The 576,716-nt window shown below is 37.3% G+C and overlaps 1 protein-coding gene and 1 pseudogene across 1 annotated transcript; both read right to left on the reverse strand.

The window, feature by feature from the left end:
- Positions 1–25,376: 25,376 nt before the first annotated feature.
- TMEFF2 (transmembrane protein with EGF like and two follistatin like domains 2) lies at positions 25,377–309,760 on the reverse strand. The gene is made up of 10 exons (XM_069577898.1): positions 309,135–309,760; positions 306,722–306,831; positions 298,916–299,045; positions 292,374–292,400; positions 152,201–152,297; positions 83,639–83,787; positions 82,672–82,731; positions 30,383–30,506; positions 28,695–28,853; positions 25,377–25,780 (listed from the first exon to the last, which is right to left on the reverse strand). The coding sequence occupies exons 1-10, from the start codon at positions 309,304–309,306 to the stop codon at positions 25,684–25,686; spliced, it is 1,125 nt and encodes a 374-aa protein (XP_069433999.1). The 5' UTR covers positions 309,307–309,760; the 3' UTR covers positions 25,377–25,683.
- On the reverse strand, positions 159,400–159,483 carry LOC138434863 (U6 spliceosomal RNA; annotated as a pseudogene).
- Positions 309,761–576,716: the final 266,956 nt, after the last annotated feature.

Genomic DNA, 576,716 nt, shown 5'->3' on the forward strand with positions numbered 1-576,716 from the left:
AATTTGATCTTACGTATTTTTAGATGAGATAGAACATCAGTGTCCAGTAGAAATGTGTGTTACATGTGAAGCTTAAAAGTTTTTGGAAACAATATTTTAAAAGGGAAAAATCAATAGGTGAAATTTATATTAACCCTGTTTTTATTTAGCCCAAATAGCTGAAATATAATTATTTCAACATGTTTTCAGTATTCACATTATTAATGATATATTTTATATATTTTATACTGAATTTCTGAGATCCAGTGTGTTCTTCATATTAATACCTATAACACATTTCACTCTGGGCTGGTTGTCTTTCCAGAACTCAATAGACACGTGTGACAGTGGCCGCCATATTGAATCCTCCTTAGAAAACTCATTTAATGCTCTACAAACCATTCAAAATTTATACATGTATATATTTAGTGTTTTTTCTTTTACTGACACCTGTGGCAGCATATCATTATAACTTTGAAGGAGCTGTTTTACCTGATAAGAAGAAAGTTGATGAATATATTTAACTGTATTACTATAATGTACTTGGTATAACTCTTCTAATTAAAATAAGATTATCTTACAACTTATGAAATAAAGATCTGGCATAATAGACTTAGAATGTGATGAAAATGTTTTCATTAAGTGCTAAGATACCCTGCAAGGCATGGCATTTTATCTCAAGTCTCTAATAATATTAATATACCCTTTTAATCTCTGAAGCATTTAAGACTTAATAGGAACTCCTTTAAGAATGACAGAATTGTAAGACTTGCAAGGTTACTTTAACTTGAAAGTACTCACAGTCTTCCATGAATTTAAGTAAGTGTGAAATTTTTCATTGATGGGAAGTCCAAGCAGAGTTTTGTTTATTCAGGGACAAGACTCAAAAGCCACACATGAGCAGAAGGGTGCAGAAGGAGGAAAGTAGGGGTTAATGGTATTTCCAGTAATTGTCCTTGGCCTCAGGTCTGGCAGTGTGACTTGGCTGCCATTCTTGTAGGGGCTGATGGCTGTGTGTGCACCACTTGGGAACTCAGTACAAGTGATTTGGTAATGTTATTATCACTTTGCAAAACAATTTGTGGGAAAACTGCCATTGCAAGTTCTTTCCCTTCTTTCACATTGTTTATTGAACATATGTCTATTTATTTGTTGTTTTCCTTTATAGATGAGCTACATATAGACAGTGAATATTATTTTGTTTTCTGCGTTGCTGCACGTCTCATTTTGCATTTAAATTACAGAAAGCAATATGGGGATGTTCCATGAGTGTTTTTTGCAGTGTCCTACACTTGATGTAGGCTACAGAAATAATCTGATGAGGATGAGGAGAACTGGACTCTGTTCCTTCCTTCCTTTACAAGTAGTTAATATCCACTTTGGACAATTCTGTTTACTTTCTCTTGTCTTATTTTTACAGCTATTCTCATAGAACAGCTTACAGTTCATTAGGGGAGAGTTGCTACATTAATCCAAGAGACTAGTATAGTAATGCTTTCCTACTCTGGTAAGAAAATAATATATTCTGGAAGTGTATCTTTCTAGACATCATGATACCATTGGCCTGTACTGTTTTGGTCTTGTTTTACTGACCAAAACTGTTTTACTGACCAGAACTCTTTTGTTCTATAAGAAACTTACTGAACAGTCTACATCCTTGTGAGAACCTTCACTCTGCTAGATTCAATATGTTTCACAGGAACTAGATGAGAGTCCTGTGATAAATACACTGACTTCTAATTGTAGTAAATGATATGGGAGAGGTGGAGTAGGAGAATAGAATTAAGCTTAGTGTGTGAGCCACTTACTTGTTGGTTCTCTGAACACACAGATGGGAATACCAGACCACCTTACCTGCCCCCTGAGAAACCTGTATGCAGGTTAAGAAGCAACATTTAGAACCAGACATGGAATAATGGACTGGTTCCAAATTGGGAAAAGAGTGCACCAAGGTTGTATATTTTCACCCTGCTAATTTAACTTCGATGCAGAGTATATCATGTGAAATGCTGGGCTGGATGAAACACAAGCTGGCATCAAGATTGCCAGGAGAAATATCAATAACCTTAGATATTTAGATGCCACCACCCTTATGGCAGAAAGCAAAGAGGAACTAAAGAGCCTCTTGATGAAAGTAAAAGAGGAGAGTGAAAAAACTGGCTTAAAACTCAACATTTAAAAAACGAAGTTCATGGCTTCTGGTCCCATCACTTCATGGCAAGTAGATGGGGAAACAGTGGAAACAGTGACAGGCTGCAGATGGTGACTGCAACCATGAAATTAAAAGATGCTTGCTCCTTGGAAGATAAGCTATGACAAACCTAGACAGCATATTAAAAAACAGAGACATTACTTTGCCAACAACGGTCCATATAGTCAAAGCTATGGTTTTCCCAGTAGTCACGTGTGGATGTGAGAGTTGGACTATAAAAAAAGCTGAGCGCAGAAGAACTGATGATTTTGAACCGTGGTGTTGGAGAAGACTCTTGAGAGTCCCTTGGAATGCAAAAAGGTCAAACCAGTCAATCCTAAAAGAAATCAATCCTGAATATTCATTGGAAGAACTGATGTTGAAGTTGAAGCTTCAATACTTTGGCCACCTGATGCGAAGAGCCAACTCATTGGATAAGACCCTGATTCTGGGAAAGACTGAAGACAGGAGGAGAAGGGGATGACAGAGGATGAAATGGTTGGAAAGCATCACCGACTCAGTGGACATGAGTTTGAACAAGCTACGGGAGATGGTGAAGGACAGGCAAGCATGGTGTGCTGCAGTCCATGGGTCGCTAAGAGTCAGACACGACTGAGCGACTGAACAACAACAATGAACATAGAGCCAGCCACCCTTTTAGAGACTCAGGTAGTACACCTTGGTAGAGTTGCATGACTGCATTTTTCACCAGTACTCTGGAGGAAATCAGTCATCCAAAGCCCTCACTTTGGGAAACATTGCCCTGTTCAGCAGAAAGAGAAAGACCCCTAGGCGCTCTTTTCCTGATTCCTTGGGTCTAGCACCTGACGAATGTGGAGGGTTTCATTTTTTGTCTTGCTGCCTTTTAATGCCTCCAGTAACTGATCTTGACTTTCTGACTATAGAGCTACTTGTTCATTTTTTTGTTTCTAGTGGAACAAGAATTCACACTTCTTCCAAAGGCCTGTTTACTCAGTATGGAGCTCTTGGCCTCTGACCCTGCTCCTGACCACATCTGTCTTATCTTTCACCCCCTGACCTGAATCCCTGAGTTTCCTTTTACGCTTGGCCATCAACCCTGGTCAGTTGAACCTGCGTTGTCATTTAACTTAACCAGCTCTGCTCTAGTATTCTTTTCCAGTCCATCATCCTTGATACCTGAACAGCTATTGAAAGCCAGTGAGTGAGTGGCACTCACTCAGGGTGAGTTTGGGCAAAACAGATAGGTCAGTTGTGCTAACTGCAGGCTTTTTAAGAAGTACCTGGCATTGAAGCTGTGGAAGAACAAAAGGAGGAAGCAAAGCATGGAGATCCCAGTGTCTCACTCCTCTGCTGAGAACATAAAGGGGGTTAAATTGCACCTGACACACAGCAAAAGCAACAGGGCTACAGGTCTTAAGGGAAGTTTTTTGATAACATCTTCCTAAATGCAACCAAGTCTATGGAGTTGGTATCAATAAAAGGATATTATTATGGGCTCATTTTCTAAGCATTCTAAACAGAAACTTTTCTTAAAACAAAAATGGTCGTTTTTTCTTGTTTGACTAGCATTTAGAACACTTTTCCTCAGCTATCGCTGAGCTGCACAAGACTTATTGTCAAGATACTCAGAAACCCAGGGTGAGGGGCACTCATGCTCATTTTGACCTTTTCTCCTTCCTCAGGTTTTCTTTGCTTGTTTGACCTTGTGTCTGGCTTGATCTTTTCACTCAGTGCAAGCCTCCATGTCAGAAGTAATTCCTTTTGGACTACCATATGGCTAGGTAATGTGCTTGGGTTCACAAGAATTAGATGGGGTTTTCTTGTCATTGTTGTTTTGGTGTTTATTCAGCCAAGAACTGACTGGCTTAAATTCTGGGTTTACTTCAGTTTTTACAATTATTTCAAGGCATATATCCTTCATCAGAAGGATGCTGGGGGTGCTTACTAAATATTTAAATTCCAAGGTCCATCCTTGATCACCTGAATCTGAGTTTATGGGTCCAGAGCTCAGCACCTTTATCAAAACAACTTCTTTAGATGATTCTCACACACACAAAAATTGAGATTCATTACCCCAATTACCAGATTGCCTCATTTTTATTTTTATAATTTTAATACCTATGAGATATTTTAAAAAATATGAAGCAAAGGACAATACCATTTAGTGAGCATTCTTTTAGCACAAGTTCACAAGCATATTGTACACATTTAAGCAGATGTACAGTGGTCTCATCTGTGTACCTAATAACTCCTTTTAAACAAAGGCTCTCAGTGCCTGCAGAGATATCTTAAGACTTTCTCATTACTACAGCTGCTCTTGCCCTTATTTGGCAAGAACATTATTAGAGTCTTACAGCTCCTTTCTTATCAGGCAATCACTCACTAGGTGAACAAACATTACTGATAGTGAAAGGATGGGAATCTAAAAAGAAAATTATATTTCTCTATTTGTAATGTCAGAAAGCATCTCCAGGTAGCCTTTCTTCTTATGGTACCCTGGCCAAAGTGTGGTGACAGTGAGTGTTACTGAATAAAAATGAGACAACTGTATAATACATTTAAAAGCTTAACTCAACTTTTAAGCCTATAAGTAATGATAATAAAATGCCAATTGGGTACTGTTATGAATTGTGTGCACATGCAGGTTTATGGGGCTTCAAAGCAGCCTGCACCTATCAGCTGTGGGTTACAGACCATTTTGATGAATTAGCTGAACTTTGAATGGTAGTTTCAGACCCTGTTGAGATAAACCCTGAGTCCTTAGTAGGAAGTTATGACCCCAGTGGGTAAGGAAGTCAGAGAAGAAAGACTGAGGATAGGGAGCCCTTCAGAAAGGTGTAGTGGTCTGTTGGACACTAGCCTTGATCTTTTCTTTTATGTGTTTTGTATCAGGTAACACTCTCAACTCCCATGTTATTAGTCAAGGAGAGGATAGCTGATCCACACCAGATCAGTTAGATAATCTTTCAAGAGTATGAAATCTTGGATTGGGAGCCCTAAGAGGGGAAGCTGGTAGCTCAAAGTTGGGTTTAGGGTGGAGCTGGAGAAAGTAGTTCAACAAACTCTTGCTGCTGACTACTCTGGCTTCTGACTTTCATAGGCTTTTTTGGTGAAAATTTGTGTTTTGTTAAATGTATCATGGTATTTGACCTCACACAATTGCAGAATCTGGTTAAGCAGTCTCCATAAGGCTGTGAACTGAGCACAGACTTCTGGCCCAGGATTCAGAGAAGGTGAAGAGGAAGCTGCAGGGGAAGACGGAGCTGTGGCAGATGTGGCCACTCCCTCATGCCAATGGGCACTGGGTGAACTAGCAGATCTGCAGTGGTGTGTGTGAGCTACACAATCACTGCTTCGTTTCCACAGTCCAATTTGCCTACAAGATTCCCAGAAGCCAGAACCAATTCAGATAACATAGCTTTGACATTCTCTTCCTTTGGAACCACTCTTGCATTCAAATTCTAATTTATTATTGCATAACACATTATAACACTACATAATACAATACAAAATGTGGTAGCTGAAAATAACAAACATTTCATTTACTCAGGTTTCTGTGGGTCAAGATCTGGGAGCCACTTAGCTGAGAGATTCTGGTTCAGAGTCTCTCACAAACCTACACTCAAGTATTGGATGGAGTTGCAGTTGTCTGAAGGATCAGCTGGGGATGATCAACTTCTGAGTCAGTCTTGTGGCTATTGGAAGGCCTCTCTTCCTTGTTATGTAGGCCTTTTCTCAGAGTAACTGGCTGTTCTCAGAGACAGTGATCCATGAAAGGATAAGAGAAAATATCTAAGATAGACACCATAAAAAAAAAAAACAAAACACCATAATCTTCTGCCATCCCATCACTTCTGCCATAATCTATTTTTGTTGTTCAGTCACTTAGTCATGTCCATCTCTTTGTGACCTGATCCCATGGACTGCAGCACTCCAGGCTTTCCTGTCCTTCATTATTTCCTGGAGTTTGCTCAAACTCATGTCCATTGAGTTGATGATACCATCCAATCATCTCATTCTCTGTTGCCCCGTTCTCCTGCCCTCAGTCTTTCCCAGCATCAGAGTCTTTTCCAACAAGTCAGCTCTTCTCATAAGTTCAGTTCACTCAGTCGTGTCTGACTCTTTGCAACCCCATGGACTGCAGCACGACAGGCTTCCCTGTCCATCACCAACTCCCAGAGTTTGCTCAGTCTCATGTCCACTGAGTCAGTGATGCCATCCAACCATCTCATCCTCTGTCATCCCCTTTTCTTCCCACCTTCAATCTTTTCTAGCAGCAGGGTCTTTTCAAATGAGTCAACTCTTTGCATGAGGTGGCCAAAGTACTGGAGTTTCAGCTTCATCATCAGTCCTTCCAGTGAATATTCAGGGTTGATTTCCTTCAGGATTGACTAGCTTGATCTCCTTGCAGTCCAAGGGACTCTCAAGGGTATTCTCCAGCACCACAGAGAAAGCATCAATTCTTCAGTGCTCAGCCTTCTTAATGGGCCGACTGTCACATCCATACATGACTACTGGAAAAACCACAGCTATAACTATATGGACCTTTGTTGGCAGGATGATGTCTCTGCTAATCTATTTGATGTTAATAAATCTAGTTGACACTCAAGGGGAAGGGGTTATACAAGGACATAAATACCAAGAGGTGGAGATCATGGGTGCTATTTGAGGCTTCCCGCAGCAACTTAAATTTATTATTTTTTTTTGTTATGCTAACCTGAATTATTTTCTGTTAGGTAAAACCAAGTAAATAGTCCATAATGCCATAGGGTTGTAAGAGTGTTCAATAGTCTAAGCAAGAATGTGTGGCTTTGCAATGATAAGGGCAAGACAGAATAGTACAAATAAATAATATTTTATCAGTAAGAAAATATGAAGTTGGACTTGATCATATTGCCAATATTGGGTACTGGTTTAGAGACAGAAGGCTGGGTTTGCCTTTTGGTCATTGTGTTCACCAGATACATGACCTGGAGAAAGTTCTAAAGCAGTTTAAGTCCTAGTTTCTCCACCTACAAAAGGATACCTACATCAAAGGGTTGTTAAGAGGACTCTGGTATGTGCATCAGAGAGTCCCAGCAGGGAATGGGTGGCCCACCCAACCCAAGTAACTGAGAAGAATTTAATAAAGAGAACGTTCACGAATGGATAGGCAGGGCTAAGGAAAGAAACATGGAATAACGAAACAATTGTCACCCCCAATAGGCCTGAAGGGACAAGAGGAGGAATCTGTAGCTACAGGAGACGGTTGCTGGTTAGAGTTTTCCATGGGGGAACACAGCCAACCTGCTGTGATGAGGCAGGGAGATATAATATCCAGATCTTATTGTTCTCCCTCCCACTGAGCTGCTGCTAGAGACTTGTGCATGTAACCTCAACCTCTCTAGAAGTCAAAAGGCAAGGGAGCCTAAAGATGCAGTCGGAATGGTCCGCCTCCTAGGGCACTGAGAAAGACACAGAAGAGGGTGAGGACACCTACAGAGTGGCTCTGAAGAGCAAATAGAAACTATTCAGCAATAAGTGCTTAACACCAATTATGTCAAAGACTAAGTGCCCAATTAATAGAGGAAGCACAAGCTGGAATCAAGATTGCTGGGAGAAATATCAATAACCTCAGATATGCAGATGACACCACCCTTATGGCAGAAAGTGAAGAGGAACTCAAAAGCCTCTTGATGAAAGTGAAAGAGGAAAGTGAAAAAGTTGGCTTAAAGCTCAACATTCAGAAAATGAAGATCATGGCATCTGGTCCCATCACTTCATGGGAAATAGATGGGGAAACAGGGGAAACAGTGTCAGACTTTATTTTTGGGGACTCCAAAATCACTGCATAGGATGACTGCAGCCATGAAATTAAAAGACGCTTACTCCTTGGAAGGAAAGTTATGACCAACTTAGACAGCATATTCAAAAGCAGAGACATTACTTTGCCAACAAAGGTCTATCTAGTCAAGGCTATGGTTTTTCCAGTGGTCATGTATGGATGGCAGAGCTGGACTGTGAAGAAAGCTGAGCACCAAAGAATTGATGCTTTTGAACTGTGGTGTTGGAGAAGACTCTTGAGAGTTCCTTGGACTGCAAGGAGATCCAACCAGTCCATTCTAAAAGAGATCAGTCCTGGGTGTTCATTGGAAGGACTGATGCTAAAGCTGAAACTCCAATACTTTGACCACCTCATGTGAAGAGTTGACTCATTGGAAAAGATCCTGATGCTGGGAGGTATTGGGAGCAGGAGGAGAAGGGGATGACAGAGGATGACATGCCTGGATGGCATCACTGACTTGATGGACGTGAGTCTGAGTGAACTCCGGGAGTTGGTGATGGACAGGGAGGTCTGGTGTGTTGCGATTCATGGAGTCGCAAAGAGTCGGACAAGACTGAGCGACTGAACTGAACTGAACAGATTATTATCATTATTATTGCCTTCTAATAGGGTACATGAATGGAGACAAGCTGAGTAGAAAGTGTGTGTGGGGAGGGTAGAGAGATCTCAAGGAAACCTCCTTTTTCTACCTATGAAGATGAGGTCTGGCTTTCCCAGCATCAGGAATTCAAGCAGAGCAGAGCTTAATGAATTGTTTGGCTTCTTTGCTTAGGTCAAACTAGAAGAAAACTCTCCTTCATTTTAATTCTCCATCCACTGGCTCATTAAGAGGAGTTCTCTTCAGTTTCTCATTATTTTGGAATGACAGAAGCTTCCTACATGACATCTTCTAGCGACTTCTGAGCTAATCCCCACCTTTGAGAGTCAGCCTTGCTAGGCATCTTGCCCCAGTGAAGCTCTGCTCTCCAGCTTTCCTCCCACCCAGCTGCCTGCCTCACTGAGTTCAAATAGCTGTGAAAGGGGCCACGCCCACGTAATTCAGCGTGGAGTATTCTGGGGTTTTCTAAGCAGCAGGTTGGCAACCAGCAACAGATGGAGAAGCTGTGTAATACCGAGCAGAGGCTGCAAGGAGAGGTAGGCAATGAGGCAAGGAGCCAAGTGGGCAGTATGGGAGATGGAGGGACAACAAGCAAAGAGAGCTCTTATTGCCAAAAATGGAGCGATTCCTGTGAAGTTGCAGACTTCACAGTTCATTCTCCTGCTCCTACTCTCCCCCTCAGCGCATCTCCAAAATTCAGCAGACCTCACTTATCCTTTTTTTTTTCTTGGGTAGTAATGTGCCATCTCTGTCTGGCCCTGAATCTGATTTTCCCTCTAAGGCTGAACTTCAACAACTCTATTGTGCCTTTAAGGAAGAAATCAACATGGTGCGGACCGTAGTTCAAACATATTTGTTTCTGTGTCATCTGCTCTGAGTGTAAATATCAGTCCAGTAACTTCGCTGTTGTAAGTGATAAGTTGAAACATCATCAGTTGTTTTTTAGTTAAATGACAGTAACAAAATGAAAATCACCATTAAAAAGGCTATATTTGCATATTTTGATGCTGTCAAAGAACATGGCACTAATGTAGCATAAGGAGTATTCTTAAACAGAAACATCACAGTTTTCAAAATCTAAGGAGGATCAAAAAATAAATGCTAAAATTTCATTTATAAAAAGAAACAGGGAAGTTATTCCACTAGCAGAATAATAAAAGCACTTTCTAGTGACATTTTTATTAGCATATTAATTCAAAATTGTAATTTTGAGAAGGAGTGAGTCTATCTACATAAACACCAAATGCATTCTAAATGCTTGGTATTATCATAATGACTAGAAATTAAATTAATAATGCTAGGATAGTTAAAAATCTGATGTAACCTCCTTGAATCTTTTCTATCTACATGAATTATTTCTCATTCTTGTTGAACTTTCACCCTGAACTTCATTTAGTGTTTTAATTTTTCAAAGATCTTAATGATTCTTCAATTTGGGGAATGTTTCACTTTTGAAAGTTACCTTCAAGAGGCATTTATAATCATTTTGAACCCATCAAGCATTTTAACAGCTGCAGGGCCTGAATGTACAGCACATATACTGTACACATGTATAATCATGATGTTTTTGGTAACTGACTTGCTATATTGCTGTATTTTCCTGTATTTTACAATCAAGTTGGCTGAGCTAACTAGATACTATTTCAATACTGAATGAAGAGAGAGAGATGACTGTCTTTTCAGTGAAGTTTTAATATCTGAGCAGTGTTTCATAAAATTAAGACATCCATAAGTCAGGGGAAAATGTTTCTAATCTCATACCAAAGAAGACTTTAAAAACACTACAAGAGGTTGTGGTAAAGAGATTCCTCAGGGAGAGTTCTTCATTTCTTTTCTTTTTTTTCAAGTATTCATCAGATGGCCAATAAATCTAATCCTGCTGATTGTAGTGTCTTTAACAAGACATAGGGCAGCAGGCAGTCTTGCTTTCAACAGGTATGTGCTATTGAGGGCTTCATAGACTCAAATTTAGAATTTGGTTTTCTGATGTATGAGTATCCAGAGTAATTCACAGAGTGGATATTTCCCCCAGGAAGTGTAAACATGATCCAGAAACTTAAACAGTATGCCTTGTCCCACCATTTGGTAAGCTTTGGTTTTTATTGAACAAATCCTCAGGTCTCTTTGTTTCCTAGACTATATCACACCTTAAAAAATGATTAGGATATGCAACTGATTCTGAAACACTGCAGAAAACAAGGCAGATTGTGCTTTGCTCAGGATTTGCTTTCCCTGCCAAAACATCCTGCTACAAAAATGCCACTGTGGTGTAATCTTTGGCCACAATAGCTGGGCCATCACTACACCCAGACAAGATTTTATAAAGGCTGTGCAAAACAACCACCTTCTCAAAGCTGGTATCTGTGCTGTCAGACTTGGGTTCTCATCACCCTTTCCCCCAGATCTCCCCAAACCCAAGTCTTGAGAATGGAAAAAGACATGGCAATGCTAGACTGTCAATTTCCACAATTAATTAGAAATCATATAAGTTTTTCATTGTTTTTTAACTAGAAAACTATAGTGATGTTTGTTAAAAAAAAAAAAAAAAGGGGGAAACTGTGCCTTATTCATAGGTATCTTGGCTTCATGGATCTTGTATTTTATTTTTGTTTTTAGAGCAAGTCTCCACTCAGAGATTCAAAGTGCATTGCTAGCGTTTGGCCTTGGTTTCCATGTACTCACTATGGAGGTGCTTGCAGTTGCTGACTAAATCCCTGTATAATTAGCTAAGGCTGTCCTTGTACTGAATTTGTAGCTCTTAATATAGTTCTATCCCCTTAGTCTTTTCTTGGAGTAGTTCACTGGACTCAGGACAGATATGAATGGACCCAATTCAGATAACAAATACAACACAATCAAATCTCCTTGGACTTTTGGTTTACTTTTCTTATACCAGAGAGGGAAAGAGTGATCAAATTTTAATAATAAATGTGCAGACACATAATAGTAATACATGTAATTAAGAAGAATTTTCTCTCCTATAGTATTGGGTTGGCCAAAAAAAAAAATTCCTTTGGTTTTTAAGTGAAACTATAAGACATCTTTTTCATTTTCAGCAAGAACTTTGTCGAACGACATAGTCACCGTTTTGTTCTACTACTTTCTGCCATTTTTCAGGCAACTTCTTAATTCTATCTTCTAAAACTTTTTATCTTTTTGAGCAAAGAACTGTTCTAGGTGCCCTTTACAGTCTTCCAGGGAATTGAAATTTTTTTCCATTAAGAGAATTTTTTAAAGACTAAAGTAAATAGAAATCAGAAGGTGCAGTGTCTGGTGAATACAGTGGAGGAAGCAGAACTTCCCAGCCAAGCTGTAACAGGTTTTTCCTGGTCATCAAAGCAACATGCAGTCTTATGTTATCCTGATGGAAGATTATGTGTTTTCTGTTGACTAATTCTGGACACTTTTCCTTTGGTGCTGCTTTCAGTTGGTCTAACTGAGAGCAGTACTTGTTGGAATTATTTTGTTTTCGGAAAGGAGTTCGTAATAGAGGACTCCCTTCCAATCCCACCGTATACACAATATCACCTTCTTTGGATGAAGACCAAAGAAAGTGATGGTTATGGTTCTCTTCTGTTCTGTATCATTATACAGCATCTACTTTTCATCACCTTCACAATTTGTTTTAAAAATGGGACATTTTCATTACATTTAAGTAACAGAGTCAGACATGGAAATAGAGGGTTTTTTCCTGTTTAACTTATGGGGAACCCAAACTTCAAAGCAATTAACATAACCAAGCTTGAGCAAATGATTTTCAATGCTTGATTTGGATATTTTGAGCATGTCACTATCTCCTGTGTGTTATAATGTTGATTATTCCCAATTAATGTTTTGATTTGAGCACTATCAACTTCAACCGGTCTACCTGACCATGGAGCATTGTCCAGTGAGAAATCTCCAGCATGAAATTTTGCAAGTCACTTTGAACACGTTTGATCAGTCACTGCAGCATCTCCATATACTGCACAGATCTGCTTTTGCATTTCTGTTGTGTATTCACCTTTCTTGAAGTAATAAAACATAATGTGCACAAAATGTTGCTTTTTTCAAACTTCCATGTTTGATATTAAAATGGCTACACAAAAAATGCACTGATTTTGAAAAGTTTAAAAAATGTACATTTATATGACAACTCTCACAATACAACAAAATTGTTTTGAATGGTGTTAAAGACAGCTAAGCACTACTGGAGCCATTTTATGGAAAAAACCAAACGAAATTTTTGGCCAACCAAAAGTCTTTTGTTCTCTCTGGCACATCTTGGGTCTGACAGATGTGTCTTCTACCTACTAATCATTTTTATTAACCATTAACTAAGCAAGTGGGCTTTCCAGTTGGCTCAGTGGTGAGGAATCTGCCTGCCAGTGCAGGAGATGCAGGAGATGCTGGTTCGATCCCTGGGCAGAGAGGATCTCCTGGAGAAAGGAATGGTTACCACTCCAGTATTCTTGCCTGGAGAATCCCATGGGCAGAGGAGCCTGGCAGGCTGCGGTTCATGGGGTCCCAAAGACTCAGACATGATTGAGCATGCAACACTCACAACAACACTCAACTAAGCAGGTTTTGGGTTTTTTTTTTTTTGAAATTTTAAAAAAGGCAGGGATTGCAATATAGATCCTTAGAATTAGGTCATTTTAAATGGTTTTTCCTGATAAAGCTTGGCAGGTGAAATCCAAAGGTACTGACTTTCCTCACCAGAAAGGGCTCTTTGTTTGCCTTTGCTGATGGTAATTTATTAAGAATATATCTTTTTCATTTATAGCTGACTTTAGGGAAAGCAGGCTTCCTTTTATAGTTTCTACCTCAGTAGCTTTGGAAGAAGTACCCCTTGTTCCTATATTCCTGCCTAGATTTGTGTTTGAGTTTTATCTTACACATCAGTTCATCTTTTAACCATTCTGATCTCTGCCATGCAGAGCCCTTTAAAAACTTTCCCTTCTTTGAGAAAAGGTCATAAATAAGGGATATTAATAAAAAGTAAAATGAGGACATGATTCCATCTGAGTAGTCTAAGTGTGTGTATATGCCACCTCAAGATTCCGACAATTAGCATTTACTCATTTTCTTAAATGACTTGTATTATGCACCTTTATTTGGCAGTCAAGGTGGCCACACTGTGTTGTCCCCCTCATGCTGCTTTGTACTAGGTGTTGAAAGGACAGGATGAGAGACAGGGAAAGAGAACAGCTTTTACAAATGAATCTTAAGAGTTCTAGTGTCTTTCAGAAGCAACAAATCATTTTTAATCTGACAGCTCCTAATTAAATTGATTGTGAGATAAAATGCACCCAATAAGTGTCAGGCTCACATGAGTTAAAATGCCTGGTGGGTTGTGAAAGGCATTTAATGCTCCTAAACCTTCCTGCAAATGGATGCCCTTGAAAGCTCTCCTAGCAATGAGTTAAAGATCTCAGTTGGGGGCTGCTGACATGTTGTAATGACTATAATTTATAGCATACCAGCTCCATACTACCCTTTGCCCCACCAGGGTGCTTCCTGAAGTTGGTAGGGCTAGAAGGAAAAAAAAGGGGAAAGAGAAAAAAAAAAGACTCAAGGGCCCTTTTAGCATCATCTCTTCTATCAGCTTAGACTTTCGGGGCCTCTTTCAGAGGCTAGTAACTTTCAAACTGAACATGTCTTATTCAACTTCTACTGATTTATACCATAACGGTATAGTTGCTGACTTACATGGCCAGTTATTCCAGGTAGGTTGGCAGAAGCTGAGAGAAGACTTTAATTAAATTAATTAATTCATTTGTTCATCAGTTATTAACTGAGCATCTATAATGTTCTAAAAACTGTTCTAAGCACTGGGGTCATATGAATAAGACAGATTTCTTATTTCATGAGTTCAATATTCCCTCAGGCTAGAAGGGGCCAGAGACAAAAAAGGGATAGAAAACCAAGTAAATATATAGACAGACAAGAAAATGTCGGATATAATATTATTTATAAAAATCTGAAATTATCTTGTTTCTTTCCCTTGGCATGAATAACTTTAAGTAGAAAGAGCTATGTGGCTAGCTGAGGTTAGCTGAGTCCCTAAGACTGAAATAATGAATAGGAGGGGAGAAAGGAGAGAATGGTAGGAACCCAAAGACAGTATTCTTGTAACATATTGAAACAGATATTCTTGTGTTGTTCAAAAGTTTTCTCTAATTTTGGTAGCAAAATTTCAAAATAATTGGAACAATGACAGCGTTATTGAAACAAGCATTTGTTTAGTCAATAGGTAAATCTGAAAGATGTATGACTTCTGATATGATCGTGTAAGAAAAGCAAAAAGTAATGGAAACAGCATTGCTATAGAGGAGCAGAATGGATTTGGTTTGATCTGGGTTCAAATTGTGACTGTGGCTTTTCCTGGCTCTGTGACCTTGACCAAGATATTTACAGTTGCATGTATGCATGCTAAGTCGCTTCAGTCACGTCTGACTCTATGCAACCCTATGGACTGTAGCTTATCAGGCTCATCTGTCCATGGGATTCTCTAGGCAAGAATACTGGAGCGGGTTGCCAGGTCCTCTTCCAGGGAATCTTCCTGGCCCCAGGGATTGATCCTGAATCTCTCGTCTCCTGCTTTGGCAAGCAAGTCTTTATCACTAGTACCACCTGGGAAGCCCTACTTTACAATTACTTCTTCATAAAAATGGTACAGAAATAACATGTTTCAGAGGCTTATTGTAAGAAATAAGTAAAATAGTATTCCTAAAGTGTCCAAAATGCTACCTCTTCTATAAAAGAGCAGTGAGACATCAATAAGGCGGGTCTTGTTTTTATACTTAGTCATAATTCTAATTTTATGTACGTCATACACTATCACAATCAATAAAGCATAATGTCAATTCTTAAAAAATCCTCAGACATAGCTAGAAAAAAAAGTGTCATTTAAGGACAGTTTCATTCCATTACTGTTAGGTCAAACAAAGGGTTTTGCCTGAAATGGAAGGGGTTTTGATTTTGCGTGTTCTGGATCAAATCCGGCATAATGTTCCTTTGAGTGTGGCCACTATTCAAGTCATGGCTTTTGAGGCTTTGTGATACTGTGAAACAACAACTCAATGAAGGATCAGAGGATGGAAAATTCAAGGTTGATTCATGCATTTTAAAGTGTGAATGTCTTGTAGCGTCAGATACAAAGTGAAGTAGCTAGTGCCAGGGAGATGGTAACCCAAGAGAACAGAAAGACCTTCATTTCAAAGAATGAAAAAAAAAAAAAAATCAACAGCTTAATCTCTCTAAAGCCTAAGATTCTGGCAGAAAAATTTACACTGATGAAAAGAAGTAAACGAAACATAGATGACTGGACCAATTTCCCCCTGAAATCACCAGGTGGCTATATACTATCTCCAGCCTCTCCAAGGATGTCTTTGAAAATCTTTCCTATAGAAGCCCTTCTGGATTCCAGGACTTAAAGAAAGTCTCAATACTTTATGTTTTGTTGCAGAATAAACAGGGAAAGGTTATGAAGTAAAATAATCTTGTATAGTCTACCATGAACTCTCACATGTTAAATGTAATTTTTGGTTAATGACCCACCTATACAAGTCCTTGGTATGCTACAGGTATCTAGTTTATTATGCATAGTGTTTAAAGGTATTGCTAAAGAAATTAACTCAGGCCCTGAATTAGGAATGGGTTTCTCTCTTTTTCAGTTTTCTGAAAATAAGAACCAATTTGCTGAATTTCAATTTATGGTCCGTTCCTGGCAAATGTAATCACTCTGAGTATAAGATCTTGCTTTTCCATGAATTTTCTTAGGAACTCACAGGTTATCATGTCTCTTTTTCCCCTTCAAAACCCTTTCTTATGGTATCTGGCACTTCTGTGTACTGGGTGAAAAGAGAGTTGACAAGGTGGCAAAACGAAATTGCCATCTTTTGTGGTCAGCCAGTGCGGTGAGCATTCGGCCCCTTGAGGTATTTTTGTGCAGCTTTTTGAAGAAGCATTGCCTCGTCTCCACTGAACTGATAACGATGAAACTTCAATCCCTGTTACCTTCAATCATTTTCTTATTGTGCCAGCTCAATGACTTTTCTTCAATTCCAGTTTTCTGGCACTGGGTCTGGCAGAGACTAGGGAAAAAGAATGCTTTAGGTGTGTGTTGCACTGAACTTCACTTTTAATTCCCCGTAAATGTTCAATCTGAAGTCTTATTCAGAGAAAAATTGTGTTCATGTTTGCGGCCAAAAGGAATGCAGAAAAGTGACAGATGTAAGATGAGAGAAGAGGCAGCCTTTAATCATTTTGTTGTCAAAGCAGCTTTGGATCGTCCTTTGATGAAAGCACTTTCCCTCACTGCTTATGGAAAACTAGAGACTCGTTCTCTTGCCCTTTGCAGATTCCTTACCCAGGCAGTTTAAATCCTGCACTAAATATGAAACTTCTAAACCCTAGATCCTTGTTACAGAATATTCCAGTTTATGTTAAATCATTCATATTGTGGAAGAATTGGATCTCTGCTCTAACTGGGTAGAGACTCCGGTGACTTAGTTTACACATAATCCTTGTAGAATGCACGGCAACATTTGGTAAACCCCAGTGACCAAGGAGCTTGTCTTCATCTGCAATTGGGCCAATTGCATTTCACAGAGATGCTAAGCATTAAAGCATATAATGTTTACAAAGTAAAAGCCTTTTCTCCCTTAATCCCTGCATGCCTGTAATTAAGCAGGAGAGTTAATTTTATGTAAATCATGCATTACTGTAATTGGGCGCAAGTGAACATTCATGTACATCTTATTTAAAAGAGAAATATAATGTTATTATGTGGATGCTGGTGCAGTGAAGTCTCAACCCTCTGGGGGACGTCGACGACGTTGCCGGCTGTTTACAAGGCTTGGTCTGGGAGCTTAATTATAAGTCGCTGGGTTCTGTTGGTGCTGTCCTGTGAACAGTGGAGCCACGTGCTTTCAGAAAGTCTAAAAGGTGGAACACTGGGGTTTCTCTTCCTATTTCTCCCTTAACTTCCACTTTATCGAGCCATCATTTTTGTCTTTCTACTCAACTTTTCAGACCTAAAGAATCCTCTCCAATGGTTTGCTCCTTTTGGCAGTTCTGACCTGTATTTCCCCAGGCAGACCACAGATGGTTTGTCTTCCGTAGGCAGGGGCTGGTCTGAAGCAGACCAGCCTTTTTTCACACATTTTTTCTAAGGCTGCTCAGGGCTGCTTTAAGGTCTTAAAGCAGGATTTTCTCTTGCAAGTGTAGCCAGATCAGATAGCACTTATGTGATGGCCACTGCACTGCTATAGCAGGAGACAGAGGGCTCGCCTCTGGGTGGGGAGGATACGCTATTCCTTTGTTCTGTATCGAGAGAGCAGATCCAGTGCTTTGCGACAAGCTTGTCCAGCAGAATATAAAGAATCTGATCTGCATATCTTGAGGTTAAGAATTGTGAGGCAGAAAATATGCAAATAACAGGACTTTTATTTTAAACATTTCTTCTCCTCACCCGGAGGCCTGAACAATCATCTTTGGCGTAATGCCTTGGCCTCATTCTACCTGGCTTGCCAAGCCAGCTCCTCACCTCCCAACCCTGTACACACAGCAGGTTGGTCTTCTGAGACTTCAGGGCGAGAGACCTTCCCAGGGCACCACCTTCCTGCCCCCTGCTTACTTGCTGCCACCACATACGCCTGTAGTCCTGCTTAAATGCTTTAGATGTGCTTCTTTTTAAGGGACTATATGAATGAACCATCTCTTACACTCCTCTTCCCATAACTGCCCCCTTCCTCCCAATCCAGTTGTTGGCTGTCTCCTTCCCTCTTACCTTCCCCCAGCCTTTTATTCCTCTCTCAGCTCTTTCTTGCTCCTTTGCTTCTTCCCCATCCCCCATATTTGTGTTTTCTCACTCTGAGGTCTTACTTGAAATCCCATTGGTCCAGAGGTTATAGATCTAAACAGATGAAGTAACTTCTAGCTAAGAGTTTTTTTTTTTTTTATATAGTAATTAGAGAGGTAAGTGTGTTCCCTAGTGGCCATAGCATTTTCTCTTCATCTTTATTCTTATAAAGAAATCCCTTGACATACCACATAGTAAAGCCTGTTAGAAGAACAAATGGTCTTTACAGGTCTAATTCATCCAATAATATTCAGTGCTTTTTTATAGTAGCTAACTTCAGCACACTTGATGTGTGGCACTAATTTATGCATTCCTTTAAGTGATATAATATTCTTATGCTATTTTTCATTAGCCAGTCTTGTGCTCAAGCTTGAAATTTGGTTGCAAGTACCTTTCAGTATAATCAGGATATATATTTTTTAATAAATAAAAAATAGTAAGTACTATAATTATTTAATGTGTTATTTAAATGTTATTTAAATGTATTTAAAGTGTTATTTAATGCTGCACTTTTATACTACCTGCTGGTTCTGAACCAAGTTGATTGCCTCAGTTAAGGCCAGTGAGTGACCTATTACTCATAGCATACAAGGAGGGAAGAAGAGCCCAGTGTGGGAAACAGCACAGAGGTTAATACCCTTATGAACTGACGTTAACTGCAATGTGAATTTTTGTAGCAATGACAGTTTTGGCATGAGTACCTTGAAGCTAAATGATGGTGAAATGGCCAAACCCTTCTCTAGGCTAGGAATTACAGAAAGGCTTGTGGTTGTTGCTGTTTAGTTGCCAAGTCATATCCAACTCTTTGTGACCCCACGGACGTAGCCTACCAGGCTCCCACAAAGTGAAAAGAGAAACAAAACATCCTCATGGTGAGTGGAGGGTAAAGCTGGTCTAGCATCTCTAGATCTACTTAGATTCAAGCTGATACAGGGACAATTAAGGAGAAAATCTGGAGATGAGGTCACATGCTTTGGATGGATTTGGAGACTGAGAATAGCTTACCAATAGTATGTATGCTGGGACTGGAAGGGTCCCTTGTAAATAGTGTGGGACATGGTGGGAAAATAGTGTTGTGAGGACAAAGAAAGATAAGCATGCAAACAGATGGCTTAGAGATCCTCATCTAAACTTTTTGAAGGCCTCACTTATTTACAACTAAACATGATTGAAACTTACACAAGAGCCACACCATATATCTGTGTTGGTAGTTGTGCTTAAATGACTGCGAAGCTCTGTAGCTTATTATTATGAACATTCAGTTTATTAAAAATTCTTTTTCTTATAAAAACCTCAACATACATTCACCAATATTATCTGAAAGGATATAAGTCAACACCTTGGTGTTTATCTTTTGTCGGTGAGATTAATTTATGTGTTTGGCTTATCTACATTTTCTAATTTTGCCAGTTAACCAAGTGTTATTTATGTAATCTATTTATTACTAATTTGCTGTACTGTGGTGACAGTTTGGGTCATTACTCTCTGCTTTGTTTTCATAGCCTGGCTTATAAAAAGGTCTTTGTTTTCAAGGTCTAAGCCCAGGGATATGTGGCAGAGAAGTGTTTTAACAGAGGATGGAGGCTCCATGAGGTGAAGGAAAAAGGTGGTTGGATCTGGAAAAGGGGAAGAAGCCTGGCAAGGGGAGACACCCATGGAGAGGCAGGCCACAGAGCCATCTACAAATGTGCCCTGCAGAATGGGTTGACTGCTCAAGGATGCGTGCTGAGAAGCCGCCGCCTCCAAGATCACTGTGGGGAAAGCCTCTTGTAGAAGGAGTGCCTCTGCTGAATCAGGAAGACTGGCAGGTTTAGCAGTGGCAGTGGGACCACTGGGAATAGAGAACTAGGGCTGCCCCAGTCCTCTCTCCCCCCTCTCCTATAATACTTGATATTGGACTCTCAGTAACTCTGAATTAGGTTCTTATGCTAGACTGAGTTTGGTTACATTCCCAAAGTAAGAGGACAAGTGAAGTTGATTTTTGTCTAGATTGAGGCTGGAAGAAGGCCTGCCTCTGACCTGGTGGGTTGCACATCATCCCCGCCTTCCTGATGTTGCCTTCAAAGGGCCTTTCTCATTTACATATTCACACATAGGTTATTAAAAAAAAAAACAATACCATTACCTTATATAATCCTTCACACTTCATATAATATGGATGCTCATATAAAGATATCAATTAAGTCAATGAAAGGTTCTTGTGATTGATATCCAGATGACTAATTATGTAAGTGAAACATCTCCTCTAATTGAGGAGCAGCAACAGCTGGTGCAGTGCTGCATGGTTTTGGAAAATGGAAGTAGCCTCTGAAGATAAACATTAGTAGAGAGTCTAATGTGACTTTGAGATAATCTCTGTCATATTTCAGTACTCTGTACTGACTTTTCCTAGAGGATTCATGAAATTGAAGAATTTGGCCTTGCAAAGTCGCTGCAATATTGACTCACTCATCCTGTGCCAAGAAACACATGAGAGGCTTAACACTATGTGCTTTATCAGACCTCTTTTAAAGTGAAAGCATGATCACTCCTCTTGTTCAGACATGATACCAGTGGACCTATTTGATAAAAAAAAAAAAAAAAAGAGGACCAGTATTTTTAAACTCTATATTGTTTTGTTTTTACCAGAAACAGCTCTCTTGTCCTGAAAGAGACAAGAAATGCTCCTTTGAGTGAATGTGATTGCTTGATTCCTTCTAATTCTAACCATATGACTCCCATTATGCCTTATTTAACTGATGACATATGGTTTCTCCTTCCTAATTACTTTTACAACAAATATTTATTATATCCCTAAAAACTAATTTCTGTACATTGGAAGTTCACACTGTGTATGTCCTTGTTCTATGCACAACATGGACTTCCTTGCTTATCTCTTATAACAGTTATACTGAGTGTGGGAAGCATTTTTCTCTTGATTTTTAAATACAAGGCATAAAGTAATTAGGTGACTTGCCCAAGGTTAAGTAGTTCATCAAGTGGAATTTAGACTGGGACCCATTTGTGTGTGGCCTCAGAGGCCAAGTTTTAAATACTACCCTCTCCTTGAAGGGACCCAGTCCCCCTCAAACTCAGTCATCCTATACCTCATTCTATTTTTAATTTTTTAAATAGAGTTTAAAGCTCTCTAGCTTCTGGGTGTTGTGGACTGTTATTTGATTAATCCTCACCTCCACTTCTGCTGGAATATGAACCTGAGTGTAGAGATCTCTCCACTTCATTGCTACAGAACAGCACCTCAAATGGTGTCTGGAATGGCATAGGCATGTTTGTCCAATAAATGGAAATAATTGGCAGGACATTGGTTTTCTGCCTTCTTGTTCCCAGGCTAAGAGAAAGACTTACATGGAAAACTAAGGAATAACATGAAAAGTACCCTAACAGAGTTAGGAAGATAGCTAAGGAAATCACAGAGGCCTTGCTGTTAAGCTGTTACTTGCTCTGAGTATTATGGAGAGAAGAAGGGCATGGAGAGAGCAAGAGAAGTAGTAGATAAAATCTCAGAAGCAAGAAGTCGGGGTTTGTGTGGAGAATGATGAAGTCGTCCTATGTGTCTCACAGCCTGTGAGGAGTCACATTACTCACCCTGGAGGTTCCTCCTGCAGGGTCCCCAAGGACGCTGAGCCAGCAGTTATCATAGCCTTTATTACACTCTTTATACTTCACTATTTACCTCCCAGTCTCACCAATGAGGCTGCAAGATCTTTGATGCAAGGAACTATGATGATTTGATCCCGTTTAGACAGGGACTTTGCCTTATTTTTGTCTGCTCATAGCTTATTATGGTGCTGGTACTTGGTGGCCCTCAGTACCTGTATTGGGTCAGTCATTTTTGTTTAGTCATGTGTGAATCTTGTGACTCCATGGACTATAGCCCACCAGGCTCCTCTGTCCATGAGATTTCCCAGGCAAGAATACTGGAGTGGATTGCCATTTCCTTCTCCAGGGGATCTTCCCAACCCAGGGATTGAACCCAGGTCTCCCGCATTGCAGGCAGATTCTTTATCGATTGAGCCATGAAGGAAGCCCAGTACATAAACGTGCTGTGCTTAGTCATTTAGTCATGTCCAACCCTTTGTGACCTCATGGACCGTAGCTTGTCAGGCTCCTCTGTCCATGAGGATTCTCCAGGCAAGAATATTGGAGTGGGTTCCTATGCTCTCAGGAGATCTTCCCTTCCCAGGGATCAAACCCAGGTCTCCCGCACTGCAGGCATATTTTTTACTATCTAAGCCACCAGGGAATCCCAGTACATGCATAATGGATAATAAATGGACAATGAATGAATTAGTGGTGAATGAAGGAATGAGTGAATGACATGGCTTAATAGCAGTTTGTTTAAAAAGAGTTTTGAATTTAAGTTGAACAGCAAAATTAGCTAATGTGGTCTTAGGTAGAATAACAAAAGTATAGTGCCTGGTTTCTGAGTATCTAGAATCTTGGAATTTCAGAGATTAGAAATGATGGGGAAACTGAGACTAGACATGTGAGATGACTTGCTCATAGTTCCACCCCAAATTTGTGGTCAAAGTAGGATTTGCATTTTGAGATCATGACTCAGTTAAATTTGCTTTCTACAAGTTCTAGTATATTCTGTGCTGGTCAGACCACAACTGTAGCAGACTGTGCAATTCTGAGCTATACACTTAAAGATATATAGCTGCAACGTAGCATCTGTCCAAGGAAGGATGATGCAGATGCTAGGGGAAGGTGGAAACCATATCACGTGAAGATGAGATGAAGACAGTATGGATAGTTCACCTAGAGAAGAAAATGCTTACAAAGAGTTAGAATGTACTTGACAAAGTGAGTGGGAAAACATAGTATATCTGTCCTAATATTTTAAAATATATGTCATTCTTCCGTTGCTCCAGAGGAAAAACAGAAGCCATGTGTAGAAGCCATAGAGAAATAAATTTCAACTCAATATGAGAAAAATGTTCTCAAAATTAGAATTGACCAAGAATAAAATTCCAAGTGATAATATATATGCAAGAAGAGGGTAGATGATTATGTCAGGATGAGGTTGTGAGTTCGTTTAGAGGAGAGGTCATATTTTAGTTGTATTTCCCTAAGACCTTGAATTATGCCTGGTTTGGTTTTAGTTGCTCAGTCATGTCCAACTCTTGTGACCCCATGGACTGCAGAACGTCAGGCTCCTTGTCCATGGGATTTCTGAGGCAAGAATACTAGAGTGGATTACCATTTGCTTCTCCAGGGAATCTTCCCAACCCAGGGATGAAACTAGCATCTCCTGTACATGTCTCCTTCATTGCATGTGGATTCTTTACCGCTGAGTCACCAGGGAAGTCTCTGGAGAATGCCTGGCACATAATATATGCTCACTTAAGATTTGTTATGCATCTTTTAAAAAGAATTCTTTCATGGGTTGGGTGAGCATGGAAGGAATATAGGAATAGGAATATACTGTATCATGAACTCAAGGGCTTTTCTAACACTTAGGTTTATGATCCTTTGATGGGCAAAGTAATGTATCAATATTTAATGAAGCAAGTCATTTCATGCTCTTACAAGTAAAAGTCAGTGGAATTGTTGTTTCCTTCAAACTCTGGTAAGCCCTGTGATGTTGCATTTTTGTTCCTCCCTTAGGAGAAGGAAAGGTTTGCTACAACCCCTGTCTTACACAAAGGTGATCACAGCTAGTTATATCTCTGTACCTGGTGATGAAACTAAAATTCCATGTGGAAGTTTAAATAGACGTTGTTTGTACAAATAGACTACGACCAATTTTTGGAAACATGTGAATGATGGTTATGCCTATAGCTTCACACTTTTCCAAGTGATGACTAACCTAGAAAAGCAGATTTTTCACAGAGTCCTAAATCCTATTTAGGCTGTCACCTTTAAAAAATGTTTTAACAAATATCTTAAATATCACTTCAGGAAACTTATTTTTCACTGAATATTTTATTTTCAGAATGTGCTGGTTTGACATTTGTCCTTTTTTTGTGTGTGGCCACAGAAGTGTCATTCCTTTCAGTATATGCAGAGGTCATTTGAAGGAGACAAAGAAAGCTTTATTTAGATTACTGTGTTAGCCACAGAAAGCTGTGAAAAACTAAATAATAAAGCAATTATTTGATTTGTTATTTTCTTCTTATTCCTTGAGAATTTTTACAGTTTATTTTTTCCAAAATGGTCATGCCTATTTATATGCTCAAAAATCTATATGGATTTTCCACTAAGGTCTTTCATATGCTATGGGATTAATTTTCATTCTTATCATTTATATATATATATATATAACATTTATCTGTTTTTATGAAATATTATCATCTTAGTTCCATTTCAAATAATGCTGCTGCATAGTTATTCATGAGGTATTTGGTTATGATTCTAACTTATTTTTAAAGAACCATATACTATAAATACAGCAAGGTGCTTCTGAGAATTCATGATTTGGTGTTACCCATTTAATGATGTTATTAAAGTTCTTCCCTAGTTGTTAATTCCATGCACCTAAATGGAATAGATTTTGTGCTCTGTGCATTCCTAATATGTAGCTTGTTCAGGACCTTTCAGATATATGCACTTAACTGGGAGAGTCTAAGATATTTCCCAAATAAAAACCAATGTCTTTTTTCCCTCTCCTTTATGAGTTATAAAACACTTTTCCTCCCCTTCTTCTTTGATTTAATCTATATGCCAGAGATTTTTCTGCTCTGGGGATGAAAATGGAAGACCAGGGAAGAAAGTTGATGAAACAGAGATGATTCAAAGATCTGAAATATTTTATCCTCACTCGATATAAAGTAAATTATTTTTTCTCTTTTCCAATAACCATCATTTTCCTTGATCTTGGAATCACTCAAAACCTAGCCACTGAGTCCTGTATAAACCAATGCTTTGTCTCAAGATGTGGAGAAAGATAAAATACTGATACCTGTACAGAGGTATTAGCTTGATTATATTTACAGTTATGAGATACCGCAAATTTAAGAATGCCAATTTTTTCTCATCACTGAGTATTTATTATATATAACAAATACATGGGAAAGAAAAAACTATATTGTGTGATATAAATAGTTTATTTACATTACAGAAAAACATCAAGACAATGTATACTATTTCAAATATATCCATACATAATCAAATATAGCTGTAGTACATGTTTTCATTGGTGTAGATTACCACAAATGCAAGGCAACATGTGTAGATCTCTTGTCTTATTCTTTTGTCTATAATACTGTATTGTGTAGTCCAAGCTTTCGGTAGTCCAGCCACTGTGCAACATGCTCCCTTTAGATTAACCTCGTGGACGCTCTTGTTGTGTTGTCTGAACTGTAGTGCCCTGTATTTTGCTTCTGTCTGTGAATTCTGTTGCTTCTGGGGCATTTCCTAGAAGGTTGGAAAGTTTACAAATCTTAGTCCAGTGCTATTGCTACCTGAAGTCCAGTCCCACAAAAACAGAGTGAAGTTGTAGATTAAGCAAGTTATTAAAATATTTCAGATGTAAGAATTTATTATTAGCAGAAGCTGAAATTATTTTGTAAAAGGTTTTTGGTTTTGTTTGTTTTTGCTTCTCCTTGCAGTTGTCTTTAAGCATCTATTAAGCAGAACTGAAGAACAGACATGGAAGTTCAGGAGGAATACATTTACCTAGTCCTTAACTGCTTACTCATTAAGGCAGAAAGAATGACTCAGCACAATGCAATCAAGCAAGTGTGAGCCCATCTAACCTCACGTTGAAGGTCTTCAACAACTTTATATTTTAAACGTCCCAAGGGTGAATATTATATTGACATTTCAATGCTAAAAGTTTAAATCTAATCAAACCAGAGAATGAGCCAACTGTTAATATAGGATCTGTAATGAAAAGGGATATTGTTTTGGTTCGGCCTAACATCATGTTTGTATGTGAAAAGTATAAGCTAGAGACATAAATTGGTACTGATTATTTAGCTTCTATAAAAAGCTAATACTCAAATCATTTAAAGAGCTCTGTACTTTTATGATATAGCAATGCTTTGATGATACAAATAAAAACAATAGTATAGAGTTCATATAAAATCATATTATAACAGCCTATAGAGTATCAGAAAATGCATATTCATATATATGTTCATGTATGAATAAATGTATATAGTATATAGATATATGATTTTGGGGGGGAAGTAGATCTGTCAAAATGAACATGGAGCTGGAAGCCACATTCCTCAAAAGTAAAAAGAAGATCGGTTTTGTTTTCACATGGAAAGTGAAAACAGATATGCGCCTTAAAAAGCAGCCAGCCTAATGTGGGGCTCAATTTAGGTTATCTTGAATAGCAGAATACAAACATCATGACCAGTGAAAAGGGCAGTATGAGTGATAATGAAATGTACAAGCTCTGATATTAGGCGGCCTAGACTTCATTTCTGCCCTGATTGCTCACCTGTGTACACTCAGCAACTTGCTGACTTCTCATACCTCAGACTGCCTGTCTTGAAAACGGGGATAATTGTTCCCTCTTCATAAAGTTTTCACATGTATACTCACTGTATGTGTGTGTATACATATATGACACACATACACAGACACACACACATAGAGACACACAATTTCTGGGGAGATAAGGACCCTATGTATCCCAGTTGTTTTTATTATGTATGGAAATAACACTATGACTAATAAGACTTCTAAACATCTGCTCAAGCATTGCAAGTTCTGCATTTTTGTTAGTACATGAAGTAGCAAATCAAATTGTTGAGATTAGATCTATTACATATGAATTTCATTTTTCATATGCTGGTATTGCTTAGATATTAGAAGGCTCAAGACCCTTGGAGTAATATGGCACACCTTCCTGTGTTTAGATGCTTTTCTATCTTCTCTTTTACACTCAGTGTTTTTGGTTTAAGTTATTTTTACACTCCCCAGAATCTATTTTAATGTAATCCATTGACTCACTTGGCATCTAAACATGAGAGTCGAGTTGATGAACTCAACTTGGTTTCGAGTAGCACAGAGCTCCCATCGATGATCTTCCCTTAAGCCTTTAGGCCAGGGAAGGATTTATGAACCGCATTTTGTCTTTTTCAAGAGCAAATGCCACACTTGTCTTCAAAGAAGATAGCATGATACAGATACTGAGACATATTAGGACTTTTATTTTCTATAGCTGTGATACTTTTATTTTCTTGTCTTCTGAAAATAATTTTTTGGGAAACATTTTGATTTACTGTAAAGCTGCACAAACGATTGAAAGTCTAAATGCCTTGTGAATTTGGCAGAAACCTTGAAAAACTTCCTTGGAACTCTTCTCTTGAGCAGAGTGAAATCAGATCAGAACAGAATATCTTCAATAACGTTTCTGGTTAGACCAGGACATAAATAATATACATTTGGTCTGGAATCTATTTCTTGGTTACCATGAATTTACACACTACTGAAGTTAAGCACTTACCCAGCCTCTGTCCTTTACTCCAAGCCCAGAGTCAGAGATTAGTAATTATTCGGTTTTTTTTTCTGTTGAAACTGGATGAGATCTCCGTATTTCTCTCAACCCAACTCTCCAGGAAATAATTACTGTTTGATTGTTCTGGGGTTTGATATGAAAGCTGCTTGTGAAATTTGCTGTGTGTTTCCATGTACTACAACATGATCATTCTCATTATAATTATTTTCTTTGAATTTTGTGATTAAAGTTCTTTTGCTAAGTTAAGATAAAAATGTATTTGTTATTTATACCAAATAAGTTAAAAATGGTTATACCTGAGAGTTATACTTAGAAATATAAGTACTATAAGTGAGAGCTATAATTTAATATTTTTCTAGGTCTTCTATAAAATCTATTCTGATCTTATTTGGCACGCTGAGGTCTTCCCAACCCACGGACTGAATCTGGGTCTTCTGCATTGCAGGTGGATTCTTTACCTTCTGAGCCACTAGGGAAGCCTGAGTAAGGAAATGCTGGTCATTTACACAGTCTGCTAGTAGTCTGAATGAAGACTGACTTTTTATAGTTAAAAGTAAAGAGCATATTTAAACAAAGACTGGCATTACACATTAGAAGAGGAAAGAAAAGGCCTTTGCTTAGAAAATAAATAATCCTCATCAAAATGCAAAAACAAGGAAAATAATTTGTACCACTCCAGCATGAACGTCATTGTCTTTCCATTTGGCTATTCAAATGTTATGATGAAGAAATAGGACTCCAGAGAATGGATGGTTGCGGAGTCCACAAAGGGACTTGGAATCAGAGTGATCTGACTCAGACAAGGAGGAATGATGTATCCCTTTATGTGGGTGACCACTGAGTATAGCTACTGACCTTGTGATGCAAAGAACCACCACACAGATGACGGCAATCTGAATCGTTCCAATCACAGCTGCGATTAGGACGTACTGAAATCGGACTGGGCCAGGAACAACATACAGTACACTGTAATCCTTTTTTTCACAGTGTTGTCCAGTATAACCAGCATCACACCTGGAATAAATGATAGCATCCAGTTACCTAAAGCTGCTGTGCTCATGTTTATAGTTGGCCTATGGCCATTTCTCTTCATTTTGAAATTAAGGCCTTTTGTTTCCTTTTCCTGCTCTGAAAAGATAGTACTTTGTAGATTTGTTTATCAAATACTTATTTTCAATAAGGATCTCTTTTTGTTTTTCATTTCAAAGATATATGGTTTCTTTTAATACTTATAATAATAGAGTTTGAAGACAGGGAGATGATAGAAGCCCAGGAATAACTGTTCTTTCTATTTTTTTCAGGTGAGCTTTACATTTTATTTAACTTGCTCTTTTAACCTAAGTCAACATAATTACTTGAGAAAAGGTGCATTTCTGATGGCATGAGTATAAAAAATAATGCTATGTATTAATTTTTTGGATAAAGCATTCTCTATGCAACAGTTAGAATGTGTTAAAAAATATGTTAGGGCCAGAGGTACAGCAAGACTGATTTCTTTAATTTACTGTTCATAAAGTTGTCTGCTTATGTTAGAGAGTTAAATTTCTGTAGTAAAAAGGTAATTACAATGTAGGCAATAAGGTTTGGCAAAACAAGCCCATGTGTATTCATCTGAGAATGAAGACTGCCTCTCTATCACTCAGCCCTCATCAGAAAGCTCAGGTAGATAGTGTTAGAATTAGCAGTTGACCATGAAATGAGGAAACAGCTCACACGAGAATAACACTAGTGGGGATCAACTTGTCATTGACTTTGTGCAACTGTTTTAGTACCTTACTTTGAATGTCTCATAACTATATCCTAGACCTTTGGTTTCTGCATCAGAAGGGTTTAATAATGACAACTCTGCTGGGAATGACAGAGCAGCGGGAGCAACTTCTCAGTCTGCCTGGCTCTACTGGAAGGCAGGTAGGTGCTGGTGTGTTCAGTGAAGGAAAACATGAAAGGAAGACAGATCTTGAGAAAGAGAGAGAGAGGAAGGAAGGAAGAAAGAAGGATAAGATGAAGAAAAAGAAGAGGGAGGGGAAAAAGATGAAAAGGGCAGGGGGTGAAGGGAGGGAAGAGAAAAAGTGAGCGACACTCCTTTCCCTAAACAGCAATATGCAACCTATTTCGCCATTTGCTACTTGTATACGCCATTTTGGAAAAGATGACCTACCCAAAGCAACCATGTTATCTTACGTAGAGTAAGGCCTCATTCAGTCATTTGAGAAATATTTTTCAAGTCTCTAATCTGTGCCAAGCACTGCTCTGCATCTATGGGAAAGAGTGGGGAATGAACCAGAGGAGGCCATGTCTTTAAGGAACTTGTAATGCCCAAGATACAATTTTAAATTCTACCAGCAGAATGTATATAATGATGCGTTACATAGTACTTGCATATGGAAGGTGCACAGATATTGTTTTCTTGTGTGTGTGTCTGTGTGCAGGAGAGGCAGAGAAAAGTGTGGCTGCTGATCACCCACTCAGGCAGAATGCCATCCAGAATTTAGTTTCTATATTTTTACTTTATGCATGTAAAAGTTAAAGGGTGAAAACCTTACCTGCAAGACGGCTCCTGCATATTGATAGAGTGTTCACACTTCCCGTGCATGCAGAAGCCATTGTAGTGTTCTGGGCAAGGTATGTGGTGTTCTCTGGCACTTTCTTCTAATTTGTTAGCATTCTCTGTGAATACAGACAAAAGCAACATCCCCTGTAAATACTTTCTTAGCCTGGTAAGATCAACCAGGATATTAAGAAGCAAAGCTACAGTAGGCAAACAATATTTAAAAGGGTAAGAATTAAAAGGCCATGCTTCAGAGGAAAGACGGAGAAAGAACTGAAAGACAGATGTCTTTGCAATTGTGTTTAGAGATGAAACTGCAAAATTACCCAGTGCTTTTCATGCTTTTATGTAATTTCCTACATCTTTAAGAGCCAGTAATGTTTCTATGTGTTGTCAGACAGCTTTAACTTTCCTTGTGTAGAGACAGTACATTGATCATAAAATAATTCAGGAAGAAATATCCTATTTTGTGAATTTCAAAACCCCCGCATAATGTCCCTAAAAGTAAGTTGCTGCAGTGCCTTGACACTCTCTCCATGTGGGAGCTTAAAAGTTAAAATATGGCCGTGTTCAATTGTTAAACAGAAGTTTTCCAAACCAAATGCAAATTTCAACAAATGTATTCTTTCAGGCTTTTTTCATCTACAGTGAACATGAATTTTCCTAGCACCCGTACATTTTCTTATTGCCTAAATAATGCTATTGAAAGAGCAAATGTTATTTCAGAATCACTTATGTAGATCCTAACACAGTATTTCTAAATGCTGTGAGTATATTCTAATTCATAATATTTGGCCTATGTTTGCAATGTCATGTGAAATTTAAATTTACAATAAAGAAAAAACTTGTGTCCTAAAATGAACCCTTTCCCCTATCATTTAGCCTTGTTTTCTCATATTTCTATAAAGATAGTAAATATTTTTCCTGACCTTTGCTAGTTTAAATACATTTGCTTCCTGTTTGTAATACCATCTCTAAGCTGTCTTTTGATTCTTTATATGTTCGTTTTATGATGTAAAGTTTTGCCTTTTTTGAGTTTCTTCTATAATCTGAGACCTGATATACTTTAAGATTCTTGCCTGAAGTATGAGAAATGTAAATCTCTTGACTTTTCACTTTCCTGGTGGTCCAGTGATTAAGACTCCAAGCTTCCAATGCAAGGGGCACAGGTTTGATCCCTGTTCAGGGGGCTAAGATCCCACATGCCATGTTGCATGGCCCCCAAAGTATAAAAATAATAATGCTTTTCAGGACCACAGTAATTGGTCAGCAGTATGGATTTTTCCAGCGATGGAAGATTGAGAATTAATTACTATTTTTATGAAATAGATTATCTCCTACTATTTCTATATAGGGGTATAGCTTTTCTTTTATTACAGTGCATTCTTATAATTTTTTACTGTCCATCATGTGTGCGTGCTAGGTCACTTCGGTCGAGTCTTGACTCTTTTTGACCCCATGAACCTGCCAGGCTCCTCTGTCCATGGGATTCTCCAGGCAAGTACACTAGAGTGGGTTGCTGTTCCCTCCTCCAGGGAATCTTCATAACCTAGGGATCAAACCTGGGTCTCCTGTGGCTCCCGCACTGCAGGCAGATTCTTTACCACTGAGCCACCGAGGAAGCCCCTTACTGTCTATCATAGATGATGACTATATTCATCATGAGAAAAAAAAATGTACCTTCAGTATTAGTGAAGTAGACAAATGTATTATTTATGTTTAAGCAGAGCTATAAAATACCTTTAAATTTTAATACCTAGGGTATCATCTGAAAAATATTAACGTTTGAAGTAAATTGTTAAATATGTTACGTGCTTTCTTGTATAGGAATATTTATGCACATAGGTATGAGGGTAATGTTTCAAATTGCATACCCAAAGAATAAGGGACTAGTCATAAGGATGCTGAAGAGACTGGCGATGGCATTTCAGCCATTCCTTTGTTTTACATCTGTGTCTCTTTACCTATTTAGGTGATCTTTTGTTTGCATTGTAATATTTCTCCTTTGATAATTACTATTAAACTGCAAGAACCACTTTCATAGAAAAGATAAATATATATAACTTTCTCTTTTGGTTTCTTCCATTCTTCCAAGTGACCATGGTGTTTTTGGTAACAAATAGTGCCTGCAGGAAGCAAATAACACCCAAATTAAAATGGATAGTGTGGAGTCAGATTTCCAATATGGGCGTAGGTGACCAAAGTGGAAGCAGGATGACGGCAGGATTTGGATACACCTTCAGAGGGCTTGTAGTTATTCGTGAAGCCACGAAGACTGGACTCATCCCATGCCTTGGCCAGGAGGCTACAAGCCAGAGTGGACAAACTGCACACCTGCTGCTGCTGAAAGATTTTTGCCAGCCTCACTGCTGATGTAATGAACCAGCACTGATTTACACTCTTATTTCTGGATCTTCTCCCCATAACAAACTATTCAACATTCTATTTAGTGTTCGTTAGTAACTCTTCAGTGCTTCTGCACACCTGCATGTAGGGGAATTTTCTCTAACTTCCTTACATTTCACGTATATACTGTGATTTCAGTCGTAGCCTTTTTTTTTTTTTAATTTTTTAAATTTTAAAATCTTTAATTCTTACATGCATTCCCAAACATGAACCCCCCTCGCACACATCTTATTAGGGCTATCTTTTTTTCCTGTCAGTTGCAAAAGTAGATGAAGAAAAGAAGATCAAGATTTTCTTAACTCAGATTCATTTTTAAGGCTATTTTATTTTTAAATCTGTCCCTCACCCCATACTGGTTTTTTTTTTTTTCTGAATTTGTACCATGTCCACAATTAAGAACTGAAGTTTAAGGGCAAAATGAGAGCTTGTCTGAGTGGTACTGTTGCCTTAGTGTAGCTAGAGCTGAATGTTTTCACAAAGTTCATTATCCAGACAGAATGATCAAGTGGGAGGGGAATAGTCTCCATCATAAAATCTGCTAATTAGTTTATACCATTCCTTATGAGCTTGGAGTGCTCCGTTATGCTGCTCACAGGATACTGTCAAATAAGAAAGTTAGATTGAAAATAAATGAGTAGAAGAAATGATCCTTGGGCAAGAAAATGAGGAATCATCAATATATGTCAACAAATTTATAGTCAACCCAAACAAGCAAACCAGTTGATTGAAAACCTGAATATATAACCACTTCTACTAATGCAATAGACATGTTTCAGAAATGAGATTTGAGTGTATTAAGAAGAGTAGAAACACAGAAATCTAATATACAAACCAAATGTATGTATGAACCATAGTGGGTATTTGTGATCCTGATGTTTATGCATAGATACTGAAGCAATAACAAATCATTTAAAGATTTTAAATCATAGAAAAACGATACTTTGGAAGTCTGTATGTTTTCTCCAGTGGTTGATGATTTACACATCAACTTCTCTCTTCTCCATTTAAAAAGAGATTTAATGTAAGGGTTGTGCTCCTTCTTCTAAGAGAGAGTGATGATGCTAGAAACTTTTCATATCTTTGTTTAAAATCTTTGTCCAGTTTGCTGTTTTAAATGTTTACAAATGGTTTGCTCTGAATGAGATCCTGACTTCTTAAAGGAATGATTTCTGGTATAATCTGAGTTACTTGCAGCAGAACTCATAGGGCTGCATGCCCATTGCTAGTCAGCATTCTGGTCAAGAGCTACAGAAGAAGGCTGCTTTAAAACACAGCTGCATGTATGGTTTCTGTCCTGATGCTTTCAGGGAAAGAGACATGGCAAGCTGAAGAGACAGAAGAAATGGTGAATGGCAAAACCTTGCTTTAATCACAAGTCTAGTAAGATAAGTTGACAGAAAGTGGACAGAACCAGGCACAGCAATTCAGAGACTTAAAGCAGTACAGCCCAGAGTAGGGTGTGTGTATGTGTGTGTTTCTCACTACCCCAACTTTCTTCCCCCAAAGTTAGAAACAAGATGTCATTCAGGAATTAATCTGTCAAAGCAAGACATTATCTACTGAAGCAGAAATGTGACTGTAAAATTCAACTAAAACTATCCCTGTATCTGAAGGAAGGATGATTTCCTTAGGATAAGGGTTCATTCAGTTCAGTTCAGTCGCTCAGTCGTGTCCGCCTCTTTGCAACCTCATGAACCACAGCATGCCAGGCCTCCCTGTCCATCACCAACTCCCAGAGTCCACCCAAACCCATGTCCATTGAGTCGGTGATGCCATCTAACCGTCTCATTTTCTGTCATCCCTTTCTCCTCCTGCCCTCAATCTTTCCCAGCATCAGGGTCTTTTCAAATAAGTCGGCTCTTCTCATGAGGTGGCCAAAGTATTGGAGTTTCAGCTTCAACATCAGTCCTTCCAATGAACACCCAGGACTGATCTCCTTTAGGATGGACTGGTTGGATCTCCTTGTAGTCCAAGGGACTTGCAACAGTCTTCTCCAACACCATAGTTCAAAAGCATCAATTCTTTAGCACTCAGCTTTCTTTATAGTCCAACTCTCACATCCATATATGACCACTGGAAAAACCGTAGCCTTGACTAGACGGACCTGTGTTGGCAAAGTAATGTCTCTGTTTTTTAATATGCTGTCTAGGTTGGTCATAACTTTCCTTCCAAGTAGTAAGTGTCTTATAATTTCATGGCTGCAATCACCATCTGCAGAGATTTTGGAGCCCAGAAAAATAAAGTCTGATACTGTTTCCGCTATTTCCCCATCTATTTGCTATGAAGTGATGGGACCAGATGCCATGATCTTCATTTTCTGAATGCTGAGCTTTAAACCAACTTTTTTACTCTCCTCTTTCACTTTCATCAAGAGGCGCTTTAGTTCTTCTTCACTTTCTGCCATAAGGGTGGTGTCATCTGCATAGCTGAGGTTATTGATAAGGGTTAGAGCTTGGCCAAAGAAGCATCTGAATGTCATGTTCTGTCATCTGTTCCAGTGCTCTCCAGGCTTCTGGGCCCTGAGAAGCCAACTTTAACTAGTAAACCCAGAGTCCCTAGCTGCAGATATGGCTGCACTAGACTGTTAGTGTCTGATGCTATGAAATAGTCACATAGTCAACAATCCGGTTCTCTTGTTTTGATGTTCTGCTTCCTAAATAGTCTTAAAATAACTGGACATTTATGCAGCCTACACATTGGTAATGGCTTTGACACTACCACCTGGCCATCTTATCCGTTTGACAGTTATATATTTCATTGGAGTGAACTGATTGGTTCTGAGTTTCCATGCATGTTAGGGGCACAAGTCGTCTTTCTTCAGCCTACTGAATTCTGAGGGTTTGTAAGATCAAATTTCTGCATCTAGAGGCTAAAGGACCAGACTCTATCCATGGTGCATCATAGTCTGAGAGGACTTTGTGGGCTGGTAAGATGATATTTCTCTGGAGATATTCCTATTTTGGTTTAATCAGGACTTTTTTAAAAAATATAATTTTTTAAATTTGTCTTTGGCTGTGCTAGGTCTTTGTTGCTGCACAGGCATTGCTCTAGTTGCGGCGAGCAGGGGCTACTCCCTGGTTGCAGTGTGCAGGCTTCTCACTGCAGTGCTCCTTTTGTTTCGGAGCACTGGTTCTAGGTGTGCGAGCTTCAGTAGTTGAAGTTTCCAGGTTCTAGAGCACAGGCTCAGTAGTCGCAGAGCATTCGCTTTGTGTTCCAAGGCATGTGGGATCTCCCTGGACAGGGATTGAACCCATGTCTCTTGCATTGGCAGGAGGTTTCTTTACCCCTGAGCCACCAGGGAAGCCTCAGGATTTTCTTTAGGATATGTCTACAAAGCTTTTACGCTCTCGATTCCTTAGGAGAAGTCTGATTCTGTGTAGGGCTTTTAGAGTAATTTGGAAAGATCCTAAACTAGAGATATCATCAGAATTTAGAGGATGCTATAGGGAGGCAGATTTCCACTGCACGTTTTTAAGCAACCAGAGCTGTTCAATAGGGGAAATGAGTTAAAGAGTGAAGTGGTGAGTTTGTGTGAAAATTTTCAGATGTGTTACTATTTCTCAGATATTATAGGGTGTTAACAGTAGATTGGATTGTTTCAGAACTCTAGGTTCTTTGACTTTTAAGAGTAATATTTAATTGTATTGTGAATATTTACTTACAATAAATTACTAATATTAATATTTCTTGAAAAATATTATTTTTGATATCCTAGGAAAAGGAAGTAGAGAAATAAGGACATTATTTAGATAAGAAAATCACTTTGCTTAAATTATGGGGACATTTTACTATTTTAAAGGGTGCAAAATATCTTAAGTATTTACCATGTCTGTAATTTAGACATTCTAGCATAAAGTGATCTTCACCATGTATTGTCTTCCTTGTGGGGAACAAAATGTGGATCTTACTTCAGTTTTTAACATCACAGATTATCTTGACAAGTGGATGCTTGTGAATTATACAATGTGTATTATCTTCTCAAGTCTCTTTTCCTGTGGGTACACAAAATGCGCCACATTTTTCCAGAAAAATGAAATTTCCATTTTGGGTGTCTTTATTTAATACTTTTACTTTTCATGGTTATAACAGTGCAAGGAAACCCTAGGACTGAGATAGTCCTATACTTAGACACCTGTTGTGATTACTTGATTTTATTCTTCTCTTGCTTACTGCCCTATTGCTAAAGAAGTTTGAAAATAGTTTTATTTAACCAACTAGAAAAATAAAAACTATCTTTTTTTCCCCCATTATATTTATATTGTACCCAAGACAGGAAACAAATTATGAATTTAGAAGTACAGGCATGATGGTCCCCTTGTTGATTAGAGTTGTTTTCAAAGAAGATATACAATTCTTATGATTTCCTGTCCTTATCTTATCAGGTATAAACATGTGAGGTGGCAGTAAAACCGCATATCTAGCTTGAATTGCAATTGAACTTTTTTAAAGACCAGAAAAGCATTCCAATTGAATGGATTCTGAATGTAATGCAATCTGAGTTCTTACAACTTAACAAATTCTATAATAGCCTCACCTGCTGTCATAGTTTCTACAAGGCACAGATGAGTAGATGAGAAGAGTCTCTCCTTTTTTAAGCCTCTGCTGCTGCTGCTGCTAAGTCGCTTCAGTCGTGTCTGACTCTGTGCGACCCCATAGATGGCAGCCCATCAGGCTCCCCCATCCCTGGGATTCTCCAGGCAAGAACACTGGAGTAGGTTGCCATTTCTTTCTCCAATGCATGAAAGTGAAAAGTGAAAGTGAAGTCGCTTAGTCGTGTCCGACTCTTAGCGGCCCCATGGACTGCAGCACACCAGGCTCCTCCGTCCATGGGATTTTCCAGGCAAGAGTACTGGAGTGGGGTGCCATTGCCTTCTCCGTTTTTAAGCCTCTAGGACACTCAAATGAGAATGCTCACTAAAAGTGACAGCTTAACACAAGGGACATGGAGGCATGTAGGGACACAATCAATTCTAAAGTTTTGTCAAGAGCAGAGGCCCAGTCTAGGAATAACAGTATTATCAGTTATTTCAGCTGTTAAAGATTTAGAAAAAATAACCTCAAAACAGAGATCAGGTCTTTCAAGTGCTACATTTCTTCCGCAAGTTGAATATTATCCTGTTTTTTCAGAAGAGTAATTGAAAATATTTTGATCCTAAAATTTGCTAATGAAGCAAAAATATGAGTTGGGAGCAGGATGGATGGGGATGTAGAGAAATTCTTTCTGATCGTACTGTTGATCAGGCACAAATATAAAATGTGAAATGTGATTGTCTATATCACTTGGATATATAAATATTCTTATTGGACATAAAATGAAAATGGAAGAAAACTAATTTTCATGTTACTAGATTCTCAGGCAAGACCCTTAATGGCATTATTCAAGAATTGGTTGAATTTAAATTGGAAAAAATATCAGTGTCTGAAATATAGTAATTTGGGGACTGGGGTGAATGAAATGGAACAATACTGGATGATTGTTTTCATGGGCTTTTATTATCTCAGTTTCTACTGGTAATGTATTTACATGGAGAAAAGCTGAGAAATCTGTAAAATATTGGGAAAGAAACTTGTATGTATCATTTTAACTTATGACATCCAAATATAATATTAACACACTAAAGAATTTGACATCCCAAGTTTCATACTTGTCTCTAGCCCAAAATTCTTGACCTGTAAGATAAAAAAGGAAAAATAAAACTTGTTTGTTATTGAGAGAAAAACAAGCAGATCTTTAGCCATTTCTCTGTCTCCTGCCTTAAAAATGCCCTGCATGGCTTCAGATGGCAGAGCCCTCCAGAGAGTGAAGAGTGCATGCTACTGGGGGAACTGCACTCTGCCTGTAATGGTCCTTTACAAACTTCACCATTCAGTCAAAAGCCTATTAACGCTCAGCAAGTGGGTAACTCCTATAGGTTTAGAGGATTAAGCTTGAAGACCTTTTAAAAATGTAGTATTTTATGGAACGTCCAATGTCTTCGACAACACTTCATAAACATCAGGCCTTGGGAAGAGGCAGGGATGTATGGTTCATTAGTCTCTCAGGAGTCCAGAGCTGGAGTTGCCTTAAGCTTATCTGGGGCAATTTGTTACAGCTCTCCCCACTGAGCTCTTGCTGCAGCAACACTGTTCTCTTCCAAGACAAAGTTTACTGTAAATCTCAGAGAAAGAAAGAATCCTGGGAAGCTATGTTATGTCAAGTATACTCTCCTCCCCCTTTTCTTTTGTCTTGAACTAAACCTATGCATTTCTGGCCAAACTTATTGGCTCAGTGGCTAATCTGGGTGTCCTTAGTGAGCTTCTTGGGTAACAATGTTGAAAATGACAACACAAGTAACAGAGGGCTCAGATCCTCTTTTGCCTTCTGGGCTACGTGAATCAAGCTCTTTTTTCTTTCTTTTATGGGCAGCATATGCAGCAATGGATGAATAGTTGAGATAAACCTTCTCAGGTGACATATTTGTTTTCCTGTGTGACTCTGAAATTATTAGCCAACAGAGAATGAGGAGGATTTAGCTTTCACTGAGACAGCAGAAATTTTTAAATATTTTAATAATGTAGATAAGGACCAAAAAGTTGGTGATGTATTATATGAACATTTACTGAAATAGCAGAAAACTGTAAGGATTTTGATAATGTAGATAAAGGCCAAAAATTTCTAATGTATTGTATCAATATTTCTTAAATACCTACTATGTGTCTGGCACTGTGCTATGTACTAAGTGTAATACATATCTATCAGTTGTTTCCAGATGATTTTGCTTGTTGTTTTCTAAACACAGCCAAGAAAACAGATTCCTCAGACAGGATGATATTAAGTATATCTACAATTCCTGGAGAATCTACAACATGCCTAGCACTGTGTTAATACTTAACATGATAAAAAATATGTTCTGTAATATAGCCCTTCAAAGCAGATTTATAAAAATCTCATTTTATATAGATGATGAAACTGAAGGTCAAATAGGCTTCATTACTTGTCTTAGAAATTTACACAATTGATAAGCAGAATTGGCATCAAAACTAGGGCTCTTTCCAGTATACCATGCAGACTATGCAATTAAGAACTTATTAAAATATAGGACAACATCTGGCTTCCATATCTTATTTGCTGTTTGCTTTTTATAACTCCTGACTCTTTACCTCACCTTGATCCCACTGATGCTTTGAAAAGCAATCTTTTCCTTTTCTTCCTCCTACCTTGGGAGAGATTTCTTGTCCAGGGCCAACCTATCATGCATCCCAACCCCTCCATCCCCCTCAAGTGTTCTCTCCATCAATTATTTCCTTTCTCTCCATTATCTTTAACTTATCTTTACTCTTTGCTCCCAGCCATCAGTATTTAAATATTTTCAAGTATCTTCCATCTTAAGATAAAAATTCACCAACCTCTCTCAACCCATGTCCCTTGGTAGACCTCTTGTCTCCTTTTCCCCCTTTACTGCTGAACTTCTTAAGAGTGCTATCTCTGCTCCCATTCTTCACTTCCTGAGCTAACTCCCCCACACTCTTTAACCCACCACGTTCTCTGGTCACCCCTTCAGAGAACCTGCTATGACAAGGTCAGCCAAAACATCTTTGTTGCTAAAATTTAGTTATTCTTCTCAGACCTCAACTGTCTCAAACTTTTAGTAAGATTTTCAGTAATTTGATACAGCTGACCACCTCTTTCTTTTTGAAGGCTTTTCTTCCCTGGGCTTCCATATCATCTACCTCTTGTTTCTTTCTTCTTCTTCTTCTTCTTCTTCTTTTTTTTTTTTTTGATTGTTCCTTCATAGCCTATTTTGTGGGTTCTTTGTTTCCAACTAGTTCTTAAAGTATTGGTGTTTTTCTAAAGTTTTTTTCTTTTTACACTTTAAACATTCTCAGGGAGGGAGCTCACTCATACTCACCCAAGGCTTCTATTGTAACCTCAATGCCTCTGACTTCCAGATTCTGATTAGCCAGCTCAGAACATCTTTTAATAAATGATCACAAAGAGTTCCATATCTATGTATTGAAGTGGCAAACGTCTCATAGGCATCTCAAACTCATCAGCTTCTCCCACTCCTTCCTCTACTTCTTAGGCAAGGCATATTCATCCACTCATTAACACAAACCGGAAATCTGGGTTTCACTTTCAAATTCTCACTGAGTAAATCACCAAGTCCTATAGCTTCTGCTTTTTACGTATCTACTAAGTTCCTTCGTTTTCCTACAGTTTGGTGGCTATTCTCTAAGATCAAGTCTTCACTATCAGCTAGTCTTCAGCCTTGCCCTCTCTGGGTCAGCTTTCCACACTAGAGCCAGAGTGATGCTTCTAGAAGAAAAACGTGGGTGCATAATGACCCTGCTTAAAGCTCCCAAAGAAGCAGTTCTTGTTATTCTCACTACTCCTCCAGTGAGTTAGATTTCAACATTAGCTAGAAGGGTGTGCAAAATCTGTTCCAGCTTTTCCACTCTCACCCCTTGTAATTCTCTTGCATCCTCCTACACTCATATGAAACTTCTCTCTGCCCTCTGGGACTTTCCATATGCGGTTTCCTTTATTGGGAATATTCATTTCCTCCTTTTGTCATCCATCTATGTAACTCCTACTCATCATTCAGGTCTCGTCACTGACACTATATCCTCTGAGGAGCTTCTGTAATCTTCTCCCCTGCCTACTCATTCTGGACTCACTGCCTTCCTTACTTAAAATTGTTCCCCTCTCCTAGTACTTTTCACACCAAATTTTCATTGTCCTTTACTTGTCTGTCTGATGCATTAGTTTAGAAACTCCTTTTTAAAGGCAAATATTGTTGCCTTGTTTATCTTACTGTTGTGGTCTCTGTGCCTATCACAGACCATAGCACAGGGAAGATGATGAACACATATATATATATATATATATTTTTTTTAAAGTTACCTTTTCTCTAGGTTATCCCCTTACCACAGTTGCCAGCATAGAGAACCTGCCAGAAACATCCAGAATTTATATCAGTAGAAAAAGAATCTTAACATTGTGACATGGGAACAACTTTTTGTAGGGTGAAAGTGGCATCAGAAAATGAGGGGCAAGTGAGAGATGCCTTAGAAAAGAATGTCTGCTGAGAGGTAGGGCTACAGACCCTGTAGAAATGGACCAGGAGAAAGGGATGAGGGTCTTTCTTTCTACACTTTCTTGTGGGGTTAGTGGAGGCATGAGTATATCATCTGGCTTTAAAAATAGTATTCCCTCTGTTAACAAAGGAGGTGTGGTTCTAAACAAAGCATTTATAATCACCTTCATGTAATGACTGAAGGATATGGGAAATCTAGTTCTTATGGGTAGAAAAATGGAGTCCATATGTCTGTACTCCCTCAGAAACCACACTGGAACCATGTATGGCCAATTCTGAATTCCTAAATTCTAATCTGGTCTCCACAGTCAAAGCTATGGTTTTTTCAGTACTTATGTATATGTGAGCATTGGACCATAAAGAAGGATGAGTGCCAAAGAACTGATGCTTTCTAATCGTGGTGTTGGAGAAGACTCTTGAGAGTCCCTTGTACTGCAAGGAGATCAAACCAGTCAATCCTAAAGGAAGGCAGTCTTGAATATTCTTTGGAGGAACTGATGCTGAAGCTGAAGCCCCAATACTTTAGCCACCTGATGTGAAGAGCTGACTCATTGGAAAAGACCCTGATGCTGGGAAACATTGAAGGCAAGAGGAGAAGAGGGCGGAGATGAGATGAGATGAGATGAGGATGAGATGGTTAGATAGCATCATCAACTCAATTGACATGAATTTTGAGCAAACTCTGGGAGAGAGTGAGGGATGGGGGAGCCTGGTGTGCTGCAGTCCAAGGAGTCACAGAGCCAAACATGACTTAGTGATTGAACAACAATAACAACAATCTGATCATTCACATTGTTATGTATACTATCATCCAGAAGTGAGAAATGATGGTTGAACTTTTTCAGGATAACGAAAAAGGAAACATTTTAAAAATAAAACAAAACACAGGCAACTGCATTTCAGAATAAGAACTAAGATTATAAATTAATAAAATAGTTTCCTTAGCTGCCCTTTTCTGAATATGACCATGCATTTATTCTCATACTTTAAACTAATAGGTGGTAAACTGTAAGTGCAGATAAACTTAATGACATTGTTATGAATATGGCTATCGATCAGCTTGGTTTTCTACAAGAACACTCTGAAAAGAATTGGAGAGCTTTTATAGTCTTTTAAACTAAAGAACAAAGGGTATTGTTTTTATTCTTTAACAGACTTTTGTGAGCAGAGTCTCAGAAGTACTTGAGGAAACACTAGGAATAAATGCAAAATTCTCTATGGAAACAGCTTTATAACTGAACTCTTCTGGAAAAATAAAAGAAACAAATAAGCTCTAAAAATTATGGGAAAAACACTTCAAATAGCTAGGAATGTCATATAATATTTAAGTGGAATATTGAAGTTTAATGTTTAATTCTAAACATTAATAAACTGCCTAGCCTAGAAACTGTAGACAACCACAGTGGGGGATATTTATGCAATGCTATATACCTGAACAACATTTATAGGTATAGAACCTTGGCATTGGCATGTTACAGCATCTTAGGAGACATCCTGGATACTTTGATACCCTCACAGAAGTGTGTATACTTGTGTGTGAGTTTTGTATAAACACAATTCTACTGTGATTTCTCATAAATGACAAAATTTAATGAGTTGGTCAGTGTCCTCAAATTCTTCTTTTAAGGGTAATGTTGCTTGTTCTAATGCAGATACACCTTAACTGCTTGTCAAAAATAGATTTTCAGGGTTCAGTTGGTCCTGATCAACTGAACCAGAATCACCAGCTGAAGGACCTGAATTTTGTCTTTCAAAAAAGGACCCCAGGAAATTCTGATGTTCAGATGATTCAGATCACAACACTTTTGACATTTCTCATCTTTCTGTCTCTGACCAGCGTATGCTAGGTTCTCCCACTCCCTGGACCCCGTGTGCTTCCCCTGATAAGTACCCTGGCACTGGTGCTGCACCACCCTTGTGGTCCCGAGCCTGTCTTGGCTCCTTCACCTGCAGGACTGATCTCAGCCAGCTGCTCCATGTCTGGGAGTGTGTGAGCAGTTGAGAAGTCATCAGGGGCCTTCAGCTATCAAGCTTTCCTTGATTTTGGTAGTCAGCCTTACCAATTCAATTTATTTTAGAATGCCTTTGCCTCTTTTGAGAACACAGCACTCAAAGAATAGGCGGTGTGTCTGCCACAAATGCCAGCATCTGTGAGAGACTTCTAAATGTTGTCAATTCCTAGGTATCCTGAGACCAACTCTCACAAATCTCTAGGCTTCCTTAATGGCTCTGTTAGACAGCTAACAGAATGCAACAAGAATTAATGCCCTGTGTGAAATCAAATGAAGCATTCTTTTGGATAGAGAAACAAATAGCCACAGCTGAGAAAAGGTATGGATTATATAAAGAATTGTGATTGGTTTGATTTCCAAATAGGAATAAAGAAGCTTTGCACAACTGGTGATATTGTTAGACATTCAGCTCATCTGTAGAAAAGATAAAATTATAAGAGAAGCAATGGGAGCAGGAAAGAAGACAGAATAAATGGAAGCAATGTCACCATTTGTGGCTCTATGAAAACGGAGAGAGGTGACGCTGCAACAAACAGCAGGTGTTGACAGCACAAGAATGGGGCAGCCGGGGAGGGAAATCTCTCTAGTTTCTTGGGCTGGGCAAGATAGACACCCTTGCTTCTAAATTACAGGCTTTAATGACAATGAGCACAACTCTTCAGACCAGTGTTTACCAAGGGGAGCTCTGTTGACACAGTGCTACTTCTGGAGCAGGCTTCATGGAAAAAGAAGTTCTATAGTCAAAGAAGTTTGGGAAAGAGTGGATTAAACACAGTATTATGTATTTCTTTATGGCTTGTTTTCTGAGTGTCTCAAAGGCTAAACTGCATTGTGAGATGCTTAGAAAGGACACATATTATGGAGTGATCCTAAACTCATCTGTCTAGGAAGCTTCCATCTTCTATTTAGGAATATTTTGTGGGACTATTCCATCAGACTCCATTCTGAGAAACATTGCAATAGATCATAGCATCTCCAAATTTTTCACATTAACACACGCATAGAAAAGCATAAGATTTGGTTCAGGCAAATGGAAGATACATCAAGCCTGGGCACTCCAGTCACCACAGCCACCTGATAGCTAAGGTAAATCGATGCGTTTACACACCTGTTATTCATTTAAAGACCTGAGAAAACTTTGCAATAGATTATTTCTCCTGGAGCAGAGACTATATTATTTACTGTAACAGCTCAAGGGTATAGAACCAAAAGTAGCGATAGTGGGTGTTCAATCAGCAGAATGAATAAATGAATGAGTATGACAGGCACAGGCAATATATTTGGAAGCCACCTGTACCTTAGTGTGGTGGCTTTCAAAAGATTAGTCCCTCTTAGTTGTTGCATCAAAGAACCAGCTGCACTTCAGTGCAGACACAGACAGTCCCTATGTTAAGTGACAAGGTAAGGTACGATCTGGGGAAGAACTCCAGTTCACTCAGTAGCATGATATATTCAGTGTGACAGAATTAGATGCAGAGGTAAAAGTCATATTTGCTATGTACTTCAGGCTTATTCAGTGAAAGGCAAAAGGCTGGAGGGCAAAAATGTGTTGCTAACCATAAAAGAAAAGAAAGAAATTTATAAATGACTTGGAAGAGCAAGTGTAGGCAATTGACAGGTTGATGGGTTTGCACATTTCTCCTGTATGATCTCATGGGCCAAAAAGGATAGTCAGAAAATTTAAAGTATAAATTTAGAGTCATTTATAAATTTGGACCACTGCCATATGTTGGTACCTGACTAAATTAATATAATTGATTCTCATTGAGAGCATTAGAAGGTATACCATCTCTTCTAAATGTTCAAGGATAGTATAAAATAATTTTAAGAAACAAATTACGACCCAATCAAAAAACGGGCCAAAGAACTAAATAGACATTTCTCCAAAGAAGACATACGGATGGCTAACAAACACATGAAAAGATGCTCAACATCACTCATTATCAGAGAAATGCAAATCAAAACCACAATGAGGTACCACTTCACACCAGTCAGAATGTCTGTGATCCAAAAATCTGCAAGCAATAAATGCTGGAGAGGGTGTGGAGAAAAGGGAACCCTCCTACACTGTTGGTGGGAATGCAAACTAGTACAGCCACTATGGAGAACAGTGTGGAGATTCCTTAAAAAATTGCAAATAGAACTACCTTATGACCCAGCAATTCCACTGCTGGGCATACACACCGAGGAAACCAGAATTGAAAGAGACACATGTACCCCAATGTTCATCGCAGCACTGTTTATAATAGCCAGGACATGGAAACAACCTAGATAGATGTCCATCAGCAGATGAATGGATAAGAAAGCTGTGGTACATATACACAATGGAGTATTACTCAGCCGTTAAAAAGAATTCATTTGAATCAGTTCTGATGAGATGGATGAAACTGGAGCCGATTATACAGAGTGAAGTAAGCCAGAAAGAAAAACACCAATACAGTATACTAACACATATATATGGAATTTAGAAAGATGGCAATGACGACCCTGTATGCAAGACAGGAAAAAAGACACAGCTGTGTATAACGGACTTTTGGACTCAGAGGGAGAGGGAGAGGGTGGGATGATTTGGGAGAATGGCATTCTAACATGTATACTATCATGTAAGAATTGAATCGCCAGTCTATGTCTGACGCAGGATACAGCATGCTTGGGGCCGGTGCATGGGTATGACCCAAAGAGATGTTATGGGGAGGGAGGTGGGAGGGGGGTTCATGTTTGGGAACGCATGTAAGAATTAAAGATTTTAAAATTAAAAAAAAAAACTAAAAAAAAAAACTAAAAAAAAAAGAAACAAATGCAATCGATTGTGCTGTATTTCTGAAAGTTGGTTTGACATTTTAAATACACATTTTAGATAAAATTGATATTGAAAAAGTCAGGAAGTCAACTCTTAAGATGGAATTTTGTAGTTTTTTCTAAGAAGTAATTTCTGAATGTAGCATAGCCTCTGAACAGTTTCATGGTGTTTAAAGTTACTCTGTTTTGATGATATTTCTCAATTATGTCTTGGCAACATGTCTATGAATCAAGTATCTTTGTATTTAAGCAGAGTAAGGTGACCAGAAAAACATTTACTTTTGCTTAATTGCCTATACTAAGACCTTTGATTGTGTGTCTCACAACAAACTGTGGAGAATTCTTAAACAGATGGGAATATCAGACAACCTCACATGTCTCCTAAGAAACCTGTATGCAGATCAAGAAGCAACAGTTAGAACCAGACATGGAAAAACTGACTGGTTCAAAATTGGGAAAGGAGTATGACAACAGTATATATTGTCACCTTGCTTATTTAACTTCTATGCAGAGTACATCATGGGAAATGCTGGACTGGATGAATCACAACCCAGAATCAAGATTGCCAGTAGAAATATCAATAATCTCAGATATGCAGATGATACCACTCGAATGGAAGAAAGAGAAGAGGAATTAAAGAGTGTGTTGATAAGGGTGAAAGAGGAGAGTGAAAAAGCTGGCTTGAATCTCAGCATTCAAAAAACCAAGTTCATGGCATCAATCCCATCACTTCATGACAAATAGAAGGGGAAAAAGTGAAAACAGTGACAGATTTTATTTTCTTGGGATCCAAAATCACTGTTGATGGTGACTACAGCCATGAAATTCAAAGAAGCTTACTCCTTGGAAGGAAAGTTATGACAAACCTAAACAGTATATTAAAAAGCAGGGACATCACTTTGCTGACAAAGGTCCATATAGTCAAAGCTATGGTTTTTCTAGTAGTCATGTATAGATGTCAGAGTTGGACCATAAAGAAGGCTGAGTGCCAAAGAACTGACGCTTTCGAACTGTGGTGTTGGAGAAGACTCTTGACAGTCCCTTGGACTGCAAGGAGAACATACCAGCCAATCCTAAAAGAAATCAGCCCTGAATATTCACTGGAAGGACTGATGTTGAAGTTGACGCTCCAATACTTTGGCCACCTGATGTGGAGAGCCGGCTCATTGGAGAAAATCCTGATGCTGGGAAAGATTGAAGGCAAAAGGAGAAAGGGGCAACAGAGGATGAGATGGTTTGATAACATCACCAAATCAATGAATTTGAGCAAATTCTGGGAATAGTGGAGAACAGAGGAGTCTGTAGTGTTGCAGTCCATGGGGATGCAAAGAGCCGGACGTGACTTAGTGACTGAATAGCAACAACAAAGACTGTTATTAAAGGTGGTATTGCTTTCTAAAATAAACTTTTTGGTGATTTGATAATCCATCATAGGTTGCTGTGTGGTCTCTTTGTTTAACTTGTTATAGAGACATGAAAATACCAGCGAATAAATCTTTTTCATTATTCAGTATTTTACATTTGTTTTATTGTCAATAAAATCTTACAGGTAATGATTATTTGGAAAAATATTAACCAAATATTTTATTGGTTACTGCATTGGGTTGAATAATGTTCTCCAAAAACTCCTGTCTATCTGGAACCTCAGAGTGTAAGCTCATTGGGAAATAATTATTTCAGATTTTCTCATACTGGGTTACATAGGACCCTAAATCCAAAGACTGGTGTTCTTATAAGGTCATAAGAAGACACACAAGAGAAGGTCAGGTGAAGGTGGAGGCAGACTTTGGAGCCACACTACTATAAGCCAGGGAATGGAGGGACCACAGAGCTGGCAAAGGCAGAAGAGGGTTCTCTGAGAATCTGGACCAAGTGTGGCCCTACCAGGGCTTTTCAAGTGGCACAAGTGGTAAAGAACCCACCTGTCATTGCAGGAGACATAGGAGACACAAGTTCAAGCCCTGGGTCAGGAAGATCCCCTGGAGGAGGGCATGGCAACCCACTCAAGCATTCTTGCCTGGAGAGCCTATGGACGGAGGAGCCTGGTGGGCTATGGGCCACTGGGTCCCAAAGAGTTGGACACAACTGAAGTGACTTAACGTACATGTGTGCACGGACCTGGCCCTACCAACACCTTAGTTTCTGATCAGAATTTACCCTCCAAAGCTGTGAGATAATAAATTTCTGTTAAGTCATTCAGTTTGTGGTAATTTGTTATGGCAGCCTTAGCAAGCTAATAAAACTACCATTTAGCAACCAGATACACTGATAAAATATTTTATTACACTGATAAAATACACTTTCTAATAGTCCATATGGAATTAATGAAAATGAGCTGACAGATTGGGTTCAGCTAGTATGTGACCTGTACAATCTTGTTTTGTGTTTATTTTTCCAGCATAATGACTCACAAAGCCTCCTTTCACTCTCAAAAGTTTCCTACTTAGGGTGGTAAATTTTATGATCCCTCTAGTTTAGGCTTATGCTGACATATCTATATTTCTATTGTTCATTGCATTGAAAACATAGAAATTATGTTTTGAAGGTGCTGATGTGTCAAAGTATGCTAATAGCCACTGTAAAGAAGAATTTTTGAGAAGCTAGGGAAACTTGATGAAAGGGTCTGAATTCATTTTTTTATTTATTAATTCATCTTATAAGAAAGGCAGCTATCTTACGTTGCTTATTTTATCATACAACAAATGATACTGCATTTTACCTTTATTAGAAAGAGGCAAATGACCAAGAAGCAAACTGACATCAATGACATTTTCAATGAAATTCCAGGTCACATAAGGAGTGTAATCTCCCACATTATCTCTATCTGCATTTTCAAAATTCCTGAATTACTGACGCTATTCTGCAATTCTGAGCCATTAAGAAATGCTGGAGTTTGTTTAGCATCTTCTCTTTAAGAAAGATGGGAATTTGAGTACTCCATTAAGAAAATTTGAATATTAAATGTTCTCATCTTTAAAGCATTATCCTTTGGTTAAGTACAAATGTTTTTAATCTACGACAATTCATTTCTCAGATATTCTAAATAGCGATGAATTCTATCTAACTCTCTCCTTCTTTCCAGTTTTGAACAATTGACTTCTCGTGACACTTCCTTCATTTCTAGTCAGTGATAACTTTGAGTGCAAAAACTGCTCTAGAAATAGTTAAGGATGAGGTGTGGATCTCAACAGTTTCTTTCCACTTGGACAGGATTTAGGACCTGAAATTAGTTAAGTAAATGGTACTTTGTGGTCTCATAGTGTCAGTTTACCTTTTAACAGGTCTGACACCCTCCCAGTGTATAATTTACACTCCCCAAGTACATGGTTAACCACTCAAGAAATCAATAGGGGTTATAAAACATGTACAAATTTGAATTTGGAGAGAGTCAAAACCTCATTTATCCATCAGAAATAAAATAGCTGGCACTTAGAATCAGGGCTTACAGGGAACTATTTCTTTTGAAACAGGAAAACCACAAGTGGCTTTATCCAGAGATAAGAGTTGAGCGTGACCTAGGTGATTCAAACACCCCTTCCTTTTGCTGTAGTCAATGCTAACAATATCAAACACAACTTCTGGCTCTTGGTGTGTGACCATATAACCCTTTGGAGCCAGAAAAGGTAAGAAACATTTTCTCTTATGAGGTCTTGAAATTTACTAGTCTTTGCTCCTACCTGTACTGTACCTAATTAGTTCATCAATTTATTCATTCACTTAAAAAATATTTCCTGATCTCCTCGTATGCACCAAATGCTATAGGTACAGAGTACATCGTGGGGATTTAAAGTTTCTCTCATCAAAGTCATACGTATTATACATGCAATATACAAAATTAAAAACAAAAACCTTGCATCTAAATTAGAAATGTTGCAGAAAAAAACAGGGTGTTCAGATATAGCAGAATAGGGTGGGAGGTTTGTTTTAAAGATGTAAGGTAAAGGTACTGAAGAAGGAAGGATGAGAAAAAGCTGGATAGGTGAAGAGTCCACCGAGTGAGTGACACACGTAGAAAAAGACTCTAATAGAAAAAACTGACAGTCCAGGAGCCAGCACTGTGGCTAGAGAAGAGGGTTTCCCAGAGGAGTAAAGAGAGCCAAAGTGAGAGGAGAGAACAGCAAGGTTCTTACCTTGTAGAACTTTGTACACCACATTAAGGAGTCTCGATTTACTTTCAAGCACAATGAGAAACCATTTGGATAGTTTCAAGTAGGTCTGACTGGTTGGAAAATACATCATTGAGGGAAAACAGAGGAAGCAGGGAGAACAAATAGGAGACCATCACATGGTGTAGGAAAAAGTCTGTCCAAGTCTTGGACTTTAGTAGCAATGGAGGGAGAAAAAAATACTTCTATTCTGCATAGATCTTGGCGGTGGACTGAACATGACTTGGTGTGTTGCAAAATGAAAGGAGTGAATCAAAGATGACTAGGATTTTGGCTTGAACATCTGGGTAGTGCCATTTTGTATAATGGGGAAGGCTACAAGAAAAGCAATTGAGCTCTGATTTATAAACATGACAGATCTCTGATTTTGATTTTTGAGACTGAATTGAAAACTCTGTTTATGGTTAGGTATCTCTCCAATAGAATTGATGTTAACTGAAATAAATTAATTGTTTAGTAGGAAAATGATCAGCAGTGAATGTCTCTTAATAACATTAAGTAAATTTAGGATTATTAAAAGGACGTCTTCTCCATGATATCTAAACTAGGAAGGACATTTATAATGGTCTATGAGAGATGTGGAGGTGTAAATTTAAAGGCAAGATAAGAAATATCATAAAATGAAAGAGGAAAATTAGACTATGAAGAAATATCAGTGAGGAATGCTTTTAAGTAAAGCATTTTCCTCTCTTCTTAAAAAAGTTATTATGAGAAAATAAAAGTTATTTAAAGATAAGTATGTAGATTTGCTCTCTTCAATTTCCATTATGTAACATAAATTCTATTTAGGCCAAAAGATTATTCAATTACATTATTATCTTTTTCTAATGATCTGCATTTATTTTTATTTTTATTTTTTTTTAATTTTAAAATTTTTAATTCTTACATGCGTTCCCAAACATGATTTGCATTTTTAAAAGTTTTTTTATAGCTATTGTTTTACTTGAGACTGCAACATCCCTAAACGTTAAGTTAAACACGTGTGTGTGTGTGTGTGTGTGTGTGTGGTATATTTTTTCCTTGATATATTGGAGGATGAAGATCAGAAACATTCAGTTATTCCTTAATGTCTTACAGTGGGTCATGGGCATAAAGCTAGCCCCAGAAACCATGTGTTCTCATTTTGAAATAATTTTTAAAATTTTAGAATAGTTTAAATTTATTAAAAAAAACTACAAAGAGAGTATAGAGAAATCTTATATACCTGCAACAAATTTTTCTCTGTGTTCTCCTTTTTAATCTGTTGTTTTCATCACAATTTTTCAATGGTAAAGAACTGTCAGAGTTATACATATAGACTTAAGGGGAAAAATGAAAGAGGCAGTCATCTGGATAATTCCAGACCAGAAAACAATTTTGTCTGAAAGATACAGATAATTGAGACAGAAATGTTTTTTTGCCTGGAGAGATTCCTATGATTGTCTTCCTCCTTCACTTGAATTTGTGGGTACAGTTATAAGCATTGGTATTTCATTTACTAATAGGAAACTGTGTATCACTCATTGCGAAGCTTGTGTGTTTTTGAGGGCTAAATTGCTTAGTTCTACACTTCTTTTTCCCTTAAAGTATATAGGGTAATTTCATTATAAAAGCATTTCACATTGATTTAAGAATAGTGGAAAATATAGAAAGTAAAAGAAGGATAGAAAGCCCTCATTGTTTATACCCTAAACAAAACCACTATCAACATTTATTTATGTCCAGTCTTTTTACTACATGAATTGCTTTTGTCTGTGCACTTAGATTAGGCCATGCATAAGGCATTCATTTTGCATATCAGGCCATGTCTAAAAGCTGATCTCAAATAGTATTATGGTGAAATTGTTTAGCATGGTACGCTACAAGGAGGTCATTTAGTCTATCTGGAGAGAAACTGTAATCTATATCTTATGTTAGATGGGGCCAGGGATAGATGGTGCAGAGACAAGAATTTGAAATATCATCAGTGAGAGAGAAAATGGTACAAAATTGAAAACCTACTATGGTATCATATATTAAGAGCCTCAGAAGCAGGCAGAGACTCATGTTATAAATAAATCAAAAGCAACATCCTCTATAAAAATGAAAACTGAGAAATGACCTAAATATCAGCAATAGTAGAATATAGTTAAGTAATCTGTAGCATAACTATATGGTAAAATATTATTCAACTAGAAAAATTATGAAGTTTCTTGGATGACATAGAAAAATGAGTAAGATACTAAGATGTATAATGTGTGAAAAACATAAAAACCTACAATAAATTCACCCCAATTTTGACAGTGATAATTACAACAAATATTTCTAGATAGAAGAGATAATTTTATATAATAAATAAGTTTTATTTTTACCATAAAAATACACACTTCTTGAAAAATAAAGGTCTTCAAGTGATTCTTTTTTTGGGTGGGGGGATGCTTAGAAAGGAATGGTTAGGTCTTCTCATTTGAGATTTTTTTACTTGTTCAGTTTAGACTGAGTATATTCAAATATATTTATCACTTATTAACACTCTCTCAGAGTAAAAATTTGAAATCTTTCTTCCTTCAGTCTACTGAAATGCTTTTAAATATTCACTGTCATCTTCATGTCCTCATATGGTTTTTAAGTAATATTCCCCAGTTCCCAAACTTGACTGGTGGATTTACATGCCCTTGGAGCTCCACAATCTTTCCGATCATAGTTGGCAGTAGCAGGGACGGGCTAGCTGTTTTCAAATATTAAATATTCCTTTAATATTTCTATTTTTATTTTGGTCTTGGGTCGTCAGAAGCAAATACTACCATCTCCTATCTGTGGCTAGAAGCATCCTTTCAGAACCCCTCTAGGCTTAAACCCACACGGTGGAGGGATCTTCATCTGAGTCTTGGAACAATGAATCTTCTGCATGAATTAACGGAGATCAGTTTATATAGGAAAGATGAAGTATGCCTAGCAGAGGAACAGCTTTCCAGAGCCTCAAGATCCCATCTGTCTTTCTGCTAAAAAAACGTTGGACCCATCTAGGTCCTTTATCATTTTTTCAAGCTAGGTCATTCCAAAGAAATTAGGAGGAAAAGATGAGCATATAGCGCTTTAGGCACAATCATTTCTCTCGTATTCTCTAAGTATTTCTCAGAGTTCTCTGAGGGGTAGTGAACATAAGGCATGTTTGCTATTAGTTTCATAATATACAGTTTATATCCGATATAAGTCAAATAGTTTTTGGTAATTGACAGTTAATTTTTGGTAACATTGAAAAGGATCATATTTCTCCTACCAATGAGGAGCTGTGTCAAACTCAGTTCCAAATCTAGCTCCCCTACCTAATGGTGTGGGATTTAGAGCAAGTCATATAACCCCTTGACGGATCAGTTTCCTTATATGTAAGAAGGGGATGACCAAGCATTTGCATCATGGGGTAATAGTGAGGAATAAAAGAGACTACCCATATAAAATCCTCTGAACAATAACTAGCAAATAATAAGCGCTTAGTAAATGCTCTGGTTTTCGTCAAAACCAAACATATCATCGTCATGTTTTCAAACAAATCTAAAGGAACTAAACAAGAACGGAGCAATAGACCTAAAACTAAATATTCTCTGTGTCCTTTTGTGTCCCTTTGCTTTCATTTTTCATGGAAATGCATGTCTGCAGAGAAATGCCCTGGCTTGTATTTATGAGTCGTCTGAAGAGGGAAAAAAGGCTGACTTCGGAAGAGATAGTGAAGCTCAGTCTCAGCGAAGCCATTTTATTGTTAACCTTTTTTTTGGCAAATTACTTCACTCCTCAAGGCCTCCGTTTCCTCATTGAAAAAGAAGGAAACAGAAAAGCAAACAGGCAGACACAAAGCCATGTGATAACTGGGTAAAGATAAGGGTCAGAGAGCATACAGAAATGCCTGGACTCCACAGTGAATGTGGAGAGTGAAAGGCCTCCTTCTCCTCAATTTTAAAATGGTTGAGATAATAGTACTACCTGTTAACACTTGTGAGGCAATAAGATCTCAGGCTTAGGAGCTTGACTGTCTGTGTTCAATTCTGATTTTTTTCTGCCCTCCAACACTGTAACTGCAGCCAAGTTATTTAACCTTTATGCATGTTGGTAAAACATTTATAACACTGTCTGGCACACAGTAAGTACCCAATAAATCATAGCTGTTTTAAACTAATATGTGTAATAAGTAAATGAGATTTTAATTGTAAAGAAGCGTTTAGCACAGTGCCTGGCACATAGTAAACTCTTAATAAACAAAAGTGGCTGTTATCATCTTTCCTGGAAGAAGGGTATCTAAGCTGAAACATGAAAGATGAACAAGAAGTAGACAAATGAAAGAAGAATGAGTACTCCATGTTGGAATAATACATACAAAAATTCAGATGGGATCCAGAGGATGGCTTGTAGTGAAACTGGCAGTTTATGGAGGTAGAGGACACAGATTAGGGAGTGTGTATACTCAGTTGCTCAGCCAGGTCCAACTCTTTGTGACGCTATGGACTGTATATTTGACCTTATGGACTGTAGTGCACCAGACTCCTCTGTCCATGGTTCTCCAGGCAAGAATACGGGAGTGGCTTGCCATGCCCTCCTCCAGGGAATCTTTCTGACCCAGGGATTGATCCCACGTCTCTTGCATTGCAGGCAGATTCTTTACCCACTGAGCCACCTGGGAAGCCCCTAAGGAGTGTGGTATATGCTGTGAAAGTTGTTGTTGTTGTTTAGTTGCTAAGCCAAGTCTAGCTGTTTTGGGACCCCATGGACTGTAGCCCACCAGGCTCCTCTATCCATGGGAATTCCCAGGCAAGAATGCTAGAGTAGATTGCCATTCCTATTTCCAAGGGATCTTCCTGACCCAGGGATCGAACCTGGGTCTCCCATATTGCAAGCGGATTCTTTACCACTGAGCCACCTGGAGCCATTTGTACCATCGTTCAATAAAGCTGGCACACACTCACTAGCACATCCAAACATGTGCAGTGGTCCCACTTGTGGGGAGGCTGTCTCTCCAGCAGCACCAGCAGGTCCATGCCATGCTGGTCTTATCCAGCCTTTGAGTATGTGTCATTGCTGGCATCCTGTGGAAGGGATTCAGTTATATTCAGCAGTGGATTCTGGCAAGTATCCTGGGTCACTGAAGAACCCTCAAAAAAAGCCAGAGGGAAGGATTATAAGTTATTAAAGATACTCTTTGTTTTGACAATCTACCAAGGAGACAAAAGCCATGGTGTTTCTATCTCTAATAAAAGAATCTCTTTTCCATGAAGTCTGGTAAAAGAAATGGAACTCCCTCTTGGCAAAACAATATATAAAAGGTTTAGGTTATTTCTCACACTTCTAGCAATGTTAAAGTATAATTTAAGTCACTTATTAATAACAACGATCTTATGACTTGAAATTTATTCTTAACACATAGATACAAGAGTTGCTGACTTGGTCTACTCTTATGGAAACAAGTTTGTTACAGTAAGATAACATTCATATTCCTCTTTTTAAAAATAGCTTTATGTTTTTATGTTTGATGGAATCATGAGATTCTGTAATATATTAGAAAAAAACACGCATGATATTCATCCATTGTGGCAGTATATCATAATTATTCAGCTTTCTTTTATCATTAATGACAGAAGACTGAATAAAAACATACTAATATCTACCAGATGTTCAGAAAAACATAAATATCTCCACATCAGCACATTTTAGCAAAAAGTCAACAAAATTTTCTCAACTTCTTTTTCCATTTTTAGTTCTCAGAACATGCTCTTTGATATGATATTTTTAATCCTAATTAGGGATTTGCTTCTGGTTCCTTTAATATCCTCCACAAGAGACTGACTATATAGTTTCAAATATAACCAATATGCATCTTGCTACCTTTTCCCCTTTTACTCTACATGTCAAGAGGCAGGCTGGTGTAATAGAAAGAGATCAACCAGCTTTGTGGTCAAAGACATATCAGTTTACACATATTCTCATCTTAATAGCTAGGTGGCCTTGGGAAAATTGCTTAAACTTTCTGAGCCTGAGTTTCTTTATCTTTACAATGGTGAAAATAATTCTTTCATTGAAGGGTCATTTCAAAGAAAACACTAATAAAGTACCAAGTATTCAGCCATATTCAATAAAAGGTAGCAATTATATTATCCATCTGAAGACTAGTATGGTTTCTTGGTTTCCTTTGATTATTGGATTTTACATTTTTTCTTCCCTATTGATAGCTTAACCTTATTAAATTTCTTCTTTTTCTTTCTAAAATTCATGTTTTTCTCTTCAGTTATCAGTCTAGAAACATATCCTCTTAGCCCCAGCTCCTTGATAAACATGCCATGCCAGGATGAGGGCTTTGTTGTGCTTTTTAATACCCAAGACAAAACCCTGGTGCCTGTACTACCTGACACATTGCAGCTAGTTCTTCCTGCTAGGAAAACAACTCCCACAAGGACTCCATGAAATGGCCAGTAAAGTGGCATAAATCATTTATTATTTTTTTTCCTGTGGTGAATTCCATGCTGTCAACTTAGATGGGAGCAAATGGCCTATTGTAAAAATCGTACTTAGGAAGCCTGGTGCCCAGGAATGGGCTGCCTATCTAGGTGAGGCCAATCAACTCCTCTGGAAGCTAAGAGCACCTAAACAATGCAGGAAAGACTTAGTCTTTAGAATGGCACCCTGGTATCCTGGAAAGACAATTCATTTAATACAGGGGAATTATTCATCCCTATGTGATAGTTTACATACTATGGTTTGCCAGAGAAATTTCCCCAAGGTGACCATCTTGAACCAAGACAACTGAACAAATAATGAAGAGGAAAGAGGTAAAAATTAAAAGTCTTTGGTTTTTCAGTCTGAAGTTTAGAACCTCACATAAAAAACAATCCTGATACAGAGGTTTGGCAAAAAAGACACTAAGAGACTCCTAATTTCCAAGTTCATATTTAGAAGGAAGCAAACCCTTGACAGGAAGTTGTCATCCTTTTGCATCTGTGAAATCTTTTTCTTCTACTGGTTCATATCTATTTCCATTCAAATACTGTGGGATTAGATTTCATTTTGGCCAGGTGGTCTTTAACCTGGAGTGCTACAGCTGTATTAAGAGGTAGTAAAGATGTGTTATTCTATGTCTTGACTCACTGCTTTGCTATCAGTTTATTTTGATTTATAAATTGGCTAATGCTACACAAAATCTTCCTTCCTGGAATTCAGAGAGCAGCTTATTTATATGTAGATGTAGCTATATGACATTTTCAAATGCCATACATTTGCATATGAAGGTCTCTTTCTTCCCCTTTCAGTAAACAGTCTCTGCTATTACTTCCAAAGCAATGCTTAGAATTACATTTTCTATACAGGTCTTTCCTTAAATAGTTTTTAAATGCCTAGTAGAGATAAAAAATGAACCCCTCAAGTTGGAATCCACTTTTTAGGGGTGAATATATGTATGCTTATACACACACACATATATAAGGAGAGAGAGATTGATTGACCTGTTTCTGTGGCTTTGGGCTAAAAGTTAAAAAAAATAAATCCTATCATTATGGTCAAAATGTCTCAAGAGTAAAACAAAAGTGGCATTAATTTGATATGGAGCATCCTTTGAAAATTTATAGAGTTTGGTTTCTACATAGATGACTATCAGCCTAATTCATTTATTCAACAAATTATTGAGTATCTCTTATATACCAGACATTTTTTTCTAGGTGCCATGTTTATAGAGGGAGACAAGACAAATTCTCTGTCCTCATGAAGTCTACACTGTATCAAAATAAGACAGAAAATAAAAAGGTAAAAATGAGCACATTAAAAAAATTCTGTTCTCAATCAGTACTGTGAGGAAAATCTAACAGTATTGGTGGAGAGAATGCATGGGCTGCTGGTGGATGTTAAGTAGAATGGATGGGCAGGCTTTCTCTTGAAAGATATGAAGGGTCCTACCAGGGGATCAGATGAGGGACACATCTTTAAGAACACAGAAAAAGCTAGGGCCAGATAGTACTCTTTAAACATAATACACAGAAAAATAAGTTTGCAACAAGAAGGGTGTTTTAAAATACAACTCAGAGTGAAATGACCGTTTTTTTGACATTAGAGTTCTAAGAAACATAAAAGAAGGAGGGCTTTCCTGGTAGCTCAGTGGTAAAGAATCTGCCTACCGATGCAGAAGACACAGCAGCCGAGGGTTCTATCCCCTGTCAGGAAGATCCACTGGAGGAGGAAATGGCAGCCCATTCAGTGTTCTTGCCTGGAGAATCCCACGAACAGAGGAGTCGATGAGGTCTGAGTGTTTCCACACCCTCCATTTGCTTCCAGGGCTCCCTAGTATGGGCCCCACTGTTTCCCAGGTATATATCCTGGGTTGTCTTTGCTTTTCCCTCACCTGTGTTCCCTGACAGCCCAAAGCTCAACGTCCTTTTGAAGGATGATCAATGCAAAGAAATAGAGGAAAACAACAGAATGGGAAAGACTAGAGATCTCTTCAAGAAAATTAGAGATACCAAGGGAACATTTCATGCAAAGATGGGCTCGATAAAGGACAGAAATGGTATGGACCTAATAGAAGCAAAGGATATTAAGAAGAGGTGGCAAGAATACACAGAAGAACTGTACAAAAAAGATCTTCACAACCCAGATAATCACGATGGTGTGATCACTCACTTAGAGCCAGACACCCTGGAATTTGAAGTCAAGTGGGCCTTAGAAAGCATCACTATGATCAAAGCTAGTGGAGGTGATGGAATTCCAGTTGAGCTCTTTCAAATCCTGAAAGATGATGCTGTGAAAGTGTTGCACTCAATATGCCAGCAAATTTGGCAAACTCAACAGTGGCCACAGGACTGGAAAAGGTCAGTTTTCATTTCAAACCCAAAGAAAGGCAATGCCAAAGAATGCTGAAACTACCACACAATTGCACTCATCTCACATGCTAGTAAAGTAATGCTCAAAATTCTCCAAGCCAGGTTTCAGCAATGCATGAACCGTGAACTTCTTATTTTAGAAAAGGCAGAGGAACCAGAGATCAAATTGCCAACAACTGCTAGATGATTGAAAAAGCAAGAGAGTTCCAGAAAAACATCTATTTCTGCTTTATTGACTATGCCAAAGCCTTTGATTGTGTGGATCACAATAAACTGTGGAAAAATATTCAAGAGATGGGAATACCAGACCACCTGACTGGCCTCTTGAGAAACCTGTATGTAGGTCAGGAAGCAACAGTTAGAACTGGACATGGAACAACAGAGTGGTTCCAAATAGGGAAAGGAGTACGTCAAGGCTGTCTATTGTCACCCTGCTTATTTAACTTATATGCAGAGTACATCATGAGAAACGCTGGACTGGAAGAAACACAAGCTGGAATCAAGATTGCCAGGAGAAATATCAATAACCTCAGATATGCAGATGACACCACCCTTATGGCAGAAAGCAAAGAACTAAATCGCCTCTGGATGAAGGTGAAAGAGGAGAGTGAAAAAGTTGGCTTAAAACTCAGCATTCAGAAAACTAACATCATGGCATCTGGTCCCATCACTTCATGGTAAATAGATGGGGAAACAGTGGAAACAGTGGCTGACTTTATTTTTGGGGGCTCCAAGAATCATTGCAGATGGTGATTGCAGCCATGAAATTAAAAGATGCTTGCTCCTTGGAAGGAAAGTTATAACCAACCTAGACAGCATATTAAAAAGCAGAGACATTACCTTGTCAACAAAAGTCCATCTAGTTAAGGCTATGGTTTTTCCAGTGGTCATGTATGGATGTGAGAGTTGGACTATAAAGAAAGCTGATTGCTAAAGAATTGATGCTTTTGAACTGTGGTGTTGGAGAAGACTCTGAGAGTCCCTTGGAATGCAAGGAGATCCAACCAGTCCATCCTAAAGGAGATCAACCCTGTGTGTTCATGGGAAGGACTGATGTTGAAGCTGAGACTCCAATACTTTGGCCACCTGATGCGAACAGCTGACTCATTTGAAAAGACCCTGATGCTGGGAAAGATTGAGGGCAGGAGGGGAAGTGGACAACAGAGGATGAGATGGTTGTATGGCATCACCGACTCAATGGACATGAGTTTGGGTGAACTCCGGGAGTTGGTGATGGACAGGGAGGCCTGGCGTGCTGTGGTTAGTGGGGTCGCAAAGAGTCGGACACTACTGAGAGACTGAACAGAACTGAACGTCATTATTTTCAATCCACTTCTCTCCAGACCTCTATCCCTGTGTGTTCATGTCTATGCTGATATCCTCAAATAAAACAAGTAAAAAAAAAATGGACTAAATATTTTGTCCCCAAATATGCTCTTCCTCATACTGTTTTCCTTGTCTTAGAGAACGGAACTATCATTCATTTAGGCAGCCAAGCAAAAATCTTTCACATTTTTCTTGATTCTCCCTTTCTCTTGACTTTCATATCCAGTCAGTTGGCAAATCTGAGAAACTTTTAGCTTTTGAGTCCATCCCAGATCTGTCTCTCCCTCTCCACTGCCACCACCATCAATGGCATTCATGCTTCATCGTTCTCTAGTGAACACCATGTTCTCCTAAGTCATTTTGCCTTATGTTTTTAGCCTATTATTTACTTTGCTGTCAAGTTTTTTTTCTTAATTAAAAATATGACATCATTTAAGATACCTCAATGGCCCATTATGAGCAGAGTAAATTTCAACTTTCCTTGAAAGTGAAAGTGAAGTCACTCACTTTCCAACTCTTGGCGACCCTGTGGACTGTAACAGTCAGGCTCCTCCACCCATGGGATTTTCCAGGCAAGATTACTGGAGTGGGTTGCCATTTTCTTCTTTGAGTTTCCCCATTGCCATTCCCATTTTAGCCCTGTTTTCCCTTTCCTCATCCTATACTTCAGCCACTTCAGACTATTTGCCAGTACCTAAGAAAAGCCTGCTTATCAAAGCCTCTTTGCCTTTTCACATGCTGTTCCCTAGTTTTATAATGCTCTTTTCTCTGCCACCAAGGTAAGTACCAATGTCTCTGTAATACCTCCTACTTCTCTTATTGCCAGTCACGGTGACTCCATCAGCTTGAGTCTCTGCTCTCTTGTATTAGCATCTCTGAGCTACACTTTATTTCTAGAAAGGACACCTTCTGTTCAAGCAGGTTGTGAGGAGATAAGACAGCATGTTGTGTGTGTGTGTGTGTTTGTGTGCAAACACAAATATAAATATATATGCATGTGTGTTAGTCACTCAGTTGTGTCTGACTCTTTGCAACCCCATGGACTATAGCCCACCAGGCTCTTCTATTCATGGAATTCTCCAAGCAAGATAATGGAGTGGATTGCCATTCACTTTTCCAGGGGATCTTCCCTACCCAGGGATCAAACCCCAGTCTCCTGCACTGCAGGCAAATTCTTTACCATCCGAGCTACCAAGAATGCCCATATATACACATGACACAAAGTAAATGAAAAATAAACTTACTATTTTTCTACCATTTTCTATTATTTTACTTCTACTTCAGCACTCTTAGTCCTTTATTTTCTACTTACTGTAAAAAGTTATTTGAATAATTATCATTTAGTAAAAAGGGCTTGTTAGAGTAACACGACTCTAGAGAGACAGGCCTGGATGTAGTCTGCCTCTGAATTCTCTAATTTCTAAAAAGTCAAAACAAATATTACCAGAATCAGTAAGAAATTGATTAGTTTTCATAAAAATTCACTAATATTAAAATTCTGCAATGCATCTTCCTAATGAATAGATGGCGGGGGCGGGAGGGTCTTGGGTTGTTTTGTTACATCTGATTCTGCAGCCTGAGAACCAAGGCACTTTATTTTATGGGTGTCACGGTTAAAAACCATATCGCTTGAGAGTGTCTGAAAATAGATGGAACTTTACTAGGCTTAGAACTTGCTGTTTTGACAAGCCTGGACAACAGTGATGACCACAGTGAGAATGATTCTGAAGAGGCACTCTGCTAATTTGCTAATCATTTTCAGGATTTTAACATATTGAGGCAGGTTCTGGGGAAATTCACTGGATTCACTCTTTAGTCTGTGGCTTTATGTGTCATTGCTATCTACAGTAATGGATGAGATTGTCATCTGGAACAGACACTGAGATCATCTATTCAAGGCCTACGGTTTACAGAGAAGACAACTAACACTCTGGGAGGCTACGATCAAATGTGAGACCTAACACGGGTCTCCCTGGGGCTTAGTGCATAAAAATGATGAAAATCACAGGTGCCTTAAATACCAATTCCAAGATTTTCCCACCTACATGGAAATGCCTCTGTTATTTAAAAATACTATAACCCAGGTCACAGATTTTAGCAGAAGAGAATGGAAACAGGTACAATGGGAAAAAAAAAAATCAAAGAGGATAGAGAAAGAGTTATACTAGTTTTAAGGTTGCATTAGATGTAAAATAGAAACATTAAAATGATTTGAGATCAGTGAAAAATTTGACTTTGATTTTAGGGATTGTGACTTTTATACTAAGAATAATAATTGAGATATACCATCATTTTATTTAATTTTCTGTTGCTGAATATATTTGATCAAAATTTCTATTTAATTTTAGTATAGAACACAATATTCCTTGGCACTTGAGTGTTGACAATTTTATCACAATAGCTTTTCTTTAACCCCTTAATTTAAAAAGTTTTCTTTCCTTGTAAGTTGTGTTTTAACCCTTTGGAATCATTTCCCAAGAGAGACATACTGTGGAGTTTATAATGAAATTCATTAGAAATCAGAATTCATTTACCAAAAATTAGATTGAAGTGAAACTTGCAGTAGACAGAGGAACCCCAAACATCTTCATTTTCCATTAAGCATGAAAAGACTCTGAGCAAAGTAATTTCTTGGTGAGAATTTTGGCCTACTGTAGGATTCCACTGCCTCTTTTGTATTTGACAGTTTCAAAAACATGGTATACCCTAGTGCTCTAAAAACACAATACAGAAGGGGAATGACCAATAATAGACATGGGTACATCAGGATAATATGACAAATTGGATGAACTGACAGGCAGGTGATGAATAGTTTTAACATGACCCTAAAAATAGTGAAGGGATGTTTGCACATTGACACTTCTCTAAAGGCAGATGGATATGCATGACCTGAGCTTTTAGACAGGTGTCAGGAATATTGATGGCTGATATAGGAATGATCATTTTCTTGGCAGTGTTGCAGTAGACAGTTTGCATGATTAATGATGCATCTTTGGCTTTTTTTTTCTCCTCAGGGCAGAAAGGGATATGATTCTTTGTAACCCCAAGGAACGTAAGAATTCTGCCTGCAGGGTAAGGCAGGAGAGCTTTATTCACCTAAGAGCGCCATTTTCTTTTGCAGCGGGGTGGAGGGTGGTGGGGAGGGGGGTGGTGGTGGTGAAGAAATAGTAGGAAAATAAACAAGTGATCTTGACATATGAGATGACAGTGCTTGGTAGGATGATTATAACACACTTCTTATGAACAGCGTTCTACCCCACGGCAGAGGAGTCTTGCACAGATCTGAAAGCACAGAGTGCAGTAAGCCTGGGCTCTGACAAAACCAAAGCAGACTGTGGCTTTGGAATGGATCCGATCACATACAAGGCTTGAGTGAACATTTAAGAACCACTTCCAAAAGAAATAGTACAAGACCAAGGGCAGGAAATAGGAGGTGAGATCATCTTCCTAATGTTTATATTCATTTCAGGTTTTTGGAGACAATTTTCTGATTCAAATCAACTCAATATTGTTTCTAAATGCTAAATCTAGTGAGAAAGGGCTTTTCTTTTCCAAGAATAATACTGTTTGCTCAGGTTTTTAAAATGTCACATAGAGCAGTGAATGAACTCAAGGCTCAAGATTAAATACAGAGTATAAAAATAGTTTGTAGATGTATTCTGCTAAACTCTGAGCATCCCACCTACTAAAAATATTATGGTAAATAAAGGTAAATATAAGCAATGGGGGTAAACTCCAAAAGTTTATTTATTTATTTTTCCTTTCCTTTTTCAAGGAATAAAGGGAAACCATGGAATTCAAGTTCCTATAAAAATCTTTGGTGATTAAGGTGATCAAAAAAAACAAGCAATCTAGTTCTCCAAAGAGATATAAATATAGTATAGAAGCTCATTTGTATGAGGGAAAGTGGTAAGAATTTCATCCTCATGTACATAAGTGATTTGATTATTTCTTTATTTTCCATTTACTTGGAGAGAGGACAAGAGTTATAATTTAAAAATCTGTGCTGGTACTAGAAATGTTTACATATGTATTTATTGATTAAATTATCAGAGAGTAAAACTCATATCCAAAATGTAGAAATGATGGAGTGTGTCTTTCCTAGAATAGGCTTTTAACAAATTTAACTCATAATTTTAATTGGTACCCTGCTACAATCAAATTCTGTAAGAGAGTTCTCTTGGTGGTGGTTTGCGGGTTTAGTTGCTAAGCTGTGTCTGACTCTTGGGACCCCATAGACTGTAGCTCGCCAGGCTCCTCTCTCCATGGGATTCTCCAGGCAAGAATACTGGAGCGGGTTGCCATTTCCTTCTCCAGGGGATCTTCTGGACCCAGGAACTGAACCCAGGTCTCCTGCATTGCAAGCGGACTCCTGCATTGCCGGCAGATGCTTTACCAATGGAACTATCAGGGAAGCCTGCAGAGTTCTCTTGATAGAGCTAAATCATATTAACTTAAACTAATACAATTTTTACTCAAATTCTGAAACCTTCTACATATGTTGAGTATAGTGAACTCTTCTATTACTTAGGAGCACACTGAAAGAAAAAAAAATCATTGTAACAGTATGAATGGTTGTCCCAAATAGCCCTTGTGCTTTTAGAAAATGGAGCTTAAGCAAGATTTAAGCCAGTCAGTAGGAAACAGAATTACCTGAAGCATAAATTCTAAGCTTTATACATATTCAAGGGAAGACCAAGTAACACAGCCTTGCCATTTTTTAAAAAAATGATCCAACTAATACACATACACAGAAAAAGGAAAATAGAAATCTAGAACCTAAAAATTTTTAATTAAAAAAATTAGATACAATTATGCTATCCAAAGTAAAGAATTATTTCAGTCTTAAAAATAATTAAAACTTTGATGACAACATGAGAAACATGTTAGAATAAGAAGTATCCATATCCTAAACTTGCGCCAATAATAATTCCTTATAACTCCAAATGAATCTCATCTTACAAAGGCTTTTTATTTTCAAAACATATAAAAAGGCAGAAAAGATATAATCTTCATTTAAGATTCTCAGGGAGGTTAGGAGACTTTCCCAGATGATATAATATTTGTAAGTTGAGCACGTAGGTTTAGAATTTAGGTCTTTTGTCAACCTGTCCAGTATGTTTTCCACAATAAAAACATTTCAATAGGGAATTAACAAACCATATACAGAATAATATTCAATAAATGGATTATAGGGCTTTCTTGGTGGCTCAGTGGTAAAGGATCCACCTGCCAATGCAGGAGACATGGGTTTGATCCCTGATCCAGGAAGATCCCACATGCTGCGGAGCATCTAAGCCTGTTCACCACACTACTGAGCTTGTGCTTCAGAGCGCGGAATTGTAACTACTGAAGCCCAAGCGCCCTAGAGCCTGTGCTCTGCAACAAGAGAAAAACCATGCAGCAGGGAAGAGTCAGACAGGCAAATTAAATACATTAATTACCTAAATTAAAAAAATAGATTATAGATACTTGTATGTTATTTCATTTGTCTATACCAGACAGATTTAGTTCATTTTTTTAGTGACTAACTTTTGGAATAAAACTCGTACAGATGAAAAAAAAAAATCCCATCTTTCAGAGATAGTTTGTTTTTAGAAAGGCCATCATAAGTTTTTCAAAACATTAACAAATATATCTCAGACAATTTATTTACCAACTCTTCCTTCTTAGGTTTTTTTTTTGTTTCAGCATAAAGCCCAATGGTACACATACTATATGAATAAATAGTAGTATAATCTAAGACAGAAAATAGCATTGCTGCGAAGGTTCTTCATTTGTTTCAATACAAAAGTAATTACTGTAGCAAAGACTTGCTCATTTATCATTTCCTGTTGTCTTTGTTATTTTTCCAAGTTGTCTTTTAAAACAAATATCCTTATTGTCCTTGTTGCAAAACCAATAACTTTATTTTACTAAGTACGACAGCAAACCAGTGCAGCCAGCTTCATTCCCCATTCCAAGGAGGATCTGCGCCTGGGAGCTGCTAAACAGTAACACACACAGGTGTCCTTCCCTGAGGGAGGTCTAGCTGAGCTCTAGGTTGCCTTTTAAGGGGCATCTCCAAGCTCATGTCCATTTTCAACTATGAAGGTTTTCATGAACACCTGAGATCTAAAGCCATTATCAAGCATGCAGTTCCATGAACAACACAATTTCAGCCTTAAGAATTGCTGTTGGACACTTAAATAGAATTGAGCCAGCCTGATTTTAAATATATTCCTCTGAATCAGGTTTATAAAGATTTCTACTGAGTAAGTGCCAGATAATAAAAGAAGCTTTGAAATAGTTGCTGTTGCCTCCTCAGAGAATGTCATTAAAGATCTTTCACACAGATGATGTTTGGCTCAGTGATTTAGTCAAAATGTTTTAAGGAGTAACTAATATGAACACAAGGATGACACAGCTTTGCACTGAAACAAAGCAGGGACATGGGTTATTAGACTACTAGCTAAGAATACTGAATAAGATAAGAATCCGATTATGACTAGGGGACTTTTCTTAATAACTTATGATAACTAAGAGTATAACTTCCTTTTTAGCTAGATGCCTTTTCATCATTCAGAAAATGCATTCCTTCTTATTGTAAAGACATTCAGAAACAGACATTTCTTCTCATTTGTAAAGCTCTAAAGGATATTTCTCTTTATGAGACAACTATCATTTTATAAAAAAGATATGTATGTTTCAAACAGTGAGATAAAAATAAACTTGGTCTAAGTGATCCTTGATTTAGGGTTATGTCTCCTCTGCGGCATGCGAATGCTGAGAAATGATTAGAGGGCCCACTTCTTGACTTCATGGTGTCACTTAATGTCTAGAACCTATGTAATGTATGTGCATGTGTGCTAAGTTGCTTCCATTGTGTCTGACTCTGCGACACTCTGGACTGTAGCCTGCCAGGCTCCTCTCTCCATGGGGATTCTCCAGGCAAGAATATTGGAATGGGTTTCCATGCCAGTATTCCAGGGGATCTTCCTGATCCAGGGATTGAACCCTCATGTCTTACATCTCCTGCATTGGCAGGCAGGTTCTTTACCCACTGAGCCACCTGGGAAGCCCTCAGTTCAATTCAGTTCAGGTCAGTCGCTCAGTCGTGTCCGACTCTTTGCGACCCCATGAATCGCAGCATGCCAGGCCTCCCTGTCCATCACCAACTCCTGGAGTTCACTCAAACTCATGTCCATCGAGTTGGTGATGCCATCCAGCCGTCTCATCCTCTGTCATCCCCTTCTCCTCCTGCCCCCAGTCCCTCCCAGCATCAGAATCTTTTCCAATGAGTCAACTCTTCTCATGAGGTGGCCAAAGTATTGGAGTTTCAGCTTTAGCATCAGTCCTTCCAATGAACACCCAGGACTGATCTCCTTTAGAATGGACTGGTTGGATCTCCTTGCAGTTCAAGGGACTTGCAAGAGTCTTCTCCAACACCACAGTTCAAAAGCATCAATTCTTCAGCGCTCAGCTTTCTCCACAGTCCAACTCTCACATCCATACATGACTACTGGAAAAACCATAGCCTTGACTAGACGGACCTTTGTTGGCAAAGTAATGTCTCTGCTTTTGAATATGCTATCTAGGTTGGTCATAACTTTCCTTCCAAGGAGTAAGTGTCTCTTAATTTTATGGCTGCAATCACCATCTGCAGTGATTTTGGAGCCCTCCAAAATAAAGTCTGACACTGTTTCCACTATTTCCCCATCTATTTCCCATGAAGTGATGGGACCAGATGCCATGATCTTCGTTTTCTGAATGTTGAGCTTTAAGCCAACTTTTTCCCTTTCCTCTTTCACTTTCATCAAGAGGCTCTTTAGTTCCTCTTCACTTTCTGCCATAAGGGTGGTGTCATCTGCATATCTGAGGTTATTGATATTTCTCCCAGCAATCTTGATTCCAGCTTGTGCTTCTTCCAGCCCAGTGTTTTTAATGATGTACTCCGCATATAAGTTAAATAAGCAGGGTGAAAATACACAGCCTTGACGTACTCCTTTTCCTATTTGGAACCAGTCTGTTGTTCATGTTCAGTTCTAACTGTTGCTTCTCGACCTACACATAGGTTTCTCAAGAGGCAGGTCAGGTGGTCTGGTATTCCTATATCTTTCAGAATTTTCCACAGATTATCGTGATCCACAAAGTCAAAGGCTTTTTCTAATGCCATTAAGCAGGGTTTCCAAACCTTGACACTATTGGCACTTTTGGCTAGATAATTCCTTGTTGTGGGGACCTGTCCTCTGTATTGTAAGACGTTTAGTTTGGCAGCAACGCTAGCCTCCACCTTCTAGATGTACGTGTACCTCCTCATCCCCAGACAATTAAAGATGCCTCTAGAAATTGTTAACTGTTGCCCCAGTTGAGAATCACTGGCACAAGCTAACGGTCAATGCCTTTCCCTCAAGATCATGCTTTTTGAACTAAAGTTGTATATTTGATTATAGAATCCTAAATCCAGAAAGGCTTCATTAGAATATAATTTTATTTTCAAATTTTACTGATGAGAAAAGTTAAGATTCTTAGAGGCTAAATACCCGTCTAAGTTTCGACGAGGTAGATTAGAATAAAGTTGACACTAAGTTGAAATTTTTGCATTCCTATTCCAGGCTCTTTCTCCTACCAAATGCTCTTTGAAAGTTATTTGCTCTGAAATGAAAATGAAATTAAGAAATAAATATGGCTACCTATATGATTGGAGAATAGCCTTGCAGAGAATTTAAAACAGTAGACAATACACATAAAATTTCTACTTGATTTTGGAAAGAGGTAAGTGATCCTATTCCAGTATATTATTTTCCTGATATGATGACGATAATAATCATGATTATAATGAAGATGACAGTGGTTTTCTTAGGATAACGTTACAATTAGCTGTATTTCCTAAGCATATACCAATTCATGGCTAATGTGAACAGCTAAGAAGCATATTAATTTGCAGAAAGCAGTCAGCTTGAATGTTAGAATAGACTCTCAACAACATGCTTAGATAAGTGAGAGGTAATGGTTATCTATCACTGTTGATGGGTGCTCTGCCTACTATTAATTATTTTGCATATAGAAGGCAGTGTGGACACTTTCTTTAAATGACTTTACAGATAAGTTTCCCTGGCCTGCCTGTTGGTTCCTCCTCATGCTTCCATCACTACATTTCATTAAAAAATCAGAAACAAAGGCATATGTGCCAACTATGGGGACGGGTGAGTGGCTGGCTTTGGTAAGTTTTGCTCAGAGATCATTTCAAACAACCAGAAACCTTCAACTTCCCTGGGGCTCCTTAAATAATGGAAAAATAAATAGGGAAAAACCCAGTGGTGCAAGATTTGTAGAATAATTGTGACAGTACATGAACAGTCAATCTGCAGAAGTGAATTTGGATGTGTACTGCCTGACAAAACACTAATTGCCTGTTGGTTTAAACTCTGTAGACTAATAACATGATCTTTCTGGAATACTTAATTTCTGGAGGACAAATGGAGCTTGTTTATAGGCTTCATTTTCTGAACGATTTTTAAAATTTTATTCAAAATATATTTTAGTTAAACAGACATTTATTTCTGTTATTAAATGAAATGCTCTCAGGAAGAGGTTTTCTGATGTATGGCTGGCACACACAACTTTGAGTCTTAGAAAATGTGAAAGATAAAAGCAATGCATGCGTGCTAAGTCACTGCAGTCATGTCCGATTCTTTGCAGTCTCATGGACTGTAGCCAGCCAGGCTCTTCTGTCCATGGGATTCTCTAGGCAAGAATACTGCAGTGGGTTGCCATGCCCTCATCCAGGGAATCTTCCTGCCCCAGGGATGGAAACTGTGTCTCCATTCTCCTGTATCTATTGGCAGGGGCGTTCTTTACCACTAGCACCACCTAAAAGCAGTCAATTTTTTTTTCAATTTGGCCTTGAATATATATTATAGGAAATGGCAATCCACTCCAGTATTCCTGCCTGGAAAATTCCATGGACAGAAGAGCCTAGTGGGCTACAGTCAGTTCATGCAGTTGCAAAGAGTCAGACGTGACTGAGCAAGTAACACTTTCATATGTTACAGGAATATTATATAATACTACCAAACATTGATGATTCATTCACAGTTCCCCACAAAATCCTCCATCTCACTCTGTTTGGAATAATAAATAAACTTGTTCTGTTTGTATTAATGAAATGAAACATTAACAATGTCATCATAAAGGAAATTTATTGGCATAAATGCTAAGAATTATTTTAGGATGCACCCAAAATATTAAACTTGCTTTCTAAGATTTACTCATTTTTCTTAGTTAATGGTCAGACCTCTTTGAATTATCTGTTAAGGAAGGGCTTTGAAAGATAACTTTGCGTAAAAACTTTTACAACTTTCAAAATGTAGAAGGACTTATCAACCCAATATGGTTAATACAGATATTTATACCAATATTGTAATTTCTTTGGGGAAAATCCCAGAGGAACTCAGAAGTAGGAAGAAGAAATTGCCCTGTGCTTTTCCAGAGCACTAGAAAGTCTTAAAGTCATGAGTTGGCTTTTAGGAGAGCATGTCTAAACTACTATATCTAGAAAAATAGGTAGACTGGACAAGAACACCCAGAAATGGAAACTCAACAAAGAGTAACATAGGCCAATAGCGTTACTGTTAAGTGCTAACCATGGAAGAGGAAATCCTGGCTAAAGACACTTATTATCTATATAAATTTGAGGACAAGAATATCTCTATTGCATAGCCTTTTGTATCAGGCTGTCTTAGCTTGATTCCTTAAACATCTAAAGAAAATATGCTCTGTTCAGATTCACTAAATGACCTTATAACTGGGCTTCTTGGAGAATTCAACTCTAAGAAGAGAATGTACTGGCTGAGGAACCAAGGGCTCTAGACAATTCTATCTTATTCTATCTATTCTATCTATCTACCTATACACTGACGTTGAATCTTGGTTTACCAGGGACGTAACAGCTTACTTTTAGAGTGTTGAAAATGTAGATCTCTGAGTCCACAAGTCTAAGAGATTTGTCATGAATTCAGTAAATATCCAATCTTGCGCTATCCTATCTCAATAGTATTCCCCCTGCTCCATGGCTCAGATGGTTAAGAATCTGCCTGCAATGCAGGAGACCCAGGTTCCATCCCTGGGTCAGGAAGATTCCCTGGAGAAGAAAATGGCTACCTCCTCTAGTATTCCTGCCTGGAGAATCCCATGGACAGAGGAGCCTGGTGGGCTACAGTGCATGGGGTCCCAAAGAGTGGGACACGACTGAGAGACTAACACCTTTACTTTCACTATCCCAGCTGCCTGTCTCTACCGATTCATCATCTCCACTATGTGATGTGCTGTGCTTATTGGTTCTTGGCCCTTAACTAAACCTGTCTCTGCCTCCCAACTCCAGCCACTTCCCAAAGCTCATCTGGACCTGTGCTCCATAATTGGCAAAATACTCTCTCTCATCAGATGTGTCACTCAAATTTTCATGTCTCTTCTTACATACTGAAGCACTAGCTTTCCCTGAAAGTACCAAGTCCCTTCAGCTTTCAGGACTCAGAGGTGGGGATGGCATGCTTCCTTCTTAGGTCCTCCTTACTATTTTCAGGTTACATTCCTCAAGCCTTATTACTGATCTTCATGCACTTTATGCCTAGAGTTTAGCTCATAAGTTAGATTTCTCTTGGTTCCATTTGAGTTCAAACTAAAAATCTGAGTGTCTTACAAATGATCAACTGGAGGGAATAAGCTACAACCCATGAAACGAGTAACAGTGTTTAGAAATGCATTTTTTTCTGAGAGATTTTAGTTTTTGAGATATTTAAAAATATTTTTAGTTGATTATGTTTGTACACAGTCTCAAATTGTCAAGATGTGAGAACTGAATTTTTAATGTTCTTGATAATGTGGGTTCATATATTTGGGGCATGTCAGACTCATTAACAGAAGTAAATCAAAGAGCTGTAGATATTTTGGGCTTTTTGAAACTGCTTGAATTCTAGATATTAGTTTTATGAAGAACTATGTGTCTTGAAATTATACAGAGAATTTGAAGATATTCTGCTCTAATTTCAGTTTCACATATTCTATCCATACTTAACCTACTGTTCCTTAGGAAGAGAAATGTCATGTTTGAGGTAAAAAGGTAAACCATAGTGGAGAATTATTTCACTTTTGCCAGTGATATCTAGATGTTTGAACTCAAACAGTTTTTCCTCTTTGCCTCCTAGGCCAAGAAGACTTGTTTTTCCTCAATGGTCAGTTTTTTGTTAAAACTATTTATTCTGACTTTGACACTTCCCCTAAATATTCTGCACAAGTGGAAAACATTCCTGTATACTCTGGGGTATAAATGACTAATTTTAAAGCTCAACTAGAAACAAAAAGTGATACCATGATCTTGTAGTCCTGTCAAATGTTATATCCTCTTATTAAATTCCTATTTGGATCACATAATGTAATAATCTGGTGACCACGTTTTTCAAATGATCAAAATATACCATATATAACATTGTGTTGACCAGAGGAAAACTGAAAAAATGACCGTGTGATAAATTTGACATACTAATATGTCAAAGACTTAGAGATGGCAGGTGTTTAATAAGTACTTCTTTATAGGTGAATTAAAAAATAAGCCAAAGGATCTTGCAATAAGTTGTTATATGACTTGGGTAGGAAAAAATAAAACTTTTGTACTTTTTTGATCTTATAAATGACAGTATATGTATAGAAACTCTGAACCCATATGCGAACAAACCATATCCCACACAATGTGTTACATTTCCCATAAAATAAATTCTTTTAAGTTTTCAGATCAAAAGGAAACTAACAGCAATAGCTAGCTTACTTGCTACTTGCTAATGCCTTATGTAACATCCTTTTTTTTTTTTTAGTATAATTGCTTTACAATGGTGTGATAGTTTCTGCTGTACAACAAAGTGAATCATCTATATGCGTATATATATCCCTTCCCTCCTGAGCCTCCCACTTCCCCTGACTCCACCCCTCTAGGTCATCACAGAGCACTAAGCTGAGCTTCCTGTGCTATACGGCTTTCCACCAGCCAATTATTTCACACGTGATAGTGTCCATAGGCAGATGAATGGGTAAAGAAGACGTGGTACATATACAAGATACAACATTGCTCTGCCATGAAAAGGAATGAAACTGGGTCATTTGTAGTGATGTGGATGGACATAGAGTCTGTCATATAAAGTGAAATAAGTCAGAAAGAGAAAAACAAATATCGTGTATTAACACGTATGTATGGAATCTAGAAAAATGGTACAGATGAACCTATTCCAGAAAAGAATAAAGATGCAGACATAGAGAACGGCCATATGGACACAGGCGATGGGGAAGGGAAGGATGGGATGAACTGGGAGAGTAACACTGACACATATACACTTATATTTCATCTCAACTCCAACTTCAGCTCTGCGGAAGTAGGCTTATTATTGAACAGATAACGAAACTGAGGCTCAGAATGGTTAACTAACTGATTCAAGTTTAAATAAGCAATAATAACGTGTCTGGTGTTTCAACTCAGCCCTGTCTGATTTGTAATGGCTTTAACCACTAAACTGGCTGCCACACCTTCAAGGGAGGGAAAAGTTAATAGGTAACACCTCAAGGTGAACAATTTGTTTTAGAAAAAAAAGTGTTTCAAATAGGAAAAAATAAAAGTGCACATAAATGATTCAGGATGCTTTTATGAACTAGGGCATAAACACAAAGTTTTCTAGTGTGTCTAGCAGGGCCCAAGGCAACTCTTCGGTAGAAAACTTTCATCTGTATTGCAAATACTATTTCTGTGTTTATCTATAACCATGAACATAACATCATATTACAGATGACTGGCTACATGATTTTATGGGGAAAACAATGAAAGTACAGAAGTTCAAGACAGCAGGAAAAATCGTGAGTGAGAGTTCATAGAAAGCTTTATGAATTTTGCAGCACTCTAAACTAAATCCCAGAGGGAAAAATCCTCAAATTGAGACACTTTCCCTCAGAAATCTTGAGAAAATCTTGACATCTTAATTCATTTCCTAAACTTAAATATTCTAGGCTAGTCTGGTGGCACTGTAATAGCCCAGGCAAACATTTTTATTTATTTCCCTGTTGATACCAATATTTGTGCTACAAGCTGCTGTCTGTATTTGCTGCTATTTATTTATTTATTTCCTACAGATCAAATTATTGGCCTAGACATAACATGCTTTCCAGTGAAGTGTACAAGCAAATAGAAAAAGTTTCCATTTTAAAGGCAGATTTTTGCCACATGACTGAATTAATTTGTATGAAAAAATATGATATGGAATCACTTGGCAGTCATGTTTATATATATATAGTGGAAGGGCAATTGAGGCAAATAGTAAATAAATCAAGCAAGTGCCTTTTTTGCATGGATGGCTGGTCAATACATCAAAATACTGCATCCAGCTCCAGGTCAACCATTTAATGTCTCTGAGCCATGGTTTTATTTCCCCTAAATATTTGTAACACTATTTTATTGAACTGATGTTAAAGCGAATAAGATAATGTGGATGGATCTTTGTAAAACTACAAAGTGTCACACACACACATTTTCTATTAATGCAGGATTACTTGGTAACAAATCCTGTTCCCTTTGGCTTCTCCTGTGTATGTGGATAAACAGGAAATAGAACAGGAGAATTTTAAAACCAAACAATATAGTGCTTATAATATATAGACATAAATTCAAAGAGAAGAGTAACTCTGGAGCATCTCACAGCAATGAGGATATCATGGTGAAACAGTTTTGAATCTGGATTCAAAAGGGGTTAACCTTTAAGGTGTAGTGTCAGTCCCAAAGCCTCTAAGAATGTTAGGTAGTGATGCTTTTCCCCTGATCCCTCACCATTCACATTTTGCTGGAATCTGAAATTAGCAAAGATGCTTTGAGCCTTAGCTCTATCACATAGTCTTTTTACTTAATCTTCCTGAACTTCCATTTCTCACCTGTCAAATGAATACAATATCTCCCTCACATTTTGGTTGTCAAGACTGAAGGAGACAATATATGTGAAAAGCCTTTGTAAATTGCAATGACTTCTACAGAGAACAAGTGATTATGACAATTCACTTAGGCTATCTAGATATACTTTCAAGATGTCAGTTTCCTCTTAGTGTAGAAAAATGGGTTGATGGAATAATAATAGGATGGATAGAATTTGGTTTAAATGTGTAGTTCTGGTTATTTTCTTCCACATTTCAGACCTGAGCTTAATATCTAAATTATTGCTTAAATATAAGGAAAAGAGAACATTTCCTAAAAAATTAATCCTGCCTAAATTTTATAAGAAATAGTGAACAACCAGTGTAATGTAGAGATCAAGTAGACATATGGACTCCATAACTAGACTCAAAGTTAAGCAGAGCCTGGCTCCCTCCCTAGAGTGGGGATGACTCGGGACTTATTTTCCTCATTAACAACTAATAAAAACAGGGGGATTTTTCTTCCCCATATACAGACTGTAATCTAACATATCCTTTATCTTTACTCAAGCTTTCTGACTGTTCTGTTATCCTGCTGAACCTGTAGCTACATGAGAAAGAAAGACTGAGTATGCTTTCTCTTGGAGCTATTTTCCTCAGGACTCTGGGTTATTTATTTTTCAATTTGAAAATATACATGAATGTAACTAATTACTTTAGTCTGCCATAGGGACCCTATTGTTGAGTTATATATATTTTAATGCTATGCTCTAGAATGTTATAAAAAATTGATTTAAAACCCCCCCAGCAATATAAACAGCTTCTTGGCATATTTTATTAAAATCACTGTTGAAGATCTTATCCATTCTATATTTTCCAGTGATGCCTTATAAGATCTACACTAAATATTTCCTTAGAATTTAGTTCCAAAGAAACTTTGGCCTCTGAACTGATTATTTTCATCAGACAGTGAAAGACCTAAGCTTCATTTTAGCAGAGATTTCCATTGACATGTTCACCTTTGTAAAGCCCAGGACAGCAGAATGCATATAATAGACCAAATATTTGTTGAATGAATTGATTCAATCATAATTTCTCTTTTCATATTGATTTCAAGAATGCTTAGGGCTAAATGCAGTAACTGTAATAGTCTATGTTGCTGATATATTTATTTTACTCAACAGTTCTGCTTTTATGTTTTCAATTTCTCTTTAAAAAATTTCATTGACTATATGAATCAGTTCTGTTGAGATGGATGAAACTGGAGCCGATTATACAGAGTGAAGTAAGCCAGAAAGAAAAACACCAATACAGTATACTAACACATATATATGGAATTTAGGAAGATGGCAATGACGACCCTGTATGCAAGACAGGGAAAGAGACACAGATGTGTATAACGGACTTTTGGACTCAGAGGGAGAGGGAGAGGGTGGGATGATTTGGGAGAATGCCATTCTAACATGTATACTATCATGTGAATTGAATCGCCAGTCTATGTCTGACGCAGGATGCAGCATGCTTGGGGCTGGTACATGGGGATGACCCAGAAAGATGTTATGGGGAGGGAGGTGGGAGGGGGGTTCATGTTTGGGAATGCATGTAAGAATTAAAGATTTTAAAATTAAAAAAAAAAAAAGGAAAACCTAATGAATGGAAAAAAATAAAATAAAATAAAAAATTTAAAAAAAAATAATTTTAAGTTGCTGCAAATACTTTTGGAAATCAGTACAGAATGGCATTAAAAATATATTTTATTTTCCAGATGATAAAAGAAAGACTAGTTTAACTTCATGATTATTTTGCTCGTTTTTTTACATCTAATAACTTATAAAATTAAGCATATTTTTACCAGAAAAAAATATATAGTCATTTTTATAAAGCATGACCAGACTTTCAGACAGAAAAGCAAACCAATCAGAAAATACACATATCATATGAAGAAAAACAAAATAGTTGCACTTCATTTCTTTTTTCATTACAAGACATGAGGGCAACACACACACACACACACACATCTATAAAGACAATGTTGCAGATTTCAAGAGATGTAAAACATTTGCTATTTAAAAACTTACAGAAGGAAAGTTTAATATTAGCATTTTGAAACAATGGAAATCCCTGAAAGCCCCAGCTTTGTGGTTTTATAAAACTGTATTCTCTGAACCTTTCTGCTAGTGAACAGGAAGACCTAAATTTAAGCCCATCCTAGACTGATGAAGGGAGAATAGCGTTAAGTGGCTTGTTTAGCTCATCAGACAGGGATCCTGTCTGCCTTGAAACAAAGAGACCCAAAGCTCTTGATTCAGGACTCACTAATGCCTTGAGTCTCATTAAAGAAGAGAGGGCAAAATAGAGACTCAAGTCAGACACAATCAGCAAATACTGCTGGCAGGGATGATCTGGCAAATTTTTTGGTTTCTCAGTGTCCATTTCAGTTTTGTGCCTGGAAGTGTCTGGGGAGTCACAGCTCTGCATAAGCTCAGTCAGGCTCTAGTCTTGCTGGCGGCATGGTTCTTGTGGTTTGCATTAATTTTTTCATAAATGAGCCCCTACTAGTCCTTACTGGAGTTTCTCTTCTTAAGGTTATATAAAAATGAGATACAGCATATTTATTTTTAGATTTAGGCTTTCTTTAAAGTGTATTCCCATTTTTGTAATCAGATATATGTGTTCTTATATTAACAGCTGCAAGGTAGGCTCAAAGGGAAGAATGTTGGCGGGGGGAGCTAAAAGTTTTAAACTATAATATTAAACACAGGTAAGGAAACAAAGGAGAATGCATTAAAGATCTGTACCTCTCTGTGGTACGAGAGCACATGAATGTTTGTCTAACAGGAGAAGTGACTGACATTAAATTAGCTGTGAGTACTCACAAACTTCTAGGAAAAGGAATCACCCAGTTCCTGTTTTCCCTCCTTGGGGAGTTTTGAGCTTGTGAAACAAATTAAGAGGACAATAACATACTGAGTCTCCATTTGGTGCCCTTTTACTTTTTCTAAAGGTTGAGTCCCCAAATTCAGGAAAATACAAATACTACGGGAAGCGTGGAAATGCTGAAAAGTGAAAGTGAAAGTCGCTCAGTAGTGTCTGACTCTTTGCAACCCCATGGACTATACAGACCAACAGTCCATGGAATTCTCCAGGCCAGAATACTGGAGTGGGTAGCCTTTCCTTTCTCCAGGGGATCTTCCCAACCCAGGAACTTAACCTAGGTCTCCCACATTGCAGGCAGATTCTTTACCAGCTGAGCCACAAAGGAAGTCCTAGAAAGGCTGAGGGACATGACTACTTTTTGGACAAAGGAGCCTGGAAGGCCACAGTCCATGGGGTCGCAAAGAGTCAGACACATGATTGAGTGACTAAGCACACACAGCATAACTGTTATTTAAACAATGTCTAAAAAGTGTATATATTACATTTTAATAAGATCATTCATGAAGATAAACATCTAAATTAAATCCAGGGGAATTTTAAAGTGTGCAATCAATGTTTAATTAGAAATTGCAAGCTTCCATTGACATTATCTTTGTTCCTGTCTTAAATCTGGATTTCAACAAATGTTATTTTTAAACTTTACTTTTTATCTCAAAAGTTTTTCTTTGGGATTTACTACATAAACCTGATGTCAAATTAGAACATCTTGGACAACATTTAGTGTCTAGATAGTTTTCATTTGCATGTACTTAAAAACACATTCTTCTGTTCAATAAAGACATAGATAGGAAAGAAACAATGTCAACTAAAAGTACTGACACTGAAGACCAGAGATGATCTGTTTGAAACCAAGCTCAAATATAAAATATTTTTTGGAATAAAAATTCAACTTCCCAAACTGTTTGAAAATGGACAAACCATTAATATGCAAAATATTGAGAGAATTGCATACTCCCTTCCATTTATTGATACAAATTTATACATGCAAAAATATTTGCACATTGACGCTAATCAACTTGAACTCTTCTTTGTTTCAGGGACAAAATTCTCAGGAAGAGGTTTGATTTTCCTATGAGTTCAATGGAGAAGATATTCACAAAATGTAAAAATTTTTTTAAATTTAAATTTATTTATTTTAATTGGAGGCTAATTACTTTACAATATTGTATTGCTTTTGCCATACATCAACATGAATCCACCACGGGTGTACACGTGTTCCCCATACTGAACTCCCCTCCCACATCCCTTCCTGTACCATCCCTCTGAGTCATCCCAGTGCATCAGCCCCAAGCATCCTGTATCCTGCATAGAACCTGGACTGGCGATTCATTTCATAGGATATTATACATGTTTCAATGCCATTCTCCCAAATCATCCCACCCTCTCCCTCTCCCACAGAGTCCAAAAGTCCGTTCTATACATCTGTGTCTCTTTTGCTGTCTCACATAAAGGGTTATCGTTACCATCTTTCTAAATTCCATATATATGCGTTAGTATATCGTATTGGTGTTTTTCCTTCTGGCTTACTTCACTCTTTATAATAGGCTCCAGTTTCATCCACCTTATTAGAACTGATTCAAATGTACTCTTTTTAATGGCTGAGTAATACTCCATTGTGTATATGTACCACAGCTTTCTTATCTATTCATCTGCTGATGGACATCTAGGTTGCTTCCATGTCCTGGCTGTTATAAACAGTGCTGCGATGAACATTGGGGTACACGTGTCTCTTTCAATTCTGGTTTGCTTGGTGTGTATGCCCAGCAGTGAGATTGCTGGTCATAAGGCAGTTCTATTTCCATTTTTGTAAGGATCTCCATTTTTGATGATTTTTTTTCTAAATGAATTTGCAAAACAGGTATAAAAATATCTTAAATGCATTTAGTAAGTTACTCCTTTTATAAAAATGAGATTCTTGTAAAATCTCCAAATATTTTTGGCTACAGTAAAATTAAATATGTCAGGTGGTGATTTAAAATGCCAATATATAGTTATTATTTATAATAAAATATAGAATTTAAATTTGACATCATTTAAAATGTAAAACATGCTATTAGCTTTAGAGTTCAATTTTCCATTATTATCTTTCATTACTTTCAGTATTTTCCTGTAGATCAGCATATTCCAAAGTACATTCTTAGTGACACTAGTAATGAAAACTATGCCACAAAAAAATGTGTTATTCATCAATAAGTTTGATAAAAGCTATGTGTTATTAGGAATTACTCATAATTGTGTTGCATGTGATAATGACATAATTTTATTTAAAAAGGGTTGATCTTTTAGAGATGTAAGCTAAAGTAGTTATGAATAAAATGATATAATTTCTGGAATGATTTCCACATATTTTGAAAGTGGAAAAAGATGGGTGTGGGGATGGGGTTAGGTCAGTCATGGATTGATGTTACTCAACTTTGAGTGATGAGTACCTTTGGGTTCATTTTACTATATGGCCTATATTTGTGTGTATTTTGTATATATGAGAAATTCTGCACAAGACATACAAAGCATTAAATAAATAAAAGATGCATATTTCTTAAAAGTTTTATACTGCATGTAAAAGCTATGAGGAGTTCTAGGTTAAAAAAAAAAAAAAAACATTTGTTTATCTGGGATCTTCTCAAACTACTGACCATAGACTCTTCTTTTCAAGGAACGTGTATCAATTGGTCTCCTGGACATTTTGGAAACAGCTATACATTATCTATGTAGAACTAATGTCTTTTTCCATGGATCATTGTTCATGATAATTCTAGACAGCTAGTGCACAAAATCATTTATTTATGTGTTGAAAATTAAGGTAAAAATGGAAAATTTTTAAAAAGAATTATTTCCAAATTCTAAGATGTTTGAAGTATCTATAAGTAAAACATCTAATTTTTAAAAACTTCATCAAGATTTATTATGTGTATAAATATACCGGCAGAAATAGTGCTAAAGGAAATACAGTTTCAAAAAGAGTGAATAATAGTCCATATTTCTTAAACATTTTTTCCATTGGCTATTAGCCATAAATCTAGTTATAGATATTTAATAACTAAATAAAAAACTGTTTTAAAAAAACTACATATCATTATCAACCTCAATAATTTTATTATATTTTTATCCTAAATTTCTATGAAGTTTAAGAATCTGTTAAAAATCATATTTGAATACCCATAAATTATTTCTCACTCAAGCAAACTATAGTAGGCAAAAATATTCCTCAGAATAACATTCTATAATTGCTAAATAAGATTTACATTTCTGCATAAAATGTTTTATAATTTTGCATGTGTCAGAGTATAATTTTACTCTATAAAATTATAAATGTATAATTTTGCATTTTAGTTTCTAAGTAACTTATTTTATTATTTTTAAAATAAGTTAACCATACCTTTTAAACTTTGCATCAGAGTAAAAAGACAGCCTGTATTGCTATTTATAGATGTCCTTTCTTTCCAGCTTTTTTAGAGACTAGAAGACTTCTTTCTTGTTGACTTTTATAAAAATTCAAACTAGAACATTTGCATTAATTACAATATACCACCAAAAATTGCATTAATTTCCATTGATGTCCACTAATTTGATAAATGTTTTGTCATTTGTACCATTTGCACTGTCAAAACAAGTTAATTATATCTTACTGACATTTTTGACAATTGCTTTAACTGCAAAAAAGTATCTTATTTGCTTCCACAAAAATTCAATCTCATCTATTGAAAATTTGAACTAAGCAAGAGAAGACTAGCCCATGTCAGGAGTCTTACAAGATCAGCTTAGGATCAATGGTAAACAATGAATCCTCAGAATTCTTTAAAAGCAGTGCTCATATTTTATGGTGGAAAATATTACGTACCTGCATAATCTGTTCTTGCATAATGCCCATCTTCAGATTTAGTAGTTGTAGTTGTGTTATCTGTGTTAAAAAATTAACAATAAAGATTGATTAACTTGTTACCTAGATATCTTTCTAACAGTATTTTCATTACAATTAAGGAGTTTTCAAATATATTTCTAAGCAATCTTTACACAAATCAGATTTACAATATCAATTTCTGTTTAAGACAAATAGAAAGATATAGGCTTTCTAATGCTTAGGGCAAGAAGTTTCAAACTATAACTGAGATAAGTTGGGTAAAAGAATAACAAATCAAAACCCAAGAAAATATTTGTTTCTGAACAAGAAACAAAATAGAACATTCTGGGACATCCCAACTGTGAAAATGTACTTGACATATTTCTATTGACTCAATATATAAAAATGGTGTGATCTGCTCTGATTTCAATGTTATACAATATATCTTTATAGTCTTTGCTAAAAATTATTTTAACTTTCTCTTTACCCTGTTCAAGGAGTATATCTACAATTTTTGGAATACTGGACTCTGTGTTGATGGCATTGTGAAGACGCAGCGCCATTATACAGAAAAAAAGTATGGATCGTTGCCAATAGGCCCTATAATCACCACAATTGCTGCAGTAAAATTTACTGTCCATTGTAAACCAAACTTGTCTTTCAAAAAGAAGTCCCTGCCTAATAAGGGATTATCTCCTCTTTTCATTTCTATGTAAAGACTGAGTGAAGTGAAAGTCGCTGAGTATGTCTGACTCTTTGTGACCCCATGGACTATACAGTCCAGGGAACTCTCTAGGCCAGTATACTAGAATGCGTAGCCTCTCCCTTCTCCAGGGGATCTTCCCAACCCAGGGATCAAACCCAGGTCTCCGCCATTGCAGGCAGATGCTTTACCAGCTGAGCTACAAGAGAAGCCCATGCAAAGACTAAAGATATTCTGCAAAATAAATTTTGGTGTGAGTATTACCTTGACATCGACCCAATGACATGACTTCAATTTTCTCCTGTTTCTGACATGACGCTTCTTTGATTTGACATGCATTATCATAAGATTTCCCATCAGAAGCACACAGGGGATTGAAGTTGGTCTGAGAACAGTCAATGTTGCACACACACCTAAAGGGAGAGAGAAATAAAATGTGCAACATCAATGGTGTTGTTACCACATTATAAATAAAACACAAAGAGGAAGAATTGCTAGGCTGGCAAAATGCAAGTTGGCAAAATTGAATTGTATCCTTCCAGGGGAAGTTCCTTCACTCTTCTACCTGAGATGAAAAGAAACACAGAACTAATCTAAAATAATTCAAAAGACTGAGCAATGGATAAAAAATAAAAAAGGGGAAACTCAGAAAATAATCATCAGTTAATCTCTGCCACTGGAACTTTTAAAATATGTACATAAACTTCCCTGCTGATGCCTGCAGAATTTGAATAGGCTGAAGTAGCCATGAAATTCTGCTTTACAATTTCCTTAAATGAAATCTACTGTGTTACTTCTTTTCTCAGGCTATTTGAATGGTGAAAGCTTGAGGAAAATGACTCGGAGGACATTTCAGAGAATGTACACATGGAGATTATTTGGAATGCAACGAGGAGTTAAATTTCTTCAGCGTATATGAACATACACATAAGATGTGCTAAACAGGAATGGTCAGTGGTCCTTAGTATTTTGAGGAGATCACCAAACCCTTTGAGAATCAAATAACAGGTACAGACCTCTCCTCAGAAATACTGTACTCATGTAAACAACTCTGCATAATATTTTAGGGGTTTCATGGGCCCCTGGTAGCCTATGCCATTAAACTCTTTCCCAAATACATACTACTCTCTCTGTTTTCTGTTTTAAATAAGTTGATTATCACTCATGATTTTAATAGATTTCTTAATAGAAATAAAAATTTGGTGGATTAATGAAAATTAGTTTACTTGAATTAAGAGAATTAGATATTTTAAAGCAAGCTTCTTAGGATTTTTCCTATGTCCTTGTAACTCACCATATTTTACAATCTACTTTTTCACTCAGAATATTGTGTTTATGTGTGCAAATATGTTACTGCCTTAGAATATAAACTCGTTTAAAATTTTTATTAATATTTCTATTACTTTTCTAAACAGATGATAATATTCTTGAAGTGATGAATCACACATTTTACTTCTGTATATTTTACTTGGAGCTGAGCATAGGATATAAGGATAACAAAAACAAGCAGCTGACAACATGCTGGGTTCTGAACACACATTGCTTTCTTTAATCTTTGCAACAGCCATTTTACAGACCAACGATATTACATAAGGTCAGAGAGCTAGTAAACTGTGGAACAAGGACCCCCCACAGATGTGTTAAACTAAAATACAATCCTTTCTGCCCACCATAGGCTGTGTATTACTTTCCTAAAAACTTCTAAACATAGTTGTTTATAAGCAGGTTTCTGGGCCTCCTTAAATCTGGGGCGGGGGAAGCCTAGGGTTCTGTATTCTTAGTTAATCATCCTGGCATCAGATTCACTTCCTGGGAATCACTGCTTGATTGGTTTGTCGACTGAGTGAGAGAGGGTATGTCTACACACTAGTGTCTCTCAGAGTATAGTCTTGAAATCATCTGTATCAGAATTACCTAGATCTTGGTTAAAAATGTTGGCAGATAATGTGCTAATCCATTTATTTTATTTTATTTTTTGAATAAGAGAATTACTCTAGAAATGCTTGGTTATTTTTAATAGTTCACTTAGGTACAAATAAGAGAGATGGCAACCATCTCTAATGCTTAAGTCACTGAGAGCGGTATTCCTACCTTGGCCGTGATGGTGCTACATGATGACAGCTACTGGGATCACAATATTGCTTCTTTGGCTGATTCTTTGCATCTGAAAAATCTGAGATCAGGAGCTGTTACATGTTCAAAGAGCTTTTGGTCCTTGCGATAAAGAATTGGGAGAAGTGACTTTGTAGCTCAGGCTTGATCTCAATAAAGAGGAAAGGGGACCAATTTTTGTATTTTTAAAAAGATAGCTTCATTTATGTTGAGGAGAGTTGAGGTTTTGACTACTGTTGTGTTGGACTCTAGAGACCATCCCCTTGAAAGACACTGAAATAATTATCTGCTAGCAGCAGCAGAACAGAGAGGAAGGTATGTGAGAACCTATGAACATCTAGAGCAAATTAGGTAATGTATCAAGGGATTTTCAGGTTTCTCCAAGTTGAATACAAAGAAATGCAGGGATGTACATCACATATAATCTTGCCCCCCCCCAAAAGAGACTGGCAATTCAGAAATCCATTTGATATCATAACAAAATAGCAAATGAGAATGGAGATGGAAAGATAAAATTTGGTTGAACTGGCCAGATTGAACATTTCAGTGAAGAACTCAACTAAACCACAGTACCAATAAATTAAACAGTTATTTGGAAAGTCTAACAATATCACCCTTTTCCAGTGGGCTATTTTTTCCCTTTGACTGATCTGATCTTAGTCCCATAGACTTTTGCTGCTGATACCTTCTTCCCTTTCCTTTTCCAGCATTGCTCGTTCAGGGATATCCTTTCAAGGTTTGTTTCCCCTTTGGAAATTCATCACTCTTGCTGCCTCAAATAAAGCCTTTCAGGAAATGGCTAAGAAAAAAAGTTCAGATATTTGGAATTTCTATTCTCATCTCAAAGGGAGGACCTAGATTCTTTTAGGTGAAAGTTAAGATACGAGTTTTGTCATAAGCTTCAGGCAAGCATTGAAAGTTGAAAGTTACGCTCAGTTGTGTCTGACTCCTTGCGACCCCCCATGGACTGTAGCCCACCAGGCTCCTCTGTCCATGGGATACTCCAGGCAAGAAAACTGCAGTGGGTTGCCATTTCCTTCTCCAAGGGATCTTCCTGACCTAGGGATCGAACCCAGGTCTCCTGCATTGCAGGCGGACGCTTTAACCTCTGAGCCACATGGGTTACACTCATCTTTTCTCTACTGTACAGCGTCATTATATAATACCTCCACTCCTTTCTCCATCCTCTTTGAGCCTTGCCTATGTTAAATAAATGCATGAGTATAATAAATTTACTCATGAATTTCGGCATCAATTGGAAATTTGAAATCTATGGAGAATACTTTTTTTTCTTTGAATAAGTGGAAGAAGCTTCATTGATTGCTGAAATGGCTTAAAAACTATGTACATCAGGGAAAAGGAAACGTTGGGATTGGCTTAAAAAGACCTAGTATTTCTACATTATAAAAGACCAATGAATTCTGATTATATTATCATTATTTACTATATTTTTTGTACCTAAGTATATTAGGCTTAACTAGTTAGAAAACCATGCAGGATTTCAGGATCAGAATCTCAAACTCTAAGTCCATTTTGACTTTTATCAGTAGTGGCTAAGTTTTGTGTTCCTGCCCAGCCCAATACCTTTCAAACACTAAACTTTTAGTAACTGTGGTTTCAATACATACATAAGTGAAATGAATGAACAGAGCAAAAGGATCTTATATTTTTAAAGAGAGGATGAAATTAATCCAAATTATCATCACTCTACTGCCATAAAAGTAGACATATCAGTTCAGTTCAGTTCAGTTCAGTTCAGTCGTCAGTCGTGTCTGACTCTTTGTAACCCTATGAAACGCAGCACGCCAGGCCTCCCTGTCCATCACCAACTCCCGGAGTTCACTCAGATTCACGTCCATCAAGTCAGTGATGCCATCCAGCCATCTCATCCTCTGTCATCCCCTTCTCTTCCTGCCCCCAATCCCTCCAAGCATCAGAGTCTTTTCCAATGAGTCAACTCTTCGCATGAGGTGGCCAAAGTACTGGAGTTTCAGCTTTAGCATCATTCCTTCCAAAGAAATCCCAGGGTTGTTCTCCTTCAGAATGGACTGGTTGGATCTCCGTGTAATCCAAGGGACTCTCAAGAGTCTTCTCCACCACCACAGTTCAAAAGCATCAATTCTTCGGCGCTCAGCCTTCTTCACAGTCCAACTCTCACATCCATACATGACTACTGGAAAAAACCATAGCCTTGACTAGACGGACCTTAGTCAGCAAAGTAATGTCTCTGCTTTTTAATATGGTATCTAGGTTGGTTATAACTTTCCTTTCAAGGAGTAAGCATCGTTTTACATGGCTGCAACCACCATCTGCAGTGATTTTGGAGCCCCAAAATATAAAGTCTGACACTGTTTCTACTGTTTCCCCATCTATTTCCCATGAAGTGATGGGACCAGATGCCATGATCTTCGTTTTCTGAATGTTGAGCTTTAAACCAACTTTTTCACTCTCCTCTTTCACCTCCATCAAGAGGCTTTTTAGTTCCTCTTCACTTTCTGCCATAAGGGTGGTGTCATCTACATATCTGAGGTTATTGATATTTCTCCCAGCAATCTTGATTCCAGCTTGTGTTTCTTCCAGTCCAGCGTTTCTCATGATGTACTCTGCATATAAGTTAAATAAGCAGGGTGACAATAGACAGCCTTGAGGTACTCCTTTTCCCATTTGGAACCAGTCTGTTGTTCCATGTCCAGTTCCAACTGTTGCTTCCTGACCTGCATACAGATTTCTCAAGAGGCAGGTCAGGTGGTCTGGTATCCCCATCTCTTGAAGAATTTTCCACAATTTATTGTGATCCACACAGTCAAAGGCTTTGGCATAGTCAATATAGCAGAAATAGACGTTTTTCTGGAACTCTCTTGCTTTTTCCATGATAAAGCAGATGTTGGCAATTTGATCTCTGGTTTCTGTCTTTTCTAAAACCAGCTTGAACATCAGGAAGTTCACGGTTCATGCATTGCTGAAGCCTGGCTTGGAGAATTTTGAGCATTACTTTACTAGCATGTGAGATGAGTGCAATTGTGTGGTAGTTTGGGCATTCTTTGGCATTGCCTTTCTTTGGGATTGGAATGAAAACTGACCTTTTCCAGTCCTGTAGCCACTGCTGAGTTTGCCAAATTTGCTGGCATATTGAGTGCAGCACTTTCACGGCATCATCTTTCAGGGTTTGAAATAGCTCAACTGGAATGCCATCACCTCCACTAGCTTTGTTCGTAGTGATGCTTTCTAAGGCCCACTTGACTTCACATTCCAGGATGTCTGGATCTAGGTGAGTGATCACACCATCGTGATTATCTGGGTTATGAAGATCTTTTCTGTACGGTTCTTCTGTGTATTCTTGCCACCTCTTCTTAATATCTTCTGCTTCTGTTAGGTCCATACCATTTCTGTCCTTTATCCAGCCCATCTTTGCATGAAATGTTCCCTTGGTATCTCTAATTTTCTTGAAGAGATCTCTAGTCTTTCCCATTCTGTTGTTTTCCTCTATTTCTTTGCATTGATCACTGAGGAAGGCTTTCTTATCTCTTCTTGCTATTCTTCGGAACTCTGCATTCAGATGCTTATATCTTTCTTTTTCTCCTTTGCTTTTTATTTCTCTTCTTTTCACAGCTATTTGTAAGGCCTCCCCAGACAGCCATTTCGCTTTTTTGCATTTCTTTTCCATGGAGATGGTCTTGATCCCTGTCTCCTGTACAATGTCAGGAACCTCATTCCAGAGTTCATCAGGCACTCTATCTTTCAGATCTAGGCCCTTAAATCTATTTCTCACTTCCACTGTATAATCATAAAGGATTTGATTTAGGTCATACCTGAATGGTCTAGTGGTTTTCCTTACTTTCTTCAATTTAAGTCTGAATTTGGTAATAAGGAGTTCATGATCTGAGCCACAGTCAGCTCCTGGTCTTGTTTTTGTTGGCTGTATAAAGCTTCTCCATCTTTGGCTGCAAAGAATATAATCAATCTGATTTCAGTGTTGACCATCTGGTGATGTCCATGTGTAGAGTCTTCTTTTGTGTTGTTGGAAGAGGGTGTTTGCTTTGACCAGTGCATTTTCTTGGCAAAACTCTATTCGTCTCTGCCCCGCTTCATTCCGCATTCCAAGCCCAAATTTGTCTGTTACTCCAGGTGTTTCTTGACTTCCTACTTTTGCATTCCAGTCCCCTATAATGAAGAGGACATCTTTTTTGGGTGTTAATTCTAAAAGGTCTTGTAGGTCTTCATAGAACCGTTCAACTTCAGTTTCTTCAGCATTACTGGTTGGGGCATAGACTTGGATAACTGTGATATTGAATGGTTTGCCTTGAAAATGAACAGAGATCATTCTGTCGCTTTTGAGATTGCATCCAAGTACTGCATTTTGGATTCTTTTGTTGACCATGATGGCTACTCCATTTCTTCTGAGGGATTCCTGCCCACAGTAGTAGATATCATGGTTATCTGAGTTAAATTCACCCATTCCAGTCCATTTTAGTTCGCTGATTCCTAGAATGTTGACGTTCACTCTTGCCATCTCTTGTTTGACCACTTCCAATTTCCCTTGATTCATGGATCTGACATTCCAGGGTCCTATGCAATATTGCTCTTTACAGCATCGGACCTTGCTTCTATCACCAGTCACATCCACAGCTGGGTATTGTTTTTGCTTTGGCTCCATCCCTTCATTCTTTCTGGAGTTATTTCTCCACTGATCTCTAGTAGCATATTGGGCACCTACTGACCTGGGGAGTTCCTCTTTCAGTATCCTATCATTTTGCCTTTTCATACTGTTCATGGGGTTCTCAAGGCAAGAATACTGAAGTGGCTTGCCATTCCCTTCTCCAGTGGACCCTATTCTGTCAGACCTCTCCACCATGACCCACCAACCTTGGGTGGCTCCACAGGGCATGGTTTGGTTTCACTGAGTTAGACAAGGCTGTGGTCCTAGTGTGGTTAGATTGACTAGTTTTCTGTGAGGATGGTGTCAGTGTGTCTGCCCTGTGATGCCCTCTTGCAACACCTACCATCTTACTTGGGTTTCTTTTACGCTGGGTGTGGGGTGTCTCTTCACAGCTGCTCCAGCAAAGCGTACCTGCTGCTCCTTACCTTGGACAAGGGGTATCTCCTCACCCCTGCCCTTCCTGATCTAGGTGCAGTAGGGCCTAGAGGAGTTATCCCACACTGAAGGTCAGGAAGGGTGGCGGTAAGTAGACATATGGTAGCTAATAAATATTTTTCTTGCCAAATATTAAATGTCCTCACTAAAATCAATGAATATTCAATTGAATTTAAGAATAATGGTAATAATAATAATAATATCTTATTCAATGACAGCGCCTGTCCCAGTGTTATATGCTTTCTATGTTATCACTCCTTTTATCTTTCTATCTCTGCGAGGTAGTTACCATTACTATCTCCCTCTTGGGCTTCCCTGGTGGCTCAGATGGTAAAGAATCCACCTGAAATATGGAAACCTGGGTTTGATTTCTGGGTCGGGAAGATCCCCTAGAGGAGGGCATAGCAACACACTCCAGTATTCTTGCTGGGAGAATCCCCATGGACAGAGGAGCCTGGTGAGCTACAGTCCATGGGGTTGTAAAGAGGCGGACACGACTGAGTGACTAAGCACAGCACACAGTATTTTCGTCTTACAGATAACAAAATATAGGCTTGGAGAAGTCACAGAGCTTGTAAGGAGAAGAACCTAATTTCAGATATAGGCAGTCTGATGCCAAAACCTGCAGTGTTCTACATACTGTTTAGTACAATGAAAAACAAAAAAGATCCAAATTCCTGCTGTTAACTAATTAAAGGAATACTTTGGATTAATAAGGCTTGAAAAAACAAAGTTATGTCTACTTTTGGAATATTTATCATGATTTTATGAATTTAAATCATGTTGACTCAGTTTCTGTCTTCTCAAACAAGTGATGTTACCAGAGATCATTAGTGAATATGTGAATTAGTGAATATGTCAGAGACTATTAGTTTTAAAAAATTCTGAACAACATCTGGTATTGAATGAGTAACAGATGTATTCAATGAATCTGATTATTTAAGGCATCAGTTGTTCAGAATATTTTATCTTTAAGGAAACCCTATACAAAGGTGGCTCCACAGAAAAACACACAGAGACAGGCACACATGAAATGACTCTACTGAAATGACAAAATTTAGTACTAAATCCAAGTCTCTGCTTCAAAACTTAGAGTCTGGAAGTTCTAGAAGCTCATATTCATGGCACAAGGGAGGTTTGTGTGTTTATGCGAGTGAATGAATTTGTGTATGTATGTATGTGGAGAGGGAGCTGCCTGGTGGCATTGACTACATTGTTAATGTGCCTGTTCTTTGGTTCATGTCTTTACCTTTCTGCAGCCTTCTCAAGGGAAATGTGTCTCTTTACCTTTGAATTTTACCTGGTACTTAGGACAGTGCATCATAGCAAGTCTTTAATACATGCTTGCTGAATGAATTACTGAGATAATGGCAGGATGGAGGTGAAAAAAAATTAAAGAAAATAGTCATTGTCTAGACATCAACACATGGGAGAAAGAACCATTACTATATTCAGATAAATTCTCACCTTACTTTGTGCTACTTGGCACATGGAATCTCTAAGGAAGGAGAAGGACCTTGAAGAACTAAGGTTCACCTCCCTTCTTTTATTTGTGTCTACACGGACAAAGGAAACAGAGCCCTCATTAGCCCTTAGCCACTTCAATGGCATAGAAGTCCAATTATAATATAAAAAGATGTTTTCAGGTTACTACCTATATTCTGTGGTATTTGGGTACAATTTTTAAGAACAATTTGAACAGAGGTGACTTGTCAGTTTAGTGATGTTTCAAACTATTGAAAAATATAAGACTCTGATAAAAAAGGTGACAGAATTATCATATTAATGGTGAGAATGCAGGTCACTCTGTGCTTTCACAGCTTATGTAAATGAATCCAGGATTTTTCTTTCTATAGAAAGGAAAAAATGAAAGGCGAACATTTTAAAAACAGAAACTACCCCTTCTTCCCTGCATTTGGCAAATAATTGCATTATTATTCATGCTGAGAGGAGTAACTGGTTAATTATAGCATGTCACAAGTATTTAATATGAGCCAAGAATTTCTAAGGCTGAGGACTGCATGGATGTCTTTAAGGTTTTTGTGTTTTCTTTTCTTCTTCTTTTTTTTTTTTTAACCTATCTCAGTCTTTTGACATTTTGACACTGCGATTACATAGATCTCTTTTCTTCTAGGCTACAAAGAAAAAGAATCAGCCCTACTTGAAAATAATAATTTCAGGGGTCTCTATGTGGAAATACTCCCCTCTGAAAATCCTTCAAAGAAAATTAACATTGACTGAAAGCCTTAGCTGAAAACCTAGCTTAGTAAGAAAGAAGAGAAACATCCAATAATTTTAAAAGACCCCTTGATGGAGTGAAGAATTTAAATTATACTAAGTAAAAGGTGCTATCTAAGACAACTCACATACATTTACAATTACCCCATGGATATTTTGGGGTATCTGATATTGATTTAGTTCTCTACCTCTCCTGAAATGCCTCTTACACGGATGTTCTGAAATGAGTTAAACAAGCCTTTCCCATTGTATTTAAGAATGACTTGTCATCCACCAGAGTGAGAGGATGCGAGTGCTGCCAGGTAGCACATTACTTATTCATGTGTCTGCTTTGTGGCTGCCCTCTAATTTCACTAGATTTTGTTTCATCTATTAAACATGCCTGTCCCTTATTCCTCTCCCAAGGTCCTTGATCTGGTGTCCATTCAGAATTTTACCATACAACACTCTTAATCAGTTTGAAATATCCCACAAGAGGTTTTGATCTGCAGTTAGTTGCATTGCAGTGACCGTGATTTCGGGGCTGTTTCAGACCATGACTGGTTTGTTTCCCTGGAGCTTGTCTGTCTCTGAGGTTACGATGCAGAACCCTTCTGGCCCAGCCAGTAAATGAGGTCAGAGCTGCCGTCAGTGTCCTCTGTCAGAACTGTAATGGATGAGCTGCATGATATTAGTAACAGCAAAAACAGTGTGTACCTTTCATTCAAGAGTTCTGTGATACTTTACATGCATTTATTCAGTTTTCATGTCACTCCTTTTGATGGAACTTGATTATAAGTATTTTTCCTGTAAAGAAACTACAGGAACAACCAAATTGTGGGCAAAATGAGCTAAAGAGGTATGAAAATTCATTAAAAAGTTGGAGGGTGGAAAAGTGCTGCCTGGGAGGTGAGATGAGGAAGTCTACTGTGTTGTTACTCAGGTGACATATGTGAGCTTGGGCCAATACTTTTTTTTTTTTAATTTGAGAAAAGCAATCTTTTTTGTTTTAAAACCTAGGAGGAAGGAGCAATGCCCTTCTCCAGGATTACAAGGAGGGGGACCAGACTTCTCTTGTACATGGAAAAGATTCAGTTCCTATAAATGTCTATCTATGGGGTTCCCAGGTGGGTTCAATGATAAAGAATCTGCAGGAGATGTGGGTTTGATCTCTGGGTTCAGAAGATCCCCTGGAGAAGGGAATAGCAACCCATTCCAGTATTTATAGCCTGGGAAATCCCCTGGACAGAGGAGCCTGGCAGGGTACAGTCCATGGGGACACAACTGAGTCAGACACAACTTAGTAATTAAACAACCACAACAATCTATCTATAAGGATTAAAGCACAGAAATTGGCCTGTTAGATGAAAAGAACTGAGGAAAATTATAGAGTTACAGATAGCCAAATCAATGAGTTCTGACTGAAGGGAAACTAAGCTGAGAAACCCTTTCCCCAGGTGATGTCAGAATTTTCCAAATCAGAATCACATATTTGACAGGAGGATCAGTTCCTGGGAAAGAAACTGATGGCCATGTATTAAAATAATGTCTAAAATAATAAAGGTAGATGATATGACATTGGAGCTCATTTTGTATCAATTTCTTGACTTAGTGGTATACAACCCTGGATGCAGATCAAAACCTCTTGTGGAATAGTTCAACCTTGGGCACCAACCCAAAGGTCTTCACTTAGGTCTGATAGCAGGTCAAGGTAACTGTAGTTGTCGAAAATACCACAGGTGATTCTGATGTGCAGTTGTGGTGAGTTGCAATCATAGTAAATGCTCTTTCTTACCATGTTACACTAAGAGATTTTTCCAAATTTAATGTAAGATTTGTCATGGGAAATTCTGATGTATTACATCTGGGATGGGACTCAGAAATCAGCATTTTAAGCAAGTTCCTTCACTCTTTCTAAGGCAGATAACTTGCATAGTCTCTGAGAAATCTCAGCCACACCCCTTTTCTCTTTCTCTTTTATTCCATTATAAGCAATTTAATATTCTTGGTTAATGTACATGCTTCAGGTACACACCTTCTTCCACATGCTTTAGGTGCTATGTGTGTGGTTTTAGGTGACAGGGACAGGTGATTAAATGCACTGATTCCAAAACATCCATGGTGGAGAAGTCAGAAGGACTGATTCATCAGTAAAACCAAGATGGAGTGATGAGAAAGGAGATGAAACTCTGGAGGGGCCCCCTGTGCCAGATAGTTAGCCCCAACTTCCACATGACTCCCAGGTTTAATGCTCAAAAGACAGGAAGGATAAGGCTTCCCTGGTGGCTCAGATGGTAAAGAAAGTGAAACTGAAGTCGCTCAGTTGTGTCCGACTCTTTGCAATCCTATGGACTGTAGCCTACCAGGCTCCTCTGTCCATGGGGTTTTCCAGGCAAGAATACTGGAGTGGGTTGCCGTTTCCCTCTCCAGGAGATCTTCCTCACCCAGGGATTGAATCCAGGTCGTCCGCGTTGTAAGCAGACGCTTTACTGTCTGAGCCACCAGAGAATTCCATAGAACCTGCCTGCAATGCAGGAGACCTGGGTTGGATCCCTGGGTTGGGAAGAGATCCTCTGGAGAAGAGAATGGCAACCAATCCAGTATTCTTGCCTGTAGAATTCCATGGACAGAAGGGCCTGGCAGGTTACAGTTCTTGGGTTCACTAAGAGTCGGAAACAACTGAGTGACTAACATTTTTTCACTGGGGAGGATACCATGGAAACTGGATTCTCTCAAAAGATGGGTAGGATTTAACAGAAGTGTGATGGAGTGAACGACATGGGGAAATTTGTGGAGGCAGACAGTGCACCGGGTGTTGGGAGAACAGGAATAAATCAGTCTGATTGAAGTGAACTCCTCCCAATAAAAGTGGGAGAGTCCAACTCTCTATAGTCAGATGATAAAGGGCCTCAATTCCAGAGCAAAGAGCGGTCTTTATTTTCTAGGCAATGGGGAGTCCAGAAAGCTTTTTGACACATGGTGATGAGAAGGTCAACATGATGAAAGGGGTACTTTAGGAAGACAAGACGGTAGTGGAGCGCAGGCAGGGGGACTAGTCACCAGGCTATTGCTTTCAGCTCAAGGGACTAGCAAGGAAAGCTCAGGAGTGAGGCAGTCACTCAAAGGAAGGATCAGTAGGGCTTGTTCTATAAGGCATATCATAGCAAAGAGCTAAGGTGAAAATGTTACCTTCATGCCTTTCCTGCCCTACGCTTTCCTGCTTTTTTTTTTTTTCCCCTGACCTGAGTTCTGTTCCAAATCGGAAACTTGGGAGAAGAGCAGCCAGCCTCAGGGAGGCAGTTGGGTGTGGGATTCAGGAAGGCATTCTTTCTTCTCCTGGTGAGGACAATTTTCTTCCTTTGCCCCTGGGACAGAGGCAAACAGGGCTCTATCATGATGGAGATATCATGGAAACACCCTTCATTGCAGTTTAGAGAATTCCTCCTTGTATGAATGTATACTCTTGCCTGATTCCAGGACTGACTGAAGATGACTGTGGCAGCAGATATATATTAATGCCACTGCCTCAGAGAGCAGACAAGGCAGACAAGGCTCCCTCCAAGGCTGTGAGTGCTCCCACGCCCCTCTGCAGTGTATACCATGTAGCTGAGGCAGGATTTAACTCGTGATCCATTTTCATGTATCGTAGTTGCATTTTTCTCAGTATTATTTTTTCCTTTTTGAAGCAGCTGCATTTACATCTTAAAATAATCAGAGCAAACAATTCTTCTTACTCATATACATTTTTAAAAGTATCTTGAAGCAAAAATCCCTCATTAGCATCATGTGTATGCTCTTGCTCATTAAGCTAGAAAACATATTCAATAACCAAGGGTGACTCTTTGATTACTAAGAAGCGTGGTTGCTCTGACTAGATGGGTCTTAGTACACAACAAAGTAGGAAAGCATGAAAACCCCAGAATAAAAAGCTGGAAGGAAACACAATATGACGAAAAGTATCTCATTTGAATAACATGATAGACTGAATTCCCACTCACTCCCTCCTGTCGCAATCCATGTTGAGTGTTCCAGCACCTTCCTTGAGGACCAGCTACGAGATTCCCACCCCTACTTCAGCCAGTGAGGTGGCTTCATGTTTGTATTTTACAGACAGGATTTCTGGTATGCTTTCATTTGCCAAGAGACTTTCAGGAGTAAATATGCACCAACATCATTACCGTCTAGATATTCTAGAAACATGCAATTTAATATCATGCCCTTGGATTTAATCCATGAGATGTAAGAAACAGTAAATGAAAACTAGCTCTGCATTGTGGTAAAATTGCTAGTTTGAAAACATTGTCCATACATTGCTCAGGTTTTCATTTGTTTACTTAATTTTTATTTATTTTCCTATAAGGACACTCATAATATTTTTTTCAAAGGAAAAATTAGTCTTATTTGATGATCTGAGCATATCTCCTTTTATTAGGTAATGTCAGCTTAAGACCTAATATGTTTCCCTTTACTTGGCTCTCAGGGAGCTAAGAAGCTAAGAGCAGTAAATATGTGTGTGTGTGTATGAATGATGAGTGATAAATAAGAGCAATAAAATATCTATCCAACAAGTCTCAGTCAGTTTTATTGACCTTATGATATAAAGGTAGGAAAATAAGGTGATATTTGTATACTTGCAGTGTTTCCTCATGAAATTAATTCTCAGTGTTTTTGCTACATGTTTTTTCCAGAATGGTGTCCACAAAAGTTTACACTCCTATAATTGAGTGTAAAAATAAAGTGTCAATTAAATTATGCTGGCATGAACTAACAACGTTTATAATTAAAACTTGTATCAAATGATCTCCTGTTATGATTATATCATCTTTTAACTTTCACTTATTACTTTTAGGGTCATTTGAACTTGCTTCTAAAATAATATTTAATACACATTATAACATGCTATCATAAATTCCATTATTTGATGAATAAAAAATAAAATTGTAACATTCATAAGGATGCTATACACCAACCCTGAAAAGAGAAGATGGGAAATATGATTAAGGAAGGAAGATGAGTTTACCTGTAATGTCTTTAAGATCAAAAGCAAATATGGTAAAGTAAGTTTGCTAAAACTAGGCAGTGGATGCACATATGTTATATTTTTGATAGTTTCGAAATAAAATCAAAAATATTAAATTTGACATTTTGCTTAAATGTCGTTTAGCAAATATTTGTTGCATTGATTTAGATCTAGATAATTTATTTCTAAATTGTTTAAGCCACATAAAAAATAATATGAGCATGGAGAAATTCCAGTGGATTAAAATGTGTCTTTGTAAATAACAACTGTTTAAGATTGAGCTTCTTATATCTGAATAAAATGACTTTCAAGCCAAGTTTGTTATATGAAGGGAATCATCTCTGTCCTCTGTTTCTCTCATCTTACTCGTTCACCCCCTGAAATGTTAAACTCACCAACACATGGTGGCATTTGAGTTTACAGGCCAAGCCAGCATTCTTCATTGACTTCCTGCAGTGTTGCCGGTGAGTTTTGATGCTCTGTAACAGGGGTGTAGGCAGAGTTGGCAGCCAGAAATAGTCGTGAGCTATTCAAAAACCACTGGGATGAAGGACTTTAAGTAGAAATGTTTGAACATTTTGCCTTGAAATAAGAATGCTTCAGAGTTTCTCAAACATAGTAAGCTTTAAAAGGTAAAAAGGTACAGGATGTGTAAATACCTCCTGCTTTGAACTCCTGATAAGGTCTTCTTGTTAAAGATGTTTGGAAGGCTGCAACTATTACTGCCACTCTTTTTTGTTTTTGTTTGTCTTTTATTCCCAGGCACATGCATTTTCATTTATCATGGCTCTCACTGAATTCAGTCTAAACTCACATGCATAGTTGAGCATTTACTTGGTGCCAGGCACTGGGCTAAACATCAGAGACACCAAGATGACCCATGTGATCCTAGATGGTAACAGAGATCACAATGAAATGAGAAAAAAAGTATCCATAAAACAGCATCATCAAAGTTGGCATGAACAATGTTTTGAGAGCATTGAGGAGAAAGAGTTATTTCTACCTGGAGGATCCTGAAAGGTTTCGTGGAGAAGGTGATGCTTGAACTAGAACTTTAAAGAAGACTAGAATTTAAACAGGTGGTTTCCATGGTGACTTGTAGCAAGAGAACTTCTAAATCCTTTACTGCACTGAAGATACCCCTCTGACAGGATCATTTCTCATTCTTTTCCCTCTGTTGATTCTCTCCCATGTATTTATGATGAAACATTTTTCATCTTCCCTAAAACTAGTGTCTCCTGTTTCACATTAGAAATGAAAACATATGCCTCCTGTTTGGGACTCAGAGCCATAGAGGCTTCTGGAAATCAGGCCAGATCATTAGAGGAACCTTGTGCCAGGAGTCAGAACTCTGGGGCCTTTGGCATTCTTGCTCTCTAGCTGCTGGGCATCTGCCACAGGATACTGGAGGACATGTGTACAAGAGTGATGAGTCATGTCCAACCCTCTGTAACCCCATGAACTATAGTTTGCCAGGCTCCTCTGTCCAGCTGACTAAATATGATATCTACTGCGGTCAGTTCTAAAATTCTGATACTTTGTGTTCTTATATTTGCATTACCTAGCACTTCTGTTTAGCACATCCTCACTTCTTACCATCTTCCCAGTCTTTGCAGTGTCTTCCCTGTCAAAGCCTCTACTCAATGAATTTTGGCATTCTCCTCGAACTCAGTGATTTGCAGATAGTAGACATTTTACATATACTTGTTGAATGAATGAATGAGAATTCTTGTTTGATTTTTCAACATTTCCTTAATGTTCTTCTAATTGGTGAATTACTCAGTGATTCCTAACTGGCCAGGACTCCAACTATGTTCTGTGTCATCTGAGAGCGCTTTCTTCCTTGGGCTGTTTACTTTCTCTGCTATGTTGCTGGCTGTTTCATCATCTGTAGCCTTACTCACTTGCTCTCCATTCTGTCCTGTGTCATGTCTCCCCCCAGTTTAGTGGAAAGACCGTGGATATTTGTATATTGCTATTAAGGTCTTAGCCAGTCATCTATACCTAATAAATGCTTATTGAATGAACAATAAACCTGAGTTAAAATGTTTTTAAAGATTTATTTCATTGAGGTATAGTTGATTTAGAATGTGTATATTTCTGCTGCATAGCAAATGATTCAGTTGTATATACATTCTTTTTCATTTCTTTTCTATTATGGTTTATCGTAGGATATTGAATATAGTTTCCTATATTCCTGTATTTCCTATATTCCACATTCAGTAGGACTTTGTTATTTATCCATCCACTAAAAAATAATTTGCATCACAATCCATCCCTCCACCCTGCCCCCTCCTTGGCAACCACAAGCCTGTTTCTTATGTCTGTGAATCTGTTTCTATTTTGTAGATAAGTTTATTTGTGTCCTATTTTAGATTCCATATATAAGTGATACCATATGGTATTCATCTTTCTTTTTCTAACTTACTTCACTTAGTATGATCATCTCTAGGGCCAACCATTTTGCTGAAAATAGCTTATTTCATTCTCATTTTATGACTGAGTAGTATTTCATTGTATATATGTACCACTTCTTTACCCATTCTTCTGTTGATGGATATTTAAGTTGCTTTCATGTCCTGGGTTTTGTAAGTAGTGCTACACTGAACACTGTGGTGTCTGTATCTTTTCAAATTATAGTTCTCCTGATATATGCCCAGGGGTGGGATTGCAGGATCATATGCCATTGATCATATGCCAATCTTAATTTTGTAATTTACTTGGCTCATTCATAAAATGTGGAAAATAACTCCTAGCTCATAATAACACGTATCTCTAAAGGTTGCCTGAGTGGAAAACAAATGAAAATAACTTCATATGATATTTGTTGCATGGCAGGTTCTGTTGTCTCACTTGCTCATGAGGAATTAATTAATCTTGTATTAAATTGGTTTTGTTCATTCCAGGCTGGCCATCACCACATTATCTTTCTACTTACACCTAACTGCTGCTGCTGCTGCTAAATCGCTTCAGTCATGTCCGACTCTGTGCGACTCCATTGACGGCAGCCCACCAGGCTCCGCCGTCACTGGGATTCTCCAGGCAAGAACACTGGAGTGGGTTGCCATTTCCTTCTCCAATGCATGAAAGTGAAAAGTGAAAGTGACATCACTGAGTCATGTCCAACTCTCAGCAACCCCATGGACTGCAGCCCACCAGGCTCCTCCGTCCATGGGATTTTCCAGGCAAGCGTACTGGAGTGGGGTGCCATTGCCTTCTCCTTACACCTAACTAATCATCTGCAAATAAACTTTGATAAATTAGATAAAAGAACTATTTGCCATGTATATCTATCTAAAATCTATAAATTGAGTTTTTTCTGCCATGTTTGGAGCACAAGACTAATGTCTTTTGTTTTTTTGGTTTTTGCTTAAAGAAAAAATTCAACAGATAACATATCTAGGATATTCTATTTTAAAGATGAGATACTTGGCACTGTCTTATAGATTTTAATAATTTAAACTTTATGAATTCTTAAAATATAGAAGCCATTAGCTTATTTATCTGATTTTCCAGAAATATTACACATCTTGGGAATTCTAATACCATTGTACTGCTGCTGCTGCTAAGTCGCTTCAGTCATGTCCAACTCTGTGCGACCCCATAGACGGCAGCCAACCAGGTTCCCCCATCCCTGGGATTCTCCAGGCAAGAACACTGGAGTGGGTTGCCATTTCCTTCTCCAATGCATGAAAGTGAAAAGTGAAAGTGAAGTCGCTCAGTCGTGTCCGAGTCTTAGCAACCCCATGGACTGCAGCCTACCAGGCTCCTCCATCCATGGGATTTTCCAGGCAAGAGTACTGGAGTGGGGTGCCATTGCCTTCTCCGACCATTGTACTTACTGAGTAATGCTAAAAACAAGTTTGTCACTCCTACTCCTATTTTTTGTAGTCCTGGTTATTTTTGTCCTTCATTTCTTCCTTACCTTTCTCTCTTTCTTTATTGTTTTCTCTTTCTTCAACTATTTAAGCCAACAAGAGATAGAAAGCAGTATGTAGGGCTTCCCTGGTGGCTCAGGCAGTAGAGAATCTGCCTGCAATGTGGGAGACCCAGGTTCTGTCTCTGGGTCAGGAAGATCCTCTGGAGAAGGCAATGGCAACCCAGTTCAGTATTCTTGCCTGGGAAATCCCACAGAAGAGCCTGGTGAGCTACAGTCTATGGGGTTGCAAAGAGTTGGACGTGACTGAGCGACTAACGTGCATACAATCTAAGTACTGTGGACAAAAAATATTACATGCCATTTTAGTAAACAAAGAATGCTGCCTGCCATTCTGATCAACTATTCCTGTTGCCCACCATCAAGCCACCAAGCCATCAACCACTGCAGTACCCTCTCCCACCCCCCACCACTGGTGTGCCCTGAGTGGAATTCAGGGTGGAAAAAATAAATACTGGCCCTAGGTAGTTAAGATACATATCACAAAAATAATTTCTATGAGATCAAATTATTTCATTTTTCCCATACATAGAAAGGCACTAAAGTCATTAACTTGGGATGACTATTTTTTTTTTAATTAGCAGTATTCTTTTGATGTTCAAAACATATTTGGGTTTTTCTTCAGCAAAAGTTTGTATATTTGCTGGCTTTTCCCTGAACTCTTTGGAACAGTTCCTTAGAGTTATCAGAGAGGCTTATTCTGGGCTATAGTCCACAGTAAGTCTATCAAATAAAATGCAATTTTCAACATTCAGCTTGTGCACTTTTTTTTTTTTCAGTTAATAGTACTTAAGAAAAAAAAAATTCCCTGCCATTCATGGAGCTTACTATCTAACAGAGAAACTTGTTTTTAGAACATGGAAAAATTCAAGACAGAAATGTAGAAACATGTTTTTAAAATATTGTCTATCAGTTCAGTTCAGCCACTCAGTCATGTCTGACTCTTTGTAACCTTATGGACTGTAGCATGCCAAGCTTCCCTGTCCATCACCAGCTCCCAGAGCTTACTCAAACTCATGTCCATCGAGTTGGTGATGCCATCTAACAATCTCATCCTCTGTCATCCCCTTCTTCTCCTGACTTCAATCTTTCCCAGGATTAGGGTCTTTTCCAATGATTCAGTTCTTTGCATCAGGTGGCCAAAATATTGGAGTTTCAGCTTCAACATCAGAACTTCCAATGAATATTCAGGACTGATTTCCTTTAGGATGAACTGGTTGGATCTCCTTGCAGTCCAAGGGACTGTCAAGAGTCTTCTCCAGCACCACAGTTCAGAAGCATCAATTCTTCAGTGTTCAGCTTTCTTTATAGTGTAACTCTCACATCCATATATGACTACTGGAAAAACCATAGCCTTGACTAGATGGACCTTAGTTGGCAAAGTAATGTCTCTGCTTCTTAATATGCTGTCTAGGTTGGTCATAACTTTCCTTCCAAGGAGCAAGCGTCTTTTAATTACATGGTTGCAATCACCATCTGCAGTGATTTAGGAGCCCAAGAAAATAAAGTCTCTCACTGTTTCCACTGTTTCCCCATCTATTTGCCACGAAGTGATGGGACCAGCTATAAGATGATATAAATGTATTTATATGGGGAGACAATATAAATGAAATGACAGATGAACCTATTTCTACCCACAGTAGAAACAAACTCAATTTATAGATTTAAGATTAAGGTACATGTAGCAACATGCATAAAGTCACATTGAATTCTTCTGCTCTCATTTATTTTTTCATGCTAGAGTTACTTGCTAACGGTGCTATTCTTTTCATTCTAATTAAAATGTCTGCATTTCTATTCTTAAGCATGGCTGTGTAAAATGGTCCTGCTCTTGGCTTCATCTCAGAAGGCTTTTTAAACTACAAAATCAAATGTGGACTTTTCTTTCGGTAAGTGGTCACTATAGGAATACATTATGTTTTGTAAAAACAACTATTTTGAACTCTTCTAAGGGCTTCCCTTTTAACTCAACTAAGTTGGTAAAGAATCTGCCTGCAATGCAGGTGACCCTGGTTCGATTCCTGGGTTGGGAAGATCCTGTGGAGAAGGGATAGGCTACCCACTCCAGTATTCTTGGGCTTCCCTTGTGGTTCAGGTGGTAAAGAATCTGACCTGAGTTTGATCTCTGGGTTGGGAAGATCCTCTGGGGAAGGGATAGGGTACCCACTCCAGTATTCTGGCCTGGAGAATTCCATGGACTGTAGAGTCCATGGAGTGGCAAAGAGTCGGACATGACTGAGTGACTTTCATTTTCACTAAGGAGAAACATCATTTTAATGAAACCAACAAGGTATTGACTATAACAAATACTGGGGCTATCATAAGTTACTATCTAAAACTTGGCACTATTTTTATTATTTTAACTTTATTGTGACTATATATTTCATACAGTCTATGTTAGGGATTCAGAGCATGGCAACCCACTCCAGTGTTCTTGGAGAATCTCCATGGACAGAGAAGCATGGAGAGCTACAGTCCATGGGGTTGCAAAGAGTCAGACATGACTGAGTGACTAAGCCTATATTAGGGATTTAATTTATCCTTACCCATTTTACCCATCCATTGTATAAGCTGTCTGTCTTCTATCTTACTTCAGTTCAGTTGCTCAGTTGTGTCCAACTCTTTGCGACCCCATGAATCGCAGCACGCCAGGCCTCCCTATTCATCACCAACTCCTGGAGTTCACTCAGACTCACGTCCATCGAGTCAGTGATGCCATCCAGACATCTCATCCTCGGTCATCCCCTTCTCCTCCTGCCTCCAACCCCTCCCAGCATCAAAGTCTTTTCCAATGAGTCAACTCTTCGCATCAGGTGGCCAAAGTATTGGAGTTTCAGCTTTAGCGTCATTCCTTCCAAAGAAATCCCAGGGCTGATCTCCTTCAGCATGGACTGGTTGGATCTCCTTGCAGTCCAAGGGACTCTAGAGTCTTCTCCAACACCACAGTTCAAAAGCATCAATTCTTCGGTGCTCAGCCTTCTTCACAGTCCTACTCTCACATCCATACATGACCACTGGAAAAACCATAGCCTTGACTAGACGGACCTTAGTCAGCAAAGTAATGTCTCTGCTTTTGAATATGCTATCTAAGTTGGTTATAACTTTCATTCCAAGGAGTAAGCGTCTTTTAATTTCATGGCTGCAGTCACCATCTGCAGTGATCTTGGAGCCCCCAAAAATAAAGTCTGACACTGTTTCCATTGTTTCCCCATCTATTTCCCATGAAGTGATGGGACCGGATGCCATGATCTTCGTTTTCTGAATGTTGAGCTTTAAGCCACCTTTTTCACTCTCCACTTTCACTTTCATCAGGAGGCTTTTTAGTTCCTCTTCACTTTCTGCCATAAGGGTGGTGTCATCTGCATATCTGAGGTTATTGATATTTCTCCCGGCAATCTTGATTCCAGCTTGTGTTTCTTCCAGTCCAGCCTTTCTCATGATGTACTCTGCATATAAGTTAAATAAGCAGGGTGACATTATACAGCCTTGATGTACTCCTTTTCCTATTTGGAACCAGTCTGTTGGTTCCAAATGTCCAATTGTTGGTTTCATGTCCAGTTCTAACTGTTGCTTCTTGACCTGCATACAGATTTCTCAAAAGGCAGGTCAGGTGCTCTGGTATTCCCATCTCTCTCAGAATTGTCCACAGTTTATTGTGATCCACACAGTCAAAGGCTTTGGCAGTGTCAATAAAGCAGAAAGAGATGTTTTTCTGGAACTCTCTTGCTTTTTCCATGATCCAGCAGATGTTGGCAATTTGATCTCTGGTTCCTCTGCCTTTTCTAAAACCAGCTTGAACATCAGGAAGTTCATGGTTCACGTCTTGCTGAAGCCTGGCTTGGAGAATTTTGAGCATTACTTTACTAGCATGTGAGATGAGTGCAATTGTGTGGTAAATTATCATTTCTTTGAATTCAAAATTATATCTCTTATTATCATATATCTTTTTTTCAAAATAAGTACATTTATGTGGCACACTATGAATTGGAATGACAAAATATAGAGAAATTAGTAAAACTACATACAAATTAAAAATTCTCTTCTCTGATAATAGAAAAAAGGATAGGCTAATTCAGAATTAGGACACTAAAATGCTAGGAATTAAAAGACAGCTAAAATGAGTGTACATACATTCTAAATCACCAGGGAAATGAATGAGCCTCTGAATTACTCTCTCTGTTTCTACTCTGCCTCCCTAGAGTCAGGTCACAGAACAGCCAGAGTGATGCTTTAAACATGTAAACGAGATCAAATCATTTCCTTGCTCAAAACCCAGCAAAGTCTTTTCATGGAGCTTAGGATTAATTCGATGGTTTGTACCACGGTTTATGAAGCTCTACATGATCTGGCCCTTGGCTACCTATTCAAATTCATTTCCTATCAGTCTTCTCTGCCCTTTCCATACTCCAAACACACTGGACTGTTTACTGTTCTGAGGCCACACCAACTAAGTTTGTGCCATCAGAATTTTTCACTTACTGTTCCGTCTCTAGAGCGCTCTTAACTCAGATATTTGCATGAGTCAAATATGACTTTTTCAGAAACGCTTTCACTGACCATGGTTATCAACATCAGCATTTTCATTTCTGAATCCTAACACTATATCACATACTTGATTTTTAAAAATTGTCTATTTTCTCCACCTCAATATATGCTACATGTAGAAAGAGACTTAGTCTGTTCTGTTTATTGTTATATTCTTCAGGCCTAGAACAATATCTGGCAAATAATAAGCACCCAATAAATATCTGTTGAATATGTGAGCAAATAAATGAATACATATCTATTTCAAATATGCTTATATATGCATATATGTACTATTTTAGTGGTTTAGACAAAATTTTTATTTGAATTATGTAGTTAATTGATGAAATTATATTTTTTGCTTCAATTATCAAGAAAAGTATTTCTTCATTCTTATGTACAATAAATATTTATTAATTTTTGTTAAATGCTTAGCTTGTAGTGGATGTGCAATAAATACTTACTGAATAAATAGAGTACTTACAAGATATTAGACATTTTGGTATTTAATTGCCTAAAAGAAAATGGACCCAAATCTCCCTGTTATGTGGACTGGGTTATTTTAAACATAATGATGAATATTTTATCCCAAGGATCAATGTTCAATAAATAGTATGAATGGTAAAAGTCCCCATAGATTGACAGTCCCTGGCTACATGCAGTTCATACAATTCAAGTTTTCATTATCTCTGTACCTTTGGGGCATTGCAATCTATATAGTATCATTTCAATCTTTTTTTTTTTTCCCATTGAGGTGCTCAAAATGGTTTAGATTTCCTCTCTGTCAGAATCTTCTTATTCCGAACAAAAACCCAATCAGCCTTGTTTCTTTCAATGATTATTTAATTTGTACCAACTGTTGCTATTGCTATCCTTTATATCATCTATCCTTCAAAATACGTCAGTGTTTACTGAAAAGGTAGAAAATGATTGAAGGTTACTGTCTGCTGTAAGCCTTAGCCAATCAAGCAGTTTCTTCATCTTTAGGCAATTCAGTATGTGTCTAATTTAAGTAATTTGATCATTTGATGATTCTGATCTAACTTCCAATTATACTTGTATCAACAGATCTATTTCACTTCAAAGATGCAGCAGCAGCTACTGAAAACTGAATAAATGGATCAGTACTGGTTCAAAGTATTTTCTGTAAATTCAAGTATTTAGATGGAACAAGGAGAAAAATGTACATCAATTTATAGCTTATATGCAGCTATTACTAAATCATGAATTGGAATCAGAAGACATGTTAAATACGGCATAAATATTCTGGAGTGAAAGGTGTTGCCTTTTCCCAGGCATTGTCTTTATTTTGACTATGGCTCCTGGAGACTATTAGTCAGAGGGTATGTTCTGCATTGTGTGCGGGTAAGAAGGAAAACAAATGGTAAGCAGACAATACTTCCCTTTGCTTAGCAAGATTTCTTAGGCAGCAGTGCTCTTCTGCTTTCATAACACGTATGCTGTGCCTGGGCAGACAGCATGCTGTTAGGGTGGTGGTTAGTTAATATTAGGGATTGGGCTATATGTTGCTATATAAAGTTTTATCTACAGAAATGATTTATAAAAGTTAAATAAAAACTTTATATCTGTGACATGTGGAATGTTTTTTGTTGACAGAAGGACATTGAAATGGCTGCATGGCATTCTAGAGGTAGTTGCAGATGCTTTCTTTGCCAGGATGGTAAGAACTATAACAGGGTTTTAAATGCTAATTCTGAACTTGTTCCATTTGGCTACACATTCTGCAATATGTGTGCCCCTTTGAAAGAATCTATGATTAAAGACCAAAACTGTGGCTGAATTGTACAGTGTTAGTCTATTTTTTAAAGACTGATCATCCTTTGGTAATATTTTTAAATAGCAGAAAACAAGCCTATTAAATATAGTACACTTTGAAGGATTATTATTCAAATTATCTACACTAAATAAAAGGACTACTGTATTATTTAAAAAATAATGTAAATGGAGAAAACAATGGCATTCTCTAAATAACTAGCTCAAACAATTTGAACAATAAATGTGACATTTAGAAGGCAGCTCCTTTCGATGAGAAGGTACACACCATTTTACTTGGTATCATATTCAGGAAGGTAGAACTGGAGCTGTCAGTTAGCTTGAGAGACTCGGGTCTGTCCTCTTTTCCTTGAAGCATAATGCCAGTGTCACAAAATGCTGGTGTTGTCTCACTGTATCATAACACAGTGGCATAGTTCAAGCAATCACCATGTCAGCCCAAGCTAACTGCAGTGCATGCTTGCAGTCAGAGATAATGAAAAGTTTCACAGGACAAGACACTGAAAATGAATGTTGGCTAAATATAAGGACTGTACAGAGATAAGCATCTCTGAATCTATACCAGACCTTGCGTCACACAGGAAAATACTCACTTTTAACCTATAAATTCTAAAGATTATTTTAAATGGAGAATGATGATGCTAACAGTTTTTGGAGTGGTGGCCATATCATAAAAAAGAATTCATACAGGGACCAAAGAGGACAGAATTCCATGGGTTGATATATTAAATCAAATTAACTCTTTTAGAAAAAAAAAAGATTTCCCTGGTGGTCCAGTGGTTAAGACATTGTGCTTCTACTGCAGGGGGCACAGGTTTGATCCATGGTCAGGGAGCTAGGTTCCCATATGCCAGGAGATGCAACCAAAAAATGGAAGAAACATTATTAGAAATATACAGAGGTATCAGGCTACCGGGAACTGAATGGGATGACTCTCATTTCCATTCAACATAGTCTAATTACCTAGTGAATACATATCTACTTTTGTTTATTAACAATTCATAATTAGATTATATTGGTTAAGGGTCATTTGCTCTTAGAATCACTTTGAACACTACAGTTTGACCATGGTAACCCAATACTCTTCAGTAACCATCTGTGTATGGCACTCAGTCAAATAACTAACAGCATTTTAATCCCATGCCTCATCAACTGAGATATGAACTGTGAACCCCTAATACTTACTCCTAGCCTGAGACTCTTCCCTCAATCAGTGAAATATACCCAGGACCCTTTGAGTCCATCTCAGGGCCTTTTGTACTTTCCCTCGTGTTCTTTTACAAGCTAGTTATTAGAAATTCAGTGAAGTTGGACATCCTCTGTTTCAGCCAGAGTGAGATTCAGAGTCCAAAAGGTGCTTTCCTCAAGCGGAGGGAATAAAAAGAAACTAAGTCACATTTTCTTTGACATTCCTAAATATTACCTCCTCTAACTAAGTAATAATAAGGCAGCATGGCAGGAAGCTCTGAAAACAGAAAAGGCAGAATTTTGGTGCAGTCATTCATCAGTCATTCATTCAGTAGCTCTGGGCTGAATATCTTAAGTGTGGAAGCGCTGGTTCAGGGATATAAAGGTGAACAAAGCACTACCTAGAGTGAAGAGCAAGGAACAGAAATTAATAAAAAAAGGACTGATTTAGAGGCAGAGGCAAAACTGAGAGATTGACTGGCGTGGTGGAGTGTCCAGGCTTCCTAGAGGAGGAATGAAGGTTGAGGAGGGCACGGTTGGAAACAGGTGTGGGAGACACATCTTCACCAAGAGGGAAGAGCTTGTGCCCAAGGGCAGAGGCATGAAACTTTGGTTAAGGAGCTGTAGGTGGCTTAGTAGACCTGGAGGTCCCCAGGTGCCAGGAAAGGAGTTGAGTGAGGCTGAAGAGGTAGTGGGGCCAAATCCGGAGGCAGATCTGTGACCTGAAAACTGCGTTAAACTTGACTACAAAGAATCAGAGAGCTTTGAGGAATGGGAGAGAAGAGTAACAAGAGTGATAGTAACAGACTGATGAGACTGGGGCCAGAAGCAGAGAGGGCAGTGCAAAGGTCATATATCAATACAGATGAGAAATGATGAGACCAGAGTGACATGATTACACCAGTTTAGAGCATTCACTCTGATGACCAGTCTTTGCTTCTTTTCTCTTTTTGTGTTAGCACTCTTTCTGGGTTTTTCTTGTACTCCTCTGGCTCACCCTTTTCAGCCTATTTAATGTCTCTTTCTCTTTCTCACGCTCCGCAAGTTGGTGCTCTTGAAAGCTCAGTTCTTCTTTCCCTTTTCTTTTCTCTTTTCTCTAGGCAATCTCTTCTATTCATTCTGACACGTTCAAATATATATATATATATATTTTTTTTTTCTTCCAGTCTAGAATCCACTAGAATCCAACTACCTACCTGACCCACCTGCTTGGGTGCCTCATAGGCACCATAAACTAACATTAAACATTAAACTCTTGTTCTTTTCCCAGAAATTTACATATATTTCATTTTTCCCACCTCAGTAATTGGCACCCACATTTCCCAAGTGGGAAAGCCAGAAGACTAGAAGTCAGGATTGATAGTAATACTTACTCTATCTTACCTCTCACTCCAATCTTTCACCAAACCTACTCCTCATTTTCCTCACTGCTACGTAAGATGACAAACTTGTTTGAGATAAGCCTCTGGCTTGTTGACAGATGGCAGCAAGGGTTTGGCAGGATGAGAGGTGGGGGGATTTGTACTATTTTATTTGATGAGGATGATAAGTTCTATTGGAGCCTGTAAAAATGCAAGCTCTGATAGAGGCAGTTTTAGTTTCTCTGAGCCTTAAATTTCTATTCTTTGTTAATAAACAGATGTTCTTTCTAACTGGTAAAGTCCTTCGAGATAGCCAGGAAAAAAATTCTGTATACCTGTGTTGGACTTTTTACTCAGCAGAAAGTTAAAGAGGTTCAACATTTTCCATTTGCTTTTAGCTTATCCTTAGTACACTTAGTTTCTTTTTACCCTTACATATGAAGATACCATAAATATCCACTTTCTGGTTCTCCTTCCTTCTCAGTTTTGCAAACATTTTTCACTTATTTCCACTTATCACTGAGCATTCAATCTAGTGTACTTGTCTTCCTCTCATTTTATTTTCTTCAGTCATTATTTAAAAGGGGGTTTGATTGACTCTGTCCTATAGAACTGGAGAAGGCAATGGCACCCCATTTCAGTACTCTTGCCTGGAAAATGGGTGGAGGAGCCTGGTAGGCTGCAGTCCATGGGGTCGCGAAGAGTCGGACACGACTGAGCGACTTCACTTTCACTTTTCACTTTCATGCATTGGAGAAGGAAATGGCAACCCACTCCAGTGTTCTTGCCTGGAGGATCCCAGGGATGGGGGAGCCTGGTGGGCTGCCATCTATGGGGTCGCACAGAGTTGAACATGACTGAAGCGACTTAGCAGTAGCAGCAGTCCTATAGAATTGGCATCCTGCAGCTCGGTAGTGCCAGGTGGGCACAGGCTGGGAATAGTGCTACATTTTGTCTTTCTTTCTCCCCTTTTGCCCTTCCCCATTCAAGTCCTCTAATGATTTCTGTGTGCAACTTTGATCCAATATATTTTTATGCAGCAAAAGTATAATTAAGTATTTAAACATTTCAAAGTCATAAATTTGAAAAACTCATAACTGGCAAAATTACAGTTTTTCTGTGAATTTAGACAAATTATGGTTTTGGTTTATTTAAAGTTTTTTTTTTAAGGTAGCAAAATTAACTACTTTAAAAAATTAACTACATTGCTACACTTAGGAACTAGTCAGAATATGCTAAGATCTTCTTAATTCGCTGTATCTATGTGATCAAAAAAATTCCTTTTAAGCACAATAATAGTAATATTATTACATAATATTGCTACTTATTCTACACCCATTCACACAACATCACTGTAATGCTTGGTATTTAAGGCAAAATATTTTTGGAAATAATTCTTCTGGATGGAAAACAGGTGAAATTGTTATCTAATAGTTATTTACTTTGTTTTATTTATAACAGTAACATAAATACAGCAAAAGTAAATATCTGGAAGATTGATAGTTCACTACTTATAACTCTAGAGATGGTTATATTACTACCCCAAAGTATTATGTTTAATGAATTCTGTTTTATATTAATGATTATCGGCCAACTTTTTGATTCCAGTAAAAGAGTCAGCCAAAATGGATGTTACTTTTTAAAAAAACTTTTATTATTAGAACTCTTAAAGCATAAAAGGTGTTAATAAACTACTGAACACACTTCATCAGAATCATTGTTGGAAGTAATGGGAAGATCATCACATGGATATGTTGTACAGAATTTGCCTTTTCAGCTCATAGTGCCTTCACATGTATATATAAATAGGCACTCTAATCTAACATTAACTAAACAATTTAAATAAAAAAAATAAAGGTACACTGCATACCAGGAAATTCACTTTGACAATTCTGAACTTAAGGAAGGAAAAGATAACTCTACCATAATGGGTGTGCATTCAGAAAAAAATAATGTTAGTGTAAAAATAGCTTTTAAAATTTGTTTTTAGAATTTCTTCCTTCCTCTAAAATGATGATTATAACATGCACAAGATAATGCATTTATAAATATTGTCTTTGTGTTTTTCTCTTCAGGGTCCTTGTATTTTGCACTGGCTTTTCATGATAGCATATCTATATTAAAGTTTGCACATTTTTCTTTACTAAGAATAAAAGGCATTGAGAACTTGTTAGATGATGATTCAACAGGACAGATGAGATTAGTCAAATAATTAGAATAATACATAAATTATGTTAAAAAGTGATCAGAATATTACATGGGGAATTGGTTTTACATGATGAGAATTATTTTAAAGGCCTTCACTTTTCATAATGTGAAGAAACTTGGGCAATTATGATATTTTTGTTTGCCTCATGTAAAATGTTCTTTTGGAAATGTGTCTGAACAAACACACACTAAAATAGTAGGTTTCATATTATCCTTCTAGGAAATAACTCTGTTGGGAGCTCAACCAAGATGTTCTGCCACTAAAATAAAATAATAACAGCTTTTACCCAATTCCTTAAGAAAAGCAGAGAAAACTTTTTTCTAATTTGTAAATTTCTTTCCCCACACTCCCCTCCCCTCTTTTAAGTTTCATTGCTTTATCAATTTGTCTAGCGGCATGTGCTGCTATAAGCTGACAAAATGAATGAGCCAAGAGTACATAAGAAATGAGACAAACCTAATATGTGTTAGTTCTCAAATATATGTTATAGATCATCACTTTCTATGTATAGAGACTTGTATACATACATAAACAGTCATATTTCTGCAGGTGAATTTCCTAATTATTTCAACTCAATTAAAATATCATTATTTCATGGAAATCTGCAATGAATGTCATAATTTTCAGGTGCTTAAACATTTAAGCATGACTGAGAATTACTGAATTAAAATGCTAAATTTATTTGCCAGTTTTTATTTTTTGAATCTAACTTATAATGCAGAGATTTGCAGCTGTATTTCAGTGGACTGATTATGATGGTCATACTCTATTTTGTTTGGGCTCAAAACTTTCTCTGTAATAGCAAAGAAAATACAAAGAAGATAGAAAACATGTTAGCCCATGTCTATGTTGGGAAAGTTATTTTCATAAAGCTGTATGTTAATAGTGATATTATTAATGGCTGTACATCTGATTTAACTTGTGACCTTGAAGATTGTATCTAGTTTGCATTCCATTAAAAGTTTTTAATAAGATTTCAATGAAAATAATAATAAAAAGTGTTCAGCTTCACCTTTGCTTATCTTTAACAATTCAGAGTACCAATTATAACATAACCTTCATTTGACTTGCAACCATCCCTGTGCTCTCAACAACATATTCAGTTGTATGCTAATACTTAAAGGGCAGAATAAGTATCTTCTGTTTTTTTTTTTTTTTACTTTTGCTCCATTCTAAAGTGACCTCTCAAATGTGTAATACTCAACTACTCGTTACCTATTAAATAATACTTTTAAGCATTTATATTCCTATTTTTGATCATTTAGAGTTGTTGAAAAAGCATTTTAAAAAGTTCAAGAATGCATATCTTCATTTGTATCTTAAAGAGAGATTATATCTTCTAAATATGGTATGGTGTCAGAGGAGGAAAAAGGAATTTTGATTATTGAAGGTTTCAGAATTCTCCACTCCTTTAAAGAAGTGTAGAAATTAAGAAAAAAAAATTGAAGAGAAAGAAAAACGAGAGTATATGATAAAAGCCAAAGGATAAAACAGGTGAAACATTTTGGGTGCCCAGAGAATTATTATTTTTCAAAGCAGACTCAGCAGTTCTTATCCTCTGTTGATGAGCCAAAAACTATACCATTAAACACTCTTTCACAATAGTGTTTCTCAAAGTCTGTTCTGAAAAAATGATTCAATGAAGGCCTCCTGGAAATCTACTCCAATGGGCAGGGTCGTGAGGGGTGGGTCCTTTCCATGTGGCAGGGTTAGTCCTGCAGGGGAGCAACAGATAAAGTATGGGAACTCCAGGCTGATTACTAAGGATAGTTTGCTTGGAGGATATAAATATTTTACAGATATTTTCATTAATTTAACTTACTAAGTGGAAAAAGAAATTGAATTTGTCATTTGTTTATTACCAGCATGCAGTCAGAACTATTTGAATCTTGGTGAGAACAGCTTTCATGCAGCTCCTATGAGTGCAAAGTCGCTTCAGTCATGTCTGACTCTTTGAGACCCCATGGACTCATGTAGCCCAGCAGGCATCTCTGTCCATGGAATTTTAGGCAAGAATACTGGAGTGTGTTGCTATTTCTTTATCCAGGGGATCCTCCCAACCAAGGGACCGAACCTACATCTCCTGCAGCTGCTGCATTGCTGCATTAGTACTCAGTGCTCCACTGAGCCACTGCAGAAACCCACATGTAGCTTCCAAATGAGGTCAAAGAAAGAGCTAAATCCTAGTATTACCCAAATCAAGTTCATATGACAAACAAAGATCATAAAAAAATTATTTATACTCTATTTTCTTTTTGGTGATTTTTTAAAATGGTAGATTTAATTAATGGCATCTTGCTGATATATCCCATTGATTTTAATCAGAAGGGAATGAAACCACCAGTTCTTTTCCTCCTAAAATATAGTATTTAACTTATAAATTAATTGATAAGGCAGGTAAAAACTAGACAAACATATATCATAGATATCTATAATTTATGTGGTAAATATGGTGACAAACTGGGAAACAAATTTAAGAATCATATGGAGAAAAGCAGGGCAGGAATTGGGATCAAAAAGATAATGAATCAAGAGGGCCTAAGATTTTATTAATGAACCAAGCATGGATGACCTGAAAGTGAAGTCACTCATTCGTGTCTGACTCTTTGTGACCCTGTGGACTGTAGCCTACCAAGCTTCTCTGTTCATGGGATTCTCCAGGCAAGAATACTGGAGTGGGTTGCCATTTCCTTCTCCAGGGGATCTTCCCGACCCAGGGATCGAACCCGGGTTTCCTGCATTGGAGGCAGACGCTTTAACCTCTGAACCACCAGGGAAGTCCAATGACCTGAAGATGGTCTTTTTAGCTACCGATATTGTGGCAAACCTTGTCTTGGACTAAATGAACCATAAGACATCAGAAGAGTGGTTTCAGACTGTGGCTGAATATAACATGGAGAGAAAACATCGAAAGATACTCTCAGTCTCTTATTCTGATTAATGACTTCATGTACCATAACTAACAAGTGACAAGACACAAGCAGAAGTGTGAGATTTGGAGAATTGCCCCAGGAGCATCATTATGTATAGCAACACTGAACTATCAGAAAAGGACTGGAAACAGAGGAAGAACAATGGCAGGGGAAGAAGTGGGAAGCCTAAGAACATCTTGAAAATCTGAGTGAACTGAAGATGACAGGCGTCTTCAAACATGAACAAAATAACTAATACAAGAATTAAATCTTTAGCTCATACCTTATTTCTCTCCTAATTCAGTTGTTACTGTTCCATTGTCTTCTGGAATTTAATTTTGTAGAGGAGAAGTCTGAGGTCACTTTCATGTTCTTTTGAAGGTACATAAACTGGAATTACGTGGAATTTATTGGAATAAAAATGGAATTACAATTCCCAGAAACTGCTCTCCTGCACTGGTTCTGTGCCACAAGAGAATAACTGGAAGTAAAGCAGCAGCCATTCTCCTATGAAGGTTCATGGAAGGCACCACAAGTGCTGCCAGCCACACTGACGGTTGCTACATCTCAAGTTCCCAGGAGATTTCCTCCATCAGTTTCTCTGAGTCCTAAGCCAGTGGGTATGTAGCTCCATCATAAGACATCAACTTCTGCAAGTTACCCACATTGTTGAGGTTGGAGGTTGTGAGAGGTAGATGTGCATTCCAGTTGGTCCTTGCTGCCTTCCTTATCTCACACCCAGCTTATGTTCCTGACCAATGCCCCTGCTGACCCATAGCACCATCAGGGCCAACACTGGATTCAGAAGCAGCAGTCTTCTTACTTCTTCAGCAACTCCACAAGTGCATAATGTCTTAACCCTATAGAAAATTCCCTAATTCAGTAACATTCATACAGCTATTTTTTTTTTTAATTGAACCCTTTAGAAGGAGTAACTTGTTTCTTTCTAGCTGGATGTTTGTCAGGTTTTTATTTTTTTACTTTTATGATTAAAAACATTTTCAAGCACATGACTTGGAGTGGGAGTGTATGTGTTTGTTAATTCATTGATTCTGCCTCAGAATTTTTTCTTTTACTCTGCACTAATTTGTTTTGAGGATTGTTCATTTACACTTAAGAAAGTAGTTTTTGATTATCTCTTTTATTATTAATATCAATAATAATATTCACTCTTTATTGAATTTACTACCTACTAGAAGTTAAACCCAGAGAAGGCAATGGCACTCCACTCCAGTACTCTTGCCTGGAAAATCCCATGGACGGAGGAGCCTGGTGGGCTGCAGTCCCTGGGGTCGAAGAGTCGGACACGACTAAGCGACTTCACTTTCACTTTTCACTTTCATGCATTGGAGAAGGAAATGGCAACCCACTCCAGTGTTCTTGCCTGGAGAATCTCAGGGACGGGCGGAGCCTGGTGGGCTGCCGTCTGTGGGGTCACACAGAGTCAGACACGACTGAAGTGACTTAGCAGTAGCAGCAGGAGTTAAACCCTTTAGAAGCATTATATTCTTGTTCTCACTTCAATAACCCTGTGAGACATTAAATAGATATCTCCCAATGAGCATATTAAATATTATATTGGATTTCCCTATGTTATAGAGTTTGAAAAAATAGAGAAGATGTTGGCAATTTTTTGGTTGGTTTGTTGACTTGCTTACTCATCTTTAGAACAAGTCCTGATTTACCTAAAACTAGTTTGCCAATATGCAAGTGTGTGGATTGTGGTGCATCTTATTCCCTGCCCTTCTCACATCTATATACTCCTTCCTCATGTCTACATCTGAGGGCTGGGTTGATGGCCACATTTCCTAGTCCAATGTTCAGTGCCTAGGCTTCTATCTAAAAGAGCCAGCCTTCCCACCTTTCTTCTAAGACACCTGGAATAGATTCAGACATAAAAATAGATACTAATGGATATGTCCAGCGTTCACAACTCTCTCTATATGCCCATCCCCTCTGCCTGTGGCATTTTTTTCTTGTGGGGATTATACCAGCACCTGGTATACACTACTTCTTGCCTAACTATATTCTAGGGATTGTAGTTTCTGTCTGCACATTGAGAGAGAGAGGTGATCATGAGAAAGAAGAGGGGGACAGCAACATTTTGGTTTTCTACAAAAGCATCACTCATCTCTAGAGAGAAGGCTGCTAGTTTTCTGGCTGGTTTGTCCTTACATTTTTCAAAATGGGCTGAATGTACGGGTGGGTAGTCTTTGTTTCTGCAGGCAAAGAATTGGTAGCTGTTGATTGCATTTTAAAATTCCATTGTATTGGCCCTTTAGCTAGTAAAAATCTGCAGGTTTTGATAGTTTAAAAACAGCTATCTTTCTAACTATCTAGAATCTGTCTATCAATCTATCATCCATCTCTATCATTTTATTCATGGGGAACATTTTAATTAGCTTTGCTAGCTGTACATAGTGTTAAACTGGGAGATAGTTCCCCTCACCACATCTATAATCTCCCTTTTAGTGATGTTTCTATTATCCTAAGGTTACAGGAATTTGGGGCAGACTGTACTTGTTGGAGGAAGGCCTAGCAACTCTCATTGATTAAAGATGATCACACATTTCAAAGTAATTAAGAAGAATGCTGCTGCTGCTAAGTCACTTCAGTCGAATTCTAAGGAAAGATTAACACCAAATAGATTCTTTCCTCAAATTCTGTGAAGGAACACTGCAGAGAGGAGGAATCTGGAACCAAAGCATGATCAGCTCACAGATATACTTTGTGACAATCAAAATCTCTTATACATTTATTTATGGCTGAAGCACAATATTCACATTTTTTTTATTCATGGGATATTTCTGAATATCTCTCCCATACATGAAGGTTTTCCATGGTTGATTTATCATAAATACTAAACTGGAGTTTCATTTTACAGACACTTCCTGCTGTTGGCTTTGCTACAATTTGCATTAAGTCAACATAAGCTGTAATAAGCCAACACATCATTTCAATTTAAATATAGCAGTAGGTTGCAGTCTTCTAAAAAAAAGTCTTGAGTGCCCTTCAGTGTTTTTTATATATTTATTTATTAATATGGTAGGTCCTTGACTTTTCAAGAGTAAAATCAAAGAGAAGCTGAGAAATGTATCAAGTGGATTGCTTTCTTATGTTAGTGTCATACTCCACAGTGCTGTGTCAGGCATGCAGAGTATACTGTTCTTGAACAGAACTTTAAAACAGTCATCCTACAGTTAAGCTTCAATATTTGATTTAGAATTTACCTATTATAAATCTTGTTTAACATTTCCTAATATTAAAGATACAAGTTTTAAAATATATACTCTCAGAGTATATGGTCAATATTTTGTATGAGCACACATTAAGAATAAGGAAGATGGATGCCACAGTTTTCCCTTTTTAAGCACTTAATTTAGAATCTAACCTCAGATTTATTTATTGGTTGTCCAATAGCTTCTGCAAAAAGATTTTTAAATTCAGGGTCTAAATCTTTGTCACTGACCATTGAGAGGCTTTAGCGTAAAAGTAAACATAGATGAGGCTCTGAGAAGAATAATGTTGCCACTTCTTTATGCAGCTGAGTTTTCTAAATTAAGTTCATTGCATGGATAATTTCCTATAACCACAGGGGGCAGAGCTGGCTGGTTGACTGTGAGAAAATTAATGAGCAGAGAAGCCTGAAAAAAGAGGGAAAGAGTGAAGTAAACTCTTGCCTAATGTAAAGGAAATACACTGATGTCCAGATGAAGAGAAGTGATCAGAAGTTTACTCAGTCAGGACTAAATAATTGATCTGCAGAAAATGCATTGACAGTCAGTAAGAAATCCAGACTTTCAGCTTTGTCGGGCTTTGAGTTGGTGACTTAAACAGTGTTGACTGTTGTTTTGCTTGAATGAGGACTACTTTTCTAGGACTGCTAATGGTGGTTCAATTTCAATCTAAAGCATTTCTATTGAGCTTTTGAATCATTGAGCAGGAATGATGAGGGATGAGCCTATGATCAAGTGTGAGGTTATTAGTTACATTAGTGCTGGGTAAGGTCTTATTTGACCAGGAAATTCAACACACAGGAAGGTCCTTCATTATGACACAGGACTTTTGTCAGAAAACAAAAAAAAACTGCTAGATGGGGAAGACATGGAAAACAGCACTGTTCAAATCCAAGAAGTTGGTGAAACTTACTCAGGAACAGTTATAAAGGGTAGAAATATTTCTCTGTGTAATGAAAAGCAAAATTTCTACTTCAGCATATTATCATGGGGTATAAAATTGCGTTTTCTCTGGGAAAAGATCTGAAGTTGTACCACAGTAATTGAAAAATCTGTCTGGAAGCAATACATTGATTTTTGGCATGCATCTTTCTAAACTGGGAGATTTGAAAATGCATAAACAGATTCCTAGTGTTTCCTTCCTACATAGGGGTAGCACCAGTCTAAAATGAAGCAGGATATTGGATGGGTGCCGGCTCAAGGGGCTGGGATACGCAGTAGGGAGGGGGAACGTATGAATGCAAAGCATGGCTGCAGCATAACTGCTTTTGTAGCTTTGTACAAAGAGAAAAATACATACTCAATTGAACTATTTAACCAACACTTATTTCTACACTGCAGAGTTGAACTATTGCTTGGTTTATTCATGCATTCTTACACGAAACATGATAAAAACACAATGAGCAATTGCTAAAGAATAAAGACACATTGCTTGTGAACTTCTGCCCCCTCTCCCAATCCTTTGCAGTGGCTCTCTCCTCTGCTCGTTCACAGTATCATAAATCAGAAACAATAAATACCATCATTTCTTTGATCACACATTAGCTGATGGATATTCTATTGTATGTAAATAGGCCACCATGGAGACACTAGTTACTTTGCTGCCAGCACTTTTTCAGAGATGCTGGTGAGGGTACAGAGTGCTTTGTTCTGTTTGGACAGAGGAGGAGGAGCAAAAGCTGAAGTGTGAAGACAAAGGTGAAGGCAGGCATTACCCTAAGCAGCTCAGTACAAGCAACTTTGCTGCTGTAATAGATGATTATGTGTCAATGCACATTAATATTTTATGTGCATCGTCATATTATCCTTTATGTGCACTTTCACAATATTGTGAAGCAGCAAGGCTGCTTTAGACAAGGATTTCTATAGCTAAGTGCAGTGGTTTTTACTTGGTGAAATTTGCACACATCCTGTCCTTCCAACGTCAAAAGGGATGCTTCTGTTTATATTGAATAAACAGGCAGGGGCTGGGTCCAGCCTTCTTTTAAAACACGGTATTATCTTGAGTGCATAAACAAAGACTGACAAAATAGTTCTTAAATGGTACACTGATGCATTTTGTATTCTGCGCCTTGGAAACAAAGACTTAGCTTTTGTCATTATAAAAGCCCCTTGAAACAGATCTGGAAGTAAAAGCTTATGCATTGTGGGGAGAGACCAATGAAGAAAACTGAAGAAAATGCTTAGATCTACAAAGGCTTCTGCTCATTTTTATTTTCTTTTTCTGAATATTGAATACAAGCTCTGGGAAGCTTTATTTGCTCACACAATGCCTGACCACATGTGCGAACCATTAAAAGGGCGTAGCTCCCCTGCCATTTTGATGCGGCCCAAAATAAAAATGTAAATGCTAATCTCCAGATATGTTCCAGCTGTCCTTTGTATCATTAATTCTCTTCTCAAGTACAATAATTCAGGACAGTAACCTAAATAATATTTTTTTAGCAGTCAGAAAGAACCTCTAAAAGTGGACACTTAATGACAAAGGGGGTAAAAAGAGAAATAACAGTTTGTGGAAACATAAAAATCTGAAATCATAAGGGCAGTCAGTCATAAGACCTGGCAACACTTGAGGAAAAAATGAAGCTCAATTTCTTATAATGACTGTTTCTCGCAAAGACCACTCTCCAGAATAGAAATCAACTTCTATTGCATCATTTATTCATTCATCCATTTACTCATTCCATAAGCATATTTTCAGTGCTTGCTAAATGTTGCATATTACGTGAGACAAAAGAGTGCCAGAATTGCCAGAATATATATCAGAGAGAAACCTTGTCCTTAAGGAAGTTACAGTCAGGTACAATGGTACCTAAGATAATATGCACATAAGTAACTGCAGCATGGCTTTCCTGGTGACTCAGATGGTGAAGAATACGCCTGCAATGCAGGAGATGCAGGCTTGATCCCTGGGTCAGGAAGATCCCCTGGAGAAGGGAATGGCAACCCACTCCAGTATTCTTGCCTGGAAAATTCCATGGATAGACGAACATGGCAGGCTACAGACCATGATGTCACAAAGAGTCAGACATGACTAAGCAACTAACACTTTCACTTTCAACTATAGAATAAAGGGAGAAATCAAGAGAAAAATGATCCTGGATAAAGTAGGAAGCATCGAACATGACCCTTAATGACCCCTGCCTCCTGATATTCATGCTCTTGAGTATGGGCTGGACCCAGCAACTCTCTTCTAATACAGCAAAAGTGAAGGGCAGGGCGGGTTTCATGGGCATGTGACATGTTCACATAGGTGCCTGCATTTGGTTTAATGTTCTGTTGTCATCAACCCGAAATTTTATCTTTGAATTCCATAAGTGGAATCCAGTGACAATGGAATGCGCACATGAGCAGAAGAGGTGGATTGAACATGTGTATCTGCCTTATTTCTTGGCTACTCCATTCCTAGACAGGTGTTCTCCACAACACAGGATTCTGGCAGGCCTGCGATTCATAGTAGTTCATGAGCCTCAAAGCAAGGCAAAGAAGGTGGGCTACTTGCACAATTAAGGGGAGGCCCTGAGAGCCTGATGAGGTGGTCTTTCCTTTCAAACCAGGACTTGCTTGAGAGACAGGAAGAAACCATTGGCATCCTAAGAAACAAAAATGAACCAGGAACTCTATCATATATATATATATATATATATATATATTTTCATGTTACTCTTCTGGATTAGCCAGTCTCTTGTGCTAAAAATTACGACTTAATAGGAAAGAGAAGAGACAACTCATAGTTCCTTTTCCTTTCAGTCTTGTCTTACTCGTTAGTACCCTGAAGGTAGAGAGGGTTGGTATAATGTGTGACCATCAAGAAATGAATTTAAAAAGTTGAGTTAATTTTATGCAACAGTTTCTACTGTTCTGGAAAGAACAAAATTGATGAGCCTGTATGAACTACAAAGTACGATCATGTAATGATTCTGTATACAATTTAATGTAAGAACATTTGCACTTAAACCTGGCTTTGTACAATATAAAATTAACAGTAAAATTCATGCTAATAATTTTAAAAGTCGATCTTTCTCTATTCAGAATGACAGAGCAAATAAAAAATCACCATGACAACTAAAGAAAGGGACTAACAGAAAAAAGGAAAAAAAAAAAAAAAAAAAACCTTTGAGGGAACTTTTTCCTGCTTTTTGAACTAGAGTCTTTACTTTTGTCTTGGGTCCCACAAATAGCAGGCCACAGTGATGGGCTGTCACTCCCAAGATTAGGTTGTAAACTGTTAGTCTGACACTTTGTGATCCCATGGACTGTAGTCTGCCAGTCTCCTCTGTCCATGGAATTCTCCAGGCAAGAATACTGGGGTGGGTTGCCATTCCCTTCTCCAGGGGATCTTCCTGACCCAGGGATCAAACTCAGTATCTGTAGGCAGATTCTTTACTGTCTGAGCCACAAAAGAAGCCAAGATTAGGTTGTATTGACAAAAATATTTTGACTGCAATCTCACAAGGACCTGTGTCTTGTCAGCAGCCACAGGAGTGAGGGTGAACATTGCTCTTCCCTAGTTGAGCCCTGAGATGACTTCAGCCTCAGCTGACATCCTGACTGCAGGCCTGGGAGGGACCCTAAGTCAGAAGCAGATTGCTAAGCCACACCCAGATTCCCAACCAACACAAGCTACACACATATGTGCATGCTCGGCTGTGTCTGACTCTTTGCAACCCCATGGATTGCAAGCCACCAGGTTCCTCTGTCCATGGAATTTTCCAGGCAAGAATACTAGAGTGGGTTGCCATTTCCTACTCCAGGGGATCTTCCTAACCAGCGTAAAGCAAGAATATTTATTACTTCATAGGCTCAGTGGTAAAGAATCTTCCTGTCAAGGCAGAAAACACAGGCTTGATCTCTGAGTCGGGAAGATCCCCTGGAGTAGGAAATGGTAACTCATTCTAGTGTTCTTGCCTGGAATATTCCATGGACAGAGGAGCCTGGCAGGCTACAATCCATGGGGTTACAAAGAGTCAGATACAACTGAGCATACATGCATGTTACCTGGTAGATTTTAGAGTAGTTTGTTTTGCAGTAATAGAAAACTAATGTATTGGGATTCAGTAGAATAAAAGCTTACTTCTAAGGACTGAGGAAGATCATTTGACATGTCTTTTGGGATAAGCATTTAGTGATGGAGGACACAGCACTGCAGAGAAGAGTGTGCAATCTAGGCTAGGCCAATACTTCTCAAGCTTTTTGATCTCAAGAACCCTTTATAATCTTAAAAATATTGAGGACCTCAAAGAGATTTTATTTATGCAAATTATATCTGTCATAGTAAAAACTAAAACTGAGGTATTTAACATTTGTATTAAATTCATTTAACACATGCATTGCATATAGTTAACACATTTTTATAAAAATAAATATATTTTCTAAAAATAAATTTAGTGATAGGGATGGCAATGTGCACATTTTTGAAAATGCCTTCAACATTTGACTTAATAGAAAAATGTTAGATTCCAATGTGTTTCTGCTTTGAAACTGTTAGATAAATGAATCAAGTTGCTTCTGGAAAATTTCACTGTGTATTTGTGTGAGAATGAGAATATAAATAGACAATATCTTAATCCCTGGACCGCACATGGAGAACAACTGAGGTATGGAGATGGGAGAGTTCAGGGCACATATTGGCTACAGCATGCTGAACAAGGAAAATCTCAGGAAGGTAGATCTCACAAGGTTTGAATATCATACTCAGTAGCTTATTCAATAGAGGGTTTGGCAGAAATCAGTTGTCAATCCAAAAGCCATTGCTGCTCTTTCTTTGCTAAAGAATCCTTGATTCTATTCAGATGTTGGCAGTGTGTGTATTGAGCAGGTACATCATGATTAGCTTTCCTTTTTCCAGTGATTGTTGAAAGTGCAAACATGTGACATAGCCATGGCAATAAAAAGAAGTCTGCTGTTGCAGGTGGTCATGGCAGTGTGTAAGTTTTCACTGAGACAGAGACTTGCTCCTTTCTGACCCTAGAGGCTGTACTGAAAGAATATGATGCTATAATCACCCTGCTTCAGTGATTCAGCCAAGGAAATCTGAGAGAGCTGACTCAGAGCCTGGATACTGTTGAACCACTAAGTTGTTGAAGATTTTGGAACTGTGAGCTGATAAGCCCATTGACATCTATGGAGACTGAGTTGACTGCCATTGATTGGACTTTGAGGCACCAGCTAGGTGGTTATTAAAAAAGTCAGGTAAAGCTAATGTGGGTCTGAAATACACTGGTATTAACAGAAACAGAAAAGAATAGAATTAGGCATGAAAGAATTGTGGAGGTAAATTTTGGAGGTAAACTTTGTTGTGTATATGGGTATTGATGTGTGTGGCTGCAGGATGGAAAGGAAGTGATAGTTATGATGCAGTTAATTGCCTGCTTGGCTAATTAGAAAGACAGTGGTACCAGAAACACTGCAGATGTGATAGGTTTGGGAGGGAATATAATGGATTAAATCTGGACATACAGAGTGAAGGAGATACTTAAAATACATGGTACATGGTTGGTATTGAATAAATGTTTATTGTGATATAGGACAGAATTGATCTGATATCCATAGGGTTTGTTTCCTCATATCCTTCACACTTTCACTAAAATGTTGCTTTCTTAGGAAAGTCTGTTTTGATTACTCTATCTAAAACTAATATTCATGCTCCACTTCTTAACATTTATCCACAATGTCTTCATAAGTCCTATGTCACTTTTATGCTCTTTTTTAAAGCTGGGCACTTCTCTAATAAACTACATACATGTTTACCTGTTATGTTTTCCTAATAGAAAGTAAGCTCAATAATAGAACTTTTTATCTGTTTTGTTCACTTCTGTAACTCCAGAACCCAGATCAATACCTGATAGCTAGTGGATATTCAGAAAAATATGTATTAAAGGAGTGAATAAACACTCATAGCATGAGGTTCAGGGCTGCAAACATATTTGGCCATCATATGCCTAAAGGTAGCAATCGAAGCCTCAGGATGAGATGAACGTATTGTAATCGAATTCTGAACTCACAAAGATAACACCAGATACTTATTAACAAGGGTCATCTTAAACATATTATATACATCTGAGCATTTAGCACATAAAAATTTTGTGGGTAGACAGTTATCTCTCCCGCTTTACAGGTAGACAAGACTCAGAGAAGTCAGGTAACTCAACTGGGGTTACAAATTAGTGAAGGGGCTGGTCCTTTAGGTAAAAGACTAGAATAAGCTCTTGTATAGAACTTTCAATAGAAATTTTACCTACCGGATGGAATTTTAAATTATTTTCAGTCATGGTATGTAATTTTCAAGGAAAATTATCCAGAGTTGTTCTTGCTTTCTGGCTTTGTAAAAAGTAGAGGTCATCCCCTTCTTATAATTTCAAGAAAAAATAATCCCTGATTTTAAAGTCAGAATATCATTCAGATAACTATCACCCAGGTAAACATCTCTTCTAGTGTCTGAATAAAGAAGGAGTAAAAAATGATCAAACAAACAAACAAACAAAATTAACAGTTAAAAGCAAAATCAATTTGTCTGTTGAAAAGACAAGGCACTTTTGACCCCATTGGTTTTCTAGCTGGAACCATAGTGAAGTAACACGGGGGACCTTAAAAAGTGTATAACACTAGCAGGGTAGAGAATACTAGGATTTTCTTAAACTCAATGTGTTGGCTGTAAGCTAAAGTTACATGACTTCAAAGGTCAGTCAAGACATCTTTTCCCTTAATAGTTTTCACAAGAAAATGACCACACACTTATTTCATTTAAAACAGACTCAGCCTAAGGATGGTTTTCCTCTTTCTATGAAAAAGCAGGCTATTAGTGCAGATAAGGGCTCTTTTGGCTTTGTGATACATTTTTTCACATTTCGTTCATGGGCATAAGATGGAAAAACAAGATGAAACGATTCTTTTATTGGGCATTCAATTAAAAAATGCCATGAGTATGCCATTAGTTTGCATAAATCCTAGAAATGTGTTTCAAGCAAATGTGTATTATGTTGAGGAAAAGACACAAGGGTATAACCTTGGGCAGACCATTTAACTTCTCTCTGCTTTACATTTACAAGCAGTAATATAAAGAGACAGGATTACATGATCTTCAAGGTCCTGTCCACATGGATTTGATTATGGGAGAGGCAGTTTACTGTAGCAGCAGGGAGCCTGGGCTCTGGAACCAGAATGCCTACGTTTAGACCCTGCCTCACTTCCCTTACTCATCACATGCTATGGCATGGGCATGCTGTAACCCCTTAACCCTCAGCCTCCTTTATGGCAAAATGAGGATTGCAACCTTTGCAGAGCCCCTTTGAGTATTAAACATAACCATCATTGTAAACTATTTAGCATTGGGTTTAGTAAGGAATCAATAAACAGTATTGTGAACAAGTGATGTTTATATTGTAAACTGATTTTTTTTTTTTTTATCCTCTAACAATGACAAAAACTTTCCTAAGAATACAGGATGGTATGATTTTCCTTGGTTAAACTCTTTAACATATTTGCATTGTTTTAAAAATCTATTTAACATCTATACTATTATTCAAAACATAAAAGAGTAAGTCAAAACATTAATTTCATTTATACTATCACAAACAATTGGCTTAATTATTTTCACTCCCTCCACCATCCCCCACCTCATTAACTGGAGTTAATGACACTATTATTATGTATCTTCCACGCACCCTCATATAACAGATGCCCAAGTGGCCCAGTGGTAAAGACTCCACCTGCCAATGTAGGGGACGCAAGAGACCCAAGTTCCATCCCTGTGCTGGGAAGATGCCCTGGAGTAGGGAACAGTAACACACTCCAGTATTCTTGGTTGGAAAATTCCATGGACAGAGGAGACTGGCAGGTTATAGTCCATGGGACTGCAAAGAGTCAAACATGACTGAGCACATACACACATACAAACTTTCCTTAAATGGATGAGAGCATGGAGACTCAGGAAGCTTAAGGAACTTGCTGAAGACTGCACAGGAGAAAATGGCAGCACCAAAATTTCAGGCAGTCTGACTTCAGCATCTGAGCTCTTAATTAGATGGTTTGAGCACAAAAGCCCTTTGTTTGGGTTTGTTTCACACAATCTATGCTCTCTCAAGAGATCAAGCTGCCCCATTATATAAATCTATCCATCCATCCAAGCATTTCTTTGTCTATTAAAATATGATCAACAGGATTTGAACTCTTGGTCCATGGTTTATAAGTAAAGTAAGGATGATTTGTGACTTCAGTATAGTGTGATCATCATGCATCTGACTTAGGTACAATTCAGCAGCAAATTGAACATCTCTCCTGGTAGGCTCTTTTGTTAGGCAGTGATAATTCTCTTGTGAAATGAATTTGCTAACAGAATGAGTTTTATTAGCTTGTTCCGTTTCCTTCATTGAAAAGAAAAAAATTTTTTCTTTCCTATAAACATTTTGAGTTTTAAAAATAAATAAAAACTGATTAATGTTTCCTAAAGTCCACAATGAATCTTAGAAGTCCATATAAAATATTAAAAACCCTATCTTGAATATAGTTTTAAGTATAATTCCTCAAATCTAAAATTAGGTCACTACAAGCAGTCAAAGATTAAGCTAAAAAAGATATTCATTTCCTTGCCCTTTCACCCTCTTCCTCATTCTTCTGTGGGAAAAGAAAAATTCACTAATATGCTGCACATTGTACATCGCATTTCCTTTTGCTGGTCTCTGTATTTGTAGGCCTCACATGGAAAATCAATTTCTGCTTTATTCTTGTAAGCTTGGTTTTATCTTCCTAAATATATCCTTGTTGTCAGAAACCAATCAAGCATTTTGTTCTCCCTGTTTATAAATCATTCTTCTTTATACTTTTGCTTCCAACTATCTCTGCTTCTTTTCTCTCCTTTGTTGTGGGTACTGGAGATCTGCAAGCACCACTCACTGTCCTCTTAACTTTTTGATCCTCAGGTAGGTCAGCCTAACTCACATTAGCTGTGAAGAGGAGGCAGGGAGAGTGATGCAGTCAGCACTGGGAGGAGCTGACCAGCCTCCCTGAAGGCTATGGCCTCTCTAATTGTCACCTGGGTGGAGCATGGATGAGTACACCTGCAGTTGTGTCTCTGGGGCCACCCCACTGCAAGGCCTTTGAAGATAAGCATGTTGGAAACTTGATCAATGCTTCGTCATGGGTTTGAAACTGAAGTGAAGTCGCTCAGTCGTGTCTGACTCTTTGCGACCCCATGGATTGTAGACTACCATGCTCCTCCCTCCATGGGATTCTCCAGGCATGAGTACTGGAGTGGGTTGCCATTTCCTTCTCCAGGGGATCTTCCTGACCCAGGGATCGAACCTGAGTCTCCCGCATTCCAGGCAGACGCTTTAACCTCTGAGCCACCAGGGAAGCCCAGTCATGGGTTTAGTCCGTGCTATAACAAAAATACCATAGCAACAACAGAAATTTATTTCTCACAGTTCTAGAGGCTGGGAAGTCTCACATCAGGGCATCAGTGGTATCTGGTAAGAGCCATTTTCTCATGGACAACTGTCTTTTTGCTATAATGTCACACAGCAGAGGACTTCCCAGGTGGCGAAGTGGTAAAGAATTTGCCTGCCAATGCAGGAGATACAAGAGATGCAGGTTTGATCCCTGGGTTGGGAAGATCCCCTGGAGGAGGGAATGGTAACCCACTCCCATCTTCTTGCCTGGAAAATTCCATGCACAGAGGAACCTGGTGGGCTATAGTCCATGGGGTCACAAAGAGTCAGACACGACTGAGCACACAGTGAAACAACAAACAAAAGAAGGGGCATGCTAGCTCTCTGGAGTCTCTTTGATTAGGATATTAATCCCATTCTTGACAACTCCACCCTTATGATCGAAACATTTCCAAAAACCTCCACTTGCTAACACCATCATCACCTTGGGGATTACATTTGAACATAAGAATTTTGCAGGGGGACACAAACATTTAGACCATAGCAGTCAGTTATCATTTGCCAACCTGTGTCTCTGACTTCTTTAACAACTCAAATTGCTCCACTGTTTCTTATCAAGAGCCTTTCTCACTCCAAATCTGTATTTTCTCACTGGTGTTGAATTCATTAATCAGGATAAGACGTTACACTGCAGCAACCAGCAACCTCTACATCTCAGTGGCTTAAAACAACAGAGATCTATTTCTTATTCATGCTACGTGTCACCCAAGGACCCAGGATGATGAAGCAGGTGTCTACTTGAACAGTGCCGGTTACTGTGCCAGAAAGAGGAAAGAATGAGCTGTGCAGAGTCTGGCCTTGGCAATCAGATATTCAGCCCCAGGTCAGGATCTTGAACTATATACATAAGCTTCCTCAACCTCAAGGGAGCCAAGAGTGGAATCTGTTACACAAACCTATTTCCCCTACTCTAGGGATAGGAAATCAGAAATGTTTGGTGAGCAGCAGGGCAATAATTTTATCTTTTAATTAAACAAACAGAAGATAGCAGTTCTTCAGTTTTTTTTTTTTTTAGTTCTTTGTTCTATTTCGAGTTTATTGCCTCAATTAAAATATTGTGAAATCTATTTTCCATTACTTAGTCTGTATTTTCTTTCCAGTCTCACATTATTTGCAGTAAATATTTTGCGTCCTTTTGCACAGCAGTCTAACTTTTTGATGCCCAGTGTCTATTCTCCTTCCTTAGCCCCAGATCCATTTTCTTTATTAGATTTCTCTGAACTCCTGCAGCTCTTTCTGTCTGTACCCCACAACTTAACCTTTAATTATTTGCCTACTGGGCTTTCCACTTGGTTCTGCCTTTTGTCAGCTGAGTCAGAACATAACTTTCTCTCATCACCTCCCTCCCCTACTCCAAATCGACCCAGCCTCCCAACCTTGATTTCCAAAGTTCTTCCATTATTCTTCCCAGCACTCAGCCTCACAATCTTCATTTCTTGCTCACTCTTTTGCTAATCTCTTGTGTCTCATAATTGTGCAGTTACCAAACTCTTCCCCATGCACCCATTATGCTCATGTGAATCAAATGACATAGTGAAAGTGAGAAGTCTGTTGCAGGCACTACATATAAAAGAATACTGCTCTCTCTTTAACTATTTTTCATGCTTTCCTTCATTTATTTCTTCACCATTCATTTATGCATACACTTGTACTGGACCTAACTGCCTTTTCAGAAATGTGTTTGTTACTGAGGGAGCAACAAGTTAAATATAAGTCTCTAATCTCCAGGAGGTAACATTCTGGTTGGAGAAATCACGTATGCATATTTATAGGTAACTAGGTTCTGATATGATTGAAACAAGTGGAAATGCTCTAGGAGATGGAGAAGGGGGCAGTGATGATGTTCTGGAAAAGTCTGGGAGGGCTCCAGGAAGAAGAGTGGGGAGTGACTAAATCACATCACTTGCAGATTAAAACATCTGAAGGCTTCTCTACATACTTAGAATAAAACCAGGTGTCTTCTTTAGCGGTTACTAGAATCTTCATGATCAGGGCCCTTTTTAATTTCATCTAAGACTCTCTTATTTGGGGGGTGGAAGGGGGAGCTCTAGCCACAATAATCTTCTGTCAGTTCTTTCAGAGCATCAAGCCTGTTTGTGTTATTGTGTCTTTGGACCAGAGGTTCTCTTTGCTTAGAATTCTGTTTCTATAGGTCTTTGCATGACTGGATTTTTTCTTGCTATTTGACTCAAATGGCAATGCTCAGAGAGCCGCCATTCCCTAAATACTCAATCTTAAATAGCATCCCCCTTTCCTGGGACCCTGTTTTTCAGATATCTTGTATTTATTTGTAAAAGACTTACTATCTGAAAATATCTTGCTTGCTCACTTGTTTACTTCTATACCACCTATTCCCTTCACCCTACCCCCCTTAGGATGTCCATGTCTCCATCTTGGACCAGAGCCTACCCAGGATGTAAGCTCTTTACAAGTGTAGACCTGGTCTACGTTATACATTGTCTTGTCAGGGCTGAGATAGAGTGTGACACATACATACTAAATAAACATGCACTGTTACCATACAGCTTCCTTGGCTCCAATCTCTCTCTCTTTTAGTGACAATCACCAAATTTCATTACCAGGCTCTTTCTCCTTAATGCTACTTTTACTGTATAATAAATATTCTGGCCACAAGGATGTATGTGGAAGGAAGGAATGCCATTTCCAAGAGTGGTTGATAAAAACTCTTTCCTTCTCTTCTGTTTTTTATTAAGTAAGTGAATCTGACCCTAATGATTTAGGGAATGTCATGATATAGAAAGAGACATGGTTCCTAAAGGACTATGTGTAAGATTAAGAACACTTGCCTTGAACTGTGATGAGAGCAAGAAAGAAAGATGTGAGTCTATCATGTCTACAAAAATTTAGCACTTACATGTTTAACGTTTAGTTACTTATCCTAGCCAATATATTTGACAACTAAGACTTCCATCATTTTACTGTTGTTGTTCAGCCACTAAGTCATGTCTGACTCTTTGCGGCCCCATGGACTGCAGCACCAGGCTTTCCTGTCCTTCACTATCTCCTGGAGTTTGCTCAATCTCATGTCATTGAGTCGGTGATGCCATCCAACCATCTCATTCTGTTGCCTGCTTCTCCTCCTGCCCTCAATCTTTCCCAGCATCAGGATCTTTCTTAGCTCTTTAGCTACTATACACATTCTCAGTTATAAGCTATTCCTTTCATTAACTACCTTAATTCTACCTTAACATCTGCTGTCTAGTATTAAGCAAAGAAAAGTACATGGACCTCTAAAATTTCTTAGAAAAACATGAGGTGGAGTTCAAGAATTGCCCTTACCTATTAATGTACTCTTAGCATGTTATTTACTTCCCCCAAACTTAGTTAGCTCCTTTGTTTAGATGGGATAAAATATAATTGACTACACTGTTGTGAAGAATGAAGTGAGATGGTGTACTTGACTTCTGTGCTAATTAAACGTCTTTCACATTTCTTCTTCTCTATACCTACAAAACTCCTATGAGTCTCGCAAGTTCTCCATCGTGTCCCAAGTTTTCTGGAGCACAAAAGAGATTAAGAGTATGGCCTCTGCGTTCAGATCTGACTTTGACCTTTAATAGCTAAGTAAACTTAAACAAATTATTAACACCTTTATTACGTCCTATTTAAAGCTGGAATAGTCCTAGTACCTAATTTCAGTGTTACAGCGAAGGTTAAATGAGTTAAGAGTGCAGAGCCTGTAGAGGAGTGCAGGGCACAGAGTAAGTGCTCACTAGTGCATAGTGGTTATTTTATAATTATTCTCTCAAACCTTTTAAATCTAACTATCCCGCTCATGCTGACATGGCCTTTCTTTGTACCTAAGATACTTGTGTCCAGTAGATTATTTCCTCTTAAAAAGAAGGTCTTCTTGATTAGCAATTTTTCAGGCTCTGAAAGTGAAAGTCACTCAGTCGTGTCAGACTCTGTGACCCCATGGACTATACAGTCCATGGAATTCTCCAGGTCAGAATACTGGAATGGGTAGCCTTTCCCTTCTCCAGGGATCTTCCCAACCCAGAAACTGAATCCAGGTCCCTAGCACTGCAGGAGGATTCTTTACCAACTGAGCTACCAAGGAAGCTCAAGAATACTAGAGTGGGTAGCCTTTCCCTTCTCCAGGGGATCTTCCTGACCCAGGAATCGAACTGGGGTCTCCTGCATTGCAGGCAAATTCTTTACCAGCTGAGCTACCAGGGAAGCCCTTCTTAATATTCACAGTGCTCCAAATCAACCCTCCCAGCCAATGTTAGGCAACACAAATAGAATTAAACTAAATTCCATTAAAAAATGCAAGTTTACTGCACTGGTGCACTGGAGTTTATTACCATGTGCTGTTTCATCCAAAGTGCAAAGATTTTTCTCCCTCTAATATAACACCCAGTACAAGATAGTAATTTGAAGCTATATTTAAGTTTGAGAATAACAAAAACTGGGGAAAAGAGATGCAATCTATGAATAAGTGGGTTAAAATTCCCAGAAGCTTGTTATACTAATAAAGAACTATAAATCCCCCTTCTGTGGGTGTAAAAAATATATAGCCATTAGGACTCTGGGTTTGATCCCTGGTTCAAACACAGAACTAAGATCCCACAAACCACAAAATGTCTGTATGTATGTGCTGTGCTTAGTCGTTCAGTTGTGTCTGACTCCTCGACCCCATGGACTGTAGCCCGCCAGCCTCCTCTGTCCATGGGGATTCTCCAGGCAAGAATACTGGGGTGAATTGCCATGCCCTCCTCCAGGGGATCTTCTCAACCCAGGGACTGAACCCAGGTCTCCCACATTGTGGGCAGATTCTTTACTATCTGAGCAACCAGGGAAGCCTGTCTGTATGTATATGGTCAAACATATCTAGCAAACTGTTGGTTATACATTAATTATCTGACTAAAAACAGAATTGATTATAAGCAACTGTATCTTTAAGGCCATTTTATATTATTAACTCATAATCATAATTATTAGGCTCTATATTATGATATATTGCTATTGTTTTGCATATTTTATATTTGCTTCTCATTTCTACTTTTTAGTTAACTAATTATGACCAAAGCAAGAATATGTCATAAAAATCTGATCAATGTTTTCCCACTTTGCACAAACTTGTATAACAACCACATCTTTTATCCTTAATTAATAGTAAAAAAAAATCTGTAGGAAAAACGATATAAGGAAATGATACTTATCATCACAAACAAAGCCATCTAATTTCCAATTTGTTCATAAATGGCTTAGAGAAAATGAGAGAACAGTTTAAGAAACACTTTTCTAGGACTAACTTAGGACCTGGCACTCTTCCTTACTCAGATGCTTGAACAAGTTATTTCTCTCTTAGCAACTGCTTAGTTTTGCTTTCTGTATATGAGACTCATATGAAATATTTTGGGATATCTGCTTAGTCTCTGGCTGAGATAACAATAATTAAGAGAAAAAGACTAACAAATAGGTTGGCCATCTATACATCTTGCTTTAATCCTGCACTGAATCAGATACCTTAATAATGACACATCTAGATATCATTATTTAGGTCTTACAGAGAATAACTCATACAGACGTAATCTCATAACTTCAGAATTTATCATTAATATATTACATTAAGATCCAATAAGTAATTCTGCATATTTATAAAGGAGTTATCAAGGATGTTGCATTTTATTTCATTCAAAATATTAATGTTATACAGTATAAATTTTTGTGGAGTTTAGAACTTGTTAAAGTATCTCTTGATGAATGAGCTGTCTTTTCTAATTACACCATAAGAATTATTCCTTTCCTTTCTTACCTTGAATTAAGGATATTCAGAAATATAGTTTTTGATTAATTATAACAGCTTCTCTTAGTTTGATTTGTCTTTATAATTATTTTTCTATCCTACTTTTCTTTTTCCTTCTCAACATTGTTTATTATTAAATTTGTCAATTATTTTCCATATTTAAAATAACTTCATTGTATTTTTACCTTTTAATGTCACCGATTCATATCTTTTGAAGAGCCTCCTATTTTCTTTGCTTTCTAAAGAGATGATTAATCAATATGAAAATCTTATTTCTGTTGATTTCTGCATGAAGGTTAAAATACAGAGTTGTAAATGCTACCTTTTGCACACAATAGACCATCTTATCTAACTTAAAACTGATGGTGAAAATTTTAGGTCAAAACATAAGAAGGAACAATGCCACTGGGGCCACTGGGGATACTTGTCTACATAGCTTACAGTAATTCTGTTCCTTAGATGATGTTTGAATTCAAAAGAACATTCAAAAGGACATTATCTATATCAACACCCTCATTTCCCATATTTTACCTATGAGAAAATTGATTTTGTTCTAGTATAAGGATAAACATATACACCAATGGAATAAAATGAGAGCTCAAAAATCAACCTCACCTACAGGATCAGTTGATTTTCTACAAGGGTGTCAAGAGAATTCAATAGAGAAAGGATAGTCTTTTCAATAAATGGAGTTGGAATAACTGATAATCTACATGTAAGAAATTATTCTTGAGCCCTTCCTCTTTCTATACAAAAAAATTAACTCAAAATGAATCAGAGATCTAAATGTAAGAGCCAAAACTGTAAATCCCTTAAGAGAAAATATAGGAGTAAATCTTTGTGACCTTGGGTTAAGCAAAGTCTTCCTAGTTGTGACACAAAAGCAAGTGATAAAAGACAAACTGAAATTCATCAAAAGTGAAAACATTTGTATTTTGAATGATATCAACAAAAAAGTGAAAAGACAACTCCACAGAAGGGAGTTGCATATCTTGCAGATTTAGGAAAAATCTTATACCTAAAAATTTTTTAAAAATCTTATAACTCAATGGTAAATACTTCAATTAAAAAATGAGTAAAAATAAGAGATGTGTATCCAAAGAAGACACACACATGATCATCAAGCACACGAAAAGAGATTCAACATCTGTAGCAATGGAGAAAATGCTAATCAAAACCACTACCAGATACCACTTTATACCCACTTGGATTGTATTATTCTAAAAGATGGTAATAATAAGTGTTGACAAGGATGTGGAGAAATATGGATTTTCATATGTTGCTCATATAAATACATAAATATACATACCAAATATAATTGGTGCAGCTACTTTGGAAAACTGTCTGGCAGTGTCTCAAAAAATTATTCATGAGGTTACCATTTGACCCAGCAATTCTACTCTTAGGTATAAACCCAAGAGAAATAAAAACATATGTCTAAACTAAAACTTTCACATACACATATGAACACAAAAATCTGTATACAAATGTTCATAACAGCATTATTCATCAGAACCCAAAATTAGAAGCAAACCAAATGTTCATCAACTGATAAAGAAACAAAATGTGGTATATCCACACAAAGAAATATTTTTTTATCAATCAAAAAAATCAAATACTGATACATGATACAATACAGATGAAACTTCAAAATGTTTCACATTTTGGAAAGGACCAAAGGACCAAAGGACCAAAGGACCAAGGACCACCTATTGAATGAGCTTATTTACATGACATGTTATGATAGGGAAATCTATATAGACATAAAGTAGATTAGTTGTTGCCTTAGGATGGAGGAGAGAATTTGGGGAGAAAATGGAGAGGGGCTGTTACTGTACACAAGTTTCTTTTTTTAAGTGATGAAAATATTACAAAATTGTTTGTGTTGATGGTTGCACAACTTGGTGAATATACTAAAAACAATTGAATTGTATACTTTAAATGGATGAGTTTTATGTGAATTGTATTACAATATGACTATAGAACTATCTTTCTATTTATCATCTCATTTTCTATGTTATAAAATCTGTCTATAGAGGAAAAAAAAAAAAAAACAGGTCAAGGGAAATGACATGATTTTATCCAAGATAGGATCTCACTTCTCTGAACCCAGTGGTCTTTCCATTCTGTTACACCAAATTTTTTCTCTCTTTTTAAACTCTCTCTTAGGTAGCTTTGATGAGATAATGGTATAAATCACTCAAACCGTTCTCTTTACTACATGTTTGTTACCCTTAACCTTTCAGGGGCTTCATGTATTTATCTGTCAAAGGAAGATAACATTACCAGCAGTAACTACATCACAGAGATTTCAGAAAGTCATACGGAAGGAGAAAGTAGTCTGAAAAGTGTTAGGTTTTAATATGTTAGAAGGTTTTATTTTTTCTCTGGCTATCACTTCATGCCATGTGCATCTCAAAAGGGAAATACGTTCTCCAACAAAAGTGCATAAAGACAATTGCTAAAGGACTTAACGAATTCAGTATAAAATACACCATAACATATTCCCCTAAGCACATAATAATACACAAAAGTGTCAGATACTGATATATTGATCAATACAGGACTTCTTTTTATTTATTTTTAACCTTAAGTCTTTTGTTGAGTATGAGGGCTATCCATTTCTTCTAAGGGACCCAGATAATCACGATGGTGTGATCACTCACCTAGACCCAGACATTCTGGAATGCGAAGTCAAGTAGGCCTCAGAAAGCATCATTAAGAACAAAGCTAGTGGAGCTGATGGAATTCCAGTTGAGCTATTTCAAATCCTAAAAGATGATGCTGTGAAAGTGCTGTACTCAATATGCCAACAAATTTGGAAAACTCAGCAGTGGCCACAGGACTGGAAAAGGTCTGTTTTCATTCCAATCCCAAAGAAGGGCAATGCTGAAGAATGTTCAAACTACCACGCAATTGCACTCATCTCACATGCTAGCAAAGTAATGCTCAAAATTCTCCAAGCCAGGCTTCAACAGTATGTGAACCATGAAGTTTCAGATGTTCAAGCTGGATTTAGAAAGGCAGAGGAATCAGAGATCAAACTGCCAACACTTGCTGGATGATCAAAAAAGCAAGAGAATTCCAGAAAAATATCTACTTCTGTTTTATTGACTATGCCAAAGTTCTTTGACTGTATGGATCACAATAAACTGTGGAAAATTCTGGAAGAGACAGGAAAACCAGACCACCTTACCTGCCTCCTAAGAAATCAGTATGCAAGTCAAGAAGCAACAGTTAGAACTGGACATGGAACAACAGACTGGTTCCAAATTGGAAAAGGAGAATGTCAAGGCTGTAAATTGTCACCATGCTTATTCAACTTATATGCAGAGTGAAAGAAAGTGAAAGTGAAAGTGAAGTTGCTCAGTTATGTCCGACTCTTTGCGACCCCATGGACTGTAGCCCGCCAGGCTCCTCTGTCCATAGGATTCCCCAGGCAGGAATTCTGGAGTGGGTTGCCATTTCCTTCTCCAGGAGATCTTCCCAACCCAAGGATTGAACCCAGGTCTCCCGCATTGCAGGCAGACGCATTAACCTTTGAGCCATCAGGAAAGCCGAGTATGCAGACTACATCATGCGAAACGCTGGGCTGGAAGAAGCACAAGCTGGAATCAGGATTGCTGGGAGAAATATCAACAACCTCAAATATGCAGATGACACCACTCTAATGACAGAAAGTGAAGAAGAACTAAAGAACCTCTTGATGAAAGTGAAAGAGGAGAGTGAAAAAGCTGGCTTAAAAGTCAACATTCAGAAAACTAAGATCATGGCATTGGGTCCCATCATTTCATGTCAAATAGATGGGGAAACAGTGGAAACAGTGAGAGACTTTATTTTGGGGGGCTCCAAAATCACTGTAGATGGTGACTGCAGCCATGAAATTAAAAGACACTTGCTCCTTTGAAGAAAAGCTATGACCAACCAAGACAGCATATTAAAAACAGAGATATTACTTTGCCAACAAAAGTTCGTCTAGTCAAAGCTATGGTTTTTCCAGTAGTCATGTATGGATGTGAGAGCTGGACTATAAAGAAATCTGAGTGCTGAAGAACTGATGCTTTTGAACTGCAGTGTTGGATAAGACTCTTGAGAGTCCCTTGGACTGCAAGGAGATCCAACCAGTCCATCCTAAAGGAAATCAGTCCTGAATATTCATTAGAAGTTCTGATGCTGAAGCTGAAACTCCAATACTTTAGCCACCTGATGCAAAGAACTGACTCATTTGAAAAGACCCTGATGCTGGGGAAGATTGAAGGCAGGAGGAGAAGGGTATGACAGAGGCTGAGATGGCTGGATGGCATCACTGACTCGATGGGCATTGAGTGTGAGTAAGCTCCATGAGTTGGTGATGGACAGGGAAACCTGCCATGATATAGTCCATGGGGTTACAAGGAGTCAACTACCAAGCGACTGAAGTGATCCCCTAAGTCTGACCATCCCATGTCACTGCAGTGCAAATAGCTCTGCTGTATTTTCTTTTCCCCAAATTGACAAATCTTTTTAGAGAAGGAAAAACATGTCTAGTTAAGATTAAACTGCATCAATCATATGTATTATTTTTGTATAATTGATCATTTGATATTATATTTGAATGTCTTAAAGTATCATGTTTATGTAGATATCTATGTTTAAAGAGAAATACATCACTAATTTCTGCTAATGTGAAGATAATATTTTATTTCTTGCTTCCCCCCCAACTGTTGCACACATCTTCCTGATATACATCTTTTAATATCTGCTGATTATAGGCAGTTATGACTAGTTGGGACCTAGCATTACTTTTATTACCTTGGATAATACAATTTTGATTGGAGAAAGTTCATTTTAGGATGAGCTCAGAGAACAGGGTAAACTATTATGTCAAAAACTTTGAAAAGACTGCAATGAACACAAAAGAGCTATGGTAGACGATCACCCATTCCAAGTGAATAGTCATGGTTTCTTATGTTTCATTCATAGCTTAGTGCTGAAGAGATGAATGGACCCACTCTTGATTAAGTTTACTTTGCACAGGGGTGGGGAACAGGAAGCTAGAAAAACCAGATATTTGTTTCCTTTATTTTCTTCTGTATACTATAATAAACATTTAGTTCTTCAGCATTATTGATTTTTGGATTGGATGTTGCATATAGTGGATATAATTGGATGTTGTAAAATTAAAATTTTATAATTTGTTCAATCACTTATTCGATATTACATATTGTGTTTGTGAGGGAATGTTTCTGGGGCAGAATGATGTGGGCTGCCAAGGACTGCTTGCTGATTTGTTGTTTAGACGAACCAACACATACAATATATTACTATTTGGAAGTAAAACACTGAAGACAAGCAAGAGTGTCTACCCAATTTAAAACACCTGTGGGAAGACAGTTTCTCAGTAAATAATGCTTATACCTCAGAAAGTTATTTGTTATGAATGCTCTGGATACAGACAAAGGAAATGTTTTCAGCACACATACTGTCTAGCCTTCTGGAGCTAACCAAGAAAGATATTTAAGGTAGACTTAGAGGGGACTTAGGTTTTGGTAAATTTTTAGATCACAAGTGTTAGGACATTGCCTCAAATCCACTTGTTTTGAGAAATGAAAAAATTTTTGAAAGAATAATTAGAATTTGGGCCACAGAAATTATGTTCTAATTGAAATACATTATTCATAAACTCATTTAGCATTTGTAAAAATCTCCAAACACAGCCTTAGGGTTAAGTAAAATTTTCAAGAGAGAGGCTTAGTTGATCTATAAAATATGATAAGGCTCATCAAAAATACATACACACACGTGTGCAGATACACATACACCCAGACATGGGGGAAACAGACCTCTAAATTTTACAGTAGTTATCTTGGAATAGTGGAATGGCATTGTAATATTTCTAGGCTTTTGACATTTCTATGATAAACATGTACAACTTTTACAATCAGAAAAAGCCACAGCAAATTCCATTTTTATGTAATCATCAAAACATATATTAGATTGGGAAATAAGCTTGGAATTATATTTGTAAGTGCTAAATAAAAAGATATAGCAGAACATTGCCACTTAGATAGGGATTAAGGCTTACTGGCATATGGGCCATATTTACTTGCCATTTAATTTGGTGATTCTTCCTTCTTTTTTATATCTCATAATTTCTATTCTTGTAGTGAGAATATGAATGTGTAATAAACCTTCTTTTCCATTTGGGAAGGCACATGTAGCCCATCAACTATTCCAAAAACACTAAGGAATGAAGTCTTACCTTTCTTAATGAATGGCTTACTGAGCAGTGAGTGCCCTTGCTGTTCTGGGTTCCTCAATGTACAGCCCTTTTGTACAGCCCTTGGAAATATTGCTAGTAGTGGCCCCAGCATTAAAGGAAGGAGGAGTGAGCAAAACCATCAAGAAAAAGAAACGCAAAAAAGGCAAAATGGATATCTGAAAAGAAGAGAAGTGAAAGGCAAGGGAGAAAAGGAAAGATATTCCCATCTGAATGCAGAGTTCCAAAGAACAGCATGGAGAGATAAGAAAGCTTTCCTAAGTAAACAATGCAAAGAAATAGAGGAAAACAATAGAATGGGAAAAACTAGAGATCTCTTCAAGAAAATTAGAGATACCAAGGGAATATTTCATGAAAAGATAGGCATAGTAAAGGACAGAAATGCTATGGACTTAACAGAAGCAGAAGATACTTAGAAGAGGTGGCAAGAATACACAGAAGAACTATACAGAAAAGATCTTAATAATCTGGACAACCATGGAAAGGTTATAACCATAACCTCTGGAAAGTGTGATCACTCACCAGAGTCAGACATCTTGGAGTGCGAGGTCAAGTGGGCTTTAGGAAGCCTCACTACAAACAAAGCTAGTGGAGATGATGAAATTCCAGTTGAGCTATTTCAAATCCTAAAAGATGATGCTGTCAAAGTGTTGCACTCAATATGCCAGCAAATTTGGAAAACTCATTGGTGGCCACAGGACTGGAAAAAGTCTGTTTTCATTCCAATCCCAAAGAAGGGCAATGCCAAAGAATGTTCAAACTACCACACAATTTCACTCATTTCACATGACAGAAAGACCATGCTCAAAATCTTCCAAGCTACGCTTTAACAGTATGTGAACTGTGGACTTCCAGATGTTCAAGCTGGTTTTAGTAAAGGCAGAGGAACCAGAGATCAAATTGCCAACATCTGCTGGATCATCGAAAAAGCAATAGTGTTCCAAAAAAATACCTACTTCTGCTTTATTGACTACACTAAAATCTTTGACTGTATGGATCACAACAAACTGTGGAAAATTCTTAAAGAGATGGGAGTACCAGACCACCTTACCTGCCTTCTCAGAAATCTGTATGCAGGACAAGAAGCAACTGTTAGAAATGGACATGGAATAACTGACTGTTTCTAAATTGGGAAAGGAGTACAGCAAGGGTGTGTACCGTCATCTTGCTTATTCAACTTATATGCAGAGAATATCATGTGACATGCCAGACTGGATGAACCACAAGCTGGAATCATGATTTCCAGGAGAAATATCAATAACCTCAAATATGCAAATGTCACCACCCATATGGCAGAGAGTGAAGAGGAACTAAAGAGCCTCTTGATGAAGGTGAAAGAGGAGAGTGAAAAAGCGGGCTTAAAACTCAACATTCAGAAAACTAAGATCATGGCATCAGGTCCCATCACTTCATGGTAAATAGATGGGAAACAATGGAAACAGTGGCATATTTTATTTTGGGGGCTCCAAAATCACTGCAGATGCTGACTGCAGCCATGAAATTAAAAGACACTTGCTCCTTAGAAGAAAAGCTATGACAAACCTAGACAATGTATTAAAAAGCAGAGACATTAATTCACTAACAAAGGTCCATATAGTCAAAGCTATGGATTTACCAGTAGTCATGTGTTGATGACTCTGGGTGTGAGAGTTGGACCATAAAGAAGGCTGAGCACCAAAGAACTGATGCTTTTGGACTGTGTTGGAGAAGACTCTTGAGAGTCCCTTGAACTGAAAGGAGATCAAACTAGTCAATCCTAAAGGAAATCAACCATGAATATTCACTGGAAGGATTGATGCTGAAGGTGAAGGTTCAATACTCTGGCCACCTGATGAGAAGAGCTGACTCACTGGAAAAGACTCTGATGCTGGGAAAGATAGAAGGCAGGGGGAGAAGGAGATGACAGAGGATGAGATGGTTGGATGGCATCACTGACTCAATGGATATGAGTTTGAGCAATGTCCAGGGGATGGTGAAGGACAAGGAAGACTGGTGTGCTGCAGCCCATGGGGTCTTAAAGAGTTGGACATGGCTGAACGACTGAACATCACCAACTTTTATGTTATATGCCTCTTTTCTGGATAAAAATCTAAAGCACAGAGGACCTGGGTGGGCTACAGGAGTCCATAGGGTAGCAAAGAGCTGGACATGACTGTAGTAACTTAGCCCGCATGCACATCACTTGTTTTAGATATAAATAATGTTCACCCTGTTTCATAATCATGGTTGCTATTGCCTTACTCAAAACCAGCAAACTGAACTTGAAACACCTCAAAGAACCAGGTTTTGGTCAAGATTTGTCTCGTCTCTGCAACCTCATGGTTAATAACCTGTTCATCTATTTGGGCAACATAGTCAGAATTAAGGATATTCTTCATCTATAATGATTTGATATATCTGCAGAAAACAAATAAAAACCATACAATCTGCCAAAAATAAGGTGTATATATTTAATGGGAAAGAAAATATTTCAAAGGACATCATTGGTAATGTGAACCTGGTATTGTTAGACTTTATCCCAAAGTGGTAGCATTTTCTATTTCAAAAACAAAAAAAAAGTGTGAAATTCTATACCGAGTATATCCAACATGTATATGTGTGCCTTATACACATAATACACACTGCACACACACACACACATCATTAAACATATGAGAAGATAGTGAGTGGTGATTAAGGGCATGGTGCCTTCTCCCTGGAGTCAGCCTAGTAGGGTTCAAATCCTAATTCTTCCACTTACTGTTAGGCTTTGGGTCGTTTGCTTAACCTCCGTGTGCCTCAGTTTCCTTTTGTGTAAAATGAGAATTGTTAGCATATCTAATGGAGAAGGCAATGGCACCCCACCCTGGTACTCTTGCCTGGAAAATCCCATGGACAGAGGAGCCTGGTAGGATGCAGTCCCTGGGGTCGTTAAGAGTCGGGCACAACTGAGTGACTTCACTTTCACTTTTCACTTTCATGCATTGGAGAAGGAAATGGCAACCCACTCCAGTATTCTTGCTTGGAGAATCCCAGGGACAGAGGAGCCTAGTGGGCTGCCATCTATGGGGTCGCACAGAGTCGGACACGCCTGAAGCGAATTAGCAGTAGCAGCATATCTAACTTCATAAGGTTGCGTGTGTGTATTTTAATTTGCTCAGTCATGTCTGACTCTTTGTGACAATATGGACTGTAGCCTTCCAAGCTTCTCTGTCCATGGGATTCTCCAGGCAAGAATACTGGAGTGGATTGCCATGCCCTCCTCCAGAGGATCTTCCTGACCCAGGGATTGAACCCTGGTCTCGGCATCTCCTGCACTGCTAAGCGAATTCTTTAGCACCACCTGGGAAACCCTTTATAAGGTTAGAAGGAGTATTAAATGGCTCCATGAATGTAAATATTACCAAGGTACTTGCCACACAGGAAACACATGCTTTTGAAAATCCTGCCATCTTTTGATGACTAGAATGAGATTCTTTTTTTTTTATATATATATATATATCTTTGAGACTGGGATGTTATGTTGTGATGTTGGAGCATGGGCTTGTATTCCCTGATTTAAGGCACAGGACTCTCTGAGTTGGAATATACTAGAAACTGAGTGAGAAAACTCAAGAAAAATTTATGTATGGGAGTTTGGTGAGTGAGCACTAGAAATAAGGCAGGCGTGACCCGTTAGCAGAGTACAGTTTACCCAAGCAGGTAAAAGGGAAACCAGTAATGAAAAGAGTTAATTTAGTGGTAGAAATACAATTTAGCCTTAGAAGTTTTGTTTCCTTTATTTGCCTTCATGTAGTATTTCATTATTTTTATATAAAATGGAAGTAACCTGATTTCTACTGTCTGAACTAAATAAAAATTATGAAAACATATGAAACATATTAAAGTTTCCAGTACTTTCTTCCTGTATATCTTGGTACTCTATGCCAGATCCATATCTGTACCTATCATGTCCTAATTAAGTTTCACTAATCATTGCATGATAAATAGCACAGTTGAAGCATCATTACTGAGAAAAATTCAAAAGACTCTTCAGAACTTATGTGAAAATCCAATTCCTTTTTAAGCAACCCAGTACGTGGAAGACCTGAGGTATGTCTTTATTTTAAAGACCATGATTTATTTTCAAATTTCAATTTTATTTTAAAAGTCTCACTTTTTGCAAAGCCCAACTCAAATTTGGAGGTAGGTTAGTTGTACATTTTTTGGTTTGTCTTTTTTTTGGAACGATCTGTTGTGCATTTGAAGTGGCATCGTTATTTATTCATCTTGCTAAGTAACACTTAAAGTGTTCAGCTTCAGTTGGTAGACCTGACTATTTACCTGGTGGCTCAGATGGTAAAGAGTCTACCTGCAATGTGGGAGGCCTGGGTTCAATCCCTGAGTTGGGGAAATCCCCTGGAGAAGGAAATGACAACCCACTCCAGTATTCTTGCCTGGAAAATCTAATGGATGGCTACAGTCAATGGGGTTGCAAAAAGTTGGACACAACTGAGCAACTTCATGTTCTTTCCTTCTGTTGGCTGAGGGATGTGTGAGTCATAGACATGGTGTTTGTAGGCACAGACTGTTGCACAGACTGTTACAAATACTAGTCCTATTTATTATGGTATTTTTTAAGTTGTGTGAAATTTAAAAAAAGTACAAATTATTTTTTCTTGTTTAAGATAGGCAGATAAATACAAGAAGGAAATAACACAATTAAACTCTTTTATATTAGGACATAGATTTGCTAAAAATGCAAACATCAGCATATTTTTCTTGAAATTATGGAAGAGGAAAAGGGTGTGTTTCCCTAAATCAGGAGCTATATATTTCCCCCTCTCTCTGAAAAACTTTCTGGGAGAAACGAAGTGTTGAATGAGAGATGTCTCCTCTTCAGACCCCACCCATCTATACAAACAGATGACACAATAGCACTTTTCAGAGCTGACAACCTTGTCTTCATGGCAGAGAAGAGGCAATTTGAGGGAGGCAACATACTAACCACAGGTGACTTAGAATTAAGAAGGTTTTCTCATAAAGCCTTAAATCCAACTAAAACTTTGGATTTTCTGGACTAGAATGATTTTCTATTTGTGTGTGTGTGTGTGTGTGTGTGTGTTTTATTCTCTCCATGAGTAAACTCACGTTAGAAGTCAGTCCTAATTATGGTAACCACATTTACAGTTCTAAGGCAAGAGAGCAAAAGGAATCAATAGAAAGAAAACACCCTGGGGGGAAGACTGAATAAACTCATGGTTCACTAAAATTTTGTGACTAATCAGCATCTTCTTCTTTAGATATCCCACATACAATCCCAACTGATCCTTTCAGTTGGTAGAAAATATATGGAAACTTTCCAATTGCAACACAATCTTTTTTTCAATTGTCGACCAGTAGCAGTTTTAAGAAGAAATTATTTCAAAATCGTAAGACTTAGAGGTGTCCTAATTTTCCCTATTAAACTCATAACCCAAATGCACTGAAGTCAGCAGGATCTAATTCCTAATTCACTTATATGTATGGTGAAATCTAGTGCCAAGGAGCATTCTCGGCCACTGCCCCACTTCAAATATTCATGATTCTCCACAGTCCAAAATGCATTAAAGGTGGGAATGATGCCAGTGACACACAGTCTTCCTAGTGACAAGGAGCCTTCTTAGATCAAAGGAGCAAGATGTTAAAGACTTCAAACTAAACTGTCTTTGTGGGAGAGGCTCACAAAAGGGATGCCAAATCCTACACCCTGTTTTCAGTCACAGAACAGCAATGAAATAAAGGAAAAAAATAGATGCTCATTCATTTTCTCTTCTGAACTCTTTTTTACTAAATGACTTTGCTTTTCTCCTTTCTTACCATTACAGTTAAACACAAGGATTTGAGGCACAAAATCTGAAAAACGTCATTAATGCTTTCAAAGACAAAATGAATGACTACTGAGGAATTAATAGCATTTAAGCCAATATGATCTTGCTAATGGGGGCTGTGTGTTGAGAATAATACAAGAGCAATGTAAAGACTGGCACAGAAGCCATAAAGCACGTGTATGAAGCAAATATACATAATAATTTAGGTTGCCACTTTATGCCATTTGTCACCCAGCTCCATGTGTTCTTACACCTGTGCTCTCTTCCTTGATCTAGTCTAATAACTTGGAAATGTTAGGCATGCAGCCAATTTCATACTCAGCCATTCCTATGATCAGACCCAGCTATCAACTTGCTTTTTTCTTATATTAAATCAGGAATCAACCCCAGGGCTCTGAACTACTTCTGACTGACAGGACCAACAGAAAGTTCTAGGCTAATTACTTCTTAGGACTACTTTCCAGTGCAGAGTTGCTGCTGACCTACTTTGGACTTACTGAAATAATTTATCAGGTGAGATAATTAAGGGGATATAAAACTATTTCTAAAACCAAGCAAGTATCAGAAATATTTGTTGAAATCGTAAGTCAGTATTCCCAGTGCTATCAGATGGGGCTTTATTGCTTTACAATGAGTCAATTTTATTATGTCTGACTTAGAAGCCCTTCTTTTTTTTATAAATTATACTTGGCAGAATGTATTTGAGAGTCTCTTTGATGTATAAATGTATTATTTTTGACTCTTTTTCAGCCTATATATAAAGAGAAACAGTCTTCTAAGCCCTTCTTTTCTTTGCCTCTTAACCCTTTCCCCATAAATAGGCATGCACATCGCTTTGCACAGGTGTTCCATTATTTTTGAAGTCTATTCTAAGTAAAGGGATGCCTCAGTGTGAGAGTAGATATATCTGTGGTGTGGATCACTTACCATGTGGACTTTTAACACTCTTTTGAAAGCATAACTGTTTCTTATATATAGGTAAATATCTATAACTGAAGAATCTTCTGTAGCAATGTTCTTTCTTTCTGTTGAGAAAATCTGACCATTTTCTACAGCCTTGATGTTTTCCATAAGAAAAAGAAAACAAGAGGAAAACCTTGAAAGGACACCATAGAACATAAGGGAGAGGTTGTATAAGTTTATAAATCATCTGTTTTTTTCCAAAATAAAGGCATTTACATGTTATATTATTAGTATCATGGTTTATCAATGTCATTCTTTGTTATTTTTTCTCCTATTCCTCTACTCTCCTTACCCTTCCCCCATTTATTTTTTAAAATTTTCTTCCGCATGTCCAATGTAACTTGCTTCTTAACTCAAAAACTCATCTAACTATGAAAACAAGATCAGCTGATTGCACACTGGCTTTTTAATTCTAACAAAGGTTTACCTTCATCTAGAAAATATCTGAACATCATTGAATAGTCAGATTTAGGCCTTGTAGTAAAATGCAAATATTAATCTCTTAATCTAGGGTTAAAGAAAAATCAGGAATATTTCACATTTGTTTCAGTATTGTGATTACAATAATATTATTTCTCAGTAGTATTTATTCACATCTTGTTATTATTTTGTAATGTAGAATTGAGGAAACTTTATGCATAAAACTATAGTTTAGTTAATGTCAAAGGAAAAAACAAAGCTAAACACTGACTGGTAGTCTTTGTTTCCACACAGCATACGCAGTGTTTTATGTTTGTGAGAGGACTTGACCGTGGTTTCATCCAAAATCAATAGCACATCAAGCTCCCCTGATCCAGTTGACTAGTACTGAGTCAGATCACTCCCCTATTGCCTCCTATCTTACTTTATAGCCTCTTGCATTCCATGCCTATTTAATTTCATTTATTACTTTCTTCTTGTGTCCTTCAGCTGTTTCCAATCTGCCCTTCATGGCCATAACTAAATACAATATGTTAACATACAAAGGTATTTATGTAAATGAAAATCAATACGCTTCTCATTTCAGCACCATTCGTTCTTGCTTACATTGGACATTTTTAGTACATTTTATTAAATGCGAACAACTTTTCATTCTTGCCGGGGAAATATAATGATCTTCTTGGCTCCCTGCCCCCTGCATCCCTCTAATCTTCACAGCTATGGCCACTTAGCCCCATCTGGAGGTTCAGCTTTATTCTGCATTTTGGAACTAATCTTGTCTCTAGGCTGGGGGTGTACAAGATGTCCTAGCCAAAAGCTAACTGATTCATCCACCAGCAGCCTTGCTGCTGGCTTCATTCTGACCCTGTAACTTATTTCTGAGATCCAAGGGCTTGTCCCAGCCCTTTGTAGCCAAGACTTGGCTCTGTACACTAGTTCCAGTAGGTGGGTATCCAGTATCTGTCCTTGGTTCATTTTCCAATTCCTTGATGATTGAGGTTCTGCTTTGCCCTTCTTCCTGTTCCCTTTGTAACTGAATTTCTTTTCCTAATTCTAGCAGCCATGGCTGTTGAATCTTTCTGATGCCACTTAACTTGCTCTAATCTCCTTGTTCTGTCTACCCACATACCACAGATCTGAGCTTTTGCTAGAACACCAGAGTGACACTGCTTGCCTGGACATTTTCCCACTGCCTGCTGCAGGCTTCTCTCTTGTCCCCAGCTCTAACCCTGGAGGTCTTGAGTCATTGGATCTAAGCTGCCTGCAATCTGTCCACCACATTATTCCAGACATGACAGGGGAGAAATATTTTAATTGCATCTCTGGTTGAATTGTTATACTAACATCCTCGAGTTACTTTCACCTCATATCTTTATCTTGACCTGCCACTTAAACACTTTAAAACTCAATTTCCTCTTTGTAAAGTGATCATAATAGAATCTACTCCTAGGATTATTACATAACTGAGAAAAAAAAGAATGCATACATATAGGTCAAGCCCATAGTAAATATCAGTCATTTTAATCTGCTATTATCATACCATTTCTTAGATCTTTGCAGTTGTAAAGTGAATGATCATTAGACAAGAATGGGGAATGGGAAATTCTTAAGAAAAAATTTGAGATCCATGTGAATTTGTTAAAAGTAAAATCGCTGATAGTAAGATATTTAATAGCATTAAAAATAAAGTTAAACTATAGATGTAGTCTTCAACAAACATTAAAAACTAAGATATTTATTTGTGGTGGATTCACGTCAATGTATGACAAAACCAATACAGTATTGTAAAGTAAAAACAAACAAACAAACAAAAAAAACTAAGATATTTTAAAGATACATTTCCTATCAACGTGTCCTGATATATAATGACTAAAACTGCACAGAGCTTTTAATTATTTCAGTCAGTTCAGTTCAGTCACTCAGTCCTGTCTGACTCAAAGCATGTAGAAGGAGAATAATTCTCTGAGTCGGTCATTTATCTTAGAGCAATATTTATACAACCATCTGGGGAGTTTTAATAAGTAAAGATTTAAGTCCCACTTCTCTGAAATTCTGATTCATTAATTTTGACATGGAACTAAAGATGTGTTCCAAAAATTCCCTAAGTAATCCTGATGATCAGCCAGGTTTTGGAACCAAAAATTCATCAGTCATTAAGATATCCAGGAGATTCTTAAGAACACATATGTTTGTTTACCTCAGGATGGTCAAACTAGTGTATAGACTCCCTGACTTGGCTCCTAGCTGACCACTGGCTAATGTCTGACAGGCATGGAAATCCTACTGATGCCAGCTTATATTAATGGGTGACTGTTTCACCTGGCTGGGTAATAGCAGTGCCTACTTGTAAGTTCTTTGTTAATTCACCTTAAGAATCTCAGTTTGCTTAGTTGGAATCCTCAGTTTAATCTACATTAAAAATACTCTAAATTGTTTCAGGTATAGACTGTTTCATTTTTGTCAAAATTGTCTTGCCTTAACTTTTCCTGTTTCTTAGCTAAATTCCCTCCACCCACAAAATGTTTGATCAAAATGATTGTGCTTCCCCCCCCCAACTTTACTGAAGTATAATTGGTATATAACATTGTAAATGTTAAGGTGTACAATGTGTATATTGCAATGTGATCACCACCATAGTGTTAGCTAACACTTCCATCACCTCACATAATTACCAGTTATTTTCTATGTGCGGTGAGAACATTTAAGATTTACTCCCTTACCTACTTTGATCAAAATGATTGTTAACTGCTCTAGGCAAACAAACACAAAAATGAAAGGGCTCCTGTTTGCTTTCCTGAAAGATATGTGTATAAAAGTTGTATATTAAGAGAGAGAGATAGAGAGAAAGAAAGATTGCCCCTTTCTACTATTATGCCACACAAAAACCTTTGGGTTGTTCACTGTGGGTATGAGATCTAGGTAGGGCCAATACATGTGGGCCCTGGAGAAGGAAATGACAACCTACTCCAGTATGAGAGTGGATGCCCTAGAAGGCAGACTTATTTAAAATAATGAATATTCAAAATCTGTTGAGTGTATCTTTAAAGGAGAAGCTGAGTAACACCTGAATGAAGGGAGTAGTTGATCCTAGACGGTGGCTCAGAAACCATTCCTTGCCCTAACAGCTCCCTAATTCAGCTATGGGTGTGCATATATATACCTTTAAATAAAACCTCTGTGGTTACCCAGATCCACCATCTTGGAGCAGATTAGCAATTATCCATTGTTTATTGACCATGCTTCTTGAGAGATGTTTTGGTAAATACACTTTTTCTCTCCATCTCTTAACATTGACAGTATTTGGGAGTCTCAGTGATATCTTATTATATCTTATCAAGTAATTCCCTAGACAGCTGTTTGGCTGACCCAACTCTTAGTTCAGCTGCAGAAATTCCTTCCTGTTATTGTAGCCCTCATCTTTCCTAGTTGAGAACTGGATTTTAAAAAATGCTGAAAATGTCTTCTTTTAGGAAATGATACAGTAAAAATAAATTATTTACCATTATTTTGTTTAAAAGAAAAAAACAGCACATTACCAGACATCCTCAGCATCTTCATCACATTCTGCACCAAACTGGCAAATATCACAGGTGGATGTCTCCTTTTGACTGGTTTCTCCTGAGCCTTCATGGACTATAAGATAGAAAAAAGGGAACAAAAAGAATTCAGATAAGTGTGCATAATATCAACTCCAAGACTATTTTATATGAAAGCTGCTACTTTTCCAATAGACATTTTTGCAATTGGAGCTCCATTAAGATTGTCATATTTGACTTTCTTCTTCCCCAAATTTGAAGAAAACAATGACATGCTAGTTACTGAAATGTAGTGAATAATTCTTTTTACCAGAAAAATAAACAATAGAGTTTACTGGATTTATCAAAATTGGTTGGTTAATAAACCATATGAAAGAATTAATTAAAAATAATGTAAATTGCATGGTATCACCAACTCAATGGACATGATTTTTGAGTAAGCCCCAGGAGATGGTGAAGGACAGGGGAGCCTGGCGTGCTGTAGTACATGGGGTCGCAAAGAGTTGGACATGACTGAGTGACTGAACGACAACAAAATTGTTACTGGCCTAGAGGAAAAATCTAGTGTCTATAAGAAACACTTAAAATTTTCTCAGTCCTAAATTATAGACTTTTTCATTTAAAGGCTTTAATATATAACTTAAAAAATTAAGGTGGGCAGCTTTGACTTTTTAGATATGTCTTTTCTCCCCCTCAAGATGTAAAAAGTACTTATAAGGAAAAATATATTAATTATAAATTTTAGAAAACACATTTTAATTGTTTTTTATACTACTTTCTTGAATCTTACATAAATGTTGCACAGAGCCCATCATTGTGATTTCTTCTATAAGGGCTATGAACATATATTTTATTTAAAAATATACAATTGTCACTGATGATAGTTATTCATGTTGGCTTAGACCATAAATTACAAGTGTAAAAATATGCTGTATACAATCTAATTATAAAATTAAGCTTTCAAAATTAGGGAAAAATAGTGTAAATCAATTTTAAAAATTTAGTATTTGAGTTCAAGAAATAAAAATCTGACATACAGATGGCTAACAAACACATGAAAAGATGCTCAACATCACTCATCATCAGAGAAATGCAAATCAAAACCACAATGAGGTACCATTTCACGCCAGTCAGAATGGCTGCTATCCAAAAGTCTACAAGCAATAAATGCTGGAGAGGGTGTGGAGAAAAGGGAACCCTCCTACACTGTTGGTGGGAATGCAAACTAGTACAGCCACTATGGAGAACAGTGTGGAGATTCCTTACAAAATTGCAAATAGAACTGCCTTATGACCCAGCAATCCCACTGTTGGGCATACACACCGAGGAAACCAGAATTGAAAGAGACACGTGTACCCCAATGTTCATCACAGCACTGTTTATAATAGCCAGGACATGGAAGCAACCTAGATGTCCATCAGCAGATGAATGGATAAGAAAGCAGTGGTACATATACACAATGGAGTATTACTCAGCCATTAAAAGAATACATTTGAATCAGTTCTAATGAGGTGGATGAAACTGGAACCTATTATACAGAGTGGAGTAAGTCAGAAAGAAAAACACCAATACAGTATACTAATGCATATATATGGAATTTAGAAAGACTGTAACAATAACCCTGTATGCGAGACAGCAAAAGAGACACAGATGTATAGAACGGACTTTTGGACTCTGAGGGAGAGGGAGAGGGTGGGATGATTTGGGAGAATGGCATTGAAACATGTATAATATCATATATGAAACGAATCGCCAGTCCAGGTTCAATGCATGATACTGGATGGTTGGGGCTGGTGCACTGGGACGACCAGAGGGATGGTACGGGGAGGGAGGAGGGAGGAGGGTTCAGGATGGGGAACACGTGTATACCTGCGGTGGATTCATGTTGATGTATGGCAAAACCAATACAATATTGCAAAGAAGTTAACCTCCAATTAAAATAAATAAATTTATATTTTAAAAAATCTGAGCAATACTTTTAGATGAAGATTACTATTCATGAATTAAAAAATATGTAGTTGACAGCAAAAATAGCTTTACTTATAGATAAAAAACTGCAACAACCTAACAACTGCATAGATAATATTATTCCATGGACAGATTATATACTTAAAAACATGTTGAAATCCAGAGATCCTTAAAAAGTGTATTTTCGCAAAAGGTTATGCATTTTCAATAGAAAAAGAACATAATTAAGTATGGCATTGGCTTCTAGCATTATGAACCCTAGTAAGGTAACATTTTTAACAAAGACATCATTTATTAAAGTGCACCCTGAACCTAACATATTCAACTTTACTTATTTAATATGATATTTTCATAATTTATTCTTTGTCTATTAACATGAGAGTTATTGATAGTTACAAAAGCAAAGCTCTTTATTCCTTATTTTCCAATTTACTGCTCAGCAAATAAGTGATTTGATTTACCAGAATAACAACAACAACAACAAAACAAAACCATCATTTAGAGAGTTGTGTTTTATAGTTTTTCCAGGAAAGATAGATTTATTTTTTCCAAAGCAACATTTTTTTCCCCGTACTTGATTTGCACTGCACATTAAAAAAGTTATGAATTAAACAGATCAACTTCAACTGCAAAAGTACTGATGGTATAGTTTTTAAATTGAAGTCTAAAAAAAGTGGTGTTCCTCCCCAGAAAGAAAGAGGAATTCTAGACTCTGCTAAAACAGACAGCACTTATTATCCACTCTATTACATTAATAGAGGCGAGACCATTAGAGTGGACTATGGGGATAAGAAGGAAGCTGGGGCCTCACCTCAGGGGAGCCTGAACAGCTGAGGCCCATCTCTTTATTACTTATTATTAACGCAACACTGAAACTGCTAATGGGAGAGAGCCTTTTAGTGTTAGCAAGATTAGCAGCTTCTAGACTAAAACTTCCTATCAGTCAGGAAACATACTAACACAATGGGAAGGTCCTTAATGAACAGTTATAGCCACTTATGGGCAGCCCCATCTTCTTTCACAGCAGGGATCCTTGGTTAGGGATCTACTGGAAGTAATCCAGGCAATGAATCGTGCTAACTCAGCGGAACTAATAATAATATTTCTACTGGAAGTCACATTACATTTCTATGAAAGGGCAGTTACTGGTAGACTTGAGATGTTTGGAAATTCTCCCACACAGAGAAGGAAGCCCAGAAGTAGCAGTAGCAAAATCTCCCTCAACAAATATTCTGGGAATAAAATGTGAAGCAATCACAATGAAAAATAAAGTAAAATATTTCCATACTTTCTGAAGCCCAGATTTGTACCTTTGTAATAAACAAATCAGCATCCAGCATTCATTTAACACTATAGACCAATGATTCTTAAATAGGATTGGGCTCAGAACCTCTGTAGATTTGGTTTGTTAATTTACATATTGTTTTTTAGATAAATGCCTTGAGATAACCTCAGAGGTACTGAATTTGTAGGCCTGGGGCTTGGAAATACACACACACACACACACACACACACTTAACAACTTGCTCCTAAGTATCTCTGCCTAAACAATACTGAGAAGACTTCCTCTGTCTCAAGCATCCTCCTCTTGCAGTGAATGTCTGGCTCAGGACTTCTGCCACTTTAAATTGCACAAGAAGCACCTGGAAGTTTTGTTAAAATAAATATTCTGATTCAGTAAATGTGAGGTGTATCCTGAGGTTCTAAATTTCTTACAGGCTCCCAGAAACTGCTGCTGCTGGTCCACAGACCACATTTTGAGTAGCAAGGATAGCACTGTATTTTTCCAACCACAATTCACAATGTATTAGTGGGTAGGGAAATACAGTTAGTGAGGCTCTATCAGCATTTTTGCAAACATTTTTGTAAACATGAAGCAGAAGGTACTGGGACAGAAAACACAGACCGCATCTTATTTAGCAAGTATAGTATTTACCTTATAACACTATTTTTGTTATACATATGATATCCAACCAGAGCTGCAACGTAAATTTTGTTTCTTTCTAAAGGTCACAGTCACAAAAGCTTGATAACTATTGAATTAGCACATGCTAGATCCTTGGAATTCATGTGTTGAACTGTACTGTTCCTTTTTCCTGTTCTTTTCAAAGTATAAAAAACAAGAAGAATTGGTGCTTCAGTTCAGTTCAGTTCAGTTGCTCAGTCGTGTCCGATTCTTTGCGACCCCATGAATTGCAGCACGCCAGGCCTCCCTGTCCATCACCAACTCCAGGAGTTCACTCAGACTCACGTCCATCGAGTTAGTGATGCCATCCAGCCATCTCATCCTCGGTCGTCCCTTTCTTCTCCTGTCCCCAATCCCTCCCAGCATCAAAGTCTTTTCCAATGAGTCAGACCTTCGCATGAGGTGGCCAAAGTACTGGAGTTTCAGCTTTAGCATCATTTCTTCCAAAGAAATCCCAGGGTTGATTTCCTTCAGAATGGACTGGTTGGATCTCCTTGCAGTCCAAGGGACTCTCAAGAGTCTTCTCCAACACCACAGCTCAAGAGCATCAATTCTTTGGCGCTCAGCCTTCTTCAAAGTCCAACTCTCACATCCATACATGACTACTGGAAAAACCATAGCCTTGACTAGATGGACCTTAGTCGGCAAAGTAATATTTCTGCTTTTCAATATGCTATCTAGGTTGGTCCTAACTTTTCTTCCAAAGAGTAAGCGTCTTTTAATTTCATGGCTGCAGTCACCATCTGCAGTGATTTTGGAGCCCCCCAAAATAAAGTCTGACACTATTTCCACTGTTTCTCCATCTATTTCCCATGAAGTGATGGGCCCGGATGCCATGATCTTCATTTTCTGAATGTTGAGCTTTAAGCCGACTTTTCCACTCTCCACTTTCACTTTCATCAAGAGGCTTTTTAGTTCCTCTTCACTTTCTGCCATAAGAGTGGTGTCATCTGCATATCTGAGGTTACTGATATTTCTCCCGGCAATCTTGATTCCAGCTTGTGTTTCTTCCAGTCCAGCGTTTCTCATGATGTACTCTGCATATAAGTTAAATAAGCAGGGTGACAATATACAGCCTTGACATACTCCTTTTCCTATTTGGAACCAGTCTGTTGTTCCATGTCCAGTTCTAACTGTTGCTTCCTGACCTGCATACAGATTTCTCAAGAGGCAGGTTAGGTGGTCTGGTATTCCCATCTCTCTCAGAATTTTCCACAGTTTATTGTGATCCACACAGTCAAAAGCTTTGGCATGGTCAATAAAGCAGAAAGAGATGTTTTTCTGGAACTCTCTTGCTTTTTCCATGATCCAGTGGATGTTGGCAATTTGATCTCTGGTTCCTCTGCCTTTTCTAAAACCAGCTTGAACATCAGGGAGTTCATGGTTCACATATTGCTGAAGCCTAGCTTGGAGAATTTTGAGGACTACTTTACTAGCATGTGAGATGAGTGCAATTGTGCAGTAGTTTGAGCATTCTTTGGCATTGCCTTTCTTTGGGATTGGAATGAAAACTGACCTTTTCCAGTCCTGTGGCCATTGATGAGTTTTCCAAATTTGCTGGCATATTGAGTGCAGCACTTTGACAACATCATCTTTCAGGATTTGAAATAGCTCTACTGGAATTCCATCAGCTCCACTAGCTTTGTTCATAGTGATGCTTTCTAAGGCCCACTTGACTTCACATTCCAAGATGTCTGGTTCTAGATGAGTGATCACACCATCGTGATTATCTGGGTTGTGAAGATCCTTTCTGTACAGTTCTTCTGTGTATTCTTGCCACCTCTTCTTAATATCTTCTGCTTCTGTTAGGTCCGTATCATTTCTGTCCTTTATCAAGCCCATCTTTGCATGAAACATTCCCTTGATATCTCTAATTTTCTTGAAGAGATCTCTGGTCTTTCTCATTCTGTTGTTTTCCTCTATTTCTTTGCATTGATGGTTGAAGAAGGCTTTCTTATCTCTTCTTGCTATTCTTTGGAACTCTGCATTCAGATGCTTATTTGCACTCCTTTGCTGATTATGCAGGAATGAGATTCATTTATACTAAAGTATTATTTTAACCATACATCTGTATTTTAAACCTTTTGAGCTGTAAAGTAAAATAATTATTTCCCTTTATTCTATAAAACACTGGAGGAGGGCATGGCAACCCACTCCAGTATTCTTGCCTAGAGAATCCCACGGAGAGAGGAGACTGGCAGGCTGTGGTCCATGAGGTCACAAAGAGTCAGACACAACTGAAGTGAATAAACACAGCACACTTTCTACAAAAGGTTAGGTTTCAGCACATGATTGAGGGGAATTTGAGGAGTAAGGGAGGTGGAGCTTCTGAAAGCATATTTTATATAACTGTGTGGTTTAGTTGCTAAATTGTGTCCAACTCTTTGCGACCCATGGACTGTAGCCCACCAGGCTCCTCTGTCCATGGGATTTTCCAGGCAAGAATACTGGAGTGGGTTGCCATTTCCTCCTCTAGGAGATCTTCCTGACCCAGGGATAGAACCCTGGTCTCCTGTTCCTGATTGCTGCAGGCAAACTCCTGCATTGCAGGCAGATTCTTTACCAACTGAACCATCAGGGAAGGCCATTTTATGGTTTTAAATATTTTATACATGCTACCCTACCCTCGTGGCTCAGACAGTAAAGTGTCTGCCTACAATGCGGGAGACCTGGGTTGGATCCCTGGGTAGGGAAGATCCCCTGGAGAAGGAAATGGCAACCCATTCCAGTACTCTTGCCTGGAAAATCCCATGGATGGAGGAGCCTGGTAGGCTACAGTCCATGGGGTCGCAAAGAGTCGGACAAGACTGAGCGACTTCACTATGCTATGCTATAGTCATAACTAATTTAATTAATTCCTATAAGAGTATTCTGGATTGGAACATTATAAGAGATGATCAAATTACCTCTCTCCTCTATTCTCCCTGCCCTCATGGTTTCATCTGGAAATTCTTACCAAAATTCCTTTATCATGACCCTATTCTGGCCCCACTCAGCTTCTCACAGTGGATGTACCCACCTATTAGTCCAGTTCTCTTACGAACTCACTATAATGCCTCTGTGCCTCTTATAATATTCCAAACTTATACTATTTCTTTTTTTTTTTGATTCTTTAAATCAGAATTTCAAGCTTTTAAAAATTTTATTTTTAATTGGAGGATAATTACAATATTATGTTGGTTTCTGCCATACATCAACTTGAATCAACCATAGGTATACATATGTCTCCTCCCTCTTGAACTTCTCTCCCCATCCCACTCTTCTAAAAAATATGGAATTTTTCACAGGCACAGGGGTCATGCTAATCTCTTTATCATTCCAATTTTAGTATATGTGCTGAAGTGAGTACACTATGTTATACTATTTCTGAAAACATGAAATATTAATGTTCAAACACAGTTATTCAATGTCATTTATTTGATTCAAAATTTCAATAAATTTTACATTCAGTGAAATGCTCATGTCTTTCAATCAATATTGAGGAACACATGCCAAGGACCAACTCAATCATTCCAGAAAGTTTGATTTTGCCGCCTTTTTAGCCATCTCTCTACCACTGTTCTGTCTTTCTATATAAGCCAATCAGTAATCTGATCTGTCACCACAGATGGACTATTTTGGAATATCACATCGAAGGAATCATACACTATGTAATTACTGTGTTCAGCTTCTACCAGTTGACATCATAGTTTTAAGATGAATTCAGATAGTTGCCCATATCAGTAGTTTATTTCTTTTTGTTACTTGGTATTCAGTTGAGTGAATATACCACGGTTAATTTTTCCATTTTCTTGTCCAAGGACATCTGCTTGTTTTCAGTTACTGGCTGGAAACAAAGACTATTTATGAATAAAGCTGTTATAAATATTCTTGTAAAAGACATTTTGTGTACATGAGTTACTTCTCTCAGATGAATACCTCACAGTGGGATTCTGATATTCAGATAGCCACACCAGCTTTCGTTTTCTTATTGTTTCTTTCTTTTTTTTTTTACTTTCAACCTGTTTCTTAGCTTATGCCTAAAGTGTGTTTCCTGTAAACAACATAAAGTAGAACCTCACTTTCTAAAAATTTTATTTATTGTTAATTTTGACTGTGCTGGGTATCCTTGCTGAGCATGGACGTTCTCTAGTTGTGGTGAGTGGATGTTCCTCTAATTGCAGTGCAGAGGTTTCTCATTGCAGCTTCTCTTGTTGCAGAACACAGGCTCTACGGTGCTCATGCTTCAGTAGTTGTGGCTCATGGACCCTACAGTTCGGACTCAGTAGTTGTGGTGCATGGGCTTAGTTGCCCTACAGCAAGTGGAGTCTTCCTGGACCAGGAATCAAACCCATGTTCCCTACTTTGGCAGGAGAATTCTCAACCACTGGACCACCAGAGAAATCCAGATCTCACTTTTTTTTTAATCTAGTCTGAATATTTCTGCATTTAATCAGGGTATTTAGTCCATTTTCTTACTGTAATTATTAATGTGTTTGGTTTTAAATCTCCTAACTTGGTGTTTGATTCAACATTTTTTTGTTTTATTCTTGAGTTGCAGAAATTTTTAATATATTTTGAGTACAGATTTAGTCAGATACAATGTATTGGGACATATTTTCCCAGTCTATTTTCTTTAATTTTTTTTTCTTTGTAGATGTGCAGACATTTTATTTTGATGAAATTTTTTATTTTTATGATTTGTCTTTTCTTTGTTATTTCTAAAAAGTCTTCTATTCAAAACTCATATGATATTCTTCTGTGTTTTATTCTATTCTCTATGTGTATTAATTTTTAAATTTTACTTTATGTTTAAGTTTGTGATCTACCTAAAATTGAATTTTGTGCATGATGTGAAGCAGAGATTAAGATTCTTTGTTCTTCCCATGTGGACATGATTTTTCTCTCTTGATCTGTCAGTGTGTTGAAATATATTGATTGATTTCCATAGGTTAAACCAACCTTACATTTGAGGCTAAGTCAAACTTGATCATGGTATATAACTTTTTTGCATATACTGCTGGATTTCTTTTACTTGTATTGTGGTGAGTATTTTTGTGTCGTGGTTCACAAGACATGCAGGTTATAATTTTCTTTTCTTGTATTGTTCTTGTTTTGTTTTAGTATTAGGGTTAAAATGGCCTCATGATATGAGTCGGGAAGCATTCCCATTTCCTCTATTCTATGAAAGCGTTTGTGGAAGATTATGATTTCATTGTTTATACAAGAATTTTCAGGTTTCCCTCATGGCTCTGGAGAAGGAAATGGCAACTCCAGTGTTTTTGCCTGGAGAATTCCATGGATGGAGGAACCTGGCAGGCTACAGTCCATGGAGTCACAAAGAGTCAGCCACAACTGAGTGACTAACACATATACACACACACACTCATAGCGCAGTTGGTAAAGAATCTGCCTGCAACACAGGAAACCCTGGTTCAATTCCTGGGTTGGGAAGATTCACTGGAGAAGGGATAAGACCCACTCTAGTCTGTTTTATTGCTTCCTTCTCATTTTTATTATTTTCTTTATGCTATAAACTTAGAGTTTAATTTATTTTCTAGTTTCTTAAAATGGAAGAAGTGCTTGATACCATTCTTATTTTCTAATACAGGTATTTACATCTGTACATTTTCTTCTAAAGACTTTTTTTGTGAAAAAATATAAATTGTAATATCCTTTGAGATTTCTTCTTAGACCCATGGATTATGTAGTAGTGCATTTTTTAACCTCCAAATAGTTCTGAGTTTTCAAAGGTATATTATTTTTATTTATCTTTAACTTAAATATCCAAAATTCATTGAGAATCATTTAAAATATACAAAAGATTTGTGTGGTCTTAAGGACACAGAGAAATGTAGAAAAGAGTCACTCCAGGTTTTAAAATTAAATGAAAAATAACAAGCATAATATAGGGTTTCATTAAATTCAAAGGATTTTAGAGTTAGGTAGGAAGAATTTTAGATCTTTTTACGAAACCCCCATCCCCTCAATGCAAAATTCAATCAAATGATCAACCTGGATGAGAGTTGAAACAAAAAGTAGAATTGTGTGAGCTACAAGAATAAATTGTTTTGGAGTGCTAAAAAGTCTGAAGTACTGAAAAGAGATCAGCCTGATTGTCCAGGCTTTGAAATAAATCTCTCTGGAGTTTGACAAGTCTATGTCTGGTGTTCAAGATGTTATATATGTACTAAAAAAATCCATCCAGAGTGATCTATCCATCATGGTTAGAGAAAATATTCTGTTTAATTTTAATCCTTTGAAATTTATTTAAACTTGTTTTATGGCCCAGAATATGATCTGTCTTTTTGACTATTCCATGTGCATCTTAGGATTTGTAATCTCTTATGGGGAGCGATTTTCTATAAATATTAATTAGCTTAAGTTGATGGTCTAAATCATCCATAATTCTTTTGATTTTTTTGCTTAATTGTTCTATTACTGAGAAAGGCGTGTTAAAATCTCTACTGGTGACAGTAAAATTGTTTCCATTTCTCTTTGGTTCTTTTGTTTCATCTTATATTTGGGAGCTCTGATATTGGTTGTGTAAATGGCAATCCACTCCAGCACTCTTGCCTGGAAAATCCCATGGACAGAGGAGCCTGATAGGCTACAGTCCGTGGGGTCGCAAAGAGTCGGGCATGACTAAGCAACTTCACTTCAAACATTTAGGAGTCTACGTCTTCTTTAATGAGTGACTGTTTAGCATTATGAAATGCCCTCTTTTACTCTCTGGTCACTCTATTCATCTTGAAGTCTACTTTGTTCTGATATTCAGAGAAACATACCAGCTTTCTTTCACTTGTTTTTTTTTTTTTCTTTACTTTTAATATGTTCATTCATTTATGTTTAAAGTGTGTTCCCTTTAAATAACATACAGTTGGATCTTGCTTTCCTATATAGTCTGAATACGTCTGCATTTACTCAGGGTATTTAGTCCCTTTACTTCTGTAATTACTGAAATGTTTGGTTTTAAGTCTACCAATGTGATGTTTGATTCATATTTAGCCAATCTTTTTATATTCCTCTGTTCCCTTTTCTGTCTTTTTTTTTTTTTTTCTGGGGAAGCAAATATTTTATGGTATTTATTTCATCTTACCTCTTCTAATAATTAGTTTGCTATATTCTTTGGTTATTGTATTGGTGTCTGCTTTAATGTTTGCAATACATAACTTTAAATTGTAATCTATTACTTCATGAACATTTTTTCAACTTTATAATTATACGTTTATCACAGTTTATCTTTTGCATTCTTATTATCATATATCATACTTCTACCTGTACTAAAGCAACTCATGTTCCTTTTAAAAATTAGTTTTACTTTAAACATCCATCTTACTCTAATTTCATAGGCAAAAAACCAGAAATGTCAGTGCTAATGGAGACTCCTGCCTGTCATCGTTAAATGATTATTTGACTTCTGATTCACATCTCTACTTTTGGAGACTTATCTATAGTCTTACATTCCCCATGGAAGACATTATAGGCATATGGCACTTATTGTAGATTGAATTATTTTGCCTATAAAAGGACTGTACATTCCTCTCCATGGCCATATGATTTGAAGTTCCATGACATCACTCATAGGTGTATGACTTGCTTTTGTTGTTGAAGTGTCAGTAGAAGTGAGAATCTGTATGAAAGCCAACATGTTAATTTCTACTTTGTTGCTTGTCCCCTTTGCATAAAAAAGGCATATTCCAGAATAGGAGCAGTTTCTTCAACCAGTCCCTAAATGAGAAGATAAATAGAGCAAGACCAGGATTGACCATAGCCATGGGAGCAAGAATTATGCCACTCACTGATGTTACAAGCCTGAGGTTGTGAGGTCACTTGTAACCATAGCTTTACCTAGTGAAAGACGGCTAATATGACCTGAATTAATGTTATCAATAAATTCTAAGGCAACATTTTTCATATCATTTTCCACACCTCAAATTTTGGGAGTATTACTGTACAATTTATATCTGCTTTTCAGTTCAGTTAAGTTGCTCAGTCGTGTCCGACACTTTGCGACCCCATGAATTGCAGCACGCCAGGCCTCCCTGTCCATCACCAACTCCCGGAGTTCACTCAAACTCACGTCCATCGAGTCGGTGATGCCATCCAGTCATCTTATCCTCTGTGGTCCCCTTCTCCTCCTGCCCCCAATCCCTCTCAGCATCAGGGTCTTTTCCAATGAGTCAACTCTTTGCATGAGGTGGCCAAAGTATTGGAGTTTCAGCTTCAGCATCAGTCCTTCCAGTGAACACCCAGGACTGGTCTCCTTTAGGATGGACTGGTTGGATCTCCTTGCAGTCCAAGGGACTTGCAAGAGTCTTCTCCAACACCACAGTTCAAAAGCATCAATTCTTCAGCTCTCAGATTTCTTCACAGTTCAACTATCACATCCATATATGACCACTGGGAAAATCATAGCCTTGACTAGATGGAACTTTGTTGGCAAAGTAATATCTCTTTTATCCCAGTCTATGCACTCTTCCCACTTTCTTCTCCATTTGACTCTAGTACATCACTTTGACAGATATATAATTTGTCCCACTTAAACTAGCCATAGTATACACATTAAACCTAATAAACACAGTAAAGCAAGCCATAAACAAAACAAAAAGACAATCTACAGAATGATAGAAATTGTTTGCAGGAAATTAATATCCGAAATATAAAAAAACTTACACAGTTCAATAACAACAACAAAAACCACGCAACCCAATCAGAAAGTCGGCAGAAGACCTAAATAGAAATTTCTCCAAAGATGACAAACAGATGGCCAATAGGCACATGTAAAGATGCTCAATATCACTAACTATTAGAGAAATGCAAATCAAAATGACAATGAGTTTTCTTTACCTTTACACTGGTCAGAATGGCCATCATCAAAAAATCTACAAGTAACAGATGCTGGAGAGGGTATGGAGAAAACAGAAATAGACCCAGAGACATAGAAAACAAACTCATGATTACCAAAGAGGTAAGGCGGGAGGGATAAATTCGAAATCTGGGACTAAGAGATATAAAAACTACTACATATAAAATAGATAAACAACAAGGACCTATTGTGTAGCACAGGGAACTATATTCAATATCTTACAATAATCCATGATCAGAAAGAATCTGAAAAACAGTGTATATATATACATATAACTGAATCACTTTTTGTACACCTGAAAATTGTAAATCAACTGTACTTCAGCTAAAAAAAACCCCAAAACCCACAAAAAAACATAGTATAAATATGCATAAATAGAAACCTCCATGTGCATCAAGTCTGAAATAAAGTAAGGGGTCCCTGAAACAATCATAATGCATCAATAGAAAGAGTGAGATTTCTAAGCTTAAATATGATTTATAGATACTGGTTCTACACCCATTTAAATTATTAAAAAGTTAAAAAAAAGTATACACATTTTATGTAGATCTTAATCCGAAGTTTTTAAAATTTAGAATGCATTTTTCCTTTGCATTTTAGAGTCAATATTAATCTAGTAGTCAGTGCTTTTTGTTTTTGTTTTTTAAATAGATGACAAAGTTATCATGCCTTGGTAGGCATGTACTTTTTTCCACTTTATTTACATAGATAAAGGATTTGTCAGTGATACCATTCAATGTTATCTGTTGTAACTAAAATTACTTTATCAAATTGTAAACAGTGATTTTTTCTTTCTGAATTACTTGCATAAATTTCTATCTCATTATCACCAAAAAGCTGAACTTGTGAGTTTATCCTCCAATGAAGAAAAATTGCTTTTAAAGAATAGAAACAAATCAAAACCCTCCATTCCATTTTTTAATTTGTACAGTTTTGTCTGTTTTGCTTTTTGTATGGCAGTTTTACCTCTCACTTGCCTCTCCCACATGTAAGTTGAATTTAAATGATGGAAGCTGCTGACAGTTTCTAGAGGCTCAGACAATTCTAAGCTGTTGTTTATGAGCCATAGTCATGTTCTTTTTTACATTTTCCAACATTTCCCTAGAAACCTAAATGTCTATAAAGAAAAAAAAAAGAAATACTTTCTTTTGATTCATATTGCAATGTGTTGATATTGTCATATGAATAATAAGTGCACAGTTATCATATTATTGAAATGCTGAAACAAGAGGAGTAACATTTTGGTCTCCTATTTACAAAACTAGCACAGATTAATTCTGTGTGGGTATCAGGGCCATAATGCAGTAAGATGTATTCAGATTTGTGGAAGGAAATTCATTATCTTTGCTTCTTTTTAATTAAAAGAAGTACAAATCCACTGATAATTTTTAATAAGTGATTTAAATGCCAAAAAACTAAAGGAAGGTTGAAATTACACTTATACAAAATGGTTTAAAAGAACCAAGTTCATGACTGAGCAAATGTAATTTTATATTAAACACTCAAAAGAAGAGATCATTACAGAAAATCTAATTTTTCATAATTAAGCTAGTTTGCTAGAGTTTGACAAGGATTCTTTAGAAATCACATATAATTTATCTTCTCCACAACTGAAAATAATTTAAGACATTAATACAACGTTACTATGTTCAGGCATAATTCTATTGTCATCATTTAAATCTGACTGATTTCACTTAGCCCTGAATTAGAACTAAAGATATTCAGTTGATTAGAAAATAAAGAAAGAGAATGAAGTAAAGAAAGGAGAATGAGAGAAGGAAGGATGGGAAGGAAGGATGGAAAGAAGGAAACAAGAAATGAAGAAAGCTTATTAAGCTTGTTATCAGGCATGGCAGAATTCATCAGAGCAAGTCACCATGCCAGGCTTCATGAAACTCTTACTGCATCAATCATATGATAATTACACCCAAAGATGCTTTTATTATACTCAGTATAATTAATTTGTATCATTTTATGTAAATTAATACAAATAATTAAAATTTTCCTTATTAAATGCCTCAAAGGTGTGAAATTTATATTTTATTGGTAAGTGATGAACATTGACTTGGGATGAATGAGCTACTGTAAAGCATAGCAAGTACCAAATTCCAATTAGAGGACATTAGGTGAGACTATGGAGAAGGCAATGGCAATCCACTCCAGTACTCTTGACTGGAAAATCCCATGGGCGGAGGAGCCTGGTAGGCTGCAGTCCATGGGGTCATTAAGAGTCAGGCACGACTGAGTGACTTCACTTTCACTTTTCACTTTCATGCATTGGAGAGGGAAATGGCAACCCACTCCAGTGTTCTTGCCTGGAGAATCCCAAGGATGGGGGAGCCTGATGGGCTGCCGTCTATGGGGTCGCACAGAGTAGGACACAACTGAAGCGACTTAGCAGCAGCCGCAGCAGCAGGCAAGACTAAGAGTTAGTAAGTGGAAACAGTAAACGTACTTGGCACTTTTTTGCACAGATTTGCTGATGAGGAAAACAGAGAATGAGGCATTAGTTAGAAAAGGCCTTGGGGTCAAGAAAGGGATTTTTTTAATGAAAGGAGGAAGTTGAAGCATCACTGTCAGACTGAGAACAATGATGGAACAGAAAGGAACAAATTTATGGAGAGGAGAAAGGGCCTAAGCACGAAGCAATGTCCTCAGGAAGGATGGGTTTACACACGGGTGTAATGTTTGGTCTTAGAAATACAAATACATCTTCTGGCTCATGGAAGTTATCTACAGATGTAGACAGGAGGTGACATGAAAAGAGGAGGATGAAATAGATCTCTTCTGATTGCATTTATTGCCTGTATTGCATTTGCACTCAAAAGAAAGGTCATCAGTTGAGAGGACGTGATAGGAAGAGACAAAATGTGAAATATAGGGGAGTAAATGTGAATGACATTACTTTGCCAACAAAGGTCCGTCTAGTCAAGGCTATGGTTTTTCCAGTAGTCATATATGGATGTGAGAGTTGGACTGTGAAGAAAGCTGAGCACCAAAGAATTGATGCTTTTGAACTGTGGTGTTGGAGAAGACTCTTGAGAGTCCCTTGGACTGCAAGGAGATCCAACCAGTCCATTCTAAAGGAGATCAGTCCTGGGTGTTCTTTGGAAGGAATGATGCTAAAGCTGAAACTCCAGTACTTTGGCCACCTCATGCGAAGAGTTGACTCACTGGAAAAGACCCTGATGCTGGGAGGGAATGGAGGCAGGAGAAGGGGACGGCAGAGGATGAGATGGTTGGATGGCATCACCGACTCGATGGATGTGAGTCTGAGTGAACTCCAGGAGTTGGTGATGGACAGGGGGCCCTGACATGGTGATGGACAGGGGGCCCTGACGTGCTGCGATTCATGGGGTTGCAAAGAGTTGGACACGACTGAGTGACTGAACTGAACTGAACTGAATGTGAATGAAGAAAGACCAAGTCTTTGTAAATCTTTTTTTAACACTCATTTGTGTTTAACTCTTCTAAATAGTTAATCTCTGATGAACAAAGATATAGTTTTATTAACTTACACTTCTGTATGTCATTAGTACATGACTTTTGGTATTAATAACTTAAAGACATTTTGTGACATAGAAAGTTTCATTTGAATCATCAGATAAAGACTAAATTGTCAATACAGTCAACTTTAATTTGCTTAATATTTGTTTTAGTAGAGGGATTCTACAGTCTAGTAACAACCTATCTGTCATGTTTCTTTCCTATTTTCCCATTCTATCACCACAGTACTAGTTCAGATCCTCATCATTCTTGCCTAAACTTCTAACTACCTGATCGCTGAACTTGCAAACTTGCCTCTCTTAAATATATTTCCCATGTATTGTATTAAAATGAAAATCTTACATGCCATTTAAAGTTGAAAATGAATGAAGTAATCTAAAGGCAATTATGTGATAGACAAAATTTAGGCCTAATGCTATGAGAGCTGGATTTTGTTTATCCAAGTTCCTTCTTGGTCCCCAGATTTCTTGCTCATAAAATGAGATGCCTGCCCTGCTTAGCTCACAGGTGGTGGTGAGAAGGTGTGAAAATGCTTTGCACCCTCTAAATTGCTCTGCCACCTTAAGGTGTTAATACTAAAAAAGTGTTGAAGTTAAGTCATTGTTTATCCCAAGTAAGAAGGTTCTTTGAAGGAAGTTCAAGCCTGGGCATCACAAACATGAATTTTTGGCTCTTGTGAGTGGCCTTACAGTGATACTGTAAGGGAGTAGGGAAATATGAATCATAAAACAATATAACAAAATAGAGGAATAAAAATATTGAGAGACTTGTAGAAAAAGTTCTATACCCAAACATCCTCATTTGGTTTCTCAAATGACAGGGTAAAAGGATTGAGGGGGGAGCAGGTAAGAAGTGGATGAGAAGTCTCAGAAAAATAGCCTCAGAAATTGCTCAAGGAGCTCTGGGCTCTGCTCATCTTGAAACAAAGAAAGCACTAAAATGATCATTTCTTTATTATTGTTGAAGATAGAATAAAATAAGAACTTTACATTTTACTTTTCAACCTGCCTGTTATGGGCATCGGCTTTCACTGTAAAGCCTGCAAAACATATTCATCTAAGTCTAATTTCTAAGTCTAAATGAGACTTAAGAATAAAATTTATAAAGATCAAGGCTTGTTTAAATATATAACTTATTGATATAAATAGGCCAATCAAATAAAAGAGCAGCAGTAATAAGGAAGCCAATTTTAAGAGGTCAAGGCATTTCATAGAATTGGTACTTACAGCAATATTTTTTCTGAATTGTCTATAACGTTTCCAGCCTATTTTTGCTATTAAAGGTCCAGTCCCTAGTTTTTGGACTCACAATAGCCAAAATAATGGGAAGAATGTCAGGGCTGGGATTCAGTGTTGGTGCTTAGTTTCAATCTTGAGTTGGATATAGCCACACTCCCTTTTCCACCCCTGCTTGTTTTACATTGAGAGACCCCTGCTTTATCTCTCCAAGTGCCCTCTGCCTATTGGCTCTGGTTGGTGGAATTCAGTGACTCTTGTGATTTCCTTTTCCAATCTACAGCTGTCTCTGTAGCTCTGGTTTCAAATCTGTAACATACGGCTGGTTTCCTAGCACTCTTGAGGACCTTTCTTGTTATGCTCCATCTCAGAATCAGCCCCACTAGTCACGCCAGGAAGGCCCTACTACACTCAGTTGCACTGAAAAAGCACTTTCACCTACCTTATTTTGAATTAAGATAAGCAAAAGAAAGCAACGAAAAATGTATAGTCAAAAGTAAGAATAAAAAGGTCAAAATGATCCAACCTGAAGTGTAAAAGAAGACATGACCATCTTCCACAAAATGGAAAAAAGGAAAAGACAAAACCAAACCCAACCCACAAAATGGCCTAAGAAAGCTGAAGTGCTGGAATAGGTTAGAAATTGACTTCAATCTAATCAATATGACTTCTTACAGAACCATGAACTCAATCTAAAACTGTAAAGTGGAAAGAATGAATAATTATGAAAAAGACATCTAGATTTTTTAAAATTGTATGAGATTTTAGAGAAATGTTTATCACCATTAGATCACCAAGGATATCCAGAAATAAATGGAAGGACATAAATTTTTAAAAATTAATAATGCTTTATTTGGAATCTCATAATGAGACCAATTTTCTAAACTCTGAGTTTTTAAACTCAAATCACTTTTATTTACAGTTTCATCAAGATTCATGGACCTTTCATTTTTTAACATCTTACACCTGAATTGTAAGATCCATGGACCTTTCATTTTTAAACACCTTACACCTGAATTGTAAGATAATTGGAAATATATTAATTTCCTTGTTCTTGGAAATTTGAGGAAAAGTTTCTTCAAGTTTTTGGGAAACTTGTTGGTCAGGCTAAAACATAAAAAATAAGGTTTAACAGAGACTACAGCCTATTCTTCTTAATGTTTATTTTAAAAATTATACTGTTGAAGGACATACATGCTAAAATTCTCAAGCATAAAAGTATGAGTCAATTTTGTGAATAAGTAAAAACATATTGATGAATGTAATAAATCCAAGAAAGAAACATTTTAAAAGATCAAAACATTTGTATTATTTATAACATTGTGGGTTTAATTTATGGAATTAGTAACAAAATCAAAATCATCCTTTTGTAAAGCATTGCTGTTGTTCATTTAATTGAGTCAATGAAGTATATCAAATGACTATGAAATATTGGTCAATAAGCAAACTTGAATGACACTTTAAAAACACAAGTCTTATTTAGTTCAAGGTTTCCCTATACCTTCAGGATAAAAATCCACAGTCTTTATCACTGTTTTCACAGTCTTTCATGATTTGACCCCATCCTATCTGTCCACCTTCATCTCTAGCACCCCTGGCATGCTCCTTATGTTGACAGCTACTTTTCATTTCTCTGAGCATTACATGTGCTGTTACCACTGTCTAGAATGGCATGTCTATGGCTAATTCTGATTCCAATTTGAAGATTCTGCTGTAGCATCACACCATTTAGGAAGGTGTCCTCATCTTTCACCCTCTTCCTTCATTCTTGGGCTGTGTTGGGCCCTTGGTCCGTGTCCCACATGTTTTCAGAAGTCTCGTATCATAGAGGTTGTATATAGAGGTTTCCTGATTCTTCCACTGTCCTGAGAATTCTTCAGTGTCAACTCATGTGTCTCATTTGCTTGGATATTCATTCTTAGCCCAGTGCTTCAGAGATGACAGACATTAATGGTCAGAGAGGGGAATTTCAGAATTCCAGATCTTTGTATTGTTGTAGTTCTAGGTAATAACAATGTGTGGCCACCTTTCCAGATGGCTAAACTGAAATTAGGAGACTGGGGAATCATGGGGTCAGTTTGGAGAAATATCAGATACATCTTTGGTAACTATTAATGTTGGGCATTAAAATGCTCACGCACAGGGCAAGATTGCATTTCTTGGATGGCTTGTGGTTGAACAGGCTATGTAACTAGTTCTGGCTAATAAGTTGCTGAATGAAAGTGTCATGAGTCGGTTCAGACTAGAGGATTTAACTGTTGGTTAGTGACCTTCCCTACTACTGAAGGGTACGTAAGTTGTGCAGGAAAGGGAGCCAAAAAAGGAGGCTATCACGTGAGGATAGTAAACAGTGGTCAGACGGGGCATACAATTTTGAGAAAGTACTGGCAAGGTTTACTGATAAATTGGGTGCAGGTGGAAAATCAATGCTTAAAATAGCTGCTTCATGTGTCCAGGTCCCTGTATGACTGCAGTAGGCAGAGCCAGCTGCCCCCAAATAGCATCTCGCACAACCAACCAACAGTGAACATGGAGTAAGTATGAGAAATGAACCTGGATCCTTTGAAGTCACTAAGTTTGGGGGATATTTGTTACTACTATAACCTTGCATAACCTACCATAACTGGAATATGTCAGGGAATGAGGTTAAGAGGCATGGATGCAATCTGTTTATTGCTGGAACTCACTGGCAACTCCCAAGTACCCAACTACTGATGGCTACCCTGGAATAGAATATATGAAAATAAACCAGGTGCTGAATCATTGAGAAAAAATGGCAGTAATAGGGAGTTCAGCAGCTTATACCAAAAGTATGGGGAAAAGATGGTATCAGCAAATAGCCTGATTTTGATTAAGAGGCAGTTTATTGAATGACAGTGCCAGGCTGCCCTGATGGTAGTCTAAAAATGACAGTATGAAGCCAAAAATGTATGGTCTAATGTGGGAAAGGAGAGCTGCAACAAATACGGTTTGAAGGAGTGTTACTCTGTCACTAGGAAGACAAGAGAAAATTACTGAAACCTTTAAGAGAATTTAATCTTAGTCTTTCACTAGACACTAGAGTTAATATTGGTAATAACTATCAAAAACTGTAAGAATATACTAAGTTCTTGTATCCTTAAATAGACTTAATTTTACTTTCTCAGAGCATATTGGAACAATTTTCCAGTAATTATTGGTATTTTAAAATCTATGTTCACATGCATGCTTTTAATGCCTTAAAGCCCCTTGACGTGAAGGTCAGATTGTGACTGATTCAGGGTATCCCGAAATGGAAGAACATAATTTTTCCTATCTCAAAACACATGCCACTTCCTGCCCCCCCAATTCATACCCACACAACATTCTGTACTGTCACTTTCAATTTTCCCCAGTGCCACTTAGATTTCTTCATGCATATTTGTATTTTTAGATCAGATAAAATGAATAGAAGGTTCTTTCCTTGAAAAACATGTAGTGGGATTCAGAGAAAATGTTAATGAAAAGAAATACTTAAAGTTTTGTGAAATATTGATATGTAGCCACTAATTTTGTCTCTACAATCAATTGCTTTTTCTCTGTGTATCTCAAGCACCGTTCTCATGGAATTATATAGCTGTGAAGCACTAGAATCGACAGAATTTTTAAATGGAGGAGAAGGGGGTGGGGAAACAAGGCACTAAACACCATTTCTTTCAAAATACTCCTAAATTCGGAGGTAGTACATAAGGACAAATCCTGTCTTTACTGCATCGTATTCATTTCTGAGAAAAACACACCTCCATACAGAACTACTTTCCATCAGCACAAATACAGGTATCAAAACGAAGAGGACTTTTGCTGGGTTGTTAAATTCCTTAGAAACAGGCTGTCTTTCATGACAACGGTCTCCTTCCTCTTCTGTTCCCACACAGCTTGACAAGCAGGTCACAGAGAAAGGTTGTTAATTACATTCTTTTGCCTAAAAGGGATTTGGAAAAAATAAATGTACCTTAGCTTTACTCTTAAGAGGGTCAGATGGCTGAGGCAGTGATTTGTTTGTGTACAGATGGGCTAGTGCAAAGGAATGGAAAAAATACTTGGGTGAAGAATTTTCAAATGGGAGGATGCGTTTCAAAGACAGCTTCTATTATACGCCAACTACATCTGGTGGAGTCACAGGGCAAGGTGAATATACTATAAACAATGAAGTCTCCTGAGGGAAAAACTGCTGCATATTGAGAGAGAACTGTGGATGGGACAGCCAAGAGTGTCACTTGTATAGTGTATGTTTTTGAAAGCAGGTTTCACATCAGTTTTAGTGTAACTGGGAAGGATTTCAACTTTTTTTTTTTTTTAACAAATTACTTGGACTTAACTCCTACTAAAAAAACCCAAGACTCTTAATATATGATCAGTAGATACATTAAATTAGAAATAAAATTCAGTTCAACAACTTCAATAAAACTGAGAAGCCAGTTGCATTCTCAGTGCATAGCAAGGTACATTAAAAAACCTACTAGTTTGTTTAGTGTCTCTGTTAAATGATACAATATCCATATCTATAATTACTCCAGAGATCAAATTAAGTACATTCCTCATTTGTTCGTTTGTCTCTAAGGAAGATACAGGAAAACAAATGCTAATCAAAAGATTAATGGACTTCTCGATGTATAATACATTTAGCCACTCCTTTGAACTTTGAGACACAAAATGTAAAAATCATATGAAAATAAGGTGTTGGCTCACATATCTTTGATAAATTTCATGCAGTTTCAAGGTCCTTGTCAATATGGATTTGATTTAAGGCTGTGCATCTTTTCTGGATATTCCCATAACTATCCAGATAGAAACATCATACATAAAAAGGTTCTTTATTCCAGAACAGATAAAACTCCCAGTGCTAAAAGAAGATTTAGGTATCTCTGAAGGTTTCTTATCACCCAGCAACATAACTCTCTGATGGTTCAGTGCCTGAAAGGGTCGTCTGAGATCACTCATCAAATAAATCAAATAGTTGGCTGGTGAAAAGAAGGGGAGCCTATAGTAATCTCATGTCTTTGCTTTCAGACATCAAATCTTTTTTTCTAATAAGCCAGTAGAGAAGTTAATGTCACTTGGTGTGGCATATGCAAACCTGAGTCTCAACTTGTTTTTAGTTTCTGCTACTAGTTCTGAGAATGTTTAACTTTCCCAAGAAGAGATTATATTTAATTTTAACATGTTAAATCACAAATCCCAAAACCCTGGAATGCTGAAGGAAAGGTGGTTGCAAGAAATTTGCAAGTGTACTGAGTTTTATCTCTAAATTTCTTTGAGGAATTTTATTGCAACATAGAAATCCACTCAGGTGGGGTGATCTTTAAATATTCATCGATATGATGATGAAACTAGATTTATTTTATATGCTTTGGTTAATATTTTATTAAAAACTCTATTTTACACTTTGAAAAAAAAAAGTCTTTTAAAAATCAGATATCAAATGCTTTAGAACTGTGTGGTCCAATATAGCAGTCAGTAGCTACTTTCAGTTATGTAAATTTACCTTGCTGCTGCTGCTGCTGCTGCTAAGTCGCTTCAGTCGTGTCCGACTCTGCGCGACCTCATAGACAGCAGCCTACCAGGCTCCCCCAGATCCAGTTTCTCAGTTGCACTAGCGACAGTTCAAGAAATTCAAAGAAACACATGGCGAGTGATTACTGTATGGAATACAGAACATCTTCCTCAGGATGAAACGTTCTATTGGATAGCAGTGCTCTAGACAGCTGTAATTCAAGTACGGCATACGATAGTATTCATGAATCCATCTTCCCAATTCAGTACTTTTGTTTTCAGTTCAGTTCAGTTCAGTTGCTCAGTCATGTCTGACTCTTTGCGACCCCACGGACTGCAGCACGCCAGGCTTCCCTGTCCATCACCAACTCTCTGAGCTTGCTCAAACTTATATCCATTGAATCAGTGATGCCATCCAACCATCTCATTCTCTGTCATCCCCTTCTCTTAATGCCTTCAATCTTTCCCAGCTTCACAGTCTTTTCCAATGAGTCGGCTCTTCTCATCAGGAGGCCAAAATATTGGAGCTTCAGCATCAGTCCTTCCAATGAATATTCAGGACTGATTTCCTTTAGAATTGACAGGTTTTATCTCCTTGCTGTCCAAGAGACTCTCAAGAGTCTACTTTTGTTTTAGAGTCTTCCAGCTTACAAAACTAAGATATGGCATGACTCCCATTTTCATCTTCCAATGAAAATGGAGAGACTGTCTTACCATGATCCCTGCATGTATGATTCGATGATGTGTGTCACTTCTGTAGATAATGTCCCTTGATTATAAATAAACCGAACAGAAATTTTTAATTAATAAAACTTTGAATCCTTACTCTATCTCAAGTGCTCAAAACATAGCTATCTTCTAATTTATTCTCTAAACATTTTGATAATGAGAACCAGTGTTACTGTGTTTGAAGCTCAACAGATTTGATGAACAAAAGAAGGCACAATAGAGTAAATGTGCTTTTAATGAACATTTTCTGTTCCTCTGTCCAAAACTTTGGCTACCAGTTATATTTATAGTTTGGATTAGCATGCCTACCTCATATATTGAGATTAGTTATGGTGCCTAGAAAACAACAGCAATATATACATACCACTTAGCATATATCATTGCAAAAATGTTAACATAGGAGTCTTGAGCAGTATATTATTGGTAATGGAACAGACTTGGTTTTTGGTGGCTAAAAATTTCTTACTGAAGAATTATCTTCCCAAATGACAGCAGCAGGCCTCTCATTACTAGCAGTTTGAGGAGGGAGATTAAAGCAAACTGAAGGCATAGTGAGACTTAATTCCCTGTTCACATCTAGAAGCAGTGATAAGCTGGGCATCTGCCATTACCCTGATATTTTGGAGATAAATGGGTATCTGAATAAATAGAAGCCTTTAGTTTCTGCAGCTGTCACTAACATATTTCACCCTAATTGCAAAATATTTATTTTAAACTCTAAAATACACATTGAGGAAGCTAACCTCAGCTGGTGAAAAGGAGATTTCAACTGCTAACTTTTCCATAGTAAATCAAATGGTCTGGGAGATATTAAGGATGCCATTTTATTTTTCATACATTTGACTTTATATTCTGTACATGAGGAAGGAAGGAAAGATGGAAGGAACTACCTCTACAGTTTCTCTGTGGCTATGAATGTTTTGGTTCACTAGCTGTTTTATTTTGCTCTATGCCCTAGTACCCATGTATTAATTGGCACATGGCAAGGCATTTAAGAAATATCTGTTGAATCAGAAAAAGAATAAATCTTAGCAGAGACATGAAAAGGGTAATTTTTAAAGTTACTATTTATGTGTAAATTATAACATTTCTTTATTAAAATATTGTTTTGCTGTTTTAGTCACTAAGTCACGTCTGACTCTTTTTGGAACCCAATGCACTGTAGCTCACCATACTCCTCTGTCCAGGGGATTTCCCAGGCAAGAAATGTTGGAGTGGTTTGCCATTTCCTTCTCCAGGTGATCTTCCCAAACCAAGAATCAAACCTGTGCTTCCTGTATTGGCAGGTGGATTCTTTACTACTGAGCCACCAGGGAAGCCCTTTCTGATAAAAGGAGAGGGAGAAAGAAAACCAGGGAGATATGAAAGGAAAGGAAGGTGGGAGAAACAGTAATACTTATTAGCTCCTCACATATAGTAAAGCAGTATACTGTTTCTCCCACCCTCCCTTCTTTCCATCTCTCCCCAGTTCTCTTTTTCTCTCTCCTTTTATTAGAAAGGTTTAGATTAACCAAGCCTATGGGAGTCTGCATCACCACAATTTCTTCCTTAAATGTTGGCTTTAAAAATATAATAACATTACAGAATGAGGGTAAAACTAGATATTGAATTTTTAATTCAATGATCACAGACCAATTTTGGTAGTGCATTCATTCATGCTAGCAGCATTCACTGAACACACTCTATCTCGCAGTAATAGGGATAAAGCAGTGAACTAAATCAAGTCCCTGTTATCATGGAGATCAGGCACACCTTGTTTGTCTGTGCTTCTTTTATTGCACTTCACAGATACTGCATTACAAACAAAATCAAAGGTTTGTGGCAATTCGGCATTATCAGATGACAGCTACCATTTTTTAGTAATAAAAAGTTAAGGTATGTACATGGATTTTACACTTAATACTATTTCATGCTTAATACATTGCATAACTATTTGCACACTTGAAAACCACATAATGCATGTGACTTGCTTTATTGCAGTGATCTGGAACTGAATCTGCAATATCTCTGAAGTATCTCTCTATTGTGAGAAAATATCTTTGACATTTTTGAATAATTCAAGACTACATGTTCTGTCATTTGAAAATTAGCAAGTTCTGTCTATGGACATACCGCCCTGAATGCACCCAATCTTGTTTGAAAATCAGCAAGTTTGTGTACTTTTTTAGTCCAATTGATTCCCTTTACGCAACTGCTGCTGCTGCTGCTTTACCCAACTTCTACCACCTTATTAGGAAGTGATAAGGAGACTGAAATTGAAGGAAACAATTTTGTGTATCTCGATGTTGATATTGAGGAATCTGTTCTGGGGGTTCCCACCGCAGGTGGTGATAGGACATGTGGGTAAGCAGGGAGCAACCAGTGAGCCAAAAAGTCTGCATAGGAAGTGCCTAGGTGTGTAATTAGGGTGTGAGTGAGGATAAAGATCAAGGCTGAGTCTTCTGACCACGGGTCACCTCTCCCAGTTCTCCAAATGGGCCAATCTAACTTCAGTTTGACCCTATGCCCACTCTTTGCATTTTGTTTCTTTCTCAGAGAAATCCAGCTTCAGAAAATGATATCTAAATGATAATGTGTCATTGTGCTGATGAGTGGGGTTACAATGCTCAAGACATATAGATAAAAGCAAGAAAGGCAGATCAAAGGCATTTCCTGACCAGAAGGTAGAAAATAGCTGTTGGGAATTTTAGCAAACACACTTAGGGATGTAGGAGATTCTCAGGCATTTATTAAAGGCTAATTCAAATCCTTCGGGTTATGGAAGATTTTGTGAAAAGCACCTCTTAACTGACCAACTGTCAATTAGCAAAGGAAAAATGCCTCAAGTACTCCATTACGATGATGATCAAATAAGTGAGCCTTGATTACTATAATAATGGTAGTATAATTTCTAAAAAATTCTGGTTTTAGATATGAAAATACTTCATAACGTGATCATCTGTAAAATCTACTGTGGAAAACTACAAGTATAATTGCCCAATGATGCTAATTTATTTTTTCTTCCTCAAACTTTTCAGGTGATCTAATATAATGAGAAATAATAATCATTAAGGTTTGATCATGCTAATCTAATTTTCTGGATGGCTTATTAACCTTCCAAGGATATCTTTCCTCTACTTCTTGATCATTAGATCAGGCAATAATTAGAGCAAGAATGAGGAATGTCAATTATATAATGATGTGTGAGAGGATACAGAGTATCATGGATATTTAGGCTTATGTTTTTAAGTTTGGCTATATTCATGTACACACACACACATAAGCACACTTTCTGATTTCTTATAAGAGAGAGATTTAACAAAACACTGTATTTCAAAACATGATCTAAATATTTTTTCCTAAACTGAATCTGGTTTTAGCGTATGAGCTTCAGAAAATAAACAGCAAAAAGCTCAGAATCTGCATTAAACAGCTTTACACAAAGTTCTCCCACCTCTCTCCCTGAAAACCATATTCTATATAGTGCCAGCTTGTAAAAAAAAAAAAATCACACCTTTGACAACACAGTAGACTTGATTATCAGCTGCATGAATTTTGGTCTGAAAGAAGGAAAAAAATATAAATGTCACTCAAACTCAGAGGAGTATGACACCACCTCTTCTTGTTAGATTAGTGGGATTCATCCAGTGGTTAAATCCATACTTCTTTGTTTTCTGTTTCTACTAATGAGGAACGTATTTTGTGTCAACTGTTAGTGCTTCACAAATCCACTTTCTCTTTTCACATAATAAGGCAGGTATGTAGGTACCAAACTCAGATTTCATTTAAGAAAGAACCTGCCTGCAACCCATGCAGCTAGCTGGGATCCCCCAGCTGTCAGTGACTTCAAGATTCATCTTGGCTTTAAAGTCTGGGTGACTAACTTCTTGTGCAGCCACAGGCAAATACTGAGCATGGTGGGGACTCTAGGGTCTGCCATTCCTGCCCAAGATAAGAGTCCTCTAACAGGCAGTATTTAGTCTGGAGATGCACGTAGGGTTGACCTAATTTTTGCCACACTTATGTCTTGGTTGGAGGTTTTCTCTACCCAATCCTGTATCCCTTCCTCATTACTTTCATAGTTACTAGCTCTGCATCAGTTTGAGGACTTTTTGAGCCCAATTCTGCTTCCTCTACATTTTATCTTTCACTTCCTCAATAAACCTTCTTCACTCTTAAATCTGTTTCAGTGTCTACTTCCGAGAACACCAAGCTGACACACACAGTAATGGAATCTTATCAGGGTACCTGGGAATCTACTTACAGACGTCATTTGACAGCCTGTTTTGTGCCTAAATGGCCATATGGCTAAGTTCCTGGCACCAGAATATGACTGACAGTGACACATATAACTACTGCTTCACTTCCTTAGGAGGAAATTGCCTGTCTTCTACTGCAGTTATTTTCCTCTTTCTGAAAGCTGGCACATTGGGTTGGCATTGATCGAGCTTCTAATATATGGGAATTCCCTTGAAGATGGGATCAGCAAACGGTAGCCTACAGACAAAAGCTGACCTGTGGCCTATTTGTATGGTTTGTAAGCTAAGAATGGTTTTTACATTTTAAAAGCATTGTTAAAAATAAATAAAAAGAGGCAGAATATGTGTCAGAAACCATATATGGCCCACCAAACCTAAAATACCATCTGGCCCTTCATGGAAAAAGTTTGCCAATCCTGCTCCAGAGGACTATGGATTAACAAATTAGAAAACCCCTGGGTGTCTGAATGATCATCTGGAGCAAAACTATCCCTCTGTTATGGAGGGATGGACTGCAATGTGAGAGTAAAATAACCTTATTTATCCTTGGAGCCACCGTATTATTCTGTCTTGCTGTTATGGCAACAGGCCCTAGCTAACATACACACAAATAAAAAGATTAAGGTGATTCTCCCTTCCTTCCCAAATGTTATACAACACAGTCATTCCTTCTTCTAAGCTTTGAGCAGCTTTCTAAAACTAAATTCTTCATTTGTTCATTAACTTTTAAAAACCTAAACCATTTTCATTGCTTGTTACTTGTATGTCATGTTGCACAAATACTGTCTAGAAAGAGAAAAATACGTAAACTTGAGATTGTACCACAGTCATTATAAAGTCTAATTGATTACTTACATTTAATCTAAAACATATATTTTAAAATTATTTTTAAAACTGGTCTCTACCTTACACAAAAGTATGATGAAGATAGTGATAGAGTTGAGGCTGGGGGAACAAAGATAATTTCATAAATGTCTAAAGAATGATTGCATATGCTAGAGAGTAGTTTATTATAAAATAGGGCTATTGACTCACATCAATTAGACCATAGTATAACAAAATCCCTGATAGCTCAGTTGGTAAAGAATCCGCCTGTAATGTGGTAGACCCCGGTTGAATTCCTCAGTCAGGGAAGATCCCCTGGAGAAGGGAAAGGTTCCCACTCCAGGATTCTGGCCTGGAGAATTCCATAGACTATATAGTCCATGGGGTTGTAAACAATTGGACACAACTGACCTATTTCACTTTCACTTTTCATAACAAAATCATTTACCATCACATAGGTGTTCTATAGTTATTTCAGTTACTTATTCTATCAGATTTTTTACTGTTTGAGCCACCAGGGAAGTCCCATTCTATCAGTTGGTTAAGTTAATTCAGGAACTTACATAGCACATATTTCTTGAACATTTTTGTGAGCCCTGTTTTGAGGTAGAGAAAATACGTTGATTTGGTAGTTTTAGATACCAACAACTGCAATGATTATACACATATCAATTTAAATGACCAGTTTTGCTGCTCCATGGTTTTCTTTTTTGACAGCAGTAAAGACCTGAACTACATAAAATAACCTTTTTGCTGAACCCAAAGCATGTGTTCATTTAGGCAATGTTTTATATACTCCAAAGCTTACTTGTTTGCCAATGTCTCTCATTATACTTAATTCTTTGCAAAGTATTTGATCAAACAAATGTCATATTTACAAGCAATTCTTTAAAAAAAATCTACCTTTTGTAATTTTATTTGTGCTACTTGAATGAAGTATTTTTTTAAAATTAGGAATGTTGTAAGAACAGAGTTTTTGTTATGACACACAGTGAAGAATTCAAAAAAGAACTTCTTGTGATAGGTATTTTCAGCTGTAATACTAGGGCCTATACAAAATATAGTTAAATAACTGGAAAGTTAAAGTAATACTCTGTTTTTCTAGCAGCATCTTGGTACACAGCTTACTGGTTTGTCACAAAACTGTAGAAAATGTGGTATCCTTTGTAATTTTCTCTTGAAGATTTTTCCGAAAAATTTCTTTGCCAAAACCTTGTCTACTTTAATGCTAAGCCAGGAAATGCAAGGCATGAAACTATATTTTTCTCTTAAGGAGTTTGAGGTTTTATTTAATTAGCAAATTTCAGTATAAAGAAGTGTAAGATGGAAGTCATTTCTTTCCAGTCATATTAGTTCTAATTTAAGAATAATGAAACAATTGGTCTGATGACATGCCAATTTATTAAATTCATATACCTGAAACTTAATTTCTACACAATTATCTGTGATAAAATATCAGGCTTTCCTTTCAAAAGAATCAGTGCATCACAACTCTTCACAAAAAAAAAAAAAATGCCATGAGGAAGGGAGATGATACAAAACATTTCAGTGGCAGGAGTTCTCATTATGTGGAGACTATGAGCACATTATATGCGGAAAGTATTAAAGCCTTCTATGTGATCTTTAAAACAGTACTTTTTAATGCATAAAAATCAAGGTGAAAATCATAATATTAACCCATTCTACTTGCTTTTGAAGTTGCTCCTTTTTTGGCCATTATAGTTAATTCTGTGATTCTGCCTTCATAAATATACACTTTCTTCCTTGTGTTGAAAGTGCGTTTAGGAGCGGAGTCTTCTTAATTAATGAATTTGAAAATGTTTTATGTTTACTTTTTGCTGTTGTGCCCTTACCCATGGCAGATGTTTCTGTTCAAGCCTAGTGCTCTTTCCTGCCAAGACCCCATGTGGTTTAGGGTAACAGCCGCTAGTCAGAGCTGGCATGCTAGATATGACCACTCTGTCATCTTCCTTCTATTATTTCCTAAAACAACTATCCAAATCCCAATGCTACTAAAAACAAATGAATTTAGTAACATCATTGAGACCTTGCTAACATTTAATCCTTTTTATCATTTTTTAACATTTTTATCATAAAGTTATTGCATTTGTGTTCGTTGTTCTATGTGTGAGAATAAACTTTCTCCTGTATGTGTTTGCTAATTACCATTGCTCAAGAATTAGCTTTTATTCAAACTATTTTGCACATTAATTGCGTTTCGACAGACAAATGACCTTCCTCGACAGTCAGTTCTCTAGATGATTATTACTCCATCTGGTATTTATTTTTGTGCATTTTCCCAAATTGTTATTCCTAAAAACACTTTTTATCACTTTGTGTAACATGGTTATTTTTAACCATAAAATATGTTTTAAATTAAATAAAAACAGAAAACAGCAAAGGATGTCAAAATGCTGAGCAGAATATTATATTTTATCAGTTGTTTCCTACATTTTGGGAAAAGTCTAGCATTTTAGACAGTTTTTAACAGAAAAGCTGTTTCAAAATAAAAAAAGCTATAGGGGAAAAAAAATCCTCTACATAGTGGTTACCACATTTAGTGTTCGGACAGATCATCAGCTCTCAAAATGCAGATGCAAAAAATGCCAAAAAAAAAAAAAATCCAGTATATTGTTTCTTGAATGCCTTAATTGTATTTTCAACTTCCTAACTTTGTTAATTCTTTATCCATATCTGAAATGTCTGTCTCCATTTGTAAACTTATATGATCTATTTTGACTCAGGTTCAATTCAAGCCGTTAGAGAATTAGATGGTATATTGTAAGTAAAGGGAAGGCTTAGAATAGGAAACTAAATTTCATTTGGGGCTTTTTCTATGCCAGGCTCTGGTCCCAGGTTTAACACTACCATCACTAGAACCATTGCTTCCACTGATTTGCTTGTTGTTGTTGCTGTTCAGTCATTCAGCTGTGTCTAATTATTTGCGACTCCATGGACCCCAGCATGCCAGACTGCCTTATCCTTCACCATCTCCAGGAGTTTGCTCAAATTCATGTCCATTGAGTTGATGATGCCATCCAACCATCGCATCCTCTGTCCCCCCTTTCTCCTCCCACCCTCAGTCTTTCCCAGCATCAGAGTCTTTTCCATTGAGTTGGCTCTTTGAATCACATAGCCAAAGTATTGGAGCTTCAGCTTCAGCATCAGTCCTTCTAATGAATATTCAGGATTGATTTCCTTTAGGACTGACTGATTTGATCTCCTTGCAGTCCAAGGGACTTTCAAGAGTCTTCTCCAGCACCACAGTTCAAAAGTATCAATTCTCTGGTGCTCAGCCTTCTTTACAGTCCAACTCTCACCTTTGTACATGACTACTGGTCAAACCTTAGCTTTGACTACACGGACCATTGTTGGCAAAGTGATGTCTGCATTTTAATATGGAGTAAGCCTCTTTTAATTTCATGGCTGTACTCACCATCCACAGGAATTTTGGGGCCCAAGAAAATAAAGTCTCTCACTGTTTCCACTGTTTCTCCATCTATTTGCCATGAGGTAATGGGACTGGATGCCATGATCTTAGGTTTTTGAATATTGAATTTTAAGCCGGCTTTTTCACTCTCCTCTTTCACCTTCATCAAGAGGCTTTTTAGTTTCTCTTCGCTTTCTGCCATTAAGGTGATGTCACCTGCACATCTGAGGTTATTGATATTTCTCCTGGCAATCTTCATTCCAGCTTGTAACTCATACAACCCAGAATTTTGCATAATGTTCTCTGCATCAGTTCAGTTCAGTTCAGTTGCTCAGTCGTGTCGGACTCTTTGCAAACCTATGAATTGCAGCATGCCAGGCCTCCCTGTCCATCACCAACTCCCGGAGTTCGCTCAAACTCACGTCCATTGAGTCAGTGATACCATCCAACCATCTCATCCTCTGTCATCCCCTTCTCCTCCTGCCCCCAAACCTCCCAGCATCAGAGTCTTTTCCAATGAGTCAACTCTTCGCATGAGGTGGCCAAAGTACTAGAGTTTCAGCTTTAGCATCATTCCTTCCAAAGAACACCCAGGACTGATCTCCTTGAAAATGGACTGATTGGATCTCCTTGCAGTCCAAGGGACTCTCAAGAATCTTCTCCAACACCACAGTTCAAAAGCATCATTTCTTTGGTGCTCAGCCTTCTTCACAGTCCAACTCTCACATCCATACGTGACCATTGGAAAAACCATAGCCTTAACTGGACAGACCTTTGTTGGCAAAATAATGTCTCTGCTTTTGAATATGCTATCTAGGTTGGTCATAACTTTCCTTCCAAGGAGTAAGCGTCTTTTAATTTTATGGCTTCAATCACCATCTGCAGTGATTTTGGATCCTCCAAAAATGAAGTCTGACACTGTTTCCCCATCTATTTCTCATGAAGTGATGAGACCAGATGCCATGATCTCAGTCTTCTGAATGTTAAGCTTTAAGCCAACTTTTTCACTCTCCTCTTTCACTTTCATCAAGAGGCTTTTTAGTTCCTCTTCACTTTCTGCCATAAGGGTGGTGTCATCCGCATATCTGAGGTTATTGATATTTCTCCTGGCAATCTTGCTTCCAGCGTGTGCTTCTTCCAGCCCAGGATTTCTCATGAGGTACTCTGCATATAAGTTAAATAAGCAGGGTGACAATATACAGCCTTGACGTACTCCTTTTCCTATTTGGAACCAGTCTGTTGTTCCACGTCCAGTTCTAACTGTTGCTTCCTGACCTGCATCCAGGTTTCTCAAGAGGCAGGTCAGGTGGTCTGGTATTCCCATCTCTTTCAGAATTTTCCACAGTTTATTGTGATACACACAGTCAGCAGAGTGACAGTATACAGCCTTGATGTACCCATTTCCCAATTTTAAACCAGTCCATTCTTCCATGTACAGTTCTAACTATTGCTTCTTGACTTGTGTACAGGTTTTTCAGGAGACAGGAATGATGGTCTGGTATTCCCATCTAAGAATTTTTCAGTTTGTCATGATCCACAAGATCACAAGTTAAGGGTTTAACATAGTGAATGAAGCAGAAATAGAGGCTTTTCTGGAATTCTCTTGATTTTTCTATAGTGCATTGAATGTTGGCAATTTGATGTCTAGTTCCTCTGCCTTCTCTAAATCCAGCTTGTACATCTGGAATTTCTTGGTTCATGTACTGTTGAAGCCTAGCTTGAATGATTTTTGAGCATGACCTTGCTATCATGTGAAATGAGCACAATTGTGTGGTAGTTTGAACACTTTTTGTCATTGCCTTTCTTTGGGATTGGAGCGAAAACTGACCTTTTCCAGTCCTAAGGCCACTGCTGAGTTTTCCAAATTTGCTGATGCATTTGGTGTGGCACTTTAACAGTATTCTCTTTTAGGATTTTAAATAGATAAGCTGGAATTCCACAACCTCCACTAGCTTAGTAGTGCTTCCTAAGGTAGTTATGTACACTTCCTAATTTAATATTCAAAATGACTTTATGGGCTAAGTATTATCATACCCACTCATACATTTGCAATCAGAGAAGTGCTGCTTAAATGCATACAGCTAATAGTGGTAGAGACAGAATTTCAGGCCCATTGGGATCCTGAAGTAAAACTCTTTTCACTTTCCCTCATAGTCTCTTGTGCCTCTGCTCTGATTGGGAATCCTCATATTTTTGTTGTTGTTATTTTACCATTATTTTTTTCTCATCTAAACACCTGTGCTTCCCAGGTGGCTCAGTGGTAAAGAATACTCCTGCCAAAGCAGGGGATGAGGGTTTGATCCCTGGATTGGGAAGTTCCCTGGAGAAGGAAGTGGCAACCCATTCCAGTATTCTTGCCTGCAGAATCCCATGGACAGAGGAACCTGGTGGGTTATAGTCCACGGGGTTGCAAAGAGTTGTACATGATAGCAATTAAACAACAACAATTAAACACTTGATTATTTACTGTCTGTACCACTTATGTGGCTTTTTCCTTCTTGAGTTAAAGATGTAAGCTTGTATTATTAAATGTATCCTCTGTTCCTTATTAGAGTATAGCTTTCTTAAGAGAAAATATGATATTTATTGTCTAAATAGTGCCAACCAAACCTGACTGGCATATTTGCACGTAGTGGGTGCTTAACAAATGATTTTTGCGGAGGATAACTGTTAATGACTTTTACTGAGGATAATGAAATTGTATGTGAAACAAGACTGAATGTTATACATACATACATATATACATACATACATACGTATATACAAAAATTGGATTCAGAGTAGGACTGTTACTGAAAGAGGCGAAAAAAACAAAATCACACTATAATTTCTCTTTTATTTTTATCTTCCTACATCTTGACTGTAATCTTAAACACACTTATATTTGAATTTTTATTTCTTGTGATATTATTTTGTACTGGGATATATATTGGTTACTTTATTATCATTTAAATTCTCTATTTAAACAGAAATTAAGACTCCACCAAAAGAGAGAATCAATGCTATGTAGTTTATGTGATAGAAAGTACTTAAAAATGTGTGAGTGGGTGTCTAGCACAGGTTGATTTTTTTAAATTTAGTTTTACATTAACTTTTAATCTGGAGGGAACTCATTAGATTCCTGCCACTGAATTATAGGCACTTTTTCGTTTCTATGCTTTACCTATTGCTAAAAAAATGCAATTGTAGCTATTCTTAACCTTAATACTGCTTGGTTTTCCTTTAAATATTTTAAACCAAAAACTGGAATAAAAGCCCTTTTAAGATGAACCAGCCTCTGATACAAGTAAAGGTTTAACTTCTTTTCTTGTCTCTTTCTCAGAAATGAAATCTGTATTCAGGATGTAATGCTTCTTCTAAAGCGCTTGGAGAATCAGAGAAAATGGCCCATTTTCATTTTAATGAATCATGCTGGAGAATAAATTTACATGATGTTAATACTGAGACCTGGAAGATGGTATGGTATAATGCTCATAATAAAGGATTTAGGAACCATGACAGTTCTGGGGTATGAATTCTGGTAAGCCACTCATGTGTGACTTTGGATAAGTTTCTTGAGCTCCCAGTACCTCAGTCAACTGAGATGGAGTGGTGAAAAGAGGCAGCACATCACTGAAAACCAACTCTGCAAGGCCAGAATGAGATAAACAATGCAACAGGGCTATGCGCTCCTTACGTATCCTCAGATTTTCTGCACATAAAACAGTGCCACATAGTTAGGCATCACTCACTGTGAGTTCTTTAAATAAAACTGATAGCAGCTGAAAGGCTTTGCTGAGAGATGGTGAGGCGTAATCCCATCTCATGCAGCCACAGGAGGAGTAACCTGGGAGAATGCAGACCTCCAAATAGTATGTTTAGTTCTCTTTCTCTTGACTCTGAAATTGGAAGCAGATTACATCTAATAATCATATGCAAGAGGTATATGAAGCAGAAATCCATATCAATTGAGACAGAGAGAAAGTGAACTCATGGAATCAGGAAAAAACACACTGAGAAGGTAATTTCAGGATTTAGTAAACAAAGTCGGGTCAGGGAAATCTAGGGTGCAAATGTATGAATCTGATCACAAAGTTCTTAAGAGATGACTTTCACCATCATCTCACGGCATTCACTCGTCATGCAATCAGCACTCCAGCGAGCTCTGCATTTCAAAGCTTTATTCCTATGGACAGGATCCATCTCCAAAATGTGCTGTGGAGCCATTGAAAATGGCTGCTGTGATCTTTAGGAGATTTTTTCATCTTTCTGTGTGTCAGTTCCCTCATTAGGAAAACGAACCCTATCAAATTCCACAGGCCATTGTAAAAAATCAAAGTAGTTAACATATGGCACATTAAATTTTATTATTATCTTGGTAAAATTTGTACCTTTGGCCAATATAAATCAACAATGATATTAGAAAATAAAAGGAATTATTTAACAAGTTACTGGTCATAGAATCCATTCCTATCTATCCATAACTAAGAACATTTAAGTTTTTGGTACATTCAGTTATGTGTTTGGGGATTTTTTTTTTTCCTAACAGTTTTGTCTTGAGTCAAGGTTTATGTAGATTTATTTCAAATCATTGATTATGGATGTTATTTACAACCTGATTGCTCTTGTTATCTCCCCATTGCAATTCTTATCTAGCAGTATCTCCTCTGTAGTATGTATCATCTTGGTAACAGTCCAAAAGAGGAAAAGGGTTGTTAGCTGAGAGATGAGGTGGTATTCATGGGTTATAAGTTTGAGTTATAAAAAATATTCATAGTAATGATCAAACCTTATGATCCATCTACATTATGGTAGGAATTAGACAAATCTCCTTGCAAAGGACAAGCAACCTTAAGTTCACATGTCTTTTATTCCTATGGAATATACCTCTCATTGTATTTGGCCTGCATGTAACCTCTAAAGACATTTGCCTTGAAATATTTTCATTTTGTTAGCATACATCACTGTAACTTATTACCTAAGTGTTATTATATATGGCAGAAAAATATATTAAAAAGCATTTTCTTTTAAATGACACATGTATAATAAAAATTTAGATATCATTTTCTAGGTTGGACTTGGGAAGAAAAAAACTGAAAAATACATTTTTTGACATTAAAAAATTCCATCTTATACAAAAAACTAAATTCTCAGTCTGAGAGCTTGTGGATAGCCAATTATACTCTATGCTGGGTAAAATTTCAAGGAAAAAAATAGCTAATTAATCAATGAGGAAGACTTTGCCTGTTCATTAGGAAAAACTATACAGTAATTCATTCATTCATTTTTTAACTTTGGAAGATACTTAATAACCATGTTCTAATGCTCTAAGGAAGGCTATGCAATACTCTGTGAGAAAACAGCATATAATTCTATTCAATAAAAGGCAGGATTGTGAAATAGTTAGGTAGAGGAAAGACAATATCCAGGTTAAAAAAAGGAGAGAATCTAAGGAATAAACATTGGTCCCAAAGTGCATGGATTTTACCTCACAGCATCCTGAGTCCCAGCACCAGCAGAGTGAAAAGTCACCTTAGGATCAATACTACAGCTGTAGGAATTACACAAGGGGCTAGAGTTTAGAGACATGGGCTTCTCAGATGGTGCAGCGGTAAACAATCTACCTGTTAATGCAGGAGACTCAAGAGACCTGGTTCAATCCCTGGGTGAAGAAGATCTGGAGGAAGAAATGGCAACCCAATCCAGTATTCTTGCCTGGAAAATTTCATGGACAGAGGAGCTTGGCGGGCTACAGTCCATGGGGTCGCATAGAGTCAGACATGACTGAGCACACACAGAGTCTAGAAACAGCCCATCAAATCTTTGTTTGTTTAATAAACCTAAGGCATAGTGCCAGATTGGTTAAATGTACCATGGCTGTGTTCACTCAAGCATGTTACCACAGTGAAATTAAAGAAGAAACAAAAAGGGAGCTGATCCATTATAACTAGATGCAGTGAAAGAGAGCAAAGATTATATTAGAAACTTGTCTATTTTTAACATACAGTATGTATGATACGGATAAATAACATTTCTAAGTTCTTTATATTATCTCTGATGAACTCAAATCCTGCTTGATATCTGTTGACTTTTTCAGTGAATACCTTTATTAATAAAACTATATTTTTAATCATTTGTTATTTTCCACATAGGATATTTAAGTTATGTCTTTGAATACAAAAATGAAATAGCTTGTTTATTAAACCCTCCATAAATTTATTTATAAAGCAGTAAATGCTGGGAGGTGATGCTAGTACAATTAGTTCCTATTTCTCTTCTTGAGCCAAACATTGATTTAGAAAAGACAAACTCATTCCAGCATAGTTCAAATGCTTGGGTCACTAGGGAATGTCAGTGTTCATATGTTGGATTTTCCTTTCTGTGGTTAAACAATGAGAAAACCGTTCCTTCCAGAGGTTCTGCCAGACAATACAGGTGTTGGGACTTCAATTCTTTCCATCACTTCCAGAAACTTGCTATCATCTCAGAAGCAAATAACTTTTTTTTTTAACATATCCAAGAAGGCTAAATTTTTCCCTCACGTAAGAAGGAACTGAATCTGTGAAGGGAATGGAAGATGAAGGGGAAGGGAGAAAGGGTAGGCTCACATTTTATTAATACTATTTCCAGTATCTATCTCTCCTCCAGCTATAGCAATATATGGTTCATGGATTTTTAGCTGGTAGAGTCCCTGCATTTTCCCAGACCACCTCTAGCTAGTCTGGAAAGAGATTTCTCTGCAAAGAGAGAGGGGTCTTACCCCATCTGGTTGACAGAAACAGTGAGTGACATTTGGGTCAGGGCAAGTTGACCCTGATAACATTACTGGTGGTATCAGTATCAGCTGTTTTGAATGAAACAACAGATACTCAGAATATAATACAAAATTGAATCAATTATCCTGATATTTTCTGAAATATTCATGTACCCATTGCTCTCCAGGTAAACCTAAGTACTCAATAGTACTCAATTTGTTCCTTACTCATACTTCATGCTTTCCCACCTTTCAGTCTTTTAACTCATGCTATTGTTTTGCCAAAAACTGGTTTTCTGTCTTCTTGCATCTCTTCTGTCCAAAAGCTATCACACACATTTCAAATACCACCTCCAAAATATTTCTTATGCTTAGCCTTCTGTCTATACTTGCCCTGTCTTCTTGAAGTAAGTCTTTTACTGAACTCTGGAGCACTTTGCCCCTAACTTGGGCTTTTAATCATGTTCACCTTGGCTGAAAGATTAATTATGAGTCTGTGGTTTCATAATTCTCAATGAAATCTTGAAAGGTAGGATCTATGTTTGATTTATATTTTTTTGCCTTTAACCACTGAAAGTAGGCACTCAGTAGATTTTTGTTTACAAACATGAATATTAAAAATCAAGACAAAAGTGAGATTTGGAGATTGAATTAGCAAATTGCTCCAATTCTTCCCTGAGTTTAGGGTATCTAGACAAAACTTGTGTATCCTGGACTCCAGCATAGTCCTTCCTAACCTCCTTTCCTTTTCTTTTTAAATCCTTCTAGGCTCAGGTAAGACTTTTCTCCCCACCTCCACTCAACCATTCTTCCTCCAGCTTGACCTAGTTACTCTGATAGAAGAACTAGGTCAGCAGTCTAGGGACCAACAATCTCAACCTTTTTTGCTCCCAAAGGTGAGGGGGACTGAAAATTGGTCTCTAAGTGGCAAAGAATCCTGCTCTTGAAGTTCCTTGAAAACTCCAGAGAGTGGAGGACCTAAGAAAAGAGACTCTCTCCTTTCTTTCTGAGTCTCAGAGTTAGTACTCAGCTTTCAGGTTGAAACCCATACAGTCTTCTTTGACAATCCCCTTACCTCTCTCCATATCCAGAAAGCCCTGAGCATTTCCCTGATAATAGCACCTGTGATCTGGGTCCACCTCTGGGTTCCCATGGCCACCAAACTAAACTGAGCCTGCGTGTGCCCACCATGTGCTCTATGCTCCTCTCAGGTCACATGCCATACGGCCCTGCCCTGGCTGCATCTGAGTCCAACTTATTGTGTTTCCAAGCTGTGTGACTTCATAGAACCTCTCTAAGTTTTGTTTCCTTCTCTGTAAAATGGGGATGATGATGTCTAATCTACTATACTGAGATAATTAAACAAGAAAAGGAATGTAAATCAGAAGACACATTCCTAGAACATGGTAAACTTTAAGCTTAAGAACCAGACACACCTGTTCCCTGCATAACCACGTTCCTCTTTCCATGCATTGATTCCCCGCCCCCTCCCACAGCCATCTAAATTGCCTTCTTTTCCCCTTTGTCTTAACAAAATACTATTCTTCTACCGATTGACTATCAAACTGTCCTATATAAATCTATTTCTACTGATCTGCTTCTCTTTTACATAAATAACATTTATTGTTTGTATTAAACAAATTGGAACTAGTATGTGCTATCTTTTGTTTTTTACGTTGTTTTACACAGACTTGACTGTCAGATCTCTGGGCTCTCCAGGTGGCGCTAGTGGTAAAGAACCCAACTGCCAATGCAGAAGACATAAGAGAAGAAGTTTGATCCCTGGGTCAGGAAGATCCCCTGGAGGAGGGCACGGCAACCCACTCCAGTATTCTTGCTTAGAGAAATTCCATGGACAGAGAAGCCTGGAGGGCTGCAGTCCATAGGGTCACAGAGTCAGACACAACCGAAGTGACTTAGCACACCAGATCTTTAAGGATGGAATCATGTTTATAGTCAAGTGTTCTACAAGAGCCTAGCCTAGTGCTAGCACATAAAGAGTAAACACTGAACACTTACTGGCTCAACAATTGAAGGAAATGCCAAGAGACAAAAATTGTGCATTCTTCAGTGGAGTGACTCTGAAATTTCCCAGAATTGTTTATTACTGTTCTGGCTTGCTAATTTTAAGTGTGACAAAAATGCACTAGCCCATACATAAAGTTCCCTGGCATCATGACACGTCTTTAATCTTCGGTAGTTAAATATCATCACAGCCAAATGCAGTGATATAATAAAAAGCAATCTATTATCATAATAAGTTGCCAGGAATACAATCAGTCAAAATGGCAGCTCTCTGACACTTTGCCATCCCCAGACTCTCTCTCCACAATGTGTGACATAAGCTAATTTACATGTTTTCTGTATAAAAAAGAACCAAGGAAGTCCAATAATTGACGTAGAGATGCCAGGAATAGCTTAAAAATGGTAACATCAAAATTTCCCATTATATCCAGGAAGCAACTCAGATGCAAGCATTTGTATGTGAATTTATTACAGTGTTAATCAATTCTGAAAACACCTATCTCCATAGTCCAAGTATCACAGGTAGTTGAACAGCCAAACTAGTGTAAGAAATTGAACAGAGCAGGTATGATGGCCCAGGAGTCTCATTAGTTATACAAGGATTTTTTATAGGCTAAGAAAGATTTCATTGCTCTGACAAGAAGTTATTCATCTACATTTTAAAACTGGCAAGACATTACCAATTTCATGGTTCTATTCCTGTCACTAAGCATGCCATGAACTCTAATGCTCTGTTAATGTGTTGGAAATATTACACCTGGGAGATGGTGAACACAGCAAGAAAGCAGCATCTGTCTCACACACTCAAGCTGTGTGTTCTTTCGCCTCCAATCTTTGGACGTTATTGTCAACTCCCAGCTCCCAAGACTCCTCCTCTAAGTAGTATCACACCTGCTGCAAGGCTTAGGGATTCTCTGTAATCAGCTTGTGGCAGTACTTGTGGTTGGTTCCCGCATGTGTAGCTGTTTAATGCTTTGACGGTTGTTTAATGGTTCCTCTCAAACACCTATTCCTGAAAGAGAGAGTCATAAATCCCAGCCTAAGCAAAAGTCGTACAGTAGCAGAAATGTCAGGGAAACCACAGAGATGATCAGGAAGAGGAGTAGTTACTGAACAGATACTCTCTACACCTTCCTTCCCTTGACCTACCCGCCAGCTTCGCACCCCCATATCCCCTGCTAAATTTGTAATTGCATGAAAGAAAGAAAAGGACAGAGTATTAGCCAGCTCTCTAAATGAGAGGAAAAAAAAATTTACTTCCTTTGCTTGTCTGTATTCTAGTAAGAAGCTTATTTATGCATTTTAAATTAAACCCTTATTTTAATAGCTAAACACAAAGAGCAAACACTCGGAAAGTGGACAGTCTGTAATATTTGCTGGGAGAGAGTTTTCCAGGCTATAGTTGGCATTATGGTTTTATTATGTCACTTTATGAGCAATAAGATTAGATTTTTTTCCATTGCAATTTTTTTTTGAAGGAAAATATTAATTTGGAGGTTATTATCACAGTACTGAATTTAATGTAATTCTCCAACTCATTAAAAACCAAGAAATGTTATGTGCACTTCATTCCAAAGTATCAAAACCCTGGGGGAAAAACAGGGAAAAATTCCTAAAGTCCAGTGACATCCTGAGATCATGCTCTCTTGCCAGTAAGTGTGTGTTACTACCTTTTCAGGATAATTTTTTTTATGACAGTGTAACTACTTTCTCTTAAAAGTTAGTCATAAAAACATGTGGCTTGCTTTCTTCACCAGAAACTTAAACATATAAAGTCCAGGTACTTGCCCTGGATTTGAACCTTCAATTTTCAGCTCTTTTCCTCTTCAGTCAACTCAGTTCAGTTGCTCAGTCATGTCTGGCTCTTTGCGACCCCAGGGACTGTAGCATGCCAGGCTTCCCTGTCCACCACCAGCTCTCAGAGCTTGCTCAAACTTATGTCCATCAAGTCGGTGATGCCATCCAACCATCTCGTCCTCTGTTCCCTTCTTCCCCTTCCTTCAATATTCTCCCAGCACCCATATTTTCCCAGCATATTTTCTTTTCTAATGAGTCAGTTCTTCACACCAGGTGTCCAAAGTACTGGAGCTTCAGCTTCAGCATCAGTCCTTCCAATGAATATTCAGGACTGATTTCCTTTAGGATGGACTGGTTTGATCTTCTTGCAGTCCAAGGAAGTTTCAAGAGTTTTCTCCAACACCACAGTACAAAAGCATCAATTCTTCAGCGCTCAGACTTCTTTATGGTCCAATTCTCACATCCATACATGACTATTGAAAAAAACCATAGCTTTGACTAGATGGACATTTGTCAGCAAAGTAATGTTTCTGCTTTTTAATATGCTGTCTAGGTTTGTCATAGTTTTTCTTCCAAGGAGCAAGTGTTTTTTTCATTTCATGGCTACAGCCACCATCTGCAGTGATTTTGGAGATTTTCCTCTTTCTAGAGCTCAGTTACAAGACATGACATTCCTGGATGGTGGGCTAGACATTTATTGGTAAAGACAATTCCTGTTGCATTCTGTGTGGTGCTTGCTCCTATTTCTGATTGAATTACTGTAAACAAAGTGGAATCAAGGTTAAGCTTGGCTTTGCTACTCAGGAATTCTCTTCAATATTCTCCTTCACTTATTTTCAAATATGCAGTGTTCTGTATATTTATTTTCAAATATATAAGGTTCTTGTATATTACCATGTGGTAATTCACATTTACCAAATGTGTGGTATTTAAAGATAGTTGATAGATTATCTGGAATTTTAAGGAGAATTTTGAGACTATATTAACGGTCAAAAAAATAATGTTTCATATTTTTAAAAAGTCTTCAATGTTCTGAAAGACCAACATTTTTTATCATTAATTGGGTTTGACTGGCAAAGTGGTTTGTGGTACTTTGTCACAGCAGCAATAGGAAACCAATACAAACCCTAAAATAAAGGATTTACTTCGGAAATCATCTCTTGATATTTTCTCCAGCTGCCCCCTTTCTTGAGCAGATGCACCTCACTGCTGTTTGTTGAGCTGTTGTTCCTTTTCCAGCTTTGTTCATAGACTAAAAATCATTGGAAAGGCATGTGCTCTCCATGTCCGTGTCTATTCTCATGGAGGTTTCAATTTACCGGGAAGAAATAGATGCTAACAAATGGAGTAATAGGTATAAGATACAGTAGGTGATAAGACAAATAAATCAAGACAAGGGGATGGAGAGTGATATTTTAGTGCTATTTATTTTGGAAGGAGCATTTGACCTAGTTTAATAACTCTGTTCTATAATAATTCTCAAAATCTGTTTCTATATTATTATCAATTCTCTGTCTATAAAGAAGTATTTATTTGGTACTTCCAAGTAGACTCTCGTTTGTTCCTATATAACATCTCATTTCTCTTCAGATCTAGGCCAGGTGTTCCTCATCTCTAAGAACTGGCCATCATTGAATATGCAGAAAATAGTATTAGAAACTATTTGGATATAACTTCCAATCTGAATTCCAATACCTCAATCATAGAAGCACAGCAAAACACTTCTATTCTCTTTAACAGCAGTGGCTAGATGAGATTCAGGGAAGAGCTTGTGCCAGAAATCTCTAAGTAAATTTGACTATTTGATGACATGTAGACCCAGGCCTACATTGGTCAGTTTGAGGCAGGGGATAGATGGCCTCCAGGTTACACATTTACAACTGGCCTCCTATTTGCATTTCAGGGGGCAGGAAGAAATGGACTTCAAGCTGGATATTTACAACTAGCCTCCAGTCAGCATTTGCAGAGACAAGAGATAGGTGGTCTTCAGTTAAGGCATTTACCATCAGCCTCCTGTTAAAATGGAAGTAACAACAGAAATGGGATAAACAGCCTATCTTTATCTCTTGTAAACACTTTAAGGTAATAGTCATGGCCAGGACAAAGAAGACCAAAACCCTGCTTGAGTAAAAGGATTAAAGGATTTCCACTCTATCCCACCCCCCTCTTTTTGGAAGAAGGAAGATACTACACATGCACAGAAAGGTTCCTTGGAGGTCAAAAGTTAGGGGGATAACTCCAGGCCATAATGAGTCTTGTTCCTCCCAGAAGCCTGAACTTTGAGATCCATCTTGGCGGAGGGGTGCGTGTGCACCCATGGCAGGGTCCTGGGGTAGGTCTAGTGTGGAAAAAGAAGCCATCTTGCCTAAAGCTCAAAACAAAGACCCAGAAGAACTGATCTATATAAATGATTTAGCTGCCTCTTTATAGCTCTCCTCCTCACTAGGAGGGAGGCCCACATACTTTCACTCTCGGTGTTCATGTCTGCCTCGCTTCTGTCTTCTAATCAAACTGTTTTTCTGTGTGTTCTCCCACTTGTTGTTGTGGTATGTCTCTAATAATAAACTTCATGCCTGCGTTTACAGTTTTTGCCTCTGTGATAAATGCATTTTTCACAGGGGGCAAAGATCCAGGGGAAAAAAGCTAACCTTTAGCCCTTACTGGCCTGGTGGCTAGGATTCCTGGTTTTCATTCAGGCTGCCCAAGTTCAATTCCCAGGCAAGGAATTAAGATTTTGCTTCATGAGACTCCTCACTGCTGCCTCACCAAGATCAGTTTCTAGAATAACTCCAGTAATTTTAAAGTTTAAAATCTTTCAGATTACATTGAACCCTGAGAATTCTAAGTTAGGAGGAATAAACAAGAATTAAAAGAGTAATGATAGAATAAAAAGAATAAGGGAGAGAAAAGTATATGATAAAGAAGGGATAGAAAATTCTAGATTTTCATATATGTTGGGATTGGTCTTAAGGACACAAGTATCAAGTCTAAGATTAGGTTTTTGATGTGTTTTGTTTTTCCAAGCCCCTGCATTGTTTTTAGACTCGTGGTTTTAGAATCATGGCAGTAGGTCATGGTAATTCTCTACCTTGAATATTCAAGTGCCTTGAACTTTAATCTTCTAAGGGGTTACTTTTGAATGTACTTATTATTAATTTGGCTTGAATGAAGCTTATCCACTTTATTTACATCATCTTTTGAAAAGGAGGAATGTTGATAAAACTGTATTTTGGTTGTGGTTGAGGTTTATGACGTCTACTTAAACTGAAAGGATAAGGTAGAGCTGGGGTTCAGACAGGGATCAAGTTTCATATTATATGACTTTCATTATACTGCCTTTCATATCACTTTCATTCTTATTTTAATGTCTGATACAGCCTCTCAGTCCACCTGTGTTTCATTTAATGTAAAATAAGGCTAAGTTCCAAAAACCCTGACCCAAACACATATCTAGTAGTGTTTGAACATCCACCATTTGAAACACATTTCTACTACACAGCCAAGGGGCAAATGTTAAGTGTGTGTGTGTGTGTGTGTGTGTGTGTGTGGTGATATGCATGAATCAGTTCTTATCTTGACTCTAAGTTATTATTGGCTGATGAGGATGCCACTCTGGTAGAAAGAAAAAACCATTTTCAACTTGAAAAGAGAAGTCTCCTCTTAAATTAATATATATTTGATTACAGATCACATTCTAAAATTTAGCCAGATTTTATTTACACTCAGTTGAAGCCCTTTAAGTGTATCCTGAGATTTTAATATGTAATTAAGAAAGCATTTGGAAATATCATTCCTCCCCTCTAGTAAGTGTTAAATTCATCCTTAAGAATTATTATACTTTCTATTTCTGTCTTGATTTGCAAAGGGCACAGTAATCAATAATAACTGTAAAATAATGTGGAACAATTAGTTTTTCTTGCATGCTCATAATTTGTGTTGACATCAGTTGGCATTAGTTAATGCATATACTGGAGAGAGGGAAATTAAGCTGCCAATAATCAAGTTTCATGTTCACTGCTATTAATAGCATTTTTGCTTTAAACAAATAATTTCTGAAAATGTGTATTCTAGCATCCAACTAGCAACAGAATGGATGCATTTTCTTCTAGAACTCAATGACTTTCCAAACATAATGATTCAAAAAATAAGATGAGTCAACATGTTTCTCTGAGTTTTATCAGATTAACTGCTTATGCCTGTTTCAAAACAGAGTCTCTGCTATCCTTCATATTCCTAGAAGTTCATGATAAATTCACTTGAGTTACGATAGAGTCTAAATATTCATGCAAGCACAATATTTGATCACAAAAGCTGAATTTGTACATCAGATTGAACTTTCCTCAAAGATACATGGTTCTCTACAATCACTGATGGTCTGCCGTGTTCAATTGTTCTTCTCATCATTCCTTTCCTGCCTTTATTATGTCCTGAATAGGTTTGCTATTGTTTTCTTACTTCCCCTTCATCTAATTTTTTCCCCATGTGATTCTGAGTCATTCACAGACAGCCTTCCTTTCTCTAGAGGCAGGAGAATCCTCTCAAACTTTTCCCTTCAGATTCTATTAATATACAAGTGGGAATTCAGAAGGTAACTTTGATAAGAGTATATAGTTGAAGCCATTTAGAGGATCTTGCTTTGAGGCTCAGTGTCTGGCCTGATGATATTTTACAACTAAAACTCTAGACATCAGCAGAGTTGATTATATATACTTTATTATTTTGGCTCAGAACTTGCTGATTATTTTGCTACTGAGCAAAACCCCTCAATGATCAACTATAATTTTTAATTATACTTAGGAGGAATATTAATTAAAGAGGAATATAATTCAATTTCTTTCAGTACCATATTTATTGCAGATGGTGAAAAATTTTGAAAATATAAATAAAGGAAGTAAAAATTGATTCCAATGAAGGACAGAAATGGATGGAAATATACACTTTCAGTGAGATAGAGACTTTTTTCTACATGCTCCCATGTATCATTTTATGTATATGGCATGGTAGTAAGGCCTTAAGGAAGTTTTGAAATAGTAACATCATGGGATTCAGTGTGAGAAATATATGCTCATCATTCTTGCTTTGAAAATAAATTCTAAATGTGTGTTTTTTACTGACAAATAGAGTCACACACTTATTCTAATTTTATTTTCAAGAGTGTTTATGGCAATATCAAAATCATAAGGCTATGTGGCAGCCCAACCAAGCCAACACTTTTCCTTCAGCAAAAGAAATACAGAAAACAGTTATTTAAAATGAAAACAAAGATAAGAAACGACAATAACAACACAAATCCTCATAATACAGAGAATCTTATCACTAACTTACTTTAGAGGCAGAGATCAAAATACATATTAATACTGGGGATACGCTAATGGCAAACTCAGATATTATCAGAGTATTCAATTTAGGACTTCTAATTCAAGCATAGTGCTTCCTGTCCTCTGGGAGTAAAAGTCTTCAGTAACTTACTTTAAACAATAAATAAATAAATAATCAACTGCCAAAATCTTTAGAAACCGCAACCAACAAATGAAATGTGTGTAAGATAAATATGCTTCACAGTTTTTGACATAATCCATAATTTGAGGTTAAGGTATATTCAAAGTTCATGTGACTAACTTGAAAAGCTGCTGTGGGCATTTTTCAGGGCTTAGTCTTACTGTTCTTACCCTATAAACTGTGAAGAGGTTTTCATCATGAAGAGAAGGGGTAGTAAGGGATTTGGAGACACTGCTCCATAGATCACAGAAAATAGAATCTGGATGGGCATTCTACCGCTCTGAAAGAGGAGGCAGTTGATATTACTCAACTTTCCCCTCTGCTCAGGCTGTGACTTGGTCATCCATTAACAATGAAATAAATGGAATATTAATTGGGTTTTATTCATTCCAAAGGACAGTTGGGACTTTTTACCTGAAGAGATTTTCAACTGAATTTAAAAATTTTATAGACATAAATGTAGATGAAGCATTAATATAAAACAATAGAAATGTGACTGTATTTATTAGATAGGTTAACTTTTTTTAATGGTTTAAGAACAATTCTATGAGCTTTTTTCTTAGGCCATTTAGAAATTAGATACTCATTCTGCATATAATAAAATATTCCATGCATGAATGATTTCTTTCAAATTAATCCTCTATACCTATTAACTTAATTTCAGTTTAGTAATGCACTCATTGTTTTGAAAATTATAAAAAGAAAAATATATTTTAAAATGTGGAAGTATCTTCAAATTTGAGTTTAAGTGTTCTAAAACACACAAATATATTTTGCATTGATTTTTAGTATTATTATTTCTTTGTATTAGTATATACAAATATAGTATTCAATGAAGAATTTTCGGATTTGTGTATACACCAAGTTTTGCAGTTAGAATAGTTATAGGAACATACATTTTAAAACAACTTACATTTTAAAACATACATTTAAAACAACTCAACAACATGTTGAGTTCACCTTAGGTATTTATTGAGATGATCTTTTTAAAAAATTGCCTGTGCATTTCTCCATTAACAAGCTTCCTTAATTGTTTATTACAAACACATTTACCATACTGTGCACAGCATGCTTTGCAAAGGACTGCAAGCAAAGACATCTCACAATGGAATTATGTGGATTTAGTTGTAAGTCTAGCTTATTCATTTCCTAATTCATGTATCATATTATCTTATCTACTCAGCCAAAGCCTATGGAAGAACATATATTCTTTAATGTAGACCCTCCCAGGTTATGCTAACAGAAATATATTGTTAGCTTGGATAGGAATCACCTGTCAATTTAGGCAATAATTCACTGCAACATTTCAAATAGATTTTAAGATACAACAGATACCTTCAACTGACCTACCATATGCCTTTCTCTCAGAGTAATAAGCATTTGACTGCTCTAACCAAAATGGAACAAATCTTCATTGCAATTTTAAATACTGTCTTTTGTCCTTGTGGAGGAACAGGAGCAACTACAGTTGCAGGTCATCATTTCTTAACTGCACTGCACTGTATGTTCTTTGACCTCCATTGTTAATATCTCTTAAGGTCCTCACGTTTTTGCTTTTAATCAGATTATGCAAGTCCACCACCACACACACACACACAAAAAAGTCACATTTAGAGCTCGTGTTAGCCTAAAAATTGTCTAAATGAAGTGAACAAAGTGCAAGGCTAGGATTCTAGGTCCATTACATGTACTATCACATTTAGACTTTACCAATATGGTAGTAACAGTCTCCATATAAATAGCAGCTTAAAGGAAAGGGACAATAAAGAAAAGAAAGGTTGCAAGCATTAGGCAAATGACAACTACAATTGAGTCAATGAAATGCAGATATGCAATGTATATAGTTCTGTGCTGGCTATTTAGTACCATATATCATTATTTGTTAATGCTTTAAGATAGGAAACGGTCCCCGCAAATAATAATCTCTAACTTGATTTTAACCACATTAGCAGAGTAAGACAAAACACTAATCTATAGTCTTAAAGTGACTTTCTATTCAGGGAGTAGTGTCAAAATGCAAGGTCATACTCCATTGAGTAAACCACTCTCAATCTAGATCTTATTTGAATGGAACCCTGACCTCCCTGTGTAGAAAAAAAAAATATGTTTCTCTATTTTATGGTAATTTTTGAACTGTTTGGTCAATATAAAATCAGTGTTTTCAAAATATTTAATTTGCCTGTCATTTAGAATTAAAACAATTGACTACAAACAATTCTCCTCATTATCTGATAAGTCAATTGATAAGTGAGAGGAAGCAAAGTGCTAAGAAAACAAGTTTTTAAGAAAACACTTTGGGTTTCCCTGCAGATAATTACTGATTATACCAGAGAATTTTTAAGCATAAGGCAGTGCCACGGTTCTGCCATGTTATCCGGTTTGATTACAGCAGGGAAGCTGAGCTATAAGAGGCAGAGGTAGTCTGCTGCTCTTCCCTCAACTGAATGATAAAAGTGAAATTTGAAAAATAAAGACAAACTAGCTAAGACGACAGTTCCATAAAATTTCGAATTCTGAAGGTTTTTTTTTTTTGTTTTTTTTCTGCATAGCTGGCAACCCTATGAAGAGCAGCAGAATGGAATTCTCTAAAACCATGTTTTCTGTCAACAGATCATCATAATTCACTGTATATAACTAAGGGAATGATACAAAACCTGTTTAGAGCAAGTACTGAGAAAACTTTGGTAAAATATTACTTAGATATTGAAAACAAATTAATTTGAATTTTTCAGAGTATTTCAGTTATAGAAACCAGGTATGAAATTGTGTTTATGAGTCGGTTTTTAAAAACAGAGGTATTATATTTGTGAAATTCCCAATAATGAAAAGATTTTAAAACTACATTAGTATGCATTTAATATTCTTAAAAGACAGCAAGTAAGAGCTACAGGGCTTATACACTGAAAGAAAGAAAGTCAGGTCGCTCAGTCGTGTCCGACTCTTTGCGACCCCATGGACTGTAGCCTACCACGCTCCTCCATCCATGGGATTTTCCAGGCAAGAGTACTGGAGTGGGTTGCCATTGCCTTCTCTAGAGGATTTTCCCAACTCAAGGATCGACCTGGGTCTCCTGTATTGTAGGCAGATGCTTTACCATCTGAGCCACCGACCTAAGCAAAAATCAATACAGGCCTCCTACTTTATTTTTCCTTTCCTCTTTCATTTTCTCCCCCCAGTTGTTTCTATAGAGCAAACAAATGCTATTTTTTTCCTCTCACTAGAAATGAGAAAGGAAAGCCTTGAGTAATGTTCACAGTTATATTATATTTTTCAGTAGTCAACAACTGTTTTGTTTTGTTTTTAGGATCAGAGTTGTATCTAGTTAGGTGTCATTGCTTGAAGATAAGTCCATGAACTAATTCTCTGGGAAGCCTAGCACATTAAAATACAGCTTTCAGATTTTTTTTTTTAATTCTAACCAGATGTGTTTGTATGTATATCTCATTTCTGTTGTGCTTCACGCTTTCTTGGATTGGTTGCGCTCTATTTCTCTAAACCGTTGAACTCAGACCAAAACGAGTTTTCTTATTCACAACTGTGTAGGCATAACTTAAATTGTCCTGATTATCTGATAGTTCCAGATGGCTCATATACAGAGCCCCACATCTTAGAGAGATTGGCTTCAGTTTTTTAACAACTATATCAAATTAATTACTGGCAGCTTCAAAGGCTGTTTAAGGGAAAACAAGTTTTCCACCCAATTTTCTCAGTTTGGCATGTAGAACTGCATCATATGCCTCAGACTTTGCTGCTACCTAACATATTCGGGTACTAAAAGCACACAGACATGTATGTTCATTTCAAGATTTATTTCCCCCAATTTCTTTAGGAAGAGCTAAAACCACTGGCTCCTTCTACATCGAAGGCATCTATGTCACAAAAGTATTTAGTGACATAGATTTCTCCAGATCACACTGGCAATACAAATCAAGCTTGGATAAGAAGCTAGTGTCTTACCTCTATACCTCTGCATTTCCACACTGAGTGATAACAGTTTTATCACTTTTTCCTACCTTCAGAATGACACTATATTTTGTTTCAATAGTGCTTCTGAATATGCATAATTGATTAATGCAAAATATTTAGACAGCTTTAGTTTTTCCAAACTGTTTTTATAGGTATAACTCAAGTATATTACAAATGTATATACTACTCTATGTCATGGCCAGAAGCTATTGACATATACTCACAGGGGGAAAAAAAAATTATCCTAATAATTAACTATGAGCCTGTTTGTACTTTTATTGTCAAAGTTGGTAATTGCCTTTAAATAGTCAAAAAATAAATTTTACATTCAATAAACTTCTCCATATTTTATACCAAGGAACCAGCCTTACTCAATTTAATTCAAATCTAATTCAATTGAACAAACATAGAGAGAGTGCCTAGCAGACTGGTTTTGCTTAAAATATATGTTGTACACATTTCAAGATAAATTCTTGATTGACTTAAGAGGCTAAAAATCTGATCTTGTGAGTGATGCTGTGTCAGAATAGTGGCCCACTGGAAACCTTTGTCCAGAAAGACCTGACTCATCCCTGGGTTTTCCAGTAAAGTCTGACTCCAGCCATCTTCCAACAATCCTTAGTTGTATCACTTTGGCTGCTGGACAAAAAAACAAGAATATTGCAATTATTGCAATTCTTTTCTGGTTTATAATATTTGAAGTATTTGTCAGCTATCTTAAATTTGTATTTTGCTGTTTTCTTTCCTCCTCTAAATAAATATTCATTTTTGTACCTAATTTTGTAACTTTTTATTAAACCATGACCTCAAATTTTTATTGGCTTGGATACTGCTTTAGGTACTAGTCTTTTACAGAAAAAATAAAACTAGAAACTGGGAATTCATGGAGAGCTGGTAAATGAATGAGCTAGGATAGGGACTCCTGTGTTCTAAATGCAAATGCACATGTGCTGAGTCACTTGAATATACTGTGTCCTGGGCAGTACCTCAGGCTGTAACAAACGTCTGGGGATAGAGATGATGTCTTCTCTCATAGGAATCTAGTCCCACATGGAGAAAGCACTCTCTCCTACCTAAACATTAATCAACATAAAGAAAATATATGAAGAAGGAACACAGGTCCATGAAAACAAGTATTAAGTCAATCATATGCAACGCACATGCTCCACAATTCAAGTTCTCTGAATTAGCTTCTCCATCAATAAAATGAGATAATGATTATACTTATACTAAATTGTTGGAGGAATAAATGAGATTCTGCAAATGAATCAGAGAGCACAGTACCTGGTGCATACAAAGACTCAGTAAATGTAATTTAATTTAGCTTTAGGGCAGCTAATGTAAAAAAAAAATTAGAAGGAATTAGAATGTTAAATAACACTAGCATGTCAGGGAGATGTGCCTGAAACAGCACACATGAAATGTCAAACTCATGTAGCAAGAGACGATTATCACATAAAAAGAAAAAGAAAATGAAAGCCTCCATATGCTTATTGAAAAGATGACATTTAAGCAAAATTTTAAAGAGATGAGGGAGAGAGAGCCATGGAGGTATCTGGGTGCACAGCATTCTTGGCTCCATTTGGATTGCAGGAAAGCTAGACTAGTAGGAATGGAGGGAAGGCAAGAAAAATATGGAGAATGAGATTGAGGTCAGGGCACATTCTGTGGGATCTCAGATGCCATCATGGTGAAGACTTTGAGATTTATTGTGAGTGAGATGAAATGCCACTAAATGATTTTTAACAGAAGAATACATGATCTGTGAACTGGTCAAACATGACCTTATTCCTGCACTAACCCTTGCAGAATGGCTCACTAAGAGCCAAAAGGCATGATTAGATTTTCTCCCATCTCCTGTCCCACCTAAGCTTGGATCATGGTCAGGATATAAACCTTTTGGTTTTGGATTCACCTTCAGACATGTGTCATCATGTGTTGTCTTTAGAATGATTGGTCTTTGTCTTATTTCCATTTTGGAACTGCAGAATCTTCTTCCAGTTCCCTGAAGAGTCCTAACCTTTGTACTTTGTCTAGTTTTTTTGCCAATTATATATTAACAAAAGCCCAGTTGTGACCCAGTATCTAATTCTTAACCGTATAGAAGCTTAATTAGGGAGGTAATCTTGCTTTCAACTCTGCAAGTAAAACACCTAGCAGAGTGCTATATGAATCATCAATTATTGTGTGTACTGAGTCAGGCAGTCAGTCTGTTAGCATTTAGAGCTGGGTTTCAGGGTTCTCTTGGTGAGAATCAAAGCAATGGTGCTGTCATTAGCAGACGGGGAAGGAAAATGAGAAATTATATTTCATATGCAGAGCTGCTATAGCTTTGAGGTGAGAGAATGCTTGGTATATTTGGGGAAAGAGCTGAGGAAAAAAAGAAGGAGAGTGATAGGAGATAAAATCAGAGATGTAACAGAGGTTAGCTCATTATGCTGCTGTGAAGTTCATTATAAGACCTGTGGGTTTCACTCTGGGTGAGATAGAGAATGGAAAGCCATGGGGACTTTTGAGTAGAGGAGTGACACATTCTGACTTCTATTTATAAAGGATCATTCTGGCTGCTCTGTCAGAAAGAGACTCTAGGAAAGCAGCTGCCAAAGCAGAGAGAAGCAGTAAGAGACTAATAATCAGAGGGAGAGAGAATATGAATCCCAGAGAAAGATGGTGGCTTGGGTAAGGCTGAAAGCAGTAGGCGTTCAGGAGAAGTATACTGGGTATGCTTTGTAGGTAGCTTTTCACAAGATTTTCTGATGGATAAGATATAGGGTTTGAGAGAAAAGAAGTTAAAGATTTTTTGCAAAACTCCAAAGATTTGATATGAAAACTGGAGAATGCTTTTAAACAGAAATGAGGAGAACAGGGTGAGCCAAATTTGGGGTGATAATCAGAATTTCCAGTTAAGTTAGTTTTCTTTGCATGAACACATAACCTACCTATACAAGAGATTTTACTTTAATATCTGAGGATGTAGGTCAAATATTTATAACCCTTCAAACTCATTATATTATGTACTTTATCTTAGTCTTCTAACTCATACTGCAATGTATAAAATCATTAAAATAGTAATTTAAAAAAAAACAGAAAGTGGTGATTGGCAAACATTTTAATGCAAAAACCTGATAATTTAAAAACTCTTCTATTCATATTGTATTCATCTTGGATAGTTTAACAGGATGAATTAAAGATAACATAAATTATTCAACTGTAAATTATTTAAAAGCAAACAGCACATTCATTTCATCATTTTTTTTCTCAGAGTCTTTCATTAAAATTCAGTCATTCTAGAATTAATTGTCACAGTTTTCTGGCCAATACATTCATTTGCTATCAAATTCAAAGAAAATTATTTGAATTAAAAAAATATTACTCTACATGTAGTTTATTGAACATTTCAAGTCTTGACAGTTTAATTCTGTATCTGTGTTATGAAAGGCAGTTCTTTTATTTTTACCTGTCTTATTTCTTTAAGTTAGTTATAGGTGAAATTGTAACCTGGATGGTTATCTCATCTTAACTCAAAACAAGAAAATACATATGAATATTGTGAAGAGATTTGACCTGTGAACTTCTCATTGATTGAAAAGGCTGCTTTTGGATTTTTATGATACAAATTATTACCAGAATTCTTTAAGTATTCATAGGAAGTCTAATTGATGTAATGCTGAGCAGTACACTCTTTTCAAAATGACACAAAAATTTGTTAAACCAAATTATTTTAATGTTCATAAGATATATTGATTTTATATTATTTCATGAAGAGTTACTGAAATGATCATAAAGTTTAATATTATTTTTGCATGTTTCCTTCCCTGAGGTAATGTATTATTCTATAGTAAATAAAACTGTTTACTAAAAATGTCTATCAAGTAATGAACCTGTACTTTAGGTAATTATTTTCCAAATACTACAAGTAAAAGTAATAACAGCTACTATTTTGTGGATATTTTCTAGGTGGCAGGCCCTTGGCAATAAACTTTCTATGCATTATCTAACCTGGCCCTCACAATCACCCTGCAAAGAAGGTACCATTATGACTTCTATTAATGTTTGTTAAGCACAAAAACAGTAGCTAAGAACTGTTAGGCATTTGGCCCAACATCCCACAATGGCAAGTGGCAGGTAACAGTTTAACTAAGGAATATAACCCCATAATTGGAATACTAAAAGCCAGTGGCATGATTCTATGGAGATTCCCTGGTGGCTCAGATGGTAAAGCATCTAAGCCAGTACTCATGCCTGGAAAATTCCATGGATGGAGAAACCTGGGGGGCTACAGTCCATGGGGTCACAAAGAGTTGGACACAACTGAGCGACTTCACTTCACATGATTCTATAACTCAGTTGGCATTTCTGAATTTGCAATGTTGAGTTACTATTTGCTACCTGCCATTAGTGTGATGCAATGCAACTAACTATAAAACATGTATCTTCAAATATGTAGAAAATAAAAGATAAAGGAGAATATAATTTATTATGTAATTAATCCAAGGGCTTTAGCCAGGACTTCTCATGTCTTTCAAGCAGACAGGACTTATATCCCAATTGTGGGGAATGCTTTAGAGAATGCATCTTGAGTCAGAAAAAAGATGGCCAAAGATGTCATTATTGGGGACTCTAAAACACTATTCTTGCCAAAAGAAATTAGCAAAAGAGGAAAACATGTTGGAACGGAAAGATATTAACCCATATGGATATTTTTAACACTATATATGTATGTCCTGGGTGAGACAATTCTATTTCTAAGAAATAAAACTAAGATGAGCATAACATTTAAACCACATAAATGAAAGTTAAAGTGATTTAGATGTAGTAAAAAAAAAAAAATCTGCCTGCAATGCGGGAGACCTAGGTTCAATCCCTGGGTTGGGAAAATCGCCTGAAGAAGGGAAAGGCTACCCACTCCAGTATTTTGGCCTAGAGAATTCCATGGACTGTATAACCCATAGCATCACAAAGAGTCTGACACGACTGAGTGACTTTCACTTTCACTGAAAAAAAAACCTTAGTATTCAAAATGTTTAAATATAGGGATTATATAGACAAGAAAGCAATGTTAGGCATTCATAATAATGATTTTGAGAAGCATATTTATTCATACATAAATAACTGACAAATAATGACAACCTGTTACTAGGAGAACACAAACTACAGAAAAATATATAAACTGCTCCCCTTTGGGGGGTTAAAAAAGTATCTCAGTATATCTGGGGTTATCTTTGGTAATGTAGGTAAAAGTATTTTATTCTTGTGTATTTTTTTCTGATTATTTTATACAATTATCAATAAACTTGATGACAGAACCAAAAAGTTATTTTAAGAAATCCACTGTTTCTTCCTTTCCTAATAAAATGTTGTCACTACTTAGCTTATTTTTCAAAAGAGGTCCATGATTTACTAAATGTTTCTGTTAATTATTTTACTTAATGAAGAATGAATAGTACTCTTTTAAAAATGATATGTTTAATCTAAACTTGAGAATATGAATTTCATTAAATTCAAAATAATAAACTTTAAGTATTTTCTGTCTGCATGACGTTCTTTTAGTACTTTGGGAAATACCAAGATGAAGAATCTATGGTCCCAGCCCACATGGAACTCACAAATATAAGAAGAAATAAGGCACATAAAACCTAACTATAATATGACACAAAATGTATGAACTGCATCAATAGTGGTACATGTCTTATAGTAGCAGGGAGGTAGAAAATACTTCCCATTTAGTGAATCAAGAGAGGTTTACTAGAGATGACGGCATTTGACTTTGAAACCAGGCTTAAAGAATGGATTGAAGTTTTATTCAGTTCAGTTTAGTTCAGTTCAGTCACTCAGTCCTGTCTGACTCTTTGTGACCCCATGGACTGCAGCATGCCAGGCCTCCCTGTCCATCACCAACTCCCAGAGTTTACTCAAACTCACGTCCATTGAGTCGGTGATGCCATCCAACCTTCTCATCCTCTGTTGTCCCCTTCTCTTCCTGCCTTCAATCATTCCCAGCATTAGGGTCTTTTCAAATGAGTCAGTTCTTTGCATGAGGTGGCCAAAGTATTGGAGTTTCAGCCTCAGCATCAGTTCTTCCAATGAATATTTAGGACTGATTTCCTTTAGGATGGACTGGCTTGATCTCCTTGCTGTTCAATGGATTCTCAAGAGTCTTCTCCAACACCACAGTTCAAAAGCATTAATTCCTTGGTGCTCAGCTTTCTTTATAGTCCAACTCTCACATCCATACATGACTACTGGAAAAACCATAGCTTTGACTAGATGGACCTGTGTTGGCAAAGTAACGTCTCTGCTTTTAATGTGCTGTATAAATTAGTCATAACTTTTCTTCCAAGGAGCAAGTGTCTTTTGGCTGCAGTCACCATCTGCAGTGATTTTGGAGCCCCAAAAATAGTCTTTCACTGTTTTCACTGTTTCTGTATCTATTTGCCATGAAGTGGTGGGACCCAATGCCATGATCTTAGTTTTCTGAATGTTGAGCTTTAAGCCAACTTTTTCACTCTCCTCTTTCACTTTCATCAAGAGACTCTTTAGTTCTTCATTTTCATCCAGCCCAGCGTTTCTCATGATGCACTCTGCACGTAAGTTAAATAAGCAGGGCGACAATATACAGCCTTGATGTACTCCTTTCCTGATTTGGAACCAGTCTGTTGTTCCATGTCCACTTCTAACTGTTTAGAACAGTTTAGATTTCCTGATCTGCATACAGATTTCTCAAGAGGCAGGTCAAGTCATCTGGTATTTCCACCTCTTGAAGAATTTTCCAGTTTGTTGTGATCCACAGAGTCAAAGGCTTTGGCATAGTCAATAAAGCAGATGTTTTTCTGGAACTCTCTTGCTTTTTCGATGATCCAGTAAATGTTGGCAATTTGATCTCTGGTTCCTCCGCCTTTTCTAAATCCAGCTTGAACATCTGTAAGTTCATGGTTCATGTACTGTTGAAGCCTGACTTGGATAATTTTGAGCATTACTTTACTAGCATGTGAGATGAGTGCAACTGTGCAGTAGTTTGAGCATTCTTTGGCATTGTCTTTCTTTGGGATGGACTTTTATAGATGTATTTAAAGAGTTAGGTATTTCCAGCAGGTGGGAATTAGATGAGAAACACTTTGGAGGGAATAAAGCAGAATGAACAATATGGTTTGTTTCACATATTGAGTATTTGGCAAGTAAGAGTGAACAGGCTGAAAAGAGAGTTGAAACAAGTTCAAAACATTCCAATAATAACAACAACAAAAAGGCTAAAGTGTTTGGTCTCTATCATTTATTGATTGTGGCAGTAATAAAAGGTTTTGAGTAAAGAAATGACATTATCTATATTAATTATAAATAGTATTAAGGTTAAATGCAATTAGGATCAAGGGACTATTAATTCATGTACAGATCAATTAAGCCCAAGATTCTGGATGCTTCAGAATCACATGAGAATAAAAAATCTTGATATCTTGATAGAATAGTATAAAAGTAAAGATATTCTATTTCAACTAGAGAACTGAGAAAATTCTTTGTTCTCTTCCTACACTTTTTAAAAAAACATTCTCAGATTTAATATTCTACATCTTACCATGAAAAATGCAAATACTTATGCTAGAAATATCAATAACCTCAGATATGCAGATGACACCACCCTTATGGCAGAAAGTGAAGAGGGACTAAAAAGCCTCTTGATGAAAGTGAAAGAGGAGAGTGAAAAAGTTGGCTTAAAGCTCAACATTCAGAAAACGAAGATCATGGCATCCAGTCCCATCACTTCATGGGAAATAGATGGGGAAACAGTGGAAACAGTGTCAGACTTTATTTTTGGGGGCTCCAAAATCACTGCAGATGGTGACTGCAGCCATGAAATTAAAAGACACTTACTCCTTGGTAGAAAAGTTATGACCAACCTAGATAGCATATTCAAAAGCAGAGATATTACTTTGCTGACTAAGGTCCATCTAGTCAAGGCTATGGTTTTTCCTGTGGTCATGTATGGATGTGAGAGTTGGACTGTGAAGAAGGCTGAGTGCTGAAGAATTGATGGTTTTGAACTGTGGTGTTGGAGAAGACTCTTGAGAGTGCCTTGGACTGCAAGCAGATCCAACCAGTCCATTCTGAAGGAGATCAGTCCTGGGATTTCTTTGGAAGGAATGATGCTAAAGCTGAAGCTCCAGTACTTTGGCCACCTCATGCAAAGAGTTGACCCATTGGAAAAGACTCTGATGCTGGGAGGGATTGAGGGCAGGAGGAGAAGGGGGCGACAGAGGATGAGATGGCTGGATGGCATTATTGACTCGATGGATGTGAGTCTGAATGAACTCCGGGGGCTGGTGATGGACAGGGAAGCCTGGCGTGCTGCGATTCACGGGGTCACAAAGAGTCGGACACGACTGAATGAATGAACTGACTGACTGATGCTAGTAAAATCATTTGTGAAAAATTAAGAACCACAATTAGGAAAAACATAGCTTTCTAAAGTAGAACTGCCCAATTTATATGAGGTTATGTGCCGATAAAACAGTTTATCAAAACAAGAATCAAGTGTTTTTGTGGACTTGTAAAATGTTCATGCATTCACGAGATATTTTTTCCTCCATGTACAAGACACTGAGGTCTTTCTTAATTTCCTAAATATAATAATTCAAGTGACTTCCCCACATATGTCAGTAGGAGTGCATATGCCACAATAAGACTTTGCCTTTCTCTGCTCCAAATAAAATTGCCTCAGTATATTAGTAGTGCTGGACAGTCAACAAGGGAAATTAAGAGATCATCTTGTTTGTCTTCTGCTTATTTTGTAAACCACCCTGTCTCTGATTCTCCATAAAAGATAGTGACTGTAAGACTTCATTTTTAGAAAATACTTACAACAGATAATTTCTTTTTAATAATCTCATGATGATTATCTGTTATAAACTAAGTTCCTTTCTTTGTTGTTATTTTGGAATGGAAAAGAAAAAAAGAAACAGCCAGTCATCCATTATATGTGATCAATTATCTTAGCTAGTTCAAACGGGGTCAACCTTTTAAATTGATTTCCCTAGCAGGCAATTGCTCATCTCCACAATCAGGTTACTATTCTAGCTAGCAAGCTCAAAATGGGTACTTTTGGTAATATGGAGCTTGGATATAAAAAAGTGTCTAACTCAGAAATATGCTTTTATTAGCCTAACAGAAATTTGAATTGCATACCATACTCATAGGGGCTGTTAGTATAACCCACTTCTGTGAAGGACAGGATTTAAACATAAATCCTTCTGTAGTAAAACTGAATGTTAGATATTTCCATAGCCTTCTTTAGGGTAAAAGATTTTTTCCAGGCCATTGCACTATGACTTATAACTTTAATTTTTTAATTGTTTAATAATCTTTGTTAATTCATTGCAACAAAATATCTAAGGCAATTCTAATTATTAAGCATCATGGGGATTCTCCAGTCAAGAACACTGGAGGGGTTGCCATGCCCTCCTCCAGGGGATTTTTTAAACCCAGGAATCAAACCCAGGAATCAGGTCTCCTGAATTGCAGACAGATTCTCTATCATTTGAGCCACCAGAGAAGCCCTCGATTATTAAGCATTGGATTCATACTATTATTGAAAAGGAATCAATGAGAGAAACCTCTATACACTGCAATGCAATACACTATATATAATGCAGTTGTTGTGGAAAATAGTTTGGTGATTCCTCAAAAAGTTAAACAGAATTATCATTTGACTCAGTAATTTCATTCTTTGGTGTATACTTGAAAGAATTGAGAGCAGGAGCTCAAACAGATACTTATATGCACATACTCATTACAGCACTGTTCTCAAAAGTCAAAAGGTGGAAACAATCCAAGTGGTCCTCAATTAATAAATGAATAAACACAATATGATCTACACATTCAGAAGGAATATTATTCAGCTATACAGAAACAATGAAGGTCTAATCCATGCTACAATATGTATAAACCCTTGAAAACATTATGCTGAGTGAAATAAGCCAGATAAATATTATATGATTTCACTCATATGACATGTCTAGAATGAAGGAGTCTTTTGGGCCTAGAAAAGAAAACAACAGTCTCAAAGGCCCTTGCTGAATCATCTAAATTCAGAGAAAACGAAACAGAACTTTAGGTCCCGCCCTGATGCTCCAGGCCAGTTCCATCTACTGGGACTTATCACCCAGAAACCTTTCACCCCCCACACCTGCCCAGAAGACTTATCACCCCCTGCCCAACTACAAATGTCATCTCAACTAAAAAAATACCCAAAACATCCCGCCTGATTAACGTTTCCCTTATCGATTCCACAAGCCTCCCTATAAATATGGAGCCTCCCTGATCCCTCTTCAGTCTCAGCCTGGTCCTTAGGCCCTCCTTGCCTGAATAAAGGTAACCTACTTCTGTTGAGGTCGTCTTTCCTTTTTCTGCCTCGACCTGAATGATACCTTTACATAGAATAGGCAAATTTATAGACAGAAAGTAGAGTTTACCAGTGGGAAGTTATCATTAATGGGCAGAGTTTCTGTTTAGTGTGATGAAAAAAAGTTTTGGATATAGAAAGTGATGATGGTTGCACAATATTGTGATTGTAACTAATCCTATCAAATTGTATGCTTAAAAATGGTTAAAATGGAAAATATTATGTTATATATGTTTATATATATATAAATGTATTAGTGAGAGTTATATATAATACATGATTAGTATGAGAGTCCATGTGTCCATGTACTGTATTTTTACTGATGAATCCTATATTGTGCTTTTAAAAAATCAATAGAGCCATATATTCAATTTGCATGCAGTCTACTGGAGGCTAAACCTCTGTGAATTCCTTTCTGCTATACTGATGCATTGCTGTTTGCCACTTCTTATCAATTTCCCATCCCCTCAAGGCAGTTTTTTCTTTAGTCCATTGATCCTCAGTGCATTTATTTCTAACCACTTTTATTTGAACTACACATGTTAAATTGTTAAGCAAGTAAATAGTTAATTATTGAAGATGTTCCTGGACTCAATGAGCACTGTGTTTAAAATATCTCTCTTACAGATGATGAAGAAGGAACAAAGTGGACAACATCAAGACAGACTTTGCCAGCTGAGTGTTACCTGTTCTAGCCAGAATATAATAGAGAGGTTTGAGGGAGGGACAAATGCACTCTTCTCTTTGTGTCTTTGGATCGACATGCCCTCACGCCTCAAAGATGGATTTTCCTGCTATCTTCTAAATAAAATAGAGCTGTAACACTGATTTGTCTAAAAGCTATAACATGGCCCATTCGAGACCTGAGACCTATAACACAGTCTGTCCAAGACCTGAGAGTTGTTACACGCCGAGGGGGCTTTAACGTCCGTCACTCCAAATCTTTGTTGTGATGAGACAAAGAACTGAGGAGCATACACTTGTCTGACATCTATGGTGCCGGGACTCGGATTTAACCTAGGTGAAATAACCTCCGTGCAGAAGAGGCCAAGCACAGTAGGAGCCCAACTCAGCGAAGCTCCTGTGGTAGAACCGGAACACGAAGAAAACCCAGCACAGGGGAAGGCCCATCATGCTGGAAACTGGGACAGTGAAAAACGAACTCAGCAAAAAGCTCACACCGCTCAGTCTCAGATTCCAGAAGACCTCCGGTTAACGTAGGAGGTCCTTGCTCCTATGGCTGGAGGGACATGCTTAACAAAATCTTAATTCCTTTACAATCTCTCATTTCTTGTTTCCTTGAACAAGAAAGGAATTCTTGTTTGCTGTAATTCCTGTTTGCTGCCTGCAAACAGGCAGCAGTGGGCACAACTGAGGGACTCTGCAGAGACTACTCTTTGGTATGTCCCAAAGGCACTATCTGCTAGGCCCCAGTAGCTGTTACCCAAGCTGGTGGGGGTTCTTCTGTCCTTACTCTTCTCTGTGCCAAGAATCAGGACAATGAAAACTGTGAGCACAGGTCAGGAATTTAGCAAAATTTCCAGCAGGCTATGAAGGGGATTCCTTGGCATGTTTTTCCCACTGTTTTTTCCTCCTGTCTTTCAACTCTATCCTGGGACTTGAGCCAGGCCAAAAAGTAAGAGGTGGATTTGTTAGGATTCAGAGAGAAGCCAAGCTTCAGGGTGTGGGCCAGGACAAGGGCTCAGGTCATGGAATTAGGCCTGGCTAGGTTTTGAGAGTGGGGTGAATTCATATGCTAATAAGTGGGAGGATCATCCCAACCATTGTGGAACCACCCACTCCTCCCACTTTTGACAGTGCCTTAGAGCTGTCCTGCCACCTCCAGGTGTGTCTTTTGGCTTATAGATTGGGGATTAAGGTTTACTTGAATTTAACTTGTCATTTAGGGCCCAATTGATTTTAATTGGTTTATGTTATACCCTTGTGCTATGTCATTCTTTCAAAGGTTGTGCTCTGCCTCCTAGCCTCCTGTTTCATGCTCCTTTCTTTAGCCCTATCTGGGCCCACAATGTTGCCTCTACCATCTTGTGGAGAGACAACCAGAAAATAGCTGGCCTTGGAAACACTGTATAATATCCAATCCCTTAATCCTACCCAGCACTGGTTACACTGGAGATCTTGGGGATGCCCAGCTCCAGTCTGGGGGTCTCATGAGGTCATCACACCTTGACCTGCCTAGAGATATGGTCCTCGAAAGGTTGTCACACCTCAACCTGCTTGGGGATTCTCCAGTACCCAGGGGTCCCAGGAGGTCATCACACCTCGACCTGCCCAGGGACCCAATTCTCGGGAGGCCATCACGCCTCGACCTGCCTGGGGATTCAATCTCTAGGAGGCTGTCACACCTCAGCCTGCCTGGGGATCTGCACCCTGACTCAGGGACGCCTGGCTATCAGGTTGCAACAGTTCTGGGTAGGATAAGCTTCAGAAAGACTCCCCCTAAGGAAGTCCACCTATGAAAACAGAAGGAAGCCTATTACTTGTGGGACTGTGCCCAGTCTCAGCAATAACTCAGGAGCCCAATGAGAACCCCACTGCCTTTCTGGAAAGGCTAAAAGAGCCCCTCCAAAAGTTTATCAATCTGGATTTAGACTCTTACGAGGGACAGGTGATTTTAAAGAACAAATTCCTGTCCCAATGTGCATCAGATATCAGAATTAAGTTACAACAGCTACAGCAGCAGGACTCTGCTGCCTCATTAGATGAGATGATACAGACAGCCACCAATACCTTTTATAACAGAGAACAGAAGAAGGAGGCCAAGGCCCAGGAGAGGGAGAGAAGGAAAGAAACAAGGCATGCCCAGATGCTGGCCACCCTGCAGGGAAGCTCTATGGCAAACCTTGAGTCCTTGAAGGACAAGACATGAGACAAATGCCTAATCTGTAGACAGGCAGGGCACTGGGCCAAAGAGTGTCCAAACCATGACAAGTCTCTTAGAATGGCTTGCCACGAATGCCATCAACTGGGACATTGGGCAGCACTCTGTCCTTGGGACCCAAGAGCCTCAAGGTCAAGCGCCAAGCCTACCCTCATGATGGCTGAGGAGAACTGAAGCAGCCCACTCCAGCCAGCCCACTTGTCACAGATAACCAGCACGGGGCTGGAGGCAAGGGTGCAACTGGATGTGGCAGGTAGGTCCAAGAATTTCTTGGTTGACACAGGGGCTACCTACTCTGTCTTGATCTCCTATTCTGGAGGCTTCTCCTCCCAAAGCTGTACCATTTTGGGTGCTACAGGAAAAGCAACTACTAAAAGATTCACCCAAGCACTTCTTTGTTGCTGGGATGGACAAATATTTTCCCACCAGTTTCTGGTGGTCCCTGAGTGTCCTACTCCCTTACTGGGAAGAGATATACTCACTAAATTGGGGACTACCCTTGTGATGGGAAGCTTTTCAGCCCTTAGAGCTCTACAGCTCCTGGTTACTACTGAAGAACCCATTACACCTTCTCCAAAGGAACCAAAAACTATGGGAAGACAAAGTTAACCCCCAGGTGTGGGACCAGGGAATTCCTGCACGAGCCCACCAAGCTGAACCGGTCATCATTGTCCTCCGAGATCCCACTCAGTTTCCTAACCAGAAACAATATCCCCTCAAAAGAGAGTCTGGGGAGGGACACAGCCTTTAATAAATAAATTCCTTGCTTGTGGGCTATTGGTCCCCACCAGTTCGCCATGTAACACCCCAATCCACTCAGTAAAGAAAAAGCATGGAACCTGGCGAATGATTCAAGATCTCCAGATCATAAATGAAGCTGTAGTCCCCCTCCATCCCACAGTACCCAATCCCTATGTAATCTTGGGAGAAATCCCACCCAATGCCAAGTGGTTTACAGTTTTGGATCTCAAAGATGCTTTTTTTTTTTTTTTTTTTTTTTTGCATGCCACTGGCTAAAGAATCCCAATATCTTTTTGCCTTTGAGTAGGAGGCCCCAGGAGAACAACACCAACAGATGACATGGATAGTATTACGTCAGGGGTTCAGAGATAGCCCCCACCTGTTTGGACAGGCCCTTTACCTGGGATCTCCTAGATCTGGACCTGGAACCTAATGGGAAAATATTACAATACGTAGATGACCTACTAATCTGCTCTCCAGATGAGGAAAATGCCCAACAACATACAATTAAGGTTCTAAACTTTTTGGTAGAAAGGGGATATAAAGTCTCCCATGCTAAGGCACAGATGGTCAAGACAAAAGTCACTTACCTGGGAGTTCAGATTACACACGGGTCTAGGAGGCAGTCCTCTGCTTGGGTACAAGGAATCCTCCAGTTGCCCTCCCCCATGACTTGAAAACAATTGTGAGCTTTCCTGGGGCTAACTGGGTATTGTAGAATCTGGATACCCAACTATGGTCTAATTGCTCAGCCCTTATATGAAAGCTTAAAGGGACAAGATGATTCAATTCCACTGACGTGAGGAACTCCTCAAAAGAAGGCAGAGGCTACACTAAAACAGGCCCTAACTCAAGCACCTGCCTTGAGGTTGTGAGACCCAGTAAAAGCATTCCAACTTTATGTCCATGAAAGAGAGTGAATAACCTTGGGAGTGTTAACTCAAAGGTTGGGACCTGAGCCCCAGCCTGTAGCTTACTTATCCAAGAGACTCGATCCAACCACCCGAGGCTGGCCCCACTGCCTTTGAAATCTTGCAGTGGTACTCAGGAATCAAGCCATGGAAGAAAACAGAAGAGGACACTCAATACACCTGTGGCCCCTGGGAGATCTCAGATACCTATTCAGGACTACAAATGAGTGCCATTCTAATGAACATTCCCTAAATCTGGTTTCTGGGGATAAGATTTCTCAAGATAGCTCTAAAGAGCCAACACAGCTTGGCAGGGACTGTACTCCAAAACAGACAGGAGATAGATCTTCTGATCCCTAAACAAGGAGGGACTTGAGCCATCCTGGCGATGTGAATTTGAAATTGGCTAATGCCCCTACTAGTCCTTGTTATGCCATATTGATGATGCTTATGATTGCTCCATGTATTACCAATTGTCTAACCTGTTTTGTCTCTGATCAGGTCAGCAAACTACAACATGCAATGCCAGTTCACCAAAGATATAAAACTACAGCCGACCACGGAAAATATCACTCAACCTTAGATGGACACCGCTATGAGGACTCTGAGACCTGAGACTAGCAAGGGGCAGGGGGGCGGCGGGGGGGGCGCAAAACTCCCCACCATCCCGGTTCAGCAGGAAGTAGACAGAAAGACCTCGATGCCCCTATTCCCAAAGAATTGGGCCTCCCATCTCTTGAAGGGGGAATGTTAGGTTGGTAGAATAGGGAAAAGGAGTTCAAAATGGCAGTGGCTAAAAGACAAGGAAGGGGAAAGTCCACGAAAATAAAACAGAAGGAGGTCAAAGGACGGTCCAAGGACCGGAGTGAGGACTTCAGGTAGAACAGCACTCCTGATTAAGCCCAATTTGCATAGGGCAGGCCCAGGGGGAAGAAAAAAAACATATAAAAAGAGGAGCCAAAAGGCTCTCTCTCTCTCTCTCTCCTGCATGCTGTGGCGCTCTTCTCGTCACATCTTTGGATCGTCGTGCCCTCATACCTAAAAGATGGATTTTCCTGCTTTCTTCTAAATAAAATAGAGCTGTAACACTGATTTGTCTAAGAGCTATAACATGGTCCGTTCGAGACCTGAGAGCTTTAACATGGTCTGTCCAAGACCCGAGAGTTGTGACACGCCGAGGGGGCTTTAATGTCCATCACTCCAAATCTTTGTTGTGACGAGACAAAGAATCAAGTAGCATACACTTGCCTGACACTTTCAAGACTAAACCTGTGCCCATCTATTCCTGCCTCCTCCCAGGCATATAGAACGTATTAAGTATTTACTATACATTAGTTTCTTATAAAAGGAATTGTAAGATTTGTTGCATTTCTTGCACATCCCTTTATATTAATTTCTCATTCATTGCTACTTGTTTCTTTTGGATATAGGTAAATCAGTCCTTTTTTAAGATGCTTTGTCTGTTATTCTGAATTTATGTATTTTTGGATATTAACTGTAAATACATATTTCACAAGTTTCACATGCTCCCCTTAATGCTGAAGATTGCATGCATGCACGTATGCTCAGCTGCTTTGGTCATGTCCAGCTTTTTGTGACACCATGGACTGTAGCACACCAGGTTCCTCTACCCATGGGATTCTCCAGGCAAGAATACTGGAGTTGGTTGCCATGCCTTCCTCTAGACGATCTTCCTGACCCAGGTATTGACTTGCATCTCCTGCATCTCTTGCATTGGTAGGTGTATTTTTTAACCACTGAGCCACTGGGAAGCCCTGAAGTTTGTATAAAAGCATTTAATATTAATATTGTCATTTATGAAAGATACTTGTTAATTTCAAATGTTTAAGCTTACATACAATTGCAAAAAATACTGTCACTGTAGCAAATATCAGAAGTATTATTTCAGTTCTATTTTTACCAGTGATTGCTAATATTGAAAATATAAATAATTGGGCAATTTGAAAAGATAAAGAGGTTCTCAGATATTTTTCAGGTAAATTACAATGTTCTATAGAAAAGATTAATCATCTTCACATATTTTTGAAAGTCTTAGTTATCATGTATCATATATTAACACTAAAGAAGAAAACTAATTTACATAAATTAATACCAGTTTTATGATTGTGAAAAGTAAATGGATGCACAAATAATATATATTTTTGTTTTAGATACTTCCTTCTTAAGAAATTTCTCAATAAGAATGATATGAAATAAATATAGAATTTAATCAGATTAAATCAATTCTAATAAGCTGTTTAGATTATTTTGAATACATATGACAGTAAATAAGATTAGCATGCCTATAAATAGTAGAAGAAAATGAAAGATATTTTTCAATAAACAGTGAACTTATGAAATGAACATAATACAAGTTCTAAAATAGTGATTTTAATATGAGCAGTTGCTTAAAAGTAGGTGACAGTAATAGTAGCTAACAGTTGCTGAGTACTTAATATTTCTCAGAAACTTAATTTTATTATTTATCTATAACTTCCTAATAAGTATTATCATTATCATCCTCATTACACTGAGAGCAACTGAAGCCCAGAGTAGGGCACATCATTGATACACAGTAGAGCAAAAATTAGAATTTAAAGCCTGTGTGTATTATAGCCCTTAACCAATAGAGGCATCCTTCAGTATCAGTGGGGTATTGATTCTAGAACACCCAGCCCTCCACTAACCACATCCACATACCCCACCCCCCATACACACACCCACTGTGGACAGCAACATCTGCGGATGCTCAAGACCCTTATATAAAATTGTTTAATACAGTCGCCCTTCCATATCTGTGGGTTTAACATTCACAGATATAGACAGCTAACTGTAGTAAGTTTGGGTATTCTTCACAGAAAAACAAAAAATAAAAAACCATAAAGCAAATATCAAACAAACTGCTCAGATTGCAGAGATTATGTATATAGTTCTTAATTCAAAAGAGTCATGTGAAAATAAAAGGAGTTTTAAGTTATGTGAAAATGTGAAAAAAAGTTTTAAGTATGTGAAAATAAAATTCCCATAACGTTACCTATTTTTATAGAAAATAATTTTATTAGTACAATATTTATTTTATTTAAAATATTTCTTTCTAAGAAAGTATTCCCTGAAATCTGGCCTGAATCTGTGTGAGATTTTTAGAAACATTTTGATATAAATAAAGATTACTGCCTATGATGTAAGAAATGAAGGAATTAATTCTCACTCAAAGATCAGAATTATTAAAAATGCTAAATCTCAGTATACCATGTTATTTATGATTGCCAATAAGAATTTATAAACTTTCTAAGTCGGGTATCAAACATCTACATCTCAAGAATCATTCAAAGTGATGACATTTTATTTCAGTAGTTATTTTATTGAAAAAAGTATTTTTTCTTACTTTCATTATTATCTAGCAGCTCCATTTTAACAAGTGCTACTACATATATTCCCAATTAAATTATTTTTGGTTTTAAAAAATGTCATTCTCTTTCTTAGCTCTGATACTTGTGATTTTTAAAACCAACTATTTTTTAACAAATGAGACTATGATTTTCAACTCCTGGGAGTTATCAGAGAATGGCAATAATCTGAGGTGGTAAGATATATTATGTGTTTCAGAAATTTTATAAAAATGCTGTGCTCACTTGGGGGTTAACCAGGTGGCTCAGTGGTAAAGAATCATCCTGCCAATGCAGGAAACACAGGTTCAAACCCTGGGTTGGGAAATCTTCCAGGAGAAGGAAATGCCAGCCCACTCCAATATTCTTGTGTGGAGAATCCAATGGACAAAGCAGCTTTATGGGCTACAGTCCACAGTGTTACAAAGAGTAGGTCATGACTTAGTGACTAAACAACAACAAAAAGTGCTTTTTCAAAGTAATGAAAAGCTATAGTTAAAGAAATTTTTCATAAATTGTACACAACATAGGATTTGTTACCGAGACCTATAGTCAATTCAATGAGGAGCAAACTTAAAAGTTATTTAATATCAAACTGATATTTTTGTTGTTTAGTTGCTAAGTGGTGTCCCACTCTTTAGTGACCAAATGAACTGTAACACGTAAGGCTCCTCTGTCCATGGGATTTCCCAGGCAAGAATACTGGAGTGGGTTGCTATTTCCTCCTCCATGGGATCTTCCCGACCCAGGGATCAAACCCATGTCTCCTATATTGGCAGGCAGATTCTTTGCCACTGAGCCACCAGGAAGCCCATCAAATTGATATATATTTATATAAACCTGTGATAAGAAAAATACAGATACTGATAATTACTTACCAAGTAGAAATGAAAGTGGAGGGAAATGGCAATTCATTTAAAGAAAACTAGGAATTCAGAAAGAATATTAGAAAAGGATAAACAATGAGTTAAAACAGTTGAAGTAAATGGAGTTTCCTGGTTTCTATTGATAAAGTATAGAATTAGAATAAAACTAATCTACTAGAAAATAGCTTGGTTTTATTCCTTTATGACTTACACCTTAAAGATTATGAACATTTTCAGTCTCAGTTTTGTAAACTCAACAATTCTAATCAAAATAGAGAGTCTTGCATCGAAAACTTCAAAGTAGAGATAATTTCATAATAGTATGTGCCAACAGATTCCTTTGATCCTCTTGAATTGACTATGTGGAGTGAGGGTTAGTTTTTGAACAAGCTGTCTGAGACTCTTTTTAACAGGCAACCACTTTGTGGTGAGAAGTTCAGGAATGACATAACTACTCCATTGTAATTGTTCTAAGAAAATCAAAGTTTCAACACAGACATTGCCTTGTTTTTAATGGATACAAGTCATGGTGAAACAAACCCCTTTCCTTTTTCTCCAACTTTGAAGAGCCCTTGACATGAGTTCAGAAAAGCTTCTATACAACAAGATGCACAGTAAACAGTGAAGAGATACTTGCTAAGCTTAATTACATAAGTTGTTTCAGGAACTGAGAGCTTATTCAGCATACCTAAATATGAAAGCTGTCTTCAGCTTTTAAAAAATTAAAACAATTTACTGCCTGAAAAGATAAATTCCTTGAAGACTAGGTTTCTTTATACAGCAGACTTAAAATGTTTGTAAAGTAAATTTGATCTACACCGGATGCCTATTCTCAAGAAATAATTCAAATACATCTTTAAAAACATGTTTCTTTGTTATATATTTTAACAAGGTTATTTATGAAATATATAAACATACTATGTGATAACATAACTTCTAAATTGGTGAAACTGTCTATACTTTATTCCCAGACTTATTAAATATATTACCCATTTTTATTGAAGTATAAGCTGACTTACAATATTATATTAGTTCCATCTTTATTGACTACATACTATACCAAGTTATAATACTGTTGACTATATCATTGTTCTGTACATTACATCCCCATGACATTTATTTTATGACTAGAAGTTTGTACCTCTTAATCCTCTTCACCAATTTTGCCCATCCCCCATTAACACCCCTTCCAGTTTAGCAACCACTACTTGGTAATTTGTATCTGTGATAGACAGAGTGCCTGATGAACTATGGATGGAGGTTTGTGACACTGTACAGGAGACAGGGATCAAGACCATCTCCATGGAAAAGAAATGCAAAAAAGCAAAATGGCTATCTAAGGAGGCCTTACAAATAGCTGTGAAAAGAAGAGAGGCGAAAAGCAAAGGAGAAAAGGAAAGATATAAGCATCTGAATGCAGAGTTCCAAAGAATAGCAAGGAGAGATAAGAAAGCCTTCCTCAGCAATCAATGCAAAGAAAGAGGAAAACAACAGAATGGGAAAGACTAGAGATCTCTTCAAGAAAATTAAGAGATATGAAGGGAACATTTCATGTAAAGATGGGCTTGATAAAGGAGAAAAATGGTATGGACCTAACAGAAGCAGAAGATATTAAGAAGAGGTGGCAAGAATACACAGAAGAACTGCACAAAAAAGATCTTCACGACCCAGATAATCATGATGGTGTGATCATTCATCTAGAGCCAGACATCCTGGAATATGAAGTGAAGTGGGCCCTAGAATTAAAATAAATAAATTTATATTTTAAAGAAAGCATCACTATGATCAAAGCTAGTGGAGGTGATGGAATTGCAGTTGAGCTCTTTCAAATCCTGAAAGATGATGCTGTCAAAGTGCTGCACTCAATATGCCAGCAAATTTGGAAAACTCAGCAGTGGCTACAGGACTGGAAATGGTCAGTTTTCATTCCAATCCCAAAGAAAGGAAATGCCAAAGAATGCTGAAACTACCACACAATTGCACTCATCTCACATGCTAGTAAAGTAATGCTCAAAATTCTCCAAGCCAGGCTTCAGCAATATGTGAACTATGAACTTCCTGATGTTCAGGCTGGTTTTAGAAAAGGCAGAGGAACCAGAGATCAAATTGCCAACATCTGCTGGATCATCAAAAAAGCAAGAGAGTTCCAGAAAAACATCTATTTCTGCTTTATTGACAATGCCAAAGACTTTGACTGTGTGGATCACAATAAACTGAGGAAAATTCTGAAAGAGATGGGAATACCAGACCACCTGACCTGCCTCTTGAGAAACCTATATGCAGGTCAGGAAGCGACAGTTAGAACTGGATATGGAACAACAGAGTGGTTCCAATTAGGAAAAGGAGTATGTCAAGGCTGTATATTGTCACCCTGCTTATTTAACTTATATGCAGAGTACATCATGAGAAATGCTGGGCTGAAAGAAGCAGAAGCTGGAATCAAGATTGCCGGGAGAAACATCAATAATCTCAGATATACAGATGACACCACCCTTATGACAGAAAGTGAAGAGGAACTAGAAAGCCTCTTTATGAAAGTGAAAGAGGAGAGTGAAAAAGTTGGCTTAAAGCTCAACATTCAGAAAACGAAGATCATGGCATCTGGTCCCATCACTTCATGGGAAATAGGTGGGGAAATAGTGGAAACAGTGTCAGACTTTATTTTGGAGGGCTCCAAAATCACTGCAGATGGTGACTGCAGCCATGAAATTATAAGATGCTTACTCCTTGGAAGGAAAGTATGACCAACCTAGATAGTATATTCAAAAGCAGAGATATTATTTTGCCAACAAAGATCCGTCTGTCTAGTCAAGGCTATGGTTTTTCCAGTGGTCATGTATGGATGTGAGAGTTGGACTGTGAAGAAAGCTGAGCACCGAAGAATTGATGCTTTTGAACTGTGGTGTTGGAGAAGACTCTTGAGAGTCCCTTGGACTGCAAGGAGATCCAACCAGTCCATGTTAAAGGAGATCAGTCCTGGGTGTTCATTGGAAGGACTGATGCTGAAGCTGAAACTGCAATAGTTTGTCCATCTCATGCGAACTCATTGGAAAAGACTTTGATGCTGGGAGGGGTTGGGGGCAGGAGGAGAAGGGGACGACAGAGGATGAGATGGCTGGATGGCATCACCGACTCAATGGACCTGGGTTTGGGTAAACTCCGGGAGTTGGTGATGGACAGCATGGTCTGGTATGCTGCGATTCATGGGGTTGCAAAGAGTCAGACATGACTGAGCAACTGAACTGAACTGAACTGTCTCTTTCTGTTTTGTTATATTGTTGGTTTTTTTTTTTTAGATTTCTCCTATAAGTGAAAACATGTTTATTTTCTCTGTCTTTGCTTCTAGAGCAGAAGTCACCAAACTTCTTCTTTAGGGTGCCAGATAGTAAATATTTTAGGATCATGTGCTAAGAGACAAAATCAAGGTACTGAAAATCATTATGCAGATCCTTATATGACAAGAGAGAAACTAAATTTCCACAAATATTATATTGATGACATTCAAATATAATAATATAAATTGAGCATGGCTTATATAATATAGATTAGTGAGAAAATGCAATTTTGGGGGGGCAGTGAGGGATTATTTTGCTTAACAGAGGTCCAATGTTCCCTATCATCAAAATCAATTGCAAGTATTTTTCTGTAATGTGATTTTATATATTACTTCTTTGAATATATTTCTTCACCCAGGTAGACAGTACCAACTACTGACATAAATTCATGAACACATGGTTTCAACTGAATGTATTTACTGCTTGGAAGGAATTTACAGAATTGTATTAGATCATCTTGATACTTGCCTTTTAGCTTGTCTTTAAATTGTAAATTAATGACTTCCAATTGAAGGTTAGGTAGAAGCTCCTCAACTGCACATTTAAATGCAGTTTGAAATACACAAATTTCCTTTGCACTTGCATCAAGGCCTGAAAAGTGCTTCAGGAATGTAATTTGAGCTCTTAAGATATATCCATTGCAGATGTGTGAGAATGAGGACTGCACTTCTTACTTTAACTTTCACTGCACCAGGGTAGTCTAATGAAGCTTGACATTACTTGTGATTCAAATAATATTAGTTGTTCTTGACATTATAGCAGTGTAAGTTGCACATATGAATGCTGTTTACCTTGTAACTTAAGTTGAATTTATTAAGAACCAGTATCAAGTTTGCAGCAGAAGCTAATTTCTAATACCAACTTGGCTTAAATCACAGTGGGTAAGGGCTCGACTTGACCCTGGAATTGTAGGTGTTGGACCCCTGTTCCCCTGTTCTAAAGGATACCAAAGGTAATTGTTTACATTGTCCTAGAGTAAATATTTATCATTTTTATTTGCCTTGAGCAAGATGTAGAGAACTCTTACAGTGTCCATTCTTTCGTGAATTTCTTGAATAATCATTTGTCAAAGGTTTACTGTGTTATTTGAATTCTAAGGATTATCAGGGAACTAAAAACACAGTCTAGTGAGGGAAAAAGTCATGTCAGCATAATATGATAAATGTCAGAAATATGTAAAGGTACCATAAGAACGAAGAGGGGAAAACCAACTGATTGTGATTTATCTGATGCCATAGTTAAAAAGAGATGCCAGATGAGAAGATACTTGGTCTTGGTCATAACGCATTTATAACCATTTCTTAGGCAAAGAAATCAGGAAAGGAAATTCTGGACAAAGAGATTGCTTTGATAGAGGACTGGAGGCATTAAAAATAGTGTTCCAGAGAAATTGAGAGCAAGTAGAAGCAAAGTGGAAGGAGGGAAAGAGGGTAGTGGGAGGGTGTGGTTGGAGAGGCAAGATGAAGTTAGACTGAGGTAGCCTTTGGAACCAGGGCTTAATAAACTTTAACATGCAAACAAATCACCTCAAAAATTTGGTTAAAATGCAACTTCTGATTCAGTTGATGGGGTCTCCATTCTGCATCTCTAACAAGATCCCAGGTGGTGTGATGCTACTGGTTGTAGGACAACCCTCGAGTAGCAAGTCTCTACACAACACTAAGGATTTTAGCCTTCTTCTCTCTTCCTGTTATCATTCCCATGATAATGAAGATAAAAGTTTTAAGAATGTTCAACAGAAAAATATGCAAATTATGTGGAATGGATAGATAAGAAGACTGAAGTGGTGATAGCTATGATCCCTGAAAAATAGTTTCAGGCAGCTATAATAAAATCTGGCCCCACTCCATGCCATTACCTCTATTCTCCAGTAAAAAGGCATAAATAGAATTTTATTTCCTTAGGGCTAAAAAAAATACTTAGTAACAGGATTCATTCTAACGGATATATACAAAAGAAATGTTTTGGCATATAATAGCTAACCTCCACTTTGCTAAAACTATTGTCAGAGGAATTCAAACTCTGCCAATGTAAGAGCTTCATTTTAAGTTACAGGAAAAAAAAAAGAAAAACAACAGATGGTTAATTATGTGGGTATTCTTAAGAATGGGATAGGCACTTCTCTTGAAGTGGCTCAGTCCTATCAAAGAATTGTGTGATTTTTATGTTCTGTTTAAAATCCCATGCATGGTACTGCACTGTATGGTATCTCTTGTGGTCGATAGGTGATGAAATGAGTTTGTTCATGAAATTAACTGTATATATCTGCTTGGTCCAAAGACTAATTACATGTAGAATAATGAGAACATAAGACTACCCTTACAGAATGAATATAAACATAAACACTACATAGAAATGAAAATATCTCTTATTTTATGTCTTCTAAAAGAAATGTTATCAGGTATTAATAAGTTGATAGAACTATATGCTTGCTCTAGTCAATGTGATTTAATCCTTTGTAAATACAAAAAATCAAAAAAATCCATTACAGAATGGCAAAAATGCAAGGTGAAGGTAAAAAAGTCAGATTGGAATCCAGAAATAAAATTAAAGAATGTATATTATTTTAAGATGTATATGCAATAGCAAGGCATACAAATTGGGCTCTGAGCTTTATAGCAGCCATGCAATGGATAAATCTATCTATTTTTCTATGTGAATATTAAAACAACTTCTCCCTTATACCAAGTGGAATAAAAGTGAATAAGCCACCACATAGCTGCTCTATAAAATTATATTAAGGAGAAAATTACTTTTCAACCTTTGGCAAGTTACTTGCTCATTCTTGTCGTGCTAATAGCTGCTGTTTTGAAGCAAAGATTTGTTCTTTAATGTATTTACTGAGGCAATATCTGTGATAATTGGCAGCATCTTTACTTCACATTTACTTATCCTGTGCAGAACCTCTGATGTGATGTGCTTATTTGATTTTCTCTCATTTGTTTTGATAAATAAACTTACATTTTCTTCTACAGTAAAAAACTGATGTACTTCATCTGTGTTATAAGAACACTTATAATTGAGTGAATCATGGGAAGTCAACAACACTTATTAAATCTTTGAAGTTTAAAAACATGACTTAAAACATGTATACAGACTTGGTTTCCCTAGGGCAGCTGTAGTGAAAGGCAAAGATTATATAGGGAATCCACACAGACAAGTAGCAGATGCATTATTATCATTATCACTATTTACTATTAGACAATAATAGTTTAAAATCGACCTTGCTACCTTGGCACTGATTTTCTACTACACCACTACAAGGAATTCCTTAAGGTAAGGTTTCAATGTCTGTATCAATTGCTATTCTCAACTAAAACTTATTCTCTTAAAATCAATATTCTTATTTATAAACTAGTTCTCTGAGTTATTACAAATCATGATGATGCTTTGAACAAGCTAATGGTTACAAGAATGTTAATCGATTTTCCCACTTGGAAAAAGTCGTGCAGAGAACTGCCTTTTATTCAATATTGAGTTGGTTCGTTTGTAGACTGATTTAATTTTGAATCAGTAGGATTATGAGAAATAAGAAAATGTTTGAGTTTTCAGCTCACTCCTTTCTGTTGTGACATTTTGTTCTTTCGTTCCATCATCTCCATTAGTTTGCCAACTGGCAGTGACAGGAGTGTAAAACTACTGCAAATTGTTACTTCAGCAGTACTCCGCCTGCCAAGAGCTGATCAGCTGCTCCTCTAAGTGCACCTTTCACTCTTTCCTAACTGAAGCCGCCTAAGCCGACAGTGCTGCTGGATAATAAATCTCACCCAGCAGCATTTGAACTTAATCACCTGGTTCCTACCACTTTAAGATAAACATGCACAAATGCAATCATTATGAAAACAAATGTCTGGTCCGCAAATTGGAGGGGGTGTGAGGTACAGGACCACAAGGGCAAGCGCTCACACTCTTTTCTATTTATGGCTTCATTTGACCTGATTTATCCATCTCTTTCTCATTTCCCCTGTCTCAGCAGTAATAAACTGCATCACCTTTCCTTAACCTGAGAATGCAGTCAAGCTTTTCCCTGTTGAAGACATTCTAATGGGGCTCTGTGGGTCACCTGACAAAGGGCTGGCAGAAGTGATGGATGTTGCATTCTTTCTCCCATGGATCTGGAAGCATTGCACCTTCTTGGGTCAAATTAGGACTTCTGAGGATAATAACTGGATTCCCCATGCAGTTGTGAAACTGCCAGGATCTTCTGGATGGATAAGATCAGCAAGTATTACAAATTGATGTAGTCAACCTCAGAGAAGCAGACTGAACACTTATAAAAATTTTCAGATGACAGAAAACATGAATAAGCAGATAGAGAATGGGTTTCTTGGCTGACACCTGGCAAATGGAGTTTAAACATGAAAAGGTAGAAGAGTAATTCATATTGACCATAAAACTAAGAGGAAACACATACTCTATCAGTATTTCAAACTCTGTCTCAGTCATGGTAGCCTCCTTACTTCCCATAATCTGTCCTCATTGCCCAACAAAGCCTATCCTTTTGAAGTCTAGATATTAGCCATTCTAGGACTGTTTTGCTTCTTGTATAGTAGTACCCTTTTTAATTCTTACCTAAATATAACCAGAATTAACTCTTCCTCTTTGGGAAAGCATACCATGAAAGAAGTCATTACCAATCCTTGTCTCAAACAGCATCACTCATATGAAATTATATTTATAGTAGAAAATTATTATTTTAAGGTTTTCTCATTTAGAAGAGGAAACACTTAAGAAACCGGCATGTCTTAAAGATCTAAGAAATTTCCCTCTTTGTTTTTGGTCTCACTGAATACTATTTTAAACTAGAAGTCAGGTCTTAAAATATATATAGCAGGGAAGAGACAGGCAAATAAGTAAAATAAATAAAATGATTCTCAAGTTATTATATAAGGAAAGTCCATCTATGAGCTTAAAAAGGGTCCTAGCATTATAACCAATTTTATATTGCAATTCAAGTATTTCCTTTTACACACCCCTTTAAATTAGGACTGGTTTTTAAAGTCACCAAGTACCTTCTTAAATTTAAATTATGCTAAATATTAATTTTATTTAAAGTTCAGACAAAACTATTTATTTTGTTTTATTTTTTAAGTTGGAATATAATTGTTTTACTATGTTGTGTTAATTTCTGCCATACAACTACATGAATCAGCTATATGTATACATAAATGCTGTCTCTCTTGAGCCTCCACCGCCCCCCCAACCCCACCACTGCCCTCAATCCTATCTCTCTAGGTCACCACAGAGTACCAAGCTAAGTTCTCTGTGCTCTACAGCAATTTCTCACATATCTATTTTACATGTGGTAGTATATATATATGTCAGTCTGACTCTCTCAGTTCATCCCACATTCTCTTTCTTACCCACCTTATGTCTACAAGTCTGTTCTCTACATCTGCATCTCTATTCCTGCCCTGCAAATAGGTTCAAAAGTAACATTTTTCTAGAATTCCGTATGTATGCATAATATGTGATATTTGTTTTTCTGTTTTTGATTGACTTTGTATGACAGACTCTAAAGTATTTTAGAGGAAATGAGCTCAATTAAAAAGTACCAATAAATATGAACATATCTACCGAAAACCCTCATGGAAATGGAAGAATTTAGTTGATTATTCAGATATATGAAAAAGAATCAATAGTCTCCCTCTGTGTGAACAAACAAAAAATAAGGTATTTATAAGCCACTTTCTGAAATATTTTTCATCTTTGTTCATTATATCTAGTTGAAAATTACTTTATACATAAAATAAGTCCTTAATATGCTATGCTAATTAATTAGGTGATGGAGAAAAAGTACAATCTGAATAACTTACCATTTTTTTCCCCCATGGGAATGTTCCCAATTATAAGTACATTTGCCAAGTCTATATGACAGCTTGGATAACAGAGAAAATCCTATAAATTATTCAGGTGTCTCAAATACATTGAATTATTTTTATGAAGATATTGTATGATATATTTCAGAAAAAAAAAGTCAGGATTTGTATGAGAACAATAAAAGGTGACAACTAAAACTGCTAGTCACAGACTGAAGGCATGGACAGCATTTTTCAGGTTTTATACCACAGGGTGATGCGTTGTAGATACTGCCACACTGGTCACATTTGAGATAAAGGAAAAGACAAATTCACAGCTAGAAGGAAGATAACCAAATTCAATTAAATTATTTGTTGTTTTATCCTCAGGACCTGGGTGCCTTCCTCTCTCAATTGTGTTAAGCAAACTGAGGCTCAGAGAGACTTAGCAACTTGCTCCTGGTTTAGTGAGACTCCAAAACCTGTCCTCTTTCACTGTGTGGAGCTACCTTCCAAGCTACAAAGAAACACTTACTTTGGATGCTCCCTCTTTCCAGTTTGGGCAATTCATTTCTCCATTGTATTTATTTATTTTTGTAAATATCAAAGTAATGCTCACTTTGGGTTTTTGAATTTTGTTATTTCGCTAAATCATTTAGAGAAATCATATTTAGTTATGTGTTGTGTCAGTAAAGTGTTCTTACCCTGACAACTATAAGAGTAAGTACGTGAATGAAATTACTGGCACCAAGGGATCCTTCCCTTCACCAGGGTTTCTGACAGAGTCTACAGTTCTGCCCTCAGTCTTGGGAGGATCTAGGGCCCTAATGGCATTGCCATTGCTGCAGACCATTTCCAAATGATTCTCTATCACCAAAGAGAAAGAAAAATTTACCTGGCCAAATTGTTCATCAAGGCATGATTTTGTAAATGCTTACAGAAAGCCACATACTGACATAATTGAGCAAATTAAAAGGGTTCATTAAATATCATAAGCCACCTAGTTCACAACTTTTATGGGCATGAATTCTTACAGGCATCAAAATATTTTCCCTTCTGTCTTTCAGTGCCTTCTCTCCTACTTCTTTCCTTCCTAAATCTAAAATGTAGAAGTTAAACATTTGGGGAAACTTGAGAATCAACAATGCAGTTTTGTTTGTTTAAAATAGATTAGAAGTCTTTGTATTTGTTTTGGGGAAATCAGTGACTTGCTGGCATGGAACAATTATTTGAGGCAAACATTGAAACTCTGTGCTAAGGCAAGACAAGAGCAGAGTTGGCCATGTCTGAAGTTAAAAATAGGGCAACAGTATAATTCTGTACTTTTAAGTTTGGTTTATATTCATTGAAAATCCCTACCTTTTTATTTAAATCTTAAATATGCTAGTTTAAGGAAACCTGGGTATGTTAAGTAATAATCTCTTTATATTGTATTTGTGTGTTACTCCTCCTGGTAATAGCTGACCATCAGCTTAGGAAAAATTCTTAAAATTACAAGAAACGTTTTCTATCCATCATAACTTAACACCTTTACATCCTTTTGGGCTTCCCTTATGGCTCAGCTGGTAAAGAATCCACCTGCAATGTGGGAGACCTGGGTTCAATTCTTGGGTTGGGAAGATCCCTTGGAGAAGGGAAAGGCTACCTTTTCCAGTATTCTGGCCTGGAGAATTCCATGGACTGTGTAGTCCATGGGGTTGCAAAGAGTCGGACACTACGGAGTGACTTTCACTTTTATATCCTTCTCATCCGAATTTTAAAAAAAGTCAGTTTATAGAAGAATAGTTGATTTACAATGTTGTGTTAATTTCTACTCTACAAAAAAGTGATTCAGTTATGCATATATATTTATTATTTTTCATATTATGTTCCATTATGGTTTTCACAGGATATTGAATATAGTTCCCTGTGCTATACAGTAGGACCTTATTATTTGGGATACAGAGATCAGGGATGTTTGGCAGTATTTCCTAATGCAAAGTTGCACAATTCTCCTGCATAGAACTGTGTAATGATAGGATTCATATTTCCAGCCCTGATTCTCCACTATTACTTTAGATTTGAGATCATTTCAGTTTTCAGGCTTTTATGTATGTTTAGCTTTTCACTGATTCAACTTAAATCCAAATAAATTGTACCTGTTACAATTTTTTAAAATTTACCATTCCAGATAAAGCCTATTTTCAAAAAGCTAAAAGTGCAATTTTTACTCAATGTCTATGCATATACTTTTATTTTTTCTAACTCTCTCAACTTTAAAAATATTAGAGAACTGACATATGAAGTAGCCGATTCAGCATTAGCATAATATAATAATATTCTTAGTTTTTACTTAGATTACTGACAAGTATTCTAATAAATCACTTGAACCTTCACATTTACTTTTAATATTATCTACTATAAACATGTCCAAATTGGTTTTCCTTTGTAAATTAGTGTACAATCAGATAAAATATTTGAACAAAAGAAAATATATGCTAAAAATACTTGAATTTCTAGATAGAAAATTAACTTCAGAACAAGTTAACCATTGCTACCTTATCTCAAGAAAAATGTAGACAAACAGCATATATTTTAATTTCGTGCAACTCAACTGTAATAAGAAAGAGAGTGCTGGGGTAGTCAGCATTAATAATGCTACAAGATTTTGAATACACCAGAAGCTTATCAGGTACAACACGTTAACTTTTTTCTAATAGTGTAATGAAGTTTGAAGCTTTCAGAGAGATGCAACTCTGATAATGGGACTGTTTAAAGCAAAATTAAGAAAACCTTGAATACGGGTTGCTCAGCCACTTCCAAATTTTTAAGTAAAAAGCAATCTCTTCATAGGAGGTTGTTGCTCACAGAAAATGCATTTTCATTCCAAGTGTGGCAGCTGCACATTCTGGTACCCCTCAGGAGAGACTGGAACTTTCCAGTATGTGGCACACAGCGTGCTTTCTGAGGGATTGCTCTCTCTGATACGCAATTGCCGTAGTACATCTTTCAAGAGCCACATATTTCCTCCAGGACATTCCTGGCGCCCCATATGTGTTTGTGTGTAGAGCACAGAGTAATCATAACCTGTCCTGGCCTAGGGTTCCTAAGTGAGGGGCCAGTTTGCCTCTGGTGCCAGTTTATAGGGCTTCCCTGGTGGCTCAGTGGTAAAGAATCCACCTGCAATGCAGGAGCCACAGGAGACATGGGTTTGATCCCTAGGTTGGGAAGATCCCTGGAGGAGGGTCTGGCAACCCAGTTCAGTATTTCTGCCTAGAGAATCCCATGGACAGAGGAGGCTGACAGGCTACAGTCCACAGGGTCGCATAAGAGTTGGACATGACTGAAGTGACTTAGCACGCACTCAGGCAAGTTAATATGTCCATCTCCCTGGGTGGTCTAAGAGTGAATAAACTACTAGGAATCTCTTAGAATTTTCATGCAGGCCTTAGAAACACTCCTGGTGTCCTTCGATGTATATTCTAGATTTTTTTTTTTTAATGTCTACCGATTAGGCTTTACTTCTGGTAGCTCAGAGAGTAAAGATCTGCCTGCAATGTGGGAGACCTGGGTTGGATCCCTGGGTTGGGAAGATCCTCTGGAGAAGGAAATGACAACCCACTCCAGTATTCTTGCCTAGAGAATTCCATGGACAGAGGAGTCTGGCATTCTACAGTCCATGGGTCCCAAAGAACTGGACATGACTGAGAGACTAACACACCAATTCTCTAATTTGGGTACCTCTTGTCATCTTGAAAATAAAACCTAGTAGTAAATTTTTAAAAGGAGAAAGTGAAACAAGCTGACACTTTTTACCAAATGGCATTATCCTCAGAGTATTGTGTTCTGCCCATGAAGCAGGTATTACTAGTTCTTGGGCTATCCAAAGAGTAAACACATTTTTGGAGGAAAACATTTTAATACTTCAGCGCATATCACCCCTGAAAAATCCCCAATGCAGTGGAGCAGGAGTTTGAAGTCCTATGTTTGTTCTTATATTTCAATTTTAAGATGCATTCTGATTTCAAAAATGTTAAAATATGAAAATACTATAGTACCGAATTAAGAAAATGTGACATCTATTATTAGGGATTTGCCTATATTGCTTCAGAATTTCCCAGTCTGAGGACTTGATCTTAATGTGTACATCATTGGAATGAAGCCCTTTTAAAATATATTTATAGGAATAGCTGAAAAGAATGGAGACACACCACAATGTATAATCTATTTTATGCACATGATAAAAAGGTCCTTTAATTTTATTTGTGTAATTATTTGCATACAAATAATCATTAATTTTTAAAAAGGTCTCCTTGGTTAATACTTGTTTCAATAGCTCTTCAGAAAAAATAAACTATAATAATATTAAAATATTACATTTGATGCTAACACAGGTCACCTGCTGTAATTTAATTGCAGCTGCATGATTTCCCTTAAATATTCAGCAAGTAGATATAAATGTCGGCATGTGACTTAGTTGTGTTATACTGTGATCTGTAATCTTACAAAAGTAAACATATTTAATACTATTATCATACCATTTTTATTATTATTCAGTATATAGATTAATATTATTAAATTTTCCAGGAAAAAAAGAAATTAAAAAGTAATATATATTTTCTTTCTAGATCAAGGTTATAAAATAATAATCTAAATTCAATAAATATAAAATTAGGAATTCAAATTTCATATATGCCATTATTTTTTGTGTTTCTTCTATTTTGTGCTTTTTTTTTTTTTAACACAATGGAACTTCCACAATTTTAAGTTTGGACTAAAATTTTAAAGAGCTTTCACATAATATTTTTAAATTCTTCTTAATTTTTTTTCAATATAAATAGTCTGTTAATTAAACTCAGTATTTCATGACTATTAGTTCAACAGTTATTATAATCCATCTTTAATTGTATTAGCTATAATTGCAATTAAATGGCTCTCTGAGTCATAAAAGGTTAAATACAAGTCATTTTCCATTCAACGACTTAAATATGAGTTGATTATGGTAAGAAAGGAAAGATACTTCCTCTTTAGGTTAATTACTAAGCTTTCTCCCTATTTTCATGAAGTCAGTTTCCTCATATCTTGCTTTTTTATGATTCATAAAATCTCTAACTCTACAACATATTGTCCAAATACACAGCGTATTTTTTATCATTTTATAGGAGCTACCCCCCACACGAGGCCAGGGGCGGCAGCCAGGAGGAGCAACACCACGTCCAAGGAGAGGTGGCTGCAGGGGCGCAGGAGGGCCTATAGGAGCTATTCCACGTTCAAGGTCAGGAGGGGCAGCGGTGAGGAGGTACCCCTCATCCAAGGTAAGAAGCAGCGGCTGTGCTTTGCTGGAGCAGCCATGAAGAGATACCCCACGCCCAAGGTAAGAGAAACCCAAGTCAGATGGCAGGTGTTGCAAGAGGGCATCACAGGGCAGACACAATGAAACCATAATCACAGAAAACTAGTAAATCTAATCACACTAGGACCACAGCCTTGTCTAACTCAGTGAAACTAAGCCAGGCCCATGGGGCCACCCAAGATGGGCGGGTCATGGTGGAGAGGTCTGACAAAATGGGGTCCACTGGAGAAGGGAATGGCAAACCACTTCAGTATTCTTGCCTTGAGAACCCCATGAACAGTATGAAAAGGCAAAATGATAGGATACTGAAAGAGTAACTCCCCAGCTCAGTAGGTGCCCAATATGCTACTGGAGATCAGTGGAGAAATAACTCCAGAAAGAAGGAAGGGATGGAGCCAAAGCAAAAACAATACCCACTTGTGGATGTGACTGGTGATAGAAGCAAGGTCCAATGCTGTAAAGAACAATATTACAGAGGAACCTGGAATGTCAGGTCCATGAATCAAGGGAAATTGGAAGTGGTCAAACAAGAGATGGCAAGAGTGAATGTCAACACTCTAGGAGTCAGTGAACTAAAATGGACTGAAATGGGTGAATTTAACTCAGATGGCCATTATATCTACTACTGCAGGCAAGAATCCCTCAGAAGAAATGGAGTAGGCATTATGGTCAACAAAAGAGTCCGAAATACAGTACTTGGATGCAATCTCAAAAACGAAAGAATAGTCTCTGTTCGTTTCCAAGGCAAATCATTCAATATCACAGTAACCCAAGTCTATGCCCCAACCAGTAACGCTGAAGAAGCTGAAGCCGAACGGTTCTATGAAGACCTACAAGACCTTTTAGAATTAACACCCAAAAAAGATGTCCTTTTCATTATAGGGGACTGGAATGCAAACGTAGGAAGTTAAGAAACATCTGGAGTAACAGGCAAATTTGGCCTTGGAACATGGAATGAGGCAGGGCAAAGACTAATGGAGTTTTGCCAAGAAAATGCACTGGTCATAGCAAACACCCTCTTCCAACAACACAAGAGAAGACTCTACACATGGACATCACCACATGGTCAACACTGAAATCAGATTGATTATATTCTTTGCAGCCAAAGATGGAGAAGCTCTATACAGTCAGCAAAAACAAGACCAGGAGCTGACTGTGGCTAAGATCATGAACTCCTTATTGCCAAATTCAGACTTAAATTGAAGAAAGTAGGGGAAACCACTAGACCCTTCAGGTATGACCTAAATCAAATCCCTTACGATTACACAGTGGAAGTGGGAAATAGATTTAATGGACTAGATCTGATAGATACGAGTGCCTGATGAACTATGGACAGAGGTTTGTGACATTGTACAGGAGACAGGGATCAAGACCATCCCCATGGAAAAGAAATGCAAAAAAGCAAAATGGCTGTCTGAGGAGGCCTGACACAGCTGTGAAAAGAAGAGAAGCGAAAAGCAAAGGAGAAAAGGAAAGATATAAGCATCTGAATACAGAATTCCAAAGAATAGCAAGGAGAGATAAGAAAGCCTTCCTCAGCGATCAATGCAAGAAAGAAAGGAAAACAACAGAATGGGAAAGACTAGAGATCTCTTCAAGAAAATTAGAGATACCAAGGGAACATTTCATGCAAAGATGGGCTCCATAAAGGACATAAATGTTATGGTGCCTAACAGAAGCAGACGATATTAAGAAGAGGTGGCAAGAATACACAGAAGAACTGTCCAAAAAAGATCTTCACGACCAAAATAATCACGATGGTGTGATCACTCACCTAGAGCCAGATATCCTGGAATGTGAAGTCCAGTGGGCCCTAGAAAGCATCACTACGATCAGCGGAAGTGATGGAATTCCAGTTGAGCTATTTCAAATCCTGAAAGATGATGCTGTGAAAGTGCTGCACTCAATATGCCAGCAAATTTGGAAAACTCAGCAGTGGCCACAAGACTGGAAAAGGTCAGTTTTCATTCCAATCCTGAAGAAAGGCAATGCCAGCAAACTACCGCACCAGTGAACTCATCTCACACGCTAGTAAAGTCATGCTCAAAATTCTCCAAGCCAGGCTTCAGCAATATGTGAACTGTGAACTTCCTGATGTTCAAGCTGGTTTTAGAAAAGGCAGAAGAACCAGAGATTCAACTGCCAATATCCACTGGATCATCAAAAAAGCAAGAGAGTTCCAGAAAAACATCTCTTTCTGCTTTATTGACTATGCTGAAGCCTTTGACTGTGTGGATCACAATAAACTGTGGAAAATTCTGAAAGAGATAGGAATACCAGACCACCTGACCTGCCTCTTGAGAAACTTATATGCAGGTCAGGAAGCAACAGTTAGAACTGGACATCGAAACAGACTGGTTCCAAATAGGAAAAGGAGTACGTCAAGGGTGTATATTGTCACCCTGCTTATTTAACTTTTATGCAGAGTACATCATGAGAAACGCTGGGCTGAAAGAAGCACAAGCTGGAATCAAGATCGCCAGGAGAAATATCAATAACCTCAGATATGCAGATGACACCACCCTTATGGCAGAAAGTGAAAAGGAACTAAAAAGCCTCTTGATGAAAGTGAAAGAGAGTGAAAAAGTTGGCTTAAAGCTCAACATTCAGAAAACGAAGATCATGCCATCTGGTCCCATCACTTCATGGGAAATAGATGGGGAAACAGTGGAAACAGTGTCAGACTTTATTTTGGAGGGCTCCAAAATCACTGCAGATGGTGATTGCAGCCATGAAATTAAGAGACACTTACTCCTTGGAAGGAAAGTTATGACCCACTTAGATAACATATTCAAAAGCATAGATACTACTTTGCCAACAAAGGTCCATCTAGTCAAGGCTATGGTTTTTCCAGTGGTCATATATGGATGTGAGAGTTGGACTGTGAAGAAAGCTGAGCGCTGAAGAATTGACACTGTTGAACTGTGGTCTTGAAGAAGACTCTTGAGAGTCCCTTGGACAGCAAGGAGATCCAACCAGTCCATCCTAAAGGAGATCAGTCCTGGGTCTTCTCTGGAAGGAATGATGCTAAAGCTGAAACTCTAGTACTTTGGCCACCTCATGCGAAGAGTTGACTCATTGGAAAAGATTCTGATGCTGGGAGTGATTGGGGGCAGAAGGAGAAGGGGAAGACAGAGGATGAGATGGCTGGATGGCATCACTGACTGGATGGACATGAGTTTGAGTGAACTCCTTGTATTGGTGATGGACAAGGAGGCCTGGCATGCTGCACTTCATGGGGTTTCAAAGAGTCAGACATGACTGAGCAGCTGAACTGAACTGAAATGGTATTACTGATAGAAGGTGAAAAAACATTAAAGACCCTATGGCCAACTCATTCTTTGTGAATTCTTTCTTTTTTCTTCTCTCTTCTTCTCCCCTCTCCTATCACCTCCCCTCCTTCTCTCTCACCCTCTCTTTCCCTCTGTCTGTCTCACACATACACATTCATTATGCCATTTTTATAATATCAGGTGTTCTTAATTAATATTTCCCACCTGCTTTCATTTGGAAATAAGACATTCAAAGGTGAACAATTAATTTTAGACTTATCAAAAGAACACTATACTCAAGGGACAGTTCATAAAAAAAGTAATACATTATTGTATTGAATCACTAATTTCAAATAATTTTGAATTTCAAATCAAGTAAAGCCCTTGATTTCCTATTTGAAAGTGTTTGTTCCTCAGTCGTTTCTGACTCATTGTGACCCCATGGACTGTTGCCCACAAGGCTTCTCTGTCCATGGAATTCTCCACGCAAGAATACAAGAGTGCATAGCCATTCCCTTCTCCAGTGGATCTTTCCAGCCCAGGGATCAAACCTGGGTCTCCCACACTTGCAGGCAGATTCTTTACTATCTGAGTCATCAGGAAAACCCTGATTTTCTATTTAGGCTCTATGAAACTATATCTTTTGAGAAAAATTTAGGAAGGGAATAAAAGAGAAAGAAAAAGTGCCAGAAGAAATGATTAAATGAAGTGCTGCATCACACTGTTTACTGCAACGCCACAAATATTGCTGAGTGAAGCATGCATCAGAAGTCCTTTCTTAATAGTTGCTTGATAAATCCCCAATCACATATTGTCCAAAGTTGTATTAAATATGGGACATAAACCACAACGTTCTATGTTCTGTTGGTGTTCAGTAGATGAAGGGAAGGAGAAATGACATATAACTAAGTCATATAGAAAAGAATTCATGAGCATGGGGCATTCTAGAGATACAAAATAAGGATTATGACAAGAAAGTGAAGGTAAAAGGTGTATGTATCAAGAGGAAGGAAAAGCATGAACAGAGGCTTGAGGGCAGGAGAGTCCCAGGAATAAAACTTAGTACCATTGAAATGAAATGTGGGCTCTGAAGAAGGAGGTTGTGAAATGAAATTATGCCGAGAATAGTTGAAGTGGTATTCTAGAGTCTCAAATGCCAGTTTGAGGAATTCAAAATTAACAAAGAATTTCCAACAAGGTAATGACATAATTAGGGCTGTGCTTCAGGTTGATTCATACAGGAAGAGATCAGAGTAAGAGGAGTCTGGGCATATAGAGAAGTGTAAGATGTAAGTGTAAGATGTTTAATGGTCTGAGCAAGACTAGTAATGGAGGCAGTGCTAAGAAGTTCTCAGGAAGAAATAATCCTGAATGAGTCAGACTACATAAAAGGCCTCAGATATTTCTGTGTTTATATACTGAGCCTGATGGGTTATACACTTTTTAGAAACATTGACAATTTAACATTAGAAATTGAATAATCTTCCTGGCATCAGAATATTTGTTAGGATTCAACTACATTTGTGATATAAGAAGACTGCTTGTATAAAAGAAATAGGTCAACAGCAAAGGCAAGAGCATTCTACTATGTGTTAGAAAGATTCCACCTGCTTAGAAACTTGTGACATTATGAGCCAACATAAGTGGCTAAGAGATAATGTTCTGCTTGCTTCACAGTCAGAGGATATGGGTGAGGCTTTACAATACTGCTTCTCACACTTTAGTGGGCAGGAGAATGACCTAAAGGGTGTGTTGAAATACAGACTGCTGAGACTCACCTCCAGACTTTCTGATACTGTGGGTCTGGGCTGAGGCTCAGAATTCACATTTTTAACAAGCACATATATAATACTGATTTTGTATTGTACAAATCACACAAGTGATTTGAGGCACAAGTGTGATTTGAGGCAACTTTCGGGAAATTCAACCACATGCACAGTTACTAGAAAGCCTTTTTTTTTTCCAATAAAAAATATCAGAAAGCTGTGCTGTCTTAGTGAAACAACATTCCTCAGGTTGAAAACAAAACAATGAAGGGAGTTTCTATTCCTGTTTTAATTTTCAGCAGCAAAGAGGAGCTTATTCTGGAATCCGAAATAATGGAAACTTGTAGAGAAAGCATCCCTGATATATTAGTAATCAAGAAAAGGCTACTAAACCATACCCTACTCTTTAGGAAATTATATTGAAAAACAATTTAAAAAGCAATAGCTATCATAGTCCCACTGGGGTTTCTGTGGCCAGAAAATTTAAAGAAGGTAGAAAGTAAAAATTGAAAATCTGATAATGCAATCACAGATGATACTGATGAGGAAAATAAAGAATCGGTATCCAAGGAAACCAGTGTGGTTGCTGAGGGCCCTCTTTCTTCTGATGAGCTCAGATTTAAATGAAACATGTACAAAATATGAAGGGAAGATCATATAACCAAAGATGAATACAAAAGAGGAGCAACAATCTTTAAGAACAGGACCAAGAGACTGAAAATCTGATATTTCTTACTTATACTAAGAACACTAAAGAGTTTTCTTTTAAATGTGCATGAAATACATATATACAATACGAATATTATATGTGTGTGTGTTAGTTGCTCAGTGGTGTCCAACTCTTTGTGATCCCATGGATTGTATGTAGCCTGCCAAGCTCCTCTGTCCATAAGATTTTCCTGGCAAGAATACTGGAGTGGGTTGCCATTTCCTTCTCCAGGGGATCTTCCAGGCCCTGGGATTGAACCCATGTCTCCTGCATTGCAGGAAGACTCTTTACTGTCTGAGCCACCAGGGAAGTCCTATGAATACAATATCAGAGTAATAAAATATGTTTTTAATGATGGACACAATTACTGCTTAGAAAATAATATCATACTGTTAACAGTGGTAAAATAGTGGTTTGCTTCCACTTCTCTCCGCTGGGAGAATTATCTTCACATTAGGAAAGATAGCATTGTAAAGAAATAATTGAAGCACAAAATAAAAGCAAAAGATTATGAGAGCATTTAGCCTATTTAAATGAATGCTCAAGTTCAGACACAAATGAATAACATCTGAAAGGCTGTGAAACAAATCATTCTGGGTAATCACTGGGAAATGATGGTGAATAGAAGAAATTCCGTGTCGCAAAGAGTTGGACATGACTGAGCCACTTCACTTTCACTTTTCACTTTCATGCACTGGAGAAGGAAACGGCAACCCACTCCAGTGTTCTTGCCTGGAGAGTCTCAACGATGGGGGAGTTTGGTGGGCTGCCGTCTATGGGGTCACACAGAGTTGGACACAACTGAAGTGACATAGCAGTAGCAGCAGCAGAGATCAGCAAATGACCCCATTTTCAAAAATGCATAAAAATCAAAGTATGGAATCCACAGACTTTCCAATTACTAACTTTGAAAAAAATCTATAAAGTATTGTTAAACTCTTGGTTTGGGCCCTCTAGTAAGAGGTGAACATGGAAATCAAACAAATAAATGAATACATAAGCATTTAACACCAAGTGTGCACCCAGACAAGGGCATAGCAAGCCCATCTCATAGTTCATGGACTTTCTATCATAATTTAATTTAGACACTTAAAGAAAGTTCATGGTGCCCTTGTAGCTAAGAGAGAATATGCCATATATGCTAGAACACTTAGGTAAATTTGGAGCTATGTGGAAGAGCCCTACCTTAGGGATTTTAATTATGAATCAGTATAGACTCTAGAAAGGGTAGCTTTCCTCTTTGCTTTGCTCTATCAGTTAAACTTTTTTTTTATTAATGTCTTAGTTGAAGACTAAATGATGTCCTTATCAAATATGAAGTTGATTGGAAACTGGGAAAACTGACTACTATCTTTGATACCAGAAACTGGATAAAAATGGATCTTTACAGACTAAAGGATTGAGGCAAACCCAACATAATGAAATTTTACTCGGATAAGGGATGAGACAATACCAACATAATGAAATTTAACTAGGATAAATGAAAAAATCCAAATTAGGATAGCAATTATACATTGCTTCTCTTGATGACGATTTGTGTGACAATACCTTGGGAGCTTTAACCAGCTACACATTTGCTGACGTAAGACATGTGGAAGGGACATATAATGCCTGGCAGATAACAGGCACTCACTAAGTAGTTGTTTTTTGTTGAAGCTGACTATGAGCCAACCATATGATTTGGCTGCTAACATTGTAAGCTGAACTGCAGAAGTATGGTCCACACTGAAGGAACATCCTGGACTGGTCAGATCATTCACAGAGCAGTCTGTCCAGTTCTAGGTTTCTCATTAAAATAAGTGAAATTTTAAAATAAGCAACATTTTTTTTTATTTACTTATTTTTAGTTTTTTATTTTTTAAATTTTAAAATCTTTAATTCTTACATGCATTCCCAAACATGAACCCCCCTCCCACCTCCCTCCCCACAACATCCCTCTGGGTCATCAAAGAAGGAGACCAAAAACGGAATCATCTTAGGAAAGCAGAATGTAGGGGTGGGAGGTAAGTAATGGGAAAAGAATGATTAGGGTAAGCACTATATTAATATTTAAAAGGCAAGAATAGAGACACAGATGTGGAGAACTGCCTTGTGGACACAGTGGGGTCAAGGAGTGGGCAGGGTGAATTATGAGAGTAGTATTTAAATATATACATTACCATGTGTAAAATAAATAGCTAGTGGGAAGTTGCTATAAAGCACAGCCTGGTGCTCTGTGATGACATAAAGGTGTGAGATGGGGGTGGTTGGGAGGGAGGGTCAAGAGGGAGGAGATATATGTATACTTACAATAGCTGATTTATGCTGTTACTTGTAAGGCACAAACCAACATAACATTGTAAAGCAATTATCCTCCAATTAAAAATAAACAATTAGGTTGTCATTGGGAAGAGGGAAATGAGAAATTTTTAATATTTAAACTCCATAGAAAGAGCCAACAGCAAGGTGAAAAGAAGAGGAAAATATTTCAGATCAAAACAAGAAAGAACGTTCTAATCATTTAAATTTTTTCCACAAGAGAAAAGACTATATCATGAACTGACGAGATTCCACATTACTATCAGAAGCCCAGCAGTGGGGAATGTATAGAGGTGATTTCTGAATTGGGTAGGAAGCTCCTCTTTTCAGCTCCTATGGTTTCTACCAAGTCAACTCAATAAATATTTATTGAACTTTTACTATATGGAAGGCACCCTTCCCCTTTTGGGGATATACAAAAATGAATGGGATAAAGACATCAACCTAAACATGCCTATGGTCTTCGTTAATTTTAAGGGTTATAATACTCACAAGTAAGTGGTTTAAGAGCCACTCACTGCTCTGCTAGTAAAGAAGGGAAACTTGTCACTGAACTGGACCCCAAGGATGTGTAAGATTTTTATCAGGTCTAAATGGTGATGAAAAGAAGTAGCAAAGTAATTCCTAGTAGATGGGAAATTATAGTAAAGATACTGACCTGAGAGAGAAGCTACACAGTTTAGTTTGGATAAAGCATGACAGGAAAGAGGAAGCATGAAGAAGCATCTCAGAAAGGGTCTCTCGAGCTATGCTCTGTCTTCGGGAGGCAGGAAGAATCTATAGCACATGTTGGAGTATGCAACAACCAGGATCAGATTTTTGTTTCAGGAAATGGCATAAGTGGATACATTTGATAAAATAAGTGTGTTTGGAAATAAGATAGCCTAAATAGAGGCATCTAAGAATATTTGTATTTACTGAATATCATCTGTATTCCAGGGTGCTAGGTGAGGTCCTTTACATAAAGCATTTCTCTTAATCCTCATAGGTTTATAGACTACACGTAACTGAAAAAGAGTTTATAGAAACAAGTATATATGACTGTATTGTGATAATGTGACCAAGAAACACAGCCCTAACTTTCAGGCAATGGAGTCTTCCCAGGAAACAGGAAAGTAATCCATTAGGATACATTTGAAAGACCTTCTTTGGAGAGCCAGAGAAATACGTTACATGTGTGTTTTATTATATCTAATATCTGGACTATTATATTTGGATCTTGAAAGAGAATGTAGCTTGTAAATTTTAAGCATTAAATAAATAGTAGATATCATGCATTTATTACATGTAGATTGAAACTTTGAGTGTCCTAGAAATGATGAACTTAATCTGGCATCTACAGATAACTCTGGTGAACAAATTGCTTTTCAGTGAGTCAAATGTGGTTACTTTTGTTTTAAAGATCATATTTTATAACACTGAAGATACCACTTTTATTTTTCTTATTCTAAAACCATGAATGGGTAGTGAAAGTTGCTCAGCTGTGTTCAACTCTTTCTTTGTAACCTTATGGACAGTATTCCACCAGGCTACTCTGTCCTTGGGATTTCCAGGCAAGAATACTGGAGTGGGTTGCCATTTCCTAGTCCAGGGGATCTTCCCAACTCAAAGATCAAACCCGGGTCTCCCAAATTATAGGCAAATTCTTTACTGTCTGAACCACCAGGGAAGTGCATGAGGGAGAAGTGTGCATTAATTTGTATCACAAAAACAGTGGTCCCTTGCTGTTACCGGATTGAAAATTCTGTCTTAAGATTGACAAATGATGACTGAAGAAAATCTAAATTCTCTGACTGGAGCCTACTAAACTTCTATTGTGAACCATAACTTTTTTTTGTTATCAAGAATTGATAGTCTGGAGTGCCAGAATTGATAGACAGGATTTATTAGGTATGCACTTGAGATCTAGTGGCCTTATAAAAGGAGACTCACACCTACAAACTGAAGGAGTTATTATTTACTAAAAGCTACCACTGATAAAACACAGTAGACCATCTCATATTTATAAACACTGAACTGAGAAAATGCAATGAGTCCATCCAACAAATTCCCTAACTGGTCAGATTTTAGCCTACTTATTAAAGACAACTCTACGTGAAAACCCCTAAGAAGGTAAAAAAAAAAACTAGTTATTGATAATTATTATTCTGTTGGTCAGCTAGATAATTTCACCTGCCCTTACTTCCAAATTAGAAGCTATTACATAAGAATCTAGAGCTCCAGCTTTCTATGAAAATCAAATCTAGCATCTGTGGATACAAATTCATGCTGGATAAGAATTAGAAAAATTAACTTGTTTATTTAGACAAGGCATGAACTCTTTAGTTTACCATTGACCTTACCCATCCCTATTACTTCTTCAGTTGTTGTTGTTTTTTTTTAAATACCCATGTTGTTCACTTGTTTGCCTGATCTGTTCCTCTAGTCTAATCCAGATCTGTTGCTTTTCTGAGTTAGCAGTAAAGCTGGGCATTTGAAAGCTGCTCAAATTTATGAAGATGTGATGTATTGTTCAGTATTATAGACGCTTACTCCTTGGAAGAAAAGTTATGACCAACCTAGATAGAATATTCCAAAGCAGAGACATTACTTTGCCAACAAAGGCCCATCTAGTCAAGGCTATGGTTTTTCCAGTGGTCATGTATGGATGTGAAAGTTGGACTGTGAAGAAGGCTGAGCACCAGAGAATTGATGCTTTTGAATTGTGGTGTTGGAGAAGACTCTTGAGAGTCTCTTGGACTGCAAGGAGATCCAACTAGTCCATTCTGAAGGAGATCAGCCCTGGGATTTCTTTGGAAGGAATGATGCTAAAGCTGAAACTCCAGTACTTTGGCCACCTCATGAGAAGAGTTGACTCATTGGAAAAGACTCTGATGCTGGGAGGGACTAGGGGCAGGAGGAGAAGGGGAAGATAGAGGATGAGATGGCTGGATGGCATCACGGACTCGATGGACGTGAGTCTGAGTGAACTCCGGGAGTTGGTGATGGACAGGGAGGCCTGGCATGCTGCAGTTCATGGGGTTGTGAAGAGTCGGACACGACTGAATGACTGAACTGAACTGAACTGAACTGATAGCAGTTTTTTACATATCAGATAACTTTTAGTGTATGTGGGCTATTAAATTTACTTCGATTTTTTTTTTCCTATTAAATTGCCAAGTGAAAGTGAAAGTGAAAGTGAAGTCGCTCAGTCATGCCCAACTCTTTGCGACCTCGTGGACTGTAGCCTGCCAGGCTCCTCTGTCCATGGGATTCTCCAGGAAAGAATACTGGAGTGGGTTGCCATTTCTTTCTCCAGGGGATCTTTCCAACCCAGGGATTGAACCCAGGTCTCCCGCATTGCAGGCAGACGCTTTATCCTTAGCCTTCTATTTTTATAAATGTATTTCTTTATATGAAAACATATGAGAAAAAGCAATCAGTAACTACCTTATTGTATTTTCTGTGATCTTTAATGACAAAATTTGCCTAATTTACATACATTGCAAATTTGATATTTATTCATTCTTTTAATATCACGGGTGGCTAGACATTCACATAATAAATATTCTTTTACCTTGCATCAGTTGAACTTCAAGAAAAATTAATTACATTCATTATTTTCTGACTTATTTCTTTAATTTAAGTATCCCCATGACAACCACAAATTTTGGCTAATTTCAGAACAGCAGACACACCTTTCTTTAGCATTCTCTGCATTTATCAATTGGTTTCTTAGAAGGTTAGAAAACCTAAAGGCTTTTCTTAGTGATATTCTTTAATAATATTCTTTAATTCAGAATGAAAAATCATATGTACATTATAGCTGTTTATTTCTCTTGATATTCTACCTCATTACATCCTGTTCTTAGGCAAGACTGTATTCCGTTTAACCATTACCTAGCAGTTACAATGAAAAATAACTCTACATGTATTTTGGATTCTTTTGAAATCACGGTGGACTTAAAAAGACTTAAAAAAATGTCTTGAGATATCTGATAGGAAAAACACATAATTCTTCTTTTTATTTTTCCAAATTTCTGTCCATGTGTGCTAAGGAGAACAAAGAAAACTCTCTTTCATAAGGACTTATAGTCCTCCCCAAATTGTCACCATCACCATCAATCTCCTCATTTTCTTATTTCACTTGTTAAATATCACTTGGGTAATTTGTTTTCTCCTTTTTCTATTTTAAGAAAGATTAAAATGAAAAATAATTTTTCCTAATTATTGAGGGCATGATATTGGAGAATCAGTAAGTGGATTTGTTTGATGTTTAAATAAATTGATTCTACACTTTTCCAGAGGCTTCCCAGATGGCCCAATTGTAAAGAATCTACTTGCCAAGAAATGTGAGTTTGATCCTTGGGTCAAGAAGATCCCCTGGAGTAGGAAATTGCAATCCATTCCAGTATTCTTGCCTGGAAAATTCCATGGACAGGGGAGCTGGCAGGCACAGTTTATGGGGTTGCAGAGTAAGACGCAACTGAGTGACTGAGCATACACACATTTGTGTTCGTTTCTGCTGTACAATAAAGTGAATCAGCTATATGTATACATACATCCCCTCCCTCTTGGACTATGTTCCATCCCCTTCCATCCCACTTACCTAGGTCACAACAGAGCACCAAGCTGAGCTCGCTGTGCTATACAGCAGTTTTAGCTATCTGGTTTACAAATGGCAGTCCACATATGTCAATCCAACTCTTCCAATTTACTCCCCTGTCTTCGCTTCTAGGTGTCAGGATGGTCAAGTGATCTAAGGTACCAGGTCAAGTGATCTAAGGAGATCAAACCAGTCAATCCTAAAAGAAATCAACCCTGAATATTCATTGGAAGGACTAATGCTGAAGCTGAAAGTCTAAAACTTTGACCACCTGATGCAAAGAGCCAAGTCATTGGAAAAGACCCTGATGCTGGGAAAGATTCAAGGCAGGAGAAGGAGACAACAGAGGATGAGATGGTTGGATGGCATCATCCACTCAATGGACATGAGTTTGAGCAAACTCTGGAAGATAGGATAGTGATTTTTTTTCTTTACAGTCAGAAAAAACAGACTATTCTCCGAGAAAGACAGGCCACTGATGAATAAAAATATTGTGGACAAATAAATAACAAAAACTCCAGGCTTTGTTTTTAAAAAGTTTCTCTGATTTTTGATATGTTTTTGATTTGGGGCTAGATAGAGCATAAGAGAGGATGGGTATGGAAGGAGAAAGGGATATAAGAGCTAGAAAAAACTAATGACCTAAAAAGTATTTTAATTAACTTTCCACATTGACTTTCTTTACATGACAATTACATTAAATTTTTAGAGTCTGGTAACAGCATTTTCCCTATAGCCCGATTTGCAAACTCCTCTCCAGAGTGTCTGCTTAGTCATCTGCTTAGTCATGTGGCTTGCTACATTTCTGATTCATTGAGAGAATGTGAATATCCTATTTTCTGAATTTGTAAGCTTTATAGAGTCCCATAGTGACAGCCTGTAATTTGTATGTGTAAATTATTTTCCAATTGTACATTTTCTAGCAACTCTTTCAAATGTTAAAAAAAAAAATCTTCCAACAAACTGTTGGAAAATATTGGCTGGAGAAACTTGCATAAGAGCACCCAGTGCCAAAGTAATGGTTTGGTGATTACCGTTGAACTACTTTCTACATGTATGGGCTAGTGGAGGCTAAGCAATGTTGGTTCCTTATGAAGCTGCATGGGAATATTTCATTTGGGAAATTCAAGGGAGGAACTGCAATTAGAATAAAGAAAACATAAGTATTTCAATTTTAATTTTTAAGACCTCATATACAATATTGGGCTTACCTGGTAGCTCAGTGGTAAAGAATCCTGCTGCAATGCAGGAGACAGGAGTTCAATTCCCTGGGTTGGGAAGATACCCTGGAGGAAAGCATGACAACCCACTCCAGTATTTTTGTCTGGAGAATTCCATGGACAGAGGAAACTGGTGGGCTACAGTCCATAGGGTTGCAAAGAGTTGGACATAACTGAAGTGACTTAGCAGGCAGGCATGCAGTTTTAATTTTTAGCCAGAGTAACATATTTAGAGACATCATTAAGATACTGTGGGTATTATAAAGAGATCACATTGAACTCCACACTAGGTTGCTAGTTTTAGGGGGCATTCTTCATCTTTAGAAAAAGCTTAGGACTTCTCATTCCAGTTTTGTTGGCACCAGCAGCCACAGAGACAAGCAGGAACTCTTTTAAATGTATTAAAAATAAGGACTGGTATTTAACAGTTATGGCCAAGTCCAAATCACAAAAGATATACATTGTATACAAATCGCAGAAGGCATACATTGTAGGTGAAAAGTAGCATTCAGTAGTTTGAAGGGCTTATAATGACAAAATAATGCACTTTAGTTAACTTCTCCCCTGTTTTATTTTCAACTAACATTAAATAGAATTAATATCTAATTGTTCTACACCTTGATTCAATTTCAACTAACCCTTCCATCTCATTAAAAACGACCCCAATGAAAGCATTTTCCTTACTTCCAGCACCACAGCCATTAGTTATCGGATGGCTATGATTTTTCAAGCAGTAAGCAGTTTGCTTTTTTGTCTTACATCCCCAAGGTACAAATAAATAGATGCACTACTGTATTATTGTCTGTTTTACAAAACTGCTTCAGTTGTAATATACATTTTTAATATAATAAACTGACTGCATTATGAAGAAAAATTCCAGAATGAATAAACTCATAAAAATTCATTGGTAATGCCTGCTTCTCAATTAGGGAAAGCCTATCTATCGAGCTTAGAATTGCTTATAATGAGTGGAAAGCTTTATCATGTTTTCCACAATCACTGCAGCTAATGCTTACTTTTAGGTTGGCTGGTAATTCATTTGGGCTATATTTCAAGGTCAAGTTCCATGTACTCCTCTTTTCATCAGAATCAAAAGAAAAAAGCCCGATTTGTCAGACCCTGTTACTATTCCATCTGGGGAAGCAGCAGTGTAATTTGTCCAAATATAACATGCATTCTGAAGAGAAGGTACTAGATCTGAAAGGTTTCATACTCTCTACCATTACATGAATGTCATGGAAGGGGAAGACGGGGTTATCAGAAATTATAGAGTTGATCAACAGTCCATGGAGAAACTCCAGATTTCTGCTCCCCTAGGCTTCTTTTTCCTTGCCTTGTCCTTCTTCCCACACCTAACATGTTACAGTATTTTGACAACTGAAGAACATCTCTGGAGTACTGATTACTCTGCCTGCAATCTCCTTGCCTATGAGAAGCTGCGTGCTAAGTCACAGACTACCAGAAAAGCCTTTAAAAAGACAGTTTATTCTTCATTATTACTGAAGAATGCTACAGTGAGTGATCTGAGGAAGTGTAAGTGGCCAAAGGACACATTTTAAATATGTTTTGTCCCAAGGCATTACAGAGTAAAATCATGGTGCAAAATTAATCTGGTCGGCAAGAGAATGCAGGGGTTCACAAAGCATCTGCCGGCTGCCTCTGGAATAAAACACTGCATTTGTCTAGACTTTATTTATGATCTATTTTTGGCATAACGAGTCGTTACTGCTGAAAGCCAAATTATAGCAGCCTTGTGTAACAGATTACCTCAATAGAAGACAAATTCTGGAGCGAATGGTTTTTTAAAAATTTTAAACAAATATATTTTTAGACTATCATTTGTGTCCAGGAGGCCCCTATGTCCCACAGCACCTCCAGCTCTTTTAGAGTGACAGGAGAACCACAAAAAGAAAAGAAAAGGAACAGAAAAATGGTGTATTTCTTCCCTATTTTCCAGGATCACAACCCACAATTTGGGACTACCATTTTCAGACTTTCATTTTTCCTTCAAAGTTCATTTTTCCTTCAAAGTTCACTCTTCCAGTTCATTGTCTAAGAGGCTTTGAGGGACTGGAAGGTCCTGTGACTCATGTGGAAGGGAGTATTTCTCAGGATGACATTCAGTGAAACCTTTTCCAGAAGCACTTGTTAGTCTGATGAGTGCATTTCAGCTTCACATAGACATTTTTTTTTTCCTTTTTGCAATTTAATTTGCACAAAAAGCAAGCAGTGCTCTTCTGCCTCCAAAAATATGTACGAGTGGGTGTGTATACAAGAGCAAGAGAGACAAGCAGAGTGAGAGGAGAGGAAAGAGGAATTGAAGAAGCAGCTCGAATTCTGCTTGTTCCATCCTTCAAGCTTCATTTGGGCTTTTCTTTATTAGAGAACAGTGCTTATTAGAGACTCTCCTGGGAGCTTTTTACTATTTCAAGAAATGGAGCTTTGAACAAAGAAACTGGGGAGGAAGTATTAGAGGCACACGGAACCTAAAAATTGTCTTAGATATGAAGTTCAGAGCAAGAGCTTAGTTGGTGAAGTTGTTTCTATACTTGTACTATGTAATCGGACTCAAAATTAGTGCTTATGGTAATGACAGTAATGGTTACAGCTTTAATCCCTGAAGAACGAACATAATCTGTCATAAAATGTGTTGCAATCACACGTTCCAGTGAGAGAAGGTTGTTATAATAAGCATATCTTATACTTACCATCCAATACTACTACACAATTTCTTGGTGAAGGCAGTGACTACGCACATGGTTCAATGAAAGCAAAATCTGATATAACTTCATGGCTAACTTTCACTACAATGAACTAATATGCTGGTGCCTTACTAGGTAGAACTTCCACTGGTATCAACTGGTGCAGAAGGCCCACCATAGGACAATCTCATCTCAAACTCTGGAAACCAGTGTTTCCTCACCATACACTATTTACAGTTGACATTAACAAATTGGGATTTTGAGATGTATCTTATTCTATATATGTATGGCTGAAAAATTAATTTAAAAATTAATTAGTGAGCAAATGAATGAAGTACAGTATCTTTCTGATTTTTAAAAAATCTGTTTTTTCCTTAATTGAAACTCAATTACCAAATTGTCTCTTTTAAAATATACATAAAAAAGGATGATGACACATGAGAATTGTTATTACTGACAATAAAACATAGACCTGCACTGCCCAAAGAATAAATGGAGTAGAAAGGTGATAGACTTGACCCTGAAAAAAAAGGACCAGAGTGGGAAGTCTCATTTGTCTTAATTAGGCTCTGATTCAGCATCTTCAATACCCTCACTTGCTCAGCCCAATACTGTCGAGTTCAAGACTCAGTACAAAGTTTATTAAACAAATCTAAGTAACAGAAATTAAAGCCATCCCTTGCAGGGTGATTTTTTTTAACTTTATTTTACTTTACAATACTGTATTGGTTTTGCCATACATTGACATGAATCCACCACGGGTGTATACAAGCTCCCAATCCTGAATCCCCCTGCCACCTCTCATCCCATATCATCTCTCTGGATCATCCCCATGCACCAGCCCCAAGCATCCTGCATCCTGTATTGAACATAGACTGGCACTTTGTTTCTTACATGATAGCATACATGTTTCAATGCCATTCTCCTGTATGCGAGACAGCAAAAGAGACACAGATGTATAGAACGGATTTTTGGACTCTGAGGGAGAGGGAGAGGGTGGGATGATTTGCAGGGTGATTTTGGTGTATCTCACAGTGCAAAATGATTCCCCAGCGACATGCAAAAGAGTATGTATAGCCCTTTGACATTGCATCCTTAGTTCTTTGCTTCACTCTTGGTTTTCTTCAGATTTGGCTCACTTTTCCTAATGTGTCTCATACTCAAGCCACTGGAAATGCTTCCTGGGCACATATTCTGTGGTCTAAGCAGCCAGTACCTTGCAATTTCCTTTGACATTCAGTCCTACTATAATATCCTAAGGAAGGAGGGGCACCTGGCATGCTTCTTTTCAGTCTCTCTTTGTCTCTGGTATAAGTCCTCCCTACTATTCTAAAGCCTTGGAGAATAGGCTGAATTTAGTACATTGAGTTTATATTTTCATTCTCTTTATAAAATTCAGAATGAGGTAGATCATCCAGCATTATTTCCTTGGAGTTTTTCTCCCCTAGAGATGATTTATAACCTGAGTTTAAAGCATCAGGTATTTTTTTAAAAACTCCCCAAGTGATTGCAATGTCCAGCAAAATTTGTGAACCACTGACCCAGGTAACATTTTAAGATGATCACCATGACTACTGTATTTGTTTGAAGAAACTAAGCATTCTATTTGTGCTTTTTTTTTTTTGACTGCACCATGCAGCTTGTGGGACCTTAGTTCCCCAAACAGGCATCAAACCCATGCCCCATGCAATGGGACTGCTAAGTCTTAACTATCTGATATCTGAAACCTGAGTCTTGGTGCAAATGCTGATTAAAGAACTGTAGGGGAAATTTAGGAAAGGTGAATTGTGTTTTTTTAGTGACAATCCATAAAGAGATGATTGGGGGTTAATTTCAAAGACTTGTCCTCTAAATCACTCGTGTCAGCAGAATAAAGAGTAAACTGTTCTCACATAAACCTTCTTGTGACACTGGGAAGTGCTATCCCTTAGGGACAATCCTGCCACTAGCCCCCTTATTCTCCCCACTCCTGAAGAGGGGTTTTAATGATGAGGGTTCATTTAGAATGACCTTGGGGCAGCATGAACAGGTGGCAGCACCAAAGGGTTGAAGCTAGGAGGCTTGCACTTGGCTTTCTGAGTGATATGACCAAAGAGAGTTGGGCCCAAAAGGATGAAAAATGATAAACATTCCACAATTGGCTGAGGGTAAGTATTCTGGAATCTTGCAAGTCATGTTTTCAGGGGTTTCTAGAGTGGTTGGGAAAGATTTGTTCAGGGAGAAGGAGGGCTGGAGGTCCCATAAAAGCAATTAGGGGGTGGTAATCCAGAGAAACATGTGTTACCCACAAAAGAATAATGCATTCATACATAATAAACAACTGAGTGCACTAGGATGGCTGCCAATTTTTATCTCATGCATAACTCAGTAATCCATACTGTCCAGCTCAGGACAATACCGGGGTGATTGCGAGTGACTGTGAAGCACTGTCTTTTGTGTTGTTAAATACTAAATGCAAGGTTTACATCAAGATAGAATAATTGGCTGTAGGATCTCTTCACCTCCCTATCTTCACCATTTTCAAAGGAATAAAATAGGCATTAGAATCAGAGATTTTTCTCCATCTTGTTGTACAGACACTAGTTATTTGGTACTGTTGCTGTTGTAATTATTTCTAACCTCATGGAAGGTAAGTTAAGCAAGAGAGAGACCAGGATATCACATAATTCAGTACAGTCATGCAAACAGAATTTGATACTGCTGTAAAAGTAATGAGTGACCTTAGGGAGCAGAGTTACACTATCAATTGCAAAACTCCTCATTGGGGATCATAAAGATTGCCAAAAACAGCATCTATGAAGGTAGCTAGTATGGTGCCTGCACACAGCAGATAGTCACCAACTACTTAGTTTAATAGAAGTGAGCATAGATTAGAGATTAGTAAAAATAAAAAAAAAATTATTTAATAAACTCAAAGTCATTTGCTTCATTAGTGATATATGACTTATTAACTAACAATTGCATTTGTCTAATAAGTTCAAAAGAACTATGTTGGAATAATCTACAGGCCACTAATATGAAAAAGCTGAGAAATGATGAAAACTGTTTTCTAACTTTTATAATTGATACAAGTAGAGAAAACCATACTTAGAATACAGTTATTCAAAACTCTGTATCAGTGAGTTAATAAGCATGCACAGTAGGAATGAACAAATCATATGTCAGTCTCTATTAGAACCTACAATTTAGAACCTCACACATAAAAATATTAACTTTGCATCTCATTTAAACCATGTGGTAATGCTAAGTTTAACAAAATTCTTCAGCGGTCAATTGAGGGCCTACATTTAAATATGAATTAATACTTTTGATAAAATTATAAGTCTCAGAATTAGTTTTTGCTCAAGAGATATATTAGACCTTTTAAAACATATATATTTTAGATATGGAAAAGGTAGATACTGAACCAAATTATATGTCCATATAAGTTTTAATGCTAACATTTGTAAATAACTTGCATTTTATACAGCAGGATATACCTAAATAGGGGTATTATTTTTGAAAAGTTACAAATTTTCACAGATGATTGTGCATGCCTAACTTCCATTTCATTTTCGCCTAGTATATATAGTCTGTCATCTCTGCCTAGTATATATAGTCTGTCAATGTACTGATGCACAGCCAATTCTCCAGTGCTTATTTGCTGAGGCACTACCATTTTTGAGCAGACTCGCTGGTGCTGGGCAATGATCAGGTGCCAAGTGTCAACTTTACTTCACCCATGAGAGACCAACAACTATTGAGCAGGCTGACCATCATGCATTTTGCCAACCGTGGGACATTCTAATAAAGACTGTTTTAAATTGTCATTCAGAAGACAAATCTTAACTCATGATGGCTACCATTCTTAGATTTTTCCTGGGGGAGAAATCAATGACTGTGGCATGAAAAATGCATACTCTAGACTGTCTTTTTGCCAAGAGAAGTCACTGGTCATAGCAAACACCCTCTTTCAACAACACAAGAGAAGACTCCACACATGGAACTCACCAGATGGTCAACACTGAAATCAGATTGATTATATTCTTTGCAGCCAAAGATGGAGAAGCTCTGTACAGTCAGCAAAAACAAGACCAGGAACTGACTGGCTCAGATCATGAACTCCTTATTGCCAAATTCAGACTGAGATTGAAGAAAGCAGGGAAAACCACTAGACCATTCAGGTATGACCTATAACCAAATCCCTTCCAATTATACAGTGGAAGTGAGAAATAGATTCAAGGGATTAGATCTTAAATAGAGTGACTGAAGAACTATGGATGGAGGTTCATGACATTGTACAGGAGGCAGTGATAAGACCATCTCCAAGAAAAAGAAATGCAAAAAGGCAAAATGGTTGTCTGAGGAGCTCTTAAAAATAGCTGTGAAAGGAAGAGAAGTGAAAGGCAAAGGAGAAAAGGAAAGATATATCCATTTGAATGCAGAATTCCAAAGAATTACAAGGAGAGATAAGAAAGCCTTCCTCAGCAATGAACGCAAAGACATAGAGGAAAACAATAGAATGGGAAAGACTAGAGATCTCTTCAAGAAAATTAGAGATACCAAGGAAACATTTCATGCAAAGATGGGCTTGATAAAGGACAGAAATGGTATGGACCTAACAGAAGCAGAAGATATTAAGAAGAGGTGGCAAGAATATACAGAAGCACTATACAAAAAAGATCTTCATTATCCAGATAATCACTATGGTGTGATCACTCACCTAGAACCAGACATCTTGGAATGTGAAGTCAAGTGGGCCTTAGAAAGCATCACTACGAACAAAGCTAGTGGAGGTGATGGAATTCCAGTTGAGCTATTTCAACTGAAAGATGATGCTGTGACAGTGCTGCACTCAATATGCCAGCAAATTTGGAAAACTCAGCAGTGGCCACAGGACTGGAAAAAGTCAGTTTTCATTCCAATTCCCAAGAAAGGCAATGCCAAAGAATGTTCAAACTTCCACACATTTGCACTCATTTCACATGCTAGCCAAGTAATGCTCAAAATTATCCAAGCCAGGCTTCAACAGTATATGAACTGTGAACTTCCAGATGTTCAAGCTGGTTTTAGAAAAGGCAGAGGAACCAGAGATCAAATTGCCAACATCCTCTGGATCATCAAAAAAGCAAGAGAGTTCTAGAAAAACATCTATTTCTGCTTTATTGACTATGCCAAAGCCTTTGACTGTGTGGATCACAAGAAACTGCGGAAAATTCTGAAAGAGATGGGAATACCAGACCACCTGACCTGCCTCCTGAGAAATCTGTATGCAGGTCAGGAAGCAACCACCAGAATTGGACATGGAACAACAGACCAGTTCTAAATCAAGAAAGGAGTACATCAAGGCTGTATATTGTCACCCTGCTTATTTAACTTCTATGCAGAGTACAGCATGAGAAACACTGGGCTGGATGAAGCACAAGCTGGAATCAAGACTGCTGGGAGAAATATCAATATCCTCAGATATGCAGATGACACCACCCTTATGGCAGAAAGCAAAGAAGAACCAAAGAACCTCCTGATGAAAGTGAAAGGGAAGAGTGAAAAAGTTGGCTTAAAACTCAACATTCAGAAAACTAAGATCATGGCGTCTGGTTCCATCACTTCATGGCAAATAGATGGGGACACTGGAAATAGTGACAGATTTTATTCTTTTGGGTTCCAAAATCACTGCAGATGGTGACTGCATCCATGAAATTAAAAGACACTTGCTCCTTGGAAGAAAAGTTATGACCAACCTAGACAGCATATTAAAAAGCAGAGACATTACTTTGCCAACAAAGGTCTGTCTCATCAATGCTATGGTTTTTCCAGTAGTCACGTATGGATGTTAGAGTTGAACTATAAAGAAAGCTGAGTGCCAAAGAATTGATGCTTTCAAACTGTGGTGCTGGAGAGGACTTTTGAGAGTCCCTTGGACTGCAAGGAGATTCAACCAGTCTATCCTAAAGGAAATCAGTTTTGAATATTCATTGGAAGGACTGATGCTGAAGCTGAACTTTCAATACTTTGGCTACCTGATGCAAAGAACTGACTCATTTGAAAAGACCCTGATGCTAGGAACGATTGAAGGTGGGAGGAGAAGGGGATGATAGAGGATGAGATGGTTGAATGGCATCACCAATTCTATGGACATGAGTTTGAGTAAACTCTGGGAGTTAGTGATGGACAGAGAGGCCTAGCATGCTGCAGTCCATGGGGTCTCAAAGAGTTGGACACAACTGAGCAACTGAACCGAACTGAACTGAACTGAGACTGTCTACAGCATTTGTTTTCTGTTTTGAAAGATGCTGGTCTACCACAGACGCTGATGTACATTCTAATGCTTGAAATACTGTATGCTTGAATCGGGGTGAAAGTGCTGATTCTACTCAAATATGCATGAGATGGCTGATGCCTACTTGGGAACACACCAGAACTGCTGGCACAGGTTCAATCAGTAAATAAACATAAAATAGCTTGCTTTTTCATTTTTAGATACAATTTTATAAAAATCAGTTTATATTTTTTCAGGGTGGGGGGAGAGGGTGAAAATAAAACAGTACTTGTGTCATAAATATGAAGGCAGAGGAAATGAAATGCAATGCTAATTCCATTAACAGTTTTTGATTAGAGATATGTTTGCTCTTGAAAATGGGGAAGATTTTCAGTTTGCTCCCAGTGGTTCTCTTGGGTTTCTTTGATTAGAGGAGTCAAAGACTATAAGAAAAAGGGATTTGACTTTGCAATACAATTCTGTATTTAGAGTCTGGGTTTGTGACTTGTCTTGACCAGAAATGGAAGGTATGCACTGAAGACAGCAGTGTGGGGTGGGAGTACCAAATAATATATAATGTTTTATCAACTATCTCTAATGAATAGTGTGGAGTTTGTTAGAGATTTGTATAAGATAGAGATGGTTCTGATGGAGGGTATGGCTTGAGTGCTTGAGGACATAATAACGTGAATATTTTACTTCTCACATTAGAGTAATAAGCATGCTAATTTAATTTTGTGACTTAGACGAAACTGATATTCATTCCTCAAATCACACAGATCAAGAGCAGTGCAGAGTTGCTGTTTAGAAATTACTTCAGTGATGCCTGGGTCTCCTTTGACCACAGAGAACTTTGTATCAACTTTAACACATTTTATCGTTATATCTCATATTTTATTTGTTTGGGGGGCAATGATAATACCCATCTACATTATTTGTGCCTTCATACTGCTGAGAGCAGTCACATTCTTTTCTCTCTTTGTCCGGAGACTCTTCAGGCAGGCTCCAGAAGTTTGGGTCTGCTGGGATTCTACCTCCCCAGTCTAATAAAACATAGGAGTACCCCCATGAGGCTGGGGAGAGTGCAGTCACCAACTGCATGCAGCTAATTTTGAAGGTTTCTTGGGTCCTCCCACCCCCTTTGGAAAGCCCTTTCCTCTCTTCTGACAGGTTTCTGTAACTTTGCATCTTGCGGAGAAAGGCTTTAGAGAAGATTTTTGTCTTGTTCCCACCAGAAAGCTCATGGAATTTCTATGCAAAAATTTCCATAACCTTCCCAGAAACTTTAAAATTGTATATCCTTAATTGTTCCTGCAACAAAAATAAAGTTTCCCTCATTGGCCAATGTCCCCCGTTAAATGACAACCATCAGATTTTCGTATTGTCCCTATCACTTTGTTTCTTTCCAAAGCTTCTTTTTTCCAACAAAATCATTTAGACAATAATAAAATATTTAAAACAGTATAAAGCTGGAAGCCACCTTAAACATCAGCATGTTTTTTACTTTGAGCTTATTTTGGAGGAGTAATTTAGTTTAATTAACTGAAGTGGCTGTCTTCATTATGCTAGCAAATCAGCAGTGACTTGGGAACAGTATTTGTACAGGAAAAAATAAAGAGGAGAAAGCATGTGTTTTTAATAAAGTAAGATAAAGACTGTGAAAATCCTATAAAGACTTGGTTTACAAAACTATAATTCTGAAGTATTATTACCAAAACTAAAAGATGTGGCTTTGATCCCTCAGTCAAGAAGATGTCTCAAAGGAGGGCATGGCAACCCATGGACAAACTAACCTGGCAGGCTACAGTTCATGGGGTTGCAGAGTTGGACATGACTAAAGCGACTTAGCACCATGCAAGATTGCATGGAAGACTTCTCAAACTTAGACTATTCGAGGTAAGCATGAATTTGTATCTGGAGGGGTAGGATCCTAAATTTGGAATCTAGGGTTCTAAGTTATAGCTTCTAATTGGATAAGGGAATGGAGAAATGGATCAGTATTTCTGGAATTGCAGATTGTTCTTCTCTCCGAAATTATTTCAAAACCATCTGAGGTCTTGGCAATGCTGCTCAGCAGCTGCCCAGGTGGTCCCTGCAACAACTGGATTAATACAGCTATTGCTATAACACAGGGCTGCCGAAACCCAGGAAATGGCTAAATAACTAGAGGTCTGATTTTTTTTTTTCTTATCTGTCAAAAAGGAGAGAGAGAGATGAAACCTAACAATTGTTCCCATGATATCTAAAATTTTTCAGATATTCCTTCTCGCAATATCACAAAGAAACTGAAGCAAGAGCCAGTTATCATTTATTATGTCATATGACTTAGAGCATATGATAAAGTGTTTTTGAACATAGGAAAAATTAAAATACAGGGCAAAGTCTGAAATAAATAGGATAATAGAACCTTCAATACTGTCTAGAACCGACCTCTTCTTTCATTTAATTAATATCTAGGAAACACCTAATTAGAGCTAGGCACTTAGGTTACTGAGGATATGGCTGGGAAAACAGATACAAAACACCTTTGCTTTCCTGGAGTTCACATTCAATGTTTGCATTTCATCCATTAATTCTATAGTTCCTCTAAAGCAAATAAATGAGCTCTTATCCGAAAATGCTGACATGAAACATCTCCTGAATGTCCACATGGACCAGGCACTGTTCTAGCTACTCTACATGCACTGGCACATTTACTTCTCACAGTAACTCTCTGAGGCAGAAACTATGGAAAAATGAAGGCATGGAGCATGGAATTCACTTGCCGAAAGCTCAACAGCTGGGAAGTGGCAGCACCAGGACTTAAACCCGCAGAGTCAGGCCACAGAACTTGCAGCCATAATCCCTTCAACCCTCTGCCTCCCCACATTGCCTCTGCAATGCTAGGTATTCCTGATTCTTTCATTACCATTGACTTAAAAATTAAACATATCGGTACTTTGTTTTTAAAGAACAATTTTCTGTTTATAAACCGGGTATATCACCAGTAACAAATCCTACATATGCCAGCAATATGCAGGCCACCAGAGTACTTAAAAATAAACACAAAAATCACAGTTCTCAAATCTGATTCTGAATTTGGCAGTTATAAATAATCACAGTTAAAGTGTTCTCTCACCTCTAAGCCACCATATACTGTATCTACAGAAGTAAATGCTATTTATTTTGGACTCTGTGCAGAAACCTGGGGCCATGCAAAGGGACTGTTTAGGTTTTTAGTCCAAACCCTTCATTCAGAGGTAAGAAATTGAAGTCATGAGATGTTTTCTCAGGTCATGCTTGAGTTCTATCTTACTTAGAGTCTTTGTAATATTCTCATTTGTTCCTTAGCCTAATTTGAGGATTGATAGGCTAAGATGCAGCTTGTATAGAAAGCTGAAGATCAGACAGCTATGAAACTCTCTCCCTGGCAACCTCCAGAATGTTTAATGTAAATATTGTGATTTACGGAAATCAGCATTGACATTTCCCAACACTCGGGACAGTTTAAAGATGGATTTAAATTTTCTTTAGAACAGAGTGTACTCACATCCACATATGATATAAAGGAAGTGTGACTAAGGGAAAATGTTAACACAGTATAAACCATTAACCTTGGTGATGAACAGATCTACGTTTGGATCGCGATTCTGTCTCTTAGTAACCTGGAAATCTTGGGCATTTCCCCCCTGGGCCTCAGTTTTCCCATCTGTAAAACGGGGAGATGAACATCTATTATGAGGCTGTTGTAGGCATTAAATAGAATAAGACATTTTAAGTATCAAAACAATAAACACATACAAAAAGGTGAGCTTCAGGACCCTTTGTGGTTTGCTTAAATATTTGAACTGAACAAGGAAATAATTAGCTCACAAGAAGATACCACTTGATCCTATATATTGTACTTCTGCTGCTGCTGCTGCTAAGTCGCTTCAGTCATACCTGACTCTGTGCGACCCCATAGACGGCAGCTCACCAGGCTCCCCTGTCCCTGGGATTCTCCAAGCAAGAACACTGGAGTGGGTTGCCATTTCCTTCTCCAAAGCATGAAAGTAAAAAGCGAAAGTGAAGTCACTCAGTCGTGTCAGACTGTTAGCGACCCCATGGACTGCAGCCCACCAGGCTCCTCTGTCCATGGGATTTTCCAGGCAAGAGTACTGGAGTGGGGTAGAATAATCTATACCATTTTTCCTCCTGTCCTGAATCGTTCAAATTTTAGTAAAGGTAAAGCAGCTTTCCACACTATGGCAAAAAAAGACAGATAAAATCTTTGATACTAAGAACTCTTTTTAAGCTTAGAAAAAAATCTTTCATTGTCTGGCTTAAAATAACATTTTCAGCATCATGTGCATCTTTCCTCTCCCTGCATTTTACTTTCCAGTCATGCCAAACCATCTGTTGTTCCCTGAAAATTCTGTGCTGTTCCACACTTCCATGTATTTATATGCCATTTCCTCTGTCTCTGATGGTCTTTTCCTTCTTAATTGTTTGCCAAACTGTTGCCTGGTGGTGAGCTCCATAGAGGTAGTGTCTGCCTCCCTGGCACAGGGCCTGGAACACTGAGGGCAGGAGGACCATGCGAATGCTTGTTACATGAATGAATGAGGAGGTGACCAAGAAGGGCAATACCACTTTTTAATTTTGTTTCTTTTTGGCTGTGTGGAGAGGCTTATGGGAACTTAGTTCCCTGAGGAGGGATGGAACTCGTGCGCCCTGTAGTGGAAGCACAGAGTTCTAAACACTGGGTTGCCGAAAAGTTACCAATGTCATTTTTATATAAATTAGATTTCAGAACAATGTAAGGAAATTTGTGCAGTTGTATACTGGCTCTCTAAGAAAGACTGAGGCACAAACTTAGAAAATCTATTGACTGATAGCACTATATTATTCAAGTGTGATTATAGTTTCACGAAGGATCAAATTTGAAGGACAACCCTTATTGGGATGTTTGGATATATGTTTTAGAGATTATATATCTAATATATCATATATCAGGAAGTTTGTAAATCTAGGTATCTCATTTTTAATGCAAAAATTAGCCAGCTCTGATACTAGCCAGCATTTTAGCCTTCAGAAAAGTACATACATGGCACATGGTGCTTATTATGTTATGTTCAAAATAACACTACATGGTACTCAGTGGAAGATAATATATTCAAAATCTACCTTAACACATTTATATCAGACTATCACGTCATAAAAATTACCTACGGTTATAGTGATGAGACTGAAAATTGCTAATTTCTCCCTGTTTGCCTCCACTATAGTTCCCTACACATGTATGTATAACTTCACATTCAAGTACCTCTGGTATCAGTAAGAGAGAAAGCAATGGCAACCCACTCCAGTACTCTTGCCTGGAAAATCCCATGGACAGATGAGCCTGGTAGGCTGCAGTCCATGGGGTCACGAAGAGTTGGACATGACTGAGCAACTTCACTTTCGCTTTTCACTTTCATGCACTGGAGAAGGAAATGGCAACCCACTCCAGTGTTCTTGCCTGGAGAATCCCAGGGATGGAGGAGACTGGTGGGCTGCTGTCTATGGGGTTGCGAAGAGTTGGACACAACTAAGCAACTTAGCAGCAGCAGCAGCAGCAGAATCAGTAAGAAACTCAAAATGAAGCATTCCAAGTATGAATCCTCTCCTAGAGTTAGAAAAATAACTAAAACTACTCATAAAATGGTCAGCTGAAACCAGGAATAAAAAATAACTGTGGACAATCCATGCATCAAGCAGAAATGTTTACTTTGTGAATTTAAAAAGAAAGCAAATTGTAAAATGATAAAAATGCTAAATTATTCAAAACCTAAACTATTCTTTAACATTTAACTCATGTGCTATCTCTTTTTGAGGTTTTCCCTATTGACTATCTGTCATCCTATCATTTGAACAATCATTCCTTTCTGAATGACTGCATATCACACTTCTTGATCTCATTAAGGTTCCTCTGTCCATAGGATTCTCCAGGGAAGAATACTGGAGTGGTTTGCCATGCCCTCCTCTAGGGGAATCTTGCAGACCCAGGGATTGAACCCACAATACTTATATCTCCTGCATTGGCAGGCAGTTTCTTTACCATTAGCACCACCTTGGGAAAAGGCAATGGCACCCCACTCCAGTACTCTTGCCTGGATAATCCCATGGACAGAGGAGCCTGGTAGGCTGCAGTCCATGGAGTCTCGAAGAGTCGGACAGGACTGAGTGACTTCACTTTCGCTTTTCACTTTCATGCCTTGGAGAAGGAAATGGCAACCCACTCCAGTGTTCTTGCCTGGAGAATCCCAGGGACGGGGGAGCCTGGTGGGCTGCCATCTATGGGGTCGCACAGAGTCAGACACGACTGAGGCAACTTAGCACAGTAGCAGCACCACCACCACCTGGGAAGCACATATATATGTGTGTGTATGTGTGTGTGTGTGTGTGTGTATTCATTCACTCTCCTAAAGACTACAAGTTCCTCTTCAAAGAGAAGACATTATCTTATAAGATTCTTTCCTAACACCACTATGCTATAAACGCATTAGATGAATAATAAATATTTGGTTCTTATTTGTTAACAAATGCCAAATGGGGAATTGCAACCACAATAATCAAGATTGTTTTTGCTATCACTATTTGTAGTTAAGGAAAACCCCCAAGGCAGAAGCGTATTCAAGATGGAACACAGCAGACAGTGTTGAGAGGGGAGTCAAGACAGAAGGATAGCACTGGGGACTGATTCTTCATTTGAAATATAGATTGTCTCCTATTCTCTAGGCAATCTGCTGCTGAGCAGAGATGAGTTACAGTAACCAGACTGGTTCATTAAAACATGGCCTCTTTCATTCACCATGACTCATCATGACGAAGCTCTGATTCTGAGGACTGAATGTGCTAGTTTTGCTACTCTCATGATACCCAAAAGAAAAGATAAAACTTAATTTTTGATGACTTCCTCATATTCAGTTTGCTGCCACTGTATAGCTTAGCCTCTGTATGGCTGTGCTGCGCAGCGCTCAGTCACTTCAGTTGCATCCAACTCTTTGCAATCCTATGGACGGTAGCCCGTCGGGCTCCTCTATCCACAGAGATTCTCCAGGCAAGAATACTGGAGTGGGTTGCCAAGCCTCCCTCCGGGGATCTTGATCCAAGGATGGAACCCATATCTCTTATGTGTCCTGCATTGGCAGACAGGTTCTTTACCACTAGCTCCACCTGGGAAGCCCAATCTTTATATAGACTCAACATCTAATAAAATTTGGTAATGCAAAGAACAGTCATAGTAGACTCTTTGAGCAATGGGCTACTCTAACTGCTTAGTATTGAAAGTTTGTAGATTTGCTCAAGGAACTGCTTCAGATAATTAAAAAGTCTTTCCCTCATCCTTCAATCTCTTTCACCTCAATGCCCTGTTCCACTAAACTTCACTGCCATGTTAACATTATTACCTGTTTTATTCACTTCTATATCCCCAGAACAAGTGCCTGATACATAAAATGTTGAGTTAATGAATGGAAGTCATTTGCTACATCAGTTTTTTTGAGGCCTGGAAGTGAAGACTAAGGACTTGAAATTTTGTCTGAGATTGGAGCTGATGATGTAAAGTAACAGGGCCAGTGAGAAGTACAGGGGCCACCATTTCTTTAACAATGCCTTACAAAAATCTTCTGGGCTTCTCTGGTGGCTCAGATGGTAAAGAATCTGCCTGCAGGGCAGGAGGCCCAGGTTCAGTCCTTGGGTTGGGAAGATCCCCTGGAGAAGAGAATAGCTACCCACTCCAGTCTTTGTTTTATAGACAGACTTTATGGAATATCAGTATTCCAAGGATATTTTCCACTGTGACATTTCTGGTTTAGAAAGGGAAACCTTGTTGGACTGCATTTTAAAATTTTGAGAGCCTTAAACCCCTGAGGCAGAGCAAGTATGTGCGTATATGTGGGGGGTCAAGGTGAGTGGAGATGAGAAAATATCCAGAAGGTTTGGTAGGAGCCTAGTTTCAAAGTCACTAATGAGCGTGAAATATAAGTCTCTGAGTGAGTCATATTAATGGTGTTTGTCACTATTTGGTTTGGCTCAAATGCTGTGCAATTTGTTGAATATGCTCTCATATAATATCTAGAGATAGAAATTTAAGATGGGATATTTTTATCAGAATTGTTGAAAAATTCATTAAACTTTAGTAGAAAAACTTTCTGATACAACTCTGAACTGAGAAGCTGCTTGATGAAACAAACAAACAAAAAATCTAAAATTATTCACTAAGGAAAGAACCAGCAACGCAACAATCTACCTGTAGAGCCACAAAATGACAACAAATGACAAAACAATTGAAAAGTAAGCCAAAGATCTATTTATTAAAGCTCATGGGAAGAGACAGACCCAAGTTTCTGTAGAGCCTGAGTTTATACAATTTTGTATAAAGAATCCGCCTACCATGTGGGACACCTGGGTTTGATCCCTGGGTTGGGAAGATCCCCCAGAGGAAGGCATGGCAACCCACTCTGGTATTGTTGCCTAGAGAATTCCATGGACAGAGGAGCCTGGCAGGCTACAGTCCATGGGATCCCAAATTGTTGGACACAACTGAGTGACTTTCACTTTTCACTTCTTTGAAAAAAAAATTAAACACTGAAAATGCTCAATTATATATGGAGGCCTGGAAGGGGACTGTGCAAGAAGTGAGGGGCTCTGAAGTTGAAGTTACATGCATTCCACAATATATCAGCCTCCGTGTAAGGCCATGGTCAGTCTGCCCATGCAGCACTGAAAAAATTTTTTTTCAATGTTTTTATTTATTTATTTGGCTGCACTGGGTCTTAGTTGTGGCACACAGGATCTTCCCTCATTGTGGCATGCGGGATCTAGTTCTGAAACCAGGGATCGAACTTGGGTCCCCCGCTAGGAGCGCAGAGTCTTAACCACTGGATTGCCAAGGAAGTCCCAGGACTGATAATGTTTTCAGAACAGCTTCTTCAGGTAGGTCCCAATCAGGAAAAATAAGATATATGGGAAAAGAAATGAGGAAAGAACAGGGAGAGCGGCCACTTTGGCAGCACTGATGCCCTGGTAATTAAGCACTGCAGTGGGAGCAATAAGCAGTGGCAGTGCTGACAGCAGATGAAAGGCTGTTTTGAAGAGAGAGAAGAAAAGAACTTTGCCTTGTGGGAACCAAAAAGCTATTTAAATCTGAGAATCCAGTCTAGGGTTATCACTCTGTCGTGCTAAAGGCTTATCAACCACAGGACAGTTTTTTTATGGCTAGAAAATTGCTAGACAATTGTGGAGCTCACCCCTAGGAAACAGAGGAAATGCCCAGTAACATTTTACAGGCTTCCAGTCTCTTTTTCCCATCCCCCTCGCATTTGTCTCTGCTCCTCCCTCCCACTCGGCCACTTCCACACCAGTGTTTCCACACAGACTCAACCTGTGAAATCGCACATTCATTTGGATGAAAATTGTACGACAGAAGTAGTTACATAAAGTCCATCCAAATGCAGCATTGTGTACTTTCAAATTCAAAGACTTTCAAATTTGTGATGCATAATGTAAGCAATTAGTCAACTGGCTTGAGTCAGGAATGGTTTGAAAGTCAAATATTCAGACCATTTTGGAGATATGAACATGAAAGTTGCTCAGTCGTGTCCAACTCTTTGCGACCCCAAGGACTACACAGTCCAACCCCGTGGACTATACAGTTCATGGAATGCTCCAGGCCAGAATACTGGAGTGGGTAGCTGTTTCTTTTTCCAGGGGATCTTCCCAACCAAGAGATTGAACCCAGGTCTCCTGCATAGCAGGTGGTTTCTTTATCAGCTGAGCCTAAGTGTGCCCTTTTCTTCTGATGAGGAAAACAGTCTTTGGAGTCACACTTTTCCCAACACACTAAGTGGCAGTGCCTAGGTCATGAGTTTGGTGTGAGCAAAAACCAGTCTAGTTCATCTTTCATATTTAATCTCTGGTCTTTTGCTCAGTGCCTGGCTTTAAATAGGTGCTTGATAAAGTATAAAAAAGTGAGCATTTCCTGTGAATGCATTAAATGCAGGGGGAAGGGAAAGGCCCATTCAGCATGATGAGCAACTTGATGTCCATAGATTCCAAAATTAAGAGAGTATTTTGAAGGGTGCTGACAAAGGACAACCTCACAGAATAATCAGGAGTAGGAAAAGAATGCTTCAGGCCCTGATTCCTTATTGACTTTGGTGAAAATTAGCTAATCAGGTTTCTGGTGCCCATCAGAGGATGTTTAACACTAATTTCGTGAGAAAGGCAAATAGCCCCAAAGCAAGCTTGCTTAAAGATACTTGAGAAAAACGAATTCAAGAGGTCAAGCAGTGCCCTTTCAACCCCATCTCCACTGCCACTGACATCTATACCTGCCATGTTTATATTTACCTACACTCATAAGCAAATTATCAACATTCATTGGATCATCAAAAAAGCAAGAGAGTTCCAGATTTCTGCTTTAGTGACTATGCTAAAGCCTTTGACTGTGTGGATCATAACAAACTGTGGAAAATTCTTCAAGAGATGGGAATACCAGACCATCTTACCTGTCTCCCGAGAAATCTGTACGCAAGTCAAGAAGCAACAGTTAGAACTGGACATGGAACAACAGACTGATTCCAAAATGGGAAAGGAGTATGTCAAGGCTGTATATTGTCACCCTGCTTATTTATCTTGTATGCAGAGTACATCATGCAAAATGCCAGGCTGGATGAAGCACAAGAGAAATATCAATAACCTCAGATATGCAGATGATACCAGCTTATGGCAGAAAACAAGGAATAAAGAGCCACTTGATGAAAGTGAAAGAGGAGAGTGCAAAAGTTTGCTTAAAGCTCAACATTCAGAAAACTAAGATCTTGGCATCTGGTCCCATCACTTCATGGGAAATAGATGGGGAAACAATGGAACAGTGAGAGACTTTTTTTGGGGGGGCTCCAAAATCAGTGCAGATGGTGAGTACAGTCATGAAATTAAAAGACACCTGCTCCTTGGAAGAAAAGCAATGGCCAAGATAGACAGCATATTAAAAAACAGAGACATTACTTGCCAACAAAGGTCCATCTAGTCAAAATTATGTTTTTTCCAGTAGTCATGTATGGATGTGAGAGTTGGACTACAAAGAAAGCTAAGTGCCGAAGAATTGATGCTTCTGAACCATAGTGTTGGAGAAGATTCTTAAAAGTCCCTTGGACTCCAAGGAGAACCAACCAGTCCATCCTAAAGGAAATCAGTTCTGAATATTCACTGGAAGGACTGATGCTGAAGCTGAAACTCCAATACTTTGGCTACCTGATGCGAAGAACTGACTCATTTGAAAAGACCCTGACACTGGGAAAGATTGAAGGCAGGAGAATAGGATGACAGATGAGATAGTTGGATGGCATCATCAACTCAATATACATGAATTTGAGTAAGCTCCGGGAATTGGTGATGAACAGGGAAACCTGGCGTCCTACAGGCCATGGGGTCGCAGAGCTTCAGACACGACTGAGGGACTGAACTGAACTGAACACTCATAACCAGACAAACAAAAATCCTTAAAATCAGGGGTGCATCTCTTATTTATGGAGGAAAGCAATATATGTTTTCAGTCATGTCATTCAGTGTTTAACTCTGCGACCCAGTGGACCATAGCCTGCCAAGCTCCTCTGTTCATGGGATTTTCCTGGCAAGAATACTGGAGTGGGTTGCCATTGCCCTCCTCCAGGGGATCTTCTCCACCTAGGGATTGAACCGGGTCTCCTGTCTCCTGCATTGCAGGTGGATTCTTTACCAGTGAGCCATCAGGGAAGCCCAATATTAATATATACCAAAAAAAAAAAAAAAAAACCCAAAAAAACAACATGTTTTAAAGCTTCCAAATTCCAGCTCTCTGAAAAATTCAACCAGAGCATGCAGATTTATTAACCAAAACCATCTAAATTTCTCATTCTAGTTGAGATTTACAACTTAAGCACATTTTTACTTTTCCATTGGAGAAAATAACTTTTATTCCAACAGGAAATCTCTGTTGGTTTTAGAGTTAAAACAGCTCCACCCTAACTACACAAACCTACAAGGTAATTCTTCTACAACCCACAAAATAGGCATGATATGAGCTCCCCCTACTGGTACAAAACTGTTCCTACTTCATGAATCCAGTAAGGAATCCCTTCTGTGGGTTCTGCAGGAATTGCAGTTTACGCTTGATCGGGAAGAAAAGCTAAACAATTAAAAAAAAAAAAAAAACACCAATTCAAGCAAAACAAGAAAACTACCCACTGTCAAATAATCTCTGTGAAAGAAATATGCATGTTCACAAATATTTAACAGTAACTTTTAAGCCCCTTTAGCTCAGTTGGTAAAGAATCTTCCTGTAATGCCGGAGACCTGGGTTCGATTCCTGGGTCGGGAAGATCCCCTGGAGAAGGAAATGGCAATCTACTCCAGTATTCTTGCCTGGAGAATCCCATGGACAGAGAAGCCTGCTGGGCTACAGTCTATGGGGTCACAAGAGTCAGACAAGACTTAGTGACTAAACTACCAAACTTTAAGCCCCTATCCAAGAGAACAGGTGAGTGAACTAAAATGGCTGTCTCAGTGTGCTCTGGTCTCCTCATTTGCATTTAGACGTAAAGACAAGCAGAAGTTAACTGCAGAGGTGCTATATACGAACAATAAAATTTTTCCCTCCAACAGCACATGTGAAATGCTACAGACTTTAGAGAAATAAAAGAATAACACCATGGAAGCTGAATAAAATCAGTCTGAGGGCCAAGGGTTTTCTGCATTTGAAAATGACTTCACTATATTGCTATGTGAACTGAGAAACTGAAGGTGGAAGTTATGTTTTAGATTTAAAGCCACTCAAATTAGTTGTCTGCAGAGAAGAAAACCCAATGCAAGAATCAATGGCAAATATGGGGAAAGTGCTACGGTGGGGACATTCACACTGACAAAGCAGGAGAACTTCCATAAAGGTGTTTCTAGTGATAAGCTGTTATAGAAAAAATATAATGAAAGAAGCAGAACTCCCACTCTTTGAGTCAGCAGAAGAGAGCTGTTTCGTGATATTTGCTATATTTGTAAGGCTGCAACTTGATTATACCTGATTCTGTTATCACAATCTGTTACATATCCTACATAGAATATAAATGCATAAAGCCATTTAAAGGCCAAATTATAGAGCTGTCTATCTTTATCTTTTACCTTTAACTGCCATACCAGTGATGATACTTAAGTGGTATAAATGTAAAATGGTAAATAAAAAACAAAAACATCAGTAGATGCAGGCTTTATTGAAAAGCCACTGGTTGAAAATCCCCAAAGTACATCAATCTGCTTTCCCTCTTGAAGTCTGAGAAAATTGCCTTAGATGAATACAATAGGCTGAATGCATGAGCTTTGTTTTTTTTAAATGATGTATTTTATGAAACATTTTCATGTCTTAGAAGTAAACCTATATATTCACTCATGCCAAATGTATATGGAGAATTTTAAGAGCACACAATGAGGTGATAGGATTTTAATCTTTTTTCCTTCTCCTTCCTAGATCTTTCTTTGTGTTGGCATATAACATTTTTGTTCATACCAATACCAATATGGAAAGGAATGAAAGGTCATTTGAGTACACCTGGGATATCAGCGTATCTGTCACCTTCTCACTCCCTTTTTTGTCAGCACTCCAGTTACCTTTGGATCATATTTACCTTTTATACTACAATAATCCTTTTTGCTGATTTCTTTGCTTCCTCTCTTGTTTCATCTATAATTCATTCTCCACATAGCAGCCGGAGCAGTCTTTTAAAAATATAAGCCACATTATATTACTCTCCTCCGAATGCTTCCCATGATACTATGAATAAAACCCAAATTATTTCCCACTTCTCCACTCTCTTATCCTACCACTTTCCTGCTCAATCACTGTGTTCAAACTACATTTACCTTCTTTCTGTTTCTGGATTTCACTAAGGTCTTCTTTAGATCATTGACATTTGCTTTCTCTAGTGCCTTGCCTTGGGATCTTGGTGCACAATTTAGGCATTCAGTCCAAATCTTGGGGCTTCCCCAAAGGCTCAGCAGGTAAAGAATCCGCCTGCCAGTGCAGCAGACTCAGGAGATGCGGGTTCAACCCCTGGGTAGGGAAGATCCTCTGGAGGAGGGAATGGCAACCCACTCCAGTATTCTTGCCTGGAGAATCCACATGCACAGAGGAGCCTGGTGGGCTACACTCCATGAGGTTGCAAATAACATTTTGGACATGACTGAGTGACTGAGCAACAGCACACAGCAAATCTCACCCTTCCATAAAACTCAGTCATTCTGAATTGCATCACTGTTTTACTTTATTAAAAGAAATTATCACTCTCTGAAATGTTCTTGTTTATTGATTTGCTTGGCTTATGTCTTTTTCTTCCCTTTAGAAATAAGCTTCACGAACAGGGACTTTTTTCTGTATCTCAAGTATGTAAGACACAGTTGTCACAAAGTATAGTAATATTATGCCATTTTATTAAATCAAAAGAGTATACAGTGTAACTAGAGGGAAGTATTGTATTATCAATAAATACTAGTGAAATGAATATTCTGAATAAAAAAACTCCGTGTGTGTGTGTATCTCTGTGTGTGTGTGTGTGTGTGTGTGTGTGTGTGTGTGTATGCACCGAGGACTAATAAGCCAAAGGCATGTCACACAAAACAAAAAGCATACACATTTTTCTGATTAGTGCAAAATTCCTACTTAACAGCAACATCTTCCTTTAATGAAATTAATACCAGTTTAATACATTTTAATATGAAAAGTCATATATTTCAACTCTCTGACTTTAAAATATATGGTAGATTGCACAGGGAACAGTGGAGAAGAGAAAGAGTAACGGTGGAGCTTCAGGGACCTGGGTTTAAACCCTTGCTGTGCCACCAACTACATGGTTATGCACAAGTATTTTAACCTGTGTGCCATTTATTTTCTTCATTGGAAAATGGAGACATGTCTTTCTTGAATAGTTATAACAAGCATGTACTATGTGGCTATAAAGGATCTAACACAGAGTAGCTGCTCCTTGTAAGATCTTAATACAAGACAGTATAAAATAGTCTTTAGAGTGTTATACTAGGCTTATCAATTATTGAAACAGATACGCTGGATGAGTTTTAGTGATGCATCTAATGCTATGCATATGTAAATTAGCAGGGATGTATCTCTATCAGTGTTTCTATAATTGCCCAATTTGAAAGCAGCACACCTAAAAGCAATACACTATTTGACGTACTTTTCCAACTATTCCTTTTCATTCTGGTAACCTCGGGGAGTGGTATGCAGCTAAAGCCTTTTTCTTTTGCTTGACCTCATCCCAGAGGTATGAAAATTAGAAATTTTATTAAAAAGGAATGTTCTCTCAGCATTATCAGTAAATAATGTATGCTAGAAATGTCAGAAATAATACTTTTTAATTCTCAGATATTTAGAGCTGAAAAGTACTTAGAAAAATGTAGGAAAAAAAATCCCGGAATTTAGAAAAGTTTAAGGTTTTGTTGGAACAAATACATTATTCAGCATAACAGAGTCCCTTTCATGAATCCACTCAGCTAATCCTTTGTAGATCACTAAAATGGGCTTTGCCTTCTTTAACCAAATTTGCTGGTGCAGGAAGAGGCACCTGTCCTAGCTTGTGATGTGGTGAGAAGTACAGAATGGAACTAAGAACTGATGCTTTTGAGCTGTGATGTTGGAGAAGACTCTTGAGAATCCTGTGGACAGCGAGGAGATCAAACCAGTCAATCCTAAAGGAAATCAGTCCTGAATATTCATTAGAAAGACTGATGCTGAAGCTGAAGTTCCAACACTTTAGCCACCTGATGCGAAGAGCTGACTCATTAGAAAAGACTTTGATGCTGGGAAAGAGTGAAGGCAGGAGGGGAAAGGGATGACAGAGGATGAGATGGTTGGATAGCATCACCGACTCAGTGAACATGAGTTTGAGCAAGCTCCAGAAGACGGTGAAGGATGGGAAAACCTGGAGTGCTGCATTCCATGGGGTCACAGAGTCAGACACAGCTGAGCGACTAAACAAGCAACTCTGAATCTGAATTTTTCTCCATTTCCAGACATTGTAGAGGTTTCTATTTCATTCTATGCATTTTTATCTCCTTGTCCTCTCTCCTCCCCTCTATAGGTATGGTTGCTGCTACTGCTGCTAAGTTGCTTCAGTTGTGTCCAACTCTGTGCAACCCCATAGACGGCAGCCCACCAGGCTCTACCGTCCCTGGGATTCTCCAGGCAAGAACACTGGAGTGGGTTGCCATTTCCTTCTCCAATGCATGAAAGTGAAAAGTGAAAGTGAAGTCTCTCAGTCGTGTCCGAATCTTCACGATCCCATGGACTGCAGCCCATCAGGCTCCTCCATCCATGGTGTTTTCCAGGCAAGAGTACTGGAGTGGGGTGCCATTGCCTTCTACGATAGGTATGATTAGTCCCACACAGAAAAGTTCAGAGAAAAGTTCCATGAATGATTCTGTTGTCATATAATGGCAATCTCCAAACTTTCTACTAACATATTTTTTAATTTGTGCATACTTCCCAACATCTATTCAAGACTCATCCAGAATTATACAATAGCAAAAAAGAAAAGAACTTGGAATATAGATCTTTTAAAGATTTTCACAGTATTTTTACCTTCCTGTAGAAATTCCTTCCCAGGTAACTCAGTGGTAAAGAATCTGCCTGCCAAGCAGGAGACACAGGTTCCATCTCTGGGTCGGAAAGATCCCCTGGAGAAGGAAATGACAACCCACTCCAATATTCTTCCCTGGGAAATCCCCTGGACAGAGGAGCCTGGTGGGCTCCAGTCCCTGGAGTAGCTAAAGAGTCAGACACAACTTAGCAACTAAACAACAACCACCACAATGAAACTCCTAAAATATTTGCATTAAGACAGGTTAATATTTGTGAAAGAGAATGATTTTGAAGTGATGAAATTATTTCTATATGGAAATTCTCCTAAGTTTGCAGCCTGAGGCTTACGTAGTCTAAGGTTTAGAAGGAGACTCAGTCACAACTGATAGATCATCCCTCAGGTCTCCATATGCCCTGTAACACATACTGCCAATGAGATTGCAGGGGTCAAGAGATAAATGGTTAGGGTTGGAGCAGAGTTCCCTAAAGTATGCACCCTAAATTACTAACTCCTTTAATTTTTAAAATATATTTGTTTAAGAAAAATGATTCATGGTCAGGTGGTGTTTTAAAATACTTTTTAAATAAAATTTAGCAAACTTCTAAACCATAAGACTTCTTAGCCTTTCCTATGTGACTCAGGTGCCATATCATTCTTATTTCTGCGTCTGTATTTTTGTGGAGTATCCTGGGATGCAGGATTTTCCATGGGAAAACTGGAAAAGTCTTGGGCAAATTGGAGAAAGTTCTTCACCTTATCTGTGACTCTTCAAAATAGGTCAAATTATGCTCCATTGCTCAATATTACTTAACTGGATACCCTCTAGCATAATAGCATCCTGAGGCATTCAAGTTCTGCCAAACACATTGCAAAAGTGCTGGGCTAAGGGCAGGTTGTCAGATCTCCTACTCAGCAGTCTGAAGCATTGATTTCAACCTTTGTCTTGTCTGGCAAGAACAAGATCTGTTTTTCCTAATGAAATATTCTCTGGCAGCATTAAATACTATTTTAGATGGGTGAGAAAAAATTTGTGTGGGGTGGAGTTAGGAGGAAAATCTTTGTCTGCATCAATATTTTCTTGGTTTTCTTCTCAAAACATGTATGTGTTGGGATATAGGAACTATAGAGGAAGAAATGCAATAAATGAGTAAATATTTGATGTGTTAATATGGAAAGAAACATTAAAGAGTTGGAACATATAAAAAATAGTACTGCCTACCCAAGTCTGAAGCTATTTAACATTCCACATTTTTTGTCCTTTAGATGGACACTAAAAACTTTTTTAGACAAAACATTGAACACCACCGCTTTCTCCTTTTTTTCTGACATTTTGCATTGAAAAATCCTTCTCTCTCTTACCAGATTGCTCTCCTATCTTGTTTCTCCAAACTCTCCTTTTTATCCCCTATAAATATCTCCTCTTATATCTGAGTACAGCATTACCATATTGTTCTAGTTTCATTCATGGGGAAAACAGATGAAAAAAAAAAAAGAGCATAGGGATGTGGGAAAGAGCTGTGACTCAGAGTTGGTGGAAGAAATAGAATCACTCTTCAGATTTCTTCAGAGATGACATCTCATGGCATTTCTGATGCCTACTCTAAGTAAGTCAAGGGCCATAGTTAGTTACTGGGAGGTGGGAGCATGGCTGCCTTGTTCACACATGCATCAATTAATTGCTATTACAGGAGCTCACATCGCTGCTCTAGCAGTTCATTCATCCATGCATTAATCTCACAAATACTTATCAAGCACCTACTACACGCCAGGGCCACTTCTATGAAATTCTGCTGGTTGGATCTTTACTTTCAGTCTAATGATAGCACAGTGACTTACTTTAAAATCATTTCCTCTAAAATCTTCATGGCATCATATGGAGAAGGCCCTTTCCTCTTCATATACCACTGGATGTTTTGTAAGCTGAAAGCTGAAGCTCACAAGAGTTCTGCTTTCTTATTCCATTTAATGAAGCAATGTGCTAGCTCTGGGCTTCCCTGGTGGCTCAGAGGGTAAAGCGTCTGTCTGCAATGCAGGAGTCCTGGGATTGATCCCTGGGTTGGGAAAATCCTCTGGAGAAAAAAATGGCAACCCACTCCAGTATTTTTGCCTGGAGAATCCCATGGACAGAGGAGCCTGGTAGGCTACAGTCCATGGGGTTGCAAAGAGTGGGACATGACTGAGCGACTTTACTTTCTTTCTTATCTAGTTCTAAGAAATTAATATCAAGTGTTTTCCTCTTCAGGCAGTATTAGTCTATGGTTAAAGTACATTTTATGTGGGGTAATCATTATAATTCCTGGAAAAGATAGTCTTTTATTTTTCCCCCACTAGTTTAATTTCAAATTAAATGAAGGTACCAAATGGATTTCCAAATGATTTTATTCTCTGGCCAAAGTCATTTGGTATTTTAATAAGTGTTTTGGAAGTGGGATAAACTATTGACATTGGGTAAAATTATCTCAATTATCTGCAAGTAACTAGAATCCTAAAATGACTTCAATTTTTTTTCTTTGCACACCACTTTTAGGAGAATGAGGCAAATCACAAATGAACAAATTGATATTAATAGTATAAGATGCCGTGCACTTCAAAAATAAAGGAAATGCAAAAGGAAAGCCTCTGAGCTTAAGCTGGTAGCCTATATTTTTGTTAGGCTCCTCTTGGATTCCCTTGAATTTCCTTAGGTTTTGGATAAGCATTTGCTTATTTTTAAAGCTGTTTTAGGCTTGCGAATATCATCTTCTTGTCTTATTCTTGGTGGCATGGATCATTCTCTTACTCTTTTTTTTTTTTTAGCCCTTTTCTATTGAGTTAAAATAATTCTACAGTTATTTTAGCATATGAAACTCTTCACATTTAACTTTTATTTCAGAATTTCAAATAATTTAAACTGTAATAGCCAAATGTGAATAGAAACATTTCAAAATTTAAGCACACATTTTTTGTTAGTTTTAGAGCCTTAGCTCACTGAGCAAAGATTCAATGATATCCTCTTAAGCATATGGCCTTGTGGTCTGTATCTAAGGGTATTAATAATTAGCTGTGAGCACATACATAAAGATGTTACTTCAATGAATCAGATTAGTGATACAAAGTAGAATGGTATTTAGTCTAATCAGCAGATTTATGGCAATCTCCCTATATTATATGATCCTTGATTTAGTTTTGGAAGATGAATACTATTTAGGCAAAAGCGTGGGACAGGTTTTAGGAAGAGGGAAGAGCATTAGCAAAGTAAAGAGGCATGAAACCTATTGATGTTGTGTCTCAGTGAACTACTCTCATTGCAAAGGTACAATGGAGTTGTCAGCTCTGAGGTGAAGAAGATTAATGATGAGGATGGTGAGGCAGGTATTAGAACAATTCTGGAGGTCTTTGTACTTCCTACTGGAAAGACTGACTTTTATTCTAAGGATGATGGACATCCATTGTGGGGTTGTAGGCAGGGGAATGATATGCTCAGATAAGTATTTTCTATAAATCATTCTGACTGTGCAAGTAAGAAAAATTTTAGGACAAGACTGGAAAAAGGGAGACAGTTAGGAGGCATTTTTTCAACATCATAGACAAGAGATGACGAGAGATGAAATAAGGGATTGGTGAAGGGTCTGGACACAGAAATCTGAGAGCTATTCACAATAGAAAATTCACAGTGTCCTGATTTATAGGACTGAACTGGGTTTATAACTCTGCCATATTCTATTTCAAAGCAGAGTGTGGTGTAAGGAAACTCTCTCTTCATGAAAGGTCAAGGGTGTTTTCTGAATCAGTGCTTGAATGTGGTTGTTTGGGTAGCATGGGCCTCAAAAGTAGTTAGAACATGAGTTTCCAGAGTATAACCATTTAATATCATCCCACTGTTTAAGATACAGTATAATTACTGCCACTAATATCCCTTTTCCTCTTAACTGCCAGTTGTTTCTCTTTAATTATATTTAAAAATAACACCTACTTTCAAAGAGAAGCACATTTAAACTGCTATTATAGTTGTCTTTTGAGTAACTTAACAAAATCTTCACCATTGTAAATTCTCCAGTCCTTAAGGATTAGATCTCAGACTGCATCAGAAAGCTCCACGTATTCAGGAGAAATGATACTGTGTGGCTCAACATGTCTCTTTACCAAATGTTCACCACCACCGCTTAAATCAGTGTGTCAGAAACTCTACTTGCCAAAGGCCATGGCTTTCTGTTAAGGTTACAGTCTCTGGAGTGTGTCTAAAATGACTCTCACCCCAATTCAATGCTTCCAAGATGATGCAAAAATTCTCAATTTAGCCAGGATCAAATATATGCAGAGTACATTAATTTTCTGTAGAGGCTATACTAGAAATGGGTTCCCTCTTAACTGGTTCCACTAATATAGATTTCTGTGTGTGGCCTTCCCCATCAGAAGGTAATCTTAGAACAACTATCCAATCAGTCAAACTATGAAATTAAGGAGTGAGAAAAGCAGCTGGGAAATGAAAGAAAATGGGATAGAAGTTTAAAAGAACTGTATTTATTATTTTATATTAAATAAATATTTAATTTGGAATAGATCCAATTTAAATGATCCATCTGCTAAACAAGTTCTTGAAATCATCCGTTCAACTTTACTTAAAATCCAGTTAATTCTCCTTTTATTCTTCTCAGAGAGAGATCCCAGCAAGTAATACAAAACGAAAGTTATCTTCAGAACCAGTTGACTAACTGAAAGTCACTGGAATAATTCTTCTGGTTTGACTCACTGAGCCAGAATGCTAACATTATTTAAACATGTTGTTTTCTATTTATTCCAGGGTTTTTTAAAATCCCAAAGCTATAACAAGTGTGTAATTTACTGGAGAAAATGAAATTGCTCTTTGTTAAGTACACATTGCAAATCATATGCTACGATACATATTGTACATCTAGTACACTAAAAAAATGCTATATTTTCAAATCCAAATTTGAAACAAAAGTCAATGCAATTTGGCATGCACTGCAGCATGCAGAGCAATTCCTATGTATTAAATACTGTCTGCTAATGCCTGAAATGTTCTGCTTGCTTACAAGCATCAAAACAAGAGAAGGACATCTTAAATAAAACCCTAAATATGAAAATACCCTAAGAGAAAAAAAAAATTTGATTCGACTACTGCACAATATCTACAGTAGGATATCTACTTAAAGGACCACAAACGTCTTTCGGGTGGGGAGCAGATTGGTACATCTGGAATAGACAAGAGACATTGTGGAGAATATATCACAGACTCCTGAACACTGACAAGCAGGTAAAAGAAATGTTATCTTTTTTCTTCTTTAAATATTTCCATTCTTTTTAAAAATATTTGTTTACTTATTTGGCATGCAGGGTCTTTTTCAATTGTGGCATATGGGATCTAGTTCCCTGACCAAGGACCCAACCTCGGTCTTCTGCATTGGAAGCACAGAGCCTAAGTCACTGGTCTACCAGGCAAGTCCTATCTTTTTTCTTTTAATTACAGTAGTCTATTTTTCTTCCCTTACTTCAACACATCGCGTTTTCAACACAGATCTGGTAAAATCACTAGTCAGATCAGAACATTTTCTTTGCTGTAGACCCTCTATGGCTCCCAACTCACTCACAGGAAGAGTCAAACCCCACAAGAGGGTCTGTAGGCTCACCTCCATCTCTCTTCCTTATCTCCAAGCATCCTCTCACTCACTTCAGTCCAACTAACATCTGAGACCTTCTGGGGATATGCACCTTCAGAGCTTTTGCATTGCAGTTCTCCTAGAATGCCCTTCTCTTGCTTATTTGCAAGCCTCGATCCTGATCCTTTACTTCCTTATCTTTGTCCACGCATTCCTAATCACTTCAAATCCATTAGTAACTTTCTATGCTTATCTCACTTTTTCCTTCCTGCATACCATTTGACAATCTATATCTTTTTTCTTATTTATTTGTTTACTGTTTGGCTCTTTTCAGAAGAAATAAGTTCTGCAAGAGCAGGGATTCTGTTTTGTTCCTTGTTTTAAATGTTACAGATTGTAGAGAATGCCATGATGCAATGTGCATACTTGCCCCTTCTCTGCTGGGAATGTTGTATGCAGACAGGTCACAGCAGAGTCCCTCTCCAGGTCTAGCCTGCAGTTAAAGAGAGCCACCTGGTCCGAGGTAACACTCCCTTGGGGTTCACCCACATCAACAGTGATCAATGGTGCGATGTGAAGGCCCAGCCCCATCAACCCAATTTTAAGTACAACTCAGAGGGGCCATGCCATGTTGAGAGCTTCTGTGGCACCTGCTGTGACTTTACAGGATGCAGCATGCTTGGGGCTGGTGCATGGGGATGACCCAGAGAGATGTTATGGGGAGGGAGGTGGGAGGGGGGTTCATGTTTGGGAACGCATGTAGGAATTAAAGATTAAAAAATAAATTAAAAAAAAAAAACAACAAAACAAAACAAAACAAAACAAAACAGAAATCAGAAAAAGAGGCAACACATTTCACATTGTAACACATACCATTCAGAATAACTGGAATAAAAGTCTATGTTAACACCCTGAAAAAAAAAATAAAAAATAAAACTGCACCAGTCTTACTCCATCTGCCCAGCCCTACATCCTTCTTTCCTACTGACGCTGATTCTGAAAGCCCTACTAGTGAAACTCGAATGTACAAATCTAACCTCAGATTCTACTTCTTGGGAAACCCTGCAAGGATCATGGATGAAGAAACTAAAAGATTGTATAAGTAACCTGTCTGTGTGTCACATAGCTAGTAAGTGGTGGAATGGGGACCAAATCCACAGAGTAGACTTCCTGCAACCACTTACACAATTATATTTTTTCCCCCAAGTTAAAGTATAACAAATACCTTAGAGTGAATACTTCAAAAAGGAATAGGACCAGGGATGGGTGATGAAGGGAAAATTAATAGAGAAGAATAGATGGCAAACCATTATAGATTGATGAGTATGATCGACTTGATAATACATAAATCCATAGGGGTTTGAGGATTACTTTGTATAGAATGGGCTTCCCTTGTGGCTCAGATGGTAAAGAATCTGCCAGCAATGCAGGAAAAATGGGTTCAATCCCTGGGTCGAGAAGATCCCCTGGAGAAGGGACTGGCTACCCGCTTCAGTATTCTTGCCTGAAGAATTCCATAGACAGAGGAAGCTGGAGGGCTAAAGTTCATAGAGTTGCAAAGAGTCAGACACAACTGAATGACTAACTAAACACTTTGAATAGAATAGATGGTTTCAGACATAAAAATGAGAGTAAGAAGGGCGGAAGGAGAAGAGATAATAAAATTTCATATGATTGTTGATAAGATTTATATAAACAGAATATGGGGTCTGCTGGATATAGGTGTTGCAAACAGCTACTGCAAGAGGTAGGGTACTCTGTAGACTATGGTTTCCTTTCTTCTTGAAATTCAAGGACTGGCTTATTTAACATAATGTACTGTTGCTGGCATTGTGGGTAAAATGCTATTTTTTTTTTCTGATTATCTTCCACATATCCAAAGGTTGCTATTGTGATTAAATGAATTAGTGTTTTTATAAACCACGGGGCATCTTACAAACAATTATACCTGAGTTAGGTATGCTTATGGATTTATCTAATTCATGCTCTGGCATCCAGTAGAACTATAATCAAGTATTTCCATCTACTTTAAAAGAATCTCTTTCTAAAAGTTCAAATCCCCTTAGAAAAACTTTGCAATGCTTAGCATCCTAATGAAAATTCTTCCTTGTGAGTATACCGAATCCATCATATTGTGAATTCCTCCCATTTCTTCTTTTTGGGATTTCTAGAGAGGCAACTGACTACCACTGTAACCTTAAGACTTATTTACTGTCTTGATCACCCGTTGGATCATAGAAAATGCAAGAGAGTTCCAGAAAAATACCTACTTCTGCTTCATTGACTATGCTACACTCTTTGACTATGTGGATCACATCAAACTGTGGAAAATTCTTAGAGAGATGGGAATACCAGACCACCTTACCTGCTTCCTGAGAAATCTGTATGCAGGTCAAGAAGCAATAGTTAGAACTGGACATGGAACAACAAATGTTCCAAATTGGAAAGGAGTATGTCAAGGCTGTATATTGTCATCCCGCTTATTTAGCTTCTGTGCAGAGTACATCATGTGAAATGCCTGGCTGGATGAAGCACAAGCTGAAATCAAGATTGCCAGGAAAAATATCAATAACCTCAGATATGCAGATGATACCACCTTTATGGCAGAAAACAAAGAGGAACTAAAGTGCTTCTTGATGAAAGTGAAAGAGGAGAGTGCAAAAGTTGGCTTAAAACTCAACATTCATAAAACAAAGATCATGGCATCTGGTCCCATCACTTCATGGCAAATAGATGGGGAAAGAATGAAAACAGTGAGAGACTTTATTTTCTTGGGCTCCAAAATCACTGCAGATCATAAGTGCATCCATGAAATTAAAAGACACTTGCTCCTTGGAAGAAAAGCTATGACAAACCTAGATAGCATATTAAAAAGCAGAGACATTACTTTGCTGACAAAGGTCCATCTAGTCAACGCTATGTTTTTTCCAGTAATCATTATGGACGTGAGAGTTGAATCACAAAGAAAGATAAGTGCCGAAGAATGAATGCTTTTGAACTGCGGTGTTGGAGAAGACTCTTGAGAGTTTCTTGGACTGCAAGGAGATCCAACCCGTCCATCCTAAAGGAAATCAGTCCTGAATATTCATTGGAAGGACTGATGCTAAAGCTGAAGCACCAATATTTGGCCACCTGATGCAAAGATTTAACTCATTGGAAGAGACCCTGATGCTGGGAAGGGTTGAAGGCAGGAAGAGAAGGGGTTGACAGAGGATGAGATGGTTGGATGGCATTACTGACTGGATGGACATGAGCTTGAGTAAACTCAGGGAGTTGATGATGGACAGGGAAGCCTGGCATGCTGTAGTCCATGGGGTCACAAAGAGTTGGACGCGACTAAGCAAGTGAACTGAATTGAACCGACTGTTTTGAATTTTTAAAACACTGTTCCCTATTTCTTACCTGTCATATAGAACTGCAGTTCCTCCAATATCAAAACTATGATTTCACTCCCCTTCAAAGTGCAAAGCTAGCTATCTCCTCTAAATACTGAAAACTATGATTGGATTTGTAGAGTTGTTATTATCTCAGCATCAATATTTTAGACCATGAACTTAAAACTTACTAATTCAAAGATCCAAATTTCAATTAAACCCTTCAGAGAAATTATATTTTTAAATGGGAAAAAAGAACAAAGTTAATATAAATTCTTTTCATTTCATTTTTTGGCATCCAAAGTCCTTTGCATTAGTTTATTATAATTATCTTTTCCTATAAGCAGATACTATTCTCCTTTACCAACAAAAGAAATGAATCTCCAAGGAGCTTGCAAGTAAACTCAAATAGGCATCCTTTAAGCCAATTAAAAATTTAGAATACAAATCTCCTGATTCTTAGCCCAAAGCCATGTCTATCAAACTGTACATAATGATTACATTTATTTTCCTAGATACAATTTTTAGAAACCCATATAAGTGATTCAGAAAAAGAAAATGTTTGTGGTATCCATTTCACATCCCCAAGGAATCTTCTCTGGAAATTCAGTCAATTATTATCATTCTACTAAAAAAAAAAAAGTTATTTTTATTTTTAAGATGGTAGTCATGTGTGAAGGTATGTTGGTAACAAAGTTTTGTTCTCCCTTTTCATTTTCCATCATTCTCACTTTGTTTCCCTCCTTTTGTTTGCTTGTTTTGTTTTTTCATTTTCGTTATCCACTATCTTCATTCATCCTACCTCTATTTCATCACTCCATCACAATATTGGTTTTCTTTGAGCTATAGAGGAAGCAAAATGGATTCTACTTCATGAAAACCTGAGATATATTTCATCTGTGGTTCAGATGTCTATAAACTCATCTCCAGGCAGAACAACTGCTCTAAGGTGTAGAACAGCAAAAGCAAGAGCAGTTTCTGCTTCCTCCTTGTATGTACTGCCATGGAAAAATCTCAAACTTCATGTACAGGGTAGAATTTTTAAATTAATCGGTATTCCAGATGAGGTTGCTGACAACTGATGCCTGTCAGACTTTGGCTATAATGTGTACCCAGTGGAGAAAACACATGGCAAGGCACACTGTGTTTGCCAGAACTTGACTATGACAATAAGGTGGAGAGGTACAGATTGAGATCAAAAAAGGGAACTGGTATAGCAACGTGGGAGAAAAAATTACTTAACCTGACATAAGAATATTTTATGAAATGAACATTCAGTTCCTTGTTATTTACAGTATACTTAACATTTTATTTCTACAGGGGATTATTTCTCTTTTGATAATTAGAATCATAATTTTCCCATTGCTTGCTAAGAAAAGAATTTACATGTAAATCTCCTTCAGTATAAAGAACTATGTCATATTCAGCTTTAGAACTCCAGAAACCTTGTCATGGTCCCCAGCTGATAGGAGGCTTGTTCAATTCAGTGTAATTCATGAATATCATCAAATCCACAGTAGAAATCTAAGAATTTTTTAAAAATAAATTTTCAGTTCTCAAAATTGTTACAACACTGTTTTCTGGTTTTTAGCAATCTACACGATCAGAAACAGCCTAGGGTCTACAGTTTGTTGCGATGTAAATATTCCTTGTTCTAGCCAAAGTATATACAAAATAAATATCTTAATTTTGTACATCCAAGTAAAATTATACAAAGATAATCTGCATAAGACAATTTTGCATTAAATAAAACACAGCATAACTGATTTTGTGCATTAAAGTCATCATAATAGCCATTATCTGGATTATTAAAACAAAAATCAGACTTTATACAACTAATGGATATAAATTTAATTTGATATGTTGCTGTACATATCTGACATTAATCTCTTGATTAAATTATTAAAGAATCCTCTTAAAAGTATATAATTGTATAAGTTTTATGAAGCCCCAGAGCTTTATTTTATCTCATGAATTAAAAATATACCCATTGCATCTATGCTGTATATCTTAGGGATATTTTGTTTCTATAGACATTATCATACAACTTCCCATAAGATGTTATTAAAATTTAATCATGAATTCTTCCAGACTTTTAGCAGGATAATATGTTTATTATTCTTTTAATAGTTAAAATATACTTTTTATTTTACAGGACTTGTTTTTGTTTTTAGGAATCTGTCAGAAGTCTAGTTAATCCAGAAATATATGTTAAGCTTAATGGAAAATATTCATGGTCTTATCTTATAATATGACTGAAAGACTGTGAAATAAAAGCAGGTGTTAAAAATTATCCCTTAACCACCCACACAGCCCTAGATTCTTTCACATTGCAGTGTTTGGTGCTTAAGGAAGTCCGTGGGTAGAGAAGATGTTATTATCCCTCCTACACACACCCGTTTTCTTATTTACAACACTATCTCCATATATATAAGTACTTGAAACACCAACCCCTTTCTTTTTACTACTTTTTGAAATTCTTTGGGATTTTGTCCACACTCTACTACATATTACCTTTCTATTAGACACATATATAGCTAATTATAGTTTAACCTGAATTGTTTCTTTTAAGTATGAGTCTATCCAAAAGGTTATTTGATGAAGATGCCTTTTCAACTAAATATTTTTGCTTGAAAACAGAGAATTCCATAAACAACTGGTCTTTCACTCAAATTCTTTATATTAATGTTTCCTTAATAAATTAACAGATTAATAGTTAAAGACAGTTAAACCTTCTATAAAACATACAAAAACAAGTTAGCATAAATTTTATGAAACATTTAGATCCCTTTTATACGGTAAAAATGTTTCCTCAAGTGCAATAAATGATAGATATACCCTTGTGCAAATAAGTTAAACTTAATTAAAAAAAATCAGGTCTAATATTCAATGCTAACATTTATTTGTTTAAGAATGTAGGACGGGGACCTTCCTGGTGGCTCAGAGGTTAAAGCGTCTGCCTGCAATGAGGGAGACCTGGGTTCGATCCCTGGGTTGGGAAGATCCCCTGGAGAAGGATGTTGCAACCCACTCCAGTATTCTTGCCTGGAGAATCCCATGGACGGAGGAGCCTTGTGGGCTATAGTCCACAGGGTCACAAAGAGTCAGACACGACTGAGCGACTTCACTTTTCACTTAAGAATGTAGGACAATCTAAAAAAGTAAAACCTTATGTATTTATAAAGTTTTTGGATTTGGATTTGATTTAACCATATCATTTATGATAGTCACACATATGTGTTTTCCAAATAAAATTGTTCACTTCACTATTCAGATCAATGCACCTCATTTGGGAAGTATATTAACTTTTGTTAAAAGAAATTAGAAAAATAACCGTTAACTATCCAAAATGCTTGCAAACATGCCTTGATTATTAACCAAATACACATTATTGAGAATATATCCTATAGAGACTAGTTAGGACAATCACTAACTAGGACTGTTGGATTAACCAAACAATAATAGGTAATTCAATCACTTCTGGTTAATTCAAAGGGAACTGATTCTGGCTCTTCTAGATATCTTGGTAACAGGAACTCGGTCAGAATACGGAGCAAATCCATCCTTTATATAGCAGAGGTAGCAAGTCAAATATATTTTCCATATAATCCAATTGACATGTGAACTAGAATTGTGCAGGTCACTCTAAACTATGCTTTTAGGTTCTCCTTATTAAGCTTTCTATCATTTTGTACTAAAGTTAAAAACAATATGGAAAATTAAAACCATTAGTATTTCAGAGCAAAGAACACATAGACTAGAAAAAATAAATTCAGCAAAAACAAAACAAAACAAAAATTTTTGAGTCTCTGACTAAAAAGAAAAGAAACAGCTAGGAGTAAATACTCATTAACCACAACTTTCAGAAAAACAACTCTTTATAAAGAATACAACTCAGAATTAAATGGGTTATATGCTTTTATTTTCTTCCCAAAGCAATTATCTCTTAAGAAGTTGTTTTGTTTATTTTTCCTCCAAGTTAATATAAAGCACATATAATTAAAAGGAAGAGAAATTTTTTAAAAGGAGAAAAAACAATAAGTTATAAATGTCTTCTTTATGAAATTAAAGTGAATTCCTTTAAAAAAATCACCTTATACAGATCATAGGAAAAAATAATGAACCTAATATTTCAGTCTAGAATTCAACAAGGAAGAGTGAGGTTGACTTTACTGTCAATTACATGTGCTAAATACAATGAAGGAAAAACTGGCAACTAGTTATCTGATATACCCACTACACCTTACTATTGAAAAAAAAGATGATGTATGACATGACGAAAAGACTCAACTAGAAAAAAGCATACCAAGGTGCTCTAACAAAAGAAGCAATGAAGATAATTCTGTGGGTTTTTTTAAAGATGCCAAAAAATGAATAAGACGCGTGAAGAGTGGAACAGTTGAAACAATACAATATCTTTCAACTTAAGTAGTCTACATGTAAAACTAAATAGCCAGGAAATTTTTCATAGAACTGCTCCCTTCCAAAACTGACATTTTAACACAGTGACAAATTTCTTAGTATTCTGATAGTGAAATATCTACTCAAAAAACTTTTTTCCTTTTTCTCTTTAAAGTTTGCTTGATCTTAGAAGCTCATCTTCACAAAACTTGCAGGGAAGCTTTCTTAGGAATATTATATTAATTAGCCAGAGGAAAAAATAATTTCTTAGAAATAGTAAGATTATCTTAATATCAAATGACTGTCTAATGTCATGTGATATGGAAATATATTTATACTCTCATGGTACTGAATCGTGACTCCTATTCAATTTCAGTCTTTATGAAAAAAAATTGTGCTCCAATATGGTGCTCTAATTTTCTTCTCTGGGTGTTGCTTATTTGAACTAGTTAAGCCTTTGACTTGATAAATCTCTAACTTGTTGCCCAAACCAGATAAGGTAAGCAGTAGAATTGGACTTTGCTGACTCCACCTTCTGTCCTCATCTTTTATCAAATTCTTCATTAAAAACTAAAGTTTAATAGAAATATGCATTTAATCATTTTATATAACTTAAGCAAGGTCCTGAGAGAATGTTTATGTTTTTATTCATTCTCTTTTCAGTATTCTTGTTGAAATTACATTTAGTTGTTTCTATTTTTTCTTGTTGTAAATAAAGATAGCATTTTGCTTGAATTTCAACTGGAAAAGCATTTTGGGAAATTTTCAATGAAGGTTCAATCCATAAGTAAAATCTTAATTGGCAGTAAGTATATCATATAAAATTTTGAAAGTTTCTGCCTATCTCTTATATACTTCTTTAAACACACAACTAAATCATGAAAACATATATCTTGTGTTAGTAAAAATAACTATAGATTAATTTAATCAAAGAAGTAAAGACACTATCTTATTTTCACTGGCTTAAATTTATCTTTTTTATTTTTCTTTAATGAACTAAAGCTCCTTCAGTTTCAAACTATTAATTTGATAATTATGTTCCTATTTACATAATAGCTATTAATATTAGTATCAATATTTTGTAATTATGTATTAAAAAAAAACATTTAAATGATTTTCTAGGAGTTTTTTGTCCTGCCAAATATGCTTGGAGGCTTATTATGAAGTTCTGTTATGCAGGTTTATCTCAAAGTTAATTCAAACACAGATATACAAATGAATAGGAATATTAGATGGAAAAAGTTCTTAAGTATGATTCATAAACATCAAATAATTTATATGGTATATACATTTATTTAATAGGAAGAATGATTTTGTTTTAGTTTTCCCTTTCCTAAGATGCAAAATGCGAATTGGTCTTAGATATACGCAATGACAAATACATAAGTAAATATCCACAAGTAACATTCACATAGAAACCTTTCAATATATAAAAAGGCAACTCCTACCTCCATCTCCAGATCCTGATCCTGCATCTGGGAGGAAAAAAGGAAGTAATTTGTTTTAGCTTAAAAAACATATTCAAAGAATATTTATGAACTTTTAAATTAAATTCAAAATAAATTTAAAATAAATACTTTCTCCATTATTTATTAATATAATTGAAAAATTACTAACATTTAACTTGAAAAACATTCATATCAATGTAGTTTAATATCTGTAATACAGCTTATAAAATCAATTCTCTATTATTTTCATTTTAAATTTCATGAACAATGTATTATTCAGCTTTGGAATTAATTCTGAAACTTGACTATATAAAAATTTTCATTTTTATTTTAGTCAAGATGAATATGGTGCCAGTAACAAAAAAATTAAAAACAAGATGCTTATAACAATCAGTGAGATTTAGAAATTAAGTAGTCTAAGACTTGTGGTGAATACTCATAATTAAGGCTTATATTCTTGTACATTGCATTACAAAGGGAAAAACAGTTTAAAGATGAATATCTTTTTATATAAGAGCTAATACGTTTTCCAAATACCACAACTCTGGAAGAGTCTATCTGTATAAACAGCATCTACTATTTTTGAAATTCAAAAGGGTGAGCTTCAGGTTTGCGTTTGTGATTAAAATTGGCTATGCCCTAGGTGATGTTGGCAGAGAAGACAATAACCTTTCTCTGCCTTCCTTTTCCTCCAGTCCTTTCCCCTCCCCCTCACATAACTACAACTTGGGAAAGTTGTCAATTTCTGACAACTCATTTCCCAGAAACACTCAGTTTCTTCAGTTCAGTTCAGTTCAGTCGCTCAGTCGTGTCTGACTCTTTGTGAATCACAGCACGCCAGGCCTCCCTGTCCATCACCAACTCCCTGAGTTCACTCAGACTCACGTCCATCGAGTCTGTGATGCCATCCAGCCATCTCATTCTCTGTCGTCCCCTTCTCCTCCTGCCCCCAATCCCTCCAAGCATCAGAGTTTTTTCCAATGAGTCAACTCTTCGCATGAGGTGGCCAAAGTACTGGAGTTTCAGCTTTAGCATCAGTCCTTCCAATGAACACCCAGGACTATCTCCTTTAGGATGGCCTGGTTAGTTGGAGTCAAAATCATTGGGTCTCCATTTGCTTCTACCTATTAAGTGGAGACATCACCTTCCTTCTGCCTCCCCCCACTTCCTTCCATTCTAAATACATTTGGGTATGTATTTTTAATGTTAATAATGGGAAATAAGATGAATATTGGTATATTAATACTGGTATTCTTTGTCTGACTGGCCTTCATTTTACATTGAATTCTCAGCCAGAGTTCAAGAGCCATATCAAATGCCATGTCTATGAATTTGTGTTTGTTGTTTTAGACCAATTAAAATAAAATACTACTTGTTTGCCTCAATGACACTTTATTGAAAAGCACTCACAGAAAGAGGCATGATGTATGAAAATCTATAGAAGACTGACACAGGAAGAATGAATGCCTCGCTAATAATTCTCCTTGTCATTATGTTAGACATTAGCGCTGTCATGAAGGAGCAGCTGTTTTGAATTGTCAGCCTTGGTGGATACCCAGACTAACATATTCATAAGATTTAACATTTTATTAAATCAAAGCCTCAAGTCATTAACTGCTTACATGACTAAGGAGAAAGTCTTTGGGTCAGGCTCTCCTTCCCTTAAAGGCAAGTTAATTGGTAAAAAAAATTTCATAATTAAAACCACTCTTGGTAAACGTAGACTCAAATAAGGATTCTAATTATTCAATTTGACTGGTTTAAGAGAACAGAGGGAAAAAGGCTGATGCATTCATCTCAACAGCAGGAAGATAGTCCTGTCAACTGAACTGAGTCCTATGTCACAGAACAATCACTTTTGGATGGAACAGTGCTTGAATGGTCAAAGTTGGTAAAGTCTACTTTTTGTATCTTTTCACAGCTAGAATTTTAACTGACTTTATTTGAATTAATTTGAAAGCTTAAGTTATAAAATTACCTATAAAATCATCAGAAGTTAATAACAGGTTATATTATTGTAGCATTTATACATTCTACCTTTGTTTTAGTTACACGTATATAGCTTCTTATTCCTTTCCACTAAGAGTGCAAACATCTTTAAATCAAGAACCATGTCTTATTCAGCTCCCTACATTTATATAATACACCTAAGAGGAAATGCATAAAAGCTTATGGATTCCAAACTCCAAACATACTCATTGGATAGCATTAGGAATATTATTCAACCATTCTAAGCTTACTGGTCCTCTAATCAATGGGTAATGTCTATCCTACTGGACTACTTTGAGGATAACTGCACAATGGCACATTTTAAATGCTTATCACTATGTCTGGAACATAATAATTAAAATTTTGAGTGAACATCTTAGCTATTCATCTATATGTTTTCTATTAAATACATATAGCTGGAGAAAATCAAGAAAAATGGCAGTAGTATTTTGGCTTGTATTACCCATGTATGTTTCTAAAAATTCAAGGGGCATGATCCTTAAGAACATTTGTGTTTTATTTGAGCCAAATTAAGTAGCTAGTGAAGACAGAGGAATAGACTGAAAAAAAAAATGGTCACTTAAATCATGGCCTTTAGTGAAGCCAAGTGGGCCTTAGGAAACTTTACTACAAACAAAGCTAGTGAAGGTGATGGAATTCCAGCTGAGCTATTTCAAATCCTAAAAGATGATGCTGTGAGAGTGCTGCATTCATGTCAGTAAATTTGCAAAACTCAGCAATGGCTAGAGGACTGGAACAGGTCAGTTTTCAATCTAACCCCAAAGAAAGGCAAGTCTAAATAATGCTCAAACTACCATACAATCGCATTCATTTCACATGCTAGCAAAGTAATGCTCAAAATCCTTCAAGTTAGGCTCCAACAGTACGTGAACCAAGAAATTCCAGATGTTCAAGCTGGTTTTAGAAAAGGCAGAGGAACCAGAGGTCAAATCGCCAACATCTGCTGGATCATAGAAAAAGCAAGGGGATTCCAGGAAAAACATCTACTTCTGCTTCATAGACTACACTAAAGCCTTTGACTATGTGGATCACAACAAGCTGAAATATTCTTCAAGAGATGGGAATACCAGACCACTTACTTGCCTCCTGCGAAACCTGTACGCAGGTCAAAAAGCAACAGCTAAAACTGGACATGGAACAATAAACTGGTTCCAAACCGGGAAAGGAGTATGTCAAAGCTGTATATTGTCAGTTTGCAAAGTGTATTATGTGAAATGCCAGGTTAGATGACTCACAAGCTGGAACCAAGATTGCCGGGAGAAATATCAATAACCTCAGATAAACAGATGATACCACTCTAATGGCAGAAAGTGAAGAGGAACTAAAGAGCCTCTTCATGAAAGTATAAGAGGAGAGTGAAAAAGCTGGCTTAAAACTCATCATTTAAAAAAAAAAAAAAAGATCATGGCACCCGGTCCTATCACTTCATGACAAATAGATGGGGAAACAATGGAAACAGTGACAGACTTTATTTTCTTGGGCTCCAAATTCACTGCAGATGGTGACTGCATCCACAAAATTAAAAGATGCTTGCTCCTTGGAAGAAAAGCTATGACAAACCTAGACAGTGTATTAAAAAGCAGAAACATCACTCTGCCAATAAAAGTTCATACAGTCAAAGTTATGATTTTTCCAGTAGTCATTTACAGATGTGCGAGTTGGACCATAAAGCAAGCTGACTGCCAAAGAGTTGGTGCTTTCAAACTGTGATGCTGGAGAGGACTCTTGAGAGTCACGTGGATAGCAAGAAGATCCAACCAGTCAATCCTAGAGGAAATCAGTCCTGAATATTCATTGGAAAGACTGATGTTAAAGCTCAAGCTCCAGCTGACTCACTGGAAAAGACCCTAATGCTGAAAAGATTTAGGGCAAAGAAGAGAAGGGGATTGACAGAGGATGAGATGGTTCGATGGTATCACTGACTCAATGGACACTGAGTCTGAGCATATTCTGGGAGATAGTGAAGGACAGGGAACCCGGAACGCTACAGTCTATGGGGTCACAAGGAATCAGAGAGGACTCAGCAAGTGACTAATAACAAGTCAAGGCATCATTATAAAATCCTGATGGGAAGCTTTAATGGTTCTTTGCTTGCTATAAAATGATTCATCTTGGCAAATCAGAGACAAGTAGCCTACTAAAGCCTTATTAGTGAAAGAGAAACCTAAGAAAAGAAGCCATGTTATTGGACCTGAATCTAGACTCTTAGTCAAAACATTTCTTATAAGGCAAAAAAGAGAAACTGACAGTGAGGCTATTGAGCAGACTGCTCAATAGGAAAACATTTTCCAGATAAAAAATGAGTTGTAAATTCAATGCAATGTAATAAATATAAAGTTATTTTAATATGTTTTATGTTTATATTTTTATATTTTAGTATCAATATAAATCTACTACTGCCTTTTATTCTTAGAAACCACAACTTGCCATCTCCATTCAATGTCAAACAGCATTAAAAACTGCAAAATCTATGAAGAAAATAAGAATCTCTTTTAGATCAAAAGTCAGAACTCCAGTTTATTTAGTCAGACCTGGTTAATCAAAATTACTTTGGTCCCTCCATCATTATTCAGATCAAAACTCTTTTAGATTTACACGTCAATGGAAGATGCATTCAGCAAGACCGATTTACTAATTAAATCCTGTAGCAATTTAAGTCTGTGAATAAGCTAGGGATGGGTTACTCAATTGTGATTCAATGTTCTACTTGGTTAAGTATTTTCATAGTATAACCAATAAATTACAGACTAGAACTGAATAACTGAATGAATCAAAAGAATGTGATTGCATGTGCTGACAAAAACTTGGAGGTTGGCAAGTAAGCAACAGAGATTTTGCTACCCAACATTGTTAACCAAACCATAACTCCATGACTGCTTATTATGACTGTCCACTGATCTTCACTGCCTATTGTCAGAGACAGACAGATATCCTATGTGATTTTGAGTGAGTAAATCTGTTCCTTAGTACTCTAGTATTTGCCTACATATTCCTGGTTCTGAGACTAAGAGGTTCCTTTTTTTCCTATTCCATTTATCATTTTTCAGTAGCTATGATGGATTGATTTTTTATAGTTTGCTCCTTGTCTTTCTATTTTCCCCATGCTTACTATAGTACTGAGTAGCATGGTGGCCCTCCTCTTTTCCTACTGAGAAAGATGGTCCAAGTGGCAATGATCTATTAGCTCCAGCAAACAAGAAAATGGTGCACCAATTCAACCTGCCTCTCAATCACCCTCGCAGGAAGGACATCCACATTGTCAAAGAATCAAATAGGAGAAAAAACTACTTAAAAACTAGAAGCAAAGAGTCTACGTCATTGTTCACAATACCTTTCTTTTCTGCTAATTTTTAGAAACTTTGGTGCAAACTGGAACAGTATTATCAACTACTAACAATCAATAGGCCTAAGATAATCTTTTTTAAAGAATATGAGACAGTTTCTTTGCTCATTTACCACTCTGCTCCAGCCACCATACACATGATCTTTAATATAATTCCATAGTGTTATCTAAGAGGGACTTTTCAATAAAATAGACCTTTCTTGACATTATTCTATATTTCCTTTTTTGAAGAAAAAAGGATATATCATTTTAATGATAATAATAATATATAATTATTATTTTTCTTAAATATGCTTGTATCGTCAGATTCCTCTGAAATTATGACTCACAGAAAGATGCTTACTTGCCATTAGGAATAAATTTCAAAGGATACTAAAGTTTCTTTAATATATGTGATTTTAATGTCAAGCCTAACCTGAAAATGCAGCTTCATTTTATAGCACTGGTTTATCAAGTTGGGCTTTATTCTTCTTGTTTTTTCTCTCTTCCTGTAATACTATTCAGCTCTAATAACCATAGTACGCAGAAGGAAAACCTGAAAAACTAAAGAGCACAAGAAGGTGCTCTTCGTCCTTACTTTCTTTGGAGCATTCTTGGTACAGTATAACTAAAAAGTTGTGTGGGATCCCAGGCTCACTTGTGGTTGTAGAAAGGACAGATGTCTTTAGAAGTCGTGTTCATCCCCAATATATTCTTCAATGTAATCTGCTCAGTGTTAAGAACAGCATTTTGTAGAGCTGGTAAGATTAGGCACATCTTAACCTTCAAATCCAAATCTGCAAACTGCCTGTCCTCCAGCAAACAATCCTATTGTTATAAACAATCAAACAAACAAAATTTATTCCTGCATAGATTACTTTCTATATATTTGGCAACTGAGCAGTCAATCTAGATTTCTAATTGTTATTCAATGTCTGTACTTCATTAAGTAGTATCTGTATTAAAATCTACCAACATCCTTATGGTAGATTTATCTTTCTTCCAGAAATAACTTGAAATGTAAAGAGACATAGAATAGGAATAATGCTTGCTTGATACAAAAATATAAGAGGCTTGTCTAGCCAATATATAGTCTGAATTATTTATCTGGATAATAATAAACAGGACATAACAGGAAAAGCAAGACATGGTTTTTGGATTCAGAATCCATTCCAAAGGTTTTCAGGAGTCATCAGGATCACATACATACCTGTGGCACAGGATCCTTCAGACACCACCAGTATCTCACTCTGCTGTTTGCACGCAGCCTGCCGCAGATAACACTCATTCTGATAGCTCTCCCCATTGGAACCACACACAGGCACATAGTCACTGTTGCACTGGGGAGGACACAGATGTAAGCCTGTGGTTAGTACTGGGGTTTACATGCCTCTGACATCTTGAACAGAAACCATCATTTACAAAAGAAAGCACTTGTCTTCATTTTCAGTGATCCCCATTGTATCCAGCAAGTCTTTGACCTTGTAAGAATATCATTCAAAGATATACAAAAGCAATGTCCAGTAAGCCAACTGGTCATCTGATTCAGATTCTAAATCAGGAAAATCTAAGAAAGTGATAGGACAAGAAATAATAAAAAGATATAACAACAAAAGCATCAATATTATTTACTTTTTTTCTGATATATGGCCCATCTGGCTTGGTAGAAAAAATGAGAACATGTTATGACATTCTAGCTATTCAAAAATAGTGTCTATCTGCTTTTGGAGCAGAACTATATAGCTGAAATGCCAAAGAACTCAGTTACTCTTTAGTATGTTGTTCCTCCGTTGAATCTGAATCTTTACAAATTCTTAAATATTTGGATAAGACATCTGAATTTCTAATTAAAGTTTCATATATCTTTATATCATTGGATATTGACAGAGATACAGTGTAGAAAGAAACAACAGACTATGTAATACAGAAAAAAAGTCAACTACTGAACCATATGTTAACTTGATTGACTATTCAAAAGTATGAGTATTAATGTATATTTCATAAAACAAAAAGTTCATTTTAAAGCAAGTTCCTTCCAAAAATGTATACATTTTATAATGGAAATCAGGCAACCTACAGGGTATACTCATTTTATCATAATCACACTGTAAGGCCTTAGAGATAATTGGCTATGTTCTATACCTGCTAATTATACCAGTGATACGATTATCTCATGATTACTACTACTGATGGGCTACATTGTTTAATTATAACAAATGTAATAATCAAGACAATTATTTATAAATACTCACCCACGCCAGAAATTAAGTACAGTAAGGCAAATCATGCATATACACACATGTGAAAATGCTTTTCTGTTTCTACTTAAAATACTTGGATTTCTGATCTGCTAATTCATAACATATAAAGTAAACCAATGATTTAGCAAAATGGCTAGGGTTTTAATCTTTATAATAATATTTCTAAAAATCTCTCGAAAGTTAAATTCAACTCAAGGATTTTTACACAAAAGAGCAAATTTTAAACACAGTTATAATCTGATGATAAACCTAAGGTTCATTTTCTCATTCTATTTTGTTAATATATCTGTACTTCCTTTCCCAATCAACCATTTAGCTCTTACCCTTTGCCTTTATGTAATAATAAATTCAAATCATTTTTTAAATGATATAACACAATGTTCTCTGAAATGAAAATTTTTTGAGTCTGACTTTGCATCTGTTATTGAAAAACTTAAATATAATTTTTCACTAATAGTTACGTAGTATTCTCCCAATAGTAAATTCAAATTGTATGACACTCATAATCACCATAACTGCTAAAAAGGTAATTTAGACACCAAATTATATCTATTTAGAAATTATTTATATATGATTAGATTGAAATATTTTAAATGTGACATATTTTTAAAATCTTTATTTCTAGTTTCTGGTCTAGTTATTCTGGAAGTTTCTATCCCTTTCCATAGTTACATTATATGGCTCATGGACTCAGGCTATCTACATTATTATATTTGAAAACATTTTGATAGGAAACTTTTCACTCATGAGGATCTTTAATTCAATAGGCAACTCACTTTCCAAATATACATAGACCTGAAAATTGACCCACCATAAAACTTAACACTTTTATCACTACTGGAAAAAAAGGCAATTAAAAAATGTCAGTAAAGAGTTAAGTTTTCCAATAAACAGTACTGAAGAGACATCAAATACATGTGCGTGGTGCTGATGTCAGAACTGTGGCCAGGAAGGCAGGTGGATGGACCAGTGTTTGATAAATGGGCTGTGTTCAGGATCGGGACAATGTAGGGAGGACCTATGAGGACCCACTAAGACTACTGAGAACATGGAAGACAGACCAGAAAAAGTGAACAGCTGGTAACATAGTCAGTAGACTTGCTGACCCTTTCAGTAGGCAGATGAGAATCATAATTACTGCAAATGGCTGGGCTAGTTAGCTCCTCATGCCTGTGTCCTAGCATTTTTGTTCTGGGTTACCTTTTCATCTTCATCTCCAACCCTGGTTACAATATTTTGTGCATAGATGATCTGGATTCACATTTTCTTCTTTGTAATCCCTAGAATTTCTCTATTTATCCTTTTCATCTACTTCCGTAGATTATTCAGATATTGTCAGTAGATGGGGAGTGAGGGGTAGGAAGTATTTATTATCTCTGTCAAGTGCTAGTACACAATGCTGATATGCATCTTAAAATACGAAATAAACTGATAAAGTGCTCATATGCCACTTCTGAGGGATGGAGTAAGCCAAATGTGAACAGTGCTAAAAACAGAGCTGCCAAGTTCCATGCACAAGCCAAAAGGGAGATTTGTATGGAGTTGAAAAGAGCTTAACTGTAGATTATCAGCACGCTGTTTTTGGCCCTTAGTACCATGACTTGCACTCATTAAAATGAATAACACACGGAGGAAGTATACTCTAAATCACTAAGGCTTAGAAGTGGAAGTCTCGTCCCATATTCTCCCATTTCTGAGTGTAGGACCTTGTGTATATCACTCAGCAATAAAATATTTAACAAGTTTATAGCTCAGTTCCCCCATTTGAAATGGTTAACTGGGGCATTTGGGAGGATTAACTGAGTCATGTTTCAAAATGCTTTGGAATATTCATTTATAAAAAGAAATGTAAATTATTTGTCTTTCACGACATATACTTTAACTAGCAGAGTTACCATCTAACATGGACACCAAGGCATGCATGTCTAAAATTGGAAAAATAAAGGAAAACAAGCTAACCCTAAGTATAAAAATGAGCTTACTACTACATTAAAATATGCCTAATTTTGAAAATATTTTTTTTAGTGGTAACCATGAATATTTCTCAGTTTCAGAGGAAGGGACAGATTCAGATGTTAGGTGACTTTCTAAAGGCCACATTGTTGGCTGGTAGGAGAGAAAAACAAGACTCAAGCCCAGATGGTTAAGCTCATAAATGTATGTGTTGTCCAAACTTCCTCTCAGGGGAAAAGTGATTCTGCTTTCCTTCAGATGTTTTAAAAATCTTAAGTTTATTTTCCAACTTTGTGTTTTTCAGTGAATGATTTTGTTCCAAAATTTCCACATTGCTTAAGAAAGCAGCAACATGTTATACAAGTGAGTTCAATGATTTGATGCTCTAGAATATATGGAATTTGTTTTGCTACAAATGAAGAAAAAATTCATGTGAGAAGTTTTTCATATGATCTATTGCTTGTTTGATTAATAAGAATTTCTTTTAACTGAGATTTCAACATTTAGGAGCTATGCATAACTTATATTTTATATATTGTCAGCACCTTCCCTAGTCTGGCATGTAGAAGGCGCTCCACAGATGTTAAGTGAATTCTGTTATATTCCCACTTGTCAAAGGCTTAGGAATAATGGTTTAGGATATGGCATGTTTCTCTTCCAAAAAAGCAAGAGATAAAAAAACCTGCATATGTCCCAATCCTTTGATCATTCCATAGGTAACTTTTACTTCTCTGTGACTACATTTTTTCATGTGGAATTTTTTTTATGATTTTAAACAAGTGGGCAGGCCTGTAACTATGGTAAAAGTGACTCATATGACTTCTGAGGCTAGGGCATTAAAGGATGTAGCCTCTACCTGGCTCTTTCTCACTCTCTGGATGCTTGCTTGCCCTTTAAACCCAGTCACTGTGCTAAGAGGAAGGCCAAACTAGTCCAAACAGAGAGATCTACATGGAGAAGGACCAAAGTCCCCAGCTGACAGTCCAATATACGAGTGAGTCCTGAGAGAACCAAGCCTTTGAGTTCCCTCCCCAGCTCAGCTAATGCCAAGAGGAGCAGAGGTGAGATGCTTCCATTAAGCCTTGTCCAACTGCAGATTCATGAACGAAATAAATGTTCATTGTTTTGAGCCACTAAGTTCTGAGCAATCTGTTTTACAATTCTAGTTACTGGAACTATTGCAGATCTAGGGCATAGTTTATTAAGTGAAAACAATCAAATTAAATGATATTTGTAAAACATAAGGCTTCACCATATTTTTAAATTATAAAGTGATCATTGATCATACATATTAATTGATATGATCAGTGGTATCTATGAATAGATGCATCTGTGACTTCACTTCCTCTCTTCCTTCTTTTATCCATTCAGCCCACCAGCCAGCCAGCCAGCCAGCTAGCCAGCCGTTGGTCCATCCACTGTCTCTAAATTTTCATCCCATGGTTATTTAGCAGAATGACCAGGATCCCATTTGGTATGCAGAAAGCAAGGTAAGATGCATGAGATTGCAGGCTATTTATGGAATTCATATCATCATCTAAGAATTAGTTGTACTATTTTTTATATCAAGTTGTATATAATAAATTGGTACTTTTGTTGTTCTTATTAATGTTTTTGTTTGTATATGGGCTTCCTTAATGGCTCAGCACTAAAGAATATGCCTGCCAATGCCTGCCAATGCCTGCCAAAGCAGGAGACAGAGGTTCTGTCCCTGGGTCAGGAAGATCCCCTGGAGAAGTAAATGGCAACCCACTCCAGGATTGTTGCCTGGAAAATCTCATGCACAGTGACTAAACAACCACAACATAATGTCCTAGAAAAAAATTAGATTTGGTGTCAAAAGACCTAGATTCTTGCTGTAGGATCACCACTTAGTTGTAAGTTATTTATATTCATAAGCCTTAATCTTCTCATCTGTAAAAGGAGGAAAAAATAATTACCTCACTCAGATATGAGAAATAAATGAGATAACATGTTTGGATGGTAGAATATGATTATTACAAATCATCTAAGAGAGGTGAAGATAAATATTTGTTCACCTTAACGTTCCAGTAGTAATTCAAACTGGAAAACATCAATTACACACACATATACCCAATACTCTTTTAAGTTGATCTCTCAGCCAGAAACCAAAGTTTACACCCCATTTTGAATAGAAGAATTTGGACTTGTATCTGAAATCAGGAGAAATAGAGTAGATGACTTAAGCTGATCTAGAACAGTATATAGGAAAATGGATTTTTCAGGACATCTGGCTTTTCATCAAACTGAGCAAAACAGAAAAAAATTCTCAAATTAATTTGAAAGTATTGGAAATACTGAGTCAAGATACTCAAGCTTTGCACAACTTGTACATTTTTCTTTGATCTTGAACTTAATTCAGCCACTCTATATTCCTGGTACGTGCAGAGTCTAAATTTTCCACTAGGGGAATGTTTATTTTCACCTGACAGACTGACAACTATTGCAAAGCACAAACTAATAGCAGCAGTAATCTAGTAGTAAGTTTAAAATGCTACAGGCATTAGGAAAAGAACATTTACATTTTAGTTTCTTATTCAAACTTGCATTCACTCCCCTAGCCCTGTCCCCTGTAATCTATCCCACTTAACAATTATCTAAATTAATGACAAATGTAACTGGCTAACCAAATGCACAAAAAGCATAAATATCTTTGTTGACAAAAGTTTTACTAAAACTCTTTGTGCAACCTGAAAACTGAATCCAATTTCTTTAAAAAGAAAATTATATATTTTCTTTTAGTAGCATGCATCCATTTTTAATTTTATGAACTTTTTTTTTTTTTTTTTTTTTTTTGCCTCTTGGTGAAATCTTGTTCTACTTATGGCTTTCCATTTGAGGAACATTCTTCTTGGTTCATTTTATATCGTTCATGGGTTTACATCCTATGTCTACCCTTGGGTACGAAAATAAGATATATTTCTGGGAATTACAAACTAAAAAGAAAAAAAAATTGATAAAATCCTGTGGGCTTCTAATTAATAATTTATCCAACTTATTTTCCCCTCAGTTAACGCTTGGGGAAAGTATGACTTGCAGGGTTCTTATGCTCCATCTCTCTCAAGTAGTTCACTGAGAGAACATAATTAAATTGTTCAGTATGGCTGGAGACCTTAGAAATTGGTATTGTATGAATGTTAAATATGCATGAATGTTTCCAATACTCTAGTATGGTTTAAAGACTATAGTACGGGCGCAGCAATGCGTACCTACTGGGTAGTGGTGCACTGTACAAGTATCAGCTGTTTATTAATTTTCTTAGAAACAAAAAAATAATGTCCAAGAAGTTTTTAGCTCATTTATAAGCCATTCAAACCATATTTAAATGTGAATTACCTTCTCTCTATCACTGGGAGGTGACATTAATCTAAAATATTTAAATTTCATCAACGATTCTAAATATTACATATAGTTGGCCCTCTAAATCTGAGGGCCAAAGATTCAGCAACATCCAGAGATTCAACCAACTTCAGAGTGAAAATATTTGAGAAAAAGACTCCAGAGAGTTCTAAACAGCAAAACTTGAATATGCCACTTACCAGCAACTAATTTGTATTTACTTTGTATTTACGATGTTTACATTGCCTATACATTATATAATAAATAATCTAGAGATGACAAAGTGTACATGAGGATGTGCATAGGTTAAATATAAATTCTACATACTTTTATATAAAGGACTTGAGCATCCTTGGATTTTGGTACTTGTGGTGGTAGATACTGAGTGACCTATGGATACTGAGTGGATAGTGAGTGACCACTGAACTATAACAAATTTTAGACTTGAATTTGAATTCTAATATTTGATTCGTTTTATATCCTTTCTGATTTTTTTTTTTCATAATTTGCTTACAACCTTGGAAAAGTTTTCCCTACCCCCAGTATATAGTTTCCTTAATGGGAATATTTTTTGTTTGAAACTTACCTTAGATTTCATGTGTATTTTAAAAAGTAATTCAATAACACTTTAAGATATCAGTAAGCATCTATAATACTTGAATTATAAAAAATGTATTGAAAGAGAAAACCTTTAACATTCACATGGTAGAAAGCATTTGTTAGATCATGACTATAATAATGAGATTGAGCTCTATCTTTAAAAAAATACTAATAATCCAGTTTTGATAACATCACTGGGCAATCTCTCTTTTAATTTTTATGTTTTTAACATTAGGCAAAGCACATTTTCCTCAGGTTTATGAAATGACTTTTGTCTATTTGCATTCTTTTGGATTCCTAGGAATTGTAATTGAATGTGGTATCCATGAAAAGTTGACAAGTACTAATAAGTGTCATGATTTCCAATCTAGCACAGTAGTTTTGAAGTCACATTGATAAGGAGTTCATTTAAAAACTCAACTGGATTGCCAAAATAATAAAACCCAATACCATTAAAACAGAGCAATATGATCCAAAGAAGATAGCCTCAATCAACAGAACAAAAGTATAAATCCACACTTTTTCAACAACAATTTTGGCTATTATGTTGACTTATAGTATGCATGTTAGAAGGGACACAGAAACTACTTTCCTGTTGATACACCGAAAGGACAACCTGAAGCTTTCTACCTCCAGAGGCATTTATAACTATGGCACATACATTTCTCCTAAAAGCTGTGTCTTTTTGACATCAGTTGGCTCTCTTGCCAGTACTTCTGTTTGATGCCAGCTTTCCTCTTAGCTTGCATAGCTATAAACTGCCAAGTGATGGGCTGTAAAAGAAGATCTCTGCTTTGCAGTCTCATTAGTAAATCAGAAGATGCAAATATGAGATTTCTTACCTTGAACTGACAGACGCATGTCACAGTGTCTCCAATTCTTAAACATTCACCATCAAATTTACAGGTGTTAGTGTCACAGAGGAAGAGATCATTTTCTCTGTCATCATAACCTCAAATTTAAAGAGAACATGCCAGTCATTAAATATTACAGACTTGAACAACAACAACAAAAGAAATATCTTAAAGCTTTAAAAGAATTGCCCTAAATTTTAATTCCAACAACCACAGCTGTACTACAAGGTCATTCTTAACTGATAACATAAAAAAAATTCTAGTTAAGTGATTAATACTAGTTTCTCTTTCACAATTCTTTTCTAGTCAGTTGTCTTTGAATATTCTTTTTTTCTTTTTTGATGATGCTATTTTATTTTAGTTTGGGTTAGTACTGGCAGTGGTAAGTGAATATTTAACATTGCTTCGTAGTTCCATTATTTTTTCTCATTAAGTAGACTATAGTTTATGACCCTCAAACTTCACATTTTAGAAAAGAGTTGGTGATGGTCTCAGAATGTCCTTTCATTATTCCTCCATTTTTAATCATTCTTTTGCTTTAAGATCTGCCACAACCCCTTATTTGGAATTTCTCCAGACAAAGAGGAAACAAAGCTCCAATAATAAAGATAAACAGGCACAGTGTTTTTTCTGATGGTCTGTCTGACTCAAACAAAGATTGATCACCTCCAAGTTAACAAGGGTAAAGGGGATACAGGTTCTTGCTAATCTGCCTGGAAAACCAGTTTCTTTTCTTTAGTTTCTGCAAATCCCTGTTAGGTATCTGGTAATAATGAATTTCTTAACTGTCATCCCCAATTTCATATTAGTTAGTTATTTCCTAAAACAGTACCATAGCTAGGGATGAAACAAACTGGTCATGTTGGGTTACAAATCTATTAACATTTCAAATAACTGATTTGGCAGGTTACTTAATATTCCTATGGTAAAGCACCTAAAAAGTGATTAGGTACCTGAAAAGTGGGACTTAGTCTTTCCAAAATAACATAGATGCACGCATGAGCCATGAGTAAGTTAAAGAAAGCATGTTTAGCTTTATGAAAATGCCAAATTTAGAAATTCCCCCAAACAGAACAAAGGCAATATATTGACCCAAATCTAACAGGGTTACAAATTTCAACTCTTCTTTAAAAAGCACAAGCCACATGATGTATAATCATTTTCTTCATGGAATTTACATCAGTCACTACCCAGCATGGCATATTCTTTTATCCTGTGAGTTACAGTTGGTCATTCTCTCTTCTCCAAAGTTACATACACTTCAGCTCGCATACATCCCTAAAAGCCACTGTATTCAGAGCTAGATTCAACTTCGGCAGAATTATATATACAGGAGATGAAAAATTACATACACACAGGCTAAAACTAGAACAGACCAGACCTAGGGGACAATATCCAGGCATGCTAATGGAGTTTAAAATGCCCCAAACACCACAATCGCGCCGGTAGTTATGGGCTGTCATGCTGAAAGGCGAAGCTACTCGAACAGTGCAGCAACTCCTATCCTCGGCTCCTATTTAATTAGGAGACTTTAGCAGAACCAAGCTTTCCAAGCTCTCGCATTCAGACTCTGAAGGGACCCAAGCAAGCAAGAAGAGCGCCTGACCCTGACGCACTCCAAGGAAGCCTGCCCAGAAATGGAGGAGCCGGCGCCCACTCGGGTCGGTTCCGCCCTCCGCCCGCCTATGGGTGAGCCTGTGGGGCCTTGGTCATACCCACCCCAGCCTGGGAGACGGACGAAAGATTCTTGTCTCAACTTCCTTCGACCATTTGGGAGCTAGGAGAGGCAAGAGGGAGGCATCTCGGTGATGCAAAAAGAACGTCTTTTGCAGCCCAGTAGAGAAGGCGCTGTATATGCTAGTGGGGGAGGGGGGTAGAGGGGCTGAGAGAGAGAAACTGAATGTCTTGGAAACCCAAGCTCCTTTAGAATTTGTGTGACCCTGTCTTGAATGCCAGACAAGTGAACTCTCATGGTACTTTTGCTAGTAATCAATGTTTCCCCTGCAGTCACCGTTTGATTTATTGCTTTCTCGCTCGTTCTATCTCCTAAAGTTATTCCTCTCTGGTTTCAGCTAGACTTCTTTCCTTAATTATAGAAAAGGTTCTGATTTAGTGTTTCTTCAAGGACTGGGTCTCTTTTCAATGAATCCACAAAACCTCCTCGTTTACTATTTCTTAAAATCTCCGCAGCTCCACTTTCTGTGCACCGCCCCATCAGGACCCCCTCCCCTTTCCTTAGCGGCCTGGAACAGTTCTCTGGGTGGAGGTCGGTGGTCTCAACGGTTTGGGAGCGTTGGAGCGGAGGAGCTGGGGAGAAGCACTTGGGTAGGTTGGTCTGTGCTGGAAACAGCGCGTTTCCTCTGCGGGGCTAAGAGGTCGAGGGCTGGGGTTTCGGACTTACCAGAGCAGTTCCAGCCGGTGGGCGTTTGGCAGTCACTTAAGGAGGTAGGGAAAGCTGCGAGCTTCACCGGCCGGGCTACGATGAGCAGCATCACCGGCAGCAGCAGCAGCCAGCAAAAGCCCTCACAAAGTGTCCAGCTGCTGCACTGCCGCGGGGACTCCCACAGCACCATGACTAGTTCGCGCAACTCTGCAGCAGCAAACGGCTTCGGGAGAACACAAGATCGCGGGGGTCAGGCAGCGGGCTACTGAGCATCCCGCGGACGGCGGCAGCAAAGGCGGCGGCGGTGGCAGTGGCACCTGACGGGGAAGCAGTAGCCAAACCCGCGCATGATCTCCAGAGTTTCAGCAACATCCAGTGACCCGGCTCAGCCCCGGGAGCGAGAGGGTCGTCCACGGAAAAGCTGCGCCGGGGACGCGGGAAGCTGCTGCCATAAGCAGAGGGCTCTGGCAAGCCAGGACAGCAAGAGGAGACCGAAGTCCAGAGAGCAGACGAGAGGAGCCCAAAGAGGCTGGGTGGAGGGAGAGTCAAAGCGCCCCGCAGCCTAGCAGCCGCCTCTCGCGCTCTGCTGCCCGCATCCCTCTGGCGTTTGGGAAGCAGCAGGTCCTTAGCCCGCCCGGGATCACGTGGGAAGTGGCAGTCGGGCGTTGATTGGCTGAGCGGGATGCAGGTCCCGGGAGGGAGGGGTCGGTGAGGAGGTGCTAGGAGGAGACGACGGCGGATGCCACAGATGGGCTAGCTCACCAGGCGCTGGCCCGAGTGGGGCAAGGCGGGGATGGCTCGAGTGAGAACTGCGGGCTGCAGGGCAGGAGACTCCCTCACCTTTAAATACCACCTGCTGTTTCACTCTCTGCCCCAGGACGCCCCCTACCGAGCGCTGGGTCAGATCTAGAGCCCCTCTTCCGTGCGTGACCCCGGCTTCTAGCGCCCGCCGCGGCTGGGTGGCGTCTCTCGGAGCTGGAGCTGGCGAGGGTGGAGATGGCTGAGGAGCGGTCGCAGCAGACAGGAGAGGGGAAAGCGGGCACCGAGGAGAGGGCGTCTTGCTGGCGCCCGGCGCTACAGCGTGCAGGAGCGCGCCTCCTGGCTGTGACGGGATACAGGCTGGGAATATCGCCGCGGAGAGCCCACGGACGTTTCTCTAGGGAGTAGCAGGAAGCAGGAGAGGGTGAGAGGCGGTGGTGTGAGAACAGCTCAGGCTGGCCTGGAAGCAGCAGCCGTTCCCACAGAAGCCTGCGAACCTAAGGCTGTTCGCCAAGCTGCCTCAACCAGCCAGCCAGGCTCTCCCAGCTCGCTTCTCTCTCTCTCTACTCCCTTCCCTGGCCCCCTGAAACCCCGAGTCTACCCGAGGAGCTGGAGATTTGAAAGCCCTCTCCCCACTACACTCTTCAGCCGGTAGCCTGTTTGTGTGGCTGCCTGGGAGGTGCGGGCAATGTGTTTCGGAGGTCAGGATGGGTTGGGACAAGCGGTCAGAGGGAGGAAGGAAAGGCTGCTCTCTGCATCGGCCACGGCGGACTGCCAGGAGCATCCGCGGGTTGCGGCGTCTGGGAAGAGCGGCTCCCTTCGGCGGCGTGGGTAGTGGTCCTCGGAGCTTTACGCGGGTCTCTACCGGCTCTCCAGTGACCTGGAGGTGGCAAGGAGGTCTCATTCGGCGAGTCTCTGGTTCTGCGCCTTTCATTCTCCGGCCCCAACTAGCGCCGGCAAACGGCGTAGTGAAACCCGCAGTTCGTCTGCTGCATTCTTCACGCAGTTAGACAACACTCTTTAGCCTAATGGCATTTTAGTCTCTAGTAACAAACGGGACCCGGAGTTTCCCGGGACAAGGATGCAGAGGAGCATTTTCCTCTCGTGACCCGGGTCGTCGTTGCACAGTGATTTCAATGAGTTTTCTGTGTGATCATTCAGTGTTTCTATTCCGTGTGACTGTTCTGTGATTCAGATTTTTTTTTTCCCTATTCTCTTCCCTTACCCTCCTTTCTCTTTCCCTTCCTCCGCTCCTTCCTTTCTTCCTTCCCTTCGTTCTTCCCTGCCTTCCTCCCTTCCTCTCGCTTCTTTTGTTTTTCCTTCTCTGTCTGTCAAGAACCCTCATCTCCTTTATTTTTCTTTTGAACCTCACCTTTCTCTCTCTCCCATGTCCCCTGAATTTAGAAGAGCATTGCGTGAGAGCGCCTCGCAGGCAATTAGTGTCCATTCTCAATCACTTAAAAGAGACACCAATACACTTTGAAAACGGGGACTATCTATCCTTTGCAGTACCACCCGAAAAACAAATTGTACCCGAGCTATCCTTTTAAGTACTTTAGCCTTCAACCTCCTCCCACTTCCATGCTTTTTAACTTCTCCTTTGAGAGATGTGATCGTGCAACACCTCAGTGCCTCAAAGAAATCTTTTTTTTTTTCCTTTCCTGTGTGAAACCCATCCCTTTATCTTACATCTCCGCCTCCGCCCCGAGATCCTTCTTCCCATCCCCCCCGTCCACCTCCAAAGATTTCTGAATCTGTGTGTCTGCTCCTGGTAATTAAGCAACAGATCCCAGCATTCTAGTTGGTGGCATCGCGCTCCTTACCAAGACTCCATTAAAACAAATCAATTTGACCAGACGTTGGAGGCATCAGAAAATCGGCTTCTAGACAGCGCAGCTAAATTCTTTAAGGAAACAGAATACCCATTAGATATAACTGCCATCCAATATTGCAAAAACAAGGAATCGGAGATGTCTTTTCCCTGCACTCTTTCGGCAGAGAGGACAACAGAGATACACGCCAAATGTAGATTAAGATTGAATAACTCCCCAGTTCAAAGTGAGGACATGTCATTTTCCATAGCAAGGCTGGTGTGGTAACTAATCAGGCTTATGAAAATAAGTCATGCTTGAAACTGAAGGCAAAGTCCTTCAAAGTGTTTACCCAGGAATTATGATAATGAAACAGGACCTGCTAGGGTATGGGTGCTTGGCTATAGAGGTAGGATTTTACAGAACCTCTTAGCGAGTAAAACTGTTATTGAATTCTCTGTTAAGTAAATTTTTGGCATGCTCTCTAATAATATGTACTCTTCCTAAGACATTTTGCCCAAAGTAACTTAAAACTCCAAAGGAGTAAATTACTGGTTGTGACTGGTTAACAAATGCAGTTGCTTCCACAGAGGTTCTTTAAATTATTAAACAGTTTGAAGCAAAGCCTTTCCAGTAGGAATGCTGTGATTTTGTTCAGCTTACTTTCTACTTAGTGCTGCAGTGCCACCAAGAAACAAATTCTGAAACTGGCAAGCACCACCAAGTGGCAGAAGAACATCATTCAGTGAACAGAGCATCATATTATTGAATATGTAAATAAAAATGTATACACTATTTAGCCTCATCATTAGTACCAAGGAAGTAGACTGGCCTTAATTTTTATGGCAGTGAAGATTGGATTAGTGATTGGATTAGTGCTTCAATTTTGCTTCCAAAGGATCAAATACATTTATTTATTAGAACTGAATTTAAAACTAGGTCTATGAATTGTACTTGGTATAGTATATTATATGATTACTAGTAATGAAATCCAGCATATAATGCATTTGTAATACTTCTTATTTTAAATTCTATACAATATTTTCTTTCAATACTTCTGAGCTAAATCAGTTTATTTGTGGCATACATACTCTAGAAACAACTCTGAGTGGGTAAAATTAAGTTGTTATATTTTTAGGAAAGTAGCACAGAAAATATTTTCCCAGAAAACTTCTTTTACAGCATTTTTCCCCACATGGAAAAGACATCATTAAGAAGTGTGAGACAACTCAGAGCTTTAATGGGGGGGGGGGGAGTTATTCTAGAACAAGAAAAATTTAGGATAAATAAACAAACCTGGGAAAATAAAGGCACACTGACAGTCAAAGATCAGACAGACTCCTTTTTGCTCTCTAATACTTTCTGGACAAACGGATGAACCATGGTGGAGAGTTCTGACAAAATGTGGTCCACTGGAGAAATAAATGGCAAGCCACTTCATTATTCTTGAGTTGAGAAACCCATGAGCAGCATGAAAAAGCAAAAAGAGGATACTGAAAGAGGAACTCCCCAGTAGGTGCCCAATATGCTACTGGAGATCAGTGGAGAAATAACCCCAGAAAGAATGAAGAGATGGAGCCAAAGCAAAAGCAACACCCAGCTGTGGCTGTGACTGGTGATGGAAGTAAAGTTTGGTGCTGCAAGAACAATATTGCATAGGAAGCTGGAATGTTAGGTCCATGAATCAAGGCAAATTGGAAGTTGTCAAACAGGAGATGGCAAGAGTGAACATCGAACAAGGAATCAGTGAACTAGAATGGACTGGAATGGGTGAATTTAACTCAGATGACCATTATATCTACTACTGTGGGCAAGAATCCCTTAGAAGAAATGGAGTATCCATCATAGTCAGCAAAAGAGTCTGAAACAGAGTATTTGGATGCAGTCTCAAAAGGCAAAGGAGAAATGGAAAGATATACCCATTTGAATGCAGAGTTCCAAAGAATAGCAAGGAGAGATAAGAAAGCCTTCTTCAATGATCAATGCAAAGAAATAGAGGAAAACAATAGAATGGGAAAGACTAGCGATCTCTTCAAGAAAATTAGAGATAACAAGGGAACATTTCATGCAAAGATGGGCACAATAAAGGACAGAAATGGTATGGACCTAATAGAAGCAGAAGATATTAAGAATAGGTGGCAATAATACACAAAAGAACAATACAAAAAAGAACTTCATTACCCAGATAACCACGATAGTGTGATCACTCACCTAGAGCCTGACATCCTAGAATGTGAAGTCAAGTCCGCTTTCAGATGCATTACTACAAACAAAGCTAGTGGAGGTGATGGAATTCCAGTTGAGCTATTTCAAATCCTGAAAGATGATGCTGTGAAAGTGCTGTACTCAATATACCAGCAAATTGGGAAAACTCAGCAGTGGCCACAGGACTGGAAAAGGTCAGTTTTCATTCCAATCCCAAAGAAAGGCAATGCCAAAGAATGCTCAAACTACCGCACAATTACATTCATCTCACACACTAGCAAAATAATGTTCAAAATTCTCCAACCCAGGCTTCAACAGTACATGAACTGTGAACTTCCCGATATTCAAGCTAGATTTAGAAAAGGCAGAGGAACTGGAGATCAAACTGTCAACATCTGTGGGTCATCAAAAAACCAAGAGAGTTCCAGAAAAACATCTGCTTTATTGACTACGTCAAAGCCTTTGACTGTGTGGATCACAATAAACTGTGGAAAATTCTTCAAGAGATGAGAATACCAGACCACCTGACCTGCCTCCTGAGAAATCTGTGTGCAGATCAAGAAGCAACAGTTAGAACTGGACATGAAATAGCAAACTGGTTCCTAATTGGGAAGGAGTACGTCAAGGTTGCATATTGTTACCCTGTTTATTTAACTTCTATGCAGGGTACATCATGTGAATTGCCAGGCTGGATGAAGCACAAGCTGGAATTAAGATTGCTGGGAGAAATATCAATAACCTCAGATATGCAGATGATACCACCTTTATGACAGATAGTGAAGAAGGACTAAAGAGCCTCTTGACGAAAATGAAAAAGAGTGAAAAAGTTGGCTTAAAACTCAACAGTGAGAAAACTAAGATCATTCCACCTCGTCCCATCTCTTCACGGTAAATTGATGGGGAAATAATGGAAACAGTAAGAGACTTTATTTGGGGGGCTCCAAAATCACTGTAGATGGTGACTGAATCTATGAAATTAAAAGATGCTTGCTCCTTGGAAGGAAAGCCATGACCAAGCTAGATAGCATATTAAAAAGCAGAGGGGCTACTTTGCCAACAAAGGTCCGTCTCATCAAAGCTATGGTTTTTCCAGTGGTCATGTATGGATGGAGAAGGCAATGACAACCCACTCCAGTACTCTTGCCTGGAAAACCCCATGGATGGAAGAGTCTGGTGGGCTGGAGTCTATGGGGTCGCTAAGAGTCAGACATGACTGAGCGACTTTCACTTTTCACTTTCAAGCATTGGAGAGGGAAATAGCAACCCACTCCAGTACTCTTTCCTGGGGAATCCCAGGGATGGAGGAGCCTAGTGGGCTGCCATCTATGGGGTCGCACAGAGTCGGACTCGACTGAAGTGACTAGCAGCAGCAGCAGCATGTATGGATGTGAGAGTTGGACTATAAAGAAAGCTGAGTGCTGAAGAATTGAAGCTTTTGAACTGTGGTGTTAAAAAAGACCCTTGAGAGTCCCTTGGACTGCAAGGAGATCCAACCAGTCCATCCTAAAGGAAATCAGTCCAGAATATTAATTGGAAGGACTGATGCTGAAGCTGAAACTCCCAATACTTTGGCCACCTGATGAGAAGAAATGACATATTGGAAAAGACCCTGATGCTGGGAAAAATTGAAGGCAGGAGGAGAAGGGGATGACAGAGGATGAAATGGTCAGATGGCATCACAGACTCGATGGATATGAGTTTGAGTAAGCTCTGGGAGTTGGTGATGGACAGGGAAGCCTGGCATCCTGCATCCTATGGGGTCGCAAAAAGTTGGACACAACTGAGCGAATGAACTGAACTGAATACTTTCTGATGTTTCAATAATGGTAAGATACGTAGTATGGTTTTTAGGTATCAGAACTTGTGTCATGTAGTAAGGAATATATTATTTTTGTTTAATCACCACAACACTGCCAGCATCCACCACGAGACAAGGAATGTTGTTATTCTTATTTTATGGAAAGGGCATATGACTTTTAAAGCATCAAGTAGCTTGCTCCACTAACAAACTAGCTGTGGTACAGCAAAGACTCAACATAGTTCTGTCTGGTATCAGAGCTGAGATTTAAGTCGCTATATTCTCCCATATGGCTTGCCTCTTAGCCTCAGAGAATGGAAACTATAACTAGGAACATACCTTCTCTGTCCATGCAGCCTCTTTGCCCTTTTAATGAAGAGCTAGTTAAGAACCACACTCATTAAATCTCAACCATGAGCAGTGAGATCCAGTGGTTTCTAGATTTGTAATTCATACTTGAAATTAATATGAGTTACTTAGGAAGCTTTTTAGAAGATAGACAAATTCTAGGCCCCATTAGCATGGATTCTAATTCAGAAAGTTCACCAATTCTGGTGTTCTACTGTTAAATCTATATTTTAATATTCATTCTTGGAAACTAAGGTACTTTCTACTCCTATATGAGAAGTGAAACAATGTCTGGGTTCTTGCTCAGTTTTCATAAGACTTTTGGCACAGAGTATTCTAAAACAGGAGAAAGGCTTATACTCCATGAGCAGGTGAACTGTTGTACATTACCTGACTATCTAGCATTAAGTATTGAATTTACACATGAACATGTTTACCAAATATGCATTAAGCTTCTAATATATCTGACTTACTAATCTTGTGGCTATAGATTGTTTCCTCATTTGTAAAATTTAGATAATAATAATACCTATCTCCTAGGGTTCTTTTGAAATTTAAGGGAGCTATAATGTATGATTTAACTGTAATGGCCTTGGGAAGAATACTTGTATAAATGGATGAATGAATACATATTTGTGTATATAGTTATATGCATATATATATCATAATTAAGGATATATAGTTCATATATGTATGATATCAAAATATACAATATTTTGATATGATAATGAAGTGGAGTGTCATTTTCAAATCTAACTCAATACCTTAACACTTTTTCCCTTAGTTTATAACCTACCTCAGATCAGTAGATAATGTCCCAAATCATTATTCCTTCAGTTTTAAGTGATAATTTATTAACATGAAAATGTATATTATTAATAAGTAATAAATATATTGACATTAAGTGTTTAATTTATAGGTCAACTGCTATCAACAGTGTTTCATAGAAGTTGTCTTCATTTCTGGTTGATTTTTTTTTTTTTACCTGAGAGTAATTAAATTTGCCATTTTTCCACACTTTGCCACAATCTGTTAATGATGCATAAATAATAAGCAATAATTTAAAGAAACAATTTTATAATAGAAAGTTTTCTCTTTCCCATATCAATTCCTGTGTTTTTAATTATTTTTGATAAATTGAGACATAGAAAATTATTTTTCAAATTCAGCACTGGTGAAGCAGTTTATTTCCTCTTAGGGCAGTGAGACCTAGCCATGAATGTACATTGTAATCACCTGGGGAATTAAAGAATACTGCTGCAGAATCTCCACTCCAAAATTTGATATCTCTGGCAGTTAAGCAGAGGCATCATATATATACATATATACTGGTGATTGTAATACATAGCCTTTGTTGATAACCACTGCGCTGGGAAGTGAATCAGTGGGCATTTCAAAGTTTTATCAGGTTGAAGAGTGATTTTTTTCACTTAAAAACTTTAAGATAAACATCTCATGAAAGCTACTCCTTGATTAAGATACTTAACAAAAGGAGAATACAGTAGTTCATGTTTGTCACTAGTTTGCAAATAGTTTGGGAAAAGAAAAAAACACTCATTTGAAAAGAGCTAGATATACAAAGCACTGGGGCTTGCCACGTGACACTAGTGGTAAAAAAAAAAAAAACCCTCCCGCCAATGCAGAGACTTAAGAGACGCAGGTAGCTCTAGGTCAGGGAGATCCACTGGAGAAGGACATAGCAACCCACTCGAGTCTTCTTGCCTGGAGAGAGCCCATGGACAGAGGAGCCTGGTGGACTGCAGCCCACTGGGTCATGAAAAGCAGGACACAACTGAAGCAACTTAGCATGCACAGATATACAAAGCAGTAGGCACCTCAATACGTTTTCATGTCTTTTTATTCACAGATTCAAAACAGTTTGCCACTGCTATTTAATTTAATCACAGCCTTATCTTAAAGTTTACTTTGATACTGTTCTTCAAATCATTATGATTTTGTTTTTCTTTTTTGCAATCAGAAACAGAAGTTTGAGTCATTTTGGAATAAAACTGCTTTTCATGTCTGTCTTTGGCTACCTGTGGCTTTTACTGAACTCAGAAGTTACTAAAGCCAGGAGTTCTTCCAGTTTGTGTTATTAGTATCATTTCTCCCTCTGTTATCTGTAACACTGATGTTATCTGTAACCAACTGTTTTTGGTTTGGGGTTCCCCCTGCCTCAAGTTACTTGTTAGTGGCAGAGCAAGTCACTCAAGATCTGATGTTCTCAACCATTTTGCTGCTCCTTCTACCCAAATGTTTCTCTCCTGCCTTGTCCCCCAAGAAAGAAAAGAAGAAAAAAAAAAAAAAGAAGAAGAAGAATCGACAAGGCTTCTGTCATGAAATAAATTTGGAAAAGACTTCCTGTTAACACTGCTCAGCCCTCTTAGTTTCACAATACATATTTGCAGTAAAGGCTCTGAAGAGCCCTGCAGTAAAATCAGACCAAACACATTAAATAAAGCTAAACACCTGTTTAACTTTATTGAACTCAGATGTTCTAATAGTATTTGATCATGGGATCCCTTTTAGCAAAAAAAAAACATAACAGTAAACTACAGCAATAGATTTCTAGGTCTTATACCATTAGTAACAATAGTCTAGAGGAATGGAGCTTTAAAAAAAAATGGTGTCAGTGTGTTAGATGAGAAAGATACGTTCCCTCTGATTTCTCTTTTCACAGAAACAGTACTAAAGTCAGATCATAGAGGGTAAATATTCCTCAACCCTCTACCGTATCTTTGGTTGACAAGGATATGATTTTCCCTGCCATCACAAATATTTTGAGAAGATGATCAAAATGTCAGCCCTACCATGTTACAACTTTTAAAATTTTTCCTTAGTTTTGTTTGATGTAATCAAAATTAGATGCTCTAATATACTTAGCAGTGATTGTGACATCACTGATACAGATTGTCTGATAATACTACTTTCTGAAAAGCTGTATCTCACATTGTTTAACGTGCTGCTGCTGCTGCTGCTGCTGCTAAGTCGCTTCAGTCATGTCTGACTCTGTGCGTCCCCATAGATGGCAGCCCACCAGGCTCTCCCATCCCTGGGATTCTCCAGGCAAGAGTACTGGAGTGGGTTGCCATTTCCTTCTCCAATGCATGAAAGTGAAAAGTGAAAGTGAACTCGCTCAGTCATGTCTGACTCTTAGCAACCCCATGGACTGCAGCCCACCAGGCTCCTCCATCCATGGGATTTTCCAGGCAAGAGTACTGGAGTGGGGTACTATTGCCTTCTCCGTTTAACATGCTAGAAATGTTTAAACAGAAAATTTCACAAGATTTTAAAGAGAATTTAATTGACTTCTTTACACCTCTATACTTATCTCTTTGCTTTGCAGCAAAAATCTGGACACTTAGCTGCTCCCTGGATATTATTAGAGCTTATGGTATAACGGTAAGACAAGACTATACAGCAGGGTCTAAGCATGTATACATACATGAGCTGGAGTCTTTGCCCTGACACTTACAAGCTGACTGTCCTTGGGCAAGTTACTTGCTTTTCTGTACTTTGGTTTTCTGTGTTGGTCAGAGTTCATCATTTGAGTTACAAAGAAACATAGCCTATTGTAAGAGGGAGAATGTGTTTTGGAGCTCTAGCAGAGAAAGGAGGCAGGCTACAGGAAGGACTGAAATCTATAAATAGGAAGTCATCCAGAAATTAAGGTAAATGGTCATTTTATCTTTCTGGGGCAGCATCTTCTTTTTCTCTTTCTTTTTTTTTTCTCTCTTTAGCTATTTCCACTCTTCTTCCTCCCCAAACCAGTTTTATGTGCAATTCTGACATCCCCATCTCAGAGGTGAGTGTTTATAAACTGTATTTTACTGCATTAGATGTTTGTGTGTTACATATGGATTATTATGAAATTATATATATTTTAAATTTTAATGTATCTAATAATGGAGAAGAGATGTCTCCATGGAAAATTATTTAATCCCTATAAAACTAGCTTATTTTTTAGCTTATGTAAATTCTCCAATTTACTTTTTATAAACCCTGATTTTCAGATGTAAGATTTGCTTCTTTTTTGACTAAAATAATTAGTCAAATAATATTGAATTTCAAAGGTCTTTAATTTCAGCTCAGGAGCATCATTCTTTGTCCACGTATACCCCAAGGATGTATCAAAATGTTTATATGTAGTTGACATTCAGTGGATGATTTTAAATTAAATTAAAATGCTAAAGCTAACCACATTAATCAACACACTAAAAAGAATGCGCCAGGAAAGTTAGTAAAAATCACCTTTTAATAACCTGGAAGTTCTGTGTAGACCTTTTTGTTGTTGTTATAGTTTAGTCTCTATGTCTGACTCTTTTGCAACCCTATGGACTGTAGCCTGCCAGGCTCCTCTGTCCATGGGATTCTCCAGGCAAGAATACTGGAGTGGGTTGCCATTTCCTTCTCCAAGGGATCTTTTAGACCCAAAGATTAAACCTACCTCTCCTGCTTGGCATGTAGATTCCTTACCACTGAGCCACTTGGAAATATATTTTGTTGTTGTTTTTGTTTTTTCTGCCACACCGGTTGTGGGATGTGGAATCTTAGTTCTGCCTGCAGGGATTGAACCTGGGTCCTTGGCAGTCAGAGTACAGAGTCCTTATCACTGGACCAACAGGGAATTCCTGGTAACACTTATTTTGGATTAAAAAATCCAGTACTGAAAAGGTGATGTTTGAACACATCAGGGAGCACCTCAGCAATGGTTGATGGTGTTGTATTCCTAGGTGTTCCCTCAAGAGTGGTCATTAGTCATTATACTTCATGTAGGCAGAACTTTATTCATGGTCTCCGCCTATAATTGTGACTTTATTTTTCACTCCCTTTGTGTTTATTATTGCTTCAAGTCAGGAGACCCAATTCTTCAGATCATAAAACAATAAAAATTGTCTGGATGTGAAGCTTGAGATTTTCAATGATATGAGCAAAGAGAGTGGAAGATAAACAGCAGGTGATTTTTGGGAGCCTCTCTCACACACATATGTGTGTGTAAGCATATTCTGCTGCTAAGTCGCTTTAGTCATGTCCGACTCTGTGCAACCCCAGAGATGGCAGCCCACCAGGCTCCCCTGTCCCTGGGATTCTCCAGGCAAGAACACTGGAGTGGATTGCCATTTCCTTCTCCGATGCATGAACGTGAAAAGTGAAAGTGAAGTCGCTCAATCATGTCTGACTCTTAGTGACCCCATGGACTGCGGCCCACCGGGCTCTTCTAACCATGGGATTTTCCAGGCAAGTGTGCTGGAGTGGGGTGCCATTGCCTTCTCTGGTGTAACCATATACATACATGTAAATATTATACTTGTGTATATGTGTTTGTGTGCATGTATACATTTACATATGATGAACAATTCAAATCATGAAGAGATTGTACACAGTCATCATCCCTTTCTAACCTCCAGGTCTTCTTATTCCAAAGAAGTAACTGCTGTTGTTAAATTTTTAAATCCCTTCTAGATTTCTCCAGGCATATATTCTCTCTCTCTCACATTAAATATACAGACTCATTTAAAAGTACGCTGAGTACAGTGATCTTCCACTTTTTACATATATATATGTATATACATATATATATATATGAGAGGAATCAAAATATAAATATATACATATAAATGTAAACGGGCACTGTTGTTGTGCTTTAGTTGCTAAATCTTGTCTGACTATTTTGCAACCCCATGTACTGTAGCCCACTAGGCTTCTCTGTCCTTGAGATTTCCCAGGCGAGAATATTGGAATGGGCTCTCATTCCCTCCTCCAGGGGATCTGCCTAATCCGGGGACTGAACCTTTGTCTAGCATATTGGCAGGCAGATTCTTTACCACTGAGCCACCGGGAAAGCCCATTAACAGGCATCAGCTCAGTTCAGTCACTCAGTCATGTCCGACTATTTGCAACCCCATGGATTGCAGCATGCCAGGCCTCCCTGTCCATCACCAACTCCCGGAGTTTACCCAAACTCGTGTCCATTGAGCCAGTGATGCCATACAACCATTTCATCCTCTGTCATCCCCTTCTCCTCCTGCCTTCAATCTCAGGCATAAACACATATAAATTTATATAGGCATACCTTGGAGATATTGTGGCTTTGGTTCCAAAACACCACAGTAAAGAAAATACCATAATAAATAGAGTTACACTTTTTTTTTTTGGTTTCTCGGTGCTTGTAAAGTAATGATTACATTATGCTGTAGTCTTTTAAGTGTTTAAAAAAGTAATGTTCTTACTTTAATTAAAAAGTATTTTATTGCTAAAAAGTCCTAACCAACATCTGAGCCTTTTATGAGTCATTTTTTGCAATAGTAACAACAAAGATCACTAATTACAAAGCACCAAAGTGAAACTGAAAGCCATGTCTGTCAGGACTCTTTGCAGCCCCATGGACTATAGCCTGCCAGGCTTCTCTGTCCATGGGATTCTCCAGGACAGAATACTGGTGTGGGTAGTCTTTCCCTTCTCCAGGGGATCTTCCCAACCAAGGGATCAAACCCAGGTCTCCCTCATTGCAGGGGAATTCTTTACCATGTGAGCCACCAGGGAAGCCCAAGAATACTGGAGTGGGTAGCCTATCTGTTCTCCAGCGGATCTTCCCTAGCCAGGAATTGAACTGGAATCTCCAGCATTGCAGGCAGATTCTTTACCAACTGAGCTACCAGGGAAGGCCCACAAAGCACCACAACAAATAAATAATAATGAAAAGTTATGATGTATTGTGAGAAATACCAATGTGTGACACAGAGACATGAAGCGAGCAAATGCTGTTGAAAGAAATGGCACTTACAGGCTTGCCACAAATCTTCAATTTGTAAAAAATGCAATGTCTATGAAGTGTAAAAAAGAGAAGAACAATAAAATGAGGTATGCCTGTTTAAATAAATTTTTGTGTATTTATATGTGCATGCATGTTTGTTATCCTTTGATTTATAAATGGTTTTTAGGGCTTTTATCATATAAATTGTTCTATTTCTTATTTTATTTATTTATTAAACACAAGGAGAGCTACTTCATTTAGCTGGGTAGAATTCCATGTTGAATGTCTCATAATTTATTCAGTGCATTATTTACAGACATTTATTTTATTTTATTTGCTAATTAAAATTAATGCTGCATTGATATATAACCTGCTGTCTTTTCAACAAGGATATCTACCCCATTCCCCAATAAAGAGACTAAAGGCCACAGTGATAGTATAAGTATGCTTTTAGGTGAAAATACTGAGATAGCTAGCAAACAAAGTGTTACATTTTGTTCTTAACTGTTCTCAATGAGGAATTCGCTTAACCTAACTGTGTGTTAGTGTCTCGGTCCTGTCCTACTCTTTGTGACCCCCCTCGACAAGCCTGCCAGGCTCTTCTGTCCATGGAATTCTCCAGGCAAGAACACTGGAGTGGGTAGCCATTCCCTTGTCCAGGGGATCTTCCTAACTTAGAGATCGAACCCAGGTCTCCTACATTGCAGGCAGATCCTTTACCACTTGAGTGGCATCTCAGCTGTCAACACTATGTATTAAGAAATCACTCTTAATTGAAGAGCAAGATATAAGTTTATTATTAAATCACTGTATATATATTTTATACCCTTTTACATGTAGACTAATGAATTCCAGGAGATTAGTAAACTTTAGAAGGTAGGGTCTATATACTTTATGTTTTGTTTTGTTTTTTTGTTTTTTAGGGCCTATATACTTTAAACATGATTAAATCATTTTGTCTGAAGTAAAAAATAAGGGATTTTCTTCATACCTCATCATTTTTTTGAAAATTTGAGCTATAATTTACCCTTATTAAATAAAATAATAATTCAGATTTTTTAAACATCTTTTTAAAGAGTTTTGTAATTGATTTATATTTCTTTGAGATATCTGTGATATATGATGCCTTGTATAGATGGGGATAGAAACATAATATTGTTGGTGAATGTGGAAAAAGCCAATGTTAATTTTATGACCAAATAATTCTTTTGGTAGGTCAACTTTTTAATTATGTATTAGTGTTAATGTTAATCATATTTACATGTACTTGCTTTTTACAAACGTGTTTAAATAATTATCATTCTTACAACATAAGTATTTTTACTGCCATTGTAGCGGTCAGGAAATTAATATTAAAAGATCTATCCAATGCTTTCCAATTTAAGATTCAGTGCTGTTTAAGAATGACCTCACTTTTTGAGTTGTCAAGACAACTACCAAAAACTATAAGAAAGCTTTTATAGTTAGACTACGTGGATTGTAAACATCAGTTTTTTAAACTGTTATTGTAAGGTAAGTGATTGCTTCCTTGTTGCGCGCACATTCACTTACTTGCAACGTTGTACTGGAAATGGATGCTAATAACTTGCATTTGGCTGGTGTTTTAATGCAGTAGAATGGCACATTTCTTAATTGCATATCACTTAGGATGGTCTAGCATTTAGAAGAAAGCTCTGTTCAGAGGCATCACACACATGACTGGGAGGATATTGTGGTGAAAAGATATCAATGATAGCTCCATTAATGTTTAGCTTATACCTGCATCTAATGGGTACTAATGCATCTTACATGACATATGTGAAGATAAATTTACAGCTTTAATAGGTTTACAGTCCATAACAATAACCTATTTCTCTAACAAGTTCTACTTCTCTAATAAAACATTGTCTTTCCAGTGTCCTTTGATTGAAAGGTAAGGAGATAGATGCTGCTGCTTTTATTGACATAGCAGCAAAATGCCCTTATCTTGGTGTTCCTTACATATTTGTATTACACATAACACATTAAGAATGTTGCCATTTTGGACATTTCACAAAAAGGTATATTTTAGAAACATTATCTGCCTGGAGCCATAGGTCATTTCAGTTCAATTTTTAAATGTTATTTATTTTTCCTCCACTTTATTTCAGAGAAGATAAAAGACAAATTTAAGCGAGTTGATCTGTCATTAGATATCTCTAAAATAGTGCACATGACGCGGCAGTCAGTTCAATCATTTAAAAATCTGACTTCTCCAGATATATTGAAAATTATTTAAACATAGATTCCTGTTCTAAAAATTGCTTACCATATGTTATAAATGCATGAAGGTCTAAATAATGTTAATTCAAATGTAAAATCATTTTAAATGTATTGTTTCCCCATTTTAGCATTATAATGATAGCCTTGTGTAAAAAGTCTTCTGAAATCTCATTAATTTCATTACCTATTTCACTGTGGAATCCTAGGTACTTTTCTATTAATATATATCATTTGTATTTATATTTTTGAGGCCCAAATAACTGAGAAGTGGTTAAAAGATAAGGTTCTTCCAGAAAAATACTCATAAGCTTGTATCACAATATTTTGTGTGTAGATTCTGGAGAGTAAAAGACCTCTCTTAACCAAATTATATAAGCCATTTTCATGAAAAAGAAGAAATTTGTTATGGAAACATGATAATATCTTTCCAACTGACTTGGTTCACTTTCTATTTCTATCATGTAGATCTTTTGAGTCTTTTCGAGCATTTCAGCTGAGGAAATTGGTTGCATATTATCAATGAACTATTAGCATTATATATAGTTGTTTACTTTTTTTTTAAACTGCATAACATTTTCAGCTGGGGAGTAATGGAAGGGAAATAAAATACGAAGAACTAGAAAACTGTGTTTTGAATCATATCTTATTACCAAAGAATATATTTGTATGTTATTCCTGTGATCATTTCAATATTTGTGTTTCTATTAACCTAAAAGTTTGATAAGAGAAATTTGAAATATATGTACACTGGCATAGCTTACAGAGCATATATATTAGTACACTTTTTTTCATTATCAATACTATTTTTAAAAATAAAACTTCAAACTAAAACCAAAAGAAAAAATGTCATCAAAAGAATTTGGTAAACCGCTTTAAAATTTATGGTGACTGAAAATATTTCTATTTTGAATAAATTGTATCTGGGAATCTAGAATTAGGTGGTGCTACTAACAAGCAAGCAGGCTGTACGAAAGTCTACTCCAGTTGTTGCTTGGTACATTTTTTTCTTGAGTCACATTACTTGTTACAAGAACATCCAGTGACTTTAGGATAAGACAAAATAAGTAAAGCAAAGAAATACCTTTACACTAAGGGGAAGATGAGAATAAAAATGTTAGCTTTATATCAGTCTTACATTTAATTTTCTCAACTTTTAGCTTCATTTCTCTTCTACATGCTCTCATGCTGCAACCTTCTATTTTGCTATCTGGTTTTTCTTTTTTTTTTTTTCTGGGTTAATTTAGGGCATAATTAGGAAGTTTTATTACAACAATAAAGTAACAGAAATATTTAAATCTTTATCAATGATTTTTTTAAATAGTAAAGACTATAATACTATGGGATTAATTATAATTTATGAATAGTTTTAAGTTTCAGTTGTTATAAATAGTGTTCACCTTCAGTTGCAACCTTGGGAGTCTCCTAGGTGAAAACTGAAATTGGCCTCTATATACAGAGGGCAAAGAGAGTCTGAAGAAAGGCAGACAGACAACTCCAGACTGGTAGGTAGTGGGTTTAATAAGACAGGAAATTGATAAACAATGCTTGGGTGATTGCAAGACAAGTAGATCTCAGCAACCACTCCTACCCTCTCCCGTACTAAATTTTATAAGTTAATATAGAGTTCTTAAAGTGCTTTAATCACAAATACTGTCCAGATGGTCTCAACAATGCCTTACCCTCTCAAAGCTGCATCCTTGAAACCCATTCCCACTGTGAAGAGGGCAGATAGAACATACATTCCAAGGCCAGGAGAGGGTATGAAGCACCTTGATTGCTTGGGTCCAGCTGTTGAGTCATCCAGAGGTCACATCCTTTTTACAAGCTCCTCCAACATCAGTACATTGATTTATTGTTAATAATTAAGGGCATTAATCTACCTTCTCATCACCATGGTTTTATACACACAATCGCCACAGCTATATGTTGAAAAGTATGTAGATGAGTGAGTGTGTAGATAGATGTACAAACGTGTGGTAGAATTGTATATTCATTTATTCTATGATGTTGAATGTCTACTGAGAGTCAGAGTCAAGTTAACTCTGAGGACTCAGCAGGGAACAAGATTGACAGTATTTAGAGGTTTAATGGGAAAGTGGGTTTAATGGGTAAGATAAACATTAAATAAGTAATTACACAAATAAGTCACTCTGAAAATTTTCATAGAGAAGTAGGGCTGATCTAAGGGCTCAGGCAGCTGGTAATTTTTTTTTTCATTCACTTATTTAAATATTAAAGTTTCTCATGGTTTCTGTCTCCCTCCCATCTTTTTTCCATCTTCCACTTAGGTAGAGTTGAAGGTGAATTGTTATAGGTGCCCCTTTTCAAGCAGGGGAAAATCATGGCATACAAGTTTTATAGAGGACTGAGTGGACAAGGTGTCATAGGTTTTGGAGATAATAAGTTAGATGAGGGTTAAAAATGTGCCACTTGACTTTTCAAGATGATGTTCACTGGTGATTTACCAATGACAATTTTAATTGGATGGAATCCAGAGAGAAGATAGTGGATTGGGAGGTTTTATGAAAAGACTTAGTTCATCTGACCAGCAATACACACTCTGTGAGGGCAGGAACTCTGCATTCCCAGCACCTAATAGTGCCTAGCCTATTTTGCACTTTTAAATATTTGTCAAATAAATGAATGATGTGAGTTCTGAAAAGTTAGAAGAAGATCATGCAGGGAATTTTAAATCATATTAAGCCTTTTGACTTGCTGTTTCCTAAGTATAATGCTTTCAAGGGTTTAACTGAGAGCCTAGCCAGATTGGATTTATGTTTTAAATTGATCATTGTGGCTTTTGGGTGTGAAATAGATTTTAAGGGGGCAGGCAGACCAGTTGTAATGCTTCTTCAGTTTTCCTGATTGGGAAGAAAAAAACCTGGAGGAACTGAGCAAGCCATTTGGCCCAAATGAACCAGAGACTGGATGAACAGAAAGTGGACTGTTTGAATCATTTTTGAGTAATGACCAGATCAATGACATTAACAGGCAAATGATACAGGATGAAAAGGAGAGTCTGTACTCTTTAGATGACTGACATTTGCAGGTGGCATAATTCCTGTTGCTTTCATTTTTTAAAAAATATGATTGCTCCATGACTGACCAATGGGGCTGTAACAGTATAACTCTGAACTCATAGGAACTATTACAAACCTGTCTTAGAACCTGGAATTATAATTATTTTTTAACAAAGTAGTAATTTTGTACTAACTTATTAGTACATCAATTAATGGAAGTACATTAGCTCCCATCATATTCAAGGCGCTATGCTAAGTATTGGGAACAAAAACTTAACAATATAGACATGGTCTTTGCCCTTATGGTTTTAAGTTCAAAAATGAACTTAAAATCAACTATGATGACTGTTATGAGAGGGTAAGATCCAGAAAATGTTTGGAGACAGTATAAAACATGGACATTAAATCTAGTCTAGGGAATCTGGAAAGCCCAATTGGAAGGAAAAAATTTAAGCTGAGGTGTTGTTATTGAAGCAAATGGAAATGGAGAAGGGTAACATTTTTGGTAAAGAAAAGATGAAATATTAGGTTCAGGGTTTATAGAGTTTGACTCACTCATGGAACTTCAATAGCTAGGAAACTATGAGCAGTGATCTTGTTTGGTAGATAGGGGTTAACTGGAGTATAGTTTGAAAATTTATGCCAATAATTTTTGTTGTTATTCCTAGGATAATGGAGACAAGAGGAGGTTTCAAGCAGGGCAGTGATGCCACTCACAGTTTGGAATTGTAAGGCAGATGTCATACCAGGATTTCTCACTTTTGAAGATTTTGTTTGGCTTGGCCTGAGTTCCAATTCCTCCATCTGTGGTGGATTTCAAAGCCTTCCCCACAGTTTCTGCAAATTTCAGAAGCTTACGATCTTTTGCTTCTTTCTGATTGCGTGCTCCAGGCTGCTTAAGGATTGTATCTGCATTTCTCTCCATTGGCACAGGGATTTAAAATTCAACTGCTTCATCTATTCTATAAGCAATCTACACATGAAGTATTTCATGATTCTAGTGGGCTTTACCATGGCTTAACTTGGAAGAAATTCATCTCAAAATATAAGTGCTCCTTTGCCGTCTTCCTAGTCTCCTTCCCTCATCTTCTTTTCTTTCAAAATGCCACAAGCAATGTTTTCCTCTGTCTTAATTAGATCTATGTCCTTCATAATTATAATTCTTAGAGCCTTATCTTCTATAATCAAACAGTGATCAATATATCCCCCAAACAATACAGTTCTCTACCTAAGATGAATTTTAGTGACAGCTGTTTACATAGACTATATTTTTCATCCTGCAATAGAATTAACACTCTGCTGTGTGGAAAAATTGTAGCTTACTAGAAATGATGGTAAAAGGAAAGATTCAAAAAGATAGTTTAATCTCATTCTGTAGGAGATGAAGACTTAGCTCAAAGAGGTCAAGTTACTTGCCATATTGCTAATGGCAGAGTCTGAACAAATATTTATGCTGTTCCCTAATCTAGTGTTCTTTCTCTTGGGATGGTGGCCTTCTTATTATATTTTTATCTCTCAGGACACATCTAAGCTCATAAATCCTCTCGTGGATATAGCTTTGCCCCTAATTCCAAATTGCCTATGTGCCTCAAACAAAATGTTTCAGTTATCCAAGGGAATGATAAAGGGCAGTTTTTATTGCACTAACTTTGTTGCAGAACCATTCCTGATTTTTCACACACCCATGTTCTGCCATCATATGTTTATTTCCCACAATACTATCTATTTCAATATACCTATGTCTAGTTTTGAGATTGCAACATGGTACAGGCACGATAAAATTTAGATTCATGGCTAAAAATCTAAGTAGAATTGCTGAGCTAGTGGTATAAGGGAAGTGAAATAATGTATGAAATACTATGAAAAATCATCCATAAGAAGAATAATTTTAATGGAGAGTGAATGTACAGTTTACAGAGAACAGTTATAGGGCAAAGGCACCATATTCTGGTACTACCCGTCAAGATTTTATATTTTGACAAAGTTTTCTGTACAATAGGTGAATATTTTAAATATAGAAATAAAGTAAACTATTATGTCTGGGAAATATAAAATTATAACGTAACTAGTAACAAATGGGTCACAGAATCAGTGATAATAGCAGTGCTGCCTTCTTTCTTAAACAAAGAGAGCAATGAAAAGATTGCTTATTTATTGAATTGCTTTACAAACATAAAACAATATTTTCTTTGCCTTAATTCTGAGGTTTAGTTTTTGACCCTTCGTCCTCTACTTTCCTGTCTCTTTATGATTTTGTGTTCTAGGCTATTACTTTGCTCCACTTTCATTTGAAATTAGTCCCACTAAAAGAACAATTCTTAAATCTATATCTATGACTTTATTTTTACAATTTTCAGATAATAGTTTGCATTTTTAACAACCTTTTAGAAAATTGGATAAAGATATGCAATGATCAATCTCGACATGTTTAAAACCCTCCCTGTCTTTCCTCTAATTTTCTTCTAAATGTTGTTCTGACTTCACTCTCATCACTCCATCTTGTGGGCTATCATCCTATTAGCCTTCCACAGATTCATGGAACTTTATCATGACTCTTCAACCATCAGAAAGAAAACGCTGATATTGAAAAGACATTGTAATAAAGAATTTCTCCAGGGTTTTTATTGAAAAACTCCATCTGATACCTATTTACCTGAAAATAAGACAGCATGGATGCTATTTCATCTTACTAAGTGAAATCATGAATGCAGAATCTGTCTCTAAATTCTAAAGAAAGACTGAGATGTGATATATTTTTATCATTAAGTATATTGAACTGACAGAGAATGCCACTAAGGTGAAGCAGCAAAATGTTCCACATTAAACCACATCTATAGGTAATATTTTGGGCAGTAGGTAGGTTTAGTTTCTTTTATTTGTTTTGCTTTTTGAATTATTTATTTTTGCTCTTTTACAAACAACCCTATGTTCTATTTAAAGGATCATAATGCATAATATAAGTACATAACTTTTTCCCTGCTTACATTTGTTACATATTAAATTGCCTTGGAGCAAAATATAAATATTTAATGAGTAACAAATTCTTTGAGTTTTTCCCAAAACAGAAGACTTCCATAGCTGTCTTCAAATGTTAGCTTTCAATTTCTCATTGATTCTGTATAGTTGATGAAACTTACCTAAACAAAACTGTAGAAAAACAGAGGTGTTTTTTTTTAAATTAATGATTTCAATCTTTACATGATCTGAGTACCAGTTAAAAAGAGATTTGAGGAATAAATAGCATGTACTTATAGGTTTCTGATTTTTTTTTTCTGTTTAATGAAAAAGCTTTTGAATAAAATCTTCAACCACTCTATTATCCTTGGATAGACATCAAATGCTATATAGTCTTGGTCTGAATCCCAGTTCATTACTTACTAGTAGTATGACTTTGAGCATGTTGATTAGCCTGTCTGTGCTTTTTATTTCTCAAGTGTAAAAAATGAGGATAATAAAAAAAATTGTAAAAAAATTACACTGATGACATATAGTAGACAATACTAAAGAACTTCATGCAGTGTCTTCCATAGAATAAGTCCTCACTAAGAGTTAGCTGCTATCATTATTATAAAGAAAACACTATAGAATAAGGACTTGGAAACAACTTTTAAGAGAAATTCTCTCATTTCATTCACATCACAGAATGTCATAATTGTTCTGTTTACTAGCATGAAGAAGGACGACCAGGGTACTCAGTACATTTTTTAATGAGTCTGCATAGGTTGCCTTAATCCATTACAGGTGTTTTCTGATTCTTCCTTTACATAGTTACTGGTACTCAATATTGAATGTTTAGGCCTCCAGTCTCCTTTTTGTAGTTTTGTTTGTGAAGGAAATACATGTCATGATAATAGGAACAATAAGATTTTAAGTCCTTATACCCAGATTAGTACCAAGTGAGTACCCTAAAATAAATTGTATTTAATAAAGTGCAAGGTCATCAGTATATCATTTATTTTAAAGCCTTACTGGAACATGTAAGATTATCATGATCAATAATGATAAAGTAAATTTTAATTCTGAGAAATTATACTATCTAAAGCTTTCTCCTAAAAATGAACAATGCTTTGTTGACGGTATTTTAAATTATGGAGCAGATTATTCACAAACATCATAAATCCTAAAGAAATGTGATACTTATTGCACCCAGGAAGCTAATACAAACATGGACTGAAAAATTTAATCAGGCCTATAATTAAGCTATTTTAAACCAATTAGTTATTCTCTAGTAAGCATTTCATTAGGCAATAGCATTCTGTGTTTATATCGGATCTCTTTTCTGCTAAGAAAGAGAAGCAGTAAAAAATTTTGATGGACCTTTATCTTTTTAAAAGTTACTTAAAAATTAAAAGAAAAAAAATAATGTGACATTTCTACTTTATAGTTTCTGACAGATCACCTATTTGTCTTTAGTAAAATGAGAGAACTAAGCAGAATTCTTAACTATAACCCTTAAAAATGTGTAGTTAACTACTCAGAATGTATCAGCAAAGAGAGACAGCATCCCTTTGTATAGGTCTAGCTCAGTGCTTCATTCTCATGTTTCCTTAGAAGAGCAAGTTGCCCTGGATAATGCAAAACAATGGTAGCTTCACCATTTAAAGTTGCTAAAATTGAAAAAAAATTCCAAGGATTTTATCTTCTTCTCCTGATGAATATCTTAATAGTATTAGGATGAAAGAGGTTTGTTTTTGAGGTTAATTTCTTTTTTCTTCTTAAAGCATAAAATCTGAACAGATGGGAATCACAGATTTGGCTTAGTGAGAACTGAAGTTGTTTCATACACTTTTTGTTTTTGTCTTTAGAAACAAAACCCAGCAGCATTAATTTAGCCTGGATCTGTACAATACTAGTATTGTCCATCATCGCTCAGTGATGGAGTGTAAACTGCAGCTGTAGATTCAGCATCTAGGCCTTTGTTGTATTTTTCAAGAAGCCATTAACAGGGCTTCTTTTTTGGTTTAGGATTGCCCACCCCCCTCTTTTTATTTGCATGTGCTCTTTCAACAAAATACTTAAGTTGCTAAAAGCTGGCATCAGCCATAAGAAGGATACTTAAACTATTTTTGAAATTAAACTTGAATTAATTCCAAGTTATCTCCTGTTTCCTTAAGACAGAGGGAAGAAAAGATTATGTGTTGTTAAATTTAGGATTATATTTATTGGCAGATATTTGTAAACTTCTGTCTTGTTAGTGACTAGTAGGTTGCAAAAGATTTCTGTTATTTCCCTTCTTGCTGGGTAAATCATTGTAATTAAGTCTCAGAATGTCTCCTATATGAGGTGTGATACAACTTAGAATCTCCTGTGTTCTCATTTGCCAAAAACATGTTTTATATCCTTACACTTTGAGAGTCTTTCTCAATATATCTCAAGATATTTAGGGCATTAATTAGAGATATGAAAATGTTCAATGGTATCTCTCACAGTACTTTTATGAGCAATAATCATATATTCATTCATCAGGCAATACAAATTGTTACCTCATAGAATTTTAGAGCACATCTAAAACACAGAGTTCATGTAATATCCCCCCTTGGTTTTCGATGAGGCAGCATAGTTGCAGGTAGGTTAAGTGAACATTTGCAGGTCACCTACCTGCTCAATAAGAAATCCCAGATGAGACCACTGAATACAGTCTATGCTTTGAGATCTCAGAAGAGTTCTCAGTGGATTTGATCCCTTTGTTGTTGCTTTTTCCCCCAATACACAACTACACTCATCCTGTTTGACACTTAGTTATGTTAATTATATAACCTACAATTCATCCACTGCATGAAAGCAGAATAAAGCCATTCATACATGCCAAAGTTAAAGCACACTTTGGACAATACATTTTATTGTGTTTTGTGAATAAAGATATTTAAAGGTTCATATCCTGTGAGCTGAGAGCTCGTGTATACCTCTCAAACCTGAAAAGAAAACTTCTCAGAAAAGAGGAAATTCTTGAATATTTCTTATGTCAATTTGTTGTGTTATCCTTTTTACTCATTACATTAAAGTATCTAGTTCTTTATAGTTTATAATCACTTATTCAGACTTCTGGATACAATGCTACATTTTCTTTACCTACCTCAGTCAAGAAAAACAAACCTGGATTAACCTTAATGAGATTCATTAATTCTGAATGATGCTTACAAATTTGTCACTGGCTCCGATGTTTTGATAAAAAGACTTTTATTTTTAGTTTCCACCTCTATAAAAACAACATATTCTTTATTGTGGCTATAAAGCAATTGCAATGATCAGAACCACCATAATAAGAATTAAATCAATTTCTAATTCTGGGATACTGAAAGTGAAGCCCTGAATTCTAAAGGATTCTTTGTCATTGTTGTACCAGTCATGTCAGACTCTTTGCAACACCATGGACTGCAGCTCTCTAGGCCTCCCTGTCCCTCACCATCTCCTGGAGTTTGCCCCAGTTCATGTTCATTGCATCAGTGACATAATTTTATTTACCACTTTACCTTGTGTATCTTTTAACAAATTTTATTTATTTATTTGACTGTTTGGTCTTCATCATTGTATGGGCTTTTCTCTAGCTGCAGTGAGTACGGGCTACTCTCTAGCTGAGATGCCTGGACTTGTCTTTGTGGCAGCTTCTCTTGTTGCTGAGCACAGACTTTAAAGTGTTGGGGCTTCAGTAGTTGTGCCCCCCCCCCCTCCCCACCGGGCTCTAGAGCACAGGTTCAGTGGTTATGGCACACAGGCTTAGTTGTTCTGCTGCATGTGGGATTTCCCTGGACCAGTGATTGAATCCATGTTTCCTGCACTGGCAGATGGATTCTTTACCACTGAGTCACCAGGGAAGCCCTACCCTAGGTATTTGTATTATCACTTTAGTAAACACAATCGTATATCTATATCTATATAGATAGATATCTTCTTGTAGAGTTCTATCTATGGAGAGATTCTCTCTTTCTCTATGTTACTGACTCTGCTCACTGCTCAAGAGGCCAATGAATCCAAGAGAGGAGGTGTTGAGGCAAGGAATAACAACTTTATTCAGAGAGCTGGCTGACTGAGAAGATGGCAGATTAATGTCTCAAAATAACCATTTTACTTGGTTCTGGATACCAGGTTCTTTTATGGATCAGAGGTGGAGGGAGGTGAGGAAACAAAGTAAAAAGGCCATTAATCTTGCAAATATCTCCTAGAATGGCAAGCCTCAGGCAAGGGGGTTGTTATTTTCATCCTTCCTGCCATCTACAGGTGGACAGTGTTCTGAACAAAGGCACTTTAGTTTAAGTCAGGTAGAAGGCTAGGATTCTCTGAGGCAAGCCATTATGTATGCTTATAATAACAAAAGCAATGGAGAGCAGGTCAAAGATACAGTTGGAACATGGAGTTAGAATTGACTTCTCCATGCAACAATATTAGTAATTCTATATATATATAGCATTCATTCTTTGAAGTTCCACCTTCGGCTTACCTCTAAAAAGACTATATTATCCAGTCCCCACTCCAAAGCTATTAATTAAATTGCCTTTTTTTTTTTTTTTTGCTGTATCCCAACAGTGAGATGCTGAACTTTAATTACCTATCTACTTTTTGAATCCTAGTCTGGATTGTAAACTCTTCAATGATGAATCTCCATCTTATTCTTATAGTTTATCACATTGCCTAGAATATAAGACATGCTTAACTTTTTAAAATGGTGAGTTAGCCAACCAACGTGCTTCCTTAGTCACGTCTGACTCTTAGCAACCCATTGGGGCCCATCAGGCTCCTCTGTCCATGGTATTTTCCAGGCAAGAATGCTGGAGTGGGTTGCCTTTTCTTCCTTCAGGGGATCTACTTGACCAAGGGATTGAACCCACATCTCCTGCATTGCAGGTGGATTCTTTACCTGCTGAGCTGTCAGGGAAATCCCAATAGAATAGTGAGGAAGGCATGTTAATTATTGAATCAGTATTTTAGCACTTACTTAATTCCATAGAAACTTCAGGAATCTCAAATAGAAGAAGGAAAAAAACCTGTATGTAGATGGTAAATGGTGGCATTAAATTCAAATCTGATAATGTATAGGTTGGTAATACCATAAGATTTCTAAAAATATATTTTAATTTCAAAATAAGTTTACATAGAACTGAATTAAGTATGATTTATCAATTTAGAAAAATCTTATTTTGCTATTGATCCCTAATTTTATATTCATTTATTTAAAAATGATTTCCAAATATTATTTCTCAAATGTCATCAAAAGATCCTCTGGAGGAGGGAATGGCAACCCACTCCAGTATTCTTTCCTGGGGAATCCCCATGGATTCTCACAGAGGATTCTCACAGATTCCCACAGGGGAGCCTGGTGGGCTAGAGTCCATGGGATTGCAAAGAATTGGACAGGACTGAAGTGACTTGCCATGCACGCACCACTGTTTTCCTGAGCAGTTTTTCTGTTCTGTTGTGTTCTTGAAATATCATGATAAGAAGTACTCCAGTACCTTTGAAATGTTTATTCTTAACATAAAGAAAAATGTTTTATGTATCTATTATTTCAAAATTAATGTATTAAACTTTATCTGTTTAAAAATATTGACATTAAAATATGCCAATGTATTTATAATTCAGTTATCTGGTATTCCAGTCTTGTCATTAATTAAAAGAAATTTAATTCCATGTTTGAATCTAGTTGTACCTACACTAGTTGAACAGACAGAAACTGGAGTTTCTAGAGGTCAAGATAGCTTGAATTTGTACTATACAATACCTAACAGAAAAGGAGAGAGAGAAAAAGAGCTATAGAAATCCTCGAAGTGGTTCCCCTGAGTCTTTGGAGTAATAGCCATCTGTGTATGGTTAGGTGAGACCTCATGAGACAAGCATAACTTCTGAGGAAAGAAAAATCAATCTGGTTCTGTAAGATAGAAAATTCCCAGTGATTATGTAAGACTGAGGATTTTTTATCTCCTACCTTAACTAGCTATCCTGGAAAGGCAAGGCTTTGTGCAAAGCATTTTATCAGTCCTGAAATAAAGGCCGCCTTAAGACTTGCCCTAAAATAATGTAAAGGAGGTCAAAAGATCATAGTAATCTGCAAGTAATTTAACTACCTGCCAGGAAAAGTTAATCACTTATAAGAACACAAAAAAACCCAGCATTCAACAATAGAAATTCATAATGTCTGTCATCTAATTAAAAATTACTAGATAACAAAGAGGTAGAAAAATACAAAACAACTCCAAATATAAGTTTTTAACCTTTAATTTCAATTTATCCAAAAGTGGGAATTCAATTACAGTATTAAATGAATAGCTATAATCACTGTCATATATTCTATATGCAAATACTACATGTTATGACACTTTCATATAAAAGCAAGCAATGTATTTATAGCATATTATCACTCATCAGGAGCTTTTTAAACTTTATGTGTGTGCTCAGTTGTGTCCTACTCTTTGCAACCCCTTGGACTGTAGCCTGCCAGTCTCCTCTGTACATGGAATTTTCCAAGCAAGGATACTGAAGTGGGTTGCTGTTTCCTATTCCAGCTGATCTTCCCAACCCAGGGATGGAACTTGCATCTCTTGCATTGACAGGTGGATTCTTTACCACTGTGCCAGCTAAGAAACTTTGTATCTCAATAAATATTCACAAAAACTGCAAGGTCACAATTATTATTTGCTAAAATTTATATTCTGGACCAGTAAGTCTCAGAAAATCACAATGCTTAAAGTGTCAGAACTCAGACTTAAATCGACTGATCTCAAATAAACATTACTTTTTTATCCCACACATTGTCTCAAGTAGGTTTATAAATATTAAAAGTTACATGATATTCCATTAAATAAATTTTCTTATTTTAAAAATCATTACTTAAAATGTTTTTAAGCTCTGATATCTATTTACTTATTTGGCCATACCACATGGCATGTGGGATCTTAGTTCCCAGACTGAAGAGGAAAATTTAAAATTTTACATAACCTCCTGCTCCTCCTGCCTCTGTAACTCAGCTTGCTCCTTGCAAAGTCTGGATCACATAGGTCTCAGAAAGTGGAGACTCACAGTACTAGGAACTGGAGCTTTTCTCACTCACCTTTGTCCTGCTCTTTGCAATTTCCCAGTCCCTGCCAACCCACAAACCCACTTAATCATGTCTGTCCATGTATAAAAACTCTGTAACCTCTTTGTTTGGGGCTCAGAGGTTGGAGTGTTCACTCCTCTGGGCCCCCTGGAATAATAAACTGGAGTTCTCCAACTCTTTGAGCGTGGTGCTTGGTTTCTCAAGTACTGGTTTCTGCAACAAGACCAGAGATTGAACCCTTACCCCCTGCATTGGAAGCATAGAATCTTAACCACTGGACTGTCAAGAAGGTCCCTAACTATTGATGTTCATAGTTTGTCTCCTAAACGTTTCTTTCACAGAACTAATAATTGTACTGGGCTTGATGCATCCATAAGTTAAAAATGAAATATATATGTGTTATATATGTACACTTATTTACATATATATATATATATAAAGTTGGTAAAAATGTTCATTCAGGCTTTTACATAAGACCTCACAAAAAAATTGAACAAACATTTCAGCCAACATAATATATTCCCATTTCATCTTAAAATAATATTAAGTCCATATCTACAGTAAGTCAATATGGAGCTTCAATGGTGTTTTCAACAACAATTTCAAATGAATGAGCAAGAGATTTTTAAGTATTCATAAATCTTAAGTAGGTCAGAATAGGATATTAAGAAGAAAAAGTAAAATTCAGATAAGAAAGGATTTCTTGGAGAAATCTAAAAAACACCTGTGAAGAAACACAGCCAAGGGTAATTGACCTCCTGATGGTGAAAGGCAAAATAGAATAGACACTTATCTACCTAGAAGTTTGAGTGCTTTGTTGACTTTCCTATTTTTAACTTAACAATAAATTTTTTGAATATCTAGTCCTTTCCAACTTCTTACTGCTTTTGGAAGGAAAAAGAATTCAGATTATCAAAACCACTTTCAAGCCCTGAAATTTTATTACTGATTTCAGATGATGCAATTGCCATCAAAGAAGTAAATAAAAAGCTTTATTTTGATGTGCAAATTAGAATATCAAACTATCAATTTTGTGCATACTTCACATTTTCTGAAATGCCATGAAAAGGAACATTTGAATTGTAGAAGGCCAGGTGTGCAATCAGAGATAGGCTTTTTACCCTAGCAAGAGTGATCAATATGACTTAATACTTTGACTTCATAGATAGAAACTTGGATATATGATTCCATTCCAAAGAAATAACAATAGGAAAAAGCTAAGAGAGTGGACTTGGGTTTTCTCTAGTTTTGATTTTTCTGGTTTTATTACCACCATTGATATTACTTTAGTCTCATTTGATATAACAAAGAACTGACTCATTGGAATAAACACTGATGCTGGGAAAGATTGAAGGCAGGAGGAGATGGGGATGGCATAACCAACTTGATGGACATGACTTTGAGCAGGCTCCAGGTGTTGGTGATGGACAGGGAAACCTCGTGTGCTTCAGTCCAGGGAGTCACAAAGAGTCAGACACGACTGAGTGACTGAACTGAACTGATTTCATTTAGTAGATAAAGCTTCCTATAAGATAAAGAAATAAAATTCACTGGAAAAGACGATGATGCTGGAAAAGATTGAAGGCAGGAGGAGAAGGGAACTACAGAGAATGAGATGGTTGAAGGGCATCACTGACTCAATAGAGATGAGTTTGAGCAAGCTCCAAGAGATGGTGAAGGACAGGGATGTTTGGTGTGCTGCAGTCCATGGGGTCACAAAGAGCTGGACATGACTGAGCAACTGAACAACAATGACAAGAAATGAAATACAAGATCTTTAGATGAATATACACCAAAGGTATTTTTGTGTAGAAAATACAAAATTACATAAATTACTGGCTTCTTTTATCTGATTTATGGCAATATACTTGACCAACCTAAATATATATCAGGAATGAAGACACTTATCTGAGAAATCCTTTTTGATAGAACTCCATAGTAGTTCATTTTAATGCCTCATTTTAGCTGTTAAGAGAGGTTTAGAGATCTGATTCAGAGAAATTCAAGTTTGGGTGACCTGTATTTTTTTGTCCTTATTCTGACCATATCTACATGCATCAAAGCAAGTTTCTTAATCTTATTAGATCTTATTTTAAAAAAAAAATCTGAAAGATGGAAGAATTGGTCTTTACAATCTCTGTATACAGAAGTGTATGCTCAAAATGCCAAATGCATTGATTTTTAATGAAGACAGGGTAAATTATGGCATTTCTCCCTTATCTTGCTAATGTTAGTGCCAAAATTTGATTAGAGTAACAAAGCAAATTTCAAGAAACTAGAAGCCACCTTACCAATGTGTTTTTTTAGGTTAGTCAATAAGTGTTCATTGAGTTCTTTTGGCTGCAGTGGTACTACAAGGAACTAAGAAAACATAAAATATAGTAACTTCTCCCAAGGAATCTGAAATTACTCACTCCAGTATTCTTGGGCTTCCCTGGTGGCTCAGCTGGTAAAGAATCGCCTGCAATGTGGGAGACCTGGGTTTGATCCCTCTGTTGGGAAGATCCTTTGGAGAAGGGAAAGACTACCCACTCCAGTATTATGGCCTGGAGAATTCCATGGACTGTATAGTCCATGGGGTCACAGATTCGGACACGACCGAGTGACTTTCACTTTCACTTCACATACATAAAAGACCAATAAAACGGGTATCCTGTATCTTTAAAGAGTGGCATTGACATATTAGTTTGCTATCTTTTACTTTCTACTTTATACCAGTTTTGAACTACTTTATACCAAAAAGAATATAATATCTAACATAAATCTAACAAAAAAACATCACAGGGGTTCAGGGATATAGTTGGACCTCATACATAGTTAAAACTGAGATTGCAAACACTTCACTCTAAAACTCAATCTCACCTGTCTCTCACACTTGTTTCTCTCTGTCTTCTCTCTGCATCTCAGTTTTATTCTCTGAGATTAGCCACTTCAACTAGGAGAAGGATTCCAAATTCACATCTTAGATTTGCTATAAAAGATAAATTATGAATGATCTTCTTTCCTGTTCCAAGTAAAAAACAAAACAAACACATCAACTAACAAAACACCAAGAAGGGAGCAAACTGGCCAGGCAAAGGTGTACAATAATATATTTGGCCCGGTGTTGGTGAGATGCTTACATTACACCCAATTATTCCATATTGAGAAAGGACAGTGGTGTTTGTAATCTGAGACCAGGAGATTGGGCAGGAGGCAGAAGGAGCTTGCACTGGATGTGGAGTACTGTCCTGAGCAACTGGGAAAGAGCTACCAATAGAAATAGATAATAAGCTTATTAGGAGAACAAAATGATCAGCCCCAGCTCCTGAACAAGTAAGGCATTATGATTATATCCAACGATGTATCCAGCGGGGTAACAACACAACGTTAGCACAAGAGCACCAGCTTGAGGAGTGCAGGTGTGAGATGGGCTTGGGGGCATTCAATGTGTTAGTTTGGTGGGAACCCTGTACAAATCCAATCAAGCAAGGTCACTTCCTCTGGAAACGCTATTATTTTTATTCCCTCTTCACTTTTCCACTTCAGAGCACATTTCCAATCTATCTATCTTTAGAAGTTTCTATGTGTTGCTCTTTTGCTTTGCCATAAATATGACACCTGCAAAAAGCATGTATACTTGTTTTCTGAAGAGCCCAGGATTAGTATAACCTGGGGAGGCACAACTGATCTAATAGGAAAGACTTGGAGAGCTTGTATTAAAAAAAAGAAAAGAAAGGAAAAATTAAAAAAACCCTACTTAACTAGGTTATCTGGGCCAAAAGAGAAGAGGGCTTAAAATTACTGTAGGCATCAGGTGTAGAGCAGTGGTCTGTTGGTAATTCTAATCAAACACTAAGAACTTAGACTTGATAAAATAAATAGAACAATTTACTCTCCACTGGGAAAATTATTTCCGTAAAAATAGTAATTTTTCTCTTCTAAATATCAAGGGAACTTAAATGTCAGGTAAAATTTTGCATGCTTGGTTTAGTTTAAAATATACATTTTAAGCCGAGTCATTACGGTAGCTATTTTATTTTATTTTTAGATCCCATTTGGTATTTTCTGAGAGCTTTGACGTCTGTTTTATATATGATAAAAACACATTATTCTGAGATAGGAATAGATCAGCAATAGAAATATAGTCCCAAATTGATTATCTTCAATATGAACTCTCTCTTGGGATAAAAATAACTTTCTCATTCCAAAATAAATTTGTGTTTCTTGTCTTTTATGACTAACTATTTGATTACACAGCACTGTCTTCTTTCTTTCTCTGAAGTATTTGGACATTATGCTTCTGTATTTTCCTTGACTAGTTCACTTCCAGTTGAAATCCAATTAAAACCAGAAGTTAGTTTTTCATTAGCAGAAATTGCGGGTTCTTTTGTGACTCAGAGAACAAGAATGAAGGTAAATCAACAACGAATTTATTAAAACCTATAAGCAACCACTTCTAAAGGAGACTTAGTGTGGAGGGAGAAGTATTATTAGTGTATTAGTGTTAGAAGTGTATTAGCGTTCCTTTCCAAGCTTCTGCGGTGGCTCAGATAGTAAGGACTCTGCCTGCAGTATAGGAGACCTGGGTTTGATCCTTGGGTCTGGAAGATCTTCTGGTGAAAGGAATGGCTACCTACTCCAGTACTCTTGCCTGGAAAATTCCCTGGGTAGAGGAGTCTGATGGATTACAGTTCATGGGGTTGTGAACAGTCAGATATGACTGAGGGACTAACACTTTTACTTTTCAATAGACATAAGAGTGTACCAATAAGGTCAACCCTTAGGTCTGTCCTAATGGTAAATCTGAGGTACACATCTATTCATGCACTTGCCATATCATTCTCATTGGATCTTGATGTGTTGAAATCGCACATCAGACCACATATTAAAACAATTTTTAATTGTTACTTATAATCCTAAAGATTAATTATGTCCTCATAACTTTCTCTTTCAGTCATGAAGTTTATTCCTTCTTGCTTTCTGACTAATTGGGAATTTCTACTAAAACATAAAATATAAGTAAATAAATAAAAAAATATCTCTAAGGGAAATTTAATTCAGTGCAAAATTACCCCATGGAGAGAATATTGTTAAGAAGAGTCTAGGGTCTGATATCTTCAGACAAAGACTGAGGAACACCCTGAATTCTCATTCAATCTCAGTTTCTCTGTGGGATCATCTGATTTCTGATTTGTTGAATAATATTTAAACACATGAAAAATATGAAAATGGCACCAAATATATTTTGGAATTCTCAAATTAAACTTTATTAGTAATAAAAGTTTAATACATTTTAAAATAATAAAATATGTTCATGTACCAATAAACAGTATATGCCTATGCATAATTTCATTAATTCTTCACAGTAACCTTATAAGTAATAATATCACCTTGTAGAAATAAAATTGAGAGTACTATATGCTTAATTTCTCTAAAGTTAGAGTTCATATGTTTAAATAAGTGGCAATCCCAAGGTTTTAAGCCAAAAATGTTTGACTAAAGCCACATGTTTTCATACAATCTGTCATGTGACTTCTTAACACTGAGATTTAAGTGCAAACCAGAAGAGGAATATTAATGTTATGAGCTAATTCATAGCCTTTAAATGCAGTCAAATACATTTCATTTTAAAATCAGAGAAGTATAGAATGTAGGTATTTTCTGAGAACCCAAAGGAAAAAAAAATTAAAAAATTTTGGAGAAAAATATTGGGCCAATAATGATGAAAGGATTATACAAGAGACATCATAAGCCAAATTTTTAAAATCATCCAATAAACACTAAAAGCAAAAGAAAAATAAAAAATTCATTAAAAAATATGTCAGGAATCAGCAAGCAGCTTGTTGATATCAACAATCACTTTTATTTAAATCTCATTGTTATGTCATTAAGAAGAAAGAGTCTGCTACTTGTGGCTTTCCTAGAAAATAAAACAGTATCATTTCTGCATTTATTTTTATTAAACTATTGTTATGCTAACCACTCAATATTTGATGTCTGTACACACAGAAATTACAATTTAATAGAGGAATAGGGATTTATGGAATACCAATGGGAGATACTAGTTTTAATGGAAAGATTAAAACTTATAAAGAAGGTGAATTTAAAGAATGGGAGAATAAAAACAGGAAGAGAGGCCAAAAATTACATGAGGAAAAACGTGTAAATGTTAGCCCATTTCTATTATCTTCAAAAGCAAACAGTTACATATATTTTAGGAAACTGTATTGAGCTGAGAAATCAACAAAACTAATCTTTACTGACTTCACATGAGAAAAGTCAATGTTGCTGTTTAATATGTTTCCTTATTATATTATTACAATCACCTTCTAAATTAAATATAGCTGCATTTTTCAGTCAAGAAACATGTCTTGAGACCGGTCCAGGGTTGAACCACTGGTGGATATTTGACTTTGGATATTTGACCCCAAGTCTGGTGCTTGTCCCACCATCTCATTTTTTCTTAAAGTATCTCATTCAGAACATTGTTTTCAACAGGTACATCATTTAAAAAAAGCTTTGTGAATAGATTCATTTGGGAATATTTCACTCTATATCCACTTCCTGGCTATTCTTAATTCACACTAGTACTCTAAAGGGTTTGAGAATTAGAGAAAAAAAATCTGATTAACTTTGCTTATCATATCATTTTTCAAATGTATTTGACCTTGGAGACTTTTTTTTTTTTATTAAAATATAACACCTATTAGTCTCCTGAAATTGGTGTTTTCAGGGACATCCTGTGGAAAAGACAATCTTATTGAAAATGGTGTAGAGTGCATGAGTGGTGTCATGGAGAGTTCAGGAGATAAAATCAAGAGACTAAATCAGCACCAGGTCTGAGAACACTGACAATGAAGAGCTGAGGAAAATGGACTTAAGTCTGCAAGCAAGTTGGAAAAAAATCTTGAAGGAGTTTGCAAAAGAAAGCAATGTTATAATATCATACCCAGAATATCCCTTGTATTTGAGTATTTAATAATACTTACAGGTACTTCAGTAACAATTTTCAGACAACAAACCTCTGCTAACATTGAGTGCCTCAAACTTCATATAAGAAAATTTTGCATGTTTTCAGTAGATTGAGTGCCAAACTTGACTAGAACCATCATCCATCTTATAAAATCACCATTTCAATGGATTTATGATGTACCATAATGAAAAATTATTGAAAATAATACCCAGGATAACTTTAGTATAGGCAGCTGAATGCAGTTAATAGCTAAAATGTTTTCACTATTGACACACCAGTTGAGGTTTACTTTTCTATAAGTTGTGTGAATTGTTTTTATTTATAAGCAATGATTTAAATGGTAAGTTTATAGCTATTTCTTTTATACCTGCCTGTACCACAGAAGGATAAACCCTTTATGGAAAGAGACTGCATCTAATGAAGTATTTAAAACCACTTATGTACCAAAATTTCATGTTGCTCATCATTTGTTGTTGATATAATGTTGTTGAAGAGTGTGGTCATCAGAGAACCTTCTCAAAATGGTCTGGGAGGCCAGTTAAAATACAGATGGTGGCTTCCTCTCAGGTCACTTGAAACAATATCTTGGTTAGAGGTGGGGGGAAATATTCAGAAATTTTTCTGGGAGCTACACATGCCCATGAAGGTTTAGAAAACCCTGGCCTATTAGGTCAGAGAAGGAGAAAAAAAAAATCTCATTCAGCTTTCAAATGTAGTTGCACAAGAGCAGTAAACCACTTAGTCAAGACTTCTTAGGCAACCATTATGTATAAAAGCTCCACTGATACTCCACAAGATGCCCTCTCAAAGTTGTAAAAGTAGAATAAACAGCATAAATGAAAAAGATAGTAAACAGTACATATGATTTTATAAATACACAGGATACATATGTGCAAATATCAGCCTCAGATTTTTATAAATACTGATAAATTATTCAATCATTGCATTTCATAGACCTGAAAGCCAAGACTTAAGAACTTAGCTGCATCTCAATTATCCAAGCCTGCTCCTGATTCAAGGACTTGAACAGTTCCCTCTGCATACAAGGCTCTTTCTCTAGTAGTTTTTACTGGATTTCTCGCACAGAAAAGCCTTATGTGTTATTATATAATTTGGGAGTGCAGTCCCAGGGAGGCAGGGCTGAAAGAAAGAAAGATTAAAGGGAAGGGGATAAAGAGAGGAAAACTAAAAAGTCAACCACTGCTTGGTATCAAGTGCAGCTAACATCTTCATCTCATGGTGCTTCTGAGAGCATAAAAGACTGTGTCTGAGGATTTGCTTCTGGGATGAAAAAGTGAGAAAAATGTATCCTTCAGCTTCCATCTCCCATTAATCAAAATATGCATACTGAGGCATTGGCTCCTCTGCATTTCCAGATCATTTGTGAATGGGTACCAAGCAATTCAGGCAGTATTTCATGCCTTACCATCAACAGGGAAGCCACTATCTAGAGCGGTTCTGGGGCAATGTTATATCTGCTTGAAGTTGGTCAGAATCCACATGAAGTTAGTTTACAGAATAATAGCTGGAGAGAAACTAGTGTCTGAACGATCCAGACAGGTGAGTCTGAGAGGTTCCATGAACACAGCTTCATCTCCCCAATGTCATTTCCATGAAAAGGACTGTTTGAGTCACTTAGTAAGGTGCAATATTTGTTATAGCAATTAACACTTTGTGGTATTATATTACAATTTTTTTTTACTACTATTTTCTTCTCTCTCTAGGATATAAGTTTCATGAGTACAGGGACATTGTTTAGGTCATTGCCTGCTAAGCACAATACTTTAACCATGGCAGATGCTCAGGAAATACTTGTTGAAAAAAATGAATAGATAAATTGATTAAGTGACTTGTCCAAGGTGGCTCAGTCAATTACAGCGACCGGAGTAGAACTTAGTTAGTATGGATTCAAATCATTTAACATTGTGTTGAAACAATGTTGCAGAGAATTGGATTATAATAAAGGGAATAAAATAAAGTTAAACATGGAATGTTTCATATGTCACAAATATTCACATAACATTTATGTCTTCATTTACCTAGGTCAACACTGTCCAATAGAAATTTACTAGATGATGAAAATGTACTATATCTATACAACATGGTAGCCACTAGCCCCATGTGGATATGTGCGGAGTACGTGAAATGTGGCTAGTGTGACCAAGTAGATTTTAAATTTTATTTAACTTTAATTTAAATTTAAATAACTATATGTAGCTGAAGTGAGGTGAAAATCTCTCAGTAGTGTCCACCTCTTTGCGATCCCATGGACTCTAGAGTCCATGGAATTCTCCAGGCCAGAATACTGGAGTGGGTAGCCTTTTCCCTTCTCCAGCGGATCTTCCCAACCCAGGGATTAAACTCAGGTCTCCCGCATTGCAGGCGGATTCTTTACCAGCCAAACGACCAGAGAAGCCCATGTTGCTAGTGACTGTCACATTAAGACAATGCATCTGTAAATGTGCCTATGTTTAGTCACTCAATCCTATCTTGCGACTCAATCGACTCTTGTGACCCCATAGACTGTAGGCTGCCAGGCTCCTCCAATCATGGGATTCTCCAGGCAAGAATACTAGAGTGGATTGCCATTTTCTTCTCCAGGGGATCTTCCTGACCCAGAAGTTGAGCCTTGGTCTCCTGCATTGCAGGCAAACTTTCTCCTGACTGAGCTACAAGGGAAGCTCTTTATCAACTGAGCTGTGACAGAAGCCATTCATCTGTAAGTTTTTATAATTTAACACCCTAATCTTTCTAATAGATGCAAAGTTGACAAACAAGTCAGTTTTAAATGTTTAAATCAAGTAGGAACAACAGTTTGATGCATATTTTGTATTTAAAATTTTTCCTCTAGAAACTTGCCTGAGGTTTAAATAAGTAAAGGGAAAGTTTGATTCAGAATATTGAAACTGTAAGTGTTTAGGGGCAGGAGAGGCAGAGTTCAGTGGATTGTTGGCATAGTGGAAGGCTTTTTAATTCCTCCCTGAATTATAGTTGGATTCAGTACTTTCAAGACTAGGTCAAACGTTCTTACAAACGAAGTTTTAAAATATTTAAATTTAAAACAATACTTTTTCTTTTGACTCTCTTCACCTCCTGAAAAACAGTATTAAATTGTTTACATCTGAAGATAACTGCTTTAACTTTGCTCAGACAGCTTGGTTTCTTTGCTTATTAGGAATGGTATCCTGTGGATGGGAAACCAAAGGCACACTGGTCTTGAGGAAGGCACATAGTGCAGTGAGCCTTCCCCAAGCCTGCTCCCTACACCACCCATCAGAGGCTACATCAAAACTCTACATGAAACTAGCTGAATGAATCATTGGAGTATTATTTCATTTTCTCCCAGATTTCAGTCTTTCTAGAAGCAGCCAAGCTGTCCTAATCTTTTCAAAAAATGAAGTCAATGTGGAGATAAGAATATTTTCTGAAATATCTCTGTTGAAAAAAAAAAAAAAAACAAAACAAAGAAAAAGACACTGGACTGATACAAGCCATTTTGGCTTTATTCTTTGCATATTTTCTCCTACTAAAAGGAGAGAGTGAAAAACATTCAGTCAAAGGAATAGATGACGAGATAATAAAAATATAATTTGTTATAATGCCAGAATAACAAGGGCTGTAATATGACAGAACTGAAGGAAACACGTGATAGAAAATTAGAGACAGCATTAAACTTAACCCAATTAAGATGGCATACATTTAATGACCTCCGGAGAAAGTTAATTTTTAAACCACTCTCTTGCTCTCTACCTGGAAATATCTCTTTATGTCTAACTTAAATATCTCCTAGTGCAATTTAAATTCATTTCCTTTTTGTGATGCCCAATGGAGCAAAAAGTATGAACTACTTTCCTTTGAGGGATAAGCCATAATTTGTTTAAAGATCGATAAATATGCAGCTTCTCAGATTTCTCCAGCTAATGACTCTGTTTAATGTTTCCGTAGAGGTCTCCATTATTGTCATTCTACTCTGAACTCTGTCTAAATTCTCTGCATTCCTTTAAGTTGATGAGCCTCACAGTTTTTTTTTTTTCAGACTACAACTGTGAATGGCACACAGCACTCAACAACCAGGCTTGGCTGCTATGCGTGCCCTGCCATTAAACATAATATTCATTGTGCCCATTGTTCTGCATTCTCCTAATGTTCTACACTGGAGTGGAGTCAAGTATGAACAGAAATGCTAAGCATTTGACTCCACTTCAGTGACATTTCTAGATCTGTAGGTAAAAACTGTCTTTTAAGTCGTTACCTTTCCCACTTGATTTTTTTTTTTTCCTCTCTCTCTTTATTTTTGCTCTCTTAAAAGGGGAATTGCCATGATTTGGCCATATATGACTTGGCTGCTATATTTTAAAGTTTCTCCCAGTGTTATTTTTTTGAAAGCTTTAGTAATTAGATTAGAATACCTGACTTGCTGTATTTTCTTTCCTATTATGATTTTCATTTTAAAGCCTTGAGAAAATGACTTGACATGGTGTACAAATGTACACCTTTCAGTTCTATATGCTACCTCTGACTTTTATGGTTTTATTTTTATTTTTTATCAAATTATTATTTCATCAGTTATTTTACTGCTTTCCTACTTGTTCACAAGAAAATTTCTCTTTTACTTTCTTACAGGTGTACAAAAAAGTAGTAAAATTATGATTAGCCTGGAGGTTTTAAAGGTAGTACGGGTATTAGTTGGACTCAGATAACTATCTTTTAAACTATCTTTTGAGCTTCCCTGGTGATTTAGACGGTAAAGCGTCTGCCTGCAATGTGGGGGACCTGGGATTGATCCCAGGGTTGGAAAGATCCCCGGGAGAAGGAGATGGCAACCCACTATAGTGTTCTTGCCTGGAAAATCCCATGGACGGAGGAGCATCATAGGCTACAGTCCATGGGGTCGCAGAGTCGGACAGGACTGAGCAACTTCACTAACTATCTTTTAGGCTGGGAAAGATTATTGAATCTGGACAGCAGGGCACAAATACAGAAAGAAAGCTTTCAGTTCAGTTCAGTTCAGTTGCTCAGTCATGTCCAACTCTTGCCTGACTCTTTGTGACCCCTGAATTGTAGTAGGCCAGGCATCCCTGTCCATCACCAACCCCCAGAGTTCCCCCAAACTCATGTGCATTGAGTTGGTGATGCCATCCAGCCATCTTATCCTCGGTCATCCCCTTCTCCTCCTGCCCCCAATCCCTCCCAGCATCAGTATCTTTTCCAATGAGTCAACTCTTCGCATGAGGTGGCCAAAGTATTGGAGTTTCAGCCTCAGCATCAGTCCTTCCAATGAACACCCAGGACTGATCTCCCTTAGGATGGACTGGTTGTGTCTCCTTGCAGTCCAAGGGACTCTCAAGAGTCTTCTCCAGCACCACAGTTCAAAAGCATCAGTTCTTCGGCACTCAGCTTTCTTCACAGTCCAACTCACATCCATACATGACTACTGGAAAAACCATAGCCTTGACTAGATGGACTTTTGTTTGCAAAGTACTTTCTCTGCTTTTTAATATGCTATCTAAGTTGGTCATAACTTTCCTTCCAAGGAGTAAGCGTCTCTTAATTTCATGGCTGCAATCACCATCTGCAGTGATTTTGGAGCCCCCAAAAATAAAGTCTGACACTGTTTGCACTGTTTCCCCATCTATTTCCCATGAAGTGATGGGACCGGATGCCATGATCTTCGTTTTCTGAATGTTGAGCTTTAAGCCAACTTTTTCACTCACCTCTTTCACTTTCATCAAGAGGCTTTTTAGTTCCTCTTCACTTTCTGCCATAAGGGTGGTGTCATCTGCATATCTGAGGTTATTGATGTTTCTCCCAGCAATCTTGATTCCAGCTTGTGCTTCTTCCAGCCCAGCGTTTCTCATGATGTACTCTGCATATAAGTTAAATAAGCAGGGTGACAATATACAGCCTTGACATACTCCTTTTCCTATTTGGAACCAGTCTGTTGTTCCATGTCCAGTTCTAACTGTTGCTTCCTGATCTGCATATAGGTTTCTCAAGAGGCAGGTCAGGTGGTCTGATATTCCCATCTCTTTCAGAATTTTCCACAGTTTATTGTGATCCACACAGTCAAAGGCTTTGGCATAGTCAATAAAGCAGAAATAAAGCAGATGTTGGCAATTTGATCTCTGGTTCCTCTGCCTTTTCTAAAACCAGCTTGAATATCTGGAATTTCATGGTTCATGTATTTCTGAAGCCTGGCTTGGAGAATTTACAAACGAGCAAAAGCTATATCTCTCAACATATTACTTCATGTTTTTGCTTCTATTTTCCCTGTTATGAATCTAGTGTAATGAGTTAGAAATTCTCAATTTTAATTTTTTTGTAGAATAACTGAGGCTATTGATGGAGAGTTTTCATTTTATTTGATAATCAAGCACTTAATTGTGACTTGTCCAATAGCCTATATTTGATGACCATAAGAACACATTAAAGAATACTTTTTAAAAGATTAGTTGACTATGCAATATTTTATGTGTTGTCAAGGCATGTCTTCAACAATAACAGTCTGAGGTGTTTAATTCTGTAATTTTTTGAATAATTTTCACTTCAAGCTCTGGAATGATGATAATTTTCACTTGCTTTAGTACAACTGTCATGTGAAAGTATTAGTCTCTAAGTCGTGTCTGACTCTGTGGCATCATGGACTGCAACCTGCCAGGCGCCTCTGTCCATGGAATTCTCCAGACAAAAATACTGGAGTAGCCACTTCCTTTTCCCAGGAGATATTCCTGACCCAGAGATTATACCTGGGTCTCCTGCATTCCAGGCAGGTTTTTTTTTTTTTTACCATCTGAGCCATGGAAGCCCATAATGGCCATAATGTATTATTTTTGTTGGGAGATCTGTTTCAGGCACAAATTCAGGCTTAGTAGTTTTCTTAGAAACAATGCAATGTCTTCTAATGAAACAATAATTTTTACATTTTTGAGAATGTAAAAATTTAACACCCCGTGATGAATTTTTCATTCCAATTGAAAATGTTAAATACCTACACTTATTTCAGAAACAAATGCTTTACCTTAACAAATTAACATGGGTGATTATTCTTATTTTGTTTAATGTTCTTATCAACAGCTATGCTCTTCTGTAATAGCAACTATTAACAGCAAATATTAGATTACTACAAATAACAACTTATGCTATCATAACAAAAATTACCTAATAAAAATGAATAATATTTTACATAGAGTTCAGACAGGTAAGACTTCCATAGCTAGTTTATCTTCAGGACTAAATGCATTATTCAAACAGACATTAAAACTGATTCTTAAAAATGAGGCATTATTGCTGTCCTAAAAATGGTGAGGATCTAAGTTAGCATAATTTACAATACCCATAAATAAAATATGAAGTGACTTACAAAAAATACTTTATCAAAACTTGGGTAGTGTTTACTTTATTAATATATTTACTGTGTAATTACCAAGCCAACATTACCTTAGTTAATCTGTGTGGTGAAAGAGGAACAGGTTTAGGATCAAAATACATGCTATGCAGAAGCAGGGGGCTTAAGTCCAAATCCTGAGAACACCAGAGAACTCCTGACTCCAGGGAACATTAATAGACAGAAGCTCATCAAATGCCTCCATACCTACACTGAAACGAAGCACCACCCAAGGACCAACAAGTTCCAAAGCAAGACATACCATGCAAATTCTCCAGCAACACAGGAACATAGCCCTGAGCTTCAATATACAGGCTGCCCAAAGTCACTCCAAACCCACTGACATCTCCTAACTCATTACCGGGCACTGCATTGCACTCCAGAGAGAAGAAATCCAGCTCCACCCACCAGAACACTGACAGAAGCTTCCCTAAACAGGAAACCTTGACAAGTCACCCGTACAACCCCACCCACAGTGAGGAAACTCCACAATAAAGAAAACTCCACAAACTGCCAGAATACAGAAAGGCCACCTCAAATACAGCAATATAAACAAGATGAAGAGACAGAGGAATACACAGCAGGTAAAGGAACAGGATAAATGGCCACCAAACCAAACAAAAGAGGAAGAGATAGGGAATCTACCAGATAAAGAATTCCAAATAATGATAGTGAAAATGACCCAAAATCTTGAAAACAAAATGGAATCACAGATAAATAGCCTGGAGATGAGGATTGAGAAGATGCAAGAAAGGTTTAACAAGGACCTAGAAGAAATAAAAAAAGAGTCAATATATAATGAATAATGCAATAAATGAGATCAGAAACACTCTGGAAGGAACAAATAGTAGAATAATGGAGGCAGAAGATGGGATTAGTGAGGTAGAAGATAGAATGGTAGAAATAAATGAATAAGAAAGGAAAAAAGAAAAACGAGTTAAAAGAAATGAGGACAATCTCAGAGACCTCTGGAACAATGTTAAATGCCCCACCATTCATAGAAGTCTCAGAAGAAGAAGACAAAAAGAGAGACCATGAGAAAATGCTTGAGATAATAGTTGAAAACTTCCCTAAAATGGGGAAGGAAATAATCACCCAAGTCCAAGAAACCCGGAGTCCCAAGTAAGATAAATCAAGGCTAAACACCCCAAGACGCATATTAATCAAATTAACAAAGATCAAACACAAAGAACAAATATTAAAAGCAGCAAGGGAAAAACAACAAATAAAACACAAGAGGATTCCCATAAGGATAACAGCTGATCTTTCAATAGAAACTGTTCAGGCCAGGAGGGAATGGCAGGACATACTTAACGTGATGAAAGAAAATAACCTACAGCCCAGATTACTGTACCCAGCAAGGATCTCATTCAAACATGAAGGAGAAATCAAAAGCTTTACAGACAAGTAAAAGCTGAGAGAATTCAGCACCACCAAACCAGCTCTCCAACAAATGCTAAAGGATCTTCTCTAGACAGGAAACACAAAACGGGTGTATAAACTCAAATCCAAAACAATAAAGTAAATGGTAACAGGATCGTACTTATCAATAATTACCTTAAACATAAATGGGTTGAATGCCCCAACCAAAAGACAAAGACTGGCTGGATGGATACAAAAACAAGACTCCTATATATGTTGTCTACAAGAGACCCACCCTAAAACAGGGGACACATACAGACTGAAAGTGAAGGCCTGGAAAAAGATATTTCATGCAAATAGAGTCCAAAAGAAAGCAAGAGTAGCAATACTCATATCAGATAAAATAGACTTTAAAACAAAGGCTGTGAAAAAAGACAATGAAGGACACTACATAATGATCAGAGGATCAATCCAAGAAGAAAATATAACAATTATAAATATATATGCACCCAACATAGGAACACTGCATTATGTAACAAATGCTAACAAGTATGAAAGGGGAAATGAACAATAACACAATAATAGTGGGAGACTTTAAAACCCCACTCACACCTATGGATAGATCAACTAAACAGGAAATTAACAAGGAAACACAAACTTTAAATGATACAATAGACCAGTTGGACCTAATTGATATCTATAGGGCATTTCACTCCAAAACAATGAATTTCACCTTTTTCTCAAGTGCTCACAGAACCTTCTCCAGGATAGACCACATCCTGGGCCATAAATCTAGCCTTGGTAAATTCAAAAAAATTGAAATCATTCCAAGTATCTTTTCTGACCACAATGCAGTAAGATTAGATCTCAATTACAGGAGAAAAACTATTAAAAACTCCAACATATGGAGGCTGAACAACAAACTGCTGAATAACCAACAAATCACAGAAGAAATCAAAAAAGAAATCAAAATATGCATAGAAACAAATGAAAATGAAAACAGAACAACCCCAAACCTGTGGGACACTGTAAAATCAGTGCTAAGGGGAAGGTTCATAGCAATACAGGCATACCTCAAGAAACAAGAAAAAAGTCAAATAAATTACTTGACTCTACACCTAAAGCAACTAGAAAAGCAAGAAATGAAGAATCCCAGGGTTAGTAGAAGGAAAGAAATCTTAAAAATTAGGGCAGAAATAAATGCAAAAGGAACAAAGAGACCATAGCAAAAATCAACAAAGCCAAAGCTGGTTCTTTGAGAGGATAAATAAAATTGACAAACCATTAGCCAGAGTCATCAAGAAACAAAGGGAGAAAAATCAATTCTATAAAATTGGAAATGAAAACAGAGAGAAATACAAAGGATCATAAGAGACTTCTATCAGCAATTATATGCCAATAAAGTGGACAACTTGGAAAAAATGGACAAATTCTTAGAAAAGTACAACTTTCCAAAACTGAACCAGGAAGAAACAGAAAATCTTAACAGACCCATCACAAGCATGGAAATTGAAACTGTAATCAGAAATCTTCCAGCAAACAAAAGCCCAGGTCCAGACGGCTTCACAGCTGAATTCTACCAAAAATTTAGGGAAAAGGAGTACGTCAAGGCTGTATATTGTCACTCTGCTTATTTAACTTCTATGCAGAGTACATCATGAGAAATGCTGGACTGGAAAAAAGACAAGCTGGAATCAAGATTGCTGGGAGAAATATCAATAACCTCAGATATGCAGATGACACCACCCTTATGGCAGAAAATGAAGAGGAGCTAAAAAGCCTCTTGATGAAAGTGAAAGTCGAGAGTGAAAAAGTTGGCTTAAAGCTCAACGTTCAGAAAACGAAGATCATGGCATCCGGTCCCATCACTTCATGGGAAATAGATGGGGAAACAGTGGAAACAGTGTCAGACTTCATTTTTTTGGGCTCCAAAATCACTGCAGATGGTGACTGCAGCCATGAAATTAAAAGACGCTTACTCCTTGGAAGAAAAGTTATGACCAACCTAGATAGTATATTGAAAAGCAGAGACATTACTTTGCCAACTAAGGTCTGTCTAGTCAAGGCTATGGTTTTTCCTGTGGTCATGTACGGCTGTGAGAGTTGGACTGTGAAGAAGTCTGAGCGCCGAAGAATGGATGTTTTTGAACTGTGGTGTTGGAGAAGACTCTTGAGAGTCCCTTGGATTGCAAGGAGATCCAACCAGTCCATTCGGAAGGAGATCAGCCCTGGGATTTCTTTGGAAGGAATGATGCTAAAGCTGAAACTCCAGTTCTTTGGCCACCTCACGTGAAGAGTTGACTCATTGGAAAAGACTCTGATGCTGGGAGGGATTGGGGGCAATAGAAGGGGATGACAGAGGATGAGATGGCTGGATGGCATCACTGACTCGATGGATGTGAGTCTGAGTGAACTCCGGGAGTTGGTGATGGACAGGGAGGCCTGGCGTGCTGCGATTCATGGGGTTGCAGAGTCGGACCCGACTGAGCAACTGAACTGAACTGAAATGTTAAAATTATGATCAATAAACTGTTCACCCAACCTAGCTTTTTTTTTCTTTTTAAGGAATCTGCCATATTGGGAGATTAAGGCATATATGACAAAGCAGTGTTTTTTACCCTCTGCTTCTTGTCTAGTTGTTAGAAAGACATTTTTCAGTTACAGGTACACTTCATTGTGAAAGTAAAAGTGAAAGTGTGAGTCGTTCAGTGGTGTCCACTCTTTGCTACCCTATGGACTGTGGTCCACCTGGTTCCTCTGTCCATGGGATTTCCCAGGCAAGAATACTGGAGTGGGTTGCCATTTCCTTCTCCAGAGAAGTTTCCTGACTCAGGGATTGGACCTGCATTGAAGGCAGATTCTTTCCCATCTATACTTCAAATTATTGTGTTTTGCAGATATTGCATTTTTCACAAATTGAAGATTTGTGGCAGTCTAGCTTTGAGTAATTCTTAGGCCCCATTATTTTCAATAGCATTTGCCCACTTTGTATCTGTGTCACATTTTGATAATTCCGCAATATTTTAAGCTTTTTCATTATTATTATATTTGTTATGGTAATCTGTGATCATTGACCGTTGATGTTACTGTTGTAAAAATATTATAATTCACTGAAGACTCAGATGATAGTTAGCATTTCTTAGCAATAAAGTATTTTTTAATTTAATTAATTTATTTTATCTTCAGCTGTGTTGGGTCTTTCATTCTATGAGCAGGCTTTCTCTATTTGTCTTGAGTGAGGGCTCATTGCAATGGCTTCTCTTGCTGTGGAGCATGATCTCTCAGGCGCACCAGCTTCTGTAGTTGTGGCACAGGGGTTTAGTTGCCCTGAAGTATGTGGAATCCTCCTGGATCAGGGATCAAACCTGTGTCTCCTGCATTGGCAGGTGGATTCCAAACTACTGAACCACCAGGAAAGTCTTGTAGTATATTTTAATTGGGGTATGTACAATATTTTTAGACATAATGCTATTGCACACTTAATAGACTAGCATAGTATAAACATAACTTTTATATGCACTGGAAAAACAAAGAATTGCATGACTTTCTTTAGTTGAAATATTTGCTTTATTTAAGTGACCAGGAATTGAAGCCTCCATATCTTCACAGTATACCTATAATCATAATTTATTGCCATTGTGATGGGTACTATTAAGGAAAGGCAAATAGGGCTAAGATAGTAACTATATCTGAGAGCTAGCCTAGTTTCAGGTGTAAATGCAGCCACACCCAAGGAAGTGGTTTTTAAATTGAGATTTAGAGCAAGAGGAGGAGGCATTAGCCTAATAAAGAATTAGAGATGCCTTTATTCCAGAAGAAAGAACTAAAAGTTCTATGATTCAAAGTTGAGGGTCAGTGAGATCATGTTGCTGTTTAGTTGCTAAGTCATGTCCAACTCCTTGAGATCCCCTAGCCTGTAGCCTGCCAGGCTACTCTGTCCATGGGATTTTCCAGGCAAGAGTACTGGAGTGGGTTGCCATTTCTTCCTACAGGGGATCTTCCTGACACAGAGATAGAACCCTCATTTCTTCATTGGCAGGTGGGTTCTTTATCACTGAGCCACCTGGAAATACCAGTGAGATCATGAGAGAATCTTTAATTTCTCTTTTCTGTTACTCACCTATTTGTGAACTCCCTAGTAATGGAGCATAGCATGCCTTCTTCTTTTTTTCCTTTAATGCTAATTTAATATGTGGTATTGTATACGACAGAGATAAAATAATCACTGGATTGAAGTCTAGTTATTTTAGGTGGGAAGGTCCAACCAAAGTACACTTCTGTAGATATCAAGCAGTCATAAGGATATTTTCATTTGACAAAATATTCTTATGTTCATTTATGTGAATCAGAATTCATTGACTGTCAGGGCTGAAACCAATAGGAATTACTGGAATCTCATGGGCTTATTCCATATTTTAAAATTTGTTACTGTCTGTAGTTAATAGCAGTCAAAACAGTGCATCTGTATTTAGCACCATATTTTTTGAAATGTGAGGAATTTGTACTAAAACTATATAATCTGTTTTTTTTTTTCTTTTCAACCCCCTAAAGAATTCCTAACTTAAAATTGTCCTACTCTTTATGTGGGAGTGAAAGTGAAAGTTGTTCAGTCGTGTCCGACTCTTTGCAACCCCATAGACTATACATACAGTCCATGGAATTCTCCAGGCCAGAATACTGGAATGAGTAGCGTTTTCCTTCTCCAGGGGACTCTCCCACCCAAGGATCAAACGCAGGTTTCCCGCGTTGCAGGCAGATTTCTTTACTGGCTGAGTCACAAGGGAAGCCCAAGAATACTCGAGTGGTTACCTATCCCTTCTACAGGGGATCTTCCCAATCTAGGAATTGAACTGGGATCTCCTGCATTGCAGGTAGATTCTTTACCAACTAAGCTATGAGGGAAGCCTTATGTGGGAGACTATTTAATATTTTGTTAAAAAAAAAAAAGATTGCTGAGCTATCTTCCAGAGCCCTCTCACTAAACAATGTGCTCATTGTTTTTAGTTTGTATGTGGATGTTCCTTCTTTATTTCATCTAAGAATTAACGTTATCATAAGCAATTTATAGACATTCTGCTTTAGGCTGAAGGAGTCAATAAGTGTTTATTGTAATTATTTTTAGCAGTCACTTCTAAATTAATCTTTTCTACTAGTATTACTACTGATCTTTAACATACTGCCTTAAATATGGAATTTAAAAGGGAAATTAGAAAATGTAGCATAGCTATAAAAAATCAAGTTGTTTCAGTTTTTATACTTCTTTGGAATATTGTAAATCCTAATTACATATTCCAAATGTTTTGTGTGGGTACAAAACATTAAAAGAAATTTCTTGATTGTTTAGTTTAAAAACACTGTCGCTAAGCAGCAAATATATTCAGAATAAAATCTATTAAGTCAAACACTACTTAAATGAACAGGGAAAAGTGTGACAAATAGAGATACTAAAGTTGCATCTTTTAAATCAGTAACATCAGTACCAGTTGAAGTCGACTCTAATTGAAATGCATTTTCATGTATTCAGTGCATTCCAAACACAGGTTTCGTGCAATTATCGTGTTAGCCAAGAATGGACAAACATGAAAACATGTTATTTCCGCTGACATTTAAAAGTTTGGATATTATTGACATACACTGATTGATTGATTGCCGAGGCTATGCAGATATATCCAATCTCTCAGGAGCAAAATTGCAAATCTGCCTGTGAATTTCTGTTATATTTTGATTTTATTTTGGTAGAATGTCATGCTTTCTCTTCCTTATAACACTTTCTTATCTCATTATATCCTGTTATTTCATTTTCCTTGGCTCTCTCTTTTTACCAATCTGGCTCTCAGTTTTTTTGTAATTTAAAATCTTCCCAACCTAACAAAGAACTTCTCTTTCGTTTCATTCTTTCTGGATCCACTGTTCACATTTTTGCTTGACATTCAGTCCTGTTAAAAATATATATTTATTATGTATTATCTCAAGTGTTTATTCTAATACATTGAACAACTAAAAGGCAATGCTGAATGTAACATGATTTTTCCTCAATTTTTACCACTGACATAATCTTTTCCTCTTTTATTGAAACTCTAATCTTTAACATTACTTGGTATTTTAATTCTGCTCCAATTCTCTAAATATTTAAATATTTTATACATATATGTAAAAATTCCTTTATATGTCAAAATTTACCTTATTCTTTCTTCCAAATATGAATGAATGCTGTTTGACATTTTCAAAATTCCTACTTCTTGACATGCTTAATGGATTAAAACTTAATAAGGGTTCATGCCACAAGTATTATGCGAGAAACAGTATAAGGCTGCTTTCTCTTCTGCTGGCTGTTCCAGTGACTATAATTTTGACTATTAATGAGTTATGAAACCAGGTTAACATGAAAAGGTTATCAAAATTTCTATTTCCATTGTAAGAATTTTCTCATATTAAAACAGAGTCCTAAGGGGCTAAAATTTAAGTCATTTTTATTTTGTTGGTGCTATTTATTATTATTATACTAGATAGAAGAGGAAAAGTTGTTATTACAGAGAAAAAAATGCTTGCTCCCCAGGGTAATAGAGGATTGGAAATAGCTAGGAGAGAACTTCTAGCTATAAATGACTGTCATCTTTTGGGCCTTAGGGAAACCCTAAAGAGGCATTGCTTATTTTCTGATTTTACTTGAGCGTGACAATGGAAGAAAGGGACTTTATTGTTCTTACTTTTCCTCTGTACCTCCCACTATTCCACTTTGAATATCTCATATCTTCAACTCTGGATATCCCTCTATCTCCCTCATTTCTTTATTTTTCTCCTTTCCCTGTGATTCTGATTTATTAGGATTTCTCTGTAATATGTAATAGAAATGCTTGGAGAAATATTTTGGTACAAATGATTACAAACATGTCCCCAAGACCAAATGATAAGAGTGTATCTACACATGACCACATCTATATTTAAAATTCAGTTCTTTGAAATACTGTATCTACACATGACCACATCTATATTTAAAATTCAGTTCTTTGAAATACTGCCAAGTTCCCAACATATTCGTAATGCTATTTCATGTCCCTCTCCAAAAGACTAAAGCTATACAGCTATTGGTTTTCCCCTGATATTTGACAATATTTCTTTACTTGTAGCACAATGTATCCTTAATATATAATATTCACCTTGTATTGAGTTTCCTTATATAACACTTTCTAAAATAAGATTTGTACTTTTCAACATTTCTATTGAAATTAATTTAATTTTGTTCTTCCTTTCTGCTATACTTGAAATCCTAATGTCATTTTATATTTTAAAACTGCATCCAACAATGCTTTGTGAAAATAAAATTTGACTAAGTTAATTGTAATCACTTTCCATTGGAATAATCTACATTTTCCATTGTATTAACAATTGAAGTAAAATATTTTTAAAATATAAACACATTATTAATAATTAATGTTAGAAAACAAGAATATTATTGTCGTTGCTGTTGTTCAGTCACTAAGTCATGTCCAACTCTCTGTGATCCCATGGACTTATAGCATGCCAAACCCCTCTGTCCTCTCCTATTTCCTGGAGTTTGCTCAAATTCATGTCCATTGAGTTGGTGATGTTATCTAACCATCTCATCCTCTGCCGTCTCCTCCTCCTTTTGCTTTCAATCGTTCCCAGCATCGGGGTCTTTTCTAGTGAGTCAGCTCTTGGCATCACATGGCCTAAGTATTGGAGCTTGAGCTTCAGCAACAGTCCTTCCAATAAATATTCAGGTTTGACTTCATTTAGGATTGACTGGTTTGATCTCCTTGATGTCCAAGGAAATCTCAAGAGTCTTCTCCAAATCACATTCCGAAAGTATCAATTCTTTCGTGCTCAGCCTTGTTTATGAACCAACTCATGTCTGTACATGACTACTGGAAAAACAGTAGCTTTGACTATATAGACCTTTGTTGGTAAAGAGATATCTCTGCTTTTCAGTATGCTGTCTAGGTCTGTCATAGCTTTCTTCCAAGGAACAAGTGTCTTTTGATTTCATGGCCGGATTCAGTGTCCACAGTGATTTGGAGCCTAAGAAAATAAAATCTATCCCTGCTTCCTCTTTTTCTCCTTCTATTTGCCCTGAAGTGATGGGATGAAATGCTTTTCTTAGTTTTTTTATTTTTCTAATGTTGAATTTCAAGCCAGGTTTCACCCTCTTCTTTCACCTTCATCAAGAAGACTCTTAGTTCTTCACTTCTGCCATTAGAGTGGTATCATCTGCAGCTCTGAGGTTGTTGATATTTCTCCTGAGAATCTTGATCCCAGCTTGTGATTCATCCAGTGTGGCATGTCACATGATGTACTCTCATGTAAGTTAAATAACAATATACAGCCTTGTCATACTCCGTTCCCAATCTTGAACCATCCCATTGTCCCATATCTTGTTCTAACTGTTGCTTTTTGACCTGCATACAGATTTCTCATGAGACAAATAAGGTGGTCTGGTACTCCATGTTTTGAAGAATTTTCCAGTTTGTTGTGACCCACATGGTCAAGACTTTAGTGTAGTCAATGAAGCAAAAGTGAATGTTTTTCTGGAATTCCCTTGCTTTCTCCATGACCCAACGAATAATGGCGATTTAATCTCTGGTTCCCCTGCCTTTTCCAAACTCTACTTTTTCTAAACCCAGTATTTCACATGTTACTGAAACCTAACTTGAAGAATTTTGAGCATAACCTTGCTACCATATGAAATGAATGCAACTGTATGGCAGTTTGAGCATTCTTTGGTACTGCTCCTCTTTGGGATTGAAAAAATATTCAGTTCAGTTCAGTCACTCAGTCGTGTCCGACTCTTTGTGATGAGTCAATGAATCACATGCATCGCAGCACACCAGGCCTCCCTGTCCATCACCAACTCCCGGAGTTCACTCAAACTCACATCCATCGAGTCAGTGATGCATTCCAGCCATCTCATCCTCGGTCGTCCCCTTCTCCTCCTGCCCCCAATCCCTCCCATCATCAGAGTGTTTTCCGATGAGTCAACTCTTCGCAGGAGGTGGCCAAAGTACTGGAGGTTCAGCTTCAGCATCATTCCTTCCAAAGAAATCCCAGGGCTGATCTCCTTCAGAATGGACTGGTTGGATCTCCTTGCAGTCCAAGGGACTCTCACGAGTCTTCTCCAACACCACAGTTCAAAAGCGTCAATTCTTCGGCGCTCAGCCTTCACAGTCCAACTCTCACATCCATACATGACCACAGGAAAAACAATAGCCTTGACTAGATGGACCTTTGTTGGCAAAGTAATGTCTCTGCTTTTCAATATGCTATCTAGGTTGGTCATAATTTTTCTTCCAAGGAGTAGGCATCTTTTAATTTCATGGCTACAGTCACCACCTGCAGTGATTTTGGAGCCCCCCCAAATAAAGTCTGACACTGTTTCCACTGTTTCCCCATCTATTTCCCATGAAGTGATGGGACTGGATGCCATGATCTTCGTTTTCTGAATATTGAGCTTTAAGCCACCTTTTTCACTCTCCTCTTTCACTTTCATCAAGAGGCTTTTTAGTTCCTCTTCACTTTCTGCCATAAGGGTGGTGTCATCTGCATATCTGTTGTTATTGATATTTCTCTTGTCAATCTTGATTCCAGCCCAGCATTTCTCATGATGTACTCTGCATTGAAGTTAAATAAGCAGGGTGACAATATACAGCCTTGATGTACTCCTTTTCCTATTTGGAACCAGTCTGCTGTTCCATGTCCAGTTCTAACTGTTGCTTCCTGACCTGCATACAGATTTCTCAAGAAGCAGGTCAGGTAGTCTGGTATTCCCATCTCTTTCAGAATTTTCCACAGTTTATTGTGATCCACACAGTCAAAGGCTTTGGCATAGTCAATAAAGCAGAAATAGATGTTTTTCTGGAACTCTCTTGCTTTTTCCATGATCCAGTGAATGTTGGCAATTTGATCTCTGGTTCCTCTGCCTTTTCTAAAACCAGCTTGAACATCTTGAAGTTCATGGTTCACGTATTGCTGAAGTCTGGCTTGGAGAATTTTGACCATTACTTTACTAGCGTGTGAGTTTTAAACCTTGTCTAAATATAACTATGTAGAAAATTTTTGGAAATGTAAATAACAAACTATTGAGTGTTACTTTTTGAGCAGAGTTCTTTGAATTTAGACTGGGAAGAGATTTATTATTGTATATTCTTTATCACTTTCTTTAAATGGTTTTGCTGTCATAACAAGTAATTAGCTTTTATTTTTGAATAATGGATAATGAAGACCACTGAACACTGTCTGACATGTGAAGTATAGATTTGTTCTTGAGAAATAACAAAACAACCAAGATAGTCAGAAAAATGGATTTGCTGAAATAAAAAAAAGTTTCCCAGAATGTACTTACACTGTACACTCAGAGACTCACACACACACGTACACAAAATTGAATTAGAGTTCAAATATTAGCTAATAATTTGATCATCATTCACAAAGTAATATGATTTCACATATATATCATATTTACTCAAAGGTCTGAATCATGGACATCAATTTTCATTATTTAGAAAAAACTACTAATCTTTTGAAGTGTGACTGTATTTGTTTCTAATATTGATTACACTCCTGAATGTCTATGATTTTCATTCATCAAGGATTAATCTCAAAGCCAGCTGTCTAGTCCCTTGCAGACAAAATACATGCCAGGAATATTATAGGATGACACAAAGACTCATGGAGACTGAAGTCTCAATCCTCCAAGAGAAAGGACAATCTTGCCCCTTACCTTTTTAAAGATGGACAGGCTCCCGTCCCTCTGGGGAAAATGGAGCCAGAGACAATGCTATCTGAGCCTTGTCATGACAACTTCTCTGTTTGCTCCATCAACCCTACTCAAACTTGCTGAGAGAAATAAGACAGTTGCTTTTCAAAATGATTAGGACTTTAATGATCTTTGGAGATGAGATTCTTGGTTGAGAATCTAAATTAAACGATCATATTTTAAACTACAAAGAACTCAAAGATAGTTTATGTTGGGAAGAAAATGGGAATAGCCAGTGATATTTTCATAATGTTAATTTGATTGTATGTTGGTCTGCTTATAGCCAGATGTCCTCCTTTGCTATTGAGCACATTGAGAAATTAAGATTCCATGCATTTCTCTAATTGCTCCCTTGAAATGAAAACTTCTGTGCTTTTCTCACAGCCATAACGAAGATGAAAACTACACATCTATGTTAAAACATTCATTTCTTTAAAACAAAGATTGAGAGATAAGAGTATTATTTAGTTTAATCAGGAGTGTATATGATGATAGCAATTATAGTTTCTCCCTGAAAGTGTCAGCTGCCCATATGAAGTGAAACTGGGAAAGTTAGAGCTACATTTTCGCACTTGCCTAAGAAATGCAGATACACATAAATCAAACAGTGCTCTTGGCTAATTATCTAGGCAGTACTCTCAAATTTGCTACAAAGAAATCAATTCTTAAAATTCAGAAGGAGATATAACGAACGTAGCTCTAGTCACTAACCAACAAAAAAGCATGCCAAGTTCAGTACTCTCAGTTCGGTTCAGTTCAGTGGCTCAGTCGTGTCTGACTCTTTGCGACCCCATGAATCACAGCACGCCAGGCCTCCCTGTCCACCACCATCTCCCTGACTTAACTCAGACTCACATTCATAGAGTCCGTGATGCCATCCTGCCATCTCATCCTCGGTCGTCCCCTTCTCCTCCTGCCCCCAATCCCTCCAAGCATCAGAGTCTTTTCCAATGACTCAACTCTTCGCATGAGGCAGACAAAGTACTGGAGTTTCACCTTTAGCATCACTCCTTCCAGAGAAATCCCAGGGCTGATCTCCTTCAGAATGGACTGGGTGGATCTCCTTGCAGTCCAAGGGACTCTCAAGAGTCTTCTCCAACACTACAGTTCAAAAGCATCAATTCTTCGTGCTCAGCCTTCTTCACAGTCCAACTCTCACATCCATACGTGACCACAGGGAAAACCGTAGCCTTGACTAGACGGACCTTAGTCGGCAAAGTAATGTCTCTGCTTTTGAATATACTATCTAGGTTGGTCATAACTTTTCTTCCAAGGAGTAAGCGTCTTTTAATTTCATGGCTGCAGTCACCATCTGCAGTGATTTTGGAGCCCCCCAAAATAAAGTCTGACACTGTTTCTACTGTTTCCCCATCTATTTCCCATGAAGTGATGGGACCGGATGCCATGATCTTCATTTTCTGAATGTTGAGCTTTAAGCCAACTGTTTCACTCTCCTCTTTCACTTTCATCAAGAGGCTTTTGAGCTCTTCACTTTCTGCCATCAGGGTGGTGTCATCTGCATATCTGAGGTTATTGATATTTCTCCCGGATATCTGGATTCCAGCTTGTGTTTCTTCCAGTCCAGCGTTTATCATGATGTACTCTGCATATAGGTTAAATAAGCAGGGTGACAATATACAGCCTTGAAGTACTCCTTTTCCTATTTGGAACCAGTCTGTTGTTCCACGTCCAGTTCTAACTGTTGCTTTCTGACCTGCATACAGGTTTCTCAAGAGGCAGGTCAGGTGGTCTGGTATTCCCATCTCTTTCAGAATTTTCCACAGTTGATTGTGATCCACACAGTCGAAGGCTTTGGCATAGTCAATAAAGCAGAAATAGATGTTTTTCTGGAACTCTCTTGCTTTTTCCATGATCCAGCGGATGTTGGCAATTTGATTTCTGGTTCTTCTGCCTTTTCTAAAACCAGCTTGAACATCAGGGAGTTCATGGTTCACATATTGCTGAAGCCTGGCTTGGAGAATTTTGAGCATTACTTTACTAGCATGTGAGATCAGTGCAATTGTGCGGTAGTTTGAGCATTCTTTGGCATTGCCTTTCTTTGGGATTGGAATGAAAACTGACCTTTTCCAGTCCTGTGGCCACTGCTGAGTAGGCCCTAGAAAAAAAAGGATGTAAAAATGTAGAGATTTTGACTGGATCCATGAGAAAATTTTAAACTAGTTTAAAAAATTCAGTGCAATAGCCTATATTGTCAGTTGTCTACAAAAGTATATTACTCTGTAGTAATTTAACTTGGCCATTTTAAGTTAAAATGGGACATTTAATATATTAATTTCATTTTTCTTTAAAAGTTTTAACTAAAGCATTGGACTGTTAAGTTCCAACCTATGTTCTATCTCTGTATAATGAGAAGGTTAAGAAGCTTAGTTACCCAAATCAAAATGACTTATTTAGAATTAAAAAAAACATTGTGTATGCCTTTTATCCTCATTTTTTTCTGAAAAGAACTAGTATAATTAATTGCAACTCTTTAATTGTATTTTACCAATCTGTATGTTAAGTTTTATTTAGATGGAGTTTTCCTGTTGCTACAACTACACCTTTTGTAATTGCTTTCATGGTATTAATTCTCTGATTTATGCTAGGCAATTTGAGAAAGATGAGAGAAAATTGACATGTTAGTATTATATGTATATTTGAAACAGGTAAAGAAGGTGTTATTTTTCTACAATAAGAAATAAAAACATAAGACAGTTACTATAAATAGAAAATATGTCTCAATAAAATCATGAATATACAAGTATAAGACAAACCTGGAGAAAATGGAGCATATCTGGAGGATAACTGTTAAAATACTAGGATGAAAATCATGTCATATGACAGATAATTAAAGGAAATGGATATATCTGGTCTGGAAAATTATAAACTTAAAAGAAAGTTAAACAACCACTCCCAATCCACTGCCTACTACTGAGTTTAAGGCAGACCCTATTTATCTTTCACTTAGACTATTATAATAGCCTGCTTACTGACATCCATGCCACAAGCTTCCCAGTGTTAATGTTCATCCTTTATTTTACTTTCAGAAGAATTTATTGAAATATGTATATGAGTATGTCTTTCTCTTCGGAAACATTAAGTTTTGCTTTCACCTGGAGGATAACGCCTAAACCTTGAAACACATTAAAAGCCTTCACATAGTTCTTAAAAAAGTACATTTCAGGTGTCGACTTTTGTCTTTCCAGTCACTCCATGTCTCTTGCATATAAGTTCTGGAAAATTGATTTGGATTACCATGCACACTCATACTTTTAAACATTTTTTATTTCTCCTATGCTTTCTTGGACTACACTTTCTCCTTTAATTTTTAGTTATGTGGCAAAAATTCCTTGGAATCTATCTAAAATATTATTTCTTTTGTGAGTTCTTCTCTGACTTTCTAATGAACAGATAGTCTCTCTTTGCCTTCTATTGGTTTGATTTTACTTTGGTACACATCCTACCATTGTCTAGTTATTTGTTTATTTGGTTCATTTCTCCAAGGAGAAAGGGATCTCTTTGGGAATCAACACTCACAGTTCTCCTGTGGATAACTACAGCAATAAGACAGTGTTTGGAACATAGTTGATTCTATATCTATCTTATTTTTTTTTAATGTAAAAAATAGAAGTGCTCATGCAGGAAGTAGATATTGGTTTTCAAGGCTATTAGAGGAACTGGTTATATTGACTGAGGCTGAACTTGGAATTTCCCCAGGACACTAGCAAAACACTGAATTTATATTTGAAGAGTAATTGTAGAATATCAAGTCACACACACACACACATAAATATACATATGTATAGAACTGCAACAATAACACAAAATGATCTCTCCATAGAAAATCACTAGAATCAGTAATTTTCATGGAGTAATCATACTGGAGGCATCACATGTTGGAAATTTTCATTCATTATTGCTTTCTGCTTAGTCTGTGGTGAAACTTCATTCAAAGAGCTGATAGATATAACATGATACGAAATATAAGAATTCATGAGACATTCTTGACTGACTGGTGTGGTAAAACAGAAAGTTTCAATAATCGGAACAATTTCTTTACCAATACACAGCATAAAATTTTTTGCTCTATTATTACATTATTAAATAGGAAAAAAAAAACCCTACTGTTTACTGCTCAAGAAAAAGTGGGACTTTCTAAGTCCTACAGAGTGAAAACATATGCTGTATATACTGAATGATAACTAGATGAAACAAAAAGAACTCTTGGAAATTTGTAAAATAAAGTTTGAAACATAAACAGATAACATTCATTTTTTGTTTTAACTGAGATCAAAAGAAAGAAGCATATATTGATAACCACTAATATATAAACATAAAGAAATGCATATAAGAAATCAATATATTTAAGATTTAGATAAAATTCAAATTTGATTTCATCATAGATCAGTATATTAGTATGGCCAAATGTCTACTATATTTTAGTTCTCTGTCAGTCCTTTACTTTATCCCTATATTTTGAAAGATGTATAATATAAATTACAGGTATTAACAACCATAACAATAACAAATCAGTGTATTTCAGCTTTGCCTGTGATGGGAAACACATGAACCCGGTGATACGTGGTTGAGAATGCTGTACTAGCATTCTAAAGCTATATTTCCATTGTGACACAGTATATTTTTCTCTTTCTGCTTAAAGAACAAGTAAACATTTTGCAGGAGAAGGGATGTACAGATGGAGGTGGACAGAGGCATCTAACTCTTAAATTACTTCTTCACAACTTAGTTCCCAGATGTTTGTTTCTCATGCCCCTTGCTATATTGAGGAGAATATGCTATTGTTTGTCAATGAGTCATATACTGTCTTCACAAATTTGGAAAAAATGCAAAGCTATAGTTGGGTATAGTATGAGTCACTGACAGACCATGAACAGCTCCAAGAGATATACTCAGAGCTACTTTGCATTTTTAAGAAAATTGATCCTCTTTTTCTGACAACGTCTTCCAAATACTCAAGGTTTTCCTTCCTTGTCAATGGATGTAGTCATCAAGAATAGGTAATCCATTCAAATGATAAACATGTTTTAAATTCAATCCATCCTTTTTCTTTCTGGCATACTGCTCATCTCTCACTACAAACCATTTTTTACCATATATACAGAATATCTTTTCCTATCCTCAAGGTGCGATACATTACATTTGACAAAGCATACAGATGGGTAGCTTTTCACTGATTCTGTCTAATCCTGGTAGATGGAATGAGTCCCTCTCAGTACATTGGGTCTTCTGTACTAGGTTGCCTAACTGCCTCGTCACAAGGCAGTATACTGAGAATCACACTTTAACCTGCACCCACCAAAGCAAAACCAAAACAGGATATTTAACTATACCTTTAAAAGGCAGAGAATTTGAAAATTCTATTTCTCAACAATGGAACATATAAAAGCAGCTATTGCATCTATAGCTCTCTCATATTAATGTGTATAAGAGGAACAACATAATAATGAGATGTTATGATAAAGTTTAACATAGAGTAAAAATATTAAACTTCATTTGGCCTAAGCAACTACTACTCTTTAAACTTCAGATATTTGGATTTTCAAATATACATATAGAGTTTCTGAATTTTTAGACTGATTAAAAGAAATGAGAGTTGCAGCCTGGTGGAATGCCACAGGAAATATTCAGATATTTGAAGGGCAGCCCTACAATAAATGGTGCAGATACCCAGTGTGTCATTAAAACTAATGAATGCCCTTCATGGAAAGCTAAACAACTATACTATATAAATAAATTTTGTTCCACAAAAAAATACAACATCATATGGGATCATAATCTTCCTGATATTGGCTAAAAAATTTGTTCTGAATCCTTTATATAATTTATTAGAATATAAACTTCTGGTGGGAAAAGTTTTGTTTTGTTTGCTCAGTCACTCAGTTGTGGCTGACTTTCTGAGAACCCCCTGACTGTAGCCTGGAAGGCTCCTCTGTCCATGGAATTTTCCAAGCAAGGAGAATGGAGTGGGTTGCAATTTCCTTCTCCAAGGTGTTTCATTTATTGCTATCTTATTCCCTTTGACTAGAATAGCATCTGCCCCATGGTAGACTCTTGATTTATCCTACAAAGAATCAAAATAACTAAGGACACTAAAGATTTATGGAAAGTTTTTAAGATTTCTCTGAGAAATTCCCTTTATATTCATGTCTTGCTCATAAGCATAGACATTAACAGAAAACTAAATTTTTGATTATACTTTAAAACAAAAAGATCTTTTAAAGATTAGTCATTACAGATGTATAGGGGGTTGTTTAAATAATGTTCAAAATTGCTTTCATCTAATTTTTCTTAATGTTATCCAAAGCTAAATGTGAATTGTAAATGAAATTCAAAATGGAGGCACTAACTATGGATGATAACCAATGAGGCATCTCCCATCTGATGTCTCATGGACAAACCAAATGTATATCTAGACATTTTTGTTTTTACAGCAAAGTTTTCCTGTCAGATTTGCACCATGAAAATGGTATTAGCTCTGCATAGTTGTGTAGCAAAATACTTTGAAATTTATCACCTTAAAACAAAAATATGTATTATTTTCACAATTTCTGAAGGCCAGGAATCCATGAGCAGCTTAACATGGTGCTGGCTTACAAGGTTGCAGTGAGTCAAGCTGTCAACTGAAACTGCGGTCAGATCAAGGCTCTACAAGCTCATGTGTTTATTGACAGACCTTTCTTTCTCAGTTTTGGGCTGCTTGTTGTCCAGAGCCAGCAGTCCCTCAACACGTGGGCTTTTCACAATGAGAGAGAAAGAGAGAGAGAGGATCTGAGATGGAAGCTGCGGTCTTTTATAACCTAATTCCAGAAGTGAAATATTTATTACATTATGAGACATGTTATTGGTCATACAAGTCATCCCTAGCACAATGTAGGCGTGGACCTACATAAGAGTGTGAATACCAGGAGAAAAGAGTAATTGGGAATCTTCCTAGAGGCTGCCTACTATAGGAATCACTGAATCAATAATTTGTTAGTTAAATTATAGACACTATGGGACAGGTGACACTAGTGGTAAAGAACCTGCTTACCAATGCAAGAGATGTAAGAGATGTGGGTTCGGTCCCTGGGTCAGGAAGATCCCCTGGAGGAGGGCATTGCAACCCACTCCAGTATTCTTGCCTGGGAAATCCCATGGACATAGGGGTCTGGAGGGCTACGGTCTTTAGTGTCACAAAGGGTTGGACATGACTGAAGCTATTTAGCACACATTCACGTATGCATAGACACTATGCTTGATTACACAATTGAAGATAAGATTTGGAAACCACAATGGTGGGAGAGGGAGGTCAAAATGAATTGTCTGGCTTATTGTCTAAATGAATCAAAATTCTGTGGCTCACGCGTATGTGATTACTTTTCTAAGAATTTCATTTTAGTTAAAAATTGTTCATATTTCTAGCAATATAGAGACACATATAAGAAATAAAGAAAAAGCCATTTTCATTGTGTATTATGATGCTGCATACTTTGAAAGAAAAAAAGAAACCTGAAACAGTGACTGTTAACAGTTCAGAATATCAAAACAACTCCCTTCATTTAAAATTCAAGTATTTGAAATGGCTTAGGGACTGTTTCTAGAGGTTATTCTGTAATGCATATATGTAGTACTAAAATATCACCCTCATGATTATTAATATCATCAAGCAAGCAAAAGAATATTCTTGTAAATGTGAGTCAGAAGCAAGATTTTCTTTGGTTTCTATTCACATGCAACAGTTTATTGGCAATTTTTCTACAGAAATGCATATTCTCCTCAAGTGTAATGTCCTTGGGAATAATAGCCACAGAACAAAATGCTGGGTTTGTAAAACATTTTGAGCTCTGTGGGGAACAAAAGTTGCTAGGAAAGTAAAAAGAATTATTAGCATCAAATTTACAATTTATTCTGATTCTCTCCCCAAATCCTTTCCTTTGCCCTAAGGAAAGAAAGTCCCAATAAAGGAGAGATGGAGCCGCGAGATGTGAAGTCTAGTTATGTTCCTGGGTTGAACCCTCCTCTGGGCTCCAAGATGCACAAGGATTCTCTGTCAGGATTCCTAGTTTCAAGAACAAAACATGTCTCTGACAAATTTAAGAGGAAAAAGACATTTGCTTAAAAAAAAAAAAATGTTGGGCAGTCCAAAGAATCCCTGAGAGGTCTAAAAAACTGGAGTTGGAACATAAGCAGCCCAAGATAATTTCAAGCTAAATAAAGAGAAGTGGGTTAAGAAAACATAGCTTCCCCAGGTAACAACAATACTTTGTTTTTCAGCCTTTGGCATACATTTCATAACTAAAGACAGACTGTAAGCAGGAAAAACTATCTACACATTCGTTATTCAACATGCACTTGACAATATATTCTGATCAATAAACATGAACCAGGTATTAATTTAGGTATTGGGGATAGAGTTGTTACACACAAAAAGAAGCTCTTGCCTACATGGAGTTTGTATTCTAATGACTTCTATCGGGTAAAATCCTGTTTATACTGCTTTGATCAATTTTATTCAATTTTTATCAATCAATAAATTTATTATTGATTTACCAATTAAAGTTTTAACTATACTCATTAAGGTTATTGTTCTTTTCTTACATTTCCACTCTTGTGAGATTACTGGGAATTGTGGAAGCCAGATCTTATCTAGGATTATTCAGTGTGATCCCATAATACCAGACACAGTAAAAAATAACAAGATCTGATATAAGCATTTTAAACTTTTTCTTCACAGCAAAATGATAAGCAATGCTTTAATTGTAGGATTTGCTAAAAAGTAATTTTATGGTATAAAACGTATTTGCTCTAAGTATTATTTTTTTTTTTTTGGTCATTACGTGGAAGAAGGTTTCTATGATTTTAAATATCAGTATTCCATTAACTAATGTGTTGTGCTAAGTTGCTCAGTCATGTCTGACTTTTTGAGACCCCCTGGACTGTAGCCCGCCAGGCTTCTCTGTCCACAGGATTCTCCAGGCAAAAATACTGGAGAGGGTTGCCATACCCTCTTCCAGGGAATCTTCCAGATCCAAGGATTGAACTGTTTCTGTGAAGTCTCCTGCATTGAGACTATTCATAAACTCCTCCATTGACTAATACTTAAATATAATCAGTAGTTTAATAAATTCCACTTTTTCATGAACTAATATAATGTTCTCCTGCATGAGAGATAAATATGGATATTTTTAGTAGATGCTTTGAAACTTATATAATAAGTCTGCTGCTGCTGCTGCTAAGTCGCTTCAGTCGTGTCCGACTCTGTGCGACCCCATAGATGGGAGCCCACCAGGCTCCCCCGTCCCTGGGATTCTCCAGGCAAGAACACTGGAGTGGATTGCCATTTCCTTCTCCAATGCCTGAAAGTGAAAAGTGGAACTGAAGTCGCTTAGTCGTGTCCTACTCTTAGTGACCCCATGAACTGCAACCTACCAGGCTCCTCCGCCCATGGGATTTTTCAGGCAAGAGTACTGGAGTGGGGTGCCATTGCCATCTAATAAGTCTAACATATGTTAAAGCTGAAGCATGACTCTTTTATGCTTTAGTCAACCTGAATTGATGTCCATTGGAAGTAGAGGATTAAGGCTCTTTGAAGAAAGCTTAGAGCTTGGGGACAAAACGTTTGTGAGGGCATGTAGACAGGGAGAGAAAACTCATTATATCTGACTCATGCTTTTCTCAATGTAAACTCAAACTAGTTGTTATTTCCCAAAACATATTTTCTATTTTTGAAGGATAATTGTTTAGCAAACCACTAAATTATGAGACATTTGAGTGACTTAGAAAATGGAGAGAGATAAGTAACTCTGGCCCTGAAAAAGCAAGATTTCACAATTAAAAAAAACAAACCATCTAACCTAGAAGAATTTGAAAGTCATTTTATAAAGCAAGACTTTTCTTGACTTAAGAGCTACATGATGGGACAATGGAGTTTTAAACACTACAAAATTCAGTGGTTTTCAATCAGAAAAAATGTCCATGTAATCCCACCATCCTGATTTATCGTTGTAATCCCACTTATTTCTTGGAAAAACTGTTGGTGGTTTTAGCAAAGTTCAGATTCTTCTCTTAATGATCTTATCAGATTTCATTCCCTTGCATTTACTCAAGGATTTATCTCCAGCAATGGTTCTAGCTGACTCTTGTATTTCATAAAACATGCTGTAAACTTTGGAGTCATTATAAAAACATCACACACTTTCTTAAGCCATGTTTCCTCTTCTGTTACAAGTATAATTCTCTGTTCCCTTTTATTACACAATGTACTACAGAGTTGTTTCCAATTCATCTCTTTCGGTTCTCTCTTAAACTCACCCTAACATTTCATTTTGTCCACAGAATTCCATTAAAACTTTTCCTATCAAGACTACCAAATATATATATATATATGTAGATTGGAAATTAATACTCAGTTCTTACTTTACTTGTTTAGCAAAAATAGTGAGAAAAACAGACTTAATTGAAATACTTCTTTCCCACTACTCTGCTGGTTCCCTTCTTTCCTCACTGGCTACCCATGTCCCCTAAGTTTCAGTGCTAGTCAGATCTTGTATGTCTTTTCTTCATTTCACTTACTACTAACGTGCCCTCATAGAGTCTCTTGGTTTTAAAACCATTTATTTACTGATAACTTCCAAATGTTTATCTCCAGTTTAGATTTCTTCTTTGAACTACTGAGTTCTAGATCCATTTGTCTACTTCAGAGTCTGGGGTCTTTACTCTGTTCTCTGTCTATTAGAGACAAAGTGAAGTGAAGTCGCTCAGTTGTGTCTGACTCTTTGTGACTCCATGGACTGTAGCCTACCATGCTCCTCTGTCCATGGGATTTGCCAGGCAAGAGTACTGGATTGGGTTGCCATTTCCTTCTCCAGGGGATCTTCCGTGACCCAGGAATCAAACCTGGGTCTTCCTCATTGAAGGTAGATGCTTTACCATCTGCGCCACCAGGGAAGTCACATTAGAGACAAAAGACAAGCTCAAAAGCAATCCCTAATCTTCCCTTCTAAGCTTGCTCCCACGTTCCTTTTCACTCCTTCTCACTTCAGTTATGGCAGCACCATCCTTCTTAGACTGAAACCTTCGTGTTACAATGAATTTTCTTTCTGTCACACACATTTAATGCATTAATAAATCCTGTTGACTCTGTCTTCCAAATAGCTTCAGAAAATGACCACTTCTCGCCACCTCCACCACTCCCACTATGGTTCATTATACCATCTTCTCTCAAAAATCACTGTCAGAGCTCACAGGTGGTCTCCCTATGTATGCTCTTGTCACTCCTCACACAATTTATTTTCCACATGTCAGCTGCCAGCCAGAGCTATCCGTTTATGGATGTAGAATCGTATCACATCTCTGATAAAAACATTCTGCTTTACTCAGAGTAGATAAAGCCATTGTAATAGGCAGTAAGCCCACATTTCAGTGGTTCTTGACACAGGCTGCATATTAAAATCATGTTGGGAGATTCTAAATGACACCAGTATCTAGGTCTCATTCTCAGAGATTTTAGTTTAACCAGCTTTATAAGAGATTTGGGCTTTGATATTAAGGATACGTTCAGTTCAGTTCAGTCACTCAGTCATGTCCAGCTCTTTGCAACCCCATGAATCGCAACATGCCAGGCCTCCTTGTCCATCACCAACTCCCAGAGTTCACTCAAACTCACATCCATCGAGTCGGTGATGCCATCAGGCCATTTCATTCTCTGTCGTCCCCTCCTCCTCCTGCCCCCAATCCCTCCCAGCATGAGAGTCTTTTCCAATGAGTCAACTCTTCACATGAGGTGGCCAAAGAACTGGAGTTTCGGCTTTAGCATCATACCTTCCAAAGAAATTCCAGGGCTGATCTCCTTCAGAATGGACTGGTTGGATCTCCTTGCAGTTCAAGGGACTCTCAAGAGTCTTCTCCAACAACGCAGTTCAAAAGCATCAATTCTTCGGCGCTCAGCTTTCTTCACAGTCCAACTCTCACATCCATACATGACCACTGGAAAAGCCATACCCTTGACTAGACAGACCTTTGTTGGCAAAATAATGTCTCTGCTTTTGAATATGCTACCTAGGTTGGTCATAACTTTTCTTCCAAGGAGTAAGTGTCTTTTAATTTCGTGGCTGCAATCACCATCTGCAGTGATTTTGGAGCCCCCCCCAAATAAAGTCTGACACTGTTTCCACTGTTTCCCCATCTATTTCCCACGAAGTTATGGGACCAGATGCCATGATCTTCATTTTCTGAATGTTGAGCTTTAAGCCAACTTTTTCACTCTCCCCTTTCACTTTCATCAAGAGGCTTTTTAGTTCCTCTTCAGTTTCTGCCATAAGGGTGGTGTCATCTGCATGTCTGAGGTTATTGATATTTCTCCCGGATATCTGGATTCCAGCTTGTGCTTCTTTCAGCCCAATGTTTCTCACAATGTACTCTACATATAAGTTAAATAAGCAGGGTGACAGTACACAGCCTTGACGTACTCCTTTTCCTATTTGGAACCAGTCTGTTGTTCCATGTCCAGTTCTAACTGTTGCTTTCTGACCTGCATGTAGGTTTCTTAAGAGGCAGGTCAGGTGGGCTGGTATTCCCATCTCTTTCAGAATTTTCCACAGTTTATTGTGATCCACACAGTCAAAGGCTTTGGTGTAGTCAATAAAGCAGAAGTAGATGTTTTTCTGGAACTCTCTTGCTTTTTCCATGATCCAGCAGATGTTGGCAAATTGATCTCTAGTTCCTCTGCCTTTTCTAAAACCATCTTGGAAAAATATGTTAGGTAACTATAAAAGGCAACCTGTACTGAGGCAACTCTAACCCTAAAACTTCCTCCCCCTCCCCTCAACACACAGTCTGATTCATTGGCTCAAAAACGTAGAAACTTTTATATCATGGTCTGGATCCACTGTGTCTTTGAGGTACTTTTTCTCCTCCCAGTTCATTCTGCTTTGGTGCTATTCAGTTTCTTTTCTATTCATAAAACATAGCAAATGTTTGTTCTCCTCAGAGGTTTTTCATTTGCTTAACTTTTTTCCATAACTTTATTGCCTTCCAACATAGTATATGTCTGGCATGCTTATTTCAGTCACAGTAGGGTAGAATATATGCTCCAGGAGGGCTAGAATTGTTTTTTTGCTATATTCCCAGCCCCTAGGGTGTCTATTGTCCATAATTAGGTCTCAATAAGTATTTACTGAATAAACAGTCTATTTTATAATCTTTAGCTCAATGCCAACATGTAAGATACATTAAAGAAAAGTCTTAAAAAAAGAAAGACACGTTTAAGAGGAGTGGAAATGGAAATATTCTCTTTTCGATGTGCTAATTTGAGTCATCAGTTAAATGCTCATGTGAAGATGTTCGCCGCTAGGATGAAAAATGACTCAATAGTTCATGAGAGAAGCCAAAGGTTTAGGCATATACTTTGCTAGTTGTCCAATTAGAGCTGATGGCTGAAACCCTGGGAATGAATTCCAGCCTCAATAAAGAGCATTCAGAAGGAAAAAGGGGGAGAAAAAAGATCACAAGAGGTTAAAGAGAAAGAATTCCTAAAAGGAACTGAGGTGCCAGAAAGTGTGTGAGGGACAGCTCACTGTGAAGTGAACTTTCCATAGGAAATGGCCCGGTTTCGTTGGCTTCCCTGACCACTGCTCTCATCGCACCCGCTACTTTCTCTTGATCCTGAGTCCAGATGCCAGGAACCATCTGCACAAATGTGGTTCCTCCTTCTATTCTTGCTACAGTATGAGATTATCAGGGGACAAGCTATCAGGGGACAACTGAGGCTTCAATCTCTATGTGTCATTAAGGGACTCCTTTGTATTACTCAGATACAGAGTATCTCCTTTGCATTACTCAGGTGAAATCTGGGGCTGCATCCTGTGAATTTAGCCTCTTTTGAGTTCCCTGTGAGGTAATAATGCTACTTTGTATTCAAAATGGAGTTTAACTGGTAATGATAAGCATCTGCAGAGACTTCACAGAACCCTCAGCAGCAGGGAAATGTGGAGTGGAAGGTGCTAAAACTGTAATTAGAACAAGGCATCTGTCTCCCAGCTCCTACAGAGCAGCTACTAATCAATGTGATCACTCCTTTTGAGTGGGGAAGTGCACACCCATGGTTCTGTTGGACTTTTTCCCAGCCACCAGCTGACTGAATGCTGGTGGAGAGCACCCTTGGCTTTGGAGAGGGAGAAGAAAGCATTATTGCTTAGTAAATGTAGCTGTTCACTTTTAAAAAGGTGTTTGGTGGGGGCATGTCTTGATTTTCATTTCCTGTAAATAGCCTATTTGCAGAACAATCTGGAGGCCAATTTTTTCTAGAAGTATGGTTCACTCTGAAGCAGTTTCAGACTGATTATCCAGGATTTTTGATTTCTTCTCCCGTACGTTTACTTGCCCTTCGTAATTTTGATCCCTTCTGGCAGGTTTATTGAGGAAGAGAAAGAAGATTTAATGCAATCATACCAATTTTCCATCTATTACCAATTCTGATTTGGGCAGCATTTTCCAATGTATGGAAAATTAAAATTCATCTTCTATAAAATTCATCTGTAAGAATCTTCTTGAAGAAAAAGAGTGCTTTAATCCAATACTTTGGAGAATGCTGGATATTATATCTCCCTTTTTAGAAATTCACAGTGCACACAAGGTATTAAAGGCTTCTAACTGTACTACAATAAAGAAACTGGTTTAAACTCTGTTGAACCCAGCATGGCCCAAACTTATTGCTCTAGGAAGTTTTTCTTTTCTTTTTTGAGGACATAAAACAGAATTAATGTTCCAAAGAAAAGGCTTTAGTAAAAGCTAAATTAAATATTTCTTATCATTGACATTTAAATTATGCTTAAAATGATGTACAGAGGTTTCCCGAGAATTTCTTCATTTCCACTTTCTATTACCACTAATAACTGCATGTTACATAATCATTTGTAATAAGTGGGTCAGGATTCTCGCTCATTCTTCTCAAAAGAATAAAAATATGTCAATCCTTTTATCATGATGATCAGCGTACTTAAAAACTGACTCCTATTCTTATCCAATATAGCCCCAGAAGACAGCCTAGTGTACAGTCTGTCTTTTCTACAGATGTTGATGCTTCGTGTCTCTGAGAATTCCACACCAGACTGAGACAGCCTACTCTTTCTTTAAATCTTCACATTGGAGAGTGTTCAGGAACTGATAGCATGTAAGATAATTTCCTAAGAAGCTGAAAAAGAAGGCTCACTCAGCAGTGCATTAGGTCACATGTTCATGTCAAGACATGAGGCAGATATTAATAATGTAGCATATATACATTTCCATAGAGAATAAGAGTACAAATAACTGTAAAGGAAAGAAAATTTAAAAGACCCCACAAAATAAGCAGTAGAAAGAATATGGTTATGATGACTATAACATTAGTTAAATGTCTTACAGGGCATGGTGGAGTACTAACCAAGAGAATTATTAGACATTTCTGAAGTGTAAAATCACTTGACTCAAGAAAGAGTAAGTCAATATGAAAAAAAAACTTGGAGAAGCCAGCTGAAATACATCATAACTCTGTTGAGAAGGCCAGATAAAAAAGTAAGGAAAAGTCACCAAATGATTAAAAAGCTTTTATTTTATACCTGAAAAGTCGGCTATAAAGTTACATAAACTGTAGGTTTTGCCTTAGAGAGAGGTTATGATTAATAGGAACATCCTTTTGTTTTTCCAAATTAGGAGATTTATGGATTGCAGAAGGAAATCTCAAAATAAAATGTCCTAGAAATGGTTTCAGAGAAGGCAATGGCACCCCACTCCAGTACTCTTGCCTGGAAAATCCTATGGGCAGAGGAGCCTGGTAGGCTGCAGTCCATAGGGTCGCTAAGAGTTGGATACGACCACTTTCACTTTTCACTTTCGTGCACTGGAAAAGGAAATGGCAAGCCACTCCAGTGTTCTTGCCTGGAGAATCCCAGGGACGGGGGAGCCTGGTGGGCTGCCGTCCATGGGGTCGCACAGAGTTGGACACGACTGAAGCGACTTAGCAGCAGCAGCAGCAGCAAAGTGGTTTAGGGTGTGAGTGTGCATGCATATGTATGTGTGCATGTGTGTGTGTGCATGTGTGTGTGTGCATGTGTGTGTGTGCATGTGTGTGTGGTATGGGGAATGAAACGAAGAACAAGGGCAGGGGAGAGAGAAGTTTTTAAAATTATAGATGACTACAAGACCAAAATATATATATTTATAAATATGGTTGGATGTGTAGTATGTTGTGTAACTCTCCTTTCTCTGTTTCCTCAAGGTTTTTCAGAAAACAAGAAGAAACAAACATTTTTTCCAGTGCTTGCTTTCTGCCATTTGATATATTTCTATTAATGTTTCATTCTTCCATAGGAAGAAGATTTAGACCTTTAGTTTCTACCTAAACAGGAAATATTAGCACCTGGATTGAGGAAATTTTAATATGTAGCAGACTTAAGGAGCAGTGAAAAAGAAGGATTACTATTTTAGTGTGAGAGATCAACATAAAAGTTATGTGACTCTATCTTGAAAGATAAATACTAATATTGTTTGAATTCTAAGCTTATATATTTGAATTCACCTTAATTCACATTTATTGAAGGAAGTTTACACAAAGATGACTCCATCTAAGGGTCTTACTTTAGTGGTAGGTGCTTAGACTCAAGGTGCCAGACATTCATTCACATTGAGCATATTAACAGCTTTAAAAACAAACTTGGTTCTGCTTGTCTAACCAGCTTTGTTGATCTTTTCTCCACATTCATTATTAATCTTTGCACAGAGTCATTAAGTGTCTCAGTCAGTATTCTCCAGAGAAATGGAACCAATAGGATGTGTGTGTGTGTGTGTGTGTGTGTGTGTGTGTGTGTGGTGTAAAGAGATTTGCTTTAAGGAATTGTCTTAAGTGATTACAAAGGCTGGTACATCCAAAATCTGTAGGGTGGGCTGTCATGCTGGAGGCCAGAGAAGAGCCAACTTCAAGTCTGAAGGCTGTCTGCTTTGGATAAAGTAAAGGATAAAATATAAGCAAAGACAAGAAGATGATGGTGATGTAATCAAGAGGAACAACAATAACAAGGGAAGATCATCTATAATTAAAGCAAGAAGAAACCATAAGCCTCGATATTTGTTAAAAAACCATAGAACTCCACCCTGAGCGTTTTTCCACATTTGGTGTTCTATATGTAAAAAACAGTGTTAAAAGTTACTTCATACACACAGTGATCTTGCAAATAATGAGAAAAACAATGGTAAAGAACGATTTACCAATGAGAAATACACACATGCATTTTCAGACTGTTGATTCATTTGTTTTACTTGAACTAAATATCTTTTGTTCACTTTCCAATCACACTCTTGGAAGGAGAAATTTTACCACGTTTCTCCAGAGTCAAAAAAATCCAAGGTAAATTCTAGATCGAAATAAGTAGGATTTAAGTTTCAGCTTGCCAGTAGAAAGCAGGATTTTGTGAATTTTTCCACCATTTCAATAAACACTGTCAAAAACATTCTACTTTGATATTCTTAAACCTAAAAGATTTGAATTCATTTAATGTTTTTGAAGAGAGTGTATCTGTTGCCTCTAGGGAATAGTCTCTGTTCTTCTTTCTCCAATCCAACTCCATTCTCCACAGGGTGTCTATATTACCAAATTGCACTATCTTTATTCCATGTACTTTAAACTCTCCAATGGTTAAGGTGTACACAGCAGGACTCAGCAGTTACTTGTTCTAAATCTGTTCAAAATCCTCCCACCCTAACTGCTGGCACGGCCGGGTCCGATGCCAATCAGATAGTTCATTGTTCTTGGTAGCTCACACAGCTGCTCATCAAATGCACAGCTGTGGCACTGACCTTTAATAAAATTATTCAGAGACTCAGCCTCACTTTATGAAACAGGCATGTCCTCATTTAAAATTCCCCAGAATCTTCTATTTGGCTTTGTAATTGAATCTATATTTTGTTAAACTGTCAAGGAAGTTTTTTTTTTAAAAATCAACAATCAAATATTATATTAATAAAATTTGTTCAGGATCTGTACAATGCAGCTAATATCAAAATGGTCTTTCTGTATATGAAATTCAAGGAAAGTAAAACAGAAGGGGCTTAAATAATTTGAGAAAATGTTCATATGTTGCTGCCTCAGTGTTCCCGAGGAAACAGAAAATTATTATTAAGAGTTTTATTGAAGATATGGTTTGAAGCAAAATAAGTCTAGTGTTTATTAGAATGAAAATTTTAGGTAATTGGATATCTATCATTGGCTAGGATATATCTTTAGATATTTTGAGGCCTATTTTACAACTTTACAAGATTTCTGTGAGGTGTTTTCTTTTTTTTTTTTTTTACAGTTAACATGACTATTCAATAAATGTATATTACCGAAGGGATGAAGCCTGATATTTCTTTTTTAAATTTTTAAGTTATCATGCATTAAAACTGATTTTTTCCGGTATATAGCTGTATATCCAAGATGTGAGAATTATAACACATCCATAGATTTGGGTTACTACCACAATTAGGAGACAGAACTCTTCATAGGCCTTCAAAACTCCCTCATGCTATATATTTAGAGCTTCATTTTTCCCAACTTCTGTAGCCTTAACCTCATCACTATAGTTTTGTCTTTCTTGACAATGTCATGAAATATAAATAAAGGTGACCATTTAACACTAGCTTCTTTCACTTAGCATAATGAGTTTAAGATTTATCGATAGCTTGTCCCTTTTTGTTGCTGAATAGTATTTCACATATGACTTTACTACATTTTTTTAAAAAAATTTTACCCATTGTAGGGCATATGGGTTGTCTCCAATGTGTTAGTCACTCAGTTGTGTCCAACTCTTTGTGACCCCATGGACTGTAGCCCACCAAGCTCCTCTGTCCATGGAATTCTCCAGGCAGGAATAGTGGAGTGGGTAGTCACTCCCTTATCCAGGGGATCTTCCTGACTTAGGAATCAAACCCTGGTCTCCTGTATGGCAGGCAGATTCTTTACCATCTGAGCCACCAGGGAAGCCCATCCAGTTCTGGGTAATTTGAGTTGCCACTGAAATTTGTGAACAGGTTTTTATGTGAATATATGTTTTCATATTTCTTGTCTAAATACCCAAGGATAGTGATCTGGCATGGATGTTTTTAACTTTATAAAGCACTGCCAAATTATTTTATAGAGGTGTATCATTGTTGGTATTGTACCAGCAATGTATGAGAGTTCCCGTTGTTTTATATCCTCATCAGGATTTGATATAATCATACAACTTTGGTATTATTTACTTAAGTCATTCTAATGTGTTGTAATTATATCATATAGTGATTTCAATTAGCATATTATTAACAGTTAATGATGTTGAACAACTTTTCATGTATTTGTTAGACAACCATAGAATCTCTTAAAGTATCTGCTCAATCCTTTGCTCAGTTTTTAATTATGCTGTTTGTTTTCTTGTTTTGAAAGTTCTTTATGTAGTCTTAATGATTGGTAATTTGCAAATACTTCTTTCAGTCTGTGGCTTATATTTTCATTCTTTTATCAATATATTTCACATAGCAAAAGCTTTTGATTTTTGATGAATTATTTTATATATATTTTTCTTTTGTAGATCAAAATCTATTTGTCTGAAAATATAAAAATATTTTCATTTCCCCCCCAAATTTCATAGCTTTATATTTTCCACTTGCATCTATGGTCTGCTTTGAATCAATTTTTCATATAATATTTGAGATTTACGTTGAGATTTTTTTTTGAATATGAAATTTTTAAAAAGAATTGTTTTTTGCAGTCATGTCAAAATCAAATGATCATATTTGTGTGGTTCTATTGGCTTGGCCAAAAAGTTCATTTGAGTTTTTCCATTATACCATATAACAAAACCTGAAAACACTTTTTGGCCAACTCAATATTTCTGGACTTGTTATTCTGTTCCATTGATCTATGAGTCTATCCTTCTGCCATACCAAAGTCTTGGTTATTGATATAGATAGCTATTTGATACCCAAGGAGTAATATTCTGTACACAGTTTTATTTAAGTCTGGAGATGAGAGAAGTTGAGGTTGGGGATCTAAAGTTGTTATTACATAGAGAGACTATTTAAAAATAATGGCACTGAAGGAGAGAAAAAAGAGGGGAGAGAGAGAATGGCAGGAAGAGAATATGGATTCAAGTTAAATCCTTTTATGCTCCAACACTTAGAAGTAAAGTAGAAGAGGTTTAGAAGGAGAGGCCAGTTAGATAAGTGAAAAATAAGAGTGTGATATCATAAAATATGGAAGAAAAACATTTCAAAAAGCAGCATGTGAGAAACTGGCAAAACACAGCTGAGAGTTAAAGCAAGCTGAGTATGAAGAAATGAATGAAACAAATCTTAATTTTCATATTTAAGAAATGAACAGGAATTGAGGAAAATGATAAATGGATAATATCAATAACATTTTGGAGAAGTTTCAATATGAAAGATAGCACAAAAATGGAGAATTAGCTGGAAGGGGATATCAAAGTAAAGAGGTTTTTGTTTTGGCTGCTTTTTGCTTTTTTCAGTTTTGTTTATTTTGGTAACATGAAAGCATGTTTGATACAAATGGGCATGACCTAACCGGGAAAGATAATTGTTGATTCATAATTGAGGCACTAGACAGGAACAGAGGTTGGGTGAGGAATTGTCTGCAGGGGACTTCCCTTGGTTTACCAGATTGGGGAAGGGGGTCTTGCTTGAATCCGTTCTAAAGTGTAATGAAAAGAGATACAGGGTATTTGCAGCATCTGTTTCATTGTTTCTTTATATTTTTGATTCTGTTTTACTTTGCAGTTGTTAAATCTGTATACATGGAGTTTTGATTGACTGATTTTTGTATAGATGAAATTTAAAACCTCTGTTATACATATATCCACCAGTGGGCATTATTAGCATGCTGAGTAGAGTGTTGGTTGTGTAACTCAACACTCTGAATGCTGTGTTGGGCCTTATTTTTCCAGAGTTGTGTTGTTGTTTGTTTTTTGGCAGCGTTGAGGGTGGGTTTGTGCATCTTAGTTCCCCCACCAGGAATGGAACCTGTGTCTCCTGCAGTGAAAGCTCAGAGTCTTAACCACTGGACTACCAGGGAAGTCCCTCAGAGTTATTTATTCAGTCATTCCTTCAAGGGAAATGAAATGATTTAGTTGGAGCTAAATAAATAAAAAAGTGAAATAAAAAGGCATGCTAACATATGTGGCTAAACAATTGGAAATCCACAGCAAATGAAACCACTTACATCCTTTGTGAAAGTGAAAGTCGCTTAGTCATGTCTGACTCTTTGCAACCCCATGCTGTCACAGTCCTTGAAATTCCCCAGGCCAGAATACTGGAGTGGGTAGCCTTTCCCTTCTCCAGGGGATCTTCCCAAACCAGGGATCAAACCCAGGTCTCCCTCATTGCAGGCAGATTTGTTACCAGCCGAGCCACAGGGAGATCAGTCCTGGGTGTTCATTGGAAGGACTGATGTTGAAGCTGAAACTCCAATACTCTGGGCACCTAATGCAAAAAGCTGACTCATTTGAAAAGACCCTGATGCTGGGAAGGATTCAGGGCAGGGGGAGAAGGGGACAACAGAGGATGAGCTGGTTGGATGGCATCACCAAGTCAATGGACATGAGTCTGGATAAACTCCGGGAGGTGGTGATGGACAGTGAGGCCTAGCGTGCTGTGGTTCATGGGGTCACAAAGAGGCAGACACGACTGAGCAACTGAACTGAACTGATCTGAGTCACAAAAGAAGCCCAAGAATACTAGAGTGGGTAGCCTATCCCTTCTCCAGTGTATCTACCTGACCCAGGAATTGAATGAGGGACTCTTGCATTGCAGGCGGATTCTTTACCAACTGAGCTCATAGGGAAGCCCTTCACTAATAGTAAATTAAAGAGATCAGTATTATTCCATTGCAAATATCAGTTATCACTGTCTAGCCTACACTGCCACACCATCTCAGCAATGGCTGGGCCGTCAATGCCTAGCACAGCACCATTTACATAGAAGATTAAGAAAAATACCTTTGGGACCTAAAAAGTGAATATTTTTTTATACGTATAAGTAATATCTATCTAATCAAATAAAATTATTTATTTAATATAATTTTGATAAAAAAGAAAATAACCATAGGATACAGTTCTCTGTCCTTTTACAATGGTTGAAGATTTACATGCTTCTTGGTGTAAATGTAGATAGAAAATCTTGTGGTAAAGTAATTGATGATCAGGCAAACAGAAAAAAAAATACATAAAAGCTATGACATATCAATAAAAATCATTCCAAACTACAAGTGAAGATTTTTCCTTATCACACTATTTATAAAGAATTATGATCACTTTAATTTCATAACTAAATAATGTATTTTGTATGTGAAACATGATTGCAAACTATTTCCTGTATAGGGAGGGAGGAAAAACACTTTCTTTTATATGTTCTATATATTGGTATACATATATCTTGCTTTTTTTCTGAAAGATTTATATCGATAGTTGTATAGATGACAAAGGCTATATGGAGGCATAGAAAGCATTCAGCCAAAACTGTTGCAAACAAATATGCTGGCAGCATAAACTCTATTGATTTGATCTTGTGAATTCATAAATCAGATTTCCCCCACATATTCATTCAAATTGCAAAGCCAAAAACACTTTATAATTTGTTTTGAACTTTTTTGGTACATTAAGAAAATGATTTTTGAAACATGTAAGTTTTTGTTTCAAAATTTAGACAATCAAAGCTCAATTCCTATACCAGTTATCTCCTCAAAACATTATTTGTATAAATTTTAGGTACATCAAAGTCATAGTTTTATATTAAATAAATCTAAAAAGCATGTTCTTTTTATTGAAGTTTTTTTTTTTAAATAAGTAGTCTGATCACTTATTTTGATTATTCTAAATAGCATAGTCTTTCATTCCCAGATAATATTTCATGACCATATGGTGACTCATTTTGAATAATGCCTGGCAATTGAAGTGACAATAGCTATTTCTTCATAATTCCCAACAGAGATTAAAAGTGAAAAATTCAATCTTATGAATCTTTTCAGAAATCTTGGCACCTAATTTGCCTCAAGAATAAAAGCAAACAGAAAACTTACATTTTTTTATGCAAAAGGGAGTATATCGTGGAGGAAGTCCTGGAACTGAAGTCAGAGGAATTAAAGTTCAAGCACAGGTTCCGTCACTTTCTAAGTGAGATGCCTGGATTCCCTCCATCTCTCTAACTCTTGACTTTCTCAACTGCAGGCAATGTGGTAGCACTATTTACTTCCTCTGTCACAAGGTAATGGTAAATATCAAATCGAATGAAATAATGTATAATTGCTATTACTAAATGGGTGCCTGACAGGGCCTGAGTACTGTGATCAGTATGTTTTCACATGTGCATTTGTTTTTGATCCCCTCAACAATCCCATCATGCTTATCTCATTTTAGTAATAAAGAGAGTCAGCCTGAGAGAGTTTATACAACTTTTTGCAGGTCATATGATGATAGAAGAGCCAAGACTTTGCCGTTGTTCGTTGTTTAGTTGCTAAGTCGTGTTGAACTCTGCAACCCCATGAACTGTAGCCCATCAGGTTTTTCTGTCCATGGGATTTCACAGGCAAAAGTACTATAGCAGTTGCTATTTCCTTCTCCAGGCGGTCTTCCTGACCCAGGGATCAAATCCAAGTCTACTGCATTGGCAGGTGGATTCTTTAACACTGAGCCACCAGGGAAGCCCCGGGGAGCCAAGACTATATCCCAGATTTTGTGAAGTAGAAGCCCAGGCTCTCAAAACACCCATACTTAACAGATTTTAACTGTTTTGAATAAAAAGATTCAAGCTATTTGAGAGCTGTTTTCATCAAACAACATGTTAGAATTTTAAAGAAACATTTGGAAAAGTCTAATTAATTTGGTTTCTTTCTCATCTTGGACAGAATACTCTCTTTGCCTTGGTTTCTGCCAGTGAAAAATAAGGGAGATATTCATAGGTAACCTCTGCTAAATTCATTTAATGCACTAGATTGAAGAAAAGAGAAATTATCAATTTTTTCAGGGATAATTTTTTAAAGAAATAACTTGATTTTACTTATATCTTAGAAGTAAGGTGACCAACTGTGTTAGTTTATATAGGATTCAGAAGGAGGACATAGGATTTTGAATGCTAAAACTAAGAATCATATCTTATGTTCAGCTGTTCAGTTGTGTCAAACTCTTCGCAATCCCATGGACTGTAGCCCATCAGGCTCCTCTGTCTATGGGATTTCCCAGACAAGGATACTGGAGTGGGTTGCCATTTCCTTCTCCAGGGCATATTCTGATCCAATAATAAAACTGAGAAAGTCCCAGGCAAATCAGGATGAGTTAGTCACTATACTTATAAGCTTAGAATCAGTCTTCTTTTATTAAATAGATCCAGGCTTCATTTACACAGACCAGGTATCCCTTGATTTCCTTCTAATTGATTAGACAGTCTTTGCAAAAATATATATATATTGAACTGGAATTCTTACCCACTCCTGTTGATAATCCAGAACTAAACTGGAATAAACAAGCAGAAAACCTCAAATCCTGCTGTATTATATACCAACAGCATAGTCTTTTGGCTATAAGTAGTAAAATCTAATTCAATGTTGCATAAACTAGAAAATTAATTTTGTCTTATAATGACATGGGGCATCTATCTCATGGAAGCTTATGCAATGGGACTACAGTTGAGTCTCAGAAATGAATTGGAACCAGGGGCAAGTTCCCTTTGTTTCTCAGTTGCTCTTTTTGTATTTCCTCCAATCTCCCTCTTCCCAACTTTGTGAGCCTCAAGTTCACATGGTGAAAAACATGACAAGTACAGCTAAGATGCAATGTATTACAGCCAAGGTGACGGACCTTAAAGGAGAAGTTGTCTCTTTGGGCCCAATTTCAAATTCCTAGGAAAAGACTGACATTGTCCTTCAATCATTGGCTGAAACTAGGGTACAGGGTCATGAAACAGGAACAAGACTGTAGAGAGCCACTTCTGTAACCAAGTGGATAAGCCCAGAGAGGGACAGTTCCTAAAGAGGAAAAAGAAAAAAAAAAAAAGAGCTAGGCAGACAGTATACATGGCATCTATTATGCTATTTCAGTTAGCTTCAGAGACAGAAAATAACTCACACACATTTACTGAAAAATAAAATATTAAAATGAAACTATATGTTCATGTCTGATGGGTAAACAAGAAATTGTCCAGGTTTCTCTGCTTTCATCTTAAAGTTGTTCCTTGTTTTAACTGAAAATTCTGGTGCAGAGTTATGTCATACAGACTCACAAAGTATTCAACACTATCATTTGCAATATTTCTGGAGAAACAAGAACCTCCTTTTCTAGGAAGTTAATTCACGAGTAAAATAATTCAACTTACAGAAAAACAAACATGTTTGGATAGCCTAACCAAATTAAAGTTGTGACTGATGTATTTCAGACTATTTCGATTTTTTTCTTTCAGAAAAAAAGAAAGATAGATAAAAGCAAATACTATTAGGCCACCAATACCTTAAAATCATGTAGCTATGGGTCAGCTTCTTTGAGCAGTCTTTTCTGACAATTTCAGTTATTTCTGTTCTTTACTTTCTCTGAATTTGTTTATATTTAAAGTTAGTACCACTATATATTACTTAATTATTTTAATTGATTCTAGTAATGCACTGTGAGAATATAAATTACTTGAGAGTTGGGCTAATATTTTTATAGTTTTTAACAGTCTCCTTTTCTTCTTGATCTTTATTTTTATTTTCCTCCTAGTCTTCATTCTGGCAATCTCTTCTTCATCATTTATGGAACAATAAATAAATTTTGTGGAGCTATATACCTTTCTCTAACTTGGGTGCTAGAAGAGACAAAAAGAATAAGAACAAACATTTATTGAGTGGTTACTATGCACCTGGCAACTTTGTAAGTGCCTTACATTGATTGTCTCACTTAATCCTCCTAGAAGCCTGTAGATGTTAGATGTTATTTCGTTTATTTTACAGATGAAGACACTTTAACAGGTGAAGAAACAAAGAAACTAAACTGAGACTTTAGTAATCTTCCCTAACCACCAGGTAATAAGGAGATTTCAACACTTGGCATGCTCTTGACTCTCATATAATATGCCATTCCCGTATTTCAGAAAATTTTAGATTCAAAATAAATTTTGTGAAAATTTAGGACGAGTACTCAAGTAATTTTATTCTCTCCTTAACTCCCACATTCCATATTGCCTAATGGCTAATTTGAGCTGTAGATATAGTTGGAATCAAGTGAATATTTTTGATTACTTCATAGTTTACAATAAAGAATAAATAGTAATTAAATTGTATTCACCTGGAATTTGCTTGCTTTGATCTGATGCTCCATTATAGAAATTTGCTTTTTGTGCTCAGAAATTTTGTTTAGTTTGAATTCTGATGACATATTGTGTTTCATTGCCAATGTCTGACTAATTCTCCATATATAAAATCAAAATTACTTACTTCCTGTGCAAAGTTTATGTATATAAGAACTAGTTTTAGTCTAGCTGGGTCACATACTGAGAAAATGATGTACATCCTGCAGTGAGGTTAGAGAGCACACATTCCCCAGAAACAAGAATCAATGATTAATTGAGTGATCAAGTTAATGCAAAAATATTTACATTAAACATAATTTAACTTCAAGCCATATTTTCCAACACATATATAAATACAGATGGTATATTAGTCTTGGAAAATTAAGATATGGAATTTACTAAGAGAACAGGGATAACATTTAAAGTAAAGAATTCCTATTTTAGTAAGATTCTATTTTTTGGCATAAAGTATCTTCTATTCTATATATGCCATCTTCAGCCTACTTTCAATTATACCAGATACTTTGCAAAGTTTTTCTAGTATCAGTTACTTAAGTTAATAGGGTTTCAAACAGAGTCAAGGCGAGAAGTTATGATAAACTCTACTGTGATCATGTTGAGGTGTTGTTAACTTCCTTTAATACAAATGGACCAGACAACAACAGAAAGCCAATCATGCCAATAAAAATAAGGACATCTATAGAAAATAAGATAAATTGTTCAGAGTAAGTTTCTTCTAAGATTTTTGCTTGAATAACTGAAATATACTCACCACTACAAAATGTTTTTAGAGTAAATGACAAAGACTTGAGTTTTTTATGATGTATCTAAGATGGTAATGAAGAACCAATCATTTGGCAAGAAACTACAGAACTAATGAGTCTTACCTGATGTTTCAGAACTGAAATCCTCATCCTTACAGGAGGCAGGAAAACATGGCAAAAGGACACACCGTTCTTACAACAAGGATAGCCAATTGTGCCCACTTAAAATAGGAGTGACTTGCTGGCAAGGGTTGGAGAAGGGTGGGATGTTCATATGGTTCCAGTTAATATTTCTGTTGGTAGCAAGGCAAACCAACAGCAAGCCTGTAAAGAGAAGGTATGGTGCAAAGGAGGTCCAGAATTCTCTAATTCCTTGTTGGCAGAAAAGAATCTATGGAAGAAATAGGAACAGAATCAGAGAAGGAACAGACAGGCTAGTTGTTGAAGGCAACTAGGAGATCATCTTGCCTAAGAGAAAGCTGAAGGCCAGAAAATCAACCAATATACTCAAGTTCACATAATTCATAAGGAAAGGTCCTGTTTTTTCTACCAGCTCTGAGAGTCCTTGCTACTTTGTAGTTTGCATTTCTCTTGCACTCCTATAAGCAAATGAGAAGCCTCCTTCTCCTATTTCCATCCCTTAAATTCCTTTAACTGCAAGCAACTTATCTTGTGATTTCAGGGAAAGGGGCTGTAAATATTCTTTGAACCTCTCAAGAGCTGCCAGCTAATTGGTTGATCCATTACTCTTTTAAGCAAAAGGGAATATTTGTTATTCTATTTATTCTATACATGAGATGCCTTATATATTTTAAAAAAACACAGATTTGCAATTTATTGATTTATTCTGGAATAGCTTTAGTTATGCAGAGGTATAACAAAATAACAAGACAAAAATAACATTTTCTCTTGAAGCTTAATATCTATAGGGAAGATTATTAAGATATTGAATTCTCCAGACTTAAAATCCTTGACTATTTATGAAATTATATTCAATATAATTTGCCAGCACTGAAATAAGCAAGGTGCAAGCTATGTGCAGATAAGCATTATGAGATCTTTTATGACTTCAGAATCAGACTCCACTCTAACATTTCAACTTGTTATCCAACTTTATGACTCAAAACCCTCTCAAGCAGTCTAAGTGCTAGAATGTTTTACATTATTGAATACGTTATTTCAGGTACTAGGTCTTGTCACTGTATTATGTGCATTATCTGATTGTATGTTCAAAGCAGCCTTATAAGATACATAGTATTCTAAGCCTCACTTTCAGATATAGTGACCAGTCAGTTCAGTTTAGTTCAGTCACTCAGTCATGTCATATTCTTTGTGACCACATGGACTGTAGCATGCCAAGCTTCCCTGTCCATCACCAACTCCTAGAGCCTGCTCAAACTCATGTCCATCATGTCGGTGATGCCATCCAACTATCTCATTCTCTGTTGTCCCCTTCTCCTCCTGCCCCCAATCCCTCCCAGCATCAGGGTCTTTTCCAATGAGTCATTTCTTTGCATCAGGGGGCCAAAGTATTGGAGTTTCAGCTTCAGCATCAGTCCTCCCAATGAACACTCAAGAAGATATAGTGATCAGGATACAGCATTTCTTCTACATTTATAATAAGTGAAAACCAATATTGGCACTCATGTGTGTCTGGATCCAGTGTGCCTGTACATAAACACTGTGTTACATGAAATACAAATTATTTTTATGTCCCATTCCCAGGACATACTATGCCTTGTTTTGACCCCATGTCTGTGTCCTTAGTTATAGTTATACAGTTAGTATAACTGACTGGTATTCAGTCTGACATTTTCTACTTTTGAAATAATTTCACAATATAAGAGGCTCACCGCTGTCAATTTTTATATGAAACCTACTTGGATGCTTCTAATTAGGATTGATCATATCCACTTATGAGATTCTCAAGTAATATTATGCAACTTATAAGACTTTGAATGGCCACACATCAATTTATAAACTGCTTAATGGTAGAACTGGAATCTACTTGTCCTTGAATCTCCATGATTTAAGTCAGAATGTAGAAAGAGATTTGGTATAAAATTAATTGAAGAAAAGCCTGTATATGACTGTATTTTATACCTCCTTCCCTATTTGTCTTCCTTCTGATGTTGTATGGGAAAAGAGCAATTTTGTGACCAAGTAAGACATGTATTTCTCTTTGGCAAAAAGCTATTCTGTCTTTTGTCTTTCTCATCATTTTTTTATTTTCTATGCGGAAAATTTCTCATAAGGATGAACCAAAGATGAACAATGGATATTCAAAACAATGTGTGAACATGTGTAAACATCATGTGAGTGTGACTGTGAAACATCAGAAAGTTACCTCTCAGGAATCAGTGTGTCTTTAGACATGCTGATCGCCACCCACACATCCCAGGAAAGACCTTTCGTCCTACTGCCAGTTTCTGATTTTGTGATGGGTGTGAAATGACAAGATGCCATGGTGATTTTGTTTGCTGTCAATGTCCTTATGGGTTTTGATGAATGTGTCAAACAGTAGAATGCATAGCACACTTTAAGAAATAGAACATTTGTTTCATGAGGTAAATGTTGACATTCTTTTCAATTTTATTGGAGGAACTCCTGGAACACTTCAGAAGGTGAAATTCTTATATGGAGTCTATCAAACATTTCATTTTCTAATCCTTTACTCCTTACAAAGCTAAACTGGAGTGTGCCCAGATTTTCTAATGTCTTAACCAAAAGAATAGCAGTAATTATTGAAAAAGCAGCTTGACATCATTTCAAATGCACCAACTGTGGAGTTATATTTGAAATTATATATATATATCTATCTATCTTCCTGACCCAGGAATTGATATATATATATATCTTCCTGACCCGGTTCTATTCCTGGGTCAGGAAGATCTGCTGGAGAAGGGATAGGCTACCCAATCCAGTATTCTTAGGCTTTTCTTGTGGCTGAGCTGGTAAAGAATCTGCTTGCAATGTAGGAGACCTGGGTTGGGAAGATCTCTGGAGAAGGGAAAGGCTACTCACTCCAGTATTCTGGCCTGGAGAATTCCATGGACTGTATAGTCCATGGGATTGCAAAGAGTCAGAGATGACTGAGTGACTTTCACTTTTCACCATATGAAGGAATCAAATCCAGTCAAATACGGCCAAATTTAACAAAGCTTATTCTTGATTCTCAGAACTATTGACCCTATTCTTGTAAAGAAAGGCACTCCCAAACACTGAAATATCTCTTAAGTATTGCGTGGGCAAATAAAACAAATGTGTCTTCATGAACTAGCAGTCACAGGAATGTATTAAAGGACTTTGGAAGTGGATGGGGTGGAACCAAGGGGCTTCCTATCAAGATGTACTTGAAAACACTGTTACACCCTATGTATGTTAATCCTGTCAGGAAGCAGATAGACTCAATACAGAGATTAAAATGAAGTAGTTACTTGCGGAAACCCAGACAGAAAGAGTTACTATCATCATTATCCCTAAAGGCAGGAAAAGGAGAAATTGTGAAATAGTGAAAACTGAAGTCTTTCAGGAGGGGCTACTAGACAGAGGTTTAGGCACAGAGGGACACAGCCTCTAATAGAAATGCAGATCAGAGCAGGGTGGGAGCAAGAAAGGTATACCTTTAACTCTGGTTTTCTCTCTGACCTCCTCTTTGTGTCTGCTTTGGAGGAAAGGGTGACAGACTATGTGAGAGTTAGCCTGAAGTACAGGGACAGAGAAGGGCAACCAACCAACCTGAGGAGAGAGGATGCTAACAAAATAGAAACAGCATGTTCTCTTCTCAACACTAAGTATGAGGGAAAAAAAAAAAACATATAAAGAGAGAAACCTAAAACCTTGTACTCAGGAAAAAATCAAAATGAACTTCTCTACTGAGCAGACATTGAGTAGTAACATTAAAAAAAAAAAAAAGGAATGGAGGTGCAGACCAACTTCCAGTAATTTCATACCTATAGTGAGCATAGTTGTGAAGTATTCATCTAATACCTTCATTAAAGAAGGCTTGGTTTACTGTCATGGGTGTCATCATTATTGCTGTTAAATTGTGAAATGGTGTCCGACTCTTTGTAACCACATGGACTATAGCATGCCAGGTTCCTCTGTCCTCTACCATCTCCCGGAATTTGCTCAAATTTATGTCCATTGAGTTGGTGATGCCATCTAATCACCTCATTCTCTGCAGCCTGCTTCTCCCTTTGTCTTCAATCTTTCCCAGCAGCAGGGTCTTTTCCAGAGTTGTCTGACTGTGTCAGGTGGCCAAGGTACTGGAGCTTCAACTTCAGCATCAGTCCTTCCAATGAATATTCAGGATTGATTTCCTTTAGGATTGACTGATTTGATCTTGCAGACAAAGAGACTCTCAGGATCTTCTCCAGCACAATTCAAAAGCATGCAGACCTTTGTTGGCAAAATAATGTCTCTGCTTTTTAATATGCTGTCTAGGTTTCTATAAACTTTCCTTCCAAGGAGAAAGCATCTTTTAGTTTCATGGCTGCAGTCACCCTCCACAGTGATTTTGGAACCCTAGAAAATAAAATCTGTCATTGCTTCTAATTTTCCCCTTCTATTTGCCATGAAATGATGGGAACAGATGCCACAATCTTAGTTTTTTGAAAGTTGAATTTCAAGCCAACATTTTCACTCTCATCTTTCATCCTCATCAAGAGGTTCTTTAGTTCCTCTTTGCTTTCTACCATTAGAGTGGTATCATCTGCATCTTGGAGGTTGTTGATATTTTCTCCAGAACTCTTGATTCCAGATTGTGAATCATCCCAAGCCATCACTTTATTTGATGTACTCTGCATAGATATTAAATAAGCAGGGTGACAATATACAACCTTGTACTTCTTTCCCAATTTTGACCCAGTCAGTTATTCCATGTTTTGTTCTAACTGTTGCTTCTTGACCCACATATAGGTTTCTCAGGAGACAGGTAAGGTGGTCTGGTACTCCCATCTCTTTAAGAATTTTCCACAGTTTTTTATGATCCACACAGTCAAAGGCTTTAGCGTAGTCAATGGGGGAGAAGTTTTTCTGGAATTCCCTTGCTTTCTCCATGATCCAATGGAGAAATTGGCAATTTGGCCAACTGGCAAATTAGACTCTTTTGGTTCCTCTGACTGTTCTAAACTCATTGTGGGTATCATCTTATCTCAAAGGGGCAACCCAAAGAATTTGCAACTAAAATAAATAAATCCATTCTTGTTACATTGGAGTAAAACTGCAAACATCAAGGATAAAAAGACAATCTTAAAACCTACCATAAACTTTTCATACTAAGGAATGGCAAATAAAATATTGGCAGACCTGATCTAGAGAGGGGAGGGATGTGGAGGGTGAAGGCTCAAGAGGAAGGGGATACATGTATATATAGCTAATTCACTTTGTTGTACATCAGAAAATAACACAACATTGTAAAGCAATTATACTCCAATTAAAAAACAATGAAAAAAATTTGAAAAGAACCCACACACACAAATATTAGCAGACTTCTCTTTGGCAACTACATATGTTGAAAAACAGCAAATAGACCTACAAAGTATTGGTAAAAAGTAGACATTGTACTTATCCAAATTATCATTCCATAGAGTGAAAAATTTTCAGATATTTTAGGTGTTTTGAAGACTAAAATAACATACCATACATAGACCATCACTGAAAGAATTATTAAAGGACTTTTTTTGTTTTGTTTTGTTTTCAGTTGGAAACATTAACATGTACAGTTTGGAAGGAGGGGCTCTGGGATTTGACTTGGGTAGTCAAACTCTATTTAATGTATTACCTCTTTTTGCATTTTTCCATACTTGGTACTTGCTATGTAGCACTCCAGAAGACCCAGATGGATTGTAGGGCTTATAATATCTTGATATGAAGATATCTAATTATACACACACATGTAAAGCACATATATTAGATAAGGCAAATGACCCTGTTAGATAAATAAAACATCATGGGCAGGTGGAAAAGTGGATGTTTAAATTTTTTGAATTTATTTTTTACAAGTTCCATAGGGGCAGGAAATTTACCAATCTATTCTTTTTTTTCTCAGTTGAGATATAATTGACATGTAAAAGCACATCTTTTTAAGGGGAAGAAGCAAGCCCAAAGGGAGAGCATGTGATTTGAGAAGCAGGGAGCAAAGGAATCAATTAATGGATATAAGAGGATGGTACATTTAGTTGACTGTTCATTATAAAAAGGAACACCATGATATGTGTAAAAAATAAGCAAAACAAAAACTTTAGAAAATAATGAAAAGATTTTAAAATTGAAGAGTTGTGCAATAGTTTGAACTTATAAATTCCACATTATCTTTAAAAGATTAAAAAGATGATTGACTTTAAGAGTTTACAAGTGAATATTTATAACTAAAAGTGCATTTAAAAATTATATTTTCCAACTTTAAAAAATTAGAAAGGAAGAAGAAAAATCTATTTGTAGCATCCAAACTACAAGGATACAGATGTACAATGGAAAATGTTATTAATTCAGTATGGTAGGAAGGGAAAACAGAGGAAGCAATGAGAACATATAATAAGCAAAAAATGTAAAGTGTACAAATTTGCATCAATAACTATTAAATGTAAAATTTATGATATTAGCAAAGTTAAAAGCCAATTGCAATTTATTTTTAAGAGAATATTTTAAGAGAAAGGTAAAGTATACAGGACCACTAAATCAATGAAGGAAAATGATATACATCCCAGTCTGTAAATAGGGTATAAACATTTTTTTAATAATATGAAATTAAACTTTATGTTTTTCAGAATTGCTCATGAAAAATGACATGGTATAGTTGAGATGGTAAATGATAACTTTTATGTTTATCTTCTTTACCACAATTAAAAAGAAGTACATCTTTATGCTTCCATTTAAATAAAGTTCAACACACACATATGCACACACACAATGACAAGGCTTATTGGAAAAATTATATTGAAGCAGACAACTCAAAATCAGTATGAATTCACAGTGAATTGGGAGGGTGTAAAGTAATGCTCAAAATTCTCCAAGCCAGACTTCAGCAATACGTGAACCATGAACTTCAAGATGTTCAAGCTGGTTTTAGAAAAGGCAGAGGAACCAGAGGTCAAATTGCCAACATCCACTGGATCATGGAAAAAGCATGAGAGTTCCAGAAAAACATCTATTTCTGCTTTATTGACTATGCCAAAGCCTTTGACTGTGTGGATCACAATAAACTGTGGAAAATTCTGAAAGAGTTGGGAATACCAGACCACCTGAACTGCCTCTTGAGAAACCTATATGCAGGTCAGGAAGCAACAGTTAGAACTGGACATGGAACAACAGACTGGTTCCAAATAGGGAAAGGAGTACATCAAGGCTGTATATTATCACTCTGCTTATTTAACTTATATGCAGAGCACATCATGAAAAACACTGGGCTGGAATCAAGATTGCCAGGAGAAATATCAATAACAACAGATATGCAGATGACATCACCCTTATGGCAGAAAGTGAAGAGGAACTAAAAAGCCTCTTGATGAAAGTGAAAGAGGAGAGCGAAAAAGTTGGCTTAAAGCTCAACATTCAGAAAACGAAGATCATGGCATCCAGTCCCATCACTTCATGGGAAATAGATGGGGAAACAGTGGAAACAGTGTCAGACTTCATTTGGGGGGGGGGCTCCAAAATCACTGCAGATGGTGACTGCAGCCATGAAATTAAAAGACTCTTACTCCTTGGAAGAAAAGTTATGACCAACCTAGATAGCATATTCAAAAGCAGAGACATTACTTTGCCGACTAAGGTCCGTCTAGTCAAGGCTATGGTTTTTCCGGTGGTCATGTATGAATGTGAGAGTTGGACTGTGAAGAAGGCAGAGCGCCAAAGAATTGATGCTTTTGAACTGTGGTGTTGGAGAAGACTCCTGAGAGTCCCTTGGACTGCAAGGAGATCCAACCAGTCCATTCTGGAGGAGATCAGCCCTGGGATTACTTTGGAAGGAATGATGCTAAAGCTCAATCTCCAGTACTTTGGCCACCTCATGCAAAGAGTTGACTCATTGGAAAAGACTGTGATGCTGGGAGGGACTAGGGGCAGGAGAAGGGGGCGACCGAGGATGAGATGGCTGGATGGCATCACAGACTCGATGGACGTGAGTCTGAGTGAACTCCGGGAGATGGTGATGGACAGGGAGGCCTGGCATGCTGCGATTCATGGGGTCGCAAAGGGTCGGACACAACTGAGCGACTGAACTGAACTGAAAGTTCAAACAAATATGTCAGCAATCAAAATAATATAAATGGACTAAATTGGCAAGTTAAAAATAGAGAATGTTATAGTGTATTTTAAAAATTTACATATTCAATTCAATAAATGTTAATCATTAACCTTAACTAAATACTAAATGTTAACTTATGTTAATTCAATAATTACAACTAAAATATAATGAAAAATTGAAAATATGTAATATTGATACTAAATTAAATGGACAATTAAGAAAGATAACTAGGGAAATTCTATACTATTAATACTACATGGAGGCTGGCCGGCTACAGAACATAGAGTCACAAAAAGTTGGACACAATTGGACATAAACTCATGCATTCACACATCTACCAGCACAGCTAAAATTCAGAAGACTGATACAAATGATTGCTATAAAGGCAGAAAAACAACACAATGCAAAGGAATGCTATAGGTATCTAGTGGGCAGAGGCCAGATTTTTTGCTAAACATCTTACAGTTCACAGGACAGGCCCTATGTGTGTGCTAGTCACTCAGTTGTGTCCAACTCTTTGCGACCCCATGAATGGTAGCATGCTAGGCTCCTTTGTCCATGGAGTTCTCCATGCAAGAATGCCAGAGTGGGTTGCCATTCCCTTCTCCAGAGTATCTTCCCCACCCAGGGGTCAAACTCTGGTCTCCCACATAGCAGGCAGATTCTTTACTGTCTGAGCCATCAAGGAAGCCTGGACAGACCCTACCCTCCCACCAAACATTTTCTTGCCTCAAATAATAGTGCTGAAGTTGAGATATCCTGCATAGACTCAACAAAGAGGCATAAAAATATGTATCTGAAGTGGTTGTATCGATGAGAGCTGATACATATACAACACTCTGAGACCTGAATTATAACAGTTTACTTGCAATATATATCAGTTGTTTTATCAATTATTTTATCAAAAATAATTGTCTCACTTTGCTTCTTATTTTGATTGTTTATTGGCAAAATTGGATAATGCTAACAATTTAAGATTGTCTATCACAGATGATTGTGATAAGCAGGTTTTACCTTCTGTAACCAGGAAGTGACAGTTGTAGCAAGAACTGACCCTAACATATTTGTTCAGACAGTTAAACACAAGATCTTGTTATTCAAAACAGAGTTTTATTTTCAGAGAGGATACAAATATCGGTTAGTTGTGGATTTTTGCCATATTTTATATTCTTGGTGAAAATGGATAGGCCACTTTGAAATCTGTAGAGAAATATATTGATTAGAGAGGCAGGCATGGCAACCCGCTCCAGTATTCTTGCCTGGAGAATCCCATGGCCAGAGGAGCCTGGCAGGCTATGGTCCATGGGGTCACAAAGAGTCAGACAGGACTGAGTGACTAAGCACATATTGATTAGAAGTAAATATTTTATTATTATAGCCATAATACTTTCATAATCAGAGTGATTTTATGAGCCACATATAAATAGCAAAAATCAGTGTAATCACATAGGCTATTTAAATGCTTAGTGACCAATTTTGTCACACAAACAATGGCTCTGGTGGTAGTTAAGATGAAGAGAATATATGAATTGTACACAACAGAATTAATTTTATTTTATATCAGTATCTATCTATCCATCTATTAATATCTATCTATCCTTCCATACAATTTTAAGAGGTTGTTACTCCTTTTTGTGTTGGCAAAGTTAATATGTGTTTTATAGTGAAGGAGGAAGTTTTGTGTTTCTTTTATATATTTTCATGTAACCTAGTATTAAGAGAAAATCTCAATAATGAGATTTGCTAAATACATGATGATTATAGTAGTTGAACAAATTCTGTGTAACACTGTTTCTGACGTTTGTAGACAATGTACCTTGTAATGAAGAAAGATCTGTAAAATGAAACAGGCCCTTCTATCTCTTCTCTATTATAACATATGATTCATACTTTATATTAATGTACAAATTGTACAAGTTATTGGAAAATACTTAATCTTATTATAGAAGTCATCATTATTGCTGGATTCAGCTTAAAACTACACACTTAATAGTGGAGTTTGCTCACAGCAGAAACTGGCCAAATTAAGTTGCATACATAATAGGTTGCAAAATTACATATAAATAGACTGTAGAAATTTGTGAAGCAACAGAAAAATAGAAAACTATGTCATACAGACATTTCAATTCTGTGAGTTACTGAACAGCACACTAAAAAGTCCTCTGATTTCTGTAATTTAAGCTGCTCTCCTTTTTCTGATTCTTAAGATATTTTATCTACAGCTTGGCTTTACATACAACAGTTAGTTTTTCATTGTCAAGTTAGAGTCAGACTCATCAAGAAACAAAGGGAGAAAAATCAAATCAACAAAATTAAAAATGAAAATGGAGAGATCACAACAGACAACACAGAAATACAAAGGATCATAAGAGACTATTATCATCAACTATATGCAAATAAAATGGACAACTTGGAAAGAAATGGAAAAATTCTTAGAAAAGTACAACTTTCCAAAACTGAACCAGGAAGAAATAGAAAATCTTAACAGACCCATCACAAGCACAGAAATGGAAACTGTAATCAGAAATCTTCCAACAAACAAAAGCCCAGGACCAGAGAGCTTCACAGCTGAATTCTACCAAATATTTAGAGAAGAGCTAACACCTATCCTACTCAAACTCTTCCAGAAAATTGCAGAGGAAGGTAAACTTCCAAACTCAGTCTATGAGGCCACCATCACCCTAATACCAAAACCTGACAAAGACGCCACAAAAAAAGAAAACTACAGGCCAATATCACTGATGAACATAGATGCAAAAATCTTTAACAAAATCCTAGCGATCAGAATCCAGCAACACATTAAAAAGATCATACACCATGACCAAGTGAGCTTTATCCCAGGGATGCAAGGATTCTTCAATATCTGCAACTCAATCAATGTAATACACCACATTAAAAAATTTAAAAATAAAAGCCATATGATTATATCACTAGATGCAGAGAAAGCCTTTAACAAAATTCAACATCCATTTATGATAAAAACCTCCAGAAAGCAGGAATAGAAGGAACATACCTCAACATAATAAAAGCTATATATGACAAACCCACAGCAAACATTATCCTCAATGGTGAAAAATTGAAAGCATTTCTCCTAAAGTCAGAAACAAGACAAGGGTGCCCACTCTCACCACTACTATTCAAAATTGTTTTGAAAGTTTTGGCCACAGCAATAAGAGCAGAAAAAGAAATAAAAGAAATCCAGATTGGAAAACAAGAAGTAAAATTCTCACTGTTTGCAGGAGACATGATCCTCTACATAGAAAACCCTAAAGACTCCACCAGAAAATTATTAAAGCTAATCAATGAATATAGTAATGTTACAGGATATAAAATCAACACACAGAAATCCCTTGTATTCCTATACACTAACAATGAGAAAACAGAGAGAGAAATTAAGGAAACAATTCATTCACTATTGCAATGAAAAGAATAAAATACTTAGGAATATATCTGCCTAAAGAAACAAAAATCTATATATAAAAAACTATAAAACACTGGTGAAAGAAATCAAAGAGGACACAAACAGATGGAGAAACATACCACATTCATGGATCAGAAGAATCAATATAGTGAAAATGAGTATACTACCCAAAGCAATCTATAGATTCAATGCAATCCCTATCAAGCTACCAATGCCATTTTTTGGAGAACTAGAATAAATAATTTCACAGTTTGTATAGAAATACAAAAAATCTTGATAGCCAAAGCAATCTTGAGAAAGAAGAATGGAACTGGAGGAATCAACCTGCTTGACTTCAGTCTCTACTACAAAGTCACGGTCATCAAGACAGTATGGTACTGGCACAAAGACAGAAATATAGATCAGTGGAACAAAATAGAAAGCCCAGAGATAAATCCACACACCTATGGACACCTTATCTTTGACAAAGGAGGCAAGAATATACAATGGAGAAAAGACAATCTCTTTAACAAACGGTGCTGGGAAAACTGGTCAACCACTTGTAAAAGGATGAAACTAGAACACTTTCTAACACCATACACAAAATAAACTCAAAATGGATTAACTATCCAAACATAAGACCAGAAACTATAAAAATCCCAGAGGAAAACATAGGCAAAACAGTCTCTGACATAAACCATAGCAGGATCCTCTATGACTCACCTCCCAAAATATTGGAAATAAAAACAAAAATAAACAAATGGGACCTAATTAAAATAAAATCTTCTGCACAACAAGGGAGACTATAAGCAAGGTGAAAAGACAGCCTTCAGAATGGGAAAAAATAATAGCAAACAAAGCAACAGACAAAGAATTAATCTCAAATATATACAAGCAACTCCTGCAGTTCAATTACAGGAAAATAAACAACCCAATCAAAAAGTGGGCCAAAGAACTAAACAGACATTTACCCAAAGAAGAAATAGATGGCTAATAAACACATGAAAAGATGCTAAACATCACTCATTATCAGAGAAATGTAAATCAAAACCATAATGAGGTACCATTTCATGCCAGTCAGAATGGCTGCTATCCAAAAGTCTACAAGCAATAAATGCTGGAGAGGGTGTGGAGAAAAGGGAACACTCTTACATTGTTTGTGGAAATGCAAACTAGTACAACCACTATGGAGAACAGTGTGGAGATTCCTCAAAAAAACTGGAAATAGAACTGCCATGTGACTCAGCATATTACTGAGCCATTAAAAAGAATACATTTGAGTCAGTTCTAATGAGGTGGATGAAACTGGAACTTAGTACACAGAATGAAATAAGCTAGAAAGAAAAACACGAATACAGTATATTAATACATATATATGGAATTTAGAAAGATGGTAATAATAATCCTATATGCAAGACAGCAAAAGAGACATAGATGCATAGAACAGTCTTTTGGACTCTGTGGGAGAGGGTGAGGGTAGGATGATATGGGAGAATGGCATTGAGACATGTAAATTATCATATGTGAAACAAATAGCCAGTCCAGGTTTGATGCATGATACAGGGTGCTTGAGGCTGGTGCACTGAGATGATCCAGAGGGATGGGATGGGGAGGGAGGTGGAAGGGGGACTCAGGATGAGGAACACATGTACATGCATGGCAGATTCATGCCAATGTATGGCAAAACCAATACCATATTGTAAAGTAAAAATAATAATAATAATAATAAATTAAAAAAAATTAAAAAAAGAAAATAGCTAAATAAATAAATAGTTGTGGAGAATTCTGTTGCCCAAATAGCACTCTTATAGGGAAGTTATATAAATATAGCTTTTATTAGAATATAATTGCTTTATAATGCTGTGTTAGTTTCTGTTGTACAACATCATGAATCAGCAATAAGTATACACACATCCCCTTCCCTTTGAGCCTCCCTCTCAGCCCTCCCTCTCCCTCCTATTCAGCCCTCTAGGTCATCACTGTGTACCAAGCTGAGCTCACTGTGTTATACAGCACTTCCAACTAGCTATCTATTTTACATATGGCAGTGTAGTTTTAAAGCCATGGGGGATGTATCATAACCCTGTCTGTGAATCTGAGAGGTGTAAGACATCACCTAAGACATCCTAAGAAGACTAAGAAAAATGTTTCCAGCTTTTCATTATTTGTATTGTGTGTAGGTAATATTGCTGCACTTGAAACTTTGTAAAATAGAACTGATCAAGACTGTCATTGCGTAAGGCAGTTTGTCCAAGGAAAACATGATGGTTTGTTATCTTAGCCATGAAAATAATTTACATAGTGAATTGCCCATCTGTACAGGCTTGGAAGAGGAGAACACAAATATCACATCTGAGTTGATTTTACCCTTTCATGAATTTTCTGGTAAAACATTCATAAAACCCATTTCTACAATTGATCTCAGTCACTGGATTTCCTGAACATTTTTCTTAGGAAAAAAAAAAAAAAAGCTTTCTACGTTTTTCTTTATTCCACTATTCACAGAGAAGTAAGCTTGACCTTAAACAAACTAAAGACCTAATCATCACATTATCTGCTATATATGGGATGTTGGTCAGGTCAGCTGGATGCTATGCATAGGGCACTGGGCAACTTGTCCAAGTCCCTGATGCTACTGCTTTTCTTTATGTTAAAAGGAAGGATTCTGAGCAGATAAAAAGACACACTGCTATAGGCTCTAATTTAAGAATTCTAAGAAATCCTTTAAGGTCCACTATTTCTAGGATATTAAGATAAATATTGTGAAAACAATTTTTATGGATTTCTTGCTTATTCATTATAGCTTATGTTCAGAACAGACAGAGAGAGACGGAAAGTTGATTATGCTTGCTAAGGGTTGAGAGTAATGGAGGACTGGGGATAATAGCTAAGTTGACGAAAGTGTCACGTTACTAAAATTGATAGTAGTGATGGTTGACAATTTTGTGATTATGTTAAAACCACTAAATTATACATGTTAAATGAATGAATTATGTGTTGTATGAATTATATCTCAAAAAGGTATCGGAAAATAAACTCTTTCCAACCATATTGCATAAAATATTGTTTAATCTAACAAGAAGTATAGGTAATATATATTGAATGCTTAACATATCTCAGCTACATTAATATGTCCGAAGCACAATGCTGTTGCTGCTAAGTCACGTCAGTCGTGTCCAACTCTGTGTGACCCCATAGATGGCAGCCCACCAGGCTCCTCTCCCTGGGATTCTCCAGGCAACAACACTGGAGTGGGTTGCCATTTCCTTCTCCAATGCATGAAAGTGAAAAGTGAAAGTGAAGTCACTCAGTCATGTCTGACTCTTCGTGACCCCATGGACTGCAGCCTACCAGGCTCCTCCATCCATGGGATTTTCCAGGCAAGAGTACTGGAGTGGGTTGCAAGTGCCTTCTCCACCAAAGCACAATACATATATTTAATACTTTTCATATATTATTTCATTTAATATTCATAATAGCACTATGATGTTAATGCATTATTATTATTACTATAATTCTCACTTTATTGATGTGAAAATTGGGACACAAACAGTGAAATAACATGACAAGAATACACAACTAAATTAGGCATCTCCCCCTGAGGGGAATGTAGCAAGTCTAATAAAGTGGAACATACTATAGTGATAGCAATCTTTAGACACACAGTTCAATTTTTAACCCTCTTCTAAAGCATAGAGCAACAGCTTCCATATACTTCATCATTTCCCAGGTTACAAAACATCATTTAAACCTTGCAGAAAGAAATGGATCCAAATGATAACACTGGTACATGAAAAGCATACATGTAAAGCAACTCTAAAACAGCCCCTACATTTATTTCTGTGAATCATACATTCTGTATATTTGTTTGTAAGCATACTTTCAAACCTGATTTGGTTCATCAAAGAAACAATTGTATGAACAGCAGACTTAATGCTCAAGCAAAATTTTTGTATGTGGTATATAGTTATGTATATAAGAACATGATAGCAATGTATGATGCATAATTTTAAGAGAAGGAAATAAAAATAAAAGGTGATAAAATTAGGTACTGATAGACACATTACTTTATTAACTCATGAGTCTTATTTTGTACTAACCTAGGTTTTATAGTTGCAATTTAAATTTTCAACTGAGCATTAAAAATATATTTATTAAAGGATGCAAAAAGTAAATATTAATACAAACATCCATGTGGAGGAAATAAAATCCAACTAAATTCTGAATGTAAAAAGTCACAAATCAAGGTTTCTTTCTCAGTCTTTCAGGGGTTGTATGGTCTTTCACACATCAAGTTCTCCATCTTTTAATCTATATTTATCTGCTTCTTAAAGTAACTTGTGTTCCATATGTCCGAATATGGCAGCCTCAGTCTCAATTTGAGAAATATCATCACCTCAGATATGCAAATGTTATCACTCTAATGACAGAAAATGAAGAGGAACAGAAGGGCCTCTTGATGAAGGTGAAAAAGCTGGCTTAAAGCTCAACATTTAAAAAACGAAGATCATGGCATCCAGTTCCATCACTTCATGGCAAATAGAAGGGGAAAAAGTGGAAGCAGTAGCAGATTTTTCCTTCTTGGTTTCCAAAATCACTGTGGATGGCAACTGCAGACATAAAATTAGAATACGCTGGATTCTTGGAAGGAAAGCTATTATAAAACCTAAGGGAACACATTCAAAAGCAAAGATATCACTTTGCCAGCAAAGGTCTGTATAGTCAATATGATCTTTTCAGTAGTTATGTATGGATGTAAGAGTTGGACCATAAAGAAGGCTAAGTGTCCAAGGACTGATGATTTCAAATTGTGGTGTTGGAGAAGGCTCTTGAGAGTCCTTTGGATAGCAAACCATTCAATCCTAAAGGAAATCAGTCTTGAATATTCATTGGAAGGACTGATGCTGAAGCTGAAGCTCCAATACTTTGACCACCTGAAGCGAACAGTTAACTCATTGGAATAGACCCTGATGCTGGGAAAGATTGAAGGCAAAAAGAGAAGAGGGTGGCAGAAGTTGAGATGGTTGGGTATTATCACTGACTCAATGGACATGAACTTGGGAAAACTCTGGGAGGTGGTGAAGGACATGGAGGGCATGGAATTGCAAAGAGTTGGACATGACTGAGTGATTGAATAACAGTCTCAAAGTATTTTCTATTATAAGCTTTAAATATTGGCTAGCTATACACTGTGATTTTTAATTCCACATCTTGAAAGAAGGAACCTGACATTACTAAGCCATTACTAAACCATTACTAAGCCAATGGATTGTCTAATTTTGGATCAAATGTATATTTCATATAATCCATGGCTGAGGGTGCAGAATCCTGTGCCATCGGCCCTCTGTCTCTGTGGGCTTCACATTTGGAGATACAATCAACTGCAGATCAAAGATATTTGAAAAACATTCCAGAAAGTTCCAAAATGCAAAACTCAAATTTGCCACTCACCACTACTTATATAGCATTTACATTGTATTTGCTATTAATTACATAGAATTTTAGTTGTATTAGCTGTTACAAGTAACCCGGAGATTATTTGAAATGCATTGGAGGGTATGCATAAATTATATGTAAACACTGTACCATTTTATGTAAGAAACTTGAGCATCTGAGGATTTTAGTATCTGCCGAGATTCTGGAGTCAATCCTCTGAGGATATCGAGGGACAACTGTAATATTAACATATAAATGTTCTCTTCCAAAGATCTACAGACAGAGCAAGTTTCTAGAAGGTGCTCTGGGATGGACATAATGAAAGATTTGAGAAAATACACTTTCATTTTTTTTGTCTAAAGTTGCAGTACAGAAGAATCAAATGGCCACATTTCTTGAAGTGCCTTCACTGTTTGTTCTTTATTACAAATTATGTCTAACAAAGAAGGTTAATATTTTACCACTAGTGCCTCCTGGGAAGTGCCTTTCTTATCTGAACTATGGCCAAATATCAACTCTGATCCAAAGTGTGACCTCAGACCTAAAATTTATGTATGAGAAAATGTAATTCCCCTAAACAGGAAATAAAACAAAAGTCAAAAAAAGAAAATATTACTAGTACCATAGCTAGCCAGCTTTTTACATATAAGAACAATTATTACAATGTGTTTATTATAGGAAATGATGGCACAAATTATGAAATGTTAATAAAAATTGAAAACTTGTCTTGATATCCTGTGATGTACACCTTTTTTTCTCCAGTACAGGGTTAGTCATGGCACAAGTTTTCAGTGTCTTAAAAATTGTTGTTGTCGTTCAGTTGCTTAGTCATGTCTGACTCTTTGCAACCCCATGGACTGCAGCATGCCAGGGTTGCCTGTCCTTCACCATCTCCTGGAGTTTGCTCAAACTCATGTTCATTGAATCAGTGATGCCATTCAACCATCTCATCCTCTGTCGTCCCCATCTCCTCCAGCTCTCACAAGAATTATATTAGCAACCTTCAGTCATTAACAAAAACATTCTATTTTGTTAATTTGTCATATGAGGATTTGCTGCACATTTCATTTTCTAAATATGTAGTTGGTGTACTCAGTTATCTCATTGGTTTTTGAATTTGATGAAGACTATTGGTGAAGACATTGGTGAATATTCTAATGTCATAGAAAGTTCTTTGCTATTAGATAGTAAGTTACTTTACTATTAAGAAACGTGACTAACTATAGCTTTGGGGGCAAGTAAAAGATACAAGAAAAGATACATTTATATTCTGTAAATGAAATATTTAACCTCTATCACAGTCTACTCCAATCATGTCTCAGGTAGTAACAAGATTGGAAGGTACTGATGTTCCTTGCAGAGAGCAGCTAGGATAAACCTACCAGTTCTCTTCCACCTGGGTCCTAGAATGAGAACTTATGAAAAGATTAAGGGTTACTAAATAAATATTTTACAATGGTGATTATCTTTCCAAATTTGTGTACTGCCTGGATCACTAGAAGTACAAACTCTAACAGCTGTTTTCCAGGCATGCACAGCTGTTAGGAATGTGTGAGACTATCAATTTTAAGTTTCTGTATCACAATCTAGAAGCATCATTAACTACTAATCCAACCCCTAAAAATTGGATTTCCCCCCCTATCATTTGCTTATCCTTACCCAGCATAAGAAAGTTTCAAAATTTTTAGTTATTTCATTTATAAAATGAATACAACAAAACTAAGTCCCTATGTATAATCCAAAATGAGAGTTTATTTATTTATAAGTATTTAAATTAAGAAAGAAAATTTACTTGTAGACAGAATAATTCTACATAATGCCCCATAATTTGTTTAACCTTTTTCATTTTTAAGTTAGTAGCTTTGAAATTTTCCCTGATAGCTCAGTTGGTAAAGAATCTGCCTTCAGTGCAAGAGACGCTGGTTCAATTCCTGGATTGGGAAGATTCCCTGGAGAAGGGATAGGTTATCCACTCCAGTATTCTTGGGCTTCCCTGTGGCTCAGCTGGTAAAGAATCCACCTGCAATGTGGGAGACCTGGATTCTATCCCGGGTTGGGAAGATCCCTTGGAGAAGGGAAAGGCTACCCACTCCAGTATTATGGCCTGGAGAATTTCACGGACTGTATAGTTCATTGGGTCACAGAGTCGGACATGACTGAGTGACTTTCACTTTTTTCAGACTGACAAAAGTGCAGAGTTGCTTTTAGTTGCTTTTTGCAGCCAAAGATGGAGAAGCTCTATACAGTCAACAAAAACAAGACCGGGAGCTGACTGTGGCTCAGATCATGAACTCCTTATTACCAAATTCAGACTCAAATTGAAGAAAGTAGGGAAAACTGCTATACCATTCAGGTATGACCTAAATCAAATCCCTTATGATTATACAGTGGAAGTGAGAAATAGATCTAAGAGCCTAGATCTGATAGATAGAGTGCCTGATAAACTATGGAGTGAGGTTCATGACACTGTACAGGAGACAGGGATCGATCAAGACCATTCCCTTGGGAAAGAAATGCAAAAAAGCAAAATGGCTGTCTGGGGAGGCCTTACAAATAGCTGTGAAAAGAAGAGAGGCAAAAAGCAAAGGAGAAAAGGAAAGATATAAGCATCTGAATGCAGAGTTCCAAAGAATAGCAAGAAGAGATAAGAAAGCCTTCTTCAGCGATCAATGCAAAAAAATAGAGGAAAACAACAGAATGGGAAAGACTAGAGATCTCTTCAAGAAAATTAGAGATACCAATGGAACATTTCATGCAAAGATGGGCTCGATAAAGGACAGAAATGGTCTAACAGAAGCAGGAGATATTAAGAAGACGTGGCAAGAATACACAGAAGAACTGTACAAAAAAGATCTTCACAACCCAGATAATCATGATGATGTGATCACTAATCTAGAGCCAGACATCCTGGAATGTGAAGTCAAGTGGGCCTTAGAAAGCATCGCTACAAACAAAGCTAGTGGAGGTGATGGCATTCCAGTTGAGCTGTTTCAAATCCTGAAAGATGATGCTGTGAAAGTGCTGCACTCAGTATGCCAGCAAATTTGGAACACTCAGCAGTGGCCACAGGACTGGAAAAGGTCAGTTTTCATTCCAATCCCAAAGAAAGGCAATGCCAAAGAATGCTCAAACTACCTCACAATTGCACTCATCTCACATGCTAGTAAAGTAATGCTCAAAATTCTCCAAGCCAGACTTCAGCAATACGTGAACCGTGAACTTCCTGATGTTCAAGCTGGTTTTAGAAAAGGCAGAGGAACCAGAGATCAAAATGCCAGCATCCGCTGGATCATGGAAAAAGCAAGAGAGTTCCAGAAAAACATCTATTTCTGCTTTATTGACTATGCCAAAGCCTTTGACTGTGTGGATCACAATCAACTGTGGAAAATTCTGAAAGAGATGGGAATACCAGACCACCTGACCTGCCTCTTGAGAAATCTGTATGCAGGTCAGGAAGCAACAGTTAGAACTGGACATGGAACAACAGACTGGTTCCAAATAGGAAAAGGAGTACATCAAGGCTGTATATTGTCACCCTGCTTATTTAACCTATATGCAGAGTACATCATGAGAAACTCTGGACTGGAAGAAACACAAGCTGGAATCCAGATATCCAGGAGAAATATCAATAACCTCAGATATGCAGATGACACCACCCTTGTGGCAGAAAGTGAAGAGGAACTAAAAAGCCTCTTGATGAAAGTGAAAGTGGAGAGTGAAAAAGTTGGCCTAAAGCTCAACATTCAGAAAACGAAGATCATGGCATCCGGTCTCATCACTTCATGGGAAATAGATGGGGAAACAGTGGAAACAGTGTCAGACTTTATTTTTTTGGACTCCAAAATCACTGCAGATGGTGACTGCAGCCATGAAATTAAAAGACTCTTACTCCTTGGAAGAAAAGTTATGACCAACCTAGATAGTATTTTCAAAAGCAGAGACATTACTTTGCCGACTAAGGTGCGCCTAGTCAAGGCTATGGTTTTTCCAGTAGTCATGTATGGATGTGAGAGTTGGACTGTGAAGAAGGCAGAGCGCCAAAGAATTGATGCTTTTGAACTGTGGTGTTGGAGAAGACTCTTGAGAGTACCTTGGGCTGCAAGGAGATCCAACCAGTCCATTCTGAAGGAGATCAGCCCTGGGATTACTTTGGAAGGAATGATGCTAAAGCTGAAACTCCAGTACTTTGGCCACCTCATGCGAAGAGTTGACTCATTGGAAAAGACTTTGATGCTGGGAGGGGTTGGGGGCAGGAGGAGAAGGGGATGACAGAGGATGAGATGGCTGGATGGCATCACTGACTCGATGGACACGAATCTTAGTGAACTCCAGGAGATGGTTATGGACAGGGAGGCCTGGCATGCTGTGATTCATGGGGTTGCAAAGAGTCAGACACGACTGAGCGACTAAACTGAACTGAACTGAAGGAGCTGATATTCATTAGATGGGGAGAAAGACTGTAAATTAAGTTTAAAGTACTATATTATTAATATTTGAAATGTTATCTAGCACTAAGAAAATTATTTTAAGAAATAACTTGAGGTCCTAAAATAAATCTCTTAGTCTCTGGAAACATATTGTTCACTTTTTGGGGGGGATGGGGGGAAACGAAAAAATAATGTTTAATAACTGAGGCAATACAGAGCAAAAACTGGTCAGTGGGACATTTCTTATTTTTCTGGTTCTGTTTACTTGAGACACTCATGTATTTTAGCTTTGGGAAGAGAAATATTTTATGTTTTTTTTATTTTTTTTTAACAGATATTGTTTCCTAGACTTAAGTAGTTTGCACATAGTTGAAAAGTAAGAGTGTGTTTGTGCTAATGGATTTCTCCAGTTTCTTCCTCGAGTAATAGGATGAGGTGGAAGGAAGGTCATTGACTTGAGTGGAGGAATTCAGGCTTCAACAACTCGCAGACCTTGGTTCAAATCCTATTTTTACTATATGCTAACTACGTGTTCTTGGGAATTGCTTGCCTGTTTCCATAAGTCTCTGTATCTTCTTAAAAAATGATGAGACAATAAACTAACTTTATAAGACTATCATGATGATTATGTGACAACATGTAAGTAGACTCAACATGTTTTGGAGGCTGAATACAAATAATTTCCTTATTCTTTCTGGGAAAGAAATGGGACAGAGACCTCTCATTATAAACATATGGGGTCAAGAGATCAGCTGCCCTTTTCTATCCTTTAGAGTTTAACCTGGTACCTTATTTGCAGTCTATATCTCTGAATTAAATTAAGTGCAGAAGACCAGTTTTTAATCTCTGGGTTGGGAAGATCTCCTGGAGAAGGGAATGGCAACCCACTCCAGTATTCTTTCCTGGAGAATTCCATGAACACAGGATCCTGGCTGGCCACAGTCCATGGGGTTGCCAACAGTTGGACACGACTGAGCTACTAACACAGACACAAATCCACTCCTTACATTAAGCATAAAATTGCTAATCAGACAATGTAGAACCAACTAGTATTCTCTTCGAAAATAAGTCCCAAGAAGATGCATAAAAAAAGAGTCAAGAAACATTTTAAAACCATAGAATTAAAACTATAATTTGAATTGAAAGCACTTAATGTAAATTAACTGCTTGAAGTCTGTGCCATCCTAGCCTTTTTCTTTTTTCATTATAAACTAAAGTCATTTGATTCTGTAAATCTCTGTGACCTTGATAAATTACAGAACTGTAGCTTTTAATTTTTGCAGTTATAAATAAAAAGATTTAACTAATGGTCAATTAACTGATATCCAAATTACCTTTGATTAAAAAGCATTATAATTGTGGAACCTATAAACTCTAAAAGTTTTCTTTTAATAGTTGGTTTTCTCACGCTGTTCATACAGTATTTTTTGGACTTGATATTTTCTTTCAATTTTATGTTCATAACGTTTAACAATGTGATGTCTGTGGCTGAATTTCATTCACTTTCTCTACTATATTATTATAGCAATAATATTCTATTACTCATATTTAATATTAGTTTATTGTTCATAATATATTTATTTATGAATATACTAAAATTATATATACATTCCTCTGTAGATTACACATTTAGATCTATACATACTTTTATAATGATTGAAATCAAATCATATCTGTAGTTGATAATACTCTTTACTACTTACACTGTAAGATAATTCTGCATGTTAATTAAAACTTGTGAAAATAATTTTATGACTATGTGACTTTTGTTTATGCACCATAATTTCCTTAAGCCATTCTTTAATGATAGAACTTGATTTTCCTCCAGTTTTTTCCTGATAGGAAAACACCATAAATATCTTAAAATTAAAGTTTTTCTTTAATGCTTTATTTTGTATTATTTCCTAAGGAAAGATTCCCAGAAACAGAAATATTGATTCAAAGGGAATAAGTGTTTTTATGATGTTTTAATACTTATTGCAAACTGCTTTTATGAGATTAAACTATATTTTACTTCTACAATATCTGTATAATAGTAGCTTTTGGCTGCATCCTCTTGTCCTTGGGTATTTTCTGAAACAAACAAAAGACGAACACAAACTTTGCCAATTTGTTAGGCAAATATTTGTATTATATTATTTTCATTTGTATCAGTAAAGTGGATAGTAATTCACTATTTGTTTTCTCCACTTTTATGAAGTGTCTGTTTATTTAATTAGCCCCTTTAATTCATTGCATGCTTTTTTTTTTTAAATTTAAAAAAGGAGGCAGGACTACTATTTGTCAGTGACTCATTTGATCATGCAGATTGTGCCAACCATAAAATGGTTTGTTTTCTGAACTGAATTGATTGCTTTCTTGTGAAAGAACCCAGGGAAATGAATTCTAAGTGATGTGACTTGTCCAATTCCTAGAAGCATAATGATTAAAGTAGAGTTATTTTTGGTGATGGAGTTTTCAGAGGAAAATATTTATATATCTCTGAAAAGTCAGTTTTCACATGCAAATTTACTCTTCTGCATTATATAGAGTCCAGTTGTGGAATTGCCTTATATTTTTTCATCACTGACATTTCAATATCCTTTTATTTCTTTCTAATCTATTTTTCTGTTTTACTCAGCTCATGAAAACCAACAAATATTGAATCCAGACCAAATTTCTAAAGATATTTACTTAACATTTTCCCTCTCATATAACTGGATAAGAGTTGCTTTCAAAAACTCAAGTATATGACTTGAATCTTACATCTATGATGCTCATAGATGACTTTTCTTTTCTAATGACTTATCTCATCTTCCTACGCATTTTAAATTACTTCCATTTTTACTCACTCAGTGCAGTGATCTCTTTCTGATCATAATTAGTTTACTACAGATGCTCGTTAACAAATAGAGGTTTGAAACATGTTCTAACAGATGATAAATTTCGGCATTTTATTGATATTTAGTTCAAGGAATTTGGAGTCAGACCATTCTGGTTTAAAATCCCTTTAAAAAGCAGTAAAACTTTTAAGCTGTGTAATCTATTAGTTGTATATCACTAGCACTTCTCTGAGCTATAGCTTTGTGAGGATTCAATGAAATACTTAGAAAAATTTTTTAGCGCAATGGGTGGCAGAAAGGAAGCATCCATTGACTAGTTTCTATCGTAAGTCATCTAAACAATTTTAGTATCTTTTGTTTGCCATCATTTGAGGGAGAGGACTAAAAAATCATACAATTTATAAAATAGAACAAACAAACTTTTCCAAATAATGAATGGTTTATTTAAAGAAATGTGTGCAAACTTTAGTTGTTAGATTTGTAGAGCACATTCTCAATATTTATTTTTCTGGTTTGTCATTAGGGTATTTCTGGTGCCTCAAACAGTAAAGATTCTGCCTGCAATGTGGGAGAGGTTTGATCCCTGGATTGGGAAGATCCCCTGGAGAAGGCAATGGCTATCCACTCCAGTGTTCTTGCCTGGAGAATCCCATGGACAGAGTAGCCCGGTGGGCTATAGTCCATGGGGTCACAAAGAGTCAGACATGATTGTGTGACTAACACTTTCACTTTTAACACTTAGGGCAATGGTTGCCAACTCGGGTTTCATAGAATCTGAAGATTCTACAGACTTAACATAGGGGCCCACATCAGAAGAGACCAAATGGGTAGAAGTCTATCCTTACTCTGCCAGAGCAGCTCCACTGTTACCTATTATTTATGTAGAGAAAGTATTTTGTTTTTTGTAGGAATCTACTATTTTGGTTCCAGGTATCAAAACTTTTCTGAAATTGGCCTCTCAACTCTCTAAGCCTATCAGAGATTTTTGAAGATGGGAAAAAGAAGCACAGTTGGTGGGTCCCTTGCAAAATGACAATGTAGAGCCCTTTGGTGAAAAATTATTAGGATTTAAGACAGTGGCTTCAGACTCTTCAAGTCTGGGGCTTTTCAAAGTATATGGCCTCATTCAGCTGTGCATATAGCACACCTATGAATCTAGCCCTGAAGCTGGGTAAGAAACATGCCCAGGCAGACACATCTGTAGCAGATGAAACTTCTGAGGCTGGGACAAAGGCCATAGGAAGGGAGGGAGGTAGTGATGTTGCCAAATGCTTGTCCAAATCTGCAGGTTCCTCCTCCCCACCTCTGCCACCAATGCTGCTGAGCTTCTTGCCACTAACATGCTGCCATTATTTGCAGGAATCACACCACCATAACCACGTTCTGATGGAAAACAACAAAAAGGTCAGTCAGCTTTATCATGTGAAACTAGGAAAATGGAAAGTATTTGAATAGCTATGTGTAGGTTATATATATTCTTGAAGTATTGTCTGCTTTATTAAAAATACTAGCAAAATATTTAAAACACTCATTTCAAATGAGGCAATTTGACTCTGGGAGGCAACCAATTCCTATCTCAGGAGAAGGAATCACTTGAGCATGAGTGTCCAGTCAACTACTGCTTCATGTTTAATTTTGTTATTTTTCTTTTTTTTCTTTCTTTTTTTTTTTTAAACACATGTAGTGGTGTGTGGTTTAGTCACTCAGTTGTGTCTGACTTTTGTGACCCTGTGGACTTTAGCTTACCAGGCTACTCTGTCCATGGAATTCTCCAGGCAAGAACACTGGAATGGGTAGCCATTTCCTTCTCCAGGGAGTCTTCCCCACCCAGAAACGGAACCTGTGTCTCCTGCATTGGCAAACAGATTCTCTATGACTGAGCCACTAAGGAAGCCACCACCACCACGACTTCATGGTTTTTTTTTTTTTTTTTCTTCTCTTTCTTTTTTAAAACAAGGCAGAACTATACATCTTGTGTATTGTGCTGGACCATTGGCCCAGCTGTGTCAGTGATACAGCTGTAATGATGCAGAGTACCCGTGATGGTGCTGAAACTTTACATATCTCCACCTTAACTTGGGACAAAAGCTCTTGTGATAAAACAAAACAGACACACACAAAACAGTCCCTTTTCTAGTCAAGGGTTTGTTTTTCAGCCTCTTCCTCCTGGGGCTATTTCAAAAATGCCGCATCTGAGAGATTTTCAGGTTCCATTATCTCTGAGCTTTGATTTAGTACGCTTATTCTTTAGGATATCAGGCTGCCAGATGTTAGATCCTGCCAATTTCTCTTTGACAGGCTATTCCCCTCCTATGTGAAAGCTGTATTGCAAGGAGTCTTCTTTGTCAAAGAATTCTTATAAAAAATATACAAAGTTAAAAGGTAAGCCCTCAGAATCTGTTAGACAGGTACAGCATTACAACATTTGATGTAAGGTTCAAACTCAAACTCCCTTATTTATTGATTTAGATGCTGTGCTGTTCTGCCCAGATGTCCTCTTGGGACTGAGGCATTCATTCCCCAGCTTCAGGAAGGATGTCTGCTCACAGCTTATAGCTGAGTGGCTCCCCGGGAGTTGCCCGGGTCTAGAAGGACTGCCTTTCTGGGTCACCATGCCTTTGATGACTGGCAGACACAGAGTATAAAGGCTGATTCTCTTATCCCAGCTGAGAACACCTCTGAAGGCTATGCCAGCTTCAGGGCTCCCATGGAGCTGACTGAGGCTTTTGTTGTACTTGTAGCACAGACTTCTCCTTTGGCCCAACCTTGCATTCCTCTTTCACCCACAGGTGCTGAACCCAATAGCAGGACCAGCTACATAATTTGTGACACCCAGTGCAAAATGAAAGTACAGCCCCTTGCTCAAACAGCAGGAAAAAAAGTTCCACTAAAGGTACTAAAATAAAAAGCTTTTACCTTTTTTTCCTTGGTCTCTCTTGTCTGAGTTATTATTATTATTATTAACTACTTGATGTTATTCTAAGTAGAAAAAAATAATTTACATTATTAGCATGAATTTTATTGTTCATCTGATATTGTACAATATCTGCTTTAAATGCAAACATGAGTATTTAATTCCCATGCAGAATCACTGAAATTATACTATTCAGTTTTTTGTTCCTTAGGCATATGTTCTAGTCTGCCTTCCTTTGTGCTCTCTTTGTGTCTTTTATATACCCCTATGAAAGGACTGTCCCCCAATATTCCATAGGCTAAAGTGAAGGCATAATTTAGACAATCATGGGTTGGGAATTATGGAGACTGTTATTGTTCTGGAAAATCTTTTATTTTTCAATCTTTCTTTTGTAGATCTCTATTAGCTATGATTCTATACTATGAAGAACTTCCTCAGAAAACAGAAATATTAATTTCCCTTTAAAAATTCCATGATAGCCGATTGTTGTTATTGTTGTTCAGTCAATAAGTCATGTCCAAATCTTTGAGACCCCTTGGAATGCAGCACACCTGGCTCCTCTGTCCTCCATTATTTCCCAGAGATGGTTCAAATTCATATGCATTGAGTTGGTGATGCTATATAACCATTTCAACTTCTGCCACCCCCTTCTCTTCTTGCCTTTGACTTTTCCCAGCATCAAGGTCTTTTCCAGTGAGTCAGTTATTCTCATTAGGTGGCCAAAGTATTAGAGCTTCAGCTTCAGTATCAGTCCTTCCAATAAATATTCAGGGTTGATTTCCTTTAGGATTGACTGGCTTGATCTCCTTGCAGTCCAAGGGACTTTCAAGAACCTTCTCCAGCACCACAGTGTGAAAGCATCAATTCTTCAGCACTCAACCTTTTTTATGGTCCAACTCTAACATTTGTACATGACTACTGAAAAAACCATAGCTTTGACTATATGAACCTTTGTTAGGAAAGTAATGTCTCTGCTCATTAATATGCTGTCTAGGTTTGTCATAGCTTTCCTCCAAGGAGCAAGTGCCTTTTAATTTCATGGCCAATACTATTGTTTATAAAAATTGTTTAAGACATCTAACACTTTTAACTGAGCATAATAATTAGGTAATATGATCAGTAATGCAAACAGTATGCATTCGTATCAAAGTAATTCAATTTGGAGAATAAAAATTTTAATTATTTATGGGCTAGATAAATGAGATTGAAACCTATTTTTTATGAGCTAATAAATTTGCAAATTTCTTGTAGAAATCTCAAAAATAATGAGCTGCATATATTTGTCACCATTTAAATGAATCAGAAAGGTTATGAGAGTTTTCATAGCTTCAGTGCTATGCACTTTATTTCCAAGGTGTATTCATAGTGCATATATCACTTCTATTATTTTCATTAATGGGAAGTAGAAATATATTTATTAAAAGCATGACCATAATAACTTTGGTGGAAATAAAAATATATGAACATAGTCTTTTGAGATGTATTTTGCCATATTATTTGGAAGGAAAGATTGATATTCCATTATTTAATTAGCTTAAGAATGATAGTACAATAATTCTCTGTTTACAGATTAGTTCTACTTATCAGTTAATTAACTAAGGTCATATTCATATTCTTTTTTAATAAGTTTAAGCAAGATATATTTGAGAGTGTCTCTAAAGGAAAAAATATTTTTCATTTTATTGGCCAAAAAAGGGAATTCTTTTAAGAGTTGTTTCACAACGAATGCACACACATCTCTTGGAAGGAAACAAGCCTGAACACACATTACACTTTAGTGTTTTTGATCTTCCCCAGTGTGCTTGAATTTCAATGATATTTTTCACCAACCAGAATCTTACTTTACCTAGCCTATGGACAATTATCTTCCCAGAATCAAAATCAGAATCTTTTTTCTTTTCATATGTATGGATTAATATACAGTATTTGTTTTTCTGTTTTTGACATACTTCACTCTGTATTATAGGCTCTAGGTTCATCCACCTCATTAGAACTGACTCAAATGCTTTCCCTTTTATGGCTGAATAATATTCTATTGTATATATGTACCACAGCTTTCGTATCTATTCAGAAGCCAATGGATATCTAGATTGCTTCCATGTCCTAGCTGTTGTAAATAGTGCAGTGAAGATTGGGATACATGTGTCTATTTTGATTATGGCTTTCTCAGCTATATGTCCAGTAGTGGGATTGTTGGGTCATATGGTAGTTTATTCTTAGTTTTTTAAGGAATCTCCATATTGTTCTCTGTAGTCTCAATTTACATTGCCAGGAACAGTTCAAGAAGTTTCCCTCCTCCACATTCTCCCCTGCGTTTATTGTTTGTAGATTTTTTGATGATGGCCATTCTGACTGGTGTGAGTTGACATCTCATTGTAGTTTTGATTTGTATTTCTCTAATAATGAGAAAAGCTGGGGCTTCCCTGGTAGCTCAGCTGGTAAAGAATCCGCCTGCAGTGCAGGAGATCTGATTTGATCCCTGGGTTGGGAAGATCTCCTGGAGTAAGGCATGGAAACTCACGCCCATATTCTTACCTGGAGAATCCTCATGGACTGAAGAGCCTGGCAGGCTATAGTCCATGGTGTCATAAAGAGTTGGATACAACTAAGCAAGCAAGCAAGCAAGCAAGAAAGAAATTGAGCATCTTTTCATGTGTTTATTAGCCATCTGTATGTCTTCTTTGCAGGAATGTCTATTTAGATTTTCTGCCCCTTTTTTGATTGGTTTGGTTTATTTTTTGTGTGTGTGCATGTATTGAATTTCATGAGCTGCTTATATATTTTGGAGATTAATCCTTTGTCAGTTGTTTAATTTGCTATTTGCTATTATTTTCTCCAATTCTGAAGGTTGTTAGCATTTTAATTACCTTATTCATAGATGCTTGCTTTCTATTTAGAAACATTAGCATGGTTTCTTTGGCTTTAACATATACAAAGGACATTTTTCAGGACCTGATTATTCAATTCCAATCTAATGCTCTCTTTAGCACAGTTTTATTTAGGGATTCTTTTCCTGCCTCTTGAGAAATCTGTATGCAGTTCAGGAAGCAACAGTTAGAACCGGGCATGGAACAACAGACTGGTTGCAAATAGGAAAAGGAGTACATCAAGGCTGTATATTGTCACCCTGCTTGTTTAACTTCTATGCAGAGTACATCGTGAGAAACGCGGACTGGAAGAAACACAAGCTGGAATCAAGATATCCGGGATAAATATCAATAACCTCAGATATGCAGATGACACCACCTTTATGGCAGAAAGTGAAGAGGAACTAAAACGTCTCTTGATGCAAGTGAAAGAGGAGAGTAAAAAAGTTGGCTTAAAGCTCAACATTCAAAAAACGAAGATCATGGCATCTGGTCCCATCACTTCATGGGAAATAGATGGGGAAACAGTGAAAACAGTGTTAGACTTTATTTTTTTGGGCTCCAAAATCACTGCAGATGGTGACTGCAGCCATGAAATTAAAAGACACTTACTCCTTGGAAGAAAAGTTATGACCAACCTAAATGGCGTATTCAAAAGCAGAAACATTACTTTACTGACTAATGTCCATCTAGTCAAGGCTATGGTTTTTCCTGTGGTCATGTATGGATGTGACAGTTGGTCTGTGAAGAAGGCTGAGTGCTGAAGAATTGATGCTTTTGAACTGTGGTGTTGGAGAAGACTCTTGAGAGTTCCTTGGACTGCAAGGAGATCCAACCAATCCATCCTGAAGGAGATCAGCCCTGGGATTTCTTTGGAAGGAGTGATGCTAAAGCTGAAACTCCAGTACTTTAGCCACTTCATGCAAAGAGTTGACTCATTGGAAAAGACTCTGATGCTGGGAGGGATTGGGGGCAGGAGGAAAAGGGGATGACAGAGGATGAGATGGCTGGATGGCATCACAGACTCGATAGACATGAGTCTGAGTGAACTCCGGGAGTTAGTCATGGATAGGGAGGCCTGGCGTGCTGCGATTCATGGGGTCGCAAAGAGTCAGACACGACTGAGCGACTGAACTGAATTGTATGGCATCATTGTTTTTTCCAGAGCATTAACTCTGTTTTTCTTACTTTCTGATTTCTAAAGTTACCTATTATCATAAGTCATGACACCTTAATACAGTAGGAGGCCCTGAGTACAAGGGTTACTGCAGGAGAATAGGAATATAAAATTATTCCAAATATATCTACTTTTCTGTCTTTGATAAATCTTAGGCTTTAGGCTACGCATCATTAAGAAAACAGACTTATTTATAGATAGGGAAATAGGACCAAAATTCAAACTTTTAAAAATGGACGTAGAGAAAAGAACATTTGGAAGTTCTCAATTGAGGTTGGTCCAAAACGAATCAAATAAGTTATTTCAAGGTCCTCTGAAGTCATCAGGGCATGAAAATTTTAATTCAGAGTTATGTGAAAGGCTGTGCTTAATGGCAGATGCAACAAGTGAAGGAAGAGGGTAATGGGCTGAAACCCAAAGCTGGGATCAGCTTATGGAGCAGAGCTATAAAGTATACCTATGTCTCTATCCCTATATATCAATGTCTCTGTCTATGTGTTTGTGCGTGTTAATCACTCAGTCATGTCTAACTCTTTGTGACCTCATAGACTGTAGCCTGCCAGGCTCCTCAGACAATGGAGTTCTCCAAGCAAGAATACTGGGATGTGTAGCCATTCCCTTCTCCAGGAGATCTTCCCGAACCAAGTGTCAAACCCTGGTCTTCTGCATTGCAAGCAGATTCTTTACCAACTGAGCCACCAGGAAAACCCCAATCTAAGGTGTGGGATATCTAATTAGACACAAGATATTTGAAACAAACAAGCCAGTTTTACTTCCTTCAATCTGTGATAGGACAGAAGTAGAGTTTGGGCATAAACAAAACTTTTGTACTGGGTATGAAAGAATAGAGGATGGCAAAGCCAAGATACAGAGTGAAATTTTCATTCAATGTACATAAAACATTTTATTAAATGTATCAGAGTTGGATTATTTCTATTATTTTAGGAGCCACTTACTTATGGTTTATAGTAACTCATTTGGTAGGTGTGTTTAAATACTGTGAGTCATTCTCCATATGGAATATACTGAATGACTTAAGATACCCAACATGAGATGACCACACTGTTCCAACATACAGAAATATGACAAATATTGCTTGGCCAAATAATAGTTAAATCTAATGGCCCTGAATGGTGCCTTATATTACTCTCTGAGTTGGAACAGGCCACTAAACCTTCTTAAATACATTTAATCAGTTTTGTAATGGAAAAGTTTCTGCATACAAAATATAAAATTTTCGCAACATATCACCTCTATTTAGAAATTGACAGCAATTGCTACATATTTGGATGAAGCTTTAGAAATTGAAATTTATATAATTTGATTCAGACAATTCCTGATTTAAAAAAGTAAAAAAAAAATGATATTGCTATTTCCATTTTGGAGATAAATAAATGTTTCAGAGATCATGTACCCAATAAATTTCCTGTGCCTAATATAGAAGAAAGCAAGAAAGCCAAATATAATTATGAGAAATATGTCTATGATAGCTGGTTAAATATTATTTGTATAAAGTAAACTTACATTCATAAGAACTACCAGATTCCAGTCACTTACTTTTTCTTTACTACCTACCTGATTTCTTATTGTTTAACTTGAGGTATGTAGAATAAATGTAGCTTAATATTTAATTTTCTTAAAATAGAATATAAATCATATCCACTCCATTGGTAGCATGGAAATAAGTAAAGACTCTAAATCTGGCATTCAGTTCAGTTCAGTTCAGTCACTCAGTCATGTCCGACTCTTTGCAACCACCTGAATTGCAGTACTCCAGACCTCCCTGTCCATCACCAACTCCCGAAGTTCACACAAGCTCCTGTCCATCGTGTTAGTGATGCCATCCAGCCATCTCATCCTCTGTCGTCCCCTTCTCCTCCTGCCCCCAGTCCCTCCCAGCATCAGAGTCTTTTCCAATGAGTCAACTCTTCTCATGAGGTGGCCAAAGTATTAGAGTTTCAGCTTTAGCATCATCACCCACTCAACTTTTCATTTGTTTACTTTTTCCTTAAGCAAGTTAGAAATCATTTTTGCCACTTATTACTGAAAGTATACTGACTAGTATACCCAATATCTACAGGTGATGACTAGAAGTAGTTCATTTTTTTCTGTTAAGTGTTTATGAATAAATATATAGACACACATCACTATAATTTTTTAATAAAATTATATGGTAATTTAAGACAAATATTAAATTATATGACTTTATTTTATTCTATACAGCTTTAATTAAGCAATATGGTATATTAATAGAAAAAGATAGGTAAATTCTCCAAGACTGTTTTGCTACTAGAAGAACAAAAATAGCAATCTATTTTTCAATTTAATACAAGAAATACAAGAGAATATAGGACATAGAACCATAGTTATAAATCATCGTGAAGAACAAGGCAATATAATAATCAATCAGAAAGGTAGAAAAAGACCAAACATATCAATGGTAAAATAATATAAATGGCTTAACATTTCTCATAAAAGGGAAACACTTCATAATGGAGACATTTCATTTTATTAGTTTGAAAACATTTTAAAATATCAGTGTTGTTAGAGGGTCTATAAATTTATCATTCTTGTGCAACTGGAGGGAATTCAAATTGTTTTAACCTTTCCAGAGGACATTTGGTGAAGAATATTGTGATCTAGAAGTTTGACATGTTTTATTTTAGATCTAATTTTTGCTTTTCCCTAAATTTGGGAACAACCTTTTAAGGTTATACTCTATACTGTAGATTTAATTTTGATCAGTATCATTTGTAACCTTTACATTAATAAAAATGAGTCCTGTATTCAAAGTGAAGAACTCTGGAGAGCAAAGAATATTTAACATGTAATTTTATATCTTATAAAAACTAGAAAATAGCTTTCATGTAGTTTATTGTAAATAACTTTCTTTTAATGTAAATATTTTAGACACACATCATTTACATAAATAAAATATTTTAGTCCATTATCTTAAATAACTCATTGATAGAACATTCTTTTTTTTTTAACTCTAGACAAAATCACATGTATTGGTTGGTTTGAGATATGTGTCAAGATCAGAATAAAGTTAAATAAATACTATTTTCATTTGTGTTAGTTTATGTGAACTTAGAAAATTTTAGCATTGGAAATTAGAAAAATAATAATAGTTACTTTATTTTGAATTATCATGTGTAAGACATTCTACTAAAAGACATATACTTTCTCATTTAAATTTCTAATAGATGTAATTATTGTTGTATTGGTTTTCAACCTTGGGAGCTTCGTCAGATGAAATTTGAAGCTGGCCCCCCACCATAGAAAGCAGGGAAGAGACTGAAGAAAGGGGCAGAAGAACTACTCCAGATTGGTAGGTGCAGGGTTTAATAAGCAAGAGAACATAACAAGAGGCTTGTCTTGGGCACCTGCAAGACAAGTAGATCTCAACGGTGCTTTGTATCAAGATTGTCATTAAGCTGGAGTGGTGGCTGCACAGTGCTGGAGCAGCGGCTGGAGTGACTGTGAGGAGATACCTCGCGTCCAACAGCAAAGAAGCCCCAGCAAGACAGTGGGCTCTGGAGCAGCCAGATCTTTGCAACCCCATGGACTGTAGCATGCCAGGCTTCCCTGCCCTTTACTATCTTCTGGAGTTTGCTCAGATTCATGTCCATTGAGGTGGTGATACTATCTAACCACCTCATCCTCTGCTGCCCTCTTCTCTTTTGCCTTCTATCTTTCCCAGTGTCAGGGTCTTTTCCAATGAGTCATCTCTTTGCATCAGGTGGCCAAAGTATTAGAGCCTTGGCTTTAGCTTCAGTCCTTCCAATGAATATTCAGGACTGCTTTCCTTTAGGATTGACTGGCTTGATCTCCTTGCTGGTCAAAGGACTCTGAGTCTTCTCCAGCACCACAAGTTGAAAGTATCAGTTCTTCAGTGCTCAGTCTTCTTTATGGTCCAACTCTCACATCTCTACATGACTACTGGAAAAACCATAGCTTTGACTAGATGGACCTTTGCCTGCAAAGAGATGTCTTTGCTTTTTAATATTCTGTCTAGTTTTGTCATAGCTTTCCTTCCAAGGATCAAGCATCTTTTAATTTCATGGCTGCAATCACCATCTGCAGTAATTTTGAAGCCTAAGAAAATAAAATCTGTCACTCCTTCTATTTTTATCCTTCTATTCACCATGAAGTAGTGGGCCTGGATGCCATGATCTTGGTTTTTTGAATGTTGAGTTTTAAGCCAGCTTTTCACATAGAGTAAATAGCAAATAGGATATATGTATACTTGTAGCTGATTTGAGGGCTTCCCAGGTGGCACTAGTGGTAAAGAACCAACCTTCTAACGCAGGAGAAATAAGAGACCCTGGTTCTACTGCTGGATCCAGAAGACCCCCTGGAGAAGTGCATGACAACCCACTCCAGTGTTCTTGCTGCAGAATCCCATGGACAGAGGAACCTAGTGGGCTGCAGTCTGTAGGGTTGCAAAAAGCTGGACAAGACTGAAATGATTTAGCACACGTACATGCCTGGCTGATTCATGTTGTTGTACAGCAGAAACGGACACAGAATTGTAAGGCAATTTGTTGTTCTGTCTCCAGGCTCTTGTGACCCCATGGACTGTAGCCCCCCAGGCTCTTCTGTCTATGGGATTTCCTAGGCAAGAATCCAGAGTGGATTGCCATTTCTTTTTTCAGGGGGTCTTACCGACCCAGAGATCAAATCTGCATCTCCTGCTTGGCAGTTATCCTCCAGTTAAACAAAACAAAATATGGTGATAAGGACATATTATTAAAATAGAAAACTTCTAGCTGTCCCACAGAAAAGCATCGTAAATTAACAAGATTATATATAGATGAAATGGCTTCCTTAGTGTCTCAGATGATAAAGACTCTGCCTGCAATGCAGGAGACCCGATTTTGATCCTTGAGTTGGGAAGATCGTCTGGAAAATGGTATGGTTACCCATTCCAATATGCTTGTGTGGAGAATCCCATGGACAGAGAAGCCTGGTGGGCTACAGTCCATGGGATTGCAAAGAGTCAGACACATATAGATCAACATCATTCTCTGAGAATAGAGTAATATTATTATGGTGATTGAAATATAATTAAGAATAAGGTTAGTCATTTCAATAAAATGTTAATTGGTATCTATTGCATTAATATAAAAAATTATTTAAATTAGCTATGCCAAATTCAAAGAGCTCTTCAAATTACTCCCCCAAGAAAACTGTAACCGAGAAGGCAATGGCAACCCACTCCAGTACTCTTGCCTGGAAAATCCCATGGATGGAGGAGCCTGGTAGGCTGCAGTCCATGGGGTCGCTAACAGTCAGACATGACTGAACGACTTCTCTTTCACTTTTCACTTTCATGCACTGGAGCAGGAAATGGCAACCCACTCCAGTGTTCCTGCCTGGAGAATCCCAGGGACAGGGGAGCCTGGTGGACTTCCGTCTATGGGGTCGCACAGAGTCGGACATGACTGAAGTGACTTAGTAGCAGCAGCAGCAGCAGCAGCAAAAAAGTGTAACTATTATTGAATATAACTAAGTGTAATATTTAGTTCACCTAAATTGTTTAACATTTTAAATTCCTCAGTGGGCATTTTTAAATGTTATCTGTAGCTCTGGATATTATATTTATATTTCATAGACTCCATTAAGCTTCTATATCTGTGCTTTTTAATACAGTAACCTCTAGCCATGTATGGCTGTTGGACATTTGAAATGTGACTGGTTAAGCCAGCTAAACGTGACCAGGTACATAATATAGAATTTCATATTTTTAAAAAATAAATTGAAATGTAAAAAATGAAGGAGTAAAAAATATTTTTCTTTTAAGCATAAGCTTTATTATTTCAGTAAAACTACATGTCATTTTAACCTTTGCATCACATAAAATATTATTATTATAGTGTACATTGGGTATGTGCTTCATTTTTAGTATTACAAGTAAACACAGACCTGATCTAGTCAGTGTTAGATTGAGTCTGTTTGAATGATTATTTCTACATGCTGATGGAACATTGTAATATATTTAATTGAACACAATATGCAAAAAGTTATAGTGATACCTAAGTAAATTGTACTTAGTAAAAAAGTGGAAATATTTATTATTATCTTAATTATAATAAAATTGAAATTTTAAATAATTAAAAAATTAATTTAGATTTAGTATGTGCAACAGTGTCAGATTTTATTTTTTGGGGCTCCAAAATCACTACAGATGGTGACTGCAGCCATGAAATTAAAAGACACTTATTCCTTGGAAGAAAAGTTATGACCAACCTAGATAGCACATTCAAAAGCAGAGACATTACTTTGCCAACAAAGGTCTGTCTAGTCAAGGCTATGGTTTTTCCATTGGTCATGTATGGATGTCAGAGTTGGACTGTGAGGAAAGCTGAGCGCCAAAGAATTGATGCTTTTGAACTGTGGTGTTGGAGAAGACTCTTGAGAGTCCCTTGGACTACAAGGAGATCCAACCAGTCCATTCTGAAGGAGATCAACCCTGGGATTTCTTTGGAGGGAATGATGCTGAAGCTGAAACTCCAGTACTTTGGCCACCTCATGCAAAGAGTTGACTCATTGGAAAAGACTCTGATGCTGGGAGGGGTTGGGGTCAGGAGGAGAAGGGGACGACAGAGTATGAGATGGCTGGATGGCATCACTGACTCAATGGACGTGAGTTTAAGTGAACTTCGGGAGTTGGTGATGGACAGGGAGGCCTGACGTGGTGTGATTCATGGGGTTGCAAAGACTCGGACATGACTGAGCGTGCTCAGCAATAAAGAATCTGCCTGCAATGCAAGAGACACAAGCTCAATCCCTGGGAAGATTCCCTGGAGAGGAAATGGCTACCCTCTCCAGTATTCACCTGGGAAATCCCATAGACAGAAGAGCCTGGGGGCCACATACAGTCCATGGGGTTGCAAAAGAGTCCACACAACTTAGTGACTAAAACAACAATGCACTGATGATGCAAAATCAAGTGGAGATTCAGAACGTGTTAGTTACAACTAGAAAACATAAATGAGAAAGAGACTGGTACAAGGTATTGTTACTAAATTGCTCAACAGGATCTACACCTGGGTCTGAGTCTGGGCAGAGCACCAGACCCCTTGTGACTGCCAGGGAGGTTCTTTTTCCAATCAAATTTGCACAGCCAGTAACAAAACAGATGCCCAGACTGGAACAGCACAAGTTTTATTCAGTGGCCAAAGAATGGAGAAGTGGGAACCTGGTTCCCCAATAAACTTCTTAATCCAGTTTGGGCAAAGACACCAAATATACAGGAGGGTCCAGGTAAAAGAGAGAAAATTGGAAAGTAGGAGGAGTACTCATGTGTTACCAGAGAACAGGGCTGTGGTTTGAACCTGAAGCTAGTGTGCACACTCTTTTTCAGTCCTCCTATGGGCTTGTTCAGCTGTTGTCATGGCAATCATGAACTGTCACAGCTCTGGTGGGTGTGTCATTTAGCATGTTAATGTATGACAGTGAATATGTAATGAAGTTCAAGATTTACTGGAAGTCAAATACTCTGTTATCTTGGGTTTAGTTGATTCCAACCAGTTCTTGTTTTTTCCTCTTTGAAGCTTCCTTCTGAAACTTAGACAAATGTAATTGGTTTCTATTCAAGGTTGGGGCAGGGCTATGATTCTGTGGCAACAGCCTTACAGAGTCAGACACGACTGAAGCTACTTAGCAGCAGCAGTGGCAGCAGCAGTGTGATTTGCAGTGGCAAGAGCAGAATGAAAAAAACGGTTTGTTGTAGAACAAAACTTAATGATAACAAAGTGAACAAAAAGGATTTATAAGAAAGTAGTGAAATGATGCTTTCTCTCAGTAGTCTAAAAAGAATCAATGAAATTATTCATTTGAAATTAAAATAAAATTCTAAAACAAATTTAAATTTAATAAGATCTGATCTTTCAATTTTGACCAACTTTAAAATTGCTTAGATTCTTACATCTATAAAGACACACACATACACATTTTTAGATCAAAAGATGGAAAAATATTATTTTTGTTATTAAAATTTTATTACAAAATTATAAGAAATAGATTTTTTTAAAAAAAAACACCTTTTTAAAGAAGTGAATAATCTGGGCAGTCCAAAGATGGCAGAGGAATAAGACGGGAGGACCACTTTCTCACCCACAAATTCATGAAAAGATCATTTGAACACCGAGAAAATTCCACAAAACAACTTCTGAATGCTGGCAGAGGACACTAGGCACTTAGAAAGCCAGCCCATTCTCTTTGAAAGGAGGTAGGACAAAATGTAAAAGATAAAAAGAGAGACAAGAGTTAGGGACAGAGACCCATCCAGGGGAGTGAGTCATGAAGGAGAAGAAGTTTCCAAACACCAGGAAACCCTCTCACTGGTGGGTCTGTGGGGAGTTTTGGAATCTCAGTAGGCAACATAACGAGGAGGAAAAAACAAACAAACAAAAATCCCACAATTTATGTGCCTAAACACAACTCCCTGCACAGAAGTAGCCCTGATGCTGGCATCTGCCAACTGTGTGCAGGTGTGGGCTGCATGCTTAGGGTAAGGACTGAGCCTGAATGCCCAGAGGACAATTTGAGGGAGCTGACTTAAATAGCAACCAAACTGTGGGACAACCAGAGAGAGAAAAAAAGAGAGAGAGAGAGAGAGAGAGAGAGAGAACTTTCTTTTGAAAAGCTCTATGGCACAGCCTGACCGGCTCACAGAAAAAAGGACTGTGCAAATACCAGAGGAGAGCTAGCCAGCTGCAGACCAGTGCCTCCCCCCACCAGAGACAGAGAGGCAGACAGGTGACAGAAAGAGCCAGGAGGTGAGGGGCAATCTCAGCCCCAGAGAGGGCATCCTCTACTAAACTGTGAGCAGGCTCCCAGTTGCTAACCAAGTCTTCCTGGGATCCTGGACAGCTGACATCCACCAGGAGCATCGCAGTCAGAGATCAGCTCCCTAGAGTAGACACACAGCACACCTGAGACGGTGCTCTTGCTGTGCACCCAGGAAACTGAGGGGCTGGGACTGCAGAGGTGATAAGACTGACTGCACACCTGGGAGAGTGCACTTACCAAGCACCTGGTTACCTGAGCTGCTCAGACCTGGGAAGGGCACAAAGCACACGCACAACCAAGTCTGTGCCTTTGTGGAGTACCTGAGAACCTGAACCTGAGCAACTTAGACCTGGGACGTGCACACAACCCAGGGCCGGCTTTAGATAGTTCCCCCGCAGAGCAACCTGGAACCTGAGCAGTGTAGACCATGAAAAGCACATGTGCCATGAGCTGGGGCAAACCCAGTGTGGCCCAGACACTGTGAGCCCTCCCCACACACGCCAGTGATATTTGTTTGCAGTGTTCCTCCCTCCCCACAGCACAACTGAACAAGTTAGCTTAAATAAGTGACCACCTTCGCCCCCTTGTGTCAGGGTGGAAATTAGACACTGAAGAGACCTGTAAACAGAGGAAGCCAAAATAAACAAAGAAGAGGGAACTGCTTTGGAAGTGATAGATGCAACAGATTAAAACCCCGTAGTTAGCACTGACTACATTGGAATGGGCCTATAGACCTTAAGAATAAGTACAAGCTTGAAAAAGGAACTATCTGAAACTGAATGGACCCTGCACTGCCCTCAAAAGCTCCAGAGAAAAAATTTTTAAAAAATTTTTTATTATTTTTAAATTCTTTATTACTCCTTTAATTTTCATTTTTATAACCTACTATTACCTTGCAAAAAAAAAGACCCTATTTTTAAGGCAAATTTCATATATATAATTTTTATAATTCATGATTTTTAAAAAAAATTCTATCTTTGAGAGTCTAAACTCTACTCTGGATTTTTAATCTTTGCTTTTTGGTATTTGTTATCAATTTTGTACATTTAAGAATCCAATCTTCAGTACTTATTTTTACTTAGGAGTGTGATTACTGGCTTGGTTGCTCTCTCCCCCTTTTAACTCTCCTTTTTCTCCCCCAGGTCACCTCTTTCTCCTCCCTCCTCCTTCTCTTCTCTACCCACCTCTGTGAATCTCTTTGGGTGTTCCAGGCTGTGGAGAAACTTACAGAAGTGATTACTAGCTAGATCTGTCACTCTCCTTTTCATTCCCCCTCTTCTCCTCCTGGTCACCACTATCTCCTTTCTAGCTCTTCTCTTCTCTGTGTAACTCTGTGAACCTCTCTGAGTGTTCCAGACTGTGGAGAGCACATAGGAATTGATTACTGGCTACATTGCTCTCTCCCCTTTTTTATTCCTCCTCTTCTCCTCCTGGTCACCTCTATCTCCCTCCTCCCTCCTCTCTTCTCCATGCAACTCTGTGAACCTCTCTGGGTGCTCCCCACTGCGGAGAATCTTTTCATCATTAATGTAGACATTTCATCATTGGTGCTGTATGGATGGAGAAGTCTTGAGGCTACTGTAAGAATAAGACTGAAAGCGAGAGGCAGGAGGCTTAAATGCAAAACTTCAGAACACAAGAAAACTCCAGACTCTAAGGAATATTAATTGACAAGAGATCACCCAAAAGCCTCCATACCTACACTGAAACCAAGCTCCACCAGAGAGCCAACAGGTTTCAGAGCAAAACATATCAAGCTAATCCTCCAACAATGCAGGAAGATAACCCTAAGCATTAAAAGACAGGTGGCCAAAAGTCACACCAAACCCAGAGACAACTCAAAACTCACTACTGGATACTTCAATGCACTCCAGAGAGAGGAGATCCAGCTCCACCCACCAGAACACTGATGTAAGCTTCTCTAACCAGGAAATCTTACAAGCCACTAGTTCAACCCCACCCACAGGGAGGAACCTCGACAATAAAGAGGAACCACAAACTTAGAGCATAAAGAAAGGCCACCCCAAACACAGAAATTTAAACAAAATGAAAAGGCAGAGAAATATTCAGCAGGTAAAGGAACATGATAAAAGCCCATCAAACCAAACAAAAGAGGAGGAGATAGGGAGTCTACCTGAAAAAGAAGTCAGAAAAATGATAGTAAAAATGATCCAAAATCTTGAAAACAAAATGGAGTTACAGATAAATAGTCTGGAGACAGGATTGAGAAGATGCAAGAAATATTTAACAAGGACCTAGAAGAAACAAAAAAGAGTCAGTCAGTCATGAATAATGCAATAACAGAGATCAAAAACACTCTGGAGGGAACCAACAATAGAATGAGGCAGAAGACAGGATAACTGAGGTGGGAAGATAGAATGGTGGAAATAAATGAAGCAGAGAAGAAAAAAGAACAAAGAATTAAAAGATATGAGGACAACATTAGAAACCTCTGGGACAATGTCAAACACACCAACATTCAAATCATAGAAGTCCCAGAAGAAGAAGACAAAAAGAAAGGCCATGAGAAAATACTTGATAAGATAATATTAAAATTCCCTAAAATGGGAAAAGAAATAGCCACCCAAGCCCAAGAAACCCAGAGGGTCCCAAAGAGGATAAACCCAAGGCAAAACACTCCAAGACATATATTAATCAAATTAATGAAGATCAAACACAAAGAACAATTATTAAAAGCAGCAAGGGAAAAACAACAAATAACCCAAAAGGGGATTCTCATAAGGATAACAGTTGATCTTTCAATAGAAACTCTTCAGGCCAGAAGGGAATGGCAGGACATACTTGAAGTGATGAATGAGAAAAACCTACAATTCAGATTACTGTACCCAGCAAGGATCTCATTCAAATATGAAGGAGAAATCGAAAGCTTCACAGAGAAGCAAAAGCTGAGAGAATTCATCACCACCAAATCAGCTCTTCAACAAATGCTAAAGGATCATCTCTAGACAGGAAACACAGAAAAGGTTTATAAACTCTAACCCCAAACAACAAAGGAAATGGCAATGGGATCATACTTATCAATAATTACCTTAAATATAAATGGGTTGAATGCCCCAACCAAAAGACAAAGACTTGCTGAATGGATACAAAAGACCCCTATATATACTGTCTACAAGAAACCCACCTCAAAACAAGGGACACATACAGACTGAAAGTGAAGGGCTGGAAAAAGATAGTTCATGCAGATGGAGACCAAAAGAAAGCAGGAGTAGCAATACTCATATCAGATAAAATACACTTTGAAATAAAGGCTGTGGAAAGAGAAAAAGAAGGACACTACATAATGATCAAAGGATCAATCCAAGAACAAAATATAGCAATTATAAATATATATGCACACAACATAGGAACACTGCAATATGTAAGACAAATGCTAACAAATATGAAAGGGGAAATTAACAGTAACACAATAAAAGTGGGAGACTTTAATACACTACTCACACCTATGGAGAGATCAACTAAACAGAAAATTAGCAAGGAAACACAAACTTTAAAAGACTCAATGGAACAGTTAGACTTAATTGATATCTATAGGACATTTCACCCCAAAACAATGAATTTCACCTTTTTCTCAAGTGCACACAGAATCTTCTCCAGGATAGATAACATCCTGGGTCATAAGTCTGCCTTGGTAAATAAAAAAAAAAATTGAAATCATTCTACACATTTTTTCTGATCACAAGCAGTAAGATTAGATGTCAACTACAGGGGGGAAAAAAAAAAACTATTAAAGATACAAACACATGGAGACTAAACAACACACTTTTGTATAACCAACAAATCACAGAAGAAATAAGAAAGGAAATAAAAATATGCATAGAAATGAATAAAAATGAAAATTAAAAAAACCCAAAACCTATGGGTATCAGTATAAGTAGTGCTAAGGAGCTGACTGTGGCTCAGATCATGAACTCCTTATTACCAAATTCAGACTCAAATGGAAGAAAGTTGGGAAAACTGCTACACCATTTAGGTATGACCTAAATCAAACCCCTTATGATTATACAGTGGAAGTGAGAAATAGATCTAAGAGCCTAGATCTGATAGATAGAGTGCCTGATGAACTATGGAGTGAGGTTTGTGACATTGTACAGGAGACAGGGATCAAGACCATCCCCATGGAAAAGAAATGCAAAAAAGCAAAATGGGTGTCTGAGGAGGCCCTACAAAGGCTGTGAAAAGAAGAGAGGGGAAAAGCAAAGGAGAAAAGGAAAGATATAAGCATCTGAATGCAGAGTTCCAAAGAATAGCAAGAAGAGATAAGAAAGCCTTTTTCAGCAATCAATGCAAAGAAATCGAGGAAAACAACAGAATGGGAAAGACTAGAGATCTCTTCAAGAAAATTAGAGACACCAATGGAACATTTCATGCAAAGATTGGCTCGATAAAGGACAGAAATGGTCTGGACCTAACAGAAGCAGAAGATATTAAGAAGAGGTGGCAAGAATACATGGAAGAACTGTACAAAAAAGATCTTCACGACCCAGATAATCATGATGATGTGATCACTAGTCTAGAGCCACTTGGAAAGTAAAGTCAAGTGGGCCTTAGAAAGCATCACTATGAACAAAGCTAGTGGAGGTGATGGAATTCCAGTTGAGCTGTTTCAAATCCTGAAAGATGATGCTGTGAAAGTGCTGCACTCAGTATGCCAGCAAATTTGGAACACTCAGCAGTGGCCACAGGACTGGAAAAGTTCAGTTTTCATTCCAATCCCAAAGAAAGGCAATGCCAAAGAATACTCAAACTACCGCACAATTCCACTCATCTCACACGTTAGTAAAGTAATGCTCAAAATTCTCCAAGCCAGGCTTCAGCAATACTGAACTCCCTGATGTTCAAGCTGGTTTTAGAAAAGGCAGAGGAACCAGAGATCAAATTGCCAACATCAATTTGCTGGATCATGGAAAAAGCAAGAAAGTTCCAGAAAAATATCTATTTCTACTTTATTGACTATGCCAAAGCCTTTGACTGTGTGGATCACAATAAACTGCAAAATTCTGAAAGAGATGGGAATACCAGACCACCTGACCTGCCTCTTGAGAAATCTGTATGCAGGTCAGGAAGCAACAGTTAGAACTGGACACAGAACAACAGACTGGTTCCAAATAGGAAAAGGAGTGCATCAAGGCTGTATATTGTCACCCTGCTTATTTAACTTATATGCAGAGTACATCATGAGAAATGCTGGACTGGAAGAAACACAAGTTGGAATCAAGATATCTGGGAGAAATATCAATAACCTCAGATATGCAGATGACATCACCCTTATGGCAGAAAGTCAAGAGGAGCTAAAAAACCTCTTGATGAAAGTGAAAGAAGACAGCAAAAAAGTTGGCTTAAATCTCAACATTCAGAAAATGAAGATCATGGCATTTGGTCCCATCACTTCATGGGAAATAGATGGGGAAACAGTGGAAACAGTGTCAGACTTTATTTTTGCGGGCTCCAAAATCACTGCAGATGGTGACTGCAGCCATGAAATTAAAAGATGCTTACTCCTTGGAAGAAAAGTTATGACCAACCTAGATAGCATATTCAAAAACAGAGACATTACTTTGCTGACTAAAGTCCGTCTAGTCAAGGCTATGGTTTTTCCATTGGTCATGTATGGATGTGAGAGTTGGACTGTGAAGAAGGCTGAGCGCCAAAGAATTGATGCTTTTGAACTGTGGTGTTGGAGAAGACTCTTGAGAGTCCCTTGGCCTACAAGGAGATACAACCAGTCCATTCTGAAGGAGATCAACCCTGGGATTTCTTTGGAAGGAATGATGCTGAAGCTGAAACTCCAGTACTTTGGCCACCTCATGCGAAGAGTTGACTCATTGGAAAAGACTCTGATGCTGGGAGGGATTGTGGGCAGGAGGAGAAGGGGACGACCAAGGATGAGATGGCTTGATGGCATCACGGACTCGATGGACGTGAGTCTGGGTGAACTCCAGGAGATGGTGATGAAGAGTGAGGCCTGGCGTGCTGCGATTCATGGGCTCACAAAGGGTCGGACACGACTGAGCGACTGAACTGAACTGAAGGGGAAGTTTCATAGCAATATAAGCTTACCGTAAGAAACAAGATAAAAATAAAATAAATAACCTAATTCTAGACCTATAGCAACTAGAAATAGAAGAAATGAATAACCTCAGTGTGAGTAGAAGGAAAGAAATCATAAAAATTAGGGCAGGAATAAATGAAAAAGAAACAAAGGAGACCATAGTAAAACCAAAAAAGATAAAAGTTGGTTTTTTTGAGAAGATAAATAACATAGGCAAACCATTAGCCAGACTCATCAAGAAAAAAATGGAGAAGAATCAAATCAGCAAAATTAGAAATTAAAATGGAGAAACCACAAAAGACAACACAGAAGTACAACGGATCATAAGAGACTACGATCAGCAATTTATGCCAATAAAATGGATAACTTAGAAGAAATGGAGAAATTTTTAGAAAAGTTTAACTTTCCAAAACTGAACCAGGATGAAATAGAAAATGTTAATAGAACCATCATAAGCATGGAAATCGAGACTGTAATCAAAAATCTTCCAACCAAAAAAAGTCCAGGACCAGATGGCTTCACAGCTGAATTCTCCAAAAATTTAGAGAAGAGCTAACACCTATCCTACTTAAACTCTTCCAGATAATTGCAGAGGAAGGTAAACTTCCAAACTCAGTCTATGAGGCCACCATCACCCTAATACCAAAACCTGACAAACATGCCACAGAAAAAGAAAACTAAAGGCCAATATCACTGATGAACATAGATGCAAAAATCCTTAACAAAATTCCAGCAAACAGCATCCAACAACATATCAAAAAGATCACACATCATGACCAAGTGGGCTTTATCCCAGGGATGCAAGGATTCTTCAATATTCACAAATCAATCAATGTGATACACCACATTAACAAATTGAAAGATGAGAACCATATGAATATTTCAATAGATGCAGAGAAAGCCTTTGACAAAATTCAACATCCATTGATGATTAAAATAAATAAATAAATAAAAACCTCCAGAAAGCAGGCATAGAAGGAACATACCTCAACATAATAAAAGCCATGTTTGATAAACCCACAGCAAAACATCATCCTCAATGGTGAAAAATTGAAAGCGTTTCCCCTAACGTCAGGAATAAGACAAGCGTGACCACTCTCACCACTACTATCCAACATAGTTTTGGAAGTTTTAGCCATAGTAATCACAGAAGAAAAGAAATTAAAGGAATCCAGATAGGAAAACAAGAAGTAAAACTCTCACTGTTTGCTGATGACATGATCCTCTACATAGAAAAAGCTAAAGACTCCACCAGAAAATTACTAGAGCTAATTAATAAATATAGAAAAGTTGCAGAATATAAAATTAACGCACAGAAATCTTTTGCATTCTTACACACTAACAATGAGAAAACAGAAAGAGAAATTAAGGAAACAATTCCATTCAACATTGCAACGAAAATAATAAAATACTTAGGAATAAATTAGCTAAAGAAACAAAAGATCTATATACAGAAAACTAGAAAACACTGGTGAAAGAAATCAAATATTATACAAATAAAAGGAGAAATATACCATGCTAATGTATCAGAAGAATCAATATAGTGAAAATGAGTATACTACCTGAAGCAATCTATAGATTCAGTGTAATCCCTATCAAGCTACCAATGGTATTTTTCAGAGAACTAGAACAAATAATTTCACAATTTGTATGGAAATGCAAAAAAACCTCAAATAGCCAAAGCAATCTTGAGAAAGAAGAATGGAACTGGAGGAATCAAACTGCCTGACTTCAGGCTCTACTACAAAGCTACAGTCATCAAGATGTATGATACTGGCAAAAGACAGAAAAATAGATCAATGGAACAAAATAGAAAGCCCAGAGATAAATCCACACACCTATGGACACCTTATCTTTGACAAAGGAAGCAAGAATATGCAATGGAGAAAAGACAATCTCTTGAACAAGTGGTGCTGCGAAAACTGGTCAACGACTTATAAAAGAATGAAACTAGATCACTTTCTCACACTGCACACAAAAATAAACTCAAATTGGATTAAAGATCTAAACGTAAGACCAGAAACTATAAAACTCTTAGAGGAAAACAGGCAAAACACTCTCTGACATAAATCACAGCAGGATCTTTTATGACCCACCTCCCAGAATAATGGAAATAAAAGCAAAAATAAACAAATGGGACCTCAGCTCAGTTCAGTCACTCAGTCGTGTCCAACTCTTTGTGACCCCATGAATCGCAGCACGCCAGGCCTCCGTGTCTATCATCAACTTCGGGAGTTCACTCAGACTCACGTCCATCGACTCCGTGATGCCATCCAGCCATCTCATCCTCGGTCGTCCCCTTCTCCTCCTGCCCACAATCCCTCCCAGCATCAGAGTCTTTTCCAATGAGTCAACTCTTCGCGTGAGGTGGACAAAGTACTAGAGTTTCAGCTTTAGCATCATTCCTTCCAAAGTAATCCCAGGGCTGATCTCCTTCAGAATGGACTGGTTGGATCTCCTTGCAGTCCAAGGAACTCTCAAGAGTCTTCTCCAACACCACAGTTCAAAAGCATCAATTCTTCAGCGCTCAGCCTTCTTCACAGTCCAACTCTCACATCCATACATGACCACAGGAAAAACCATAGCCTTGACTAGACGGACCTTAGTCAGCAAAGTAAGGTCTCTGTTTTTGAATATGCTATCTAGGTTGGTCATAACTTTTCTTCCAAGGAGTAAGCGTCTTTTAATTTCATGGCTGCAGTCACCATCTGCAGTGATTTTGGAGCCCCCAAAAATCAAGTCTGACACTATTTCCACTGTTTCCCCATCTATTTCCCATGAAGTGATGGGACTGGATGCTATGATCTTCATTTTCTAAATGTTGAGCTAATTAAACTTAAAAGCTTTTGCACAATGAAGGAAACTATAAGCAAGGTGAAAAGACAGCCTTCAGAATGGGAGAAAATAATAGAAAATGAAGCAACTGACAATGAATTAATCTCAAAAATATACAAGCAACTTCTGTAGCTGAATTCCAGAAAAATAAATAACCCAATCAAAAAATGGGTCAAAGAACTAAATAGACATTTCTCCAAAGAAGACATACAGATGGCTAACAAACACATGAAAAGATGCTCAACATCATTCTTTATCAGAGAAATGCAAACCAAAACCACAATGAGGTACCATTTCACGCCAGTCAGAATGGCTGCTATGAAAAAGTCTACAGACAATTGGTGGTAATGCAAACTAGTACAGCCACTATGGATAACAGTGTGGAGATTCCTTAAAAACTAGAAACAGAACTGCCATATGACCCAGCAATCCCACCGCTGGGCATAAACACCGAGGAAACCAGAATTGAAAGAGACATGTGTACCTCAATGTTCATTGCAGCATTGTTTACAATAGCCAGGACATAGAAGCAACCTAGATGTCTATTAGCAGATGAATGGATAAGAAACATGTGGTACATATGCACTGTGGAATATTACTCAGCTATTAAAAAGAATGCATTTGAATCAGTTTTAATGAGGAGGATGAAACTGGAGCTTATTTTCCAGAGTGAATTAAGTCAGAAATAAAAACACCAATGCAGTATATTAATGCATATTTATGGTATTTAGAAAGATGGTAATGATGACCCTATATGTGAGATAGCAAAAGAGACACAGATGTAAAGAACAGACTTTTGGACTCTGTGAGAGAAGGTGATGGTGGGATGATTTGAGAGAATAGTACTGAAACATTTACATTATCATATGTGAAATAGATCACCAGTCCAGGTTTGATACATGAGACAGAGTGCTCTGGGCTGGTGAACTGGGATGACCCTGAGGGATGGGGTGGGGAAGGAGGTGGGAGGGGGATTCAGGATGGGGAACACATGTACACCAATGGCTGATTCTTATCAATGTATGGCAAAAACCACTATAATATTGTAAAGTAATTAGCCTCCAATTAAAGTAAATAAATTACTTTTTAAAAAGAGAAGTGAATAATCTTAATTTAAGCCACCACATATTTGCTTATGGAATATAAATCTTTTCTAAACATAAAGAAGATCAACTGATCCACACAATTAAAAAGAAACCTGATGAGTCATGTGATATGAAATACAGCTCAATATTTTGGTTGTATTTTGTTTAGGAAACTGACAAATGTATGGCGACATGTAAATTTATAGCCTAAAAAGTCAAATTTTGGAATAAATATTTTGATTCTTCAACATAAGAATGAATACCTTGATATGAAAAAAAATGTTAGTTTCATTTTGAAGGGCAGTGTCTCAGATATGTTAAGTAAAAAAATCAAATTTATTGGTATTTTATAATAAGAGACTGAAATATATTTTATGGTTTTATTCTATTACACGATATACTTTACAATATTGCTGCTCAGTTTGCTGAGGCAGGTCTTATAAGAAAAGTATCATGGTTAGAGTTGTCAAAATCATTTGGCATATTTAAGGCTATGAATCTTCACCAGTTTATGGAACCACTGAAAGAAATAGATGACAAGGACTTTAATAATCTTGTTATTTGCCAATGTTATTGATTGAACTATGGAAAAGTTTTACAATGAATTACTATGCTGTTTTATTTATTTCAAGATTTCCTTACAACAAAAGGAGTAATTGTAAAATGTTAAAAAATGGGAGCATGATTTATAGTCTCTCACTAGTTATCACACTTTATAGGAACAAAATACTTTCAAAGCTCCAAGGAAAGGAAACTTGTTTGTTACCTAGACAGATAAGTATGAGAATTTATGTTAGAGTCAAAATTTTTCATAACGAGTCAATAATAAAGATTTTTTATTTTCTACCAGGAATCTATGTGCAGGAGATTTAAATTGTAATCAAATGTTATATAAATTGACTTGCAAAAGCTACAAGAAAAATCTGAAGAACAGGTTTTGTTTTATTATCAATACATTTAGAATTGCTTTTCAAATTAGTCAATACTCTGAATTCAATACTGATAATATTGTGTTGACACAGTTTAGTGATATAGGTTCAAAACTAATATCCTTTTGCATCACAGCAAAATCAATTATATTGAAAAACAATATTTTGAATATATTCTTTAATAAAAATTATTTAATTTCATGTATCTTTTTACTTTTCACTGTGTCTACTAGAAAAATTTAAATTACATGTGTTCCTCACATTGTATTTATAATGAATGATCGAACCCCTGGTCTCCCACATTGCAGGCGGATTCTCTAGCAGCCGAGTCACAAGGGAAGCCCAAGAGTATTAGAGTGGGTAGTTTATCCCTTCTCCAGGGGATCTTCCCTACCCAGGAATTGAACTGGAGTCTTTTGCATTGCAGGAGCATTCTTTACCAACTGAGCTACCAGAGAAACATATTGAATGGCACTACCCTACATAAAGTAAATAAATTATTTTTTTTCTAGTATTGTAGATGAATTTTTACCCTCTTTTATATTGGATTGGAAAACCAGAGAGGATTATGCAAATTGCTTTCTTATTTCACTACTTTTAAATATTCACTAAGAAGAAACAGTCTTTAAATAGCTTAGGCTCTGTATTGAATAGTCACTCTTAGAACTTTTTCAAAGTACAGTACACAAAAACACAAACTGAATGATATGACACATTATGAGGTTGGAAAAACTATTTATATGTAGAATTAGAATTGTTTAAGGTCATTTTCGTTGAGCTGTCTGATTCTCTTGCAGATTAGTTTTCCCATTGTAAATCTTTGTGCGTCTTTCACATTTTAAATCTTTGTGCATAATATTACTTAATTCCTTTATATTTGTTTTGTAAATTGTGGTTTTCCTCTCTCATTTTACCTGCTCTTTATTTCATTAAAATTCCTCCATCTATTTTGCTTTTAAGATTTAGATAAATAGCACTGATGTGAAGCTTATGAGAAAAAACAGAGGAGCATTTTGTAAATGTACTAGTGGCTACATGTTTGCCTAAATTGTCAAGTGAGCTCAGTGTATACACATGCTTACTTTGTGAAATAGGAGCTTTCAGAGAGTGCTATACAGAACCTGATTTCTATTTCCTTCCTTTTCACTTCTGCTGAAGGTTTTTGAAGCTCCCCCTCTCTGTGTAGGTGTAATGCTACTCTTCTTTTCAATAATCTAGTGCATTGGGGAAAGCTGTTTTTCTAAGCTATGCTTTTCTTAGCTAATGATAAAATAGTTCCTTTTAATTTTTTACATTTTAAAGGGCACCATATTTATACTTATTTTACATCAGTACATATTTTCTCCTGATTGAGTTGCTCCTGATTATCCTCCATTTTTCTATATTGAGCAGTATTTCCCAGATTAAAAGTTCACAATCTGATACTACCTAGAAAGTATGTTTAACTATCGTTGTGCTCACTCAACCCTTTGTTTTCTTTACTTGACTCCCAGGAATCAATTTCTGATAGGTATCATACTGTGCAATATGAGTGTGTAGGAAAGATGACAATTTAAGGTGATCAATCTTGATTTCATCTGTCTTCAGCTCATAAGTAGCCTGTTTGGCCAACAAATATGTTATACACGTAACGTACATACAGCTCATACAACTCAAATCCTCTCAGGTCTTGTATTGGCTTTAGGTCATTGACTTCCATTTATGACACATTCCTTCATTTTAAAATATACTTTGCAAAACGAAGATGACTCTTGGGAATTTTAGGCAGAGCTCCTGTTGGAGGTCCCTTCACATTTTCCTTTTGAAGCCTTGGGGATATATTAAATAACATTCACAAACCATTTCTGAAAGCAAAGCTCTATTTTGAAAGCAACCAAATGATTGCCCTCAAATAGTTTCATTTAATAAGAGTATGCAAATTTTAATTACATTTCTGAGAAGACTATGCCTAGAGTTCTGAGAGAAATAACAACCATAACAGTATTGGATTTACAAGGTTCTTGCTTATCAAGAGTTTAAAATATTTGAATAAATACCACTGTGTTTGCTCAGATAAATTCTGGAAAAAAGCCATCTGAGTAACATTATCAGAGGGGTTAATTTTATCTGTTTATTCTCTGTATTTGTTAAGCAGAGATTTTCTTCTCCTCATGGGTCTCAGAAACTGAATCATTCTGCTTAACAATAAAGAATAAAAATGAATTTTATGTCAAATATCATAAAGTAATAGAAAATATTTAGTGTTAGTATCTTGCTATTTACAGTCATGATAAAAAATCATTAGACAATAATACATCCATAACTGTTTATATAGAATGGATTTACTTGATTTCAATCTTTGAGTTTTCTGTTCAGAAACAATATTTACTAGCTGTTTTCAACTATAGCTGAAATGACATAGTTCTGAAGTCTACACTGATAGAAATCCTTCATAGTTTTGTAACCTCCTCAGGCAGGTCACCATGCTATAATTTGTGACTCATACTATCATCTTATTAATCTAACTACCATATTATTATAAGTACAGGAAAATTATGATGGAGTCCTCTGCCTGTTAGCTTTTTGATCTTCTCTTACACCTCCCATTTATTCCTATGAGTTTATGAACATTTTGAACTAAGTTGAATATTATTTTCTCAAATGTATTAAAGAAAAAAAAAAACATTTGTCATAAATGGGGCCATAATCCAATTTATCCACGAAGATACATGGATAAAACATAAGATGATATACCTAAAAGAAGCAATTAAAAATATAATTATGGTTTATAGCTTGATAACATTCTTTTTTTCCTTTGTATAACTCTAATTTAAAATTTGGGTATAGATCAATGTTGCTAATTGAATGCTTTTTTTTTTTTTTGAAAATACCTAGCATATTGGGCTTCCCAGGTGGTGCTAGTGATAAAGAACCTACCTGTCATTGCAGGAGACTAAAGAGACTTGGGTTTGATCCTGTGTTGGGAAGATCCCTTGGAGGAGGGAGGGCATAGCAACCCACTCCAACGTTCTTGCCTGGAGAAGCCCAAGGACAGAGGACCTTGGTGGGCTAAGGCCCACAGGGGTCATGTACAACTAAGCGACAAACACTTTCAATTTTTTGTCAGGTTGCTTATTATCAAAAAACAAAACAAAAGAAGAGTGTTGGTGAAGATGTGGAGAAATTAGAAACCTTGTAATTCAGTTTTGGGGTTTTCACTTTAAAGGTAATACATATAAGCTATAATATACTGTTAGGAGGTTGATGAACAGAAACAAAATCCTCAAAAGGAAATACTTAAAGAAGTAAGAAGTATTAACTGAAAGAAGAAAGAAAACTTATTTTCTCTTAGAAAGTTTAGGAAGTAGTAAATATTGGTTTGAAGGGATGCCAAGAAACTTGTCCTGAAGTTGCTTTTGCACAGGAAATGCCAGAGATAAATTGGTGGCTAAATCCACTAATATCAATAATTAAATTAAATGTTGATGGCCCAAACACCTTAATTAAAAGATAGATAGTTACAGAGTGGATAAAATGCAAGACCCTACTCTATGTGGTTTGCAAGGGCTTAATTTAAACATAAAAATAACATAAACATAAAATTTAGATAGGTTGAATGCAAATGGATTAAAAAAGGATCTGTTATGAAAACTGTAAATATAAGAAATTTAAACTTCAAATTTAAGCTTCTTTTTCAAAGTTGTTTTTGTTTGCCAGTTTCTTCCCCCAAAAGGCTTACTGACATTTTTATTGGAATTTGGCTGAATCTCTTTGTTTAGTTTAGGGACGCTGTAACAATATTGAATCTTTAGAGCCATAACACAGGATATCTCTTCACTTATTTATTTCTTTAATCTTATTCAACAATGTTTTATATTTTTAAATGCAAATACAGGTTTTTCACATCCTTTGTTAGATTTAACCCTAAATATTTTACCAAAAATGGAATGTAAAAATTTTTTTATTTTCTGATTTCTTATTGCTGTTATGTAGGAATTAAATTAATTTTGTACATTGATCTTGAGTCTTACAAGAAAATTTACTCAAGCAGTATTTCTTTAATATTTATGTCTACACAAACATTTGTACACGAATGTTTACAAGACTTTATTTGTAATATTTCCAAACTGGATATGGCTTAAATGTCCACCAGCAGGTAAGTGGGTAACCAATTTATGATACATTCAAAGAATGAAACATTAATCATCAATAAACTCAATGAACTTTTGTTACATTCAAAATACATGGACAAATATAAAAATATGCTGTATGAAAGAAACTAGACAAAAAGTACATATGATATCATTTCATTTTGGTTAAATTTAGAAAATGCAAGCTAATGTCAAATGACACCAAGGAGTCAGTGGTTGCCTGGGGATGGGGTGGAAAGGAGAAGCGAATGGGAAAGATTGTAGAAGAGCAAGAGGGAGACTTTATGGTAATGGATATGTTCAATAATTTGACTGAGATGACAATACCTATGTGCAAAATTTTATCAAATGGTTCCTATTAAATATGTGAGGTTTCAGTTCAGTTCCATTGCTCAATTCAGTTTCCAGCTCTTTGAAACCTCATGGACTGCAGCTCGCCAGACTTCTATTCTTCACCGTTTCCTGAAGCTTGCTCAACCTCAAGTCCATGGAGTCAATGATGCTATCCAACCATCTCATCCTCTGCCATCCGGACTGTATTTATCCCTCCAGTCTCTTATGGCCACGGGATTCTCCAGGCAAGAATATTGGAGTGGGTAGTCATTCCCTTCTCCAGGGCAGCTTCTTGGCCCAGGGATCAAAGTCTCCCACATTGCAGGCAGATTCCTTACCAGGTGAGCTACCAGGGAAGCTCCATGTGAGGCTTATGTTATGTCAATTATACAGTTTTTTAAAAAGCTTTTGAGCTTCTAAAGATGTCTCAAAATATCAGGGCTGTGAAATGTAAGATTCTAATAGTTGGCATAAATAGTAAAAAACACTCTATTGAGGTGTCGTTACTTCTCTACTCAATCATTACTTTCTTGATTCAATGAAAATAAATACAATTACTTTAAAAACAAAAATATCACTATAGTTTTATTTTTTAGCAGAAAATCATGTTAATTAACTCTTCTGCTCTCTTTTTATGTTAGTGAAATATTAAAATAAAATTGGACATCTAAAAAAATCAGGATAGCTCATGGAAAGCAGAACCCTAATTCATTCCCCCCCACCCTGGACAAAGATATAGGATTAAGTCATACTTACTGCATTATTCAAGTTAAATGCTTGTGAAGCAAAAGATTTCTAACAATATATATTTTATGTGAGTCCTTGCCTCAAACTAAATTTAAATATAGACACCCTGAAGTTATCTACAATGAACTGTATCAACCATTTGCATTTCAAACTTAAAAATAAAGCCAAAACAGATTTGTGTGATAACCTTAGTCATTTCTATTCCTTAATTACTATGATAGCACCATTGATAGTGCCAAATTTTTTATGAGACTATTGGCGGAAATACAGACTTTAAAAATTTTTCAGAAGAATTTGGAATGTTACTAATTCAAATATATATATGTATAAGTAAGTAAGTGTTAGTAGCTCAGTTGTGCCCTACTCTTTGTGACCCCGTGGATTGCAGCCCACCAGGTTCCTCTGTCCATGAGATTTTCCAGGCAAGGATTCTGGAGTGGGTTGCCATTTCCTTTTCCAAGGGATCTTCCCAACCCAGGGATTGAACCTAGGTCTCCTGCACTGCAACAGATTCTTTACAGACTGATCTACAGGGAAGCCCATATATGTATATATACACACATATAAATACAAAATGTACATTAGTGAACAATAATGAAGTAAGTATTTAAGGAAGGGCATATTAAAAAATATATATATAGTCTACCTTCCCAGGATGTTTCTCTTGGATTTATTTTTAAACCAGTACCTTGAGGTATTTAAATTTTCATCTTGCAAACTATAATCATTATATGACTGAAAAGAATTTTATTCCAAAAATGTTCATTATTGTTTTGCAAAATAAGCCTCTTTTATGCATAGCAGGTATTCACTGTATTCAGGATAACACTGAAAAACAAAGCAACAACAAAAAATAAATGTATATATGCTTTAGGATTTTCATCTTTAGTTAATATGTATTCTTTCATGGGCAGATAAAATTTTTTCTGAGAATAATGATTAATCATGGAGTGTTTTTCATAGAGATTCATAAAATGAATTTTAACTACTGAAGCACAATGAGTGTATGTAGCATCATCATAGCCATAAATCACTGGATATACTGACAAGCACTTAACAAACTAACACAATTTTACTTAATCCCTATGATTATAAAGAGGTAAAATACATTTGACTAAGAGTGCAGCAAGTTAACATATTATTTGTTCGGACTTCAAGTTAATGATTAAGAGTTTTCATATTAATGAAGAATGGAATTTTTTTTTTAACATAGTAACCCTTTTGAGCATTTTTCACTGCCAGATCTCAATTTTAAGAAGCTTTCTATCATCTGCATATACAGATTTTTTTTTTAATTTTTAGTTTTTTATTTTTTAAATTTTAAAATCTTTAATTCTTACATGCATTCCCAAACATGAACCCCCCTCCCACCTCCCTCCCCAGAACATCTTTCTGGGTCATCCCCATGCACCAGCCCCAAGCATGCTGCATCCTGCGTCAGACATAGACTGGCGATTCAATTCACATGATAGTATACATGTTAGAATGTCATTCTCCCAAATCATCCCACCCTCTCCCTCTCCCTCTGAGTCCAAAAGTCCGTTATACACATCTGTGTCTCTTTCCCTGTCTTGCATACAGGGTCGTCATTGCCATCTTCCTAAATTCCATATATATGTGTTAGTATACTGTATTGGTGTTTTTCTTTCTGGCTTACTTCACTCTGTATTTTTCCCTCTTCTCCCTGAGTCTAAAGCCTTAAATTAAATTATCAAGGAATGACTTAATAAATTTCTGAATAAATGCCTATGGAGAGATGTGTTTTGGTTAATTTTCATGCACATCAGAGTTACTTTATAAATAATCATTATTCTGGCAGAGCATACATTTATACAAGTATACACTTTATACATTTGTACAACTATCAATTGTTGAACATAAATGGCATTGAACAATCAGTTTTAAATTAATTTTTGAGACCACCAGTGTTTTATTTTCCTCTGAAATGAAAAAAAGGAGAAGTCAGAGTTTGACAGCTCAGAGAATATTGCAATTTTTGAGTTTGAAAAATTGCACAAGATTGAACATTTCGTCAGATATACAAATGCTCAAGAATATTTTTAAATCTGAATGTGACAAGCATACTATACAAATATTAACTTATAGTATTATAACACTGATAATCAATTATACAGATCTATTCTATAATGTAATCTGACTTAAATGCTCGGGAGGGTTTTTTCCCTATCACATTCACTAGAAGTGTTGCAGTTACCACTTGCCATGCATTGTGTAATTTGCCTTAAGTGTGTTGCCTTATTTTATCGTCATAACAGCCTCATGGGGCAGATTTTAAGATTCCCAATTCACAAATATGCGAAGTAAAGAATGAGTAGTCAATTAATTTTGCTAATACTCTGATGTTTGTGATTCAAGCCCAGTTTGCTTTGTCTCCCAAACTCAATTTTTCAGTTTTTTTTTTAACTTCTATTAAGTTATAGTTATAAAGACCTCAAAAGATGAATCCCTTGCCCTGTAGGAGCTTATAGAAGTAGTTGATCCAGATAAGCTCATAGTTGAAAAAAAGGAGAGTTTAATATATTGTAACCTATTGGTTAAGAGGAAAGAAATTCCTGTTGTTATAGTCTTAAAGAAGGATGATTAACTCAGACACTACTGGAAGATTAGAAGAACTTGGAAATTTCCTGGGGTGATTTCCTAAGGTATGAGGGAAAATTGGCCACTGTAAAGTACAAGAAGGAATGGAAAGTCACTACATTGAAGAAGCTCCTTGTAAATGTCTAAAATTTAAGGAGCATAATCTATAAGTTGGTATTATTAGAGAAATGTTTCAGACAGTGTGCCTAGACCTTAATTCAAGTCTGTGAATGGAAAAAGAAGTGCAGGATCCTGAGGATGAGAGTAAGCAGAAAGATGACTGTGGGAGAACACTAAAGACACACAATGGTATCTTTAGACTTTTTGCTAACAGTTTAAAGGCTGTTTGCCAGACTAGTCTGGGGGAAAAAAAAAGGTTTTGAGTATGAGATTTTACCCTGCTATGCAAGGTTACGTGTTAGTTTGTCACCTTTTCATGAATGCTGACAGAGAATATAAGACCCCTGGGTCAGAGGCTATAACTTGTAACCCACAGTGATAGCAGTTGCCAGAGTATCAGCATGTAGAGTTTTGTTCTATGAATCATGGTTCCCTCAAGGTAACACTAAGAGGGCAAAGTGACAGCCACACAGGCAGCAGTTTGCATCATGAGAGAGGATCTGGGAGCTTAGTGAACTTGAGTCTTTCTAATGTGCAGTAAACACAACTATATTTTGTTCCTGAAGGAAGTACTATCTCTAAGCTTTCAAGGTAGATGGCTTTATAAACATCTTGAAAAGACAGTCTAGAACAAATCTAGTAAGTGCCTTACTCATAAGATTTGGAGAAATGTGAGAGGTTCACAAAAACTGTCTTGCAACTTTGTCAAATAATAAATTTAGCTATTTTTAATCACTATAACTTGGGGCTTCCCTTGTGGCTTAATGGTAAAGAATCCACCTGCAATGCAGTAACTGCAGGAGAAATAGGTTCCATCCCTGGGTTAAGAAGGTCCCCTGGAGGAAGAAATGGCAACATACTCCAGTGTTCTTGCCAGGTTAATTCTATGGACAGAGGAGCCTGGCATTCTAGAGCCCATAGGGTTGAAAAGATTTGGAAAAGACTGAAGCCAACAGAACACACAATCACTAAAACTTGATATTTCTAGTAGCAAATGGAGGCACTGATTTAAAATAGTATAATATAAAATGAGGTATACCATTATTTGGGCTTCCCTGGTGGCTCTGCTGGTAAAGAATCTGCCTGCAATGCAGGAGGCCTGGGTTTGATCCCTGGGTTGGGAAAATCCTCTAGAGGAGGGCATGGCAATCCACTCCAGTATTCTTGCCTGGAGAATTCCCAAGGACAGAGGAGCCTAGCAAGCTGTAGTCAATGGGATCTGAAAAGTCAGTCAGGACTGAGCAACTAAGGACAGCACAGCACATACCATTATTTAAAAGAACCAAACAGTACTGGCTGTTAGTTTTTATAATTTTTGAAATAATTTTCCTAATCTGGAATGCTTTAAAACTGAATTTAAAATAATATTTGTAATTAATATTTTATATGGTTTGATTACTCTCCTTTTTCATTTATTAAAGTTTTACTTTTATTTGAAGAGTACTTTAGGCTTCCCTGGTGGCTCATACAGTAAAGAATCCACCTGCAATGTAGGAGACCCAAGTTTGATCCCTGGGTCAGGAAGATTCCCTGGAGAAGGAAATGACAACCCACTCCTACTCTTGCTGTAGAATACCATGGACAGAGGAGTCTGGTGGGCTACGGTCCATGGGGTCACAAAGATTTGGACATGACTGAGTGACTCACAAAGAATACTTTATATAAAATGAAGTTTTAATTTTTTAAAAAAGTTTTTAACAATACAAACCAACAACATCACAACAATGAACTCAGGCTCTTCCCATCTTTGCTCAGTCTTTAAAAAAGACAATGATTTTCTCTTAACTTAGTCAGCAGGTTTGACATCTCATTGATGAGTATCTAAAACTCAAAGTTTTTATAACCAGCCTTGCATGTGTTATGCATTTACTATGGACAGGAAAATTTTAATAGTAGTCACTCCTCTACAACAAGAACTAAACAATTAGAAACACTGTACATGAAATGAAACAAAATTGTGAGTAAGAGATTTAGAAGCAAACCCTTTTAAGGATCATTGCCAGTTCCTTAGTTACTTCGAGAAAGTGACACAGTTTTAACTAGGAACTTATATTGTAGTTTAGGGAATACTGGCACTTTATGTAACACTACTGAAAAGACAAAGCACCTTGTTGTATGACTTGGTGTCTTCATCCCTGACAGTGAAAAACTCTTACATTTTATGCTGAATGGGACTGGTGTTCTTCAGTTAGCATCTGATTTCTTTCACTGAGCAGTGGGTCAATAGCTCCCATCAAGTACAACCTATCCTGCTGCTGGTAGCAATTTCTGAAATATCTTATTATAATAATGTCATTCTTAAAATCACCTTGCAAACAGAAGGGTCTCAAGGCATTTCGAAAAACTTTGACAACTAATTTGCAACATACATTTTATAGAAATGACATTTCTTGCTTCTGAAATGAGACATCTCTTGGGTGAAAGATGACAGGTGATTAACAGAGTAGAGCAGTGCTACACAAGTGGTAAAGAATTCTCCATGTAGTGGGAGCTGGGGGCTGGGATCTTAAGATCATTGACAGAATACATAATAACAATTAGTGGTTGACTGAGGCTCTAGGGTTAACATATTTACTTTTGAAAAGTTTTAATAAGCCCAAAAAGATTTGAATTCTTAGAAAAAGAGAATCTATAGTGGACTATTGTACCAAATAAGCAAGAGAAATAACTGCTTCGTTGAGCCATTAGCACATGTTTGCATTTAAATGTTTCCTCCTTTAGATTTCAACAACCTAAAAGATCCCTTTTTGGGGGTGTACATTTGTGACTACTCTTTCTTATAAGCAGTAAAGTTTGTCAACAGATATTTTGGTGGCATTTACAAATTGATAAAGACTGTTGAAGATACTAGAATATAGACATGAATAAAACTTTGAGCTTGAGAAATTCATTTCACCTCTATATTTTGTGGAAAGATTTTAGTGTCAGGGTTTCCTAGGTGAGATTTTAGAAATATTTGAGGGCAAGATATGTTACACAAGGTATTTTATTATAAAATATTAGTATGGATGTACTCATAATAAAGGCTATTTTCCCTTAAAAATATAACAATTATCATAATAATTGAAATGTATACTTTTGAATGATTATGGTGCCAGTTTTAAAAGATGGAATATAAACAGTGGCCTATTTTGATTCTCTAGTAAATAATACCATATTATAGTTTAAAAAAAATTCAGGATTTAAGGCAAAATTAAAAGAGGCTTTTGGTTAATCAACTGCATATAAAAGTGGGAATTACTGATGATGCTCATCCTTGGTCTACTTAAAGATAAAAAGCATATAATGAATTCAAAGAAATTATTTTAATATGTGAACATGTCAGACAGGAATGTACTTTGCTAAGGCCCCTTCTGTAAAGGCTGATTATAACTCAATTTGACCACTCTGTACTTTCAGCATTTGATGGTGATCTATTTGAATATGTAAGGGGATCATTTCTTTCAACTTTCATGAACCAATTCTTATGTAGCTTACTGGCAATGACTGAACCCACATTTAGACTGAAATATAAAGAGTTTAAAAATGTATCCATTTATTAATAATATTTTTGACTTAGTGGAGAATGATAAAACCTTTAGCTGCACCTGTTCTCTGAGGCTTCCCAGCTGGCTCAAGGGAAAATAATCCACCTGCCAAGAAGGAGGCTCAGGTTCAATCCTTGGGTTGTGAGCATTCTCTAGAGAAGCAACCCACTGCAGTAATCTTGCCTGAGAAATCCCATGGACAAGAGAACCTGGTGGGCTACAGTCTATGAGTTACAAAAGAATCAGACACAACTTAGTGACCAAAACAAAAACGGCTCTCTGCTCAAGGTTTTTGCTTTATTTTTGTCCTCCATTTTTTTTTTTTTTTTGCATCAGTTGATAATCCTCTTCTGTGTTATAGTCATGATGATAATTCAATGTAGGGTTTTTATACTAATTGTCAATATTTAGTAGAATTTGTCAGAAATCAGTCATTAATCAATGAAAAGGAAATATTTGAATCACTTAGAGGAAGGAAATATCTTTTAGAAATCATTCTTTTGCCTTCTTCTACTACCCTGAAACCAACTGTTAGAATATGTGAATGGGTGCTTTTTATATCTTTAAGTCATGTGTTTTTGTTTGGGATATTTGAGAGGAGAGACCAAAGGTGAACAGAAGGTTAATGCCTGTGTCATTGCAAGTATGCAGACAGAATGGAGTCTGAATTCCCAGAACCTCTCAGTATGTTACCTTACATGGCAGAAAGGGACTTTGCAAATATAACTAAATTCAAGGCCTTGAGATGGGAATATCATCCTGGATTACGTGGGTGAGCCTAATGTAATCACAATTGCCCTCATAAGAGACGTAGGAAAGGCAAAGTCAGAGAGGGTAATGGGATGTGTAATAAATGATGCAGAGATTGGAGTGATACAGTCACAACCAAGTCATGCTGGTAGCAGGTAGCCTGCAGAAGTTGGAAAAGGCAAGAGAACATCCAAAATGAATCTGACCCAGCCAACACCTTGTTCCTAGGATTTCTGGCCTCCTGCCCTAAAAGATAATTGTTGCTGCTGTTCGGTCGCTAAGTTGTGTCTGACTCTTTGTGACCCCACAGACTGCAGCATGCCATGCTTCTCCATCCTTCACTGTTTCCTGTAGTTTCCTCAAATTCATGTCCGTTGAGTCGGCGATGCTATCTAACCATCTCATCCTCTGCTGCCCTCTTCTCTTGCCTTCAGTCTCTCCCAGCATGAGGGTCTTTTCCAAATGAGTCAGTACTTTGCATCAGATGTCCAAAGTATTTGAGCTTTAATGAATGAATGAGTCCTTCCAATGAATATTCAAAGCTGGTTTCCTTTAGGATTGACTAGTTTGATATCTTTGCAGTCCAAGGGACTCTCAAGAGTTTTCCCCAGCATCACAATTCAAAAGCATCAGTTCTTTGATGCTCAGCCTTCTTTATGGTCCCACTCTCACAACTCTACATGACCACTGGGAAAACCGGAGTTTTGATTATACAAACCTTTTTTTGGCAAAGTGATGTCTTTGCTTTTTAATATGCTGTCTATGTTTGTCATAGCTTTCTTTCCAAAGAGTAAGCGTATTTTAATTTCATGGCTGCAGCAGTCACCATCTGCACTAATTTGAAGCCCAAGAAAATAAAGTCCTCACTCTTTCCACTTTTTACCCATTTATTTGCCATGATGTAATGGGACCAGATATGTAAATGACACCACCCTTATGGCAGAAAGTAAAGAAGATCTAAAGAGCCTCTTGATGAAAGTGAAAGAGGAGAGTGAAAAAGTTGGCTTAAAGCTCAACATTCAGATAACTAGTATCATGGCCTTCAGTCCCATCACTTCATGGGAAATAGATGGGGAAACAGTGGAAACAGTGGCTGGCTTTATTTTTGGGGGCTTCAAAATAACTGCAGATGGTGACTGCAGCCATGAAATTAAAAGACGCTTACTTCTTGGAAGAAAAGTTATGACCAACCTAGATAGCATATTTAAAAGCAGAGACATTACTTTGCCAAAAAAGGTCCGTCTAGTCAAGGTTATGGTTTTTCCAGTGGTCATGTATGGATGTCATAGTTGGACTGTAAGGAAAGCTGAGTGCAGAAGAATTGATGCTTTTGAACTGTGGTGTTGGATAAGACTCTTGAGAGTTCCTTGGACTGCAATGAGATCCAACCAGTCCATCCTAAAGAAAGCAATCCTGGGTGTTCATTGGAAGGACTAATGTTGAAGCTGAAACGCCAATATTTTGGCCACCTGATGCAGAGCTGACATATTTGAAAAGACCCTGATGTTGGGAAAGATTGAAGGCAGGAGGAGAAGGGGACGACAGAGGATGAGATGGTTAGATGGCATCATCGACTCAATGGACATGAGTTAGGGTAAACTCCGGGAGTTGGTGATGGACATGGAGGCCTGGCATGCTGTGGTTCATGGGGTCACAAAGAGACAGACATGACTGAGAGACTGAACTGAACTGAACTGAATGGGACCAGATGTCATGGTCTTAGCTTTTTTTTTTTTTTTAATGTTGAGTTTTAAGCAGTTTTATCACTCATCTTTCACCTTCATCAAAACACTCATTAGTTCCTCTTCACTTTCTGCTACTAGAATGGTATCATCTGCATATATATGAAATTGTTGATATTTTCTGGCAATCTTGATGCCAGCTTGTGATTTATCCAGCCTGGCATTTCTTATGATGTGTTCTGCATAAAAGTTAAAAAACAGGATGACAATACACAACCTTATGGTACTTCTTTCCCAATCTTGCACCGGTGGGTTGTTTCATGTCTGTTTCTAACTGTTGCATACAGGTTTCCTAGGAAATAAGTAAGGTGGTCTGGTATTTCCATCCCTTTAAGAATTTCTTTTCACAGTTTGTTGTGATTCACGTAGTCAAAGGCTTTTGCATAGTCAATGAAGTAAAAGATAATACATATGTCTTATTTGAAGCTACTGCATTTTGGGCAATTTGAAATAGCAGTTATAGGAAATAATACTCAAAATACACTCTGATCAGATTTCTTTTATACCTTACCCTGCAAAATCATTTAATATGACAATAGTTTAAACAAAAATGGAGCTATAGCTATTTCCCAGAAAAGTATTTATTACATATGATTATCACACACTGGTCATAACACTTTCTTCCAACAACACAAGAGAAGACTCTACACATGGACATCACCAGATGGTCAACACTGAAATCAGATTGATTATATTCTTTGCAGCCAAAGATGGAGAAACTCTATACAGTCAGCAAAAACAAGACCGGGAGCTGACTGCGGCTCAGATCATAAACCCCTCATTGCCAAATTCAGACTAAATTGAAGAAAGTGGGGAAAACCACTAGACCATTCAGGTATGACTTAAATGAAATCCCTTATGATTATACAGTGGAAGTGAGAAATAGATTTAAGGGACTAGATCTGATAGACAGAGTGCCGGATGAACAATGGACAGAGGTTTGTGACATTGTACAGGAGACAGGGATCAAGACCATCCCCATGGAAAAGAAATGCAAAAAAGAAAAATGGCTATCTGAGGAGGCCTTACAAATAGCTGAGAAAATGAGAGAAGAAAAAAGCAAAGGAGAAAAGAAAATATATAAGCATCTGAATGCACAGTTCCAAAGAATAGCAAGGAGAGATAAGAAAGCCTTCCTCAACAATCAGTGCAAAGAAATAGAGGAAAAAAATAGAATGGGAAAGACTAGAGATCTCTTCAAGAAAATTAGAGATACCAAGGGAACATTTCATGCAAAGATGGGCTCTATAAAGGACAGAAATGGTATGGGCTTAACATAAGCAGAAGATATTAAGAAGAGGTGGCAAGAACACACAGAAGAACTGTACAAAAAAGATCTTCACAACCCAGATAATCACTATGGTGTGATCACTCATCTAGAGCCAGATCCTGGAATGTGAAGTCAAGTGGGCCTTGGAAAGCATCACTATGAACAAGCTAGTGGAGGTGATGGAATTCCAGTTAAGCTATTTCAAATTCTGAAAGATGATGCTGTGAAAGTGCTGCATTCAATAGGCCAGCAAATTTGGAAAACTCAACAGTGGCCACAGAACTGGAAAAAGTCAGTTTTTATTCCAATCCCAAAGAAAGGCAATGCCAAAGAATGCTCAAACTACCGCACAATTGCACTCATCTCGCACGCTAGTAAAATGATGCTCAAAATTCTCCAAGCTAGGCTTCAGCAGTATGTGAACCGTGAACTTCCAGGTGTTCAAGCTGGTTTTAGAAAAGGCAGAGGAACCAGAGATCAAATTTCCAACATCTGCTGGATCATCAAAAAAGCAAGAGAGTTCCAGAAAAACATCTAATTCTGCTTTACTGACTAGGCCAAAGTCTTTGACAGTGTGGATCAAAATAAACTGTGGATAATTCCGAAAGAGATGGGAATACTAGACCACCTGACCTGCCTCTTGAGAAATCTGTATGCAGGTCAGGAAGCAACATGGAACATGGAACATGGAACAACAGACTGGTTCCAAATAGGAAAAGGAGTACATCAAGGCTGTATATTGTCACCCTGCTTGTTTAACTTATATGCATAGTACATCATGAGAAACACTGGGCTAGAAGAAGCACAAGCTGGAAGCCAGATTGCTAGGAGAAATATCAATAACCTCAGATATGCAGACGACACCACTCTTTTGGCAGAAAGTGAAGAAGAACTAAAAAGCCTATTGATGAAAGTGAAAGAGGTGAGTGAAAAAGTTGGCTTATAGCCCAACATTCAGAAAACTAAGATCATGGCATCTGGTCCATCACTTCATGGGAAATAGATGGGGAAACAGTGTCAGACTTTATTTTGTGAAGCTCCAAAATCACTGCAAGGTGGTGATTGCAGCCATGAAATTAAAAAATACTTACTCCTTGGAAGGAAAGTTATGACTAACCTAGATAGCATTCTAAAAAGCAGAGACATTACTTTGCCAACAAAGGTCCGTCTAGTCAAGGCTATGGTTTTTCCTGTGGTCATGTATGGATGTCAGAGTTGGACTGTGAAGAAAGCTGAGTGCCAAAGAATTGATGCTTTTGAACTGTGGTGTTGGAGAAGACTCTTGAGAGTCCCTTGGCCTGCAAGGAAATCCAAACAGTCCATTCTAAAGGATATCAGTCCTGGGTGTTCATTGGAAGGACTGATGCTAAAGCTGAAACTCCAATACTTTGGCCACCTCATGCGAAGAGTTGACTCATTAGAAAAAATTCTGCTGCTGGGACGGATTAGGGGCAGAAGAAGGGGATGACACAGGATGAGATGTTTGGATGGCATCACCGACTGGATGGACATGAGTTTGAGTGAACTCTGGGAGATGGTGATGGGCAGGGTGGCCTGGTGTGCTGCAATTCATGGAGTTACGAAGAGTCAGACACGACTGAGCGAATGAACTGAAATGAACTGATGCTGAAGCTGAAACTCCAATACTTTGGCCACCTCATGTGAAAAGTTGACACATTGGAAAAGACCCTGACGCTTGGAGGGATAGAGGGCAGGAGGAGAAGGGGACGACAGAGGATGAGATGGCTGGATGGCATCACTGACTTGATGGACATGAGTTTTAGTGAACCCCGGGAGTTGGTAATGGAAAGGAGGCCTGGCATGCTGTGATTCATGGAGTAGCAAAGATTCGGACATGACTGAGTGAGTGAACTAACTATTCACTAAAGGACATTGTTTTTAGATGAACTGTGAACTGGCCCTATGTTGCAATGTGGGCATGAGACTGTTACTTTGCACACACCACTCACAAGAATGTGGTCTCATGGAGAGTTATTCATCCGTCCAAACCTATCTGTCATTCTTTGTGAAAAATTGTCGTGATAGTTTAGGATGCAAACACTTTTTATGATCATTTCTTTCTCCCATTTTCCCCTTTAAAAATCCAGATAATACTATAGAAAATAAAATAGCTGCCAAACTGCAAGAATAGCTAAGCTCAAAGTCATAGTCAATTAAAATATGACTCATCACAGAGCTCGATTAGAGAAATTTGAAAGCAGTAACTTAAATTTTTTCTCCACTTAGCAGTATTAATATTCTAGAGTTGGATGTTAACATGCCAAAATGGTCTAAAAGATTAATGAGCAACTTCAAAGAACTGTTAATGACAAAAGTAAGTCTCTCATTGTGGTTTCTCTCTTTCCTTCTTTGTATTTTTCCCTATCGCACTTGTGAGATGCTCAGGTGAGAATACACGTGTCCAGATGTTTTCAGTTGTGAGTGCTTTTTTTTTGGAAAAACCAGATCCTGATGACATATAGAGGTAGTAAAATTTAATGTCTGCAACAGGTACTCCATTAATTGTTTTTCTTTTTCCACTTTCCTTTTGAATAATGCAATGCTTGAAAAAAATAGACCATTTTTGTTCTCTGGAAAATTAAAAAAATTACTTTAAAATTACTGAGTAGTTTGTTCAAATAATCTGAAATTCTGAAGGTTAAACTCACTAAAACTTCCAAAATTCTAATTATGAAAGTCAGCATTTATTTCAAAATATTTCAACATGAATGTTCAAATCTGAAGATTAGATTAACATTAATATAGTATCAGTTATCTTTTGAATACCATGCAATGTGCTAGAGATGGAAAAGAGAAGTGAGCAGCATCAAAGAAATTCAAATGCAGTGGGGAAAGCCTACAGAAGATGACAATGGTGAATTCAGACAGGACAACTTATATTAGATGAATAGTCCTATTATTACGGGGTCTAAAGAAATTGGCAATGATACTGAAGGGGATAGAGATGCTAACATAACATAATTCCTTTTGTTTTTACTCTTCACAAATCCTGTTTCTATAATTAGTGGAAAACACCAATGTTACTGTTTTCAATCTATTATAACCTTTCACAATTCATTACATAGATACCTATGTTTTAAAGAACAGTATTTCTCCTTGTATAATTCTTTCTCCTAGTGACTTAATTGTTTTCATGTTTGAAACCACAAGAGGTTGCTAAAGTCACTACTTTATTTTGAGTAAAGGCAAAAGATTAAATTAAAGGAGCTGCTAGATTTTCCTCACAAACTAGTGTGTGAGGAGGGAACTAAAACTACACCCTCATTTGTCTCTCTTTGCCCAGATGCCTTTCCTGTTTTCTTCCCTCTTTGTCTCTGTCTTCTCTTAGGCTACAAGTAAAAATTGTTGAAAAATTTAACACTCTTCCAAATCTGATTGGCAATATGAGCAATGAGCTGGGGTGACAATAGATTTTTAACCTTTCATCTCAGCAGACAAAGGTACTGAGAAAGCTGGAATTGTAAAAGAAAGAAAATTCTAGATAAAAATATTACTTTGTAATCTTCTATGAATTTTGTCGGTTTTCCTCTTGCTTTCCATTTCTCACCAACCTATATCTCATGTTTTGTTCCAAGACATTCTTCAATAACCAAAGCATTACTCAAATAAGAGAGAACTACCAGTGGATTTGGTTTTTACTTAGATTTGCTACGTAGATTTTCTGCTTAATTGCTGTGTAATCATGGGAAAATCACTGTTTTAAGTAATTGGGAGTGAAAAACTCAGATTTATGATAGTAATAAAGTGTTTACTAGGATTCAGTTGCTTGAATAACACCAAAATCTTGGATCCAGTTGTTCAAATAATTCACCCAACCTTGTTTCTAAAGTCATCTTACTACGATTTGAAAATAACTCAAAGCATATGAAGTTTCAGTGTAGTTAAGTATGCTATAAAATATAGAATTCTTAAAATTCTTAAAACCAGGAAGAAAAGCTCATGGTATTAGTCTTAAAACATAAAAAAAAAGTACATTAGCCTGATAATTACATCAAAATATTTTTAGGTTGTATTTCCTTTCTTCTGTCAAGAGACAGAAGAGTTCTAATTTTTTATTGTAAGTCCAACTGTCTTGAAGATGCTCCTCTCCCATTCGAAATCCCCCAGAATTACTTCTCTGAAGGCCTGGCTTTGGCTGTCTCTAATCTCCCCTTCAATTTCTTTTCTTGAATATTTATTATTCTTTTCGGTAAGTAGTTTGCCTTTAAATATAAATCTCTCCAGCTTTCTTACCAACATTTTATCTGCATGATAAAACGCAAGACCTAGCAGGCTAGCGCCATATCTTAGAAGGTAGTAGAATTGAAGAGAAAGGTCCAGAAAACATTAATATCAATAAATTATTCTTAATGGACAGGGGTAATAGATGTCATAATAACATATGCTCTTATCCCTTTATTTTTCCTTCTTTCCTTATTTTCTTCATCTATACAATATCTTCCTGCCTTTTTCTGCCACTACTACACTTATACTTTTAGGTCAAATTATACTTCCTTCACCAATTCCTTGGCCACCTGATGCAAAGAGCTGATTCTTTGGAAAAGACCTTGATTTTAGGAATGATTGAGGGCAAGAGAAGGGGGTGACAGAGGATGAGATGGTTGGATGGCATCATCGACTCGAAGGACATGAGTTTGAGCAAACTCCTGGAGCTAGTGAAGTACAAGGAAGCCTGGTGTGCTGCAGTTCATGGGGTCGCAAAAAGTTGGACATGACTGAGTGACTGAATAACAATATACCTCCTTCATAAACTATACTTGATTAAATCAATCACAATTTTAGTGTCTATATGTTAATATCCTTATATATCATTTACTTACCTATCTACTTTGTATAAGTAATCTTAATTTTTTTTATAATTTAATGCCATTTCTCCTTCTGATTGTTCATTATACATCCTTTGTGTTCTTTCTCTTTACCTGGACAGCAAATTATTTGAAGATGGTCCATACCTTTTTTTTTTTTAATCCCCTAAGTTTGTCTAATGCAGTGTAAGTCATGCCATAGTGGCTATTGAGGCTTTATTTGGTTCATAAAAAGTAGGGTAGAGTGTTTACCAAGGGATTGGAAATTTGCAGACTTTGCCTAGACCTGGCTAATTATATTCTTATAAATATCAGCCTTAAACTACAACTTTCTCTTGACTAATTAAGTAAAACCACTGCTGTCTCTATTCTCTAATGAGCTTAATTTACAGATGTGTGTCCTTAACACATGAAAGAGTGTGGACTGGAGGAGTGGACATGGGAGGTGGCCTGGAAGAGTTCATGAAATTGGTGATGACAAAAGCTGTGACAAATACCAGTATTGATAAATGATGTAAAAAGGAGGAAGGATATATGACAGGAAGTGACTTTGTGACCTATAAGTGGGTTTTGAATGATCTCCATTCTCTCTTTTCATATTTTCAGGGACATGTAATTAAACATGAGAAACTATATCGGGATAAATCTATTGGAGGATTAAAAGTTGCGATTGATCCCACCAGTACAACTGACAGGATTGTCTAACATGATCCTTCTTCATCCTCTACATTTTAACCCAAAGGGAAGGACTGAGTAAATTTGTCAGTGTTTCTTAGGTGATGAACACAGATTCCTCCTGTGTTTTAAAGAACCAAGGAAGAAAATATTCAAATAATGTGAAGGAAATTATAAATATTGTGAGTTCAAATTTATGGCTCATTTAGATGTTTTGTGACTCTAAAAAAGCGATGTGCAGTTAATTCCTTTTCTTTCTTGATATGTTAAGTATAATGTAACATGCCTCTGAACTTTGCCTTTAGTAGAATCGTCTATCATACTATTTTCGTGTGGTGTTTATCAAGTCAGGATACAAATAGAGTTCTTACCCAAATAATTTAGTTGATTAAATATACATCAGTTCTTTCATATACATGTTATGGTTGGTAATGATTTTAGAGTTATCCAGAGTTATGTAGTTGGCTTAAACACAACTGAATGATATGGCTAAAGAAAACATCTCTAATTTTAGATAATTAATATAATGCACAAAGAAACTTTGTAGAGGATGCCTGTGAAGAATAGTGTGAACTTCATAAGTATAAAAGTATTTTTTAAAAGAAGTTGCTGTATTGCTTTCTTAATTTAACTCTTTAAGGTAATGCTTTCATTGAAAGCATTGAGTCTATTTCTGTGTGTAAGGTACAAATACATTAATATCAAAGATGATACCTATAATAAAACTTCTCTTTTATGAAATCTTGGATTGAAGTTTGGAAAATCTTTTTATCAGTCCAGATGAATACACACACACACACACACACACACACACATATATATATGGTAGCAACAGGTGCAAAAGCAAATAAACATATATAAAAATCAGCTAAAACTAGACCTTGAAAAGCTAGGGGGACTTCAATATCAGTTACCTGATAGAGATGCATAATACCAGAGGGAGAAGAGGTCACAGATGAACAGACAAGGCATCACAAAGCAGTACAGCCTGTTCTAAATCTGAGCAGTAATAGTTGTTATTTCTATTTAGAAAAATGCCTTCTCTCACCATTATATTCCTAAACTACATACTCCTGGCAATCTTATTTAGAACCACTAGATTCTATGCTTTGTTCTGAACTTGGATTTTTTTTAAAGATACCACTGTCACCTAGAATTGAACATAATCCACCCTTTCATCTTGTACACTTCTAAAAAACTACTGCTATAAAGGCCATGATTTGATATCTAAGGGTCAAGTTTCTAGGGAGGAGACAATAGGAAGGAAGTTTCAATGAGAAATGGAGTCACAGATTATAGGATTATTGATATATTTTGTGAAATAAATAGAATATAGTTATATTACTGGATATGAAATTGCATACCTTTAATATAAAACTCCCAATTTAAAGTTTTAACTAGAAAATGGGTTTATACTTTTTTTAAAATTTTTATTTTTACTTTATTTTACTTTACAATACTGTATTGGTTTTGCCATACATTGACATGATTCCACCACGAGTGTACATGAGTTCCCAAACATGAACCCCCCTCCCACCTCCCACCCCATATCATCTCTTTGGATCATCCCCATTCACCAGCCCCAAGCATCCTGTATCCTGCATCGAACATAGTCTGGTGATTCGTTTCTTACATGATAGTATAAATGTTTCAATGCCATTCTCCCAAATCATCCCACCCTCTCCCTCTCCCTCAGAGCCCAAAAGTCCACTCTACACATCTGTGTCTCTTTTGCTATCTCACACACAGGGTCATCATTACCATCTTTCTAAATTCCATATATATGTGTTAGTATACTCTATTGGTATTTTTCACTCTGTATAATCGGCTCCAGTTTCATCCATCTCATTAGAACTGATTCAAATGTATTCTTTTTAATGGTTGAGTAATACTCCATTGTGTATATGTACCACAGCTTTCTTATCTATTCATCTGCTGATGGACATCTAGGCTGTTTCCATGTCCTGGCTATTATAAATAGTGCTGCGATAATTCCATTCAGTTTAGTCACTCAGTCGTGTCTGACTCTTTGTGATCCCATGGACTGCAGCACTCTAGGCTTCACTGTCCATCACCAACTCCTGGAGATAGCTCAAATTCATGTCTATCAAGTCAGTGATGCCATCTGATCATCTCATCCTCTGTCATCCACTTCTCCTCCTGCCTTCAGTCTTTCCCAATATCAGGGTCTTGTCCAATGACTCAGTTCTTCACATCATGTGGCCAAGGTATTGGAGCTTCAGCTTCAATATCAGTCCGACTGATTTCCTTTAGGATGGATTGGTTGGATCTCCTTGCAGTCCAAGGGACTCTCAAGAGTCTTCCCCAACACCACAGTTCAGAAGCAGCAATTCTTTGGTACTCAGCTTTCTTTATGGTCCAACTCTTACATCCATACATAACTGATAGAAAAACCATAGCTTTGACTAGATGGACCATTGTTAATGAAGTAATCTCTGCTTTTTAATATGCTGTCTAGGTTGGTCATAGCTTTTCTTCCAAGAAGCAAGCATCTTTTAATTTCATGGCTGCAGTCACCATCTGCAGTGGTTTTGGAGCCCAAGAAAACAAAGTCTATCACTGTTTGCATTGTTTCCCCATCTATTTGCCATGAAGTGATGAGACCGGATGCCATGATCTTAATTTTTTGAGTGTTGAGTTGGAAGCCTTGACATTGAGTTTTCAGTTGAGTTATTTTGCTCTCTTCTTTTACTTTCTTCAAGAGGCTCATTAGTTTCTCTTCAATTTGTGTCATAAGGGTGGTGTCGTCTGCATATCTGAGGTTATTCATATTTCTCCTGGCAATCTTGATTCCAGTTTGTGCTTCATACAGCCTGGCATTGCACATGATTTACTCTCTATATATTTAAATAAGGAAAGTGGCAATATACAGCCTTGATATACTCCTTTCCCAATTTGGAACAAGACCATTGCTTAATGTCCAGTTCTAACTGTTGCTTCTTGACCGGCATACAGATTTCTCAGGAGGCAGGTAAGGTGATCCACACAGTCAAAGGCTTTAGCGTAGTCAGTGAAGCAATAGTAAATGTTTTTCTGAAATTCTCTTGTTTTTTTCTATGATACAAGGGATGTTGGAAATCTGATCTCTGGTTCCTCTGTCTTTTGTAAATCCATCTTGAACATCGAAAAGTTCAAAGGTCATGTATTGTTGAAGCCTTGCTTAAAGAGTTTTGAGCATTGCTTTGCTAGTGTATGAGATGAGTGCAATTGTGTGGTAGATTAAAGATTCTTTGTCATTGCCTTTCTTTGGGATTGAAATGAAAACTGATCTTTTCCAGTTCTGTGGCCACTGCCACTGCTGAGTTTTTCAAATTTGATGGCACAATGAGTGCAACACTTTCACAGCATCATCTTTTAGGATTTGAAATAGCTCAACTGGAATTTCATCACCTCCACTAGTTTTGTTTGTAGTGATACTTCCTAAGGCCCACTTGACTTCGCATCCCAAGATATCTCGCTTTAGGTGAGTGATCACACCATTGTGGTTATCTGGGTAATTAGTCTTTTTTGTATGGTTCTTCTGTGTATTCTTGCCACCTCTTCTTAATATCTTCTGCTTCTGTTAGGTCTATAATGTTTCTGTCCTTTATTATGCCCATCTTTGGGTAAGGGTTCCCTTGGTATCTCTAATTTTCTTGAGGAGATCTCTAGTCTTTCCCATTCTATTGTTCCTCTATTTCTTTGCTTTGATCACTGAGGACAGCTTTCTTATGTTTCCTTGTTATTCTTTAGAAATTTGCATTCATCTAGTAATGCAAATTAGAAAGAGGTGATATAAAAGAAACTCTTGAGGGGAGAATTCCATTGACAGAGGAGCCTGGCATGCTAAAGTCTACTGCATTGCAAAAAGTCAGACATGACTGAAGTGATTTTTTTTTTTTTTTTTGACTTTTTTTTTGTTTGTTTTTTTTTTAGTTTTTTATTTTTAAAATTTTAAAATCTTTAATTCTTACATGCATTCCCAAACATGAACCTCCCTCCCACCTCCCTCCCCATAACATCTTTCTGGGTCATCCCCATGCACCAGCCCCAAGCATGCTGCATCCTGCGTCAGACATAGACTGGCGATTCAATTCACATGATAGTATACATGTTAGAATGTCATTCTCCCAAATCATCCCACCCTCTCCCTCTCCCTTTGAGTCCAAAAGCACACAAAAGAAATGGTATTATTTTTTGCCTTGCTCTATGTGTCCACTTGGTATGTATTTTATACACATGGTCTCATTTGGTCTTCACAATGAAGCAATGATTTTAAAATAAATGCATTTAATTCCATAAACACAAAAGTCTGTAAAGCAATTATCCTTCAATAATAAATACATTTAGAAACTAAAGGTATTGAAATCTCTATTATAAATAAACGCTCATAAGGAAACAGGGATTGGAATTGTTTTTTTAACGTGAAAATATTCTATATAAATTAAAAGAGGGAAAAAAGCAATGCTAGCTGAGGGAACAATATGAATAAAACTTGGGAGGTAGGAATTAATCAAGTGTTGGGTGAATATCAATTTGATAAAGCATGAATTCTCAATGGGAAAGATATTATCCCCAAGCAGACAAAACTGTTTTGGGTAGGATGAGGAGATGGTAGGAAAAAAATCTAAGATATTATAATGGTTTGTGGTCCACCAAAGCTCAGCTATATTCTACAAGATCTTCTTTGTTAGTATTTAATTTCTTTCATTAAGTAGAAACTAAATTAAAGTTAAATAAATATATTTTTTTCTTGGAGGTATGATAATGAAAAGTAGGCTGATAAACACTGGCTAAAAATCTAAAAAATTTGAAAAAATTCATATTATTTTTTAATTTAATTGGTAGCAAAAACAGATACGAGTATATGTAATGAAACACTGCAGTGTACATTATATTACTATTATTTGAGTAAGTGTCTATGACTGCAAAGTCAAAGTCCATTGATTTTATTTTGTTCTAGAAGCTAATCCATTTACGTCCCAAGTAAAGCCTTGCTGAGTAAAAGAACTTCTTATAATAGCACTACCAAATAATTGTCTTATCCATACTTACCCATTTATCAGAATCTTGTCCATTTATAAGAATCACTGATAAATGATTTAGTTTCTAAAGGACATTCTTGAAATGAACTGAACACTGAACTGAACACAGAACTCCCAACAATAGCCTAGCCATCATAAAGTAAAAAGAAATTGAGATCCTATTCATTCTTAACTTTCTATTTGGATAGGAGCCTAATATCATTGGCTATATCAAATGTGACATCCACTGTTAACTAAAATCTCAATCTCAAAAATTACTATTAAACCTACTATATATGTGCTGTGGAACTACATTTTCAGCAGCCAAGATAGAATGTTTAATAAATAAAAGAATAATTAAAAAATATTTAAGAGTTCCTTGGAAGCACAAACATAGGTATGACTATATTTAATGAGACATTGCAATGTATGTTAAAAAATGATAACATAATTTTATCTTAACTGAATTTAGTCCAATATGGTTTGAATTTAGTCCAACATGGTTTAGTCCAGTCTGGTTTGAATTTTTTAATATGAAGTTTCTACCTACATACCTTCTTTAAAATATTATGCTACTTGATCATTTGATAACATTTCCATTCATGTGAACATCTGAGTGAGTTTTCAAAATGATGTAAGAAATCTAGCATTGCATACCTTACTCTGAGTTTACATCCCTTCATTAGTTATCAGTCTTTGTTAGAAACAGTAAATTAGAAATGCACTGAATCATATTATTGTCTGTCTCACTTTTAACCTAAATCTCAGTGATATAATAGGATACTTAAAAAACATATTGTAATTGCTAAAACAAAAATCATATTTGAAGTAGCCTGCTGATCTACTTATCCAGCAATATCAAAAAGAAAGAAACAGAAGAGAAAAAAAAAAAAGTAAGGGAAGGAAAAATGTTAGATGGTACAGTAAGAGGACTCTGAGTTCACCCCATCTCATGAGTATACCAAAAATAAAGATTATCAATTATTTTACTGCACATGTGTTAAATCTTGCTATTACAATGCAGAAACTACTAAGGTTTGTTACTTTCACTGTTTCCCCCAAACATGAATTATCTGTGGCTCTGTTATGTTTACAAAAGATATGCTCAAAATAAATTGTGATGCAAAAACAAAAGGAAAGATTTTTTCATCACAAAAACACGAGAAAAGATAAAAGTGTTGCAGAATGCATGAATGGCAATGCTAACATAAAATTAAAGATAATTGAGAGTAAGAAGAGTCATTTATTTTTAGAACTAAAAGGTTTATTTAACTGATATATATTAGAGCATATTTACTCCTACCAGAAAATCTACCTGTAAAGAATCTTTATATAATAGCAAAGTTTCAAAATACACAAACAAATCTTTCTCTACCTCTTTGACCAAATGTTTTTCAATAAATTAGTTCTGTTTTTAACTATCTCCCACATTCACTTAATTTCCAACATTGCATCCTTAGATTAATCTACCCAACTCCCAGTCCTATTTATCTGTTTTACTGGGCTAGAACCCAGTGTACTCTGGGTCCTACTGAGACAACAAACCCCTCCACCCCTCATCTAGTTCTGCTGATAGAGCCCTTGTCAAACTATGATTTCATGCATGTTCAGCTGATTGATTCCCTTTCTCTGTCCCGGGTCTACAGTGCTGTATATATGGGGATTACATTATCCAGAATACACACACTCATTGCTCCTCTCCTGGTAATTTAAGGTCAGATGTTTTCTGTCTAAAATAATGTAGTGATAGGAGGATGTACACATGTTCAGAGCCTCAGAGTAACTACCTCAAGGAGGTGGAGAGCCACAGTGGCCTGTCCTTTCACTGGTCTATGTGTCTTTTTCCCAAAATCATGAAAAAGATTTTGGAAGTGGTATAAAACTGATGTTTCTTATTCTGAATTCTGGTTAGATTTTCATATATCCAGTTCAAATAGTCAATTTTGTCCAGAATTCACAGAGATTTAAGATTAATTCAGGGCTTCCCTGAGGCTCAGACAGTAAATTGTCTGTCTGCAATACAGGAGACCCGGGTTCGATCCCTGGGTTGGGAAGTTCCCCTGGAGAAGGAAATGGCAGCCCACTCCAATATTCTTGCCTGAAGAATTCCATGGGCTACAGTCCACAGGGTTGCACAAACTCAGAAATGACTGAAACAACTTAGCACTCAACACAAGATTTAAATTAATGTTATTTAATAAGTTACATTATACATTAATGTCCTAAAGGCTCTGAGGATTTCTAACATAAAACAAACAAACAAGCAAAAATAAAACATTTAACTTCATTTAACTAAGAATTTCCAGCTATATTTGCCTAAGTTCCTTTGAATTAATAATATGCATCAACATTAGCATCCTAATTTTAGAATTCGTGGAGATCATTTTGAGCAATTCTGATTTACAATAATTTGTTAAAATGTAGCTTGGGCTATTTAATACATCTCTGTCATTATTTGATCCCTAGTTTTATTACTAGAAAATGTCAATATGTGGACCATTAAGAGCTCATTTCATAATTTTTCCTACACACAAGAATTTTTAACAATTTCTGACAGATGGCTATGTATCTAGTTAGGAATGTTTTCCTGAAGTCTATTCCATAATCTTCTTCAACCACCTGTTCAAATATCCAGCTGTCCCTCCTAATCAAGAAGTATTTATTTAGATTTACCAAAGAAGAAAATTAAATGTTTAAAAGTAAAAAAAATCATGATTCCTTGACATGTCCTTTTTAGCAACTTACTCAAGGAAAATGAGGTAGACAGTTATTTTCTAGGAGATTTAGAATCTCTAATTCTGTTTTCAAAGCTCAAGTTCTGATTCTAGAAGTATTAATATTGAGACAAAAATGTTCATCTCTATCTTCATTAGGTCTTTCCTCAATGAAAAGTTTTGATATAATTCACAGAGTGATATTTGAATTAAAGATCCACTGAGAACTGCTTGGCACACTTCCTTGGATAAGGAGTAATATTACCGTGTGCTGCATGCTACATTGCTTTAGTCTGCTTCTCTGCTCATGGGATTCTCCAGGCAAGAATACTGGAATGGTTTGCCATGCCTTCCTCTAGGGGATCTTCCCAACTCAGGGATTGAATCAGCATCTCTTATGTTTCCTGCATTGGCAGCTGTGTTCTTTACCACTAGGGCCACCTGGGAAGCCCATAAGTGGAATGTAATCATAGGAAAGATGCTTCAACCATTTTCTGGGATAAGAACAGCTCTGACCTAAGACTCGGGAAGTCTGAGTGGTGGGAAACCTTAGAGGGTGAAGAAGAAATGCTGAGATTTTCCAGCACTTCTTTTATTCGTGTTGATGGCATCAATGTTTCGTAGTTCCTTGAGAAATTTTATTTATCCACATTTAGAACAGAGGAATGGTACTGTAAAATAATACTCTTCTCCTTTACTCAAAACTCTCAACCTAAAATGTCATCAGACACCATTTCTAATATATTTGCTTGGACATTTATGCATTTTCATTTGAAAATACATTTCTTTCAGTGTAGGTATCTCTTTTAGGCCTTTAATTAGAGCTTTATAAAGCATTACATATGCAGGGATTTAGCATATACTAGTTTAATTGTTTTGATTCTAAATTTATCTTAGTCACCTAAAAATTCTTTAGTCTTTGAAGATAGAGATTAAGACTGCACTTCAATTTAACAAACATTTGTATAAGCTTAATATAAGCTTCATGTATTTTAACCTTTACTATTCTCCTAATAGGAACTGAATGTATTATTTTCTTCTCAGACCTTTTCTTTTTGTCAGAATTTTTATCTTGTCCTTCTAGCAGTTGTTTCATCTCTCGTAAATTCTGGTGCAAAATTTGTATCTGCCAAAAAGATTTTCCAGAGCAATTTTACTAGCTCCAGTCATCTTATGGCATTTTCTCTTAACACCTATGTACTTTGCTAGTCTGCATTTGTTATTCTCCTTAATATGCAGTTTGCATGCATGCTCAGTCTTTTCAGTCATGTCTGACTCTTTGTGACCCTATGGACTATAACCTGTCAGGCTCCTCTGTTCATGGGATTCTCCAGGCAAGAATACTGGAGTGGGTTGCCATGCCTTCCTTCAGGGGATCTTCCCAAGCCAGGGATTGAACCTGGATCCCTTATGTTCCTGCATTGGCAGGTGGGTTCTTTACTACTAGCGCTACCTGGGAAGTGAAATATATGATTTACATAGTTATAATTTATAACTTTATCTTAGCAGGAAGAAGAAAATTATCAGTGTCACAGCTATATGTACAAGACATTAGTGTGTAGAGACTAAAGTCTACATGTGTTACCAATAAACACTATACTTTTATCTCCTTGAGAATATCTTAGCATTTTTTCACTTGTGATTATAATCTGATAGTTTAAATCTTAGAATTAGGTTTGGTTCAAAGTGGAAAGACAAATGAATTCTGAGAAGCACCTCACATCCATAAACTATTATTCATGGAAGATGATATATTCCCAACTGAAAATAGATGTCCTAGATTTTAAGCATTTACAAAAATTCATTGAGAATTATCATAAGCTTCCATAATTTAGCCTCTTGTGTCTCTAGCTCCCTTTTCATCTCTTTTAATCAAATAGGAATAGATAATCTATATTTTCAAGAATTTCAAGGTTTAAAGGAAACCTAGGTAACAACCTTCTGAGTTTTTAATTTTTATTTCTAAATTAATTGATTCTAAATCAAAAGATTAATCAAAAATAAAGATGGAAATTTAGTTAACATTCCGCACCCTCCCCCACCCCCCACCCCCTCCACCGCCAGACTGAAGACCAACACTGGGCCAAAGAACTAAATGGGCCCCTTGTTACTTACTCAGCTGAATTGATTTTACTCACCCAATTGCAGGAAAAAGCAGCTGGAGAACTGTAGAGGCAGAGCAGTGCTAAGGAGCATACGCTGTGGAGGTGTCTTTCTGTTAACAGTGAAATACATCTCAGAGATGGAGCCACACAAACAGTAACTTCTGACACATTAATCTCACTTGATGGAGTCACCAGATCTCTTGTTATTTCTTGCATTAACGAAAGTTTGGTTTGTTGAAGCTGCTGGAGAGAGAGACCAGGAGTTTACATTTTTTATTCTCTCTAGGGAGAAGCCTACTCAAGAAAAAAAAATGAGAAAGTGAGAACAATGTCTCTTCTAACAAAGTGCTAAGGAAGACCCAAAGGATATTGAAGGCTACTGTACCCATACTGTTTTTGGAGAAGTGGCCAACATGGGACAGGATTTTCCATGTTTGATGATAAACAGCAAGGAGAAAAAAAACTACATACACGGCACCATACAAGCCTGAACAAAATGTAAGTAGAACATAGCACACAAAATAGTGTTCAAAACATTGATTCTAGAAAGCAGTTGAAAATACTATTTCTAAATAAGTTGCTCTTGCAAAGAAATGAAAGAAAACATAGACTAATTGAAATAGGAATTGATAAAGCAATAGAAAGACATGAAAAATTATTTCACAGGGTTATGAAAAGAAGTAGGGAAATAATGATACTAACAACTTAAAAACATTTACATGTAAAAAGATGCAGAATGGATATGCAAAAAAATAAACAAACAGCAAAGTCAGTAAACTAAAATATAGCCTCAAGAACAATCATAAGGAAGAGCACAAACTACAAGAGATGAAAATCAACAGAGAAAAGTGAATAGACATGGCTGGAGGTGGAGGGAAGATGATAAAATCTGTATGTTTGCAAAAGAAATTCAGACAAATTAAATGGACACAAATTCACAAATAAAAGAATATTTTTTTATGTAAGGAAAGAAATGTAGTTAGTCTAAAGGAAATCACTTTGTATATGATAAAGATCAATCACAAGGCACTTCTTGGTAAAATTTTTGAACTTCAAGGCAAAAATATAAATTTCTGTGAATGTTCAGTCTGTGCAGCAGGTGAACAGAAACGAAAAATTTAAAAACACAAACGTAAGCTTATTGCAGCTAAAAGGGAGTCTAAAATATAGACAGTTTTGAAGGAAGAGGGAATGCTGAGAACTGTGTGAATAGTCAATTTACACACAAAATTAACAGCAAGATGTTCCTACAGGTTCAAGAGCCCAAGATTTTTCAACAACAGTTTTAGGGGTGCCATTTATATTGTTGTACATATGGATGGACTTGTGATAGCACAGACTCACAGACTGGTGAGTCTGCCTGTGCTTCAAATAAAAGAAATAAAAGCAGTAGGAAAAGATTCAGTTAAACAGAAACAAATCAAAGTATAGTATCTAATAAATGAAAAAGTCTAATATTTAATAGTTTGTCTAGAAAATAAAAGCAGTAGGATATTAAATATTATTATACAAAAATCACGTCATGTTTCTATAACAAAAAAAGTGAAATAATTAAACAAAATTTAGGAAAAAATTACTTTGGACAGGGAGAGAAGACATTAACATAACCACTGGACTTTTTTTTTTTAAGTAAGAAAGCAGAAATGCCATCAGTTTAAGAACTAATCTTTTATAAACAGTGAAAGAGATTACTCCTTGTATTAATCAAGAAGAGAAAATATTAATACATATATTTGTAATTAGGAATAAAAAAGTATATAATCACAGAGGAGTAATAAAAAGTATTATATTAAAGTGATTCTTACCAACAATATGAAGAAATGAAATGAAAATTTGGATAAACATATCAATCTTCTAGAAAACTATAGATTTAAAAAATTGATTCAAAACCCAAAGACATTAAATAGAACTGTATCAGGGGGAAGGAGGTAAAGATGGCGGAGGAATAGGACAGGAAGACCACTTTCTCCCTCACAAATTCCTCAAAAGAACATTTCAACGCTGAGCAAACTCCACAAAACAACTTCTGTAGGCTGGCAGAGGACATCAGGCAACCAGAAAAGCAGACCATTGTCTTCAAAAACAGGTAGGAAAAAATATAAAAGATGAAAAAGGAGACAAAGGAGGTGGGGAGGGAGCTCCGTCCCGGGAAGGGAAGCCCGTCCCGGGAAGGGAATTTTAAGAAGAGAGGTTTCCAAACACCAGGAAACACTCTCCCTGCCAAGTCTGTGGCGAGCCTTGGAAATACAGAGGGCAACATAACAGGAAGGAAAAATAAATAAATAAATAATTAAAACCAACAGATTACAAGCCCAACAGTAACTCCCCCAGCAGAAAAGCAGCACAGATGCCTGCATCCGCCCTTGGGAAGTGGGGGCAGGGCAGGGACGCGCGGGAGGCATGGGCTGCAGTGCTTTGTAAGAATCAGGCAGGAACCCCCCACGCGCAACCAGAACGATCTAACTTGGGCTAGCAAACCAGACTGTAGGATAGCTACCGCACGAAAAGCTCAAACATAAGACACCGCCAGGACCGAGCACAGAACAAAGGACGGAACGGAAAAAGCTGGTTGCAGACCATCCCCCACAAGGGACAGGCAGCCAGAGCCGTAAGGACTGGAAAGGGGCAATTGCAGACCCGGACAGACTTTACTTACCTAACTGCAAGCAGGCTTCTTTGCTAAGACTTCTGGGGGTGCTGGACAGTCACAATCTGCCTCACGTGGGGGAGCCATCGGTCCACCCAGAAAGCTGAGCAGCAGCGGCAGAAAAGGTGACAAGTCTCGGCGATCTCGCTTGCCAAACTCCTGAGCTACTCGGACCTGGGAAGGGCACAAAGCGCAGTCCCAGCCGAATCTGTTCCTCTGAGGGCTGCCTGAGCGCCAAACCTGAGCGGCTTGGACCGGGGAAGTGCACGCAGCCTGAGGCCGGCCCCAGACGTTCCCGGCTGAGCATCGTAGAGCCGGAGCGGTTTGTGCGCCGTGAGAAGGGACAGGTCAAGCAGGGCTGAGACACTGTGTGCACACGACAGTGCTATTTGTTTGCAGCATCCCCCCTCCCCACAGCGCGACTGAACTAGTGAGCCTAAAAAACCAGCAAACAGAAGAAGTTAAACAGAGGGAACCACCCTGGAAGTGATCCCACATGGCCCACAACATCAGAGAAGGGCGAGTTATATTTTTACTATTTTTAAAATCATTTCTTTTATTTCTTTTTTTTGTCTAACTTTTTTTTAATTGTTAAGTCTATTTCTCCTCTAATTTTTATTTCTATAATCTACTATTACTATTTAAAAAAAAAAAGACTTTTTTTTTTTTAAGGCAAATACCATATATAGTCTTTGGATGGTTGTTGGTGGTTTTTTGTTTGTTTGTTTGTTTGTTTTTGTTGTTTTTCTTTGTTTTTAAATAATTCTTGTTTTTTTTCTTTCTTCCTTCTTCCTTCTGCTTTTCTTTAATATTGTATCTTTGAAAATCCAACCTCTACTCTAGATTTATAATCTTTGCTCTTAGGTTTTTGTTGTCAATTTTGTACATTTAAAAACCCAAACTTCACTACCCAAGTTTACCTGGGAGCGAGATTTCTGGCTTGACCACTCTCTCCTCCTTTGGGCTCTCCTTTTTCTCCACCAGGTGGCCTCTGTCTCTTTTCTCCCCCATCTCTTTTCTATCCAACTCTGTGAATCTCTGTGTGTTCCACACGGTGGAGAACACCCAAGGAACTGGTTACTGGCAGGATTTGTCTCTCTCCTTCTCATTCCTCTCTCATCCTCCTGGCCACCTCTGTCTACTTCCTCCCTCTCCTCTTCCCTGTATAACTCCATAAATACCTCTGAGAGGTCCAGACTATGGAGCTCACATAAGGAAGTGACTACTGGCTAGCTTGCTCTCTCCTCTTTTGATCTCACCGCATCTCATTCCCGTTACCTCTAACTACCCCCTCCATCTTCTCTTCTCCTTGTAACTCAGTGAACCTCTCTGAGTGTCCCTCAATGTGGAGAAACTTTTCATCTTTAACCTAGATGTTTTATCATTGGTGCTGTATTGATGGAGAAGTCTAGACGCTACTGTAAAAATAAAACTGAAAACCAGAAGCAGGAGGCTTAAATCTAAAGCCTGAAAACATTAGAGAACTCTTGAATTCAGGGAACATTAAGCAATAGGAGCTCATCAAATGCCTTCATACCTACACCGAAACCAAGCTCCACCCAAGGGCCAACAAGTTCCAAAACAAGACATACCACGCAAATTCTCCTGCAACACAGGAACACTCCCCTGAGCTTCAATATACCGGCAGCTCAAAATTATTCCAAAACCTTTGATGTCTCATAACCCATTACTGGTCACTCCACTGCACTGCAGAGAGAAGAAACCCAGCTCCACCCACCAGAACTCCAACATAAGCCTCCCTAACCAGGAAACCTAGACAAGCCACTGATAGAACCCCACCCACAGTGAGGAAGCTCCATAATAAAGAGAACTCCACAAATTACCAGAATATAAAAAGGCCACCCCAAACGCAGCAATATAACCAAGATGAAGAGACAGAGGAATAATCAGCAGGTAAAGGAACAGGAGAGTTGCCCACCAAACCAAACAAAAGAGGAAGAAGTAGGGAATCTACCTGAGAAGGAATTCCAAATATTGATAGTGAAAATGATCCAAAATCTTGAAATCAAAATGGAATCACAGATAAATAGCCTAGAGACAAGGATTGAGAAGATGCAAGAAAGGTTTAACAAGGACACAGAAGAAATAAAAAGAGTCAAAATATAATGAATAATGCAATAAATGAGATCAGAAACACTCTGGAGCCAACAAATAGTAGAATAATGGAGGCAGAAGATAGGATTAGTGCAATAGAAGATAGAATGGTAGAAATAAATGAATCAGAGAGGTAACAAGAAAAACGAATTAAAAGAAACGAGGACAATCTCAGAGACCTGCAGGACAATATGAAACGCTCCAACATTCGAATTATAGGAGTCCCAGAAGAAGAAGACAGAAAGAAAGATCATGAGAAAATCCTTGAGGAGAAAATAGTTGAAAACTTCCCTAAAATGGGGAAGGAAATAATCACCCAAGTCCAAGAAACACAGAGAGTTCCAAATAGGATAAACCCAAGGCGAAACACCCCAAGACACATATTAATCAAATTAACAAAGATCAAACACAAAGAACAAATATTAAAAGCAGCAAGGGAAAAACAACCAATAACACACAAGGGGATTCCCATAAGGATAACAGCTGATCTTTCAATAGAAACTCTTCAGGCCAGAAGGGAATGGCAAGACATATTTAAAGTGATGAAAGACAATAACCTACAGCCCAGATTACCGTACCCAGCAAGGATCTCATTCAAATACGAAGGAGAAATCAAAAGCTTTACAGACAAGCAAAAGCTGAGAGAATTCAGCACCACCAAACCAGCTCTCCAACAAATTCTAAAAGATATTCTCTAGACAGGAAACACAAAAAGGGTGTATAAATCCAAACCCAAAACAATAAAGTAAATGGTAACGGGATCATACTTATCAATAATTACCTTAAACGTAAATGGGTTGAACGCCCCAACCAAAAGACAAAGACTGACCAAATGGATACAAAAACAAGACCCCTCTATATGCTGCTTACAAGAGACCCACCTCAAAACAAGGGACACACACAGACTGAAAGTGAAGGGCTGGAAAAAGATATACCACACAAATAGAGACCAAAAGAAAGCAGGAGTGGCAATACTCATATCCGATAAAATAGACTTTAAAACAAAGGCTGTGAAAAGAGACAAAGAAGGCCACTACATAATGATCAAAGGAACAATCCAAGAAGAAGATATAACAATTATAAATATATATGCACCCAATATAGGAACACCGCAATATGTAAGACAAATGCTAACAAGTATGAAAGGGGAAATCAACAATAACACAATAATAGTGGGAGACTTTAATACCCCACTCACACCTATGGACAGATCAACTAAACAGAAAATTGACAAAGAAATGCAAACTTTAAATGATACATTAGATCGCTTAGACCTAATTGATATCTATAGGACATTTCACCCCAAAACAATGAATTTCACCTTTTTTTCAAGTGCTCATGGAACCTTCTCCAGGATAGATCACATCCTGGGCCATAAATCTAAACTTGATAAATTCAAAAAAATCGAAATCATTCCAAGCATCTTTTCTGACCATAAGGCATTAAGATTAGATCTCAATTACAGGAGAAAAACTATTAAAAATTCCAACATAGGGAGGCTGAACAACACACTTCTGAATAACCAACAAATCACAGAAGAAATCAAAAAAGAAATCAAAATATGCATAGAATCTAATGAAAATGAAAACAGAACAACCCTAAACCTGTGGGACACTATAAAAGCAGTGCTAAGAGGAAAGTTCATAGCAATACAGGCATACCTCAAGAAACAAGAAAAAAACCAAATAGATAACCTAACTCTACAACTAAAGCAACTAGAAAAGGAAGAATTGGAGAACCCCAGAGTTAGTAGAAGGAAAGAAATCTTAAAAATTAGTGCAGAAATAAATGCAAAAGAAACAAAAGAGACCACAGCAAAAATCAACAAAGCCAAAAGCTGGTTCTTTGAAAGGATAAATAAAATCGACAAACCATTAGCCAGACTCATCAAGAAGCAAAGAGAGAAAAATCAAATCAATAAAATTAGAAATGAAAATGGAGAGATCACAACAGACAACACAGAAATACAAAGGATCATAAGAGACTACTATCAGCAGTTGTATGCCAATAAAATGGACAACGTGGAAGAAATGGACAAATTCTTAGAAAAGTACAATTTTCCAAAACTGAACCAGAAAGAAATAGAAAATCTTAACAGACCCATCACAAGCACGGAAATTGAAACTGTAATCAGAAATCTTCCAACAAACAAAAGCCCAGGTCCAGACGGCTTCACAGCTGAATTCTACCAAAAATTTCGAGAAGAGCTAACACCTATCCTCCTCAAACTCTTCCAGAAAATTGCAGAGGAAGGTAAACTTCCAAACTCATTCTATGAGGCCACCATCACCCTAATACCAAAACCTGACAAAGATGTCACAAAAAAAGAAAACTACAGGCCAATATCACTGATGAACATAGATGTAAAAATCCTCAACAACATTCTAACAATCAGAATCCAACAACACATTAAAAAGATCATACACCATGACCAAGTGGGCTTTGTCCCAGGGATGCAAGGATTCTTCAATATCCGCAAATCAATCAATGTAATTCACCACATTAACAAATTGAAAAATAAAAACCATATGATTATCTCAATAGATGCAAAGAAGGCCTTTGACAAAATTCAACATCCATTTATGATAAAAACTCTCCAGAAAGCAGGAATAGAAGGAACATACCTCAACATAATAAAAGCTATATATGACAAACCCACAGCAAACATTATCCTCAATGGTGAAAAACTGAAAGCATTTCCCCTAAAGTCAGGAACAAGACAAGCATGTCCACTTTCACTGCTACTATTCAACATAGTTCTGGAAGTTTTGGCCACAGCAATCAGAGCAGAAAAAGAAATAAAAGGAATCCAAATTGGAAAAGAAGAAGTAAAACTTTCACTGTTTGCAGATGACATGATCCTCTACATGGAAAACCCTAAAGATTCCACCAGAAAATTACTAGAGCTCATCAATGAATATAGTACAGTTGCAGGATATAAAATCAACACACAGAAATCCCTTGCATTCCTATACACGAATAATGAGAAAGTAGAAAAAGAAATTAAGGAAACAATTCCATTCACTATTGCAACGAAAATAATAAAATACTTAGGAATATATCTACCTAAAGAAACTAAAGACCTATATATAGAAAACTATAAAACACTGATGAAAGAAATCAAAGAGGACAGTAATAGATGGAGGAATATACCATGTTCATGGATCAGAAGAATCAATATAGTGAAAATGAGTATACTACCCAAAGCAATTTACAAATTCAATGCAATCCCTATCAAGCTACCAGCCATATTTTTCACAGAACTAGAACAAATAATTTCAAAATTTGTGTGGAAATACAAAAAAAACTCGAATTGCTAAAGCAATCTTGAGAAATAAGAATGGAACTGGAGGAATCAACTTGCCTGACTTTAGGCTCTACTACAAAGCCACAGTCATCAAAACAGTATGGTACTGGCACAAAGACAGACATATAGATCAGTGGAACAAAATAGAAAGCCCAGAGATAAATCCACACACATATGGACAGCTTATCTTTGACAAAGGAGGCAAGAATATACAATGGAGTAAAGACAATCTCTTTAACAAGTGGTGCTGGGAAAACTGGTCAACCACTTGTAAAAGAATGAAAGTACATCATTTTCCAACACTGCACACAAAAATAAACTCAAAATGGATTAAAGATCTAAATGTAAGACCAGAAACTATAAAACTCCTAGAGGAGAACATAGGCAAAACACTCTCAGACATAAATCACAGCAGGATCCTCTATGATCCACCTCCCAGCATTCTGGAAATAAAAGCAAAAATAAACAAATGGGATCTAATTAAAATTAAAAGCTTCTGCACAACAAAGGAAAATATAAGCAAGGTGAAAAGACAGCCTTCTGAATGGGAGAAAATAATAGCAAATGAAGCAACTGACAAACAACTAATCTCAAAAATATACAAGCAACTTCTGCAGCTCAATTCCAGAAAAATAAACGACCCAATGAAAAAAATGGGCCAAAGAACTAAATAAATATTTCTCCAAAGAAGACATACGGATGGCTAACAAACACATGAAAAGATGCTCAACATCACTCATTATTAGAGAAATGCAAATCAAAACCACAATGAGGTACCACTTCACACCAGTCAGAATGGCTGTGATCCAAAAATCTGCAAGCAATAAATGCTGGAGGGGGTGTGGAGAAAAGGGAACCCTCCTACACTGTTGGTGGGAATGCAAACTAGTACAGCCAGTATGGAGAACAGTGTGGAGATTCCTTAAAAAAATTGCAAATAGAACTACCGTATGACCCAGCAATCCCACTGCTGGGCATACACACCAAGGAAACCAGAATTGAAAGAGACACATGTACTCCAATGTTCATCGCAGCACTGTTTATAATAGCCAGGACATGGAAACAACCTAGATGTCCATCAGCAGATGAATGGATAAGAAAGCTGTGGTACATATACACAATGGAGTATTACTCAGCTGTTAAAAAGAATTCATTTGAATCAGTTCTGATGAGATGGATGAAACTGGAGCCGATTATACAGAGTGAAGTAAGCCAGAAAGAAAAACACCAATACAGTATACTAACACATATATATGGAATTTAGAAAGATGGCAATGACGACCCTGTATGCAAGACAGCAAAAAAGACACAGATGTGTATAACAGACTTTTGGACTCAGAGGGAGAGGGAGAGGGTGGGATGATTTGGGAGAATGGCATTCTAACATGTATACTATCATGTAAGTATTGAATCGCCAGTCTATGTCTGATGCAGGATACAGCATGCTTGGGGCTGGTGCATGGGGATGACCCAGAGAGATGTTATGAGGAGGGAGGTGGGAGGGGGGTTCATGTTTGGGAACGCCTGTAAGAATGAAAGATTTTAAAATAAAAAATAAATAAATAACTAAAAAAATAAATAAATAAATAAAACTGTATCTGTTTTAATACTGTTTATGTATAAGCTCCAAAAACAAATGAAACAAATTAAAATTTCAAGTTCATATATTTAAACAAATAAATTTTCTGTTTAAATAATATTAGAGCACAGAAAACAAAAGAACATTCCACATGTTTTGAAAGATGATAAAACTTTAAAATTTGAACAATATGAAAGAAAGCATAAAATTTTTATAAACAAAATATTAGATAATAAATTTGAGCAGTATACCAAAATCAGTGTCACTTGGTCCCATCCCTATTCTGCTATCCCTGAGAGTTATATAATGCTGTAATAATAGTGAATACATTATTGCAATTCATCATATTAAAAAGTTAAATGAGAAAAGCAGTATTATTACATTTTTAATCCATAAAGATATTTGATAACAATGAAAACCATCCTGTCAAAACTCATTAGTGAAATAAAACTAGAAAGATTGTTTCCTAAAGGGAAGTATTATGTTTAATAGGAAACAATAGGAACGTTTTCTTTAAAGGCAAAACAACATAAGAATGTCAGTCTTTATCATTTCTAGACATAGGCCATTAAGCAAAATGAATTGAAATATAACTAACCAAGCTGAGATAGTAAAATTTAAATCATTTGCAAAGAAAATCAGCTTTAGAAAAATGTGTCCAAGGAACTTAGTAAGTAGCTTATCATGAATTAAATATAATCACAAAGGTTCTCTTTGTTTTTGTAGTTTATTTTAATTAAAATTAGATCTGAATATGGTTTACAAATTTCTATAGTTATACAGGTTTTTAACAAAAAAAATAAAGAGTAGAGACAATCAATTTTACTTACTTTTCTGACTATTGAATATTTATCTCCACTATCTATGGAGTGACATTCTTTTTCAGCTTTAAGTATAAATTTTGAATTCTTAGTAGGGAGAAAGTACTTAGTTCTTTTTCGTATTCCAGTCTCATGTGACTGCTTGATTTCCATTCTATCATTTTCTAACAGAGTTTTATGGTTATTTTGGTTAGACTGAAAAGCAACATTTTGGTGAATATTGATATGATTGTATAATTGCCATATACAGTTGAGCAGGGTACTAAACTAGCAGTCTCCAGCAGTTTGACACCAGGGATTGGTTTCATGTAAAACAATTTTTCCATGGATGGGGGTTTGGGGTGAAGATTCAGGTGGTAGTGTGAACCATGGGAAATGATGGGAAGCGGCAGATGAAGTTTTGCTACCTGGCCCTTGGCACATCTCCTGCTCTGCCTCCTGGTTCCTAACAGGTCGAAGGTTGGGTACCCCTGTACTAAACCATTGTTAGTTTATTTTCCCTATGCAAACCTTGAATCACAAACACGTTTTTAAGTAGGTGACAAAAAACCCAGAAATCTTAAATATTTGACAGATTTGACTACAAAACCTGGAATGATATATCCATGATACATAAGTGTATGTATTTCAAGCAAATCATAGATACATTTTAAAAGGTTTTATTTCCTTAAAGGAAGAAAGAGTCAGTTAGTCAGTCAGTTCAGTCACTCAGTCATGTCCAACTCTTTGCGACCCCATGGACTGCAGCACAACAGGCTTCCCTGTCCATCACCCACTCCTGGAGTTTACTCAAACTCATGTCCATTGAGTCAGTGATGCCATCCAATCATCTCATCCTGTGTTGTCCCCTTCTCCTGCCCTCCAACTTTCCCAGCATCAGGGTCTTTTCAAATGAGTCAGCTCTTCGTATCAGGTGGCCAAAGTATTGGAGTTTCAGCTTCCACATCAGTCCTTCCAATGAACACCCAGGACTGATCTTCTTTAGGATGGACTGGATGGACTTCCTTGCAGGCCAAAGGACTCTCAAGAGTCTTCTCCAACACCAGTTCAAAAGCATCAGTTCTTCAGTGCTCAGCTTTCTTCACAGTCCAACTCTCATATCCATACATGACTACTGGAAAAACCATAGCTTTGACTAGACAGATTTTTGTTGGCAAAGTAATGTCTCTGCTTTTTAGTGTGCTATCTAGGTTGGTCATAACTTTCCTTCCAAGGAGTAAGCGTTTTTTAATTTCATGGCTGCAGTCACCATCTGCAGTGGTTTTGGAGCCAATAAATAAATAAATAAATAAATAAATAAATAAATAAAGTCAGCCACTGTTTCCACTGTTTCTCCATCTATTCACCATGAAGTGATGGGACTGGATGCCATGATTTTAGTTTTTGAATATTGAGTCTTAAGCCAGCTTTTTCACTCTCCTCTCAGTTTCATCAAGAGGCTCTCTAGTTCGTCACTTTCTGCCATAAGTGGTGTCATCTACATATCTGAGGTTATTGATATTTCTCCCAGCAATCTTGATTCCAGCCTGTGCTTCCTCCAGCCTGGCATTTTGCATGATGTACTCTGCATATAACTTAAATAAGCAGGTGACAATATGTAGCCTTGACGTACTCCTTTCCCAATTTGGAACCAGTCTGTTTTTCCATGTCCAGTTCTAACTGTTGCTTCCTGACCTGCATACAGATTTCTCAAGAGGCAGGTCAGGTGGTCTGGTATTCCCATCTCTTTCAGAATTTTCCACAGCTTATTGTGATCCACACAGTCAAAGGTTTTGGCATAGTCAGTAAAGCAGAAATAGATGTTTTTTTCTGGAAATTTCTTGTTTTTTTTTTTTTGATAATCCAGTGTATGTTGGCAATTTGATCTCTGGTTCCTCTGCCTTTTCTAAAACCAGCTTAAACATCTGGAAATTCATGGTTCACATATTGCTAAAGCCTGGCTTGGAGAATTTTGAGCATTACTTTGCTAGCATGTGAGATAAGTGTAATTGCATGGTAGTTTGAGCATTCTTGGCATTGCCTTTCTTTGGGATTGGAATGAAAACTGTCCGTTTCCAGTCCCGTGGCCACAGCTGAGTTTTCCATATTTGCTGGCATATTGACTGCAGCACTTTCAGAAGAAGACTGTGATCATTCAAGTCAATAAGAATAAGTGAATTCTTCACTAAAAGGAAAAACAATGAACTAATGTAAATCATAAAAGACTAACTTGAAAAGAAAAACGCAAAAGTATATATACCATCTCTAACAAACAGTTCTTAAAATCCTAATAAAATATCTGCAAATGTAATATTATTCTTGTCAAATTACCAATAATTAAAAAAATAAATAGCACCCATTCTTGAGGTTGGTTTGGATGTAGACTGACATTATGCAGGGGTGCACTTCTCTAGAATAACTTAAGTATACACGAGTCACTTTGGGAGGTGGTCCATGAGTCACTAGGAAGAAGAAAACCCATCAAATGAGGCAGGGCAAACAATCCTGATGTGAATAGCTGACTCATTAGAAAAGACCCTGATGCTGGGAAAGACTGAGGGCAGGAGGAGAAGGGGATGACAGAGGACGAGATTCTTGGATGGCATCACTCTCTCAATGGACATGAGTTTGAGCAAGTTCCAGCAGATGGTGAAGGACAGGGAAGCCTGTTGTGCTGTAGTCCATGGGATTGCAAAGAGTTAGACACAACTGAGTGACTGAACAATAGCCACTGTAAAAACTGAAGCTCATCTCTGCTGGGAACTCTGCAGGACTGTGTACAATCAATCTCAAAGTTTTCCTAACTAAGGGACCATGAAGCTGGGGTAGCTGTTCTCCCATCTCCATCTATCATTGGCAGGGTACTGCTCCCAAGAGAATTATCTGTCTGGCACTACCATCCCACTCCATATGTGTGAACCTAGAGAAAGCCCTGCCTTGAAGAGTTACAGATGCTTGCAGTTGGAAAAAATGTTTAGACCAGTGAGTGTGAAGAAAATGTGGATGGGATTCTAAGAGTGCCACATTTATTTTAAAAGCAAATAAAGGAGAAAAAAATCATATAAAATAGAAAAATATAAAAAAAATTTACATATAAGAGTAACCAATCAGCTTGGAGCTTCCCATGTGGCTCACTGTTAAAGAATCCACCTGCCAGTGCAAGAGATATGGATTCAATCCAGGTAAGGAGGATTCCCTGGAGAAGGAAATGGCAACACACTTCAGTGTTTTTGCTTGAAAAATCCCATGGACAGAGGAGCAAGAGTTGGACACGACTTAATGACTAAACACGCAACAAATTTTGTCAGATGATGTCAATCCACCTATCACTTTGTCTGTCTATCATCCTTTTATCTACCTATCTTTGTATCTGCTACTAATCTATTTACCACATATTTGTCAAATATAGGCCATTTGATAGCCACGTATTTGGTTTATTACACTTTATATTTTTCTAACATTTTCTCTCTGAATTTGCTATGTCATAGCCTATACAAATGGAGAAGGCAATGGCAATCCACTCCAGTACTCTTGCCTGGAAAATCCCATGGATGGAGGAGCATGGTAGGCTGCAGTCCATGGGGTCACTAAGAGTCGGACACGACTGAGCGACTTCACTTTCACTTTTCACTTTCACGCATTGGAGCAGGAAATGGCAACCCACTCCAGTGTTCTTGCCTGAAGAACCCCAGGGACGGGGGAGCCTCATAGGCTGCCGTCTATGGGGTCTCACAGAGTCGGACACGACTGAAGTGACTTAGCAGCAGCAGCAGCCTAAACAAATAAGTCTGATTCATTTTCTATTATTATGTCAGGGAATCACTTCTTAAGTCTTTATGCCATTTTCCAACTTTTCCTTATGTATGTATGTGTGTAATTAATCTATCAACCATCATTCAGTTATATTACCTGCTCCCCAAAGTTGAGTTTATTTGAACAGGATTATGTGAAACTAGTTTGTTTATGTATTTGCTAACCCCATGATAATACATTTCTTGAAAACACATACATTTCTATTTCCCTACATCTTAGAATTGGGAGTTCCTTTCTAGTTGTAAACTTTGATGAAGTTTCAAACTGCCATTCCTCAAAACCACAAATTATTCTTGCGTATAACTATTTAAATATTATAAAATGGAACCATTTTATATTATGACCTTGAATCCCTTTTACCTACAAATTACTTTGTATAATTCAAGGCTATGGTTTTTCCAGTGGTCATGTATGGATGTGAGAGTTGGACTGTGAAGAAAGCTGAGCACTGAAGAATTGATGCTTTTGAACTGTGGTGTTGAAGAAGACTCTTGAGAGTCCCTTGGACTGCAAAGAGATCCAACCAGTCCATCCTAAAGGAGATCAGCCTTAGGATTTCTTTGGAAGGAATGATGCTAAGGCTGAAACTCCAATACTTTGGGCACCTCATGCAAAGAGTTGACTCATTGGAAAAGACTCTGATGCTGGGAGAGATTGGGGCAGGAGGAGAAGGGGACAACAGAGGATGAGATGGCTGGATGGCATCACTGACTCAATGGATGTGAGTCTGAGTGAACTCTGGGAGTTGGTGATGGACAAGGAGGCCTGGCGTGCTGCGATTCATGGGGTCGCAAAGAGTTGGACACGACTGAGTGACTGAACTGAGCTGAATACAATTTGACACTTTAAAACAGAAAATTTATAATAAAATTAATATATAATAATATAGTCAACAAATAATTTCCCTGTTCAAAAAGCATTGAGATCTAAGGCTCTCATCTTTCAATTTTTTGATCTCAGAGTTTTTCTTTTGTAAAAAGATAGCTGCTTTATTTTTCTGTGGTTGTCATTTTCCACCTTTTACTTTTCTTGAGCTCTGTTATTAGCCTTCTCTACTTTGAGTTTGTTTCCTTGCTCTTTATTTTTACAAGTTGCATTTAAATTTACTTTTGTCCTTTCTTGTTCTTTTTATCAAAATAGTAGCTTTTTATTCTATTTATTCCTAGAAACCTGACCTAATTACTTATTTAAGGTTCAGGACTTAATAGTATCAACTTTCAGTGTAGCCAAGTTGATTTCTTCTTTTATTTATAGTTTCTCTTATTTATTAGCAGAATGGTTTCTTGCACCCAAGTCCTAAAGAATATCTTATTTCCCTGAATTATTTTGTCCCTTAGACTCCTAATTTGGAAACTGTCCTCATATTTTCCTAAGCTTCCCAAGCTGGCATAATTGAAATTCACTTTCTTAGTGTTTCTGGTTCCCTGTCCTTTTTCATAAAATCACAAAATTCATTAATTTGTAATTATGTTAATTAATCTTATTTCCTTTGGCTTTAATTGACATAAAGCAACACAAAAGAGCAATATCCATAAAGGAAATCTGGGACAATAGGACCTAGAAACCCAATTCACTTTACTCCTCCCTCCCAAAATTTTTCTATATAAATTAAATCACTGAGACATTCAGCTCTAATAGAAACTTATTTCAAGTTTTTCTACCTTGCCTCCTCAGTTCAGTTGCTCAGTCGGGTCCGACTCTTTGTTTTCCCATGAACCACAGCACGTCAAGCCTCCCTGTCCATCACCAACTCCCTTAGTCCACCCAAACCCATGTCCATTGAGCCAGTGATGCCATCCAACCATCTCATCCTCTGTCGTCCCCTTCTCCTGCCTTCAATCTTTCCCAGCATCAGGGGCTTTTCCGATGAGTCAACTCTTCGCATCAGGTGGCCAAAGTATTGGAGTTTTAGCTTCAGCATCAGTCCTTCCAATGAACACCCAGGACTGATCTCCTTTAGGATGGACTGATTGGATCTCCTCGCAGTTCAAGGGACTCCCAAGAGTCTTCTCCAAAACCACAGTTCAAAAGCATCAGTTCTTCTGGGCTCAGCTTTCTTGAGAGTCCAACTCTCGCATCCATACATGACCACTGGAAAAACTATATCCTTGACTAGATGGACCTTTGTTGGCAAAGTGATATCTCTGATTTTTAATATGCTGTCTAGGTTGGTCATAACTTTCCTTCCAAGGAGTAAGCGTCTTTTAATTTCATGGCTGTGATCACCATCTGCAGTGATTTTGGAGCCTAGAAAATACAGTCAGCCACTGTTTCCCCATCTATTTGCCATGAAGTGATGGAACAGATGCCATAATCTTAGTTTTCTGAATGTTGAGATTTAAGCCAACTTTTTCACTCTCCTCTTTCACTTTCACCAAGAGGCTCTTTAGTTATTCTCCTCCCCAGCACACCTACAAAATTCAAAAGGAAAAAAATAATCAGTTTACACTTGTATCTCTCTACAACATTGCTACTTAAAATGTGTACTCAGATGTACACATTTGTCTTCAGAAACTTGTTTGTGTGAAATATTTCCTGCCATATTGATGGGCAAGAAATGTCACAGCCATCAGAGATTTCTGGCCTCCAAATGTGAATGAGAGCTCCCAAAAGGGAACACAGTGCCTGCAATCCTGCAGATGCTGCCACCCACCATGGTGATTGGTGAGGACCTCAGAGAGAATTCAAGAAGCAGCCATCCACCACACCTTTGTGAACAAGGAATTAAGGATGTAAACAATCATGAAACAGGATTTGGGCCCAGATAGCTGAGCTGAATATAAAAGGAATGAATTCAGTGAGCGCAGAGGCTTATATCTTCCCATGCATACAAACACTCTAAATTCCTCAGTGTGATATCTGGTTTTCCTTACTGCTAAACAATCTTTGATGTTCAGACTGCCTGTCCGCTATGTTACAAAACTGTATATAGCCTGACGCCCTCTCCTGCCACCTTGGAGCAGTTTTCTCAGACTATTTCATTGGAAGAACTCATTCCGAAGCTGAAGCTCAAATACTTTGGCCACTTGATGTGAAGAACCCGCTCATGGGAAAGGACCCTGATGTTGCGAAAGATTGAAGGCAGGAGGAGGAGGGGAAGACAGAGGATGAGATGGTTGGATAGCATCACTGAATCAATGGACCTGAGTTTGAGCAAGTGCCAAGAGATGGTGAAGGACAGGGAAGCCTGGCATGCCGCAGTCCATGGGATCGCAAAATGTCGGACACGACTGAGAGACTAAACAACAACAATCAATTCTTACAGATTTTAAATTATTACGATATAATAGTAGAATAGATAATTCTCAATTATGTCAATTGATACCTAGTTTTTCTTCTTTCATTATTATGTTTTTACAAGTTAAATCACAGAGGCATTATCCTTAAATCATTTCACATACACACTCTCTTAATACTTGTACTATTAATCTATTTCTCTATTTTAAAGTGATCACTAATGAATGGTTATGTAGATAAATTTAATACCTTTTATATTATCATTGTTATTGCATTTTATGTTTGCAGTAGCAATCACTAATGCTTAAGAATTGCATTTTTATTGAACTCTTATTGAGATAATTATTGATTCCCATACAGTTGTAGGAAATAATGCAGAGAGAGCCCATGTATCCTAAAACACATTTCTTTCAAAGGTAACACTCTGTAAATTATCTGATGATATCGCAACTAGGATATTGACATAGATATGATCCACCAATCTTAGTCAGATTTCCTCAATTTTACTTGATGTATATGTGTACATTTTGTTCTATACAATTTTGTCACATGTAGGTACATGAATCTGTCACTAAAATCAAGATACAGTCACGAAGATTCCAGTATTGTCATTTTATAACCTCTTTGCTATCCTCAACTCCTACTGTTTCTAAATCTAGGGGATTGTTAGTCTGATTGCCATTTCTAAAATTTTTCATTTTAAAATATTATACAAATAGAATCATTCAATACACTACCATGCAGGACTGGCTTTTTTACTCAACACGGTTCTTTGAAGACCCGTCCAAGTATAGATAGTTTGTTCATTTTTTCATGTATAGATAGTTTGTTCATTTTCTTATTACTAAGAAATGATTCTTTGTATGGATGGACCAGTTTGTTTAGTCATCCATATGCTGGACATCTGAGGGATATTTTGACCATTTCTAGATTTTGGCTGTTTCAAGTGAAATGTATGAATATTTGTGCACAGTTTCCTGGGTGACTATGTTTTCATAAGTTTTAATTTAATTTTTACTTCAACTGGCTGATAGTCCCAACATGTAAAGTACATAAGATTTTCCCTCTAATTTAAACCTATAATTGAAAATGGACAATCAGATAATTATAATTCTAAAGCATGTCTTGTCCATATTACTCATTAAATGGATTACAAAAGATGGTAATCAGTGTGATTATGTGATCATAGTCTTGCAGACACATACTGTTTAATATGACTTTGGTTATTTAACCTTTCAAAGACCAAGAGTGAAACTGCACTAAATAGAAGATTTTAAATAAGTATTGCAACCAAATGTTAGTGCTTTCCTAATAATGCCCAGAACACGCCTAACTACTGTGCCTATTAAGCTTTGAACAGTTGCACTATTCACCTGGTAATAGTTAAACACATTAGTGAATAGGGGAGAAAAAAATGAATGTTCTTTATGACAGATGTTTTATATACTTCCAATAATTTTGTGTTTGTATGTGTGTTTGTGTGTGTATGTATGTATCTGTTATTAAACTTCTAAATTTAGCTCATTCTTCATCCATCCATTCAACAAATGACTCTTAAATGTCTGTTATATGGAATTCCTATAATGTATGCTTATGACTTATAGGTTAAACAATGCAGTCTTTGGGCTTCCCTAGTGCCTCAGTGGTAAAGAACCGGCCTGCAGTGCAGGAGATGCAGGTTCAATCCCTGGGTCTAGAAGATCCTCTGTAGAAGGGAACGGCAACCTACTTGAGTGTTCTTGCTTGGTAAATGCCATGGACAGAGGAGCCTGGTGGGCTACAGACCATAGGGTCACAAAGAGTCAGATATGACTTAGCAACTAAACAATGAAGGCGAAATATGACCTTTAGTATGAAAGAATTTCTTGTATAAGGGATATAAATATATATGGATGAAATTTTAAAAATCTATGTTGTAGTTATGACTAATTAGTATTTCTGGAAGATAGTAAGGAATAATTTTAGGAATTTACAACTATACAGAGAAAATAATTTATTTTTTAGTACTACACAGAGAACCAGAATTTCTTTGTGTGTGCAGAGAGAAAGGAAGATCAACTTTTTATTAAAAGTATTTTTCTAGATAGATCCTATTGAGATATGAATTTATATTTTAATTCCTCCTTCTTGCTTTCTTTCCCACACAGGCAGGTCGCATTTTTTACTTAACTCCCTCAGTTATGTTTCAGGAATGAACGCCAAGATGATCTGCAAAATTTACTGACTTTGATTTTCTCAAATTATTTTCCCAGGGGAACTTAGATTTGCCCGAATGGAAGAAGAGGACCCTTGGATGGAGACTGAATCTGTTAAGGAACAAGAGGGTTGGCTGGTGAGGCAAGCTTTTTCAGAAACTGAAGCAGATTCTTCTTACTGAAGGAGATGCATAGGAAGACTGCCTTTCTCTGAGTAATATGTCTTGAGAACAGCTTTCTTAAGGGAACACCAAGGATGTGGGAGACTGTGAGACAAGAAGGGGTACCTGGTATATTTAGGCATCAGGTTTATGGCGCCCATCACAGATTTCTTTTAGTTATAGAATACCATCCCCAGATCTGAAGAGTCACTGAAAAAAAAGTGAGGGACATCTCAGTGACTATGAAACTGCCTCCATAATGTGGCTTCCCTGGTGGCTCAGAGGTTAAAGCATCTGCCTCCAATGTGGGAGACCCGGGTTCGATCCCTGGATAGGGAAGATCCCCTGGAGAAGGAAATGGCAACCTACTCCAGTATTCTTGCCTGGAGAATCCCATGGACTGAGGAGCCTGGTGGGCTGCAGTCCACGGGGTCACGAAGAGTCAGACACGACTGAGTGACTTTACTTACTTAATGTGGTGTAAGACCTTGACATGAAGCATAATGTAGACAAAAGGAAAGGCTGTGCAATGATGATTCCTAGTGCCTCCAGCTTGGGAGAATAAGGCACAAAAATAAAATTACAGTGGTCTTTAAGGCACAAAGGGAAGCACTGTTTTATTTGCACACTTGAGTTTGTGGCCTGAGAGTCATGTCTGCTCATGAGGCTACTCTGGGACAGAAATGAGTTTTTCTGTCCTGGGTGTTGGTCTGATGCTTAGGGTTTTTAAAGAAAGAGATTGTGGGTTTCCATGGTGGCTCAGTTGGTAAATATCCCACTTGTAGTGCAGGAGGGACCACTTGCAACACAGGAGAGCCAGGTTCAGTCACTGGGTCAGGAAGATTCTCTGGAGAAGGAAATGGCCACCCATTCCAGTATTCTTGCCTGGGAAAATAAATCCCATGGACAGAGTAGCCCAGCAGGCTACAGTTCATGAGGTTGCAAGAATCAGCAAAGACTTAGAATCTAAACCAGCACCACCTGTGATCATTTCAGCAGAGAAGAAGGAGGAACTGGTGGAGACAATCACAGCTCAGGGGAAGAGTCAAAACAGAGGAGGAGACGAGTTTGACTGCACTGAAGAAGCAGAGAAAGAACAACAGAGTGTCTAAAGGGGAAATGGTAAATGTGGATGATGTAAATCTCTCTCTGCCTTCCTTAAATAATCTTTAACAAAACTAAAAACTAAAATCCTGAAATGAGGAGTGTGACAGGACTAAAATACAAAGAAGTTCAGTTCAATTCAGTTGCTCAGTCATGTTTGACTCTTTGTGACCCCATGGACTGCAGCACGCCAGGCTTTCCTGTCCATCGTGAACATCCAGAGCCTGCACAAACTCGTGTTCATCTAGTCAGTGAAGCCATCTAACCATCTCATCATCTGTTATCCTCTTCTCCTCTCGCCTTCATCTTTCCCAGCATCAGGATATTTCCAATCAGTTAGTTCTTCGCATCAGGTGGCCACAGTATTAAGTTTCAGCTTCAGCATCAGTCCTTCCAATGAATATTCAGGACTGATTTCCTTTAGGATAGACTGGTTGGATCTCCTTGCAGTCCAAGGGACTTTCAAGAGTCTTCTCCAACACCACAGGTCAAAAGCATCAGTTATTCACCACTCAGCTTTCTTTATATTCCAACTCTCACATCTATACATGACTACTAGAAAAACCATAGCCTTGACTAGACAGACCTTTGTTGGCAAAGTAATGACTCTGCTTTTTAATACTGTCTAGGTTGGTCATAGCTTTTCTTCCAAGGAGCAAGTGTCTTTTAATTTCATGTCTGCAGTCACCATCTGCAGTGATTTTGGAGCCCCCAAAATAAAGTCTGACACTATTTCCACTGTTTCCCCACCTATTTCCCATGAAGTGATGGGACCAGATGCCATGATCTTCGTTTTCTGAATGTTGAGCTTTAAGCCAACTTTTTCACTCTCCTCTTTCACTTTCATCAAGAGGCTCTTTAGTTCTTCTTTGCTTTATGCCATAAGGGTGGTATCGTCTGCATATCTGAGGTTATTGATATTTCTCCTGGCAATCTTGATACCAGCTTGTGCTTCTTCCAGTCCAGTGCTTCTCATGATGTACTCTGCATAGAAGTTAAATAAGCAGGGTGACAATATGCAGCCCTGACATATTCCTTTCCCAATTTGGAACCAGTCTGTTGTTCCATGTCCAGTTCTAACTATTGCTTCTTAACCTGCATACAGATTTCTCAGGAGGCAGGTCAGGCGGTCTGATATTCCTATCTCTTTAAGAATTCCCGACAGTTTATTGTGATCCACACAGTCAAAGGCTTTGGCATAGTCAATAAAGCAGAAATAGATGTTTTTCTGGAACTCTCTTGCTTTTTTGATGATCCAACAGATATTGCCAATTTGCTCTCTAGTTCCTCTGCCTTTTCTAAATCCAGCTTGAACATCTAGAAGTTCATGTTTCATGTAATGTTAAGGCCTGGCTTAAAGAATTTTGAGCAGTACTTTGCTATCATGTGAGATGAGTGCAATTGTGTGGTAGTTTGAACATTCTTTGACATTGCCTTTCTTTGGGATTGGAATGAAAACTGACATTTTCCAGTCCTATGGACACTGCTGAGTTTTCCAAATTTACTGGCATATTGAGTGCAGCACTTCCACAGCATCATCTTTTAGGAATTGAAGTAGCTCAACTGGAATTCCACTATCTCCACTAGCTTTGTTCGTAGTGATGCTTCCTAAGGCTCACTTGACTTCACATTACAGGATGTCTGGCTCTAGGTGAGTGATCACACCATCGTGGTTATCTGGGTCATAAAGATCTTTTTTGTATAGTTCTGTGTATTCTTGCCATCTCTTCTTAATATCTTCTGCTTCTTTTAGGTCAATACCATTTCTGTCCTTTATTTTGCCCATTTTTGCTTTAAATGTTCCCTTGATGTCTCTAATTTTTTGAAGAGATCTCTAGTCTTTCCCATTCTATTGTTTTCCTCTATTTCTTTGCACTGGAATATAAAACAGTGAAGGGGTTAATGTGTGCATAGTGATTTGAATGAGGTAGACAGAGATAGGCTGGTAGGAAAGGGAAACACCTGACATCTGAGCTAGTAATTGAGTATTAAGGTAGCCAAAAATCCAAGTTTCACTTTGATCTCAATAATCTATATATACAAATGTATATATAATAAAAATATAATATACCTTGTGTTTGTATATACAAGTGTGTGTATGTATAGGTGAGTGTAAATTCTGAAAGCAAACTTCTGTCTGCCTGGCAGTTACCAATTTTGGTTTCTATTGCTTTGGCTTTATCACAAAAGCTATGTGCAATATAGACTATTTAGGAAGAAGCTAAAGTAATAAAAGTAGCTATGTATTTTGGAAGTCACTGCTAAAATAATCTATGGAGTCCCCTATCACTGAACACCTACTAGAGTCTTTGATTTTGTGCAATGATATAAAAAAAGAAACTTAATTTTTGTTAATGTAGTGAGTTCGTTGGAGACAAAGCCCTGATGTAGCTCTCATAGTATTATCATTTGTGCTGTAAACAGAGGTTTTAAGAAAGCAAACAGTGTAATGCTGAGATTTCTCTCTGGGTTTAGAAATAAAAAGAAAGGAATCTGCACATTTCCTATGTTACAGGATCTTGTGAGCATTGGTATTTTGTTTTTCCTCTCCATCCATCACCTGGAGAGTTTGACATTTACTGTTTGCCAGTGATAAGTCTGAGAGGAGAAAGATGGGTCAGCTGATGCTAAAGTCAGCAGAGGCTATAACATTAACACCAATAAAGTTGTCAAACTATCTTGACACTTTCCTCTTTAGTCCTCTGGTTTTACTTTTCCTAGGAGCATTTGGATGCTGACAGATTTGTGCAGTGCAAGCCTGGGAGTCATTTAATGCAGGCACACTTCACAGCTACAAATCTCACATTACAGTCATGTGATGTTAGGACAAGTAGAAAGGAATCTTCTCCGTGTGTCTTGGGACAAAAGTTTGCTCCTTGTTACTCTCTAAGAAGGGCTTTCCTGGTGGCTCAGACGGTAAGGAATCTGCCCATAATGCGGGAGACCCAAGTCTGATCCCTGGCTTGAGAAGATTCCCTGGAGAATGGAATGGTTATCCATTCTAGTATTCTTGCCTGGAAAATTCCATGGACAGAGTAGTTTGGCAGGCTACAGTACATGGGATCACAAAGAGCCAGACACGACTGAGCAACTCACACTTTCACCCCCTAAGAGAGATTCTTCCATGGTGTAACTATCTCCCTTGTTCAAACTTGACTTTAGATTAAAGCCTCATCTCACCCAATCTCTAACTTTACAAAATAGCATGAAAAATCTTGTACAATAAAAGTTGCAGAGGATGGCAGAAAACTAAATTGAGAAAAACAGCGGAAATGTTTTAGAATTTTAGAGAAATTGCTAGAAAAAGCCAATAATTGTATTTTTGATGAAAAATTATATAAAAAGAATAAAAATGAATCATATGCTAATTAATAAAGTCCTTTTAGTCAATTGACAAAATTCAGATCACCAGTTATTTACTGAGTGTACACAGAACTGAGAACTTGTCCGAAAATAGTTAAAATCATGTCAGGGAAATGAAACATTCACAGGCTAAAGAAATTAAGTGATGATTAAATTCATGTAATTACAAACTAAGAGTAGTGACAGAGATAGTGAATTAACACTTTAAAGGGGGACTAAAGAGTTTGGAATGGTGAGCTTCAGTGCCATCTCTCTGCTGGGGAGCAAAGTGTAGAAGAGCCATTGATAAGCAGTGGATAGTCTGAATGAAAGTATAAATGTTCAAGGACATTTTTCCCCATAGAAAGTAAATTACTATTGTATATTCTTGGACATGGGCAAAATAATGAAAGAAGTGACTCTTTAGGAAGATTAATTTGAAAAATAATCAGAAGGGATGGAAAGGGAAGAGACTGTGTGCTTTGTACAAAGTAATAAAGCCAGTTATGGTAGACTACAACAGATGAGAGCAAGGAGAAAACATTACCATAATTATCATTGCTTGCTAATAAAAGGGAAAGCCATTTAGGTTGTGATCTCATTGCTGAATGCTAAATTTTACTCTATCCTGATCTGAAACCACCTCTAGAATTTTCATGACCTCTACTTGCTAGAGCTCCCAGGGCACATGAGTTTCCATCTAAGTGAATCCCTAGGCCTTGTTTAAGGACCAGTGACACCTGGAATAATCTGTCCTCATGTACAGGACAGAGCACATGTATTGAGTCCTTAATATAGAAAGCCACCTCATTGTGGCTGTCTTGAGTTTACACTCATCCCTATCAAATGATGATATTTTGTTCATTTTCGCTGTTATGTTGTTCTGAATTCCATTTATCACTCAAATTTTAATGCCCAATTTCAGTTATTAGGTGTTCACTCTGCTATGCCACTGCCTCTATATTTCATGTCCTATCTCTTCTCTGTCCATCAACTAAAAGCCTCAGATTCCCAACCTTCTTTCCCAGCTGACTCCATAAGGACTTACATCTTGAATGAAAACAGAAGCCTACTTCTTCAGTTGAGTTTAACCTGAGCTCCATATCTCTGAACTTGCTTTTGCTCTTGGGGAACATACTAGTTCCATATTCAGTCTTACTGCACTTAATTAATTCCTATTTGTCACTGTTGGCTTGCCTGCCATGGTACCCGCTCTACTTTAGATTTCTGCTGTTGATTTTGAACCCTATCTTCTGTTGGGGAAATTCCCTCCTCTATCCTTCTTGAGTTCTCATGGCCAGGCTAATAATAAAATTGACCCAAGACAGATTAACAGGAAAAACCAAGAAACAAGTTTAAATCATGTGCATGGAAGTCTCATAAAAATGGGACTTAAGAAGTGGTCAAAGAAGACAGTTTTTATACTTTTCAGAGGAAGAAACAATACCTATGAGAGGAATTGTCAGGACAAAGAAACTTAAGTAAACTCAGATTTGGGTGCTTAATTAGAAAGGAATTTAAGCAAATTTTGGACTTGGGTAGTAAATTAGTAAAGAAGTAACACGTTTTAACAGGCTTCTTGGACTTAAATTCTCTATTTCTGGTGATAGGGCTTCCTAGGTGGTGCTAATGGTAAAGAAAGTGAAGTTGCTTAGCCGTGTCTGACTTTCTGCGACCTCATGGACTGTAGCTTACCAGACTCCTCAGTCCATGGAGTTTTCCAGGCAAGAGTACTGGAATGGGTTGTCATTTCCTTCCCCATGGGATCTTCCTGACCCAGGGCTCGAACCTAGCTCTCCTGCATTGCAGGTAGATGCTTTACCTTCTGAGCCACCAGGGAAGCCCAATGGTAAAGAACCACCTGCCAATGCAGGAGATGCAGGTTCAATCTCTGGGTGAGGAAGATCCTTGGAGGAAGGCATGGCAACCCACTCCAGTGATGATAAGGCTGTCTTTCTACTTCCCAGTACAGGGAGGGCAACTTTCATGTGGAAGATTTATTTCCTGATTTCAGGGAGAAGTGTCAAAGTCTCTCTCTTGTATCTGCTGGCCACAACTTAAATACTTTTAGTTCAAATAATCAAAATGAAGTTGAAGCATATTTTAGGGCAGCCTGTCTGGGAACCTGACACTTCTTTGATCCCCTTCAAACTGCTTTTTGTCTTACATCTAGAGCTTGATCATGCCCGTTTTTTCTTCTACAGTTGCCTTTTTTTTGGTTGTTGTTGTTAGTTTTGAAGGATCTTTCCATATTTTCACCATTGTAGGTCCCTCAAACGTCAAAATCCATTTCAAAACTGATTACAGAAAGCATTTTTTTCTATTTCTCCCATTTATTATGCATTTTACTTACTTAATAGTTTCATTATTTGATTAACACATCCTAAATAAATTAAAGTACACATTTACATTCATTTCAAACCAAACTTATTCTAAAACTGGTTAAATGATCTGTGTATATATATATATATATAAAGTCAAATATATGTGTATATATATATATAGCAAAGTCAAATTAAAATATTTTAAAATTAAAGCAAATGAAAAAGAAGAGTACAAAATAAGATGAACATTATCATGTCCTAAATTCTTGGTAGAGATTAGACACAAAACAATAAGCAAAACAAATTCTTCTGAAAAAAATTACTAATGAGACTAGACAATTACTCATATTTGCATTTCCTCATAGAGAAAACCATATACAATATAAGGCTAAACATCTTTAAGAATACCCTTACATTAACCATCTGCAAATTTGAAAGAAATAACATAAATAAATGTTATGATCTGTCATGCATTTCTTTAATTTTGTAAGGATAAAATTGAGTAGTTTTATTTTGAAAAATATATTTAATAGCAGATTATATTATAGGCTATTATTTTTTATTCAAGTAATTGAATAATAAAATATTATTTTTATAATTCTATTTAAGAAATTAAAGTTTTAAAATTAAGATGCCAAAGTGTGATTTCAGAACGTCAAGCTAAAGACAATCCAAAACAGAAAAAAAAAAAAAAAAAAGCAGGCAAGACCATCTCTTAGAAAATGTCTTCCAAGATTGGTTCTAAGGGTTTCCTTTCTTGATCTTCTTCTGACTGATTCACCAAAAACTAATGACTTGATACATTGGCCCAGTGGACAGCCAACTTTGAAAAGAGTTCTGACAGTCCAGGGAAAAGCAATGCATTCATTGATCAGCTTCTATGGCAACCTTCTTATTTCCTGTTGGCTTCTAGGCTTCTCACTGGTTGTGATGTTAAAAGCCAACAACCCCTCAATTATTAGAATCTGAAGGTGAAGAGGGGTGTCCTGGGTTATATATATATATATATACATATACATACATATATATACATATATATATACACACACACACATATATATGTATATACTTATATGTATTTTTTCCCCCAAGCCCACATATTGCCACACAACGTACATTTTTCAGTTTCTTATATGATAGGTCAGGATGGAAACCGTCTACTTTCAAGTCCATAAGAATTGTGCATCCTTACACTTGAATCTAGAAACAAGTGTGTTTCTAAAAACCTTTCTGGTTTTAAATATCTCTGGAATCTTGTGTCAATCTGAATGAAGATTCAAGTCTCAAAACCCACAGCTTTTTTTTTTCCCCAATGTAGCAGTTCTTAGCTATCCCAGTTTTTTTTTTTTTTAATACAAAATTGTTAAGATTTGCAATGAACCAAACTGATGATTTAGTTCTAGATAATGGAAAGGAACGTATCTTCTGTGGTGTTGGAGAAGACTGTTGAGAGTTCCTTGGACTGCAAGAAGATCCAGCTAGTCCATCCTAAAGGAAATCAGTTCTGAATACTCCTTGGAAGTAGTGATGCTGAAGCTGAAACTCAATACTTTGGCCACCTGATGCAAAGAACTGACTCATTGGAAAAGACCCTAATGGTTGGAAAGATTGAAGGCGGGAGGAGAAGGACGATAGAGGATAAGATGTTTGGATGGCATCACCAACTCAATGGACATGAGTCTGAGTAAACTCTGAGCTGGTGATGGATAGGGAAGCCTTGTGTCCTGCAGTCCATGGGGTCACAAAGAGTCAGACATGACGGAGTGACTGAACTTAATAGAACTGAACCGATGGAAAGAAAATACCCAAGTTAAATGGTGTGACTTTCCTGGATTTAAATTAATAGATAATAGATAAACAACTGGAAAGGCTGAGCACCAAATAATTGATGCTTTAGAACTGTGGTATTGAGGAGACTCTTGAGAGTCCCTTGGACTGCAGGGAGATCCAACCAGTCCATTCTGAAGGAGATCAACCCTGGGATTTCATTGGAAGGAATGATGCTAAAGCTGAAACTCCAGGACTTTTGCCACCTCATGCGAAGGGTTGACTCATTGGAAAAGACCCTGATGCTGGGAGGGATTGGGGGTAGGAGGAGAAGGGGACGACCAAGGATGAGATGGCTGGATGGCATCACTGACTCGATGGACGTGAGTCTGAGTAAACTCCGGGAGATGGTGATGGACAGGGAGGCCTGGCGTGGTGTGATTCATGGGGTCGCAAAGAGTCGGACATGACTGAGCGACTGAACTGAACTAGAAAGGCAGAATTACTTTCTTTACCTCTTCCTCAGTTCAATCCAGTTCAGTCTCCAGTTATGTCCGACTGTTTGCGACCCCATGAGCCGCAGCATGCAAGGCCTCCAGTTCCATCACCAACTCCCGGAATTCACCCAAACTCATGTCCACTGAGTAAGTGATGCCATCCAACCATTTCATCCTCTGTTGTCCCCTTATTCTCTTGCCCTCAATCTTTCCCAGCATCAGGGTCTTTTCAAATGAGTCAGCTCTTCACAGCAGGTGGCCAAATTATTGGAATTTCAGCTTCAACATCAGTCTTTCCAAAGAACACCCAGGACTGATCTCCTTCAGAATGGACTGGATGGATCTACTTGCAGTCCAAGGGACTGTCAAGAGTCTTCTCCAACACCACAGTTCAAAAGCATCAAATCGTCGGCATTCGGCTTTCTTCACAGTCCAAATCTCACATCCATACATGACTACTGGAAAAACCATAGCCTTGACTAGATGGACCTTTGTTGACAAAGTAATGTCTCTGCTTTTTAATATACTGTCTAGATTGGTCATAATTATCCTTCCAAGGAGTAAGTGACTTTTAATTTCGTGGCTGCAATCAAATACTGCAGTGATTTAGAGCCAAAAATAAACAAACTCAGCTACTGTTTCCCCATCTATTTGCCATGAAGTGATGGGACTGGATGCCATGATCTTAATTTTCTGAATGTTGCGCTTTAAGCCAACTTTTTCAATCTCTTCTTTCACTTTTCAAGAGGCTCTTTAGTTCTTCTTCACTTTCTGCTAAGAGGGTGGTGTTATCTGCATATCTGAGCTTATTGATATTTCTCCCATCAATCTTGATTCCAGCTTGTGCTTCTTCCAGCCCAGCGTTTCTCATGATGTATTCTGCATATAAGTTAAATAAGCAGGATGACAATATACAGCCTTGACGTACTCCTTTCCCCATTTGAAACCAGTCTGTTGTTCCATGTCCAGTTCTAACTGTTGCTTCCTAACCTGCATACAGATTTCTCAAGAGGTAGGTCAGGTGGTCTGGCATTCACATCACTGTAAGAATTTTCCACAGTTTATTGCAATTCACACAAAGGCTTTGGTATAGTCAATAAAGCAGAAATAAATGTTTTTCTGGAACTCTCTTGTTTTTCCAGTGATCGAGCAGGTGTTGGCAATTTGGTCTCTGGTTCCTCTGCCTTTTCTAAAACCAGCTTGAATATCTGGAAGTTCACAGTTCACGATTTGTTGAAGCCTGGCTTGGAGAATTTTGAGCATTACTTTGCTAGCATGTGAGATGAGTGCAATTGTGTGGTAGTTTGAGCAATCTTTGACATTGCCTTTCTTTGGGATTGGAATGAAAACTGACCTTTTCCAGTCCTGTGGCCACTGCTGAGTTTTCCAAATTTGCTGACAAATGGAGTGCAGCACTTTCACAGCATCATCTTTTAGGAATTGAAATTGCTCAACTGGAACTCCCTCACCTCCACCTTTGTTCATAGTGATGCTTCCTAAGGCCCACTTGACTTCACATTTCTTGATGTCTGGCTCTAGGTGAGTGATCACACCATCGTGATTATATGGATTTTGAAAATCTTTTTCTGTGCAGTTCTTCTGTGTATTCTTGCCACCTCTTCTTAATATCTTCTGCTTCTGGTAGGTCCAGACCATTTCTGTCCTTTATTGAGCCCATCTTTGCATGAAATGTTTCCTTGGTTTCTCTAGTTTTCTTGAAGAGATCTCTAGTCTTTCCCATTCTGTTGTTTTCCTCTATTTCTTTGCATTGATCTCTGAGGAACGCTTTTGTGTCTCTCCTTGCTATTCTTTGAAACTCTGTATTCAAATGGGTATATGTTTACATTTCTCCTTTGCTTTTTGCTTCTCTTCTTTTCACAGGTATTTGCAAGTCCTCTCCAGACAGGCATTTTGCTTTTTTTGCATTTCTTTTTCTTGGGGATTGTCTTGATTCCTGTCTCCTGTACAATATCACGAACCTCTGTCCATAGTTCATCAAGCACTCTGTCTATCAAATCTAGTCCCTTAAATCTATTTCTAACTGTATAATCATAAGGGATTTGATTTGGGTCATACCTGAATAGCCTAGTGGTTTCCCCCACTTTCTTCAATTTAAGTTTGAATTTTATAATAAGGAGTTCATGATCTGAGCCACAGTCAGCTCCTGGTCTTATTTTTGCTGACTGTATAGAGCTTCTCCATCTTTGACTGCAAAGAATATAATCATTGTCATTTCAGTGTTGACCATCTGGTGATGTCCATGTGTAGAGTTCTCTCTTGTTTTGTTGGAAGAGGGTGTTTGTTATGACCAGTGCATTCTCTTGACAAAACTCAATTAGCTTTTGCCATGCTTCATTCTGTACTCCAAGGCCAAATTTGTCTGTTACTTCAGGTGTTTCTTGAGTTCCTACTTTTGCATTCCACTCCCCTATAGAAGAGAGGTAAAAAGCAAAGGAGAAAAGGAAAGATATAAGCATCTGAATGTAGAGTTCCAGAGAATAGCAAGAAGAGATAAGAAAGACTTTTTCAGCAATCAATGCAAAGAAATAGAGGAAAACAACAGAATGGGAAAGACTAGAGATCTCTTCAAGAAAATTAGAGATATCAGGGGAACATTTCATGCAAAGATGGGCTCGATAAAGGACAGAAATGGTCTAACAGAAGCAGAAGATGCTAAGAAGAGGTGGCAAGAATACATGGAAGAACTGTACAAAAAAGATCTTCAAGACCCAGATAATCATAATGATGTGATCACTAATCTAGAGCCAGACATCTTTGAAAGTAAAGTCAAGTGGGCCTTAGAAAGCATCACTACGAACAAAGCTAGTGGAGGTGATGGAATTCCAGTGGAGCTGTTTCAAATCCTGAAAGATGATGCTGTGAAAGTGCTGCACTCAGTATGCCAGCAAATTTGGAAAACTCAGCAGTGGCCACAGGACTGGAAAAGGTCAGTTTTCATTCCAATTCAAAGAAAGGCAATGCCAAAGAATGCTCAAAGTACCGCACAATTGCACTCATCTCACATGCTAGTAAATAGTAAAGTAATGCTCCAAATTCTCCAAGCCAGGCTTCAGCAATACGTGAACCGTGAACTTCCTGATGTTCAAGCTGGTTTTAGAAAAGGCAGAGGAACCAGAGATCAAATTGCCAACATCCGCTGGATCATGGAAAAAGCAAGAGAGTTCCGGAAAAACATCTATTTCTGCTTTATTGACTATGCCAAAGCCTTTTACTGTGTGGATCATAATAAACTGTGGAAAATTCTGAAAGAGGTGGGAATACCAGACCACCTAACCTGCCTCTTGAGAAATCTGTATGCAGGTCAGGAAGCAACAGTTCGAACTAGACATGGTTATAAAACTGATAGAGATTTTCCAGGATTAAAGTCCCAGAGAGGAGAATGATGAATACCTTGTATTGACAGAGAAATGTCAGATGGCAATGTATACACACTGTTTAGCTCCAGATTACAAGTATACAAATCATTAAAATATTTATGATACAAAAAAAAAAAAGAACTAGACATGGAACAACAGACTGGTTGCAAATAGGAAAAGGAGTACGTCAAGGCTGTATATTGTCACCCTGCTTATTTAACTTATATGCAGAGTATGTCATGAGAAACGCTGGACTGGAAGAAACACAAGCTGGAATCAAGATTGCCGGGAGAAATATCAATAACCTCAGATATGCAGATGACACCACCCTTATGGCAAAAAGGGAAGAGGAGCTAAAAGGCTTCTTGATGAATGTGAAAGAGGAGAGTGAAAAAGTTGGCTTAAAGCTCAACATTAAGAAAACAAAGATCATGGCATCCGGTCCCATCACTTCATGGGAAATAGATTGGGAAACAGTAGAAACAGTGTCAGACTTTATTTCTGGGGGCTCCAAAATCACTGCAGATGGTGATTGCAGCCATGAAATTAAAAGACACTTACTCCTTGTAAGAAAAGTTATGACCAACCTAGATAGCATATTCAAAAGCAGAGACATTACTTTGCCAATAAAGGTCTGTCTAGTCAAGGCTATGGTTTTTCCTGTGGTTATGTATAGATGTGAGAGTTGGACTGTGAAGAAGACTGAGTGCCGAAGAATTGATGCTTTTGAACTATGCTGTTGGAGAAGACTCTTGAGAGTCTTTTGGACTGCAAGGAGATCCAACCAGTCCATTCTGAAGGAGATCAACCCTGGGATTTCATTGGAAGGAATGATGCTAAAGCTGAAACTCCAGTATTTTGGCCACCTCCTGCTAAGAGTTGACTCATTGGAAAAGACTCTCATGCTGGGAGGGATTGGGGGCAGGAGGAGAAGGGGACCACAGAGGATGAGATGGCTGGATGGCATCACGGACTCGATGGACGTGAGTCTGAGTGAACTCCCGAAGTTGATGATAGACACGGAGGCCTGGCGTGCTGCGATTCATGGGGTTGCAAAGAGTCGGACACTACTGAGCTACTGAACTGAACTGAATTGAACTGGATAATGGGAACCATATTCACAATTAAGCTTTTAGATAAATATTTGAAGACTATTTCATTTTCATTCATTCATTTATAGCTTTCAGTGGTGTCCTATCCAAACCTGAGTAAAATCCAGTCTTTCTACCATCTACAAAGCACGATTGACCATCACACGTTACTTTTGTGAGCTCACTCTGAGTCTACTGAGCCTCCTTCTTAGTGATTTAGTGAAAATGACCTCCATGCAGCTTTAGAAAGCATGACATTATCTCTCTAGGTCTTCGTATTTCTTTTTATTTTTTTCTGAATTGCTCTTCTCCATATATGTGCATGTATTGCTCACTTCTTTTATGTCTTGCCTAAGTATCACCCAACTAGCAAAGAGCTTATATTACCCTATAAAAAAGGGGAGCCTCTTATCCAAAGATAGTTTCCATTCCTTTGTTTTTCTTCTTAGTTCTTATCTCCAATCAAAAGATCATTCATTTTTTAAAATTTATTGTCATTGTTCTTAATAGAATCCAAGTCCCTTGAGAATAAGAACTTCATCATTGTTTTTTTCACTGCAGGTTCTCAGTACCTAAAGTAGGATTTCTGAAAAATGGGTCTTTTTTTATATGAACGAAGTGACTTTTGGAACCCACTTAAGGATGAGGACTGGTTGCCATGGAAATTGACCATGTGATTTGAAGTTTGGAACCTGATATCCAGGAAAGTGAGAAGGGGCTGGAGAGTGAATTCAATTATCAGCAACCAGTGATTTTCTCAATCATTCCTATGTAATGAAGCCACCATAAAAGCCCCCAAAAGACAGGGTTTCGGAGAGCGTTCATAGTTCAGTGAGCTCTTGGTAAACACCTGGAGATTCAAGGAGAGTGATATGCTGAAAGACAGCTTGGAAACTCTATGCCTTCCCCATGCCTTCTCTAGACATCTCTTCCATCTGGTTGTTTCAGAATTGCATCTGTTCACTAACGCACCAGTGAGTTAGTAAGTAAAATATTTCTCTGAGTTCTGTGAGCTACTCTAACAAATTAATCAAACCCAAGGAAGGTGTCATTAGAACCTCTGATCTTTCATTGATGTTTCAGAAGCATAGGTGACAACCTGGACCTGTGGCTGGCATTTGAAGTATGTGCGTATGTATGTGTGTGTGTGTGTGTGTGTGTGTGTGTGTGTGTGTGTCTGTGAGAGAGAGAGAGAGAGAGAGAGAGAGAGAGAGAGAGAGAGAGAGAGAGAGTCTTGTAGGACTTATGCATTAATGTGTGGGACATGAAGCTATCTGTGGTGGACTGTGTCAGTACTGAGTTAAATTGTAGGAACCTCCAACTGGTGTCAGAGCATTGCTTGGTAGTCTGAATACACACACATATCAGAACTGGATTCAGAATCCATTTACCCTAAGAGGTACTTAGTCAATTTAAACAAATGATGAGCTTTCACATACAATTTTGAAATATGAGATTACTTAATTCATTCCATTATCTGTAGCAGAGATTTATTTATCAAGAAATCTACCTTGTCACCCTTTTTTTTTTACATTTCCTTCATAGTGTTACTTAGCTACTCAGTTGGAAATCAACATCAACAATGGAAAGCTCATTTCTTCAAATGGGAATAAAATACTTTTCACATAGCCTTATTTGAAATAATAATCCTTTTACTAAACTTGGTCTCCATAGGGAAAAAAAAAATGCTGACCCTACCTAGGTGATCTAGTGACTGCTAGTATTTCTGCCTATTTCTGTAGTTCTCAGAACTCTACAGAGAAGGGTTATAAAGTTTAAGAATGTGCTCTCTATATTTAGGAGAATGACTTAGGGAGCACAGTTCAGTATTGATATTATACATGTTTCGATGCCATTCCCCCAAATCATCCCGCCCTCTTCCTCTCCCACAGAGTCCAAAAAACTGTTCTATACATCTGTGTCTCTTTTGCTGTCTCACATACAGGGTTATCATTACCATCTTTCTAAATTCCATATATATGTGTTAGTATACTGTTATGATGTTTTTCTTTCTGGCTTACTTCACTCTGTATAATAGGTTCCAGTTTCATCCACCTCATTAGAACTGATTCAAATGTATTCTTTTTAATGGCTGAGTAATAATCCATTGTGTATGTGTACCACAGCTTTCTTATCCATTCATCTGCTGATGGACATCTAGGTTGCTTCCATGTCCTGGCTATTATAAACAGTGCTGCAGTGAACATTGGGGTACACGTGTCTCTCCACTCTGGTTTCCTCCGTGTGTATGCCCAGCAGTGGGATTGCTGGGTCATAAGGCAGTTTTATTTCCAGTATTTTAAGGAATCTCCACACTGTTCTCCATAGAGGCTGTACTAGTTTGCATTCCCAACAACAGTGTAAGAGGGTTCCCTTTTCTCCACACCCTTTCCAGCATTTATTGCTTGTAGACTTTGGATCGCAGCCATTCTGACTGGCGTGAAATGGTACCTCACTGTGGTTTTGATCTGCATTTCTCTGATAATGAGTGATGGTGAGCATCTTTTCATGTATTTGCTAGCTATCTGTATGTCTTCTTTGGAGAAATATCTATTTAGTTCTTTGGCCCATTGTTTGATTGGGTCGTTAATTTTTCTGGAATTGAGCTGTAGGAGTTGCTTGTGTATTTTTTAGATGAGTTGTTTGTCAGTTGCTTCATTTGCTATTATTTTCTCCCATTCTGAAGGCTGTCTTTTCACCTTGCTTATATTTTCTTTTGTTGTGCAGAAGCTTTTAAGTTTAATTAGGTCCCATTTGTTTATTTTTGCTTTTGTTTCCAGTATTCTGGGAGGTGGGTCACCGAGGATCCTGCTGTGATGTATGTCGGAGAGTATTTTGCCTGTGTTCTCTTCTAGGAGTTTTACAGTTTCTGGTCTACAAAGTATAATTAACTATTTTTTTCAAATAAAGACAAGTAATATTTTCATGTCAGTATCAATTATAGCAGAACTCTTTATTATAAAGGCAGAAATTTTTCAAGTGTAATCTAGCGCAACATTTGGGAAGAAAGGTCCTGTCCCTTCCAGTATCATGCTGCTAAAAACATCATGCTTATTTGAATGTTACTATGACTTCATCTTTGGATAAAATGGGGTAAAGCACTGTTTTTGTGGAACAAGAGACCAAAGTAATGCAAAATTTTGCCAGTGTTCTAAAGGTGATGACTGTGGAGAATGCAAGGTGGTAGGATCCAAAACTGGAGACTAGAAGAGACCCTTCAATGAAGTACACTGGCCCTGTTATTAATTTCTTTATCATTCTTCCATGTAGGTGAGATGTTAGTAGGATTTAAGGCTTGGAAATCTCATATGAAGACTTTCATGTATCAAACTTGTTATTCTGCTTCTGACCAATTAATGACTAATACTTAATAAAAATTGTTATCATTTACCCAGCATTTTGTATTTTCAGTGTACTTTATAGTTATTAGTGAAACATGAGTATCTTCATGTGAGGTTCAATTTGTATTATATCTATTTTCTCTCTACTCCTATCCTATATTGTTCTACTGATAAACAGGCTTGTCTTAGTAAAGTTTATTGATGAATTAAAGTATGTTCATCCAATAAATATTAATATATGACATTTTTTAAGTCTCTAGCAGTTTAAAGAAATCTTTTTATAGATAAATATCTAAATGTATATCCATTTCCACAAAATCGAATCGTACAACAGAAACTATTTTTTCACTCAATAAATTACAGACACCTTTTAACAGATCCATTTGTATAGTACATACTACCTACAAAGTTTGATTTGAAGGACAGTAGTTTTTTAGCTCCTGAGATTTTCAGCAATACTACTACCTCTTAAGGAGTCTTTATTCTCACTTAACCCCTGAAATGAATGCAGGACCCAAGACAACAGCGTAGGAAGGCTTTTCATAGATATGGGCTTGACATGATGTGGTAGATAAGTTATACCACAAAGGCAGATACATAAGCCTTTCTTCACACACGTATTCACTTCCTAACTCTCTAATGCCAGTGTTATTTGCCTCTTTTCATAACTAGGAAATCAAGACTCATTGGTGCTGAGTAGGTTGCCATATTCGAGTAGCTAACAAATACCAGAAACTTAGGTGTGAAGCCATTCTTTCATAGCAAAGCCCTTGCAATGCATGTAACCACCATTTTTATGATTAATATCAATAGTTATTTGGTCTTCTTAACTGAATTAAGATTTGAAAAGTTGTGAACCTAATTTTAAAGATTAGGAATTGAAAATTCTAAATTATCATCCTTTTCAGAAAAGCTGGATATTATTATTGAAATAGTTGTTCAAACTATAGCTGTGTTCTTAATATTAAATCAGAAAAAGTCAGAGAAGGATGGTTGTGTAAATTGGTTAATTGATGCTGGTTACTATTTTATATTAAATCTTGACTTTATAAACTTGGATAACATTTTAAAGTAAGAAGAAGACTGTATGGAATAAGAGAGCTTTGAAATAAGTGCTTAGGTGATCTGTGGTCAGATACTGGCCCACAGCTACCAGTCACACTGTAAACAAAGTAAGTATGCAAACTGAAAGTAAGCACTTAGAAACTTTTATAGCAATTTGTGGACTAATTCTATGTTAAAGGTAACCATAAATGGATGTCTACTTTTCTGTCATTACTTTTAAACTTCATTTATTAAGTAATTTATTTTAATATATAATATGGAAGTTTTGTTCTTCAAATGAACATTAGTTCAACTTTGTAGTCTCTTTTGTTTTTTAACTTTTTGTTTCCAGTATTTTTTAAAATATATATTACAAAAGTATGGTTGGGAGAAAAGCACTGCAAAGAGTTTGAAGAATACTAATAGAAGATTTTGTAGGTGTTGTGAATCCTCTAGGACAAAATCATGGTCAGTAATTAAATTCTCCAGTGAAGAGACTGAGAAGATAAGGAATATGAGGAGTTAGGCTAAGAACTCTGGGGTTCTACATCATGAAGGAGAACACAAACAGAGGCTGAGTATAGTTGCACGAGGAGGTCAGCAGCCAGATTTCCAAATTAGATGGAAGGACACAGATAGAAAGGTAATGAAGTATAAAAAAGTGTGGAGAGGGGAAACTCACATGCTGATAGCAGGAAGGTCACCCAAGATTTTGAACAACCTAAGATGACTGATACTTCTTAGTTTCCCTACAATTTGCTCCCTCCTTTTAGATGTGGGCAGAGAAAAGCTGGCTGGAGCTACTTTTCTTCTCAGTGAGACTAGGCAATCCAACTTCCTGGAGTCAGAAAAAAAAAGCACTTTTCTCTGGGACATTCTATGCTCTCTTGTGGCTCAGAGAGTAAAGAATCTGCCTGCAATGCGGGAGATCTGGATTTGATGCTTGGGTTGGAAAGATCCCTTGGAGGAGGACATGGCAACCCACTTCAATATTCTTGCCTGGAGAATCCCCATGGACAGAGAAGCCTGGAGGCTACAGTCCATGAGGTGGCAAAGAGTTGGACATGGTTGAGCGGCTAAACATACAACACAGCACCATCACCACCACTACCAAAATATTAGCAAAATCCAATCTTAAACAGAATGGTGAATTGCAGGACTTGTGAATACCATCACTGTGGTGGTGGTTTAGTCGCTAAGTCATGTCCGACTTTTGTGACTCCAGGGACTGTAGCCTGCCAGGCTCCTCTGTCCCTGGGATTCTTCAGGCAAGAATACATGAGTGGGTTGCCATTTCCTTCTCCAGGGGCTCTTTCTGACCCAAGAATTGAACCCAGGTCTTTTACATTGCAGGTATATTCTTTACCTAGTGAACTATGAGGGAAGCCCAAATACCATCATACTTTGGAGTAATGCTTATTCTTAAGTTGAAAAATATTTTGTGTTTATGAAAGTATAATATGTTTTCCCAAATTTAAAAACAGCTATAATTTGGGAACTTCCTTGGCAGTCCAGTGGTTAAGACTCCATGCTGCCAATGCATGGGAAATGAGTTCAATCCTGGGTCTGAGAACTAAGATTCCAAGTTCCACTTGCCACAGAAACAAACAAACAAAAAAAAAGCATAACTCTACAATATAATCACATAATTTTAAGTGTTTCTTTGATATCAATTACCTGCTCATATACTACTCCAAATTTGCATATGTCTATCTGGACCTTTGCCTATATAGACTTTCTCCCAGATATTACATTGTAATTGTACTGGGTTGCTAAAGTTGCCATAACAAATTATCACAAACTGGCTTAAACAACACAAATTTAGTGTCTTGAGTTCTGGAGGCTAGAAGTTGAAAGTTGAGGTGTTGGCAAGCGTTGGCTCCTTCAGCAGCCTGTGAGGACTGTGAGAAAGGAAATATTCCATACCCTTCCCTTGCTTTTGGTGGTTCTCTGGCAATCTTTATCTTTGCTTGTAGGCACATAATCCTGATCTTTGCCTTCGTGTCCACATGACAGTCTCACTGTGTGTGTCTTTGTGGCCAATTCACTCCTTTTCATAACTCCAGTAATATTGGATTAGCGTCTATCCTTATGAACTCATTTTAACTTGATTATCTCTGCAAAGAACCAATCTCCAAATAAGGTCATGTTCTGAGATTTGAAGGGTTAGAACTCCAACATATCTTTTTGAAGTGAGGACAAAATTCAACCCATTATTTTTATTAATTCTGAAACTATTCTTTGAAAATCTCATTTCTAATGACTGCCTAGGTAGGATTTTTATTGCTAAGGTAAACCATGTTTTATTTAACCATAACTCACTTGTTGGACATTTTGTTTAACATTTTTTCAGCTTTATACACAATAGAGCTATGAATATTCTTACATAGAAATATTTTGTGTTTCTCTGAATTTATATGCAATTTAAATTTTTAAGGATAAAAAGACACAGCATAAAAGTATGAATATTTATGAATTTTGATATTTAATGCCCAACTTTTCCCATAAAAATTGTAGGTGTTATCAAACTAAAAATCTAGTCAGCAAAAATTTAAAAGTCATTGTTGCTTTAATGTGTTTCTTTTTCTTGTAATTACATTGAATATTTTTTGCATTATTCTGCTATTGTTCCTTTTTGTAAGAGCCACTCTATTTACTCTTCCTATGTTTGTATAGGGTATGTTACTCATCTTCTTGCTGATTTATAAGAGAAAGTTTCAGTATATATCACTTTCATATAGAGCTTATTTTAGTTGCTTTGCTTTGATATACAATATAAAATCTAATGCAAAATTACTCAAAAATATGTATGGGTTCATTTTTTTCCTCAACAACATTGCTGTCTAAAAAGATTGAAAATATACTGCACAGTAAATAATCTATAGGAAATATCTGGGATTTTACATTATTACAGGAAATATAATTCCAGTTTTCCAATTGCTGCAGAAAAAGGCTTATGCATCAATGAAAGTTAATTATAAGTTTTCTCTAACACAGAAAGGTGAAGTGACTTTCCAATGTCATAAAACTAGAGAATAGCAGAAATGGGAATAGAATTCAGGTCTCCTGAATCCCAGTGCAATACTTTAGTGAGTAGACAACTATGATTTGTTGTAAAATAATAATTGCTAAGTACTTTGGGTATTTCTTTCATCCTTAAAAGCTAATAATGCTCACAAGTTTACAAAGGAGTTTTATCCAGTGGAGAACAATGCCTTATTAGGGGATTTTTCCTTTAATATTACGTCAGATAATCTTTTTAAATTTGATGACAATTTCAACTGAATTCTCTAATGCCAGACTCTAATGCCACTTTAGACTTCTTCTTGTCTAAAGTGGCTAATGGTAATATACAGGGTCTCTCCATCAAACATGCCAATATTATTTGTGTTCCTTTTCACTGCCAAGAATTTACCTTGGTATTTAATTTATTCCCATAAAATTCCAAGAAGCAATACTTTTACAGATTAGTTAGATACTGAAGCTGAAATTGTGCTCAAATCAAGCAGAACAAACAAGAGAGTCAAACCTGAACTCAGGTCAAACTCCTAAGATCCCATTGTTTTCACAACACTACAGTATTTCCACTTTGAAAGAGCACAGGTAGCTTTTCTTCTATCCTGACAAGCCACGGAAGAAAGCAGAGACAGAAACTCAGATGGTAACATGAATTCTGTGGAAATACATATTTTAAACAGCATTGTCAGATCAAAAGCAAAGGTGAAAGGAAGTAACATTTATTGAAGGTGTACAAAGTATCATTTAACCTTCACATTCACAACTTTATTATGGCTGTTTCACTCATGGGGGCATTGACTCTTAGAGAAGTTAAATAAATTATCTGAGATCATAAAGCTACCTCATGGTAGAACCAGGATTGAAAAGACATATGTCTGGCCCCACAACTTTCCATCACTAACTTTTTGATATCTCCTTTCTTAGAATAGTTCTTCCAAATTGAAGAGGATATATGGAAGGTTGATAAGAGTTACCTCTGATTAATGCATATATGATTTTACTTACTCATCAATATTATTACTATACATTTTTATTTTTTTAATATGTGTTTATTAACAGACAATCAGAGTTCAGAATGCATTTTTTTTTTTTTTAATTTGCTCAGTCGTGTCTGACTCTTTGCAACCCCATGGACTATAGCCTACCAGGCTCCTTAATCCATGGGATTTTCCAGGCAAGAATACTGGAGTGGGTTGCCATTGCTATAATTAGTCTATGGTAAATCTTAAGAGACAAATGTAATTGTAACTTTATCTACATAATGCTTGAGTTTTATTTCTTTTAAAGCTCTCAGTGAGCACTATCTGTTATAGTAATGGTACTCTGATATTAGTATGCATAAGATTTATCTGAAAAGATGCAGATACCTTGGCTCCAGCTTATATATTTGACCTAAGTAACTGGGGAAGAACTTCATAATTTTTAACAACTTCCCCTAAATAATAAATACTGTTGTATTCTGAGGGACAAAAACAAAATAAATTCATATATAAGGCTAAATTTTAGAACTTCATGAAAAATTTTCAATGGAAAACCCCATTGTTGAGAAGTTTTCTCAGACTTTGATGTATATTAGCATCAGCAGATTTGTTCAAGCTTAGGCTTTTGGTGATATCAATTTAGAAAGTCCTGCAAATGGACATGAGTGAATTATGCATGTTTATTGATAACAAGCTCACCAATGTATTGTATATTATATGAAAATCAGAAAGTGAAGTTATAGAATTATATAGATTAAAAATGCTAAGGAGATTATTGATAAAATGACTTAGGAAGACTAACATACTTCTACTTTGTGGTTTTGGTAGTCGCATGTGATTGGTAATATCTGAAAAATGTTAGGATTGAAAACTATATATTGTGACAGAAAGAGGACTTTCCAATACAATGCATTCTTGGGAACTTGGCTACCAAACATTAATGGGCCTTCAATTACTGATTTTCTAAAGTAGACACACAGTTTTCAGCTGGAGTGTTCAGAATTTCATCTTCCCAGAAGCGCAGAATAGTCAATACAGGTACTCTTCATTGTTGGACTTTAACTTTCATAGATCAAACATGGATGTCAATATCAGGTAAATTTAAAAAAAAGTGAATTCAATATAATACTTAACAAGGATTTTAAAATACTTTTTCTGAATTGAGTCAGAAAAATGAGAGCCCAGAGTACAGAAACTGAATAATTTTAGAGCATCATAGAAAAACTGACTGAAGTTCTTTAGAGATTATGTAATAGGGCCACAGTAAGGAGTGCTGCAGTTCATGTGGTCGCAAAGAGTTGGACACGACTGAGTGACTGAACTGAAATGAGAGACACTACCAGACACATCACTAAGCAACTTATTGTCGACTTTTATTGTTGACATTAAGTATAATGATGAATGGGCTGTTAACCAAACAAAGTGATGCTTTTATAAAAAAACAAGGAATTTTCCTCTCAAGAATAAGAATCAAGAATATTCTTGACAAGACAGTTTACTTTTATTTTATGGACACTCAGAATCATGAATGATTTGGTTTCCCATATGAGTTAGACTCCAGAAAGAACAGAAAATTACAACCCACTTTTTAGTAAGACATTATGTGCCCTAAGCCTTCCCTGCTGACTCAGTCAGTAAAGTGTCTGCAATGTGGGAGACTTGGGTTCAATCCCTGGGTCAGCAAGATCCCCAGGAGAAGGAAATGGCAACACACTCCAGTTTTCTTGCTGCAGAATACAATGGACAGAGGAGCCTCTTGGGCTACAGTCCATGGTGTCACAAAGAGTTGGGCATGACTGAGTGGCTAACACACTCTCACTTTCACTTATGTGCCCAAATATCATACCTAGATATATTGTATCTTTACTAGAATTATTTTCTTTTTTGTCCCATTTCATTTAAGTGCAAAATCAAACTTCTTGAATACCTACCATACATTGTGACATGGTCAGGTAAAAGCAAGTTAAATAAACTAATGAATAATAATAGTTTATTTTTGATTAAACTAATGTAAAGTTTAAATTTTTGTTTTGTTGTTTCACATTAAAGATTGTTTTTTAAGAAAACATTATATTAGCCATGGTCCATATTGTTATAAATATGCTCTTTTTAATATTAATATGCATATTCAAAATGTGTGTCTTCACTGTCTATATCACTTAGGATTTCATGATATTAAAGAATATTTTCATCAATTACTTATCTGCTTTCAAAGAAGTAACAAAAAATCACTCTCAAAAATTATGATCAGATTTCAAATAAAATTACTTATGATTAAGAATAGCTTTATTGTCTAGACTCTGATAAACATACTCAGTAAATAATTGATAGCCGCTTTCCTCACTGCTAACTTCAGAAAATCCATGAGGGATCCCTGAGCTGAGCAGAATAGGCCCTATATGCTTGCATGTAAAAACCGTTATCTCCTGGATATTACCACACCAGGCTTTTTCATAGAGCAAAGGTAAGTTTAAATAATTTTAACGTGGAAGAAAATCAGAAAGGAAGCTATAATGTGTAGGTATGTGCCATAATAATTAAGTATTTGCATAGCTGACTGCAACCCTTATTAAGCAATATGCCAGGTGCCAGGTTGTTTTACATCATGGGTGTGGGAGAAGTGACACACTTCAAAGTAATCAGTCAGTTCAGTTACTTAGTCTTGTCTGACTCTTTGTGACCACATGGACTGCAGCATGCCAGACTTCCCTGTGTATCACCAACTCCAGGAGCTTACTCAAACTCATGTCCATCAAGTCAGTGAAATCATCCCAAAATCTCATCCTCTGTTGTCCCCTTCTCCTCCAGCCTTCAAAGTTTCCCAGAATCAGGGTCTTTTCTAGTGAGTCAGTTCTTCGCATCAGGTAGCCAAAGTATTGGAGTTTCAGCTTCAACTTCAATCCTTCCAATGAATATTCAGGACTGATTTCCTTTAGGATGGACTGGTTGGATCTCCTTGCTGTCCAAAGGACTCTCAAGAGTCTTCTCCATCACCATAGTTCATAAGCATCAATTCTTCGATGCTCAGCTTTCTTTGTAGTCCAACTCTCACATCCATACATGACTACTGGAAAAACTGTAGCTTTTACCAGGCAAATCTTTGTCGGCAAAATAATGTCTCTGCTTTTTAATACACTGTCTAGGCTGATCATAGCTTTTCTTCCAAGGAGCAAGCATCTTTTAATTTTGTGGTTGCAGTCACCATCTGCAGTGACTTTGGAGCCCAAAAAATAGTCTCACACTGTTTCTATTGTTTCCCCATCTATTTGCCATGAGGTGATGGGACTGGATGCCATGATCTTAGTTTTCTGAATGTTGAGCTTTAAGCCAACTTTCACTCCCCTCTTTCACTTTCATCAAGAGGGTCTAGATCTTCTTCTATTTCTGTGATAAGGGTAGTGTCATCTGCATATTTGAGGTTATTGATATTTCTCCTAGCAATCTTGATTCCAGCTTGTGCTTCATCCAACCCAGCATTTCTCATGATATACTCTGTATATTAGTTAAATAAGCAGGATGACAATATGCAGCCTTGATGCACTCCTTTCCTGATTTGGAGCCAGTGTTTTTTCATGTCCAATTCTAACTGTTGCTTCTTTACCTGAATACAGATTTCTCAGGAGGCAGGTCAAATGGTCTGCCTGCCATCTCTAAAAATTTCCCACAGTTTGTTGTGATCCACACAGTCAAAGGCGTTGGCATAGTCGATAAAGCAGAAGTAGATGTTTTCCTGGAACTCTCTTATTTTTATGATGATCGAGCAGATGTTGGCAAATTTATCTCTGGTGTCTCTGTCTTTTCTAAATCCAACTAGAACATCTGGAAGTTCATAGTTAATGTACTGTTGAAGCGTGGATTGAAGAATTTTGAGCATTACTTTGCTAGCATGTGAGACGAGTGCAACTGTGTGGTAGTTTCTGCAGATGGTTATTGCAGCCATGAAATTAAAAGATGCTACTCCTTGGAAGGAAAGTTATAACCAACCTAGATAGCATATTCAAAAGCAGAGACATTACTTTGCTAGTCAAGGCTATGGTTTTTCCAGTGGTCATGTATGGATGTGAAAGTTGGACTGTGAAGAAAGCTAAGCACCGAAGAATTGATGCTTTTAAATTGTGGTGTTGGAGAAAACTCTTGAGAGTCCCTTGGACTGCAAGGAGATCCAACCAGTCCATTCTAAAGGAGATCAGTCCTGGGTGTTCATTGGAAGGACTGATGCTAAAGCTGAAACTCCAATACTTTGGCCACCTCATGCGAAGAGCTGACCCATTGGAAAAGACTCTGATGCTGGGAAGAACTGGGGGCAGGAGGAGAAGGGGACCACAGAGGATAAGGTGGCTGGATGGCATCACCGAGTTGGTGGACATGAGTCTGAGTGAATTCCGGGAGTTGGTGATGGACAGGGAGGCCTGGCGTTTTGCAATTCATGGGGTTGCAAAGAGTCAGACACGACTGAGCGACTGAACTGAACTGAACTTCAACATTCTTTGGTATTGCTTTTCTTTGTTATTGGATTAAAAATGGACCTTTTCCAGTCCTGTGGCCATTGCTGAGTTTTCCAAATTTACTGGCATTTTGAGTGCAGCACTTTCACAGCATCCTCTTTTAGGATTTGAAATAGCTCAACTGGAATTCCATCACCTGCACTAGCTCTGTTTGTAGTGATGCTTCCCAAGGCCCACTTGACTTTGCATTCTAGGATGTCTCACTCTACAGGAGTGATCACACCATCATGGTTATCTGGGCTATGAAGATCTTTTTTGTATAGTTCTGTGTATTCTTGCCACCTCTTCTTAATATCTTCTTCTTCTGTTAGGTCCAAACTATTTCTGTTCTTCATTGTGCTCATTTTTGCATCTTTATTGTGCCCATCTTTGCATCTGTGCTCCACAGTAAAGGAGCACATTAATAAAATTTGCACAATGTGTGTCCTTCATGCAGGTTGTGGTGACAAATATCCATGCCTTTGCAAGCTACATGACAGTATGCTGTTTAGTCCTCTGGGACTCGTCTGCTAATTGGCTATCTATCATTTATTTTCCCCCATGGGGTGTACTCTTTGAGTGATCTCAACAGAAGGTCACAGCCAGTGAAGTTTCTTTACCAAACATTTCTTTTATTCCTGTCTGGGGCTTTGAGTGTTTCACTTTTAAAGTTTATTGTACTTCATTTTAGTAAACGTCCCAAGGAGATTCAGAGTAGGTCCTGGAACCAGAGTCTTCCATCAATGTGTTTGCTCTGTGTGCTCCTGTGGTCTTCCCAGTTCCCATTTCTATAAATAACTGGTGAAACATTTTCAGTAACACTTTTATTGTCCTTAACCTCATCTCTTGTTACTTTTAAGGTTCTTATAAAGAAAAAAAAGAGAAAGGTAAAAAGAAGCCTTTTTTAGGTCTCTATTTTGATATCTATTGGCTATAAGCAGATGGGCAGCAGTATATAATACTGCTCTTAAAATTGCACCTCTGTCTCCATCAAAGTTCTCCTCACTCAGGCTCAGCCATCAAAGTAGAGGTGGGTGACTGACTGATAGTTAAATAGTACATCAGCAGAGATCAAGAGACAGTGTTCTCACTACATAAAATAACTTTGCCTGTTTTAAACTGAACAAGCACAGCAAATTATCTTTTTTCCCCTCATTTTTATTTCCAAGGCAGCGTTTAACAATGGACCTTTACAAAGGGACATATTAATACATCACCCCACTATCTCAGGTTTGAGTTGTCCAATGGTGAAATTGAAAGAGTGCACACACAGGGGGAGGACACACTGCCTTTCCCAGAAGAGACAAACCTGTAATCTTGTGTAAAGAACTCAATTACAGCCCTGTGATGGGGGTAGTGGACATTAACACTAGGGCTGTTTTGAGCACCCCCAAGGTGCCAACACCTGGATAGTCTTTTATCCTCTGCCTCCTCTCCAGCCTAGTATTTTTAGCACCTCACAAAGCTGGCATGCTGGGCATCTGTCCCTCCTACTTCACTATCTCTCATGCACTCTCTTTCTGAGGTGGGCAGGCTCTGGTGTAAAAGCTGAAGATTAAGCTGGCTACAAACAGATGCATTGTTCCTACTTTTTATGCAAATATTCTGAGCTTGGCCAGAAGAAGAATCAGAACAGATGAAAAGGAGAAATTGGCTCATTTTGGGGCCAGATTTCAAGTCTTCTGAGTGTGGTACTCATTTAATTTGGGAGAAATAATGATGTGGTGAGCAAGTCCTTGATAAAACTCCATTACTTGCAATGTGTTTGAAACTTTTCTTTCTGGGACCCCAGGGAACTGGTTTAAAATATACCAAATATGCAATTATAAGGCATGAATTCTGAGTGAAAGGGCTTTGTGTTATTGAATTTTTAAAAAGGTTCCTACCTTTTGACACATTTTTTATTCAATCTATTAAAAAACTGCAGCTCTCAATTTGTTCTGTTTTCAACATTTTCATGAATATGCACATTAAATTCATATCTAAATCAACCACGGTGAAACCACTTTTGATCTGTGCACTTCAAACTATCAAACTGTTTTTGTGAATAAAATTCCTATTAATCAGCATGTTTATTTCTTATGTAATAAAATATATAATATTAAAAGTATATCTATTGCTCCTTCATTACTAATAGATAATAGGATTTTAAACTAAGGCTGTCTTTCATAAAGATACATTTTCTTTCTCCTCCAATATGTTATGGCCTAAGTAACTTGTAGGCATTTGATTATTTTGATGATCAATGTACTAATTTGTTGGTTAATTCAACATAAATCCAAGAATTTTTAATCCTGTGATTTTCTGTGTCAGTCCTGGTCTGATTCTCTCCCAGACCCATTGCTGACACTCCCCTGATCGGCTCTGTAGTGTAGCACCTGGCCCTGCAATGTTCTCAGTGTCCCTGCCAGTAGTTTGCATTTAAGTTTGCGCCATGAGAGGTACCGGAAGGAGATGAAGAGGAGGAAGGGAGAGGGCTCCCACTTCCTGCTGCTTCGGTAGATGTCTCTGAGAGTGACTGAGTTTCTGCTGTGAACCCAGCTTTCATCAGACAGTTCATCCCTCTGCCATACCAGCTTGCACCAGACAGAACTTTCTGTGGTCCAAGACTGTGTCTGGTGGTTCCAGGTTCTGGTCTTTACTCAAAACACTGCTTTTCTTGGTTTCTGAGGGTATTGTTCCTAATGCTCCTCATCTCTGATTTGCTTTATTATTTGAGCTCAACCAACATCTTTTTAACAAATCCAGTGGCATGGCCATGGGCATGTTCCTCAAGAGAACCCACCATGGGAGAATCATCGACAGACAGCTTCCAACTGTTGCCTGTCTAATACAGTGTGGGTTTCATACAAGGATACACTTATTCATACAAGCTGCTCTCAGCCAATGACTACAAATGACAAGTTTATTAGAATTAGGCCATTACTGCACAAGGCAGAATTCCTTTCATCAGTCTTTGCTTTAGGACTATCACAGTCTTCAGAGGTGAGCTATGATATGAGACTTTTCCTACCCAATCTCCCTTCCTTCCTTCCCTCCTCTCATAGCTATAAGCATGCATCATGATTTGATGTCTCTCTCCATTTAATCTTGTTCCTTCCCTTTCTCCTTATTATTATAATGTGTACTATGAATCTGTAAAAAAGAGGATATAGAATTCCCAGGTGGTGCAATGGTAAAGAATCTGCCTACCAGGAGATACAAGACATACAGGATATATGGGTTCAATCCCTGGGCCTGAAAAATCCCCTGGAGTAGGAAATGGCAACCCAATCCAATATTCTTGCCTGAAAAATTTCCTGGACAGAGGAGCCTGGCAGGCTACAGACTATGGGGTTTAAAGAATCATACACAACTGAACACACACTCACATACACATGTATACTGTGAAACTGTAAGAAAGAGGATATAGAATTTTTTTAATGTACTTATTCACAGAACTCTATTTTAGAGAACATTTGGGTAATATTTTTCTGTGCAATATTTTTTTAAGAATAGTCACATAATTTTTAATCCTAGTAATTTATTACCTTGAAAATTTGTTGCTTTTTAAAATTAATCAAAATATGGAAGGTGAAATTGAGGTTTGCTGCAATTAGGGTAAGAAGAAGTTCTTTTTGAAATGATGCTAGTTGGCACTGTGGAGAGATGACTGTGTTTTAAAGGGATGGGATGTGTTCGATTCAAAGAGAAACGAAAATAAGTATATTGTTAACTGTCTCCAAAGTGCCGGGTTATAGAGTAGGCTTCCCCATAGCAGCAAGCTTTGTCTGACCTGAAAACCTTGCCAGGAAAGCTCTAAACCTGATTATTATCAAGACAATCATTTGGTATTTCAACTTTGTATTGAACACTTTGATTAAACTTTGAACACTTCTATGAAACATATTGTTCCTATCATCACTGTTCAGTTCAGTTCAGTCGCTCAGCTGTGTCTGACTCTTTGCAACCTCATGGACTGCAGCACACCTGGCTTCCCTATCCATTACCAAATCCCAGAGATTGCTCAAACTTAAGTCCACAGAGTTGGTGATGGCCTCCAACCAGCTCATCCTCTGTTGTCCCCTTCTCTTGCTGCCTTCAATCTTTCCCAGCATCTGGATCTTTTCCAATGAGTCAGTTGTTTGCATCAGGTGGCCAAAGTATTGGAGTTTCAGCTTCAGCATCAGTCTTTCCAATGAATATTCAGGACTGATTTCCTTTACGATTGACTGGTTGGATTTCCTTGCTGTCCAAGGGACTCAAGAGTCTTCTCCAACACCACAGTTCAAAAGCATCATTTCTTCGACACTCAGCTTTCTTTATCATCTTTATCATCACTGTATCTTGATCTGGTTTATCTTTCTTTATCATCACTGTATCTTGATTTAATTGATTTCTATATTACTAAAAATGTGGAAATGAATTTATTCACTTAGCTATGTGGAAATCAATCATTTTTATCATGTATATCCTTTGGAAATGTGCTTCTGTGTTTCCTTTTTGCTTTCTCTTGTGGAAGCTGGTTATGAATTAAATGCATTTAAGTGTTTAGTTTCTTGATGTATCTAGATAATAATATCTCATTTTCTTTCACAATCTCCTTTTTTATTCCTTGTGGTGTTCTTATTTTTATATTCTAGATTGAATCTTTTCTATATGCCTATTAGAGGATGACAATCTGTTATTTATTTGTCTTTACTTATTGGTCGAACCAGCACATCACTAGGTTGTTCTATTTAAAGATCAGAGCACACTGAGCACACTGCTAAATAGGGGCTTGATTATAAAGTCTCAACAATCAAAATTAATGTTAAGCAAAAGTTCATGTTAATTAAAATAAATGTGCAAATAAAAGGCTTTCCAGCAAATAATTTATTGCTCCATAAAGTTTTTTTAGTTTACTTATTTAAAAGTTACATGGATATCCCCAAAATGCCATTTATTCATTCATTCATAAGTAAAAATAGGTTGAATGATTTCTTTGAATTTTTAAACAACTGACAGGAGATAGAATATCTATTTATTCACTAATTAATTAATTCACTCACTATATATTCAATTCCTACTACACACAAAGTACCATGTCAACTGACTGTGAATATAAAAGATAAATAAGAACTAGCTCTAACGGCCCTACTATTTTTCCAATGGACTTTTCTGAAACATACCAGCTTGTATCTTTTGGTATTATTTCAGATTTGTATGATCATATTCTAACTCTCCAAATGTCTCTATACTGCAAGACTGACTACCATGTTATGCCATACTCGCTGCCTAAACAATGGGATTTACTCTCATTGAGACTGGCTATAGTTTGTGGACAATTATTTTTCAAAGCGCTAGTGCAATTATATTCCTCAAAAATCCTAACATGTTATATCAATAGGATTCAGTCAGTCCTTCTTTATTTGGGTGATTGCAAGTATCAAAGGAAGTAATGTAAGTGAAAATTATTTGAAAAAATGTACTGTGAAACTAATACTTAAGGAGAATTTGTAATTGCGCTGGGCATCTTCCAAAACTGGGACCTCAATTAATCCTTCAAAAAACCCTATGAATTAAGTGGCAGAGATGGAATCTCTCCCACAGCTTTTATCTTGCACAGCTGAAGTTTCAAACCCAGACTTCTGGTGTCCCTGGAGCACAGTTTCTCTGTACCACACTGGAGCTTCAGTAACAGGGACTTTAAATATCATCTGATAGCTTTGTGTTAGACATATGTTTTCATTTCTATATTTTCTACTGACTTCCATTTTGGAGAAAAGAAAGAGAGGATATTTAACTTCAGATACTTTGTTAAGATACTTTGTTGTCAGTCTGGTTTAAAGGTGCATTGAGCAAGGGACACCATTAGTAAAAAGAAAGTGACTGAGAATAAAGCTATTGGCAGCACCATCCATTCAAATTGATTTTCTTTCTATAAAATGTCAATTAAAAAGCAAAAATGAAAATTATGGACTGGAATGATGTATTTGAAATACTTTTTCCCTTCTCTAAGGTTTATTATTATCATTATATTTAATAGGGATATGTCAGAAGGAGACATTTCCTGACTGTCAATATGCAGGTAGAAGTTCTGCTGAAGCTTTTTTTTTTTTTGGTTAAAACTGTTTAATAAAGTAGGAGGGATTCATTTAGTCATTGTAGGAGTATATCATTACTTTAGATTATACATAGGACAGTCTTGTAGGTATTTAAGTAATTAGTAACTGTGTGTTTATGAGCAGTTCAGTTCAGCTCAGTCACTCAGTTGTGTCCGATGCTTTGCAACCCCATGAACTGCAGCATACCAGGCCTCCCTGTCCATCACCAACTCCTGGAGTTCACTCTGACTCATGTCCATTGAGTCAGTGATGCCATCCAGCCATCTCATCCTCTATCGTCCCCTTCTCCTTCTGCCCCCAATCCCTCCCAGCATCAGAGTCTTTTCCAATGAGTCAACTCTTCACATCAGGTGGCCAAAGTACTGGAGTTTCAGCTTTAGCATCAATCCTTCCAAAGAAATCCCAGGGCTGATCTCCTTCAGAATGGATTGGTTGGATCTCCTTGCAGTCCAAGGGACTCTCAAGAGTCTTCTCCAACACCACAGTTCAAAAGCATTAATTCTTCGGCGCTCAGCCTTCTTCAAAATCCAACTCTCACCCACATACATGACCACAGGAAAAACCATAGCCTTGACTAGATGGACCTTAGTCAGCAAAGTAATGTCTCTGCTTTTGAATATGCTACCTAGGTTGGTCATAACTTTTCTTCCAAGGAGTAAGAGTCTTTTAATTTCATGGCTGCAATCACCATCTGCAGTGATTTTGGAGCCCCCCAAAATAAAGTCTGACACTGTTTCCACTGTTTCCCCATCTATTTCCCATGCAGTGATGGGACCAAATGCCATGATCTTCATTTCCTGAATGTTGAGCTTTAAGCCAACTTTTTCACTCTCCTTTTTTACTTTCATCAAGAGGCTTTTGAGTTCCTCTTCACTTTCTGCCATAATGGTGGTGTTATCTGCATATCTGAGGTTATTGATATTTCTCCTGGCAATCTTGATTCCAGCTTGTGTTTCTTCCAGTCCAGCGCTTCTCATGATGTACTCTGCATATAAGTTAAACAAGCAGGGTGACAATATACAGCCTTGATGTACTCTTTTTCCTATTTGGAACCAGTCTGTTGTTCCATGTCCAGTTCTAACTGTTGCTTCCTGATCTGCAAACAGATTTCTCAAGAGGCAGCTCAGGTGGTCTGGTATGCCCATCTCTTTCAGAATTTTCCACGGTTTATTGTGATCCACACAGTCAAAGGCTTTGGCATAGTCAATAAAGTAGAAATAGATGTTTTTCTGAAACTCTCTTTCTTTTATCATGATCCAATGGATGCTGGCAATTTGATCTCTGGTTCCTCTGCCTTTTCTAAAACCAGCTTGAACATCAGGAAGTTCATGGTTCACTATTGCTGAAGCCTGGCTTGGAGAATTTTGAGCATCACTTTACTAGCCTGTGAGATGAGTGCAATTGTGTGGTAGTCTGAGCATTCTTTGGCATTGCCTTTCTTTGGGATTGTAATGAAAACTGACCTTTTCCAGTCCTGTGGCCACTGCTGAGTTTTTCAAATTTGCTGGCATATTGAGTTCAGCACTTTCAGAGCATCATCTTTCAGGATTTGAAACAGCTCAACTGGAATTCCATCACTTCCATTAGCTTTGTTCATAGTGATGCTTTCCAAGGCCCACTTGACTTCACATTCCAGGATTTCTGGCTCTACATGAATGACCACACACACCATTGTGATTATCTGGGTCCTGTGAGTGGCTGCGACCGGGGCACTAAGCGCGGGCAGCTGCGACCACACACTAAGCGTGGGCAGCTGCAACTGAAGCACTGAGCGTGGCCAAGAGGAGCTACCCCATGTCCGAGGTCAGGGGCAGCAGCTGGGAGGACCCCATGCTCGAAGGACTTCGGCCAAGAGGAGCTACCCCACGTCCGAGGTCAGGGGCAGCAGCTGGGAGGACCCCATGCTCGAAGGACTTCGGCCAAGAGGAGTTACCTCTTGGTAACTCTGAGGTCAGGGGCAGCGGCGGAGAGTGCCAGGCTGCGACGGCACAGGAACTGCTGAGAGGAGCAACCCCACATCCAAGGAGTAGTGGCTTCGTGGGTGCAGGAGGGTGTTTATGAGCATTTATGGTTAAATTATTTTCTTTGAAAAATACTTCAAATTGTAACACATTCTCTGGCCTTGATGGCATCTGATTCTTTGCCTAGTCTTTCTCTTTCCAGGTTGGTGAATAGTGGCCAACAAAAGCACTGACAATACGCTCTGCATAAAGCATAGATGGTCATAGGAAATATAGACAGCTCCTTTGTGAAGCACAAAATGTTTCTCTAGATTCTGTTAAGGAATGTAGAAGTGAAAAATACTCAGAAACAGACAAAGCAAATGCAATGAAATAAATACATGAATGAATAAACATTTTAACAGGAGGCCTACAGAAAACCTATGACCAACTTAGCGTATTTAAAAAGCAGAGACATTCCTTTGTTGACAAAGGTCCGTCTGGTCAAAGCTATGTATGGATAGTCATGTATGGATGTGAGAGTTGGACTATAATAAAAAGCTGAATGCCGAAGACGTAATGCTTTTGAACTGTGGTGTTGGAGAAGACTCTTGAAGAGTCCCTTGGACTGCAAGGAGATCCAACCAGTCAATCCTAAAGGAAATCAGTCCTGAATATTCACTGGAAGGACTGATGCTGAAGCTGAAGCTCAAATACTTTGGCCACCTGATGCAAAGAACTGACTCATTGGAAAAGACCCTGATGCTGGGAAATATTGAAAGCAAGAGAAGAAAGGGGTGACAGAAGATGAGATGGTTGGCTAGCATCACTGACTCAATGGACATGAGTTTGAGCAAGCCCCAGGAGTTGCTGAAGGACAGGGAAGACTGGAATGCTGCAGTCCATGGGGTCACAAAGAGTCAGACAGGACTGAGCACCTGAACTGAACTGAACTGAACTGAACAGATATCTTGTGGATTAAAGGAATCATATCTGTTTTTATTTGCATTGAAATATATTTCCTAATTGAAATTGTACCTTGGTTTCTTTGCACCTGTGGGACATAAAAGTTGAGATGAGCATTCTTTCAAGTTAAAGGAAACAAAGCCATGGATAGATGTGTGGAATCAACCTTCTAACATGGATGTTAAGGGAAGAAAAGGGAGAATAAAATGCAAAGAATATGGATATGTGATTTGAAACAGTTAGGAAAGAGAAATCTAGAGAGCATTATGAAGAGATACTTTAGTAATGATTCTGTTTCATCAACGCCCATCATATGTAAAATTATTTTTCTATATATTTTAATGATATCTATGTTGTTTCTCCTCAGTGTAGTACAGTCATGTCCAACTCTTTGAGACCCATGGACTGCAGCATGCCAGGCTTCCCTGTCCACTGCAAACTCCTGGAGCTTACTCAAACTTATGTCTGTTGTGTGGATGATGCCATCCAACCATCTCATCCTCTGTTGTCCCCTTCTCTTCTTGCCTTCAATCATTCCCAGCATTAGGGTCTTTTCAAATGAGTCAGTTATTCACATAGGTGGCCAAAGTATCGGAGTTTCAGCTTCACCATCAGTCCTTCCAATGAATATTCAGGACTGATTTCTTTTAGGATTGACTGGTTGGATCTCCTTGCTGTGTTGTTCAGTTCAGTTCAGTTCGATCGCTCAGTCATGTCTGACTCTTTGCGACCCCATCAATTGCAGCATGCCAGGCATCCGTGTCCATCACCAACTCCCGGAGTTCACCCAAACCCATGTCCATCAAGTCGGTGATGTCATCCAGCCATCTCATCCTCTGCCATCCACTTTTCCTCCTGCCCCCAATCCCTCCCAGCATCAGAGTCTTTTCTAATGAGTCAACTCTTCACATGAGGTGGCCAAAGTATTGGAGTTTCAGCTTTAGCATCAGTCCTTCCAGAGAACACCCAGGACTGATCTCCTTTAGAATAGACTGGTTGGATCTCCTTGCATCCCATGGGACTCTCAAGTGTCTTCTCCAACACCACAATTCAAAAGCATCAATTCTTCTGCCCTCAGCTTTCTTCACAGTCCAACTCTCACATCCATACATGACCACTGGAAAAACCATAGCCTTGACTAGACGGGCCTTTGTTGGCAAAGTAATGTTTCTGCTTTTTAATATGCTACCTAGGTTGGTCATAACTTTTCTTCCAAGGAGTAAGAGTCTTTTAATTTCGTGGCTGCAGTCACCATCTGCAATGATTTTGGAGCCCCCAAAAATAAAGTCTGACACTGTTTCCACTGTTTCCCCATCTATTTCCCATAAAGCCATGGGACCAAATGCCATGATCTTCGTTTTCTGAATGTTGAGCTTTAAGCCAACTTTTTCACTCTCCTCTTTCACTTTCATCAAGAGGCTCTTTAGTTCTTCTTTGCTTTCTGCCATAATGGTGGTGTCATCTACATATGGGAGGTTATTGATATTTCTCCCGGCAATCTTGACTCCAGCTTGTGTTTCTTCCAGCCCAGTGTGGTGCGCCAGCTGCCACGGACTGTGCAGAAGTATGGCCAAGAGGAGCTACCCCACGTCCGAGGTCAGGGGCGGTGGCCAAGAATGCCAGGCTGCGACAGCTCAGGAGTGGCTGAGAGGAGCTACCCCATGCCCAAGGCCAGGGGCAATGGCCGAGAGGAGCAACCCCATGTCCAAGGAGCAGTGGCTGTGCAGGCATAGGAGGGCCGAAAGGAGCTACTCCACATTCAGGATCAGGAGGGGTGGCAGTGAGGGGGTGCCCCTCGTCCAAGGTAAGGAGCAGAGGCTGCGCTTTGCTGGAGCAGCTGTGAAGAGATACCCGACGTCCAAGGTAAGAGAAACCCACATCAGACAGTAGGTGTTGCAAGAGGGCATCAGAGGGCAGACACACTGAAACCATACTCACAGGAAACTAGTCAATCTAATCACACTAGGACTACAGCCTTGTCTAACTCAATGAAACTAAGCCATGCCCTGTGGGGCAACCCAAGATGGGTGGGTCATGGTGGAGAGGTCTGACAGAATGGGGTCCACTGGAGAAGGGAATGGCAAACCACTTCAGTATTCTTGCCTTGAGAACCCCATGAACAGTATGAAAAGGCAAAATGATAGGATACTGAAAGAGGAACTCCCCAGGTCAGTAGGTGCCCAATATGCTACTGGAGATCAGTGGAGAAATAACTCCAGAAAGAATGAAGGGATGGGGCCAAAGCAAAAACTATACCCAGTTGTGGATGTGACTGGTGATAGAAGCAAGGTCTGATGCTGTAAAGAGCAATATTGCATAGGAATCTGGAATGTTGTTACTCCTAGAAATGGTCGAAATCCATGCAAAGTAGATTGTCAGTATAAATTACTGCTACACTGAGACTAAATTACAAATCCTTCTTAGAAGTTATATTTTTTTCCTTATACTACACAGTGATTTAATAGGCAGTTTTCAAGCATAAATTTATTTCAGTTTCTACAGGCTTTATTTGATGATAATGTTATTGATCTATGATAGTGTATAAACAGCATGTAGCCACTGAACAATGGAGGCAACAGTAAAAAGCAAATACTTCTGAGTTATTAAAAAAAGGAAAAAGAAGCTTTTAATAAAACCCAATATCATTGCAACTTAAAATAACCAAATATAATAAATAAAAATATGATGACTTTTGATAAGGAAGATTCACATTTAAATCTTATTCTCAGTCTGGAGAAAAGATGTCTGTAACTATGTTATAGGGTCTAGTGAGGGTGTACAGTGATGAAATAAGTGACAATGCTTGGTAAACTAAAGTGCTAAATCAGTGGAAGTATTTTGTTTTATGTAAACACATTGAATCAAGTTGTGAAGTGAGATTAATCTTTTCCTTTATAGACAGAGAAGTCATCCTACATTAGGATGACCAGATAGAATTTACACAGGCATGGAGAGAGAAAAATTCCTCTGTCCTAACAAATAATGAGTGAGGTCATATCTGAAAGCTTTTCATTCATATACATAATCTGTGGATGATTGGGTTTGGCAGGAGATTCAGAGGCAGGTAACATGCTAAGCTTGTGCCCAGTAACTTGAATACTCTTACTTTCTATAAGTCTGTTTTGCATAAACAGATGTTTGGACAACTGGGAATCCTTCAGCTAAGTGAAGCAAAAATTCTGGGGATGGGATGGTGGTGATGACAGTACTGGTAAGAACATTCAGCTTGTCAGAAAAATATAAACTATATGAGTTAAAAATATGTTTATGCTTGACCAATTCTGGGTTTATCTGGTTTGTTGTTTAGTCACTAAGTCGTGTACAACTCTCTTGTGACCCCATGGACTGTAGCACACTGGACTCCTCTATCCATGGCATTTCTCAGCAAGGATACTAGAGCAGGTTGCCTTTTCCTTCTCCAGGGGATTTTCCCGACCCAGGGATCAAACCCACGAGATCAAACCTGCTTGGCAGGCAGATACATTACCACTCAGTCACCTGGTTTGGCCATCACTAATACCAAATAAGAAATATTTTAAGAGTAATATTCAGCATAGGGAGACTTAAATGCTAAATGCCAGTATTATTCAGTTGTCAAAATTACATTCATGTCACATTTAAAAACACTGTATAACTCCAAACTCTTATGTAAACATAAGATATAAGTCTCAGTTTATAAACTGTGAAGTGTACCAAACATTTTATGTTTCTTGGCACAGTATCTCAAGATCTATTGGAAAATTATAACTGTATTTATTTTATTTTCATGGGTTTTTCATTAGTGTCATCACACTTTGAGCAGCTGTGACAATTTACTACAGGAATAATTCCATCCTCAAATTATTACTGTAAATTGAAGTCCTATTTTTCCATCCCAAGTGTATTTTTAATATTAACAGTTGGTAATTAGTCTATCCTTTGGAGAGACTCTGAACAGTCCTGGAGAGCATTCTGTACATTTAATCAGGAGAACACATTCCTTACAAAAGGCGACAATAAAATATAACATTAATTGAATTGTGAAAGTGTTCTCTAATTGCTGATGCTATCTCCATTTATTACTTTTAAAGTACATTCTTTAATATCCCAAGGATAACATTTTTGGGCTATAATTCCTTCTCAAGAATCTGAATTTAGAGAAAACACGAGATATTTATACATGCAAAAACAAAAAGTAAGTCATTACAAACTGTTTTTTTAAAGAGAAATATATGTGAAATATTTGTTTTTGAAACCATTAAGCAAACTGGTCATTCATTATAATGGCTTCCCAGGTGGCACTAGCAGTAAAGAACCCGCCTGCTAATGCTAGAGACACAAGAGATGTGGGTTCCATTCCTGGCTCAGGAAGATCCCCTGGAGGAAGGCACAGGAACCCACTCCAGTATTCTTGCCTGAAAAATCCCACGGACAGAGAAGTCTGGCGGGCTAGAGTCCACAGGGTTGCAAAGAGTCAGACAGAACTGAAGCAATTTAGCATGCAGGCATTTATTATAACAATATTTACCTGCCTGGAACATATGTAAGTGAGCACACAGTTTCTTCATAACAGTCTAGGCAGTTGCAATCTGGTTTTAGATAGCATGCTTTGGTTTTAGATAACATATAGGTACTAAAGTTATCAATTCAGAATAGTCTTTTACTTTTAAACACCTTCATTTTGTTTTGCTTTAATCATTATGATCTTCAAGTATTTTTACTGGATGTTACCTTGCAGTTTCCACTCAATGCTGCCTTGAGACTTAGAAATTAGATGTATATTTGAAAAATTTTACCAAGTTATTTTATGTCATTGAGACAGATTGTCTTTGTAATTTATTAGATTTTTACTTATGAGTACTCCTTCCAAATCCATGTTACTTAAAACCAAGTAAACTAAAGCATCACCAATCTCTTCATTAAGTTCTAAATTAAAATTTTGTTCCACAAGATGATGGATGGTTATGACAAGTTAATGGGGTAGAGTAAAATAAGAAAGTGAACCAGATATAAGTGTTATTTAAACTAACCATATTAATAGATTTTTAAAATGTATTCTTCTACTTTAAAGATTGAAACAAATTTTATTAAGGGTAAAACTAAAATTTGGGTAAATTATTTTCCTTATTTTCATGTAGGTAAATAATAACAGATTTTAATACAACTTTTTATGAAGTTTTGTTTATCTGTAGGCACCATATTTACATTTGGCAATTTTCTTTCATAGCTACTCTAAATGGTAATCTGTTACAAAATTGACAAGATTTTATCAAGCAAAGTCATTGATGTACTTTTCTTTTTATAATCACAGTTTAAAATATGTGAGTGATTTAGAAAATTGTCCCATTAAAACAGTTGCATATGATGAAAAGTCACACCCTTCTGGCACACCTTAATACATAACTCAAATGCACACATCTGTGCCCACAAGTTGGAGAATATACTTTATTTAGAATAAAGGAACTATTAATAGACCCTTCTGTAAGGTCTTATTACAAGAAGTTTTTACTGAATGAGTCCAGCAAAATTACAAATGAAGAACTCATCCACAACTTGTCTTGAAGTTACTGCTGTCCCACCAGGCTCCTCTGTCTGAGAGATATTTCTGGCAAGAATACTAGAGTGAGTTGCCATTTCCTCCTCTAGGGGATCTTCCTGACCCAGGGATTGAACCCAAGTCTCCAGAGTCTCCTGCATTGACAGGAAGATTTTTTTTTTTAATCACTTACTTACCTGGAAATCCCCAAATAGACTTTACTGGAGTCAAATACAGCATATGGGCTATATGGTTCAATATAAATTATACCAATACATGCACAGTTTCATTTATACCTAACCATTTTAATAGTAAATTATTCGGGTGGTAGTTAATATCTCTTGGATATGTGCCAGAGATGAGAGTGATTATGATAATACATTCGGTTACTAAATAGGCTGAATACTTCCAAGCTTCCAATGATACAGCTGTTAATGACAGTGGCTTTGCTAGTTAATCAGATGTTTTGCCACTAGGGATTGCCCATGTGAATCAAATCTGACAGAGGCTTCTGCTTCACCTCAAATGTAATGACACAAATGTGTCACTTATTAAGGACTCCAGGAAAAATGCACACGACATTCACCCTCAAGCAGCTAGAGCGCCTATCCAAGTATCATTCTCATTTATGGTATGATAATAAGTCATTCATTAATTGAATAACGATTCAAGAGTGAATACAAGTATTTTGCATATTTAATGGCATTTATTTTTCTTTTGTATATGCTTCCTTTTGAGCTATTAGAATTTTAATGTCTAGGAACACAGACAACACTATTTAAGAAACGGAGTTTGATTTGTTAGTATTTCCCAGAAGTGAAAATGAAAAATTCATTTGTAAGTAAAATGTGAAATATATTATCCATGTCTTCTCAGCCATAGTGCCATGAGGTGGAAAAAAAATTCTGGCCTTAAATCTACTTCATATTATTTGAAGTATTTTATATTTCTGTTGACTTTCGGCTTTCTTTCTCTGAAAAAAATGTGTCCATTAATTAACCCAAGGGAGGCTTTAAATAAACACACTTGTGACCTTTATATATTGAGCAAGATTGTGTTCTTGGTGGTATATCTGACACATTGATTTTTTTGTAGTGAATTTCAAGGTTGTGTATAAAAGAAAGGACAGAAGCTGCATTTTGTGGGTTTCTACAAGAAACTAGATTCTCTTCTTTCAGTAAGATCAGTTAGCTGCCAGAATATTGACTTTGTTTCGATGTAGGAGGTAGGACTTTAGATTCAGGGCCGTCCTTAGGAAAGAGAACAATTTGGGGTTGAGTGACACTTTTCTGTGTTATAGCATTTGTAAGGCCATGGTGATAAACAATAATCCACAGACAGAAGAGCACCAGCTAAGAATCTGTTAAGCATAGGTAAATAGAAACAATTCTTTAAACATGCTGTTGGAAATCGGCAAAACTGAAATTCATTTTGAGAACTGAATCTCTATTCTCCTTATGAGGAAAATAAAGAATTACCATGCTCAACAGTTCAAGTTTTAAAAGAAGCCCAAAATGAAACCAAGAAAGTTCAAAGGAAATTGTTTCTATGTTTGTAGAGTATTGGTGATGAAATAAAGCATCTTAAAAATAGCCTTGTAATAGTATAGGGCAAATATCATCTACAAGATTCTTCCTCTTTTCCATCAGTTAGATTGATTGCTGTTAGTGACCTGTTAGTCTCCCCTGGGTCTGCATTATTCATAGACTAAGCCTTATGCAGACATAACTAGGTCACCTTAATTACCTGCGGAAATAAAGTGTAGTTGTGAAAGTTTCACAATGATAATTACTCTAAAATGCTAAAATAGTATATGCAAACCTTGGAGGTACATGCTGTAAATTATCGTACAACCAAGATCAATCAAACTAAATGGTTCATATTTTTTCAATTCTCTAGCATTCCTCAATACCTTTCTTTTACCACAATAAAAGTGCAGTCCTTGATGAGCAATATAATGATTGTACATCTTGTGAATTAGTTGTTAAGATTTTTTCTTTTATTTAAATTTCTTTGCAGTATTTAAGAAAATCAACAGACTATTGTAGAGGAACAAAAGGGAACTAATCACTTTTTAAAAAATCTAAAATGATACCATGGAACCCTTGCTAATCAGCATGTGTTTTCCCTGCAGACATTTCTGTACCTGTCATTTTGTCATAGAAATAAAGTGAGGGAGATTAGAAAATGTATGGTCTTTTTAAACAGTGAGGGAATGAAAAGTAGAAATGTTTTGCATTTTCATATGAAAGTTACAAAATGTTTTAACTATCTGTTCACCAATGTATTTTTAAAAATAGCAATTTGACCGAAAAATCAAAACCCTTGTAGATTCCTGACAAATGGCACAATGTGACCAAAAGTAACTACAGTTTGAGTAACAACAGCCATTTTGGATTCTGAAAATTCCTTGAAATTTTTAATGGATTAATCTGTAGTACTGATGAATAATATTGGAGATCATTATTTTTGATAGGAACAATGGATAAGAATTCATTATTCCACAGAAAGGAACCAAGTATTTTAAAGCTGATCAACTTTATATAATCGGAGGGATGATTTTTATATTTGAATTATAACATATTTCCTGAATTTTGTAAGCGCATTCTTTGCAACGCATTGACTGTAATCTGCCAAGCTCCTCTGTCCATGGAATTTTTCAGGCAAGAATACTGTAGCAGGTTGCCATTTTCTACTCCAAGGCATTTTCCCAACCCAGGGATCAAACTCCTGCATTGGTAGGCAGATTCTTTATCACTAGAGCCACCTGGGAAGCCCTAAGGGTAAAATAGATATCATAAATTTTTTAAAAGAAATTAATTTATTTTAATTAGAGGATAATTACTTTGCAATATTGTGATGGTTTTTGCTATACATCAACATGATTTGGCCACAGGTATACATGTGTTTCCCCTCCTGGACCCCCGTCCCACCTCCCTCTTTACCTCATTCCTCTGGGTTGCTCCCAGAGCACCAGCTTTGCGTGCCCTGCTTCATGCATCAAACTTGAACTGGCCATCTATTTTACATATGGTAATGTACATGTTTCAATGTTATTCTCTCAAATCATCCCACCTTCACCTTCTCCCACTGAGTCCAAAAGTCTGCTCTTTATATCTGTCTGTTTTTCTGTCCTGCATGTAGGATCATCAATATCATCTTTCTGAATTCCATATATATGTGTTAATATACAGCATATATATAGAATTTAGGTATAAAATTTCACAGAGAATTATGAACAAAAAGAAGTTTATAAAAGAATTTTTATTTTTTACCTTGAAAGTGAATGGATTATAAGGCCAACTAGTGAAGTTTAAAAACCAGTGGCTACTGTAGGTAGTCTGACTTGATTCATATAGGCATTTTAGCCTTCTGATATGAGAGAGGTGACCACAGTATATTTCAATTGGCATCTTTTCCATAAGTGGTCTTATGATGACGATGGTCTCCAAAACAGTGTTTTGTTTCTGTTCCTCATCTTCATCTTGCATCTAAATTGGTAGTGATATAACACAATTCTCCTAAAAGAATATACTAAATGAAAATTGGTGTTACACTGAGTGAATCTTAGAGAAAAAACATGACTTGATTTCTGGAATTTTTCTCTTTTAAAAGCCACTTCACACTCTCCCTTATTCAACAAAGAGCTTTATACAAATTTAGCTCTTCTTGAAGCATTGTTGAGATATTGTCTGTAAATCAAAACTGTACTTAAAGCTCCAGTGGCCTTATTAATTAATTAATTTTTTGCAATATTCATCTACCTAGCAACTTCAGAAGGCCATATTAGTAACTTCTTAAGACTCTAATCCCAGCTGCTATCTTAAGCATGCTATCATAATGAGCTAACACTCATTATGGAAAAGACAGAGGGGAACTGTACTGAATATCATCATTTATAAGAAATTGTAATTGCTAAGATTTATCAAACACTTATTCAATTTGTTTAAACTTATGAAGTTTGCACTTTCATTTTGCCGATCATGAACCTGAGCCTCAGAGACAAGAAACATGTCCAAGGTTGCTTATTTGGGGCTGAGATTTGACCTCATCTCCCTGATCAAAAGACTATCAGTTTAACCTCCAAAGGCATTGTCATGTTAGCAACCACACAAGGATGACAACCTTCAGGCTGCCTACACACTATTTCTGGACATCTGCTTATTTGAGAAGTTAAGTGGAAGCTATTTTTACTAAAGATTGTTAGAGGCCATCCCTTTTCTATCATTCAACTTACTATCTTACTTTTTGTTGTTTTTCCTCCATCATGAGATCCAAGAAAATGTCCTAATAGAGGGCCCACTAATGTGAAAAAGTCACCAGTTTTCAGTTGCAAATGGAGTTTCATTCAGGTCTTACTCTCTCAGTAATTTGCTTGCTGGTATCAGAATATTTATGTTCCAGAGCCAAGAGTCACATAGGTGTATTATCTAAATTTTGTGGAATGGCTCACTGGAGTGTACTGCTGCACTTCAGTGACATGATATAGTTGTCATACATTGACTACCTTTATAATAGAGAAATTTACTCATCAATTTCTCATATTATAATGACTTTATATTTCTGCAGTGCTTTTATATACATTATCTCCTGTGAGCAACTCAGCAATATTATGAGGCAGAAATTATTATCCCCATTTTAGAGATGAGGGCTTTAAAGATGAGAGTGTTGATGTGATTTGTCCAAGGTTATAAAACTAGTAAGTGGAATGCTCTGAACCAGGTCAAGTGCTTTTGCTACTCCAATGTGGCTCTGGTTATTTACTTGCAAGTTAGGAAGTGTAATCAGTATTTTCACATCTGTGTGAAAAAAAAAACAAACCCATATTATAATTCAGACATTTAGAATCATAATCTACATTTGGGATTTGTGTTGCTGTGTTGCTAAACCATGTCCAATGCTTTTGTGACCCCTGGGACTATAGTTCACCAGGATCTTTTGTCCATGGGATTTTCCAGGCAAAAATACTGGAGCATGTTGCCATTTCCTTCTCTAAAGGATCTTTCTGATGCAGACCCAGGGATCGAACCATGTGTCCTGCATTGGCAGGTGGATTCTTTACCACTGAGCCACCAGGAAGCCCTTATTGGGAATTAGACATCTGTATTTTCTGAAAACTACACTGCTCAGCATTGAGAACCCATGTCCTAAACAATACTTGTTGCTTGTTGATTTACTTGTTTCAATTTTATCATGGCAAAACACACACACACACACACACACACACACACACACACACAAAACCCAGACTCGTCTTAATCATTATTAAGTGTACAGTTTAGAAATATTAAGTATACTTTTCCCATTGTTGTACATCAACGATGTTGTACATCAGCTCCCTAGAATTTTTTCATCTTGTAAACTGAAACTAAACCCATTAAGCATCTAAATTCCCCTCCTTTTTTTTCTATTATTTTATTTTAAAATAATTTTGAGTTCACAGGAGAGTTGCAGTACAGTACTAAAAACTTTTTTCCCTTGCAGTGTTTGACATTAAGCTGCAGTCTATTTTCTACAAATAAGGACATTGCCTCCCATAAGAACAGTACAATCATTCAAACTAGGAAAATAACACTAAAACATTACTATTATCAAATATGCAGACCCTGGTAGTTTCACTAAATTTTTTTATAATATCTTCATAGTAATAAGATCCAGTTGATTACATGTTATGCTTAATTATACATATAATTAAATTAAATTTCTTTCAGTTTGAATTAATTCTTCAATATTTTCTGACTCTTACAACCTTGACTCTTACAAATGTTATAGGCTAGTTATTTTACAGAATTGACCTCAACTTTGGATTTGTCTATGTTTCCCCAATATTCAATCAAGTATCAGGTTATGTCTTTCAAGAAAAAAATATAGAAATGTTGCTGGGTTCTTTTTTCTGAATCTTGTCCAGTGGTACATGGTTTTGATTTGTCCCATTACCAGTGATGTTAACTTTCATCACAGCATTAAGTGGTACTTTCTAAGTTTCTCCACTGTAAAGTTATACCTTTAAAATTTGTAATTAATCAGTATTTTCTGGAAGACATTTTGAGACAATATATGCTTCTCATTTCTCATCAATCTCTTACATACTAGTTTTAGCATTTGTTGAAATTACTGTAGATGGTGATTGTAACCATGAAATTAAAAGACGCTTACTCCTTGGAAGGAAAGTTATGACCAACCTAGAAAGCATATTCAACAGCAGAGATACTACTTTGCCAACAAAGGTCCATCTAGTCATAGCCTTGACTAGTCATAGTTTTTCCAGTGGTCATGTATGGATGTCAGAGTTGGACTGTGAAGAAAGCTGAGCACCGAAGAACTGATGCTTTTGAACTGTGGTGTTGGAGAAGACTCTTGAGAGTCCCTTGGACTGAAATATCCAACCATTCCATTCTGAAGGAGATCAACCCTGGGTGTTCATTGGAAGGACTGATGCTGAAGCTGAAACTCCAATACTTTGGCCACCTCATGTGAAGAGTTGACTCATTGGAAAAGACCCTGATGCTGGGAGGGACTGGGGGCAGGAAGAGAAGGGGATGACAGAGGATGAGACGGCTGGATGGCATCACCGACTTGATGGACATGAGTTTGAGTGAACTCCAGGAGTTGGTGATGGACAGGGAGGCCTGGCATGCTGCAATTCATGGGGTCACAAAGATTAGGACATGACTGCTTGACCGAACTGAACTGAGCTGATGCTATGATAATCATGACTATGGGAGTCTCCACTGGTGATTTTTTAAATTAAAATTTCTTTCTACTTTTATTAGTTGCCATTCTACTGTAAGGAAAAGTGTTCACTTCTTTCATCTTATTTGGTTGTTTATATATCCATGTGCTCATAGATTCCTGTTTTATTCAATGAGTTATAATCTGTTAGTATCATGATTCTTTCTTTTGGTACTGAAGTTACTCCAGATTTGCCTGGAAGAAGCACCTTTAAGCTGACTTCTGCATTCTTTTGATATTTGTTTTTCAGTCACTAAGTAGTGTCCAACTCTTCATGACCCATGGACTGGCTCCTCTTTTGATATATCACATGACTTTTTGAGTACTTCATTATTTCTTGCACAGAATATATTCCAAGTCATTTTGTCATTCCCTTAACCATTTCCTGCCCTAGCTTGTAACCAGCAGTGTTTCAGTGAAGCTTTTGTTCCTTTTCATGAAGAAAATATTTGGAAACCAAAGTTTGGCTTCTACGTGTACTCACTGATTTGGGGAGGAGGTTGGTCACTGCTCCAGGCCTTCTCAGTAGATATATATATATAAATACACACATATATGTGTGTGTATGTGTTTTGGAGAAGGAAATGGCAGCCCACTCCAGAATTCTTGCCTGGAGAATCCCATGGACAGAGAAGCCCGGTGGGGGCCTCAAAAAGTCTGGCACAACTGAAGTGACTTAATGTGCACACATGCACACATGTATGTGTTTAAAAATATCTTCATAATATATATTGAAAATCATGTGTTTATGCCAACTATTTCCAAGTACAATTTACCAACACAGTGTTTATTCTAGTTTTCTTTCTTCCTATAAGTGTGTCTCCCTTCTTGAAGAGTGAAAAGCTCTTTTTAACGTATTCACTTATTATTAGAATCCCCCCTGTATATAACCTCATTTCCATTATCAGTGCTGCCTCCATGTCCCCTTGCACAGATGCTATTATCAGCTCTGTTCAGGCCCCACTACCCTACCTCGAGTCCACTCCCACCCCCTTCCCCACATGAATTCTTACTTTGTGGAAGTTACTATGTAGATTGTTGAAATGACAACAAAGGATTTAGAATATTACATATACTTAATTGATAAAGCAGGGCAGGGTTTGAGAGAACTAATTAGAATTTTGAAAGAAGCGCTACTGTGGGTTAAATGCTATCAAACACTGTTGCATACTATATAGAAATCATTTGTGAAAGGAAGAGTCAATAAATATAACAAACTTCATTGTCTTGTTTTAAGAAATTGACCCAACCACCTTAACCCTCAGCAAACACTACTCTGATAGGTTAGTAACCGCCAACATTGAACTAAGACCCTCCACCACCAAAAACATTATGACTGGCTGAAGGCTCAGATGATGGTTAGCATTTTTTAAGCAATAAAGTATTGCTATTACACACTTAATAGACTACCATGTACTAATAGTATAAACACAACTTTTATGTATACTAGGAAACCAAAAAATCTGTGAGACTTGTTTTATTATGGTATTAGCCTTATTGCTGTGATCTGGAACTGAATCTACAGTATTTTGGACATGTCTGTATTAGTATTGTCCAAAACATGGTAATGACTTCTACTTTAAGCAGCTTATTTTCACTACTAAACTGGCAACGTTCCAATAACCGCAAGGATTTAAATTTTGAAAAATGGAGGCAAGACTGTTGAAAGAAGGAATAAAATAATATCTACTCTAAAGTTGCATGTGTTTTTTTATATTATACATATTTGAAGGACTTTTCTGAGTCCCTTCTTTCTCTTTTCCTCATTGCTTTGCTCAGCTGAGTTATAATAACCTTATTCTCACAATACATTTTTTGGAGATATACAGATCAAAGACCTGAGTTTTAGTCTTTACTCAGTGATTATATGAGGTTGAAAATCTACTCTCATATTTAAATATTGATCTATTAATCTATGAAAGTGTATGAGATGTACATTTAGTGTTTCAAAGTGCTTCCCCTGTACAAAATATTTCACTTCAGAGCCCAATGACCTGAATTTTAAAGGTATATTAAGCCTTTTAAATTATCCATTATTATTATTTATTTACACTCTTTAGTCACTTTTTAAGTGTACATATTGGATTTCATGGTCAGTTTTTAGCACTTTTATCAATAGCGTTCTTATTAAGTTGAACTTTTATTCTGGTCAGTTTTCCTTTGACCTAAGAAACCAGAATATTTCCAATGAGTATGCCAAAGATTCCTCAAAAATTAATATTTTTGAGCCCTACATCCCCTGATTATATTTTACTTTGCAAGTTTCATATTAGTATGACTTGGATTTGGAAATACATGATGAAATTAATAAGAAAAAAGGCCCTGAGCAAGAGGATTAGAAAGCACAGATATAATAACATTGAGGGAAAGAAGCCACACACAAGAAGCTATCCTTGTGATTTCATTTATAAAATGTACAAATACAGGTAAAGCTAATCTATGCATTGGTTACAGGATTATATAGACAGTGACTGGAGAGGAGCAAAAGGAAGCTCCTTGGAGTGCAGGTAGATTTTTATTTTTTATTCCAAATTCTGATTGCAAACTTCAACAAACTGCATTTACAGTGTCTATACTGGTGTTTGGACTTCCTCCATGTCTCAGTAGTAAAGAATCTGCCTGAAATGCAGGAGATGCATGGAGATGCTTATTTACTCCCTGGGTCGGGAAGATCACCTGGAGGAGGGCATAGCAACCCACTCCAGTATTCTTGCCTGGAGAATCTCACAGACAGAGGAGTCTGGCAGGCTACAGTGCATAGGGTCACAAAGAGTTCGACACAACTGAAGCCTCTGAGGACGTACACATACTTAGGCTTGGCACGTTATCCTTCAATAAGATCTTAAAAAACAAAAACAAAAACCTATGTCCATGTTTAACAACACAGGGGCAAGTTTTCACTTGGATATTATCATGTGTTTATCAAGTTTGTATTTCTACTAAAATATAAAAAGTATGGTTAGTGGCTGCATCTCTGAGAAGAAAGAATTTTGCCAAGGTTCTTGCAGAACTTGTGAGTCTTCCATTAAGAGATATTTCTTGGGGCTAACAACTCAGTAAAGTCTGAGGTGAATTTCTGGCAAAGTCATTTGTCATTTTCAAGTCAGCATGGTTTTGGCACCTGCTTGTCAACAAAGACTGCCACTATTGGAAACTCACTTTTAGCAAAGTTGTCTGCTTCTGACCAAATAGATTATGATATGGCAGAAAAAGTCAGTGAAATTTTCCTGGCCATATCAGTAATCAGTACAGGTGGCTGACTCAATAGTTTCATGATTGATATGACTTGCTAATTTTATAGTTTGTAGACAGACTATGGCAGGCAATATTGTCTGGTCACACTAACTTACAAGAATGCATCTTCTATAAGTGAGTTCAAATTCAGCTTGGACTTGCATGCTAGGCATTCTAGATGTTTATCTTTTAGTGAGGTATATTTGTCCCTTAGATCTGATTCATGTTTTTACTGTTGTTGATGGTGGTGATGATTTTTTGTTCTTTTTTTTTTTGGTTTATTTTTCAGAAATTAGAGATAATATCCTTATGGATTTTATCATCTTTCATATTAGCTCTCAATACAAAATGACATGCTTAACAGCTACAATGATTTCATCCAGTTTTCTCTGGAACAATTTGTGTCTGAACTGGTGAATATGCGATGTTCTACTGCTGCTGCTGCTAAGGCACTTCAGTCATGTTCCACTCTGTGCAACCCCATAGACGGCAGCCCACCAGGCTCCTCTGTCCCTGGGGTTCTCCAGGCAAGAATACTGGAGTGGATTGTCCCAATGCTTGAAAGTGAAACTGAAGTCATTCAGTCGTGTCCAACTCTTAGCGACCCCATGAACTGTAGCCTACCAGGCTCTTCTGTCCACGGAATTTTCCAGGCAAGAGTACTGGAGTGGGTTACCATTTCCTTCTCTAGTGATGTCCTAAGGGAATGCTAAATATGGCTAATGTTGAACTGTCTCTCAGTTCACTTTCTCTCTTGGGCACATATGTAAAATAAAATTGCATAAAAACTGGGCAGCAGAATAGCTGTTCATAAAAATAATCAAGGTAGGCATCTGGTGAAGACATGTGCTCAATTGTTTTGTTCAGCTTATTTAGACCTCAGCATCTTTAATGTTTTGGTAAGTAATTCTTCAGTCTTTATAAAGCAAATTCAAGTTGGGTTGTTTATACCTCCAAAAATAACTTATTAGAAAAATTTTCAGTGGTAACTATCTTCTATTTCTTAATGTATTTAGTTGTGTTGTTTTCATATTCACTCCTAATTAAGGATAAAATTTTAAGAGGTTATTTTCATGTTACCATTGGTCAATATGCTGTTCTATTGAATTACACTGTGCAACATAAATATTACATGTTATTAGAAAGCGGACAACTGCCTTTATCATTAGAGCTCCTAAGGAGTAGCTATAAGTGATCATTTTTCAATGCTTGATAAATCTTCAAAGTTTTCTTTGTTTCTGTTTAGCTCAGCTATAATTAATGCCAGAATTGCCTACCATAAGTAAGAATTTGGATTTATTTTTTTAATCTAATAGAAAAATAAATTTTGCTTCCAGAGGGATCACGAGATGGGAAAGTAGATAGAGATTCACTTTTAAGTTACTGAAAATATGCAATGTTCTGAATACTAGCAAATAGTTGAGGTATTTTACATGGCTTGGTTATTCAGCTTAAATCTGAGCTGCATCTTGTATTATACCTGTTGTGGGTATGCATTGTTTCTGAAATTCAAAAATAATTTGTTTAGTGAGTAAACAAATGCATAAACAAACATTTACATTTTATCCAATATTTTTCCTTTGAGTAATATATCAGTCTAATTCTGACAGGAAATAGAGGCTATGCTCAAGCTGAATTTGAAGAACAGTTTGAGAAAGGGAATGTTCAAAAAAAAAAAAAAAAGGAAAACAGCCAGGGTATAGTGAAATTTCAAGGGATACTTGACAATTTCAAGGCTAATCATTGAACTTAGGCCTGAAAGAAGTAGAGAAGGAAGCAGTAATAAAAACTAGATAGATAGAAAGATCTCATGGAAAGGGCTGCCTCAATATGACCTTGCCTGTGTGCATGCATGCTCTGTCACTTCAGTATGTCCAGCTCTTTGCAACCCTATGGACTGTAGCCCACCAGGCTCCTCAGTCCATGGGATTCTCCAGGCAAGACTATCCAGGATTGGGTTGCCATGCCCTCCTCTAGGGAATCTTCCCAATCCAAGGATCGAACCTACATCTCCTGCACTACAGGCAGATTCTTTACCACTGAGCCGCCAGGGAAGCCCAAGCTATAATCTTAACTAGAGACAGTTTAACAGGAGGGAGGCAAGTGTGTGAAGTGGAAACACTGGGAACTCCCTCTCTTGTCTTCCTTAGATCTCTTGCTTCGTGTCCTCTTTAGATGAGCACAACCAGAAGCCAGGGGCCAAGTAGTCCACTGATACTTGTACATAGAGTTCAGCGCCCCCCTCCAGACACATGGCTGGCTAGAATGTCATGAAAGGGACAAACAGAAGCTCTCTAACTCTATTATAGTGCTTCTGGGAACTTTCTTATACTTTTCCTTATGCATATTATTTAGAGTTACTTTAGGATGAGTATCAAGAAGTGAACTTAGTAGATTTATCCTACTATACCAAATAATACAAAATTGCTAGCTACACCTGAGACCTGTGATCCAGTCTCATTAAAATGGGTATAAACAGACATTATCTTCCTCAATATGTAAGGAAATAGAATACCCACACCACCACCCATGAAATAGTCTTGCTTGTGATGTTAAATATCAACCTAAAAATGATCAGTTTGCGAGAGTATAATGTTCATGAAAATGAAGGACATGGGGAACAAGTTACAGAATCCTAAGAGACCATCCAATCAAATCTAGAATGTGGGAATACCAGTCTATAGGACAAATGAATACCAGTCTTTTCCAACACACCAAATACAAGGCAATAAAAAGGAAGGAAAGGCAATAAAAAAGAAGGAAAGATCTTTAAAAAACCTCGGAGACATTAACACTGAATACAGTATGTAGATGTAAGTTGAACTTAATCCAAACCTGCATCAATGACAACGATATTATTAAAAAAATATTAATATGGGCAGGAAATCAGTTCAGTTCAGTTCAATTGCTCAGCAGTGTCTAACTCTGTGATCCCATGGACTGCAACATGCCAAGTTTCCCTGTCCATCACCAACCCCTGGAGCTTACTTAAACTCATGTCTATCAAGTCAGTGATACCATCCAACTATCTTATCCTCTGTCAACTCCTACTCCTCCTGCCTTCAATATTTTCCAGGGTGAGGGTCTGTCCCAATAAGTCAGTTCCTGCATCAGGTGGCCAAAGTATTTGAGCTTTAGCTTCAGCATCAGTCCTTCTGATGAATATTAAGGATTGATTTCCTTTAGGATTGACTGCTTTGATCTCCTTGCAGTCCAGGAACTCTCAAGAATCATCTCCAACACCACAGTTCAAAAGCATCAATTATTCGCTGCTCAGCTTTCTTTATGGTTCAACTCTCACATCCATACATGACTACTGGAAAGACCATAGTTTGACTACATGGACATTTGTCAGTAAAGTAATGTATTTGCTTGTTAATATGCTCTCTAGGTTGGTCATAACTTTTCTTCCAAGGAGCATGGGTCTTTTAATTTCATGCCTGCAGTCACCATTTGCAGTGATTTTGAAGCCCAAGAAAATAAAGTCTGTCACTGTTTCCATAGTTTCCCCATCTATTTGCCATGAAGTAATGGAACCAGATACCATGATCTTTGTTTTTTGAACGTTGAGTTTTAAACCAGCTTTTGACACCCCTTTTTCATTTTTCATCAAGAGGCCCTTTAGTTCCTCTTTGCTTTTTGCCATAAGGGTGGTGTCATCGGCATATCTGAGGTTATTGGTATTTCTCCCTGCAATCTTGGTTCCAGCTTGTGCTTCATCCAGCCTGACATTTCGCATGATGTACTCTGCATATAAGTTAAATAAGCAGGGTAACAATATACAGCCTTGATATATTTCTTTCACAGTTAGGAACCATTCCATTATTCCATGGCGTGTTCTAATTGTTGCTTCTTGACCTGCATACAGATTTCTCAGAAGGCAGGTAAGTGGTCTGATATTCCCATCTCTTTAAGAATTTTCCAGTTTGCTGTGATCCACACAGTCAAAGGTTTTAGTGTAATTGGTGAAGCAGAAGTAGATGATGTTTTTCTGGAATTCTCTTACTTTTTCTATGATCCAATGGATGTTGGAAATTTGATCTCTGGTTCCTCTGCCTTTTCTGAGCCCAGGTTGAATCTCTGGAAGTTCTCGGTTCATGTACTGTTGAAGCCTCACCTGGAGAATTTTGAGCATTACTTTACTAACATGTGAGATGAGTACAATTGTGTGGTAGTCTGAACATTCTTTGGCATTGCCTTTCTTTGGGATTGAGTGAAAACTGTCCAGTCCTGTGGCCACTGCTGAGTTTTCCAAATTTGCTGGCATATTGAGTGCAGCACATTAACAGCATCATCTTTTAGGATTTGAAATAGCTCAGCTGGAATTCCATCACCCAACTGCTTGTTTTTTAAGTGGGTTTTATAAATACACAAGTTAGTAAGAGATACATAGAAAAGCATTTAACAGATAAAAGAATAACAGTTGTATGATTGTCTTTAAAACAATCCAGTGAACAAACAAGCAAGCAAAAAGTGAGGGAGCTGGAGGAATAGCAGAAGGTAAATGAAATAAATAAATCTGACAAAATGTTGCTAATCATGGAAATCAAGTAAAGTGTACATGGAGATTAATCATATAATTCTCCCCACTTTGTGTATTTGATAATTTCCATTAAAAGTCTTAAAGAAAAAGTTAATTAAAATGACTAGGAAAAGAATCAAGCTGATTTATTCTCACATTAGCAGAATATGAGTGTTCTCATTGCCTTTTCACCCTCCCCTTACTATTCTAAGGTATGTTTATCTTAGTGAACCTGAGTTATTTCTTTTTAATATTATCTAATTTTTCTCTAAATTTTTATTTTCCTGGATAATAATGAAGCTAAGTATTCATGTATTTACTGATCAGTTCATTTTCCTCCTGTGTGAATTGTTTACATAATTTCTATTTGATTTACTTTTCCTTAATAATGTCTAATTAATTTTTGTACATTTTGTGTATTGCTTGTTAGTTATATTCACTGAAAATATCCTCCTTCAGTTCAATACCTGTGTTTTTTTTACATCATTAATGATTTTCACACATGATATTTTCAAGAAATGACATTTTGAATATTTTCTAAGAAAAAACAATCCCCCAAATATATTTTCTGCTATTTTTTCTAATATTTATGGTTTTATATCTAGACTTTATTTTATGCAAAATAACATTCAGAAAACTAAGATCATGGCATCTGGTCCCATCACTTCTTGGGAAATAGATGGGGAAACAGTGGAAACAGTGTCAGACGTTATTTTTTTGGGCTCCAAAATCACTGCAGATGGTGATTGCAGCCATGAAATCAAAAGACGCTTACTCCTTGGAAGAAAAGTTATGACCAACCTAGACAGCATATTCAAAAGCGGAGACATTACTTTGCCAACAAAGGTCCATCTAGTCAAGGCTATGGTTTTTCCTGCGGTCATGTATGGATGTCAGAGTTGGACTGTGAAGAAAGCTGAGCACCGAAGAACTGATGCTTTTGAACTGTGGTGTTGGAGAAGACTTGAGAGTCCCTTGGTCTGCAAGGAGATCCAACCAGTCCATTCTAAAGGAGATCCGTCCTGGGTGTTCTTTGGAAGGACTGATCCTAAAGCTGAAACTCCAATACTTTGGCCACCTCATGTGAAGAATTGACTCATTGGAAAAGACTCTGATGCTGGGAGGGATCGGGGGCAGTAGGAGAAGGGGACCACAGAGGATGAGGTGGCTGGATGGCATCACCGACTCGATGGACTTGGGTTTTCGTGAACTCCAGGAGTTGGTGATGGACAGGGAGGCCTGGTGTGCTGCAATTCATAGGGTCGCAAGGAGTCGGACACGACTGAGCAACTGAACTGAACTGATAAGGTGGAAATCTATATTTTTTTCCACAAAAGTATAATCCACCATCTAATTTACAGTGTCATTCACACTTTCCTACTGATTTGCAACATGACTTCCTCTTTGTACAGATTTCAAAATCATGTGTGGGTCTGCTTCTAGATCCTGCTCCATTAGAGTACTTGTACGTTTCTGTGAAGTTATTATATACTGAATTACTATAGCTTTAGCATGCTGTTAAGTCGCTTCAGTCATGTTCGACTCTGTGCGACACCACAGATGGCAGCCCACCAGGATCCACCATCCCTGGGATTCTTCAGGCAAGAACACTGGAGTGGGTTGCCATTTCCTTCTCCAGTGCATGAAAGTGAAAAGTGAAAGTGAAGTCACTCAGTAAGTGTCCAACTCTTCATGACCCCATGGACTACAGCTTACCAGGCTCCTCCATCCATGTGATTTTCCAAGCAAGAGTACTGGAGTGGGTTGCCATTGACTTCTCCATAGCTTTAGCTTAAGACAATGTAAATAATGTGCACATTCCCTGAACGATTTTCTTCTTCTTTAAAATTGTCTTGTATTTCATATCTCTTATTTTTTCTTATAAACTTTAAAGCCAAATTGTCAAATTCCATAAAACAGTCAGTGATATTTTGTGTGTGGACTCAAAGGCTCACTGTTACGTGAAAGAAAAAGTTTCCCAGAATAATTTATAAATTCAATGCAAGTGTAATCAGACATGTGTCTGTCTTAATATATTCAAGTTTCTTCTATGATCTTCAGTAAAGATTTATAATTTTCTCCATGAAGACTTTTGCATTTCCCTAGGTTTGCTTGAAAAACACCTTGCATTTTTATTGCCCTTGTGAATGCAATTTTGATATAATATTTCATTTGTTTTAGTCCTGTGTAAGAATATGATTAATTTATGTTCTTACATAGTCTATTAGACTTTTTTACTAACTTAGTTTTTTTACATATTTTTTGATATATTCTGGGTAAAATGACATTAGCTCTTGAGTGCATCAACAGTTTTATTTTTCCAGTTTTTATACTTCCCTCCCCCTCCAAACCCTTATTTTGCTGTGCTGATTAGGACTTCCAGAGCAAGGTGAAAATTGCAATTAATATGTTATTTTTTTTTTCCCAGCTGAAATGCTGATGCTTCTAAAGTTTTATCAGTAAATATAGTAATGTTTAATCTAGTTTATGTTGCTATCATTTTTGTTTCTGTTCATATGCTTAACAGTTTAGGGGAATCACTGTTTCAATTTTTCTAACTATCTATATTAGGAATAAGTGTAAAATTTTGTCAAATTTTTTTGGATATCTTAAAAGAATTATATTTTTCTTCATTATTAATATGGTGATTTTAAAATTTTTTTCATATGGTGTTTTTAGATTGACCACTTTGGTTAGCTTCAATATAGACAACTAAAATAATAATAAACATCTATTAAATTTTATATGCTGTTATTTTTGCCTAACATTTTAAAATTGAATTTAAATATTATCTATTTTTTAAAAATTTCTTTGTACTTTGTTTCTTTAATTTTGCTCTTTGAGTGTCTCTTGATTGTCTGTTGAATACTAGATACTTTTTGATAATATATTAAGAACTCTAAATTTGGCTCTTATCTCTGTCTAACCTGAGTGGTTGCTATTTCTTTGTTTATAAACTTGCCTAGACTAAATCTGTGATGTTGGTCTCCCTTCTAACATTATGGCATGGCCATTGATCTCTGCTCAAATTTTTGGTTGGTTTCATTTCTAAGCTAGAGTTCCTGGGCTTGCATAGGTTAGAGGTCATCCACCTTTGGCTAGAGTTAGTGCTCAAAAATTTCAAGCCAGTAAAGCTTCAACCCTCAGCTGATGAATTTGTGTGTAGGTGAGGGTGTGTTCAAATTTCAGGTCATTTTCAAATCTCCCTTGACTCTTCCCTGCTCACTTGTATTAACTTGCCACCCTGTCTCCGCTAAAGTACTGTAGATATGTATGGGTGCAGTGTGTCCTCCCTGATCACTTCTGCACATGTGCATAACCTTTGGTAGATGTCTTATGTATGGGCTGTGCTGTGCTTAGTTGCTCATTCCTGTCGGACTCTATGTGACCACCTGGGCTGTAACCCACCAGGCTCCTTTGTCCAAACAAGATTACTGGAGTGGGTTGCCATGCCCTCCTCCAGGGTATCTTCTCAAACCAGATCTCCTACATTGCAGGCAGATTCTTTACCACCGTCTGAGCTACCAGAGAAGCCCCTTGGGTAGACGGCAAATTAATTTTGCTGTTTATGATTATTTCATCTTACTGGAACTCTGTTAAATATCCTGTTAGACTGATGGTGCTCCTTGCTTGCTTGCTACTGAATCACCACCTTGACGACACAAATCTAGTGAATCCTCTTCCAGTAGCAGCAACAAAGGTGCCAGTTTTCACAGTTTGCCATGGCCATGCATTCATGGAAAGGCCTGATGACAGAACTCACTTGCAGATAGGGAGAAAGAGAAGCAGCCTAGGAAAATAATGCCATATACCTGCACTGTTCTTTCTTGGAGTTCATGAATAAATGGGGTTTTTAGGAATAATCACTTCTCAGTTTTTCAGATACATTTGGTCAAATTCCAGAGTGCTCATGAAATTGTTGGTTTGGGATATTTTGTCCCACTTGATAGTTATTTTTTAGCAGGTGAAGTTGTCAACCTCATTACTCCATTATAGGGGAAAGTCAGAACTCTATTATACTTTTTTATGTTCTATGATTTATAGGACCATCTAATTTGCCCAGTGATCATGCCATTTGAGTTATTCAAAAGTGTTTCAAAAGCCCTTGAGGTCTGAATACTTTACTTTCAGAGCCCTTTCATTGTGATTCCCCGAACCAGCAAAATGCTTTATTGTCCCCTAAATGGTTTGTATTTTCAGTGTGGATTTGGCCTGTATTTGCTCTTTCCTGGCCAAGTCAGGGTCTTCTTTTGGGTAAATTAAATTTAGTTTACTGATTTACCAGCTTTTAGTAGACTTGAGATGTTGTTCAGAAAATTATTTTATCTTAAATTTATTCCATCATGTTAATAAACTCATAATTCTCAACTAGCAACTCTGCTTCTGCCTCTGCTGTTCCACATATTTTGTATGGTCTTGCTTTTAATATATGAATTTATAGAGAACAAACATGGACTTGGCTTTACTAACATATTTATTTATCTATGACCTGCCTCTTGAGAAATCTGTATGCAGATCACAAAGCAACAGTTAGAACTGGACATGGAACAACAGACTGGTTCCAAATAGGAAAAGGAGTACGTCAAGGCTGTATATTATCACCCTGCTTATTTAACTTATATGCAGAGTACGTCATGAGAAACGCTGGACTGGAAGAAACACAAGCTGGAATCAAGATATCCGGGAGAAATATCAATAACCTCAGACATGCAGATGACACCACCCTTATGGTAGGAAGTGAAGAGGAACTAAAAGGCCTCTTGATGAAAGTGAAAAAGGAGAGTGGAAAAAGTTGGCTTAAAGCTCAACATTCAGAAAACAAAGATCATGGCATCCAGTCCCATCACTTCATGGGAAATAGATTGGGAAACAGTGGAAACAGTGTCAGACTTTATTTTTGGGGGCTCCAAAATCATTGCAGATGGTGATTGCAGCCATGAAATTAAAAGACGTTTCCTCCTTGGAAGAAAAGTTAGGACCAACCTAGATAGCATATTCAAAAGCAGAGACATTACTTTGCCTACTAAGGTCCATCTAGTCAAGGCTATGGTTTTTCCTGTGGTCATATATGGATGTGAAAGTTGGACTGTGAACAAAGCTGAGCACCGAAGAATTGGTGCTTTTGAACTGTGGTGTTGGAGAAGACTCTTGAGACCCTTGGACTGCAAGGAGATCCAACCAGTCCATTCTGAAGGAGATCAGCCTTGGGATTTCTTTGGAAGAAGTGATGCTAAAGCTGAAACTCCAGTACTTTGGCCACCTCATGCGAAGAGTTGACTCATTGGAAAAGACTCTGATGCTGGGAGGGATTGGGGGCAGGAGAAGGGGATGACAGAGGATGAAATGGCTGGATGGCATCACTGACTCGATGGACTTGAGTCTGTGTGAACTCTGGGAGATGCTGATGGACAGGGATGCCTGGCGTGCTACGACTCATGGGGTCGCAAAGAGTCGGACACGACTGAGCGACTGAACTGAACTGAATGTTTCCTTGTCCCCTTCCCATTTTTTTGCTTCTATCTTGATACTAATGCATAATTTACTGTTGATATTATTTCAGTCTCCAGATTTGCATTCCAGTAGTTTTTCTTTTCATAAACAAATGATTCCTATGTAAAATTTCAGATAAGCAGTAACTTCACAAGAGTGTGTGGCAGATTATTATTAAGTAATAAGTGACAAGGAAAATGACTATGAGATTCCTGGTGATAGTAAATATCTGCTACTATGTTACCCTGATGCTGGCTTCATTGATCTTAAGGGATAATGGGAAGAGAGCAATAGCTCTTGGTCTTTTACTACTTATGTATATATCAGATGCTTTGGATTAGCTACATTATTTTACCTGAATTACTTAGTGTGGTTCTCACAATAAAACTGTGAAGTAAGTATTGTTAATAGTCACATTTTTTTTTAAAGTTAAGAGATGAAGGTATGGGGCACAAGTTTGAATTACTGAAGAGACCCGCATGGCATGGTCCAGACTGATCAGAATAGATGCTAGCTTCATACAGCGGGGATGGCTTCCCTGGTACTTTCAAAACTAGAGTTTCTAAGGAGGAAAGTAACGAAAGGGTGAATCAATGTTGCATTTAGCTGCAAATGGCAGAAATTTCAAATAATAACAGCTTAAAGGGGATTCTATTTCTTTCATATCACTATAAATCAAGGGTTAGACTGGCGCTGGATTGCATATGTCTTTTTTTTTTTAAGTACTACTTCTCACTTTATTATAATTGATATAATGCTTTGCCTCTGTAGAGTCTTTTTATTTATTTAAAAAATTTTTTAATTTTAAAATTTTTAATTCTTACATGCATTCTCAAACATGAACCTCCCTCCCACCTCCCTCCCCATAACATCTCTCTGGGTCATCCCCATGCACCAGCCCCAAGCATGCTGCACCCTGCGTCAGACATAGACTGGTGATTCGATTCTTACATGATAGTATACATGTTAGAATGCCATTCTCCCAAATCATCCCACCCTCTCCCTCTCCCTCTGAGTCCAAAAGTCCATTATACACATCTGTGTCTTTTTTGCTGTCTTGCATACAGGGTCGTCATTGCCATCTTTCTAAATTCCATATATATGTGTTAGTATACTGTATTGGTGTTTTTCTTTCTGGCTTACTTCACTCTGTATAATCGGCTCCAGTTTCATCCATCTCATCAGAACTGATTCAAATGAATTCTTTTTAATGGCTGAGTAATACTCCATTGTGTATATCTACCACAGCTTTCTTATCCATTCATCTGCTGATGGACATCTAGGTTGTTTCCATGTCCTGGCTATTATAAACAGTGCTGCGATGAACATTGGAGTACATGTGTCTCTTTCAATTCTGGTTTCCTCGGTGTGTATGCCCAGCAGTGGGATTGCTGGGTCATACGGTAGTTCTATTTGCAATTTTTTAAGGAATCTCCACACTGTTCTTCATAGTGGCTGTACTAGTTTGCATTCCCACCAACAGTGTAGGAGGGTTCCCTTTTCTCCACACCCTCTCCAGCATTGATTGCTTGCAGATTTTTGGATCGCAGCCATTCTGACTGGTGTGAAGTGGTACCTCATTGTGGTTTTGATTTGCATTTCTCTAATAATGAGTGACGTTGAGCATCTTTTCATGTGTTTGTTAGCCATCCATATGTCTTCTTTGTAGTAATGTCTATTTAGTTATTTGGCCCATCTTTTGATTGGGTCGTTTATTTTTCAGGAATTGAGCTGCATAAGCTGCTTGTATATTTTTGAGATTAGTTGTTTGTCAGTTGCTTCATTTGCTATTATTTTCTCCCATTCAGAAGGCTGTCTTTTCACCTTGCTTATATTTTCCTTTGTTGTGCAGAAGCTTTTAATTTTAATTAGATCCCATTTGTTTATTTTTGCTTTTATTTCCAGAATGCTGGGAGGTGGATCATAGAGGATCCTGCTGTGATTTATGTCTGAGAGTGTTTTGCCTATGTTCTCCTCTAAGAGTTTTATAGTTTCTGGTCTTACATTTAGATCTTTAATCCATTTTGAGTTTATTTTTGTGTGCGGTGTTAGAAAGTGATCTACTTTCATTCTTTTACAAGTGGTTAACTGGTTTTCCCAGCACCACTTGTTAAAGAGATTGTCTTTACTCCATTGTATATTCTTGCCTCCTTTGTCAAAGATAAGGTGTCCATATGTGTGTGGATTTATCTCTGGGCTTTCTATTTTGTTCCATTGATCTATATGTCTGTCTTTGTGCCAGTACCATACTGTCTTGATGACTGTGGCTTTGTAGTAGAGCCTGAAGTCAGGCAAGTTGATTCCTCCAGTTCCATTCTTCTTTCTCAAGATTGCTTTGGCAATTCGAGGTTTTTTGTATTTCCATAAAAATCTTGAAATTATTTGTTCTAGTTCTGTGAAAAATATGGCTGGTAGCTTTATAAGGATTGCATTGAATTTGTAAATTGCTTTGGGTAGTATACTCATTTTTACTATATTGATTCTTCCGATCCATGAACATGGTATATTTCTCCATCTATTAGTGTCCTCTTTGATTTCTTCCATCAGTGTTTTATAGTTTTCTATATATAGGTCTTTAGTTTCTTTAGGTAGATATATTCCTAAATATTTTATTCTTTTCGTTGCAATGGTAAATGGAATTGTTTCCTTAATTTCTTTTTCTACTTTCTCATTATTAGTGCATAGGAATGCAAGGGATTTCTGTGTGTTGATTTTATATCCTGCAACTTTACTGTATTCATTGACTAGCTCTAGTAATTTTCTGGTGGAGTCTTTAGGGTTTTCTATGTAGAGGATCATGTCATCTGCAAACAGTGAAAGTTTTACTTCTTCTTTTCCAATTTGGATTCCTTTTATTTCTTTTTCTGCTCTGATTGCTGTGGCCAAAACTTCCAGAACTATGTTGAATAGTAGCAGTGAAAGTGGGCACCCTTGTCTTGTTCCTGACTTTAGGGGAAATGATTTCAATTTTTCACCATTGAGGGTAATGTTTGCTGTGGGTTTTGTCATATATAGCTTTTATTATGTTGAGGTATGTTCATTCTATTCCTGCTTTCTGGAGAGTTTTTATCATAAATGGATGTTGAATTTTGTCAAAGGCCTTCTCTGCATCTATTGAGATAATCATATGGTTTTTATTTTTCAATTTGTTAATGTGGTGAATTACATTGATTGATTTGCGGATATTGATGAATCCTTGCATCCCTGGGATAAAGCCCACTTGGTCATGGTGTATGATCTTTTTAATGTGTTGTTGGATTCTGATTGCTAGAATTTTGTTGAGGATTTTTACATCTATGTTCATCAGTGATATTGGCCTGTAGTTTTCTTTTTTTGTGACATCTTTGTCAGGTTTTGGTATTAGGGTAATGGTGGCCTCATAGAATGAGTTTGGAAGTTTACCTTCCTCTGCAATTTTCTGGAAGAGTTTGAGGAGGATAGGTGTTAGCTCTTCTCGAAATTTTTGGTAGAATTCAGCTGTGAAGCCATCTGGACCTGGGCTTTTGTTTGCTGGAAGATTTCTGATTACAGTTTCCATTTCCGTGCTTGTGATGTGTCTGTTAAGATTTTCTATTTCTTCCTGGTTCAGTTTTGGAAAATTGTACTTTTCTAAGAATTTGTCCATTTCTTCCACGTTGTCCATTTTATTAGCATACAACCGCTGATAGTAGTCTCTTATGATCCTTTGTATTTCTGTGTTGTCTGTTGTGATCTCTCCATTTTCATTTCTAATTTTATTGATTTGATTTTTCTCTCTTTGCTTCTTGATGAGTCTGGCTAATGGTTTGTCAATTTTATTTATCCTTTCAAAGAAGCAGCTTTTGGCTTTGTTGATTTTTGCTATGGTCTCTTTTGTTTCTTTTGCATTTATTTCTGCCCTAATTTTTAAGATTTCTTTCCTTCTACTAACTCTGGGGTTCTCCAATTCTTCCTTTTCTAGTTGCTTTAGTTGTAGAGTTAGGTTATCTATTTGGCTTTTTTCTTATTTCTTGAGGTATGCCTGTATTGCTATGAACTTTCCTCTTAGCCCTGCTTTTATAGTGTCCCACAGGTTTTGGGTTGTTGTGTTTTCATTTTCATTAGTTTCTATGCATATTTTGATTTCTTTTTTGATTTCTTCTGTGATTTGTTGGTTATTCAGAAGTGTGTTGTTCAACCTCCATATGTTGGAATTTTTAGTAGTTTTTCTCCTGTAATTGAGATCTAATCTTAATGCCTTATGGTCAGAAAAGATGCTTGGAATGATTTCGATTTTTTTGAATTTATGAAGTTTAGATTTATGGCCCAGGATGTGATCTATCCTGGAGAAGGTTCCATGAGCACTTGAAAAAAAGGTGAAATTCATTGTTTTGGGGTGAAATGTTCTATAGATATCAATTAGGTCTAACTGATCTAATGTATCATTTAAAGTTTGCGTTTCTTTGTCAATTTTCTGTTTAGTTGATCTGTCCATAGGTGTGAGTGGGGTATTAAAGTCTCCCACTATTATTGTGTTATTGTTGATTTCCCCTTCCATACTTGTTAGCATTTGTCTTACATATTGAGGTGCTCCTGTATTGGGTGCATATATATTTATAATTGTTATATCTTCTTCTTGGGTTGATCCTTTGATCCTTATGTAGTGGCCTTCTTTGTCTCTTTTCACAGCCTTTGTTTTAAAGTCTATTTTATCGGATATGAGTATTGCCACTCCTGCTTTTTTTTTTTTTGGTCTCTATTTGCGTGGAATATCTTTTTCCAGCCCTTCACTTTCAGTCTGTATGTGTCCCTTGTTTTGAGGTGGGTCTCTTGTAAGCAGCATATAGAGGGGTCTTGGTTTTGTATCCATTTGGCCAGTCTTTGTCTTTTGGTTGGGGCATTCAACCCATTTAAGTTTAAGGTAATTATTGATAAGTATGATCCCGTTACCATTTACTTTATTGTTTTGGGTTCGGGTTTATACACCTTTTTCGTGTTTCCTGTCTAGAGAATATCCTTTAGAATTTGTTGGAGAGCTGGTTTGGTGGTGCTGAATTCTCCCAGCTTTTGCTTGTCTGTAAAGCTTTTGATTTCTCCTTCGTATTTGAATGAGATCCTTGCTGGGTACAGTAATCTGAGCTGTAGGTTATTGTCTTTCATCATTTTAAGTATGTCTTGCCATTCCCTCCTGGCCTGAAGAGTTTCTATTGACAGATCAGCTGTTATCCTTATGGGAATCCCCTTGTGTGTTATTTGTTGTTTTTCCCTTGCTGCTTTTAATATTTGTTCTTTGTGTTTGATCTTTGTTAATTTGATTAATATGTGTCTTGGGGTGTTTCGCCTTGGGTTTATCCTATTTGGAACTCTCTGTGTTTCTTGGACTTGGGTGATTATTTCCTTCCCCATTTTAGGGAAGTTTTCAACTATTATCTCCTCAAGGATTTTCTCATGATCTTTCTTTCTGTCTTCTTCTTCTGGGACTCCTATAATTCGAATGTTGGAGTGTTTCATATATTCCATTTTGATTTCAGGATTTTGGGTCACTTTCACTATCAATATTTGGAATTCCTTCTCAGGTAGATTCCCTACTTCTTCCTCTTTTGTTTGGTTTGGTGAGCAACTTTCCTGTTCCTTTACCTGCTGAGTATTCCTCTGTCTCTTCATCTTGGTTATATTGCTGCGTTTGGGGTGGCCTTTTTATATTCTGGTAATTTGTGGGGTTCTCTTTATTATGGAGCTTCCTCACTGTGGGTGGTGTTCTATCAGTGGCTTGTCAAGGTTTCCTGGTTAGGGAGGCTTGTGTTGGAGTTCTGGTGGGTGGAGCTGGATTTCTTCTCTCTGGAGTGCAATGGAGTGACCAGTAATGGGTTATGAGGCATCAAAGGTTTTGGGATAAATTTGAGCTGCCTGTATATTGAAGCTCAGGGGAGTGTTCCTGTGTTGCTGGAGAATTTGTGTGGTATGTCTTGTTTTGGAACTTGTTGGCCCTTGGGTGGAGCTTGGTTTCAGTGTAGGTATGAAGGCATTTGATGAGTTCCTATTGCTTAATGTTCCCTGAATTCAAGAGTTCTCTAATGTTTTCAGGCTTTGGATTTAAGCCTCCTGCTTCTGGTTTTCAGTTTTATTTTTACAGTAGCCTCTAGACTTCTCCATCAATACAGCACCGATGATAAAACTTCTAGGTTAAAGATGAAAAGTTTCCCCACATTGAGGGATACTCGGAGAGGTTCACTGAGTTACAAGGAGAAGAGAAGATGGAGGGGGTAGTTAGAGGTAACTGGAATGAGATGCGGTGAGATCAAAGGAGGAGAGAGCAAGCTAGCCAGTAGTCACTTCCTTATGTGTGCTCTATAGTCTGGACTGCTCAGAGGTATTTACGGAGTTATACGGGGAAGGGGAGAGGGAGGAAGTAGACAGAGGTGGCCAGGAGGATAAGAGAGAGGAATGAGAAGGAGAGAGACAAATCCTGCCAGTAACCAGTTCCTTAGGTGTTCTCCACCATCTGGAACACATAGAGATTCACAGAGTTGGATAGAGAAGAGATGGGGGAGAAAAGAGACAGAGGCCACCTGGTGGAGAAAAAGGAGAGCCCAAAGGAGGAGAGAGTGGTCAAGCCAGTAATCTCGCTCTGAGGTAAACTTGGGTAGTGAAGTTTGGGTTTTTAAATGTACAAAATTGACAACAAAAACGTAAGAGCAAAGATTAAAAATCTAGAGTAGAGGTTGGATTTTCAGAAATACAATATTAAAGAAAAGAAGCAGAAGGAAAAAGGAAGAAAGAAAAAAAAAGAGAGAGAGAGAGAAAATAAAAGAAAAAAAAAAACCACAAGAATTATTAAAAAAAAAAAAAGCCCACCATCAACCATCCAAAGACTATATATGGTGTTTGCCTTAAAAAAAAAAAGCTTTTTTTTTTTGTTTTTAAATAGTAATAGTAGGTTATAGAAATAAAAATTAGAGGAGAAATAGAAGACTTAACAATTTTTAAAAAGTTAGAAAAAAGAAGGAATGATTTTAAAAATAGTAAAAATATTTCTGTGCCCTTCTCTGATGTTGTGGGCCATGTGGGATCACTTCCAAGGTGGTTCCCTCTGTTTAACTTCTTCTGTTTGCTGGTTTTTTGGGCTCACTAGTTCAGTCGCGCTGTGGGGAGGGGGGATGCTGCAAACAAATAGCACTGTCATGTGCACACAGTGTCTCAGCCCTGCTTGACCTGTCCCTTCTCGCGGTGCACAAACCGCTCCGGCTCTACGATGCTCAGCCGGGAACCGTCTGGGGCCGGCCCTAGGCTGCATGCACTTCCCCAGTCCAAGCCGCTCAGGTTCGGCGCTCAGACACCCCTCAGAGGCACAGATTCGGCTGGGACTGCGCTTTGTGCCCTTCCCGGGTCCGAGTAGCTCAGGAGTTTGGCGAGCGCGATCGCCGTGACTTGTCACCTTTTCTGCTGCTGCTGCTCAGCTTTCTGGGTGGACCGCTGGCGCCCCCCGTGAGGCAGATGGTGACTGTCCAGCACCCCCAGAAGTCTTAGCAAAGGAGCCTGCTTGCAGTTAGGTAAGCAAAGTCTCTCTGGGTCTGCAATTGCCCCTTTCCTGTCCTTATGGCTCTGGCTGCCTGTCCCCGGTGGGGGATGGTCTGCAGCCGCTTATTCCGTTCCGTCCTTTGTTCTGTGCTCGGTCCTGGCGGTGTCTTATTTTCGAGCTTTTCGTGCGGTAGCTATCCCACAGTCTGGTTTGCTAGCCCAAGTTAGATCGTTCTGGTTGCGCGTGGGGCGTTCCTGCCTGATTCTTACAAAGCACTGCAGCCCGCGCCTCCCGCGCTTCCCTGCCTGCCCCCACTAGATTGTGGCAGATGCAGGCGTCTGTGCTGCTTTTCCGCTGGGGGAGTTACTGTTGGGCTTGTAATCTGTTGGTTTTAATTATTTTTTTTATTTTTTCCTTCCTGTTATGTTGCCCTCTGTGTTTCCAAGGCTCGCCACAGATTCGGCAGGGAGAGTGTTTCCTGGTGTTTGGAAACCTCTCTTCTTAAAATTCCCTTCCCGGGACGGAGCTCCCTCCCCACCTCCTTTGTCTCCTTTTTCGTCTTTTATGTTTTTTCCTACCTGTTTTTGAAGACAATGGTCTGCTTTTCTGGTTGCCTGATGTCCTCTGCCAGCCTACAGAAGTTGTTTTGTGGAGTTTGCTCAGCGTTGAAATGTTCTTTTGAGGAATTTGTGAGGGAGAAAGTGGTCTTCCAGTCCTATTCCTCCGCCATCTTTACCTAGCCTGTGCATATGTCTTTACTATAATGTGTCCATGCACTTTTTATCCTCTCGCTTTGTCTGTAGCTTTTGTCCTCATGATCACAAGATGTATGCTGAATCTTCAGACATCATGTTAATATTCCCAAGAGGAAGAAAAAATGGTGAAGGCAAAGTGTCAAATAGATATACTTGTGTCTTTTATAAACTTTTCTTGATTCTGTCCCATGAATGCATTGAATACTAACCCAGATATTAGGTGCCTCCTGATGTGATAAGATATAAATTATCCATAGAATTATATATATATTTATAAAGTATTCTTACTCTGAAGTTGAACTCGAATTCAATGAATGAGAATTTAGGCTAACATCCAATTATAGTAAGCACAGGACTAAAGAAACAGGTTAAATGGCACCAAGAATATGCAATCATATATATTCAGAAAATAGGCTGTTTTTTGGGACAAGTAACTAGATTTCATCAACAATTCAAAGGCATACAGAAAAATGATAGAAAAATGGATGGGTATGATTATTCTAGATTAAAAGAGGTTTAGGAATTGGTCAGAATGGTCATCATCAAAAAAATCTACAAACTATAATTGCTGGGGAGAAAGCAAGAAGAAACGGGAATCCTCCTGCACTGGTGGTGAGAATCTAAGTTGATACAAACATTCTGAACAACAGCATTAGAAATTCCTTCAAAAAAAAAAAAAAAAAAAAAAGAAAACTAGGAATAAAACTACCTTATGACCCAGCATTTCCACTACTGGGCATATATCCTGAGCAAATCATAATTCAAAATGATACACGTACCCCAGTGTTCATCACAGCACTATTTACAATCACCAGGACATGAACGAAAATTAGATGTCCATCAACAGATGAATGGATAAAGAAATTGTGTTAAATATATACAATGGAATATTAGCCATGAAAATAAACAAATTTGATGAACCTAAAACCTGTTATTCAGAGTGAAGTAAGTCAGAAAGAAAAACAAATATCATATATTAACACATTTATGTAAACTAGAAAAATGGTACTTATGATCCTATTTGCAGGGCAGGAATACAGATGCAGACATAGAAGATGATTTTATGGACACAGTGAGGGAAAAAGAGGAGAGGATGAATTGAGAGAGTAGCGCTGACATGTATACACCACCATGTGTAAAATAGCCTGCTAGTAGAAAGCTGCTGAATAGCATAGGGAGCTCAGCTCGATGCTTTGTGATGAACCTCCCTGGTGGCTCAGAGGTTAAAGCATCTGCCTGCAATGAGGGAGACCTGGGTTTGAATCCTGGGTTGGAAAGATCCCCTGGAGAAGGATGTGGCAACCCACTCCAGTATTCTTGCCTGGAGAATCCCATGGACGGAGGAGCCTTGTGGGCTAAAGTCCACGGGGTCGCAAAGAGTCAGACACGACTGAGCAACTTCACTTTCACTTTCTTTCAGAGGGGCGGGATGGAGGGGTAGAAGGGAGGCTCTAGAAGGAGGATATTTATGTTTATTTATGGCTAATTTGCTTGGTTGTATGGCAGAAACCAACACAAAATTGTAAAGCAATTATCCTCCAATTAAAAATTTTAAAAAAGAAACAAAGAAATAATAAAAAATAAAAGAGGTTTAAAAGACATTACAGTCAAATACAATGAGTATTATTTGTTTACATTCTGATTCCAAGTGTCAATTTTTGAAAGAAGGAAATTTTAATTGGACTCAATTTTAAATGACATTGATAATTGACAATTTTGTGAGTGTGGTAATGGCATCCTGGTTTTGTAAAGAAAATGTTCTTACTTTTGAAAGATATATATAGACGTATTTATTGATGAAACTATAGTCAGATATTTGCTTTAAATACTTCAGTAACAACAATAACAAGAATGAGTAGAAAACGGGGTTTAAGAAACAATTTAGAAAAGGAAAATAAGCACAGGACCAAGTCACAGAATTTCAATACATAGAGTGAAACAGGAAAAAAAGAAAAAGAAAATGGAGAAAAAACTGTTAAAACTAGGAATGAGCCTCCAAAAGTTAGGCTTTTATATTGTTTTTCATTCCATTTTCTTTGCAGGACTAAGCATAGACTAAATCTGCAGATTCCCCAAAATCTCACCTTCGAAGGCTGTTCATTTCTTTCCAGTTATTCACTCTCCCTTGGTTTCACCACTAACCGCACGTGTACATTAGAATATAACCAGACTTTACTGATGTTAGGGGACTTGGCAGATGTTCATATAGCAGAAACACAAACAACTTAAAATTAGGCTCAGGCTTTGCCCTCCCACACTATTTCTCAGCCCTCCCTGTTCTCCTCTTTGTTCTCCCTCACAACTCCCAGAAAGTTCCTCTACATTGTTATACAGAGGGTTGTCGCTGTCTGCGTTCATTTGTATTCCCCAAAATCTCAATGTGTCTGGTAAATGATACACCATCTCTTTTGAGTTTCATCCTTTCTCTTTCCCACATCAATCTGTGTAAAAAGACCAAGAAATAACAAGATGTGCTTCCTCAGTGATGTAAACTGTGCTAGGTCACTACTTCCCTACCTCCGGAAAGCAGAAGTAGCTATATAATTTTGGTTTTAAATATTTTTTCTTTCAATTTCAAAGGTGCTCATCTAATCAAAATCATACTTTACATCAGGTGGGATACCTGATGTTACCAATCCCAGGTATTGGGGAGGACTCTAAATCCTTCTGCTCATTGCATCCTGGTATGGAGTCACCAAGGAAACCACATACAGTCAGGCACCGGATGAAACAATGCTTCACTTATTCAGAGAAGAGATAGAGCAAGATCAGCTGTAGTAGTGGGAGTCCATTGGTACCCCCAGGGCAATTAACCTGTGTGCAATCCCCTCCTGTGTCCCTGTTACAGGACACCATCCCCTCTCTGCAGAGGACAGATAAAACAGTGGGGTTGCCCAGGTACCCTGTGATGCATTCATTCTAAACAGAGACAGAAGTTTAGAGTCCCATACAAGGTGACAAGGCCGACACAGGTTGTGTGGACTCTTTTCCTTTGTTAAGGATGTGTTCCAGACCCAAGGCTCATTCTCATATGGCTGAGTGGGGGAAGAAAGACTGTGCATAACCTTTCCTAGTATTTTATACACTATTTTAATTTTTATTTTACATTTTTCATGTTCTTAAAAATCACTGGCAATTTTATCATTCTTGCTTTTAAAAACTCCTTAAAGCAAAAGGTTCTTACATATCTTTTGTTATTGTCACCAAGTGTGGAAGATAGATTAGCTATATTCTTCTCTGTCTTCACAATCATGTTATTTTAGAACACTTTGATACAAAGACTTTTCCTTACTGTGATTGCTGGAATGATATATACTCCATAATAGTCATGGCTGTAATAATAATATTAAAGTGTAATGATGAACACACAGTTCTGGGCAACTGTTTTTTCATCTGAAAAAGGAAGAATTTAGGATGAGTGAACAATAGTAACATCTCCAAATTTAAGCTTTTTTCAGGGTATTTTCTTTCATTTAAAAAAAAAAAAAAAGAGGGAATTCAATGGCATGAAAAGATTAATCTCCCAAAAGTATGAAAAGACAGTATGAAAAGACAAGGTAAATATAGATTTCTGTTCTCTTAGTATCTTTGCCCAAGGAGATAAAATTCCTAAGATTTACTTTTCCAAGTTACATGAAAAATTCTCTATGGACAGCAAATCCAGGTACAGATGTTCTGGACTGGCTTGGTCTGTACAAATCACACACAGCATCAGACTTCTGTATGTACACACAGAGTTGGAAATGGGAGGCCACTTTACCTTTTACGAGGAGTGATTCTAGAGAGATATCAAGCTGGGCACAAAAGTAAAGGTCTATTAAGTGGTTGTGATGTCAGGCCTCTTCAGTGCCTTTAAAGGTAAAGTATTCCCAGAGTTTGAATCAATCTGTGTGAGCAGCATTTCCCTATGAGCTCTAACAAATGTGTATAAATAGAGGACAAGATTCGCATCCACAATGTCTGTGCCAGCACTGAGATGATGATTAATGAAACACTGCTGAGCTGGAGATTTGTAAAGAATGGATGGCAGCAGGATTCCCAAGCAGTTTTTGAATTGGAATTGAAGAAGACAAGTTCAAGCAGGGAGGACAGAAGAAATGCTGTAAGGATGAACAAAATTGCAGCTTCAAGTAATGCAACCTAGATGTGGATTCCTAAGAAACCATGAATGATGGGGTCATTCTTTTTGCTCAAAGCTTCAGGTTGAGTAAGTCTGAATTATAGACCCATGACTAAGAGCAGACTAAGTCAGTATACTAGAACCACATGGATTTAGACCCATAAGACAGAACATATGAATAATCTAAACAGTGATGATTTGATGTATTCTTTTGAACTACCTGTGGGAAAAATTCCTTGCTTAATCATTTGCAAAAAAATACTTAAATTCCTCAGATTACACAAATTTCCATTATTTTGAGAATCAACAATTTTACATAAACACTTGCAAAGTTATTTACCACAAATCATTCTTTTACACTAGTAGTAGGTTTCTCAATTTTTTTTAAACCAGGAAACCACTGATTCACTGATTTATTTTATAATCTTGAATCAATTAAATAATAATTTTATCATTCACATTTCCATTTAATTAAGAATACATTTCTATATTTGTCTTAATTTGCTATGGTTTATTTCAGGCTTATCATGAGGGTACATGTACCACAGGGCCTCTAGTGGCTCAGATGGTAAAGAATCTGCTCGCAGGATACCAGGGTTCAGTCCCCGGGTTGGAAGATCCCCTAGAGACTGGACTGGCACCCCATTCAAGTATTCTTGCCTGGAGAATCCCATGGACAGAGGAGACTGGCAGGCTATAGTCCATGGGGTCGCAAGAGTTGGACATGCCTGACCAACTAACACTCACTCACTCACTCACTACATGTACCACACACTGGATTAAGGACTTCATTTCTAATTTAATAGAAAAACCATCTTAATAAATATTTCTGTATTCACTCACATTTTTTATAACAGGAATCTGAGGATAAGTCAGGGTAACTAGTAGTTAATGGTAATAACTCACAACTTGCATGCTCAGTCATACTGGAGTGGGTTGCCATTTCCTCCTCCAAGGGATATTCTGAACCCAGGGATCGAATCCGTGTCTCCTGAATCTCCTGCATTGGCAGGTGGATTCTTTACCACTGTGCCACCTAAGGAAATCATATTCTATTATCTCATACAATCTGTGAAAGACCCAAGTCATGTTTTACCAATCCCAGGAATTCAATGACTCTTACAGATTTTTTTCCAATTTATAAATTTGCAGTGCAAACAGACTTTTAAAAATTGATCAATCAACATGAATTTAGTGAGTTTCAGTTAATTTTAGCACCTGTAATATATTCTGTGTTTGAGTCCCCAGTATTCATTCAGCCCTGTTGCTGCTGCTGCTGCTGCTGGTGCTAAGTCACTTCAGTCGTGTCCGACTCTGTGCGATCCCATAGACGGCAGCCCATCAGGCTCCCGTCCCCGGAATTCTCCAGGCAAGAACACTGGAGTGGATTGTCATTTCCTTCTCCAGTGCATGAAAGTGAAAAATGAAAGTGGATTCGCTCAGTCGCGTCCAACTCTTAGCGACCCCATGGACTGCAGTCTTCCAGGCTCCTCTGTCCATGGGATTTTCCAGGCAAGAGTACCAGAGTGGACTCAACAGCCCTATCTGATAATAAAAAAGTCACATTAATCCCAATCCTCTTGCCTGGCCAGTGAAAGGAAAGGCATGTCTCTTGATCACTTTGGGTAAAGATAGGAACACTGAGGGTTTCCCTGGTAGCTGAGCTGGTAAAGAATCTGCCTGCCATGTGGGAGATCTGGGTTTGATCCCTGGGAAGATCCCTTGGAGAAAACAGCTACCCACTCCAGTATTCTGGCCTGGAGAATTCCATGGACTGTATAATCCATGCGGTGGCAAAGAGACAGACATGACTGAGTGACTTTCACTTTTACGGTAGGAACATAGAGCATGAGGATATTCTACCCTCCTGGGATCAACTAGATTTAGAGCAAGGCCAGTTGTGAATGAGAGAAAGAACTTAAATCTTTTTTTCACATTGTAAGCCCACAAACCTACTGACTCTGAGCCCAGCCCTACTTATAAGCCTTGTGAGCTTATACATGAAACATTTTAAGCCAGTTTATGTAGGATTTTCCGTTATTTGCAATAAAAAATTAGGAATAGTAAGAGACCAGGATTGGTAGGTATCATAGGATCCAATTAGAGTGAATCTAAAAGCCAGACAAAGTATATAACTAGCTCTGCATAAAGTAAGGAGTCATTGTCAGGTTTTAAAGTGATAATGTCATGATACAAGATGTCACTGCTACTACTGGCCTGGCAGTGTTATGCAACACGGATTCATTGCTAGAGTGTGGTAATATTTTGGCCTAATATTTAAAACATAAAATAAATAGAGCTTATATTAGAGAGAAGACAGGAGATGAAACCATGATGTGATAAGAAATTATATGATTTTTAATTACTTATGCTAGATTATTAGCTAGATTATTAGAATAAAGGAAAAGTAAAATTCAAAGATGAATATGTGTTTCCCTGTTGGTGGCTTTCATTTTCTAGGTTTTTACATATATTGATTCTAACTATCAAACAGCCTTATATGTTGGTTATCTTTCTTTCTCTTTTAGAGATGAGAAAACAGAATAACTCATTCAAACCTCATAGCAATTGAATGGCAGAGGTAGGATTAAAATTTATGTAGATAAATATCAAGTGTGGAGCTTTGAAGGAATGGCCTTGGGAAAATAAAAAGTCTTAAATATGCAGGGTTTGAGATATTGATGAGGCTCTTAGGTATCCAGGACCAGAGTTTAAGTGAATGAATGGTTGAGGCAGTGAATAATCTCAGAATTTTAGATTTAACACCAGTAAATCATAAATGCAATAACCTAACAGTATTATATAAATTTGAAAAGCAGTCTTCAAGACTACTTAGTAAGAATTCAAGTGACTTACTGAATTAATAAGATTTTAATTTACAGCAGCAGTATAAAGAGTACAAATTTTTAAAAATTACCAAAAACAAACTGGACATTGGCAATGACTTTGCTCTTTAAAAAACAAACAGACAAACAAACATGTTTTCAAACAGGAATGGGGTTATTGTGTGACTAACTTTTGTCAGTTTATCTGCTATTTTATTTTCTAACTTGTTAGAAACACTAAACATAAAGATGTGACCATATTGTTTATGTGCTGAAACAGCTCTCCTCTTCTGACAATTTAGCAGTTAATCTATCCCTCTGCATTCCAGTCTCTTTCTCTTCAAAGAGCACTCTATTTTTACTAAGTTCCTTTAGATATACAATCACTTTAAAAAGTGAGAAAGATTATAGAGTGTGTGAAAAATTATGCAGAAATGTACTTTCTTGTCAGGTTGACTTTGCAAATATGGAAGAAAGGAGACAGAAGTGCCTCTATTTAGGAGGCATGCCCAGTGATATGCCAGGGAGAACCATCATTTCTTACTCTTATCAATTAAAAATCTTTTATAGTTTGGGGACAATTAATAAGATTATCAAGATATCATTAATTCATATCTGTGTTTCAATTGATTTAATCAAACTATCATATGGAAATCTAAGTAACTTGAGGCTTTTATTCAGTGGGTAGATGAAAGAAGGCTAACTAATAAGGCATCAAACTCTATTTGTGTGGACCAATATTCTAAGTTGGCTGTAACACACTGCTGTTTTAAGATTTATTTTTATTTAGTGTATGCAAATAATGTAAACATTATTAACTTTATCAAATGACATGCATACAGGAAGTATTACAATGTATACATGATCCATAGGAACTTTGATCTTAACCAATGTCCCCTCCAGACAAAATGGTTTCAGGATGCACTCTTCAGACTTCTTTCTTAGCATCAGGTCATTCCAGGAAAATGCACAACAATTGAGCTTAAATTCAGCCAACTAAAATATTCAAGTCATTAGAAGCTTATTGTAAGAATCTGATCACTTATTGTCACCAATCAATATTTAATGTGAATATATAAGCATGCAAACATTTAGTAAAGTGTTAGTTTCAAATGAACTTTTCTTGTTTTTGCTTTTCAGTACTTATTAACTGACATCTACTATGAGTCAGGAATGAGACTAGCAGAGGAAAATTGACCCTGATCTCACCCTCAAGTCACTTAGTGACAGTCTAGTAATAAGTAGAGATGACATGGAGACAGAATCTTTTGCTTCCAATTTTTTCCATAGATTTTGCCACTTCTTATTAATGAATTATTTTGCTATCATATCCCTAGGTTGGAAATATCCCCTGAAGATGAGAAAGGCTACCCAACCCAATATTCTGGCCTGGAGAATTCCATGGACTGTATATGGGGTTGCAAAGAGTCCAACACGGCTGAGTAACTTTCACTTTCACTTTGTTATCATATGCTTGAGTTTTGAAGTTTTCCCAAAAGAGTTGTACCTTTGAAACCCTCAGGGACAATTTTACAATTTATACATTTTCAGCTTCATGGGAAAATATGCAGTTTTTACTTGAATTGACATTTTTTTGAAGTATCATCTTTATGCCAAATAATGTAAATGCAAATAATTTATCACTACTTCAAATATATACTTTACGTAAGTTAAAAACATATTTAAATCATTGAATTATTCTATTTCTGGCTTTGGATTAATTTAAAATAAGTAACTAAATGAAATATAATGGGGGAAATGTTAAAAAATTTTACAAAGGAAATGCATCACACCAAAATAAGTTGTGCTCCTTTCCTCCATTTTTCTCTTTTCCCAAAATTAAAGTAGGGATGTTCCCTTGTTGCCTCCTAAGGTAAGAACTCCAATCATTCCTTTAAATCAGACATTAATTGCAAATTACTATTAATTACTATTTTATGAATAGTAAAACATTATTCATATGTTTATTTAGAGTAGATGAATAATAAAATTTATACTCTCTATAATAGCGAATGGAGAAGGCGATGACACCCCACTCCAGTACTCTTGCCTGGAAAATCCCATGGATGAAGGAGCCTGGTAGGCTGCAGCCCATGGGGTAGCGAAGAGTCGGACATGACTGAGCGACTGCACTTTCACTTTTCATTCTCATGCATTGGAGAGGGAAATGGCAACCCACTCCAGTGTTCTTGCCCGGAGAATCCCAGGGAAGGGGGAGCCCGGTTGGCTGCCAGACTCTATGTGGTCACACAAAGTCAGACAAGCCTTGAAGCGACTTAGCAGTAGCAGCATAATAGCAAAGGTATTCAATCTATGAGATTATTTTTATCTAGGCATAAAAACAAGTATTCAATAGATAATTTTTAAAGGACAAATATCCTAGATGTCCAGTTGAGTTAAATTCTGAACAAGTTGGACAGTCTAATGTTTGTTTAGAGACTTTATAAGAATTTGTTTGGATAGATTGCAAATGTCCTCTTTTAACACTTTTCAGAAGTTTAGTACTCTTTTCACTGCAACCTTCAGCAGAGGGCTTTATGTAAGAAGGAGTGCCAATGAATACGTGTGAAGAAAGTGAATAAAAATACTATTATTGGAGAGAACATGACTTAGGTCATGTTTCTTTCCTCCCATCCCCACCTTTGTAATGTAGCCAAAGGCAATTGAATCTGTGCTTTGCACTGCTATACATCCATTCCCAACTGCAGCCAGGGAGCAGCAAAATGAGTTACTGAGGCAGAATCAGACTAATCAAGTTTCCCTTTCCATTCCGCCTAGAGGGAAAGATGACACCTGCTTATTGCAGCTTCAAAGTGTTGAAATCCTTTCTGCTTTCATGTGGTTACTATGCATATTCTCTGGTGGATTAAATGAGGGGAATGCATTATAGTTTTAAACTTTGATGCCCCATTAAGATGAATATGCACCTAATGAGCTGAAAAATTACCAAGACTACTTTCACATTCCCCCTACCCTCACTCTCACGGGGAACTAGCTAATCAGGATGGGAGTGCATCTTCTGTGTTCTTAAACCACTGGCTATGAAATTTGGCCCAAGACCTTATTCAAACACATGTTTAGTATTTAATAATATAAGCAATAAGTGATGCTTCAATTAATAGAAAAGAAAGAACAGTTTACTTTTTAATAATGAATGCAATAGTCATAGGCAATTTAGATATAAACAAGATACAAGCACAAAACCGTGAGGATTTATTCATAGGCCAAATATACTTATTACTGTCAATGTTTCATAATTCCAGTAACCACTTTCACATATACACCTCACCAAAATGTATAGAATATTTGAAAAACAAGCAATTTCTGTCACCTCAGTAACACTTGAGTCTTATTTTTTAAAAGCTGTAATACAGCAATTTAAAATATGAATTTAAAATATGTCCTTGCTACTTAGGTCAGGCAATATAAAAATGAAGCAATTTCAGGGAACAACACCAGGAGCTGAAGCCAATTATATTTCAGTGTTATTCACAGATATTCTTACCTGCCAAGTGGAGTGCGGCAAGTTGTATTCACACTGTGATCTATGAGCATGGGTATGAAGCTCAATTTTCTCTCAAGGGAAATCTTCTAACAAACAGTTGACAGAGCAAAACACAGTTGCAAAGGAACAAATGAAAAATCTAATAAATATGATGCAATTTTTTTTAAAACAGGTCATTTTATAATGTGTAATTCAAAGCGAAAGTTCAGTTTCTATATAAGGAAATCAAGGCAGGAGACATGATGCTAACTCACAATGCTGAGCAAATTTGGCTCGCAAGAGATCTCTTGCTTTGTGTGAAATGTGTATTTTTCCTATGTACTGACTTTTAATGTAGCTAAAAAGAAAATCAATGCAAATATATGTAGTTAGATATGATTATAATATTTATTATAGTAATGTATGTATTAAACAATGCATGATAAATTCTGAAATAACATTATATTCTTAATTGCATGTGTAGTTTTAATCTAGTTCAAGAATATTAATGTATTAATACCAAAAAGAAAAATTATGAGTAATGTTTTTTTAAATTTTGTTTAACTTATACCAAATGTCAGAGAAAAAGGCAAATTCTTAATTTAGAAGTAGGAATTCAACAGGCCTGTTAGAGAAGACTTATAAAGAATGTTATTGATTATGGATAGGTAAAAATCTGCATGCTTATGGGGTTATCAAAGCACAAAATATATTGTGTTGATATAACTTTGGAGTCAATCTTTTCCAAAGTTTTTGAATAATACACAAAAGGTAACATTTCAGAGTACAGTTGTAACAAAAATGAAGATAGACCAAACCATGTTTCCAGTTAAAATTAGTAAATGAGCTGAAATTTATTAGTTTCCTAAACCCAACTTTTTATGATTATGCTTGTGAATATAAGCATTTCAAATCACCAAATATTAATGTGATATGTACTTAGCTTAAATTTAATATCTCCTAGATTTATAAAAGTAAAACAAAGTGAATGTACCTTCAATTTAAATAGGTTTCTATTTTGTATAACTCTGGAGCATCCCTACTTGTAAATTATTTGCAATCTACTGGAATCATTCACACTTCCTTCATTTAAGCTGGATATAATTGTCCAGCAATAAAATAGAATGATATTCTTTTACTTAATAATGGTTTTCATCATTACATTGCTTCCTGAACAACTTTTTCAATTTTTACATACTGAGTTCAAGAATCATTATGATTAAATACAGAAAAATTTTTCCTCCTATCAATAATTATAAATATTTAATAATTTAGACAGAATTTTACTCTCAGTAATTTCAAAATGAATAAATCAGAAAATAAGCATATTTATTAGATTTTTCTACTTACTTAAAGCTTTTTATAAAAGTATTTTTTTTTAGAATTTTCATTTCATTTATTCTTGGTCATAGGAAATTTTTATAAAGATAAGGGTAAGATGGTATTATAAATAGGAAATATTATTATTGAAACTTTAATCATACACACTACACTTAAAAAGTCTAGACATATATTTAACTTTGCTCTTATGTTCAACACGCAACATATTTAGAGTATTTGTAGCCAATCTTTCAAATTTCCTCCTATGATCATAGACTTTATCTATGTTTGACAGAAAACATAGATGTAAAAAGACATGAAATACATGGTTACAAAAGTACGAGTGCATTCAAAAGACTTTTAACAAATTTATGAATGAAAAATCCATGAGTTATTGAGATAATCGTCTAAGTTGTAGAAAAATTGACTCTTTTCCTTCCTAGGAAATATTTTTAGTGTGGAAAAATGAAACTATTTGTATCAATTTTCAAATTCTAGAGAATATTTTCTCAATTATAAATATTATTGCCTTTAATCCTTCACCAGAATAAATATCACTTCCTTGTTATTAGTTCTTGGTCATTTTTATTTCTCATCCTTGCCTTTATAAGAAAAATGTTAGCTGCAATTCATGGGGTTGCAAAGAGTTGGACACGACTGAGCGACTGAACTGAACTGATATGTCACATTTTAAAGAGTTCAGTATTTTCACAGATTCAGAAAGTCTACTTGAAAGAAAGAAGCCCCAATCTTGGCACAGTCATTTTGTTATAAACTTGTTAAAGCCATTAAAATGTGTGAACAATTTTAGAAAGTGTAACTATGCACCAGTATGCCTGCGTTTGTCAGAGTAGTGCTTCATTTTTCCAAGTACAATTGATTTAGGATGTATATAAAATCCTCTTATATGCCATTATCATATGTCATATTTTAGTAATTATTTCCGTTTACTTAAATAACAGCAGAGACATGGTAGACAAGAGCCCTTCCCAAACTGTGTCATTAAAAAATATTATTAGGAAAACAGCAAGACTTTTTCTACTGAAAGCCTAAAGACAATTCACACAAACTTTAAACATGGAAATTTTAACCAAATTGTATTTTACACAAAGGTATAAAAAATATATCACTGTAGCTTGCAGTGCTTCACTGCAAAAACAGGTATAGAAAAAGATATTAGAGGTTAGTATTTGCATGTTATACAACACGGTGGGAGGCGGGGAGAACAGAACAGAACAATAGATTTCATAGAATTATTTTTCTCCTTTGAATTTTATTCATGTCTTGTTCGTGTGTGTGTATCTAAACTACATTTTAGGATATCTACAACACACGTTTGGAAACAATTGCATTAGGCACAGAATCAGATAAAAACAGGGAATAGCAGCCATTAGTATGATTACCTTCATTTATTGTTGCTTGTATCACAAATCAATTGAAAGCTTTCAACATAATGGGGAAACTTTCTACTGATTTTTAACATACATGTTAAATATCACAAACGGCACAAGTGTTGTTAAGAAAAAATTATGCCTAATAGGAACTGGAATCCAAAATTTCCTAACCTTGTCTGAAAAGAGAACCAGGCAGTGCCTCCCTCACATCCAAGTTAATTTGTAATGATTCCACTGAGTGCTGATGTGAAAGCAGCCTTCAATGACCACCAGCACTCTTTTTTCCCCTCGATGGCTCTCTACAAATCATCTCAGGTACCGCAGCACAAGGCTAGAAGCTAAAAAAATGAATACACCAGTAATTTCTTTTTGAAAATGATTTGACACCCAGCTGATGACAGTAGCTAACAGCATGACCTCCAAACTGTTAGCTCTGCTAAAAGAGCTTCATTTGAAACACCCATGGGGTTATGGATTCCTGCTAATGGCAGCAATAGAATGGATGATGAGTTTATGGCAGGATAGAAAGGCTTTTCTCAATTAATTCTGCATCATGTTAAGGCCATTATCATTGGATGTCATCCAGTGAAATTGGGGAAAACTCTCTGAAAGTTCCTCTTAGTTAGAGCAATGTATTGTAGCTCCTTATATCTATATATATCTCCTTATATCTATATCTATCTATCTATATGTATATATATATATATATGGCAGGGTTTCACTCATGGCTCCGTGATTAAGAACCCTCCTGCCAAGGCAGAAGACACAGGTCTGAACTCTGATCCTGGAAGATTTCCTGGAGAAGTAAATAGGCAACCCACTCCAGTATTCTTGCCTGGGAAATCCCATGGATAGAGAAGACTGGAAAGTTATAGTCTATGAGGTCACAAGGGTCGACACAGTTTAGTGACTCCAAAGCAACAAAATGAATATATATATATAAATATTTATATAAATATATATATATATATTTATGGCAATGGTGTACTTTTTAATGAGTTTCTTGTGGTTTTAGGGTGATTCGCATTTAGGCTATTGGTTTCTGATGAATAGAGGTAAACAGAAAAAGAATATCATTTAATATTAGGTCATTTTCATTTAGGCAAACTGCTTGTTCAAGCAATATTACTCATAAATATTTTAATTCCATGTTTAGTTATTAAATCACACTAAAAATATAAAGTGAAAAAAAAAGACCTTCCTCAATATTAAGTGGGCAGAAAGAGCTTTTATGGACAAAGTGACATCTTATTTTATATGCATAAAAATATAAAGGGATAATGATTAAAAAACTACCTTAAAACTTTTGTATTTTGGGTATACATTAAGTTTTATCAAACTGGTAAGGTTTTCTTTTCAGCAAAAATGAAGATCATTAAAATCTAAGTCACAGATTACTTCCATCATCAGAATTATTTCTTGTCACCACTCCTTT

The sequence above is a fragment of the Ovis canadensis genome, chromosome 2, assembly GCF_042477335.2.
Source record: "Ovis canadensis isolate MfBH-ARS-UI-01 breed Bighorn chromosome 2, ARS-UI_OviCan_v2, whole genome shotgun sequence".
Taxonomy (NCBI): Eukaryota; Metazoa; Chordata; class Mammalia; order Artiodactyla; family Bovidae; genus Ovis; species Ovis canadensis.

Excerpts from the sequence above, each read along its gene's own strand:
- TMEFF2 (XM_069577898.1), bottom strand. The coding sequence starts at position 309,306 with ATGGTGCTGTGGGAGTCCCCGCGGCAGTGCAGCAGCTGGACACTTTGT. Across the intron at positions 306,832-309,134 it reads CACCGGCTGGAACTGCTCTG|GTTATGATGACAGAGAAAAT; the intron begins GTAAGTCCGAAA and ends TTTAAATTTGAG. Across the intron at positions 30,507-82,671 it reads TGCAAGAACAGATTATGCAG|AGAATGCTAACAAATTAGAA; the intron begins GTACGTAATATT and ends CTGTATTCACAG.